Source organism: Ischnura elegans, chromosome 4, assembly GCF_921293095.1.
Source record: "Ischnura elegans chromosome 4, ioIscEleg1.1, whole genome shotgun sequence".
Lineage (NCBI taxonomy): Eukaryota > Metazoa > Arthropoda > Insecta > Odonata > Coenagrionidae > Ischnura > Ischnura elegans.
The window spans coordinates 29,401,745-29,978,460 of record NC_060249.1 but is presented as its reverse complement, the minus strand read 5'-3'; the positions used below and the strand labels follow the sequence as shown (position 1 = coordinate 29,978,460).

Sequence of the window (576,716 nt, the reverse complement as noted above, 5' to 3'; positions counted from 1 at the left end):
CGAGGTCGGCAGGCATTGCCGTGGCGGTACTCCACGGACCCTTTCATGCCCTCCTTCCGAGAGGCGAACCCCGGGGTTAATAGAAAAAAAGAAATGCCTCCATGTTTTTTTTCGCTTCCACGTTATTTTTTTCTTCTTTCATGAAAAAAAGGGGAAGGGGAGCATTCAAAAGCGAGACCGAGCAGCTTGCTTTTATTTTTTTTATCTTTTCGCCTTTTCCGCGGCCATAACAAGCTCTCGCGGCTGTAAACGTACTCGGGCAAAAGTTTCCCCTTCTCCTGTGCCTCTCTTTCCCTCCCCTCCTTAAGAATCCCCTTCCTTTACACGGGAAAATTCTCTCACTCCAACATTACCTCACCCAGGGCTGGGCAATGCATTTCAAATACAAGAAACTAAAATTACGTGTTTTTGAAATACATTTGTAATATGTAATTGGTATTTCAAAATACAGGCAATGAATATATCTCGTGTTTTGTGTTTGTAAGTACCTACAGATTTTTGGTATTTTCCCATGCTAAAATAAAAAGTACATTTTTTATAATACCATTGAAGTAGCTCTGATGACACTTCTGTAACATCATGTTTAACGGAGATTATTTAGTTTTCGTTAGAATTGTTTTCATGGCAGGTTATATTTTAACATCTCTTAGTTTCCATACAAAAGTATTTTGTATTTTAAGAGGTATTTAATATACCATTTTGTAGTTCGTTTTTCAGTTACCCAAATCAAAGGTACTTCGTATTTTGCATTTCAAATACATTTGAAGCGGTATTTTGTATTTCAAATACTCCTCGGCATGTTTTTTGCTCAGACCTGACCTCCATTCCTCGCTCCCAACCCCCAGTCTCCCCCCTTCTCTTCATCAGTCCCGCGCTCATTCCTTCTCTCGAAAAAAAGAATATAACATCCTACAAAGATCCTTAGGTCCGCTTGAAAAAGGGGATCGCACATGGGCGGTGAGAAAGTTGACGCTACGCTATCTTTAAAGGTATTGACCACACTCGCTTTACAGTAAGTGATTTCATTCGAAAAATACGAAGAAAATATGGCCCTTCCTTGATGAAAATATTTTTAAAATAAAAAATAGCGCAGTTGTCCGCGATCCATAAATGTTAATGAAACGGTAGGTCTTACCCATTGCTTGAGTCAAGGTCCACCTCAGTCATTTATCTGTCTTTTTCCCGAAAGTAATTAACAATTGATTCAATTATATTCTATGACCATCACTACGTTTGAAACATTGATGCATCCAAGTAACCTTGAATTGTTAAATACATGTTGCTAATCATTGAATATAACTTGAGTAGGCATGTTGTGTTAGTGTGAATATTCCAAAGTAGAACATTCGTCTAAAACGTTTCCGTGATATCGCCCGCTAGGATCACCGCAGTCTATTTCACTGTTAAAAAAATGATTAGAGTAGGTACCAACGGTATAATACTCCCTCCGAATGACTATAAGGTGTTAGATGTTACTCAGCGCCAATGGCGCAGCCAGAAATTTCGTTCGGGGGGGGGGGGGGGGGGGGGGTCACAAACCAGGGGGAAACTTTTGAAAAACTGGTTACTCAGTAATGAGTTTTTAACTAATTTGAACACTTTTCATAATCCCAAAAATCTTCATTTGTTAAAGAAATATTTTGTAATTTCATGATTTTGAAATAATTTGTTTTTTTTATGAAGGAAATAATTGTGTTTTTATATTTCGGGGGGGTCCGGACCCCTCAGACCACCCCAATGGCTACGCAACTGCTCAGCGCTCGTTAGTTACTTCAATAATGAATTAATTTACTCCTTACAACACAAAGGTGCCGTTTATTTGAACATTTTTTTACGCAAGCAGTTTCAGCTGGTTGGTCTCTTCATTCTTTAGGACGATTGAATGCAGCTCTCCCTCCTTGAGTCTGGAATGCAGGAGTTTGGGATGATCTTTGGGATCGTGCACGTGAATGAGGTTCAGAGAAAGGTATTTGTGGGAGGCGGTGGGGGAAGAGGAGAAGGTGGGGGACCTTAGCAACCCTATAATCCTGTTGACGTGAAAGAATCGGTCTTAGACGAGCTAGAGAATAGGCAGGGAGAATGGGGGGATATAAACATCTTGTGATCACTGGAATGCTAATCGTAATTTCGTTAGAGCTTTTCCTTTTTGTGTGTTAACGGCTGGTGTCCTAACACCCCTTGCCGCACGCCTTTTAGGCGGCTTGCGAGGTAGTATGTAGATGTAGATATCGTAGAATACTACCCTCTTTCCCGCTCGGTTGCATTCCGAATACTCACCCCGTTGGAATCTCAACCGCTCACGTTCTACTATCTTTTTCAAATATCAAGTAAATAAATGTGCTTTTCGACCCATATGTTAATATAACTGCTTCAATTAATCTTGGGGTTTGGCCAATAAATGTTTTACTTAGTTCTTGCTCAAAGTTTCGATCAACTATTTGTTATCCTCAAGGCTAATATTAGGGAATTGTAGATAAAAAAAACAACCATATAGGGTAGGTTAATACAGGATTGGTATTTGGAAGAAGGGACCAACTACTGATGTCATTTTCGTCATAAGGAAAAGGTAAAGAAGGAGAGGTGGAGAGAAACCCGGCGCTGCCATCCTCGTGCTTTTAGCAAAAGGCTCCAACGGTACCATGACTTAACGTCCCATGTAACGAATGGAGCACTGTACTTGAATAGGGGTGTTAACCTCAAACGAAATTACCCATTTAAGTAGATGCTAACGGTGAGTTTTGGCTAACAATTCACATTGGTGAAAAAATTTCTGCAATAGGTGCATTACATTTTCTTTGGTGCTCCGTTGAAATTTGTGCGTCTTTGAAACGGCCAGTTTCGGCGGGAAGTCAGGCTCGAATGGCTCTGACGTCACACACAGCTACTTCGCTGACTGCACGCTTTCGGTGAACGCCGTTATCCGTGCCGTGCTTGAATTTGTGGATGCCGTGGTGAGAAATGCCTTCGGATTGTGGCTTTGTGAGGGCTAATTCTACTACCCCACCTAAAATGAGTGCTCTGATGCTCATTTTTTATCATGAATAAGAAGAGGTCAAGACAAGAAAAAAATCTAAATACGCAGTAATGACATTTTTAGCGCTCCGGAAATTCAAGGAGTCAAGCAGGCAAGTTAGGAGTCAATGCATATTAATTATTATAGCACTGTTAAATATGTTAATCGTACTTAAGAGTATATTTTCCATCAAATATTTAATTTTGTTTCGATTTACTCAGCCCTGGCTTCCATTTTTATTCGAATTATCCCCTAGTAAACGCTGAAATGGTTCTCGAGGGGTACATTTCATATTACATAACAAATCCCTGTCACGCAATGCTCGTTTTTTAGTTTTAAAGGCTTTTGATAATTTATAGCCTATAAAAACTTAGGTGACATAAGGAAACTATTATCATAAAATAATCACTTTTGTTCGTCGCAGATTTGTCTGAATCATGATATGGAATGGCGAATTATTGTCAATATTTATTCTTGTGAATGTTACTGTAAGGCCCCTTGCACACGCACCGATTTTGGACGGCCGGTAAAATACCGGCCGATATTTTACCGGTGAAGCACTACTTGCACACACGCCGGATTTTCACAGGTCAAAAGATAAGTTGTTTGCTTGTTGAGCTGGCGCAGGGGATCCGCAGTGGCATTGGCCGGTAGCTAACAGACTTGTTACCATTGCCGGTGCGCGGTCGGTCAGTGTGCAAGCTCCCATGCCCATCCATTGTTCACTATTGGAATGTTGCCGGCCGTCCAAAATCGGGGTGCGCTACGGGTCTATTATTATGGGCCTAATAAGGGTTGAAAACTATCTCAGCGCTGCCAGAAAAGAATACGGCGATTCAGCAGTTTGTAACTTCTAACTTAAAAGAGAATAATATATACACTATGAAAGGAAGAGTTTGTCCTGAGCACAAAATCAGAAGAAACCACAGGAAAAATAATTTTTGACACTTATTCTTCTGCCATACCCAGGGGAAACAAAATTTACAAATTCATTTGGTTCACAAGGTACTAAATACTTGATGGCATTACATTTTTTATACTCACTCCATGTCAAAGCTTGATATATTGGATCAGAGGGCTTTCGAATTTGAATTTCAAAACATTCAATTATATACTGTACATTGCTGTAATTGGCTTGAAAAGACAAAGGTAGATCAAGTTTGTTATGCTTCGGAAAGAATATTAAATTTTTTAAGCAATGTGAAATAAGAGGTAAAGTTGCGTGGATAGTAGAAAAACTCTTGTCTTACTGATTTGTAATTGGTCTCCTAATCTCTCCAAGCTGTCATTTAATTGAATTTTGATGATGGTGATGAAAATGTCTCTAGGGGCAATCTTAAATATTCCAGAGGGCAAATCAATGGCGTACATTGGATCATTAGGTATTCCTAAGTACCTCTAGGGGTAGCTTCATTATTAAGTCAGTTATATTACTGTTTTCACCAACTCCAAAACTCTCGGCTGAGAATGTGCTCGAGAATATTTCATCAATAAACATTATGTTTGGTTACTGTGTGTCAATCTTTGGTGTATTAAAAATCTAAGACTATGTTAGCATCAATTAACTTCGGTGATCATTGAATAGTAGCATTAACATTGTTCTTAATCTTTCGTAAATTATTTCCATTCAAATAACTTATATTAAAATTGTTTTCGTCCGTTCGACTTATTTGGGAAGACCGCAAGTAAAACAATATCACGTAAACTGACGTTGTGATGCTGGCATTTAGTATAAATTTAACACTAACATTAAAAGAATCTTCACAGCAATAATAAGATGTCTTGCCGTTGATATTTTTGGTCATCTCGTATTGCTGCAGTTAACCATTTCCTTCGCACACGAGAATTAAGAGGCACAGTTATAAAACGTTTTCCCGGATTTCTTATTGTGGTAGAATTACAAAACGGTAGAAAGCAATATATATATATACGCCTTCTTCCTAATTTCCTCCATTTTCACCCTCGTTGTTTCTTCTCTGACGCAGGATCACAGGTTTTTCGACCGGGTTGACGGCTTCCGCGAGAAGTTCGCTGTGTGTGACGTCAGCATGCCTTCGGCAACCTTCGTGCGCTTTCGGAGCGTTTGAGCCGGCCCTCGGATTCCACACTTTTCGCCTAGCCTTTTTAGGATTAAATTTTTGATTAGAAAAGCGCTGAAACTGTCGCCGGTATCCCCTCGGTGTGTACTTTCATTTAAGACAGTAAAAAAAAATTGGTGAACAACCCTATTGTCAACCAGAAATCATACATGCAAGTCTCAAAAACTTCTCTTTCACCATTTGGTTTTAAACCCGAACCCTTAGTGTGGGTAGCCAACATCCTAGCTACCACGCCAACCCTATTCTCAGATTAATACGGAATCCGATAAGTGCTTTTGAAATAATCACGGGCAGCGAGAAATCCAACAGAACGCCGGGGGGATTTAAAATCATCTTGAATGCTCATCGTTCAGCGCCAACGGAAGAATCCTCCCCCAGTCCAAGTCTTTTTTCCTCAGTTTCATCCACTTTGGTTTCCGCAGACGTTTTCTCTCGCGCGTGGATCGTTCCGGGAGGGATGGGAAGCGACAAGTCGCGAATCTTCCAGCCACCAACCTTTTTATTCACTCGGGTTGATATCTCCCCTACTTTCGGTCGACCATCCTCTCACCATCACTTGCAAGATGTAAACTCCCCGAATGCAAATACAAATAATAATTTAAAACAACGTGAACTCGATCGTGGGCGATGAGACTTAGCAAAGTATATCTTAATGGTAGGCAATATGAGGGGGGGCAGAGGGACACGCCCCTTAGTCTCCCCGAAATGAGGAAAGGTAAGAATTAATAAGTGCCAGAGTCTGAATTAGTTAAAGGAATAATGCGCGAGGCCTCTGTTGCGGCCAACTTGGACCCTTGGTAAATTATTGATATTAATTATGTAAGACATTACGCAGAGTTAAACTCAAATTATTAATTCATATGGAAAACATTTCAGTTGTGCAATTCAATAAAGTGTTTTGAAGAATGTTGTAGTGTACAGCAAAATATGACGTGCGCAAATAAATAAAGTAGATACGACGCAACGATGGCAAATAAATAAATAAAATAAATGAAAGTGTCCATTGCCTAATTGTATTTATTAATATAAAATATCTTGGTGTTTTCTCATTTACAATGAATGAACTTAATTTTACTTTGATGTTGCTTCCGCCCAGATTTCATCGATACACACCACTGCTTTATGGTTTATTAAAGATGCTAATTAGTTGTTTTTCTCCTTTTTAATTTTCGCATTTATGTTTTTCAATGGCCAGTGGCATTAAAGCTCAATTCTTACCTCCAAAATAATTTTATTTATGGATAACGCCGATGAAATTATTTGATAGATTAGATTGGCATCCTTCGTACGTAAAAATCCGCTACGCAACGACCCTAAGGCAAGTATTTCCTTTGACACGGCAACAGTCTTGAAAGAGAAAGAAGAGGATGATCGTTGGTTGAAGAATTGCGAGGAATGAAGGTGGATGATGGGACCTTCCTCTTCTTCCCCCACGGTTGTCGAGGGGCAGGGTCTTGCCTGCTTTGTGATTCACCCCGTGCGGAGGGGCGGCCTTCGGCTAGAGGGTGAGAAGTGGCTCGTTAATTGGTGAGCCAGGCAGTTCGTTGAACCAAACACCGTCCCCACCACACTCGCACCTCTGGCGAGTCGGAGCGATCGCAATCATTCAGTGTCTCCCTTTCGGCGGAGACTGATCGCCCCCATCTTTCCTCCAAACACTCATTGGCATCTTAAAGCATGGACGCGCATGTTGGAGGTTGCCTTGGGGCCTTGTGTCAGGACACCGCCTCAGCGAGAGGGAGAAAGAGATATCTGACCGGGTTAATGATACGGCCTCGATCACTCAGCTATCAAACAGGTTGATTTGATCAGAAGGGGTGGAATTCATCACGCTCCTGGAAGGTTTATTATTGAGTGTGCTCACGGGTGGGGAAGATTCTTGTGGGGTAGAAAGCGCCTCTGAACGTCTTGGGGATGATCTCGCTTATGTTTTGGGGGAATAAAATAAAGCATTATAGGATATACTTAAATAAATGTATCACATTATCTTTAGATTCAAGTGTGTCAGATAAAATAAGCTTTAAAGGATATTCTTAAGTAAATGTATCACATTATCGTTAGATTCAACGGAGTCAGACGAGATGTTGTTGGTAATGTTACGAGGATTATTAAAGAAAAGATTTTGCAGCATCCATTTAGACTTCAAATCGTGTGCTACGCGTTTCAACGCTACTGCGCCAGGCAGTGGCGGATCTGTGTACTTGAATATCTAATTTACTTACTTAATATAATGGTATTTTTTCCGATTCCCACTAAGTACTGCTGGAATTTTTAACCCCACTTAGACCCCCTCCCTTGTCCCTATCCTGTATCTGCCACTGGCGTCAGGTATACTGGCTTGTTAAAAAAAAGTCGGGGAAAACCATAATTCACAATCCGTTACACTGGTTTTCGTCGACTTTTTTTAAAACCCAGTGTACCTGATAATGACGCAGCAGCGTTGAAACTCTTTTTGCTTAATTAAATGTCGAAGTGGACATTGCAAAATCTTTTCTTTATTAATGCACATAATCTATATTAGAAGCAAACCAACTATCATCTGAGGCGAATTATTTTTTCATTTTTCCAAAAGTGAAGTTTATAAATAAATTTGGTCGTAGCACCAGGTGGTGGTAGATCTTGAATATGGTGAAATTAAATGAAAAATCGAGTTTTGTTTCATTGGACGCCTCATTGGTGTTATCGAGCATATCGGAGCGAATACATTTCGTCGACTTGTGGATGGGCTGAAAGTGTGCGACAGAAACGAGATAGGAGAGAGAGAGAAAGAGTCAGGGTGCTCCCAGCTTGGAAGGACGATGGTGGGTGGGGAGCAGTCTGGTCGAGGCGCCGCCGATGCTATCTGCCCGCCTCCGCCTCCTCCTCCTCCTGGGATAGAGCAGGGCCTGACGCCGCCGGCTGCTTCATGGGGAGTCGCCCTTGATTGCTCCGAACCTCCCTCGCCCCCCTCACTCGATATCCACGGGAGATCCCCTTGCCTCCTTTGCCGAGCAGATCATGGGGTTTTTTACTGGCGTGACATATTAGGGCCCGAAAATTGCTCTTCATGATTGGTGTTGTAAAGCGTGGGGGGTGTCCTGGGGAAGGCTGGGTACACCACCATCCATGAATCAGGGAGTTCAGTGGGTACGATATGAATGATACGGGGAAAGTTCCTTGCTGGTTCTGTCTGCTGGAAAGTCTGCTTCTTGGGATCCTAAGAGGGCTCATCACATACGCTCGATCCGTCTCTTTTGACGACTCATGACTTTATTAACTTCAGTTATCTTCTTGAAATTTTCAGAGTAGACTACTGTCAACATTTTTTTGTATAACAAATTATAAAATATCACCTTCGTGTTTGCTCAGATACAAAATTTTATGTTTGACAAGCAGATAAGTGTTGGCATATGTCTTCTCATTAAACCTTAGAAATTTCAAGAGGATAGTGTGAGATTTACGTAAGTATTACGTCACGAAAGTAGACGAAGTACGACCGGTTGATGGGTGTGATGAGTTCTCTTTCCAAGAAGAGATTAGTGTGTGAAAAGCTACTCCATGGATTAAATCCATGGGAAATCTCATGAGAGTGATTTCGTGAATTGTACTTACAGCCACGGTGTTCTCCACGTTAATGGGAATATGCTTTCATAATTCAGTGAGCACACAAGCTACGGTTTTCAATCCGAATTCCAAATTCGTTGTCACGACACCATTCCTCTGACGCTTTTTCACTGCGAACGCCAAGCTAACCATCTAAGACGATCAATAAGATTAAAATAAGTCTGTTATTTGATGCTAAAATTAGATTCCATCATCATAATTATTCAATCTTTTGATCTGTTTGACGCATATTTCCACTCTCACTTCTTCTCTCAGAAGTGTCTTATAAAATATAAACTTCTGTGAAAAGGATTAAAATCACCTTGAAAAATAAAAGCAAGCTATTTTATGATACCGAACTTATCAATCGACTTCAGGATGCGATACTTCATTATTTTTACCATTTCCATAATGAAGCCACCTCTTTCTATACTACTTAACATTATGTATCGAATGGCGAATTTTTCTTTTCATTTCGAATTACATCCATTGCACTTCTAGAAGCTTTGTATCTATTTGTTTGAATGTCTACAAAGTCATTATTTTATTTATTTTTTATTTGTTATCAACTTCCCCATAAACAGGACATGGCGGCTTTTTACAACGAGGGTTTCCAATATTAACGAAATACAACACAAACATCCATGCCCTGGATAGGTATCACCTACCCAGGCGGGATTCGAACCCACGGTTTGGCAGGCGAGGACTTCAACCCACCGCCACCGAGGCCGGCGATATAATATGGAGTTTATAATAAGGGTAATATAAAGATAATATCGTGATATTATTTGTACGATCTTGAAAAGGACTATCCGTTTAACCTTCTTGGTGCACAAGTTTTTTTTTTTACGCATAGCCACTTAGCAGGTGTTCTTTTGCAGCCGGGGGCAAGGAGCTACGGGAAGAGAGAGAGGGAAGGGCATTTATGGGTCGTGGGAAACCGCAGATTCCCAGCGGCCGTCATCATCTCCTTCGCTATAACCTCTTCCGACCGACGCGCATTTGTCGCGCGGTTCCCCACGGAATTTGACCACCTTAACACGGAAACAAACGGATGTACTTACTTTTGAGACCTACCTGGGGGGCCATGCGGAAGTCATTGTGGCGAGAGTAAATGTCATGCTTTGCATCGCAGTGGCCCTCGAGAGAGAATAAACAGCGCATTACGCGGACAAAAAATAGAAGGCGTGCAAAATTAACCCGTTATTTGCTAGGAAATCGTACTCTTCCGTGAAGCAATCTCCCTTTAAACGCCTTGATAAAGTCGCAACAAAGAGGATTCACTCTGAGAGTTGTTTTTTTAAGGGTATTATCTACAAATTTGTACCCTACCCTCCTTGTCGCAGTCCAAAATGAGAAGGAAAGAGTTTTAAACGAGACGGAAATAATTAGAATGGAACCCTATATAGAATCCAATTAGGAGGCCAAATTTAAGTAATATGGGTTGTTGTCATAGCTAATCAATATATGTAAGTATCTTGCATTTCCATCGCCAAAAATCCTCGGCCTTATTAGGATATAGAAAGTAATCATCTCGATGCTTCCAAGAGTTGTAGTATTATCAGATTCCTTGTTTCAATTGACATTACTCATAGAACGTCAGCCAAAGTGGAAGCGTTACTGATAAAATATTGCACAAAACTTGAACCCTTAAATTATAGCTCCATTGAACCGTTGCAATGCCTTATTTAATTGCATGCTTTATTCACAAGGTCCATTGCTTTCCAAAAGGAAAATAGTGTTGCGAAATCTTTCGAAGGAAATCTTTAAAAATGGATTGAATGTAACAAAGCTGATCTTGAGAAAAAAAACACTGACCAAAAATTGCGAGAATAAAATAATAAAATACAGAGTTCAGTTTCGTCACACCTGAAATCATACCTGAGATTTTGTATTGATTTATCAATTTTTCCCTCAATGGAAGCACAACCTGGTTTTATTTCATTCCTAACCCGCAAAAAACTGAATTAAATTTCGGCATTTCATCCCATATTCAAGAAAATGAAATTTCGTAGAGTGAAAAAATCTGAATCTGCTCGTTAAATATTGAATATGGAAGGAAACCAAGCTATTACCTCCATTTTGGGAAGAGCGAAATATTTCCAGGAAGACCGTGAAAGCTCCAGTTATTCATCGAGAGAAAAACCATCGTGAACACGAATAAAATGCCATCCTCAACGGGCTCCCGTGCGGACAAAAAACATGGACGGCTTTTATTCTAAATTAAATAGGACGAAATATCACACAGTTGTGGGGCGCGCGCGTCTTTTCAGCAGTAATTAGTGGCGAGTCCATTAGTGACCGAGGCATAAACAATCCTTTTCACGTCGTCCTTTTTTTTCTCCTCTGGATTGGTATTTACGCTCCGTCGCGGGCAGCAAGACAGCGGTCCGTCTACAAAAGAGGGAAGACTATTCACACTACTAAGTCTCCGGAATACCTGAAGAGGGTGCGGAGAGAACAGTGGGATGGAAGGAAGAAAAGATGATTCTCTTGCGTGCTTTTCAAGGGGCGGACGACAAAGGGTCGAGAGAATAAGAAAGGGGAGAAAAAGACATCTGGGAAGAATGGAGTGGAGACGGTTCCTCGGGAAATAGGTTGGGAAGGAGTGCAAGAAGAATAAGAAAGAGTTTGACGGAGAAAAGATTCATTCTCTTGTGTGTGGAAGATGGATCGGTCCCGTGAAGAGAGACGAGATGAGGAGTGTGGGATAAAAATGCAAGATTCGTCTGCATTTTTGGGGATAAATATACACTGATGGACTGGTAGGGAGCGTAAAGGAAAGAAAAGGGTTTCTGCTAAGTTCGGCTTGAAATATACGCTGTCTCTTGTGCCGAATATTAATGGTGCTCTAATTGTACACCGTGCTTAGGGAAGCCGTCAAATATTGAACCATTTCTTTGGAAAATTTAAAAATATATACTTTATTAGATGAGGAATCTTTTACTAAACCACATAAATAAAAACTATAACACGACCCGGGTTTCAACGTCCTAGCGTCATCATCAGGCGGTGAACTACTACGTCACCATTTGATGATGACGCTAAAACGTCTAAACCCGGGTCATTTTCTAGTTTTTATTATGTGTTTTAGTAAAAGTTTCCCCACCTAATAAAGTTTGTGATGGAATACCGCAAAGTTTCCCAATATCGTGTTTTATTCCGTAAAAATATATGATACAAATTTCATGAAAACTTCGGAGCATGTGCGTATACCTTTAAACTTATTTTTAGTCTGCAAAATTCTGCAGGTAGGGCTTGTCTTGATCTTTCTCTCGTCCAGTTGACAAAATTTATATGTTGGCCAATATTTTGTGCGAAGTTGGTGAATAATCCTGTAAATTATCGACTACGCTAAAAAATACTGTCAGACCTTCTCTAATAATAGTATTTACCGATTGATTTATCTCCAATAGCTCAGTGATGATAATGTATCGGAGGTTTAATTCGATATCCATCAAAATGGTTGCTCAGGTGCAGTGGCGCAGCGAGGGGGAGGTTTTAGGCTATGAAACCCCCCCCCCCCCAGAGCTCAGAGAAACTTTTAAGTTTAATCACTTTTACTTCATTTGATTGATATACTTATAGAAGAGTGTAAGGATTTATAAAATATCCCTCAGAAAGCCATAAAACTAACCATTTTGAACTGTTAACTTAAAAATTTCTGGCAGAGGACCCCCGCACCTCCCGCTTATCCTGGCGGGTGTACTACATACCCCAGGTCTAGTTGCGCCTAACCCCCCCCCCCCCCCACACAGCTTTAATTCCTAGCTGCGCCCCAGCTCAGGTGCGCATAAGGATAGACAAGATAAGAGTTACCGCAATGGATCATTATGGATGGATACAATCGTTGATGAAGACAATCGTTGAAGGACAAGTGGAAGGGAAAAAGGGCAAGGGACGGCCCCGAATGAGTTATATAGGACAGGTTATAAAGGATGTAAAAAAGAATAAATATGTAGCTCTGAAGAGATTAGCGGATAGGAGAGAGAAATGGAGAGCTGCGTCAAACCAATCTTAGGATTGTTGACTAATGATGATGACAATACGGCGGTGTCACTTTTATCGAGGCGCTCTAATTGGCTTAAAAATATAACATTTTTTTATTAATTTAGCAATTTTACATGAACTGCTCAAGTAAAATGGAGATAAATATCGACGTTTACAGTGAAAAATCGTAAATCGAACCAGCCTAATTGACGAACGAATCGCGTTCTCGTTCCCGCTCACGTCCATCCCTCCCGTACAAATCAAAGACTGTAAATTAGAAGGAAGGGATCAAAGAGAGTGCTGGGCTCTCGTGACTTGTCTCCCGGCTCGTGTTGGTCACGCTTGTTCGACAAGCAAACCCGAGCGGCGCCAACCTACCCCCTTACACCGTCTCCTACCCACCTCCCAACTCGCCCTTGAAGAGAAAAACCCTCCTCTCACCGAAATTTCCCATCATTCCATTCACCCCGCGTCTTGTACCCAGCGTACCGTGCCAATCCTCTCCTTTCGTTTCTCCCGGGTGGCTTCGGCGGGAGGTCACGTGATTCGCGTGGAGGAGGTTCCCATCGTCCCTTCACTAAACCAACTCATTTTTTTTTTTTTTGCTTTTGCGTTCGGCGTGGCGGTCTTCAACCTCATCCGATGCGGGGTGAGGGATTAACGGCTTAATCCAACCGATCGTTGGGCCTCGTGCGCCAAGAAAACCCATGAATAATCTTAAGTTTCTCGCCTTCTGGGGACGCTTTGAAAGCGGGGACCTGACGTGGCGTACGATCGAATTTTTTGCGGGTGTTACCTCTCCAAGTATAGAATGGTATTATTTGACATTTTTATTTTTCTTCATTTTCACGTCAAATATTGTTATTTTTGCGGTATAGACTCATCCTTGGTCTTAACAGGGGTCTCGCTGAGTTACTTATTATTTTTTCGGTGCACAATAAATGAAGAGTGGACTGTAAGGTTGATTCTTCAATAATGCCAAAATGAACGTTATTTTTCCAAACTAAAAATATTGTTGTCTCCCTAATGATCACCATGGAACATACAGATATCTATACAGGCGGCCGGTGGCGGCGCTGCCGACGACGGCCACTCGCCCTCTATTGGCATTTTTTGCAACACAACAATCCAAACACATTTCAAATATCGTTATTTTTGTGGTATGGACTCTTCCTTGATCTCAACATGGGTCTTGCTGAGGTACCTATTTAGTTTTCATATTGTAATGAATTTCTAGGAAAAAGTTTCGGAATTTTTATTGTGAATTGGCATCAATGATCTATAGTGTATCGATGGTGTATGTGGTGCAGGCATTGTTCTCTTTTTGGTCTTTTTGGTGAGGACGGGGGAATGTTACGCCTCTCATCTTGAAGCTCTCTCACTACAGTAGGAATGAACATTGAATTCAGCGCTACATAGAGCGGTTACTAGTCCAAAACGACTTAATGCGGCTCAACTCGAACAGCGTCGCCGTCAGTGTAGCGATTCTCAATGCATCTCGATCTCAAAGAATAGGAAAGATTCGCATTAATAGCTTTGGGAAAAAATCCGTGGACCCGCAATCGAATCATCGATTTTTGGTGATCATTTCCGAAGGGCTAAATGTCCGTGGTTGGATTTTACCAATGTCAATCAATCTGAATTTCACCACCGCTGACGCGGCAGAGATGAAATGTATAGATACTACATCGAAAATGAAAAGGAGACTTCGTTAATTTCCCCTGATTTACTTCCGTACGACATGTTTCGAACCATAGAGGTCATTTGAGACCACGAATGACGTCTATAGTTCGAAACATGTCCTACGGACGAAATAAATCAGTGGAAATCAACGAAGTCTCCTTTTTATTTTCGAGTTTTAACTTCCACATGGTTGAGCCTAATACAATTGAACGGATATATAATACATTAACAAAGTTGGTGAAATATACAAGAATTGCTATGAGAAAAAATTCCCCTGGACCGGGAATCGAACCACGGACCTTTGGCTTTGCCACTACGCTATCCAGGTGAAAGAACCTGGATAGCGTAGTGGTCTGCGCAGTGGCCCGGAAAGCCAAAGGTCCGTGGTTCGATTCCCGGTCCAGGGGAATTTTTTCTCATGGCAATTCTTGTATATTTCACCGCCGTTAACGCGGCAGGGTTAGAAATATTACAAATACCGCTTTGCGCGGCATTAGCGCAGGTTTGAGGCTCTCTACCGGTTGTGGCTTCTTGGAAGTCCTTTCTCCCTCGCGTTGCCATCCTTGATGGACCGCGAGGGCCTAACACCTAGTGCCATGAGCCTCGGTATAATTGCCATGGGAATTAAAGAACCTGGATAGCGTAGTGGTCTGCGCAGTGGCCCGGAAATCCAAAGGTCCGTGGTTCGATTCCCGGTCCAGGGGAATTTTTTCTCATGGCAATTCTTGTATATTTCACCGCCGTTCACGCGGCAGGGTTAGAAATATTACAAAGTTGGTGAGGTTTGCGATGAAAATGACCGCGTAATCCAGAAAATGATCGCTCGAAATATGATTATCTCAATTCGTGAGAAGTCGTCGCTGAGGCTATCCCCCAGGATGAAAGAAAATACGAAAATATTTAATTACTTATTATCACTTCCCAAAACAGCGCATTTAAGGCTTTGGCAGCGGAGGAATCTAACGAATAACAACGTAGGACGATCACAAACACTCATGGTTTGAATAGGCAACCTACCCAGGGGGGACTCGAACCCGCGACCTTCGATTTGGTAGGCTAGGACTTCACCTCGCCGCCACTGAGGCCGGCATAATGGGATTCAGGCTTTTGTTAGCTTGCAAGTCCATCTCGCATCTCTCAAAAGTACAATAAACTCAGGGCAATTCTCATTGCCGCGAACATCTATCCACCATTGCTGGGGAGTCTTCGCTTTCTTTTGTCAGCTGAGAACGACGTATCCCTGCCCCCTAACCCTGAGTCTCTCCGCTTATCCCTAGGTTTGGGGGACCCTGAGGTTTGTGGGGGAAGGTTTCCCGAAATGGTGTAGGGTGGAACCCTCTTCGATATCACCTCACTACAGCCACACCCTTCACCATGCTTCCGAAACAATAGCAAACCCACCCGGATTCAGCCCCTAGGGTGGAATGGTGAAGAGGGTCCTGCCCCTGAGACGAGAGATTCCCGAAAGTATCTAGTCCCACTAGTGGATACTACTACTCGGGCTTCACACTAGGCTAGGTAGACGGTTCGATGGATCGGATTCTACCTCGATTATTTTGTGCATCAAGGATGCATTGGTGACTTGTATGTCGATGGCGTGAATGACTGACTACTTTTTTCGTTTTTTGGTTCGTTCTCGGTTATAACATTCAACTTCTGTCCTGTTACTATTCCATTTTTTAGAATTTATTAGGAACAACGACAAGCGTAGATCCATACTCAGACTGTCAATTACTGTTAGCTATCATCAAATGTTGACCAATTTTGGATTTTGATGACAAAGGATTGACAACAATAATCGAAATACGAAAATCGAAAAGCGATGAAAATCGGAAAATGAAAAAAATCGATAAAAAGCTAGAATCGAAAAATTATGACCACTAATACATGCTCACCATTGACAAACGCTAACTATCGCAATTCACGTCAGCAGAATATCAATGACCATACGAAAACGACGGTCATGGATAATCATTGTTTTTAAATTCCGTTTTATGCCCAGAATCGACATTTGAATCAACCTATTCATTTTAACACCCCTCAGTCAATGAAAGAGTCGCACGCTATGTAGGGCCACTTCGCACGGCACTTCGGTTCTTACGTGACACGGAAGATATTAGGGAAGGAGGTTGTAAGGGCTTTGGGGAGAGGTTCCTTCTGCCCGAGGGTCTTGGTGGCGGTGGTTGGTCTACTACTAGTTGGTGCCCCCAGGGGTCGGGGGATTGGCGAAGGGCACACGCTCAGGAATAGAAAATTGCTTTTTCCCGTTGAATTCATTTGGAGGGCGGCTAGGTGGTGAACGACAGATGTTGACTCAGCCCCCGGTCCGAACGACCCGCTTTTGGGAGACGTACGCAATCATTTCTCGCTTAGGTTCGGGAAGCCCTCTGCTCCCATCAGCGGAGGGCGTCTTTGCAGTTCCTGCCGCCTCTTCTATAGGTCACGTGATATACGGCACCATTTCGTTCCATGCGCCAAGGGAGTTCGCTTCCTTGGCGGTGGTTCCTAAATATTGAGTATCAATCGACTTCTCAATCGTTCGATTCACCTCACTATCAAATCAATGGTTCGCAGGTTCACTTCGTGGAATAGTGACGTGATGGATTGAAAAATAAACTTTATCATATTTCTCTCAGTGCTTACTGAAATAACTACCGGTTTGGACCTTTTCAGGTCATTACCGAGACTTCAGATCATTATCAGGTTAAATGCATCAGTATATTTCTGGGTATCACAATAGATATCATTATATTTCTTTTACCTCTTGATAATGACCCGAAAAGGTCGAAATCGGAATAGTTTTCAATAAATACTGTGTGGAGTATAACAACGCTTTTTTTTAAACAAACCTCACTATTTCCCTATGAGGACATGTGTTTGTTCATTATTAAAACTAGGTGGTAAATCTTCACTTTATATCTCAAACCAAACATACCTGGGGGAAAATAAAAATTGTGAACTTAAATAATGTCGGTTTCATGATTAATGTAAGCAACTCCCACAAAGTCTAGTTTTAATTAAATTAATTACATGAGTTTTAATTTACCTGGATATTAATTACACCCGAGGGAGATATTAGCTCCGGCTTATGTATTTGCACGAGAGATGATAAACGTAGATTTTAATGCAGTTATAAGTGTTTCATCTATGTGTTAAATGCTTGTGTGGAGAGTTAATGTAACGAGGCTAATTACTAAAGGTAGTCTAGCCTTTCGCCCTCCAAGCGTTGAATCAAAACCCTCAAAATGGAAGTGAAATTCATCATGCTTATAATGTGCGTCTATTTTAATTTTGACATTGGTCTGTGGTGTTGTACTAATCGTTTGCTAAAAAAAAGATCTTTTATTAATACCCGTATCATTTCTCTACATTCACGCTATATTTTTTGGTTTATAATAATATAGACAGACATGGTATGGATGGGGGATCGGGTTGGTGTGGTGGCTAGAGTGTTGGCTTTCCACCCGGCGGACTCGGGATCAAATCCTGGCAGTGGCAGAGAATTTTCAGAGACTGCCCGATCCCTGCTTGAGTGTTGTGTGGAGGACATTTCAAGCGCAACACTCCGTCCGTCGGATGGGACGTTGTAGCCGTGGTCTCCTTGGCGCCTTTTGTTAAGGGCAGGCTAATGCCGACGCCGGGTTTCTCTCCACCCTTCCTTCCATACCCTTCCATCATGGCGCAAATGACCTCAGCTGTCGGTCGCCTCCTCCAAATACCATACCATGGTATGGATAGGTCTTCAGTAAAAATAAATCACGGTGACGGTGAAAAAATGAATTATATAAACTCTATTGTATTGGGTAAGTATAGGTATCTGAACAAGGAATTAAAGGCATATGTACATGTGTAAATTTTTAAAGATTTCCTAATCGATCTTTGATCGGCTGGTGAAAACCCTTTACCTTATTTTAAATTTGTCGGTTTTCTTAGGAAGTGCAATATAATCCTCTTTCGCAGGATTTTAACTCCAATTATTAGAGCATGATGAGATGATAAAATGACTTTTTCGTTGCATCTACTGGAAAGTAAAAGGATAAATCACCGCTCTCATGTGGCAACGAGTAACTTTCTTCATAATGTCTTCTCTCACTCTTTCGAGGCTAACGTTAATTGAACCAATATTGAGTCTCGAAGCCGTAATAAAAAAAGAAGACAGCAGCGCGGCGTGTCGGCTCCGTGAAGTTTCTCGGGGCGTCTGGTGGTGATTCAGAAGAAATTTTCAAGATGGTTCACGGGGACTCCCACATTGTCGTTGGGAAAGAAAAACGCCTGCTTTTCGAGACGGCAGCTAACGAAGGCGAGCTCAGTGCTTCTTTTTTTCCCGTTGGACTTGCGCTATAACCCCTTAAAACGTACCTCATGCTGCCCTATACTCGTAAGAACTGTTTCCTCGTGCCTTAATGTGAATTTTATCCTTTTCATTTTTATATGCATGTATTCCTTAGGGCCGCAGATGAGTTCAGCAGTTTAATTCAAGGCCTCCGTTGCAGCGTCGGAGAGGATTTTATTCTGTTCCGTTTTCTTTGATTTCCATACTCCCTAATTCGGCATACAAGTCTCGAGGGCCAAGATTTATAAAAAGAAGTCGCGTTTCTTCGTGGCAGTGCTCATTCTTTCTCAATCGGAAGGTAGAACATTTAATTGAAAAATTACGTTGAACCGACAGAAATTTTTATTTAAAAAGTTGGATGTGGATAATTCTAAATAGGTGGAGTAGAAATTAAGTGATCTAATAGAAATTATATCTACAGAATTGTGAATTTAAAAATTAAATTGTGAACACGTCGATGTACATTGCTGTACACGGCACTATTATCTCTTCTTGTAGCATCGAAGTATCTATAGTTTTATAAGTATTTGGACGTTTAATTAATTCTATCCAAACTTGTTGGCATTGGCAAAACAAACAAGCGTTTTTGATTGTAAATCCAAAGATTGGAAAAATAATCTCAAATAATTCAAAATTATCTGGAAACAAGAAATGTCAAAGTGATACCGCGAGGAGTTGACAAGTTAGAGCTAATTTTACGCGGAACATTATCGAAGGTGGAGGTAGAGGAAATTCCTAAATTCGCCTGAGATGCGTCTATGACACTTGCAACAATTATTATCGTCCGTTGGATATAGGGATCGTCGGAAGCTGGTTCGCGGATAAGAATGTCGCACTGAGCCGGAGCCATTATTTTTAACTAAACGAATCGTCTCGAGAAAAGGAGTGACGAACCGAGGCGAAGACAGCGCCCTGAGGGAAATAGGCGAGGCGGAAGAGGAAGGAATCAATTACGGGTCGGCACGGCTAAACCGTCTGGTCGAAAGGAAACTCCATATCCGAGAAAGAGGTGTGAGGAAGGATATGGGGGAATGAAGTAGGAAGCAATGGTGGTGAGGGAAGATCGGGAAAAGTGGAAGAGAAATGAGGGGGTAGAATGAAAGAGAGAGGATAATCAATCAATAAGGGTCTTCACCAGTAAGGGGATGGAGAAAGGGATGTGGTGTCCTTGCCACTCCCCTCACCACTGACTGCTCCGCTTTTACAGTCTGCCGTTCCCTTTAGTAAACCCAAGCAGTTGAATTAAAACCTTAGACCAAACATATTTACAGAAAAAGACACTCTTCATCTTTCAACTTATTTTATTTCTCCGATCTACGCGAAAACGTGATGTATATTATCCAATCCATAGGCCTAATGCTAGAGTTAATTTCAAATATCTTTGCCACTGAGAGGAAGGCTCAAGTTTTTTTTAGGGGATGAGTGCGTAGGGCACGTGTCTTCCTGAATATCCATCCAAAATGCGATTGACGAAGCCTAGCCTCAGGGGAAATTCAGTCGCTTTCAGACCTCCTTAATGTATACTTCGTGAGTAAGCTAGCTGTGTTGCCAAGTGGGAAGAGGGATTTTGAAAAAGTCTTTTGTTTCGACTGTTTTTGTTTTGTTTTGTTTGCACTAGCAAGGAATTTTGAGAAAAAATGGCAACGCCGGCGTTTCTCTCTCCCCCCATCCTACATCCCTAGAGTCGTATGTCCCACCCCCGGCTGCGATGCCGCTCGAAACATTCCGAACTTGCACGAATAGGCCAGTCGCAAAGATATTTGAAAAAGATAATAGTAGGTAATTGAATCTCACTTAAGATACCATAATTGTCGGGTAAGCAGTGAAATAGCAATAGCTTACTCTAGTATAAAAAAATAATTTTGTTTCTTTTCATGAATCGGTGATGCAGTTCAGGATTCCTCAAAATCTACTGCCCTGCCGGTATGTCTTGAGGGGTAGTAGTCGTTAGTAAAGCCCTTTAAAAGAAATTTTTTAGTGTAATCCACCGAAATAAACCTCTTGTGAACTACTTATTTTAAATAGCTTCAATATTCAATTTTCATGCTACCTTGGTAACTGCATATTCAGTGAATAAAAAAAGTCGACAAATTTACTAAGAACACTAAAATAATCACTTTTCAAATAGCATTTGATATTATTCGATATCATCGGCTATAGAAAGCAGATCGACTGGCCAACTAAATTGAAATATAATGTAATTGCTTTTTTTCACTTTTGATTTTAATGAGTCACAAGCATTGAAGCTACAGTGGAAACGTGCTATCACATATGTCGACCATCCACTATATCACGCCTTAATTGGTTAAATTTATTTGGCCAACTTAATTGACCAGCTATCGGTGATTCAATTTTTAGGTGAATGCCCAAAAGGCTAATCATTTATTTTATTTTTATTTTATTATTCATTTCCGCCGAAAACATGATTGGCTTTTTACGACGGGGAATATTCAAGTATTTACATAGAATCACAAATAACCATGTCCTGGATAGAGGCTACCTAACCAGACGGGAGTCGAACCTGCGACCTTTAGTTTGTCTGGCGAGAACTCTACCTCACCGCCACCGAGACGGAAATGTAAGAAGCATAATCGTACGATTGATCGATCACTGGATGACCATTTCGAAAGATCGAACCACCGAATATACCTAGTGCCAATCACCACATCTCTGTTCAGGACATGGGATGGTACGTGATCTCACGCTGGACCACACCCCCTTATCGGTAGGAGGACTTAAAACAACCCCTGTTCCTGCGGGGGCGTGTTGCAGAGGTCCCGGACCCCCCCGCCCAACACCCTATGCCCGCGGGCGACCCGAGGGGTCTCGACCCACACACGCCCCTGCTTCATCACTCGATGTCGCCATTCTTTTGTTCTTCCTCTCCACGTCGCTCGGAGTACCCTTGGAGCAAGGAGACACCGGAAAGTCTATTGCCCCCCAATACTCTCGTGCTCGGGACACTGCACACTCGTCACGACCCACTGAGCATTCAGTCACGCTCTCGTGAAATGTTTTCGGGCGCGCGGCCACTCAGTACTGCGCTTGAGCGCGGGCCCATTACGCTTTCCAGCTTCCAGGGAAAAACCTTGATTTGTTTCGGTCGGTTGTAAAACGCCCGTTTTACTCTTCCGCTTGCTAGGCGGCGACATCGATCTAGGCCCGTTCACAACTACAGATAGTCGTAACTGGGCCCAAGTTCATTCGACAGCTTGTCTCGCATAAATACTCCTTCTTCTTCCAAGCAGCTTTTAAACCACAGCCCTATTTGCAGTAGGAATTGATAGCGCAGATTTTAGGCGAAGTTGAATGTAGAAGTCAGCTTTTCGAACAGTGAAGAGATTTTTATCAAGTGATCAGAACACTTATGTGACAAAATTTCTAGAAAAAAATCCAGCAATTTTTCTCATAAGGTTCACTGGCGCTGTGTTCAGCTATCACGGTCAAAATACAAGTGCACACTCGGAAAATTATTTTGAATCGTCTATTACCGAGTAAGTGAAACCTTTTTATTGTTTTGGTATTTTGCTTATGTTGACTTGAAATCTTGCATATAAATGATTTTGTCACATATTTGGTGTATTCAGGGTCTGTTGGTTAGTAGTGTGATATTATGTGATATTGCTGCACGTTCCAATTTCCCGAAATCTTCTTTAGTCAATCTAAACTTAATTTGCCATTGCTTAGGTTTAAAAATAGGTAGATGTTCGCATAATTAAGACTGATTGTAAGCCTAGTCTATAGTCTCCACACATTACCTAACTAGCGGACCAGGTCTCAAGTTCATGGAATAAAAGCTAAGGAAAAGGCCGTAAAAAATGAAGCCTTTCGCTTCCGAATTCTGGGTAATTTGCTGATTAGTTTCAGTTGGTCCTAACACGGTAGTTTTACTTCCGCCTCTTTGACTGCTCTGATAAGGGTTACTGGAGATTAAGTGTCCCTGAGAAACGGCTCTGTTGAAGAGAGAAGTAGTTTTTGTCTGGATGGGAACAGTGAGAGTGCGAAGTTTTGGTGCGTTAAGAACTGAAAAGGGACGGAAGCGACAGTGAATGGCTTGGAAATGTTTGTGAGTGTGGCAGGGGGTGAGGGGCTATTCAGAGTGCGAGGTGAGAAATTTTGGTCGGAGTTTGGCAATACGAAGGTTTTTTTTTCTGTCCTCTGCCGACAAAACACCGGGCACAAAAGAGGCAGACTCTAGTAAATATACCCTCTTATAGCTATGAGGAAGTTCGTATTCGTCGCTGAAAAAAGTGGAGACTCATGACGTCACCTCTCCTATTCTAAGACTTGCATCTCATGGTACAGACCATGGTGCCGTAACGCGCCGGAATGCCATTTCGGCACTGGGTAACAGAAGTCATAGTCAAATAACACTTTTATCAATTTTGTTGCTTTAAAATCTCTAATATATACATTTGTAACCAAAACAATTAAAAATATAAAATGTAAATAATAACTTGTAATAAAAAACAGAATAATATTTCTCTTCTAAAATAGTTAAGGAAAGTCCGTTCCGGCCACGGTATTTTTGCCACACGTCACTGGTACAGACGTAATTTCCGTACACGGGAGGCAATAGTAAGGTATGTTTTTCGCAAGTTAGTCTACTACCGCATTAATGCAATGATAATGTCAAAAATGTTGAGCTTAAGAGAAATGTAGAGATTATTTTATACGAGAGGGTAAGAAGCCATGGAGTACAAGTGATATTTTCCTAAAAATAGTTAGGTAGAGTAATTAGGTACAGAAAACAAACGAGATCAACTAGATATTTAAAAGTGCATTTGATTTTACACTCGATATCAACACTGAACAGAGGCTCACTAGTATCCCCAGTCCACCAAGATTTTCTATATTTCCTCTATCAATTGCTATACTTATCTCTTAAAAAAAACACTTGTAACCATTGGCTTCTCAACGCCTTATATGCTAAGGGAGATACCTTAGGCATGGCAGTGTAGCAGCGTAATATTTACATTATGTTGTACTGGGGGCTAGCCTGTGATGGAAAATGTGAGGTATCAGGTGTGATTTTGGGAGATATGAGCGAAAGGAAAATAATTATAGCTGTCTTATAGTAAAAGATTTGATACATATCTAAGCTTGGTAATCACAATTGAATGAATTTGAAGGAGGGCAATGACAACCTACTTAAATCTTGAAACATTGTGTTTTATTTTTTGTTAGATAGGCAATGCAGGATATTTTCACGACCCTTTTATTGCGAAACAACTATAGGACAAGAAAACGTAAAGGTTTCTCGGAATTTTAATCCTTTTGAAATCGTCCACTAATCCGTAGTGATTCGTTAGATATTGTCCTAAGTTGGTATTATCATCCTTTAACATCAGTAAATCGCGCATATAATTAATGCGATTGTATGGATAAAACAGTTTTGATCAGCCTCAGAGCAAGAGATGATAGCAGGCACCTGTGACACTTGAACAGTGTAAAGGTCGGGTTCTTTGAAGCCCACTAAATATCCCCGACACCACTGGTCACGGGAGTGAATTTAAACCTGTGCCCTCCGCTTTGATTACGGGATAATTGGCGTGAGGAAAAAAAAGAAAGAAGAGGCGAGGGGTTTGCTGGTGTGGAAGGCTATGCGCTACGGCATCCGTCCCCCACCGCTTTTGGAACGAGGGAGGAAAACGCGTGGAATGGCGGACTGGTGGCTAAAGATGAAGAGTGAATGGAAGGGAGGAGCGAAGCGCAGGTTGAAATCGAGTTAAGTGGGTGTCCTCTCCATCCGCGCACAACCCATGCGGTATCTGCCACTCCCCCCTTGCAGCATCCCTTTTGCAGACGGTGGCGTGGGGTGTAGCATGCTCTGCCCTTTTGTTTCTCAATTAAACACCACCCCATCCTTCCAGCGTCCCCTAACCTCGTTCGTCCCGACACAATATTCTCCAACCACTGCACCAGCCCTTTGAGTTCTCCCACGGCGACCCTGAAGGCCTTTTAAAGCGGTGGGCTGGCTTACTACGCTCCCTTCGCGTCAAAGGCATGCCAATGGCACTGCTGTTGGGCCTTTTTGAGCGGGCTCACGCTTTGCCTCTGTCGTCCTAGCTTCCCAACAGGAGACCTTTTTGTTATACCTCCTCCCGTGTGTGAACGCTTATGTAGGTATTCTGCAATTTCCCAGAATGTCTGCGCTGTCTGCCCCTAATGACTGCACTGGAATGACTGCTGACGTTCACAGTATAGATCGACAGCCAATCTCATGGGTGGCTTTCCGTCGCATAGTTTCCATTAGCTTGCTCATCACGAGCAGAGATTGTCTTCAGCAAAAGCTACAGGTGCATCGTTTCAAGCTGTTGCTTATATCTAGTCGCTGACTCACTATCTTTCGTGATAGAATATATTGTAAAATATATATCGATCAGATGCTTATTAGTTGACGTTCAAATTTAACTTGCAAGGCACGTATGTACAAATACAGTATAAATGGCATGAAAAGCACAAAAATATTCTTCTTGGAACCGTAATATTGTATTTTGCTTGGATGATGTTGTAATTATTATTGCATCCGGTAATTAATTTGATTACTTCGCATGTCCAATTCTCGGTGAGTTAAGTTATCATAACATTTGCTTGTTTCAATTAAGTTTCCTTATGATGCTAGGTTAAAGGTACTTCTCGCTTTTCAGTAAAATAAGCAATATTGCCAAGAGGACTTAGATTATTAAAGGTTTTATCGTTTTAGCAAAGTGTTTTGTCGGATCAGAGATCGCCTGCATTTTGCCTGGCTACAGAATGTAACACATTAAATATTTTATCGGTTCGGTTATAGTATGGTAAGAATTAACGTCATAAAAACCTAACTATATGCATTTACGAAATCATTTGTGAGACGAAAACATGAAATTCATCGAGGCCTTACAGTTTTGCCTAATGTCATTTCCATTACTTTGATTTTGCTAGTTAAGTTCCAAGTGTGATAGAAAGGCAAACCATAGACCCTTCAAAATATAGATTTATCTAACCGTGAAAGTAATAAAAAACAGGATCTAATCCAGAGGTAATTTGGATAACAGAGCTGAGTGAGGAAGGTTATTTTGAAGAGACCAGAGTGACAACTAAAAAAGATGAGCGTGCTCCATTCCCTTGACTTCGCCGCATTATGATTTTATTTTTAGACATGTTCTTCGTGTTGCCACAAGTCTCTGTACTTACTACTTTGCAAAGGCTAACAAAAAATAGAATACATTGGAAGGGGAAAAAAGTTGACGGCGCGGGATCGGAGGATTCAGTGATCACAGCATATCAACTCTCTTTACGTCTCTTGAACGGCTTTCCGATCAAATCTCAGCGGCGTAACATCATCATCCCCGTCGATGACAAGTGGATTGCCTCTGTAAACAGTTGACTCACGTTCGAAGCTTTCGACGTCCTCGAAGGCCAATTTGAGGACGCCTGGTTTCGGGGATTTGGAAGAAAGATTTTTTTTGAGAGTGAAATATTTGCAATGTTTTTCGCCGGGAAAGCCGCGCTATCGAGAAATGATGGCATTCCCTACTCCATGCGGGTGTTTGCTCAAACCCACAAACACTCGGGGACAATCCGCCAATGTGGGGGATGGCGGGGAGAGAGAGAGAAACTGCGCCTTCTTGACGTGGTGTTTTTTTTAGTTTTATACTCGTAGTCGGAGATGAATCGAAGGAAAACTTTTTTCCGAAGTCCACATCGGAATCCTTTTTTTCTTTGAACGATAGCCTTTCGCTTACTCTTCCATTCTATATTAAGGACATTGAGGTATTTTGCTCTATCTACTGCTCCAGTTCTTAACCTGCGGAAATGAACGAGATTTATAATTTAACCCTATCGTCAACGAACTAGTTGGAAAATTAATCCCTCTTGTTTTTTTGGACCTTAGGCTGTTTTAAAAAGGATATTTTACGTGTTTTTAGTTTAGAAAAAAATTCCATTGTTATAAGTGGCCTCTTATGAGTGTTGTAGAAAATTTTAATACCTATTTACGATTATGTAAGGATTGCTTGAGCTCAACCAATACTTATTAATGGTCATATCGCTAGTGCATAAAGTACACATTGATAAACAATACATAACTCTTCATGCCTGCGCATACTCAATACTATATGCTCAACGCATCAAATCTCTTTATCTAAATATAAAACTTCAGCTTATCTTTCAAATTTTTATATGATCGAACGCAATATTTATTTATGATGCAAATATAGATCCTATGCTGTCGGTGTCCCTATTCAAATAGCTTAAAATTAAGTTCAATCTTAAAATCGTCAATATTATGGAGTACCGATGGATATGAATACCAAAAATTGAGATTGAAAGTTCTAAGAAATGAACTTTGAATATTCCACAGAAAGTGAATCCTTACCGACTCAGAGTACGTCGTATACGCGTTGTCATTTTCAAGACATCACCCATTCTGTGAAATATAAATTTTATTCGCATCATTGAGATGGAATTGTACAGATTTATGCCTAACACGCCGCTGAGTCTGTGGAGGCTCAATAGCCACAATTCCATTTTAAGTGGCCACAAATATCGGTCATGCTTCCCAGGTGCGTAAATATGATGGGGGAGGGGGGGGGGGTTAGGGGATGTACCCCCCCCCCCCCCAAAGTCTCTCAAAAAAATATTTAAAAATCTTCTCTGGATTTGATATATTAGAACTACATCTGCTTAAAGTTAAATTTTAAGAACCATAATGATTTAAAATGCATTTTCAGGGATGTTTTTTTTTTTCAAAAATTTTCATGAATTCCCCGTTTCCTGACCCCCCTCCTCCACCCGAAGCATATTCCTAGTTACGCCACTGATGCTTCCGATATATTGGACCATCGCTCCAGCCTATTCAGGTTGAAGAGGGAGGGATACTTAAAAGATAAGCAGCTGGCATGTAGGTCGCCCTGGATTGCGGGAGGACAAGAGAGGGGACCAAGGAGACGAGATTACGTGGAAGAGGTCCCAGTCCGTCATGAGAAATCTTGATGAATCTGACTCCTCATTCGCTTTTTGGTCCATTCAACCGTAATGTTTGCAATAAAATAATATGCGCTCGCGATTAATATCATCGAAAATGTATAAATTTGATGGAATGAATCATTAAGGGCATAAATTTGGATTTGCAACCCTAATTATTGCTTATTTCCCCGCGAAACTCGGGTCGCTCTACCATGAGTGACGCGAGTTGCGACTTTTTCGAACACGTGCATATTATACTCTGTATAACTTTGAAAAAAATAATAAAAAAAGAACGTGGATAGCGTAGTGGTCAGCGCAGAGGTCCAGAAAGTCGAAGGTCCTTGGTTCTATTCCCAGTGCAGAGGAATTTCTTCTCGTGAAATTCATGTATACTTTTCAAACATAATTAAATTAACTGTGGGCGTTAGGTCATTGAGGCCCAGCAGAGAATCTTGTTGTAATAAACGTGGATTTAACCGCACCGCCATTGAATCTTTGGGTGCGGTATGGCCAGAAAAATCGGTCGTGGTTCTTGTGAATTAAACCATCCAACAGCTCAATCCAGGGCGGGGTTGAAGCGGGAGATGCGTATAAGAATGGGCAGCTGCCCTGGTGACGAGCGGCGGTCACCCTGGGTTGCGGGACTCTCGTGGGAAATGCTGCGTGCGAAGGAAGAATGGGACAGAGGAGGGAGGAAGGGATTTTGTGTGAAGGAAAGGGGAGGGAGGGAGTACAAGCTGACAGCGCCCTCTTTTTCTCGGAAAGGTTCTCACACGCCCATAACGCCTCCTCTCCCAGGAGAACGTCCGTGGGTTGTATACAGGGCTGGGCAAATTGCAGGCCGAGAGTATTTGAAATCCAAATAACGCTCTAAATGTTCTTGAAATACCAAGTACCTTGTATTGGGTATTTGAAAAACAAGCTACAAAATATTATTTTTAGTACCTTTAAAAAAATGAATTTGTATGTAAACCCTAAAGATCTTAAAATAAAATGAAGCTAAGAGATCTTAAAAAAAACCTGCCTTGCCACGTTGTGGATTAATAAAATCGTTTCAGTCTCGTTTTTATGGAAGTGCGATATATCCATGATATAGAGTACAAATGCTACTTTCCATTTTGAATTAAAAGTGTTGAAGTTACCATTTGTGTTCTTTTATCATTGACGTAATGAATGGTTGCAAACACCAAGAAAACGATTCTAACGAAAGCGAAGTAATCCCTGAAGCATAAAGTTACAGAAAGGTTATCAGAGCTACTTCAAAAGTATTTTACAAATGTTTATTTTTTTATTTTCGAATGAGAAAATACCAAAAATCTGTATTTGAAATACAAAATGTACAAGATACATTCAGGTCGTGTATTTGAAATACCAAGTACAGATTAAAAATGTATTTCAAATACGTATTTTATAATACTTGTGTTTGAAATACACCCCAGCCATTGTGTATACGTGTGTGTGTGTGTGTGAGTGACTCTGACCTTCCATCAGTGCGTGGGTGTGGTCGTGGATGTCTTCGGGGAAGGGGTGGACGGGACAGAGTGTCGGAACGGATGAAAAGGGAGAGAGAGACGTTCCGTGTCCTTTAGTGAATGGCCCCGCACGAGACTCCTCACAACAACCTGCACTTCACAAAGATTCGGAGACGTCTTGTGTCCACCTCTTGTCGGAGTGGACTTCCTAAATCTTATCTCCGTCGGATCCTTTCGAGGGGGAATGAAGTGAACTGCGTGCTTCGGAAATGTTTTTGAGTCGGATTTAGTGCTCAAGCATACTGAAGGCCGAGGAAAGGATAGATTGTCTCTTAAAGCCGTTTTACACGGGGCACGTACTTGCACAATTGACGTGTGTACGAAGGCGAAGTCAAAATTGCGTCGTGTAAAGCGGTGAATTGCTAAAACGCATGCGAGAATGCGTCGACTTGAGATGGCAAAATAGCCCCTGTTCTAATTTCGTTCATGCATTCGCGCAATTCCGCGCCATTTTTGAAATTATTGCATTTATAACCTGCGCAATACCGTGCCCCGTGTAAAATGACCTTAACATTAGGCGCGTCATTGCGTAGGTTAGCACTTTGCTAGAATGCGAGCTCGGAATTAGAGCAGAGGCTACCTCACAGAACAGACCTTCTCACATCTATGCATTCTCGCATGCGTTCTATAAATTCACCGCTTTACACGACGCAATTTTGACTGCGCCTTCGTACGCACGTTAAATTGCGCAATGACGTGCCTCGTTCAAAACGGCCTTTAGAGACAATCTATTCTTTCCTCTACGAAAATACCCGCATCGAGTAGGGGAGAGAATGCCATCATTTCTCGATAAAGCTTTCCGGGCGAAAAACATCGCAAATATTTCACTCTCAAAAGCGTTTCTTACTAATCTCCCACCTCTTTTACCAACTCTTGCTATGCGATTTAAAAAGTTCATCTACAGAATTTGGAGTTTTTCTCTCCGGTCCAATGACCTTTCTTCCCTCTTTCTTCTTCGTGTTCCTCCTCCTACCGCACGCAATTGTCTCTTGCTTAAAATTCCTTAATTTCGGCTATCAATAAACAAAGGGATATCTTGTATGATGTTGGGCACGATATGGTGGAAGTTATTTTACTAATAAATAAAGGGATATTGAAAAAATTCCCATTTCTACCATATCCCCAAAGCCTTCGACACCGTAACTTCCCATTCACCCTCACTTGACCTCTTCTCCTTGCCGTCCGTTTTTAAATCCTCCCTAATCAGTCACCTCCGCTTTTATGCCCCATATTAAATCCGGATTCCGTTTATTTATAATATACCTGTTGTTTTTTCTGGTTATTTCTCTCTTCATGATTATTTTGTTAATCTTAATATAATAATAAATCTCATTTGTTAATTTCACCCAATGTTAAAAACATTTGTGCCATATTTGGATCGTTTACAATAAATGGAGATTGTGGTAGACTAGATGATCAGCAAGCCCTGATCATGAATGATGATGAGGACTGATTGATCATCACTCATCGTGATTCATGATCATGATTCCCATAACATCATGATACGTTATGGTCCATCAATCAGCCCTGAGAACGATGGAAAATTATTTCATTGAAAGGTCGATTGTAAAGATTGAGAGCCTGAACTTTTTGGATGCCCGATAAATGATTCATCACAGTAGTTTACCGGTAAAACATCAAATACTTTTTATGGGGGTTGTTGCGCTTGGTCGAGGCCGAAGGGTTCCATTCCCGGGTGAAGCCTTCAAACACTTCATCAAGCAGAAATTGTAGAAGTGAAAGGAAAGGAAAGTTCAGGAATGAGAACTTACCGCCCTACCCTGAGCGTGTAGGATATAAATATTCAAATGTCTAAAAAATCATCCCCAAGAAGTGGGAAAAGAAAAACGCCCAAGGATGACATTAAAGTAAAGGTGAATCAAAGTCAGCCGACGCGACGGGATACCCGGAAGATGGACTCTGACTATAAATAGTCCTTTCGTTGTGAAACGAGCGAGTGAATATCCATTTCCTTTAACACTTATCTTCCGTGGAATACATCGATTGAGGGCGGAGATAATGGATGGGGTACTCGCTTACGAACACAATCAAAGCGCCGCATCTAATCGCAGCCGATATCCCTTTCGAGTGGTTTCCTTGGCGATGTGGGAGATCTTTCAGTCGAAGGAATCGACGCGCGGAGCGGATAATGATGAATAATGATTCGCACCTCAACGAGCTCTATCGAAGTCTCAGTAATGTAAAAATCGATTATCTCGCTTCGTGACAGCAATCCAACATCTCCGTTACAATCTTTCGATTATCTATGTGGAATTCGACAGGCGTAAAACTAATGATGAATATAGGTTTGAGCTGTAAAGTGTTTGAAAAGGTTTTGAAAGGAAAAAGGCATTATTTTACCCTGAAATAAACCATCAATTCTCTACCCCGTAGTGAGTCAGTTTTCCTTTTAGTCCTAAAAATGAGCTCAAGAAGTTCGATTGTCTTCGTGCAGGTTTGGGATGTTGTAATGGAAGTTAGTTGTATAATAATAATAATGGAAGTTAGTTGTTTTTTACGGATTCTTTAGTTACCTGTTGACCCGCGTGATCATGTCACCATCCTGTGCTATAGCCAACGAGATCTGTTATTTCGTCTAAGGCTATTCGACGGCTTCACTCGAATTAAACATCGAAAATCTTCGGAAGTAGGCTAAGCACTCCCGCATATCCGCCAAGAATTACATTTTATTTGTCGAGTATGCTGAATTTTTGCGCGCAAATTTAGGTCCATTTAAAATCTCCGCACCATGGCGATCGCACAGAGGACACATCAACGCCTCTCGACAGATCGTGTTTTGTCTTTTTTTCTCTGCGAATCATTATGATCCTATCAACATGGCCTAACCAGAGCAGCTGCATTCCTAAATATCTCGTCGATTATCTTTTTTTTCAATTTCATCGTCTTAATTATTGTATCATTCCTAAATTTATCAAGTTAACTCTTTTTCCCTGCTCTTTCTCATTTAATCTCTATCTATAACCTATTTCTCTTTCTTTCCTTAATGTTCCATACCTATGCTCCCTATGTTATCACACTTTCTACCATTTTCTAAAGATATTATTGCGTTCGTTTTTATGGAATATGTTGGAGCCTCATAGAGCATTTAGAGCTTTAATTATAACATGTGAAAAATATTGAGGTAAAATTCTCAAATTTCAGACACAGGAAAATTTGTACAAGGGCTTTAATTACTCTTTATAGCCTGAAAAATATGACAGCGTAAGTTTTCAAAGATTAAACCTTTGCGAAAAAATGATCCGTCGAGCGGGAATGATGCATCTTCTTAAGCAGTTGCACAATAAATCGAAGCCGCCTTAAGAGTGGGGAATCTTTTGTATCCTTCCACGAAACCGGAGATGGATTAGGGGTTTCATGGTGGGAGGGCGTGTTGACTGCATTCCGTTCGAAAGTCTTTCATTATTGCCGGTGGCGGCCACTTTGTCAGCCCCGAGGAGAGAGGGACGAATGTTTTCACAGCAGGCATCCGCGAGGGTTCCGGGAAGTGCCGGCTGGTTTTGAGCGTGGTCAGGGTTGTTTGAGTCGAGCGGAGATCCTTTTCGGAAGCCGAAATACTGTTGAGGCGGACTTAAGGGGACGCGTCTCATTCTCTCGACCAGTATAATCGCGTGATTGTTTACTGGTTTAAAGCCAATGCTATCATCTTGAAATTTTCATGTCGCATCAAGTTTAACCCTGAAATATGATTCGATGCTTTCCCGGCGAATTATGTGTGCAAACTGTTCTCGGGATTCCCTCCGGGATAATTCTTTCATATCTTATTTCTTATATTTTCTTTGCTTATATCGGAGAAACTGGTGGCACCATCGAGACTAGGCTCAAGAAGCATAAGCGGCACTTAAGACTTGGGCAACTGGAGAAATCTGCCATTGCTGAACATTGTGTGAGCACCATTAAATTTGAAGAGGCAAAAGTACTTCGCGATGCCAAAGGTTTTTGAAATCGCCTCGCGAAGGAAGGTATTGAAATTAAGCTGGAGAAAAATAAATTCAATAGAGACTCTGGGTACTCCATCAGCAATACCTGGAGACCCGTTCTGCAGAAGATGTTAGAAGTGAGGGAAAGTTCGCGAATACATCTAGCGTCACAGAGGTGTTAAAATAACTGGCATCATTCTTTTTATTTTATTTGTATTTTTTATTCTTATTTTTTAATAAACTAAATTTATTGCAACAATGTGACTTAGCATTCAAAATCAAATAAATCAATTTATAATGTAAATAAATCAACATTAAGCCCTGATGATGAGCGCCGAGACGGAGTTTGAAACGTTGGTCGTTATGAAAGAGTTAACCCGGTGGGAATCCCGAGAACAGCTTACTCATAAGTTTAACCCTATCAGCATTTCCTTGTTGCTCTTGCAATTTTCAGTATCGATATTTACTGGGATGTAAAATTTTTGTATTTAAGATAGATGCAAATGTTGTTAAAAGTTTTTTTATGTGAATTCTGAATTTTTTTAATGATAGCATAAGTTTTAATCCAAATACATTTAAAAATATTCTCGTCACCATATTTTTCCCGCAGTTTGCATAATTATTCCAGCGAGACAATAACACAATTAAAATGCACTTTATTCTATAATTTTGTAAGAGCCTGTTATATTTATCGCCGCTTCAATATTCTATCGATTCTAGGAAAATTTTCTGAGTTACATTTTTTCGAATAAACTGCCTTTTCGACTTCCAAAATTTATTTTCTAACTTATTATAGTACGATAATGAGAAAGAATGACTAAATTAGTATCTGAAGAGATTAAATAGACTAATTTTGTGATTACTCGCTGCAAAAAATGCTATCGACCTCTCTTATTTGATTGCTTTAGCGTGTAAATACATGAATTCTATGACGTGAGGTCAGTAAATAACTAACCTTATCTTTTATCTATTTTTACATCTCTCACAGTGTGATAGGTAGAATTTTCTTTAAAATTGCACGAAATCTTACGTGGAATTGAGCATGTTATACCTACAAGACTGGCGGACCCTTTCAAAGAGGTAACACAAACCGGTCGAGATATATTTTTTCCGTGCAATAACTTTCCCGAACGTGTGTGTTCCGTGCCACGTTCAGAGTTCGAATGAAGTCGGAGCCGGGGAATCGAGTGCAATAAAGAAATCACGAGAGAGTGCGCCTGGAGTTGTTACGGCTTTAACGCTCCCACTCCGATGCACTCGGGACGACATACTATTCGAGAGGATTCGTGTTTACTCTTTGTAGCGCAGCGCCGTCGGAAGAGTCGGGAAAATTGAAAGAATTACCATCATTTTCCGAAGCTGCTTTTTTTTCGGGGGAAAGGGAGGCAATTTACAAGGCTCAGGCGAAGGGGAAAAAATCGGAGTGGGAAAACGGTCGGTTCGACGTAGCGGTAAGTAACGATCTGCAGTTTGGCGGCGGAAAATCGCCCTGGGGAATTGGTGGAGGCGGGGGAGGAGTGCGGGGATTTAGAGGTGAGAAAGACCGCGTGTATATCACACACCATTGAGAATCAAAACTCGTGTGCCGAAACGTTGGTGTGGAGCACCTTATGCCTCAGTATCTTTGCGCCCAATAACAACCACTCGTCTCCTAAACCATGGACGTAGAGTGGGGGGGAGGGGCGGGCCCCCCAAACGAAATGTTAAGTTGTCCGAAAAAAAAGTACGAAACCCTTAGAAATACCGAAACATTTTAGTCTTACATAGACCTTAAAATGCTGTTTTCTGAGGCTAATTTAAACAAATTTTTCCAGGGGAGGGCCCCGGGGACCCACACTCCAGTTTCACAGGGGAGAATTCTATAGCCTCTAAACCCCCGGTAGGGTTGTTGTCCCCTCCCCCCCAAATATATATAACTCAAAACTCTCCGCCCATGTTCTAAATTACCTACTACTTTGAACTACTCGTCCACGCCATTGACTCAAAAATGGTGCATAAATATATCAACTTGTCTAGAAGTCCTTTTTATGAAGGATTTGATGCTTTCCATATGAACGACTTCGATGAATCCTTCTCGGGCTTTCAACCGCGTTAGCCTCTCCAATTCTTTTAGATGAATACCTCTTCATCAACCTTAGAGCTGATTAATGCGTCAATTCTATAAGATACTCACGCCCATGTAAAATTTCGTAAAATTTTAAAGAAAATTGTACCCATCACTGTAAGAGTTGGAAAAAATACATAAAGACACACGCTCAGTTATTTAATGACCTCATATCATTGAATTAACATACATACGCGTTGGAAGCCATTAAATAAGACATATCAAAAGTATTTATTGGAGTAATTCGCTACAAAAGTACATTTTAATTTTTATAAACGTTTATAAACTTATCAGTTATGTTTGCTTAGCGTGTTATGAACGTAATATTACGCCATGTGAAATCCTTCGATTACATGCGTAACATTACGCCAACTGTTTTTTTTAAATCGTAGTCAGCGATTTTTTAAAGTACTAAATCGGCACCAACCTTTAAATAAATTTACGGAAAAAGCAAAATTCATTTTTTTAAATGATACCAAATACCTATTCCTCAAATCAAAGGTTGACTGTTGAGAAATTATGCTAACGCGGCGGCGCCTCTTTCCTTTTTCCTTCCTTTCCACTCCTCTCCCCGGGAGCGCGGGCGTATCAGTGAAGTCACTGTGTTGTAACCCTCAGAGGACCCCCCCCCCCCTCAACAGAGATTTCTCATGTGTGCAACAGAGATTTCTCAACAGAGATAACAGAGATCAGGACCCCCTTGGGTCCTGATCTCTGTTGTGTGTCTGAGCGTGTGTCTTTATGTATTTTTTCCAACTCTTACAGTGATGGGTACAATTTTCTTTAAAATTTTACGAAATTTTACATGGGCGTGAGTATCTTATAGAATGCCTTAATTGACGCATTAATCAGCTCTAAGGTTGATGAAGAGGTATTCATCTAAAAGAATTGGAGAGGCTAACGCGGTTGAAAGCCCGAGAAGGATTCATCGAAGTCGTTCATATGGAAAGCATCAAATCCTTCATAAAAAGGACTTCTAGACAAGTTGATATATTTATGCACCATTTTTGAGTCAATGGCGTGGACGAGTAGTTCAAAGTAGTAGGTAATTTAGAACATGGGCGGAGAGTTTTGAGTTATATATATTTGGGGGGGAGGGGACAACAACCCTACCGGGGGTTTAGAGGCTATAGAATTCTCCCCTGTGAAACTGGAGTGTGGGTCCCCGGGGCCCTCCCCTGGAAAAATTTGTTTAAATTAGCCTCAGAAAACAGCATTTTAAGGTCTATCTAAGACTAAAATGTTTCGGTATTTCTAAGGGTTTCTCAACAGAGATCAGGACCCCCTTGGGTCCTGATCTCTGTTGAGAAATAACACAAAAGTATTGAAAATGGAGTACAGATCTAGAGTATTGAGATCATCTCTTTAAGTGTTTATGTAGTCCTTTATAAAATAGAAAGTCTACGACAAAAATTGCTCGTCGAGCCTTTCCAATTCCCCGTGGATGTCGCCGGAAAAGAGAGAAACGAGTTTGGGAAGCGCAGTCTTGGAACGTGGTTGCGATTCGCTCAGTCCTCTCCTCCCCCTCCCTCCGTCACTCCACCGTCCCTTGCACCCCATCCCCCTTTCCCACTCCCCCCCCCCACCCACGCAACCCTTTCCCTCCCCCACCACTTCCCACGATTTCGGCTGCAGGAGCAACGGCGCGGCGTGACCTCTGCGAAATGTGAGGGGTTTGAGGTGCCGCTAGGAGAAGGGGGCGGGGAAGACGAAGGGGCACGTGCAGCTCACGGTGCGTGGCTATTCGGTCCGCGAGAACCCAAATCCGCGGAGTCCCGATCATCATCACTGGTCAACAATCCTAGGATTGGTTTGACGCAGCTCTCCACTCAATTCTCCTATCAGCTAGTCTTTTCACACCTACGTATTTCTTCTCTTTCACATCTCTCTTTACTTGTTCCATATATTTTGTTCGGGGTCTTCCTTTTCCATTCTTGCCTTCCACTTGTCCTTCGACGATTGTCTTCATCAGGCCATCATGTCTCAAGATGTGGCCAATAAGGTCTTCTTATTAAGGTTTTCATGAGGCTTCTCTTCTCTCCTACTCTTCTTAGGACTTCCTCGTTACTAACTCGGTCGATCCATTTGATTTTCATCATTTTTCTGTAGCACCACATTTCGAAGGCCTCTATCCTTGCTTTCTCCGCTGCGGTCATTGTCCATGCCTCACTTTCGTATAGGAGCATACTCCAAATTTAGGTTCTTATAAATTGTTTCTTCACTTCTATATTTAAGTTTCCCGCTGTAAGCAGGTCTAACCCGGCGATAAAGATACACCGAAATGGGAATGAAATAAACCAGCCGGCTTGCCGGGCGTGTCGACCTGCGATCATGAGGTGGGATGCAACTGATATAAAACGAGACAAATCCCGCAGGACTGAGCGGATACATAGGTGACATTACATAAGGTGGTAAAACTTGAAAAACATTTTTTTTTAAATGAGGATGATCCTCGAGTCGGAGGTTGAAACGTTGGGAGAAATGGTTTCTAACCCGATGGGAATCCCGAGAGAAGTTGATCCACTTGAAAAACGTGGTATTTTTTCACGTGCTCAATGCAAATTCAAGGAATGAGAGGTTTTGGTGTGTGTGATTTGAAAGGCGTATACAAGTTGAACTCCATTTAGTTACCATGTATGGTTTGTGGAGCGTTGGGGTGAACATTCTTAATTTCTATTAAATTAGATGTTGCACAATATGTATGTAAATTGAGTTGCTCCAGGACTTGCATTTACTTATCAAGGCCGTATAGCTAATTCCCTCATATTTAGCACAATATATACCTGCTGACTACGCAAAACGTTAGAAGAGGATAAGAATAAAAAAATACTTTAATTCCTTAAAATTTGTGGAAGTATCGTTCTTTGTCTAATTTCATTCATTTAGATGGATTTATAAAATGTACCATAGTCCGAGGGATATTTTTAATCTGGAGGACCTTCCAATGAGTGCATAGGCTGAAACTTGGATTAAACTTCAAAAAATACTGTGGGATATACTAGATTGTATCTCGTTATGCGTCTAGAAATTCATGGAACTGAAAAACTTGTCGGAGAGTTTGGGGAAAATCAAGAGTTGCTCAGGAAAAATATCCGCGCTCAAGATGGCTTGTTTTACTCGAAATTAGACTCTTTGTATCCCTTTTCTCGTCAGGTTTTTATCCTCTTTTGTCTGTATTGTGCAATGACAGTTTTCCTCACCCACTGAAGCTGTAAACTATTAACAATAAATTAGGAATTGTCCGTATCGAAGTACAGATAGACCCAATCGTAGAGTACCAAAACAGCCATTATCTAAGGGAACGATGTTGATTGAGTTTAGAAAGGAGTAGTTGTGGGTATTTCTCAATACTTCAGGTCATATTCCTATTTCACTTATACCACCCATCAAAGTCTGCCATCAACTGATGGATAAACGTTAGTTAAAAGTTTATAAGACGTTGATAGGTATCGTTCATTGGTGTCATGGAGTGTTGGTTAATAAGAGTGAAATGCAAAATTGTTTGTACCACGTTTCGGTATATTTTTATACCTTTTTCAGGGCTATGAATGAATGTAATTACATAAATTTGATACATTAATATATGATGGGTTATTACAATGTTTTTACGATAATTATAATCACAAAAGTAGTAGTTATGAATCTTTTCTGAAACTCGAGTCTTCAGGATGGATTCCCATTTCAATTATATCACCCTTCACCGTCTTAATCATGGTCACGCAAGTTTTAATTCTGTGAATTGCACTCCATTTGCGGTTTCCCGTATTTCAGCGCTAACTCCGCGGTCCGTCCGGGATGAACTGCAAATCTGCGAAATCGGACCCACCATCCCCATCCAGTCTCAGTGGAGCGCAGTCCCATTTCGCTCGAAATTGAAATTTATACGTCGGCCTCCGCTTGTCCTCGGCGGTTTTCCGGGGCAAATTAGTCGCGCGCGCCCCGGCCGGAGGCGCCCGCATAAAAGTGTAGGTACCTAGTGTCGCGGACGCTGGCCGGTGCGTGGAGGAAATTTACGTTCCCGTATTCCGCCTGGCTCGCTTCGCTCATTGATTTGCATTCTCGGCCGTTCTACGCGCAGTCCCACTCTTCCCCCTCCTCCGAAGTGTACCGCGGTCGCGTCGTTGTGATTGAGGCGGAGGGCCGCGAAGAGTCCCACGGCGAAAGAGAAATAAAGGTATCTCCCCGTAAACAAATGAAGCTCGTCATTGCGGTTTACTCGGTTCTTCCACTGGTTGTGCACCAAGTAGTGGAAATTTCGCGTCTAATCTGTTTACGCGTTCACACCTTCCCACCACCTCACAGATCCAGGGAGAGGAATAATAATTGACGCGGGAAAAATTCTACCTGGACTGAGAATCGAATCGCGGACCTTTGGCTTTCCGAGGCATTGCGCTGTGGTCTGCGCAAGTGAAGGAACTAAGGTAGCGTAGTAGTCTGTACAAGGTTCCATAAATCTGAAGGTACGCGGTTGGATTCCCGAGCCGGGGGAATTAATTCCGGTAAGTACATAATATTTTGTATTTTTCTTCCGTTCAAGAGGCAGCTTTGAAATACATCACAATCAGAGACAATGTCAAAGAATACACTCTTAAATTTTAAGCTTTTTTCTCGCTGCTCATATTTACCAATTACAATATCGCTCATTTAAAAATGTATAAATAATGTATTCCAAACCAACTTAATTTCGAAATAAAGCAAGAATATTACTACATGAGTGTAAAGAGGTTACGGAGAATAATGGGGATATTATGCTTCAACTACTCGTACCTCGGACATTTTATCACACCTTAGGATTTCAACGTTCCTTTTAAAGTCAAGCAAAATGTTACGTGCTTCGTGGAATTTACAGTATGAGGAATGAACATAAAGATCCATATAGGCCCTCGCTGTTTTGTTCTTCCTTTCTCAACGCTACAGACAATATTTCACTGGATTAAAACTCTCCCGAGAGTAGATGAAAACGCGACTCCCATCCAACTCGGCCGAAGATTTTAAAATTCATTTAGCTCTATCCGCCGCCTCAGCGCTTAGCGACGTAAAACGACTCTACCCGCTTCGGTAGTCCACCGGAAAAATATCCGCGGAACTGGGAGAAAAATGAAAATTCATGAGATGAAGGTAAAAGGGGCATTAAGTATATTTTTCCTTCGCACCCTCCACTTAGTCCCTGGTCGATCCTAGAGCTAATATTAAAATTCACACACCTTCCCGTCATCTCATGAATTTTCATTTTAGCCGGGGATCAGATGAGTAACAATGTTTGTAGCTGCATAATTTTGACTCTCTTAATGCGAGGAAATGAAAAACAGACGCAGAAAGTTTTCGAGTGGATATGGAATCCTCAGGGTGGAGTAGCTACATACCGTTTTAGTGGGACAGCTGAACGAGAATGAGTTTAATAAAATGGTGAATAACCTAATGGTGAATAATAATTAATTATAATACTGGTAATAAATTAGATAAGCAAATGAGAATTCTGCCTATGTAATCACCTATTAAAACAATGCTATCTTGCTTTGTTGCAATAATCGCGAGCTTGAATAGTGGATCCTGCTTTTTAAAAATTATGAATATACATCGAATATGTTATCATGATGGATGTGTTCCTGTTTAGCAGGTGAAAATTGAACAAACACTAAGACGTATAACACCATGTTTGCTAATACGAGTTGGTGGAGGGAACCATTATTTCTGCACAAACGGACCATAACGTAAGAAACGCTAGGATTAGAATGAGTCTTATTTTCATTATGTTAGTGTAAAAGAATAAATCTTCTTTCCGACCCAGCTATTAGGTCATTGGAGTTGTTTCTTAGACTTTAACATGTACTCTGTTGACTAACATTAAATGATGTCTATAAATTGTAATTTTTCTCCCCGATTGTTACGTGTTTCTTACTAGCCGACTTTAAGTTCATCCACAGTGTGGTGAGCCATCGGATTTCTAGTTTCTTGGATTAGAATTACTTAGATATCTTATATGCAATTACTTGAAGTCCCGCGAGGCTTCCAACTATCTAATATACGCAGTGAGTTCTCTGGATTGAGAAGGTATTTCAAGAATTCTTTCAACTGTGGAGTGGTTTTTCACTTCTGCATTTAAAGAGGCAAGGCCGTCAAGGTGGGACATTAGGCAAGAGGTTGAGCTGCTCGAATGCTATTCAAACGCCCGAGGTAGGCGTTAAAGGATGGAGCTGTAAAAAACTTAATGATATTTCTATCTCAAAGGCGGTGACTGTATTTTTTGTTTTAGCTGGGAAGGATTTTAGAGTAGAAGAGTTTTTCGTGAACTGAAATGGAATGGTTTTAAGAATAGCGTGATTTCGTGTGAAGAATACCACTATGCATTCGCTTGAATGAGAAGTGGGATCTGAAAAAATTGGCCGGTGGCCACTGGCTAGGATTTTGTCGGATAATAAATAATATTAGCAAATGGGGAGGGTGACAATAAACCAAATAGCATTTATTGTCGTAAAAATCCCAAGGGAAACGACTAATTCTGTAAAAATCTCCCAAATCCTTGTTATTTCGTGAAGCATCAGGGAATTTTGCCTAGGATTTTCGCGTGAAAAATTCGTTGCGTCATTAAACAGTGCAACTAACTATCTAAGATACGCTGGTCACCAGCGTTGGTTTTGAGTATGTTGAAAAATAATTCTACCAAAGCACTCTTTGTTGGGAGCCGTGAAATATATCTTATCGGCATGCAATCTTTCGTAGATCTTGCAGAATACGCTCGACTTCACAACGTGAGCCGTATTCCGTTTTCCTTACCGAAGGACCACTGGCGTAGCCAGGAATTTCGTTCGGGGGGGTCCAACACCAGGGAGGAGTATTTTTGAAGAACAGGATTCTTAGTAGAGGGTTTAAAACTAATTTAGAGTTTTAAACCCTTTCAATAATCGAAAAAACTTGATTTGTTGAAGAAATATTTTGTAAATTCATGATTTTTCATTATTTTGTTCTCTTTTATGAAGGAATGTGTGTTTTTATAGTTAGGGGGGCTGGACCCCCGGAATCCCCACCCTGGCTACGCCATTGGAAAGGACCCTGTAAGCACTTCGTTCGGATGTGTCCGTGTGCATAAGTATCTATCTACCTACCTGTACACCGTTAACCCCTATCCTGAGGCTTCCCCTCCCTTCACAATTAGCCGGCCGACCAGCCAACCTCCTTTTTTATGCTTACTGCTCTTTACGCACTTCTTATGGGGAGAGGGAAGGGAAAAGGAGTCGACCGTGGCCCTCTTATCCTCCTCCCCCCATTCTTCCCACCCATTACATTACGAAAGTCGAATGCCGGCATTTGTCTCACGAACACATCCAGTTTGACGATTTCTACCGTCGATCTTCGACAGATAATTTTAAATTATGGATGTCGATTAAGAGAATGGGCATAAAAAAGTTGATGAATACCGAATCCATGGTCTTCGGCTGTAGTCGATTACCATGCTCGCCGATTTTTAATGGTGGTCATTTCTCGACAGTAATCTGGTGTCAATTGTCATCTTATGTCGATGGTTGCAGATTTTTGATGGTGATTAACGATTTCATTTGTTGTCTGTGGTCGAATTTTATACACGGTCGTAGTCTGGCCGATTACCGATTGTTGTTGAGTGCTGATGGTCGACGTTTGTATCCCTATGTTCATTAATTTTCGATTTTCTGCGATAACCAATGATCACTGAATGTCTACAATTCGCAATTTCCACGATTTCTAATTTCCGCAAGTTGTTTCAGTTTAGTAGTTACAGAAGTCGCCACTCGCATCGCTGACGACAAAGTGATCCCAGTTACACGGGGAAATTACGGGTATTAACCGAAATTTATTTACAAAGATAGTTTGATTTTCTCAAATTCATTACTTTTCAATGCTATTCCTCGCTTTAACAAACATTATACTGAAAAATATTTTTAAAAAGTGGATCGCATTGCACTTATCACAGCTCCGCGGACTTTTTTGAAAGCCGATTGAAATTGCGACCGAAGTGGCAACAGAAATTAGCCCTCTATGGGAAGGAATTGGGCCTCCTCTTTACAGTCCCCTCGGAGCCGAAGTTCTGGTAGTTTAACGCGCTGCGAGGAGGCAATAAGACTAAGTCCTGGAGAATACTGGCAATCAACAATATATACGACAGTGGGCAATCGAAGACCACCGAAGTGATATCGTTGATGCCCACCATCGACCCCGAATAGCATCACCGAATCATCCGAAACCGAAAATATCGATTTTGGTTTCTAGTAATCGCACCACCGATGGAGCCAACGTGTGGAACAAGGGACTGCATAGAGGAGGCCCAATTCCATCCCATAGAATACTGATTTCTGTTGCTACTTCGGTCGCATTTTAATCTATTTTCAAAAATGTCCGCGGTGCGGTGATGAGTGCAGTGCGATCCACTTTTTTCCAATATTTTTCAGCATAATGTTTGTAATTGCGATAAATAGCATTGCAAAGAAATTTTGAATTTGATACATCACTTCATCATGCGTACAAATTTCGGTTAACACCACTAATTACACCAAGTGTTACCCAGTGAACCTCGGATCAATTTTTCCGTCAACGACGCGAGTGGCTGGCTATATTTGTAAACCCAATTAAATGCGTGGCGTGTGACAACACATTTAGAGGCCGACTTGAGGATCCTCTTTTGTAGCGGTGTGGAAGTTTGACGCGCGGCGAGGAGGCGAAGGCTGGAGCTGGAGAGATTAGGAGTTAGGGTCGCTGGGAGTGGATGAGGAACACCCCCGAAGAAGTGGAGCTGCGAAGGCTGGCTGGCGATGGGCGCCCTGGGGCGATGGGCGGTTCGATTGATTCCGCGCGGCGGAGTTAATGCCTCCTCCTTTTTTACGAGCGATTGTAGCGGCACCTAATCGGGTCCTTGCGGCCAGCTTACCGTCTCGCGGTCTCCAATAAAACTCGCTCACATCAAACCCCCGTCTGCCATCAATAAACTATGCTCTCGGGACAGTGCGGCTTTGAGATATCGCTCTCGCAAAATTGCTCTGCTTTGAACAGAACGGAGTGACTGTGAGATTACTTTCACTGTACCTCGTGGCATCGGTCAATAGCTTAGGTACCAAACGGAAAGGTTTCGTAAAACTGAGCCGAAGAATTTTACCTTACTACATTATACGTTTTGATAAGAAATGAAGCTTCTTTTCTCTGTAACATGTCCGTGACGTAGACGTGCAGAAAGATCATGGGCTGGAGTTTTACTACGACCGCGTGGCATTCCCGTATGAAACTGCTAGAAACTGCTGCTGCGTATAGAACTGCTAAATGTCTAACTAGCCTATCCAGAGAGCCTGGATAGGCTAGATATTCATGAAGTACCTTAATATTTCCTTAATGGCTCTTCTTGAACGGCATAACTTGTAACATTTGTGGTGAACTCCGCCATACTTCTAATGAATTGCTCACAATTTTAATTTCACCGGCTTGCCATTAAAGAAATTGCGTTTTTTTATTTATGTCTCATAATGTTATGTACTGCTTTTGCTCCATACTCTCATTATGATGTATTAATTCGGGTTACTTTAAGTAAATCAATCTTCTTGGTGACGTCACTATGGTATAGTTTCTTGACGTCACACGAGTATCGGTTATTGATGTCACTAGAATACCGGTCATTGACGTCACTAGAATATCGTTAACTGAAGAACTCCTCAGTGTGGGAAGGAACCGCTTAATAAATTGCGAATAACAGCAAACCACTGGAGACCTATGCGAGGAGTTTATTCTGAGTACTTAGCTGTGAAGCGATGATCCTAACTTCAGAAGCGCGTGACGTTATCAACTTATCAGCAAAAGCTATTTTTTGCCGAATATATCTCGAGAAGTACTAATGGATGAAAAATGGAAAAGACAGGTCTCTTAATTATTAATTTCCACCAAAATCTATTTTTTTTTAATTCTTTATGTTAAATAATATCACTTCTCTATTTAAAAATCTTAATTAAAACTCGAAATTTCACCGAAATTGTCTTGAGAAGCACTAGTGGATAAAAAAACGGAAAAGACAGTCCTCTTCATTTGTTAGTTTCCATCACAATATCTAAAATAAAAAAAATAAATTTGAACGATCCCAACGTAAAAAAATTGTTAACTTACCTGTTTTCAATGTTAGTCCTAGCTGTAATTTCATTTTTAAACCTCGCGGGTCGTGATTTAAAGTTCCGAGAGCGACGCGGGTCTTTCGAAACTGGATCATGCGGTGGCGCCAAGCCCAAAAAGGGGCCGAAGGTGAAAGGGGGCAGCGCGAGGTCCATCTGTATTCGCCGTCCCCGCCGCCGTGGGTGGCTGCGGAAAGGTGACGCCGGTGTAACACGAGCCGTGTGGCACGTGGGAGAGAGGAAATATGCGCGGCCCGTGACATTATCTCCGAAACGCCCATTTTCGTGAAAATAAGATGGCAGTTATGCGCTTCGGAACGATGTCTCTGTTAAACTCGGGAGATTTCGAATTTTGGAGGAGCAACCGTTATCTCACATCTCCCACTTGGATACTTTGTAGCCGGGAGAGTTTGACCACGGACCTAGATTCATATCTGGGTGGAACATGGATGAATACTTAACTCAGTCGAGGTGAATAATGATCGTACTTCTTTGGTAGAAGTTTTATCATTAACTGCGGACTGTTGCAATGAAGCGATAGTGTTTTCTCAAGTGAAGGATTTGCCGCAGGATTTTTAAAAATTAATTCCAAATCCAATTCAAGTTGTTAGTGCGTGGACGAGGTCAATTCATGTGGTGTATCATCTATTTTGCAATCTGGCATGACTTGTTTGCAATCATTTGTTTTCGCAGCGAGTCGTATTTTGGTGTGTGAGGATTAGGATAACACATCTGCAACAATGGTTCGTAGATATCACCTAATTAACTCTTACCACCTTAATAATCTTTTCACCCAGGAGCCGAAAATTTTCGAAGTTCCGAACTGATAATGCCGCCTCAACATTGGAGAACAACCCATATTTATAAATTTTATTTACGCATTTATCTTTTACTTGTGTCAATTTACATTATTCAAGTTCCGGCGAGTTCAAGTTAGCCATTATTAAGAAACATTATGCCAATTAATTTAGAGTTCTTTAAAAGTTGAAAAATCTCAGGTGAACCTTTCACAGGCCTGTATAACCTCATAATAAGTCTTTACCTAGTGGCCGCAAATGCCAAAATTGTATTCTGTGAAAGACGGAGCATTGAAGTCAAGATTTCCCAGATAACGGCGACCGTCGGGAGGGCATCTGAAAGAAATTGTTACGACACATCTAACGGTGGCATGAAAATAGCTTTTCAATCGTATTCTTACATACCCTACCCAGCGATACGCAAAAAAATCACACAGAATGTACTTCGTAACTCATCTCCGTGACGAATCCTTCCCCAATGAGCTCATTATTAATTTTCTAGCACGCTAAGGAAAAGCCCCTCCCCCCACCCTAATCGGAGCGTTTGTCGTTCTCCTGCGCGGAGGCGTGGTTCCTTGGCATTGCCAATGCGGTGTCAATTCGAGACTTGTGTGGTAAGATTTTTGTGTCCTGAACTGTGCATCCGCTTCCAAACATCATCCTCCTTTACAATTCCCTGGTTACATAAGCTTTGGGACGCTAGTTTCACTCCTTGATTTGATTTATTTCTTTTTTACCTTCCTTCTTTTTTATATTCCTTTTTCATTTTTTTACATTTCCATTCCACTTTTTTACATTTCTTTACATTCCTTCAGAATGGAATAACTATTATAAGATTTACATGTCTCCAACGATTGCCGATGTAAATCAAGTAGCCAGACTGACCTCATTATGTGTGGTAATGAGCGAAAACCCTAATTTCTACTAGATCATCACATGGCGGGATTTCACCATCGCATCGACTTCATGTTAATATTTACGTTAAATATTTTATAATGAATATTCAGTTTCGCTACGTATACATAGTGAATAGAGATGAGATGTGACCAAGAAAGGTTCTCCTTCGTATTACTGAGTAAAAAGATGAAAGGAAGTCATCCAATTATAGAAATTGATAATTTTATTTACACGTGAATACAGTCAAAATTCAAGAGGAGTTCCTTCTTTGAATCCAACACCAGGGAGAGTGAATCATTTTAATGACTCAATTATGGAGGAATTCCAAAACAAGAATCTCTCAGCTGCAGGGCAACCTATTATGTGAATCACTTGTGATCAGGTAGCCAAATTGATCGTGAGTTGGTAAAGAAAACATTTCAACCACCAGCTTCACATGACACGCTACAATCGTGAAATTAATCCGCCGGCAAACATGACTGATTTAAAATTCTTTTATTTCGTTACCAGCCAAGTGGAATCTTCGTCTTGTTGTGAATGCACTCGATGGAGAAAGCGTAACTTTACTAAGCTCTATCATGGACTTAATGAAAATTATCAGCTCTGTTACTTCACAGACATATAAACACATTGAATAGCAAAGCTAATTTCTGGTATTTCGTCTAACTTTGAACCTGAATGAATTAGAAAATAAATAACTAGAAAATTAATGTACTGAGTGGAATTTCCAAACATTAGGCTTTTTTTCATACACAGCAGGGATGAAATGAACAATATATCAAGGGTTTCTGATGTCTGTTGTTGAATTAGTCTAGATTACATCTATCTGTAATTGAATAAATTAAGTCTTTAGTTAGCCGTTTCGCTAATCGAATAGTAAAAAAAACTGTAACTTACCTGAAAGTAAAGACTTATGACTGTTAAGTCGTTGCTTATCATGCCTATAGATCGGAGATATGCCATTAGTTCCACATCTACGATCGTTGATGTTTTAAACAAGAATTTTGTGTATCCAAGGGTTTCTTACGACATATTTTTGTACAGATTATCTCAAAAAAGAGTCTCAAAAGATAAATGGAATGTTGTCCTCATAAGCCCCGCGCGACTCTTTTTTTTATCGAACCTTAATTCTCCACGAATGAGATTCATAACGAGTGTAGAAAGAGAGAGAGAGCGGGCCGTGGAATTCTTTCGAAGGTTTTTTCGGCTGCGGCGCCGCGCGAGTGAAGTGGAAGGACATTGGGAACGAGGCTACGGGTTCCCCCCTCTCCTCCTTCAATCCCACCCCCTTCCCCCTGCCCTCTTGCATCAAATCCGAACCCCCACCCCCTCTCCTCTCCCGTCTCTCTCACTCCACCATTCCATTCCCCCTCCCCCAATCGTCCTTCTCGTTGCGCCGCAGTCGTGGGCTCGGAGTGGGGAAGGTTGTGGGGAGAGGGAGAGAGTTGCAGTCTCCCGCAGGAAAGGCGAAGAAGTTGGTTTCCTGGACATGCATTCTGAAGGTGGGTGGCCGTGCCGTACACCTTGTGAAAATTCCTCGCCTCTGGTTTTCACCCGACGACTTGCTGGACACCCCGTGGTTAACCCCTCGGATTCGGTGTTCAGTCTGAAGGTCAATTAAATATATCCCCAAGCAGTGGCGGATCTATGGGGGGCTAAGGCTAATAACTGATTTAAAATGATTTTCTTTTGTTACCTTTTACGAGTCCAATTTGACTATAGTAATATAAGAGAGAGCCAAGTGGAATCTTCGTCTAGTTGTGAATGCACTCGATAGAGAAAGCGTACTTTACTAAGCTCTGTCATAGACTTAATGAAAATTATCAGCTCTGTTACTTCACCGACATATAAACGCATTGAACAGCAAAGCAAATTTCTGGTATTTTGACCACCTTTGAACCTGAATGAATTTGAAAATAAATAACTAGAAAATTAATGTCCCGAGTGGAATTTCCAAACATTAGCCCCCCCCCCCCCCTTTGGACATCCAATTTACACTAGATAGAATGGTAATTTTTGTTCGGACCCGCAATACTTCTGGGAGTTTACCCCATACTCAGCCCCCCTTGTCCCTATCCTGGATCCGCTACTGTACCCAGTTATTGAGTTAATTTCTAAGCTTCCATAAGGCTTGAATTACGGCAAATGGATAATTTGGTACCCATTGCAACCGTACGAATATTATTTCTTGCATCCGCCCTAGGGATCGTGCGGAACTCAATACCTCCTCTGCACAAACGCTCAACTATCGCACACCGAATCATATCCGCTCATCTAGGAGCCCAATAATACGAATATGCTCAGCTGGCAGTAGCCGGAGCTTAAACTCCAATTCTTCAAGCTTCGAAGGTGAGCGTTTATTTTCTGGCTGCTGCAGCGGATTCGTATTGTTGGGCTACTAGATGAGTGGATTTCATTCGGTGGGTGGTTGTTGAGCGTTTGTGCAGTGGAGGTGTCGAACTAGTATAGCGAGTAGTGAGCTGCAGTAGCGAGTTCAGTTACCCCAAAATATTTGGAAGGTACGGCCTCTCAGATAAGTGCGACCCATACTAATGTCCCGCCCCCTATAAATGCATTCTACCTCCCATACCACCCTTTTCCAGAATAGTGTTTCTGTTACGGCCTTGCCAAATACTTTTCGGTGATTTTATTACACCTTTCTATGACAACCATAAAATTTTTTCCAGCACAGATTTAACAAAAAAATCCTCATTTCACGGAGAGTCTTCATTGATGACCTGACTGTGAAAGTTTTTTACCATTTTCAGGTCAGGTTTTTACTAAGCTTCCGTTCTTTACCTTTTCCATTTCACTCATATATATTTCTGTGGGTTTAGCGATTTACTCAACCTCATCAGCGAAAGTTCTAATGCCTATTTTCTCCGGTAATATTCATAAAACTTCTTTGAAAAGTTTTGGCTGTAAACCTCTGACATCGGTGTCAGTAAAACGACGCCGAAATCATCCAATATATCTAATTTGCAGCTGTTACATATTTCGTAAACCAGAAGGTCAGGTAACAAAAAGCGCTCAATAGATAAGTGTAATTAAACAGTAAGACTGATAATACTATAATATCTAATAAAATATACCACTGTGAAAAAAACTTGAAGTTACGTGTGTTATAAGTCGTGTTTTGTATGCTTGCTTTAATTTACGTCGATACGAAATGATCAAGGTTAGATCAGCTTCTTAAAGGAGACGTAGCTTCTATGCTTATAAGGAAGTAGAACGATCTTCCCTTCACGCAGGCTCACTTTAGTTGAAGTAATTGTTTTTACTAAACATTTTACCAGTTTCAACAGCTTTAAGATAAAGTTTGAGAAAGCATTCCCTAAGCATGAAATTTGAACGCGATCCAACTTCATGAAGTTGCCCTTGCAATGTTACCACCGGTGTGATCTCGGCCAGAAACGTGAGGGAACACGTCGACACATTATTCCAAACACGAATCAGCCCGGGTGGAGCACACTGTTTGTACGCCCAAGTGCGTATCGTATATGTACGTGCCGGTCTACCGTTAAGTTCTTCTCCACTCGTCGCTTGGGTGGGTGAGAAATTGAGGTCTCGCTGGGGCCTTTTCTCTCATTCTCCGTTCGGGGATTCCGAGGCACAGCTCGATTCTTCCAAGAGAGGATCTTTTCCGTCGATCGACGCGATAATACGGGATCGGAGAACTACTCCGCATAATCGGCAGCGCCTTACGGTCCCCTTCCATCAGCCGTTGTGAATGGGCTCACCTTTTAAAACCCCACCGTGAACTTACTCCCGGCACCCAGCGGCGTAGCCGACGTACCCCCAAGCCAATTAATTTTAGCAGGAAAATATAAACCTATGCAACAAATTTATTCTACTCCACCAATATGTTTTAGTAAAACAGCTTCCGGACGACCCATCAATTGTATAATTTTAAGTGCCAAAATAACGTAAAATACGATTTCTAGAAATAATCTATAATCTAAGTTCCTCTCCCCTGATCCCGGGTCGTCCAACACTTGAACAACACACGCACTGGATGAAAGGGATATACCTAATTCTATTTTTTTAATCCGGGACGAATACGTTCTTTAGGAAGGTGAATTATGAACTATACTGTTATAAATTCAAATAATAATAGATTCCACAATAGCTCGCAAATAAACAATAGCACTTTATGCCCTTATCATACATAAATAACCTTAGTAATGCCAGGTAAATCATTCAAAGCGATACTTTATATTTACCTACGTGTTGTGCAAGATATGATAATTACTTTATAGCATTGAAATTACTCCATCCCATTTGTGAATACAATCCTGAATCTATTATAATAGATTATTGATAATCATGAAAATTATTACAATCTACTCTTTTTTAAATCTATTACTGGTTTTACTTGTGTAATTCACATGAATAATGTACACTGCCTTTTCAATACGTATTCTTCTTTAACGTTTGCGCAGCATGTGCTGCTATTATGAGAGTAATTTTTAACGATATTTAGAAAATTAAAAACAGATAAAATGTACCAACCCAAGCTCCATGTTTTCCATAATTTTTAAGAAAATGATTTATTCTACATCACAATAAGTACAATAGAATAAATTAACGTAAGCAGATGTTCCATCTCATGGTACATGCAGATCTTCGAGTTCTGCGATTCTTGCGTTAATACTTGGGGAGTTCTGTGATTATCATCTTGCAGGTAGACCTTGCCTTACTTCACGAGATGGAGGACCTGTGGAGGTATCCGCGTATCCCTTTTACCGTGCACCTCCTTCGGCGGAAGTGGGCCTCCCTGCGGAGATTCGAGGCGATAAAACGCGGACGAAATCACGTTTTTGGCAGCATGGATTTACGGCCATTGCTCCATAAAGAGGAAGCTTACCCAACCGCTTATAACGGGGCCTTCCCGTCCATATTTCCGCATGGGCAGATTCATCCCGGCGGTATTCTGCGATTCGTAGGTGGACTTAATATCGCCATTTAAGTTCTATTTTGGGAAGAGTTTTTCGGCAGACGTAGAGGAAAAACGTTCCATTTCTCGATCAAATTTGGAACAATATTTTCACAGTTCTTGGAGCATTTATTATGAAATAAACGGTTAATAATTCTAATCAGATAATATTTCCCTCCTTATGTAAAGTTACCTTCATTCTGTCGACAGCTTCCTTTCTCTTATCCCCATCTAATTATTGCTTCAGGTAGAGTTGATATTGAATGAATATAAACACACTTTGTAAATTTTTACAGAATTTATTTGCTGGAACGACGCGCTTCGACGCTAGGGCGTCATTATCGAGAATGACGTCTTGTGACGCTAATGTGTCGCACTCGAGAATCACGCCTTATCGTCGAAATACGTCGTACCAGCAAATAAATTCAGTGAAAATTTACAAAATGTGTTTATATTCATTCAACATGAATTTTCACAAAGTTGAATTGGTACCTACTCTTGGCAGACTTCAACACTATGAATTTTTATGATTTCATAAGGTTCAGCTTTAGGCAGACTTTAAAGGTTTGTTTTACATATTAAATTATATTGTTTACTTTGATACATTATTTTTCCTGTCCTAATTAATATTATTTTTCAATGCGTCGATTTTTCTGGATTCATCGAATACATTTCATTGAAATTTCTATGATGACATCTAATTTCTATGCTAGGCTATTCATTATTCTATAAGTCTTCGATAGCCATCCGAATATCGATGACCTACAGGTTTCTGATGTAGCAAAAATGCCGGTTCCATACCAGACAAATGCAGATATCGGTTGTCGCAACAATCGGCTTTAACTAAAGTAAATCATCGATACGTGTAACTTGACCCTATTGCCTCCAATTACGATGGACACCAATTGCTGCTTACGATTTGTACTGCTAAACAATTAAAGTTGACTCTTTTCTGTAAAGGAATACCGAAAACTCTCGTCAAATATCCATAATTGATTACTGCTGAACAAATATTCCATAAATTGACTCCCGGTGGGGGTAGGGAATGGCGTCACATATATTTGTCTAAAAAAACTCTGCACACCTGACGAGCCTCCTCAAATGTGCTCATTTGATAGTATCCAATCAGATTATTGTACCGCCGCAGTAATCCAACCGATTGAAGTCGACCGGTTTCCCGTTGACTTTCTAAACACGCGGATATACAGAGCGGGAGAAGTAGAGCGTTAATTTCCGAGCCAAACGACATAAATTCAATCCGATACTGGAGATGACTTCGTCTACGGTGTTCTCCCGCCTAATTAACGAACCGAAAGAATTCTCGCCTCGCCAACATTATGCTGTGCAAACAGTAATTACGAAGCTCCTCAATCGAAAGATTCGCTCGTGTTTTGGTTACCAAATGAGTCCAGAGTTTGGAGCGATGCCTTCCCCTCGCCCACCCGGGGATTTTTTTTCCTTGGAACCGCGAAAGGCGCACATGTGTTCCTCTCGCAGCTCGGCGGAACGGTTGCGCGTCCCAGATAGGTCAAGTGCATCGAGTGACGGTGGACGCAATCCGCGTCATAGTCATCCTGGCGCACGAGAGGCACGCGAGACGAGCTGTCGGTATGTGTCCCTAGGAAAGCATAAACAGATAAACACTCGTCCCGGCTTGCGAAGCGTTACACTGATGTTTTGGCCAAATTGTAGTAGCTATCGGGAAAAAATCGAGAGCTCTCCTATACTCGGAAATACTCATGAATAACTTTCTTCTTGCCCAGAAAATGTAGTTTCTCTTTCAGCATTTCGTAATATAAAGACATAAAATATATCTACGATTGGAATTTATGGACAAGAAAGTGAAAAAATCAGTAATTATCGATGACCTATCGATTTCTAATTCCAAATATAGTAAATGAAGTAATTCCGGTGCTGTAGTTGGGCCGGTATGGCCTACTCCCTAAAATCCAAACTCGTTATATAAGCGTACCGGTAAAAATACCTTCGCGGCCGGATATAATACATGTTCAGCTGTTGGAATTTTTGGTGAGTACCGCCTAAATTTTTTTCCAACTACAGCAGAGAGTAATTCCCATGGAAAAAATGTATTTGATGTCGTTGAGTTTTTCACCTGATTCATTTTATTTCCTGATTAATATATATTAATTAAGATGTATGATGTATTGCTAAAGAATAAAATTAATTAACCACACTATTTCACGGGAAAAAATATAATACATTGTGTCTCTAGTCGCCTTGGGCTTTGCCGGTTTCCTTCACGTCTGGGAGAATGACGGATCACTTTTGCCATCCCGTAGGAAAATATTTGCACATTATATTGTTTTAACGATCATTTTTACTGGAGAGGTCGTTTTTATGACGTATGATAAATAGTGAGGAGTAAATTGGTGCTGTAGTGGATTCAATGCTTTTTGTGTGTATTGCTGAACCTACCACTCCTATTTTAAGATTCCTGATGACTGATATTATAGGTATATTAATCAGGAGAGCGGTTGCCTTCATTTTAAGCGTGTTTTTTTTATATACCACAGATGATTTCTGAAGACGAGTACACGGATAAGAGAAAACACCGCTACACCTCAAGCTAGACGAGCGATAAAACTCATCAATCAGCAGCCTATCCTACCACGGAAATGTGAGAGTTTGGAGGTAGGCCACGTAATTTCGGATTTTCCCTCACGCGGTGGCCAGAGATCACTATATCACACCCTTACTCAGAGATTTGTGTCCAGTGCTGGCGTCCACCAAAATTACGACTCCGCCCGCGGCGGTCAAGTTTCGTCAATGTAGAAGGAAGAGAATCCGTCAAAAACTTCCATCCCCGAAGCGTCGACCGGCGAGAAAAGAACGCGATACCGTTGATGTCTCCGTCGTCGGTGACTTTGCCAAAGGCGAGCGAGACATAGAGGTGGAGTGTGTGAGAGAGAGAGAGCTCTCTTGTTGGCTTGCCAACGGCAAAAGCAGCACGCGCGAACCATACGTCTTTGTCGCCATTGCCTGGCTCGGCTGCCCCCAAACAGTCACTCATCTAATTCCCTCCATTCTCCGTCCTCTCCGCTTTGATATCCGCCTTCTCCCTTCTCCTTCGTCCTCTGCACTGTTGCCGCTCGGATGGCACTGGTCCGGAACGGGGCCGACGGGCGCCGTGACCCCGATGAGGTTTGGCAACGCCGCTCCCCACCCCACCGCCTCCTCCTCCCCCACCACAACCTCCCACCTTCCTCCTCCCTCCTCCCCACCCCCTCCCCCAGGTGTAGCCCGCGAACTATCCCCCCCCCTCCGCCCCCACTCCTGCCCGTCACAATGCAACCCTTTTTACGCCCCACCACCCTCCCATCCCCCCTGCCTTGTTATGGGGGAGGAAGGAGAAGTGGTTGAGAGGAAGCAGGGTGGGATTATAAGGAGGCGGGCGGAGATAAAAATGTGATGGTAAAGAGGTGAATAAGAATCTTATCTACGCTCGTTAGTCACCGTCCGAGCTGTTAAGACGCCGGCCGCGTATCCACTAATGGACAGGCTCTGTGGATGAGGAGACACTGTGGTCGTTTCTGTCAATTACCACATTGTTTTTATGAAAATTAAAGGATGCTTAAATGAAAGATATTTAATTCAATATTTCGTTTCTTTTTGTCTAATCCTTTGGTAAAGCTTTGTACTGTAATTGGAACGGTAACTCTATAACAACACATTACCCAGCAACCCGCGTCAATAAGCATGTGGAGGGAATATAATGACATCAACCAATTACCTCTGTTGATTCTATAAAATTAAGATAGGTGGTATTAAGTCGATTTGACTATAGCCTATAATTTATTAAATAGTTACTTAATAGTTGATTGAGGGAAAAACGAATTCCATACACTTATCTGTTCGGCAAATATCTCTATTATTTTTATTTCTGTCGGACCTGGATATTTACTGCTGTTCCGAGATGATGTTTTCCGTGTCATTAGCTGTCCAAAACTCCGAAATTTCGGTAAATATTTTCTTCGCGGAAGTAATATCTGTCCTTTTAAATCTGGTCATTAATTGATTAAAAGTAAATGTGATTTTGAGGTAATGTTATAATAGTATCATATTGTGAGCGCATCGTTTTAGAGCGCTTAGTTTATATCCGGAAATATTGAATTGTATTACTAAATTTGACGGAGCTTATTGTTACGTGAGTTCATTCTACGCGGCTTATAAATCGAGGTTAATTATTAGGCCATTAGCCCTCCTGTGGCATAAACTTATGTTGAAGTGGGCAGTCACACGATTTCCGGTGGTGGATCATTGTCAGTGGAAAGAGTTGATCACATTGGGGGACTCAAAGGAGCAGAAAACGCAATAAAAGTTGCCAAGGGTATTAACATAGGCAAAGGGTTTGTTTTTGGGGCGATGATTAAAATTTACGACGGTGAATGGAGTGATTGGCAGTGACGCGAAGAGTAATTGGCTGGATATCTGTGGAGATAATCACAAATGATATTTAAATGGGAATTGCCTGAATGACGAGCGTTGAAATTACATGTCTCCGCTTTTTCCCCTCAGGATAATATTTGGAGAGAAAAGGTAGGCGTGTAAAATTCTCATTGTCAATAAATATTTACGGGAACATGCATGCGAAACATATCGATGGCTAAGTTCTAAGAACATGTACCTCAAAAACAGCAACTTTTCAGGAGAGCAAAAAACGATTAATTTCTTTTACTTGCACACTGAAATTAAAAACCAAAACTTCATAAAACTAAAAAAGAAGCATTCATTTGCAAATGATGAGTAGTTATTTGTTTTTATTTTATTTTTTGATGTTATTACACTTTATTTAAGATACCTGTCTCAAACCGGCCGAATTTGAGACACGTGTTGTTATAACTTAGCCATCGATATGCCTCTCTTAAGTGAAGCTGCGAAAAAATGTGTATTTCGAATCTCTATGCAAGGGATTAGTATTATATCTCACCAAAATACCAATTTGCTGTTATTTATAGCTTTCTTTTACAGGGAAAAATGTTGCTAGATTTTGCGAATTTTTATAAGCTATCGAGCGTGAGAGTTAAATTCTTTGAAAATTTCAATAAAGCAGATGGTAAAGCGGTCAGTATCCTTGGGAATTTATGCGCGTTAACCAGGATTACAAAACTAAAGCACTCAAGGCACCTGGCTCGTTCATTTCACAATGACGTTCAATTCTCTTTACATAATTCCGCCAGCGCTGGAGCCTGTTAGCTCACAGTGCGTACTCACGATTCGTTGCTTCTTGAGTAAACAACTGGCGTTCTGGGATAAACGGAATACTCACAGAGAGGATGGATATCCATTTGGTTTCCCTTCTGTCAACTGCTATTCATTTGTCTTTCCCACACAGGAACAACAATGATAATTTAGGACAACAAAATCTCGGAATGAAAATGCATTGGATATCTTCCTAAGTCATGGCGAAAAAGGATATATTTTGTTGGTTTATTGTTTATACTTTATCTGTATTTTATGGGAGACGTGCAGGTCTGTTTTTCGATTTATCGCTGGAACCCTAATCTTAGGATCTTGGGTTCAGATCCCGAGTGAATCCTTCTGACTCCTCCACGCAAGTGCAAGGTGGGTAATGGAAGGAAGGGAAAAGGTATGAGTAAATTAGACACTTGCCGGCTGTAAATATTCGATGTCGAAAGCGTCCGGGAATGGGCGACGTTGAGATTTTTATGTTAGGGGAGCCAGCAATCCTGCGGGGGGTTTAGGAGCTAAGGAACAACCCCCAAGGGGGAGTATGCCATAGCCCCCAAGTGTTCCTGGAAATTTTGTTTAAATTATCCTCTAAAAACAAAATTTTAAGTACTAAGGTAAAAATTTATTCAAAATTTTGTTGTTTTTGTTTCCATTGTACTTGAATTTACGGCTTCCGCACTTTTTCGGACAAATTTCCTGGCACCCTCTCCCCCCCGAAGAAAAACTCCACCCATGAGTCAGGGTAAACTTTTTTGGGCGTGCGGCTAGCGTCGGTGTCCACGCTGATGGAAAAATACGGCGCGAATGATTTACTAGCGGTTAAAAATGAGCATGAATAACGAAGTGCAAAAAACGAGATAGAATATTTGAGTATTTATCCTAGGATCGAGTATATTTTGGGAGACACATCTTATTTTGAGCTTAGCCAACGAAGGCTCCTCGGCGTGCACTCAATCCCGACGTTTACATTGGATTCCACAGGCCTGTTGCTCATGCGGGAGTGAGCTTTACCCTCACATTAACAAACTAACCCACGGGTTGTAAAAAAAATTGGCAAAATATATCCTAGTGTGTGAGAGCCATTATGTCAATCCACACAGGGTGATAGCTTCAGCTTGCGAACAAATGGACGCCCCCCCACCCCCCGTCTTTCGTGATTTCACCCCATATACGGGCGGCGTTGCTCGACCCGGTCCGGAAGGGTGATGGGCCAAGTTTTGGGCGAGGAGAGCCCGCCAACACACTCGAGAGAAGGCCCCGTCCCCTGCGGCGGATCCAAGTCACACACATTCACCGGCATTCGGCAAAGAGGAGCCGAACTAAACGGCTCTTTCTCTTTTTCTCGCGAGGTGTGTATGCAAATCTGCTCGCAGAAATTTCTTCTCACAAAACGAACTTTTTCGAGTCTAGACCACGTACAAGAAATGCCATTGGCCGAGATTAGAAGAATCTAGGATTCCGAAAGCGTTCAAGTGTAAGGTTTAAGGGTGAAAAAGTGGACGTGGGGTCTAGAAATAAATGAATAATTAAATGCGCGGCAGCTAATTTATTGCGTATGACGTAACTACCCTCATTTATATTTTTCAGATGGTGTTAGCGTATAAGCTCCAGATATAGTATAATATCTGGGTTACGATAACTAAGAACTACCGTGGGGAACAAGAAATATACGTGGAAGAGCCCCGAAAAAGCTATGATTAGTCAAGCGTGTTATGGGATGGTTTACAGGTAAGAAAGTGACATTGGGTCTAGAACTAATCATAGCCAATACACGACATGCAGTACATTTCTTGCACAGGAAGTCACTCTATCCCTATGCATATGCTGTGGATACAGATAATATGAAGGCATCATATGAAGTAAAATTCTTGGGAGTAAGTAAACGATAGCTTCTACAATATAGGGTGGAAAGAACAGAGGAAATAATTGAGACAGAACCCTGAAGAATCTAGGATTCGTGAAGCGCGTAGTGGAACGATTTTGTGGAAAGGAATGGTGTTTAAATAACGGCGACGGACGAAATCAAATATCTGGTAGTTACCTCTAATCCATCGTAGCACAAGATCTCACAGATTGTATTTCTCGGAATTATAATCCTATTAAAAGGTACACCCTATTTTCTTCACGTAGGCTATTTAAAAGTTTTTCATATAGTTTTTTCTCGTCTTCCTGTATGTGCAGTTGAGTCGTACGGAAGAAAAGAATCATCTCCCCCTCCTCATATCTTCCTACTGCTCCTCTCTCTCCAGATGATCTTGCATCTTTCATCCAGCCTCCCTATTGACGCCAAAGTGATCCGAGTGATTGGATGTCTTGGAGATTGGGGCCCCATTGTCGCGCTTGCCGCGTTTCAAAGTTGCGGTATCTGCAGCTCCCGCTTTGATTAATGAGAGGGTCTCCCAAAGTGTGTGCCAGTACGGACCTCCCTGTACCTTTTTTTCCACCGTCATTGTTATCCTTTCTTTCTTCTGCTTTAATAGACCTCAAGTCTCTTGTGCGTGCCAATTCATTGTGATAAACCATTGGTGGAGATATGTTATTGTGGTCGTCCCGAGGAGTTTTGTGTTCGCACGTGTTATATCTTTATTTTGATTTTGTGGGTCGCCGCGTATCTACGTTCCTCGCTCCTTCCACCTCCGGAGACATTATAAAAGTCCTTTTTAACGAGGCGAATAATGGCCCCATTTTAAACGGAATGGATACCATTCATCGCTGTTAGAAGATCTAGCGGTTCGATAGCGACTTGTATTCCGCTCGCGGAAGTATGAATGAATCTTTCAGTTGGATCAAACTCATTGTAGGCAAAGAGCTATACTACTTACGCAATAAATTACGATTTCACTGTCAACGAACGCACACCTTTTCTAGAGAAGGTATTAGGGTAGCGGTGTAAATGTTATCTCATGTTACATTTGTAGTGGTTGATAGCTGTTTAATTGCATTTGAATTACGCATAATTTTAAAAAATAACACGAAGATGGCAATATTCCACAAGTTTATTGTCCGTACAACGCGTTTCGACCGTTAGGTCATTATCAAGTACAACGGTCGAAACGCGTTGTACGGACAATAAACTTGTGGAATATTGCCATCTTCGTGTTATTTTTTAAAATACTTAGAATGTCATTCCACTACATAACGCCTGCTTCTGTTACTTTTACGCATAATTGTTTTATTACCACTACTAAAAGGTAAATTAATGATGGGAAAGCTGGGTATTCTCCGAGAATCAAGATAAAGATTTATGGGTAAGCAAAGTGTAATAATCCATTTGTTTATTTGATAATCGTAAATGATTGTTTAATGTACAGAAATTACAGCAATAAATTTCACGAGAAAGTACACGGGCATTTGATGAAAAAGGCATCATAGTAAAACTTGTGGACAAAATAAGGATGATCGACTCTGATTACACTCCTTCCTTCAACCTTTTAAAATTTTAAAATAGTCTCTGTGTTGATATCAACCGTGTTCAGTAGCGTATGAAGAACTGAATGTTGTGCAGTACTTATGAATTAAAGTTTTTAACTGCGATCGGTGCATAAGAGGGCTGGATCAGCGTTTCGAGTGGTGTTGAAAAATGATCTTTACCCTTCTAAAACAAATGTTAAAAAGTCAATTCCAGTCAAAAGTTATGGAAGTTATCTCCGATCAAATTCTGTCGTAATGTTCATTGAATCCTCCAGAATCAATGAGCTAATTTTCACTGATTATCACCTGATGAACTGATTCATTGTGGAAAGCAATTCTTCGTGTAGCTTTTGTAAAATTAATTATAGAGGAAAAAATTGCTTGCCTCCGGCTTGTACATGATGTTAGAAGTCACAAGAGAAGACACTAGATGATACGATGAGGTGAAAAAAATTAACAACGTTTTTAATGGATGATTGAGTGAATCTTTCATCGAGGGTTTGTGTATAAGCTTTCCTGCTTTCTTCCTCCTGACGTTTTTATATCCTCCGGTAATACCGACATCCTCATCCGCTACCGACTATTATCCATCCATACATCTCAAGTGCCCTTAGTTATGTTATCAAATCCCGAGGTGAGGCTCTTGGATTCAGATTCACTACTCACCCTCGAAGAAACTTCTGAATGGCTGTTCGACTAGTGATTTCCAGGGATGAAACGTTTTTTTCATAATTTGTCTCGGGATATATTCATTCTCGAGTGAGGGTAATCCATTAAGGTATTGCCGAGTCTCAACAGTCATTTCGATGAGGAAAACACGCAACCGTTGAGCTTTAAATCTTTATAAAAGCTACCGTGCCGTGATTAAAACGAAGCATCTTGTCGTGAGAAATGTGTATGTGTGAGCAGGGGAAAAAGAGATACTGTTGAGCTGGAGGGGGAAAAATCGTGAAGAAAGTTAATGAAAAACGAACGATGTGGAATCCAGTGTTTCTTTCTCTCCGCGTCGCCATTAATATCGGTCCCATGACATCCCGTACGCTAGTCTCGCTTGGCGCACAAAAAAACATACCTTTTTTTAGGTTGGCTCGCTCCCCTCGATTCACGGACTTAAATATTTGTAATTGGAAATAAATGGCGACTCGTCGTGAGCATAAACAGTAGTTGAAGGGAAGAGAGGCCGTGTCCCAATCCACGGTTATGCGCCCTTCGTGCCCTTGCTGACGTCACGTTCAGGAAGTGACGTCAGGTAAGGGTCGTCCCAATACGCTCAGAGCAAGGGTCTGAAGGGCGTGTGGAGTTAAGGGCACGAAGGGTACGAGAAAGGTACCTACGTGCCCTTCAGCGGTCGACGCGACGGAAGGATCGGAGATAACTACGCCGGCTGAATGGATTAACCACTTAAGATTGTTCATGCCTGTTTAAGTGAATGTTGTTTAAACAAATGAACGGAAGTTTTCGTGATAATTATGTGGATGAAAGCGTAATATGTGGACAAGTGTCAGTTCCATAAAGGTTGGCGTCAAGGGAATGGCTAGTTCATTCATGTCATCTTAACTAAATAATGCTGTTGCATAATTTAAAGGGATAATTGTAATTCGTAGCATGAGTTGCACAAATAATAAATTAAGTTACAATCCTTAAATGTGTCTTACGTCCTATGTGCTCTCGCTTTCGTGCTATTGAAGGTTAGGTTGCTGTTTTATTGCTTCAAAGCATAGGTTACCCGCCGCTGTATATAAGGTACGTATTTGGCAGAAATAAGCAATATTTATCGGCATGATGTGAAGTGCAACCTCAACATCATATTATTTCCCGTTACTTATATCCCCATCTCCGAACCATTTGCTATCATATTGTAATTGTTTGTCCGACTCAATTTAGCATCAACCTCGGTATTGACATTAGGATTCTTGCATAATGTTACTTAGGTTACCTACGTAGGTGCAGGTAATATTGGTTCTTCCGTATCAAATGCATCCATTTTTGTGAACGGGAAGGTTATAAAGATTTTTAATTTTAGTCTGTTGGCAATTGCAGCTCAAAGAAATTGTTACCAGAAGGAATTAATTCCACAAATTCGATATTTCAGAAGGTTTTCTTTCAGTACCTCCGAAACGTGTTATCTCTTCATTCAAGTCGACCTAGATTAAACTATTTATCGTAATAAAAAGAATCTTAAGTTAAGATTGTAATCGTAAATGTGTGTGGATATGTTTAAACAAGTTTTTCGTGAATGTGAATGAAGCATGCATTCACCTAATCCCTCCGCTGCGTGTATTCTCATTTTGTTCCATAAAGCATCAGCTTGTGTCGATGGAGGGCTTGTGGTACGAGGCATTGGCATGGTATTAGTAGGTTCTTGAGTATGCCTAGCTAACGATCAAGATTACCTTTTGTAATTAGCTGATCGTTATATTAAAACTACTTCAATCAAGTGGAGTGGTTTCTGGAGGTAGTGGTACAACGACTGTGGTACTGGTTCATGGAAAGTTATTTCATTATATCACAGAATTCCCGTCTAGCCGTAATTAAGTGGTAGTGCCAGTACTCTTTAACCTCATCATGGTCCGAAAAATCATATGTATATAACCTTAACGACACCTAAACAATCTTTTTATTACTCTGAGGAATTCTATTCACGTGATAAACATTAGTAAATATTTTATATATACGACTTAATCTAAACACTAATGAAGCAGCATATGCAGGCTTCTTGCTATTTTTTATTTAATCATTATCTTCTTACATTGATAAGAACCATTTTGTAACAATTATTACAATAAAAACCATTTATTATGGTTGTGTTAGCATAAAATCAGAATTTTTGGAAACCGTAGCTCATTTGTTTATGATTCGCAAAATGACCAATTCCATCCTTGGCGCTGGCGTCGGTTCGAAGAGCACGAAGGGCGCAAGGTGCCCCAAGGGCGGGTAGGGCACAGGACGCAGGGTGCACCCTTCTGGATTGGGACACGGCCAGAATCTGTTAACGAGCGAAATTAATTTTATTTATTTTTTTTCGTCCGTCGAAAGGAGGAAGGTTGACGTGAAAGGGGACGAGGTTTATAAAAAGGAACGGCGTAGTTGTGTCCTGTAGGGGGGAGGACGCTGGACGGAAGAGCCCGAGATACGACGAGAGGGCAAGACAGGCGTGACAAAGTGATTTCTAGCAGTTTTTGCTCATTTACACACTTTCCATTAGCGAACCACGAAATAATTCCTCCTAATTCGTTGAATTTTAAATATTTTTCGCAACCAGCGTTTTTTCTGTAGCAAACTCAGGTAGCTTCTGATACTAATCGAGGGTAGTTGATTGAAAGTCAGCAAATTTCCTCAATGCACTTTACATAATTAAATGGAAAATTTCTATTTTTCGGTGGTAATGCTATTTTGGTAGAGATGTTTTTCACCTAATTGTTTTATGACTTTAAATACACGGTGAATAGCAATACCGCGACGGCCAATATTAAATTGACAAATATCGTTATCATTAGGTCTGTTTATTGACCGCTATGTGACGACATGCGACCACATGCTGACTACCAACAGTAGATAAAAATTCAACTATCAGGATTTATACTATCTTATCATCGACTTCCTATAAATACGCATTCATGTATTGTTGTTGACATAGAGTACTACTATTGGTCTTTGAATGTCGTCCTTGAACACACCGTCGCAAATTTTCACTTTTGCGAATCATTGTATTCACTAAAATATGCATAAACGTTCTACTAGTCAATATAAATCATACAGGTAAGTGAACAGCTAATTGAAGTGAGCTATTAATTTCAGTCTGCGCTTGTATCGTGTATGGGAAGCTAGCAGTGGTTTCATGGTGCCGGAACGCGCTGGAACGACGTTCCGGGACTGGTTAACAAAATATATAACAGTCAAATAACACTTTTATCAATTTTGTTACCTCAAAATTTCTAATTTATACATTCGTAACCAAAACAAAAAATATAGTAAGAAAATTTAAATAATGACTTGTAATAAAAAAAACACAAGAAAGTAATATTTCACTTCTAAAGAAAGGTAAGGAAAGTGCGTTCCGGCTATGCTAATTTTGCCATGACGTTAATGGAGGCGAGTTTTGAAATAATCAATCCACATTGATCTCTATATCACAGAGATTCAAGGAAACTAGCTTTTATAAATTAAAAAAGGGAAAAATGTTTTATTCGTAATATAATTTAGTTCGAGCAGTAATATTTCAATATAATAGGAAATAGGAAAATATGCTTAATGGGACGATTCGGCCTTGCACCGAAGTCTACCATGGGATAGGTGTGCCAACGATGATTTAACGAATGTTGTGAACGAAAGAAAAGTTAGAACGCATGATGAGAAATATGAGTGAATCATATCCGCTGATGCTCAGGGAACATGGCGCAGAGTACATAGAGCCTGAGCCTGTGTTTAACGAGCTGGAGAATAACCGGTCGGCCATGCGCCCTAGACGACCGTTGCTGTTTCGGTAATTGCCATTCTTGTAAAAGACGCAATTTCCTCGCGTCCGTCCAGGCAAATATTTTACAGTCTCATCCGTATTCAGTTGACCATTTTTGTTATTTTTTCCCATTTTTTTCGCAATCCCAGTGTGTAGCTCCGTACTTATGAGTGCTTACCTGACATATCTCACTTCTTCTAGGCACGTGCGCACGGTGGCAAAGTTGCAGCACATTATGTCCATCAGTAGCGTAACTAGTAATACGCTTTGGGGGGAGGGGGAATGTGATGGCCTGGGGTAGCGACGGGGACCATCAACGGGGGCCATCCCAGGCAACGGGGTCCGGGAAATTTTTTGAAAAAAGATGTCTTGAAATGCATTTCACATCATTTTGGCACTAAAAATATAACTAAGCAGATGAGACTATTATGTATATCAAAACTAGGCAACAGTTTTAAATATTTTTTTTACTTCTATGAGGATTTGAGGGGGGTCTATCCCACTATAGTTACGCCACTGATGTCCATTATATGTGCATTATAATCAGATTAAAAGTAGGTTATAGCTATTAACTCTTGAAGTATGAAGAATGGACTTTGGAGAGATTGAAAATATTTTTATAAAGCGGAGAAGGTTATTTTGCTTCTCAAAACTTGTGATTTTTATTTAAAAATTTATGATTTTTAGCCAAAAACCCTATCCTCCAAAATATTCTGTCAAACATTCGGCAGTGAGGTCAGTCAAAGAAAAATAATTCTATCCCGAGACGCGAAGCATCTTAACCGAAAACAACCAAAAGTTTTCGCTCCGGACTCCTCCCATCCTCTTTCGTCTCCTGTTTGTTAGTCTCCCTCCGTCTAATAGTCGTGGACGAAAAGTAAATATCCGCGTTTACAACTGCAGAAATCAATTGAATGATAGTCCCGGACTGCGTCATTAAGGAAAATCATTCGATTGCGGACGCTACTGATTAGAACCCTTCGACCATATATTCATCCACAACCGCGGATAGCATCGACCTTGTGCAGATTTCGCTTTGGGTTATTCTCCATTTCCGAACTAAAATGACCGCTTTCGTAAAAAGCTGTTGGATCTTCAAGTGAATCGTTCAATGAGTAATTCACTGCTCGAGGAAGCAACAATATCACGCCGTGAGTAAACCGTTCCCATGAAAGTTGGTCCCTTACGTGAGCCGTCATTCGTGCGCCATATGCGGTCACTTAATGAACTTCTAAACAATATTATTTTTTTTTGATAAATCTGTACCGTAATCGGAATTTGATCCCTAATTAGGGAATACAGAAAACCCCCTAAATTACTTTCTTCAGGATATTGTGGAAATTTTGTTATATGGACGATCGTATTATCTAATCAAAGAATCGAACTCTTAGACCAATTTTCATGCGTATTAGATAATTCGTTTTTGCTTATTCATGACGCATCCTATTACGCGTATTTAAATTAAACGACTCGCAGAAAGCGAAACAGTAATGCAATTTGTAACTAACATGTGATCAAGTTTGTTTCGTATGAAGGCTTCTACGTGTAATGCACATTCCTCGCCAAAGATTCCACAATGAAATAAAATACATTTCATGTAATATTAAATGAACTTCGATTCCTCAAAAATAAAAGGAAACTTTCACAGTTTTCTTTCAGAGTTAATAAACTTCATGTGCACTAATGTCCCTATTTTCGTCCCTGGTGGTGTTAAACCTCAGAAAGCAATGTGATTAACGTGTAAAAATTGCTGCTTACGAGGCGAGCTCGATTCATTCTCTTGTTTACACTTGCTTTATTCCATCGCTATCTTCTTCCTCATTTAACACCGGTAATGAAACGAAGGTACTTGGTGGAAGGGGTGGAGCATATTCACAATCCAAGCCAGTCAAGCGGGAAAAGAGTTTGACGTGATATCTAACCAGTGAATTACTTCGTGATCGCTGCCCGCGCCGTAATAAATTGCCCGTTGGCGGGTGAAATGGCCGTCGATTACAATGCACCAGCGCCGCTAATGATCCGCCGTCATAATGACTCTCATTTCCTAAACGCCGCTACGCCGTGTAGGTTTTCCCCCATGAAGTGTGCGCGGAGGCGTCAACCACCGCCCGATAAAAATCAGTGAATTTTTTAAATTGTTTTCGCATAGGATATTTCGAGACTCGTCATTGCATTATTTTCCTTTGAGGCAGTCCAGGTCTATCTTTCACTTTATTTCTGCAGTAATAAACGGGGATTTTTACTTTTCGTCAACGACTATAGGACGGGGGGAGAAACTAACAAACAGGGAAAGACAAAAGACGGGAGGAGTCCGATGAATTAGCGTAAACATTTTATTTTTTTCGCTTAGGATATTTCGAGTTTCGTGATTGCATTATACTCCTAACTTAGGCTGACCTCACTGCCGTATGTTTGACAGAATTTTTGGGAAGGTAGTGTTTTGTACCGTAAACACATTAAAAAATATGTCCATGTTCTCCAAAGCCTATTACTCATTAGCGAAACATTTTTGTCGTTTTAGCATAGGATGTTTCTATCCTGGTGATTGCATTATTTCCTGAATTTTGACTAACTCAACTACCTCATGTCTGACTAAATTTTTTGGAAAGTAGTGTTTTATACCTTATGCACATTAAAAAAATATGCCCGAGGTATCCAATGCCTATTCTTTATAGTTTTCAAGTTGACAGGTATAACACACTCATAAGTTAATTACGATGCGCATATAATATGCTGCAATTTTTCCACTATGCGCTCGTAACTATCAGCTATTAAATAAATAAAATAAGTACCTGAAAGTATGATTTGAAATATTTCACTTTGGAAGCATGATGAGGTGTGAATGTGAGGTTATTGAGAAATACTTTAACATAGATACATGACAGAATTATTTTTTGCCTACCTAAAAAAAAACACTGCAATAGTAAATATCATTCCTTAGGTTAGCCTTTTACGTTAATAACCTTTGCAATCAATGCATATTGGCAGTAAATTTCTCCTTTTATTATCCGCTAAGCGTTTGTGGAATGATTTGTTGACATCAAAAAGCGTAGTTGTCAGCAAGAACCCTCATTTTCAATTGTCTTCGAAATATCGAATGCCTTAATAGCGGTCCAAATTTCAACTTGAAATGATATTAATTATTTTTTTTCTCAATTTGGGATTAAGACACATAATAGATTTATGTATCATATGTGAATAACCAAATATCACTGCCACTTTTGGTCCGAAAATTTCGATCATTCAACATTATTTGTTTTGTCCTGTTGTGCAGTTGGTCGTGGGCGATCTATTGACAAATACCAACAGTTTCCCTGGAACAATGCCTGCACCCACTCGTGCCGTCAGTCCGCCCAAAAATGATTGGTCAATAAGACCTTCGATCCTCAGGTGACGTGTATTCGGAAAGTATGGAGCCAATGCGGAGGGCGAAGGGTTATTCAAAATTACAGGTATTAGCGCTTTCGGTGATAGCTTAACGGTCGGCGAAATTAGCGGAGGATGTGAGAGCAAGAGAAAGGTCCCAAGCCGACTCAATTACCCAAGTCAAAATCGCCTCTTACATTTTTTTCCATTCACCGCTCCCAGCTCCGTGGCTGCCAAGGCGTTCTCGCTAATGAGGAGCTAGACGAAAAAAAAAGCGACTGGAGGAGACGGGGGAAAAATGGCAACGCCGCACGCGCGCCGGTGTTGCCGATGTCGAGGGGGCATGTGGTAAACAACCTCACTTTTCCTAAACGATTGCGGGAAATCTCGGAAGGATTACTTGCAGAAAAAGGAGAATGAATGATTACCTACTGCGAACAAGGTGAAGGAGGTTCAGGTTTAATCGACTTCCTCGTAGTTTATCTGAAGGTTGAGGATGGATATGGGTTGGTTATTGAGATGTCAGATCATTTGTAACATATTTGTCTATTAATTATGCGACTTTACATCTTGTGTGACATTCACTTATGTCAGTTTTTGACTCGAATGGAGTAGGGGCCGATGAAAATTATTTTTACTTAATTTAACTAGGAATTTTACCAATATTTTCACAGCGTGTGAATTAGACTCAAATAATTCACGCATGGCGTAATCAACGCAAGTTTTTAGCTACTTGTAATTTAAAAATGGGGCTCGCGAGTTTGAAATTAATATTGTTTTATCTGAGCAGACGAATCTGCAATCGTGCACTCTTAAAGCTTCGTATTTATACTATCCTCTCATCGAGAAAAAGATTCTCGTGGGCCGTCTACTTTATCTAATGGTTAACAATATAAATTTAGGTAAACTGCCCTAATTTTCGTATGAACATTTTCACAGCTTCTTTTATCAATGTTGGTGGTTGTTTTCGGGAATTGCTGCGTAGCTAACATTTTCTTACTCAACGTTTCACACCTCCTACTGGGAGCGTTATCAAGAGAATGGGAAGGAAACCGTATTCGTCCCGAGCTTACAGTCCGGCCGCCGAGAGTTGTCCGATGACAGCTCAGAAGAAGGGGTGGGGAACCCTTCGCCAAAACGGTTTTCAGCCAATCGCTGTCCCCCAAACGCACCTCACACCCTCGCCTTGTCATGCAACGTTGTCACATGCAAATGAATCACCAAAACAAAACTTTCCATGGATTGTCTCTTTGCTCTTGCGTGCGTTCTTAGGTCACTGTGCTGTAGGTGTTGCTGTGGTGGTGTTGCTGTGTGTGGTGGTGTTCTGGATAGTTACTTGTGCTTTTTCCAACGCTTTTCACGAAAACTTCTCAGCGCTTTCAACGGAAGTATTTCATTAAAGTGGTTAAAGATGGCTTCGAGTTTCTTTGTTTAAATAGTATTTCTGATGGGTATAGGTTTATATAGGTTTCGTTAACCCATTGTTGACCCGATTTTGAATTTGCGCGGAGGGCGATAGCCGTTGGTCATTACATTGGGCCAGGAACCCTCTCCATATGCGGCTGAGGTTATATCCATCCTCCCTATTAAAGTTGTTTGGCCTTTTCTCTTTGTTTTTTTGCCTTTTTTTATTGAGTAAGAAAATGTTACCTATCAGCAATTCCCGAAAACAACCACCAACATTAAACTGCCCTAATTATAGCTAGGCTCCCAGTGAAATACGGATCGCTCTGCCGTCAACGACGCGGATGTCGACTTCTATAAAACGAATAAAATGCGCTGTGAGTGAAAACGCATATATTGACCGACAGGAGAATCCTATATTGCTATATTCGTGGTGACTATAATAGCTCTCATGCCATTTTGAACAGCTGAGAGCGTTCGTTATCTTCCGCGGCGAAGCCCTATATCCGATATTAAGCCACATTTTGCGTACCTACCTACCCTTCTATCTCTGGTATTTCTTCGTGGATTGAGCTCGGCGGAGATAGCACTTTTTTTCTCCCTTCCGTTTTCCGATTGTGCACTCCAGTTTCTGAAGAGCCATTTAGAGGTAAAAATAAGAGATATGACTCGTCCATTAGTTGGACTAATATCCGGGAATACAACCCATTCTACGTTGAGTCCCATTACGGGGCGTTGAAATGTTCGTACTGTATGTTTTAATCCCGAGCGTGGGTTTCCGATAACGGTTTCCGATCCACTTCGAAGGGATTCCGACTAGTTTCATGACCAACGATGTGCCAATATTTTAAGAGTTTCCATCAAAAAACTCATATTTTGCTCGGCTTTCGTGTTATTGCATCTGGAAGTAGTTTTCACTGACTTCTTTTTAGACCTGGAGTTCTGAAAATTAAACGCAAATCAGGATGAAAATGAACCACTGACTCTGTTTACAAGCTAGGCATTGAATTAGTCTATTTTTTTCCACATTTCGGCAACACTTACGCTAACAATATTTTTATATTTAGAATACAATTATTTTAATTATTAATTTAGTCAATATGCATGTTAGTTTAAAATAAATTCATGTACTTAATTGGTACATTTATTTATTTCATATTCGGCAATATTGTAAAACTAATTTTGCTTCAAAGACGCAATTTTCTATTAATGAAGTTACCTGAAGAAAAACGCGCACATTTTGCCAATGAAATTTATAGCGACACATCTTACTCCCAATTGATCTTCTATGGAAGGTATCTCGCATTTTTTGCTCGCTGCATTTATCACTTGTCAGAGCTCGCAAGAGAGTTTGAGTGGATAACCCTCGCAGTCTTGTGAATCGATAGCGTAAGAGCTGCCACTGCATTTTCTTCCTGAATTGAGTGATTCCTATTCTCTCCCCTTCTAAAAACAGCACGTGGAGAAAGTCTATTGGTCTTAAGAGATTATAATAACAACCATTTAAAAGAGTAAGATAGTCCTGTGAATGAGACTTTCCTTTTGAATTTTGCAATAGAGAAAAAATACAAGTCACTCTTTACACTTGAGGATAAGAAATGCACCCATCTAGAAATGAAAACGAAGCCATTAAAATTATCTCCCGCATTTCCCGCGCATATTTCCTCAACTTTCGACGATTAAAAATATGAGTAAATATTGGAAAATTCATCCAATATCCCTCGCGCGGATATTATTCCGCTCTTCTGCTTGTAATGGATCCTATTCATGAAACATCTTTTAGGTCGTAGTTCTCATTGCGAATTCACCCGGAGTAAGAAGCCACGCATCACATCTGAAGGTTATCGCGTGTAACGAGCAGTTTTTATCTATGTGGCTAAAATTAAGGGATTAACTTCGATGTCGAATGATGTGGAAATTGAATTATAGTTCAATGATGGTGGATTATGTCCAATGCCGATAATATTTTATGTCGACGATCGTGTTCATCGAATATCGTAGAATGATTTTGCTTGTCATCGTCAGTCGTGGGTTATTGTTTGTGACTAGTATAGCACAGTAGCTGATAGCCGTTATTGGCAAATCCATTGGCAGGACAAATGATAAACTGTTGACAATTGATAATCGGTTTTAAATAGGTTTTTCGGAAAAGGTAGAATCGTTTAAGCTTGGTTTACACGTCAGAGACGACTGCAATTGCAGAAGACTAATATGCTCGACTAAAACTTGTGAATGTACAGGAATTGCGGAGCACGCTTTTCTTCTTACGGGTCTTCACGCACGAATCGAACTTATTCGTTGATTGCTGTGGCAGTCAGCTTCGACGTGTTTACCAAGCTTAGCAACAATCAATCTACGATCACACTTAGCTTCACCACTAATATTCCATTCCCCATGAACTAATAATTCAAAACTACGTTGTTTCAGGGGTGAAATTAAATAATTATAATGAAAAATTAACTATAATAATTTAGTTTTTTCTCATATGTTTAAAGCACTACTATTGTGCCCCCTAGGCTTCGAATAAGATCTTCATCATCAGGCACGTTGGACATAGAAGGGATGGAATGGTTACAAGGACTTGTTCATATAGTAACACAAACTTGTCGTTTATAATTACTGATTTATAGACCAAGATAGATGCCAATATGCCCCATATCGAGGCTATACCCATGTGAGGGAGGGCAGGGAGGTGTACAAAAACTCGAGGATGACTGCGTCGTTATAACGAGTACTTTCAAAATTCTCGATCCTCTCCTACGCAACGCCCGTGGATAGCAAGAAGCTGAGGCTGGACGCGTTGGACAGGATGGAAATATTAATATTTCTTAGACATTTCGTCGCTGATAATTGAAGAAGTAGGAAGCGAAGCCAAGAACGGTATTAATGGATAATTTAATGTTGAGATGTTGCTTGTTGTTTAATGTGTTCTAATCGGTGATCATAAACTGGTGACCTACGAAATCTCTCCATTGTAAACCGATTCGCAGCCTTATTGGCACTATCATACCGCCTTTCCTGGTGCTCTCAAATATAACCAGCCTGCCCTCCCACGGGCGGACACAGTGGCGCCATGCCCGGAAGTGGAGAAGGAAGACACTATGGTACATTATGAGGGGAGGGGGAGGGTTGGAAAAAGTAACGGCCCCCCATGGCACTCTATTGTCGTGCGGCTGTTCCGTTCGACGCCCCTATGGGTGGGGAGGAAGGCGTTTGAGTGGCTAAAGAATGAAGGGGTTGAACACTTTGCGGTGGCGTGCATGGAGAAAGAAAAACAGGAGTCCTCTGCTAGTTTCTTCTCCTCGCTCACCATGTCACACGCATCTTCTTTCACGAAGGGCGTAATACTCGGGGCACGTAATTGCGCAATTCTACGAATGAGCGAAGGTACAATCAAAATTGCGTCGTGTAAATCAATGAATTGCCAGAACAAATGCGAGAATGCGTGGATGCAAGACGGCAAAGTAGCCCCTGCTCTAATTCAAAACTCGCATTCTAGCAATTTTAACATGTGTTTAGTGCTAACGTACGCAATGACGTGCCCCGTGTAAAGGCCTTTTTACACGGTACACGGAATTGCGCAATCTGACGTACGTGCGAAGGCGCAATCAAAATTGCGTCGTGGAAAGCAGTGAATTGCTGGAACACATGCGAGAATGCGTGGATGAGAGACGGCAAAATAGCCCCTGTTCTAATTTCGTTCATGCATTCGCGCAATTCCACGCCATTTTAGAAATAAATGCAGCTCAAACCTGTGCAATTCCGTGCCCCGTGTAAAACGGCCTAAAAGCAGCCGTAAGACTGCCATAAAATCGCTGCACTTGGGTCGATAACTCGTTCGCAGTTTTGTATCCTTAATTCTACCTATTCGATTCGAGGGAAATTCGGGTTTTTTCGAGGTGTCGAATCTCTCTCAATTGAGAGTGCTGTAGCTCCCCGCCCATTGAGCATAAATCCGAACTAACCTATTTCCCGAATTCTCCTCTCCACCTGTTTCCCACCTCACAGTAGACTCTCTCACACGTAATCTTAGGGAAGCCTATTTCGACAACCATTGAACAGATTTGTCTACCTAAATCCATATCCTTCTTTCCCGACCATTCAACCATCTTGTCTTGCCAACATTGGCCTCGTCTCGATTAATCGAAGGCGTCGTACGAGTCAACTCTAAACAATAGAAAGCTATAACTTCATCATCACGTGAGGCCAAGATGTTGCGGATAAGCCATCTTCAGAACGACCTTTATGATTGAGATACTTTTAAATACGAGTTAACTTTGAATTTTTTTCTCTGCTCAAATGATTCGGATGAGATAGTGGCTCGCAATATAAATTATTGGGATCCCATACCACAGATTAGCACCTCAATTTATCCAGTGGCGGATACAGATGGGGGGCGCAGGGGGCGCGCGCGCCCCCCCCTTGCGGGTCCGCCTGTATTGCCGAATATTGCAAAACCACAATTGTAGCTTTTTTATATCATAAGATGGCATTGTCATTTACATATTTATAACCTTTTTAAATAAAAATTTCATATACTTTGCCTGTTACTTGATCACATTTTATTACGATAAAAGTAAAGACAACTCAAAGATATGTTGCGCCCCTCCCCCCTTGAGTTTTTTCTGTATCCGCCACTGAATTTATCTTGACAATATAATGTAGCGTGCGTGGGAGACAGCCGTCTGTTGAGAGCGCGGATAGGCTTCAGCTTGACTTCAACGGTTCAATTGCGTGGTGCATAGCGACCAATATTAGATTGTTTCAAGTTCAGTTCGTTGGTTTTAGCCACAGATATGGCAGTGAAAACGTTCTCTGTCAATATACACTTTAGATGCCGATTTAAGGTGGGACCCACGAGGAAAAAAAAGGTTGCGGACCCCTATTCTTGAATGATCGTTGAGTTTTTCCTTCCCGACGCCGTGTGAAAGGAACTCGGTAGATATTTTACGTCTTATTTGTATTGAGAGCGGGAAATTTTTATGAAAATAGGTTATTTACATCTGAGAAAACAATTCACCTCACCTAGGAATCGAGCCACAAAAATACCGTTTTCAGTGTCAATGAACTGAGCACTTCGCAACCGAGAGAAGGTATTCAGTACGCGTAATGGTAATTTTTTCCGCTATGATTACCCCCCTCTCATTTCCGAGGGTTTATGTCAAATGTCTCTTCCTCTTTCCTCAAATTTCTCCTCTGAATTATTATGGTTTGTGGCCAGTAATGAAAGAGCTTACCGGAAGAAAAATATAGTTACAAAGGCTCGTTTTCTCATTCTTTCTTGGGGACTCGAAGCATTCAACTTGAAACCCTTCCGCTTTTACGACTACCCTCTCTCTTTCTCTGAAGGATTTCTCACGAGTGTAGCCGGCGCAAGGCGGGTCGAAAAATGAGATGACCACTCCCCCTGACCTCCTTGTGTGACTCCAAAAGTATCATCAGCCGAACCCTATCCTTTCTGACGTCCCCAACCCAATGATAACTACTGGATAATTTCGGCAAAGAGTTTCAACGTATACTTTACGAAAGGTATACTTTTTAAATAGAAACAAGTACCATGGTAATCAAATGCTAATCCCTATTCGCTTTAAAATTATTTTCAGCGTTTCATTGAAGTGATTTTCCTACTGGGTGCATGATGGATTTCCCTTTTCTGCGTATTTCAATACAATGCTATAATAAATATCATATTCTGTGATGTGATAGGTAAAATGAACGTTTCAGCTGGCTTACTGGATTTACTTTTTTTGTAATACCTGCCATGAGTTTTGACATTCTTACACTATACTTTGTTTTTCCGCCAATTAATTGAGGCATAAAATATAAATATTTTATTAATTTCTAATATATGAAAATATATTTCCACTATCTCTTCAATAATCGTTGCCTACATTTGTTTATAAAACTTCTCTCATACCTACCTTTTTAAATGGAGCTTTAGTTCAAAAAAGGAGCAGTTACTATCATGTTTGATTATTCATAACGTAGAAAAATTAACTCGCTAAAGTATTCTTCTATTGCCTATCATTTTAAAACCTAACACTTGACAGTAAGATTTCATGCATCACTTCATGTATATGGTGTGTCTCACTTCATTAAAAAATATATATTGAATTATAAATGCGAGTTATTTCGGACTTGACACGGCCTCTGATTAGGTCACCATTGCTTAAGATTTTCATAATATTTTCAATGATTCCCTTTATTGATGCACAGAAATCATGACATCGAATGAAATACTGAGCACTGACTCCCTCGTCGGTTTTCATTAAGTTTTAATTGAGTTAACGAGCTTAACATGATGTGTTTGTCTTTACTAGTGTAATATAAGAAACTTCCTCTAAGTTTGGCTGGAAATTATTTCCTACAGTTAGGTGCACTGGCAGTTTCTTTACAGCTTTGCATTTTTAATTTTTTTTTTTACCGCTTAAGGTAGGTTCACACGTAACGTTTTGCTAATTAACTCAGCTTGTCCAAATTAGACCTACCTTTACAGTACACACTTGGACCTACTCTCCGTCATTCTATCAATAAATCCCATTCTCTTCCTTGTGTCGCTTTCCTAACATTCTTTCTTCTAATAAGAATTTATGTTACAACTTCCCTCCGCGCTCAACACTCTCAAACCTCTTTCCTCCAAATAGCATCTCACCCATCACGTCTAGCTCCTTGAGCGTGGATTGATGCAATGAATACTATAAATAAAATAGTGATATATAATCGAGGCTGTATTTTCCCTCCTCTTTAAGGCTTGTTGTTATCCGCGTGTCTGCTGGTTACGCACGGCGGCTACTCTATGACGACCTTGGCACTTCGTCACGCGTAGCCGTGCACGCGTGAAACGGCACCACTCTCGCTCATTTACTTCGCGGCCTCGTGCACATCGCTCACGCAAGCACGAACTTCACAGCGCTCCAAAAAAAAAAAAAAAAAAAAAAAAAAACTCCGACGGATTTGCGGGAAAGGGTGGGGGAGGGGCATCCAAAATTAGCGCCACCGTGCGACCACGCGGAAAAACACCTCGCCTCCGTGGCGAACTCCCCTCCCGTGATACGGGAAGGCCTAACATTTGCCAAAGACCCGTATATTTTGGGGTGGGAAGGCTGTGATGTTCCGACCGTCCTTCATCCATCAATAAAATTCTCTCGCTTTTTTTTTTTAACTTGCACGGGGCAATGCTTCCACGTTAAGTGAGCGGTTTTCACAGTGCATAAAGTGCATGTTTTTTATAAAATTTCGTCGAAAAACTACCTAACATAGCATCATTTGTTTATATTTTTATTTTCCATTGCTGCGTAAGCAACTTTTTATGTCTTAGTAAGGGAATAAATTAAATGATAGTCGAAAGGCTGCCAACCCGTAAAATAAATGAACGGAGTTTGTTAGCAGTGCGGTGGTATTAAAATAACCTATACAATCTCATGTGCATTTAAAAAAAAATTATTGGACATCACTTATCAAGTAATAAAGCATGGTTTTGCAGTGTAATTTATATATTTTCGTTTAATTACTACACGGAAATCCCCGAATCTTGTAGTACAGCGTTGAATGTACCCGATGCATTCCAAAACGTAATTTCCTAAACCTGGGAAGTATAAGGGCTGAAATAGGGTGGTTTCCTATTATTTTTTTATTGCCTTAATCGAAAGATTATTACTCCTGGAGTACACATTTCACACTTTTAGATTTTTAAATGATAATATCTATTTTTCGCGATTAAATGAAAAGTGAAAATTTTCAAGCGCGCGAAAACGCGACGCGTTAGTAGGAATGATGGGAAATCTCTCCGTACGTCGTATTTCTGGTTCCCCCTCCGCCCGGTGAGGTGACCTTGAGGCGAGGCTTAGCGCTGATACGTCGCAGGCTGCCAGCGGGTAGCCTAGTGCCCTGCCGCCTGGTAGCGCTTGGCTTAAATAAGGATTATTAATACCTTATCAAACGAGGAAAACTTTCCGACCTTAGCCAGTTTTAATAAGTGATTATTAAGAAATGTTTTCCTGAGCTCTGCGCCTCATGCATGCATTGGTAACCTCAGACGATGTATAACTCCTATCTTCTCCTATAGAAACTAGGTCCCTGTGACGTCACGTGGAGTGGAATCGCATGGGCGCCAATCTGGCCTTTTTCAAATGAGGATAAAATTTGACCATTGCCATTCGTCTAAACCGGCATTTATAAAACGAAATAATTTGTACATTATGAATACACTAATGGTGGGTAACGAATCGCAATTATTGCCTTTTGTTTTCTTTGATGAAGGAAACTACCCTATTATTGAAAGGAGCATTGGCCCCTTCACACTTGGTTGCTAAATTTCTTCCTCCACGTTATATTTCCTCCGCTACTTCATAATTTTACACTGGTCTGTGATTTACTGAGAGGTAATCATGGGTTACTGAGTTAAGATTTTAACTATTTTACCACTAAATCGGAAAAGACTATACCTATGTATGCATGATGACTACATATGTGATGGAAATTATCTCGCCTGCAGTAATGGATAAGAAGATAATCAATGATCCTAGATTTCACTAGACCTTAAAACGATGTCATGATTGTAACGCATTTTAAATCGTAATGATAAGTTAATCATGTTTCGTGGGCTTTCACGACGTTTTTAAATGGCTGAAGACAGACCCGTCTTCAGATAACAAAAAAGCGATTCAGTCCGGAAAAAAGCATTAGCCATTCACCTCGGAAGCTACAATGATAAGAATTTCAGCCTACGAAAAGGGCAGGGTTAGAAGTTTTCACTGTGTTTGCGTGAAAATTAATAATGCACCTAAGAATTCGTTTTATGAGCTGTATTGTATGCGATTGTATTGGGTAAAGTTTAAAAACCATAGTAAATAAATAAAATAATTTGCTGGTGATTGAGTTATTTATATTCTCCACCTATTTCATATTACTTTTTCAAAGCCCTGGATATACCTACTAGTGACACCGCATATGATCTCTTTGAAAAGAGATTTGTTTCTGAATTCCAGTTTGGATCAATAACTTTTCTTAATGAAACTTTTCCCATGCTGCGTACGTTAACGCATATCTTATATTTCTATTTCTAATTTGTCTCATTTCGATTTAATTATTCACTCGTTCAAACCGTAAACTCCACTCATTTTCCAATCGAGTTGCCGTCGGAGTGTGTTATTGCCCTATTACGGCATCATCATAACTGGCCGAGAAGTTTCCCTCGCGGCTGCGACGTGAAATCGCGACTTCCGGATAGGCACAGTGAGCAAGCAATCTTCCGAGCGGCGTTTTACCGGCGATCTTTGCGGTCTCGCAGGAGCACCTCGTTATACCGCCCGCGCGCATTTCTCGTCCGGAAGTCGGCAAGAGAATCCCGCGCGCGCCAAAGCCATCCCTCCCTCTCCAGCCAGCCTTTTTGATGGATCGCCTCGCGAAGTAAGGAACTGCTTCCATACGGCGAAACGTGAGTTTAGCGGAGGGAAGGAAGGATGGGTATGAGGAAGACTACTTGTGTGAAAAGGGTGGATGGCTCTCTCGCTCTCTATCTATCTCCACTGGGTCGTGTATTCACGTAACGACCGGGTTCCATCCCCTCTCTCCTTCCTATGTAAGTGCACGGTCGCTTTGCTGCCGCCGACGCCGCTTCAGGAGTGGCGGGAAGGGACGGGGGTTCTCCCGCCAGGAGAGGAAGGGAGTAGCGAGACCAACCCACCACCTACCTTACTCCTCGCCCTCCATCTAACCGTCGGCCTCACTCCATTCGGACGAAGCTCCTCTTTCTCGGTCCGCCGTCTTTATATTCGCGTCACGATCTCGTTGCCCTCTCTCTCTCTCTCTCTTCTCTCTCCCGTAGTGAAGGAGAGATGGGGAGGATGGCTATGAGATGAGAGGCACGGGGGATGAAGACGGAGGGGCAACTTTTTGCGGTCCGTCTCAGTGCATGCGCCAGTTAAGGTGACCGGTGCTCGTTGAACATTTAAGGTTCACATACTTAGGGCAATCACTTCGAATTTTTCCCATTGCATTAAAGCGATTCACGCTATCTCTTCTCCGTAAATCCTTTCTATCTTGAAGTCCAGAGCCATTGGGAATTCGCTGCCCTGAATTGGCCAGTAGGCCGCATTTCGATTGATAATATCCATATTCTAAAAAAATGGCCGAGGTAGAGTTTTTTGCTCTTTCATGGAACCATTTAATTACTACGCATGTTACTATTCATGTTTGTAAGCGCTCATGTAAAGCATTACGTTAAGCCTTTCTTCACTAGTACGCCTTTTATTTCCAACCTTAATTTTGTATATTTTATTTTAAAATTATTCATTTATGATACATTTTCGAGGCCGAGTTCATTATTCTTATTTTTTGTCCACTAATTACTCTTTTCTAACATTTTAATGCGTTCGTATTAAAAAATAAATTCAGTATAAATTCGAAAATAGTTTATACAAATTATTTCTTCTTAAGAGGAAACCTTTTGTTTGTGAAAGCTGCATTCTCAAGTTACGTCCACACAAATGACTATTTCAGGCTGTGAATGTGCGATAGTGGGTAGTGAGTTGGTTCGGAAGGGCTCTCGGAGTGGCGGTAGTTGGGGTAATCGTTGGGTATCTACACTGCGCTCTCCTGCGCGAAAACCCGTTTACATAGCGGGGCGGCGGGGGCGAGGGGGAGGAAGGGATTGGCGAGCGAATGAGCGAGTGAGTGAGCAGAGCAGGGACGCATTCGAAGCTGGCGTGGAACTCGGCAGTCTCGGAAATATTCCCGCCCGTCTTCCACCCTCGCCTAATTTATCGCCACGGCGACGCGCCCGCGAATTGTATCATCCCCTCTTCAGCCTCATCATTCTTCTTGTGTGCTCCGACTGTGCTGGAGGCTATACTTTGAGTGCCCACGCAGTGTTTTGGTCTATTATGGCAACAATGGTCGCTTTGAGAGCGAATTGCGATTTTTTCACGGCGTTACACTATTTTGAAAATTTTGTTGCGTATGACCATATGGTTTTGAAATTTCCCTACACGTAGACTTTATCCTTGCCAAAATTTGATAGCATCTTCAATATAAAACCTCCTACTTCACATCTCAGATTCAAGTTCAGCTTGAGTTCGTATTTGAGGAACGAAATTCAACGCAACTCAATTGAGCTGGAGTAGTGGTTTTATCTTTCCGTTGTAAAATTTTCAAAGTTACTTATATGTACATTTACATATACTCTTGCAAATTATAGTATCCCGGTCATAAAAAATGCTATTACTGAAGTTTGATATCACGCATGGTGATATTTTACGAGAGATGTTTCATTTGAAATACGTGAGGCGATGACGACGGGTATCTTGGTATTTTTTGACTCAGTTTGAACCACGCATTAATTGATGCGCCGTAGGCACGTTCGAGCTGTCCCAGTGAACCAGTTCACCCTAACCAGCCAGTTGACAATTGAATAATTTTAATAATAAGTGTTTATTTTTATGGGGGTAGTGTTGGGACTCAACTTATAAGCTGCGGAGTAAAGGTCCGAGGGAGCTTGGGACTCGAGTGAGGTCTAGCAAAAACTACGTGACAACCGAATCGAGTTTGAGTCATGATCGAGACCTGATTAATCTTCTGTAATACGGCTCTAAGTACCGCTCCCCTCTGCAATGGCTGTCCAATGTCCGGCCTCCCCACTCCTCCGCGGGAGATGATCTAACAGGACCATAAGGAAGGACCGCGGCCTTCGAGTCACGACAGACATCGGAGCGGAGCTAATCGGAATGAGTTTCGGATTCCGTTGGATTCCGTCGCTGCGTCGCTATTGGAATGTATTGCGGCCAGCAGTTCCGTCTGGAGTCGTGGCTGAGGACGTGCGTGGAATGCGTGCAGTCGGCATCAAATCGTCCCGCGCTTTTCAATGGGCGGAAGTGAACATCCACGCACCGATCGACGGAATAGGAAGATGGAACTCCGAGGCGGATAAAATCCTGCCAACACGTTGAACGTATAGCAATTAAGACTCATGAGAGTTTCCACGCACTATTTTGGCCCGCAAATAACTGTGGATAGTGAGTTTAAATTCCTGGGTATTTATAAAGTAGGATGTTAACCTCAGTATTTATGAACAATAAAAAGGTATAGTACACTTTCACACAATTTGTTTAAGACGACCGGTTTCGTCGCAGAGGCGGCATCTTCAGGTACAGAAATCGTTATTTTAATAGTTATTTTGTTGTTTATTTGGTTACTTTTACGCGTTGCTAGGGGAGGGTTGCGTTGGGGTTGGAGCGTTTCTCAACTTCAGGGGAAATTTCAAGAAGGAGGAATAGTTGATAAAAATATTCTCATTAAGATAAATTAAACGATTTCTGTAAGTACCTGACGAAACCTCTGCGACGAAACCGGTCGTCTTAAATAAATTGTGTGAAAAATTACCCTACCTTTTTATTGTTTACAATGGATTTTCACAAAGTTAAACCTGAAACAATAGTATCTTATCGAGTTTATCTAAGTATTTATGTATTGCACGATAATTACAACACTCTGAGACTGCAAAATTTGTCGCGAAACTGAAAAACGCGTTTGTCACTATGGGCAACATTTTTCTCTATTCACATTTCAAGACGTACAGCTTCCGGAAATAACAATGTTAAAATATATTGGCGGGACAATTTTAATGAAGAGAAATATATCTCTTATTCCAATCCACCGTTGATGTCTGGGAGAACTCAAGCGCATTCGAAAAACGTCATTACTTAGTGTTTTAGCCAAGGGCTCGTTCTACCGGATCAATTAATCATTGACCACTTCACTGAAGTTTTTGTGGGGAAAACCTCCAATGTCTCTCGTAGGCAGATTTTTCGCCAGAAGTTTTTTTTGCCCTTTTTCTCCTCGGCGGCATACACCCGTGATAAGAGGTGACGCACGAGGAATTTCAGGACTCTTCTGCGTCAGATATAAAAAAAAACCCTGCCGTGATAAAATCCCTCAAGTTTTGCAGACTTGTAACTAGCGCGTGATATGGTTAGTCACTAACGCGATAATTCCCACTCTCCTGACCACGCACTCTCGTCTCCAGCCTTATCCACGAACACATGACTCAGCAGATTAATTCGGGGTTGATCATTTTCGGAAGCGGTTTGGAACACGGGGCAGGCCGGGTGGGACTGCTCTCTTCCTTCTTGGTTGATCGGGGAGTCGGGGGGGCTCCCTGGCGGGTGTCCGTCGCTACGCGATACATTTCTCATCCGTCGGCAACGCGTGTTACATTCATTAATAAATTTGTCTCACTCGCTCAGCGGAGCTAATTAGTAGAGGCATTCTAATTAAGGAATATGGGCAGGGGCACGATTTCCCTCCGTGGAGAACATCCTTTTCGTCTACTTCAATTCTCAGTCCACCAGATACGTCCTGTCCTTTCCATGTGGGCATAATTCTCATTGAATTGTCTTTTTGATTATTTAAAATGAAGTATTTTTAAGGGAAGAGCACTAAAACTGCTGGAAAAAACCTATTGGTATTGAGCTTTGCGAGGAACATATAAGTAATTGAATTGGTTTTCTGTCCGTATTTGATATATGTCGGTATAACCTAACACGTTTATGGCAAGCTCGGACTTAACACAAGCTTATAATGAACCCAAGTACTTTATGAGATGCTCACCAGGAGTCGTCCACCCTAAAAATATTATTTATTATGAAATATTTTAAAATAATACGAGTTCTTAGGACCCATGGCGGTACACGGTTGGTTTTTATTGAAAAAATAATAAAAATATACGTTACATTAAGTACTACTAAAAGATGCCCCATTAAAACCATGTATAGTGTGTACACAAAACACCTCTCCCTGAATGAATTATTTCTTTCAGCTATTTGGTGCTATATAAATAGTGAAAATTGTTGTTTCTACCCAGAGCCGCCGCCATTTTGCATTTAGGCTTTCTCAGAGCACATCTCAAGACCCAATGTTTCTTGCTCACGTTGAATAGCTATATTTTATTTTGAAATTACTTAGGACAAATTTTGTCGTCGGACTGCTGAATGTGAAAATTTTATTGCTGTGGATAAAACAATTCTATAAATTTTATTTAACTGCTATTTTATTATTGTAAAAATATTGCTGAGAGTCTTGAGGTATTTAATTCAGCCCACATGGCCTACACGTCATTTGTAATACGGTTAAAATGGTGGAGATCAAACAAAATCGTGGCTTGATTGAACGTCAATCATAGCCAAATAAATGCGAGAGAGGTTGCGGGTTGTATAACGCGAAATATGTCCTTTCTTTCCGTTCATACTACATATCCAGCCCCCATTGCGACACGTAATTGCGTAAAGGTGAAAACAAATATGCATGATGAAAGATCGCGGAATGAGGTTCGAGTGACGTCGAACCAATCTTGGCAGTGCAGCGCCAAGGCAGTGAATTCGTTGTGAAGGAATGAGATTAAATGCACTGTTGTTTCCGATGAAGAAGAGTGGACGGGGATGCGGGTATAAATGGCGCGGGCTGATATTACGAAAGCGATGAATAAGTATCGGCCACGGAGGGTTGCGGCAGACTGTCGAGTGGGAAACGTGCTTCGAATGATTAATTAGCCCCTCCTCGAGCGGTCATCGATTAGTTGAGTATCGAGATGAGATGCATCACACTTGAAGTGATATTAACAACAGTCACCGATGATTCTGATATACTACACCGATTGCATTCACGTTCATATCTCCTATTCAGTATCTCATTCAATTGTGAATAGCTAAAACAAAAAAATGCCAAATGGATTCATTTCACTGTGTTCTTTTTAATACACATATCCTTGTGTGGTGAAAATATTAATTTCCTTTAGCCATTTTCATGCGGTAAATATAATAATACAATCTCTAGCGTGAACGATAGCATCGCGAAAACATTGTTTATATTTAACTGCGCGAACAATAACTTAACACTATATATTTTCGGTGACGGTAATGAAAATACTTTGGAAGAGACATTATGAAAAGTGAAGATATGTATTAAAGGCATACAGTTGGACATTAATTATCGTATGAGCCTGTGTAAATGCCGTTTTACACGGGGCACGGAATTGCGCAGGTTAGAGCTGCATTAATTTCTAAAATGGCGTGGAATTGCGCGAATGCATGAACGAAATTAGAACAGGGGCTATCTTGCCGTCTCGCATCCACGCATTCTCGCATGTGTTCTAGCATTTCACCGCTTTACACGATGCAATTTTGATTGCGCCTTCGCACGTACGTTAGATTGCGCAATTCCGTGTACCGTGTAAAACGGCCTTTATGGTGTAAGTGGTAACCTTATTGATGCTATTGCAATTAGAATATTATTTTGGGGTGTAAAATCACCGTTCGTTAAATCATATGTCCAAATATATTGACACATTTCACGGTCGTCACTATTATTATAAACTTTTTCGGGCATCACATCTCAGTCCTCAATGCCCCAAATCGCGACTAGCATCTCACGATCACTCTTCAAGTTCGGAAGTGTGAAAAGAAGACCCCATCAATCAAATAAGGGTACTGCTTGACATACGCATCCGATGGCGAGGGTGTGGGTTAAAAAAGTTCCGAGGGCTCTTCGATTGGAATCTGCGTTCCGCTCGGCCATCATCACTCACGGTCGCATTGACACGCGCCTTCGCGACTTTTCAATTTTGCACTTTCCGGCACGCGGCCCCGATCTGCCTCCCGAATGAAGAGCAGGAGGGGGATTAATCATCATTTTCCAATAAAACTGACGAGGATCATCTTCCTAATCGATAGTCGATCCGGCCAAGGGGGAAGAGACGTCATGGATGTCGTCTACCGTAGTCCTTACAAGAGTGGTGTTACGGAAAAATAAAGTTGGATAAAGTGGCAGAGAAAAGTAATCATTAGGTACTTCTAGAATATTTTTTAGGCTGGTGACCATTTGCTCTTTTGTGACCTTCTTCGTTATCGCTATTACTGAATATTTTTAAATCTTCCATTTAGGAATACTTCTGCCTCAGTAGTCCAGTAAAATACGTTTAATACACGTTTTTATTATTAATTACTTGCAAGATGCAGTAATCTTGGCTTTTCAACCGGGTAATATCACGGAACTGCTCCGGTTATTTCTCTATTGAAATCTCTAGAGCTGAGAATATCGAGTAAGCATTCTACAGAAAATTCGTAATCTTAATATCTTGCAATTGCTCTTAGAATTCGATGGAACCAAAACTGGAATCCATTAATCAAGTGTAATTAAACTTACTGGTGTAGAATTTACGAGCACTTAATGAATGGATTACCGATTGAAGTGGATGATAACGGATATAACTAGCAGGAAAGTGTTCACTAACAAGTGGAAAGTTAGAGTTAGGAAATAAATCGTTAACACTCGTGTAAATTCCGTAATCCGCACTCCATGTAATTGCCTCCTTAATATTCTCTATAAAGTTCGCTGAGTTAGAGTGCAAACTGCGGCTAATTAATTTCCGTGGAGCCTAATGCTTATCGCTTAGAAGTTGTGGTTAATTAAGGACCAACTTTTGTGGCTGAAATGGGGAATGTAGAATCTACTAGAATACCGTACATTGGAGTTGATGGAAAGGTACGGATTGAAATCGATATTTTGCGGTGGCGATCAATTAATATCCACGACGCCTTGGCCGTATGCTTTATCTCTGTAGTTATAATTTTATGTGTCTAAGGTCTTATATGCAAATGCAAGAGGCTAAAGGTATTCGTCAATTGATTTTAAACATTGACTGTTAAGATGGAGGAATTAAAACGCTCCACCTTCTAGATTTTCACCTCTTCAATCTTTCCTGTAGTTACGGGGAGGGGAATATCTTAAGCCTCCAGTGTTTATGGCAAAACCTACAATTGTTTTCCTCTTCCATATTATTCGTAGCAACTACGTTGATTTTCTTTGTTGAACCAATCAAAGACACCATTACCAAACGTTACCACGAGTTTTTGAAATTAGAAATTCTAACTCAGTGACCGATTCCAACCTCATTCGAATTGATATCAGTCCACTCGTTAAGTATTTTATGTGTTCCCTGCAACCGATGGCGGAACTAATGCCGATTCCCTTCATCCTGTCACATCACAGACGCATTTCCTCCCGTCTATTTGCGCCCCTGCCGTCTTGCATCCGGACGTGGGTGGCGAGAAGACGTCCGCTGTCATCCAATGACAAATCAGTTATGCCTCGCCTATCCGCTGCTTGCTCCTCTTCCTTTATGGTCCTTGTGGTTCAAACAAATAATGAGCAAAACTGGCATTTAAGGTACTTAAGTCATTTATCAGCTTTCATATCCGTATTATAGATCGGAAAAAAGGGCTTAAAAGTTTGGTATGGAATATGATTATCTAGAACTCATAGCAAAGAGATGTTCATAAAGAAATAGAACCACTTGACTAGAACGATAACTTATGTATATTATATATTTTTAAACCCCTCGAAGCGCAAATAATTTGCAACTCCGAGATGTATGGTGATGCGAAAATATTTTTGTGAATTCTCGGCAAATTCAATTCATTTCTCTTCATTGAATTTGTGGTTGAAGCAATATTATCAATTAAGTTTAAGAGTACAAAGTGGTTGGCGAGTATATGTACTTATCTGAGGTATAGCCAGTTGTAAACTTACGACCTTCGAACGCTATAATAATATTTGTCAATTAGGTATATTGGAAAATATTTTATTATTTTTTAAGTGTACACTTAAAAATATTTCAATTAAAAATTGTTTTTTCTTCTTATTTTTCAGTGAGGAGAGAGTGTGCGACTACCAAGTATCGGCATGATTCCTTCGTTGCAGGTGTCCGCCATTACTACAACATCTTGATGAAAGGTTGGGAAAAAACACCATTCCGAGGAATGTGGTAGTAATTTTAAGGTGTTGTAAACGCAGACCGGAGTATATATTACTTATTCTGGCGAAGGTAACTTTATCAAGGATCTAATAGTCATGAGAAAAAGCTTGGACTCCAATTTATAAAAGATACAGTGTCCGGCGTGATACGTTGGAAATCTTTGATATTCAGCTAAGTAAAACCACTTGTCTGTTTCCACACACTTTTATTTAAACCGACCATGGTTTTGGCAACTCGTACCATTATCAAGGTACACAGCCTTGGGTGACAGCCTTTTTAAGTGGTAGAGTTTTTCAGGAGGGGGGGAGGTTATTGGGGTGTGTTCAAAAACTCTACCACTATAAATAGGTTGTTACCCAAAGCTATGTGATAATGGCACGAGTTGCCGAAACCATGGTCGGTTTAAATAAAAGTGTGTGGAAACAGACAAGTGGTTTTACTTAGCTGACTCCAATTGAGATTGCATGAATTGCAGCATCTTGTGATATGTAAAGTAGGGGATGGTTTTCTTAATCCCTATCAGAAATTCCTAAGTTCAGAAATTCCTAAAAACATTTGATGAAAATTTCGGGGAACTCCTTAAAATATTGCAAAAGCTTTGTTCTAAGTATTCCTAAAGTTTTGAGGAGAGTTCGCAGATTTAACCCACTAAAAGTTCTGCTCCTACGAATTTCATTCTTTCTAAAGGATCCATAGTGCAGAATTTTTGGCAATAATTTGCTACTTAAATTTAATTTATAATTATCCATTAATTTATGTAATCGGAACCACGGGTACATAATCAAAGATCCATGCTTGAGTTGTTTAATATGATGTAAAAAGTTTCTATTTGTTATTAGTTAAATGCGAAGTGAAGCATTTCCACAAAATCCAGTCAAAACCTGTTTTAAATGAGACTTGATTTGCCGAGCAGAATTGGAAATCCATTATTACGCGTTCCTATGTGACAGAAGCGATTTGTGAAGGGGAGACAATACGTGTTTTTTATCCTTCGGGATAGTATTGGAGAGAAGTGGCTTCGATGATGCGGATTATCATATGGTATCGCGTCGCCCGCAAGAGATCCTCCTCTTCTTCCCCTCCGTACGATCCATTCCTCCTTCTCCCCCCTCCCTCGAAGCGATGCCTCTTCAACTCCCCCATCCACAGTCCTCATCCCCCCTCCATTCGCCGATCTCATGAATTATGAACAGGACTCGGTCGCTCTTCCCCCCGTGAAATATAAGTAAGCTAAGGGTCGCTTGCCAAGTGAGTGGACTTATGGGTTTTGAGATGCATCCAGGAGACCGGGACTGTTTTGTTCGATGTTTCGATCAATCGAAACCACCCTCGTTGGCATGAGGAACAGAAGCGCATCAAGGAACACGGTTGTTGGGGAATGTAAAGATTTTTTGATGAGGTTATTCTTTTATTTTAAGTGTTATAATTTTATTGACCACTTATTTACTTATATTAATTTTGTGATGTTCTTGAATTTTAGGCTTAAACGTTTAGCCTATGGTTGGTGTATTTTTCATTTGTTTATTTTTTGTAATAAGGTTTTTCTTTTATTTTAAGTGTCATAATATTATTGGCCACTTATTCCTTTATATTACTTTTGTAATGTTCTTGAGTGTTAGGCTTAAACATTGAGCCTATGGTAGGTGTATTTTTGATTTGTTTATTTTTTAAATTTAAAAAATTATGTGCGTGATTTTTGAAATTTTTATTGTGTTTGTAGTTGTTTTATCACACTTGATGAAGCATTATAAACAAAGCGAAACCTTGGGCTGTATTTTTTATACATTTTGATCCAAACCTCAAGATTTTCACAAAAGGAATATTCTTATTCATAACATTGTCAGTGCAAATATGAATGAAAAATGGGATGATATAAATAATATGCCCTATCAATGTTAACAAAATGATTCTCATACAGGACTTGGGTTCACTGTGTAAGCACATGTCAAGCCGAGCTTACCGTGTAAGATTTGATATTACGGACAGTATATGTATCAAATACTGAATGAAAAAGAGCGTTTGTTCTAAGAGAGATGAATTTGCGTTAACTGGAAGATACATGGGTGCACCTTCAAAAATAGCCACGGACTATCACCATCCCTCAAACTACGGTTGTTGAAGGACTTCCCGAAAACACAAACTTCACCGCAGAATATTCCTTGGGACTGAGAAACTTGGAGATAAGAGGGGAAAGAGTTGAGGAAAAAGGATTGGAGCATTTGTGATAATACCTACCACTCCGTGCGGAGATGAAGTGAAACCGATGGTTCCTTATTATGACCATCATTTGAAGCGCGTGATAAAAATTGCTTTGCATTAGTTCGGTATGTTTCAATATTTGTTCAAAAACTGAAAATGACTTTGCTGCCATATTATTATTTTCATTCAACCAACAATCATTTCTCTAAACTTCACTCACACCCTCCATTAATTCTTTTGATAATATTGACGTGGCATGGTATGTCCTGTCAATGTTATCAAAATGCTTCTTATGGAAGTCTTGGGTTCACTGTAAGCTCATGTAAAGTCCGACCTTTCGGGTTGGTATGGTGGCTAGAGTGTTGACTTTTCACCCGGCGGGCTCGGGTTCAAATCCCGGCGGTGACAGAGAATGATTCCGGATTGAATGCTGTGTGGAGAACATTTCAAGCGCAACACTCCGTCCGTCGGATGGGACGTTAAGCAGTGATCCCCTTGGCGCCTTTCGTTAAGAGTAGGCTAATGCTGACGCCGGGTTTCTCTCCTCTCTTCCTTCCATATCCTTCCCACATGGTGCCAATGACCTCAACTGTCGGTCACCTCCTCCAAATACCTTACCATACTCCGACCTTCCCTTAAACTGGTTTGGTACTAACGGCAAATATGTATTGACAGAAAAAAGGACGCCTATGTTAAGCGAGATGAATATGCGTAAACTGGAAGATGCACTTAATATATAGCCACGGACTATCGCTTTCCCTCAAACCACGGTTGTTTAAGAACTTCCCGAATTCGAGGCTCCGAAAACGCAAACTCCACCGCAGAATATTCCGCGGGACTCTGAAACCTGGAGAAAGATAGGGAGGATACGAGGTAACAAAGAAGAGGAAAAGTCTGGGCCACTCCGTGCGGGGATGAGGTGAAACCAATCGTTCCCTATTTTAATTTAAAGCGCGTGGTGGAATAAGATTTGTTTTTTCATCAGTTCCTTCGGTATGTTTCAACATTTCTTCAAAAATTGAAGGTAAATTTTTTGCTATATTTTAATTTTCATTCAACTAATTATCCTTTCATTAAAATTCATTCACACCCTCAATTAATTATTTAGATAATATCGAGAGCACGACCCCGATATAGTTGCGTGGGACAGGTCGTGAACGGCGTAAAAGAGAATAAATACATCGCTATTAAAGGTTAGCGGATAGAAAAGAGGAATAGAGAGCTGCGTAAAACCAATCTTAGGATTGTTTGCTAATGATGATGATGATTTTCATTCTACCTACAATCCTTCCACTGAATTTCACCCACCCTCTGAAATAATTATTTTGACAAGATTCCCATGCCATAAAGAAGAAGGTTTGTGCCAATAGAGATGAATATGCGTAAACTGGAAGATGCACCTTCAAAAATAACCACGGGATATCGCTTTCCCTCAAACTACGGTTGTTTGAGGACTTGCCGAAAATGCAAACTTCACCGTAGAATATTCCGCGGAACCAAGAAACCTCTAGAGGGATAGGGAAGGGTTTGAGGAAACAAGAAGAGGAAAAAGAGACTGGAGCATTTGTCATAATACCACTCGGTGCGGGGATGAGGTGAAGCCATTTGGTGCTGCCGGCAGAAAGAGAAGGGAGTTTAGTTCCGCTGATGTTGAGAGCTTTGCCCGGCGAACGGGTAACTTCTTCGGTGGAACGAGGGAGGGTGGGAGAAAGAAATGGATGCTTGTAGCGAGAGAGGGGATTCGGAAAGGAATGAAAAGAGGCATAAAAATCCCTCCAGTGAGAGAGAGAGAGGCATGCATAAAAAGAATCAAGTCGGGGGGGAGAGAAAGAATTTTACGGTGTTCAGAAAAGTAGGTAGTGTGGTTCTCTCCTCCCATCCCACACTCCCGAGACCTCCTCTTAAAAACGGAATACGAATAGTTGTTTCAATTTGCGGTCCAAAGTTCCTTCCTACATTTTATTGAACGTTCAGAAGTTTCCCCCCTTCTTTTTTTATTTGGGATGCATGAAAAAAATATTCGCCCGTCGTAATAAAGAACCGGAAGCATTCAACAAACAGAAGTTCCGGAATCCGGTGGTACCGAAAGGAAATAAAAAGGCATGGGAACACAATGGGGATATCTTCCCGTTTAAAAGAATTCCAACGAAGGGAGGAATAAAAATTATTCAAAAAATGAAGTTATGGGAAAGGACGTTACTGGATTCTGGAAGAGGAAAGAATGCGAATCGTAATGAATTCCGCGAAATATCACAAAAGGGACAGCGTGATTCGAAAGTTGCTCTAGGATGATTAAGAATAGACCTCTGTCAGAAGTAGCGGTCAGTTCTATGCATGAAGGGAAGTGATTGTTTACTATTCAGTTCAATTAATCTTCTAATTAATCAATACATTTATATTTGATTTATCATTTTTCATTCACTCCTTCGCCGTAACTTTTACCTTCCTTCATAAAAAGTAGATAGCATACGATACTGACTAAATGTTCTAATCCAAACAAGAAGATATAATATTTCATGATCGCTCAAATTATTTCTGCCTAGTTCTTTTTCTCGCCTTGATCCATTCTGAGGCACGCAACCGAGAATGTTCCGTTGTCATTTTACTAGATATGACTTCTTATATTATTTTCCTCTTTTTTGTGGCTTAATTTTTTTTTTCTATAATCACTAGATATGGTGCGGAAAATTTTCATGAAAAATACTAAAAATGTCATGAAGTATATATTTCCATGGCGATGAAAATTATTTGCTGCGCGTTTTTTGTTTGTTTCAGCCTCTTAATAGTAAAAGGCCTCATCGGGGGGTCGTAAATACATTTCATACATTTTTCGTATTCTTCATGAAAATTTTCCGCACCGTATATAGTGATTATAGAGAAAAAAATTTAAAGCCCCAAAAAAGAGGAAAATAATATAAGAAATCATATCTAGTAAAATTACCTGTTAGGATAAAATATTTGTTGGAATATTATCGCAATGGGTACGCTCACCCACTGATATCAATATTATTTGATGATGCGGAAGATGAAACCTCTTTAAAATTAGACGGCTATTGAAATAAAACATTCAATCGCCGTCAGCCGAAGGGTATAATGAAAAATCGTGGATGGTATCTGAAAGGGATTGCCAGCATTTTTACAGCTAGTTTGGAGTCATCAAAAGTTTTTGTGTAAAATAACCATGTTATTGAATTTTGAGGTGAACTAGAAATTGAGGACCCTAGAAGCCAAGGGGGATAAGTGCATTTTTTTATTTTCGGAAATAAGTATAGATAATGGTTGGTGGGGTACACACTATTGTTGTGGCAAAGGGATACAAGTGAATCACTGATGAAAGATACATATACATTTAGTGATTTACCTATATGTCTTTATTACAACAGTATTGTGTACTCCACCAACCGTTATCTGCAATTATCTTTAAAAAATTGCACTTAGCTGTTAAGGTGCTCAATCAAGAATATTTTTCTGATTGATACATTGAGCGGCTAGTTTCAATACTGTCTAAGGAAAAACTACTTCACAATGGCATAGATGGCGTATCAAATAGTATTCAGATATCTATCCGTCGGAAATCGTATTTATCGAGCCTTCAAAATGGAAGATCACATCGACAGAGAACTGTTATTTTACAAGGTTGAGGTATTTTAGATATTGGAAAAAAATTAAGAGCTGGGAGCTGTTTCAACAAATCATTCGGGGAGATGCAAGCTAGGGGAGAGAAGAACTCCCAGAGAGGAGAGTATTCGACGGCACCACAGGAAAAAGAAAGGACAGAACAGCGCAGTCCCGATGCATCCTCGCTGTCGAGTTAACGCCACGGAAATTGAAACGTGAGTTTTCTTTTTTTCCATCCGTACATTTCCTCGCTCTTTGTGCTGGGTCGAGTCGAGATGGCGTCAAGCTCGGACCGGAACGAAAGATTATCGATCCGCTTTCTCCCGCGAAGCTTTTATCATGCCTTTTTGAACAAAACTTTTATGCGACCCGAGTCAGGGTTTTGTTTTAGCCATGTTCCCTTGTGCACTATTCGCAAGCTTTCCCCTTAAATGTGAAACTTGGGGGAAGGTTTTTGCCTTTTGTAACCAAGTTTGCTTTTTTCTATCTCTCGCTCGTGGCTTCAACCCCGAGGTTGGTTGGGATAGGCTAGGATACCGTAATTTATGTTCTGGTGTTAGAATTCACTCGTTCAGGCTTAGGTGGGGAGCAGATTCCTTTCCCTGGGCCTCCCCATGTCTTGAATATCTTCTTATTGCTAGAGATTGTATTAATTGCTTTCAAAACACCCATCCGGATTGGAAACCGGGCTGTCCTAGCAGAAGTCCTACTATAAACCATTAGCCCACCGAGCTATCTCCTAAAAGATGTAGATCTTCCGGGATTTAATCCGCCTGTGTCCAGTATTCTCTATTCTTATGTTTTTTAGGCCTAGGAATGGAAACGTTTTCCGAAAAGAACCAATATCTCCAACCTTCAACCGGGAGATAGGGATATTGGTAGCAGCCAATCAGGAATGACTTGACCCACGGCCAGGATATAGAAGGCGGAAATGCTGTATCGTTACTGACCCTCATTGGCCCGGATTCAAATCCCGGCGGTGGCAGGGCTTTTTCAGGGACGTCCAAGAAGACGCCTTCTGGGGGGTACTTAAAGTACAGCACTCTATCCTTCGGATGGGATGTTAAGCCGTGGCCCCCTTCGGCGCCTTTCGTTAAGAGTAGGCTAATGCCGACACCGGGCTTCTCTCCACCCTTCTCTCCCTATCCTAGCTTATGGTGCAGATGACCTTAGCTTTCCTTAGCCTCCTCCAAATATCATAACCCAGTGTCTGGTTACCTCAGTGACATGAAGAAGCTGATATCGACGCCGTCGAAACAATTTTTCGAAAGAAATATGGACCAACGCGGAGTGATTGCTTTGTACGGGAGGAGTGCGCTAAATAACAGTTGAATGTGTAGAAAATACTTGCATGAGAACGTGTATGAGTAAATACTTTTAACTTGCAGTAAATTCTTCTTACTTCTATTACTTGAGGTTTGAGCGTAATGATGGAAATTTTTTGGACAATCTGGTGAAATAGTTTCTGTGAATTTTGCGGTATACCGTGCGATATTTGAGGATATGGATATCAGAATATTTCCCATCGTAAACCGTTTAAGTTTAGTAGCGACCTTAATTCAGGAAGAATGTCAAAACGACCGTTTCTTCAAAAAATCATTTACGAGGTCCCCTGACTAGGAACATCCCATGACGATGTACTCAGATCGCCTCGAGCCGCTTTCAGGGAACGAGGTTGATATTCATCCAGGGCATATTACGTGAAAGCGCTGGATCGTCCCGTTGTCCCAAGTCCTATGTGTCGTCTCCTTGATGCGTTTAATATATCTCTTTCGAAGCTGACAGAACACTTCGCCTGGAAGAAAATGCAATGGCTCCCTTGTGCATGGCGCGAATGAGACTTCAGGCTGTTGCTGTGAAACAGGAAGCCCAAACACGAGCATGTTTTGGTTCTCTCCACTAAGATGTGTTTTTCCCTCCTGTGAGAACTTTAGAGTCGGTGGAATCGGTTTTATTTTTGACAAGCATCGATTTTTACATTTCATTTGTTCACCGGCCTTGGAGATGTCATGGCTACAATTAGTCTTAAGCCTTCGGGACCTTACGTCGCGGGTTAGCATCCCGCTTGGGTTAACTATTCGTTTCTCTAGTGGAGTTTGCTCGAGACTGTTCGAAAGTATTCCGATTGGTTTTCATTCCGAACGGTTGATTACGAATGGCTCGCAACGCGGCTGAAATTTGTCGTTTGAAAATTTTCATTTCGATGTCGCTGTGAGGCATCGATATGAGTCGTCGGAGGGAAAATTTTCTAGCACAACAAGTTAAGATCGCGTTGCAACAAATCCTAATCAACCGATCGTAATAATAATTCCGTTTAGGGTGGAAAAACCCCCTCCCTTGGGCATTATTATTCGTGATCGCTTAAATGGTTTTATTGAAGGGGGAGTGCACGTATCTGATTTCTCTCAGTACTGTCGACTTGCAAATGAGTTCAACCTATTTCCTGTTTTCCGTGGCTCGATATCCTTCGTTGCTTGTTCCGATAGCGATTTATGTGATTTAATTTAATGTGCTGAAATCGATAGCGGAACTTGATTCACCTTGATTATAATTATATACCATGGTTTCGATTGTACGTTTTCGAAAAAAAGCATACATATATTCTGGGAAATGGAGTGGAAACGGTAGAGCTCCGATACTCCACTTTTTCATGAACTTACCTAGACCAAAACAGAACTCTATGAGATTTAAACCTTAGTAGGTAATATATCAGCTACTGTGACTGTTTAGTTTATTCCGTATTGATTATTCGTTAGTGTACAGAGAGATATTGATACATTGACACGCAAAACGTTTTTCCGTGGACTCAGTTGCGTAATTCCTTCGCTTAAATACTTCCCTATCGGAGTTAATTATTACGTGATTGATCAGAACTGACCCCTATTCACATAAATGTACGAGGTATTGTGATAAAAACCCTAAAATTACATTTATTGAGTGCAATGCAGATCACTTCGTGCTAACTTCCTACGACATGGCCGGTAGGATACTCTGTAGTGTTGTTCTTATAGCCATCCGTCGATATACACGAAATCCGCTCCCGGGAGCTGAACGTGAAATTTTCTATTCCCTTCGTTCGGTGGAAAATCCATCGCTATGGAGAAATTTATTTCCGACGAGATTCCGTCGACGCATCCACAAATCAAATATCTCATTTCCCCCTCCCCTTGAATTCCTCCCATCCACCCTTGCGCCTACCTCCCTCCACCAAAGACATTCGTGGTGGAGACACCCACAGCCAAAACCTGAAATTCGTATCTTCACCACATCAAAATTATTTGCTCCAAAATCAAAAGCATCAATAAGTAACGCATCAATGTGGATCTTTGAGGCCGTGCTATGGGCGATCCCGAAAATCCCTCAGTGTAGAAGAAAATTGTGTCGATTTTCAATCATAAATTCAGTGGTTAAGAATATGGTACAGAATTCTATGGAACAGTTAACTTTACAAACATATATGAATATAAATTCACACCTAAATGAAAAGTACAATAGTGACTACGCTTGAGATTCAGCAAGAAGGAGCTGAGGAGAAATCTTACCTTGTTTTCATTTTATGTGTAGGTGTTCTCGTAAATCATCATGCACATCATGCTTATCAGAATAAAAACTAAATTTCTGGATATGTAAGCATTAAAAATCAGTTGATAAATATATTTATACATCTTTAGGTTTATATAGATTTTTCACGTAAAACAATATTGGCCTAAATCTACTTTAAATATTCTACAATAAACCTTTTAAATGATAAGTTATTTATATCCCTTAATACATACGAGTTTTAATGCAAATCAACCGAATGTATCATATATTGAATTAGGCTTTATTTCCCTAAGTTTACTCTCCGTTGTGACATACTTGAGTCCATTTATAAAAATGTGCGTAATTTAAGGTCCCAAAAGGCAGTGTCCCAGAAAAATAAATTTATCATTACTATTATTAGTAAAATATCGTGAAGCCAAATCAAAGGTATGAATTAAAAAAACTGGATATTCAATATTAGTGATCTGTAAAATTCCCATTTTCGAGTGACACATTGCCATGGCCTAGATTAATTAACCAAATTCTCTATCAATTTTTTTCCTAGAACTGATATCACATTTTGATTACTGTTCCTCGCTGTTCGGATTAAAACTGCGGAAACGTCACTTAAGTGGTTTACTTGCTCATTTATCTGTTCGGTCGCCAACACATCGTGAATTTCAATGAGGTTTATCGAGAGGCAAAAGAACTTCGATTGCTAGCAGCCGTTTTGCTGTGCATACAGCCAACGTTCCGCGGTGCGGATAAACGTTGTCAATGAAACAAAAAGAGTGGTCGCTAAGACAGCCCCCACACATGCTGGGTACCGCGCCGAGTGAGATCAAAGTCCCGGGACGATGTTTGGGTGCCTTTGAATGCGTCCTTCTCTCACTGCGGCCGCGCAAACTACACGCTACCGCACTCAAAGCCACCCCATTGCGAAATAACCTTTCATTTCCAGTGAGCGGGAGCAGACGGAGAATTGCATGCATGTAGATCAAACGCTTGCTTCTTTCCGGGGCTATGGGAGTGAGGTTGAGGCCATAAGTTGCCCCGCATCGCTGTTTATCCCGTATATATGTGCTTGTGTGTGCTATCTCTTGGTAGTTCGCTGCTGCTAGCTGAGCATTGATACGGCAAATCACCGCGGCATAGTTTATTCTTGATTGCGGGTAGCGCTTCCAAGTGCTCGCAAGGGAAATGTTTATACTCGGACCGGTTGGGAAAAAAACTATGTAGGCGGAAATGGAATGAAATACTTTTCTTTCAATCAGCAGTCGTTTTAATGAAAATAATGAACTGTGCCGTCAAAATAAATAGATTGATGATCACGTGAAAGCCTACGCTGAAATATCAGGCAGAGGATTTACTTTACATATTTCTACGATATACTTTTTAATGATAATCATTCAATTCTATTCTCAAATATCTACAACATGCTTAACTGAATATTAACTTAATTTCTTGTGCCATCTATTATCCAACTAGGCTTTATTTCCCTAAGTTGTCTCTCCGCTGTTACATATCTGAGTACATTTGTAACTCCGAAAACTTTTTTTCCAGTGTCGACAACGCGTTTTTTCTATTTCTTGCGTCTGTTTTAAATCAGTCACCGCTTTTCCCAAATTCGGCAGATAACGATATAAACTGTCTGCTTGGTAGAAATCGTACGCAAAAATTTTCAACCCATTAATTAATTACAAAGTCTTTGATTGTCATTTTAGAGTTTATGTTTTTAAATGTAACTAATATGGGAAACTGCCGCCTCTTACTTCATTATCATCCTACTATTACTAAACTATCGATCTATTGATTTAATTGTTTGCTGCCCAATAATTTAATTTAATACAGAAAATTCAATACAGAAAATCAATGATTTGACAAAGTATGTAGCATTGAAAAAAATGCGCATTCTAACAGCATTTTTTATAAAATGGAGGTTTAACATTAAACGTATACTATTTAATTAATTTTACATCATGGTCCTGCTAAGTCACTCCTTGCTGATCAGCAGGTTCCTTTTACAATAATTCGGTAGAAATGTTACGTATCTCTAGCGAATATTATTTACGTGTAGAGAAACCATTCCTTTGTCTTCTCGTAATTTCCCTTAAAGGATACATATATTTTAAATCATCATATGAGGGGGTGAGAAGCCAAGGGTACAAGTGACTATTTTTCTCAACAGAGTTAGGTAAAGTTAATTGTTAGAAGAAATACACAAAAACTTGGTTGCCAAGTGTTTAAATTGTGTCTCTGTTTTGTGCTGACATCGAGTGGAAAATCAAGTGCATTACTAAGTATGTAATTGATCTCGTTTGTTTTCTATAGCTTATTTCTGTGCCTAACTCTGTTTAAATGCAGAAATCACTTTTACCCCTTGGCTTCTCACCCGCTCATATTACATTGACAATGTGAAAGCACAGATTTGGATGCTATTTTTACTCCTTGCCTTAGGGCGTAGTCCTCTTTAAGTAATAGCATGCACAGATATATGCATGAGATGGATTTTGCGCCCGAGAAGAGAGAATATTTTTCTTTCTCCTGGATATTCCTCCAACTTCCTGGATGTCGAGGGGCTGCCACGGTGGATTTCATCGCAGGTATCAAGTTATCAAGATAACATGCAGTCAGAGCCGTCGCTCGCTGTCTCTGCGCCGAGTTCTCGGAATGTGAAATCACTTTCTCTCCTCCCGGAGTCATTCTTTTCATTCAGCAATCCATCTCACTCCTTCCCCCCCACTCACTCTCTGCTGCTCGATTCTTTCGTACCCGGAGTCCCTCGTTCCTATCCCCCACCTGCCCTCCCTTGGGGACTCGGAGAGGGAGGGGTGTCGTTCGATGACAAGGGTTGGAGTGGGAGAGGGGCAAGGACGCTTTTGCTTTCAATTCCACGGAAGAGCTTTCGCAGTCCTATCGACTTCCACCTTCCCTGACGACCACGTACTCCCTTCCCCAGGAGTTATAACTGTTAGATACCATAAAAATCGCAATTGCGATATTTTGCGAATAAATACAGTATTAGATGTATTTTTTGATGGAGTGAAATTAGTGTTTATTCGTCGAATATGTTCAATATAACTTCTCTGTCGTCCGCATACGCTTTTCCCCTAGAATTGTAACTTTTTAGAGTAATGATTAGGGAAACGTAAAAATCGCAATGGCGATATTTTGCGAATAAATACGGTATTAGATAAATTTTTTGATGGAGTGAAGTTAGTGCTTATACGGGGAATAAGTTCAATGTAACTTATCTGTCGTCCGCCTTACGCTTTTCCCCTAGAGCTTTAATTTTTAAAGTATTGATTATGGAAATGTAAAAATCGTATTTGCGATATTTTGCGAATGAAAACGTTTTTCGATGTATTTTTAGATGGAATGAAATACGTGTTTATTCGTGGAATATGGTCAATTTACCTTCACTGCCGTCCACATATTCCCGTAGAGTTCTAACTTTTTGATACCGTAATTATTAGGGAAACGAAAAAATCGCAGAGGCGATATTTTGCGAATTAATACTGTATAAAATGTATTTTGAAATGGAGTGAAAAAAGCGTTTATTCGTGGAATAAGTTCAATTTTCCTATGTTTTTCAATTATCAAAAAATATCTCACGCTTGCATGTTCATCATAATTGCAATGGAAACCTACCAGGAATATGGAAGATAAATAGTAAAAATTCAATTTTGTTGGGCAAGATTGGAACTTACAGTCTAATGTGTAATCTTACCATTAAGAACATCAATTGTTAATACTCACTATCATAAAACTGCAAATTAAGGATGAGAGTAAAAAGAATATATCTTCATACACTAGAGTGAATGAATTCCTCCCAAAAATTAGATTCAAGACTATAGTGAATTGTGAGAAATATTTCAAAACGGAGTCTGAAAAATTTACATGTCGGCGGTAAATCACGAGAAACAATGTATAGTAAATGGTGACATTATGATGAAGAGATGCAAAAAAACTGCGAAACAATCACGGGTAGTAAATTCGCACTCATCTCTATAAAAAAATGGTATAATGGAATGCAAACAAAAAATATAATTGTATTATCTAAGTTTCTATCTAGTGGAAAGTTTCTATGTCTAACGGGGGGAAAGAGTGGGGTACCACACACGCTATGCGTATTTTAAGTTTTTTTAATGCTTTTAAAGTACTATTCAGATGAGCTCAGATTTTGCATTTTCTTTGTTTGCGTCATAAAAACATGTTTAGTTCTTTTTCTTTGCTCATCCATAAAAAAACAAGCCATCATTTAAATCAGCTCCTCGACCTCGCCCTCAGTTCCTTTTACTATCCTCTCTACGACTAGCCTAGACAAGAGGATTTATGTGGCCTCTCGTTCCGTCTCGAGCTCATAGAAGTCAATGCTACGAAACTCCAGTACTCGAGTTTAAGGAGTTCAGTTTTTTTTATCCCCCTTCTAGCGAACGGTGGAAAAAGTGGGTTAGAGCGGTAGCCTGCTGTTTTTCTCTCGCCATCGCCCAAAGCCGTCAATTTGCAGCCCAGGGTAAAGCCATCGCGCCGTCAAGAGTTGTCAAACGGAGGACGGCCAGATAGTGGGAGGTCGCATGCCGACAGCACCTGAGCTGTCGAGTGGTTTCGCTGCGTATAAATCACGAATTCAGAGCAAGGGGCTCGGTTTCCGTGTTGCCTTACGCTGCTGCGGGCTTGAAAGAGTCGTTCCGCACGTTTGTAAATATCGTCCGGTCAATTCTCGGTTTTATCGCCAATGGGCTCGCGTGACGTAAACAAATATGGTGTCTAAAAGGGAAGCTATGGACAATTTTTTTTGCCTGAATAGTTACCTTATTTTTCTCTTCGAATCATGAAATTCGAAAAATACCTCTGAACTATGGCGAGTTCGCCGATAGGAGGATTTATGGCGATTGGATGTTGAAAATATATTTCCCTATTGTAAGGTAGATGATGGATATATTCGGTGCTGAAGAATGATTCAAGACATGAGAAAAATCTTTGGATTTGCCTCGTTTTCGGCGTGCAATTCTTAGTTGAGAATGAGGTGTTTGATTGCCATCAACACCTTTACGTATGTTGGATCGTTACAAATTAATAGGTAAGAATAACAAGGTGATATTATTTCTATTATTGCTCTCCGGAGGTTTTTTTATATGTTAATAACACAGGTAGTTTATCCCTACAAAATAATCAATAATTTGACCTAGTTTATGATATATTTCGAATGGTTCTATAAGTTATCAAATATAGAGTTGTTTTCAGCCTTCATATCTGAGGAAATATTACACTTAAATAATGGCAATTTCCTCAAAAAGTTCTATATCACCACCGGTTACCATACATTTATTATAGCCAACGTATACAAACAATAAATACCTTAAGATAATACAAAGTGTATGAAACGATCTGTAAAAAATATTCCGGGAAATTTCCTATAACATGAACCTACCTATTTATTTTATTTATAAGTCATCAAATATTTTGCGGGGAAACGTTACCAGCGTTTTTACGTTCTGACATCGACTATCCATTAATTGCAGCCGACGAAATTCATTGACGAAAAATATTATGCTCCAAGCAATTGAAAAATGGATGAAGTAGGCGATAGCGTCACGTGGGGCGGGCGTTGAAGCCGACGACGGATGTGATGGCTGCCCGCTTCCCCATGATTCACTCCCTTCCAAGGGTTTCCCCTCGCTTCAATATCCCCTTCAAGTAATGACACTCATAAAGCGCGTCACAAGTGACGTAGTTGGTCTCTCTCATCCGCCATAAAACAAAGATTGAACGCTAAACCGCCCTTTCATTCATCAAGTATCGTTCGCCACTCATCAAACGAAATTAATTTTCATCGGCCCCTGGAATGGGCGTGAATAAAAATTCTTGGGAGCGGGTAGCTCTATGCTGGTTGCGTGTAGCTCTCGGATCCCCTCTGAATTCAGTACTTTGAAATAATATATTTGAGAGTATTCATCACCCCTGCTCAACCGGTCTTATTTCCTGACGCATGAATTGTTCATAACTTGAGCCATCATCTTGAAATTATCTGTAAGTATAGGAATATTTTTAAGCATACCGGGACTAGCCACGGTCGTTACGGGAAACACCCGTCAGAGTATACCATTGTTTATCCATTTGCCTGAATCTCAAATTAAAATATTTTCTCATTCCTATGTAAATTTTTTCATTTGTTGTAGTGGTACATGTTGACTTGTGTTTATGTACCCTGAAACTTTGAAGGCCTATTTAGGCAATACATTAACACGTAAGGCTTAATGCCTGATTGCCTGAACTATTTTTGTGGGCCGCAACGCAGCATGCACAAATATACTTCCAAATTAGATGAGGTTCTTTTTCTGTTCATGCATCCGCACTAGTTGGGTGATTGCACTTTAGATTTTTTTCGCGTTCATTCCCGCGTACACATATTTAAACATCAATCTGTATGAACTAATGACCGTGTTAACAGGCCTTGAGACGATAGTATTACTTTTGAGTAACGCAGCGCAAAAAATACCAAAAACGTCCTGGCATTAGAGTGTCATGCAGCCTATTCAATCAATATTTTTGGTAACATGGGTATAACCGGCAGTTTAATCAATTTCATATTTTAAAATGCGTGGTCGTTGAGAAAATTGAGATGAATTCCAATACATAGATGGCAATTTACTTTTGAGTCCACATAGAAACAAGGTGGCAACAATTCATCTAAGTTTCAGATACTTCACTTGACGCGACCAGCTGAGTGACTAATCAAGCTGAGTGCTTAGGATCCTGTTTCCGAATAAAACATTAAAGTTTATCAAGGCATACAAGTCTCTCCAGGAATATCGAATTTCATACTCTTCTAGTCACTCACTCTGTTATTCAACCTGAAAGTTGGTTTGGATAGGTGAGGGTAATGCTCACCGAAGACAAAGCCATCGGAGTGTGAATTTCACAAATGGCAGTTTATTTTCCTGGACACTTTCACTGCGAGAATTACGTTCAATGTGGCCTGAAGGCTTCACCCTTTAGATCAGCAGCCTTTTGAACCCTAGACCCTTTGGATGGGCTTCTCAGCTCTACTCACTGGGTATCCACGCTCCCAGCTCTTCGACTAACAGCAGATTTTTTATCCCAAATCAATAGGACATTCTAAGTACGGATACTCGGTCTTTTTTTAGCGCGACGAGAAAAAGATTTATTTTTTTTTCATGGAATAAGCGAAGCGGAAAGGCAAATAGTTTATTCATCACGCCACAGGTGAAAACACTCGAAAGATAATTAAGACTGCTGTTTATTTTACCCGCGAGAGTAAATATTAGCACTCTTTTTTACCCATTTCACCCTTGATGTAATTTCATGCACTCATCTGGCCCTTTTTCATTAAGACCTTTCATCGAGTTTGTTATGAATGCGGATATTTTCCCTCTTGTACAAATTATTTTTTTTCCCCTTTCTCCCTCAAATGAAAGAGATCGATAGTTGGCACGTGGAGTGCGTAATGCTGTAGCATGACACTCTTAGACGGAAGAGGAAGACTACAGTCCTGGAAAATGCACTTATTCCATGACTTGTCTATGCCCGTTCGGCAGTTGAATAAAGTCGTAGCTTTATTAACACGAGTGTGGTCATTAGCGTAGGAGAAATCCTCGAAAATTTGAGTAAGTGCGTACTTGATGCCAAGTCGGACGTTTTTCTTTGGGGCATAATTGCTTGGCGATGAGTGCGCAAATGCGTGATTTTAAGTTTTATATTTTTTATTGCTATTTTTCTATATTTTTCAATGTGATACTTTAATGAAACTGTAATGCATAAATATGTTAGGAACCTTTCCCTCATTCGCTGGCATCGTACCCTCTTACCAGAAACGTTAACCGTTCTACATTGAGATAATAAGTCAACAAATGCAATGGTATAGTTCCTAATTAGAATAATGATAAAATAGCCCACCAAACCATTCAAATTAGGGGCGTAAGTTATTTTTTTTAAATCTCCTTTACTTATAATCAGTTGATATAGCAGACTATGCAGTGCGAACGGTTTAATTAACGAAATAATTGAGGGCATACGGGACCTTCCTCCTATACTCTATGCATATACTCATTCCATCATAATTATGACGACTATATATCGCTGTACTTTTATAGCGGAAGGTGAAGGTCTAGCGGAACCCTTAAGAGAATAAGATGGTGCTTGAAAAGGGGAACTAGGAAAACAGAATAAATGGGGTGTCGGATGATTATAATTTTACCGCTGCGCCGGTAACTTCCTACGTTTGATCCGACGGGCAGTGCGGCCTTTCTATTGCTCGAGGCGAACACAAGGTGCTTAACGCATTCCCGTTTTCCGCGTGATGGACGATAAAAAGGACTGGACTCTGCGAGTGAAGTTCTGCTCTTTAAAACCCAGGTGATATTAGACGGGGTGAATTTAGCTGCCCTGGGGATTGTTCCGGGAACCCAATTACGGCTTGACCGCTGTGCAAAATACGATCTCCCGTGGGCGATACTGCACTTATGCGCGCGAACATAAACTCAAGGCTTACACAACAGAATGGCCCTCAGAATTGAGATATTTATCCTCTCAAGGCTATGTCTTTTTCATCTTCATGCGATTCCGAATCCATTTTTCACAGATTTTTGTGAATTATTTTCATTTTTGGCATTCGCCAAATGATTTTTCGTCGGGCCTACAAAAAGAGGCTTTCGACGGCTCGTATCTCAAGACGCGAATAATACAAAAGAGGATCCTCAAGTCGGCCTTCAAATGTGTTGTCACCCATCGCGCTTTTAAATGGATTTACTAAAGTCGCCACTCGTGTCGCTAACGGACAAATTGATCCGAGTTTCGCGGGGAAAAAAGGTATCTATAATTGTGGTATTAACCGAACTCTTTACACATGATGATGTGATATATCAATTCAAAACTTTTGAATGCCTATACCTCGCAATTACAAACACTAAACTGAAAAATATTGGAAAAAAAGTGGATCGAATTGCATTCATCACCGCGCCGCGTGAATTTTTGAAAACCGATTAAAATGCGACCGAAGTGGCAACAGAAATCAGCCTTCTGTGGGATGTCATTGGGCCTCCTCCATTCAGTCCCCTTGCTTAAATATCTCGGTTGTTAGGGCACTCTTACTTCTCGGCACTGCTGGATATAATGCGACCCGGTTCCTTCCGAAATGCGAGGACCAATAAGTTCAAGCCCTTTCGCCTTCTGAATCCCCCCACATCTTCCCCCTCCCTCCAACATCCGCCCTTTTTTAAGCCCTTCACTTCCCCTTCTTCCGCTCTTTCCTCTCTCCTCCAATTTTGTGGCGGTGGTTGGGGGGTGGGTTAAAAAGGTGGGGGAGGGAGAGCTGAGCTACGCGTAGGGAACATTTTGGTGGTGGGACTCTTTTTCATGTTTTTTTTTTGCCTCGTCTCCCATCTGTTCTTCTCCCTCTGTCTCTTTCTTCTTCTTCGTTACCACTCTTCGTCTCGCGTGCACTCATATCCTCCTTCCTCTTTCTCTTCCATCTTCTTTATCTCTCTCCCGCCTCATCATTTCCTATCCCACTCCCATCCTCGGGAGCTTCTCCCTATTTTCCATTCCTTATAGTGATTCACAAGTTACTAAGAAGCAAAAACAAATTTATGGTAGAAATTACTTTTGTATCCGCGCTGAATAAATTTAATTTTTCAAGCGAAGCCCTTAGATTCTCTTACGCTTGGCCTTAATTATGTTTTTTCAATGGAAACCCGAAACAATCTCGCAACTTCTAATTACGATCAAATTTTTATTGTAAGCAGATAACTAAAATATGAAAGCTTCGGGATAGTGTTTATGAATGAGATTTTTTAAGCCTATAATTTCTACAAAAAAATCGTCACACAAAATGAAGCTTCCATGCAAAAAAAAAAAGATCTTGGAGGCACAACATGATTTTTAGGAGACTAATATATGAAACCGGTGGATTGTAAATCATCCAAATGTAAAAAAATATTCATGGAAAGCCGGATAGGGACAGCTACAGAGCTCATGAAAAAGAACCCGAACTTACGAGAAAAGTAAGTGTACAATGTAATACCTTCCCTCGATTCCATAGTTTATATTTTAAGGGAATATGATTTTCACCAACTTGAAAGCTTGCCCATCAAATAGTGTACGTCGTGTATTCCGTCGGTATCTTACATCCAAATGTATAATTTAGGCCGTATTGCTTCGCAGTTATTTTTCAATTTTAAGTGGAATCTTTTTCACTGGAATGCACTCATTTAATAGTACTTGGTGGAGATGCAAGTGATATCTTGACTCCACGCGACGGTGATTGTGATATATCGCATGTGTAATGCAATCTCTCATGACGGCTCTTTCTCCATCTTCGATCTGCTTCTATGCACTCGTCCGCAACTACGTGTTCGCAAATACAGTTATAAAAGTCTGCTCACTTGCTTTACGACCTTTTATCCATCTTATAAAGCTTTCTGTTTCTCACTTTCTTGGAAAATGCATTGTTGCAATCGAAAGGAAACCGGATTTGAACTGACGGAACTTGTTCTTCTCTGCCATTGAAGTTGTTTTCCTGGTTTGATTTTCCTGATGTTGTTTAGATGAGATGAACGTTCAAATCATTTCACTCTTCTTGTGTTTGTATTTTGTGTGAATTAACGCTTTATGTAAAGTGGAACGAAGGATGGCTTTAGATATATCATCTTTTTTGTCTCAATAAGTGTGTTCCTTAGTGATTCTTGGAGGAGTCGATTCGCAATTGAATATAACACTCTGATAATGTTTTTTGAACGATCAAAATGGCGAGCACGTTTTGACGTATGACGTAATCATAAACTCTTGTACTCTTATATCCGCCTATAGAATGATTCAAACCTCGTTGCGCTGAAGCAATTTTTATGGAAGTAATTTGGTGTATCGCATTTTATTTCCCGTCAAAAAACCGACGGCGATATTGAATCGAAATTAAGCCTCAATTATACTTTACGAGACATTCAGCCCTGGGTTCCTCTAGCATTCTCAATCTAGTTGTGAAATAAAAGAACGTACGTGTTATATTTTAGTGTTCCACTATTATGAATTGATAAAGTAATCCTTTTAACATTCAATGAAAAAAATTTAAAAAAATTTTTTAAATTATTAACGCGAAATGCGCTTCGCAACGTGCTCTTTCCTTTCAAGCGTGAATTCTAAAAGAAGTATTCGAGGAAAAACGTTTCGGAGGAAAATTTTCAATGCAATCCTTCTCCAATTATCAGTTGTACCGCATCCTGGCTGAAACAACACTTCCCTATAATTTTAATGAACAAAAAAAAAACAGCTCCAATATCATCTCGACGGCGGAACAGTGTTTTTTTTATCAACCTTGATCTTCCCTGCTCGACGAATTTGTGATCAGTTTATTTACGATGAAACATTCTCGCTCATCACTCGGTATTTTTCTGTCGCCGGCTCGCGTTTTACGAGCGCGGTGCTGCTGCGGAGGGCTCCGCTTTTTTTTTTTGTGTTTCTCTTTTTTTTTAGTCGGATGCCGAGAGCCTTGCGTTCCTTTCGTCTCCTCTTACCCTTCCCTCAGTTCTTCGCTCGCCTCCGCGGGATTGGACGAGAGGAAGGGGGAAAGGGAGAGAAGATTGTAGTGGAATGGGGAGGAGGAGATGATGAGGAAGGAGGGGGGAAGGAATTGCGTCGCTCGTGCAACCAAGGGGAGGGTGAGGAAAAAAGGTTTAGGAAATAGTTCCACTCACGTCGCTGTAGGATGCCAGGAAGAAAGTAAAGGAAGAGTTCGGTAGCTTGTTCCATAGAGTTTGGTTTTATTATTATTATTTGAGTTTATGCACTTTCTCAGCTGATTAAAACCAGCTGGAAATATTCACCTATCCCAAGGTCAATTTAGGATTAGGCTCGGATGTTAAGGAAGAGAATTCACCATATCCTAAACTGTGCGATCATGCCCGACCCAGGAATCTTCTCACTATCTGGCAAGTCTTTGGTAAAATACATTATTTTTATTATTATTATTATTATTATTATTATTAACAGTACAGTAAAACTCGCTTAAAACTATCACGCGTGCAGCGAAATCTCGCCTTTAATGAGGTGAATTCCCGGTCCCTAGGACTTTCTTATGATAGCCAGTAATAATGTCCACGCGTGTTACGAGTTTCGATGATACGAATATCAGCTGGAAATCCTGTGGTGTGTATTACAAAATTATTAATTATGTATATGACTAAGTCCCGTTGATAATGAAATAGAACGATGATGGTCCATACCTTCTGTCCCCTCCGTGTCTCATCTAGAAGCTGCCTCTCCTCACCCACCTTGTCCAACATTTCATCGGTCGTGGAACTTGGGGACGGTTGGGGAGGAATTGCGCCGCTCCTGCTACCAAGGGGAGGATGAGGGAACAATGTTTAGGAAAGAGTTCCTCTTTCAGCGATGTAGGATGCCAGGAAGGCAGTAGAAAAACGGTCGAGTAGTTAGTTAAATAGAGTCCGGTTTAGCGTTAAAAAAAACACAAGCAATAAATTAATAGTTAGAGAGTACTTATCGTGAGATTTAAATATTATTATGCCAATGGCGGCGTTCATAGAAAATTGCGCGGTGGCTGGTAAAATTAACTCGACAGGGTGGGGTTATGTCCATTTTGAAGTCGTGAAATTTTTGGAACGCGCTGTCTCGTAGTCATTTGCAATGGTTTCATCATGACCCGCAAGTAGCCTTAAAGGCGTGTGGCAGGGGTGTTAGGACACCAGCCGTTTACACATAAAAAGGAAGTGCTCTTAGGAAATTACGACTAGCATTAATTTAAGTCCTTTATGGTTCGGGGAAAAACCAATTCCCACATCTATCTGTTCGGCAAAACATCTCTCTTAGTTTATCGCTTCTGTCGGACCTGGAAATATATTGTGGGGCTCTAATATTTTAGGGTTTGAGGCGTCACTTGATGAAACTACTTCATGACTATCAGGACAGAATAAAACTTTGCTAGTTTGAAAATAACATATTCACTCGCGACCATTTTCGATACGGGTTATCATCCTCTAGCACAATTTATTAAATTATCTCATGTTATCTCGGGGTATGTTACCTACCCTTTTAATCCCCTTTTTTCCTCGTCCATACCCCTATACAACATGATAGAATTTAATTAACTGCCAGAAGATGATATCAAATCTGTGTCTAAACCGGTCGCGATTGAGTAATTTATTTTGGTACGAGCAAAGTTTTATTCTTTCCTGATGGTCGTAGTAATTTGTTATATGCGCTTCCCTTCTGTTTTTTGTTAATTCAAAGTGGGAATCACGTAAAAAAATTAGCTTTCCTACAAGCATTGTGTGCGTGCGACAAAACACAATACTTTTTTGTCCTTACACTTTTCGATGCCCGACTCGGCCATCGAAACGTCGGCAGTTATGCAGTTCCTGACCCGGTGGCGATCCCGAGAACTCTTCACTAAGCCTACATCACTGCTTCACGGATCTCATCTGAAGCTTATACGTGACGAAAATCGAATATTAAATAATTTTCTATGTCAACCATCGTCGATAATTAGTTATCTAAAACATTGTGGTAACACTTTAGTGATCCTCGACCAATGGCTATGTAAAAAATCAACGTCCGTAAGTCAAACCTTAAGGCTGGTCAACTGATCACCGAAAACCGACTTGGTACTGACAATGAGAATAGACTGACCACAGACTATCGAAACAACGCGAGACATGTTTTGAAACAAAATTCCAAGTTTCCCCGGCATCGAAAGCCACCATCGCATCGTCGAAAGCAGAAAGAGTCGTTGATGGTTTCCATTTATCGAGGCGTCGTAGTAGATATAGGGTCCTCGGGAGTGAGTTAAAGGGAAAAATGGTGGGGGAAGTTGGGTCGAGGAAATCGTGAGAGGGAAGGGGGGTAAAGAAGCCTTTTAAGACGATTGAAGGACCCTCTTGCTGCGGGCGTCCCCTAAATGCACGCGAAGGGACAACTCCATAAAGATTCGGCTCTTTTGCTCCGAACAGCGCTCAGTCCCGAATGCCTCCCGCGAGGGCGATTCCCCTGCGCCGAGGCTATGTCGACGGAGAGGACGGCAGATAAACTTCCTCCTTCGGACAGCACCCGATAGTTTACCCCTGCGCCGAACATCTATCTCCCGTTTGTAAGTTGGTCGACGATTGCATTCCAATCCGAGTGACAGAGAAAATTCTAGGTATTGGCACAATCCACTTCCAAAAAGAATGAACATATATCGAAACGGTCAATCAGTTAAGTTGATATAATCTGACACCGTCTTCGTGAAATCCGCATATCCAATATCTGTATCAATGGTAATCAGGTTTATTTATTGATTTAAAACCTTTCCCAAAAAGAAGAGTAGAATAGGTGAATCAGTTATGATAATATGACGCTTTCTTCACGTCTTGTATTCGTATCCGATGTCTTTCTCAATCGAAATCAGGTTTATTTATTGATTTTTACTATAGTAGGTGATAATTCTACGAGATTCTATATCCAAATCCTCGTCTAATCTAAGGTAACTGCTGGGATTCACTGTTAGTAAAAGTTTAATTCGATGGTCGTTGACGGTCGACAATCGTGGATGATGAACCAGTTTTTAAACCATCTGTACACAGCAGAACTTTTGAACTAAAAACTGTGTTGTGTGGGCTGACTACATCGCGCATGGAATTATTTTGGAGTGCCCTACAGCCGTTATGCCATGCAAGTGTCTTCAGTACCCTTTGGGCGCGCAAACGTATTCTCGGCGTGTTTACGACCTCGATATCTATTCACGGAATCGAAAATAAATGCGATTCAGCGAGATTTTTTTCCGCGTTGAAAAAGCAAATACTCGCCCGCTTTTCCGCGATAGCGGCCCCTCCAAATCACACTCGTAAACCCAACCAACCCTTTTATCCTCCACTCCGCAAACCGAGCATGGTGAAAAAGAAACGCGTCAAACCACAAACTAATTTTCTGCTCGAAGAATTCCATAAATTTTAGAACTCCGCATTTACGTATCACCACAGAATTAAAATACAATGAACCCAACGCTCACAAAAAGTGAAACCCGAGGCACAAAATCACAAGCATCGTGGTTCATGGACTGAAACTCCAGTGTTTTATTTACTTCTGCCTGAAAACTTGCGTAACCAAATCTGTCTTTCTTGCCAAAAATTATTTATTGCTAGGCAATCCAACCATATGACGGTTGAGTTCTACTAATTCCCTTAAATTATTGCTATGAAGCCACATGATAGGATTTTTTTTCTGAAAGAGGTCGTGACCAAGTAGAATTAATGTACCACTAAACTATTCGTCTTCAATCAATGTAACTTTCCCCCAACAATCGTTAGCTATGTATACGTTACATTTGAAAGATAATATGTATTTCGTGGTATTAGTAACTAGAATTTATAGTTAGATATTTTGAGGCTAATTATGGGTGTTTAAATTTTCTGCGAGATGCAGAAACTTCTATAAATAATGTGTGTCTATTTTTGCGCACTTTTAAGGCGGAGCATTTCAAAATTATGAATTCATGGCGCTATTATAGCCTTCAGATTTTGATTCAGCGCAACAAACATCCAATGAATCAAAGGCTTTTTGAATTTTTTTGCAAAATATATTTTGCGTAGCCCCACGTGTGAAAATCTGTGAGCTCTAAAATGTAAAATTATCACGGAGTAAAACTGTGTATATGACAAATGAGTGATAGGCAACAGAGGTTATGTTGCTTGCCCTCCACCTTCCCATTTCTGTACTTGATATAACTTTTGTTTTTTTTCCTGAGAAAACTTTACTGCATTTCTGTACTTAATGCATACTAAGGGTTCAGAAAGCAGTGAACTGAAGTATGCCGTCAAGTGCTATCGTTCTTCGTTGAACTATGAAGATAAAACCACGATGAAATACCTTTAGGAATCCACGAGTCTGAGCCGTAATCCCTGCAGGGGCGGGTGCGTAAAAAGCCCCTTTGACCCTTGTGTCGTGCGCGGTCAATGTCAGTGGAGAAAATCGTAAACAAGGAGAATAATCACGCGGATAACGATTCGGGAAGGCGCTCGTGTGCGTGAAAAGTTGAACATCGGGAGATAGATGATTATTGTTGTCGAGGAAATTGGTTTCCATGATGAAAACCGGCGGAAGGGATGGATAGGTTGGAAAGGGCGGGAACATCCCAAGATTCCGTTCCTCTCCTATGAGCGATGCCCGAAATACAAGGCTCTCGGTTGAAGGACACGGTATAGAGTCACGTTCTGCGGTTCGGATAGAAAATTCGACCACCCGTCACGTAACTTCGCCTCAAATGGACGGATTCGTGATGGGTGAAGAACCTGAGAAATAGCCCTGGGTTTCTCGTTAAGAGCTAGATAATAAAGCTCGAGCACGGACTTGTGTACGTTTCATTCGAGTCGTTCAATTAGAACGTAGTCTATGAATTGACGGGCAATGGTATCTCCTAACCGCAGCCTTGAGACTCTCTTTCACTGGGAGATAATTCATTAAGGCTTGAATCCATGTCTGGACAAGGTTGGGAGAGGATTTCTTTCCCTCAGTACCTCTGACAATTGTGTGTTCCAAGGTTTTACAAGATTAAAATTGTCCTCTCACAATATTTCTCGTATAGCCTATTAATGCATAAAATATATATTTTTAGCTCGAAATCTCTATAAAATTAAGCCTGGGTAAGTTATCTTCGGATAGAATTTAAAAATCGATTCATTATAAGATACGTGACAGTTAGGAAGCATTTTATCTATTATTTCTATCAAAAAGCTATTAAAACTTCTCAAATCCCGAGGGTTATGATTTACGAAGCCATTTTTCACACAGTGCTATGCACTTTATAAACTTTCTCAATCGTATTAGAATAATTTACTCTAAAAAAAGTACTGTGAAACCTGTCTTAAACGGCCACCAGGTTGAGGGAAAGTGACCACTAAAGGAGGTGACTGCTGACTAGAGGTGATAAATGTTAGTATTTCAGGATGGAGTAATATTATCACGAACCAAAAACACCACTGAAAATGTATTCTACCCAAAATTGGCAGAATCATCGGCCTAAATTTTCAACCTTTTATTTCGGTGCTTAAATGTCATTAACACGTGTATAAATGAAGCGACACTAATTTCAGGCAACGGAGCCGGGAACGCTCGTTTTGACACTAAACAGTTTATTGGTTGTAAGAGAGCAATTTTCAAACGTATTCAATGGCATTATGTTGAAGTTAAGGTCGTGAGCTGGTCATGTATGTATTGTTGTTGGTTGAAAAATAATCGTCGCTGAAAAGAGTTTGAATTTTCATTTCTCGAAAAAGAAATACTCTCGGGGTTAGGGGAAAAGTATCCGCTAATGGAGGTGGCCGCTTAATAGAGGTGGTCTATTGGGTAGGTTTTACTCTACCCACCGGTAAAATAATGTGTGAAATAATCAGGGTTTTCACCAGAATCCTAACTAAGATTAATGAAAAATTTCGCTCAATTTCAAGCCGCACAACGTCCCACAAAACCCTCGCTGAAGACTCGCGCGCGAGACAAGTTACACGGAGAGCTCAGCGCGGAGAAAGTGCAAGGGTGCGAGTTGGAGGGTTTATCTTTTCATTTCGGATTTCTTTTATTTTTTTACTCTGGGCCGGCTGGCGTGAGGAGTGGGATCCTTCCGCATTTTTTTTCTTTTCCACCGCCGTCACAGGCTCATTTTAGTTTCCCCGGTGGCGGCCGCGTGGGAGTGTGAGGAAATAAAAACCGGAAACTTTGGCCATCAAGTGGGCGTGAAAAAAGGGAAGGGTTGAGGGGGAGCGGGCACGGTGGGATGGGTTCGAGGGTGAGAGGGGACCACACCCCCCCGCTCTTAGGGTGCGATAGGAGGAGGAGGAATTAAATAGAAGGGTTCTTCGAGAGTAGTGGATGTCGTCCAAGCAAACCCTCCTCCCCATCTAGCACACACCATCGAGTTTTGCTCGATTCGTCAAAAACTGCTACGGGCGTACAGACAGCGTTACCCAGACGTTAAGCGAATCATGCTGGGGGCCGTTGGAGACTCGGAGGCTGCGCGCTAAGATTACATTGCTTGAACAATTGAGAATGGATATCTTTCAGAGAGACACGAAGAACATAATATTAGAGCCACAATTTCCAGGTCCGATAGAAGCGATAAACTAAGAGAGATTTTTTGCCGAACGGATAGATGTGGGAATTCGTTTTTCCCCCGAACAAGAAAGGACTCTTATAAACGCTAGTCCCAACTTCGTTAGAGCACTTCATTTTTATGTGTAAACGGCTGGTGTCCTAACACCCCCTGCCACAAGCCTTTTTGGCGGCTTTCGGGGTATTATGTAGATGTAGTTGAGTCTGGCCCTCTTCAGCAGGATCGCCGGAAAGGGAAGACCGACGTACGTCCGCCACCAATTCCAACTCCGGGGAAGTCCGGTGGATATTACGGGCTTTGTTGCCATTCTCTCCTGCTATCTCTGAATCGGCGTGAAGAGCTCACTCATAGTTAACCCGTATTGGGAACCGTGAGAGTGATGACTTCGCCGTTCTAGTTCCTGACACGTTTCTTGTTTACTTGCGCGACCATTTCGAGATTTTCAAGGTAAATACATAAAGTAGACCCTTGCCTAAATTTCCCATTACATTATAAATTAATTTTTTATCTCATAATTTTTCTCCAAGTTTTAATTTTCATATTAGTGTTTTAGTACATTATTGAAAAGTTCCTACCTAGTTAAGGTTAGTTATCTGAAATTTCCTGATAGTTATATACATTCCCTTAACATTTGAAAATGATAACTGAATAAGTAAATGAATAATGCGACTGGAAATGTAAACCACAAACGACCAGGTGAACGTAAGTGTCGCGTCCTATAAAGGCGGTTCTCTACCCCAGCAGGAAAAGCTTCTGCAGACTGCCGGTTCTTCCCTTTCCATATCTTAACGTTGATGCGGGGTCCTTTATTTCAGTATTGATTAAAAGCATACTTCCTGGTAACATATTTTTGCTTCCAACACGCTCTCATTGAGCTTCTGCTACGAATTTTTTTAATTCAAATTATTAGAATGAGAACAAGGCCAACATAGGCCTTCATTCTCGTTTAACAACAACAAAAATATATTCTTTCTGCTAAAGCCGTAGAACTTCCGGGAAACAATTTGGAACATTTGAAATTTGACATTCAGAAAAATTGTATTGTCGTCTCAGAATATATGGTTTTTACGCCGTGAATAATAATGGTTACGTTAATTCTACCAAGCGATTGCTACGCCTGAATGGCTGTCATCCGGTATAGACATGCCGAGCGACCCTTTCCTATCATCGATAGATGATCAGTTCATTAAAACGTTGGCGGTAATGGAGCCCGTGTCGAGATTTATAGACGAAATGCACTTCGACAATTACTGACCATGTTTATCTATATCTCCTCGACTGTTTTTGTCAATGTATTTTTTTCCTAAGCGGCAGAATTCTCGTGATAGAAGAAAGGATTGAACTGAGTTCTTGTGACGCGCGTATTAATACTACGGAGTAGGACATACCTTTCCAGTTGCGGCGGTGCAGCCACGGAGATTAGTTATACCGCACGCTGCCGCTCGCATGAAATCCGCGCTCAAAAAGTGCTGGCTCGCGAATGAGATTGTGGGAATTGCGCCTAATCCCCGCGGAAAATCTCTGCTGGGATATTTGCCGCTTTTTATCTGCGTGGAAAGGAAGTCATTATCCGGACTCCAGACGCAGCTCCCGCGAATAAGCCCCGTGTAATATCTTCCTTCGCTGAAGTTCACGGTGCAAATAGCAGCAGGCGGGAGAAATGCATCTTGAGAGCTTAGTTCTTTTTCATGAATCCGTTGTAATGCTTCATTTAGAGTTCAAGAGTTGAAAAAGTTTCCGGTAATCGTGTGCATTAACCTCTCCGAATTTCATGCATTTCGTAGTTTTGATCATAATATGCATTGTATATCACTTAATACAATTTTAATATTTTAAGTACTACTAAAAACTGCTAACGTTTCGACTTAAGAATACATTGCATCATTGTAAACCAACTGATTGTTATAATTCCCTCAAGAGGCTGTATAGATCACGGAACGGGTATCCAACACTTTTTTTTTCAATAGGAGGGTTTGTGAATTTAAAAAATTGGACATCGGTCGTCAAAACAGGGCTAAAATAACAAAAATAACCTATTTACTTACTCACGAAATTTTCTGAATTGCATTATTTGAAGTAATTGAGCTAAGATGGATTCATTCACATGTTCCCAGTTGTCATAAATTATAATTTATGGAGCTTTATCGGTAGTTTCTTAGTTTTCCAAAAGCATTGCCAGTTAAATATGTAAAACGATGTAGGAATAGAAGGATCAACAACTTTGCTATTTCCACATAGTAATTTATTGACACCGACCATGGTTTTGTTACAGAGTAACATTATCAAGGTAAGGTTACTCTGTAACCAAGGACCTTGATAATGTTACTCTGTAACGAAACCATGGTCGGTGTCAATAAATTACTATGTGGAAATAGCAAAGTTGCTGATCCTTCCATTCCTGCGATTATGGATTTCCACCAAGTTACGCCCGCTACTATTAATTAAATGATGTAATTTGGAATAAGTACCGTAATTTTTCAATGATGTGTTTAATTTTCCCTTTACCATTTTCGTTGCTAAAGTATACTTATACCAACTCTATTGCTCACTGTTTTCACATGTCTCGCTCGGCCCTGTTTGGTTCATACGGACAATCGTTTAGTTGCCAGCCGGGTGGAAAAAGTAGCATGTGGTGCGGCGTCTGCCCCGGTTGAAATGAGAGGAGACGATTAAAAGTGGCGCTAGCCCTCGCCTTCCCCCAACTTCCCTTTCCCAACACACAACGTATGGCTCCAATCGATTTGTCGAACCTCGCCCACTACGGAAAGAGTCTGGCCATCCTCTTCGCTTTGAAATACTATTCAATTCCGGGGACCTCCAAGACCAGTGCCCATGCATGTACACTTAGCCTAATACTCTCGAGGCTGTGCCCAAAGTCAAGCTATTGCACGCTTCCTGAACCTTGTATTTGTGCGTGCTATTGACAACAATGTCTTAATTTACCATGAATTTTTTCCAATATTCTAACATCAGGTTAACATTAAAAGACTTCGAATAAATGAAAAAATATTACGTTCATAAATTTGCTATTTTTTTACGAGACTAACTAGCTTTTTAGATCTCTGATAAACATTAACCTTTTGCTCTTAAGGGTTAATTAATCTGTATTCATTCCATTTTTCTAATTTGTATCTAACTAATAGCTGTAATGAAACTTCACCGGAGTTCTTACAATTTTCGACCATATTCGCCGTGCCGATACCAGGCTGTCCTCTTTGATATATAGGTACTAAGCTGCTAGGTCCCCCCCTTACAAAATCATTTGCCCAAGCCATTAACCCAGATTCCTTTCCTTCCCTGACTACCCAAAATAACTCCTCTTCTCCTTCTACGTCCGCTAATCAAGATCTGCTTTCTTGGTTCCTACGAATTAATTCACATCTGTCATCTTTAAGCACAATAGCAGAGAAAAAGTCATTTCTACTCACTCAACTGCTAGTCATCCATTCCCAATAATTTGTCCAGGCTACAAGGCTCAAATGTAAACTTTACAGACATTTTATTCAAAAGTTACAACTACACTGCCTTAAAATTTTCACGTCTATGTGCCTTTTCTATATCTTACCTCCTTCCAATCGCAGGTTTAATTTTATTTATGGCACCTGCACAGGAATGCAATATTTTATGGATCTAAACAAATACTCAATTGCCAAAAATTGAAAAAAAAGAGAAAAACAAAAATAATAATTTCCATAAATCAAAAATCTGCATTGTTTTATTCTTTCCGTTTTCACAGTACAAACATATACACTCACATCGATACAAATGCGCCATTTATTAATTTATTTTTGTCAACTGGCTGGTTGTGGTGAGTTTGCTCTCACCGGTACAGCAATTTAACGCGCCTTCGGCGCGGCCATTAATTGAGATCTGGTGGAGCAAACAGAATGAACTTACACGCCGGGCCAAATCGCCAAGTGGGAAGGTTTGGGGAATGGCATTCAGCCGAAGTCGGCCACTTAGTACGGAGGTCAGTACCTTGGGACCTTCTCCATTTAGTTTAAAACGACACCACTAAATTTCCTAGACGCTCGCATTCCGCTGTGTAACTATTTATTTGGCATGCTAAGCTTATATACAGATGAAGAGTAGGAGCGAGGAAATAAAGTGTGGCCGATGGCAGTCATTACTGAATAATTATTCTCTATCTGGAACCTGACTAATTGAGTTCTTTCCCCTAAATTGCGCATCGACGTTGTGGTTGAATAATTAATGCTTTTATACGCTTTGGTAATATCCTTCTCTCAATGAAACAATGAATAGTTAACGGGTCACTTTCCCTCCCTTCATGACCATTCAAGCACGAAATGTGATGGGGAGCCGGTGGAGTTCGATGGGAAGCAGTTTTCACTTCCGGTGAAAATAAACGTACAGAAAGGGAATGAATCCAAGAGTATTTTTTGCGAGACGAACATCAATGGAGACTGTCTCTTGCGACATCAGTGATGACTTTCAGATTATAGAAAATTCAACTTTATAAGAGGCAAACCATCCAACTCTATCATTTTATGGCTCCATATTTTGAACAAAAAATTCTGTAGATATGCCCATAAAGTGTTTTTTCACAGAAAAAAATTCTTATTTCTACCGCAGTAGCAATCTTATTGAAAGCAGTAATGCAGCATGTAATTGTATGTAAAATTAGGTTTAAGCTCTGTTCTATTCCCGCTAGTCAAGTACATGTTCGGCATTAAAGGATAACGATGTTTAGTGCTATAATGTTGATATCCCTCTTTAAAACTCTTGCAAATAAAATTGCATTTTTGACTTAAATGGAAAATCTTTCGTCCCCATCCCACCATTTTCTTCATTTTGCTTCTTGCTTCCGTTGCCAACACGTTTCTGAAATGGGCAAACGACATAATGTACCTATACTTTGTGGAGAAGTTGATTCATATGATTTCTTTTCAATGCCTCGTAGTTGTATTTGGATTGTTCAGTTCGTTTAGGATAAATACTGATAAGTCTTCTATGGATGGAAAATACTCCCCCATTACGTTATTTCGCGGAAAAATCTTTCTGTTGCCTGATTTCACTATTATCGCCGGATTAGTGGTCGTGTGGAGGTAAGAATGAATTATAAAGAAGTAAAATATTTTATCATTTGGTCCCATCCCTCCTTCCTGCCACATAATTCCTGAGAATAAATGGAATTCAGAAAAACTCGTAAAAAAATTAGGAGCCGAGGAAAAAAAGATTGAATCAGCGGCCAGAGGTCTTTTTTATTTTCCCAGTCCCTCTCTCCATACACCCAGGCCACAACTCAACCACTCTCTGCCGCACCTTTAAAGGGTCGGGCAAGAGGAGAAAACTTCGCCGCACCAATGCTCCGAAAAAAAAATCGCACCACCACACCCGCAAACTCGGCACCCCAGGCAGACGAAGACCAATAATGAAAAAAAAAAGAGATCCCTGCTGAAAATTCAGTTTTCAACCCACCTACGTACACCTTTCTTCCCCTCGACCGATAATAGCCTCTCCCGCTCTCTCCATTTCGCGCGTTACCCAGCGTCCCACGCGGCTCCGTCGAATGGGAATCAATGACGCACGCACGGCGACGCCCCATTCGATTTCAATGACGAGGCGTGTTTATTCGCGAGATCGAAAATATGGAAATTGGATGCGTGGACGTAGTACGCACGGAAAGAGAGTGGCCTCGCCCGTGCGCGTATGTTTACGCGACGGATACCGTACGCGAGATAATTTTACGCACGCTCGCACGCGTTTCACCCCATCCCCATCGGCCTCCATCGCTCATTTTGACGGAAAAAAACGCGTTCCCGAGAGGGATTTTAAAAAATCACGTGAGGTCAGGTGGGAGGGGCTTCGGTCCCAGTTTCCCTCTCATTTGAGCCCAGTAATGCTCGAATTTATCTGCTCCCTGAGGTGATCCGTTTATTGGGTCGTGGTGTTTTCGATGGCCGAATTGCGAACTTTCCATGAAGTTTGTTAATTAATAAATTTATGCTCTTATTTTTTCGGTACTATTACAAATAATCAGTAAGGGGAAGTGATTACTAATGAATAGAATAGGCCTCAAAACGCTATCTCTCCACACTAATATCCTTAAAATTTTAGGGACGTGGTAAGTTTTGACGTCAAACTTTGTCACCGTTCAATTATCGGCTTGCTCTTAGGAATATTGATTAAAATATGTATTTATATTATCCCATATCTGTGTATTCATTTTTTTCTCTGAATACATTTCTAGTTGTCATCGCCTAATTGGTTCTTTTTTTCCTGTGTAGGTGTCACCGCTGGTGCACCCTGTAGCAGAGATGCCGCACGAGGAGTCCTCGCAACAGAAGGGGGAGGGCGGGGGGTTCGCGGCCGCGGGCCACGAGGCCCGGCCCCCGGCCGCCGCTCCCCTCGGCACACGACGGGTCAAGCTGCGCGACGTCAACGCCCACCTGGCGTGCGTCCTCTGCGGCGGATACCTCGTCGACGCCACCACTATAGTCGAGTGCCTACACTCCTGTGAGTACCCTTCATTATTACATTTTGGAGACCACGGGTGCATCTGTACTAACTTTCATTTCAAATATCTTTGCGACTGAGTGGCAGGCCCAAGTTTATTGGGGGTGCGGGCGGAGCACACGTGATTGACTGAAAACCGACTAAAATGTAATAAGCGGGACCTCGGTACCTGGAAAGTAAGTCGCTTTCAGAAATCCGTGGTGCACACTTCGAGAGTAAGTTAGCTGCGTTGCCAAGTTTTTTTAGAACGTCTATCGTTTCCATTCGCTTACATTGTCTTTTGAGAAATCATGGCAACGCCCGTCTCATTTTCTCCCTATCCCACATCCCTAGCGTTGCAAGTCCCACCTCCTGTCGTGACGACGCTCGAAACATTCCGATCTTGCACGACTTGTCCAGTCGCAAAGATATTTAAAAGGGATCATAGTGCTCCTTAGAAATGTCCCAGTAGAATATATCCTTTTCAAATGACTATTCGACTGAGAATTCGGATTTTACCTCAATGAATTTCGTACTAGAAGAGAAATATAACAACAGATTATTTTCATTGTCAATTATCAGGCTTTCCAAGCCGTAGGCTGCGATAACTTGCGGTAAAGCCGAATTCTCAGCCTCCTAGTCGTTACAGATGATCCATTTTCAAACTTACCCCGGATTTCTTATGTGCTCATTAGAGTATCGGTTATGGGTCATTGATACTGCATAAATATTTGCTTTATTTCACCGAATTCCCTCTCCACTCTGTAATTAACTATATTCCGAATAAGTTCAACAGATTCAGGCTTCAATTGGTGGAAGTTAGACATATTTAAATAAATAACAGATCTTGGCACTTTTCCACAAGAATTCTTGTGGAAAAGTGCTACGATCTTTTATTTATTTAAATTAACTATCTCCCATGCATTTCTATTTCTTCGACGGTTTCCGCGTATTGAGGATCTTACTTGTACCTGAGGACGTATTAAGATAAGGAATGTGAGGGGAATACAAAAAACACCTTGTCGAAACGTACAATACTAATTATTATTTAAGAATATTATTCCCTAAATTTTTGTAAAAAAATCCTCTCCTTAGTACTCTCCTGGGTGGTAATGAGGGGTTTAATCAATGTAACGCGTCTGTGTAAATTTGCCTATATATATTTCTCCTCACATACGAGTCTATTTCATTCGTCTCATTTCAATCCTTCGAAAATAATTCCACCCAAATTTGAAAAAAGGCATTTTTTAGTTGAAAGAGTAAGCAATTCAAAAAACCTCTGCTACATGAAGGATGCAATTCTTTGAGAAAATACAACAGTGCACTATGCAGTAGTGGGTGGTAAGGGACAGTGTAAAAAACCGTAACTTAATGGTCGAGTCCTATGAATAGCAATGATAAATGACATATACTCACCATAGAGGTAGTCGTGAGGAGTGAACCTTTTCAACTCCTGATATACTCCTCCATGGGCTGCGGTCGGCTTAGGGGCTGTAAAAAAGTTGACTATGAACTCCTGTGTATTGTTTGAAGGTCTTGAAGACCGGGAAATCACCTTTTTTACATCAGCCACCGATAAAATTAAGATGACCATGGCTTTTCACCTTCAAAATATTTAGCCATTGGTAATAATGTTAAACACTTCACTGTTACACGGAACCAGGAATGAAATGCGGCGTTCAGAAGATGGGATTGAGGGTTCTTCACACGAAATCACGAAAATGCCTTTTAAGAAGCTTGAGGATGTCCCTCGGATGTTAAAAAGCCGTTATTTCGAGCGTCGAATTTGTTTTCTAACTAACACGAGGACGAGAGGTTCCACTGTTCGTCACAGCGCGGTGTAATCCACATGGAAGCTAGGCCCAATGACGATGGCACTTGTTCACTAATTCGGTGTACCAGAATGATCTGGTCTACAGAGGCTTGCACTAGACCAATTAGTTAAGTCTCGTCTATCCCTAGACTCAGTTTAGTGTACCTACGAGAAATGGACGCTGTTAAGGAACCCTGGCCTTTATGTTTGGTCACGCACCCGTACGTGCTTATCACTCGAGAGCAAAAGCCAGACTGAGCCTGAGCAGAGAGACAGCACGCATCGTGAAGTGTTAAATAGAAGCGCGAGCACAACTATTTTTGCATCGGCCAATTTTTCCGTAACCCAAGGACCTTGGTCTTACCTCGACTTAGGGATCGCTTGCAAGGAGCCTCATGCTCCAATTAGGGGAGATAAGCGCGCTGGAACAAGCCACCTCTGCCCTCGGCGCCGGTCAAGTGGGTCACCTGATTCGAACTTGCATATACGTGGTTCGGCTGTGGTAGGTTTTCGCGCTGGCAAATACGATTCGGCTCACACAAATGATGTAGGACGAGGGTGTGTAATGAGAAATGTTTATATTTTATCATCACTCTCTTTCGATCAGCTGTATTTTGTCTTTCTTCGCTAAGAATTACTCGTTAGAAACTTTTTAATCTACTCGAAATGTTCAGGGTTTATGCATTCAGTAGACGTATGCCAAAATATTGTATATTTCATAAAAAAGCCATTTGCCTGTATCTCAAGAATGAAGGTTACGCGTCAAGAATTTTTTAACTGGCAAGCCGAAACTAAGTTAGGTAGGATAAGCCAAGAAAAAGCAACTATGGCCGATATTTTCAAATTTGAGATTCAGGTTGAAGTAAACAAGGGTGTCAGCTATATGGGAAAATTTGATATCGAAGCATAAGTTTTAAAAGAGTATTATTTCATGAAAAAAAGGCGTGCCTAGCGGGAATTATGCGTTATCTCATAGAGAGGAAACTTGGTGGATTTTAAGGTTTTGAAAAAATAAATACTTGGTTAATTATATAGATTTTTATGAAACATCTTTGCCCTTAATCTTCTTTTTTCAACCATCTTCCGTTAATCCCTGGATATCTGAATATTCTTCCCCCAAAACTCTTCTCATTCGTATATATTCTCGCCTCTCTGCTCTGCTGCACAACTTTAGGTTACCATGAATAGTTGAAACCGATAGATCGTCATTAAAATCTGTAGAATTAACAAAGTATGCTTCTGATAAAAATCATCACGGGGAAAAAATGTTGAAAATTTTCACAAAAATATCAATGGCAAAATCTCGCTCATCGGTGGATCCACTTAAACTTGAGAACGTAATTGAAGCATGGATAGTGCCAGGCCGTAAAACCGGGAGCCGACCACTTGCCAATATTGACGGAGGGAATAGTAGGCTGATCGGGAATCCGAACCGGGACCGGCTCCCGGCGGTTGGCGGCGGGCGGTGGCGCGGACGTAGGTAGGCAGGTACTGGAACTCTCGCCGCGCTTCAAGTAATTTGATGGATCGCCGGCAAATCACGTCGCCGGCGCTCGGGTCGTGACTCGGGGTCCCCGCCGCCAGTGGCAGTCACGCGCGTGCATGGCTCGTGCTCATTAATCGCGGGCCCAAGAATGCGTCCTTTGACTTCCGCGTGTCATACCGATTCTTGTCTGCACGAGCGAAGGACGACGGAGGAGATGACATTTAACATTGAAAGGGAGCATGTCCGGAACGGGCTTCCCGTCTTTAATTGCTGTCTCCGCCAATGATGGAAATGATCAGGGTTCTTTAAGTGGGTGTATCGGTTGAGGGCGCGTTGTAAACAGAAGCCCCAAAGAAAAAGTACATCCAATATTGGTGCCATTTTTCATTGAGGAGTATATCAGTGCGACCAATATTGGTGGGACTGCGTGGCTATAGTACCCACGAACAGGGTACGCTCCGAAGACTGTCGTGGGTCTGATTGGCCGTAAGTCATAATTGACGTATACATACCTATCATCCATAGGTTAAAATTCAGCCGAAACGTTAATGTGGCAACTGACGTAGATTCGCTCGGTGTAGTACACGTACTTATTACACGCGATCCTTTGATCTAAATGTTACGAAGAAAATATTACTTGTAAATAAAAACATAACTGCACTTTCCTTGTATAAAATGCCGTTGAGAATAATGTCGTGATAGGAACTCTTTTATTTCAATATGCTTGCGATTGTCGTGGTATTCTCGAGAAGAAGTTTTGGAGATTAAGTTTATTTTGCTTTTAAGAGTAAGATTGAATTAAGTTGGGGATTAAAAAAAGTTTTAAAAACTAATTTTTTGAACAATTTTGGTCGTAATTTCGGATGGTACTAAGTCCGGAAGATACCTGAAAGCAGTTTCCAGGGCAACCAAATCATTGGTACGCTAGTGTTCCTCTTTGTCGTTATAAAAATAACCAGTTGATGCTATATCTATCCCCTTTCTCAACTAACGTAAGGTTCACAACTAACGTAAACCATGGCTATAAAGTCAGATTGCAATCAAAATTAATTGTTAATAATTTATTGAAGGCATCCTAGGGCAAAAGTTATTCGGGTCTCACCCCGTGACCAAGTTGGCCTGACGTTTTTTGACCCCTGCTGGTGGTTACATCAGCGGCAATAGAGGCACGCGTGTTGACTGCCTCCATCGGCTATTGGTTAGACCCGAAATTTTTTTATTAAAAAATATGAACTGCGAAAGTCTCAACGAATAATATAGACCAATTACTCGTTTAAATGTACTCAATCAACTTTCGGGGTGCATAGAGTATAACTCTCATCAATATTTGCCGGAATATCAAATTGAAATATTCACATCCGTATTTTCTCAGATGCGGAAAGGTGCACTCTGTGTTCCCTGAACATTCCATAATGATAACGTAAATTTCGCTAGTGCGACACACCAAATAACGCGAAATAATAGCGAATAACAGCGAAATTCGACCGTTTCAGAGAGAGAGAGAGTGAAGGCGTCCCAGGTGTACGTATATAGGCTTAGTTGGGATATATAGGCGCGAGTGAGTGGAATGATGGGATTGGAGGAGGGAGTGTAGTGTTCTCGGCTTGTGAGAATTGAGCGACGTGTCATTGCGGCCTTCCGCGTCCACATTATTCTCCCGCCGCCCCTGTCTGTCGTCTCGTCTCGGCGGTGAAAGCAGACGCAGAGTCAGTGGTGGGGAGGAATACGCGATTTCTCTGCCCCCCTACGCGGGTGGAGGCTGAGCGAGCATGGGGGCCTTATGCGGCGGGTGAGGGGGTGGAGGGTAGAGAGAAATGCCCGTCGCACCACCCTTCGAGGTTTGCGGGCAAGAATAATTCTTTTTTTCCCTTCCTCGTGTTTTCTCTTCCTTCCCCGTCCCGCTAGACATTCGCCTCCTTGCGGCGACGAAGCCGCGCGAGCCGCATAACTGCCTAGATTCAACAGGGACGACGCTACTGCTTGAGAAAGAGTGAGGAAGTCCGAAGATGGTACATATACAGTAGGGTGGGCCGAAAAAAGGTTTTTTTTCCCTGATCAAATTTTCCCCATGCGGGAAAGTTGAAAAATGATATATGGATCTCGCGCACAATTTTTTTTTCAAATCGGATGATATTAACCACTGCCGCCCGAGCTCTAAAGTTAAAAATTTTGCGAAAAATCAGGGCGATTTCAGAATAAAACGGTTGTGAAGACGAATTTTATAAAAATATGGGATAATGGATAATATTAAAGAGTGGATACATGCTTAGTTTATAGTTTATAAAAATGAAATTTGAAGTTTATTTGACAAAATCTATGGTTCAAACAACGTCTATGAATTAACAACAAAATTATAGTGTTGACACGTATAACACAACTCATTTTTGCCTACGTTTCTAAAATTCCATTTTGGGGGCTAAATCGCTGATAAAATGATATTTATTTCGATTGAATTTAAGAATTTATCAAATAAGTCATCATATGGCACCATAGTATACAGGGTTTCCACTCAACCGTGAATAAGCCATGAATTTAGTACACCGTGAAAAAAACTGAAAAAAGCCGCGAATTTCGTCATAAAACCTTAAAAATGTCTCAAAATAGATTTTAGAACTACGATTGACGTATGGAAAGAAAAATCGATATTTGGTTCATGTTTCAAGGCAGAGTCACGTGCAGACACTGTCCACTAGGCCGGCCCTTATTTCTCAGAATTGAGAAAAGTTATGTTTTCCTAGTCTCAAAATGTTCCAAATGAGGTTTATATTCACGTGTTAAAATTTGGTTACTTTAAAATAACGGCAGCCCATGCCCCAAGGGCCCTAAGTACTGAGGATCCTCAATTGAGTTTTTCGGGCAGAAAGAGTACTTTCTATGTGTAAAACATGAAAGTAAAGCACTTTTTTTTCCCGAAAAACTCAATTGAGGGTCTTCAGTACTTCGGGTCCTTGGGGGACGGGTTGCCTTTATTTTAAAGTAACCAAATTTTAACACGTGAATATAAACCTCGTTTGGGTCAATTTGAAACTGAAAAACATAACTGATCTCTATTCTGAAAAATAAGGGCCGGCCTGCTGTCCACGTATTTATCTACACACGTGTATTCGGAGAGCAGTTATTGGTCCATGAGCCAGGGCGACACATTGACCTTAAGCCTGTGATTGGAAGACCGTTAACTGGTAAAGTGTTCATTAACCCTGGCGAAAAATCAGACACTTCTTTACTTCCCTGCTCCATCCATTCCCTCACTCACAACCAGGACTTGCATTTAGCTGACGACAGGTGACGTCTTGAGAGAAAACACATTCACGGCGTCTGTCGCGTTTGCTAAAATTTTGTTAATGCGCGGCCGATGATTGTCACGTGATCAATATTTCTGTCTAAAATGCCGTTATTATCCACAGACCGTGTATTTGACGACATTTAGACCGTGAAAACCTGAAAAAACCGTGAATTCGATAATTTAGTTAGAGTGGGAACCCTGATATAGTTTTGATACATTTTTGTTGAGGGATTGGTCATTTAGAGATGTTACGGAGATGCATCACACTCTTGTGACCGGTCGTACTTGGTCTTTTTTTATTGTAATCAAATTTAATTATTGAATCCATCCTTCGGCAAGATGAAATCGTAGCACGCTCTGACTTACTATCTCTTTAGCACTCTGACTTTTTATGTGCTAGTAGCCTTCTCAACTGATGTTTTCTTAAGAGGACGTCTCCCTCCCGATCGACCAGCCTTTTCAGGTTAAAACTTTAAACTCAGTTGAAAATTTCATAGGTGAAATAACCTAAAAATGATATTTTATGTGCATTCCTCTTTTATTTTTTAAACAGACACAGATTTAAACCTTACCCGCTCTTTCGTGTTATGGAATCCGATAAAATAATGTTAATAACCTGTCGAAGCCTAGAGACAGGTTGGGGCAGATGAATAGGGGCGGGCAGAAAAACGAATCTTAAGACGATGAATTATATTAGAGTTTTAAATAATTTTCTATTCAAAACTAAAATAGTAAAACAAATAAAGCAGGAATCCATCATTTTATTGCTAAAAATTGTTATTTATGGCTCCTCAAAGTTTTAGAGTTATGCATGCTGCTACACTAGGTAAGATCTAGAGAAGGAGAGAAATTAGCGAGTATCTCTCATTGTCAGCGATAAATGATGCTTACGTCATTGCTGAATTTTTATAACAATTGGGACAATAAATGCATAAATATTACAATGCTGCTAAAATTACAAAAGGGTAATTTGTTATAATTGACTAAACACGATATAAATATTTTGTTATATACCCCTCGGACTCGATTTGTGGTAAATGTCTTTGATTAAGTAAAATTTATTATTTCTTGTCTCAATATTTCTCTTCTTATTCCATACTTTTTTACTTTTATGAAACTCCAAAGCTTACATAATGTGACTTTGAGCAATGATGGCAAATTTCATGAAAATAGATAAAACTGGCTGGAAATAAATGCGAAAAATAATACTGGAGTCATTGAAAATTCTAATATTATTACTCAAGCCTAATATACATATATGCATAAGTACTTACTGAGCATTAGTTCTTCGGTAATTCCCATTGACAACCAGTTTACTACAATTCTTCCTGGCTGTAAATCGTGTTATGCGAAATGCCGTAAGTTTTCGTGTAGTGCGTGACAGCATGGGCGTTATGGGGAAATAGCTCTCTCCCCTCCCCTCTCTCATAGCCGGACAATACTTCCCCCTCCCCCAGCCAGTCGTCCCGCTCCCGCTGGTCATCCGGCATTCCGAGGGGCCGCTCTTCACTTGCCGCGCGCCAAATATTGATTCACACACGGCGGCGCACGTGTGCTCTTGCACATACTCACACAGCACCGAGGCTCAGAATGAAAAAAGTGCGGGTACAAGAGGAAGGGAGGCGTATGATCCGCAATGACTGACGCTGTATGGGGTGGGGTGGTTAGGAGGTCCAGGAGAAGGGAGCGTCCATTCACGGTACACCTCGGAGTCTAATATAAAGGCTCAAGGTGGCAGCGGAGAATAACACTGACACCTCGGAACCTATTGCGAGGAACACATTGACAAAATGACACCTGGTGTCCCACAAGGAAGCATAATAGGGCTCCTTTTGTTCATTATATATAAATGACCTCTGCCGCCTTATAGTTAGCTGTAAAATAAATTTGCCGACGACGCTATCATGTATCGTGAAATTACTGATCACTCTGACTTTGAAATTCAGTCATCAAATTGCGAACGTTCATTAATTGAACTAAGACTGCGAACAAGAACATAATCTGAGCAAAGGTATGGCGGTGAATTTCATGCGTTTGTAGCAGAACAACCCCAAGTCCCAGTCAAAAATACAATTGTGGCCACAATGTGGCCGTACTGTGGCCATAGTGGGTTGCCATTATGGCCCCATAATGGCTTTGACCCCCGGCCATATCGTGGCCAAAGTGTAGACCGCCATAATGTGGCTTAAGTATTGATAGTACACTTTCTTTATATCAATAAACTCAACCAAATTCCATTTTAATAACTCAACAACAAGCCTGTATCAATAGCAACCGTAAAATACTAATGTTTACAAATGCTTGGTTTGCCAATCTGTGGCCTTCCTGAGCCGATCCAAAGTGTGGTCATAGTTGCGAATGTGTTTGGCAAGCCAAACTACGGCTTGCCGGATGGCCAGCCGTAGCGGCAACAATACGACAAGCCATAGTTACCACAGTTAAACCACAATTCGGCCACATTGTGGGCATAATTATTGTGTTGATGGGGGTATGTGTTGTGGATGGTGCTAACATAAAGGCGACAGATGAAGTGAAGTATCTGGGAGTTACGATAACTAGGTATCTATCGTGGGGAACACATGAGAAATATTTGTGACAGAGCCCTGAAGAAGCTAAGATTCTTCAGGTGTGTTATGGTAAGAGTTTTAAATGAAGAAGTAGAGGAGAGGTGTTATTTATCATTCGTCCGGCAACTTCTTAAGTATGAAGCGATCATATGGGATCCGGCGCAGACACGCATAATCCCGAAACTTAATAAAATACAAAGGTAAGCTGTGCGATTCGTCAAAACTACTACAAGCGTACAAAAAGCGTTACAAGCGTGTAAAAAGATTTCGGGTTATTTAAAATAAAACTTTAACATCGCGTGGTAGTTTCTATGTTCGAAAATGGTATTTATTGAAGCATGCTCAGCGTATGATCGACGTCACTTTTCTGGTTCATTAAGAGTTTTTTTCCCATAACGCATTTTTTTACACAGGGTGGATTTCGTTTTTACTCACAAAAAAAAAAGCTTTTCAGTTTTTATATTGTCAGCGTAGACAAATCCTCTGCTTGAATACTGAAATTCTCCTGTGGAAATGTCCCGGTGTCATTCCGAACGCAGAGACGAGAGCCAAGCGCTGTCAATGATTTTAGCGGCCGCGTGAGCGTGAAGGCACGCCCATCGCGTACCTCGGGCGTCGCGGTGCACGCTGGGAAGGGCGGGAGAAGATGATTTTTTTCGGGGCTCAGGAGGCGACGGGTGCATCCGAACCCACCCACACACCTGTTGTCACTCTGGCCGGCCGGCATGTATCGATCACCCGCCACGTTCCGACGTACGGCGGACGGCGTCCATCACCTTTTTTTCACGTGCCGGGCGCCAATAGGTCTGACGGACGCTGCAGTTCTTTGCTCTTTTTTTCTAACTTTCCTTAGCTAACGTATGTGGCCACTCGAACCCCATAAGGTTTTTGGCCTCGCCAACAACTGCTCGCCATTAAATCGACACTAGAAGCTTGAAAATGGTGGAAGGTTTTAAGTAACGGTAAGATGCTACTGTAAGCTTCACTAAAACCCTTCCTAGCCTCATATCCGTGGAGCACAAAAAAATAATAATTGGCACATAATAATCTTCCCTTTATAATTTGCTATTTATATGAAGGAATATTCTTTAAATTTCTTTTATTTCAATAAATAATGAAAGTAGCGTCTTGACTTCCATAATTTATTTTAAAATTACTATCGGTTTAGGCTACCATGCCGTTATCAAGAGCATTGTTGGTGTTCACGCATTTGATAATGGCTTGGTAGAAGAAACCGGTAGTAATTTTTAAATAAATTGTTTTAGACTTAATTCAAATACCTCGTCATATTCATTGACTAGCGGATCTGGTTTTTCTGCGAGTAGCACATGTACTATGTACAGCGGGTACCAGGATAAAAAACGCAGCGGTCATTATTGATGGTAGGGGGACATAGATGGCTATCAGTGCATCACTCAGCCTAAGTACTATTGTGTCCAAGAGGTATCATTCAATCTGTCTTCACCGCAATCCCTCATCTCTAGTTTGAAATATGTTTGCATGAATCGGGCTTTAGGGTTACAGTGATAAAAGACGGTCAGCGTAAACTTCGTTTTGACCGAGCTGAGAATGAAAGCGGGGGAATGTATGCAGTCGAATCAAGAGTCCATTAATGGACGGGTTGAAACAGGTTTCCTCGCTGGCGTTCCTTATCGCCGGGCCACTGAGTTGGGGCTCGCCATTACTGAGCTTTTACAATGCCTTTTTGTCGGACACCGATGATCGTGAAATCAATTATCGTCCGGCGGTCGGGGGGGAAATGTTGAGGACCCCGTAAAAAGATGTGGTTACGTTGTTGACCGAATCTTGTTTGAAGGCGATTACCTCCCTTTATCCAATGAGAGGGAAAAAGACTCGGTTACATCTCTTCGCGTTCACAAATTGCCTGGACTCCACGACAGCGACTCAATGGTCCGAGGATTGCTTTGCTGGCAGGTGGGCTTGAAGTTATCTTCGTGGCTTCCATTGCTTTCTTTTTTCCTGTCCTCCACATCCACCTGGAAGGGAAAACAAAACTGTCTTTCTCTTTCATTGAGGCTACCTTGTAATCTTAGGCATTCTATTTTTTTCAACCCTCTCTTGAGGGAAACGTCAGTTGTATGTGCAAATGTGAGGAATAACTCCCCTCTTAATCCATCAATAAAGCCAATTTTCAATCAATTGCATGTAATATCAATGTGATTAAATACTACAGTCTAAAATAAATCAGCAGATACCGTGTCTTTGTCATACGCCAATCGATGAGGAGTAAATATGTCAGATATGTTTTCGATGAATTGTGAATGAAGCGTTTCCTAATTCCATGGATTAATTTATCCAATTAGTAGGCATTTTTTACAAGGAAAACTTAATTTTAATGCACCTCAATGACGTCAGCAAAACTAAGAAAAAACTAAAACATGAAAACCTAAGAACGAGTGAGTTCTTACTGATGATAATGTTGTGTTTTCACTATATGCACAAAAATATAAAATCGGGATGTGCATAAGTATTGCCACCAAATTATTAAAATTGAATATATTGTGCACTGTGTTCAATACATTTTTTGCTGATTAAAATTTAAATTGCAAAATCAAAGAACCTTTTCACTTGTTCGGGCAGAATGAAACAATTTTGGCCCGAATGTAATATTTTACATGGCTGCAATACACTTGTAGGTTAATATAAGACTTGGTGCCTTCTTGGCGCGCGATTTAGAGGAATTCCCACGAGAAAGTTGTTCACTTTGAGCCGACATCTCAATCACTCACTCTGCCATCGTCCTAAGGGCGTTGAGTGCTGGGTCAAAATTTGTCCGGGTTCAGTGGCGTAACTATGGGGGGGGGGATGAGGGGATGTATCCCCCCAAAATCCTCAGAGAAATACAAAAAATATTTTAAAATATTGTCTAGTTTTAATATATATTAACTGCATCTGCGTAAAGTTAAATTTTAAGTGCCAAAATGATGTAAAATCTATTTCCAGGCATTTCTCAAAAATTTTCCCGGACCCCCCGTTGCCTGTGGGGGGGGGGGTCGCCCCGTCAGACGCCCTCATCCCCCACAAAGCATATATTATTTTACTCTCAAACCACCGAATGCAGCTCATATTGGCCATTTTACATCGGGGTATTCAACAAATTAAACAAGTTAACTTACACAAACAATCTTGTCCTTGACAGGGGAACATACCCTGGCGGGACTCGAACCCGCAACCTCTTATTTGGCAGGCGAGGACGTTACCCCGCCGCCACCGAGACCTAGTTAATCCACTGTCCGGGTTTATGTATCCTACGGTCGTGCGTATGGTCGTCTCTGATAGGCTGTCGTCGTTCTTGTCGTTGTTTTTTGCGCGAATATGCGTAAACCCGAACAAATTTTCACCCGGCATTTAACCTCCTGCGGACGATGGCAGAGTTAGCCATTGAAACTTCGGCTCTGACTGAAAAGCTCACATGGTGGGAATCTCGTGAAGAATTCACCGACCTGTAGGTTGCTGACGAACTTCCCTTTGTTTAAATTACACTTTCAGGTTAGGCTCCGTATTACGCGTCGCCCTAGGCCTCTGAAGACGTTGCCAAACCACTTCTCAGAATTTCTCAGTAGAGGCAATCCGAAACCGTATTTAATGCCATCGATTAGGAGAAACGAGCGGAGGAGGATAATATGTATTATAGTGATTGACTTCAGATCTCTCGTTAATGCCGAGTGGCGGAGTGGGAAGAGTGGAAGAAAAGGTTTTCGGACGGAGCGACAAGTGGGCGTATGCATGAGTTTACGAGGAGGCGACTCTACATCACAGACTTGGGTTGAGGAAGGCAGAAAGAAAGCTTAGAGGGGGTTGAAGTGCCGCCTCTCTTCCTTGCTGGCGAAGTCCGAAGCCGATAACGTCTGGGAGATAAAGCGGAGGAGTTAGTATAAGTGGGGAGGAGGAGGAAGGAGTGCTTTGGAAAGTCTAGGGGGGAGAAGTTGGAAGGGGAAACTACGTGATTGCCAAACTGGAAATTTGGCCGAAGGGGGAGTGTGGGGTGGGCGGTGGGGCGGGGAAGTCCTTGAGGCGGCGGAAAGCGGGGTAAAACGGGGCAAGAGATAGGAACGCGACAGGAGAATGGAGCTAGAGGGAGAGAGATACGACAAGGGGGACAAAGGGAATGAATGGTGTTTCGTATTGTGGCGAGTAAGCGGTGGGAAAAGCCACTCGAGAGAGAGAGAGTTACGATAAGATCGAAATGACGAGATTATGCGAGGGGATGTTACGACTTTGTGTTAATTTTCACCGATGAATCGGAAGGAGGTAATCGTGAAGAGGGAGTGAAATGTCTCGGCTCCACTCATTCGATTTTTATCGTATTTTATTGCAAACGACGTTCGGGCGCATGAATTTCGTCGATTAAATTCGATGCTGATGACTGAAATCAGAAAAGCTATTGGTAAACAAACGGTCCTCAATGAATCGCTTTTTTTTCGGTTGTAAGCTGTTTTCCACTATTTTTAATTTTTTTATCAACGCCAGTTAATAGAAGATTTGTATTGATGTTAAGGACCAACTGTTTAAAATCGTGTTGTAGTAAATGAATAATAGTTGGATAAGTTTCTTGATTGGCATTACAAACCTTAAAAACCCAAGAATTCCCAACATTTAGCAACAATTGGCCACTCTGGACCATTTACGACGGAAGATTATCGAAAATAAAATATTAAATCGGAGTATGCATGCCAGCGATGCCAGGTGTCATTGCTGTAGAGTCAGATTCAGAAAATGACGATGGGTCCCCTGATCAATTAAACCGTGGAAAAAAATGTCTCCCGGAGGTAGGACTTGCAGAGGTCATTAATAAAGGTTAAACTCAGCTAGACGCGTACATTATCAAAAGAGCAGGTTAGGCAAAGAAGTCTTTCATAGGGATTATTATTATTATTATAGTATTCTACCGATTAAGGTAGGTTTCCATGGAGTATTCGAGAAGCGATCTTGGAGCCTCCCTTTCCTTCCAGCACTGCCTTCTTTAATTCACTGTAAGGCCTACTTTCTTTCAATCTATCTAAAAATCCTATTCTTTTCCTTCCCCTCCCTCGTTTCCCTAACATTCTACCCTCCAACACCATTTTCAGCATCCCCTCACCACTAAGCACTAACTCCATCCATACCTTCTGTCTCCTCCGTATTTCATCTAAAAGCTGCCTCTCCTCGCCAACCATATCCAGCACTTCGTCGTTCCTTTTCCTCTCCGTCCATTTCACCCTCTCCATTCTTCTCCATACCGACATCTCGAATGCCTCCAATCTTCACTCGTCTTCTTTCCTCAGTGTCCACGTTTCCGCACCGTCAGAGAATAATTTATTTGAAATATACTGTGGGCTATCAAGCCATTTCCAAATTTTTACCCGGTGAAAATAAAACTTTCCTATTACATCCCGTTACGAGTGCAACACATTTTTCGTTATGGCTTACCCGTCAGCGTTATATCATGCACGAATCACGGTAAGATTGTCTTACGGGGCAAGAAAAAACCATCCGATTTATGCCATTTTTCGCAGAATTTTTCAGAGAAAATACCACATTTGCTAGAATCAGAAATTATTAGGATAACTCGCTTCGGAATTTTCACTTTTAGTGAATAATGGCCGAATGATGGTCGATAGTCACTAGAATGCCGAGGGAATATTGATATTGATTGCCATTGGCCAATCGATGGCTAAATTCAATCAATTTCAGTTTTCTTTCTCGTTTCTTAATGTTTTGCAGGTATTCATTAAACTTAAGTGTTAGCTCTGATGATGATGGGTAGCTTCGATGATTACCAAAATTACCGAATTTCCTCATTTTCTGGGGCAGGCAATCAGAGCGTGAACACACATTCAATCATACATACCTACTTACACAAAACTCGACATGTATGCGCAATCGTCTTTCGGCCAATATCGGCAACAATCACAAGTCATCGATATTTCAATAGGGTAGTTTCCTTCATCAAAGAAAACGAAAGGCATTGATTGCGATTCGTTACCTACCATTAGTGTATTCATAATATACAGATTATTTGGTTTTAGAAATCCCAGTTTAGACGAATGGCAATGGTCAATTTTAACAGCATTTGATAAAGGCCAGATTGGCGCCCATGCGATGCCACTCCACGTGACGTCACAGGGACCTAGTTTCTATACGAGTAGATAGGAGTTTTACATCGTCTGAGATTACCAATGCATACGTGAGGCACAGAGCTCTGGGAAACATCTCTTAATAATCACCTAATAAAACTGCCTATGGTCGGAAAGTCTCCTTCTTTTGATAAGGTGTTAATAATCCTTATTGAAGCCAAGCGCTACCTTCTAGCATCCTGCATCGCAGCGGCGCATATATCCTCGCCCCAAGGTCACCTCACACGACGATAGCGGGAACCAGAATGACGTCACACTTATTCGTCATACTTCATACTTATCCGTCGCGTTCACGCGCGCTTGAAAATTTTCACTTTTCATTTAATCGCGAAAAATAGATATCGTCATTTAAAAATCTAAAAGCGTGAAATGCGTACTCCAGGAGTAATAACCTTTCGATTTAGGCAATAAAAAAGTGAAAGGAAACCACCCTATTCTAATTCTGTGCATCTGAAGCCGAAGGCATTGGAGTTCCTTGTCCGTGGAACATGCTTTCAACGCGAAGGCGTTTTGTTCCGAAAGGCATACGTGACCTGCCATCATCAGTCACTCACCTGCGTCTATTCCTCGTCGACTTCCGCGCGACCCAGTGGCGGGGCTAGAAATATTTAACGGGCCAAGAGAGGCGAAAGAGGAGACTGCAGGCCCTTTCAATTGATTCGCGTCCCCATTCCTCCCTCCGAACTCGGCCCACTTACTGCGCCTATCGACCTCACGGGGGTTTTCAGTTACAACCCTTCTCCCGTCGCAACTTGATCAAAATCTCACCCAATAAACGTCTTTACGATGGTATAAAATGTTACCAAAACGGTACAAGAATAAATTGGTTTTTTGAGAACGGAGGTTTCCGTGGTCCACCATGAAATCAATCACTTTCCTTGACAATCGGTTGCTGTGGCGAAGGCAATAAATTCGCTAGCGCTAATGCCAGCGTCTTCATGTGGAAGGTGCCGGCTCGCAATTCTCCTGCATGATGAGGGCGAAAAATTTTAACCAGCATCTTCAATTTGAAGGTGTTGACAGTATTGCCATTGGATGTATTGTCTTCGCCACAACAAACCGAAAATGAAGAATTTAATCCGAAATTGTCTCTGGCACTTGCATAGTTTCAAAAAAAAACTCATAGGCAAACAATGAAAAAGAGCATAGTTTTTCTAATGTGCAATCGTTAAAAATTTTCAAATTTGATGTAATTAAATGTCAAACTTTTAATTCCGCGTGAATTTACCAGAGAAAGGCATAAGTTTCAACGTGGCACGTAATCATCTGGTGATGACGTGTCACTTCGAAACCTATGTCGTCTTTTAATAAATTTCTGTGGAATTACATAGTGTTATTTTCCATTATGTTATGTCACTTCCATGAAGTCACACCCGAGACAACGAATGATTTCAAATTTGAGATTGTGGCGAATGTTGACAATGGTCCATTCGTGGTTGCGACGAAAATTCCGACGGAAAAACACTTTTTAAACGAGTACTAAGCAAGGAATAAAGACCGGCAGAGTACGAATGATGTGTCCTCTTAAGTGATGCCGGTAAACAAATCAAGAAAAGGAGGCAGAGATGTAGGTTAGCTCCTGAGGGGGAGGAGTCGGCTGGAAGGAACTTTAAAAAGTAACCACGGGATGAAGAGTGGCCGGGAGGGATGGAGCGAAGAAAAAAGAAAGAAGGCCCCACCTCCTCTTTGATCGCTCCCGTGAAACCCGAAGCTAATATATATTCGCTCCGCAATTCATTCCGACCTTGTGTGCGGCGGGGATACGTAGGTGGGAGTGGGGCAGGGTGCGGTGGGAGGCCACGGCAGTGGTTTTTGAAGAATCCGTTGGGTAAGGAGTTAAGGATTTAAGAATTTATCTTTCTCTTCAATTTAGGGAATGGAGGGGGATTTAAGAATTTTCTTAGATTGGGAGTTGCGTGGATTCTCGACTTATTGCCTGCGATACGCGATGCATCGAAATAATCTGTTTGTGATCAACGGCCTGTACACAAAGGGGTTATGATATTGTTTTTTTTGCCAAGTTTGATGCATTTAAAGAAATGTGTGGTTTACATTTTAGATGCTTTGCATACATTTAAATTCTACTGATCCATCCTTCTGTATGAAAGTTGGTTATGATATGTGGTGGTGTAGATCGCTCCAGAGCATCTCTTATTTAGGGAAGAAGGCCTTCTTAAGCACTTCCTGCTGTGTCTTCAACCAAGGATCCTCAGTTGAACACTCAATTGAGGAAATTTATACCGGCCGGGGGTTACATTCCCATCTACCGCTTTTTTTACTCGTCAAGGGCATTAAATTTTATGCATGTGTTTATGACATTATTGCAAGATGGAATAAAGATCCAAAATAATACGATCGAAGCAAAGAAAACTCATAAGTAAGTCATACTGAAGAGAGGAATGTTTTTCAGTTGGGGAGTAATTTGGTCACACCCAAGTACGTACATATTTACAAAAGCATTTCGGAGGGGATAGTTCAGCCCCTCGGCCTCCCACTTGTTAAATGCGGTAATCACCAACACTAATTTTAATTTTGCTTTTTTTATTCCAATTCCACCGAAAACAACACATAATGGTCTCTTACGTAGAGGTTTATTCAATAGTTTGACAATTACACATGCATGAGCAGCCGTGCCATGGATAGGTCCAACCTACCCAGGCGGAACTCGAACTCGCGACCTCTTGTTTGGCAGGCGAGGACTTAACCCCGCCGCCCCGAGGTCGGCAACTTCGAAAGTTGGAATGGAATTCTTTTCTTTCTTCCTGAACTGAGGGAAAGATAATAGAAGGTATATGACGGGGAAAACATTTGTCGACTACTATTTTCTCACCCGCCCTTGTGTTACTCTTCCGTTTCGTAATCTGCAGCCTCTTTCCGCCATTCCCCCATGGACCGTATGAGCCCCTGCGAAGACAAGATGAAACGAAGTGATAGAAGGGAGGGAGAGGCGAAGGGGAGAAGTGATCATTTTTTTTTATCAATCAGGAAATATCATCTTGTAATGAAAGGCGACGTTTATCTCTCGGAAGCCAAAACGGCGGAAAAGAGGGTAGGGGCTTATTGGCTGCGTCAGGTCTTAAGATCTTCCGAGTCGTTGAAACGTATCCTTTCGCCCCCAGTCGGGCGGCGGCTCAAGCCGTCTCTGATCTGGACTTAGCGAATCAAATCGTTTTCCACTCAATGAGCGTCGGACGAAAATAATCCTTCTGCTATGAAGACCGGTGGGTATTTTGTATTTTTCGGCGACGGTCTTCTTTTTTTAAGCTTACATTACCATCTTGAAAATTGAAAAGTATGCAGCGTAAACCATTGTGAAACCTTGCATATTTCTCAAGTATGAAATAATTGCATCCGAGAAAAAACAGGTTAAATTTCAAAATTTCAGGAGACAAATTTTAACCTGGGTTTTCACCCCGGAAATTTGATTTGATTGCATAATTTTTGAGCGAATAATGTTCACAAAAAAAAGAACTGCCCAGCGGGAAGCAAGCGCCCCTCTTATGACACTACTTGCTTCTTCATTTTACCAGAAATTTTTGAGAATGGTATGGGTCATCTAGATATCACTTGCAAATGTTTTCAGGAAATCAGTCAACTATGATAAATTCCGTGAGCGGTCATGACATTATACTATTTTTCCTGAAGCATCTTTTTGCACGAAGTTACCACTTTCGTCACAAATTTCCAAGCGATTAAATTCATTACAATTGAATAAAATGGTCGCCATTCACGTCAATAAAGCGAGTGATACAATGTTGATATGAGAATTTACGGCCACATTTAAATCCAAAGATCTGGATTCATTCATAGCAAAACTGAAGTTCTGATAGTTTCTAGACTTGATTATCAAATTTAAAAGTGAATTCTGGGTATCTAATTATTTAATGGGATCAGTTTTATTTCATCAATATTCCTTTTTCATTTTGTCGTGGGAAAATAATTATTTTTTTACGATTTCAGAACATGTACGCATCCAAGCTTGAACTAATATTTTTACAAAATAAAGATACATAAATCAATGCCGTAAGAATATTAATCACAGATGAATCGGTTCAACTTTGCACGTTGTGTTCCTCGTAAATATACACAGTCTGTTTATAATATTGAGTTATATTTACGGTGAAACAAAGTCCCACCTGCAGATGTTGCCTGTAAAATTCTGCAGTGCTTCCTAAGATATGTGAACAATCGATCTGTTGCTATCATACCTCGTAAATAGAGAAAGGGAAAAGTGAAAAAAAACTGTCATTTACTACTTTTACATCAGTTTCTGTCAGCACAGTTCGCTTCCTTGCGCTTTCGTCAATTTTTTAATGATACCGTTTCCTGTCCACCTAGATTTCATGGATCGAAGAGGGCGGAGGCCTTATTAAAAGATTATTACGTCTGCCTAACTCACCATATCTTTCCCTCTTAGCATCAACTGTCAGTTTGAGGGTCACTATCCATGATTTTACCGACATCAGCGCCAAAGGGTTTACGGAAAGTCATGCAGCGAGAATAGCTCCAAGTAAAAAAAAATATGATAGCAGCTGTGGGAGATGAGGAGATCGGAAGCAAGAAGATAGCGAGAATACATTACGTAATAGAGACGGAGGATTTTCATGTCTTTCGTTTCTTAGTTGTAGGTGTATTGTCAGTTGTTGGTAACATTGTTGTATTTATTCGTATATGCAATGACATTTTCAAATTCTTTTTAGAGTAATTGTAAATTTAAACGTTTTCTATAATAAAATAAAGGCACTTTGTTGTCATGGCAGTCTAGCTTGAAAATGAAGTAGAACACGTCGAAACCGGTCGCAGAATATAAAAATAAGTGTGGAGACAGCAATGTGCCTTTATTTTATTTTAGCGTGCATAACTTTCAAAAAGTCAATTCATCCACTACCAACTTCATTAAAACGTATTAACTGAAAACAAAAAAAGTAGTGTGAATGACATTGCTGAGTAATAAGAGAGGGATTTGAGAAATATTTTTATGCTCCTTGATCAAATTTTATTACGGGTATAGTTGACGCTACTGTTTGTTGCCATTATTGTTGTCGTATTGTTATATTCTCGAAAGAAATTCGTGCAATATACAATGAAATCGCTGCGGTTAAGTACCAAATACACGCGTATATTCAATCAATACGTATATTTTACGTGGCTACTACCGTAAAATTTCTTGCATTTTAAGTTGAGATAACGCGTTAGGTTATTCACTTACTTGTTAGTAATCTCTTGGGCAAAGTGATTTTAATAGTGATAACGGAAACATACTGACAGATTGGAAGGAAAATACTCATAAGTGTTTTAATAAACAGCAATTGAAAACCATTTATTTTTCACTGAGACGACTAATGCTAAAAAGTATAGCATGAAGTTTCACATTTGCCATAATCATTTTACTTTAATTCTTATAACTTTCTCGCTTCTTGACCGCGTTTTTTTATGCTATCTTTAAAACTCTTTTAGCTGAAAATGTAACTCCTTTGGACTCCAATATTAGACGGGAAGGAACGATGAAGCAATATGCGCCATATTTTGTCTCGTTTGTGAAGGTTGTCATATTCGTCGAAACATTTTGGCATTTGCCACGGTCCGACCTCTGCATTTCTTTCCCTTCACTCCATTACCTCGGCGAAGGGAGAAGTAATTGATCGAAATGGCATAATCGCTTCCGACTCATTTATTCGGAGTTTACGGACCCGAATGGGCACGCGACAGAATTATATTCCATTTTCCCCTGTCGGTCGGAGACTACCGCTCCCCCGTAGACAGCTCCCATGGTAGCCATTCTCCCCGCAATTCCTTTTATATCCGAATTCGCATGTGACAGATGGGTTTAGAAAAGCATTTACGGGCGTCATGGAGACGACTAGTCGGTTGAAAGGCGGCTGGGGCTCCTGAAGACGAAGTGCGAGGCTAGAGAAAGTCGATTCAACGCCTTCAAATCTAGTTTGCCATCGATGGAATACGAAAGGGCGTATGCCTCTTTAAAACATGCTCTTACACGCTCTTTCGAATTGGAACCAATTTGTATTTTTCTATTTCCACAAGCGGGCGATGTATGCCTGGCAAACATATCACGGAAGTTAGTATTTTTTGTGTATGAATCTTGTGATACACAAAAAGTCTTGACATACGTTCATTTCTGGTAGCCGTCAGAAGCAGTGACTCATCAGATCCAAACTCGATCAGACGTCAAAAAATGCCAACACGTACTCACGATTTACTCTCACCTATTGCCCAATTTAGGGTGGAAATAAAAAACACGCTCAGACCTCCAAGAAGACACCAGTTGCGTTTTAAGAATTTATTTTCGGGTGGCCAAGATCAATGCGAGATTAGGTTAATAATTTAAAGTGAGCACTCTCAATGCTATCTTGTATTAAAATAAAAGTGAAATTAAAATATAAGTATAGTACTGTTTTACCCGTAGGTGGATATGAAGTTTTACGATACCTATCGTAGCGTCGGCGGCTTACGGTTTAGACGCAAAATATTTTCCTCGGGGGGAGAGGGGCCCCCTTCCCAGTTAACATATCCCCTTATACCTCCTGAAGCATACTTGCAGTCCTAGCGAAAGCCTACGAAATTGTCCAGAATTACGGTTTTACCTCGAAGAGTCTCTAAAGATCTTTTATTTTTTATCGCTAGCGCCGGACTTGGAAATGCAGCGCAGTTCAGGAGAGCGGTCACACGATGCATTAACACGTACTAGTTAATGCTGTATTGCATGAACGCGGCAAAGCACCGTGTAACCAAGCAACTTGGATGATTGTATGAAAAGAAAATGAAACATGCACTCATTTGTTATTTGCATTCGTACATTCTCCTCTCCAATCCACCGAAATCGTTCATTCATTCACACGTAAACTGGCTAGTGTCAATGAATCGTGTATCCAGGCCATAAAATGATGTTAGACCCCGCTCAAACCAATCAGCGACTTGCTGGTGATCTCGTGAAGACACACGCCGCAACAAGAAGAAACGCCTTCGAAGGAAAAGATAAATTCTTCTTTCTACTTCGCTCCTCTTGATTCTTCTCTTCTCAACCTCACTCCTTACCGTCTCTGGCTCCATCGCCTCGGGGGCTGGTGGGGGAATGAGTGGGTGGGGGAGGGGGATGGAGCGTCCGTCTGTCTGGGCCGGTGCGTGGGTGCGAAACCTGGCTCGTGCGTATTTCGACTCGAGCCGATGCGATGTGGTGGCCGGAGGTTGAGGCGGCGTCGGCCGTGGCCTCGTTAGCGGCGGCGGTGGACGGGGGTGTGGGCAAAGCACAGGATGGAGGGGTGGGGTGTGGATTGGCTGGGGCGATTGTTGCTTGCATCCCCGCCTTGCGATTCACGATCCTCCACATTTTCCGATCCTCTACGAGAAAGAGAAAAAAAAGCTCGAAGGCGGAGTGTTGACCTCCGCGTGACCGTTGTATAATATTTATGCATCGTAGATTTAACCGTAGGATTGTGGAAATAATCGCGAAACAGTTATGATTTAAATTTTACGGAATCACCAGCTGTTTTACTTGGTAGCGTGCGAATTTTATGTTGGAATCATCGCCATATGTGCCAGTCTGATGAATATTTTATTTAATCGCTCAACTATGTCGGTCTTCGGGGTGAAACCAAGTCGAGTCCTGTTGAAATATATATTTGTTTCTCAGTCCTATTTTCTCAGCATTAACTAAAACATTTTGCTTCAATATGTTTATGAACATCTTGTATACCATGATTCTTTCCATAACTGTTCACCGTGACAACTCGACGCGGCTTCACCCGTAAGAGCAAAATAGTGCAACGGTTAATTTTAGCCGCAGTAGCTCGTCTTGTAGTAATAGTTATTTGTACTCTATAATCATTTACACCATATTCGCGACGTAATATCTAAGTATGTGAAAGGTAGGTGAGGATAAATGAGCAGCTCCGGTGGACGAGTGACAATTTTGGATTCACCGATGATATCTTTATCGTAATAGTTACAGGAGATTGACTATACGTGGATTTCAGTGTGAAAATACTGAAATACAATGAAAATTCCAGTTCTCTATACATGGTATGGGCAACGTGTTACGTAAATTATATTCTAACGAACACGTTATTTCCATAACGTATCTCGAAATTTTCCTGAAGTCTCACCTGATTCCCAAAATCACCCACGTCCGCTAATTAGCGTTAGTGACGTTCGCGAACGGTCATCAACCCATTTTTAGGGGATTGGTGGGAAGGAAAATTGTATCAACTGAAGCCAAATTGAGCGAGAACATGCATTTTCAAAAATCCTTCCTCTTTGTTTTGTTATTCTCAATAAAAAGGTGATTTTTATGCCTAAGTTTAATTCAGCGAAACGATGTATGTAAAATTCAAAACCTAGCACTTAATGACATCAAATCTCTCTTTTCAATCTAAAGAATTCTCTATGGTGACTACAAACGTTAATGCATATTTTTCCCTCGATATTGACCATGAGAGTATAACTTTCTACAGAACATTTCATCTCCAGACAATTTTCTCTTCTGGTACATACAAATCAAAGTGTATTCCCCGCAGTGAATGATGGTAAAATAACCGCAATATGCAGAGACGCCCCGAGATATTTGTGAGCCTTCGGCAATGATCTCCTTGGTTCTCTTTCTTCCACCCCTCCTCCCCACCACCGTTGTTAACATCGCCGAGAAAAAGTTAAGAGTTCCTTGCGCGGCCACATAAAGGTGGTTGCCTGAGGCAATCTCTTTCCCTTACCCCAATCTGGGCGGCACTGCATATGATGATAAAATTTTCAAAAGAGGAGATAATTCACCTTTATTTGGACGCAAGCAAGAATCTATTACACCTGTCCTTCGCTTCAACAAATTTAGACATCAATAAACACTCCTTTTTTCCGTGTTTTTTTCCTATGCCACGTGAATTTTCTTACTATCCGGATTTTTAGAGATTCTGACTCCATTTTAAATAAATAAAAGATCGTAGAACTTTTTCACAAAAATTTTTAATGCGTACAAAGTGCTACGATCTTTTATTTATTTTAATATGTCTAACTTCCACCAATTGAAGCCTGAATCTGTTGAACTTATTCCGACTCCAAATAATCCAAATAAGATTAGTAGATATAGTATTCCGTTTTTTTCTCGCAATATGGTTAAAACATAGAATATATGTATAATTATGAATAGAAGATTCTTCACCAAAGACGCCTAATTTGATTGAATCGTCTCTCATTATTTTTTTCCCGATAATTTACCGAACTTAGGCTCACTGATGGTGATTACTGTAAGATTCGCCTTCAGATTATCGGAGGCTGTATCAAAATAGCAATGACGACGCTTATCTCTAGTTTTTTCATCCTCTAGGTACTTTTTTGTGCATTTCAATAAGTTACCTAAGAATTCTGATACAATAAGGTTGCGCGATTACTATACTCCGAAAGGCAAAAAGGGTAATCGAGAGACATCAATTGAAAATTAATAAACTAATATATATATTGCCGGCCTCGGTGGCGGCGGGGTAACGTCCTCGTCTGCGAATCAAGAGGTCGCGGTTTTGAGTTCCGCCTGGGTTGGTTTCCCCGGTCCAGGGCATGGTTGTTCGTGTTCGTTTAATTTGTTACATTTGTTGAATACCCCGGTATAAAATGACCAATAAGAGCTGTATCCGGTGGTTTTAGAATGAAATAATATAAAAAAAGTATTTTTAAAAAGGAGCATGAGTATGAATTATTGGCATATTTCGTTTGTTTTTATCCCTCAACTAATACCTGTTTTTATCATAGTTTTCTTGATGTAAAGACAACATGTCGTCGTTCTGTTCAGCTCTCGTATTACGAGGATAAGGCAGGCATATACATCCACTGTCACGGACGCAGGCATGCGGAAAAAAAGGTGAATGACGACAAAAAGAGGAGCGAAATAGATAGGGAGAGAAAAGAGAGAGAGGGAGAGAGGTTGCCTCGTTGCACACGATAATTCCCGCGGATAGAGCTCGTATTAAAAGCGTCATGCTTTTCATACCAGTCGACGCGTATATATGCGTACGTGTGTGTGTGGAGCATATCGATATTTTTTCGAAAAATAAAACGCCCTCTTTTGAATTGCTGAATAATTAAAAAGGACGCCCGACGCCGGCCACAGATCGTCTCCCGCCTTTCACATTCCACTCCTACCCCTCCCCTCCCCCATTCTGCTCCCATATCCCATCCTCCCCCTCCCCCTCGATCCAGCGTTGCCGTCGATGATGGAGCGGACGCTTTCAGGAATTAAAATCGCCCCGACCACCGGTCTCGCCCCTCCCCTCCCGCCATCAATTCGCCCTCCTCCAAGATTCATCCTCTCCACTATTCCGCCCTATCTATATGGATGGTAATATTCGCGCGTTCACCGAAACTATTTTACTGACGATTTTGTTAGGGCCGGTTTTATAATGTCCGATTAAAATTTTGCGCCCATCTTTTCATTAACGAAGGTATATTTTTCATTAACAAATGATAACCTCAAGTTTAGAAAACTTGAGGTTATCATATGTTTAAGAAAAATATACCTTCATTTCCACTTCTCCAGGATGTTTATTTTCACAGATTATGGGTCTCAAATTTAATGTCTCGCGTCAAGAGATGCAACGCCAGAATCTCCCTTGTGCATTGGAATTTTAAAAAATGCGTCAATTTAACAATTTTAACTATATTTTTTTAAATTTTTTTTGATGTTTCTGGATTCCAAAATATCATAATTAAAACATGACAGGATTTATTCGGGATTTTTAAGCCTATCCCTACCAAGATTGCCGCATTTACACGATTTTTTAACACACGAAGTTCTGTGACTCCGATGGCCCCATAGTTTCGAGGCATTTAAACTTCCTCGTGATATCGGGTTACGAGAACCATTTTTTTGTGTCATTCTCTCCAAAGGGGAGGCGGCTAATCCCACCATTTTGAAAGCGAGGACGTTTCATTTATGCCTGCAGTAATGATTGCAAATGGCCTCCCAATATTGCCAAATGCATCTCTTTCATCATTAATTGACGATTGGCTGTATCCGAAGAAAATCATGCGGAAGGGAAATGAACGCGCGTACTAGCGTTTCGGGATGTAAAGGTGGGCATGAACTGGCAGCCTCTTTCGAAAAGCGAACATTAGCCACCATATACCAGCTTCTCATGGAAGTTATCACATATTCGGAATTCGTTAAAAGATAATGTTACGGTGGAGTGAATATGGGCACGAACGGAAACAGGTTACACATTTATATGCAGCACGAGTGGAAAATAGCGCGGTTAGGAACATCTCGCATTTTTGCCATCATGTGTTTTCGCTATACTAGCTCATTTATTCAGTCGTGAATTTTTATTAGGCTCCTAATAAAAATAAAAACCGCTTTATAAAACTTTCATTCAGCACACGGATACCATTTTGACGACGCGTTATTCGATGTAAATACTTCATCAAGTGCACGCATGTTAATTTATCGATGATGAAATATTCACGGCGTTATTTTTATTTGATCGTTATTTTTTTGAAATCGGATATCTCTCTCTCTCTCTCTCGCGCGCGCGCGATAAAAAGGCTTAAAATATTAATATTTATTTATGCGCAAACACTGCAGCCAGAGATCGTGCGCTCGGAAACGTGCGGTAAAATTAGAAACGGATTGAGCAATATGACGGCTTTGCAATCGTTGCAAACCGCTTCGCAAAAAAAGGAGGGGTGGGAATTCTCGCTCCACACACCCCTTTCGGCGAAGAAGAATATGAAATGAGAGATGGAGGGATAAACGCTCTCGATAAAATCACGCGATCAACGTAAATGCATCTGGATTTTATTTTATTTTTATTTTGTCATTTTCATTTTATTTTCTCTCGTCCGAAGAGCGGGATGGTTTGTTGTTTACTCGTGGGCGGTTGCGGGGAAACACCCAACGGAGTCAGTCAGATCGGCGGCGCGAGCGAACGAGATAGAGAGACATCTGCATCGGCCGCGAGCGGTTTTTCAATTCTTTCAGCGCATTTTCATTTCTTGCAAGAGGGATCTTTAACGGCCGCGGATTATTTTTGCGCTCGGCGATGGGCGTCTGCGGCTCCTCCCTGCCTTTCTACTCTTTTCTAGCGTCTCTCTTTCCCAGGGAGGACGTAAATATACTGGAGGGGGCACCACTGGTTCCGAGCGTTGAGCGCAGTGTGGCAGGAATGGGGGTGCTTGGGTAGGATAGCCACGCCTACTTTGACCAAAACATTGATAATCCCATAAGAGTCAATGCTAACTATTTGGTGAAATATTCGGTCATGATCGTTGTTACGCTAAAATAAACTATCGCAAACGAGCACAGTAAACCTTTTTTCTATCATTATGGGAGGGCTTCGTGAAAATATGCCTCTAATATATTTTCCCAAGGAAAAATTATTGTCAATCACCACGGTTCCGCTGCGCAACTATAGCTTAGCCGAAAATAACATTTTACAAGTGTTTATTATCCATTCCCCTGCACTTCTACCGGTAATAATTAAGATTACAGCCAATGGTAATCTTACGATAGCGATCCGGTCGCAATAAGAGTACGAAAGTGTGTTCACAACGATATATTATCACCAAAATACGACTTTATGGACAGTTAAATATACACACTAGTATGACGAACGATCGGAAAAATTCGGCGACAATGAAGAAGGAATTGGTGCATTTTCATTTTTAAAATCAGGGGCGATATAAGGAATAGAATACTTGATTATATACGCACACTGTTTGATATTAAGTCCGGAAATTGTCAAACCAAGATGGCGGAATTCTGACCACGCTGAAAACTCGAATACAGCGCCTCCTGATATTTACAACCTCCTTGCTCTTTCCCCACTACTGGGAGTGGAATGCGGCGATAGGGGGCTGGAAGAGGTAGGAGGCGAGTCTATGTCTGGGTGGTGCGGTCGAATGGGGCAGGAGAAGAAAGTGATGGGATGGGGCTCGTCGTGCTGTGCGCTAGCTTACTTGGAACTTACAGGCCTGTTGGGATGGGGGTGAGATATGACCCCAGCTATAGGAGAATTCCTCTTTTTTGCTCCTTCGCCCGTTTTCCACCGCGAGAGAGTCCAGGACTTCCCCGCGGGCTGACTAACGGCCGGCCGAGAGCGAGGGCCTGCGAGGGAAATGGAACGATGGAGTAGGGTTAACAACGTAAGTCGGTAGTCTTCCGAGTCTTTACAATCGCCTATTGGAAATAAACAAATTCGCGGAATGGGAAATAAAGCCACAGCTGCCCTTTCCTACGTGAGCTGAATGAGTTCCATTCTCACGTCACTGGCGAGTCTTTAGTTTTTTTTCAGCCAAAGATTTTTCAACGATGATACGAAGCATTTCAACGATTTTCCTTGTCACCGAATTCTTCCTTAGTGTTTTATAAGATTTGAAGTAGTTGGAGAAACATCCCTCATTGGTATTCTCCTGTGTCCTGCTGCCGAGTGTCTCTTCGCGGCTATGGTACAATAAGATACTAAGGAGGGGTATTTGGATCGCTTTGCTCCTGAATTTTAAACTTTGAAATAAATTTTATTTACGTATAATCATTTGTTATTTTTATCGCTGATAGTATTAGTATTAGAGGTGAAATACACTTTTACAGCTGAATTAATGCTAAAATCGCCGCGCATTATTTTTTAGGGATACGTTTTGACGGAAAATTTTTAAGAATGTCAAGGAAATATCAAGGAATTTCAAACTGTGGGCCCCCTGGAGGAGTATGCAGGTTTTAATAGCCTTATTTTAGAAGATCGTCATTCGCTTATTATTTTTAATTTCCCAAAAAAGTACCAAAGTTGGAATTTCAATGTTGGCCTCGACTTTCGGGTAAGTTCAACTGATACAGAAGTTGTACATATAGTTGAAGTTCGACTTTTGGTTTGCGCGCAGCTAACTTGAGCGCTTTTGAATCTATAACCTCTTGATTGTTCTAAGCTCTGCACTCTATTCTCATTTGTCTTCCCGTTGCCTCCCGGAGTTTTCCTCATTGGATACTACCCCGTCACCACGCCAAAACGACTGAGCTACCTCATGGTTTTCGTTTTTTCCTCGATTCTTCTCTTTTCCTCGACGCTGTTCTCAGAATAAAGATAACGCGGGGTGAAAAATGTTCAGCGAACATCAAACCAAGATAGCTGGAGAGAAGGGGGAAGGCGACACTTACCCCTAACGGATGGCTATTACTGAGGGAGACTTTGCTACTTAGTCGCGCTTACAAACTTGTAAAATTTCCGCGAAATGCGCGTGGAGAGAAACTTGTTTTCCTGGGGACGAATGAAAAATGAAAAAGGAGGAGATGCTTCCTCTGAATTCCATGTCTTTTGCTGAACATTGGAATGTGGAAGCACTGGATCAGCGACCTATAGAACTGAGCCTAAGCAAATTTTCGTTGGCTTAGTAATTATTATGAAATCATCAACGATTTTTTTACCACACAAATTCTTACACGTCTTTCCAAAGCCCTGGAAGAGTTCTACCGCCGGCACTGTATATATTTACCACGCCGGAGAATTTCTAGATGGACTTATAGTCTATCCAGTCGCAGCCTCTTAGGTGTTAAGTTGAGCCATTTTTCTAAAATAAGGACATCCAAAAAAAAAAGAGGGCTAATACCATGCATGAAGGCTTTACGTATCTGATAATCAACTATTTTACTCTAGTGTCTTTTCAATCGCTGAATGTATTTTAAAGTTGTGGGATCCATCATACTTGAATTATTATGAAATGCCCTTAAGCACTTACGTCAAATGTTATTCCGTGTGGGAAATATTCGTTCTGTCTTAAGGGTGGAATTTGCAATTTGATTATATCCATATCAGAATAAAAACCAATGCTGACTTAGTGTCCTGCACAGCTGGTGAAATTATCGAGGTTTGCCAAACTATACTCATAATTGAGTTAATTACTAACAGTCTTTAGTTTTTAGCATATCGAATGTCACGAAGTTCAAAATTTTCAACCTCATCGAACATTCATTAAATTCTCTGAACGTCGATCGCTTCACTGTGTCGTCTTAACGATGTTTTTTAAACACACGTCAAAATTAAAATCCAAAATTAACTTACCACTCATCTTCACACCTTGGTAATTTCAATGGGTGCCGAAAATTTGGTCGATCAAGTAATTAAATTGATGTGTAAAGTTACGATCGGTTTTTTTATTTCTCTATCTTGTTGTTCAAACGGCGTATGGTTCGAAATGTGAGATTGGATCAGAATCACCCGTCCCCCGAACAATCTGCCATCCCTCTTTTCCTATACTCTACATTCCCTTCAATCTCAGTGATTGCTGCCTCCTCTGTTGCGGTTGCCCAATGACGGAGGCGGCGAATTCCCTTTCTTCGTATCTAAAGCCGCGGGTTATGACCGTGTAAGCGGTGCTTTGTAAGCACACACACGATTAGTTGCGGCTTAAAAAGGAAGGCCTCGGTTAGATTGTGCGATTCAAGTGTTTAAGGGTCCCAATCAGGAAATGAACTTATGTGAGCGCCATCTTGTCTTTCTTTCGTCATGCTGAGTCGCGCGCCTCACGACCCACCGACCACACCGAGATTTCATGGGGGGATCAGAGAGTGGAATTGATGGATTTATTCTGTGGAATCCGTGTCGAAAAATACTATGCTGATAAACTAATACTTACTCCCACGATCCTGGTAAACTTCAAACTGGTGCAGATTGGTATGCTTCAGCCCTCCATATCTTTCTTAAGCTAGTTCCTTCAGTTCTTTGACGTTTGTAAATGCGGGAAATAGCATTGAAAAGTAATGGATTTGATAGATCACATCATCATGTTAATGAATACCGATTAATACCCTTAATAGTACCTTATTTACCCGTAAAACTCGGATCAATTTGTCCGTCAGCGATACGAGTGGCGATTTTTGTTCACCCATTTAAATGCGTGGTGGGTGTCAATACTTTTAGAGGCCAAGTTGAGGATCCTCTATTGTAATATTCGTGATATTCTCTTTCGTAGATTTTTTGGTATTTTCTCCATCCTGACCGATCAAGAGAGGAAAAATGGTCGGTGTTCCAAGGTCGGAATCCACATTATTGATGGATGCGCTCTCGTGGAAGGACGCTTAAGTGATTTTCTTGAAAATGCGTCGACAAGGGGGCCATTAGGGGAGGATTGCCCGCCCGGCAGCGGAGAGGAGGCAGACTCCTCTGCCGCCGGTGTGGTACGGGGGCGGAGGTCTCCGTGGGGGCGGTGGTTAGTGCTCTCTGTGGGCGGCCCATTTTTTGTCCGGGTTAGAGGAGAGGGGATGGAAGATGCCAAAAAATGATGCATGGCTTCTCCTCGGGCGTAATCCGAGGGCCTGCCTCCCTCCTTCCACGGGACCTTCGCGTCGCGTTGGCACGGGCTGCGGGAGATACAAACGGAGGCGTGGTACCTCATGCTGTGGGACTAGACGCCGCCTCCTGACATGGGAATTTACACTTGTGTCCGTGGAAATTAGGGATTATCATGACCGAAGATGTAGGAGTCTCTGCGAAGATATCGTTACGATGACCATGTTGTTAAGTGAAAGGAAAATACCAGTCATTTTTTGTCTTAGATCAAGAATATCTCGAACGTCTTACATGAGTGGAAATGGTGAGGCATTTTGTGAAGTAATTTGCTTTCGAATCAGACGCATATAACCAATGAATAATCTATGAAATGAAATCATCTATGTGTCTTGATAAGTAGCCAATTAGTTATTACTGTTTCTTTCTGCTCGTGAATAATTTAATAACATAATCATTTCCTTTCGTACTGCTTCGCCCTCTTCTCAATTTGTGAAGTTTTTCATACCCTTCCACAGAAATAGGCGAGGATAAGCCTTTTATGCAGTTTTGCCTCTCGCCATTTATACAGCCAATATCTTTCAGCATGATTTCTCGATAAACTACTGATCCAGTTTCAAACGTAATTTCTACCTATCTTTACCATTTCTTTGTCTGATAACATAATATTGGTGAACTATTTTAATGGTAGTTAACGCTCGGGTCTGTGGCTAAATTCTTGCTTAGTCTAAAAATAACAAATTGAAATTTGAGAACTCCTCATTAGCTTGGGAACTTTTCTACCAAATTTCTTAACTAGTAAAAAAGAGATCATAGCTCTACTTAACTCTTTTTGTTGATAAAAGAAAAGTCACTGCTATAGGATTGATTCGAACTAGTTAATTTAAAAATACTGACCCATGTTACAATGGTTACATGTCATTATTGAGGTGACAAACACCGACAAAGTATAGATGCGTCTTCAATGCTGGGGATACATCTACATCTACATCTGTATTGTAAGATGTAGATGTAGATGTGACAAACACCGACAAAGTATAGATGCGTCTTCAATGCTGGGGATAAGAGTAAGTAAAGGTAAGGAGCTCATGCTATTGGCCATCCCTATAGTATTCGATGTCGCAAAAAAAACCGTCTGCATGGCCTTTATGGGGGAGCAAGTTTCTTTGCTTTCCTGTTCTTACGCACTGGAGTCTTCCAAACATCAACCGTGCCGTCTGCTTGGCCAATGAAATCCCGAAAGTTCATTTGTATTCACGACACACATGCCTTTGGTACCGACCGAATACCAAAATGAAGTAGTGGGCTTAACCGTCAGAGCCAAGGTTTGGCCGCGGCGAAGTGTGCGAGTGTGGAAGGGAAGGCCTTCGATGCCAGATGGGATCCAAGGGAAGTGGAGAGGATAACGAGCGCGTGGCAGCATGGGATCGCATCGTAAAAACCCCAGTCCCATCTCCCGACTGTTGCGCCTTCTTGTTTTGACCAAGCTTTCCCCTCATCCAACAACGAAAGGAAAAGATAATTTTCCCTATGAGGGGTAAAACAATCAGTTAAACGTTGTAAATTATGTACGAATGAAGAAAATAGTGCTATCCAAAATGATCCAAACCCTATGTTGTTCCGTAAATACTCGGACGTAATTGTAGTTGACTGAAATCAGTTATATTGCTGGGTTTCTGATACTCCTATCCAGATAATATAATTGGCGCTAGCCTGACTTACCTCCGGAGTAGGACATGTTTATTTTAAGGTGAATACGTTTCGAATTAAATGCAGAAAAGTGAGGAAGAAGTCTGTAAATGCAGATTAACTAAATGTAAGCCGTGCTACTCTGACCATCACTCGGAATACGGCATTTTTATTATAAGGTACATACCTCTTTTATTACAGCATAGAATTCTTCAAATTACTTAATAACATCCCGTATAGTTCCGTAATATAGACATGGATTATGCCGGATCCAAGGTTTTCTCGGCGTTTGCGTAGTTTATTTTGTCCTCCCATTCTCCACCGGTTTCGCAGTGGAACCGAAAAAAAAATTCTATCGGCCTGGTCTGCCTTGGCCTTCAGAGTGTACGATGACAGATAACATCATCAAAATATCGGCACAATTTCAATTGAATATGTGGTGATTAACCCGTCCAGATGCAGCTGCGGCTCAGGCTTCGAGTATAACCTGATTTCTTTTAATAGTATTGGCCTTAACAGTGTGAAAGTTGTACTTCACGAATAAAACAGCATATTGGTTTCCTTCTACAGTTTCCTTAAGTACTGCATTGTTTCGACATATCGGTGGTATTATACGATACCTGCATCCATGCGTGATTTTTCGGAACATATCGACCAAAAAATAATATATTGAAGGAAACTATGTTACTTTTTCATATCTTATAACCATTTTTCTTCTTCGGCTGTTTACCAAGTTATATCACACCTCCACTGTATGAACTGCGGCTGGAAAAGTTAGCTCCGACTACGTTCCTTCCTAAGATGTCCTCAGAAGGTATTTCACGAATTCTTCTCTGCGAGTCGACGAGGGGAACTGTGGAGTGGGAAGAGAGAGAGAGAGGAATGAAAAAGAGATAAGAGTGAAAGCAGAGGAATTTGGGAAGGAGTGGGGAAGGTTGGTGGGCGGAAATAAGTGGATAAGCATGAGGGCTTCGGGGTGGGGGAAGGGTGGGGTGGGGGGGGGGGACCATTATATGGGAAGTTGAAGAATTGTGGCGGAGGGTTTGGGGGAGAAATGGGCCTTCACATACCCACACCCCCCTGCTTGCCTCTCTCTGCCTTTCTCACACTATAAATGCCTCGGAAGGAACTGAAAGGGATCATCGGAAGAAGTAAAGAGGGAGGGCGGGTTTCCAAGGGTGTAGGTATTTCACGTACTACTCCAGTTCTCGAGGAAAGGCGGGAACCTCCCAAACAAAGGATTAAGGGAGGGGGAATGTGCTAAAGGGTTTGATTCCATTTCTAAATGCGCTCGTTGCACTTGCAATGGCATTGTTTCGAAAGAAAAATCACATTGGTTTTAATGTGGGGATATATAATCGTTAGAAGTACAAATTTTCCGGAGAGGTATCGCGGATCAGTTTTTCAAATGATAAACAAAGATATCGTTATGCCCACTTAATTTGAGTACCTTATGATGGTTGCAAGCCAATCGGAACACGTTTAGTAGAGCTGTGGAAGAAAATTAAGTAGCAGTGCGATATATTTGTTTCTCATTCATAAAAGTAAACGGTAGATCCGTTAATACTCACTCATTCACACCACCCAACAGATGGTTTGGATTGGTGAGGATAAAGCTCACCCCGGACTAAGCCGAAAGCCTATGAAATTCAAACATGAATTCTAGGGTTCCGGTTCTTTTGCCTGGACCACTTTGCACATCGAGGATTTTGGTTACGATGTCCGGAGGTTTCAATAAACGAATTAGCGCCAAAAATTTGTGTTGAAGATAGCTCCGCTCTTTTCTTAATGGACTTAATTTGATATATTTAAGTGCTGTGGGGTAGAGGCCGAGTAGATTATCCTCCATTTCAATATTAGTGTTCAGTGTATCTGAAGTTGCGATGTACGGGATTAGTCTGCGACCAGCGCGCCAGATTCCTTTTCATTTCGAGAGTGCTATTGGTCTTTTGGGGCTGGCCAGAGGACCTAGCGATCGCCGCGCCTCTGGTGAGAACGTTGGCCGCGGCGGGGCTCCGCACTTTGATAGCCTCGGGTGCAAAATACTTCCGAAGCCCTCTCTCTCTTTTTCTCCCTCTCCACGCTGCTGTACGGGGGCCACCACTGCGGATCTATTCCTGCATTCAAGTTTCGCCTCTTCTGCATTTTCCCGCTATTGATTGCAGCCCGCCGTTTGATGATACCACTCTTGATGCCGTGCCTGCGGTGGTGCTCACCCCGCCCCTCTACTTAGAGGTCGGCCGCGAAAGGATACTTGCATCGCCGCGGAAACAGCATTTTGGTAGGGTAACGAGGCCGCAGTTCACTTATTTTTACAGTGAAACCTATGACTTTCTATTTAAACCCTTAAAATTTGTAATAGTCTTCCTTATAGGAAAGTTTTACTTAGCCTGAAGACTATTAGTCCAAAGCTTAATAGTTGTAAAATTTTGGTAAATTACTCTTTTATGTGTACTACGAATTAGTTTGAAAAAAAGGACGTTTTGTACTCAATAATTATTTAATAGAAATACGTTTATTATATTTTACCCGGCATGCGACATTTGTTTTCAATAATTTCCAGAAAATTCCAAAGTTTTATAAAATTCACTTTTTGGATTCGGTTTCTTAAGATTCAGTGTAATTAGGTTGCGAACTATGGGTTCTAATTAGAGTGATGCGTGGTTGAGAATGATTATTCAATCAGGGGAATAAGTTTAAGGTGTTCTTCGGGGAAACTGCGCAGAATAGCTCCTCGTGTCTAACCTTGGCGATTCCTTCCTGTCCAGCGAATTGTTAGCATACTCAAATCTTTCAGTCTTCCAATCATTACTTTTCCTCGTTTCGAATTTTTGTCTCTCTGATTACTAACCTCTTCAGACCCATGAGCGTCTGAGCTATTTTATTTATGTTTCAGTCTCCTTCCATAATCAGGGTGGTTGGGAAAAATAACATCATTGGTGTAATTTGAAAGAAATATTTATAAACAAATATCTTACAGTATGATACACTGAAGTGCACCTTGAGACTTTACAACATTATTTTTATGTACCACGATAACACAAATAAATTATTCTCATCAAGAATACTTTATTATCATTCATTATTTTCAATCAATATAATCTTTATAAACAATATTCAATAGTTTTGATCAACTGAATGCATATCTTAATTGAAGCATTTGACGACGCAAACTCAGACGACTCAAACAAGCAAATCTAGCTTGTCGTTGTGGCATCCGTCATGTTTTATGTTTGCAAAACCAATCACATGTGGCATGTAGTGGTAGAATCGTGTACTACAGGTACAGGAATGTGCAGCGACGTGTTTAAACGACAATAATTCACACTTGAGGATTATGATAGTAAAAATGTCTAGGTGTTGTTTGTGTAGTCTGAAGGGTTAAGGCTCCTCGACTTTCGCGAACATACCTAAGTAATAACTAATAATAAATATCAATATGGGCAGTTTATACTTACGTTGTTGCGTTTATGGCGAGATTTTCTATTTTATTCCACGTAGCACAAAGATTTTCAGGCTTCACAATCTCATATAAAAACTATAAACCGGAGATGATTGGCGAAAATCGTGAATTGCTCATGTTTACAGTTTTCCACGATTTTTGGCGCTAATCGTGTAATTTACGAGATTTTCCACGCATTGGGAAAGGCGTGTAAGTCTTTAAGTCTTACGTAAAAATAAGAAGCATCGATAAAATACCAAAATTCGCAAATGCGGATATCAAGGAGCCCTTCGTGTTAGGAATTTGCCGAGCCAAGTCAGTTTGTGCAGTCAGGGGTCGTGCTCTTCGCGTGGGCGGCTTTGGAGTTGGGGGCTGGGGAGGTGGCGTGATGCTATAGCAGCAGCCTGACAAGGTGAGGTTGGGGAAGTGCCGTCTGGTGTTTTGGGGGGGGGAGGAGAGGGGGCACATCCGCGTGGCGTGGTCAAAAGGGGAAGGCAATTGAGGGACCGCGTCACACGTGAACAAACACCCACGTCCAATCCAAAGGAGCCGAAAAAGGACTTGTTTGGTTTCCCTCTCTAGGGAATCATTTCACAATGAAAAACCCAATGAAAGATCTTATCTAAATAAACATCTGACCTAACTGGCTAAAATGAATTATCCATGCACTGTTCAAGGAATGACTATAATAATACCGAATTACCTCAGACTGAATTTTACTAATAGTAAATGGGTGAATAATTATGGTTCCTTCCCTTTGATCCCCCACTAGAGCATATCAAAAAGCACAAACATTGTTTTCTATTTTGTTGTGTATTACTATATTTCATTGAATATAGAAATATATCTATGGAACACTTCATTACTGGACGAAGAATTTCTGCAGAAAAAATAACACGCCAATGCAAATGGCAAATGACACAAAATGGCGAAATTCTAAGCTATAAAAATATTTCAAATCCAATTAACAGCATGAGACCACACTGTAAATGTTGATCACATTGCTGTTTCATTAAATTACGCTGCACTTACGTACAGTATTTGCTGTATAATAATTTCATTGTATTTTGGTATCTTTCGGTCCAAGACTTAGTTGAACAATCACTGATATCTTGCACACTGGAGTAAATCATGTATGAATTTATTTTATTTATAAATACTTTTTAAAGGAAATTATATGCCACGAATGCCCAACTCGCCTGCACAAATATATATTCTGTGCACATTCTTATCATACCGTAGAATGATCAAAACCTCAAATACCTTCTCTTTTTCATTCATATATTCCAGACAATTTGTTTTGTCAGTTTGGGTCTCACGTCTCCTCTTAGCATCGCAAAGAGGCTTTCCGAAAAATCCTGCTCATTTGCCTTCATTGGTGATGATCAAATTTATCATGACGTTTGTTGATAGGAAAAAACCCGTAATCTGCAATGAGATTCAATTTGAAGGACAGTATAAAAAATAAATCGAATGGAAAAAATGTGACGACGCTTCTGCGAGGCGTTATATGACGAGGATCATCCCCTTGACCTCAGTCACCGATAAACTCAACTTTGCGCCGACTTGATTGTGTAATAATCTTACCATAGCTCCATTGCCTTTCCATTCGCGTATCCCATTGTGTAAGCGATGCCTCTTGGGGTAGCTCACGAATACGCATTATTTCGTCTACAATAGGGTAGTTTCTTTCATCAAAGAAAACGAAAGGCATTGATTGTGATTCGTTACCCACCATTACTGTATTCATAATATACAAATTATTTCGTTTTAGAAATACCGGTTTAGACGAATGGCAATGGTCCATTTATATCCTCATTTGAAAAGGGCCAGATCGGCGCCCATGCGATGTCTCTCCACGTGACGTCACCGGGACCTAGTTTCTATACGAGAAGGTAGCAGTTGTACATCGTCTGAGGTTACCAATGCATGCATGAGGCGCAGAGCTCAGGGAAACATGTCATAATAATCACTTATTAAAACTGGCTAAGGTCGGAAAGTTTCCTTCATTTGATAAGGTATTAATAATCCTTATTTAAGCCAAGCGCTGCCAGCCAGCAGGGTACTCAGCTACCCGCTAGCAGCCTGCGTCGTATCAGCGCTCAACTCGCCTCAAGGTCACCTCACAGGGCGGCAGCGTGAACCAGAAATACGTCACACGGAGAGATTTCCCGGCATTCATACTTACGCGTCGCGTTTTGGCGCGCTTGAAAATTTTCACTTTTCATTTAATCGCGAAAAATAGATAAAAATCTGTAAAAATCTAAAAGCGTGAAATACGTACTCCAGGAGTAATAATCTTTCGATTTAGGCAATAATAAAATTATAGGAAACCACCCAATTCCCTTGTGGGAATATGACGTTATTCCATTTGTTTCTTTATTCATTTATTTATTTAGTAAATTGCCCACATACAGCTTACTTTCCAGTTTACATTGGCACAATGTAACAAGCATACAAATACATTCAAACACAATAAATTGAAATGAATAACAATAATGAATAGCGTCTTGGAGTATAGGTATGATAGTATTTTCAGACCTTAGCAACAATACGTTATTCGCCATTAAATTATTGAGGTAAAAAAAGAAATCGAGTTATAAATAAAAATGCATTAAGGTTAATGATACTAACCTTAAGGATTTCCATTAAGATGGGAAAAAGGCCGGTTGGCAAAAGTGTGGTGAAGAAGTGAGAACTGGTGAATGTGGTATGGAAGAGAGATTTCATGTTAATTATCTCAATACACTTTTCATATTTACCAAATTGAATTATTGCTTGTAACACTTGCTTTATATCATTTTATACTAATTATTAAACACTAATTCTGACTTCTCCTTCCTAGTTTCCTCCTGCGTAGGTGTATATCGGTGGACGAGATCCGTGATCGCTGCTGTTCGCGTCTTCAGGTCAAAGACTAGAAAGTAGCGCCACATAATGGTCACCAAGGCATCCGGCGCACTAGTCTTCGACCTGAAGACGCGAGCAACAGTACTCGCAAAATTGGCATCAATCCATAACACAGGAAACCAGAAAGATGGCGTCACCATTCGGGCCCCGTGAAATCCTTCTCTCTCACATGGAAAACCGAGCGTGCACCTGCTATTTTCTCGTCTCAATCTAACTCTCGACCACCTTGCCGTTTCGATGAAAATTTTCGTGCATGACCTGCTCGTCCATCTTTCTTTGATTTTTAAAATGCGTTTTCACCCTTAATCTAAGGTTGCTGTTATTCTCGCAGTAAGTTTGAGTGCATTTGGAAGCTTAAGTTTTTTCGCTCGAATTTGAAGCGGTCCGACAAAATTCATTCCCAACTTTTTCCTCCTTTTATCACTCCTTCCGTGCCGGCAGTATGCCCGATAAAATGAATAGAAAACCTTTACTTTTTTCACCTCTTCGAATGCTAGCGACTCCGACACGCTATATTTCTCCTCGTGATTATTTAAATCCCTTTTTGCCCTTTAAATAGACGCACGCGACCTGGCCTCTAACCTTATGCACCTCAAAGGTTAAACGGGAGAGACCACCCGCCGTGACGCCGCTAACGCATTTCTGCTCCCTCGTCCACGTACGAACGCCAACAAGCGCAGCACGGAAACAAAAAAAAAACGTTTCGCCGCGCGCATTAAAAATTATATATGTAGTGCAGAAAATCGCTCAGTCCCTCGGTTCCTGTGTGTGCGGGGGAAAAAATAGTTCGTGCAGGGGACAATCGGGTGTGTTCTCGCTTCATTTATTTTTCCTTTATCTGCCTTGGGGGAGGGAGGTTGCCCTTTTAAGTTCGGAAGGGTTTTGCTTGCTTGAGTTCGCAATGTTGTCGTCTTCCTCGTTTTTTTCCTCTCTGCGGCCCTCCTCTGCCCTTTTTATCCTCGCCTCCACCTCATTACATATTCATTGGCATCGCTTGCTGTCCCCTTAACTCACCATTTTGCTCCGAAGTGACAGATCAGTTTTATACCTCGCGCCCAACGGGAACCCCCGCGCCTCGCGAGACTTAGTCGCTGGCAAGAGGCGCGTGTTCTAACACGCTCAAATTTAGGTCTCCGGGCGTATATAGTCCTACCGAAAGCTCTCGGCATTGCGATGAAAATGATTTTGAGATCGGAAACTATCTTCTCTATAATTAATTTTTGTGGGTGAAATAGCATCTGCAGCCTCTTATTTGCGCTTTCATTTGCCATTTTTTTAAATTTTTGCTTACTCTCTCGATAAAATTGAATGCTAATTCTTAATTCACCTTCATTTAGCCGTTATTTATTTGTGTGGCGTCTAGATATTTGTTCTCAAGAAAAATTTGGATTCTTAGTAATCACTGGGCAATTTAAAGCTTAAAATATTTTCACATTAGCTACTAAAACATTTGCAAAATAAGGGGGGAAGGATCCGGATGCATTAAAGAATAGTGGATGATCTTTTCTCCCGTATTCAAGGTTCTTGTTAATCGAGAATCATGGATTTGTTCCCGGTGGATAAGTTTAACCAGCCATCTATAGCTTTGAAATCCTTCCTATCGAGTCTTTTCGCCGAAATATCCGGAATTTCTCTGCTCAAACAAAAGTCAGATCTTTTTATCTTTTTTCTTTAACAGATTATCTCTTATCCCGACCGTATTTGTCTGCTCATCTGTGCATAATAAATCACGTTTCGTCACCTCCGATCTGGTGGTTTATTTCCATTAAAGAATAAAATATAAATATTCCCTTACTTATGTCACCAATCAATGAAATGGAATTGATGCATATTCCCGCATTAAAGAAATAAATGTCTCCGGGATTTGGAGAGAGGTGGAAAGGGATTCAGATAAGATGGGATTAAAGTGATTCTTTAAGTGGTTTGCTTTGAAATAAAATATAAATTAGTCAAATCAGTTCTAGATCGAAGAATAGGGCGATGAACTTCATTTACATAATCGAAGACATTAATGAGCAAATTATGAACAGCTGTTTTTATGACGGCGACGGGAGGTATATATTTGAGATACTTTGGTTTTCACCCACGATGATCATCAACTATCAGGTAGATTCCGAGATACTTGTGAGTTATTAATATAAAGTTATTTCTATATTTATTTAATTTGATAGTCGTAGCGGATATTGCCTGTTTCCTTTACGATTAGTTTATACCCTTGCGTGCCTTTAAGTGATGGTTGCATGTTGAGAATTGACACCAGCCTAATTCACACTCAGTTCTCCATGTATTGCTTGTATATAACAATATCACGTATCGAATAATGTGTACGTGAAAGCTTGTTCCGTAACAAGCACCCTCTAGGTATCATGCGGGATAATACCTGAGTGTTAATGAAGTAATGATAAAGCTTATCGTGCCTCGATGATGCTTTCGCCCCAGTTAGTTGGCCTATTTTCTTCTGAAAAAGGTGCTGACGAGATCGCCTGAATGTTTTTAACCCGGTTTTCCCAAATATATTTCCAGTCGTTCCCTTTCGTCGGCGTCAACCAAGCACCCACCTCGCTGAAGCTTTTGAGGGATTTACCATCGCTAATCGCTCAGATAATTACGTCCCTAGCGAAGCCTACAATGGGATGGAGATGTATCGCTGGTTCCCCTGCGCTAATCCTCATGTGGATCGTCGAAATGACTTGTTTCCCATGCGATATTCAGTTGAGGACACGCATAAATCTGAAAGCTTACTGATTAGCTTTGATCATCTGAATTAAGTACCCTGAAGCGAAACTTGATCACTCCAAAGCAGAAAGAATGTATTTATATTATTACGTTTTCATGAGCAAAATTCTGTGAAGTATCGATTTTTTCTATATTTGCTCGCATTCATCCAAGTAATAACCTTCATGGCAGAAGAGAAATTATGCGATGCTTATATGTGTGTATCTAGATAATTTTACATAAACATAGGAAAATATGTCGTGAAGAATAGCTCCCTTCAGGCGTGTAGGTACAAATAGTTTATTGCGGAACCATAAATGGCAAATGCATTTAGAATTTGTAGGCTTTTTTAATTTCATGCATGTGTTTGGTAAAGGGTAAGACACACAGAAAAGCGTTATAAGGAAGCGCCTGTTTCCTTTTTTATTTAGATTATTTTTGCAGTGTTTGGCGATGCAATCCAAAGTAGGCTTCAATGATTTGCGTACCTCAATGCAATTGACTCGCAGAAATATTTATTTGCAATCCATCTGAAAACAGTTATACAGTATTTTATTCGTGATCACGAGAATAAACTGGAGATAAAGGAATATTTAGTAGAGATTCTATGAATGCAGAAAAAAAAACTCCTTAATGATTAAGCAAGCCACTTTCCCACGTGTCATGACGATCACGAGCTCACCGAAAAACTAATTACCTATCTTTGATCATGTCTACAATGCCTTCAAAGGTTTTAAATTCCCAATATGATGGCTCGCATTGCCTGAAACAAATGTCGGCTGTGATCACAGCGTTTAACGAAGATAACTATTGATTCACAGTCGTCCTATTCAGTTCGTTACGTCCCTGGATCCAGGACACCTTTCATGCTCCTAGTATTTACCCCGTGACTCTAGTGTTTGTAAGTGAAATCACCCCGTGCTCGAGAAGGGAGTCATTACGGGCTCGGAGCTCGATAAAGAGAAGGACAAAAGCCTGGGCCAGGCAATCGTTTGCCCTACGGCTCTCGTGACGACCAGTCCTGCAACCCCTGGAATAAATCCGCTTGACGAAGTTTGGGCTTTCCGTGGGCGAAGCAGATAATCAGCCATAGCCGGACGGCTGTGAGCGGAGAAAACAATGTTATCTGCCCCTTTCGACTCAATGGAACGAAAAAGCTTCGCGAGTCGGTTCACTCGCCGCGGAGGCTCACGGGACACGACGCGTCACTTCCATGGCGCGAAATGTCGAGAGGTCAGCGCATTGATTGACTGTTCGGTTCGGGGTAGAAGGGGTTGTGTAGGGTCGTTAGGGTTGGCACGTGACCACCCGTTGCCATCTACATCAGCTTATGAAGTAGAGACGGATGATTGTGCGATACACGAATTCAAGCTCAAAATGATTGGTGCAGTAATATGCAATGGCTCAAAAAGATTGGTGGACTCTACATTTCATGTATTTAGTTTCCAGTTAATTTAGTCTAGTTTCACTAATGTCGTCATAAACGAAAAGAATATTATAATTTACGTAAATTAAAATATCCATCATATACTTTCGACATTGCAGCATTAAATTATTGAATAGTGCCTTTTTCTATCGATAACAACCCTAAAAAGGTTTTGGGAAACTTAGATTTAAATAAAGAAGAAACTTAGATAAGAAAATAAGATACTCTCTTTTGAGTGGGTATATCTCATGTAAGTTGGTGCTCGTGGATGCTTTCTTAAAGTGAGGTAATTTATTCTTTGTCAACGATTTCTCTGCAAATGGAATATAAGTAATTCATTTGTATAATATTCTCACGCGTAGGTGAACTAATTGAGCACTTCGCCAGGCCGAGTTAAGGCCTTTAAGGTTTTGCCAAGTTAAGTTGCGGTGAATGAAGCTTAAGAAAATCTTACAATTCAATCCGTTCAGGTTGATTATACAGTTTCTTTCGTCGCGAAGGGTTACCTCCGGCAAAAATAGGCTTGCGATCAGAAGAAAATATAGCAATGATAGATAATGAATGTCGTTAATTTCTTAGAAAATTGGGCAATACGACCTCTAATAATCACCAGAATACGCGCCTTGAATTGCTCAGCTGCTACGTTTTCTGACATTCTGCTCTCATCACATCCTATTCACAGCTCTCTCTCTCTCTGAATATAAGTACAGACATTCCCGCCAAGTGGGCGAGGTGTGAGTGTATCCGTCAGTTATAACTGCCGCCTGTCACGCTACCAATTCCTCCGCTGCAGGGCGTGTAGGTAGCGTGATTCCTTCAATTCTCCGGGAGATTCAGGTGGGAGGAGGCTCGGTGGTCGCAGTGGCCAAGCGGTAACGAAGAGGTTGATGGAGGGCAATCGGAAACGACGGAAGACCCTCCGCGGTCTCCTAAAGTGTTTGCGAGGCTAACCGGTGCAGAAAGATTTGCTCTCGAAAGAAATTGAACACATTTATTATATTATCGTATTTTCTTTTTCAATGATTTTTACCTGCTCAAAATTGATCTGCCTTATTACGCTAAAAAATTTTGCTCAATTTTTGTACCATTTGATAAGATTCAAATCGTAATCATTGGTCAGCATTCAAACGGTTGATTTGAAAGCTTTGCCCTGAAAAAAGATTGGCTTAAATCTAAAATTTTCTTATATTTTCACGTTGAAGAATTTCTTTCCTCTACTTTTTCTTTTCGATAACTGCCATCAAGCCATTAGGTCTCGTAATGTGGGCGTTGACGTTATCTCATCGTCTTGTAGTGATTTTAATTAATATGGGGGATCCCTCATATTTTTGTTTGGACAAAAATGGTCACAATACAATAATGTCCTTGCTTTTAATAGTTGTTATGCATACGGTATGCTTGAGACAAGTTTAACATATTTCTAACAAATAAACGAAACTTAATGCCACTTTCTTCTGTATATAGACTTATAAAGTGCCTCGAATTTTTGTTCGAATTATTTCATTTGTACTAACTTCTATTGCGAATGATTCCTACTTGACCTATAATTTATTTCCCACGGTGACACATAGCAAATATCTAGGCACTATTAATAATTCTATGAATTACGGCAGCCTACATATCTTGGCCGCCTCTATTCCTACGTATAATTAGCTACAAAAGTAATTCATGGCTGACATTGTTTTGCTTTTGTTTCTTCTAATCGTGCCATTAATCGTGTAATCCCCCATCTCGACTTTCTCTGTCGAGACGCAGCGTGTTTTTCACGGCCAAAGATTAGGTTGCCGTTTGCACGCTCGTGATAAGGTCGCGCAATCTTATCCGTTTATGTTTTTTCCCTCGAGTGCTTGTCGAATGGAAGCAAATAAAGCTCTGTGGAAGGAGGGGGGTGGGGGTTTGTGGGGACAAGTTGGCGCAGAGATAAGTGTCTGGCATGGAGTCTGAAACTAAGGAGGGTTGCCCAGCTTTACAGCTGACGAATTTTTCGAGGTAGGTTTTAGGTTTTACTCTAGGTTTCTGCCCAGGATGGAGGTATCAAGGTTACGGCCTGCGGGCTAAATGCGGCCCATGAGGCCCTAAAATCAAGCCCTTAAAGAACCTTTCCATCTATGAAAAAATCAGAGAGTAATACCGATCGTGTAATGTTTGGTTCATTACCGTTGAACAATAGCCGTGAAGTTTTCTGGGGTTCTGCACCGGGTCAGGTCCTCCATATTTCCTTCCAACGTTTCGACAAGCAACTGGCCCATCTTCTTAAGGGATTAAGGAGTCCAAATGCATGATTGGATATCTGAATCCCCTAAGACGATGGGCGAGTCGCTTGTGGTAACGTTGGAAGGAGGTATGGTGTAGCTGACCGGGTGCAGAAACCGAGAAAACTGCCCTACTATTTCGGGTCGTTTAGCGCCGCTTCCGTGGACGTTAAGTTCTTACGCAATCAAAATAGAAGCCCAAATTAGTGAATTATGGTTCCCACTAATCTACAAAGAACTTCTACGTTTAGAGAGCGTTGTGGCCCATTTGGTAGAGCGTTGGATCGAAGGGTCCCAGGTTCAAATCCTTGGTGAAGCCTTCCGGCACCCCAAAATAAATCCTGGAAGTGCGAGGAGGCCCATGGAAAAGGACTTGACCCCCTACCCTTCATGTGCGATACTCACATGTCTTGTTAGGCGCGGCAAAATGATGAAAAGAGGATGTGGTTGAACGCCGGAGCGTTGCTGCGTTAAGTCGGCGTGGTTGGCGTTCAGATACCCATGCACCGTATCGGCGGTAGCGTAGCGTCGCGTCGGCACGGTCTTATTGGATTTTATTTCCACTGCATCACGTTATTTCACGGCACACCTAAGTAACTGCATTTTACCATAACTTCCCTACATACAACTACTTTGACGTCCTCGGTGGCGGCGGGATGAAGTTCTTGCCCGCCACACAATTGATCACAGGTTTGAGCCCCGCTAATTAATCCCCCCCCCCCGTAAGTTATCCAGCGCCAGATCCAGGGCGTGGATATTCGTATGCGTTTGATTTTTAAGTTAAAAAACCCGACTTAAAACCTGAATAGTGCTGTTTTCGGTGATGTAGGAATATATAAATTTATATAAATAAATAAAAAATTTGCCATTGAAGCAAAATCCGGGGAATAAAAAATAAAAATGAATTGGAAAATAGCGAAAATTCTGTGAAATCGTACACGGAAAGTTAGTGTGAACCCTGGGTTATTAGTTCTGCAGGTGACGTATATTAATATTGTGGCTCGAAAAATTCCTGGCCCTTAATGAATAAAACCCCACGTGCCCGATCACTACATTGTGTGTAGAGGAACGACGAAGGGAGACGAGTTTGTGGAATGGCCTCGCGCGACACCCCTGGCTCGACGCGTCACCCTAATCTGTCGGAAGAGGGCGAGAAAAGGGCGCGAAAAGGCATTATTTTTTTCCCGCCGAAAATCCGATTTTCCGCTCTTTTTCACTTCGATAACGTAAAAAAAAACTCACCAGATGGATGAATGATTGAGGGGGTCACTGAGCAAGGGCGGAAAAACAGAGAAAAGAGAATGAAAGAAGAATGAAGGGAGAAAAGAGGAGGGAGGGATTTAAAAAGTAAGTCCTTTGCGAAAAAGAGAAGTGAAGATAGAGAAAAAAAAAGAATGTCGCCCCTTCCCACAATTCTCCACACCTCAATGAAATGAACCCCCTGATTTTTTTTCCGGTCAAATCCCTCCCAATTGGTTTGTTACCCGCGGCGGGTCAGGACATAAAAAGGAGAGAAAAAAAAAGAATGCGTGGCTGAAATGCGGTCACAAACAGTCGGAACTACTTAACCCCCGAGCACGCTTTAACGCGCGGGAAAAAAAGAAAACTCGTGAGCTGCATTTCATTGTCGACCCGGTTTTATCAACAAAGTTTTTTTTTACTGTCTTATCGTCCGCGGTTTGAGTCCCACGATGAGCATTATTTGTGCCCCAAGACGCACGTTTTATTCGTTTTTAGGAGTAACTAACGAAATCTGTATTTAAATACATATTTACAATTTTCTTCGATAATAAAATCTATTACAACATAGATAAATTCATTGTTAAGTCATCATCTTCAAGCTCATAGTGTAGTAACATTGAAATGTTGGTCGTAATAAATTATATAGTTGAGAATTTATTTCAATATCGAAAAATTCCACTCCATCACGCTTCAATCCTCGCATTTTATTACTAAATTTGGATAAATTAGCCGTCTTCCCGTCAATTTATGAATTGACGTTATTCCAGAAGCAGGAATACAAAAATACAAAAATTGGACTCCAATGTCCTTATTTACCTTTCTTGTCAAGTACATTAATTTGATTTCCCGTGGCTCTTGTTGAATTGTATTGTTATAACGGGAAGAAAAGCAAACACATGGCTGCCGAGTAAAATTTCTACGCCGCATGTCTGTTTATGTTGTCAGTTTCTATCGGTGACCTCTTACATATCTTTTCCAGTCAAAATTTTCTAGTATAGGTACGAGTTTCAATAAAGAAAAGTAATAAATTTAAAATTCCGCAAAAGAAATTTACGAATTTCACTCTTTGCAATTTTTCAATTGCAATTGCACGACTCGGGAATGAGCAATATTTTTGCTGAACACTGGGTCGCAGATATAAAATGTTAAAAGTGAAAAGGACATTTTTTTATCTTTTCCAGAGTGGAACGCATCATCTCTTATTAATCTTGGAACCGAAAAATTTTAAGGTGTAACTTCATATTATAAAATACGACTTAAAACTTTGCCCATCGTAGTCGTTCGGTTTAGTCAAGCTGAGTACAACGAGCGGCATGTGAATGAAATTAGTCTATTCTAATGGAATCTATCTTCCGTTTTATCTCACGGGCGGTGGCAGAGTATCATCAAAAGGTAATTCTTGTTAATTTATTGCTAGGTGTCATTCTTCTTCCCAAGAGATTAGTTAATCTTCCGCTCGCTTTCTAGTTTTATCATTGATTATTAGATATTCTAGCGTACCCAGTAGCAGTGTGGCGCTATCTAACGATATAAAGTAAAATAGTGGTATTTATCTTTGTGAGCTATTCTCTGGTTACCGTCATTTGTCAATTTTCGAAACTCTAAATTATACAGCACATATTTCTCCAAATCACTCTACAAATAAATAATGAACAGGCATACGTTATTTCCCTAACTGAGGTGCTAGTTTTATTTTCGACTCTGTATTGGTATTGATATCGTATATCTTCAGTCTTTACATAAAACTGTGTTATAACACGTAAATGATGGCTTATGTTTTTTTTCATTTACAGTTTGTCGGAGTTGCATAATTAAGTACCTGGAGACCAACAACCTCTGTCCAATATGCGACGCGCAAATCCACAAGGCCAAGCCTTTCCTCAACATAAAGTAAGTATTCCCAGATTCCATTTTCCTCGTCATTAAATTGTGCGTCTCTTAATGAATATTTCTAATTTATAAAATACAGTCTATGGAACAATTATTGTAAACATCCATCTATGCATATTGACATGAATATCGTTTATTCGTAATGAGTGTACTTTGCTATTAATACTAAGTCTGGGTCAGTTTAAATGTTTTATTTGTAACGTATTTTTTTTAGCTTTTTATGCACGAAGAATGAAATTACTTACGTCATCATGCACCGTGTATAAAAATTTCTATTCGGTAGTAATATAAAATCAAGCTTTTTATGATATTAAATTTCCGATTAGACGAGTCGGGATTACTTTTAGAACTAAAGATTATGTAGTACAATCAAGTTTTGGAAGATATTGAATTTCTTTTTATCTTGGCCTGGATTACTTTTAGGGCTACAATTAGTAGCAATTATTAATATTTAGCCTTGAAAATTTTCGAACGTATTTTATGAATTTGAATATTCAGATTAATTCAAATTCGATCAATCAACTCTTTTGGATGCTAATTAAAGAGAATATCCTCGCTCGGACGAGCGCGTCCATTTTTTTTCAATGCCGTGCACAACCCGGTGACGGGAGTGATTTCTCGACGTGGAAAGTCTCGCCATCATCGCTTCTCTTTAAATCCGATAACTCGTAAGCCTGCTTTCCTCCTTTAAATCGTCTGACGCTCCTGCTCTTCCTCCACGTCTCCTCTCCCTTCGGCCTTTCTCCTCCGCTCGAAAGGATAAAGATGAAATAAAAAAAGAACGAGCGAAAAGAGGGCCTGCCATGCTCAGTTCCTCACGAAGCCACGTAGGCCCCCCCGACCTATCGACTCGTATTATACTTTCCCGCGTAAAAATGAACATAAAGTGCGACCTATTAACTTACAGCTTTCTGCCACCTTTTACTTGCCTACACTTCGAGCGTCTCCTTCCTTTATAGTTCTCGCCCGTGATGCGGAAAATTAGAGCTCCAGATGAAATGAACTGCCTTGGCTTCCATTTGCTCTAAAAAAAATAACGGCTCGAAAGAGAAATCGTTGTGTGAGGAAATCCCTTGTTTCGCTGCGTCGAATTTCGTAAAATAACAGGGCTCCCTCTCTCTCTCTCCGTGTGACTTGTTTCTTGAAAAAATAGTAATCTGCTGCTCAATCAAAGACTATCGTCGCTGATTCTATTTCATCCTTGTTTACTCTGGTGATTGATTTGGCGTTTTGATATACTTAAACTCTCAACAACATTTTCAGCAACAATTTATTTCCCTCTTATTTTAATTGGAGAGTAAAGCTCTTTTTCTCGTACCTCTGGAAAAAGTAATGGAAACAAAGGAATGAGATGATAATCCGTGTAATTTACTACCCTATAAATTGAATTTTATACCCTGTTGATACCATTCATTGTGTAATACCAAATGAGGTATTTATATTATTCCGTATTCATCTCTGTGAAGACGGCCACCATTTCAGCCTTGAAATGTCCGTGACAGCCTCAACAGGTGGAAGATCTGAAGAGATTTTATGCTTCACGTAAACGTATCTCGTAAGCTAAATAATTAGATGAAATTATCTCATGAAATGAAAGTGGTGGTAAGGCCAAACATTTGACAAAAAATACGTATCCTGCCTTCAACGATCGAAAAAAACTTATGCAGTTAAAGCTCAATTATATGTGCATGTAAGATGAGTGCTATGCTCAACTGATATCTTTCATTGTACATTTTGTTTGGTAGACATGATTGTGGTATAGATGATTAAAACCGTCAAGGTAGCGAAGTTTATTTGTTGTCCAAGGAATTCCAGGTGCAATATGCATCTCCCCGCGATGTCTTTGCGTGAATTTCTTTTACGCCCGCAATATCGACACTCTTCTGCATGTGTTCATCATTTTCTCTCAACCCTCTTTCCTCAGGCCGGACAAAACACTACAGGACATCGTCTACAAACTCGTCCCGGGTCTGTTCCAAGCGGAGATGAGGAGGCGGAGGGAGTTCTACGCCCAGCACCCAGAGCAAGGTGAGTGATACCGCATGCTGGGATTCCCCATTCAAATGTTTAGGTCTCTTCATTCCGACAAGAATGTGCGTGATGTATGATTTAGAAAAATGCTCTTATGTGAAAAATGGCTTTAAGTGAAAAATTATGATTTTAAAGTCAGCCACGGACTCGTACATTAAATAAAAAAGTCACGAAGGTTTCCGCCCACTAAAAAAGTTTTTTACGTCATCATATCTTGGCTAGCCGTACAGCCGTCAAGTTTGAAACCAAACGCTACGCTGTTCCTTTACAAAGAGCGTGTGTTGCTATAATTTTTTTCTTTGGCTTGAGGGGGTAAATCTATTTGCTGTAAGGTTGATTAGTGAGACTCAAATATCCTGCATTTTTGTCTCGTAAAACTGCAGCGTTTTATCAGTAAATTCTATCGAATATCACTCGGAATACTCTCTGATGCTCAATGATGTCCTTCCACTAGCCATCATCGCCGCTGCAGTACGCCTTATCAACTGCATGAGATTATCAAAATATTCCAGGTTCAATAGGGAAATATTTATTATGAAAATTGATTAGTTTTTCTAAGTATGTTAATGCCATCGCATATGGAATACAGCCAAGTGCTATTAACTCTAAATATGCAACAAACAACTAACAAAATAACATAAAATGGACAAAATGACAGATACAACGGCCGTATCGGATTTATTCAATTTCAACGGTTTTGCGGAATACTCTTTCGTTTGAATGTCTGAAAATGCTGATGGGAGAAGTTCACCAGGAATGGTGTTGTTTTCCAGTTCAAGTGGTGCTCGGTGGCTCTAAAAGTCTTTATGCCATTTTTTTTTACAGCGTTGAAATTATAGCCCTTTTCATGACCTATATATTTTGAGGACGAGGCAGCCGTACAAAGAATCCATAAATACAAAAGATAAAAATTCGCAACGTCAGAGTTCCGTGAAATGATTACCCTTGCTTCAACTTTGAGTGGGACATTTCGTTTGCTTCATTGAGCACTCCTGTATTCAGCATCCATAGCGTAAGTGGAATGGTGTCATAGTAAAATGCAATTCAAGGTGGGGATCAGGGTTTTGGGTCACGCTTACCTTGTTTACGATTTATGATTTGTAAGGTTATGGTCCAATAAATCCAGAACGTACCTAATCAGCCATAAAAAAGGCAATTCAGTTTCTATGTCTTATCCGATTCGGGTTTATTTGGGTACCACTTGCAGTACTGAAGCAACTCCTTCAGATGTCATTTTTTGCAACGGTGTCATATTTCTCGAAATGAAAAACTTATTAATGCTCTGTAGTTTGACTGACTTCATTTTTTAGGCGAAATTGATACTTTCTCTGAACCATTCGCAATTTTTGTCTAATAAAAATAAATGTTGACCATCAATTAAGTCGGTCTGATTCCCTAGGCATACTTCATGCTTGGTAATCTCCCTCATATTGGTCAACGAAACCATCTCCAACGACACCACAGAATATAGGATCTCTTGCATAACTAATCGCAGGCTACACACTTGCCCTTTTCAATTTCATTTTGTTTTCTGTACCCTGAGGATATACGATTATATTTGTAATGTTAATTGGGCAGGACCATACGGCATTGTCTGAGCAAGGTTAATACTCGTCTATAGTGCAATGGTATTTGTAGGTGGATGACGGTAAAATTGGGGAAGTTGACAGAAAAGCTCTTTCTTACATTTTATTGTGATGAAGAAGCGAGTACCAACCTTGGATTTGAACTTCACCCAGTGGAATTGCTGGGTACCAGGTAATGAGTAAGAAATTACATTGCAAGGTATTCATCCTGCATTTTCCGAACGCAGTTCATTAGTTTTTCTTAAATGTATTCTCCTTCGTCAAGCAATTTTTAACAATCGGTTCCTCCATTACATAGCTGAAATAAGTTATTTGCGAGTGAATGAACTAGAGTAGGGTAAGATAAGCCTAGTGCGCCAAATCATTTAAAAGTAGTCAACATGTAGGGTACTGGCTTAAATGAATTAGCTTGTGATTCTAGTGTAGATTTGGAATTATTGTAAAAGAGCCTTGAGCGGGGATGCATGCTGAAGTGTGTATGGACTGCAGTGGACAGTTCAGCGAGAGAGAGAGAGACCTTTGAAAATAGCTCCGCGAATAAAAAAAACAGACGAATGGGAACGCGCGCAAGATAAAGTGAGTGAAAGGTCGGAATGGAGCGACCACCCCTTCCCATCACAAGCTAGCCGTCCCCCGGGCCCCACAACCTCCGCCACTGCTGCCTCCCGGGGGCAGTTGGCCTCGCGCGGCCAAAACAGTTGACCCCCCCACCCGCCCCTAACCCCCGACGAAATTAGGCCACTGTTGGCCGCCGCCTTTCGGAGCCGACGCCTCCCCTCCCTCACCACTCGCAGTTCCCATGGTTACGAAAAAAACGAGGGATACGGCGCGGCGTCACCCCGACAGCGAGGAGGCGTCGACGGGTGAAGTAAACATTGGAGCGTGCCGTGCTGCCTTTGGGCACTGGACTCCCATGGATTGGAATGACGGTCGCCGAATAGGTACCTGGCGCTGGATCAGCTGAAGCCGGGTTTGCATGTTGGGAAAGGCCTGTGCCGATGTCTTTTCAATAAGAAGATGTTTAAACAATTTAAGTTGAGGTATTCCTCTCTGCATTTTTATAGGCATAATGAAGTGTAGTTTTCCTTAAATTTCTTTTGATTTTACCCGCGTTCCAATATTACAACATCATCGCAAGGCCCAACACCTATTGTGAAAGGTTTTGCTTATTGGGGAAGGCCTCTGCCGATGTATTTTCGGTAGTAAGATGCTATAATAATTTGAGCTGAGGAATTCCCTTCTGAATTTTTTTGGAATAATGAAGCGCAGTTTTCCTAAAATTTATTTTGATTCGACCCGGGGTCCAATTTTTCAACATCATCGTAAGGGTCATCCTGCTGTACAGCGCAATTATTTCTATAGTGACACTGGCGATGAAGTTATAATTTTGAAACTCGGTTTGAATCAACATTTATTTTTGTGGCTAATTGCTCCTTGTTGTTTCAATATGGACGATTTCCACTCCATCGCTCTATAATCTTAGGATTGTATTGTTTTTTTCTTTACTTTTGAACCATGCAAGATTTTAGTGGTTAACCTGCACACCCTAAATGTGTAATAGGAAAATATATTTCAATAATAAAACGATACTTTGTAATTTAATTTATTTGTAGCATTTTTTTTAATTTTGCGTTTCTCTGTAGGAAATGTTGGGTGAATGATTTATGGAACTTCTTTCTCAAGCCGTCGAAGGTAAACCCCATGACGACAGTAATCTAAATATTACCCACTCTTTTAGTAATTAAATGAAACATGTTCGAATCTTTGGGTCTCTTCCTTTACAATTTGGCCATCCAGGGCAGAGAACTTAATATCTTACGGTAAATGGATTGAGAGTAATATGAGCGTATCCAATCGATCCTGCCGGTTCCAATGTGTTTTGGAGCGCCACCTAACCAGTTCGGCGTCGGTTAGACTCGTATTTCCTCACTTGCGCAGAGGTAGTGTGTTTTGTTTCTATCAAAATGGAGCGGAACCATTCCCAAACGCCATTCATCCGAATTCTCCGAAAAAGGCCACTCCGAAAATACCCGGCCGTGTTCACTACTGGGATCTGCGTTTGCCTCAGAAAAAAAACAAGAAACATGCTCTGCGCTCCGAAATTAATCAGATCGACTTCAATTTGAGAGAGAGGCCGCTGAAAATGGGTAATGGAGAGCCTTCAGGGCATTTCGGGAGGAACTGTCCGATGAGAAAGAAAATCCCGCGAATAGAATCCGAAAAAGAGCAAGTGAATGAAGGAGAAAACAAATGAATGCTGATGTAGATGCTTATTTATTGATTGAGATTAAATTTCGATGGCTTAATTCATCAATAACCTTCAATAGTTACCACTCGCGTCGATACTTTATTTCGATACCCGTTTTCGATCGTGAAATGTTCAAAACTCTTTCACTGTTAATAAGAAATCAGTAGTTGAAGACCATTGATAGTCTTCCATCGTCGATAGTTTTCAATATTCCATCGTCTTCCTGTGCCGTCTTGCGAGACTATAATATTTTCTTCTCTATGGCCTTGTTGTGATTTTTGTTATCATTTGTTACGATTTTGTTAGGGTTTGTCTTGTGATATTGCCTCTTTTATTGGATAACTAAACTATGAAGATTGACTTTTGCTTTTAATGCCGTTCGGAACTATGGTTATCTTTCGACTAGAAACCGCTAGGCATTGAATTTTCCATTTATCGTCGACAATAAAGTGGTCAACCGCAATAGGTTTACTGTCAGCCAAAATAATTTGACCTTTGCCGTCAGCCAGTTCCGTAAGAGCACGCCTATGAGAAAGATCTGGCTTTTTCCCGGTGCACTAACTGGATAAAATCCTTTTGGGTTTCATGTCGAGAGAGAGAGAGAGGAACTATAGTATCTGACGTTTTGCGGATCATCACGTTCTTCATCCTCCCCATTACCTGTGACCGAGAACGTCACGTTCGAAGCGTCGAAGCTGCTCTATAAGTCGATTGAACGGTGTCAGACGAGATGTTTTGGAGCATGTTACGAGGATTAATAAAACAAATATTTTGCAATGTCAACTTAGACTTTTAACTGAGTGCAACGATACTGCGTCATCATCAGTCACACTGACTATCTAAGTACCAGTGAGTACGCAGATTTACGTACAACGCTTTTCAACGCTACTGCGTTATCATCAGGTAAACTCACCGTTACGTAGGTACTCAATGTACCTGATGATAACGCAGTAGCGATGAAACTCAATTACAGCGTACTCAAATAAAAGTCTAAGTGGTCATTGCAAAGTATTTTCACTATTAATTCTGATCGAAAGGGTACTTTTTGAATGGCACGTAGATCTGCGTGAAATGGAGATTGGACTTTGGAAATTAATGAGGCACGCATACATTTGCATGAACATCCGTGCGGGAACGAAAATTGCAAGAATTAACTATTGGAGACCTTGAAGTCCAGGACATCGAAACGTCGGATATGATGGATTCTCCTCACCCGGCAGGAAACCAGAGATAACTTTATCCATCGCCTAAGATAGTTGAGGTTAGAATGGTCCTCCGGTAGAGAGCGGAGGCGTGGAAGATACGAGGAGATGGATGCCTAATGCGTTGGTTCCGCCTTTCATTTAGCCGACCCCTTGCCAGAGAAAAGGAGATTATCCCATCTGCTCCGAGCGGAAAGTAGATTCGTTTGCTTAGGCCACGGATCTACTGCCGGGAGATCTCCCTCTCCATGCGATAACCACCTCTTCTTGCCTTCTCCCCTACCATTCGGGTCGCCGTTATGCTGCTATGAGCGCTTCCCACCCCACCCCAAGAGGGTAACTTCATTAAGGTGATGACGAATCCGGGCGGCGATGTTTTTTTTTAACGTACTTTCATTTTTTTATGTGCCTGTCTCCTTCGCGTTCTTTTAATTTTTATAACCTTCCCCCGGAGCGTGTTACAGGGCGCCTTTTTACGCGAGGGCGTGTTTTAAATCACTTTTCCACCGCCATCATTTCCGGTGTTGGATTAATTTTACCTCTTCCAAGGAGTTAACTTCACCCCTGAGGGCAAAAGGCCGCGTGAACCTCTTTTGCATTTTTCCCTTTCGTAAGCTGGAATGGACTAAATTTTTTACTTCTCGTGTTTGTAAACGGTAATTCGAGAACAGTGGGAGCTACTTTTATGAAAACTTCGTCGTATTTATTACAGACATTACTTTTGATGCGATGAAGCTGCCTAGCAAATAAATATATACGTTAGATTTTTATTTCACTTTAATTTATTTAAGGCCTCAATTCCTAAATCAAACGCTTTTACCATTTTTAAATAAGATTTCCCGTCATAAATGTCCTATCACAGTTTATATGACTCTGTTGCTCTTTAAAGTAATGAGAGTAAGTAAGAGAATGAAAGTAAGAGAACAAAATAGCTGGCGAGGTTTTACAAATCAATGTGAGATTTTTCGGTTGCAGTCTACAGCGGTTTCCATCCCATGATCTACGGAATTCATGATTTTTTTTTGTGATTTCGCGTCAAATTACACGACTCCATTGCGCATAGCGTAGGCGAATTATGCATGGTGAAGTCATTGTTAAAATTACAATTTTTTCTCGTAAATTTCTTTTTTATTCATGCTTACTTTTCGTTCCTGGACACTCTCTTGCATTCTGTTCTGATTTCCCGCATCTGCAATCAAACCCTAATCATCTTAGGTGATTTTTTTTCACCATACATTAATTTGCACCAAGTTCATGTATGTTCGTGCATGCATTTGTGCAACAGAGTGGAACTTGTAAGAAATCACGATCCAAATTGGAGCATACCTTTCTATTCTATTTCATTTTCATGGATTACTACAATTTTAGCGGCTACACGGTTTATTTTGGCACCCATTATCACAGAAATGCGTTCCTACATTATCATACATGCAGTGATTAATGTATTGTGCAACCAGGGCTTAAGGCTGCGCCTTTTTTTCTCCTCCCACAATGCACCTTCCCACCATGTCCACCCTCGGACTTGCCTCGCGCTCCGACGAAGACTCCGTCCTCAAATCCCGCCAAAGGCACGTCTTACTGCTCCAACCCTTCCCCGCTCAACCCCCATCACCCTGGTATTAACTCCCACTTCACAAGGGGTTCAACGCCCTCGAAACTGCATCCTTGGTTCTACCCGACCTAATAGGAGAGAATAGGGGATTACGGAGTGGAGGGAATGGACCGAGGTTCTGCGGTTTCCCACAAATTAAAAATGCGAGGAAGAAAAAAAAAGAATGTGGGGAGGCGAATGCTTAATACCTACCACCCCGCCTCGCTCTTCTACTGCGCCCGCTTTTATTTGTGATAGTGGAGAGGAGTAGCAACCCCTTGCTACCGATCCCTTCGGCGAGAATAGGGGGAGTGAGATGAGCTGCATAAAGTGAATGAGCTGAATCTACAATAAGCTATCTTTTCCTCCATTTCGCTCAACCTGGGATATAACAACGTAAAGTGTTCTCGGCATCGCCACCGGGTCAGAAATTGCATTACTGCCGACACTAAAATAGTTCCTGACCCGGTGACGATTCCGAGAATTCTTCACTCATTGTCAGTCAATTCGCCGGGTAAGCCCTAAATCTCTCTGGGATATAACGGTTTGATGGGGACGTCGTGAGAAAATCTACTATAACTGAAAAACTTTGTAAACAATGTTTTTCAGAATAGAATTTTATCAGACGTTGTTTTTAAATGATATTTAACGATACTTAATGTAAATATAATGATTTTCAGTTTTTATACAAAAAGTGATAAAAAGCGTATTGATTTATATTGCGGGCCTCGGTGGCGGTGGTGTAATGTTCTCGCCTGCCTAATCGTATTATTGATGATAAAATGATGTTTTTGTTGTACTTTATTAATGTTGGAAACCTGGTGTGAAGGCAGTGATGTGCTGTTTACGGTAAGTTGGAAATAAATAAATAAAAAATATAGGGCGAAAAATTTGTTTCGCGAATCGTGCCGAAATTTAACACTGTTTACGTTTTAAAATTTTCTTTGATGCGCATCTGTATCCTCATCATCATCACTAGTCAACAATCCTAAGATTGGTTTGACGCAGCTCTCCATTTCTCTCTCCTATCCGCTAATCTCTTCATAGCTACATATTTATTCTCTTTTACGTCCTTTATAACCTGTCCTATATAACTCATTCGGGGCCGTCCCTTGCCCTTTTTCCCCTCCACCTGTCCTTCAACGATTGTCTTCATCAGACCATCGTGCCTCAAAATGTAGCCAACTATGTTGTCCCTTCTTCTGCTTAATGTCTGTATCCTAACCGTAGAAATTCTCCTTCAAGGGATCCTCTTTAATTGCCCATAGGAATATTTAATTTAGGGTAATTATTCGTTATCCGTTATAACCGAAGATCCGGTGAAACCGAGGCCGTTGTGAGAGGGGTTGATTGTACTCCCCTTTCTCTCTCTCATCCCCTCCACTCCCCCTCCTGTGCAACACTCCTTCCGACACGTAGAAGGAAAGAGAGGAGACGCCACTCCCCTGCTAAATACTTCCTTCCTCTTCAAACCTCTTTCTCTCCCCTCCTCTTTCTTCTCCCTCTCCCCTTCAGCACTTCATCTTTTCTTTAATCGTTGAATTTTCCCCCGTAGTAGTCCAACTTTGGAGTCGTTGGTGTGTTACCCTTGTGGGACTCCATGAAAACTTAAGTAAAATAAATCTTACCAGGAGACATCGCGAGAGTGATGTTCGGGATCTGGATGCGAATGCTATTTTCTGAAACTATATAGGTGGGGTAGAAAAAGTTTCACGGCTTTTTTCCACATAGGCCCGGGTTCGAGAGATATTCGCATGTAAATATTTCGCGCAACATGACTTCCCTTGAGTAATCTCTCCCTCTCAACTGCGGCGGTGACGGAGGGGTCTAGGGCGCTGGTCCAGGGACTCCTAGCGTGTGCGTCCCGGGTTCGAGTCCCAATGTTGTTATTAGTTTCCTCACTTTTATGTGTTGGTTGTATGTTTTTGTTGCCCTCTAGTGGTATCGATTAGTTTGTGCCGGGGGCGTTGTGCCTGATGCTGATCGGAATTATTCCGATCGGTTTTAATTCCGTACGATTGATTCCGATTGGTTGACGACACAATCGGAATCGGTCGTGCTTAAAAATTTTCATTCCGACGAGGATATGATCCTTCTTAGTGTATTGTCAGAGTGAATATTTTGTAACACCACTTATTACGATAATGAGATAAGCAGAATAAAATTTAAAAAATCATTGGCATGCGTAAGTTTAAATTTCATTACGTCGAAGGTACGTTTCATACGAGGGGAAGAAGTTTAAGTAATATCAGTGGCTACGGAAGTGAGTTGGGATAACTTTCTGCATAGAAGTCTATGATTGAAGAGGATAAATGAATGAAAATTATTTTGATTTCAAAATACCCATTTATATTAATGCACAGCATGTTGGTCGAGGTTTATAGACGCTGTACGCCAGCAGCGCTCGCTCTACGAATTCTAAAACTCTAGCTACAATTATCTCGCGAGCACTCTTCGTACGCATCCAATAGCTAATTCAGGAGGAGTCGATGGGTTTTATTTTTACGGCCCCACATTCCAATGCACCTTTCCATCGAGTTACGACTTTCCTTTTTTATTTTCATCACCTAATTTCCTTGCGTTGGCACTTCGCTCGGCACGTCATGGGTTGGGTCCGAGAAGGAATGTGGGCTGTAGACGCGACGGCAGAGCAGGAGGCGGCCGAAGATGTGTTGACGCCCAGAGGCAGGGGCAGTTAGGCGGAAGCGGTCCACCACCGGGTGGAACTTCCTTCCTCGCAGAAATTATGTGCAACCGAGTGTTGGTGCAAATCGTTAAATAATTAAAATTAATAATAATAATTAAAAAATGATAAACTCCATTATAATATCATCATAATATCATGCTATTACCGTCAATTAAATCCATAAATGATTACGGACACCGCTGTCATCGATTTTTTATTGTCGTCGGCCATATCTACGTCACAATAGTCGGGAGATCGGGTTGGTGGGGCTGGCTTAAGTGCTGGCTTCCCACCCCGTAGGGTCGAGTTTGAATCCCGGCGGCGGCCGAGACAACGGGGGTGTTGGTTTATTGGTTAGAGTGTTGCCATCTTTTCCGTTGACCCGAATTTTAAATTGAAGTGGAGAGGGCAATTTATTTTTCAGAGATTTCCCGATCCCTGCTGGATTGCTGTGTGGAGGGCATTTCAGGCGCAGCATTCTGTCCTTTGGATGGTACGTTAAGCCGTGTCACCTTGGTGCATTTCGTTAAGACAAGGCTTATGCCTACGCCAGGTTCCTCTCCACCCTTCCCTCCATACCCTTCCCTCATGGCGCAAATGAACTTAATTATCGGTCGCCTCCTCCAAATACCATTTACTGGAGATTTAAAAAAAGGGAAATATTTTCCTGTTTTCCGACCCGTCGCGAAATTCTCGAGCTACATTGAGTGTAAAATGTATTCGGACCATCCCCTTGTTTCCATCCACTATTGCTATCATCCTTCGGACAAGACATGACTATATTAATATCGTTGACTACTCTGGTAAAGGTATACATATTCAAAGAACGAGAACGTGAGAGTACTTAGTTATAAATTGAGTTCATACCTCTCCACAATAGCCAATCGATGGGTTTAGGCCATCAAAATTTTAAAAAATCGTCGCCCATCGAACAAGGCAGGGGTGATGTGTAGGGGAGAGGTCCCGCCGTCGGCGACGGGTGACGTCCAATAGCTCGGGCATTGTTCCACGCCGTCGGAGTGCAACTGATGAACTTTCCCCCTCCCTACCCACTGCCTTTAGCAAATGCACCGGCGACTCAGAGCCTCGCCAAGGTCCTCCCCCCTCCCTCCCTATCCGCTCGGACGCTCGACAGAGATGCTGGCCCACATAACAGGCGAGCCTTGGCAAGCCTACCCCCCCTCCCTCGTGCGCAATTGGCATTTGCACGCAACGGCACGGATGGATTTACCCCTCCCAGCCCACGCGCGACCGCTCTCGTGGTAGATTGGCGATCGCCACTCGCAAAAGGGGGCGGCGGTGGAAACACCTTTTCCTCCCTGCTCCTGATGTTCATCCGTGGTTGAACATTCTGTTTTTGCAAAAAAATTAAATATTTAATAAATTTTTTACTAATTACTTTTTCTCGGGTATGCATCCGGGTGATTTTCTATTTTCTCCAACGTTTCGATGCCCTACACGTTCCTCGTCATCGGAAAATTATTAGTTGGAACCCAGAGAAAGACTCAATTCAGTCCATGATTAAAACACAAATGGTAATTTCCACACTATTTAATTTAACTTTTAACGACCGACCATGGTTTCGACACAAAGTGGTTTGCATGTGGAAGTGATTGCATGTGGAAGGTTTTGACACGAAGTGTCGAAACCATGGTCGGTCGTTAAGTGCTAAATTAAATAGTGTGGAATTTACCATTTGTGTTTTAATCATGGATATAGCAATATTCCACATAATTAAGCCTGAAACGATTTTATACGTAAATTCAGTCTATTCGTCGGGAAAGTACCAGGTCTTTCTTTACTAAAGCGCTGTGCCTAGACAAAGATTCCGCTGGGTAATTTCGAACCAGCCTCGTTGATGGCGATTAAATCCACATTAATGAATGAGGAAAACAATTCCCATTAACCGGAAGTCCATCCAAGATAATCAACCCTTCATTACCACTTCGACACCTTTAAAAACGCCATTTTAATAATTTTATTTTAACTTGCGCAATTAGGACTACACGCTCCTCTCCTAGATTTAAAAACTTTGGCAATCACACGTTATCCAGTTTCGTCAATTGGATGTATTTACCCCTACCAGCCCGCGACCACGCGCGACCGCTCTCGTGGTAGATTGGCGATAGTCCATGGCGAAGCGGGGCGGCGCGGCGGTGGAAATACCTTTTCCTCCCTGCTCCCGATGTTCCTATGGCAATCCAAATCAAATTTGGATTGTCATAGGAATCAAGGAACCAGGGAAGTATAGGCTGTGGAGTGGCCAAGAAAGCTAAAGGTCTGTGGTTCGACTGCTGGTTGTCAGGGATATTTTTCTCGATGCAAGTAATATGCACCAAGAAATTATAGAAGAAGTATAAAGGAAGAGGATAGAACCAAATAAACGACGAAGTATCTGTAGATATTCTGAGTTGCACTTAAAATGTTTAGTGATCGTCGAATAGTATCGCTAAAATTTCCCTACGGAGCGATTACACAGTCCATCATAATTATTATCATCGTTCATAATTTTTCATTCAGTCATATTACTTTTATAGTAGTGCATTTAGTACCAGAGAAGTTTTTGTATTCTGACGGATAATTCTCCAATAGGATTTTCTCTCAAGGTCTAACATGTTGTTTTATGTAGCGTGATGTTGTTTTCCTTGGTCTCCGATGTTTTTATTTAATGTTAATGCTGATTTAGATTGAAATAAATGAAGTACGAATAAGCAGTTGAACAAATGGCATTAATGAATAGTGATCAGAAGACTGCTAGGATATTCAATTCCGCTACGCGTTAGATAATATTATATTAGCGCAAAGAGAGGGAAGAAGAATGTCTAATGAATGCATTGTAAAATGGATAGTTTGAGGCGAGACTTCATGGAATTGCTTCATGCTGAATCAAAAAACCTTGGATATTTCACATGAATAATTTTTAATGTACATGCACTGCATAAACATACAGGCTATGTGTTATAACTTATAAAAGAAATGCGTATGGTAAGCATTTAGAGGCTATGTTTGCATTCAAGTTTTCATGTGGGTCTTCCTTCTGCGATAGGTCCTTAATAATGATAATGTTATAATATTCGCTAGTAAAATTTAATGTTATATAATGTAAATGGTGCGGAATTGTCACGGTGTAAAATAACTCAGGCGATTACATTACCTACTCACGAAAGCAGCTCTAATGATATTGATAAAGTCGTTTTCATTTTGTGACTCCTGCTTAAGTGGAGAACGTTGTAATATTTCATCAGATCGCGGTATCTACTCATTAATTACCTTACCCCTTTTCTCGAGAGGGTCAAACACGTATAAAGGGTTCAACGGGGGCGCCATCTTCTCGGGGGAATATGTGGCAACGCAGCAAGGGTGTCCCTCACCCCCACCAACCCATAACCCCCCCACACCTGCTCCGATTATGTCACCTGCCGCCCACGGAGGGCATATTATATGTACAAAGCTCGCCCCCACGATTCTGGGCGCCCGCCCTCCTCTTCCCCGCTGAGAACAGCCATCAGCACGCGCCCTCCCGACGCCCTTCGTCAGTCCTTTGTTCTTCGAGTTTCCCGCCGGGGTCATGCGGTTAGTGTATTCAAGTCTGCCTCTTCGGCGCCCCTGACTGGGGAGAAGGGCTAAGTGGTTTCTCGATTGAGGTATAATGTTTAATTTCCAAAGTTCACGAGAGAGAATAGTAAACGCTCTAAATGTGATCGCTGAAATTTCCACATAGTCGTGCGAAGAAATGAAACGACTTAAACATTGCTTTGTCGATACATTTATTTTGCTATTGGAGTCAATCAATTCACTCAACTTTTCTCTCAAGTTTTTACGTTTTCTGATCATTTGACTATTGTTCGAGGTTACGGCAACGAAACAAAGAAATTCTTAAAAATTTGACAGGAAATGGCATAAAAAGTTACTCCCGTTACATATCGTTCCAACCTAATAATCTTACTAGGTCCTGCGCTACTATTATCCCCTCTCGTTCTCTTGCGAGAATCAATAGCATCACAAATTTTTTAATGGGTTTCAATGAATGCTACACTTTTTTGCGTTTAAGGATCATGATATTTATGATTACACCATAACCACCATAATATATTTCATTAGCTATCCTTATATATAATAAATTGCATCGCGTTTGGCACATAAGTTATTGTGTCAGAGTGGGGCAAAGAAACTATAGAAATAATTGGCAGTGAGCTCATCTTGAGATTTCATCCGGGTGATCTCCTCATTCTATATCGATCGAATTTACTTCCATCTTTCACCGGGAAAAAGTTAATTAAATAATTGAATTTAAAATTTAGTAAAGAGCGGAATTCTTCTCAAGGCCGTTTTTTTAATGTTTGGTTAAATTTTTGCATATTATTAAAACTAGAGTAAACTAATCCTTGAGTTTGAGATCATAAGTTTAACGAGACGTTATTACGAACTATTTTTAAGTATATACAGTAACTTACTTATCCTCTCGAGCTTAAGTCATGGCTTTATCATGTTCCGGTTAACACTGACTATACATAATAAAACCGGCCCTAAGACTGCCGTCCAATTCTTAACCAAATTCAATATAATAAAATCATTTTAATATCCTTAAAGTCATATCATAAAAAAACAATCAAATACCAGGATACAACAAAAAACGTTCTTAATAAAATAAATAAATTACTTGCTTATATTCCACACTTTATTTTAAATAGCACGACCCGGGTTTCAGCAACTTGTGCTATCAGTTCCACAAAGTAACGCCTGAGACCGTGTCTTATAAAAAACGTTCTCATTGGACCACTGAAATGTTTTTCTCACCGCATTTTGTGAAAATAACTCGACGAAGAGCCTACGTGTGGTGCACTTACATTCTCTACGGCGAGTGGAGTGTAGGAGGCACGCCCACCTTGTAAGTCCTCCCTCCAGCAGCCTCTCCTCTCGGATTTCCGCACCGCGATTCTCTCCTCCCTGCCGACACTTATTTTCGGGGTCGTCTTTATTGGATTCGAGGGTGGAAGTGAGTCTGAGGGTGTTTGTGTTGAGGTGTGAAGGGAGGATGCTGGTGGAGAGATATTTTATCTTGCGGGGGAGAGAGCGATGTAAAAAAGCACATCCCGTGGCACTTTGGGGCGTTCGTTTTTATGTCCCATCCCACTTGGCGGCTGCTCTTTTAGTTTGTTACGATGCGATCTGACGGGACGCAAAGGAAAGCCCTCACTCACTCTTCTTCTTCTCGTCAATCCTTATTCTCCTTCAGTCGATGACTCCACCCCCGTTACTGAACGGGGGCCGGAGTAATAATGGTAGAATATTTAGATCTATAATGATGAAGATTCCTTTATCTCCTACTATGATAACTTGATAACTGATGATAACTACTTAATAATTTAACTATGACAATAATTAAATTCACTCATTTTTAAGTACCCCGGGACTAGCCGCGGTGATAACTTTTACGGAGTCACCCGCAATGCACAAATTGTGCGAAAAATCCACATAGAAAAAATCGTTCGCCTTGACCGGGATTCGAACCCGGATCTCTCGATATCCTGCCGAGTGCTTTATCCACAGTGGAGAATGACGCCTCGGAAATCAAGAGATCCGGGTTCGAATCCCGGTCAAGGCGAATGATTTTTCCTCTGTGTATTTTTGGTACAATTTCACTAATTTATTACTAACTATGTGGTATTCCATAATAAGTTTTCTTGGAAATTACACTATTACTTATACCACTTCTTTTTTTAATATGCGCGACCCAGGTTTCGATGAATGTCATCATCTTTCATTTTGAATAGTATACTTCTCTTACTCTTTTGAGGTTGGAGCGTCGACTTCTGGGATAAATGGAACAACGCAAAATCAATTTTGCGACCCCTCTATGTTTTTCAAAAGGTGTAAAATTTCGCCGCGGCATAATTTTCTCTAGCATTGAATGAAAGCAGCGTGCAATTCACTTATTTGGAGGACACGTGATACATAGCGTATATCTCAGGTTAATGTCAGGATTGTTCCTAGACAGATGGAGAAAATAGTATGTAGCTGTTGTTTTTTCAACTTAACTCCTAAGATTTATTTTTAGTTTCAACAAATCTGTAATATCTTGTTGTTTTTAATGTTTAACTTCTCAGGATTCCCGTGATATGTTGACAGAAACACATCTAAAGGATGTGATAAGTGTGATTACCTAAAACAACCATTTAGGAATGAGCTGAAACTTGCTCCAATTGAACATACAATGAATATGGTACTCAGCGGTTGTGCTAACTACTTCATTGACGTTAATCGCATTTGCATTGAACGACCGACTGGTATGGTAATTGGCGCCTCTTCGGCAAGGGAAGGAAAATTTGCGAGAATTCCGGTGTCTGAATAAATATAATGGAATTGGATACAGAGATCATGGTTTAAAGTGACGGACGGAGTGATTTAAAGGAAACACTTAGAGGCTCGAAAGCAATGCACAACCCGACACATCATCCCGTTTCGTATCGTCACAGACACCTTGTACTCCTTTCCTTCCTTAATCGCTTAGTAGTTACATTATCCTCTGAAACACGGAGCCGTGAAGGGGTGCGGAGAATTGAAATTTTCCATGTTCGTGGTTCTACGAATCGGATTTGAGGGATTCTTCCTTCCTGATCGATTGGCTTACACGAAAGAGGAAGAATGCGAGGAACAGGTTTTGCCAATTGCCTTCCTGGACAGCGAGCAACAGCTTAGGATAAAGGACTGTGGTTGGTAAATTAGATGGAGGAAGCATGTTTGGTGGTAAAAGAAATAGTGGAAGGGGATTTTATATTCTTCGATGGCAAATAGTGCTACTCTAAAAGTTATTGCAATTGCCTCCCGATTTCCTCTTTGAATTAAATTAAAATATTTATCCCCATGTTTGAACGACCAAGAGGTGATTTACATCACATGGCCATTGACAGTGAATTAATGTTCAAAAATCGAAATAATGATTCAGAATCGAGTGATCATCAACAATTGAAATGTAACAATCGATTACTCCGGATTTACCATTATTTATTTGCCGTTGAGGATCATAATCCATGGTTTAGAAATGTTTTCTTTGGTACGCCAACTTTTTAAGCTACATGACAAACTCTCTTCACTCCAAAAGTTGGGAAATTCTGCATCAAAAGGAAAAATATTCAACTGATATAATAAAATTACTTTGTTTCGAGTTTTTGAAAACTTCATCCTTACCGTGAAAAGCTGACAAATCAACAGGAAACAGAGTAAAAAATGTTCCCCCGTGCCATCAATCGAAAGTTTATAGTCCGGCTATGATGTATTAGCGGTTACCTATCGAAATGAAAGGTTCGATATCGACATATATCATATCATCGTCGATGGCCAGAGCCGTCTATCGATGATAGTTTCAATTATCGATTAACAAAAAAGCCAAGTGAGGGCGCAAACAACGGAGGTAGATTAAAGGCGGTCGGTGGGCAATTACGTGGAGGAGGTAGGCTCCTTTGGCCTTTTGGGAGAAAGTGGAATGGGGTCTTCTTATCGGCGATCACCTTTAGCAACTCGGCCCGTCCGCCCACTCCCCCCTCCCCCTTCCTCCCGCTCAACAATCGAGCGAGGGATTATGGGTCATCCCATCCCGCAGAATATCCATCCATCGAGCCCCATTCCATTGGCTGGCCGTCCATGCCTTTCACCCGCAGCTTTCACTCCAAAGTCCTCTCTCGGTGCTCTTTCTTTCCAACAGTCTTTCGAGAGTTGCGTGAATTTATTTTCCTCTCGACATCGCCTGGTGTTTGTTTGTCAAAACAATTTGCAGCTCTCGCAAGTGCTCATGGCATTGCGCTGTGGACGACTTCGGGGCTGAAAGGTTCAACATGTATATTAGAAACCGGTTGTTCGGGAGTGGTAAATGCTTACGTTTTTCGACGCCAACTTCGGAAAATGTTGAATTTTCTAAGTGAGTTTTCTTAGTGAGATTGAAAGTATTGGAGAATTACAGGCCCTGTGCATTGATGAAGATGGAGTAAGTCGTAAATGTGATTTTGTCGGAAACAACATGAACACTTCAACTACTCAATTTCTTTTACGAGTAGTTAGGCTCGAGTATGTCTGTTCTGTTTTACCCTCAGTTTATTGTGGATCATTCATTTTTCTTTCATCCTTAAGTGAAATTTGTTATGTTTGTGTTCAGTTAATTTTATGTGTTAGCCATAATTTTTCTCTTTTTGTGGAAAGAAGAACAAAGGGATTGAAAAGGTAAAATTATAAATCTACGCGAGCCTGAAGAAAGAAAATATTCCATATCGCCTCTTATCATTCTTAAATTATGTAATTAAATTGTATTAGCGAAGTAATTTGGGACTGAATTTTATCACACCAATTTTATTATATTGCAGTAAATTTCAGTACTCAGTATCATTTTATCATATTTTTCATTCGTGTTTCTGTGTGTAGTCTAGTGATAAACATACCGTAGGTTTTTTTTTCCACTGAAAATATTGTTCATCGATGTTCTCCTTTGCATGTAGTAAATGGAGAACTGTGAGGACATAAACTCGAAGAGCCAAGAATCAACAGAATATACCATCAAAATGAAGGCGACCCTGTTTTTAAATGAGCATAATATGTTTTCCTTAAAAAGGCATTTATACATTCCGTGCATATGTTTTTTAAGATTTCATAGCATCGACATTTAAGTAATGGCACCTGTGGAAGGCCGTTACTCCCTCTTAATATATTTTTCCTCCTTTCCTGTGGGCAGAATTAAATTCATACCTTAAACAAATCTTCCACGCTCTCCCACACATTTCTCTTGGCGGGGGCTGGATAGTACCTAGAAAGTAAGGAACATTTCATTTCCCTAATTACACCGTAGGTTCCAACAATGGATATCCGTAATGCACCTTAAAAGGAAGGAGTCTTCCCCTTCTACTTTCTTTCAAGGAGCCGCGCGGAGTTATTGCCCGCGCAGGGAATTAAAGGAGAGAACCGTCGTGTTTGGGAACGGCTTCTGTGACTTAAAATTCCTCGAGTGGCGAGGGAGTGAATGCATCAAGTAATTATCTTTCCCTCGAAGGCACTTGAGTCTACTGCGAGTCACGCCTCCCCGTACTTTCACATTCTTCCGAGAGAGACTTTTTAATTACAAATTTTCGGAAAGCTTCTTCGCGTGTCCCGTCATCGCCTCTTTCTCCCAACACTTCTTACTCTTACCGAGGTTTTCTACCCCCATTTTCATCCTCCGCGTGACCTTTATGGAAAGAAAAGAAACAGGAGTATACCAGGGTTCTCACAAGCTGGGAAAACTTGGAAAGTCATAAAAATGTGGTTATGTTATGTTGAGGAATTTCTTGTATGATGTTGGGCACGATGTGGTGGAAGTTCTTAATATTATTAAAATAAGACATTGCAATATTTCCACTGAGTTCTCAGTGACTCAGTAACTCAGTGGAAATATTGCAATGTCTTATTTTAATAATGTTGAGGAATTTCGTATAAAATATTTTGTCGATCATGGAAAAAAGCCAGTGATTTTTTTTCCTCTACCATTCATAATGAAAGATCTTCACCCAGCACGTATACTGTTGACAGTAAGAGCGTGGGCGTCCGCCGCAAGGACTAAAATCGCTTTAGTTAAATAAAAACAGTTTACTTCATGACCTTTAATTACCTTAATGGAAATTAAAGAATGAGGTGTACCATACCAGGGTTCTCAGTAGTCTAGAAAAGTTGGAAAGTCAGGAAATTTATGGTCAGGATATTCTGAGGAATTTCATGGGAAATTTTTGGCCGATCATGGAAAAATTCTGAGTGTTCCCGCTTCTTCTGCCATTTGTAAGGGAAGATCTTTAACCAGCGTGCGTGGTATTGATGGTGAAGTCGGGCGAGGACCGCCGCACAGTCTAAAATTGCTTTCATTATATAAACAGTTTCAATTATTCATGCTTTTATGCTGATTTTAGCCGTAATAATCATGTATAATCATTCGTGGATCTCTTCATCTTCCGAGTTTGCGAAGCGTTGATTGTCAGAGGTTGACAGTTTCGACGGGATTCCACCTGGTATCTTCAACCCGAAATCCTGGCGAAACTTTATCAACAACCGACGCGACGAAAACCCGGAAGATGGAGATATCCAGGAATACAGAACTCCACGGAAGACTACGAGCCAACATGTACACAAACATTCAATGAAATTCTTGAAATTTTTTTAAATTTTGGTCTGAGAAGTAGTAGAAAACGCGAGAAATTTTTCGACAAAAAAAGTTTTGTGAACCCCGTATACCCACCAGCGAAGGGAAAGAAAAAAACAACAGAAAATGCGAGAAAAAATTGCTTTGTTGTCCGCAGTACCTACTCCAGTGCGACCCAGTTCTATAGTCTCTGGTTTCGTCGTCGCACCATTGCGAATGGATCTGGGCCGTGTGCCTTCTAAGTAATTGTCCCGGGCAGGCCCCAAAATTGAATTCTCAATTAAAATCAATCACGGAGCGGGGGCGAGGATGGGAAACGGCGCCGTTCGGATTTCATTTGTCCCGCCCAATATCCTTCCGCGTCCCATGATTCTCCAGCCGCGGTGATTGGTCTCAGATAACGTGAACTAACGTTGAGTACAGCTCCTCGCGTTTGCATTGGAAATGTAGTGGCACTTTTAAAAGTCTTCTGCATAAAAAAAATGAAAGCACTGCGGTGTCCATTGAACTTTACTCATCCACTCTGCTTAATCTTCCTTTGCAAGACTTGCTCTTCGAGTGCGGGACTATATTTTCAACTCCACTTCTTCTTCAGAAAAATATAAGGAATTACATTGAAATGGAATTTAAAATATGAAGTAAAATTATTGTGCTGAGTGCGATATTTTATTCCCTACTTTACTTCTTAAGATAAATACAAGAGATTACATTTCAATGGAATTTAAAATATGGAGTGAAAGTAATATGATGATATTGTTCCCCAAAGTTTTGATGCACTCTAGTGCACAGTGCAAATTTATAGTCTTGCAGATAATAAACATGTGGGAACAGAGTCATCAATATAACTTCATTTACCAGAAATACTTCATTACCAGAGAAGAAAAATACTTTCAAAGCATGTACAAAGCATTTTCATGCCATTGAAGACCGTGTACTCCCGCTCCCTGATCAGAACTGCGAGTGACCCGATTTGTTCTCTAATAGAGAGCAATTACGGGGGAGTGGGCTTTGTCTAACCAGTATCCTAAACAGAAAACTGCTATTGGTATTTATGATAGTTTCTGACCGATTATATTGATATAAAACTTGTTCAAATTGGATTCAATTCCTTGTCGATGTGCACTCTTCACAGATATTTCCCGAAGCCATTACCTCAATAGGTTTAATTTCATTTCTTCTCCTCCACTCACTATAATTTTTTTTTATTAGTCAAAGGTAAACACTCAAATCTACATACTACAGGCTCAACGGTTAAGAGAACATGACGAGAAAGTGATTTTTTGCTGCTTAGGTGACATATTCCTTCTAAATTTATCCTCAGAACACGTATTTATTTTTGGAAACCTTGTAGTTTTCTAAGAAGAAAATTATTGGTTTTCCGATGGGAAGGAAAAGATGTTACCTTTGCAAAAATTTGTTCATATTTTCCTTTTTACTTTTTTAGGTCATCATTAAGTTCAAAGTAATGAATTGATATGAGTACTATATTTAGAATCAATTGGTGGTCGAATAAGTGGGATAAATGTGCCTATTGGTTAGTTGATATCTTCATTTTTTTTAACCAAGGTCCTCAATTTAAAAGTGGGATCGTTAAATTTTATGCTCCCACTCTCTTTAATTCCCTTATCGCGGGCTTCCGCTTGTACAGTTCGTGAATAAAGCCCAGGCGCCCCATTTGGGAAGGTTAGGTAGCGCTCTAATTCCGAATCCATAGAGACCCGAGTAAAAGGAAATGATAAAATAAGTATTAGGTGCATATGTCGTTCCCCGTACCGTATCAACGGTGGAAAAGTCTCTCCCCCTGGCCATTTACTTTTATTCCAGCGGAAATTGAAATTGACTCCAATTGGCTAATAATTGATGACGGCGGGCGAACATTATCTATATCGGATCCGAAGCGAGGGCTGGAAGAGAGGGGAGCAAGATTTGGGAACGCGGAGGGGTGAGGGAGGTGGGGAGAGGGAAGGGAGAGAGAGAAGCTTATTGGCCGACGGGTATCGACGTCATCCCGTGCATCCAGTGTTGCCTTATTTTTACCTAGCGGTCTGAAGGCCGTTTTACACGGTACACGGAATTGCGCAATTTGACGTACGTGCGAAGAATCAAAATTTCGTCGTGTAAAGCGGTGAATTGCTGGAACACTTGCGAGAATGCGTGGATGCGAGACGGCAAAATAGCCCCTGTTCTAATTTCGTTCATGCATTCGCGCAATTCCACGCCATTTTAGAAATTAATGCAGATCTAACCTGCGCAATTCCGTGCCCCGTGTAAAACGGCCTTAATAGGAAACACTGCGGAATATTGGCAACGCTGTGTGTTAATATCTTTAGTTGGTGCATAGTATCTGAGAGAAGTCCCCGAGTAATATTTTGAACTATATGACTATTCGATAAAAATATAGCTTTCCTAACAGCTCCCTAGATATTTTAATTCAATGATAATTTTATGCTATTTTTTCCCCAAGGGAAATTGTTTTCTTTTTAATTTTTCAGTGTCATGATTCCCATGATTTACATGGGATAAGTTATCCCCGTAAAATAAGTTAAAAATATTTGAGGTTTGATCGTCGCCTCACGCTGGACTGATTTTGTCACGTGTTATGACGCTGCTAGTGATTGTATGAAGCATAAGGCGTCTCTAGGGCAGATCCATTTTCAGATCTGTGATATTAAAGAAATGGCATGTCTGAAAAACTGAGAGTTAGGCAAGACACGTAGATGATTAGAAATACGAGGAGAGGTTGATGGATATTACACTAGTTAGGAAAGTATGGTGGGTGTAATGCTGGAGCATCAAACGGGAATGTACTCCAAACTAAATATGGACCGCGAACTAGTACTCATTCAGCCGCTTTGCAATGTGTGCCTGTTTAGCCAGCCAATCTTTCAGATTCCGCCGCACTCCTACGTAGACCGTCGGCGTTGGTTAACAGAATAGTGGGTTCGTGCATGGAGGACAGAGGAGCAAAACGATTGTTGGAAAAAAGGTAAAAAAAGAAAGGACTTCGAGAGACGAAATGAACGTCGAAGCGGTGGCCGCTGCAGACCTGGATTTGACAATAAAATGGGGCAGCTAGCGTCAAAAGAGAGTTGGGCCAAAAAAAAAGCCGAAAAAAAGAAGGAAAACCCATCCCGACAATGGTAACATGGCTTTCAACGCGCGCCCCGCCATAATCCATTGCCATTCCTCTCATCATCACTGGCTTCCAGCCCTTCCCCCCCCCCCTCCCGTACTCCTCCCTTTTCCCCACCCCACTTTCCTTCACCGCACGACCCTTTTTAATTGGAATCGGAGAAGCATATGCACCGCCGATATTTTCCGCGGCCCACCCCCCTCTGATGACCCCTTCCCTCCTTCATACTCGCTTAACTCTTCCATTCCCTGTCGGATCGTTGTGCCCCGCGTATTTATTTATGAAATACGGGAGGATGCTAACTAAAACGCACTAACTAAATATGAGTAGTCCAACTTCCCATACTTTCACCGCACCGCACCGCCGATACCCGTGCCCTCATATTCGACCGGCCCAGTGTTGCCAATTCTGTATTCCCAAAGGGAATATTTCCCTCCTAAAGTAGGTTGAATGATTTTGTTCTTTTTTTCTAAATCTGTAGTCTTTTTTCATGAGCTTAAGCCTCTACTAATCATTTTAATGCCCTGAAATAACAATTTTGTCATATATGGGAGAAGGTGGATTAAAGGTGTTTATGGGGCATCTGGAGTGTGCTATGTTAATAATGAGAATCCGTGGTATTACTGAAAAATAGCTATTTGGATAGTCCATCCCCCATGGCTCCTGTAAACTTCGTTAGTTACTAAATTGAATCTGGCTTAGAACCTTGAAAGGCCTCTGCTGCTTGCTAAACTTTCCTCGGGTTAAAAAATATTTCCCTTCGTTTCGCCGTAAAAAAAGGTTACTCTCCTTGAAATAACGAGGCTAAATCATATGCAATAAATATGCCTTCGTTGTATTTCCATGGTGGTAATGTTGTTGCTTCCGTATAGTTAACGAAATCCCCTTTTTTACCGGTGTTACCAGTAGTTAGTTAGCAGGTATATCCCTAAGCATATCGCTTCCCAATATTTGTGGATTAATAGAAAGTTGCAAATTTGAGTTTCTGCGTTTACATGGCGATCAAAATATGAAATGGAGTCTAAAAAAGAGTAAGAGTAAGGGTTGATACAAAAGCTGGAAATTAATTTCACAAGCGCGAAGACAGTTGATGAAAAGTCATATAATCTCATGTTGACGATAATTCTTTGGATACTGCATTTGACAGAGAAAAGTACAAATACGTTCATGAAAAATATCTCCATTCATTATTTTCATTCTGAAGGGTGGAACATTGTTTATCTTTCTTTTTGATTTCAGATATGCCTCGATTTCGTGATTCATTGCTATTGATACTCCTACTGAAATTTCGTGTGTACGAGGAAAATAAAATTTCTAGAATCATTCATTCAAGTTCCAATAACTTTGACTCAATTTTCATGATTAGCGTTCCCAATGGAATGGAATTATATGATTTAGTGCGACTGTAGCCGATCTTTAACATTCCTCGTGGAAAAATGATTATTTAATATAGTATTTCTTGGAGTTTAGGTCATTTATAAAATAAGTTTCAGCCAACGTTTCGATTTATTTTTTAAATCATCTTCAGGGCTATGTAAGAAAAAGTGTACATACCCTGAAGATGATTTAAAAAATAAATCGAAACGTTGGCTGAAACTTATTTAATAAATGACCTAAACTCCAAGAAAGACTATATTATATATTAAACAAGGTCAAGAAAAGAGAAAAAAAATAATCAAAATGATTATTGTGGCTTTTCACGGCTGTAATCACTAAGGAATCACTTATAAGCTTAGGGCGTTGCTCACACGAGCGTGACTTGGGCGAATAATATCGGTAAGGGGAAGTGTGGAAGTTGAAAGCTGTGTCCGAAGAATAATTGCAATGGGGAAGTGGTGAGATTGAAGGCGCGGTGGGCGAGACTCGTGGGTCGCCGGAAGTGGAGACGGAAGATAAGCCGGCTGCTTGGTGAGGGGAAGTTGTCGATGTGCGTGGGAGGGAAAAGGCGGGCGGAAGAGATGCCTCCCTCGTGCTTTCTTAGACGACAGTTCTTACAGGCGGGCGAGGTAGCGTCACCACAAGTGATGTTGGGATTTTTATGACTAAATATTTCCAATTAAGCGGGGATATTCGGAAAAAGGAATTTACATATGCAGCAGCTACAAACCATAGTAGTAAGATTTTATTGATGCAGTAATAAAGAATCGTACTGTCTCCAAAAGAACGTGGCAGTTGATAAGTGCCGTTTTCATTCGATCAACTGATTTTGATTTTACCGACACTAATGGCTCTGTGCTACTGTTTTTACCATGTTTATGTAATGTAATACGACTAAAATCAGCTAATTGAGAAATGACAATAATTATATAGCTGCAATTTAAATTTTTCTAAGCCTAGAAAAGTATCAAGGCAATAGCGTGAGTGAAATTATTGGTTATGTTATGAAGTCCAAGATTTTTAAAGCATTTAAGCCCAAGAGTTTTTGGTATCATTTCTCGAAGAACAAAGATGGTACTATTATAAAATTACCATAAAAATTAGGTTTACCCTTTTTCTAAATAGTACATGCCTACCCTCTTAATTAAGCGTTCCCTGAAGAGGATTCATTTTTCCCCCTGTTTTATTCTGATTTCCTGCGACTCAATTTTCCATGTCTACTCAATTTGCCATGAAAGTCTCAAGAGCATAGCTTACGTTTTTTACTAGTATTAGCCCTTTATAACCCAATGTTGCTTCCAAGCAACATCAAAAATGTTAAAACTTTCAGCTCTATTTAGGACATATCTAAACTAAATATTATTTTGCAGTGTAAATTTTAATGACGACATATTTAGCTGCCAGGATAGTTATCATTAAGTGCAAAATTTTCAAGTTTTCAAAATGAAAAATCTAGAAATTTGATTTCTCCCAGAAACAGCTCTGGGTTAGAACGGGTTAGGATCTGAAGCTGAAACACGACCAGTCGGGAGGGAGTGATGCGTCACCTTAAGCATTTGCGCTCAGTACGTGGCATAACTGCATGTTCGGAGCGGTGATCGGTCGCCGCTCTGCTCATTGAAATCTCTGACAAGAGGACCAAGCGGGGATGGCGCAATCGCTAGTGTGTGGTCGAAGGTGGCGTCCCGCCGAGTACGGGTGGTGGACGGCGCCTGTACCCCGCGATGCCGGCAGCGCAAAACTCATTTCCTCACCCTTGCGATGCGGGTGTGGGCGTGCGCTAAGGAGCGGACTGCACCAATTTATTTCCACACTCTCTCCTACTCTTGCTACAACTATATCGCGTATTTCATCTGGTCGCGTCTTCTCTCCCGATTCCACTTTATCACACTCGACTGAATATAATCGTGTGCGAAGCGTGCCTCGCGTCCAATCAATTACACCTTCCCAATACTTAACGTTTATATCTTTACACGTCCATTCTCTGATTCATCTCCCTCATTTCTTCTTGTAAATCCTATCATTGCAGTTCCTTTTTCCTTGGAAAAGTTAACGATAGTCCTTTAACAATTTTGTTTAACTTACCAATACTTTATGTTTATAGCTTTACACCTTAATCGCTATCTTTTCACCATTCTGTGATTAATATCCCTTATTTTTTTATAAATCCCACGTATCATTGCATTTCCTTTCTTCTTGGAAAAGTACTTTGGATATCGTTTAAATCCATGTATTCAAAATCAATTATAGTGTTAAGGGAGTGTACCAAGCAAAACAGTTAAAATAATAAGTGTTTAAAATCTAAATTTCTGACAGTTAGAAAACTTGATTTCTTAAATTCACCGAATTCAGTAGTTCGTTGCCGACTAGATAAGAAATGAATTCAGAACGAAAAAAGGGCAAATAACTGAAATTGACTCTGCGTCGTAGTAAAATATCATGATCCATGCAAGTAGAATAAGTTGCGGAGTAAATAATTTGTCGCAATCGTACTTTCGTATTATATGATCATTCTCGCTAGACTGTAGGCTATAGACCTCGGCTTATAAGATCTTTTTTTTCCTAGCATCCCCTACAAATTATTAAAAAAAAAGATATATTACAGAACTTATACTGCACCTTTTGCGGCATAATGCATATTTCAAGTCAGTGTGACCATGTTTACCTATTTTATGAATGCTATTGAAAAGAATACATTCTAAACTCCAACCTGCTGTCTGGTACAAACTACATTTATCATTAAGTTCTCATTTATCATTAAGACTCACGTCGTTCGTTAAATACTAACACCGTTTTCTGACATTTCTATAGACTGGTCGATCCACTCTCTGTGAAATGCTTTTATGAAAATGACATTACATACCTAAGCGTTCATAACGCATAAAGCTGAGCCTTCTATGTAGCAGGTAATTGACGTTTGAATTTAATCTCCATTAACACTTTCAAGAGAAAGGTGAAATTCAATCCCTCTTTTTCACTTAATTTTACAGAAATGAGAAAGTGAGTATTAAAGAGTCAATCTCAGAGGAAAATTTTGATGCGCGAGGTAAGAGAGTCAGTGACGGGAAAGGAGATGAAAGGGCTTAAAACCTTTGGTATTTGTAATGTCACGAATAGACTTCGAGTGAAAGGTTGTCTGGCGTGCGTTTTCATTCCTTGTGATTGAGGTGGATACGTGTGTAGGCAGAGCTTGTGTGTAAATAAACTTTGAGGCGGAAGATGGGGAGACGGAACGGAAGTTGAAAGCGGTGTTGGGGAATTGAGTAGAGTAAAATTCATTCCGAGATCACCGTAAAGAGTTTGCAAAGACTTAAAACGTCTTTGCAAGAAATATTTAGAAATAATTTGCCCCTAAAAATAATGAACGCCTAATCGCAGGTTGGGCTATCAACATTTCGCTCTACAGTTGCAAAACACTTATTACAAAAACTTATTTAGAAGTCGAACCATAGCAACGGGTATTTTGATAACGTCTAGTCAGGAACAATGTGGTTCAAACAAAAAATTTGTTTTCTTTCAAATCAAACCACAATAAAAACAAAAATACCACTGGTCACTGCTCTATTTCTATTCTATCAAAGAACCATAGCAAAATTTTTAATTCATGAAACAAGGTATATGAAATACGGACAATACTTGCCTATTTACTTACCTATTCCAACATGAGCAAATTTGCAAAAAGAGTTTTTTTAACGCACGCTATCTAAAACACATATGCACGTTTTAATTGATTTGGTCATGCCCGGTCAGCAGCATTTATTTTCCATCAGTATTTTTATAGGTACCTATCACCCAAACTCAAATTCTGAAACAATGGCCAGCAATACTTATCGATTACAAGTGGTATTTGATTTCCGAAAATCGATCGTTATCTTTGGGAAATATTTGGCCTTAAATCAGTTGATGTCGTAGCTAATGGTGACTGGATATTAAGATAATAAGTTGAATGTTAAAGCAATCTTCTTCCAAACATTCTTCATCCTTCGTTTTTCAAGAGACATTCATTGTATATAGTAATTGCAAAAGTAAATTTTAATAAAACTCTAAAACGTCGGAAGTGTTTTCTACAATTTTATTGTATCTAAGTTCTCCATATCCTCTGAAGCAGCGGAAAAAACGGCCTCATATTCAATAACGTACAAGCAATAGACATCAATGGAGCCTTAATTGCAGCCAAGAGGGAAGGATCTTAACACTTTATGTTCTTGGTCTTGGTACAACGTATATCTCGAAGAAACAAAGATGAAATAAAAAACAAATCCTTTATGCCGTGAGGTCTAAACGAGCTCCTTAATGAAATCCAGGCAGTAATGACTTTAGATGAGTGCGACCAGATCCGGAAAGATAAGTGTTTTTCTTCTTTTACCGCAGCCAACGAAGACTCATCTCAATTTATCATCTCCTTATCTGAGTGATGTCTGAAAAAATTCTTTCCGCTCGGGCCGTATCGCAATTTTACTATCGTGCCACTGGCGAAACTTGGGAAGCAGGTTTTCGTTTCCGCAAATTGCCTCAGCGGATGAAGTTGAATGAAAAGCAAGCCGCGGCGAAGGAAAAAATTCGATAATCTTTTCTGTGCCACGGAGGGGGGGGGGGGTTGGTTCTTAATAAGGCCGAGGGAATGGTAGGGAGGGGGTTCAACAGAAGGGGGTGGGCAGGGGAGTTGGAGGAGGGTAAGTTCTCGATTGTAGCGGAGAGGTGGGAGTTGAAACTGCAGTTCTCGCTTGAACTGGAATGGTGTAGGAAAACTCTGCAACCATAGCTTTCTCCGTGTGCCCATCACTGCAGGACTAAACTGTCGTTTCTAGTTGTAGGATCCATTATGATACTCAATAGTTAAATTTGATATCCTATGCCCTACGGATTTCAAAATTTGACATTTTTTATCATTTTACTCCAGCAATTGTCCCTGAAAAAATGGGTTTGTCGCATTTGCATTACAGTAAAATACACCAAAGGATGAAGTTTGCCATGAAAAAAAAATATTTTTTCAGCATTATTTTTAAAACGCAATATTTTTTTTCATGGTGAACTTCATCCTTGGGTGTATTTAACTTTGCGCGTGACTGCGAACAAAGTCACTTGTTTCTACAGTTAAATTACAGTAAATGATGTATGCTTAACCTTTAAAATTAAAAAAAAAATTATGGCAGTGCTTGATGAAGTCGCTAAAGAGATATTGAAAATTACATTATTAGTACAAAAAAGAAGTTTTATGTGGGCCGTACAGGTGAAAATGGAAAATGTCTGTTAAAACGGCTTTAATAAGTCTTAGTTTAGCTTTAAATCCATCGCATAACTAGAGTATGTTATACATAAATGGAAGAAGTATTTTTTAACGCAACAATGAGTGGTAAATATGGAGGTAACTGCTTTGCATGGCGCTTCAGAACTGGATCTCGGATGAAACAAGGAACTCATCTGGTGGCCAACGGTTACGGCCTAAATTTAAGTATGTGTGAAAAGGTGAATCTAATGCATACTTGTTTTTGCGAATATTATTTCCCTATTCCATTTTTTCCACCCACAGTATTCCTGAATTATTTGGAATTGTGCGAATGTTAAAACTTAAATTAATCACTAAAAACTAAATTTAATGTTTTTTTAATGTCCAATTTGACAGAAAAAGTGTACGGGAAAAGAAATCCATGCTCTCACGTAGTTTAAAAGGACTGTGCTCCGGAACATCTCCAGCGAAAAAGACCAGGATGATGATTGGGGAAATGCATCCTCTCTCCGCCATACGTTATTATCCAGAATCCACGTCATTAATCCCCCCGGTGCTTTGGCGGAGTGATACAGCGAGCTCCGCTTGGGGATATTTTTCATCCCAGTCGATGTGGGCCGCAGGGATTTTTCATTTTCAACCGTAAACTTGGAGGATCTCCAAAAATCATTCGGATGCGCAGCTATTAAGCGGCTTAAGGGCTAAGGACGTTTGGGATTCCCGGAAACATCGCCCGCCCCCCCCCCCCCAACCTCCCTCCTTAGTTAACTCGCTAACGTGGAAAAAGACTGGTGGTGTGGGCAGCGTGCCAGGCTAAAGAGCTCGGGTTCGGATCTCGACCCGGGCACGGTAGATATGAAAGCTGTCATTCCGACAGGAAGCCAAAACAAGCTATCCCGAGAGAGTACTTAGGTGCTAGTTCTGTTGTAATCGTCTCTTGCGAACGGCTTCAATCATTGAAGTAATCGAGCGATTTAGACTCCAAACAAATAATCTTGATTTTCAGCCTGTGCTGTTTAAATATTCAATAAGCTTTCCTGGATATTACACAATTACTTATACCACTCATTTCTTACGACCCGGGTTTCAACGAATTATCATCATCTTCAGGCGAAAATTATGATTTGTTTATCTTATTATTGTTACCTAGTTACTTGATGAATTTTAAAACGGACGCCAAAATAGGGGAAAAGGATGGGTAGAGATATTCATTTATAAGAGTACTGTCCCGACTTGCAATAATTTTTAAAATTTCTAACTGCTCCCTAGAGTCCAATTCACGGCGGTCATTGCAAAATTTTAAAATATTCATTTTAAAATCGCTCCTATGGCAGTTGCATATTAAGTGTTTAGCAAAATTACTTTTTTCATCTTTGTTATTTTTGTAAGCACTCATATGTTCTTTCTTCCTGATTTCAAAACTTCTTTTGTGTGATATCCAGGAAAACTTATAATGGAATATCACAATGTTAATCAAGAGTTAGTGAGTTTTAAATATTCAATGCTAACCTTGGTATGAAGAAAACAAAATTTCTAACAAATTTTCTGAGCCTTTTTCTGCCACTTCAAAAGCCGAATTTAATCCTGATATTTCTGACTTTACCAATAAATATTACTATTACATTTAGCCTTGTGTTCACATTGCCATACAACCCTATTAAAAGAGTCAATACCAATATTATGCTGTCATACTAATTTGTAATTCGTCACCCGACGTTTTTTTAATTTTAAAGTTTAACTAATACATGACTTGGAAAAACATCTCTCTATATGCAGCACAATATTTTTGTGGAAATGCTATTGTAGAATTAGAAATTTTCCGAAATAGAACGAGATTGAGTTGGGGAAAGGCAAGTAAGTAATTGAATTACGAAGACAGGGTTGTGAAAAGGGGGATTAAAAATAAATTTGACAAAAGAAGGCAAACACGCACTCGCTCACTCACACGCCTAGGAGATTTGCACCGAAGAACGATATTCCGCAGTTTTGCATTACCATTCCTTTTCCTTGCCTGCTATACAAGAGTACGATCTTGGGGGATTCTACAATTATACTCAACTTCTACCTCACGGCCGCAGAACGCTCATCTATGGAAACCTATACAACTGGATTAATTATTTGTTTTGAAATGTACAGTAAGGGCGGAACCTCGTTGCACCCTCGAGGAGGCGGTGTTGCTGTGGGTTGGGGTAGGTTCATTGGAGATGTATATGAGGAGGGGGGTGAACAGACCTTACAAGGGGTTCTCCTTCCGTCCCTTGGACGCATGAGGGTTGAGAGGGCAGGAGACAGGACGAATCATTTACTTGTGCGCGGTGACGTCGCCTGCAGTCGCGGATATCTCCATATGGCGGGGGTCGCTCTCGAGGCCGCATAAGGGCAGATACGGGAAGAGCAGCGCGTGGGAAGGGATGGGCCGAGGGGAGTGAAGGTGCGAAGTGAAGAACACGGACTCGGAAGACACCGAAGGCTCTATTCAATAAGTCTTCAAATGTTTCACGAAATTTTCGATTATGGCCTCGAAAGTTTCGATTTTGAAGTTAAATGTTTCGATTTTGCACTCGAATGTTTCGATTTTGATCTCGAAATTTTCGATCGTGATCCCAAAAGTTTCGATTTTGATCTCGAAAGTTTCGATCTCATTTTGTGTCTACATGTACATAATACCCCGCGAGCCGCCTAAAAGGCGTGTGGCAGGGGGTGTTAGGTCACCAGCCGTGTGCAACTGAAAAAAATGAAGTGCTCTGACGAGGTTGGGACTAGCGTTTATTAAAGTCCTTTATGATTCGGGGAAAAAACGAATTCCCATATCTATCCGTTCGGCAAAACATCTCTCGTGTCATGCTTTAAAAAAATTTCAAAGTGCCATTTCAAAAGTTTAGATTCGTGCGAGTCTTAACGCAGTCAATCTGTAGCCCTGTCACATTACCTAATTACACGAATTTGAATCACTGCATACTCTCTGTTCCGCTAGAGACATTAATTGACAGAGAAGTGTGGAGAGTAACTTCATAAACGGTGGGCGTAACGGAATCAGCGGCATGATTTTTCATCCAACGAACTCAGTGGGTTCTTGCGAAGTAAAGTCATGAAGTAAATCTAGTACTTGAATGTTTGCCACATTGGAAGATCAGAGAACTAAATATCCCGAAGTCCGTGGCTACCAGTGACAAAAAGCCTTATCAAGAAGGGGGAAATCAACGCTATCCCATGATCATTTCAATGAGAAATATAATTTTGTTGACGCAGCTACTGCGAAAATTCGCCCTCCCGGAGTGCTATTTTAAGCACTTATTATTCCGAGTCTGCCTCTACGTGTAAAAATTCGTCTCTGCCTCCGATTCCATTATCTTTGATGTGATTGGTGCTCTGATTCTGTGGCGTAACTAGGAATATGCTTTGATGGGTCTAGGGGGCGACTCCCCCACCCCCAAGCAATGGGGTTCCGAGAAAATGTTTGAAAAATAACATGCCTGGAAATGCATTTTACATCATTTTGGTAATTAAAATTTAACTTAAAGTAGATGCAGTTGTTATACATCAAAACTAGGCAATAGTTATATTATAAAGTTTTTCTCTATGAGGCCTTGGGGGGGGATCTATCCCCCTTATCTCCCCCATAGTTACGCCACTGCTCTGATTGGTGGAAAGTACATACGATTACGATTTTTATGGTGAATATCTCATGTCACGAAGGATTTAGTATCAAGTTTCGAAGAAAGTTTCACCTTTCGTAACTCCATGCATAATTAACACCAACATAAATATCTTATCGGATTAACTCATTGAAATGGATTGGTCGGCGAGGCGGCAGTTCCGAGCGATAAACCTGTTAATATAAATTAGCGTCTCGTGACCTTATCAGATATTTATCGTAGAGGTAATAATCCCCATACCCGACTCGCTTAGCAGTGGTAGCAGCACTCAACTTATTATCATCATCACCTTTTATGCAACGTATAGCATTCGTCTTCAATCACGTGAAATCGATCGCCTTGTTAGGGACTCCTCCGATGGAATTAAACTTCTTCGGTGGCTAATCGCTCACATTAGTTCCGTGGCGAATTCAGCGAGGCCACAAAACACCCGACACGGATGTTGTTGACTCCTCAGGTGTTGTTTTACTTTCTTTCCTCAACTCCGCGGTTCTCGGAATTTTAATCCCACCTTATGGCTCATTGGCCTCGGAGGGCAACAAACAAATCCCACGGAATTCTTGAGGTGCTCACAGGTGAAACTTTCTTTTCCTCGCACTCTTCCCTTCATTTTCTTCCAACATGCTGCCAGCACTGTTTTCAGACTCATAGTTTTCAGATTTATCGGAAGCAACTAATGCTCTAGTGGACTGTTATGGAATGAAGATCCATAATTATGTAACTTTGGGAAAAAACTGTGGTGTAACCAACGTTTCTCGTTTCAATGAATTCTCGATTAGAAAAATTATTTGAAGTACCATATGCTAAATTTAAATTAAAGGTAAATGTTTTAAGAAATAAGGGCTCAAGAATTCATAATAACTCTTGATTGGAATAATTATTTGAAGCAAATATCGTATGCAGCTATTAAATTAATGACGAATGATTTAAGAATTAAGAATAGGACACGGTCTCAGGCGTCACTTTGTGGAACTGATTCATCATAAAATAAAATAAAAAAATACTTTGTTTTATTCCACACTTTATTTTAAATATTACGACCCGGGTTTCTGCATCTCATGCATATCATCTGGGGTTCACTTCTCATAGAATTAAGGTTCTTAAGAATTATGGAATCAAGCATTCTTAAGAATCCTTGACTGGGATAATTATTTGAAGCATCATATGCAACTATTTAATTAAAGACAAACGATTTGCCTCAGAGAAGTTCTCGTCATAAAGAAGATAAGAGGCACACGTATTTTCACAGGCATGAAGTTATTCTTCATTAAAATAAAATATAATTAACCTCTAAACTTCATTCATGGACATATATTGTAAGACTTTATTTTTATTGGTGGTGCTGCATACTTTCAAATTTTAATTTATATCTACATGTGGAATTTTACTTTATATTTCCTTTTGCGCTCCATAAGACTATCATTCTGCCATGCGACAGTTGGTTCCACCCAATTTACGTCGACAGAGAACGGCAATTCTGTCGGCAGCTAACGATGTAGGGGTATTCTACTACGGAAGATCGGAAAAATAAAACAGTTTTTCCCTTTAATATTAGAGCATGTGTGCCCAGTTTCCAAAACTACCATGAAGCAAACGGAAAATAAAAATTGACATTGGGAGAGGACCTGATTAACGAGACTTTAATGACAATGTCGAAAATGTTCGACGGCATAAGATTTCAAAACGGGAAATATTTTTCTAAAGTTTGAAACTTCTTTTTAAGTGATGGGATTATTATGATGCGGGACAAATACATTCAAGTCCAAACTTAAGTTAATTTTTGAACCTGAGTCATCATGATTGAGCTATTTCCTCGAGCTCAGCGTAAAAAAACTAAATATCATCGATTTTCAACCGGTTTTTCGAGCATCACTACCGCTACCGTTTTGATTGGTTTTTAATTTCCTCACTTTTCATCCCTTTGCCCGTCTATTATTAGCTGTAATTTGTTACCCAAGGAATAAATAAAACGTTAAGGTAGGAAGGAATCAATAGCTACTCAATAAATTGCTTAAAAAATTATGAATGCTAGCGTAAACATTAAAATAGACTTCGAAATGGGACGAATAGAACTTAAAAATATATTCTTTTGCATATCTATTGTTTGCTTCACTATCTTAAATGAATATTATATCATTATCTAATAATGAATATTTTTTGAATTCTCCGTTCTTTACAGTGAGTATCTGTAAAATTCCAAATGACCTTTCTATTTTGTTTAATATAGCTCGTTTTGAAAAACGTGGTAGTACTCTCTTTTGTCCACTTTGTGATATTCAAAGTCATATTTTAAAGGAGTATAATAGGCTTTAATTGATGCCAATCGGGAGATTTTAATTGCAATCTTAAAAAAAAGAACCCTTCACCAGTCTCTTTTGGAAGTGAAGAGCGGCCTGTTGCGGTGATAGGTGTTCCAATCCGGTTCCGCAAGGTGCAAACGTGAATGACAAGCCACCAGAATGTGTATCCATATTTTTTTGCATCATTACTTTAATGTGTTCGTCTGAGCCACTTAAAGCTGCGTGCGAATGAATCAGTGGGGTGAAGTGAAGGGGAGGAGGGGAAGTGGGGGAGGGGGAGGGAATTTTGGCGGCGCAGGATATCACCTTACATCTCCCTCGCTAAGAAGCTGACCTAAAACGAGCTCCCGGCGTCTACCAGCCCGAGATACCGTTCCGAGTTTTTTTTATCAGAACCCACGTCTCTTTAAAGTTTCCAGCGCCCTGCTTTTCTTGGATCTCCACTTCCTACTCTCTGTACATCTCCCCAGCCTTTCATCATATCGTTAACCCCGTATTATCATCTTTCCTCGTAAGATCATTTTGCTGGGTACAAGTTTTTTTGCACGTGCGAAGGAATGAATCCGTAATTGTTCTGCATATACCTCTGATTGACACTCTCGTGAATGAATGTTTTAACGTACTATTTGGAGCTAAAATTGTATGTCGAATCGATAGAACATGGAAGTACGAACATAATCGACGCAAATTAAAATTAAACTTTGTAAGATTCCACTGGAATGTTTATAATTTAGGCGACCGTGTTTGCGACTATTGATGGTCATTTTCAAGGTAGTAAGGGAAGGCTGCGACCTACCTTAACAGGCAAGCTACATTATCAACGCCTTCGGTCTAATGATATAGGTATGAAAGGAGTGGAGCTATCAGTACATGGAAAATGACGGTCAACACTCGAAATAATCGGCATTTAATTAAACCATATTCAAGTGTAATATGGCCAAGTTTAATTTTCATCTATGTTAAAATTATGCGCTTACAACTAATTAGGCATGTTAAGCTCGCGAGGAAAATCACTCATTCAGTGATCTTATCCAGAGATTGGTTTGAACAGGAGTGAGTTGAGCTTTCCACAGAACAATTGGGTAAAGATTTCACTTACAGGGCATTGGAAAGGGTATTTGTTTTCCCTGAGCCACCTTGCACCGCAAGGATCATTGTCTGGGGTGACGAAAGGCTTCACCCGGGATTTGAACCCAACACACGTCATCCGGGAAACAAACTATCTGTCTGATACGCCTCCCAGATTCTCAATGAAAAGAAAATGGAGGCAGAAGTTGAAGGGAAAGCCCCCGAGAAAGACCAAAAGGCAATTTATTCCTTGAGGCAAATCCAGAATGAAATGACAATTTCTCGGGTCTCACAACTAGTATAGTTTGCCGGCCTCGGTGGAGGCGGGATAAAGTCCTTGCCTGCCAAACAAGAGGTCGCGGGTTCGAGTCCCACGTGGGTAATTTTCACTTATCCAGGGCAAGGTTGTTCGTGTAGGCACGTAATTGTAAAATTAGTTGAACACACCGATGTAAAATGTTAATATGAGCTATATTCGGTGGATTAAGAATAAATTAAATTCAATTATTATTTCTAACAGCATATAGTAGTATAGTTTGTTAGCATACGGGACGATTTTTTGACGGTGTGGTGTGCATGTGGGAGTCCAAATGCATGCTGCATGCTGGTGATTGATCATCCCCTGCCAAACACCCTAGAGGTGGCTCGCAGGGTATTATGTAGATGTAAAATAAATAAACAACAGCTCCTTCCGACGTTTCGATGAGCAACTCGCCTATCGTCCTCAGGGAATCCACTTTGGACATCTGATTTTTGGATTGTTGAATATGGAGGACCTTACCCGATGTTAGGCCATAGAAATCTTTGCTGCCGCTGTTCGCCGGGAAAATAACCCAGACATTACATCAAGTCCCGAAGGATAATAATAATAATTTTTATACTCCCAAACTGTATAATTCTTAGACTAACATATAGGGAAGCTCTACGTTACATCTAAGATCGAAACCTGCGTGAGGGTAATCGAATACTGTGCAAATATTTATAAGAAAAGGAAGGAAATATTACAGTGATATGCATGGTGCAGAATATTACAGCATCAAGCATACCGCATACTTATTTTACAAATTTATATTAGAGATTTACTTTACACATTCATGTTGTAAAACAATATAATGTGCATTTTTAAATAAAATTTCGTTATTATCATATTCTAAAAACAATTTTTTAACTAATTTTTTTGAAATATCTTATTTTTTCCTTTTTTTATTCGTGCGGTAGTAGGTTAAATATTTTTGGAACTAAATACAGAAAACATCTCCGGAATATAGTTACATGAAGTGAATGGTCTTGGGGGTAAAGTAACTGATGGCATGCGGAGTATCCTCTTATACTGCATAGGTTATAGGATGCACCTCTAGTTGCATAGTGGCGCCACGAGGGGGCTTTGGGGGATAAAATACCCCCCCCCCCCCCCAGAGCTCAGAGAAACTTTTAAGTTTAATCAATTTTACTTCAATTGATTAATATGCTTATAGAAAAGTGTAAGCATCATTAAAATATCCCTCTGAAAGCCATAACACTCACCATTTTGAACCATTTATCAAAAAAATATTTCTGGGGGAGGTCCCCCGCACCTCCCGCTTATCCTGGCGGGTATACCACACACCCCAGGTGTAGTTTCGCCTAAAACCCCCCTAGCCTTAATTCCTAGCTTCGCCCCTGTAGCAGCAGTATAACAATCCTAGGATTGGAAGGCTATGCTGCAGGCATGGCTTTTCCCAACTTGGTGTGCTAGTGGAAGGTATTTCTCTATCTTAGAGACAAAGGAAAGAGGAGAGTTTGAATCGACTTTCCCCTCTCCCTCCGCACTTCTTCCGCTCCCCGGACGCTCTCTCCGGCACTCAGTGGCCTAATTATGGCGTAACCTTTAAAAAAGACTGGAAAAGTAAAAGAAAAAGTGGAGACCACACCATTTTTTTGCTTCCCCTCTTTTCTCTCCGTATTTCTTACGCCAATCCCCTTTCTCCTTCCCTCTGTGTGAGATTTGGACGCTGCTACAAAGGTGTCCAGCTTTCCTCACGTCCTACTCCGACCACCGGAGTTGTTGGCTCCTCGAGAACGAGTTTTTTTTTCGTCGTTTTTTTTATCGGTCGCACCTTATTCCGTCTCATGGTTTCGTGGAGGAAACTGGTCCACAGAGGCTGTACCGCAGACCGCATCTCTCGTCTTTGATTGGGATAAATGCCGTATTTGCACGAATGTAAGGCGATGTTTTTTTGCCCGCATGCAGTTTTGAAAGAAATGATTGTTCTTACCATCTGAATTGAAGATGACCTGATTCTTGCACCACTGAAATATTTTTTGGGCAACTGACTGACTTGCATATTTAAGTGAAACAGGCGTAATGACTCGAGACCATGAATAGAAATTATTATCCACGCAACAACTTCGATTTCTCGAACATACTGTTACAGAAGAAAAGATTGATCTGTTAATTTGCTGGAGACAAAATGGGACTTGAGCTGAAATATCAAGTTAAAAAATTACCAGGAAGTAACTCTTCAACGGGAAGAATGATATCTTTTAACGAATACTAATCGTGAGAAAAGGTCTCCAATGCCTTACTTTCCTTAATGATAAGAAAACCTGTCGTGATGAATCGTGACTCCATCCACTGTGTCAATTTGAAATGATAGACGAAAAAAAACTAGATTACTTCGCCTAATTATACCATTTATATTGTCAATTGTAGTTTCTCATCAAAAATACCTGGTGACCTCCAATTTGTTTGCACATATTTACTTTTTATCCATCGAAATGCAAATCTTTTGGCATGCCGCCGTCCTCCATTTCGATATCTTGTCGACCTTAATACGGAAGAAGAATCGGTGGATATATCTTTTAAGGCGGAATATCTCCTCGTCATTTAGCCTTCTCGCATGTATTTATAGTGGTGAGTCATTGCCGAGTTTTTTTGTCGGTCCGTTGTTGGTGAATGCCTTATTCGGCTCCTCCCCTAAATTTAAAGTCCCGGGCCTCCGCCCTTGCCGCTAACCACCTCCACTACCCGCCGTCTCCGTATTTCTTCCAGCACCGCTACGCTGTATCTCATCCATCTCAACTCTCCTCTGAAGTTCGCGGAAGAACGAATATTATTATGGTGTTAGCGAGGCCATTTTGTGTAATAGTTGCGCGCATGAAAACATTATCAGCCTTCCTTCGAAGTTAATTGCGTTTTGTTTTAGTGTTGGAGCATTAATGCAACAGTTTAAAATGTATATACATCAATATCTGTTGCTACAGCTTGATCTCACTAAATCTAGAAACTAACGTAATGTTTTTCATTAAAATGGCTGTCATTTTCAACAATTTTCGATGCTTGGCAAAGATTACGTTAAGTGTTTATAAGATGTTGGGAAATATTATAGTTTGCAATAACTGCAATCACTTGCAACGTAGTTACCTTTTCAAAGCTGCTCTTTGGTTATTTTTCTGAACCATGTTGAAGTTTTTAACTTAACCCGTATTAATATCAATCAATGATGTATTTGTTAAAATCCGAACTATCGATATTCCTTCACAATTAGCCCAAAAGTTTTCTTAAGTTTAATAATTGATACCAATAGATTTTATTTGATTCATTTTTAGCTAATGCGTATGTAATCATGACCCGAAAGCCTGCCCGGAACCTGGGTCAAGAATCTCATCATATAAACTGTGACATTGCATAAGTGATGAATTTTTGTAATTATTTCTTCAAGATGAGTCACCGCAAAGTAACCACTGGGAGTTTTTCATTTAATTATCCTTCATTCGTATTATTTCCTTCATTTGTCATTCATGTAATTACAAACTTCTCTACTTTATCCCGGATTGGTTCTTGAATCGTATCCGTGGTCTTTTGCTGTAACTGCTGCCACTTTGAAGATCCACTCGATCTCCCATCCTTGAATCACAGTTCCCCGATTCCCCCGAGGCGAGGAGGGCGCGACTCATTCAAGTTTAAGTGGTCGCCAAATCACCCCCTGCCGCTGCCGCCGCCGCCTCCGCGGGGGATGGGTTGGGAGGGAGCGGAGGGGAGGCTTCTCTCGAACACATCCCCCCTCGCCTTCATCCCCCACCTCCGACTCTAATCTCAAGCGACACAAGTAAATGCCCGCGGCGCCTAGCTAAGAGTAGCGCCGGAGTTCGGTGGGATGACCACCGACACTGTAATGCTCTGTGTAATAATATAATAGAAAATGACGAAATTACTATGTTTCCTCCCCATTTGCAATTGATAGATAAAAAATGAAACAAACATTATTCTAATTTTAAATACACCAAAGGATGAAGTTCGCCGTGAAAAACTATTTAACTTATCCGGGATTCGAACCCGGATCTCCCTATTGCCGGTCAGGCGTATTAACCAGGTACACCACCAAGCCATTTTCTCAAAGCGAATTTCGGGATGGGTTTTAGTGAACAAGATTTGTTTGCATCTATTCCATCCTAAAACTAAAAATAATCTCAAAATGCCCTGACTCAGGTTAAATTAATTATTAAGTTCGTGAACTATGTCTTTTAATCTGCGAGAATGTGGGAGACGACAATCAACCTTCCGTATTGATTTAATAATCCAATTATATGGCAAATAAAATGAGCGTTATTGGGCATAAATGGTTCCAAACACATGAATGCCTGCCAAATGTCTGAATGGTCCCAAAAATGTCTAATAATCCACCTATAATGTTTGGTAACATTACGAACCTCCTTAGTCACAGCAGGTACTGGAATTGAAATGCTTTAAAAATGATCCAGGAATTGAGTACATTTAGAATTTTTTCTTTCGTAGCCTATAATTTTCCCGGACTTATCCCGCATAATCATGCCCCTGTTTGTGTGGGGATAGAATGAGTGTTTTGGGACACACGTTTCAATATCGCTTTCGGAGCTCCAATCCCACGCCCGCATAAACTCCTCCTTCGCGTGGCGTCTTAAAAGAGGAAACACTCCCTTAAGATCACCATCTAACTCCTCCCTCCCCTTCTCAAGTTCTATTTTCAGCCACTAGTCGCGCTAAAAACCCACTCATCTTCCCCTTTCCCCGAACACAAAATCTTTCCCCTTCAGTCAGCGTTTACCTTCCGCCCTCACAACAGATTCTCCCTTCGCAGCAGGGATGAGGGAGGGAGGGAGGAAGAGACACTCTTTTCCAAACAGTGGCATGTTCGCGAGGAGCCAATTTAATTAACGTCGACGACGCGATGAATTAATAAACATGAGTACCCACCCGGAGACCGTGAGGCTACCTTTTTTTTATCCTCCTCTTTGTGCACATCCCCTCTCCGTTCCTTCTCGATGCTGATCCTTAGCGATGCGGCGACGATACGAAGGGGTTGGGGAGTGGTGAGGAAAACGTGGGAGTGGGAGAATGGGGGGGGAGAGGAATCGGTGTAAGGGGTAGGAGACAAGGATGGATGGGGAGGCGGGGGGAGATTAATAGCGGCGGTCGAGGCCTCTGGGATGAGTCGGTCGAGCTCCATCCGCCGCCGCTGAACTTGAGATACGGCGGAGATAAACCCGAGGGCAGCCGGGATGGGTGGCTGGGCCGGGAGCGGCCTCGTCCCCTTGCTCGGGCCGGCTGCGAGCGGCGCCCATTACGCCTCCTCGATTGTTCGATCAATCGAAATTACTTTCGATACATCAAATAATCGAAATGGCCCTCGATTGATCAATATCATCATCGATGTGTCGATGAATTGAAATCGTCATCAATATCGACCTTCCTATCCTCCATTTCCTCGTCGTAAAGAGCAGTGCCCCCTAGCGATTCTTTAAAGTTCGATCAATCTAAATTATTTTCACTACATCGAATAATCGAAATGGTGATTCATGTTTTGATTTATCGACATAAACGTCAATATAGACACGAAATGAAATCATCATCGATATTCCAATAAATTATTATCAAATAAATGGCTGAACCATTCAATGATCAAATCAGGTCTAGCCTTTTCTTTTCTATGTTTCTTGGATTTAAGTGAAGGTCGTTGACTACTGCTTTTTCAATCGCCATTTATATAGATTGCTTGCTGATATCTCTCCATGTATCTCTCTGTATATCGAATTAGTGTGGTCGATCAAAGAACTACAATTACAAACTAGAATAGGTGGAAAAATAGCCCGTAACAATGCTAATTCAAATAAAACTGTCAATTATATCCATACTTTAGTGTCTCCATGTTCATCGAAGACGTCGGAACCCAACCAATAAATTTAAACCAAATTAAGTCAATCAGAAAAATTCTACATTATGAAATATAGTTTTCATCGAAATAGTTCGAATACACATACACAGGGTTCGTATTAAAATTGGTTTGAATTTATTTCTTTACGAAAACCGATTGTTCGATGACCAACATAGGTATCGAAGTCGATGGGTTGAAGGAATCTTTAGCCGATGGGGAGAGTAGCTTATCGAAACAGCCCATAGTATTCCTCTTCCATCGCGTCTCCTTTTCCGATTGCCGACTGCAGAATTCCGATCCCGGCCCGCGATCTTTGCCGGCAGAGGGGACTTCCGATTACGACCCTCCCCCCTAACCCCTCTAGGCGCCAACTCTTCCCTCCCCCCTCTCTCTCTCTCCCCCCGAGGAGAGGATCTTATTTAGAGTCGTACAAGTCGAGGCGGAAAATTGAGTATTAAACGGAGGAGAAAGGTCCCGAGAGTGATTCGAAAAGAGCCCTCCTTTCGGGCGAGCCAACCGGGAAATCATTCCCTCGGCATTCTTCTTCTTCGATTGTGATTGCGAATGAATCGGTAATCGCCGAGGATTCTGCGTGAGTGAGTGAGGTGCCGCTTGTGGGAAGAAATTCCTCTCGTCTTCCATTCAAAGACGCCTCTCGGAAGGTTAGCCGTTGAGTAAAGTTGATTTCGGAGGTTGCCCCGGGAAGCCCTTGATTAAATTTTATTGTGCGCCGCGAATGGTATCCGATGCACCGTTATCTCGGCTTTGCATCATGCTGCTTTTGCCTTAACATTCCGAAGGGCGCAATTGATTTGACAGGCGCAGCGCGAGTGTTTTTTTTTTATTTTTCCGTGCCGCTTGGTTGCATAGACCCTTGGCGCTTATAGGAGCTGTTTGTTTTGACATATTCTACGTTGCCTTTAGCTTTTTGCGTTTATACCGACCGATCAGTGGCGGGTTATTTAGCTTAGTTAAACAAAATAATGGCACAACAAAGCAAAAAAGAAGCATTATTAGCTAAACAAATAAGTAAAATGTCAAAACCCTGCCATTAGTTAGCAACCTGAATTCACAATGCTGAAATGTATCATATATAATAATACTTAAATAGCCTAAAGACCTTGCTGGATCGGTCCGAGGCCCAATGACCGTGTGTGAAGGGGTATATGCATAGCAAATAAGACCCAAAAATCATTTAAGTGTTCGCTTACTCTAATAATAGTGCCTTAAACTTGAAAGGTGTACCACTGAGCCATGCTAAGAGTTAATAATGGTTTTTCACATCCGTGCCCGTCAGGCACATTGCGCCTGAACTCAGCAATTCCAATATTGCGCCTGACGGAAAGTTAAGAGGACTCATCACTCCCGCTCTCTGTCTTTTTTTGTGACGCATTACGTGCTTAAAAGTTGCGATTGCACATTGAAATGTTCAGGATAGATCGAGCGGACCCTTGTCGAAATATGCGTGTATCTCAAATGTGAGCATTTTATGACAGTATTTTCTCGTAGCTAAATACTTTCGTATTCGAGTTTAGGGAAAATTGTGACAAAGATCTATTGCATTTAGAGCCTGATACTTGAAGTATGTCAGCGTTAGTTTAACACAGATGATAAGTCAGAAAAAAGCGAAATACGACCAGTTGAGCGGATGTGATGCGTCCTCTACATATAAAAAGTGCAGTCAAAGGTGGTTTTATTTTGCGCTGCTGGTGGTTTGTTTGGGAAATTTTAGAGGTCAACCCGACTCCTCCTCATGAATTCTTTCCTCAGTTCGGCATTGGACTTTTTGTGTTTTGCATTTTAATCCATAAATCCTGTTCTTTTCTTCCTTGCTAACTCAAAACTTGCAATTACTTTAGTTATTATGCACTAAGAAGTGAATAGGGAAAATATCAAAGAGATATTTTCAACGTCTTCATTGATCACGAACCAGATTCTAAAATTGTGCCCCAAACAAAACTGCTATTGATAAAGCAAAAATTATCGCATTTAGAGTTGAACAAAAAGGAATATCGCAATCACTCTATTGCCTGAATTGTATGCCTTATTTGTAGCCCTTAAGAAGGAAGGAATTGAAATTGGGAACATCGACGATGAATTCTAATAATGAATTTTGCTCTCAGTCCTATTTGATATCTCTCCATTCCGATTTGAACATCACGGCGTTGAGTCACCCGCGGCTCGTAAATGCTATAGGGTAATAGGATTGCGTCCATTCAGTCAGTGCCTTCAAAAGCCTGCAAACATCTCAAAGGCACATTAATTGGTGTTTCGCGTCTCTCCCTCGCTCAGTGATGAATCGCTCTTATCGCTATCTTCGTCGTCTCGATCTGTCAATGAGACCATTCAGTGGGCAGAATTAATTTCACGTTGCGCAACTGATTGTGAGTGCGAATGTATCTGAGATGTCGTTAGTTTCCATGCAACTATGTATTCTCCACTTCGTCGGCTTAACCATGTGCCGACATTACGACTCCAGCAAATTAAAAAAACATAAGGGAGGGAAGTGAGTGGCATTTTGCTGAAAGCTTTTAATTGTTAAGAATGCGCCCGATATTTTATAGTGGAAATTATCTGATGGGCATCATCTTTTGCTGGATACATTTCAAATAAAGAGCGACCAAATGATTTAAAATATCTTTCGTACTCGAGCATTGGCTTAACAACATAATAGTAAACTTTGTAAGAATTCACTCCATGCGTTACTTTTGAGTAGTAATTTTATGGTTCTGTTTCAAACTACACTATATTCTACTATTATACTATACTACTATATTCTTCCTCAAATGCAATTTAAAAAAATGATAAATTTTAAACCTTTATTTACGAGCTAATGATATATATTTACCAGATATCTTTACCAGATACTTCTGGTATTCTTTTCCATCCCTCAAGCCAAGAATTATAGATCTGGTGCAGATTATATGCATTTGAAAGAAGTGTAAAATAGAATTGAATGTGGAAATCGGAATTGCTTGAATGCGAGATTCAAAGAGGATGTCCAAAATAAATCATTTTTATGCAGTATACGCTACTCTGTTATGTAGAGCATATTATATATTACTCTGATCGCGAGAAAAGAGAATTTAGGCAGGTAGAGCAACTCAACTATTTAGGCAGCAAGTTAGAGGAAAACGGATACAGTAGTAAGGACATCAGGAAGCGAATAGCATTAGCAAAGGAGGCGTTCATGAACAGAAAGGAGCTTCTGAGAGGATAGTTATGTAAGAGTTTAAAAAAAAAGAGTTTGATCTAGAGTGTAGCTCTCTACGGTGCGGAAAAGTGGACACTAAGGAAGGAGGACGAGAGAAGATTGGAGGCATTCGAGATGTGGGCATAGAGAAGAATGGAGATGGTGAAATGGACAGAGAGGAGGAGGAACGACAAAGTGCTGGATATGGTTGGTGAGGAGAGGCAGGTTTTAGATTAGATGCGAAGGTTACAGAAGGTATGGATGGAGGGAGTGCTTAGCGGGGAGGAGTTGTTGAAAACAGTGTTAAGGCCGTTTTACACGGGGCACGTACTTACACAATCTGACGTACGTGCGAAGGCGCAATCAAAATTGCGTCGTGTAAAGCGGTGAATTGCTTGAACACATGCGAGAATGCGTGGACGTGAGATGGCAAAATAGCCCCTGCTCTAATTTCGTTCATACCTTCGCACAATTCCACGCCATTTTAGAAATTATTGCAGCTCTAACCTGCGCAAATTCGTGCCCCGTGTAAAACGGCCTTTAGAGAGTAGAATGTTAGGTAGACGATGGAGGGGAAGGAAGAGAATAGGATTTTTTTTAGACAAATTAAAAGGAAGTAGGCCTTACTGTGAATTGAAGAAGGCAGTGCTGGAAGGAAAGGGAGGCTCCCAGATTACTTCTTTAGTACTTAATGGAAACCTACCTTAATCGGTAGAATACCATAATAATAAAGCGACCACAGGAGAGCATGGTTTGCAGTTGAGTGGGGCTGGATATGTTGGTTGAGTCTTTCTCCCCTCCACCCTCCCCGCCTCGCTCCGCACTTAGCTCCCTCCAGTGGATGATTGACTCCAAGACGCTCCCCTCGGAGCCCATCATCCTCCGCTGAGCACCCCTTACGATGCATGCGGATGGGCAAATGACGTCTCCCCAAAGGAGCGGAGGGGATGCTATTTTTTCCTAGAGGCGCTCTCTTCCCCCATGATGTCTAATCCTCTGATATTTTTTTCATTTTTTTGGCAGCTCAAAGAAGCGTGGGTAAACTGTTCCATTCTTCTTTCGGGGAAACTTCTGTTGGGTGGTTTCCACAGAAAAAAATGCATATTATTACAAAATGTAGTAATAATTTCGACGCCTATTTGTTTCTTTATGTATTTATTATCCAGTTGCCCCGACAACGGCACAAGTTTGTCCTTTTACGACAGGTAATATTGAATAATCACCAATGAACGACCAAAAACACGCATTCATTGATAGGGGCACGACGGGACTCGAACCCGCGACCTTTATTTTGACAGTTGAGGACTACCATGCCGCCGCCGAAGCGGACGTAGAATGGGAATAGCTTTTTGGTGACGAGAAAAGGAGCCTTTATCACGCATTACTCCTGTATGATCGATCTTTTTATCGTCTGACACATGCTCAAAATGTAGGCAATAGTCTTGAAACGTTTTCGGTTTGTCGAGTAGACACTTAAATACATTTTTTGCATAGCATACTTCAAATCGTTGTGAGGAAAACAAAAATTTTAATTAATCATACTTAAAAAAAGGGTGACTACAGTAAGCTAGAATGGTGCGAAAACTTAAGCATCCTGGACACGCCGTGCATTTTAATGGTGAATCAATTATTATAAGACAATTAATCATCTGAGAAAAATAAATGATAATTAATTATCATGTAGTAAGGCATCTCTGATGTATAAAATTTCGTAAACAAGGTGTCCCAATCTTAATAAGGACATTCGTGTGCATTGTCGATTTTGATTTGTGAGAGTTCACCAAATCAGTTACAATATTTAGTGAACACTTGCCCTAGGCCAAGATCGTAAATCACAATTCTCGAAAAAATTCAGAAACTTTTTTTCTCTTGCCAGAGTGCTGAAAAAAAGGAACATATCACGGCTCTTATGGATTGTGGTGGATTGCGGCTCATCCTGTGTGATATGGGAAAAACCAAAGGTCATTTCTAGTCTTCTCCAGCGCTAAATCCCGATGCTCCACTTTTTTTTACTTGCGTAACGCGATACGTTCGTAAAAGCCAGGCCATTATGCGGCGTGACAGTTTTATCCCCGCGCTGAATCTAAACTCAGTTATTGAATGTTTCATCGCGGGCAGAGAGAGACTACTCCGAACGCCCTTGCTTCCATGTAACAAATTAATATTTAATGAAATCGGCATTTTTACGACCATCGCTTATTGCGCTTTATCGATCTTTTGTTGTCGGGTGGAGGAGGGGGGATGTTGCGCCTCAGGCGACTTTTTCGAAGCCGGATATAATGTATTCCGCGGAGACCTTTGCCGAAGATACCCTCCTCGCCGTCGCTGAAGCATTTTTTTATGGGCAGCTGGTAGACATTTATCGTCGTCAAAATGAATATCTCCGTCCAGAACAGGTATTACCCTTCACGCCGGGGGTTAATGTAGGACAGTATAGCTGTGAAAGATGAGTTGGAGGTCTCTCCCCCTATGAAAATCACATATCAAGTCTGTTCTGAATGAATGAACTGATTTAAATGCCTATCTAGAGAACTGGACCAGGCGTGATATTTTATTATTGTTTTCCTTACCTTTCTTAAGCACCTGTTACGTGGCAAAACATTTATGGTATCCTAGTTGATGATTAGTTAATAGAAAAATCAGATGACTGGTGCGTGATGATATCCAGAGGCAAAAAAACTGTTAAAATGTCAAAAAACTGTTAATTTTTATAATAAATAATGGCGCCAAACACTGAAATAATTCGTTACGGGGTTTCTACGAGGCCAGATCCTCCAAAGTGGCCAACATTTCGTCAACATTCAATGCCTCGGACATAATAAGAAACATGACCCGATGGAAAGGCCGACAGGAATTTCTGGAAGGAAATTTTGTGTTGTTAAGACCGTAGGATTAAATTTATTTGATGATTTCCCCTTTTTTAAATTAACGTGCAGTGCGAATCAGATCTATCATAGGGTAGAGTGAAGCATATTCCTTGTGAAATTTTAAGAAAAGTTTACTAAAAGGACCGCTGTCCAACAGGTTCTGATTGAAATCAGGCATGAAAACTGCTTCTTCATTGGCATTATGTAGTCAGTGCGATACTTTGGTTCATGTTGGACCTTTTATTTTCGTATTGGGCTTGATTCACCATGATGGAATGCGATCATGATAGATGAGATTTGTCATAGTCAGTTCTTTCGCCTGTGAAAAATTATTGAGGAAAGGCCTGGAAAATAATACTGTTCTCAGCCCTAGAGCATATTCTCGGGTCGCTAACTATAGCCAAGCGTCATTGAGTCACTGATCCGTAGATTATTTCCCTGCACAATTCAATCTCAATCTCCTCTCTTTTGTTTTTTGCTCGTACGCGCAGTTTTCCGCGGAGTTGATCATCGAATATTTCAATTTTCCTGGTCACATTCCTCGCTAGTTGATGGCTCAATAGTCCGAGGGGCTCGGGAAACTGATGGGTTAAAGTTTTTATTCCTTTATCGTTCCTCGTTCCCCTGATGACTTGCCTAATGCGTTTCCTCGGAGGCCTTTGGTGGTAAATCTTCCGAGTCTCTTATCCACCATTACTGCTTTTGTGCCTCGGCAGGAGTCCAATAATTTTCCCTTTTCTGCTCCGCTGATCTTCCATCAAGCATATTCTCTCACAATCTGTTCACAGGGCTACATTTTTTTCCTTTGCAATCCATTTCTTCAATGCTCTTCTGCGTTAATATATACGTTCATTCTTGTACCTTGAGGTACTAAAAAAACGATCAACATGGACCAGAAACCTTACCAGGATTCTTTGGCATTCCGTAAGGACCGCTGTAAAACTCAGCGCAGTTGTTTGCAATTGATTTAGGAAGTAGGAAGTCCTCGGTTTGGCTCCCGGTTCTGTTTTTACTTGCTTGCCATAGCCTATGGTTGAATAATGCGTTGTTGTATGATTTTTTATCACAAACATTCCTATGCTTTCTATGTACCCATTTCCTTCCTATCTCCTCGGCCTCGGTGGCGCCGGGGTCAAGTCCACGACTGCTTACCTAGAGGTCGCGGGTTCGAATCCCCCTGTGTGGATTGACCACCATCCAAGGCATGGATGTTGGTGATTGTCAATCAATTTAATTGTAAGAGAGGATAATGTTCTCCTGAATTCGCTTGAAAAATAAAGACGAAGTTATTATTATTATAAGTTATTATCTACATTCATGTAGGCAACAAGTGAAATTTGGTTTTAATAAATTGGCTATAAGATGGTAATTTAATTGGACTTTAATTTGAAGAAATATAAAGCAACGGCTCAACTGAGAACTGCAATTTTTTCCTTCGCATTCAACGATACTTTATGGAAATAGATCATTAATAGTCGAAATGCCTTACCCAATGTATTTTAGCGATCAAACTATTAGTTACAGTATCAGTGAGTGGATTTATATTTCGTTTATTCTTTTATCAAAGCTAAGGGCATCCATCCGTTCACAATAACTTTGGAATCGGTAAAGCTCTTCCCGATGCTGAAGACGCGCAGAGTGATCAAGGACCTTCGGGAGACAGAAGTAGCGAAGGAAGGCACTGAATCCTTAATGCGAAACGGCTGCAATTTGATATGCTCTGCGTGCTATCGGTAGATGGATTAGCACATGAGTAACCGTTGGTGTCAAGCGTCAAACGAACTTCTTCGCGAGAATCCACAATGGGCCCCGCGATTAACGTTCACGGAGCAAACTTTCTGGGCGACTACGATGTACAGATAAACGATGTCTCCAGGGTTTTCGATTTTCATTTCATTTTTTAGTTTTTATCGCGAGTTGTCGATTTATTGATTCTATTGACTATCATTTATCAATGGTTGAGAATTGACGAACAGCCCTGTGACCAGCGGTGATTGACTATATATGAAATTCTACTAAAGGACTACGCAGGATAGCGAGGTTTCCAATAGCAATGAAATTAAATATCCTAAGCTTTTGGAACAACAATAACATGATTGAGCTGTAGGTTTCCTTGTGGCCAACTTTGGTGTACGTGACTCATCGCGTTACATCGTAGATTATATTTAGAGTTCAGCCAGTGCCAGTGCTAACTAGAGCATCATCCCTTACCATACCATGTCTCGGTTACTGTTATCTAGCCATAAGTATCCCGGCCATTCGTTCGTATAATATTCGTTTGCAACTGAAAATTTTGAAAATTACATCGCCTATGCAGAGCCTAGTCTTGTCTATACAAATCGAGTATTTTTTGATAAAGCCCTATTTATTTCCTTGTGAAAATAAATTATTTATCCGATTTAAAATATCCTTATTAGTCGTTATTTTCTCTACAGTCTACGCTTAAAGACCGTGTGCGAAGCCTTAATGCTATGACCGGTGTTTATAGAGAAATTGATAACAGTTTCTATCAACTGTATCATGCATGATGATTTCAATTATTCGAACTGTGGCAATACCGCCATACCGAATATGTCCATGTATCCAACCGTTAAACAAGTCTTGTTGGAGTGAGTTAGTGCGAGCTCATTGTCTCTACAGGCGAGGTTTGGAGATTCGTGCAGGGGGAAGAATGAGGACGCCTTCGCCGGGAATGAAGACATTTGGCTCGTTTGCCACGCTCGACCACGACTTACCCCCACCTTCCCTATCAAGGACGCAAAGGAGGCGACAAAATGGAAGCCATCGCGGTCATCCATACACGCCGCATTCGACTGTTTTATTCCGGAGGCGGCTGGGCCCAAGAGGAGAGAAAGATGGCCCGGTGAAGATAAGAGCATGGTGAGATGCGCAGGGGAACTTGATGGAGAACATTGCTGGCTGCCGTTGGGGTCTTTAAGGGTGAGACACCTGGCGAATAAGCGCATCAATATTCTCGCGAGTTAGTTTTACGCAATGTCCAGTCTGCGAGGTTTATTTACGACAACATCGTGATGAAATTTTTCCTGCCTGTGCTTACGGATAACAGAGTGGAGTGCATCCGTTCAATAGGGAATAGACGTGTCCCAGGCTAGAAATTCACGTGTGTTTAACGTCTAAAATTGGGCGATATCATTTTTGGGCCGCAAACCTTTGAAATTATCAAAAATCTGGTGCTGACATGAAAACTACGTAACTCTTATAGTAACAAAAATTTTATGCTTATTACCTAGAGCTTGTTGTTTCAAGGAAGTCTTAAGTTTGTAATTTTTCAGAAGTCTGATGTTTTAAATATTTTTACTTATATTTTTACGACGAATGAAATAAAAATGCATACCATCCTTAGAAGATTGGCAACAAGTGGCATACCGTGTCAGAACCTGTGTAATTTTAGCGCGCCGTAAGATTCTGTGTTGATAATTTACGTACAATTATCAGTTTCCGCCGTTAAAGATTTTTGAATCTACGTAACCTTCAGGCAGCCGTACTGTCGCATGAATCCTAGATAATTTTTAAATATTTTTCTCTGACATTGCCCGTGATCATTTTGAAACTTTCACAATCGTGGCCGTTCTATGTTACGGTGATTCTTATCTGTGTTTGGATGCAGGACTTTGTTGCCGACTCCTCTTTTACTCACATTATTTGGTGCAGGCGCTTTTGAGCCGTACCGGTGAGTCAAGTTCACTACAACCAGCTTTAGCATTACAATCATTTTTGTTCTTACCTCTTTGAGTTGTCTCGGTAGTGTGTTGTTTGTGATAGCAGAAAATTATTTACTAAATTGAGAGCATTGGTGATTTCACATTGGTAACAGAAAGATCAATTTTTTTACATACTTAATAATATGTTGTCTACAGTTCTTTTTTTTCAATAATAATTTTATTATAGATTACTTATATTCATTGAAAGTAGCTGTTTAATCATTCTGACCATTTTTTAAATTGTTTTCTTTTGATATATTTTTTAATATGAATGAATAATTTTTTTGTCGGACATAATCCAGCAAATATTTTCGCTATTCAACACTAGAAAACGAATATTTCCCCGTCCACGAGGCATTTATAGTGGTGCCAGAAGATAATTTCCACTGACAGCCGTCTCCTCCCCACACTTCGACCCAATGGGCGGGAGGGAAGGAGTCGCTAAGTGGATCAGGACGCCTTAGTAGTAATCGCCCGGAGAGCTAGCGGGTGGATCGACGCGCTCGTGGATATCGGGGGGGGGTTGGTTCTGGGAGTGCGGGCTTTTCCTACCACGCTGTTCCCGCGTCACCTTCTACCGACATCCCTGGACGGTCCCACAACCCTGTCACCCTTATCCACTCCGATGATCGTTCAATACACGTCACTCTACTCGCTGATCTGGGTCGAAGTTTCCTTTACGAAGAGAGATAGTGTGTTGATTTTGGAAATGCGGTGGAAGGAATCCAAATGTCGTGTGTTTTATTTCGCAATTTATACATTGATATAAAGGTATGTGTTTATCCATTTTAAATAGCCTAATGAAATAAAACATTCATTACGAGTTATCGGTAAATTTCTATAGAATATTAATGCAATTATTGGACGGATTACATCACATACTTACAAAAAGTAATTAAGTTAATGCCGATTCTAATGAAATCTGTTTTGAAACTCGGGTGGAAGTGTTAAAGAGTTAATTTTTGTAGTTAAATTACAAATCTCAGTATACTTAATACCTCTTCTAAATACTCATGGTTACGCTCAGTGGTTAAAATTGTGATGAAAGCTTAATTTTTGTAAAGTTGGTTCCTGCTCTCTTAAACGCTTATTTACAACGCACTATTTTACACGATAACCTAATGTCGCAAAAAATAGTTTGATTATATTTGTGCCTTAGTATCTATTCTTAGATTAGTAATTGCCAAAATGGAGGAACGAAAATTCTGAATAGTGGTAGATTTGCCTCCTGTAAAAAATTCAAAATCCTCCTGTGAATGTATCTCCCTCTGATCGAAGATCCCTCTTGGAATATCTTGGAGACCAGCTTAGATTCCCCTTATTGAGGCATCATGGGAACGTGGGGAGATATTGATCAGCGTCAAGTCTTGTAAAACGTGGGATGCGACCTAATTTTACAGCGGTCCGCTCTAATGGTCGCTTGATTCCTCAAATCATCATTATTGCCTATTCCGAATGAGGGGGAGGAGGCCCTTTTGACCATAAAAATGACTGAGACGCAAATGGGCGGCAAATGGATGGACATCTATTTCACCGCTCGGATTAATTCAATCCTCCCTCCCCCTGTAGATTTATGGACGCAAGAGACCTTCCACACTTCCCGCCCCTCCTGACGTGGAGAGAGGACTTGCCCTCGTGCACGGCGTTAATTAAAAGGACTTGGGACGGCCTCACCGGATCAATTTTCGACGGTCCGCTCTGGACGGTACGGCGACTGCTGCGGAAGCCCCTCCTGCACTGGGGATTAGTCGGGCGTCACGATCGGGCGGGCAGCGGCGGCGGCGCGATCTAATAAACAAAAGACGCGAGAGAGGAGAAAAAAATAAGTGAGTGCGAAGTGTCGTGAGTGGAAAAGAAGAGGAGTTTAGGATACCGGATCATCCAAACTGCAAAGCCGGCATCTATTCGTCCAAATTGCGCTATTCTCCCCTGTGGAAATTTGTGGACTATACCGGACAAGGTGGTATGGACTGCCGAGCATATTATGCGACTAGCAGTCCAAGTCGTGCGCATGGCGCCACAGCCTTAGAGCAAAGTCCGAATTTTGAACACGTAGAGGTGTTCGCTCTAGACATGTATACAAATTGCGCAACTTTTACCATATCTTAACAAGTTGTATAACACTACCAGCTCTGACTAACTCGGCTAATTTTTCTGGCTTATACGAATCGGGAAAGCGTGAGCTGTTACGATCGGACGGTCAGCGGTGGCGGCGAGTCCTAATAAACAAAAGACGCGAGAGAGGAGAAAAAAATAAGTGAGTGCGCGGAGTGGCGTGAGTGAAAAAGAAAAGGAGTTAAGGGTACCGGCTCATCCAAACTTCAAAACCGTTTTCCGTTCTAAATCCTAATTGCGCAACTTTTACGAGCTCTTTCTTCAAGTTGAAACACACTACCGGCTCATACTAATTCCGCAAATGTTACTGGCTCATACGAGCTGCGAAACCTTTACCGGCCACGATGCCTTTACCGGTTCATAATATGTGCTTCAGTTTTACTGGCCTATACGGAAGCGTAGCCTTTACCGCCAAATCGAAATTGCCCATCTTTGACTAGCCTTGATCAATTCTTTTTTTTACTTTTAACGGCTCATAGTAAGTGGACAGTCGGTTTGCATGCGCTCTGTAAATTTGACCTGATCAGCCGAACTGAATAACTTATGCTGATATACCTTATGTTTGGTCGTTTTTACTGGACCATCGCAACCGACTGATTGAACTCGTCTTCTGTGGTAGGGACTGAAGCTACTTGGTTTTCACATGAAATTTATTCCCTGAGAGGAAAGACCCAGATGGGGACCGAACCCGTGACCCCATGGCGTAGAGTTATTTATGAAATTCAAATAATTATTTTAATGAAATCAGTAAAAATAATTTTAATACTCTGTGCCGATAGTTTAAGGCAAAATACTTATCACGCCTCTAGAAGGCTCGGCATATCATCATGATAATTATTATTGTAGTATATTTATTACTCCTAAAAATTTAAACATTTAAATATCATGCATACAAAACAAATTTTGGAGCTTTAGGTGACCCCTGTATATTGCCTGTTGGAGGGATCACCTGCAGAAATACAACCGTAATAGCTTATCGTTCCATAGCAAAACGTCTTTCAAATATCAAATGTGTTGGATCTAAAAAGCTTTGTCGCAGTGAAAGAATTCCTGCTAAAAATTCCAGCTTTTTTAAATATTTTTTATACGAAATTGAACCATTTTAAAAAACCTATCCCTATGTAACCCTTAGCTTTACTGGCGCTGCCATTCGGCTCGGACACCAACCAGATAGATTCCTTTAAAATGGCATTCCCCGCTTCCTCTGGGGCGAATCCAGTCCGATTCTCATTTCCGCAATTCAATTCGAAATTCTCGGCCGCCGAAGCGTTGCCGCGGCCCGGGTGACGCAACTCTTTATTTTCCCAAGCGAATTTCTCAACGCCCTCGATAGCATTCCGGGAAGCGAAAGTATTCGTGGACGTCGCCGACTCCACCGTCTCGCATACGAATTTGTATTTTCGGACCTGCCCGACAAAAAAATAAATAAAATTCTCTCTTCAAAACGATGGGCGGCCAAATGATTGGAGGTTTTGGAAGTATGGTATCCGCACGTTCCATGCGGAGGGCCATTTGTTACTCTACCGACTGTGAGGACAAATCCCTCCCTTCCACGGGCATACAGAGTGAAATGTATCTTCACCGTTGACGTCAGTCACAGTGGTAGTGTTTGTGGAGACGGGACTGCATAGAGGAGGCCCGAGTCGATGCCACATAAGGTTCATTTCTGTTGCGACTTCGGTCGCATATTAATTGGCTTTCAAAAAATATCCGTAGTGCGGTGATAAGTGTAATACGATTCTTATTTCATTATTTTTTGGCATGATGTTTGTAATGGTGAGGAATAACATCATCATCAATGTTAATTTCGGTTAATACCCCTAATTATACCTTAATTCCCCGTGAAAATCGGATCAATTTGTCCGTCAGCGACGCGAGTGGCGACTTCTGCAAACCAAATTAAATGCGCGGTGGTTATGAGGCCGATCTGAGGATCCTTTGTTGTAATTTTCGTGGTTTGGGATTTTGAATGAGTGATCGATAGCTAAGGTTAATTAGTGTTACTTACGTCATCAATTTTTGCAGTCGTGAAACGGTCAAGCACATGATTTAAGGTAAACAATCTTCGTAAATTTCACGGATTTTTTATTTGGTACGACGCGTTTCGACGCTTAGGCGTCATTCTCGATTATGTGTTGTACTCGATAATGACGCCTTAACGTCCCGTCACGTCCTACCAAATAAAAAAATCTGTGAAATTTTACAAAGGTTGTGTACCTTCATTTAGCATTGGTTTTTACAAAGCGAAAGCCGAATCGATCGATTTCGGTTGAGGTTTTTCTTGGAGTCTTACGCATCACCCTTAGCATTTGTAGATATTGTTAATATTTTTATTTTTGAGTTGCAGTTGTCGTGAACACTTCAATTAGACCTGTAGGTACCTAACAATAAATAAAACTTTGTTCGATCCACAGGTAACTTTACAAAGTGTTATTCTTCCCTCTCATTCTCTGAATACCTCCCTCAGGAAGAGGAAGACGTCGAGTGAAAATGACTCCGACGTAGCATTTCCTGAAAGGAACAAAAATAATATACTTGCATTTAAGTTATAACTTCAGGCTATTTGAAACCTTACCGCTACGGAAAATAAAGGAATAGCCCTCAATAAGGATTCTTTTGAATACTAATTGTCATCATGTTATTTTCAATGCTTTGAATAAGTTAATTTCAAATGTTCACGAGGATTGTAACTCGTAAAAATATTAACTATCTCTAGTGATTGCAACTCTACACCCTTACGATATTATGGCGAATTTACCCCATGCAGGTTCAACGAAATTAGTTGAAAGGATTTACAATTTTTCGCTCTTTACCATAAAAATTGAATTTCCAGTTTTTCTTATTGTTGACTTACGGTAAATAATATGATAGCAGCACCTTGTTTGAGCATCAGTTGAGTTTACCTTTTTCCTGAATAGTTGTCCGAATTTTTTTTAACGTTACCAATAGATATGAGAATTTAAAATGCACTACCTCTTGATTTACTTTGTGGTATTCCATCATAAGTTTTCCTGGATATCACACAATTACTTATACCACTTATTTTTTACAGAGCGCGACCCGGGTTTCAGTGAGGTATCATCGTCTTCATTTATAAGTAATTGTGTGATAACCAGGAAAAGTTATGAGAATTTAACTTTTTGGTGATATTAAACTGTAATATATCTCGCCAGAAACCTTTCTGACCACAGAAAGCATGATGAATGTGATTTTCGTGTGGCCATTGGAATATAAATGATTTCTTGCTTTCTCTTTGCAGTGGCGCTGACGACACCCGAAGAAAGGGGAGTGGGAGTGGAGAGGATAATCTACTCGCCAGAGGACAGCATTAGTCTCTCTTTGGAATACTACGTGAGGTAAGTTTTAAATGATTTCGTATTTCACCAAAGCCCCACAGCACCCAAATTTGGCTGCAAAACGTGAAAATATTCTCCCTCACCGTAAAAGCAGGGATCTTTTTCATCTTACCCAAATACCACCATCTCTTATTTTCCGCATGATAATGCTGGAAAGAGCATGTAATAAGTAGCCATTTTATCAGCGTCATTTATCAATACCATAGCTCCTTCATGGGATATATTTCTATATGATCCAGTGGATGTAATATTCAATAAGCAAATCTGTAAGATAAGGATTGATGATACTACTTCAAATACAGTTTATCTTCAAGATTAGGGTGTGAAAAAATTGGTAAGTAAGATTTCCCTCGATTTTGAATCAATAACTTAGTCTCGGACGTCATGTTTAGTAAATAATCAAAATATAGAAAAAATTTCCCTCAAATTTGCTATAATTTCATGGATTTAGACTTTCTTGATGAATAGTTATTGTCAATCAGAGAGTTTGGGAATTTCGAGATAAATTTTATAAATTGCATTTGAAAAATCACACAGTACTACGATCTCTTATGAGGGCGCTTGCTTGAAGTCTGAATATTAATTACATATATAATATTGCCATTGCTTTAACAAAAAAACTTATTGTAGGAAGCTTCGTAGCGTTATTATCACAATAAAAATAAAATTTAGGCTGCTAACAATTTTATAATCTCTGCGTATCACCATAAACGAAAGAGATCTACAAAGTTCCACTTTAAAACTTAATTCACTTGCTTTAAGCAGCACTACGCGTTTCAATCCTTTCATATAATTTTCAAGTGAGTGAAACACACTTGAAAATAATTTATGATGGAACGGTGCCACCCAATTCCACCTCAAACAACCGGTTTCTGCTTACATGCTCCCAAATACAGTATTTCGTATATTGTTTCCACGCATAGTTAAATACCTAGCCGCTGCTATTGATATTAGAGCTTTACACTTTCGGCCGAGTTGGTAAGCCCCCTTAAGGATAGGAAGGGGAGGAGGTCGGTGTTGGAGCGCTCCAGATATAAGGTGGAGACGACCCCCAAGGGGAGTTGGGGGTGAGGCGGGCTGGAAGTTTGTTTTTGGGGATTGCGGGGGTGCGCATAAGGAAAGGGAAAGGCTTTCCGCCCCAGACTACTCCCCTCCCCCCCGCTCCCATTTCTCATTAACGCCGACAACCCCTCCCACTCCCTCATCCATAAACCCTGTCTCCCCACCCCCTCGCCTTCCCCCATCTCCCTCCATTGGCCCCGACGACTGAAGAGCACCCAGCCAGCCCTTAAATCTCCCCTCTCCCCACTCCTCGGGGGCAGAATTCCTATTACGCACCACCCTTCCTCCGAGGATGCTATTTTAAACCCCGTCATCACTCGCCACCCTTTCCAGCCCCGGCCCCTTCTCCCCCCTCTCGCGGCTTCCGACAAATTTACCTTCACCCTTTTTTTTACGATTCACCGTATTTCGCCCTCCCCTCAACCACCTTCCCCCCCACAACTTCCTCATCTGCCCGCATCATCCCTCCCTCTAACCTCTTCCCCTCCACACTTATGGAGCGATTATCGGCGTTAGTTTAGCCCCGACCCCAAGACCCTGCGTTCAGACGGTCATACTAAGCATAGTTGCGCTTCCTAAGTTGCGTAAGTTGGTAGTAGAGTAACATCTCTTTCCGATGGTAAAATTTAGGCCAATATTTAAAGAAAAACTTATATTTTTCAGTTATAAAAGCTGCTTGCTTACAGTAATGACAGGGAGTAAGAATAAAAGGAGCCAACGGTGCTAAAACTGCAGTCACTCTTATTAAGTTAATCGTGGTGCTAAATAGAAAAATATTTTAGTCTGCTGATTCGCCCGAGAATTTAAAATATTTTTATCGCTGCATTTAACATTTATTTTTTATTTAATTAATTTCTTTCATAACGAATGTTCGGTGATGTGCTACGATTATGTAAATGGGTTAAAAAAACGGATTGGAGGAAAATTAATCATTTACCTTATTGAGTATTCCCTCTTACGTAGAAAAAAGGGAGTGGGTAAGTTTTCTCCCTGCTTTCTAAATATTCATCTTCTTTGATCAATTCATCTTTTAAATATTCGGTCATGTATTGTTTCTAATTGGCCTAATGTCTTACGATGAGACTACCCTGAGAATACATCGTAGTTTAGTTTGTTTCGCTGAAAATACGTAACGAAACAATAAATTGGAAGATATAGTGAGTTTTCTCCACTAATCTGCGATTACAGTTATTGCTCTTGCTGCGATAATATATATTCTTATTCCGATTTGGTACACACGATATGGCTTCCATTCTTTCATTGAAAATGCATGATTATGATATATAAATCGAATTTGGTATGAAGTTGGTGTCATTAAATGCGTCAAAGTATATCTTATTGTGCATAGAAATCTGTTAAGCTGATCGGAAAAATGAATTCAGGAAGAGAATGACATTTCCAACAGTTAATTTCAACTGTACCGCAGTTAATAATTGTGAAAGCTATCTCTTAATATCTTAATGTACTATAATTCTTGCGGATTCTCAAATTTTTGCCAAATGTTTTTTTTATAGGGTAAGAAAAAGTTGATTTGAGACAAAATTAACAATGTCTCGGAATATTGAGCACTAATGAGGACATTCGAATGATCTAAAAAGAAGTACATAATATGCATTGACAGGAGTATATTTCGTTAATTTCTCTATCTTAAAATACAATGCACCATTGTACACTCAACATTGTATCCCAACACGACATTTTTTCCCAAATAACTTCTGGGCGATCCCTCTAGGGTTCTGAAGCAGATGGCACGCGCATTCCGGCGCTCTTATTTTTTTTGTTCGTTTCCGGGAGTACGAGCGAGAGGGCTGAGAAGAAAAAAAAACTCCGGGAGTTCCGCATTTGATATGCTAATTGAGCGCTTACCTCACATGCTCGTTATGTTCCCCTTATCTTTTAGATCCTTATTTTTTACTATCATGTCACGTCCGAACATCGCCCTACTTTTTTTCTAAGCAGATTAACTCAAGTGATTTCTTTCGGCCCTAACCTCCCCGTGTCCCCTTCTTTTTTTTAGAAAAAATAAATAATTCCAGGTCGCATAATGACCGCTTATTATCGTCCTTCTGAAACATCACTTCCCATTTGGAGTGAAAAGATTCTTCCATTTCCACGTTCCCCATCTGCTCAGTCGTGACGCTACGCCCTCACGCTAAGCCATCTCCCCTATCGTAGGTTTCTCGGTGAAGTACGGTTTCGAGTGAGGTGATTAAACCTTTATAGGTATTCTCTGGGGGGATAATTGATGACAGTAAGTTTGACTACGAATTTTAACCGAAGGTGAAATCATTTTTTTTTTCATCGAATCCTAAGTCGAGGACTACGCGAACGCTCGTAAAACTCGTCCGCGACGCCGAGTGTGCTGATAATTTAATCGCGGATCTTCCAGGAAATACTCAGCACTAGGACATATTCAGTGTGTTGTTTGGACATTTTAATTTTGGCTAGTGGAAGCCAGTAGGAACCGAAATTATCAATGATGTGTGGGTCAAATGTGCAAAATTTTTAAACTGCAGAATCTTTTAGCCAAGCGCTCCAATGAGCGGGGATTTTGCCATATTGCAAAATGCCTAGGATTCATCGCGATCTAAAGTTTCAGTGGTTTAAAATTGTTTCGTTTTCGACCGAAACATCCAACACATTTGTAATTTTGGTTCTTTCTGTCATCAGATATCCAGGGTTGTAATTTTGTGACAGGTCTCGATGCAATATGGCGTTAACGCGGTTATAGCAAACGTACTATGGGCAACATTCTCAAGCTAATGTCATCCAGTAATGAAGTTCTGAAGGTCCAGCCAAACTATTGTTATTATAACAATCTGAATGCCTGTACCTATGATCACTTGAGTAAACACTCCGTAACAGATTCGGCTCGGCTCTGTTAATATATAAAAAACTTATAAGGGATCTCTTGTAAGTAATGAGGGAGTACTGAGATGAGTGGTATAAAAGACAAATCTTCTAAAAACCATAAGGAGAAGGCAGGAAAACTTAGTCGACCACATTAAGAGGTACGATGGCCTGATAAAAACAGTCATAGAAGGACAATTGGAGAGGAGGAGGGCAAGGGACGGCCCCGAATGAGTTACTAACGACAGGTTATAAAGGATATGAAAGAGGAGAAATACTATACCATGAAAAGACCAGCGGATACGAGAGAGGAATGGAGAGCTTCGTCAAACATGGTGATGAAGTGATTGTTCATCTCGAATTGTGATTTTAACTGTAGTAAGTGATGGTTACGCCTAATTAAGCCCTCAGATTTTTATGTCACACAGAGTGGGATGGCTACTACCTATTTTAGAATACGTACTAGTACGTATTAGGGCGAGTAGTACGCATTTTAGAATAATTTAGACAAACATGAAATTGAATCGTGAAAATATTATGCTGAGAGCGTTTAAAGGCTTACCCTGTTATCGAATCCGGCAATATTAGGCCCGTAATCAAACGGTCTTCCCACTAAGATGCAATTCATTAAGTTGGATCAACCATATTCTGAAAGCCAAGCGCTCCAGATCCGGAGGCCAACAATTTTATTTTTCGCGTGTGCAAACATACCTTTCTCTTCTCCCCGCCAATGCCTCCCCTCGTCTCATTATCCCTCCCCCATCCCCGTCTATTTTCTCCTCATCGTCCCCTCCCCCCTCCTCCCCCTCATTACCTCCCCTCCGTCACTTTTTTGTCGCCATTCCGTCCACGCGCGCTTTTTCTCCGTCATTCAACTGTCCATTTCCCCCCCCCCCCACCCCACCCCCTCTACACCCCCGACCAACCCTTCTCCCCCGCCACATCGCTACATGTCGCCCCCGGATAGTTTATTAATAACCCCGTCCACTCTTGTCTCTCCGGATTCAAAACATTCCGGCCAATATCCAAACCTTCAAAGCTGGCTGACGGCACCCGGCCAAATTATGGGGGGAAAGAATTTCCATGTTTTATCGCATTTATATATTTTTTATATATATCCTCGGCCATCACAGAAGAGAAATTGTTCTACTTCGTACTCGTCGTTCGCTTTTAGCGATTTAATGATGTCACCGATGTATCATCGAAGAGGAAGCTGTGAATGTTTTTCGCAGAATTTCAGGGCAATGATAATGCGCAATACTTCTATGCGCTATCCTCCATCGCTTCTATGCGACAATCGTCGCTGATAATTTGTATCACCACTTTGAATCTTTTAACTTCGATTTTTTCAATAAAATCCAAACGCTCTACATTTTTCAAATGCAAGATAGTAAATGGTGATACAATCATCATCATAATAGTATTTTTTATCACGATTTTTAAGCAACCATTGTTATTCATGTATATAATCATTAGATAAAGGAAACTACATTTATGCAACCATTACTTTAAGAATACATCGCAACGTTTTTTTGTTTGCGATAATAATTGTATTAGTAATTTTAGTATTGCGTGTAATGTCGAGTCTACGTTTTAAACGTAGTGGACCTTTTATTCTGTTAAAGCCAAATCATTATTTTCCGGGTAGTTTACCTGTTTTCTAATCTTTGCTAAGCATTGCTCTAAGAACTGGATAGGATTTTCAAATGCGATTTCAAAGCAATTTCACCGTAATGCCCGAAGCTTTGGAGCAATAGTCAATAAATTACGCAGTGAATCAAGGTTTGCGTTTATCGGGTTGAAGTTCACTGGCTTATCACCAAGAGACCATTGAAAGTAGTGGTGATTTGTATTAGGTATAATTTTTTGTGGCCAAGATAGATGAATGGATAGGTTAAATAGTTGAAATAAGAATAGCCAATGGTTTTTAATTTTGTATTGACCATAAAAATTGACGAAGCATCTATGAATGCGTCAGCCATGCCTTCGCGCGTGATTCACTAAAATATTTCACATTACCATGCTCAATTTTGTGTTTAATTTTCCTAATTTCGGGGGGGGGGGGGAATCGGTCCCCTTATCCGTTAAGAAAGTCTCAAATTGAGAGGGACTAGGAGGACATTGAAAGGAAAATAGTAGTGGCTACGAAGAAGCGTCATGAATTTTTTCCTCATTGATATTTGCGAAATCAAATTGAGGGGGTGAGAATGCCAAGGAGTGCATGTGAATTTTCTGCAAAACAGAGTTAAGTTTCTGACATTGATAGAAGATGTATGCAAATACTTGGTGGCCAAGGGATAGGAGAGAGTCTCTGTTCTGTGCCGATATCGAGTGGAAAATCAAATGCACTACATAATATCTTGTTGATCTCATGGGCGTACCCAGCGAGGGGCAGAGGGGGGAAGCTGCCCCCCCCCCCCTAGAAGCAAAAATCGCAAAAGTCTTTTAGCAAAATCAGGACTGAGTTTAAACGAAAATATTCAACAAATATTCTTTAAATCCACGAAAAATGATATGCATCGGTATAAGATATGTAACTAAAATAAAATTATTTTTTCAAGAAAATAATCTCATAAATAGCATGGCTTGCCCCCCGCCCCTAGTTATGATCCTTGGTACGCCATTGGTTGATCTCCTTTGTTTTCTTTACCTAATTTCTGTACCTAACTGAGAAAACTGTCCAGAAAAAAGTCACTTGTATCCCTTGACTTCTCAGGCTTCTCACTCCCTCATACAGTGTTCCTGCCGGCCCCCTGGTGAGGACCGACCAAATGAGAAAACGGTCGTTTCGATGGTGTGCAGTGAAATGAGCGAATTTCAAATCTTCGCCAAAATGACGCTTACTTTGCGCTGGCCATTTCGCCCCCTATTCCTCCATTTGTGCCAACGGTCACAACGCAGGCCTCCCTCGACATCCCCACCTTTTGCCTTCCCTCCACCGACAAGCACCGCCCCAAACACCTGCGCCCCACACTCCCGACCGGCGGCGGCGGCCCACCCCCAAATCTCCCAAAGCCTTCATCCACCCCCACTGTCCCCTCGGACGCAGCCGCCCGCCCACCCTCGACCACCCCCCTGGCCCCCGTTTAGTTATTCTTCCGCCGCCTCCTGCGACCACTACATACGATGGATTATTTTCCTAACTGAGATGCTAAGTGTTGCATTGTTTAGGTTTGAGGCATTGCAGATATTTGCAGCGACCTTATTTGTACATGACGTCACCAGATAATGACGTGCCACGTCCTAACCTAGGTCGTGCAGTATTAAATTTAACTGAAGTTATAAAGTTTTTTGCTTTACGCTATGTAAAGTCGATTCCATGAAGTCACGCCCGAGATGTCGAATTAATTAAAGACACTGCGAGTTTCGTTGCAATATTCAAAGCTAACTCGAGTACTTGAGAAGGTAGTTTAATAAACGCTTCGTGGGTATAATTAAATGGAAAAACTAGCATATTTTGATCCCAACGCTATTGAAATTTTCCATCTTATCGTACTGTAAACCTTTATATTGGGAGTGATAACGCTTGTATATTAAGAAAATGGTTGTGGGGTCTTTGATAATTCTATTCCCAGCAATGGAAATTATTGCTCATTATGATGGAGTCTCATCGCCTCGGGTATCACACTCCCATATACCTGCGTAGATGTGGGCGAGAAGTCTCTCTATTTCGTCATCTCTCTCATATGTTGGGTATAATATGATTCGTCTTATTTACCTACGTGATGCGTCGCTATGTTGATATTACATTGGCTTGAATTTCCTTCGATAAATTTTGGCTCTGATAACATGCTTACTTTTTTGCCATATTTTTATTTACCAATTCTACCCTTTTTCATTAAATGAAATCATCAAAAGAAAGGTATATTAAATATTAATTCACAATCTAGTCTATAATTTTATTATCTATCTGAACATGCCTCTAGGGCTGTAGAAAAAACTTTCTCAAAGACAAGTTCTCAATCACGTAAGAAAGACGTGGAGAATTTGAAATATTTTATCATATCAACGGATGAAGTTCGCCACGAAGAAATATTTGGCTTAGCCGGAATTCGAACCCGGATCTCCCGATTGCCGTTACACCACCAAGTCATTCTCTCAAAGCGAACTTCGGGATGGGAGATCCGGGTTCGAGTCCCGGCTAAGCCAAATATTTTTTCATGGCGAACTTCCTCCTTCGGTGTATTTAACTTTGCACCCGTGCGCGTGACTGCGTACAAAGTCACTTGTTCCTGCAGTGCTTTGATTTTATCATATCGCTGACTTTATTCCTTCTAGAATTATTATTATGTACTTTTATAATGTTTATTATGTTGTTCCCAAAACATAAATGAGATTACTTCACACGGAAACATCATGTTCAGGAGGGTGGATGACTTAATTAAGATGAAATATGGGAAAATCTCTGTCTAATTTCGTATAAATATTTCCTGAACCCCGTGCAAGTGGGGTAAATAGTCTATAAATAAAGACATCAAGCCACTTAACTACTCCCGGCATTCCTCCTCGCGGCTACCTCAGCAGCCGTTCTCCTCCGAGAAAACCCGTCATCATTATGCGTTCGTCGTATTGGTAAACTTCCGCCAGCCGTTCTCCCTTTCACTGCAGTAATCTCTTCATTCTTCATTATTCCCTTCTTAAACGCCTCACATTATTTCATTCATGCCCTTTGCCCTGTATTCATTTGTCGCTTCTCGAATCCAATTTACTCTTTCTTCGCAGTTGAGTTTCTTTTTCACAGTGAGACTGAGGGATATTTTCACGCTGAATTTAGCAATGAATTGCACGCGTTTCGTGTCATCAATGGAAACATGCTTCTCCTTGGTGTTAATCGTGTATAGAAATGAAAATCCTAATTCTTGACGTAGTAGGGCTGAGACGTGGTTGATAATAACTACACTTTTGCAATTTTCTTACCAATAATGTACTCCCAACTGGTGTCTGCACGTATATGCTACGATCCTGTTACAAGTACAATTCTTCATCTATCCAGTGGAGTTGCCGTGAGTGCGTTGAAAAAAGTTCGGAGGATTGATAAACTTGAAGGATTGTCAGAAAAGTATTTATTTTAAATCGTAGATTCTTCAATTCACTCTCCAATTTTACGTCCTCCACTATTTACTCCTAATTAAATTTTTAGTCTCGGTTCTGCAGTAGTGTCATATAAATTTTCCTCGGTAAATGATGTGGAATAATAATACATAGAAATCGAAAAATTATTTGGCTGCTGTCTTTTACTTGTACATGGCTTATTTATTGAAAAGATTTTTTTTCCATATCTAAAGAGATACATTTTAAAATTTAAATTTTACTACGTTAAAAACGCTTTACTTCCTCTCTTACATTTGAGGCTGCTATAGCCACCAAAATATTTATTATTAGTTTATGCTTATTAAAAACTGATACAAATCCCTGAAATACTGAGGAAAACACGGCTGCAATAACTGTTCGGTAAATGACTTGAAATTGAACACTAATTAGCTAAATTTCATAAAAACAATCAGGATATTAGAGTTAGTATTAAATTTAATATTCATTAATATTTTTACAAGTTTCCCTGCAGGGAATATAACTTGTTCTCGAAACATCTAACAGATCCAGTCGTACTCAAAAGAACAGCGCTACATAATCCTCCAAGCAATGCAAGCGCGCCAATTTTTAAGCAGCCATTCACGTTGACTGGTTTCATATACGCATAAATCATCACCTCCGCGTGGGTGTCAGTAACTGTTATCCTTGATGGTCGCGCCGTGTTTGATAACCCATGTGGCAGCCCTAACGGCGAGCGAGCAGGCTGGCTGGCTGGCCGCGCGCGAGTGATAGATGGACCAGTTACCTCTCCTTCCTTCGCAAGCGCATCTTGCGGTGAGCTGGAGGGGGAAGGGAGGGGTTTGAAAAGGAGGAGAAGAGATGACCGGACGCGAATGTGCGCCTCGGGGTTTGGAACCGGCGACCCACGGAGTGGAAAGCAGCCTGACGGGCCGTCCCCTTATCTATGCCTCGGCCCCCACCAAACCGGTCCGCGCGCCCCCTTGAGTCCCAGCCAAACCTCGGCAAGACAACTCGGCTCCTCGGCCGCAGATTGGCCTACTTGGGGGCGGAGGGATGGGCTCCTCGGGGGCAGGAGAGGAGGCGGGAACACCTGGCGAGGGGGGAGGTGGATGGAGGAAGGGGTGGACTATGGTCGAGATGCAACTATTTAGACTAGGAGATGCCAACCCGCGGCGTCATGCGACCCAGAGTCCTCTGTATTGCCAATAATAGGTACACTACATAGTTCTCTACACTACAATCCTCTGAGGGAGTTATGTAGAGAACTGCCATCCAGAGGGCTCTGATGCGACCCACCTTCCATGCCCTGGAGGTAAGACACACTCTCGCCCAGTGGCATAGTAAGGGGGGGTTCCGGTACCCTCGTGAATTATAAAATCACTATTGCTTTTCCCAATCCTTCCGAACGAAAATCCCTACGCCACTGCTCTCGTAAAGTATATTTAATATGCAATGGCTTAGGTAGAGTAAATCGACGTATTAAAAATACATTTCTCCATTCATTCATTAAAATTTTAGACAATAAGTACGGATAATTTAATATCAGTCCTGATTCTTAGGTTCCGGGGGGGTCCGGACTCCTCCCTAACTCCCTAAAAATTTTGGCGTGACTTATTGGAACGATAAGATATTTATGTTAGATCAGAAAAAAACGGTACAGTTCCACAAACTTCATGTTGCTGTTTGTCTTGTGAATGACGCTATAGCCATTTCAACTAGTCGACAGCGACTTAAAATTTGTGGAACTGTTCCGTGGTTTTTGTTCTACTATGACGATTACCTTGCTATTATTGCTCGCTTGCGAAAACTATTTATTTTCCTTCCGTGACGGCCGTCGAGAAATCTAATTCGGAATCGATTACAGTCGCTAATGATAAATGGTTGTTGATGGATGGAGGTCGTCGATTGTAATTGATTTTCGACGGTCAAAATTAGTATATTTTTTTATTGGTCGGTTACTGTTTTTATTTGACCATCGCCGATGGTCAATAATTTGTTATCAATTGATATCAAATTTCCTTCATAACGGTAATTTATTTTCCACGAATGTACATACTACCATTTATGGAAGATTGGAGATTATTAAATAATAAAGCAAGATATAGGTAATTTATTTCTAAATATATACGACAAAATGTTATGTTCCAGTTGGTAAAAATGTCCTTTTGTATCAAAAAGATCCCCAAAAAGTTGGACTCTTGTACCGACACTTAAAACAATGGGAAATATTGTCAATTTTCTTATAATTCCCGTCAGAACTAAAACAGAAACGCAGTGAAACAACTGTAATAAATCCTGAAATAATTTCTCTACCTAATAAATCCTGCAAATCACCCATGTTCGGACCCTTTGTAAGAGGAAATAATTGACTCGAGACCGGGGTTGAAAAAAGAGAAAGGAGGTGACCTCTTTATTTCTTTCTTTTTATTTAAGGAGAGGACTTTCCGGCCAAACAAATGAGCTGGGACGTTAAAGACTAAAATGAGTGGCCCCTTAAAGAGTTTGCTCGGGCGGGCTGTAATTAAAAAAAAAGTAACTTAGACTGCTGGCGGCGCTCCGACCGGCGAGTCGAGAGAGAACACTGTGAAGGGAGTGCGAGGGAAGGGACGGTGAGCAGTCGGCGGGGGCGCGAGGTTTATGGGCGACAAATTATTGCCTCGTCCCCTCTCCACGGATTTTGATTTTATTGCGTTCCCAAAAGGGCGAGTGTTTCGAGGAATGAAGTACTGCTGTACACACTGGGGATGATGCTGATTCACTGTTGGAGCTTTCCTCATAAGAGACCGCCGAAGATCCTGAAGGACTATTCCATCTTCATCCCCTTCGACTGCGTATCTTCTACAGGATTGAATATAGACCAAATACATACTTCTCGAACACTTATCTGTGGTAGTTTGATGCAGTGACGTAACTAAGAATATGCTTTGGGAGGGGGGTGGAGGTGCATTGGATGGGGACCCCCCCAGGAAAACAGAGTTTCCGGGAAAATTTTTGAAAAATGATATGCTTGGAAATACATTTTATATCAATTTAGCACATTAAACTTAACTTAAATCAGATGCAGTTATTATATGTCAAAAATAGACATTAGTTTCAAAAATTTTTTTTATTTGTCTGAGGCTTTGGGAGGGGATCTATCCCCCCCGTAGTTACGCCACTGGTGTGATGGGTATCAATATAATTTATGTGGAAGGGAAGGACGGTTAAGGGAGGTCGTTGAAATAGATGAGGAAAATTCAAGATGGCAATAGCTCACACTCCATTTTGGTTCAAGCCTGACGTACAATTATGATGAAATATGTATGGAGCAGATATTGAAGAATTCAAAACAGAAGGATTATTATTGTGCTAAAACATAAACCGCTGGCAGAATTGATTGGAAAGCTACGTCTAGCCAATATTTGGATTGATGACTTAGATATAATAATAATGCTATAGAATGTAGAAATTGATTTTATTAAATCGCAAAGAAATTTCATATGGAAATATGAAAAGGTCATTCCTTAGGAGAATTTAGTATGTTGATAATAATAATGACAGATGATAATCATTTCTGCACTCATACTTTATACCGTTTTGTATAAAAGCATGAATAAGAAGTTCAAAACTCACTTTTCCTCGCGTTTTCAATAAACTTTCTTTCTGTAGAAAACTCTAGGAATATCAAAATATTTTGTTTTTTTCTTAGGGAGACCGTCACAGTGATATGAATTGTAACCTTTTTTTCCTTAAATGTATCAAATGAACACCTTTTAAATTACCGTAGTAAACTTTTAATTTGCATTTAATACATCTGTATACAGTTGGGTTCCATGGTTACATCTTATTCACCGAGGTAGTCATAAACAGGATTCTAAATAGATGAAGAAAAATCAAAATGGAAATAGCTTACAATCCATTTTTGTGCAAGTATGATACACGAATCCCGTTTAAGGAATATATTCCTATGTGCCTGAAATTGACTTCATCAAATCTTTATCCAAGCTTCATGTTTTTTTTTTTTTTAAATATTCTGCTTGATAACTAGATGTAAATAGTCCAAAATAAAATATTATGGAGCGAATTAACGATATGATCCCTGCGTTATTTAAAGTTATTGTAAGATATTCCTGGAGACATTTTGACCGAAACTAAGCAGGAAAACAGCTCCGGTGCCGGATTATAGCAATATTCCTGCTTTTTAACACTGCTATTTCCTCCTTTTCGATTAATAATCTACTAGCGATTTCAGAGTTACATTGCCACACATCAAAATTAGCGACGTGAGTGCTAATTTATCCGTGAAAATTATTCCCGGTACTTGCACGCGTCCACTAGATAATTTGTCCGGATGGCAAATGAAGTTTATTCACCTCCAATACCCCTACTTCACCTGCGTCTCCATTAATTTTTCCGCTTTCCCGGAAATTCTCGAGCGCCTCTCTCTCCTACTCTCCTCGCTGACTAAATGACCATTAATTTTGTCGGATCAGTCATTAAAGGCATTTTATTAACAAAATGACGAAAATCCCTCCCTCTCTCCGAGACCGTCACGAGGGAACCGTTGCGATGACTCGCTCGCCGCGGTCGAGGGGAGAAAGAAAAATATACGTGATTATTTCCTGGAGCATAACGCGCAGATTATGAAGGGGGATATTTTGGCGAAGAGGGTTACGAGAGGAATCGTACGGATTAGAGGAAGAGCGCTGAGGTTGGGAGGTGGAGATACGGAGGGAAATATGGAAGGGTTAAAAAAAAGGAGGAAGGGAAGGGCTGTGTTGTCGTGGGCAGATGAAAAGGATAGGGATTTTTTTCGTCGCCTCCGGGAAGGGATAATGAAGAGCAGGACGCGAAATTCCCTCCCCTTTATTTCTACACTATCTCCTCGTCCTCCCCATCTCCGCCTTCATCTTCGCTACATCTCTCTGTATTAAAAAGGGCTGCTGAAGATGAGCTTGTTTTTTTTTCGTGTGTCCATGTTCCTACGAGTATATGTATACATAAATAAATCACGAATCCCTCAGCTTCTACCGTTCCCCACTGTAAGTGAAAGATTGAATGAACAAGAAAATATTTCCTTATGCTTATCCATAGTTATTCGAAATAAATTCGTGAACGAGTGCCGTAAAATCGAAGGGATTATAGTGCTAATGGGATTTCCCGAGGAGGATTCTACGTTTTGAGATTTCAAGGATTTAAGTTTATGTTTTGGATTTCAGGAGAAAGTTATTAACCGGATTGATGTCACTGCGTTTATCACAAAGAAAACGTGGCAATGAACTGCAAATGTACGGAGAACTGTAAAATGTTCCTGAAAAGAAAGCCAGATTTTTATGTGCATCCCCCTTGAAGGATATCCCTTTTTCTGCTAAAGCAATCCGTTATTATACATTCTTTGCTTTTTCAGTCTCACCGACAATTTTTCAGGATAAATAATCCGTTATTTAAAAAGAATCAATCAATCAATCATTTGGTTATCGGTGAGCTACCGTTAGGTATATTAAGTGAGCTACCGACGGGCACCATTAGACTTATAAATACAACATGAAATTTCTTTTATGCCTGTAGTTGACAAAATTGAGTGTTCTATCCTGAAAAAATAAGAGGCTTTAAAGGTGTTACTTTTTCCTTGTGTATTAATTTTATATTATTTATCTCGCCATGTGGTCCCATTTTTGTCAATAATCGATCTCTGCCACCAAATATTAAGCTATTGAGAGTATCTTTTTGATCCGCAAAAAAACTGATTGATCGATTATTTAATATATTATATTTTGTTAAGCATTTGTGCCTAACTGCCGCAAAAACTATGTATGTGTCGCTTGGTTTTACAGAACAATCCTTTCGCCCACTTCACGACAACAAACGCCTCTTCCCCCCGACCCTCCAAATGTTTTCATTCGCTTCGAGGAAATCGTTCGCCGCGTTCCGAGTACCCTCCGCTTTTCCCCACCCTCCCTCTCCTCGCCGAATCTCCCCTCCCCCTTTTCCCTTAAGTCCCTTCATTGGATTCGCGGAAATTGCGAATTCGCCGAAATGCTTTACTTCCTTCTGTCTCCATCTCGCTTCGCAGCTTCACATACCGCTGCTGCCGCTCTGTCGAAATAAATCCCCCCCCCCCTCTTCATTTTATGGCCCTCCTTTTGTGAATAAGCTCGTGTTGTTTTTTCACTCCTTCGAGTTTATTTTTGTCCTTAATTTTGCACAAGCCTACGGTTTTCTCAGTGCTATTTTCATGCGTGACGGTCTCTTTATCGCATTCGTCATCATCGAAACTGAGAATTCCCGAGAATATTTTTTTCAAAGAACCTATCGCGACTGCGTTCAGTAAACAGGAAATTTTCATTATGGCTCAGGATTGTGAAATGAGCCAAGTTTTTCTCAATTAGTTATCAGCGTAAAATTTTACTGCTTCTTGGAATATCCTTCCGATGAATAATTTTCCGGTTTATATTTTCCTCTGAACGGCTGTTTAGGACAAATCATAAACTTCTTGTTTTGGTAGTTACTGTACGTGGTCAGAGTTATTTGAATAACTACGGGACATGCGTCATCTTTATTTCTGCATTGTATGTATACCTTTAAAGGGATATTGCTTTTCATACACGATATGTATGAGCATTGTATCAAAACAGATTATTTTATTATAAATTATGGATATTTTATTATTTATTATAGCCAAAAAAAGAACATTTTACTAAAATAAGCTACAAAAGTTGCTAGCGACATGTCTCAATATCAAGCATTACACATTACTTAAGACTAAACAGGAATATATGACCGGACGATTTTCGATTATAACTCTTTTTAAAGTAATAATATAGTCATACCTACTTGCTAAACTCTAGGGTTTCAAACAGTGTCGGCATATAGGCGCGATTGATTAATAAAGAGAAAATAAAATAAACAGAAAATAACATCGGAAATTGCTGCGTAGAAGAAATCTTTTTAAATGAAATTGGTGTAAGGGCCGTTTCACACGGGGCACGTAATTGTGCAATCTGACGTCAAAATTGCGTCGTGTAAAGCGGTGAATTGCTAGAACACGTGCGAGAATGCGTGAACGTGAGATGGCAAAATAGCCCCTGTTCTAATTTCGTTCATGCATTCGCGCAATTCCACGCCATTTTAGAAATTAATGCAGTTCTAACCTGCGCAATTCCGTGCCCCTTGTGAAACGGCCTTAAGGGAAGGAATGCACAAGACTTTAATTGAAAATCACATCCTATGTTCTACTATCGGTTATTTTTCTGAAAAGTCTGCGGCAATTATAACTCAGCCCTTCCTTTTCCAGCCTTGAAATCGAGGCAATATGTACTCACACCTTCGGGATGGGAGGCCAATGAAGCACCAACATATATTTCTTAATAATGTTATGATAGCCAACACTCCAGCTGGATACTGTTCTTTTTGTGAGTTGGAATGAAATGTAGGGCTGACGGCAGGCGTGTTCGATTGGAAGCAACACGAGGATCGGGATCGAGCGAATACTTATTCACGTGGAGCGTGGGACGGTGGGTGCATGCATGCTCCAGAGGCCCCCAGTGGTCCTTCTCTCGATGTCGCAACAAATTGGATGGGATGCCGCTGACGTCACAGTCTTGAGAGAACCCACCCCTCCTCCAAGGAACGGGGGGTGGGGAAAAGGAGCCACCATCCCTTCCGCCCCGAGAGCACCATTACTCATCCGCAACATAGTATCAGTTGTATTTTATCACTCAATTCACCCAGTGCGGTATCCTTCCGTTTAAAACCGCCTTTCTTAAGCGTTTCAAATGAAAATTACCTTGTACCCAAATGCGCGCACATTTGCACAATTACATACGACTAGCATGGATTTGCCTTGTAGAAATAATTTGATTTGACCGTGATAAGGCCCAGGATATCCCAATTTTTGGACAAGTTCACAATTATATGCTTTCTTTCTACTGTTCGATTTAACTTGTTTCATCGATGTTCTACATTTACATTTCCTAGACATAGGAATGAGTGCAAGTGGAATCAAAGTCGATTGTTTCCACAGAATACTCCCATCTTTGTGTGTAAGTAATAATGGAGGGGGTGTAATGAGATTTCAAGTAGTGATGATAGCGCCAGTATAACTTAAAAAAAAGAGTCTCTTTTTGAAGTTATAGTGGTGCTATGGTCGAGTGTTTTAAGGCATAGGTTCGTTTGTCTTAGTGCTTGAAGAACAGGAGAAAAGGAACGTGGTGAAGAAGTGAAGATATCGGTCCATGTCTAATATCTATAAATGTAGCCCTTATTTCCTCCATTGGTGAAGTCGTCGTATGAATCCCCGTACCATAGGTCAGGAGTTGGTGTCGCGCCTTGCTTAGTCATTATAATTTCCTCTCATAATTATCATAGTTTTCTTCAATATCGGGAGGGTGAGTGCGTAGAATCAAGTTTGATAATAAATTTGTGAAAAGGACCAATGTGTCAAGACACGTAGGAAAAGAAAGACAGGTTAAACATTGTAAGTATCGCTCTATGTTTAGTTCCACAAAATCATCCCTCATTCCCTTCAATCTCGGGGGAAGGTTCAGAAAAGGATTTGACGAATAATAATTTGTAAAATGGTCCACCGTTTGAAGTCTCGGAAGCAAGGGTACGTGGGCCAAATATTATCGATATCACTTTATTTATAGTTACCAATAATTCATCTCTCATGCTCTTCGATCTCGGATTAATGTGTGGAATAGGATTCGACGAACAATAATTTATGAAATGGTGCACCGTTTGAAGTCCCAGAGGTAAGGTCACGGAGCGCAAATATTGCCCGAGTCCTCGATGGGGGGAAGGCGGTTATGGAGTGGAGATAGCGTTTTCGAAATTTGTCCCCGAAAGGTTCACCCTCGCCTCGTTGCAAAGGGGAGTCGTATTTCCCCGGGAACGGAATCCCCGCTGCAAATCACATTAGCCGCGCGCGTCGGCGCCGCCTGCTCCGGAGACGCGCGCCCTCTCGCGGGGGAATCAACAGGAGTGGGAAGGAAGTGCTGCAACCTCTGGCGCCGCTGACCCCTAATTCGATTCATTCCGCAGGGACACAAACCCTTCCCCCGAATCCTCTACCTCTCACGTGATAACATCACAGAAGGTAGGTCGCTCAGAGGCTCCAAATCCTCTGATGTTGTCAGAACTCAGATTTTTTTTAAAAAGTGACTCCTTCCATCATCACCACCTATCCTTAATGGATGCAGTTAATAAAAATCATAGCACCTTAAAAATAATGTTTATTATGGGAAGTTTATTAAAGGGCTATTTTATAAGGAAGAATAGAGTTTTCCCCGTCATTTTTGTTCTGATAGCAAATAAACAGTATAATATCGTAAAAATAAACTAGTAAGAATAGGTATTCAAAGGAATTATTGTTTTATTCATGTTTGTTGGTAAGACCTTCATTTTTTCTCATTGAAATGGATTATTAAGAGCTATTTCCGGGTTCTCTGCCTGCCCCTTAGCATTGCAATTCGTTTGATAGAGATAAATTGCTTGTTTGTTGTAAATTAACTGTTTTTTCATAGGGTACTTCATTTTTTCATAAATTTTATTCAGAACCTACCTGTGACGATGACGTTTCTAATTGAAAATGTTATGTCTATGCATTTTTTTATTAATTACTTCCTACTAGCAATAGAACACACTGAAAACGACGTAAGTAAATAATGAAGGCATCTGGATGTTGACAGGGAGAGTTAAAAACTTTCCCAATGAATATTTAATGGAACTATTTTATTCTCCTCCGACAGGGTGAAGTATTGAGCACTCAATGGCGTTCCTACCGGAGAACAAAGGAGTGATGTGGATATCTATTATCTGATGACTAGAGAATGTTGATTCGTCTTACGTTATTAAACTATAAAATTATATTTAGTTAAATAAAACATGGTAATACTTCCACTGAAGTTATTTTCGCAGGATGCGTTTCGTTGATACAACAGAAGTTTCAAGTGCAACAACGTTGCTCATTTCATCGTTACAAGATTTTTGATGCAACAACAAATTAAGCGCAATTTCAGTAGAGATATTGTAATGTTTTATTTAACTCATCAATAACTGAACCACAATGTGCCACATATCATACTACAAAGGAAAAAGCGTATAAGACACTTATCCGACCGATTTAAGATACGTGTCACTAGTGCGGGACCCATATGAAAAGGGTCAAACAGAATCCATCGAAAAGGTTCAAAGAAAGGCGGCAAGGTGTGTAATGGGGAAGCGTAAAAATACCGAAAGTGTCAGCAAAATGCTGCAAGTGCTGGGATGGGACTCATTAGGACGGAGAAGAAAAATAGATAGGCTTTGCGAACTATTCCGCAAACTTACGGGGAAAAGGCATGGGGGAAACTACGAGATAAGACTGAAAACCCAGCTATACAGGTAGGAAAGATCACCAATACAAGATGAAATGCCGGCCGCAAAGGACTAACGTAATACATCTCAACAGGACGATAGACTCCCTGGAGTCTCCCTGACTGGAATAGACTCCCTGCAGAACTGTTTCAGCCCTATCCTAGCAGCATAAATATTAATCAATAAGAGGTGTAAAAAATCTTGGAAAACTAATTTCATTGATTTTTTTTAATTTTTCGCTTTTCACTGATCTAGTTTCATTTTGGTGATGGATTTTTCATTTATTCCATTTTCATTGCACATTTACTGTTACCACCTGGCAAATAACCAACTTGTAACTTGTGCAATACAATAATAATTATTTGCCGGGGTAATTACGTTATAATGCCTTCACCTGTAATGTTGAGATAGTTTTTTTTTATAAAAAAAATGAAATACAAGGTAAAAAGAAATGCTAACGGCTAATATTAAGAATAACGCTGATTGTTATCGGTGGATTTCGCTGAGTTTAACTAGAAAATATTTTTTTCGAATTGTTTTTTTCACGATGATATTCAGTGTATGCTTTCATTACATGATCCAGCGGTATCGCTACTTGCTATGTAATGTGTTGCACAGTCGGTAATGTTCATAAATCCTGTGTCATTATACGTTCTTAAGGTATTCTTTCCTGCTCAGATCTTTAGATAAATAGTGTTTATATTTAGCCTTTGAGAAGAATGGAAGGATAAAGAAGGAGTAAAAACAGACTTATGACGAGACAGATTGTCTCGGAGGGGGATTCCGTGGGAAGGACTGTTACCGCTCCACGGAGCTGTAATAATGGTGATATAATTGATAATAATCTCCTCTTTTCCGTCTGCTGAAGTTACATATCGTATACGTTCTGAGTTCATTAAACCGGCAACATTACTGTGTTCATTGTTGCCACCGGCAGAATCATAATTAAATCGACACGGCAAACGTTCTATCTTAGAGATATGGCTGGTCATGAACAGTTAGCTGGTAATTAGCTCTCGGTTAAGTCATGGCATCATCGAGCATTTTATTTCCAATTTTCTGACTTCCCATGATGGCACAATCTTATTTTTCCGTCAAGAGAACACACATTGTCTTCCAAAAGATAATAGGTACTCTCTTCGAATGACTGTCCTTCACTTTGAAATGAAATTTGTTAAATAAATCGATGTAGTTTATATATATAATCCGTCTATTCCTCTGAGGTTTTTATCTTACGATTATTAACTAGTGCCTTTACTATTTTTCATTTTGAATCCACCATTCCATAAGGAATCGGTTGCCTACGAGAGAATTCACGTAATTGTAAGTAAAAGACAGTGTATACAAACCTCATGAAAATCAAATACTAATCACAATCCTGAAGCTTATTCACATGTACAAACTGTGCGAAATTCTCCTTACTCTTACTCCCTGAGGACCACTTTGTATGCGAGGCCGTAATGAGCATTTGCTAACTTTTAAGGGAACTCGAACCACCTCGAATCTTCATTTCCACCCTTCCCCAATCTTTTCCGAGTCACTTATGTCGGCTGTGAAACAAAAGAAAAATGCTTGACTGGGATACCGGGGGAGCAATATTAACTGTGTGTAAATAATTAATAACGATAATGATAATAATCTCTCATTCACTCCTTTCGTCGTTAATGACTCCGTGGGAAAAACGTGGAATCCGTGTTTTGCTCCTAATTTCGCCATTTTCATTTGTCCGCAATATCCATGCAAATGAGAATTACATCCGCGGCGCGGGATGGGAGTTAACGTTGGGGAGGGGGGAGTGGAGGCAGGGTTTGGGAGGGAGCAACCCTTTTATCTCTCCCTGGAAGAGAGGAAGAAGAAAGTTTTGAATCCCAAAGCGTGGAGGCATTAAAATTAACGAAGTCCATGAGGCTGTTCTTTCCTCTCTTCCATCCCTCCCACGCTACCTGCGTCCCACGCCTATTGAGGATGTTAAGTTGAATATGGAGTGGGCCATTGAGAGTACATTTTAATAACTTTTTCCAGTAGGTCGGAAAATACGGGGATGTTTTTTTCCTTTCAAGCTTAACTTTTTTATGCGCTGGCAGTTAGCCCGCTCTTATTTATAGCTTACAAGGTAAGAATGTTATCTAATATTCTTGTTTTAGTTAAAAAGTGGAATAATTCAGCAAAGCAAACCAATTTTTGGTTGAAATATAATTTAAGGGTCAGGTATGCTCTGTAAACAATTCGTAACAGAGTTAATTTATTGACTCAATGGCTCTGATTATCACAGCTGTAATTCAGGAACGTTATCTGCGTCCCATGCCTATTTAGGATGTTAATTTGAAAATGAAGCGGACATCAGGGGCCACGGAGTACACTTTTTAATAACTTTTTTCCTGAACGCCGGAAAATACAGGTATCCTTTTTTTTACATTCAAGTACTACTTTTTTATGCGCTTATCCCGCTCGTATTAATAGCTAATGAGTTGAATGAAAACTAATATTCTTCTTTCAGTTAAAAGGTGAAAGGATTTAGCATAACAAACTTAAGTTTTTGTCGAAATATATCTTAGGGGTTAGGTATACTGTGTAAAAAATTCGTGACAGGTTAATTTATCGACTGTTTAACTCTGAATATCTCAGATGTAATTCAGGAACATAACCTACCTTCCACCCCTATTGAGGATGTTAAGTTGAATTTGAAGCGGGGATCGTGGGCCATTGAGAGTTCATTTTGATAACTTTTTCCAATACGTCGAAAAAATACTGCGATTTTTTTCTATTCAAGCACAACTTTTTATGCGCTGGCAAGTACCTTGATCGAATAAATAGCTTTTAAGGTAAGAATGTAACCTAATACTTTAGTTTTTACTATTAAGTGAAATGATTTAGCAAAGTAAAGCCAGTTATGGTAGAAAAATATCTTATGGGTTGGGTATGCTGTGTAAAAATATTCGTGACAGGATAAATTTGCCGACTGTATGGCTCTGAATTACTCAGCTGTAATTCAGAAAAGTGAGATATGTACGTATTTAACTCAGTTATCCGTCTTTCAAAATCATAGTAAAATAAATGTGGGTAGATGTTTGCAACTTTAAAGAATCTGCGGAAGAGTTAAGATTATAATTAATTTAACGTATTGGCCGTCTGTTAGGTATCTTCAGACATGGCTTGATTAGTACAAGAAAAACGCGTGAATAAATAGTATGATCATCTGTAGAAGTACTCTATCATTGATTTATACTGGAGAGCAAAGAAAGACGAAGTTCTGCTACTCAGAAAAATTAGCACGCGAAAGACACGCCGATCTTATGGGCTCTTTTTTGTGTGCCAAGATGGCTAAGTTAATTTGTGGGTAGCGTGAATGAGTGAATAGTGAGGCATCTCAATAATGAAAGTTTAGCTAATAAGGTTTGACCTTCTCCTTTTCCTGGTATTAGTCAAGTGCTTATGGGTGGACACTTAATTCATTGAATTAGAACACGCTTTGAAGTTCTTACATCGTGTGTTCACGCGTCGCAATGACCAGCCATGCGTATGGAATTCCGTTTTTTTTTGTTATCTCTGTAGGTTTTTATTGTCGTTTGGGCTTTTGTATTCATGGCACAGCAGTGTGGCCTTGGCGGGCCGAGAACGAATAAAAACGAGGCCGCAACCGCAGCGGATATCTGTTGTATTACCTTTGTGGCTGCTGCCCGCGCTGCCGCATCAATTATAAGTCCCCTACCTTATGAAGGACTGAGGATATCAATTAATAATTCATGAAACGGAAACAAATGAAGGTGAACAAAGAAAAACAAACCCATTAAAGACGCATTTAGAATGCGCGATCGTTTCAGAGCCGACTGAAAGGTAGGAGGAGTCAAGATTATATCTAACCCTTTTAAAAAGGAGACTCCATCCCTGTTCCTTTTATTGTTCTCCGATAGTTTCGTGAAAGTCTGGGAGGAGTGGTGGAAGGAAGGAAGTCTTTGGGACTCCCGGACCCCTCAATCACCGCCGGCACTTTACGGAAACCCTTCAGGGTTCTTCATACAGAGAACTTCTTTCCGCTCTTTAGTGTAAGGATATAAGTCGTCTTTGAGCCCCCATACCCTGATCCCCGCGGAGGGGGTAAGGGATAAGCATGAAGGAATGGGGAGTGAAAGGACGTTGAGCTGTGTAAGGGTTTCTAGGGTAACTATGGGCGAAGGGAGGGGTTGAATGTGGGGATAGAGACCCTTTGCTCTTGGATGGATGGAGTTAAGGGTATCGGAAGGGTTTTGAGATAGGTAAGGGGAGAGAGAGAATATTGGGAGTGATTCGGGATGGAAGGTTAGGCAAGGAGTGTTTGGGGGCATGGGTGAGGACGAAGGCAAATGGGCCAAGCCCTAATTTGGGTATCGGATGGAGAGTGGGGAGTGGAAAGGAAGGGATAAGAAAGGGTGGTTGAGGCTAAACCCCTCCAATTCAATCACCCAACTCATGTGAATCCCGAGGCAGCGACCAAATTTGCACCGAATATGAAATCGAAAGATCTCACGGTACTTTGAATAGACGGTATCATCATGGTACTATCAGGTGATGATAGCATTAGATGCTGAAACCCGGGTCGTGCTATTTAAAATAGTGTGGAATAGAACAAAGTAATTTTATTTTATTCTATAATGAAGCAACTCCACAAAGTAACGCCTGAGACAGTATCTTATATGAAATGTACATATATACTTGTATAAGAGAAACATAATCCGCCGCTGATTGGCCGTGAAAATTCTCTACAAATTGAATTGCTGCAAGTATTTAATCATCAGTGGTTAATTGACTAACAAAATCGAAATTGATTGTAGACAACCCTCAATAATCTAAATTTAAAAAAATTATTTTTAATGATCGATCAACACTGTACATTTGATTAACCGATGACAATCGTTTGAACGTTGACGGAAGACTCACAATCGACAGTCGATGAACCGTCGAACATCGATCACCAAGATTTAGATCATGCGAACCGTCGAGCAAATCCATTCGCAGTTTCTCTCCGCTCCGATTTACACTTCGTCAGTCCTAAATCCGCCTTTCCCTCCCGGCGTTGGGCCTCCACTCATTTCTTTCCTCCCGCCCTTCGATTTTCGGGAACAGCGACCGACTGAAGCGCGGTGGAGAGGGGTGGTGGTTGGCGGGGAGCGGGGGACTATAAATCCGCGGGAAGTGGAGAGAAGGGCTCCCGGCCCTTAGAATACTGAAGTCCGGTGAAAGGGAGCGGGGAAGATGATCCACCCGATGCATGGTGTTTCGTGCGGGATGAGAATATGCCCCGACCGACGAAATTCACCGCCGCTGCACGGGGATAGCGCTCCTAACGCTGCACAATGTGATGGGGAGAAGGTGGGCTTACTTAGTCGGAGAGGATTTTTGGCTTGCTCCGCGGCGAGAGAAATTCATCCAGAGCGCAGGCATCTAATCATCGTTATGGCAAGAGCTCCATCATGCGAGGACAGAGAAAATGTTGTGTTGGCATTGTGGTACTCTGTTGGCTTATTTTAAAGATGTAGGCCAAGTAGTTGATTGAAAAACGTGATTTATATGCGAATAACGAAAGAATTCAGATTTTTCTCTTTTTTCGACCATGAGAGTAGACTTTGTTGCCACAATCAGGTGATGACTTTAGTCTTAAACCCCTTAGCTCCTGATACCTTCACAGAAAAAATGAATTTAGCATTTTTTTCTCTCCCATGTATTCTTTGTTTAACGTTTTTTATTGAATACTCGTCACTTACAAGCGTGCTTTAAATCTTGTAAATTACAAATATTCGTTGAAGCAGGTCGGATACGAATGAATACGTGTGTAAAACTATGAAGTTCTACTTCTTTGTGTAAGCACGGGAAAGTTTCGCGAAACAAGCCTACCGACGATAAACTTTATTCTTAAACGTCTTTTCGGTCTTTCTCGTCTCCCGCACTAACGCATAGCCCTGATGTGAGAGAAACTCAGGGAAGCAATCGGCACTGTCTTTCCCGCCCGAAAAGGGTCAGATTCACTGCACTATCGACTGGAGGTTGATTGGTAGCTAGGCAACCCAGGACCCCTGCAGCGTGTATCCCTCTGCTAGGGTCGTAAGGGACAGGAAGGGAGTTTCAGGGTTGCGAGACCCTTAATGCCACGGGGGCGAAAATGGGGCAGGGTGAACATGTCATCATTAATAAGGGGCGATAGGGAGGAATGGGTTTGGAGGAAAGGAGAAAGGGAGGGGTATGGCAGAGGGCGGTAATGGATAACGAAGGACCAGGGGGAGGGAACGGGGGAAGGTATCCTATCCACCCTTTTCTTACCCTGCTTGAATGGGGATTTGCCCCTCGCGGATTGGTCGGGGTGTCAGGGGAAGTACCCTAGGGCCCATTCAGTGGTATCCAGGCAAGCGTGAGGCACTTTGGTGGGGGATGGAGATTCACAACAATGGGGGTACCCTAGCCTCCCCTCTACCCGCCCATTTCGTGGTCCGTCCCCCCCCTGTTTGTCGCGAGTGGTGTGCGGGAAGTTCGTCCGTGGAAGGGTGTTGCTTTGGGGTTGATGATGTGCGCGGGGATCTGTCGCCGGATTGAGCGGGGTCCGTCATCGGTCGCCCGTTGAACATGCGCCGAATGACCTGACCTCCCTCAACCTCGCGGCCGTGGTCGGTGGTCCGGGAAGGGATCATCCGGGATCAGGGTGGCTTTCCGACGAAGGATGACCGGGCCCCTTCAACAAGAGGCCTGAATATTGAGCAGAGTTCGTGTAAGAAGGGCGCTGAACAGTAACCGTAACATGAGGTTAAACACTGTAACCACTTTACTCCGTCATCATCGATGAAGCTGGAAAAAGTGAGTCATTTACTCCAAAAACAAATCACATTTAAATCTCAATGAGATTAGCGTCTTTCGTTTCCGTGGTTCAGGTGATATCTTTCTTGGTTATCACTGCAAAGTGGACTTTTTGCTGACTTAGTAGCAAGTCTCAGAGAAGTACCTAGTGTAAAACAGAATTGGAAAATCGGTGAAATAACATAAAGACAGACATCCTATTTGAGCATAATCGATACCTCCAGGGCACAAACGCTCAACAATCGCCCACCGAATCAAATCCGCTCGTCTTGTACTTCTGGGGATGCTAGATGAGCGGATTTTATTCGTTTTTTTTTATATTTATCGTAATGCCAACAACACGGTGACAAACGGGAAACGTGAAAATAGTCATTCAATTTAAGTCTTGAATTATACGGTAAAACTGTACACTCGCAATAAAATCTTATCGCTTCCAGTCCAAAAGCATATCACCGGTTAGCCCAGTCACGGAAAGGTTGGTGGTTTTTGTGACTTTAGGGAATTCGATTGTAGCTTAAAATTTATTCGAAACTAAATTGTTCTTTTTGCCATTCTTACTCCAAAGCCCATACTTGTTGTGTGGGCTACATACGTGTGTGGGCACTGGTTGGTGAGGAAAATTGTAGATGAATCACAGAAAAATTACCCATCTAGTCACATAGAAAGTCAATGGGAATCCCATAGGATGTGAAAAATGCTGGTGTTTACGATGTCTACTGCGTAATACCCAAAAGTTATTTTCTTACAAATCGATGCGAGGGAAAGTTGACCCAGGCTGACGTTTCTCGTGAGTCATTTGAATTGCATATTTTTGCTAGCGTGAAACTTACGGAGCAAATTTCATGCGCATTAAATCTTATCCTTGTTTGTCACCTTTTTTTCTATAATTATTAATTATTGCAAAAGACGACATTTTCATAAATAATTTGGTGCTGTAAAACATCGCTGCTTATAATTTTGAATTAGAAAAATACATGAAGACAGAACTACATAGGCACAATTTGAAGTCGAATCGCACGAAGTTCCATTACTGCGAATAGTTTTATATTCTTATCGGCTCATAACATTTGAAAAAAAAACGTACACAACCTTCAAGTGCTCATGTCGAGATATTTAGATTAAAGTCTTACATAGTTATTTAGAAGGAACGATATAGCCCCTATCTCTACTGCGATTTTGGATGCTAGTTGATAATACCATAGCTGCAATTCAGGAGTTGACATCTTATTTTATGGAAAATGGTGAAAATTTAAAGCAGTTCCTTTGATAATTTTGAAATTGTGCGGAGAAAGCCGTGGGTTTAAAAACTTTTGTGAATGGACTTGCTATTTTTTTAACTATACCGGGACTAGCCACGGTTATTAGTGTATAAAATATCTCTTGATAATCTTGAAATAGAAAAAGATATGAAGTCTGAACTTCATAAGAACAATTTGAAGCCCTATTGCACGAAGTTCCGTGACTGTTAGTACAACCTTCATGCGCATTAAATCTTATCCTTGTTTTTTATCTTTGTTTTATATTATTATCGGTCTGGGAGTTTGACTTTTTTCTCTACGAATTTATCGCGCAATTTGGACTAGTTATGTTTCGGAATTTACGGACTCATTTATGCCATGCATTTGGAAAAATAAACTGTTATATGTTTAACCGGATATTATATTTTAAATCCCATTGACTAAAATTATAGGATGGTAAGTCATTAGGTAGGCAAAAGGAAGGGTTCGAAAGTGTGGGTAGGTGATGGGGAAGACCACTTTTGGGGCAGCAAGCAATCCGACGCATTTTCATTTCACGTTTTCCCCTTCGCCCTACTGGAGAAGGCACGAGGGTGGCGGAATGGAAATGGGGAACAAGGGCTGCAGCGAAAAAGGGAAAAAGAACAGAGAGAGAACACACACACACCCTCTCTTCGCGCCTGTTTCGGGAAAAATTTCACGAGTTCCCGGGACTGCGGGGAGGATTGGGGGAACGAGGGGGGAGCGATTTTCGCCGAAAATGAAATACCCCGAAAACCATTGTGGCGCATAGCGAAGAGAAAGGGTTCCCTCGACTTCCCTCTCCGAACGTACCCTTGCACTGCCATACCCCTAAACCCTTTTTCTCCGTATTCGCGACTCCCATCCCCATTCACAACCCGCCCTCTTCAGGAATCTCTCCGAGCAAGTTCCCGTGATAACTTTCGGAGGGTTGGCGGGGGAATACGGGAACAAATGGATTGTTTCCTCTCCCACCATTATTATTTTTTGGCGAAAGCGAGTGTTTTACGAGTGCTTTAGGGGGTGGAGGGGTACGAGAGAGGGGTTGGGTGAGGTAGTTTTTCGGTGGAATGGGGATGAGAAGAGAGAGTTTTGCAGGAGGTGGGGAAGGGTGACTCGACGTAACCACGGCAACGGCTGCGCAGCTTCCTTCCCCATCCCACCTCTCTTCTCCACTGTCCCCTCCTCACCACCTCCCTCCCCACCAGGGGTCGATAAAAGTGGGGGAGAGGTGAAGGGATATGGGGTTTAGTCCCTACTTTCTGTATCCCTCCCTGCCGCGAGGGGGGTGTGAGATTGCAATCGTTGGAGTGGGATACTTGTATATTTGGGTGAGTTTTTCAGGTGATTTGGGTGTGAATTCAATTCATTAGATATAGTAGTCATTCCCGGGCCATTAAAATGCTTTGCTATGAGATTTGTTGATTGAAAAAATGTGAAATGAAAATATTTAAAGTTGAGGAAATATTAAACACAAATATTTATTGATTTAATAAAGTGAGGAAACATGAATACAAGAACATAGACGTAGCTATAATTTAAATATCATATTCTCCTTTTTATCGCTAATACTGGCATTTAGCCTATAACTGAATGCGAATAGATATCGCATGCGGAGAAAAAAAACGAAGATAGCCATATCTACGCATTATTTACGTATCTAGTATTGAATATATTGATTTGGCTCAAAGATAGTCTTATTGTGTAACAAAGTCGGGGAAATCAAAGCTTTAGATCCTCGATGTTCCGCCACCGATATCTTGTGAACTAGGACATATGGATTCAAACAATGTTTCATCCTTAGTTTCTTTCGATGGACTAGGGTAGGGTGTCACCTCACAACTGTCAGACTAAGACACAGGGCTGTGAACATTGCACATTCAGGGCATATAAGTAAGATCCATTTGATGTGCATCCTTGTTCGTAGAGGATTTTTGTTTTTGAGTCTCTCACGACATCGCCGGGGATTTGAACTCGGGACCTTTCGATCAGCAACCCAATATCTACCAATAAGGCCATCACGCTCCTTAGAAAATTTAAATAAATATAAAAAGCTTCCTGAATATTTGACAGAATCGGCAATCAAATTTTTGTGGAGAGCTCTTCGCGGACGTGGGGTCTATTGCTCGGTGTTAGGCGAGGTTCGGGACAAAGGAGTGAGGTTTGATTCGTGGGATTTCCCCAGGATGAAGTATGGAGGAGGAGGAGTAGGGTCTGTGGGCTTACGAAGTCATCTTGCATCAAAGAGAGAGGAGGGGGAGGCTTCGCGTGCCGTGCGGCTGGTGGTGGTGTCGGGGGGGTGAATCATGTCTAGTGGAGGCGCCGGGTAGCGAGAAGGGAGCACCACCTCTGGTATAAGGGGGAGACTGGGAGAGTTGGTTGAGGCCGCCCCCACGCCTCCAGACCACTTTCGAGACCAAATCCCCGCATATTACGGTCGGCTCCCTCTCCCTTCCTCTTTGATACTCGATTCAAGGGTGTGAGCGCAGAGTTTGGGGGTTGTTGGATTTACTGGCGGCGCGGGCGGTTGGAGAATGACGCCTGAGGTAAAGTTTCCGGAAATTTTTCAAAAGCGGAGAAAAACTCTACGTTGATGTAAGTAATGATAAAAAAAACATTTCCGTAAATATTTGCGTCAGTTTCTTTTATAAAATGCGACATATAACTCATTAAACCCGTCAAAAATATATCTTCGGTTGCGTTGCAAAACTAGATTTAAAAGTTCTCAGTATTTTTTTCTAAATATTAACACTCAACTGTGGTAATTTATAAATTTCACTCGTATCATAATAAGATCATATAATACGGGAATATTCATTGGAAAAATATTTTTCACCGCGGGCGTGTGTTTAGCAGCTCAACTCATTATTTATACTTTGATTCGATTTAATTACCACCATCAAATAATTTGTGCTTCCTATTTCTAATTCCCCGAGGAAATATTTGAATGCTACTTATTTGTTTCATTTCATGCTATGCTGAGATATTTCTTTTGTACTTATGTTACGTTTTGTTAATATTCTGCTTTTACTGGTGCTTTATTGCTTATCTTCTCTATCCTGTTTCTCGTCCTCTTTTTTATCGGCAGAAATATATGTGTAGTAGAGGTACCTAAGCTTTATTACAGTATATCAGTCTTACCATTGAATTATTTACATGATTCCGAAATCATTTGGTTCCGACACTGGAGACCGACCACAGATTTGGGTTACCCTCTGGTAGTGACTACGATTAGAATATCTCAATTTGATATTCTCCGCTTTCTGACTTGACCAAAAGGCGAGCGAATCCCCCGAAAATTTGCCGTTAGAGTGGGAAGACTCTGAATCGTCAACGCTGCTTCAGTGGAAATCATTGGAGTCCCTCGGAACGAATCGAAGTGCCCTCTCAGAACGCTACGCCCCAACAGCCCTGGAGCACATCTTTGAAGTGGGGAGTGGAGGCACCGCCATCATCCTTTTTCTCCTCCCCCGCGCGCAAAGGCGGAAAAACCCCCACATCCACAACCACCCACTGATTATCTCTATACTAGACTCCCTCCCCCTCTCCAACGAACCGCCCTTATCTTAATGCAAAAAAGAACGCACACACGAGTATATACGTACACATGGTGACTGCCATCTTCCCCTTTTTATTTAGGAAAAGGGATCGACTCCACCAAAATCTCTCCACCAGCCTTTTCATCTCATAGGATGCGTATGCACAACACATATACATTGTGATGATGATATTTATAAATTTCTTAGATTCTGTCCGCCTCCGCTTTTTTCACATTCATAGATTCACTTTGGAATTATATTATTTTGAGACTAATATCTTACGAAGCCGAGACCAGCTATTATTTTCTATATTTTCAACTCATTTTTACTTCTGGTTTAGTTGATAATGATCAAATGTGCCCTAAGATAAACATTAAAGGATTTATTGCTGTCGATTTTGAAGGTTAATGGCAACAGTATTTCTGTGTCATGTTTTGCTTTTGATACAAGTAAGATGACAGTGAAGATGTCTGATTGTGAATCATAGAGGGAAGAAGAGTATGGGAGCAGGTTAAAAAACATGGTTTTTTCATGAATCTTCCTGTAAACCTACCTTAACCGGCAGAATAGTATAACAATATTACGTCAGGTAAGCCCTAAGCATGATGAAGAAATGGAGCGATATTGGCAGAAAATTTGAAGGATGTGTTATTTTTATTGAAAAATATCCAGAACATCATCCCATCTCATATACGAAGAACAATAGCAAAGTTAATAATAATTGATATTTGAGTTCATCTACTTCATGGCCCACCGATTGTCGATCGCAAAAATACGTTTAATTGTTCCCGACACCTAGACCGTTTTATGATTCCCAAAAATGACGTCAAAGTTAATTATAATCGTTATTTTAGTTCATCTACTTCATGGTCTACTGATTATTATTGCTCTCAAAAATAGCGCTTCGAACAATTCTTCTCAACCCCTAAACCGTAATATGATATCCGTATTGTTCGGAGCAAAATGCTTCCCTCCTTCCTTCCTCACCCTGGGAAGGCCTTTCCCATAATGCACCCTGAGGAGGGGTGTTTGTGCCGCGAAAGGGGAGGAGGGGACACGCATAAACGCCTCGGCACTTCATTAAAGCACGCTCTTCTCTCTCTCTCTCTCTCTCCACGGCACCACTCCCGCTCCCCAGCCGCGACTCGTTTACGGCGTCGCACTCATCCCTCCTCACCTTATCGCCCCGGCAGCGACTCTCCCCGTGTTTTTGACATTAGTGCCTCGTTTAAAAGCGACGCCGCGACTGTTTTCATTTTTTTTTAGAATTTTCCCCTTCCACACGATTCAACCTGGACGCCTCCCCGCTTGATTTCGCCTTTGCCCTGGCACGCTTTGGTTTTTTTCCAAGCCCGGATGCTCTTTGTGCGTGTGCAAAGGATGACGTCTGGTCTGTCGACCTGCGCAACTTCCCGCTCGTGAGTCTCTATAACAGATTCGAGCAGGAATTTTGATGGAGCATTAAGTAAACCTTTCCTATAAGGATAGTAGGTTAAACTCTTCCTGCCGAATTGAGTGATGGAATTGTGTAATCCCAAATATGGTGGTGAAATTCAATGTTTCTCCAACTAACGGAAATGACGATAGTTTTCGTAATATTTCAATCCCTCGTTAGAAAAAGTATAGTTTCCCCCACCACTTAACTATTTTAAACCATCTTCCGTATTTCAATGATGTATAACCACGAATATTCATTGATGTATTTGGATGTTAACACTTTTACGATGTTTGTATTTCCTTGGGAGTTGCGATGTATGTGGCAAGGGTAAGCGACGCAGATTGACTCAAGTCATTTCCTGATCTAAGAAATCACGAAACTAATCGCAACCTTAGCGCACAAGTGTCTATTAACGACGACAGAATAGGTAGCTCGGAGCCATTTCATACACCTAGTTCTGTTTTCTACGTGATTCAACGTCAGAAAATCTCTGCTTTAGGTTTTTAATTGGAAGTAAAGCCTGAACCGTTCGATCATTTTTTCCATCCCTTCCGAGCGATAGCTCCAATGATGGCGGAAAAATGACCGATTCACGCAATCATTTTCCGCGATAGTTCGAGTGATGGAAAACCCATTCCTTTTTCCAACACTCGCCACGCCCCTTTTTCCGTGGCTGGAACCATCGCCGGTACCGGCTGTAATGCCACGCTTGTATTTTAATTGAACGACTGTTGTAAATTTGGAATGTGACGGAAAAGGGATGGTGGGAATGATCGTATGATTCAGAAAATGATGGGTCGTACGATCACTCTTTTGGTCCCTGAAAGCCTATCTGAGGGATGGAAAAAATGATCCTTTGATACAGGATTAAATAATTTATTTTTCTCAATTACTCTCGCAAACAGCACAATGAGGCCTCCACGTCGGGGGATTCAACAATTATCAATAGACAATCACACGCATCCATGTCCTGGATAGGGACACCTAGCCAGGCGGAACTCAAACCTGCGATCTTCAATATAGCAGTCGAGGACTTATCCCCGCAGCCACCGAGGTAAACAATTAAAGGCTTCATCTGAATTTGAACTAAAAACCCTCGAATGCGCTGCCCATGGCCAGTGGCGGTTACATACGGGGGTTGCAGGGGGCGCGCCCCCCCTTGCGGGGCTGCCCGCATTGCCGAACATTGCATTACCAAAATTGTAACTTTTTTATGCGATAAGATACCATTTTCATGTATATGCGTATAGTCAGTTTAAATATGACTCATAAATTTTACATGTAACTTGATTAATTTTCATTATGATAGAAGTATGATCAGCGAAAAATATCTTTTTCCCCCCCTTGTTCTGTGCAAAAAATGTTCTGGCTCCCCCTTGAGTTTTTTCTGTACCCGTTACTACCCATGGCTTTACCCAGGTGGCTCAGATGGGAGCAGGGGCCGTACTCATATTTTTTTAGAGGGCCAGAACATTTCTTTTCGCTAGAGCATTTCGCCTCTCCTTTCAAGGAGCTGGCTTCCCCACTCTCGAATCTCGTCCTTGTAACCTGCGGCGAGCGAGCACTAACCTCCCGGGGTGGGCCAAGCGAAGGAACATGATGATGTTTGCTCGGCGGCTGACAAGACGTTGCCATGTTCCTTCGTGCCCACCACCAACTGGTGAACACGGGGAAGGGAGGAGGGACTCATGGGAGGGAGAATCAGAAGGTGTTCGGGTTATCCCGCATGCAACCCCAGTTCGACGGGTAGAAGCTTCCTCAGCATTACCCCTCATATCACCACGAAGGATTGATTGTAGCCACTCACGTTACCTTCCTGCGCAGGTCAAAGATCATTTCCACTGCGCGCGTAGCACAGTGCTACCGTGGAGGTCAAATTTGAGGCGACGAAATCAACGAGTAACCATAAGCTAGTGCAAAAGTGATTTTTTTTAACGCTCTATCCTTGCGAAATTAATTTTTTCCCCCGGTAAAAGTCAAGGAAGTTAAATATGTGCCCATCTCCGTCTTCTCCATCGATGGACGATCCTATAGAATCGATTTCTCACATAATTTCCTGGCTGGTACCAATAGTAAGACGATCGTGATATTAATTCTTACAACTGATGCGTGGATAGGTCATAAACTAAATATTAATTTTTATTTTTTTCAGGGTCTTTTCCGTCAGTAAATGTGTTATAATCGATACGTTACGATTTTAAAATTAAAATGCTTATTTTTTTTTACTTATGTTATAGGAAAAATATTGCTGTGAAGGATTGAAAATGAGTAACCCGGATGAGTAACCCTATTTTATATGATACGAGGTTCTGCAAATCCATCGGGCTTGGATTAATACGAATTTTATTTTCATTCCAATTTTAGCCTAGTTTTGGTCCTATTTGCACCAATACCTCACTTCAACTGTAAAGTCTGTATGTTTGCACGACAGCCTAATTGGTGATATTTTCCCTTTCGGAACAGTTAAATCACGAACGAAAAATCCTCATTTCCTCTGACACACCACGTTCCCAACTCAAGAGTACGTGGAAATAATTCCCGAGTTGAAAATTAACTGCTGCATCTGTTCTCCTCGTGAAACAACGCTCCGGTTCATAACGGTGGCGGCAGGGGGGAAAAATGGCTCTCGCATCATTCACGTGAGCTCTCCACGGTGCGTGCTACGCGCTACGGGGCCTGGGCGTGTGCCCCTCGTCCGTGAGCCCAGATAGTGGGGTGCTGCGTGTTGATCATCGGGGTTGCGCACCAAGGTGTATATACATGGGGATAACAATGGACAGGCAGGGTGGAGACCTTTTTCGACAGAGAGAGAGGAAGGGAAAGTTGCACATAATACGGCAGCTGCTTTGTGTGCGAGACCCGAAAATGCGAAATTAGCCGACACCCCAACATACTCTCCACTATACCTCCAGGTTTTTTTTCATCATTCGGTCTGAGGGGGAGGGTTTTTGGGGCAATAATATGCGAGACGCGTTGGTGTGCGGGTCCGTTGTTGAGGGATAAAAAAGAAAACATATGCTGTCGGGACATTGAGGTGTATTTTTTGCGTTGGAGGGCTGTTTTTTTTATTCTCTTCGCTGAGGAAGGAGACATGATGGGAAGGGTAGTGTGGGAGGCCCACACCGTGGAGGGCTCAAATGTGGGTGACAGAATGAAAGAAAATGGCGACGGGCTCACAATACACGGATATGATGGCTTGCACAATGGATAGTTTCGGATTCGCCCTAGGGTTGATGCGTAAAGCGAATCTCTTGAATCAAAATTAACAGTGAATTAGTGTCGGTTGGTGAAAAATATTTAATTCTTTTTCGGTACTGAAAACTATTTTATTTTTCAAATATTTACCGACCGAAAAAAATAATATGGTATACTGAGTTTATTATTAATTTGGGTAATTAAGGCAATATTTTTAGCTTTAGATAAAAAAATAGTATTCGATAGAGAATTTATTTCTTTCCCAATGAATTTTAGTGGGTTTTTTTGCCGCTCAGGTTGCTAAGCTACCTCTCAATATTCAGGTTCGTAAACTGATTGAATTCGAAAAAAACTTACCTATTCCTCTAATACTGAAATTTCCGTCATTGTCCGCCATAGTCCCTTCAAATTTTCTCTTTTCGTGGCAAACGTATGTATTACTGTTCTGACTCATTCTTTCACCTGTCCATTGTGAGGCAATACACATCTCATAATTGTTATTCTCGTCGCGTTCTAATGGAAAAGTGTAAAAACAATAGAATAGTGACCATGATCCTATTTTTAAACACTCATTTACAGTGTCCACGAAACGTCATACATTTGCTTAAAAAATTTCGATCCTTTGGTTTGTTATGTTTTTTTCATCTCAGTCACCGGTAGAGTTACAATAACACTATACAATTCTTTGAGACAAATTTTAATTTGTTCGCGACAAATCATCTTCAGTTGACGTGGAAGTTGGAAAGAAATCAGAAAATTATCTTCTTGAAAACTCATTACTTCGATTAATAACTCGAAACGATATTTATGTCATGGATACAATAAGTAGAATATATTTTCCTTGTTAGCTTCCGATGGAATAAACGTATTCAGTGCTAAATGCGTTAAATGTTTGCTTTAATTACCACCAAAAATGGTCCATAACTGTAGTTGGTGTGCAGATTAACTACCTCGAAAAGAATTGCACTAGTCTGTCTCTGAAAAGAAAAACAATGCATCATTTTAAGTTCTGATAAATTCCTACGTCTCAGTCGGACTTTAATATCCGTTTTAAAGTTAAAATTAGGACTATAAACATGGTTCAAAGAATGACGGATACATTTGAGTTAAGCAGTCAGTTGCTACGTGGATGACTGCTCCCGAACTCTGCCAGCTAACGGTTGAAATTAAAAATTCATGCCGTGTGCGCTGACGAAAAAGGAATACTCCGCTGCGGCGACAATACTTTTTGTAAAGTCATTGGTTTTGGTTGGCCAATAAACCTTTCTCTCTACGTCCTCGATCTAAGATGAGCACGCTCCTTTCGGCCGTTTTAACTACTTAAAGACCCGAAAGCTTACGGCTGACGGATTTCGGCGGCCTCGGAGACAAAAGGAAAGCAAAACATTAAAGAAATAACACTCCTAAACGTTATGCGTTATGACAACTCGAAACGAGCCGAGCCTCTCTGCCTCGGAATAAAAATCCAGCCAGCTGGCAAAGGAGTCAAGTGGCATAAAGATACGGCGAAGACCGCGGTGATAAAAAGAATATTAATGAAATAAAAAGAGGAGATGTGTTGATGCTGGATAAGGGGTCGGCGGAATTTAAAGCGGGAGAAACGTGTAAAATGAAAAGGTATTTCTCGGAATGGAAGGTAGCGGATTTTACTAAGGCTCTAAGGTTAAAATTTTTTGTGGCGTACCTAGTATTTTTGCTCGTAACATGAAAGGTTATGGTGTGGATGGCCCGTTACGCTGTCGCCGCTGCGCTCTTGTCGTCAGTATTAACGTTACGTGTGAATTCAAAAACCGCAGTGAGTGATGACCGAGATTTTTTAAATGCGCTGGTCGCCCGAAGATGTGGCTTAAGTTCATTGAGATAGGTCGCAAGTTTTCCGTTGCAGCAGTCTCATTTAAATACCATCTTGGGCTCGGAGAATGATTAATTAAAGTTTAACTGAGCGCTAAACGCAATTGACTAAAAGGCAAAATAAGTCAGTTGATATCAACTTGTTTATTCTTCGCGATACACAAACATAAAATACATGCTATCTTAATGTTTTCCATACATATAAACGAATAATGAAGTTACCCAAACAATATATTTAGATATGTTATGTAATATTATATTTAAACCAAAATAAAACTAAAATTTTAATTGGTTAATCAAAAATGTGTAGAATCTTCATTCATGTCTTACTTTGTTTTACCGAATTTATTCGTTTTAATTGATCATTCCTAAAGGTTCTAAAGAGAAGCTGTTGAATTTACTTTTATTTTGAATTTTTAATTCTGTACCTCCAGTAATAATGTGATACTCCTGGTGGTGACACCTTCAGCCTTGACGGAAACTCGTGCTATAAACCTTAATACGCAGTAGTGCTCGAAAACCTGCGACGCGATGAATAGCGATTTAAATTTAACCAAGAGTGAAATACGGCAGGAAAAAAATCACTCGGATAGGCCGGGAAGCGAACCCGGATATCACGACTCGGTCACCAGTTACACCACAAAGTCCAGTACAACATATCTGAACGGCAATCGGCGTAGCAAATCTCGCCTTTGGTGTAAATAACTTTGCCACGGTGCTCAAGACTGCGTACAAAGGCACATGTTTCAGGCAGTGCTTTGAACAACGATTCGAACTCCAGTGCAGTCTGGGGATCGGTATGATGAATCTTAGTCAAGGTGAGAAGCCACCCCTGCATTTACTTGGAGTGAAATGAATAGTGACCGTATTGATTTATTAAAGAATCTAGGTGAGGTTTTTCATTTGGCGGGAGGTGGGCGGCGACGGGTCGGGGAAGTGAAGGCGTGGACGGGCGTTTTCATGTTGATCGATTGATTGCAACAACGAGGGGATCACTGGGATTGCATTGCGATGGAGGGGGTTGTTGGAATGCACGGGGAATGAGGAAAGGGTGAATGAAGTGTGGTCATGGGTTGGATCTTGTCGATTCATTCGCCGCTCTGAGGACCGCAGCAATGCAGCTAAACACAATGAGTCGTCTGTGGACAATTTTTTTTATGGATTCAATTCTCGGGAAAATTTAAATCTACATTCCCGGTTGAAGCGGGGACAAACGCGGACATTAAAAGTTCGAACACATGAAAAATAATTTCAGTCAGCCATTTGCGTACGACGAAAACAAAAAGATCATTCTCTTATTTACTGGGAAAAACAAATTTGCCAACAGATAAGCCGTGCATTTTACGTGAATTCGATTTAAAGTCCATTTAATGATTTTATGATTCGAGCATAGTGGATGCACTCTTATGCATAATGTTGGGAGATAGGCGATATCTGAAATATTTTGTGCTGACTCGAGAAATACCTATTCAGGAGTACTATTAATGCCCACTTTTTCCGTTCAGGTACGAACAGTAGATATTATGCCCCATAAATTGGAGGCAGAGTAAACTAATGGATTATGAACACTTCAATTTGTTGGTAACAATGCAATAGGGAATAAAATCTTGCATTTTTGTTAGACAAAAAAGCAGGTTTAAGGTTTCGGTCACGAAATTTCGAAACATTTTTTATTATTTTGAAATTTAGTTTTTCGTGGTAAATATTATTTAGTGAATTAGAGCGTTCATCAACTGCGATTTTGATATTACGATTAACCTACGTCATGTGTGATTTTCATCCTAAATTTCTGCACAGACTTACACTCCCGAATGAATGAGATTATTGTTTCATGGGCGCCTTTCTCTCAAAAATCTTAAAGAAGTTGTACTAATATTAGAAAAAACACGAGAGGTATTTATTTTTCATATAGTGAAGAAAACCATTGATACGCTGGTATCGCTGTATTTCTGGGGACACCTTTATTGTTAATGCGGCTTCCTTGTATCGCTTCACTAAGGGGTTTTGCAGGGGGTTTTAGGGAGAAGGGGATATCGCTCTAAGCAAACGACCACGCGATGGGGAAAGGCAGCCGGGTCGAATGGGGCACAGTTCGGTTAATATTTCCTCTCCACCCACACCCTTCTGCGCCTCCCACATCCACCCCCCACCCTCCGTCCACATCCAAATTTAATTTCCAGCGACGGCTGCGGCTGGGACGCGGGGTAGGGATGCAGAGGAAACGGTATGTATATAGTAACACATATGTACACATACGTGGTGTATATGTGTGTGTGTGAGTGAGTTCCCACTCCCAAGTACCTACAATGCCGTTTTCCATTTTTTTACTTTTTTGTAAAAACGTTCGCTCGCCAGCAGCTTCCTTCCCCGCGCCTCCCAATTCCACCGTCAAATGCACGTGCATCCAATGCAATGCGCCGCATATTCATGCATTAATGTGAGGACGCGTGTGTGTGTGTGTATGTGCGGCTTGCATACGGGCGTAGTCCGCGTTGTGGGTGCGATCCATTCTGCATTGGGAGGATGGTACAGAGGGGAGGAGCTCCGTACCGGAGTATACATACCGAGTGTGTATTTTTGTAGAGCGGCACTCAATCAAAATTGGAACACACCCGCGCGTGATGGTGCTGTGAGGAGAGTGTACTGGGATGGTTAGACTGGTTGAAGTCTGCTGTTTTTTTTTTTTTTTTTTTTTTTTTTTTTTGAGGGAGGGAATGAGGAAACGAATGTGAATTAAAACGAGCGGACGAGTGTATGTGTATATATGTATATCAGGGCCGGCGTGCAAACACAGACGCACGCCCACTCTCGCGAAATTCGCGGAATGAGGAGAGCGGTTATGGAGTCGGAGAGATAGCGCGCGAAAGTCTACCGCGCGGGAAACGGACGTATCGAAGTGCGGGCGGGAGGAAATAGAAAAAAAAGGCGGGAAACGTTGCTTCCGCGCTCGCGAAAGGGAGCATTCGACAATAGGCCTTTAAGTCCCTACCCACATCAAAATGGTTGATGTTACCTGAGAACGCATACGTCCCCTTACAGAAAGTGTCACCAACAATTTTCGTTCAAATTTTGCTAGGTGATAGGAAATGGATCCTCATTTGGTGTACTTTTTGTCTCAGCCGCCAACTCTCAATACTTTTCGACGGAAAATACCAGTAAAATGCTTAAATTGATGCAATACAGAGCAAAGCAATAAATGTTGGTGCTCCTCGTCCTAGCAACGGAGTATAAAGGCCGCTATACACGGTGAATGATCATGCGAAAAAATCATTCGTCGTGTATAACGGAAAAATTCGGAAATGAACCGTCATGCGCTTGATCATTCAGTCAAAATTAGAACACGTTCTATTTTGCTTGCATGGTCCTGTGAATGATCACGTGATCATCCAGCATGATCATCAATCGTGTATTGTGGCCTTAAGGGTCTATTTTGTGGTGCAGGTTGCATAAATGTAGGCTTTTTTAGTCATCCCAGAACTACGAGTGAAATATTAAACGTCATATTAATATAGGGTAGCATTCGTTAGTTCTTCTGATATTCGATAAAAATTACTGTCTTCCTTGCCACTGGTTACTTGAATGAAAAATTCGTGCTTTTTCCAAGCAATGATTCTTCGAAATCGAATTATTCCGCCTTATGCAGCTAGAACCAGCTGACGCTCTTTTTAAGTATTAAACGTCTTAGTTACGCCATGTTTGGTCAATAAAATTAGTAACGCAGTTTCCATTTTGGAAGGTTTATCTCCACGTTCATATTTAAAACGTTTTTTTATTCAAATAAACTTAAGGTAACGAAATAGAGGAGAGTGATTTAAATTTTCAATGAGGCAGAAGAATGTATTGATTGTAGACATGAATGTGTGTCGGGCATTGATATCCTTGTGTTGCGATTTCCTCGGAAAGCTAATTTTTCAATGCGTCCATATTGCAGGCAGTGCTGATTAAGAAGATTCTTTTCTTCTTGCTTTTACTTGACTATTTATGGACTTCCATCACCTCTTCGGCTTGAGAAAACCATCATCAAAAATGCCTTAACATTCACCGATAGAAAACTATGCGTGGATTGTATGTTTTTACCCTAATACCCAACCTGTGTTAACATTTTTTTGTAGTTAAAAGCGTAGAAAATGAAAAAAACGTCCCACTTCTCATTGCCAAAATCTAATCGTGACAGGCACTCTATGAAAGTTAATAATAGAGTTTATTTTGTATTCAGGAGCATCCCTAGCGCAGCTTTATCATAAAAAAGTAATGATGTTGAGGAAAAAGTAATGATACTGAGGATCAGCATGTACTTGTTTAATCTGTTTTTCTTTCTCGGATTTAAATTTCACAGTTGCTTGAACCTAAGGTAAGGCCTCATGAACACATTTTGTTTCACATTATCGTTTTTTTCAATCCACGAAAAAAAAACTCTTAATATTGTTCTCAACTGGGGTCTCAATGTTTCGGCAAGTCAAGCATCTGAGAGGATTTTATTTGCATTTTAACGTTGGTTAAGTTTTGCCGAAGTCCTCTGAAGCCGATCGTTCGCGACTGCTCGCTAAACTAAACCGAAAAAGAAAGGTTGAAAGAAAATTGAAACAAAAAGGACCAAGAGTGTCGGAGAAGATCTTTCTCTATCTCCCGGGGAGTGTCTTTGAAGTTGGGGTGGCGAAGGGGTCGGAATGAAAGATGAAGGTCCTCCTGAGTAATGTCCCCGCCCACTCTTCTCCTCCTCCTCCTCCCTTCTGGGAAGTTTCCGGATGAGGTTTCTGAAGAAACGGCGGCGGTGGAAGTGCGGGTGATGGTGAGTGGAGGGAGGGAAAGGCATCGAGGTTTTTGTGGAGGGAGTTTGTTATACCTCCTACCGTTGCCACGTTAAGCCAGGTGATGGCCACCATGTTTTTCTACCTCTAGTTAAGCATAGGTACACTCTTGCCTCTTGCGATAATTATGGCAGGAATGAATAGTAAAATGAGTTTTTTTTCATTTTCCCAGCATCAATATTTTATATTAAATCTGAATCATCGCCATTTTGTTCTACGCCGGGTTAAGCAGAGTTGCACTCTTGCCTCTTGTGACAATTATGGCTGGAATAAATAATAAAATGAGTTTTTTTTTCCTTTTCCCAGCACCAATATTTTATATTTAATCTGACTCATCGCCATTTTGTTCTACCTTGAGTTAAGCAGAGTTACAATCTTGCCTCTTGTGATAATTATGGCTGGAATAAATAATAAAATGAGTTTTTTTTCCTTTTCTCTGCATCAATATTTTAAATTAAATTTGAATCATCGCCATTTTGTTCTACCTCTGGTTAAGCAGAGTTACACTCTTGCCTCTTCTGATAATTGTGGCAGAAACAAATAATAAAATCAGATTTTTCCTTTTCCTAACCTCTGCATTTTGTATTAATTTTTTTAGGGTGAGGTTGGTATTTAAATTGAAATGCTATTTTCGCCGACATTTCGGCTTATTGATGTTCTGTATATTTATAAAAACTTTATCTTTTTTTAATTTTTATATTTACGAGATTCGCGACAAACGCGGTAGATCACTTCGGTGGGCCAATCGGTTTACAGGTTTTCTGCGAGCGTCACTATTATTCATTAATCCAAGCAGTGTAATTTATGTAATTTTTAAATCTGAAATATATTATTTTTATTTAATTAATATCACTTAAGTGTCCTCATCCCATAAGAGATGTAAAAGTTGCTTAATTAAATCACTTCGGAAATTTAAATTTGAATGCACATGGAATGATGGAAATGCGATTTAAAAAAATAACATATATTTATATTTGATGTCACCGCTACTTATAACAAATTAATGTATGCTCAGAAAAATGCTTTAAATGATAACTTAATTTGATCTATAATAGATCGATTGTTGACGATTTCACCATGTGGATTTTCATTGTAATTAGGTACAAACAGCTGTACTATTTTATAAAACAGTGTAGAACATTATTCAGCTGTTTGTATCATATTGTCTAAAATAGGTACTACCAACTGATTGACATCAATTTAGGATCAGAATGATATAACTGGAAAACATGACTTTGGTGAATCCCTATGTTAACATTTTCGACGCATGAAATATATCTCCAGTGATATCATTTTTACATGAAGTGATATCAAAAAGACTACGCTCCTCCCTTCCTCCGGAAACCTCAATGGGGAAAGGGTGGGTGAGGGGGGGGGGGGAGAGGGCGAGTTTATCTCTGCGGTACAAGATTGAAACTGATTGAGATGATCCGCTGGGATTCGCGGCAAAGTAATAGGCCGCCGCCGTCTTGGCAAATTGTTTCCACTTCCCTTCCATCTCGTCCGCCCACGCCTCCTCCTCTCTGCAACCCCTTCCCGCGCATTGCAATTATCGGAATTAAAAGACCCGTGGAAGATGGCTTTTTATTCTCTACCGGGGGCTGGGAAGAGAATTACACAGCTCCCTTTCCTTTCTTAAGCGAGAACGTGGTGGTAAAATCCGGGGACTGAGAGAGAAGCCATGATGTTTCGTATCCCATCTCCTATTGAGATGGTCAAAGTTAAACAGTTACTATTTTTTTCACTTCTCATGTAAAGGGTGAAGCTTGCTGCATTTTTAAAATATTAACTGCGAGTCACCGATTAAATTAATATTACTACTAAGCCATTATTTCTTTTTGTTGAAAAGATAGCTATTTAAATTGCAGTCTGCTTCTTTTATGGTACGACCGAGTGAAGTTGCAAAACTTAGTAATTAGTGATCAACTTGATTTTATTCCTGTACAAGTACAGGCCCATATTTTTTCCAGGTTGGCGAGTTGAAATGTAGTTCAAATAGCAGCGAAACAAAACCTTTTCTTTGGATGCCAGAATCAAACAATTTTTTTTTACAAATAGATTACATTATTAAATAATATTCTTAGAGGAAAGATTGCTGATACTACACGATGTGAATGGGATATTGAAAATTAGAAGTAAGAAGTGCTGTTGATGATAGATGAGGAGAGGACATTGAAAGAGAAGATAAAGAAGAGGTAGAGGGTGTGGATGGAGCGAATATAGAGGGGGATCGAAATCCTTAATGTAGAGGGTTGTGGAACGTGGAGAGGGGGAGGAAGACAACAAGGTTCATTGAAGAATGAAGTGTAATGAATGAACTGTCGAACTGAGGAAGATAGTGAAATGCGGAGATGATGAAATTGTAGCAGGCGTAGGTGATGCATCGTCTCCCATGTTAATTAACTAACAACGAAAGATTGACATCTATATTAATATAACCTATGGGCTAATCAGCTCTGGGAACATCATATTTTCCCATTACGTATGTATAAATCTGCTTTTCTTCGAAATTTTTGAGAACGTAGCTTGATGGAAAAGCGAAGGCTACCTTTACCAGCATGTGTGCCAGGAATTGGCAAATCTTCAGCTGTCACTAGTACATTTACATAATACCCCGCAAGACGCCTAAAAGGCGTGTGGCAGGGGGTGTTTGGACACCAGCCGTATACACATAGAAAAATGAAGTGCTCTAACGAAGTTGGGACAAGCGTTCTTAAAAGTCCTTTAAGGTTCGGGGAAAAAAGAATTCCCATATCTATCTGTTCGGCAAAACATCTCTCTTAATTTATCGCTTCTATCGGGCCTGGAAATATAGTGTGGCTCTAATATTATGTTCTCTGTGTCGCTTTCAAAGATATCCATTCTCAATTGTTCAAGCAATCTAAGCCCAGCGCGCAGCTTCCGATTCTCGAGGTGTAAAACCGTGAGATCAATGAGAGGTGTACCACCCTGTGGACGGTAACCCGTGCGTGGTGTGGGGAATATGACACGGGGGTCGCAACACCGAATAAATCTGCGTCGTTCCCTCTGTTCACTCTCTAATTCACCTCACTCCTCGCCCTCCTGACATTTCAAGGCCCAGGGATGTAAATGCAACGCCAGGCAGCCTTCGTCCGAACAATAAAACGCGAGGGCATCGTGAGCGCCTTCACCACAACCTTGTGCGCTGCGCTGCAATCTGAAATTCCACGGCCCACGGAGAAGTGAGCTTTTAAAAGGCTCCCGAATGACGTCACTGGGTGAGATGACGTCGCCTCTGTTTGTCTTCGAGTGGTTCAGGGGGAAATTGATTCAGGGTATCACGGATATCCGGCTCGTTTGTATCCCATGCCACGTTGGGTACCGCGGTTCTCTTTATGTTGAGGAAACGTGTCGTATAGATCAGTTAAAACCTACGCAACAGTCGCGTTTGTTTACTGCAATCTTGGTGGCGATGTCGGGGTGAATATGAATTTTTGGGAAGGCTTGTACGGTGGTACGATTGATGATAATAATAATGCGACTAATATTGAGAAAAAAACAACATTAAAAGTCACAAAATACCAAGATCTAAGATTTAGCTCAACGTACTATTTTTTTAAGTAAAAACATTTATGAAAAACCAGTACTTTTTACTATGCCATCATGGAAAAAATGTGTATTGATTGAATTTTTTAACTTAAATCAGCTGTTTATAATATCGATGATACCTCCGTGAATTTAGATGCGTTTTCCTGTTCAAGGAATCGAAAACAAATTATGTATGCGTTGTGAGATATATGACTACCGGTGTCTGAACTAACAATTATTTAAGCTATTAAAAGTGAGGAGGTAAATGAGTCCCTGTGCCAATCCTTTAGATAAAATATCTCTCCTAATTTATAGTTCCTGGCGTGCCTGGATATACGGTGCGGTTCTGAATGAATTTTAAACGTGTCACTCTGAAAGATATGTGTGAGTTCAATTGTTCGAACAATCTAAGCCGAACTCATTGACGGCAGTGGCGTAGCTAGGATTTTTGTTCGGGAGGGGTCCAAAACCAGGGGGGAGAATTTTTTTAAAACAGGGTACTAAGTAATGGGTTTTTAACTAATTTAAACACTATTAATAATCGAAAAAAATTAATTTGTTAAAAAATATTTGGTTAATTCATGATTTTTTTAATATTTTGTTTTCTTCTGTGAAGGAAAATAATTGTGTTTTCATATTCCGGGGGAGTCTGGACCTCCCCCCTGGCTACGCCACTGATTGACGGAATCAATTCAAGTAACGGATGTCTATGCAATAATAGAATAAGCTGAGGTGATACAGAGATTTCTCCGGAGCCTAAGCGTTGGAATAGAGAATGCCAAGTCTTTCGACCACAATAGGGTGGTTTCCTATTATTTTTTTATCGCCTAAATCGAAAGATTATTACTCCTGGAGTACGTATTTCGCGCTTTTAGATTTTTAAATGACGATATCTATTTTTCGCGATTAAATGAAAAGTGAAAAATTTCAAGCGCGCAAAAACGCGACGCGTAAGTAGGAAAGTCCGTGTGACGCACTTCTGGTTCCCCCTCTCTCCTTGTGAAGTGACCTTGATCGAGGCTCTGAGCGCTGATAGGACGCAGGATGCTAGCGGATAGCTGAGTACCTTGCTGAATGGTAGCGCTTGGCTTAAAAAAGGTTTATTAATACCTTATCAAACGAAGAAAACTTTCCGACATTAGCCAGTTTTAATAGGTGATTATTAAGACATGTTTCCCTGAGCTCTGTGCCTCATGCATGCATTGGTAACCTCAGACGATGTATAACTCCTATCCTCTCGTGTAGAAACTAGGTCCCTGTGACGTCACGCGGAGTGGAATCGCATGGGCGCCAATCTGGCCTTTTTCAAATGAGGATAAAATTTGACCCTTGTTATTCGTCTAAACCGGTATTTCACAAACCAAAAAATTTGTGTATTATGAATACACTAATGGTGGGTAACGAATCGCAATCAATGCCTATCGTTTTCTTTGATGAAGGAAACTACCCTATTCTGCCCTACGATTGGGCTCGGTCCGTGTTCCTTGGACTCCCATGCCAACGGAACACAGACCAAAAATTACCACACATTTCACGCAGGCCAGCCATTGATCAGCCGTCCGAACTAACAATTATTTAAGTCCTTGGATTGTTATAAGTATTGGATGCACATCACCATCCCCGAAACGAATTATTTACATTTTAAACCACCATTTTACCATTCGTTACGTTGACGGAAAGTCGTATATGTAATTACATATATAATTTCATTCATCGTTCGATTCCTTTGAAACGTTTTATCATTTGAATTTGATCGATTGCGTGTTGTCACTCGAGGAAGAATCCTTAAAAAGTAATCGATTCGATTAACATGCGTAATTTATTCGGGGGAAGAAGATACGTTGGGGTTCAGTTATATGCGGGACGCATGGTAATTGGTGTTATAAATTAAACATGGTTCATGCATATCATCATTATTTCGGCGCATGTATCCGATTCCAGTGGTATTGATGAATTTAAATACCCATTTCACAATTTTGGCTAGGAGACTGAGAAGTATCACCCCAACATCTGTCCATGTTGCGATCATTAAGTCACTCCTACATCTGTCCATAACGTCTTGAAGTGAGGGAATGGGTTGAGCTACTCAAAATTTGGCACCTATCAAAATTAATCGCAATATATTAAAATGTTTTTAACTTTACTCACGAATGAAAAGTCACTGAGCTTCCCTTGAATTATTTTCCTTAGCACCCAGATGCACAGCAATAGTATACGATTCGCTAATCGTTTGCAAATCGCGTGACTCGACACCACGTTACTATTGAGACGCTTGGGGTATGTTGAGACCAATGTAGTGACGTCACCCGCCATCCAATTTTATCCTTACATTAACATAAGCAGTGGCGTAGCCAGGAATTTCGTTCGGGGGGGATTCAAAACCAGAGGGGAAATTTTTTGAAAACCGGGCACTAATTAATGGGTTTTAAACTAATTTTAACACTTTCCATAATCGAAAAAACTTACTTTGTTAAAGACGTATTTTGTATATTCCTGATTTTTCAATTTTTTTTTTTTTTGAAGGACAATAATTGTGTTTTTATATTTCGGAGGGGTCCGGACCCCCCTGGCTACGCCGCTGAACATAAGATGTTAAAATGCTCTCAATTCTGTCAAAATGACGTCGTTAATAGCGAATGGAGCGCAAATGTTGCCATTGATGACGTAATTTGGACCTGATAAAGAGATTCCGTTCGCAAAAAATAGCATATTCGGCACTTAAAAAAAAAATTTGAATTGTAGTACCTAATTTTCACCCCTAGCTCTTCGATCAAAGTTCGCTATTTGCTTTACATAATTATTTTTTTCCTGGGTTAATTTGAGTCTTTATTTTACTGAAGTTCACCCGAGAGACGAAGTAATCGCTTCAGAGGGAACCGGGGCTCGAAAGTTTCGTCCCCCCCTTTCCTTCTTGTCTCAAAGGCGTCTTCGAGCGAGAAAAAGGCGCTAGTGCTCCACTTTGGTCGAATGTTGGGGGAGGGTGATGGTGGGCTAACCCCACCTTCCGTGGCTTTTTCTCGGGAGTCGCTGCACCCTCAGCCATAGGGGGAGACATGCAAGTAGACGCCGAGACGGAGGGTGGGGAGGTGTGGAGGGTTAAGGTGGAGCATCCAACCGCGTCTGTCCCCAGTGGCGGCGTTCCGGGGGGTCCGGACCCCTCCCGAAATATAAAAACACTATAATTTTCCTTGATAAAAGAAAACAAAATATTAAAAATCGTTAATTTAAAAAATATTTCTTTAACAAATGAAGTTTTTTCGATTGTGAAAAGTGTTAAAATTAGTTTAAAACCCTTAACTTAGTACTTTGTTTTCCAAAAATTTTCACCCCTGGTTTTGGATCCCCCCCCCCCCCCCCCCCCCCCCCCGAACGAAATTCCTGGCTACGCCACTGTCTGTCCCAGCACCCAGCTCCAGTCAGACACCATATTTACACAAAAGCGCCATCTAGACTGTCTCAAATAATTCAATATAATATGTAATCTCCTCTCACGCAAAAACTAGACTGTCTCAAAGAACTTTTTATACATGTATTATATTCTCGCTAGCAATGAGTAGTTTTTGTGTTTTTGAGACTTTATAGGTGTGAAATAATTTAACTTCTCCTACTTACACATCAAAGACATGTTTTCTGTATGAATAACTTTTAATATTATGTAATATCGATAATATTTAGAATATTTATTCATCAGTCGGCGATTCTTACAACAATAGTTTCAGGATGGAAAAAAATCCAAACATTTTATGAAACCATTACGTTTCAGTAAAATTAAAACAAAATAGTTCAAGGTTGATCTAGTTGATTGCAATTAAGGAATGAATTAATATACTTACAATGCAATAAATTTATGAAGCTGCTATACATTTCAAATCGAATTTGTAATTAATAACTCGTGCTAAATCACTACGTCTGCAGTATCGGCACTGCCCTCGTTTTCAATTGTGGGAAAAAATTGAAATATCCCAATGTCACTCTTTTGTTCCCATCTCAAATTGGCCTTCCAAGTGGTTAGAGCTCTATTTCCTCGAGTTACACCAAGAACCGGCCCTGGCTGCGCCTTTGCCCTATCCGCGCCCTGGGCTAGGTGTGTGAGCGAGCCCTTGCAAGCACGTAATGCCCATACATACACGTACAATGGTCCATGTTCTTCGTGCGCCCTTAGACGAGGGCCAGTGCCACACACGGCCAGGTGAGCCGTTTACTAATGCATTGTGGGTGCAGACCTCCTCGGGAATATAGCCCGCCTCACGCGAGTCCTTTAAGCCCTCCTCCGCCTCCTCCCCTCTGCCCCCGACCGACGCCGCCCCTTTTCTCTTCTCCACCCCTTTCATCCTTGCAACCCCACCCCAACCCCCAATGCTCCACTTGTGCCCTCGCGCCTCCTAGACAAGACCTTATTCATGAACAGTCACTGCCATACACCCCTTCATCGTGCTCCCTGCACACATTCCCCCCACTCCCTATGACTCCAAGGTAACCTCCCGGTCCAGAACAAAGTACCCTAACAACTCGCGAAGGTAGTGTTGATGAGGTTTCATTTCCATAAAAAAGTATCGCAGTTGTTATTCTGATAGTAAATGATGATAGATTGGAAAATCTATCTATGTATTTACTGTGTATTAATAGAAATTGCAACAATTTATCTCTTTCTACAAATGAAAATTTCCCTTGAGTTAAAACTTGGGACTAATAATAACATAACTATCGTGCCATCAATCAATTGACATAACTTTTGCTTGTTTTTTGGAGCTCCATTCGCAGCTTCACCGCCTAAGCAAGATCTCAATCATGAACGTTCATAACTGTTCCCCATTTTTTCATCATTCACTTAATTCATGTTCATTTAATCATGAACATTCACTACCATCATTTTTCATCTGAACCCGACTAATATATATTTCCTAAAGTTAAATGCATCCATGTAGTAAAACTTTCCAAATTCTGGTCTTATAATTACTATGCAATCAATCAATTAACATTATTTAAACTAATGTCATAGAGTTCTAAGACATTTATACTTATTTTCGTGGAGCGAATGAAGAAGACGTCTGCCGTAGATTTGACGAATGAATGCTTCTCTTTCTTTAAAAATAAATGAAAGAAATTTTTCCAAAGATGATTGGCAGCTCCAATGATTTTTTTATTCTTCCATAGAAAATTAAAAGTTAATCTAATATTAAAATATATTATGTATCTAAAAGTTAAGTCAATAAAGCATTTCCTAATAAGAAACTCTTACAAGCGAAAGATTAGATATTCAACCGTGATGATGGAAAGTGTGATTACTTTTGTCGTTATCACGTTATCATAATGAGTATTGCTTTACTTTTCTCCCGGTTTAATCACGCAAATATTCCACTTATTGTAAGCAGGAGGGGAAAGTTACTGATGTATGCAGTTGCCTATGGCTTATGGCTTCTAAAATTTGGCCGAAAGCGTGATTCTGCAATTCAGCCTCGGGGTATAGAGGCAATAAAATAACTCCGTCCCCATGAAGAAGTTCGTGAATTCGTGGTGCGTTGGCTCGGGGCATCTCCGCCTACGAAGCACTTTTTATCCACCGTGACAAATAATCAATTTCCTCTCTTGTTCGCGAATTATCCCCGACCGCTCGCTTATCTTCCCGATTATCGCTTCCGTAAACTCCTTCCTACATGTGCCCAAATACCCCAACCCAAGCCCCTTTGGAGAGGAATCAATTTTTCCGTTTCGCGTTTTCGATGTTGAAAAATCCGTGCGTTAATTCATTACGCTTCCGCTGCCTTGCAGATATTATTTTTTTCCCCCGTCATTTTTCCCGCCCGCGTGACTTCGCGGTGGATTAAGGCGTGAAACAGGCCGGCGGTGAGCCCTTAACGCTCTCTCTTTCGGATTTATGCCATCACGACGCTTGGCTCACAAAGCGCTCTTTTGAAATCGACCCCTTTTTTTTAGCTTCTCATCGCACACATTCTGGGGGTAGTAACCATTTTAGTGATAGAATTGACATTATTATATCCATACTTACGAATAATGATTTTTATGAGAAAAATTATGGTCTTGAAAGCATATAATACTAGAAACATTTCCTGATTATCACAATTTCTACTGTGTACAAATATGTTTTCACCTTGATGAGGGAAAAGTTATTTGTTACAGGAAGAATTTAATATTATTGACAATTATGGGAAATTTTCTGCATCCGGATACAAAAGATGCGCGGCTTTATTTGGTTGTCTTGAAATCTAAAATATGAGGCCATTTATCGTTTTATCAAGTTACAACTCTTCATTCAAAAAATTGCTTTACTTACATATATATAACTCGATATCAGGTCGCTTTTGGTGAAAAAAAATTTTGAAATCGAAAAGAGTCGACGGTACCGGTATTTAGTTGATGAGGATGAGCGAAAAAAATTAATAACACAAATCTAAGTGATAGCACTCAAATACAGTAAATTAACAGTTCAGGTGAGATGTGGAGTGGGCGTAGTTATTTCATGTTAATCATTAATTCGATCCATATAGGTTCTCCAGTAGCTATTGACGTCAATAAAACCTAAAGTTTAACTGTTGAATTAAGGCTTAACTGTGTGAAACCTTTCCATTATGGAAAATGAGAGAATTAACTTTTTTGATTCACTTGAAAAAGCACGACCCGAGAACTTTACAGTAATATTTATCTCTGGTAGCAAGTTGTATTTAAATAGTAGCAATTTGTTGAAAATTGATACATGAAGCTTCAACTCAAGAAATTAACTGATGAAATTATTTATGCCCACGTTAATAAAAGTTTTCTCGTAATTAATTAGCCCCTCTATTTAAGGCGCGCACATGAGCCAAAGATTAATGCGAATTAGCGAACTAGGTGGTAATGGTTAAAGCCGCTCATTTGGAACGGGCGAGGAAACGCCACTAAGCTACCGTCGGACCTGGCGGGAAAAGAATGGAGGGAAAATGCCATTGTAATTAATGATCGGGCGAACAGCAGTCGCGTTGGCCATTTCCCTCGGCCCCTGTACTACACGCGCGCGTTTACATACATATATATGTATGTATGGCTTTTTTATGCAGCCGGGCTAGCGCGTGGAGAGGTGGAGATTATGGGCAAACATCTAATTCATTTTGCGCCCGTCCCGGGAGGAAGAGGCGCTCCCGGGGTTGGCGCGGGGCCGGTTGGCGGGGAAACGGGAGGCAGGCGACCGCAGGGACTGAACTGACATGAGCCCGCGCTTTAACTGCAACCTCGATTATCTCGCATAGATATCACGGAATTAACTCAAAAAGGCTCCTAAGAGCTGAGGGAGTTAATTTCCGATGCCAATTACCCTCTTATTAAATGTTCATTATACGTATGACCGAGCATTATCCTGTCGTCGCTTACTATTCCTATTATTAAGAAAGTGCGAATAAAAACTCGGCGAAACCAAGAATTGCTGTCGTTGCCTCAGTCGTTGATTAACTGGGAGTAAAAGCAGCTGGACAGTTTAAAATTGCAAACTTGAAAAAAAATAGGATCGTTTTGTGACTTAGATGTTTCCTCCCTGTTTTTATTCAATTAAAACTTAAAAATCAATCAAATATCATTACCTGTATGCATTTCATGTTAAAATGCTCGATTCTTGTCTACAAAATATATCTATGCACTATTTCAATGACAGGAAACATTAAATTTTCTCTATGGTTTGTGCTTTTATTTTGGCTAATAAATAGACTATTTTAAAATCTAACTAAGCCTTATGCATATAATGAGACCTCTATGAAACTATTCATTGCGTAGTTAATTCATGTGGCAAAAATCAAATAAGGTCATGGAAATAAATTTATTAGGTAGACGTTTGCATATTTCCATTTCAATTCTTCTGAGATTCGGAAAATATAAAAATTCAAGACTACCGTTTTTCGAATATCAGTTCCACCCAAAATTTAAAATATTTATTTTTAGGCGTAATTTTCCTTGTGCGTACCAATCTCTGCACTCCTTTGGAAAAAGCAAGGAAGAGGACGCTGAGTATTCGGGACACCTGCAAATTAATGGAATTAGGCCAGGAAATATCTGTTTCTCGCAATTAGTCCGCGAGAAATGAAAAAAATAACGATTTTATTTCTTCAAATGTGGCTATTACGGGCGCCGAACTAACTGAAACTAGAGGGGCAAAAACGTTCTTTTCAATTAAAAGGCAACTACTCTATGGGTAAAGTGATCTATTAAAGGTATAATTAGCCTCCCTTTTTCTGCACCTACTATACAATTTATTTGGCTACTCGGGAATTTTCTAACAATGTAATGGAAATAACTCCCCCTTTTAATTTATATTAATGTTAAGTAAAACCTGATGCTTTCCCGGCGAATATATTCGAAAAAGGCTATTCGGGCTTCCAGCCGGGTGGTCTCCCTCCATTCTGAGACGTAATGGAGGCAGAATGGAGGGAGACCACCCGGCTGGAAGCCCGAATAGCCTTTTTCGATTATACGAATGTTCTCTTCGCTCCAAAAGACCCGAATTGTCAAAGTTTTGGGTCAATACGGTTTATTTTCCAGAATCCTCGTTGGACAGAACGGCATTTGTTTGTGATGCGTGTTGTGCTAATGCTTCGAGCTTGCATGACAACGCCAATGAGTGAGCGTTGGCCGTGACATAATTCTCGTCTCCTCTCTTTTGCACAGCAGCGGCAAGGCGGCCGGAGGAGGCGGGGCGGGCGCCGGTGCGGAGGAGGAGGCAGCAGGCGCCGGGACCCCACACGAAGGCGCCACCCCACCCGCGATGACCGCGGCCGCCGCCACGGCCGACCAGCCAGAGGTAAGCTCATCGGAACGAACCCAAAGGGTTGTTATTTAAGTATACCTGAACTAGCCGTGGTGATTTACGGAGTCACCCGCAATGCACAAACTGTGCGAATTACCATCTTGCCCGGTATAGTCCACGAATATCCACAGTTTGATCATTTAGTTTTTGTTCCGTATGAGTTCTTTTATATATTACCTCAATTTGTAGAATATTTCATTCATATTCTCGTGAAAAAATTAGCAACAAATCATCGATGCAAAAACGAAACATATTTATTTTCAATTTTAAGCACCAATAACTTCGACAAATTAATCTAGGTTTTACTAATTTCAATTTCTCATCGCTGATAGTTCTATTTCCTATTGTTCAACAGCGTGACATCATATTTTTGAGGAGCCAATAAGCACCACTAATAAATTCATAGGTATTGATAAAAAATTGTCGCGTATATTCAGTCAAACAAGATGTATTGAGCACAGTTTTTGAAGCTATATATTTGAAATTACGTTCATATTGTCACCAACTAAGAAAACCTGTTTTCGCGTCAAATCAAACAAATCCTCCCCGTGAAGCGGGAGACTGTCACTGATTCACTCATAAGTACATTCGAAAGGGATATTTCAGTGACCTTTCATATTCTAGAACGCAACAAGATACTATCAGTATATTTTCATTTTTCTAATATCCGTCTTTTCTCCCACTCAAGGTGGAGATATTCACTTCATGCTTCAGTCATGAATTCAATCGCAAGGAAATGTTCACTGACTATTTATGTAGCAGAACCCAACAAGATATTATTAGTGTATTTATATTCAACTAACATTCGCTTTTCTTCTTCTTTCCCCTCGTTTCACAGAAGCCTCCGTCGCATCCGACCAACGGAGAGGTGACGAATGGATGCGGCCACTCGCCCCCGCCGCCTCCCAACGGGCCCTCGGCGCTGCAGCCCGCGGCCATCCCCAACAAGCGATATCTGCGGTGCCCGGCCGTCGTGACCATCGGCCATCTCAAGAAGTTCCTCCGGCTCAAGTTTGACCTAAGCGAAGCGTTCAGGGTGAGTGCACTGTTGCCACGAATGTCAGTGAAGTTGAACGCTATTTTCGGCGTTCTGACTAGGATTTTACAGGTCTCCTCCATTCTGCAGGCTTATACCGCTCCTGACAAAATGAGTTAGTGCCCTACATGCTACATAAGGCCGTTTATATAAATATTTCATCTATTTCCGCGCCTTGATTATGAAACAACAACATTTTTTCTTTTCCTGAGGCCTCAGTAATATCAATTTTTCCAGCCTTTATATCAACTCACCAACCTGTCTGTTTGTTTGTCTGTTTGTCTGGTACAAATCTTGTAACTCAAATTTGACTCACTTTCTGTGAAGCAAAAACGCTGAAATTTTGCACACTTCTTCATTTCCGATGACAATACATGAAAATATAACTTTTTCTCTCCAACCCCCCTTTAACCACCCCCCAGTCAACCTATAGCCCCCCAAAACATGTTTTTGATCTAAGAAGTTCCAAATGATCGATTTTCGTGTTTTGCGACCACAGTAAAAGTTATCCACTTTAGGCATATCCACATAGTAGGCATTTAAAAGCATAGGGGTGGCATTTTGAAACATAGGGGGCTTACCATTCACTGAAAATTTAATAAATATAGTGACTTTTTTAATACGTCACTTTTGGTTTTTCGGGGTCACTGAGTTTTTTTGCTTTGTGTCATATATAAACGTTGCTCATCCCCTGTAATCTAAATATAAAGGCTGGTTTTTAAAAAAAAATTTTTTATAAGAGGTATAAGCTCATTCATTGGCGGTATACAGTTGTTGCTGTTACTGGTGGAATTCTTCACTTTAGGTGATATTAAGTCAATTAACCTGGCTTAGTTGCTCTGAATTGGGCTTTAGTGTCCTAGTTTTGACCGCGGACTCTCAGGGCCATCGGACTGCAAAGGCCAATCCCAAGACCTTCTCATAGATTTTTTAATTATGTTGCTACCTAGGCTGCATTTAAATCGGTTTTCAGAAATGTCCGCAGTGCGATGATGGGTGTTGAGAGAGCCATTCATTCTCAGTATTTGTAAAGGAGTATTTTCGATTGCAAGAATAGCATTGGAAAGCTACGGATCCAATCGGTCATTTTGTCATGGCGAAAACAATTAATAAGTCATGCTTATAACTTCATGCTCTGATGACGTTGGACGACTCGTTCATCGATACGTCGGCCGTGATAGAGAACCTGACCCGGTGCAAATCCCGAATACCATTCCACGATACAATATGCCGGGAAAGCTTGCGATCACTCTTCATGCTTACGACGTATCACCCCTAGAAATTCATTCTCATCATTCTGCCCCCAGGGACACATTTGGCGACCTTTGTGTTTATTGATATGCGCGGCGGATTACAGCACATGCATTTGCCCACTAGGGAATCCTCAACTGTAAATATTCATGCTCAACGTACTTAGAATGTCCGCAAGGTACCGCTACCACGAATATTACAGAAGACGATCCTCAAGTCGGCCTCTAATTGTGTTGTCGCCCACCGCGTAATTAAATGGGTTTACAAAAGTCGCCACTCGCGTCGCTGACGGACAAAGTGATCCGAGTATCACGGAGAAATAAGGTATAATTTGGGGTGTTAACCGTAATTTAAACGCATGACGATGTGATCTATCAAACTCATAACTTTTCAATGCAATTCCTCAAAATACGAACATTAAACTGCAAACTTAAGGAAAAAAGTGGATCGCATTGCACTCATCACCGCGCCGCGGAAATTTTTAAAACAGTTTAAAATGCGACCGAAATGGCTACAGAAATCAGTCTTTTATGGGATGGAATTGGGCCTCCTCTATGCTGTCCCCTTGCGTATAATATTCCTGCTCTACGCAGTATGTCTGGAAGTGCCTGCTACCTTGTAGTGAATCCGCCATTTTGCCTTCCAGCCTCGGCATTCCATTGTCCTCAGGTGCCCGTTAATTGTGAATTTTGTGACGCGTTCTCCGCTACAAGAAGATAAGCGTTCTTCCTCGGCTCGATGATCGCGCTCTGAGATAGCGCAGAGCACTCGAACTCTTGTGTGCTGCTGGCGCGAGTGGAGAGAAAGATGTAAAAGAGATAGACGACCATGCAGTGTACACCTTTGAAGAACTGGAATGAAACGAATGGGCGAGGGAGTAATGATTCATTAGATCCGACTCGGGGATCCTTGAAGGAGTGCTCGCTCCTTTTTTTGAAAGAGCCGCTCACGGTCGTTTCGGCGGCGCGCGAGAGAGGCGACGTGGAAAGAGAGTGGCTTCCCGTAATTAGAATGATTGGAGCGGTGCGAGTCTGACGTGCTGTGGCGTTTCAGGGATTCGCTCGCGGTGAATTGAAGGAGTGGGACTCGCGAGTGTGCTCGCCCGCCTCTCGAAAGATGAAAGGCTGAGCAGGGGCGCCGACTTATAAAAAGTATTGGGGGGGCCCATATCCGAGGTCTTGCCCCAGGAAGAGGTTAAATTCAAAGTGTGTCGCAGCACCGAAACACTATCATGATTCACACCACCTAATTCAGTCAACCTGCTTCACCTTATAATTATTTGTTTTAACACATTGTTGAATTTATTTTAAAAGGTAACTATCGTCAAACATGGGAAATAAAAATTACCAATATATTTTTGTGATTTCACAAACCATAATATAACTTAATTATTTTCTTGAAATATTGAGGGGGCTCCGCCCCCCCAAACGAATCTTCGAGGGGGCTCGGGCCCCCTCAGGCCCCATGGAGTCGGCGCCACTGAGGCTGAGCTAAAAATGCACACCACCGCCGTGATATTACTGGAGAAGGTAGCGTCCCGCTCCTTCGAGACACATGTCCGCGAGTGTAAAATGTTGTTCGTGTGAAATGGCAATTTAAAATTAACAATTTTAGCGAAATACGTGAAATAATTCGAAAAATGGCAGAATATTACAAAAATTTATATTTTTAATAGTTATTTTTCCTTTTCATTATTTTTTTTGCTACCAAAATGCTAACTTGATTTGGATTTTTTTTTCAACTTACTCGAAAATCGCAATTTTATCGCAGGAAATTTGTAAAAGATGTAAAAATTTCTTTTTCGATGATTTTCTTTTTTTACAGTAATCTTTGTCCCGCTTAAGTGTTTGGATTATTTATATATTTAAGTATTCTACATATTGAGGTTGGTTTCCATGGAGTATTAGAGAAGCATTTTGGCAGTTTCTCCTCCCCCCATGGACTTCCCTCTTCAATACAAAATAAGGCCTACTCCATTTCATCCTATCAAAAAATCCTATTCTCTTCCATCCTCTCCCTCGTTTACCCGACATTCTACCCTCCTACACAGTTTTCAACGTCCTTCCCGCTTAGTACTCAATTCACTCCAAGCCCATTATGGTGGAATGCGATATTTTTATTTTCGTTTCTATTTGAAGCATACGTTTCAGTATTAGTGCTTTCATCTCGTACACCCCGAATATGATCATTAAAGGCCCTGTTCCGCAAACTATGCCAGGAGAAAATAAAAAGAAAAACAGATGGAAGATATTATTTTGACCACGTGGTCATGCTGGAGATCTCGACGCTTATATTAAAATTTATTTTTATGTCATTTCATATCTATGTTAAAAGAGGAGATGGAATTTATTACCGCAGCATAAAAATCAGCTTAGCTTGTTTACGTGAAGTACAGTCTCTATAAAAGCAGGCTCATGGATAAGTTCGTTGCTGTTGAGGACATTTAAGGTAATAAAGATTGTTTTCAGGGCAAATTAGACGGATAATGGATCGGTTTTAATGGTTTAAAAAGCAAGAGACCTGTCTTCAAAGGAAAGTTTGAGATATTAAACTCGTTAAGGTGGAGTTTCCAGATCAAAGTTATGCGAAAAACGGGGAAAAAAATGTGAACGTATTTTATAAGAAGTTAAATAACGAAAAATTTGTAAATGGAGGCATTAAATACTGCTCGGACAAATTATGGCTGCAGAAAGTGACTTCACCCCGCTGTTATGGTTATGAAGGAGGTTATTGCGGTCGCTGAACACCAATTTAAATCTAGAAAAATATAGGGAAAAATAACTTCTTGCCGTATAAAAAGCACGTTTTTCGTGAATAATCTTTCCACCCTTTAGAAAAAAACAACTTAAACAGAAGTACGTAGTCATGCCTGGTACTGATGTTGAAGGAAAAGAATCGTTACAAAGGTTTTCTTCCTTCTCCGTGATAGGGAGTTTAAAGAGAAACATGCCTGTCTGTCGGTTAGCAGTAACCTAATTATAAATATTCAAATACGAGCGATGCCGATAATTGAAATTAAAGCAACGAAGATAGTCTACGATTTTTTTCAGGCTTAAGAATAACATCTTCATTTTTTCTCAGTAAGTTGAGATCACTGAAATGAATTTCTACTCATATTTAAGAGACAGGCGGCTAATTACGTCCTTTCTCATGCTTCCTTTCAAATCCTAATCCTAAATCTTAACAAAATTTTAATGTCCCTTTTAAATCATAGTTGCGGCACAGTCAAATTAGAGACGCTGAAAAATAATTAGTGGGATAAGAAAATCACTTTCCCTCTGTAATTCGTAGCTTCAAAGCTAATTATATCGGTGCTGCTAGATGTTTTTTTCTTTCCTTACCTTCTTCAGACTATAATAAAAAATCTTTTTTGCCTATTTCGAGTCATCAATGAAAATAATTAAAGCTACTTCCATCGCAAAGGGCCCGTATCTAGTTTCATTGTCAGTAATATAGGCACCTCATTATTTTTCAGTTAACATGAATGTCCCGTTAGGTCCCGTCGCATGCTTTAGGCCTTCTTATAATTGGAACGTTAGTTAAATGCTTTCCTCTCCTAGTTTTATCCAATTTCTATTGCAGTCACAGGGACAGCAGCTTCAAAGAAAGAAGTTGAAAGAGAACACTAGACATATCCATGATGACTACAGTATTAGCTCTTCTAACATCTTTGTCCTGATAGCGGTTCACCAAGGATTAAATTTCAGATGCGAAGAACATTATGTGAGGGCATTTTAAAATCTCGATCTCACCACATTGACTCCCAGGGTAAAATTCGTTATAAAAATCACTTGGCTTACCCGGAATTATGTTTTCATGACGAATTTAACTCATGGTGTAAATATATTTTGCCCCAGTGCGTTACTGCGAACGAATTTACTTGTAACATACAGGTAACATTTACTTCGATCTAACGATGTATGTTATCAACTACTCTATGCTGGCAGAATGTGTGACGACCGATCCATTTGGAAGGAATGTCTTGAAGTGTATGGAAAACAAATTGTTGCATAGATAGAATCCACTGGTACAGCAGAATGATTGACAAGGATACACGGGAACTCGGAGTGGGCGGGAAACGTATTCTGAAAGATTTCGAGTGCGATTACTCTCGACGTGAAGTCGATCTTTCTTAAAGGAGAGCTCAGATTGCGCTGGTGGGTTGGGAGGCCGAGGGGGGTGGAGAAGGACGTGCACAAGGCGATCCCTTCGCCCGAGGAAAGGACGGAGTTGGAGTGGCAAGATGGGGAAGAGATTGAGCAGGCGTTGCCGACGTCCTTTTCGCTAAAGATTCCCACTTTCGTTCCGGTCGCTACCAATACCATCACAACTTCTACAATTACAATTCGCTGCAGTTATTGTCCTCACTTCTCCATTTTCCCCAAGATATTTATTGTTCTGTTGGAGAGAATAACTTTGAATGCCTTTAACATGATACTTCCCTATATACTTGTGTGTCTCCGATGCCAGTACAACTTCTACAATTACAATTCGCTACATTCACTGTCTTCACTACTCCATTTTCCCCAAAGTACCTATTGTTCTGCTGGGGAGAATAACTTTGAATGACTTTAACGTGATACATCCCTATATACTTGTTTGTCTCCGATAACAGTACAACTTATACAGTAACAATTTGCTATAGTTATTGTCCTCACTACTCCATTTTCCTCAAGATACCTATTGCAATGTCGCGGAGAAACAACTTTGAATGCCTCTAACGTGATTCTTTTCTTTATACTTTTGTAGCATGCATTTCTTGTAATTAAAAACTTGTATTTTTATCGCGAAAATCCAGAAAACGGTACCTCAGTCAAAAAATTTTGTCTTCACTATCGGCATGACTAATGGACCTTATGGAATCAAGTTATATCTTAATTAACAAACTATTACCATAGCTGGCTATGAAAGTATTGTAACAGGTCATTGGAATGAGGCAAAGCCTGGAAATCTCGTGTATGAGGGAAAATATATACCAGTACGCGCAAATCACCGCGCAGTCGGCTGGCGTCTTCGGTGCGGAAAAAAATTAGAAAATTAATAAATTTTGAAAAAATTAATTTTTTTAATCGGCTCTTAATCTTCAAAAATATTTAGTAGTGATCGAAATGAGATAGTGAGTAGCCCGGGGAAATGAAGACTCTCATCAGGAAGAAGTAGCGGATATTGAATGCAGGAATCCAGTAACAACCAAGAATGAATGTCCTGAATTCGTCGCGAAGCGGAAATACCCGAAGTATGATACCATCCGTGGAACTGAAGTGACAAGAAGAGATTCCAATTCTTCCAAATGACTCGTAATGATAAATTTCTCTCCTCTCCAGTGCTCAAGTACTTTGAGGCATAGCGTCTTTATTTTCCGGGTGTTGTTTGTGCAAGTTCTTTCGGTTCTTGTCTTAAATATTTGGTCACGGTGCGAGAATCCGTCGTCCAAATTTCTTTCTGTCTGTGCCGTAACGACGACATGAAGGTAACTTTGAATGGAAGTTAATGAGGCATGTCTCCGTCGTACCGGAATTTCGTTTTGTCCCGCCGAAGTTGTACATTTCCTTCAGAGGAGGGAGAATGGAGTTAAATTGTTCTATATTTGAAGGGCATAAGTTTGCGCACTAATGATGAACAGTAAAGAGACCTCGTATAAAACGTGTGGGACAAATGAAGGATATTAAATAGAAGATTTCATACTAATTTAAGATTTGAAGGGGTTAGAAGCCAAGGGGTATAAGTATTTCTTTTTTATAAATAGAGTTAGGTACAGAAATTGATAGAAGAAAGGTACAAAAACTGGTGGATAAGGGATACGTCGGAGTATCTGTGTTGTGGTGACATCGAGTGAAAAATCAAATGCACAACATACTAAATATCTAGTGGATCACGTTTATTTTCTGTACCCAATCTCTTTTTTATAATTATTTTTATATTAAAATATTACCCCTTGGATTCTCACCCCCTCATTTTCAATGTAAAAATAGGTATACATTAAAATCAAAGGAAGGGCTAAATTTTGGTACCGTTTAAGATATGATTTGGCATCAGTGTATAGTAATAACTATTGATACGGAGCTTCAACAAATATAAATGCTGAAATATTAGTAATTGCTGGTTTTTACACATTTTTTGTTTGGTTGATTTTGTCTCGGAGATAATGAAAGGCACAATGCTAAGACTTACGTACCGACGGCATCGCAAGGAAGAGAAGTTTGTAATAGAAGATACGGGTCACGTAACTCACATCATTTACTTTCACTCTGACCGAGCTGATAGCTATAATCCAAGTGATTGTCCGAAGCAGAAGCCTATCGAAACAAGCATGGTCTTCCCCTTGGCCGCGTTGAGTTCTTAGCCAGCTCAAGCGGAAGGAATTCGCCAGTGTAATGGCCCGCAAAATGGTCAAACACAACGTGCGGCAATCTGGGAAACAGCCTCCCCGACGTCAGAAACTCAACCAATTGGTAATAAATACGGCTGTCAGCAACCATTCATTATTTTGGTTGCAATATTTTAAGAACGAATTTATTTTATTCGCCCTTTTTTCTCTATCGATGTTACTAAAACTTGGGTTTCTTTATTTTTATTTTTATTCAAATAATGTATGGTTATTTCGAATGGTGTATAAATTCGAACTATTTAATGTCGCGAATAATACGCTTAATAATATGTACGGAAGCATATAGGACTTTGTATAATACTTTCATACCCAGATTAGGTATGGAAGATTCTGCCTCAACTTTATATGTTTTGAAACATTAGTTGTTTTGCCAGAGATACGAAGGAGGAATGCTTAGCTCCTAGTTTAAAAGAGAACTTGTAATACGCCGATTTCATCTAGACTAAAATACAAATACCATTAGGTTTCCTTACTCCAATAATTATCTCGCAAAAGAGGAAAATTATTATGTCTTTTGATACATCTCACTTCTAGTCCTTTTTAAGGAAAAATTAGCAATTATTATTAGCGATATTATAGCACAAGCAAGTGGTTTTTAAAAGTTCATTTCATATTAAAACGCAGCGTCGAAATGTTTTTAGTCGTCGTCATCTTATATAATGAAACATTTTACAGTCATTCTTTAAGTGAAGAAGTCGTATTGAATCAAATTCAATGCAAATTATTTTTGCTGAAACAGTGGAGAATAAAAAAATTAATAAAGTTGAACTCAAGTAATAAAGGGAAAAACGGCTTACTTCTGTGATCTCCTTTGCCAGCTCAGCGGTTTTCATGGCACCGACGGTTGAATGTTTCTTGAGATCAAGGTTCACTTCCTTTTTTATCTCTCAACTCGAGATGCAAGCGCCGGAAGAGTTACAAAACATAGCAGACGTCGCGGGCTCCTGGCGAATGAAAATCTGACCGGAAAATTTGCGGGAGTAAAGGGAGCGGAGAAAAAACAATGGAAAAACGCTGGCTTAATTCAATACCTGGCGGCAAACAACGGCGTATCCATGGCGACGACGTTTCATCGCGATTGTTTATTGCTCGCTGTTGGGGCCGATCGTAACCGCAGTTTTCTGCACTTGCGGGAGTCGCATCACGGGGCAAAAAATTAAATCCGATCTCGCAGTGTGCACCACACACGTTATAAGCTGCTGTGTAGAAATAATCCGAGTGCGGAAGCTCATAAAAAGGTGGCCTCTTGCGGTGCTCGTGAGAGACGTGGAAATGAGGTTAATTAATCCAAACTGCTAACAATACGTATCGATTATAACTCGTTATTCAAAACTTTGTTTACTCTTTTTTGGGGTATAAACTTTATTACTGTGTTAATCTGCATCCTAATATAGTATCTTTTGGTATTTGGGAGTCCTAACGATAATTTCTCCGAAGATGCCCGATCAAGGTGACGCTGTTGATCGTGGTATGAAACAAATTAACTGGGGCATTGGTGCATACAAAGTTTTTTATCATCACCTGCCCAAATTATACATAGAACAACAAAACTTTTTCTCAAAAAGTTAAGGTCCCTCCGGTAGGCGCTAAAATTCACATTGCAATTCAATGCTTCATAACACTGCTTTAATAGAGTTATTTAAAGCTTAATGAAGTATTAATCTCCGCGTATTCTCCCGATGAGCCTCTTAAGATTAATGCAAAGAACGACTCACCTTGGTGGTTATTACTACATAATATTATTATTATTAATTATTAATGGACAGTAATCAAGGGCGACTGCTTTGTGTTGTAAAAATCATGGAGCAGAAAATGTAAGCCACGCATGGTAAAAACAATAATTTCAGTACCGTAACGGAAATGGACATAATCTCACAATCAATTTAAATACGTCACCATAGTTTATCGGTTTTTTTCAGATATCTTAACGAATGCTTTCTAAATTTTTTTCTTTATAAATGCCCACTTATTTAACAATTGGCGGGTTACTGCAATAATGAATTCCAAATGTATTGAATAAATATAGAGTACAACCAAATCGGCGCTAGCATCCGAAGTCGGTATCAATTGAAATGTAAAATCCATACCCAATTTGCATGCATTACAACTTACGCTTGCTTTTTATCGTCGAAGGACGTCTTCGGTGAAGGCAGAATTCTCTTTTATGCAACATAGAAACACAAAGTTTTGACTTAAATATTTGTTTTGAATGGTGCTGTCAAGGAATCTCTCGAAGATCCCAGTTTATTTCCTCTCAAGCCTCTTTGCGAGTTGGTTCTGTCTCGCTTTACGGTTTTGGAAGAATTGAGGGAGAGAAAGAGGCTTTTTCCTTCTTGCTTGGGATGATGTCGGACCCCCTTTCTCTCTTTCTCCACCCTCTGAGCGAACCAGCTCCGGGTGGAAAAGGAGTAAAATAAAATAAAAAAAACATCTCCAGTCACATATCGAATCGTGAAGGCAGAGGGGGTGGGGCGGCGGGGTAGAATAGGGAGGGCGCGGGTACCCAAGACATCGGCGGCGGCAAACACCGTTACTTTCACCTCTCCGCCGGGGGAGAAGGGGGAGAGGGGAGGGGGAGAACGTACCCCCTCCCCTCTCACCCCCATTCTCTCTCTCCTCCCCCATCCCCTTTTTTACCCTCCTCAAACTTCCCCTCCACCCTCTCCTCAAGGCTCAAACTCCCTCTCACCTCTTCGCCGAAGACGGGTTTGCGGCCGAAATATCGGTGTTCACGCCGTTATTTAAACGTCAGTAACATGCACGCCCGCGTCTATATCACGAGCCGCAATCCTAGTAGCGCGTGGTGGCTCTCGGGGTCGTCTGATGGTGTGATAAAGTGGGTGCCCTATCCCATCGGCTCATCTCTCGGGGCGGATCTGCCGGAGGCAAGGACATCCCGTGTTCCGTGTCGGCATTTTTTTGTGATCGCTGCTACTGCTACGCAGACGTGCTTCTTTTTTTTTAGCCGCCGATGTGGCACATACACAGTTAGCAATAGCCATCAATGTTATCTAGCGTGTTGGTGTACGTAAGTGCGATATTTCTGGCATGTAACTTCTCCTCGTCAATCGTGGGAGACTGTAAAAATTATCTAAATGCCAAACTAGTAAAATTAATGCAGTATAATTGTCATTTCCCATACTATTTACGCTTTCGGAAACGGTGAGCCGTAGTTACTTATAAAAGACAGTAACTTTAACATCCTTGAGTGCCAATGAAAGTTTTGGATGATTCTGTCGAAATTATCAACCATTTTCTACCCTATTCAGTCATAGGGAAGCAGTGAACCATCATTAATGATAAAAAAGGGCAAACTTTAATTTTTTTACTGAATGCCAATGATAGTTACATACGATTCTTTTGAAATAGTTCGGAATGATCGTATCAAATTCAAGTAAAAAAATCCTGGATGGAACTTGAAATGATTTTTTTTAATTTGTAACTACCCTTTAGTCAGCAAGAGGTTGGCTTGGAACAAAATATATCCGTCATAAAGAACATCTGGACATGCACGGATCACGTGGATGACGTTGACATTTCGTGCCGCTATTAGGTGACACCAATATCCCGCGAACTCGAGGAGGAACGCGGTTATAAATCTACCACGACCGGAGATTCTAAGCTCGCGAGAAAGAGAGAGAAAAAGCCTCCGTTATGGGGATAGAATATTGTCTCTGTTTGTGGGATGCCGTGGTTATGTGGAGTGGTTGAGAAGTGGAGTGAGGTAGTGGAAAATATAAGCGGAGGGATGGAAGGCAAGAGGAAGGAGGAAGCTTCATTGTTTGTGGAGTGGGGGGAGAGTTTTAAAGTGGCGTACTGCAGCTTTCGTGCGAGCCCCAGCGTCGGCGGGTCGCCTTTTCATTCCACCAAAACCGAACCACTACTCCTGCCCTTTTCTTCTCCACTCTCAGCAGAATGCAGTGTATTTATTTTTCGTTGGAACGTGCAGCGGTGGAGTGCTCCGTGTTTTTCACGAGAGTGAAATGAGATTAGGCAGCTGTGGGGGTCACAATCTATTTGTTTTCTTGACCTCCCGCGGGGTCAAGAGGTGAACTACCCTATTATTCTTGCTAAACGTATTAGATAGTAAAATCGATTATTTTAGAAGTTCGTTCATTCTTATTGTTGTTATTATAATCCTAAATTTGGTATACCACAGCCCTCCATATCTCACTATCCATTGCCAGCTCTTTTACCTTATGAGGCACTTCTTGCCCCTATCCTTCTGTCTCTGTCCTAGATACATTTCCCTATTTCAGGAGTAACTTGGTGGAAATGTTAAACATTCCTAATGGAGTAATCAAAACTTTTTAATTTCCAAAATTATTTCTAAATTAATAGGTGTTTATTAGACCAAGAAGCATATTCTCTAGTTAAAAGTTTTTCAATGCAATAAGTAGGTTTAATAGCTATAAAATAAGTATTGAACTTATGTAGTTATTTTCTGATGTTCGAAAACGGTATAGGCTGTTTATGTAGACTTGATTTTCATCGTGCAATGCTCCTCCGACGAAAAGAATGAATCTGTAGGAAAATACGAAATTTGGTCAAGAATTGGTAGCCATAGTACTGCGCTTTAATAAATGCCTAGGCATGTCATAGAATTTGACTGCATATAATCTCATTCGTGCTTAAACGATTTTTTTTTCTATTCGATGCGGGGAAGAAAATTTGTTATGAAAAGAACGTCGTCGAATCCAAGAGGTTAAGTTTTTTCAATTTAAGCTATTTAGTTCTAATAACCATGCAATCTGGTTTCCTGGAAGTTTTGTTGAAGGGTAAATAGATCGTCTTCCTGGATTCAATTTTCATGATGATTGAAAGATGATGCAATGATCTTTCCAGCCAAACATAGCAGAGTAATGCGAAAGGAATTGGGTATCCTTCATAAATTCTGTCCAACAACTGACGAAGTTCTTTAATTTTTATGCAAATTCATGCTAATACTTAGACAGTAATTTTGCTACCTTCATTTCACTTTTCGTTGTGCAGTGTTTATCACTGCTATAGTCCATAAAAGAGCGGACGAAGTTCTTTAATTTTAATCCAATTTCGTTCAAGTACTCATGTAAAATGCCTGCCCTGATTTCACCAATCGCTTTATAGTGTTCTTTGTTGATATAGGCAGTGGAAGGACGGACGAAGTTCTTTGAATTATACCCAATTTCATTGTAATACTTACTGTTATTTTCCTGTCTTGATATCACTTTTCTTTGTTGAGTATTTCAACTGATTGTGAAGACAGCAAGCCCATCTTACAAACACCCATATTAGCCCGATGACTTTCTGAGTCTCGTACTACATATAGGTAAATTTCCAATTGCATTTACGTGCGACACGGCCGCCTGTGGTGACTCTGCACCTTTTCCTTTCCGAATGCAACGATGTGTTCCCTGCACTGTGGGTGTATGCATGAATGTAGTTGCCGCGTACGTTTCCATATGCGATTGGCGCATTCACCTCCCGTCTCTGAGGGACATTAGCGTCGATCGTTGAATTAAATACGGCCGACGTGACCTTTCGGCGCGTGCATTTAAATATGTCCTCACGGAATAAAGAAACACTCTCGGTGGCTTTCCCGACGAGCGGCAATGCCGCGAGAGGACCTCTCACACGCGGTTCTAAACTTTCTATCCATTATTGTTGCCCACATCCTTTGATGGCTTAATCTGTTTTCGTGACGTGTTTGAAACAATGGAGTACAAACATTCTGCGTGCAATTGACTTTTATCTACTCGAATAAATGTAATTTATATTAAATCGTGAGCATGCTGGAAGAGACTGTCGGTAAATTTTATTTGCCAGCAGCAGTTCACCATGACGACTTTTTATAGCCTATTATTTATAAATAACTAGTTGTATGCTGGATGAGGATACTTTTTATTTCCACCAGAGGAAATAAATTTGCTTTTCATGCTTCGTACTCAGTTTCACCTTGCCTCATCCCTTATTTATACTTCTCATAATCTATTATACATATTGAAACCCAGCGTCAGCGCAAAATTATTTATGTACTTGTTTCCTTTTGTGCCATTGTTTTTTTACAGAGATATTTTGAGAGAAAAATTTGACAAGCCCTCATGTAATGAATGCAGTCATCTTAGAGTAAAATAATAAGTAACACCGTTCTGTTATCAAAGACAAAACAACGGAGAGTTCGTAATGCATGATCACTTGTATAGCATCATTCAATTTCGTTTTTGGCGTAATTAATTCCGCCAATAGAATTATTTTCGTGAATGGATTAAGTTAAGATGTACTTTTGGCTTTAAGATTCCCCATTATTCATTATGAAGGCATGATTTGATGGTTTACGGTAGACTTACCTTGATTTCCCTGTGCAGAGTGAAATCGCTTGTATTCCTCATGAATGTTCAGACAGGCTGCTACCTTTTCGTCTGGTTTTATCTGGAAAAAACGAGAACGTGATGTATTATTAAACTAATTGCTCCTCTGTTGATGAACTGATGGATGTATCGATAATTTACGGAGTGAAACATCCGTCTAATTTTTTTCTCAAACTATTGTCATTAACACGCGGAATAAAAATTAAGATTTTTTTAAACCTGCTATAGTAACATAAATGGTGCCAACTTCTTTCCGGTTAAAAAAAAACAAAATGTGAGCGAATTTAAAAAAAAGAGTTGATATTTTCTCGCACATAAATTTTAAAGGCCAATAAATACGTTTGGTAAAAGGTTACGCTGCAGGCAGTGGGAATATATGTCAGTTGGTTAAAATGATAAATATGCATAGTGGTTAATTTAAAATAGATGCAAATTACAAGAAGTAGTAGGAAGTGTAATTATGAATACCTTATGACTGTGATAGGACAGTGTCTAGAAGATTACCTTCAAGTATTTTTAAATTTACTCAGCCCCTATATGTTGGAGATATTGTAGGTAATAACACACACGCTAAGGATCGAGGTAACGCTTTATTTTGCCATTTCTCTGTTCAGGTGGACTCGAGTTGCATCGGAAGAATTTAAAATTTCTCTCTGGTTTTTGTCATTACGTCCTGAGGGCGGGCCCGTGATCAATAATGATCAGTGGTTCTGAAACGATAATCAGCAGGAAAGCGGGATTTCTTTGGAGTTTTTCTCCCACCAAACCAGTTTTGAATAATGGATTAAGTTGTTTCGGAGTATGCATAATTATGGGCCAGAAAAACCGTACCTAAGGCGAATTTGAAGAAACCTTTATGTTGGAATTGGATTGACTTTAACTGTACCTATATATTAAAATTTATTCAGCGAAAAATTCTAATAGCGTAGGCACTCATTAATTGATTTGCAGATTTCCAGACGTATATACGTATTCGACGACTGTTTCCCCTAATGAAGTAAACTTTCCCAGTATTGTTTTAGGATAACCATCACATTACAACAATTCCTTTTCCATGAAAATTTCCCAAGCGATAGATCAATTAAAACATGTCTCCTATTTTGGAGGTTATTAATCCATAGTAGGTACAAAGCTGCATCCAGTTTTATCTTAGTAAGAGACGTTACCATAGTTAATTCTTGATTCAGTATATTTTACTAAGTGAAGCTTTCGTGTATGGATGCTTAGTGGGTAGTTCAACCAAGAGTATATCGAAGAGGCTTGCAGGTCAATTATATAAATGCCATTTTCGTGAATGTTTATTAACATCGGTTGCATCTTATTCTAGTTGGTAGTCGCTTACTAATTGGACGGCCGTTTATTTGGCCATTTTACGTTAAAACAATTACTTCGACCATTGCGTCATTCACATTCTTTGAAGCTGAATCTGAGTGAAACCTTAGGATTTCACGGAGAGATATTTTCCAGAACTTAGCAGAAAACACTTTGGTGTTTTAGTTGCAAAAAAGTCAGCGGAAGAGGCAATGCAATTTTGCCCTGAGGGCAAGGATTACGTGGATCGGGTAGGAGTGACTCAGCGAAGTTGAAGACCAGAATGGGCAAAAGAGATTGAGAACTCTAAGTAAACAGGCTACGTGTTTAATTATGCAGGTGAGGGCTTGGAGCTGTGGGCGTGGAGGTGGGGGAAGGGTCTAAGGGAGAGTTTGGGAGGGGAGAGGAAGGCTAGAGGTGGAGGCGGGACAGCAGCTCTAGGCAGACGTAGTCAGTTGCTCGGGTTTTCAATCTGAAATGAGGAAAGAAGCGTGGCGAGGCGAAAAAAAATGTTTGCAATTATATTTTCGAAAGTATAAAATTACTTCATCGTGTAAATTTTGATTTTAATTGCATGTTATAACTAACCAATGTGTACGTTTAGTTTCAACTGGGATCTGAACGAAAAAATGATCAGTAACTGCGTAATTGGATGCCAAATTTTGCCGTATTCGATAGAGCCTTAAGTTGCAAGATAAGACTTAGCCTTTACATCCTATTTACGTCTGATGAAGCCTGTAAGATAGAATAATTGTTTTCAAAGGTAGCTACGGCAATCTCGGGAAAAAACACTTTACGCGTGTATTTTACTGAGCGTTCCAAAAAGAGCAACACAATCAATAGCTATTTTTTATGACTAACTCTGAGAGGGAACGAACTTACAATCGTACTAGGGAACAAACAAGCCTTGCAGCCAAACGGAAACGGAATGCGAGTCTATGACTAGGTAGTTGAAAAAAATTACATGGATAAATCTTTCTTACTCGATTGATGTTAAGTTTTTACGGAAAATGATTGAAAGTGCCGCAATTTTAAGTTTTAAATCAATTTTCGTTGCTTTTAAATACGATATGATGAATCATGATCACAAAACATCCTGAAAATTTCCAAAATACATTGCATTAAGCCGACCTATGTTTAATCAAATCATTGCCATTCGCTTAGTAATATCCTTTACAAAATTTGTAAAATTACTTTGGGAAGTTGGCGATGTGATTGGCATTCTCACGCATTTCCACGAGCCATTTTCCGAAAAGTTACAATATTTGATAATTTTTACTGTTGATATTTTAACCAATGAGGTAGATTTACATGGAGCCTATCGCGAATCAACCCGACTGTATATCATCCCCAAATTGAGCTTCCCTCTTCATTTCCCAGTAAGCCCTACCCCCGTTCACTCTATCTATGATTCACATCCAATTCCTCTCCTTTCCATGTTGACCTAACATTCTTCCTCCAAACGCGAAATAACATCCTATCCCGCTAAGTACTCGCTCCATCAAGACCCTCTGTCTCCTCCGGTTTCCTCTCCTCTTCCACCATGTGTGGCACTATACCGTTCCTCTTCCTTTCCTTCCATATTTATTGCACTCATGGGCGTACCCAGTGAGGGGAAGGGGGGGCAGCTGCCCCCCCCCCCTGGAAGCAAAAATCGCCAAAGTCTTTTAGCAAAATCAGTACTGAATTGAAAGGAAAGTATTCTACAAATTTTCTTTAAACACACGAAAAATAATAAGTATTAGCATAGAGTAAGCATATTCAATTGTTACTCTATGGTATTGGTATAAGACATGTAACGAAAATAAAAATATTTTTTTAAGGAAATAAGCTTATCAACTGATGTAGCGTTGTTATAATTCTCTTAACATGTTGGTTTCAATCGCCTTTTCATGCTAGTATATCGCAACTTGGCTTGCCTACCCTAGACCATGGCTTGCCCCCCCCCCCCCCCCCCCCCCCCGCCCCTTAGTTATGATCCTGGGTACGCCCGTGAATGCACTCCTGTATTATTTAAAAATTGCGCTGTCGCACCAGAACGTCTTCTAGTGGAAAAAATTCTCTTTGAGGAGGAAGCTCGGTTTGAAGGTAGTAAGGTAAACGAGGTCGGCAGCGGTATGACCTTTGCGGTGGTGCACCCTTCTCATTTTAGTGAACCACTTAACCGCATCTGTGGCACTAACATCTCTGCCGGCTTCTTGCTTACGTCAACTCAAACCTCTCTCTCTCCCTTCAAACGACTTCCTCCGGTGTCTGTATTCGCTTCACCGGTGAGTGTAAGACCACCGCGCGCCGCGTTGCATGCCGGGACGGGCTCCCACCACTCCCCTTTCCTGCTGGCGTCAACTCCGTTTCCAGTCGTCATTTGTCTTTTTAAGGAGCAGCGGTATAGGTGCTGCAAGTGCTAAGGTCGCCCAGTGTGGCTTCGAGAAGTATCGCACTCTTTATAATTCGGGAGGCGAAAGAGGAACACTGGTTAAAACCACCTGGGGTGGTTTCCATACTAATTTTAGTTTTTTGGGAGAAGTCAGAACTACTTGGAGAATGCGATATCCCGTTGAACATTATGCTAGGCTGTTCACCCCGAGAGAAGTCCTCTTTGATATTATTGGTATTCCATCGTTCAATATAGGGCAATGTAAAAAATGAGGATGTCATTTAATATTGTCCATCCTTGCTTCGTCGGGCTTATTGAAATAGTAAAGACATGACTCGATGATAAAATAACCGCAGGTACTTAGTGTTGCGAGGATTGTATGCGTGTAAGCACGACATTAACGACGACAGACGCGGCTGGAGAACCCGAAAATTAGCAGTCATCGTGAGCAACGCCGCGGAAACCTACGCACGAATGTCAGTATGTAATTCCGTTTGTGTTGTTGCATGATTTGGATGGAGGTGCCATTACTGGAAGTAGAGAAATCGTTCGATGGCACTATTCCCTATGGCTGAATGTCACGTTCTTGTATCTGTGGTAGTGGACGGAGTATAATAAATTCAGGCATCTAATTTTCCGACATCGTCATTAAGGCTCATAGAGAGTAAGCAAAAAACGTTTTTCTTATTACATCAGACAAGAGCGCATCACAATACTAATGTCTTATGCACCTGAGCCTCTTATGTGTTCCACTACTCTACATCTTAATGCTATAGTTATTTGGTATACGTACGCGTATCATTTGCGCAGATTCGAACGTGAATGTGGTAGGATTTAGCAATTATTTCAATATCCGCTTGTCGTTATGAACGTCAACTAATTTAATTCAAATTGGTCTTCGAATTTTAATGCAGCATCTATTCGTAATCTGCATTGAAGTAGGTTTAAGGAAATATGATCGTTATTTAGCCCAAGGGATTTGCTGCTTTCAATCAAATATGATGAGGGCGAGACAGCAGGGGATTAATTTGAAAGTGGGTGAGAGAGGCCGCTGAAAAGGTTTATGGTTAGCTGAGGAAGTGTTACGAGGGATTCTCCCAAGGAAAAGGATCTGGCAGGTGGGAACCGGTCTCCATCCTGGGCCGCGCTTCTTATGATTGATTACCTTTGACAGCGTAATGAACTTATTGTTAGCGTTTGGTCATTAAACAGCTTCCAATGTTCTTTTACTTTGCGCTTAATCGCTAATCATTTTTATGGACACCATTTTCCGTTAATGGTTAATTGAAGGTATCCAAAAAATAGGAGTACCTATATATATTTTGATCATGGTAAAAGAAGATTTGCCAGATATTGATAATTATTGCAGAGCCTGACAGTTCTAGGTCCGATCAAATTAATATCTTTTTATGTCCACCTTTTTTGGTGACTCAGGTGGTAGTATTAAAATATTTTCAGGACGGATATCTGGCGTCTGTTAAGGCGAGAGGAACGGTGGGGTTGTGCGCCGAATTTTTAGAACCTCAGTTATGGTATTGTATTAATAACGCAAGTAAATAGACTGGCTCACTGCGGTCATAGTATCAGAATTACTGGCTTTAGCTAGTTGTTTGCCATATGTGATGAATTTTCGTCGCCCATTGCTTCAAAATGTTAACTGTTTTTAAGTCATTAAAGAATTCAATCATCGTGTATCAAAATTGTATGATTTTTATTTCTGAAACCCTGGTGAAGATTAAAAATCTGTATAGATATTCGCTATCTGTTTGGATAAATTCGCGATATTTTAATTATGATTATGCGTGAAGTCAAAATTTTACTCTCAGGTCCTGGGAATGTTTTTCCGTGGTCAATATTGCAGCGTGACAAGCGAGACATAAAAAATGGTGACACTTATTTTAACTATCGATGTTTATTCTTTGCAAATGAGCAATAAAATGTTACGTGGATAGAATATCGGAGGCTTCGGACGAATCCGCCCAGACGTCTGCAGCCCAGTATTTAGTACCCGAAGTACCCGGGAGCCTTAAAGTCGACCGTCAAAAAATATCGTCACGTGATTTTCCCCCGACCAATGTGACCAGGCATTTCTGTTGAAGTTAATGAATTAACCAATTGCTAATTTAAATTAAAATAATTAAGCAAAAGGGTTGCCAAGGGCCAGAGTTATTGATTAGTTACAGGATAAGATAAATCAGTCAAAAAGACAACAATGGCATGTATAATTTGAGATTAATAAGATCATTATGTACATTAACACTGTGTCTAATAGTTATTTATGGAGCAGAAGAAGCATTAATTAAATAATTTCCACCAAGGCCTCGCGAGGCAAAAGGTGGTGTTTGGTACCTGTGATAGGATGTAGAAACAATGCCCCGGACGAATCGTCATCTTCCGTGGATTGCTGGGGCGTACCCGGAGGCCGCGAAATGTGCCGGGGGAACATGGATGGGGGGTGGGAGAGTGGGGGATGACCCAGTGCGGGAGGAGTTGACTTCCCGAGGCGTTCGTCGGGACAAGAGTCACGACATGCGGCGGCGAGGGGCGCGGCGGAGTCGAATTTATCCAAGTGTTACATTTAAGGACACGGCGGAGCTACGCCGTGGGATCTCCCCGCCTGCTTTGTTTACGAGAAGCCATTCCATTCTTCACCCCTCCCTCCCTCCCTCCCCCCACTCGAGATCTCTTGGCTCGCGGCCAGAGAATTGCAAAATGCGAGGAAGGGAGGAATAGTGGGGGGAGTCTTTAGTCAATAGTGGTGAGGATGTGGAGGTTTGGAGTATGGGGAAGAGGAGGAGGCTATGCACGAGATGGGACCTGGGGTTTTGACGTAGCGAGAGGGAAGGATGATTAGTAGCAACAGCAACTTATCGTCATATACATAAGCAGGCATCTATGTTGGTACCACCATTAATATTGATTATAATATCTTCTCACTTCTCAGAGGTTGATTAATATGTTTTTTGAGTGATAGCGTCTATATCGATACCTCCATTAATACTGATAATAATATGTTCTAACTTCTCACTGGCTAATTGATACGCTTTTAAATTTACTATAAATAATTTTTAATCCAGCGTTTTGTATTTTATCAAAACCATCATCGGAGCCATTATCATTAATGTGAAAAAATACGGAGTGCAGAATAATTAACCTCCCCCTCGATATTTTTGGTGATGAAATATTTATCTTAAAAATATTGATCGAATTTTGAGAAACAAGAGGCAATTTTTGCAAAATACCATCGGTCGAAATAAAACCCTTCGCTATAGATAACACGAACTTACAACCCGTCGATATCGATAAATTGTTCTATTGGTTAAGCAGGGTTTAAGCGTCGAAGTTCGCAGCTACAATAGTATCGCACATGTATCGATTGTGGTTAATTTCGATAGTAATCGTTCCAGCAACGTGATTAATATTAAGCAATGTTTTCAGTAATCGATTTTTCGGTGATAAAGTCAAAGTGATACGATCAAACCCTTAAAAAAACCCGGAAGTATAAAAATACATAGACCATCAGCAACCGTTAGCCGAACCACCGATACCAAATTTCCCTATCTTTTCGAAAATCCTTTTTCAATATAATCAAAACCATTTATGACAGCATTGTTTTTACGGAGCGTCAATTTGTCAGATTGAGGCTTAGTAGCTAAGGAAGGGAAACATTTGTTCACTGGGAGTTGGGGTATAAGGCTCTCCCTCATGTATAACAATGCCTGCATCTACCGCCAATCTTCCCCACCCTCCATTTGGCTTGAAAGCTGTGCGTAAACGCCCTATTTATGGTCGATACCAAGCCATGTTCCACGCTTTGTAGCCTCATCCATTATTTAACGACAGGTATTATGCACACATATGCAGGCTCATTGAAACCTCAACTTGAAAGGAAACTATGGAACCTTTAGATTCTTATTACGGGACCGATTGGAAGATTAAACCCACTTAACTTTACCCACTACTGCTACGTCGGCGAGATTGATGGTTTCTGTACGATAATTAACGATATTTAAGGGAGTATTCCTTGCACTACAATTTATAAACCTCAGAATATAATTAAAGAACCCTTATTTGGGAGAATTTAAATATAATGTCAATAATCTGGAGAGTTATCCAGTAATGACAATGAATAAGGTCGTAAATTTCCTTATTCACTTCAAACATTGCACAGGTTGGGATATGTTTTTAAGTGAAATCAATCCTTCCGCTTCTATCATGATATAACTAATTTGAGTCTATCAATTTGTACATTTTTATAGACCCTATAAATTCATTTAAATTAATCTCCCAATACCTATTTTCCACGGATGAATATATTTGTACTTCTGTTCGTCGAATATTTTTCGCGCTTGTTCAAAAGCAAAGAGATTCATGGATGCAATCGGTTTCTAAACCTTGCAATTATATTGCTTAAATTATCACCTGTATAATAAATTCTGTAAGTGTTAAAAATTAAGCATAGGGAATCTTACTTTTGTTGCTTATTGTAGCTTCGTCATATATTAGTTATAAAAAAATATCGAAGAAGATATCAGGATCGTCTTTGTCCCATAGATAGATTCCCTTTTGAAATCGCGAAGACCATTAAAGGCAGACGGTAATCAAAAGACCCTTGCTTTGTTTTGCATTTGGGAATTGATACTTTTTTGCATAGGTTTTTCATGAATGCATGAGAATGCAGTTGTTTCGTCTTACGCGGAAAAAAGGGTGTGGTAGCCCTTGAATGGTGGCTCGTTGTCTTAATCAGCGAAAGAGCTGCGGACGGTCAAAGCGGTGAACGATAATTGGAGGGCGTGAATCTCATGCTTCCATCGACAGGATAGTAATTAGCTGAGGGAAAAGGGCGTGGGGTAGCTAAAGAGTGTGTTGGGTACAAATTAATGAATAAAAACATTTACACCGAGCTTGACAAGTTATGCACAATCCTTTGTAACCCCTAGTAATTCTTTTCCGCAATAATGGGCGTCACTAGCCATCGAATCACTCGGTTTTATTAAGTAAACATTTTTGTTCCCAGACAGAATACAGCTCCTCGCTTTTGCTTGAGAATTTGACTTTTTAATTACTATTCTGAATTATTTTAGGCTTTGAAAGAAGTTGTTTCATTCAAAGTGCATAATTATTTCATCAATTTGTGAGACCTCGTTTCCATTCCCAATATATCAAGCAACCTTGAAATGCGGTGGATTTTAAAACTTCTTAAGGCCGTTTTACACGGTACACGGAATTGCGCAGTCTGACGTACGTGCGAAGGCGCAATCAAAATTGCGTCGTGTAAAGCGGTGAATTGCTAGAACACATGCGAGAACGCGTGGATGCGAGACGGCAAAATAGCCCCTGTTCTAATTCCGTTCATGCATTCGCGCAATTCCACGCCATTTTAGAAATTAATGCAGCTGTAACCTGCGCAATTCCGTGCCCCGTGTACAACGGCCTTTACCAACGAAAATATACAATCTGAATAAGTTGCCTCTTTTGTTTAGTTTTAAAAATATAGGAGAGAATTTAGAAACCCAATCAGCGTTGGAGAGCATAGAGAAATTCTAGATTATTGGCGTTGTTGTATTGGCTCACTTTCCTAAAATATAATACATTATTATCTTTGCATTTCATCACTTCTTCAATGATCGCTTGCGTGAGTTACTTTATTCACAAGTCTATCAAAAATTTCAATTCTGGTTTGAAGTAGTCGTTTCCTTATGATAATTCGGAATAAGTTTACCATGCACATCGTCCTGAGGAGTTGTGCTCTTTGTTCCATCAATTTTGCGAGATTTTTACATGACATGCCAGCAGCTCCGTTTCCATCTTAAAATAAATATTTAAGGATTTATTATTTGATTCTTTCACCATCCAAATAAAATGTCGGCACTCGAAATAGTAGATATCAATACCATAGTAGCTTGGTTGTCAGTAATCAGTTATGTAGTTTGAAATTCCGTGGAATTTTCCAATCAGTATGTTCAAATAGTTATATTTCCACGTTATTCGCGATTCTAAGTTTTTAGTGACAGCGAAATGAGTGAGAAGGAGCTGGGCATGACAAAGGCAATGGGACCCCTATAAATGGTTCTTCACTTGTCTTATATTCTTATGACTAAAATCCTAGTATTCATGACAGCAGCACGGTTATTACACCCAGGATGAAGGCCTGAGCTGTCCAAAGGTATTATTTCTGGTTGGGGAACTTCAGGCTTAGCGTAGTTTATCCTTATTTGGCGTCATATCTCGGCGTTAAACTGGCCAAGCCCAGGTTGATGTAACTTCGCCATTCTGTCAATACCGCTTTACCTCGTTGAAGGTGCAGCAGGACTGTGAAATCAATACCGATACCTTGAGTCATTTATGACTGAGTGTTGACGTGAGTACATTGTGGGATCAGGCGGTAATCGTATTTTAAATAGTTAATTTTTGATTTGTGCCCATGGTTATGGGAAATGTCAACCATTCTCTATGCCGTTTCCACCTCAAAATAAGTATTTAAGGATTTCATTCTTTCACTATCCAAATAAAATATCGCCAGTCGAAAGAGTAGATAACAATTCCATAGCAGCTCGGTTGTCAATAATCAGGTACCTTAAAATTTTGTGGAATTTTCCAATTAGTATGTTTAAATGCTTATATTTCTACATCAATCACGATCCTCAGTTGTTAGTTAAAGACAGCGAAAAGAGTGAAAAACAGCTTGGCATGACTAAGGCATTGCGTTAATATGTCGCTAGAACTTATCTTTTATAAAATGCAGACATAATTTTTTGCCACCTATGGTACTATTTTATTCCTTTTTTGGCTATCCCTCTGTCACGATGACCTGACAGCAGCTGTGTACCCAAGCGGAAAAAGCTTTCACTGAGAACCATTTCCCCTTGAGTACCGAATTCCAGTTTCTTATCGTTCATTTCGTATTCGATTTTTTAAGCGGTTTTACTTGAGTCTTGACCGAATTCATGAGTATCTTTACCCTTTTTTTTAGTTATTCAGTATCTTTACCCTTCCCTAATCGCGAATTATAACCTGAAGTTTAGTGGACTATCCCTTTTCCCTTCTCATTTTGCAAAATAAGGCAAAGAAAATTAATGAGATCAGTGTCATTCAGAGCGCCATTTTCATGTTTTAAGTTCGATGGAAGAAGTTACTGACGTGCCTTCATCCTCATCTCAAGAGGCCAATGGCTTGAACTGTCCTATTCCGGCAAAAAAAGCCCGGAAGACTAGCGGATTTGACACCATTTTGTCATATTTTCCACAGAAGAACTTATTTTCTCTGCTGCAAAAATAATGGACATGTATATGAATTTAAAACGATTTGCAGGTATGGTATTTTATCAAAAGTGTGAGAATTACGAGTTACTAACTTATAAAAAACAGAAATAGTGGTTTGTTAAATGTTTAATGACATCATTTCTTCAAATTATTCTTTTGTGGAACAAATACCGAAAAAAGTGAGCAAAGGAACTTAATCTTTCTGCTAGTAATCGCTCACAAACTCAAACAAATATATAAAACGTAAGCTTTCAGAGGACTTTGGCATTCCTGGGAAGGATTTTTTCTCAATATTAATACTCGAGTAAAAAAAACTGTTGAGTGGTTCTCTTCTCCTTTTGGACAGTGGAGCGCTTATTGCCTGTCATTTTTTTCATTCTTTTTTTTTTTAATCGGCTCGAGAGGAAAACACGAGTAAACCTGATTTCTCTCGCCCTCTGCCTCCCTCCGCCGCGGCATTCAAATGAGCCGAATCGCGGACAAAAGCGTGCTGGGAGCACGTGAATATTTCCCGCGAGCGTTAACTGGGTATTAGAGCGCGATGGGGAGGTGATTGAATGGGGCATTCGCCCCCTGGGCCTTGTTCTCCCTTCACGGCCCCATTCAACTCCGGCGACCCTAAATGGACCAGAGTAAAAGAAAAAAAATCCCAAGGTGCCCCTTTTATCGTTTATCTTATCGCGTATCCAAAAATACTTCCTCCTCATCGTCCATACCTTTTTGCGCTCTCGCGTCACAGAAAAAAAAATTGAGTGCGCGTATTCACCAAAATCGGAGTACTTCATCTACATCTACATATACATAATACCCCGCAAGCCGCCTAAAAGGCGTGTGGCAGGGGTGTTAGGACACCGGCCGTCTACGCATAAAAAATTATGTGCTCTACGAAGTTGGGACTATCATTTATTAAAGTCCTTTATGGTTCGGGGGAAAAACGAATTCCCATATCTATCCTTTCGAAAAAACATCTCTCTTAATTTATCGCTTCTATCGGACCTGGAAAAATAGTGCGGCTCTAATATTATGTTCTCCGTGTCGCTCTTAAAGATATCCATTTTCAATTGTTCAAGCGATCTAAGCCTAGCGCTTAGTTTCCGAGTCTCCAGCGGCTCCCAGCCTAATTCGCTTAACATCTGCGTAACGCTGTCTGTACTTGCTCGGCAGCTTTGCGCCCTATTTCTATTGGTCCTTAATTTTTAATGTAATATTTTAATGGACATACTTCTTCAAAGGTCCATTTTATAAATTTTAAGACAAAATCGCTGAAGAGTCATTGAATAGCCTTTACGTGGTAAAGTGATTGCGTAGTCTCCAGTGCGCTTGGCGGCTGATCGAAGGGGCCCGGGTTCGAATCCCGAGTGAGGTCTTCTGTCAACCCCAAATGTAATCGGCGAAGTTCGAGGTGGACTAGGGAAAGAGACTGGCCTCCCTCGCCCTTAAGTTGTGAAATTCTCACTCCTTATTTGTAGTCCGCGATGAGGTCTACCCTAACCTATCCAAACCAATCTTCGGGTAGAATCACAAAATGAGTGATGCCTCATCGGCAGTGGCGGATACAGATGGGGGGCGCAGGGGGCGCGCGCCCCTCCCTTGCGGGTCCGCTTGTATTGCCGAACATTGCAAAACCACAATTGTAACTTTTTTATATCATAAGATGGCATTGTCTTTTACATGTTTATAATCACTTTAAATAAAATTTTCATATACTTTGCCTGCGACTTGATCATCTTTTATTACGATAAAAGTAAAGTCAACTCAAGATATGTTGCGCCACCCCCTTGAGTTTTTTCTGTATCCGCCACTGCTCATCGGAACATCTCGCGAGTTAAAAGTTGCGTAAATTCTGGGAAAGGAAGGAAAAACATTGCTTTGGGCAGCATTATGAATTATCAAATAGTACTTTAGCCTACGTTTAAAGGCACCCTGCGTGAAACAAGGGGATCCTTGTAGAATTTTAGTTTTTCCCGGCGTATAGTTTGAAGGATTAATTCGGACGTTTATTCCTTCAAACTATATAATCTACAAACTATTCAGAGAATTATTTCTACAAGGGTATCCTTTTATTTACACCCAGGCGAAGGTGAATTATTTTTCTATGCGAAGCTTCATGAAGAAAACATCGGTTGTAAACATTGTGTAATTTTTACCATTAAATTAAGAACATACGTAGTGCTCATGATCAGTTTATGGAATATCTTAGAGAAGTTTACAACGTTATTTGCTTCCATACTCATTCAAATAGCACATTTTCAGACTTTATTGTCATTAATTCATAGTTCTTACGAATGTCCCATGTGACGTCTGATCAATTGACTGATTGTCTTCGATCAAGTTTTAAACGAGTGTTCATAAATCACACGTTTAAATTAATTACGTGAAATACCTTGGGACGTGAAATACTCTAAAGCATTTAGGTCAAATATTATGTGAGATTAGAATCACGTTACAAGTCCTTTCTAATATGGCGTGTAGTCAAAACTGGTTCGGAGCACCGTCAAGAGTTGGAAATTAATTAAGTGACAAGAATGATTCCATCTTTAGCGGATGAAATATATATTCCAACGATCGCGCAACTACTTAATTCATTTATTTCATCGGAGGTACAGCAGTCACTTTAAGTTTCCTGAACAACGATTGACAGATCTTGATTCACCCATTTGTCATGTCTTGTCGTAACCTAATTTTTTACATGCCATTTATCTTCGTAATCTTTCGCTTTTGTATAGTATTACTGAGCAGACTGGGACTCATATTTAAAAGTATATTAAATCATTTAGCGCGTGGGGAAAGACTAACTGTAGCCAACTTTCTAGAAAGGTACTTAATTTTTCGAATAGTTGAAAATATTTTATTGAAGTGCGCAATCTGAAAATAAGTGATAAGGAAATATGATTAAGTTTACCCATCAATGACACATTTTGAAAGTTCTCGGGCTTGTGCAGGTCTTGAAAAATCCATTGTTTGGTCATCATCATCATCATCATCACTGGTCAACAATCCTAGGATTGGTTTGACGCAGCTCTCCACTCAGTTCTCCTATCAGCTAATCTTTTCACACCTACGTATTTCTTCTCTTTCACATCCTTCCTCACTTGTTCCATATATTTTGTTCGAGGTCTTCCTTTTCCGTTCTTGCCTTCCACTTGTCCTTCGACGATTGCATTGTTTGGTATGATGCGAAAATGTATTATTAATCTTAAATTATTACATACATCACGTATTGGAATTGTTTGTATCTCAAGATGTGGTTCCATCGTGCTAAACTTTCTCATTTGAACATCCTCAGGTTTACCTCAGGGCCTTCCGAATATTTATCCCTTCTCGAGGGTGAGTCAGTAGGAATTAGGATAATCTCATTTAGATGGAGAAAGATGGCAAAAAATATCTGTAATTTAAATTGAGTAAATTGGAATGAAATCTTGAATTAGAAAACCGCATTGGTGATCACCCATTAACTATATTTCCAAAGGCACTTCATTGGGGCGGATCCTCTTCCTAACATTCTATCTACCACTGCACCAACACCATCTTTTCGGTATACCGCTGTACCCCCTTAAGCACCATCAGCGAAAGGCCAACGAGCACTAAGCATCCACAGAAAAAAAACTCGTTCCACTTTCGCTATTTTCCCTTCCTCGAGAAAACGGTAGGTTTTGGGCGTACGTGCGTTTTCGCCCCAAACTCACGACTCTGGCGGCGAACTGAGCTCCCGAAATGCACCGCGCCCAAAGCGTCACACCCACCCACCGCTTTCGGAAGTTTCCAAGTGCCGCCGCGAGGGAATCCGTTACTCGCGGCGGCCGGGCCCACCGGCAGCGCGGTGTGGTGAGGATATCGGCCCCATTGAGCCCACGTCTAATGAAACTCACACTCACCAAAACAGGGAGAGAGAGAGAGAGAGAGAGAGAGAGAGAGAGAGAGAGAGAGAGAGAGAGAAAGGAGGTTGTGAAATAGACGGCGAGAGGTCGAAACCCGTATGGCATTTTTATTTTTCATTATCTTCGACCTCACACGCAGACTCGAAGCATGAAATCCAACCTGCGAGGTGGCCTGCATATGGAAATGGACGGTAGGCGGTCTTTCTCTTGCTCCGTGTGGATTATTTAGAGTCGTATTCAAGAACTTGTACTCAATATTGAGTATTTCACCTCTATAGTTCAGATATCAGGCTACAGTTCAGATATCTAAACGAAAGCGGTAGAAGACTCAAGATTGGTTACTGGGTTATTGGACTCGAGACTTCGGGGTAAGGTGGAAGAGGGGACTTCTTAGTCTCAACCTCGCCCGAATAAAGACATATTATTATTATGTTGAAGTTGAGTTTGAATTAGAGTTAAGCCTGAATTAGACGATCATTTTTTCTATCCATCAGAATCATAGCTCAAGTAATAGGTTTTCAGGGAGCCTAGGAGTGATCAGTCGGCCCATCATTTTTTGAATCACTTCGTTCATTTTGAAGCATGAAATTCAACCTGATAGGTGGCCTGCATATGGAAATGGATGGTAGCCGGTCTTTCTCTTGCTCCGTGTAGATTATTTAGAGCCGTATTCAAGAACTTTTACCCAATCTTAATTCTTCCACCTCTATAGTTCAGATATTAGGGTACAGTTCAGATAATTGAACTACAGCGGGAGAAGACTCAAGATTGAGTTCTAGTTGAGTTTGACTTATGTTAGAGTTAAGCCTGAATTAGACGTTCATTTTTTCTATCCATCAGAATCATAGCTCAAGTAATAGGTTTTCAGGGAGCAATGGAGTGATCAGTCGGCCCATCATTTTTTGAATCACTTCGTTCATTTTGAAGTATGAAATTCAACCTGATAGGTGGCCTGCATATAGAAGTGGATGGTAGGCGGTCTTTCTTTTGGTCCGTGTAGATATTTTAGAGCCGTATTCAAGACTTCAAGCCGTATTCAAGACTTGAACTCAATCTTGAGTGCTCAACCTCGGTGGTTCACTTATCAGGCTCAATTAGCGTTTTGGTGAGTTTTTTTGTGGAATAGCTTAGTACCTTTCAGTTAGAACTTTTTGGAATGCGGCACTTTGACGTAACATTTGACGAGAAATCCTGATACATCAATGTGGTAAGAAAGCGATTTAGGGGCGTCTGAGGGTTTATTTCAGTCATGAATCATGCCGATCAAACGAGTTTTTTTTTTTTCATAAAAACTGTGATTAGTATTTTTTTAAATCTAATCAAGGGAAGGCTGAAAATATATCTGTTCCCAAAGTGGTTCCACAAATAAAGAATATTCGATAACTTTTGAATTTTCGAAGATCATTTTCAACTTCCTCGGTGGTAGGAATACTTATATACCGAATTTCTGTATTACTACCCCTTATTGAAGGTTGCAAAGACCACGTAAAATCAAAAAGTTTGTAAGTTTTTATTTAATGTGATTTCATATGATAACTAACAACTTATGAAATTTAATAGACGAAATTATGCAAAATGCGAAAAAATAAAAATAGAATCAGATCCTCTAATATTTTCTCATTCTAAACTCAATTTGATGACATCGGAGGGAAACCGTTCACAACATTCCTTGCGTTAGCGTTAGTTTGAGAATTTGTGACCACTTTGAGAAATGATGGAAGCTCTTTTCTGAGGTAGAAATAGCGGCAGCTTGAACCCTATTTGCTTGGCCTTCTTGTCCTCGGAATGGAAAAGCACTAGGCTTTCGGCACACGCTAAAGTGAACCCTTCATTGATTAATTCCCCTGGCATGTATCGACTTGCTCTTCAACAGACCTTCATGTTCTTGCGGTTGGGCAGGGCGTTGGAGCGTTGGGGAACAAGAATAAATCTGCTCCCATCGAGACCGCTTCCCACCGCCCCCAACATCCCAGGACAAACCCCGCCCACCGGTCTCCTTTGATCGTGTAAACCAGGGATCTCCAAAACTACGGCCCGCGAGGCACTCACATCCGACCCGTAAACGTTTATATCTACGCTAATTTACGTTTTCCATGCCAAGATATGTGCCACAGGTCTACTTTCGGTTTTTAACGAATTAAAATGGAGGCGCGCAGTAGTGTTTTCCAATGATATTAATACTGATAATCATTATGTCATCTTTATTTCAAGGGATTACGGAACCATCAAGTCCTAAAGGTTTCTTGGTTCGATAAATTTTACTTATATCACTTCTTTTTTAAATAAAGTGACTCGAGTTTCGATGAGTAATCATAATCATCAAGCGTAATACTTTATTTAAAAAAAGAAATGATGTATGTAAAATTTATCCAACCAAGAAACCTTAAAATAGAATGCCACGCATTTCAAAATAAGTGATTGAATTTCATCAGGTCCTCACTTGCAATGAACTCTCACAAACATACACATTCATGTTCTGGGTAGAGAAAGAAACCACCCAGGCGTGATTCGAAGCCGAAACCGTTGGATATGCAGGCAAGGACGTTACGCGCCGAGTCCTAAAACTACACAATAAGTTATTGTAGACAAATTCTCTGCTTCCATTCGTTTTTATTTGGACCTCGCGTGTGTGTTTTCGTCCGCCAAACTGCTGTTTGATAGTTAATGAGAAAGAATCCGGGGTGAAAATTTTTGAGACACCTGATGGAAACAATAGGTGTGTTACTGCGACAGAATTTTGGTCAATAAATCAAAACTCTATTAAGAGGAATAATTGGGAGCTCTACCTTGAGAACTAGTGTCACAACCCTCATGATTCGCCAAACCCCAAACAACAAGCTCAAAACCATGCTATTAACGAGATACACGGAAGAAAATATTGACAACCTGACTTGAGTGGTTCGGGTCGACTTTTAGGCCCAACTTCCTCAATTGCGTGAGGTGTATGGAAGAGGCATATAAGTTTACGCACAAGGTCGGACGCCCATGCCGCGAATTCCCACGGTGGCGTGGACTCAGCCGGAACACGGTCTGCTCTCGCGGTAAAGGCGGAGGCGGTTGTTACAGTAACCCTGGGGCCTCTCTTCTCTCTCTCTCATCCTTTGCTTCCTCCACTATGCCTCTTCAGCCTAGTTGCCTAGCCATCCAATCGAAATATCCTAGTAATTCTTAATATGGCCTCTTAAGTTTTTGTACCCATCACATGGAAACTGCGCCTACTTTGACTCTTTTAACTCAGTTTACGCATCAGCAATACTGATAGAAACTTTCCTGGAAGGTTTAGATGGTTGATAATGCGACGACATTTTTTTTTAATTAAGACAATTTTGTAATGCATCATCTGCTTTGTTCCATTTTTAATCGATTCTCGGATCCAATCTGTGAACATTTACTTTGATAACAATAATTCCAGTTCCTTAATTACATTTTCATAAATATTTTGAATGTCAAAGAATAATGCTCATATTAATGTGATACAGAGAGTTGAAACTCGGGATTGCAGCACAAAATTCACGTGAGGTCATTCCTTCATGACCGCGATCGTTAACTTCAGATTTAATATATAGCTGCAACTATTTCGTCTAATAAGCTCAACCCTGGCGGCCTGAAAACTCACTATTCCCTTCTAAATTAATGTAGCCTGTAAGCCAAAATAGATACCGGAATAGTGGGTACTTAGTCCTTTAATTCTTTTGACATTTAAAGCTCCCAATTCTTTGGAAAGCTTTGTGCGGCACGACGCATTTTGAGCCATTAGACCCCAATAAATTACCCATGATGCGGGCATTCACTGTTATTATGGCCATCCTCCGGCTAACCATTTTGAACGGCGCGTCGCGCTTGTGCACATAAAGAAGCGGTGCGTTACACAACAGAATTCACATGGGGAGCTATGTGACGTAACGGCGAATGGCATATCACAACGGCCACTCCACACACGACTTGAGTGGCCATTTTGTGAGCACGTACTTTCTAATCTCAGTCAGTCGGCCCTCAACGAGTGGCTGATTTATGTGTGGGAGCTCGTAGCCCGCTACGTTTTGCAATATAATCTCTATCCTCCTTTATGAACCGGGCCCCGTATTAATTCGCCGGGTAAGACCGCGTTCACCTGCGTCGACGAATCCCTTCTCCGCTATCAAAGATGCAATTCCTTGATCGTCGGTTCAGGGTCGACAAGCAGGCAAAAGTTCACCTCTCCATTCAGAATCAGCGCCATTCATCTAGCGATTTCTGCGGTTTCACCGCCGTAAACTCTCCGAGCGGAGTGGCATGCTTTTGGCCCATATTCCGAGAGCCCTTCACGAGATCGCGATACGCAATGCTGGGAAGCGCTTCCGGACTATACAGGACTATCCAGAACGACTTTTAGATAGTATTAAACTATCTAGAGACTTATACATGAATTGCCACGAGAAAAAGTTCCCCTAAACCGGCAATCGAACCGCGGACCTTAAGCTCTCCGGGCCACTGCGCAGACCACTACGCTATCCAGGTTCTTTTGGATCAAATTTATTGATAGCGTAGTGCTCTGTGCATTGGCCCGGAAAGCCAAAGGTCTGTGGTTCGATTTTCCGGTTCAGGCGATTTTTTTCTCGTGGCGATTCATGTATATTTCATCGCCATTCACGCGGTAGGCTTCGAAATATTACACATTCTAGAGACTTATTAAAACAAATAAAATATCGTAGCACTTTTCCACAAAATTTCCACTGTAGTTGTTGTGGAAAAGTGCTAATATCTTTTATTTATTTCTACCAATGTCTACCTTCCACCAATTGAAGCCTGAATCTGTTGAATTCTAGAGAATATCTGGGAACTTAACTTTTAGATCGAAACATTTCATAATGATACCACAGAAGAAAAATTTGCCTTGACCGGAATTCGAACTCAGGTAACTCGAATACGCCCCAGATGTTCTTAGCAAAGGAAATAGCTTCGTCTGAAGTTAACCATCGTGGAAAAGGAGATATATAGGCTTGCAATGGATTTTGTGATGAGCGCTTGAGTTTTGACTCTTTATATTACCTAACTTAATATGATATAATGAGACATTCTCCAGGCGCAACTTTAAATCTAGACTCATCTTCTACCTCAGAAGAATTTTTCGGCCCGGGCCCGAATCACGAATCCAGGTCAAGACAAACGATTAATGCGAATATTATTTTTTAATATTAATTCACCTGCGGCAGCAATTACGTGGGCTACAGGATGGCGGGAAATATTAGAGAAGAAATCAATAGAGGAAGACCCGGAGATAAGTTCTCACGGCAGCTAAAGAATGATACCGGAAAGACTAACTCCTGGAAAGTAAAGGAACTGGCATAGGTTAAGAAGTAATGGAAGCGCAGAGTATCAAAACTAGGATTTTAATGCCATGAGGATGTTTTAAAAATACTTGGTTCACTCCACCTAATGCGGCGTGTTTAGAGGATAGCGAAGAATGAAATATGATTTTCTTCATTCAATTTTAACTGGAAAGAAATATTTAGTCCAGTCTCGTAAAATAGTTCGTGACCAATGCATTTGAATTCGTGCGATTATACAGAACTGTTGACAAATTTTAAACTTATTTTAGTCACTTGGTCGAAATAGATTTATGTTGGACGACACGTATGAATGCGTTACCAAAATTACTTTTTTTCTTCAACCGTTTATTATTTCCAATGCATAAGACATCAGAACAGGCCGGTCCTTCCATAAATTAAGATGGCGAACCTCTGATTGGAATGGTCTCAAGAGCTTTGACGCTTGGAGTAGCAAACAGCTCGTCCCGTGTGCAGATGGATCGCTTTTGCGCGTTAATCACGGTTGAGTTTGAAACACTGCTCCTTGTCAGCGGGGGCATTTTTCAAGTCGAAGCCATCCCCGTGCTGTTTTACGGCACTTGGAATCGTAAACGATTATCTTCTCACGAAGACGGCGGTGTTACGATGAGAATATCCTTTCTCTCTCGCCCTTTCTTTTTTCAACTGTTCTCGTTTATTCGTTGTTCACAAGTTATGAGTTATGGCTTCATGAGTCTTCGTGATTATCAAGAAGATTATCAGTTCGAGAGATTATTTGGGGAAGAAGTCGCTGTTTAGGATCGAGATCATGCTTATTCGACGAAGGACATCGGCCATCAAACTTCGATCACTTCAAATGAATAATAAGACCTCATATCGATTTTGGATATCGTGCAATGACGAACAATAGCGACTGATTAATCAAACTTGAAACAAATATCATAAAATGTCTATGTTAGTGATAGGTATTAATTTATCGATGGTTGCGTTTAGACAAAGCACTAGACGTTTTAGATGTAATGTTGGCTGATCGTTCCGCCACGTAGTTTGCTTCGGTTACCTAAATTTCCTTCAAGTGAGATTTTTTTACTTTTTCATTTCTGTATGATGTGAAAACAGATTCATAATGACTGTTAAATTCAACATACACGTTTTGTCCTAAGGGTCACTACTGAAGAGACACTCTGCCGCCATAAATTATAAAAATAATGTTTTGAAAAATCGCAATAGAGAGTCAAGTTGAAATCGACACAAAATAAATTATTTTTAATCTTGTTTGGCCTTTGACCATTTTAATTACGACTGATACACTAGGGGGTTGAATGACCCACTAGCGCCACTTACAATCTTCTGATAAAATCGATCTTCATATTATGATGCATTCCTTTATTTTACTCGAAAGAGAAGATGAATGTAGACGATGAGATATTTTCACAGTAGACCATTCATCACTTGGTCATGGAGCAAGGCAGGAACATGCATATGATTTACACATTTCCTCATATATCATTATCGAATGCGGGCGTAGGCGTGTGAAAAAGATTTCTTCGCCACCAATCGGTTCCAGAAAGCGCGCAACTTTCACCATTACCATTACCTCGGCCGAGGAAGGCGGGGATCTGAATCTCGGGATGTGGATGAGGACAGAACCATGTTAAAGCCGTTAATCACGCCGCGTTAGCGATCGGTGATCATCAAGAACGCACCCACTTTGCTCGCAGGGGATCCGGCATGGGTAATCGACGCATAATAACACGCGAATCCTCGTAAAAGGGCGGTTTTTCGCCTCCTCTCCTCCTCCTAACCTACGCCTCCACACCCAGTTCTTTTCCCCAGGCATCCACTTCGCTGTTCGGAAAATTGTCGGCTGCCTACGGTAGGAATCAGGGTTTAAATCACTTTAATCAAGCTGTAGTTTGTAAGTGGCGGTGAATCGGATATCCACCCCCGCTCATTACGGCCAATTCCCATTACACTGCCCTCCCGGCGGGGGCCGCGATATAATCAATCGTCGATTATTGTCTGCCAATGAGGTGACTTCGTTGAGAAAGCACTCCGCTTCCCCGCGTTTACACGCTACCGCCCCCCGGCTGGCACCTCCAGAAGAGTTTACAGAAACACGAGTCCCCTTCCTGGCCGCGCAGTAGCAGGTGGTTCAGGCCAACATGTACCACGTGGCTTGTCATACTTATGGGTGATTTTAATTTTCGGTTCCCTGGCTACGATTTATTCACCTCCTGCATGACTGTTGCGATTGGTGAAATTATCTTTTATGAAATAATTTCAATTTCAGAGGCTATTCGTAAATGGGGGAGTTTGGCATCTTAAGGTTTCGAACTCTAATCCCGGTCGAAGACTTCGAATATCCCCAAATGCAATATCCTGGGAGTGCGAGGTGACCAGGGGAAATAAAATCCGAAGATTCAAGTATTTATTTATTGAAGTATTTATTCCACCTAAGGAAAGTCCCCCTACCCTCAATTTGTGATCATTCATACGCCTGTAGCGAAGCCTGGGGTGAGCTCTACCCTTACCTATGTAAACCAACCTTCGGGTTGTATGACAGAGTGAGCGAGTGAATGCATGAATCTCATAACTAAAGGAAGTAAAAAGGATTTTTTTTCGAAAACACTATATTATGAATATTACAATTACAGCATATAAGAAACAATATCGTAAATATTGTGAACAATCGCCCATTGGGCTTTTTTATCAGGTGGTTAGGGTATCACGTGATGTGGGGCCTAGCCTCATCAAGCCAATCAGCAACAATATCTTAAACGTCGTAAACAATTTCCCAATGTGCTTCTTCAGCAGGGCGAGCGGGTAGGTGTGAAGGGTGTCACGCGATGAGGGGCATCCTAGCCTCATACGCAGAATCCCAACTGTTCTCCTGAATATATTTAAAGGGATGGGCGGATCCAGGATTTTTTTCGGATACGGTTTCGGATCGGATCCTTGATTTTCGGAGCCGGATCTTTCGGAACGGATATTTTCGGATCCAAATGGATTTTCAAATTCCTGACGCTGAGATTCCCCCGATGATTTTTCAATCTCTTGGGAAGAGTCACACTAAGTGCCAGTCGTATTTTGCTATTTTTATTTTCCACGGCTGAAATTCTCCTACGTAACCTCTGCGAGAGCTTTCAAACAAAACGGTTCGTGAGTAGGACAAGAATCGCATGCGACGGCTCATTCGAAGATAGAATCGGAACTCTTTCCACCCTTATGGGGCGTTGCATTCACTGAAGCTATTATTTAAAATTTCGGATCCAGATCCGATGTCTTCCGCGACTTTGGATCCGATGTATCCGATGAAGGGCAACATCCGCGGATATTTGGATCCGAGGTATCCGATCCGACCATCCCTAATGTTAACTTCTAGGCTGGTACTCTTTCCCTTCGTCCCTGCTCCCCCGCGATTGGTCTTCGTTTTCAGAAAGAGCCCGCGGCTGATTTTAGCGATAGCTCTACCTCCTTTATCCGATCGCGCGTAGGTAAGAGGGTGACTTCTCGGAATGCAATGGCTGATTTCCACGCCGGCCAACGAAAGGACGAAAAGGAATAATGTAATGAAGGATCATGGGCGCAAATGCATGAACATCGGGTGGGACGTATCTCCCCTCGCAGCAAAATTTACAAAAAAATGGATAAAATATACTTCAATGTAATTGTGACTGGTTGTGTATGTTTCTGGGGAATCTTTCGTTTACCAGCACTTTGGCAAATCGTAGCCTAGTACCTGAAACATGAGCGAATCTAGGAATTCATCATTCGTTTTTTATATATTTTGAGCACAGAAAATTATTAGTTTTATAGTGCTAATGCTTTTGGGCTTTTAACCTATACTCAGCTCTTTTAATATCGAATACAATGACTGTCTCGTAAAAGTTTACATTGAAATTTGAGAACCGAGCATAGATTTGATGATATTTATTATTTTATTCTGATGTCCCGCTTCCTGAAACCTCATTTTTTTTTGGTGTTTTAAAACGTTTCCATTAAGGCTGCTTTGAAAAGATGTACCCAATTCCAGTTTTTCATGCACCTTTACTGCGTACAAAGCATTCATTGCCAATACATTTAAATTTCAAACTTCATTTTTTCATCTGCTGGAGGTGATTCACCCGCAAATTTTTAATTAACTGACGTTTCCTAGCTTCAATTACAGCGATAATTGATGAATAATTATAAAAATGGAAAAATATGGTTTCATTAAACTTTTAATGCCTTCAATGACATTTTTATTATCCGCAATGACATCTTATTTAATTTTTTATAAAAATCGTGGAATCTTGTCAACGCATCATAGTGAAGAGTTCTCGGAATCGCCACCGGGCCAGGAATTCCATAACTGCCGACGTTTCGATGTCCGACTTGGTCATCGAAACGTCGGCAGTTATGGAGTTCCTAACCAGGTGGCGATCCCGAAAACTCTTCACTAAGTCTATTCGCTGGGAAAGCACGAAATCTTTCTTGTCAACACATCAATTATTTTACATGAAATTCGAGGAGTGTGCTTGAAACTGAAATAAATACGTTTATGCACCACGCCAGAGTTTTAGATAATGAAGTCCTGAACATTGCCGGTACTCGTGATCAATATGAAGCATATTAAGTCGATTCTATCGAAACACGCTATAATTAAATTTGAAATTCAATCTTAGGTTTATCTGAAATTTTCGGTGTCATTTTTTTATTCTTGAAGGACGTCCTCGTGCTATAGGAACTGCTTGACAAAGTCAGCGAACAGAAATCCGTGTACAGAGAAATAATTGAGAGTCAACGCTTTTAACGAGGCTAGGTATAAGCTGTCGCCTTTGAGAAAAATGGCACCTACGAGGAAAACTGTCTCAAGGCAAACATCAGAGCTCGGTCTCGTCAAGGCTGCGGGTTGACGAAGCCGCCGCTTTGGAATTGTTTCGCGAGGGTGCTAAACAGCTTTCCTGCATTCGTTATTTCGCAATGGGGCGGTGCATCCTCAGTGGAGACCTCTCTTAAACAGTTCTCGGACGCAAACAAAGCAGACGCGTTTGTGTAAATGCCGCTCGAAACCTGTCAAATCACACGTTTCGAGGGTCAGCTCCACTGACCGTATTTATGCATTCTTTTTTCATTCACCCAATGGTTCATGAGCGAGATTATGTGAAGATGGATTGAAACCCTTGGAAGAGAATATAAAATAGAATAACGGTAGAGTAGAATAACGTTCAACGAAGTAAAAGTATCATGATATATATCAAAACAAGAAATTAAATGAAGTTATTGTCACAAGAAATAAATTTCCGAAAAATGTTGTTCTAGCATAGAGACATAGACACTAAGGAAAAGGGATGTAATCAAACTTGGAGATGAAGAAATTATATTCTGGACGAGAGTGGTGAAAACTACATGAACGATAGAAATTAGCAAAAAAATATCAAAGGCTAAATCATGTTACAACGGAAAGAAAACTATTTAAAATTCTTAAAACCAGGAAAGAAAAGCTCATGGAACACCTTACTTTTTATTATTAAATGTTCTAGAAGGAAAAAGCCTGGTCCAAACAGATAGGACGACCGCGTCTCCAATGTAAAGATATTGGCAATATGTTTGCGATATTCCTCTTAGCGAATATAAGAGAAGGACCTAAAACAGCATTTTTTGCAAGTTACTGTGAAAGAGCAAGTAAACCATTCGAGGCAGAATTTAGTGAACTAAATTTGCCTGACACTTAAAATTGCGTCAGACCCTGTCATAAGTCGGTGATGGGATTATTGAAATGGTTTGGATAAAAAAAACTAAAATATGAAAATATTCTCCTCTCAGACCCATGCTTAATTACGGAACTCTATATGGCCATTACCAAAAGGTTAAAACGTATAATCCTGCCCTTTCAAATGGCGGAGGCTATGTCCTTCAAATTCCGCAGCTGCTTTTAATCAGCGATTCTGAGGAATTCCAACATCTCGTCAAGCCTTGCGTGAAAAATATTACGGATAGCAGAACGGTTTGTGTTCTCATTTTACAACTGGGGCCATTATCCTGCTCGGACACTCCATAATCTTTTTTTCTCTTCCCACCTGCTTTCGCGCCGAGGCAAAGATGAGCGCTTGGGCATGTGGTATTCTAAGGAAGCAAAAAATATATTTTTTTTTAATTTTGCCATCTTACCATTAATTCCTGAATAGAGAGAATCTCTTCATTCAAATTCCGCTGGGAAGGAAAATGAGCTATCCACTAGACAGCTTAACTCTACCACTTTGTGACATCTGCACACTATGCACCGGAATTTCATGCCCAATGACGCTGTTTTCATGCAGTGGTGTAATGTGTCGTAATTGATTTTTTGTGCTTGTTTCCATGATGGGGAAGCAATTTTCTCTTAAATAATCGTAGGGAATAGTTATCATCGCGCTAGGAAGGCAAATGAAACTGAATTTATGTTTCCACATAAATAATTTATTAGCTATTGTATGATATTATATGGTGATTTCACGGTGAAGCTGTGTGGAAAATCATTTTTTCGTATATTTAGTTCATAAAAAGCTGCTGGCACCAGTTTATTAATGCAATTTTCAATTGTATTAAGAATTCATGAGTTTATCTATGAAATTGAAATTCTACGCTGACCAGTAGTCTAACGGATGGTGTAGTTATTACGTGAGTAGAACAAAAACTAAATTTCATGGGAACGGTAAAAATCTTTGCAAATAAATACGAAGGGTAATTTAAACAGGGATATAATATGCCCATTATCTTATGCACAGGTTAACATTATTTATGCCAGATGTTTTATGATCCGTCTACGCGCTAGCTTCGGATTCAAAAATCGATAACTCCAAAAAAAAGTAAATGCACCCTACAAATGAAATGTTTGGAATAAAAACTAGAATAGTTGAAAAAGGAAAGGTTGAGTGAAACCTTAACTATAGCAAACATCATGGAGTCTAATGGAAAGAAATGGAAAAAAAACCTTATGATAGCTGTGAATGTCTCTCGGGCTTTACACCGGGTTAGGCACTCCATTTCTACCAAAGTTGCGACAAAGCTTCATAGCATAGTTTTTCAGGGCTAGTTGAAACCTGAGAGATATTAACAGCCACCATTCACCGGGAAAGGTTCAAATCTATCTTAAACTTTATGGTATTTTTTAATAAACTAATATTTTAGTTTGAAGGTCGACTGACATATCTTTTTTGAGTGATATCTACGTGATCCACTTCGCTGCAGTGGCCAGCTAAGGGGGTTTGGGGGAAACCTCCCCTCCAAAATTCAGAGAAATTTTAAGTTTAATCCATTTTACTTAATTGGATTGATATTACTTATAGAATAGTGTAAGTATTAATAAAATATCCCTCAGAAAGCCGTAAAACTCACCATATTGAACCATTTATCTTAAAATTTCGCAATTTATTAATCTCGCACCTACCGCTTATCCTGGTGGGTATTCCATACCCCCACACACCCCGGTATTAGTCGCACCTAAACCCCCCCAGCCGTAATTCCTAGCTGCGCCCCTGCTTCGCTGAACAATAATTTTTGGTGCTCCACATATTGAAATAATTTATATCTGGTGCAAATGTTCCAATCTGTGTTAAAATACCGGTGCTGATGCGAGAAGACTGAGACACGCGCTCGTTCGGATCATAGCGAACTGTTTCACCTTCTCGGGATACTGAGGAACATCCATCGGAGTCTCGATGAGTTTCATCACCTCCGCTAATCACCGCGCAGTTCTCTCCGGACGAGATCCCTCCGCGCGCACGCGAGTGAATTTCCTCGCAAGTTCGCGTTTATCACTCACACCACGATCGCATTCAAAGTGTGGAGAAATCGACGACGGATTGATGATCACGCGATATTTTCAACGGCACTCAAAAAGGTGGATTGATGGCTGGATCGACTGGCGATGATTTTTTGTTGCCGCTGTTTCATCCTCGTCGGAAAGAGATTGGATGAGTTAATCCCTTTCGAAACCACCTGGTGAGGATTCTTTAAGTAGACGCAAAAGACCATCTGCATCTGCTCATTCGGGAGAGTGAATCGATACACTCCTCCGAGGTTGATAGTTACATCTCTCTTCTTTTCTTTGTTGTCTAGTCTCTTCATGTCCGGCGATGAATGCAAGGTTGTTGGCTGGTGAACTTCATGTCGGCTGTCTACCATTTATCATGGTGCTTTATTCGGAAAGCGAGCCGATAGAATGAAGAACGGTTCATGAGGAGGCCTGTGCTTTTTCGTTATTCCTGTCACGCTCCTGTAGGAATGGTATTTGATGGGCCTGAAATTAATTGCCTCTTCTAATGTAGCAGAAGTACCCACTGCAGAAATTTTAGCACCGCATTCTCCGTAATGGTATCGTACTTGATCGCCAAATTATGACCTCAGAATAAATGAAAGCAAAAGAGCTATCTAAGGTCCCTGCGCATGCAATCAAGATTGAAATGGCGAAATATCAGATCAAGATTAACATGAGACCTGGAGACTAGCTGAATATGAGAGCCCTTAAGACTAAGAGAGCTGATAAGTTAAGCAACACCAATCTGGACTAGCTATAGTTGGTATGGTATGGTATTTGGAGGAGGCGACCGCCAGCTGAGGTCATTTGCGCCATGTGGGAAGGGTAGGTAAGGAAGGGTGGAGAGAAACCCGGCGTAGACATTAGCCTGCTCTAAACGAAAGGCGCCAAGGGAACAAACCGGTTAATGTCCCATCCGACGGACGGAGTGTTGCGCTTGAAATGTCCTCCGCACAGCACTCAAGCAGGGATCGGGCAATCTCTGAAAATTCTCTGCCACTGCCGGGATTTGAACCCGAGGCTGCTGGGTGCGAAGCCTAAACTCTAGCCACCACACCAATCCGATCCCCCTGGTTATAGTTATTGCCGCTTTTTTTACTTACTTAAAAATCGCTTACCCCGTTCCGCCTCGGGTTCCCCTATATTGACTCCCCAGTCGCGAGATCCCCTCGCAGGTTTTGGTTGATGTCTCTTGAATGGCCTGGTCGAATTGTGATTTCGGGCCCGTCGCAAGTCTCCTTTCTCCAGTCGCTCGCGTCCAAAGAGACAACAGAGGCAGAATCGTTGGCCAAAGAGAAGCTTTTTCCTTCCCTTTCGCGATGTTTTTTTTTCGTCCATTGTTCGGCGCGACGTTTCTCAACTCGCTGAGTGTCCCAGGACCGATTGTTTTTGCAATATCATCACGTTGCATCTTGAATCAGCCCATTCACTTTCCCCGGACGAATCGTTCTCTCTTCCATTGCTGTTTTTTTCTTATGTCATTGGGGCTCAAAATACCCGCGGAGTTAGATTTAAGACTTACGCGCGTGGCATTTTAAAGGATATAATTTCTGGTGCTCAACGATATGGTAGTTTTGGCAGTGAGGAGAATATTGGCCAAATTGGTAGGGTATTTTTGTTATTCAATTGATTTAAGAGGACGAATAGGACTATAGTTCCTCAAATACATAGAAACATAAAAATTGAACTCGAAAACATTCATGTGAAAACCTCATCGACTTTATCAATATTTCTTTCATCTTCGAAGCCCGCACGCTTCCCAAACGCGACTTAGTGAGAGATAGCTGGTCTATAAAAATATTACCAAGAATCGTGGATGAAATAAGAGGCTTTCACGGTTTCCCAGGGCACTCCGTATGATCGCAAGTTAAAAAACATTCCCGGAAAAGCCAGCAGTCATTGAGAAAATGCTTTCTGCGGCGTTCACCATTGAAAATTCCCTCTCGGTTGGATTTTGAGGGGTTGAGATTCGCGTGTCTTCAAGCCAGAGCCAATAAAACCGTCGACAAAACTCTCTGGGGAAATATCCGGGAGTCCATTTATTTTCATCCCCTTTGCTTGATTTTTCATTCGACTCGCATGTGGAGTGTGTATTCATTTTTCCGCAGCAAGAACCAGTTTCTAGCTTAGAGATTTCGTATGAGTCCTCCGAAAAGAACTGATCTCCCGCCTCGATAACGGTTTTATTTTCGTCTTCACCTTTCATGATGCAATGTGAAATCCGGCTGTTGGTTGGTTGACCACAAAACTTCCTCTTATTTCGTTGAAGCTGAGAGATTCTTCCGAAACTTGAATTTGTTGAAGACATTTTATCAATAATCTTTATATGATGAGCGGTAAGAGGCATAGTTGTTTCATAAACCTGGAATGTGTAAATCCAAGAAGTCATTCCATTACTTACCTGATATTATGAAATTCCTTGTCGGAATAGAACTTTGAAAGTACCTATTCATCCCGATCATTATGGGCTGCTGTCGGTTATATGAATTAATTTTGTTGCTCGTCAAGAATCTAGCGAAATATATCTAGGTTTGTATTTAAATGTCTGCGGTAGATTCTAGAGATTCATCAAGAACTAAATATTAGTAAATACACATCTTGAAACTTTTATTGTCAGCTATTTGTTCTACCTACAGCGAACAATGATTACCATCATACATGATTTAAGGCACTATGAGTTGGAAAATCGTGCAATGATTAAATTAGTCATTGAACAATATTTCTAACATATCTACCCGTATTTGAGCACTTCGCGTTTCGTTGTACACTCCAATGTTAATTGAGATTGTTCGATACGTTTCATTGAGAGGCAACGGGATGCATCTATTATGGTCAATAACTACAACTGAAAGAGGAAGAGGAAAACTGAAGAAAATTTAAAGGAAAATAAATAATAATAATAATAATAATGATATTAATGTAATAACAATTATATAATAAAAATAATAATATAATAATAATACCATAAATTTCGACGGGGCAAACAAAACTGATGCTAGGAATTTAACTATAGTGAGAGTTGTACACTACAACGAAGCGTGTGGTACGCCATAAAAAATCCGTGGAAATATTGCGCAACGACTTATTTAATCAAGCACTATAAAATATCCATTCATTCGACGATAACCTCTCTCCGCCCCTGCATTCTAGCCCGCCCGCACAGATCGCAGTCTGCTGCGTAACATTCTCACCGATTCGCGCCGGCAACGCCGCCTCGCGGGAGCCCGCCTGCGTGTTTATGTTCCCTCTTGCGTGCTTCGAGAGAGTGCGTTCAAAGAGACCTGCCTCGTGGGCGTCACTGTGTTCTCTTTACGCAATCTTCCTCCCCTCCTCCCCCTCCCGACCCCCCCCCCCCCACTCCCTTCGCGGACGCCTACGTCGCCGCGCGCGACGAAAATAAAGGACAGCCGATAAAAAAAAGTAACAACTCTCTTCGCTTCTTCCCCTCCTCCCTCCCCCTCACCGACTTAACGATTCGATCTCGTATGTCCTTTGAAGAGTCGCTCGTTCGGCTTAGAGGCTCTCTTTTTTACGAGTATGAGGTGGATACGGACTCGAGGGAAGTGGCTATGAAGTCCTTTAAGAGTGTAGCATAATATCGTATCAACCACAATCTCGTGTTCTCGCAGGCTTTCGCGTAGCTCCAGTCTCCCGCGCGTGTCGCTTGCGTGGATGGCTGAGAGAGAGAGAGAGGTCGGGGATGAAGAATAAAGAAAGAGACTGTCGCCCCGAGTTCCCATCATGCTCTATTGCTTACTTCTCTCTCTCTCTCTCTCTCCACTTTCCACTTGGCTATCCTCACCTCCTCCATTTAAGCGGCTTTGGTTATAACGCAAGAATGCACACTCGACGGGCAGATGTCGCCACGGTATGGGGCCAAGTTTATCTCCATTCAAGTATCCGCGGGTGGGGAATGGAAGCAGGCGTTCGTTCTTTTTGTGTTCAGTTTCTCAGACACGTAGAGGCGTTATTATTCCCAGCCTGCGCCAGTTTCTGTGTAGGAGTTCAAACAGTACAGTGGCGGGAGAATAATTCCAGTATTTAGTCGTGATGATGATGCTCAATCAAATAAGATTTGATTGTGTTTGGTATCTAATTAATTCATCAATACGGAGATAGGTTTGACGCAGGTCTCCCCTCCGCTCTCCTATCTGACAACCTTTTTATGGTGATGTAATTCTTCTCTTTTAAAACCTTAATATGCTGACTAAATGTAACTGGAAGAGCCGTCCCATGCATTTCTATTTCTTCTCGTCATCGACAACTGTCTTCATCAAGTCACTATACCTACCGGTGTGGCCGATTAAGTTTCCCCGTCTTCTCCATAAAGGGTTTTTTAGAGTAGGTAATTCAGTCCAGCTGGCGAGAAAAATTTATAATGTGACATGAATTAATCACTTATGTGGATATTTGGAATGCTGACTTACGGCGAGGGTTAGGTGTGTAGCGATTAATTCATAAGGAGGTTTTTCAGAAAAAAATTTACTAAGCATCGTTGGTATTTTAATGAATTTATTCAATTTGTCGCAACTACTTTGAATTACGAAACAAATTTGTTTGAATTCATTTTATATTTTTATATAATCATTTCCGAATATATTAATCAATTCCAATTTCACTACAATATATGGCAGGAGAGAAATCATAAAAAACCCAAAAGATTTAAGGCGTTATGAAGTGAATTTTTTTCAATTATGTCAAAAAATATAATTATGCAGATTTCACCGTAACACGTTCATTAATGACCTGGGTGTAGCACACACCATTTATAACGGCTTAATTCGTTGTAACACAGATTGTGAATAAACGTTTTGCGGTGAAATTTACTTAAATTTCTCCTTTTCGAACCATATTTTTTTCCACGAGTACAATAGTAAAAACGCACTCCACTGTTGGCAATAGGGTCGTCAGTATGACAAATAACGCGTTGCGAAAACACACAATACCATTTCTTTGCGTCACTCCGAGGTGAAAATTCACACCAGCGCAGCGGAAGCATGCGATGCCGAATCCCTCTTATCTCCCAGGAGCATGAAATACACATTCAGGTGTCCATTCTGCGGAACGAAGGAATCACACACACATTTTTCTGGGGAAGTGCCGTGAGATTTTTTCCTTCGCTCCCCACCCTACCAAGTGTACCCAACGACCGACTTTCATCCCCTCCACCTCTCATTTCCTTCTTCACCCCCCTCCTAAAACCTCTTCCTGCACATCGAGAAGTCCTTTCTCGCGATGTTATTATGGACTCTACTTACCCCTTCTCCGCCGTGGCCGCAACTGCCTACAAAGAGGTCCATACAGTCACTTATCTCCTGTCGGTGAAAGGTGGAATTTGAATATATCCTATTAATTAGAGGAATATAACGCAATTAGCATTATTGTCCTGTGTGCCATGTAACACGGCTTTTTCACCGCAAAAAAATTAAACATTAATGAGCTTAGTCCATATTGCCCTTCCGATCAGAGCTGTGTTCTCTTTCTAATTAACTCCGTATAAAGTTTATAGCGCCATCATGGAACCAAAGATCGATGAAATCCCTTGCAAAGTTAGGAAATTTGTGGAGGGAATGGAATTGAGGTCGCCTTTCAAGGTACCTTGGTAATGGTACCTTGAAAATGGTACCTAGGTAATGACATTACGTGTCGAAACCGGGTCGGTATTTAAATAAAATTGTGTGGAAGTTTACCATTCATAGTTTATTCTCAGGGAGATCAAACATCTCCACAAGGTGTCGCCGGACACTGTTAATTATGTAAATAATAAAGACTTGAGGCTAATGTAGTTCATTTATCCAATGTTCAACGGGTCCCTTAACTTGCGGAAAGAGATGTCTGACACAAATCTCTTTTTCGCGGAAAGTTGGCTACTTTGATTACTCTCCTTGCTACATGAGGAGAGGGAGGAAAGAAATGTTTCGTTGAGGGGCTTCTTAATAGCGTCTTTAAAGAGTGTGGGGTAGGGGAACATAAGTAGAAGGGGGAAAGAGAAAGAGCCCTTTATCACTGCCTCCGTATCACTTCCTCAGTCTTTTCCCTTCGACCCACCCCCTCTCTTTTTCCCGCCACCGACAGCCTCAGGCAGGAAGTTACCCAATTCGAGGGCGAGGGGAGACTTCCAAGTGGCTGTCAGTGGTGGGGGTTGTTAGATGGGGCCGAGCGCCGCTACTAATCGGTTAATTCAAATGGCACTGCAGGCATCAAAACATCCACTTCCCTCGCACTCGACCGGCGAGTCCGGAATGGTTTCATCCGAACGCTTCTTCGCCCGTGAAAGAGAGAATTTCCACCCCTCCCCTTTCTGGTAGTCCACGCTTCCCGATTACACCACGGACTGCCGCGGTAATCGGATTAATTGTTTGATTATGTTCTCCCCCTCCACACAAAAACAGCCGCCCCGGTTCCCGCTGCTGACTCCGAGATTGTCTACCGGCGATAAAACTCCCGTTAATGTTAACACGGCTCTTTCGCGAAAGTACATCGCCTACCTATTCGGTAATCCTTTGTCGATAGTGGTGGTAAACTGTTAGATTAGATGTCTATCGTCCTGCACTGGACAAGCTTTGTGATTATTTTTTGTGTACCACCTACATTCCTACTTATTATCTCCGGGAGCCGACTTTAAATTCAAGAGCGTTTTGCGACTACTTCATAACTTCACTCAAAATTTTCCGTGGTATATACACGTATATTTTATAAAACGAAATGTATCTCTTGCTATAAGGAGATGTAGCATGGGAGATAGATAGAGGTTATAAAGATCCATCTTTAGCATATTGATACCTATTCAGGATGTTATAGAATAGGTAGATACCATTTAAAGTTGTAGTTAAGTCGTGAAGAAGTCCGCAAACGCTCTTAAATTCAGAGTCAGCATATTTTATGATTTATGACATGAGAGCTATGGTTCCGGAAAGAATAACATATTAATATATGCATGGGTACTTCCATATGTATTGACGCTGATACTATTAGGTTTCTGTAGATGCACGTGTTTGTAATGAAGTCAATACTTTATTACTGACTTCATTACAATCACGTTTCATGCCTTTTCATTTATTTGTATAAAAATCAGTTTTCATTCCGCATACTTTATTTGTATAAAAGGGAAAAATTCGCAATATTAAATGGCCTTAAATCTGTTCTTGGTAATAAAGCTCTTGAATAGCACAGAACAAATGGTATTCCTTGATTTCGTCCTATCGTACGCTATTACGCTATATAATTAGTAAATGTTATTCATTTCCGATGAATCAGCGTATTTCTTCTTTTTGAATGTGTGTATTTTTTAACTTGCCAAATTATTTCATGGTATCCTTCTCTTTCTAATTGGCTGAATTGTTTGCATTTCAGGTGGACGTTATACACAGAGGAGTGTGCCTGCCGGAGGACTACACGCTCATGGATGTCGCTTATATTTACACGTGGAAAAGGGTAAGTTTCACTTAATTAAATAACTCCATTATGTCAGTTGAACATTTATACTAATATACTTATTTTACGACTAAGTTTCACAGAAAATACCCTATAGTGCGAAGTTCAGCGTATTTTTTTAAGCGATTAGATTTGGAATTTATTTTCATTGTGAAATCACCAAGGCTTTGCGTTTAACTGTAAAAGAGGATTATGTGAATATTTTTTTCAAAGTAGAGAAGTTAAATTGTTGGAATTGAGGCTTTACTGATGAATTTATTGTACGAATTCTTTATGGGAATTCAACCGGATTGGGGTAATGGTAGTATGTGGTTGCATGTGGTTCGATGTGGTAGTGGATGACATCGAAAAGATCCTTTAACTTAAAAAAAAAAAAAGCATTCCCACCAGGCTTCCATTGCGGGGAGACTTCATTCACTGTGGCATTGACGCATAATGTTATTTCTTGATTAACGCACCGAAATTTTATTTCTTTCGGTGCATCTGAAAAGTAACGGGTCAAAAAGGCAGAGTATAAAAAAATATATTTCGCGAGGTTCAGTTGTTATTAACGAAAAATTTACAGAAATCTATAATCTAAAATACAGATATGCATATAATCTAAAATAAATATCGTTGTAAAACTATTCATTTAAGATTAGATGCATATTTTTAATAGTGGATTAAAATAATGTTTGTCATTTCTAAGACCATCGTCCATACTGAGTCTTTACTGTAATCTTGGTCAAGGAAATAATTCGTAATTCTGAGTAATTCAGACGTTTTGGGGAATTCATTCGCCTTCTTCAAGACTAACATTTTAAAAAATACAAAAAGTACTGGTGATATCAGCTACCATTATAAAAATAAATTGAATAATTGATATTTTTTGTTTTAATTCGTTAGCCCAAAGTAAGCGAATTATTCGCCGACACTCCGGCTTTACTTTGGAGTGGATGATCTCTGCATTTCTTTAGAGTTCTCACCGCTTCTGTTGGATTTTGTTGACAACAGTTTCGCTGACTTTGCTGTCAGCGTCTTCAGATATAAGGTGATGAAATCAGCTGCATTTTATGTTTATGTCAGCACAAAACGAACGAATGCGATGAGGGCCCGAAGAAAATGCAGAGATCATTCGATCAACGCCGCGAAAATCTTCGAACCCACTTTACCTTGGTGTGATTATACGTACCCTGATAAACGGCCAAATAAGAGACGCCAGGACACTCGTGGTCCCTCATCTCGTCCCCGTGTCGATGTGAAAGTTTCATTCGCCCTTTCTCCTGTTAATCTTCACGTGGGTTCACCATCCCCATTGTTGACCGCATATTGGATTTGCCAGTGGTGAAAAAATAGATTCGAGGCATCTTTTCCTGGTGAGCGAAAATAAATTTGGTTCCGTTTCTGGGAGATTCTCTCTTTGCCATCTTTTCCCATTTGGGCCATCTTTTCATCGTTTGAGCATGTGGGCATGTTTTTAATACAATAAACCCAACATTTGAAAAAGTTTATCTGTTAAATAGAAAGAGTTTTTAAGCTTGACAACTCCACTCGTTTCGATAGGTGTCAAAGCATCTCCGGGCATAAACCCTTCAAAATTATCAATAATGTTTGAGGTAAGGACGGTGATATTGTGGGATCTAATGAAATCTTGTTCCAAAGAATACAATTGAAACCATGATAATACCAAACCATATCATACTTAGCACCATATTTTAAACGAGTATATTTGCGAGTAAAGAAGTCTAGAATCCAAAAAAGTTCATAATTACCTACTTAGTCGCTAATTTTCAAATTTCATATAATGAGAGCTCGCAAATAGAGTAAATTATACATTGGAATTGTTAAGTGAGATGCTCCCACAGAGGAGAGAGTTATGAATAGGTTTTCGCCGTAACAAGTATTGTAATTGAATTAAGAAGAATGGGAGAAAATAAAAGCCTTTCAAAAACCCTATTAAGAAGACGAAAAAATTTATCGCCCATATCTTGAGAGGTGATGGTCTAATCAAGGCAATCGTCGAAGGACAAATGAACGGGAAGTCAGTCAAAAGACTGCCGAAATTGAGTTCCGTGGGGCATTTTATTAGGGATGTGAAAGGGTAGAAATACGGAAATATGACAGCGATAGTCGATAGAATATCGAAGTGTAAAGTTGCTTCAAATCAATCTTAAGATTGTTGACTTATTTTGATGGTAATTGACGCATGCCATTGAGGTATGCCTAGTGAGGGTTCCTTTCCTTTCACGGCGAATTGTGTGCAGAGGGGCTTCTTGTGATTTCGACCGGGTTAAAGGCTCCATAGTGCATGGTTGACAGGCTCTCTCTCTAGGCACATTTATACCTAATATTACTGATACCACCTAATTTGGCGATTATGCGACGAAAATCAGAATACATGCGCTTTTTTAAATATTGCACGAGGCCATGCAGCCCGCAAAATTTACGAATTCGAGCTGGAAGAGATTTTTCCAAAATGTAGGGGTAACAGAACCACTATCTCTCAGGAATTATCTTAATCCCCGAGTTTTACACGTTGCAGGGCAAGGTACGCTGCGAGCTATCTTATCAGCCTCGCCTATCAACAGCTTTGATAGCTGTGGTCGGCTATCGAATTTACATTGAGATTTGAACGATATATTTTTCGGCTACCAGGAACACCTGTCTCGCGCGTGGAGTGACTTCGGTCGTAAAGTATGTCCGTAGTATCGCTGTTTTTCGTCGATGCAAATGATTCGCGTGATGATTGTTTTATTCCCCACGCACGAGGGTCGTGAGCGCCTTTGGGGCTGTAATCTTCCCAGGAATATCTATTAAGGCTGGGTGCCGCAATAGTGGTGTCTCGCTTTGGAGAGAACCTCGAACAAAATGGCAGCCAACGTGTATTAAAATGAAATGGTTGCTGGGCAGAAGTTTTTCTACTGGTAGGGAAACGTTTCTTGGCAGAAGAGAAATCGTTAATTTCAATTATATAGCAATGCAGTATTCAGCTTTTCGCTAAAATATTAATAAACAATTAAAAGTAAATTCTTTTTGAGGAAATATTTCACAATTTTTCTCCTATTAGGTTATGAATGTAGTTCCTCAAAATAACGATATTGGAGAAATAATTTCTCTTCACACGGTATCAACGAATACCCTTCTATCGGATATTTGCATTTGCAACAGCCAATTTTCCACTAATATGCAATATACTATGAGTACGGGTGTTAGAAAGTTCGAAATTCGGTTTTGGGTTAAAAAAAATAAATTTTGGATTTCTTGAACGAGTATTGTGTCCAACCTATGGCATCTTTTATATAATATTATGTCCGTAGATTAGCCACCCAAGTATTCCAACGATTCTTCATAATTTCAAAAAATTGGCATAAATGAATCAAACTCAATCTGAAAGGACAAGTAGATGCATTATGCATTGAATTTTTCCTACGCGTTTTATGGCTTTATTAATTTCATTTCATAGATAATCTAGTCTACACTAAGCCTATGTCACCCATAAAATCCACGAATTCAAGCTGAAAGAGATTTTGCGAAAATGCAGGGGTGACAACGCCAATAGCTCTCATGAGTTATCTTAATCCCCGAGTTTTACACGCTGGATTACACGCATAAATCAGCCATGAAAAAAAATTGATTCCTGGTTAGATAAATTGATTTTTTTTATGGAGAACATCATCCTTGGTGATGTTTCTGCTAAGTAGAATGTATAAAATGGGCTGACTTTTAATCATGAACACTCCCGGGTAAATACAGGGCTGGTGTTTGCAAACCCTGTTTTCTCAGTTTGCTGACATTAATTCCCCCTCCCCCCCACGTGCGTTCGTTACATCCTCATACAAATAATTGACGAATTTATTCCATCACGAATCGCACGTGCCACTAAATTCCCTTTGCTTTGCGAATTCCTCGAATAATCCAGCGGAGTATCTTTTTCTCTCGCAGGTAATTAGCGCGGGAGTGTGGGCTATAATTCAATCCCTCTGAACGGGAGATTTTAGGAAGGGAAAGGATAGATAATAAAATGAAATTGACGGGATGGAAAACGCGGAGGAATTTACGGAGAGCGTCCGCGTCGGCTTGGGCATATAATAATCGTGACGGGAAAATCATCGACCTTTAGATTGATTATAACCTAAAGTCTTCATGGGAGGCTCTTTGGAAGTCGGAGGGAAGGGTAGAATGTGCGTGTAGAGTTGCTTCTATGTCCATGAGTGGGGAAAGTAGCACAAAAAAAGAGAATGGCCGAAAAGGTTTCCGATTAATTTCGGTGTCACAACCACCTTTCTCGGAGAAGAAAGGAGTAGCTAGCTATCTTTGGACCACGAGAAAGGCCACAGTTATACATGTCGAAATATCAGAACCTTTTCCGTTTCATTTTTCGTTTACGTATTACGGTCAACCGGCTTCCGCGATAACGGTTGATATAAATTGAATTATTTACGTTCTCTCATATTTTTAATTATTTCCGTATTTTTCTAACTTATAGGATTGTCGGATTTAGTGAAAAAAATCCCTTTTATTTTTATTTCAATCACCCCAGAACACATCGCAATGAACATGGGCCTTTACATCGAGGATTTCAAGAACAATATTAACAATAAACGATTACTCACATCCATACCCTTGATATGGGTAACCTATCCACGCGGGTCTCGAACCCGCGACCTTCGGTATGGTATCTCCAGTATCTCCTAACAGTCACCCGTGATTGTCACAATATCCGTATATAAAGTACGAGTGCATGTAGTAGTATTTTATTGTCTTTACTTACTATATTTACTCGGTACTGTTTAAATTTTCAGGCACATATATGTTATTTCGTTTAAAGCAAATTGTCATTGTACTAATACATTGCCAAGGTTGAATATACGCAAAACATCCTCATTTTTACATCACTCATGCATGATATACTCAAGAGCTTTATAAATTTAATTTTTTGAGACCGAGGTAGTCCTCTATGGAAGCGAAACGTTACAACGCGTTGTACCCTTGTAATCGTGATGTTTTTCTGTTCTCCACTCCTCCCATGTTTTTTCTTCGTGTCTTCTCTTCCAATTTTCTAATGGAGTGCTGCCGTGGAAGGCACATTTTATTTTATAATGCCGTCTTTTTTCGTCTCTCTAAGGACGAGAAGACTCGCAAACAGCCGTATTCTTTTTTTCGCTCATTTCTGTTTGGCATTCAAAATGGAAATTTGTCACCTGCTCCACTGACCACCCATGAGGTAGTGTCGGAATAATGTGTTGCGCGAGTCTTTCATAGGAAGCAGATGGAAAATAATCACAAAGCGGATATTATAAATTAGAAATCATCGCTGAATTTTCATTTAAGTGATTCATCTTCTTTTGAAGAGGAAACAAATAGAGCAGCTCATTTGAATAACCACGGTATAATTTGGAGAAACATTTGGGGTATTAGAATTTTTCGTTCACGTTGTCAAAGTGGTAAGTGATGATTATGAAATTAGCTAGAAAATTTATTCTTCATCTACATCTACATAATACCCCGCAAGCCGCCTAAAAGGCGTGTGGCAGGGGGTGTTAGGACAACAGCCGTCTACGCATAAAAAATAAAGTGCTCTAACGAAGTTGGGACTAGCATTTATTAAAGTCCTTCATGTTTCGGGGGAAAAACGAATTCCCATAAATTCTAATGCCATCCATGGATGTAGTGTCATCTTCCTCAATACCTTCCTAGCCTCATCACCTTCCTAAAGTTTTAGCAATACTATGAAGTATCAATTTTTATGTACACGTACGAGTATCATTTGAACTATTACTTTCTATTATACGGAAAATTATAGCTGAGTCATCATTTATAATATATCTCGATCCTTATTGCCGTAAAGATCGTGCAATGGCTCTGGTTGTCGACGGATCCTTTAAAACCTAAATATATCACTACTTCTGTCGTGCATGAGTGAATAATGTCCTGACTGACTGGCGATTGAAAGCTATTATTTCCAATTAATAGTACTCACGTATTTTCTCAGGGATAGAAAATGGGACGGCAAAAATGGGCAGTCAAAAAAGTAAGAGGGACATAATTCCCTAATCATCTGTTACGTAGCCAAAGAGGGACCTGCAGGGAACTGAAGCACTCCCCGAAATCTTCTCAACATTCCCAAAAACTAGTGAGCGAGCGACTCAACACAATTTTATTTCGTTATTTTTATAAAAGATTCGATTTTTTTCTTTCTCTTAACCTTAAGTTTTTAACGTTAATTAATGTCTTGGAGCGTAGGTTTTTAAGAATTGAATGCAAAATTTTTGTCCAATGTTTAATAATATTTTTATATATTCATCAGTAAAAAGTAAACCAATCATATTCATTGCAAAAAAAGCTGATGGTATAAAAATATACCGAAACGGTGGCCAAAAATTATGCATTTAATTCTTAAATACCCACATTCCAAGACGTTAACTAAAGTGAAAAACTCTTTTGTTTACACATGAACATTTCCACAATTTGGCGTTCATTTCTCAATGAAGTGGTAGGAAAATTTCAATAACAAAGCAAAGCAAACGGAAAGGAGAGTTCCCGTGTGAGAGGAGGATGAAGGTGCCATGGGAGTCGACCCGTCGAAAGTGGGAGAGATAGAGTGTGATTTACACGCCACGGCTGAGTTCTCCATCGGTGTGGTCCTTTTTGTAATCCTTTGGGGACGTGGAGAGGGTCTGTTTGGGTCGGTTTTATATCCCATCTCCCACCGCGACGGGACGGCTCTCGGAATGTGAGGATGGTTGTCGTGTGACATAGGACAGAGAATGGAGGGAAGTTGAGACGGAAGGAAAGAGGCGCCTATTTGATAATTGGGGAATACTTAAAGAGTGACAAAGAGAAGGAAAAGGGTGTGGGGCAATGAATTTATCACTCGTGTTCCCAAGAGGACACCCATGGAAGGTGAATGGAGGAAGAAATAAATACTCCTTTGGTGACATTTGACTTGAAGAATTGGCTAAATAGTTTGACTAATCAGTATGCAGCCCCCTAAATACCTTCAAAGAACGACGTATTTTTCCTAACAATGACAACTTCCTCGTACCTATGAACTTATGTAATCACGTATAATATGTATTCACGTACCATCGGCCTAAAATTCCTGTTCCATCGGTGTAAAACAGCACCATTTCGGCTGTTTCGGCACCATTTTTTTGTCGGAGTTATTAATCTAACTATTAAATATACGAGAACATCAATGCCCTGGATAAGGGTAACCTACCCAGGCGGGACTCGAATCCACGACCACTTTTGTGGCCATCAAGGTATTTACCCCGCCGCCACCGAGGCCAGCAAACCATCACAATACTTTACCTTCATCATTAACACCATGGATGAAATTCACAATAAAATAATCATATGTTTAAGCCTACAAAGAACCTGGATCTCCCGTAAGCTGGTCAGGTATTCTATCATATACACTACCAAGGAAGTTTTCTAAAATATTGGAAAGCCTCGTCTGAAGTTTAACTTGGAGGAAGATGACTTGGATATGTAACTGGTAGTATGCCTACGGGCAATCGGAATATCGCGGTTCTTATCATGGTTAAGCCAAATGATTTTTCATGATTAATTGCATACCTGGTGCAAATAACTTTGCACCAATTTGTGACTGAGCTCGAAATTAATTAATTATTTAAAATCAGATATTACCAGCCGCTCACATTCAACACGAAGTTCACATTCGTTATCTGTATCGTCTCAGGATCAACCTTGTGGAAGGTCATTTTATTGTACCAAAATGAAAAGAAAAACTTTACTACATCCTACCAATTTACTTTCAGGTACAACTAGTTACGACGCAGCAGCGTCATCTTCAGGCACAAAGACTAAAATTAAAAAAACGTTTATGTATGTCATCCAGGCTAGGGTCACCTATCCAACCCTTACCTCCCACACTCAACTCCACATTGCAAGGTGTTCATCCTCTTCCACCTACCGTCTTCCTCCCCTTCCCCTCAAACCTAGGTGATGAAACTAAGATCATGTTTTTACTCTTTGTTTCTGAAGATGACGCAGCTGCGTCGAAATTAGTTGTGCCTGAATTTAATTGGTGGATTATAACAAAGTTTTTCTGTTCACAATCGTGGTTAACATACTGAACATTCGAAGAATACCATTTGGAGTTAAAGATATGCTTGGCGGAATGCTGCGATGAAGAGAGAGAGGAAGAAGGGAGCCGCCGTTCCACCTTCCTCCCGAGGCCAAACGGTTTTTCACTTTGCCAGTTTTTTTTTGCCCACGCTCGAATGCCCACATCCTCCTTCCACACACATCCCCCCCCCCCCAAATCTACCCAATGCCCCTTCCACCGCAGAGCCTCGTCAAAGTGACCCCCAAAAATGAGAATAATTTTTACCCAAAGCCGCAAAGTGAGCAGACTTTTTTTCTCAGTTGCTTCCACTGGCTGGCGATCCCGCCCCTTTGGCCTCGAGAGCTTTCTCCTCGTAATGCTATCGATTCAAGAGCCGTAATCAAACTTGTAATTCGTTAAATGCATTTAAATTGATTTTAAATTACATATTTAACACTGCTAAGATTTTCGGTTGGACTATTGTGTACATCGAGTTGTTTGATCACTTCTTATGTCCATGTACATTTATTTAAGCGAGTGATTGATATTAATTCTTCATAATGACAAATACCATGCCGATTCTTTATGGTTTATATCGGTATAATTATATATACTCATTTGGGTGATGTCTCCATGTTTCTGGGTTTCACCGCGTGGATTTTCTTTGCGACGACAGTTTCTCCGGTATTGCAACCGGCGTCTTCAGGTCTCATATGGGCATTGGAGAAATTCCTGCCCTTGGTCCTCTTTCGATGATGAATCTAGGGTATATTTCTTTAAGACTCCAGTGTTTCGAATATACTTAGCAATATATGATCAAATTTATTGCTATTGACCTGAAATGCCCTTCTCTGGGTAAAATCTCCTTGACTTCTCCGCATCACAGGGGCGTACCCAGGATAAAAACTAGAGGGGGGCAAGCCGTGGTAGTTCAAGTTGTAAAAAAGAAAAGCTTATGAAACCAAAATTTCAAGAAAATTATTATGGCGCTTTATTAGTTTTTTTTATTATTTTCCCGGAAAAAATATTTTTTTTAATAACGTGTTATACTAAGATGAATTTTCTTGGATTAAAAGAAAATTAGTTCAAAAATTTCTTTTTTAAATAAATTTACTTTTCCTTTTAGGGGGGGCATCTGCCCCCCGCTGGGTACGCCCATCCCGCATCACCTTGAGCATCAAAAGACTGTGCCTACGCATGTATTTTTGTACGCACCCCAGCGTTTGCCTCTAATCTTACCTCTAGCATAAGGAGGGTAAGGCTGGCGTGTGCCTCTGATCTTTGTGCTGGGGAAACCTCCCCTCCCTCTAATCTCCTCATTTTTGATCGCGGACATCTGGTCGCTCGCTCCCCCGTGAAGGCACCAGGGGAGACGCTTAGGGGTGGAAAAGAAAAGCTTCCCGTCTTGCCCCTTCTTCGCACCCTTTTAATAGCAGTCACGGAAACCTCCCCCTCCCCATGCCTCCAATTTCGTCAGCGGTACCGGAGGACCAACCAACGGACACCTTTGACTTCGCTCCCCCTTCGCCCGGCCGCACAAGCTGTTAATCCACGCAAGAAGACTCGGCTGTCTCCTCCCGGTCATTTCTTCTTCCCTCTCGGACGAAAGTCGTAAAAAAAAGAATTCTCCGCTCGAGCTTTCTTCCTCCTGCAGAGACCCCTGATGCCCTCAGAATATATTGCGTATGGGAGAGACTAAAGATGAGAAGGAAGTGAAAATAACTTGAGACCACTTCCACGCGTTACTTTATTTCTTATTCGCATTTATTCCACCGAAAGCAGCTCTATATGGCATTTACATCGGGATTTTCAACGTGTTAACAATTTTCACGTTTATGAACAATCATGCCCCGGATGGGGGCAATGAAAACTTCCTCGTAACTATGACCTTATTAATGTATGTACCATCGGCGATATCTGGTGGAAATGTTTTATATCCATGAGAATAAACTAAAATCGGAAACTTCCACACAATTTTATCTACATAAGCACTGACCCGGTGTCGACACGTAGTATCACGTAGTAGTAGTAGACACGAATCAAGGTACCCATTATCAAGGTACCTATATTAAATAAAATTGTGTGGAAGTTTACCATTTTAGTTTATTCTCACTGCGACCTCTTGTTTGGCAGGCCAGGACTTAACCCCGCCGCCACCGTTGGGAAATTGTTATAATTAGGAAATTATTAAAGTCATCCTAAACAATAGCTACCGTATAAATAATTAATTTGCCATTATTATTCCATTTGCCGTAGATGACGTGAAATACACATTATCCGCATTAATTATGTAGTGGTGTAATTACTAATGAGGACGTGATTTGGACGTTGTGCGTAATCTTACGTCTGTTTACTTTGAGAAAATGACATCGCTGAAACCTTGTAGAAACGGCCGTAGACAGTGTACGGCCATCTACGACCGACGAAAATCGTTTTAGAATTTAGCTTTTGATCGTCGATGGACCTCAAACGTCCATTTCTTTCATCGAAATCCGATGGCAAAAATCGCCAGACGAACAACCCCTCGCTATAAGGCAAGCAGGAATATGACGGTCGGTTTGGAAAGGCGGGGATGAACTTTTTCTTTCGGGAAGATGAGAAGGGAGACAAAGGGGCCCTGGGGCAGGGGCGGGTGAAGATTGGAGGGAGGGAGGTGGTCGGCCGCGGCGGTCTGTTTGGCTCCTGGGAGGCACGAGGGGCGGGCGAGGAGGGGGCATTTTAAACATGGGATGGGAGATGACGGATGCGGAAAGGGGCGGCAGGTGTGGGCACAATGGCACGTTCCATAGGGAGGAGGGGGTGGGGAGGAGGGGGAGAAGGAGGTGGGGGACAAGGTGCGGACGGGAGAGAGGGGAGGGGGGGAAGTGAAGAGGAGGAGGGGGGAGGATTATGAGGATGGGACGGAAGATTTTTGGAAAACGTTCACCGCCTTTACTTTTGAAGAGATGAGAGCTATGAGAGGCAGCGGTAATTTTCGCTGGAAATGTCCGTAAACATTGCCCTAACGGAATAACTTCTCACTCTGAAAACATTCAAAAGACAGAAAAGAGGGCTACTAAACTTCTAAGTCGACAGTGTTGCCTAACCTTAAATCTAATTTTTCGTCACATTTCTGCTCCCTCGTAAAATATGTAGGTGTTTCTTCAATCAACGAATGCTATTCGTAAATTTGTTTTCTGTTACTTCTCCCTCGGATGTGAAAGAGAAGTACTGCATACATGTGAAAAGATTTGTTCTCTAGAGAAATGAAAGTAACCTTAGAATGGATGAAGAGGGACACTCCCGTTATTCTTTTTTATTATCGATATCAATCTAGTTAATCACGTGAATAGTAAAAAGATTTCTCTATTTCGTCAAAGGTAATTCGTCATTCCCTCGTGGTATAAATGTTGAAGCTGTGGGCGGGAAATCGACCATCATGTTAAACTGGAAATCAGTGACTGGTCTAAAGCTTCAAATCATCGGTACTCGATAGAAAATGATGAATTGATTCATTCAATGTTTTATTCGATTCATTTTATTTTAGTGTCGTATTTTTCGTGATTTAGTCATTAAATCTCTCGGCAAGTGTAGATTCAAAATAATTTTTTTTCATTAATACGTTCTTTTAATTTTTTTCTCAAACCTCATTTGGATTATTGCAGCACCAAAGTGGACTCTTTGGATCTCAAACCACATAGAAATAGAGAATCGCCCAACTCCTAAGCTGTCTGTAGCAATGCTGACGAATTTTGGCGGCTATTTGAGGAAAAGAATACCACTTCCCTTCTCCAATCTCGCGAAGAGACCTCATATAAATCAGCTTAACGTGAGATAATTATTTGCTTTGGAAGTGTCCCAAAGAAATCGATTTCCAAATAGTGTGGTAAGATTATTATAAAACTTTTCATCGCATATTAAAGCCTAAAATTATTTATGTTTAGTTAGTTTTTCCACATGTTTGTATTCATGACAAATAAGTAAATACCTGTGGCGAAAGGTTAACGATGATATCCTAGCTCTCGTACTTATAGACTGTGACTGGGTGCGGAACTAGGGAAGACTTTGAGAAGCGTTACCGTATCTCCCCTCGTGTAGTGCGCATAAAAGGCTTGGCGGGGGAAAAAAAGAAAGCATGCGGAGTGGTGAAACTTAGAGTCACATAAATACCGTCGCTCCATCCGAAAGCTTTCCCGCTGGCAGAGATAGAGAGTGTCGAGATTCTCCCCTTTCAGATACCAGCTCACCTCCTCCGTGTCCGACAAAACTGACAAAGGGACACGCGTGCGAGCGGACACTAATCGCCAAGCAAAAGGGAAGCCATCCTGGAGGAGATGAGAGGGCTTTCGAGGGAAGGGTCCGGGACTAGTTCCGACGGAATAGGTTCTTTGTGCTGGTGTGGGGGACACCATTATAGGAGAAAGGAACCGGAGCAAGGAGGCTGAAAGAAACTGAAGGCGATATCGAGGGGTTTGTAGCGTAGTCAGATGTCCGCCATCTTGGCTCGACATTATTTATCCTCCAACCTGGAGAGGTTCCGGTTGGTATGATGCTAGTTAGTTGATTTCCCACCCCGTGAGTCCGGGTTCAAATCCAGGTGTTAGTGGAGATTTTGCAGAAACCCTGCTGGAGTAATTTTATGACCGTTCTACAACGATACCGTCCGTCAGATGGAACGTTAAGCCATGTTCTTTTTAACCCATTATCTCCCGGTGATCTCATGTTAGATCACTTAAAAATTAACAGATTTCGTAATCATATGTCTGTACATTTGCACATCTAACCTCCGTGCTATATCTATTAGGCACATTTCTCTGATATCCACATGAGATTTAAAAACTTTTCGCCTTAAATTAATTGATATACAAGATTACCTCACTACCTCTGCTCAGTGCCTACGTCAGCAGATACACAAGCATTCGATTTAAGCTTACGGGAGTTATCATTAGGAGAAAAAAATAAATGTCTCCCGGAGGAAATTAAATATTTCGGTAGCTACGCCATATTTCCTTTGTTTAAAAGCGTCATTTTACTTTAATAACTCGTATTAGTTATATCATCTTCAATGCATGGCTTATAATACGTCTCGTATCATGCCGTAAGATTAAGGAAGAGACGGTGCTTTCCTCTGGTGGGGTTGTAGGCGGCTTGGATGCACGGATGATCATGCTGAGAAAAGTAGTCTGTGTGGGAATTGGGCAATAGCGGGAGTAGGGAGTGATGCTGGGGGCCCGCTGAGAGGGCACGTCTTTGACTGAAGGTAATTGACGTGTTTGCGCGTGGAGGGAGGTGAGTTGTGGGATTTGCTCACCCGCGGCAACCAAAGAGGCCGCTAAACGCCGTCGTTTCTATGCTAGCACATAGACGCGCTGTTTTTCAAACGATGCGCACTCACCCCATTTCCTGCACACTTCAATCTCACACCTTCGCCCAGTGGGCGGAAATCGGAAAAAGCCGGACAAAATTACAAAATGGCTTTTTTTGAGTTATAAACTTGAGACTTCGCGGGTATTCCCAAAAATGATTGAAATTTATGGATATGTACTTCATTTGACATAGATCCCACCCGTTACTGGGATACAGAGACTCAAACGTACGATGCAAATTTTAAAAATCTAGAAGTTCCCGTGGAAATACCCCGTTTAGACGGTCAAAGGCTCCGCTCCGCGGTGTCATAAAACGACTATTTTCGCAGTAGAATCCTGGGGGTCAGGGATCGGAGAGTAAAGAAGGTATAAGCGTCTCAGCTGGTGTCATTCTGGTAGGTCTTTTTGTATAAGTGACAAGAAAACAACTCACTTTTTCGAGGTTTGAACGCTTTAAATGAAGCATGGTCTTCCATCGTATCCAAAGAAAACGAAATGAACTTCAATGAAACGTGCACTTACCTCGGCTGAAAATCCTCCACTACTGTGCGTCGGAACTATAAGCAGTCTTCCACTGTATATATGCATATCAATGGACCGAAGAAGACAGAAGGAATTACTTTCAGGATTTTTCTTCGATTTCACTTCCCAATGTCACGTGACGCATATCCGTATCCAATGGTGGGTAAATATTTTTGTGTGGATATAAAAGTTAGATAACATGCGTGAAAAGATTTTGGGCTAATTCCAAAATTATTTTGAAATTTTCAGCCATACCTCTTGGGTACCAAATGTTTTGAAAATTACGGAGCGCGAGGCCAATAAACCACTTTTTCACTAGTGATCTTCACGTGGGTCATAATATAGTACCTATGTGATAAAATTTTGAATAGATATGATGACGTAATGCAAAAATTTCAGTTGACTTAGCACGAACTTTGTTCACATAAATATTTTCATAAATATATTCTGGGAAAAAGTGCCGCAAAAATTTCGGCTGACGAAGTACGAACTTCGTCTACATAAATATTTTCAAAATTCAGGGAAAAAATAGACTAAGACTAAGAATAAATCATGCATTCTAGACTATCTATATGATACGTTTAAGTAGAATAAGCCTTATACCATGCGTAAAAATCAGAGTATGGATAACGACATATATGTCGCCAACTTGATCCACCGGAAACGAGGAAGATTCGCCGGCTCCAGAATCTTTGAAAGCTCATCAGTTTTCACGGATGGTCGGTCTCCTTTGTCCTATCAAATCGAAGAGAAGAACCGTTTTTCCACCTCTTAAGCCCGTCCGCACGTCTTTATCCGCTTTGATGCTGCTCTCACTTCGCATCGGAAAGCTCGCGGTACAGTGCCTTTCGACTCATCTTTTCAGGAGACTGTTTCCCGCGTCACGCTCCATCGTTACGGCGATAATGGCGTCGCGCGTCGGCCATTTTACTCACCGCTTCCCAACGGCGCGTGAAACTCGACCGCGACGAGTTTGTGTGCAAGTCCGACCCAAGGTTATTCGAGCCCACAATAGCTTTTTTTTCGGAAAGAGATTTGAACGTGAAGGATGGAAAAAAAGCATTGCTCGGAAGAAACCCGTGCTTCTGAGAAAAATCTTCCTTGTCGTTTCCTTTCCGATCGCTCCGTGTTCGAAACAGGGACAGCCAAACTCCCCCAAACACCAGTGGCGCCGACTCCATGGGGCCTGAGGGTGCTCGAGCCCCGTCAAAGATTCGTTCGGGGGGGCTGAGCCCCCTCAATAATTCAAGAAAATAATTAAGTTATATTATGCTTTGTGAAATCGCAAAAATATATTGGTATTTTCCCATGTTTGACGATAGATATCTTTTAAAATATATTCAATAATGTGTTAAAACAAATAATTTTAAGGTAGTAAGCAGGTTAACTGAAAACAAGTGGTGTGAATTATGATAGTGTTACGGTGCTGCGACACACTTTGAATTTAACCTCTTCCCGGGGTAAGACCCCGATATGGGCCCCCCCAATATTTTTTATATGTCGGCGCCCCTGCCAAACACCCTAGTCGAATGATGAGAGACACTTCTGCTTGAGATGTCGAATCTCAAGCAGAAGTGTTTTATGTCTTTGGTGGAGGAGCAGGATAAAAATATTTTTCTCCGGGAAAATGAGTGTAGTATCCTTGTACGGGTTGGGAAAATTTGGCTTCTTTGAAAGAAGAAATTCGACTGGCCTCGTAGAATTCCCCGAAGATGCGTTAAGGTGCAAGAAATAGTAAAACGGGTCGTAGGTTATCAACTCGCTCATCTCCTTTTTCCCTTTAAATCCTCCTCCACCTTAATAAGAACCTCATTGCCAATATGCTGAAAGGTCACGGTGTTGCTGCATGGCCTCTAACGAAAATTTTGAATCATTTGAGAGGTGCGCTTCTCGAATGTGCTCTTGATTGAGTCATCGTTTCAGAAATTAAAGAAAAAGTCGATGAAATCAAATGAGTGTATGCTGTCCATAACCAGTTATCAAAGTTAGCAATCATCTTCTTCACACTCCGCCTGAGAACTTATGTAATTTTTAGTGAAGAACGCGTCAGACCTTGTGAATTCATAACAAGCTGTATTAACTACATCTAAATGCTAGTTTTTTATATTAATATTTAGACAGTTAGAAGTTCTCTTTTTATTGCCCGAGTTTTATTGCAACCATAACGCAATTAATAATAAGAAATCCTTGGTCAAATACTTTTTTTTACAAGTTTTACTGCTAAGCTGACAGCACGGTTTTTAATTTCAGGGTCGTAAATTGTCTGGTAATCAATGGGCGACTCGTTCAAGAGAATCTGATAATAAACAATGGCAAATAAAAGTCTCTACTTAACTTGGAAACTGTGGATGTTTATGTTTACTGTGAGTTTTACCAATGAAATTCTGATAATCTTCCAATTTACTTCTTAGGTTGGTGGAAACCCAAAGCTTGTCTTTAAATCTCCCTTCCTTTAACCAATGATTATGTTTTGTGTTCGTCGTAGAAGGACGAACGGAAGATATCTCTGAATTTCAAAGAATCTTCCTCTCACCCGAAGGATTCTGAAAAGGTTGAGTGAGGAAGTAGCGCTTTGGGATCTGTAGTCGCTGCGGTGAGGATAAAACAAAGAAACAGAAAAGGAATCCAAGTTTGAAAAGCTTCCAAAACTCGTCGATATACATCTGCGCCCCACCAGGAAGGAGAGATACGCGGCGAAGAGGAAGCTGGTGGAGTGGGGAGATTTGAGGAAAAGATGAGAAAATAATAAAGGAGGAGGAACCCTTTTTCCTTATCCCAAAACGCCCTTCCGACCGCCTTCCATTTCAATTTCGTCGCTTTACCCCCCTCAAACTGTTATCGATGTGAAATTGGCTGCGACGCTCGTCCCCTATCCCTCCCCTGATTCGTCCCACTTCTTTTCCGCCAAGACTTCCCGCAGTTACGTTGCGTTGGGAGGGAGTCGAGCATCTTCAGATATCCCGAGAAATTTTTTTTTTCCTTCCAGTCTCCCCAAATGTCAAAATATTGGTACTTACCCTGCTCAACAGATATTCCTCCCTGGGAAATTGATGCATCTAATTGGATGCATTATGGCATTACGTGCATCATGTATTTTGACGTATTAAGCATGCAAAAAATGTCATAAATCAATTTTTATTTAATCATAATTTATTTAAATTCTTTGTTTTTTCATCAAAATTTTTAAAGACATAACTTTGGACATCATATTTTGGGGCAAATATGTCGTCCCAAGCTCGTGCCTACTAACAGTATTACGTGTAGACAATTTTCTAACACGCAGTGAATGAGGCGATTTTACAATCTTTTTCAAATCTGATTCACGATAGCAAGGTTGGTGTTTAATAATTCTCAACAATTACCTTTCCGTTGAGAAAAGAACGGAATGGGTTCCACAGGAAATAAATAAGAATATTTAAAAATTTTATGAATGAATTTTTAACGCCTTGTTAGCCAACGGAGAAGGCTGATTTGTTGCGACACACCCCGAAATGAGCCCCAGTTCACCGTTCAAAAGGAACCTATCCCCTGTAAAATCTGAAAAATCAAGAATCTTCGCACCCTTCTTCAAAGGAGACGAAATTGCCACCCCTCTGTCGGTTGCCTTCCTTCCCCTCCAACTGAATCTCCCCCCTCCACCTTTGGTTCCCTCCTCTCCAGATGCGTGGCGAGGGAGGGATGGGATTACTCCCCTCTGGAACTCACTCTAAGCCATCAATCAGGCTCAAATTAAGAGAGCGCCAATTGGAGACGCCACGTGCCATCTTGTGTGCGGCGAGCACGCTCTCTGGATGAGTGAGCTGGCAGTTTGTGTTTTCCGACGGAGGTTTTTGTACGATTTCAAGAGAACAAGCCGTGGTTTTCTGTTCTGCTTTAAAACCAAGCGGAATGGCTTTCGAAGGGACTTGGTCGTATGTTATTGCATAACGGGAATATTTCTACGGAATAATTTTCACCGCACTTATTTATCGCAGCCGTTATCACCATATCATACTTTTTCATCTGCTAAACCTATTCATGGACAACTTTTTATAAAGATTTGACTAAAGAATTTTTCATTTTATTCCCCATAATTGACCACGTACTGGGTTTACCGAATATGAGCGTAAATAAATAAAAAATATTAAGCGGTATATACTGCTTCTGAATCAAGATATTCATAACTACAGATTCTATGGTTGTTCAATGTGAGATGTTTCTCAAGTACTTATTTCGGTAGGTAACCGCCGACGTTTGCCCTCCACTCATGCAGAGGTCTATCAATTTTTTAATCCTTTTATATACTTTTTATATATTAATCACAACGTTCAAAGGTATCGCACTATCCACCAATTGCCTTAAATGTAGGACTAGGCCGTACCTCAGTTGCAGTGGATCTGTAAAATAAAAAAATCTGGATCTATCTGTAAAAGTCCAGGGATATTTGTAAACTATATTATAATATTTTTTGAAAGTGACCACTAATAAGAGAATGGAGTTATGCTTGTCTTTTTTATATCCATTTAACACTGAACGATGAGAAATAAGATATTTTATTTATATACATCCCAAGAATGGGATGTACAATGTACATTCCAACATTCTGAAAGTGAATTTTCTGGAAATGTAGCGACACTAGTGAATTCTTCGCGTACTGCTTTGTTTCGAGCTAGCGATAAAGTGAGACGGCGACTGAAACATTCGCTCTGATAAAAGTAGTTATGGAGTGCTGTTACGTTGTTGCTACCCAACTGGCGGAAACCCCTTGAAGGAAAGGGAGGGTGGATAATTTACCAAACGGACGGCCGTGAAATTGTCCCTCCTTCGCAAGGAAACTATTGTGGAGGGGACAGGAACCGAAAGAGAAGAAGAAAAAAAGCTGAAGGAGAATGCTGGCAACTTAAAGAACATCTTCCCCTCGAACTCAATGCATTCCATCCCACGCCCCTCAAATTTTCAATTGAATTAATTGAATTGAATCTATTCTCCCGGAAGATTACTTACGAAATTGGATTGCATATTACTTTTAGTAGTAAGCTTGTTTAAAGGGTGCGTTGACATCTGATGTCACATCTGATATTGCATATTCTTTCATACCTAAAAATTAAGTTGATTCTAGGTGTCAAAAGGGTACCTGTTTATGTCTTACGACAAATGTTGACACGTACGAACTCAGAAAAACAAACGAAAACATGAAGTTTATACCTTGCAACAACAAAAAGCAACCATTTCGGAAAACAATTGGACAAAATGTTACCCCGCTGTTTACTAGGATCAATAGATACTCAACAAGAATAAGAGACGTAACAGGATAAATAACCTAATATTACTGATATCGTACACTCCGATTGTGGGTGGAAAATTAATATTTCATCCTCATTTCAATCATCGCAAAAGTTGCGCAATTCAGGAATATGGGCAGCAGATTGTTGACGCCATTTTAAGAGCAATGTAAACTATTCCGCGCCGTATTCCGTAGCTTTATATGACAGATATCGCTATATCGCCGGTACATAATATGAAGTATGGGTCGTGGCATCATAAAATAGGGAAAATATCTATTTGACCACGAAAATGAGGCCATCTCAATGATGAATGATTTCTCCTTTCTGATTATATTCTTTATGCCACTTTCTTGAAGGCTAGAAGAACCCTAGAAATATCTACGATATATTGAAACTAAAATCCACGCTAAAAACTCTTCAATATTCAGCACCCTCTACCGGCAAAAATCCTGTATTTATCGGAGTAGTAATGGATGTATTGTCTTTGTCCCCTTAAAGTAAAACACCATAAATCGAGACATTATGTATTCCGGAATAGAAGCTTTGATCATAACGATGGCCTGAAGATATAAATCAAAGATTATTTCCACAACACACGATCATCGTTGACAATATAATTATTTCTCGGGTCTCGTAGAGGACAACGGGACACCTAGACTAATGTTCGCTATCGACTGCTATGGCGAAAAAACGCCCTTCTACCGGCTCTATGCTTTCACTCTTCTCCCAACCCTTACTTCTTTAATCTTTAATTTTAGATGGCCAGAAATTCCTCTCCGCAATCGAGTAGCGCAACAGAAGTGAAAGGAGGGAGACCTCTCTGTTGATCGGGCCCGACCTCGGGGACAAAAATAAATAGCCTTTCGGAGCCCTCTCTTGCTTGGCCTGTGTGTGTGTGTTCGTGCCTGCTCGGCCACCCCTTTTTCCTTCCCATTACCCTCTCTTTTCTCTCCACAATCCCTTTTTAGGGTCTGACGGCACCGATTACTCTCCATTCCTTTCCCTTTCCTCTCTTTCTCCTTTGTTTTATATCTTCCGTTCTTTCCACCCTGGCGTCCGCTCGTTACCACGTCTCACATTCTCTCGATCACCGTCTTCATTTTAGCCGTAGAACTGATAGGAATGTAATGCTACAATTAGTTTCCCGAGGCATTTTTTGTTTTAAATCACAGTAATTAGGTACGGATGAGTGGCTTTATTGTTCCGAGGAAAAACCTGTGGAGAAGTAAATATTTTCCCCTCGCGACATCAAAGTCAATAACAAGTTAATAAATCTCCGTGTGCCGGCACAAGAAAATATTCTTTGAAATGTTATGTCTTTAGCATAAAATTTTTATTATCAATCCCTAAATCCTTTAAATTTTGTATACTTTTTGGCCTAGGTACAAAAATAGTTTATTGAAAATCACGGAGGCACTATCCGACATGCATATTTATGCTCGCCCCATTAACTCTACCGTGTGAGCTCGTCTCTTCCGTAACGAGAGATGGAAATTATCATTTATTGCGTGGGAAATACTGAGAAAAAGGCAAATACGATTGGGTATAAGTGATAAGAGGTATAAAACCAACAAATACATTATTGCGGAGTTATGTTCACTGCAGCGCCGTGTACCGCCATCGAAAATTTTCAGAGAAAAAAATAGATCCTCGATTTTGAGGCTAAATTACTAATTCTTGTAGTTCATCCTCAAAACATAAGATCTAAGTCATTTTTGGGGAAAATTCAAGGAATATACCCTTGCATTTGTCATAAAGTGCAAGCATGAGCCGCTTAAACTTTTCCTCTCCCCCAGCTCTTTACGAAAAAAACAAGAAGATTGGGTACTCGAAAGACTTTTCTTTTTCTCGCCTCGTCTTATCCACACTATCCATACACCATCGTCGCACTATCGCTATCTTCCACGCTTCCAAGTTAAAAAAAAAAGTAAAAAGTTTCCTAAAAAGCTTAAGAAAAATACCCCTGAAGAAAGATTTTGTGCTTTCCCGGCGAATGGACTGAGTGAAGAGTTCTCGGGATCGCCACCGGGTCAGGAACTCCATATCTGCCTATGCCATATATTGGCAGATATGGAGTTTCTGACCCGGTGGCGATCCCGAGAACTCTTCACTCAAAAATACCCCTTTTTGTGTTTTGGCCATCCTTATCATTTCAATTTTCCGCTGGTGCAGCTTCATTTAACAGCTTGAGCGTGGATTTTCCCTCTTGCCTACACCAAATTACATTAATCCATGCAATTTTCACGCTCTTGTCAGCATTCCGTGCTCCATTAAAAGAAAAAAAAGGAATTGAGATGCATAAAAAGTGTTATTTTTCATATCTCGAACTAACATTGTAGTTGTATTTTTGCCTACCATACCTCGACCTATTTTCCGTCAATAGTGACTCCCTAAGATTTTTGCTGGTTGATAAGGGCGTGTACGATCAACAGCTGTGGAAAACCAAGAAGTAGTGGAAGTAAGGGGTTAAAAAGGAAGAGAAAAAGAGGCTATTAGTGAATTTAAATTTACTGGTATTTCCGAAAACTTTTGGTATACTAATATGTTAGAAAACTCACCAAATTACCCTGAAACAGAAAAAGAGGCGACAAAAAACGTTTAAGAGACTCGCTTTCCACCCGGCTACCTGAAATTCAATTTTTTAGCCGACCTAACCTTATTTTCTCCCCCGATTCTGATTTTGTTTTTTTCGCTTTGTGACCCTCGCAAGGTTTTTGGCGGGTTTATGAGCGTGTGGAAGGTAACACGGGACGGAAAACAAAGCGGAAGTGGAAACAGAGGTGGCTTAAAAAAAATTAAAAACGGACGATAGATAAAGCCTCAGAGAGAGAAGGATTCATTCCTAACGTGGACGACCACCCTCCCGTGTATCAACACATAATGAGGAAATAATGCCTCCGTAATTCATTCAGATCCCAGCGGCCAACCCCTTCAGCCCTTCCCGCCAAGTAGACGTAACAACGGACTCCCACCCACCCGCTTCCGTCTGTCGCGAAGGGTGTCCACAGGAGCGGTTGCGAAGGGCAAGAGGTGCAGGGAATAAAAAAAAGAAGAATTAGAGCAAGAGGGAGAACACGGGGCTGAATTTAATTTATGGTCGTCGGGATTCCTCCGTGCCTTAATTCAGTGGTGTTAATAGAAAATTAATGTAAGTGGAAAGTAGGTCTCCCCCAGTTGTGACGTTGACCGTTTCTTCCGATTAAGCGTTCATTTGTTTCCCAACGCATTGTCCAGGAGGAGAATTGAAACTATGAAGAATCGCAATTGCTTTGCACATCTTGCCTTGATGTGGTAGTAATATAGGTAGTTTTTCTTCGGCTTCAGATGATACTTGTGATGAACCCCGTAGTGAGAAACGATATTCTGTAGTTACTTTTATCGAATAAATTGTGGAGTACTGAGTCCTGTTTTGACGTGTGTGAAGTAATTCAGTAGCCATTTAAAAACACAAATTTGTGAAAAGTTCATCTTGAAGGGTTCCTGACGTCGTCTGAGAACTGATTCCTAGCGCAAGAAGCTCGTTTGAATGGTGGGAACTACGAGTGTTGTGTATAGCCCGACGTGAGTGACGAAACGATAAATGACGCCATGAAAGGGTTAAGAAGTTCGGTAATTCTAACTAGATTAATTGGTATATTTATAAAATGTTTAGCTTTAATACAGAATCGGCAGAAGATTTAATGAATCAACTGCGTACCTCGGAAATGAATCTCTTTTCAGTACTCTTCATTTATCTTTAATGTGCTAAGAACAGATGAAATCTATCGTGCGATTGTGCGTTATAACTATGCTGTCGGCTTCGTGACGGATTGAAAGGGGGGTGTCAGTCCCCGTTGAAATTCTTGGGAAAAAGAGAGTGGTCACATTGATATGAATTTGTCAGTCTAGGTCTTTATTTCACCAGCCCCCGAAATATATGCATAAAATGCATACGCGTTTCATGCCCACTATTTTCACTGGCTATTTCCCAAAATTTCCAAATGATGAGAGATGTTGCCTACCTTCCAGGCACTTCAAAAAGTGATTGATCCTCTTCCCTGAAAGAACAAATTTTATCCAACCTTGTCTCACTTTTCGCTCTGAAAAGATTCGTCAAAACTGGTGCTCTTAAATACTTGGTAGTGGAGTCTTGTGGGATAAAGCGGTTTCTACATTATGAGTAAAGTTTTCAGGTTTTCTGTAATACTCGTATTGTTCTCTATACGTTTACCCTGTCGAAATAACAATGACAGAGCTGTACGCAATAGTTACGTTTTTTTCATATTTCTCTTGGGCAGGTATGGGTGGGAACAAAGTATTCCCCGTCTTTGAAGATAAGATAACATCTACCTACAATTTGAAAACGCTTCTGGCTCGTCCTAGAGCCCACTATTACTAATGCTAATGGCTTGGGTTTAAGGCTCTTTTCGTTCTCAGGACAGCCATTACAGGTATTAATTTTCTAGTTGGAGTCCATTCAGGCACCCGAACGATGTTTTTTTTTCTCTTCTCGTTTCCTAGTTCTCAGATTTTTTAAACGTTCAGAATGACTCTTTCCTATCCAAATGGAACCGTTCCCTATAATTTTCCGTTTCTTTCCTCCAGTGGAAAAATACAGTTTGAAATGCTTTCAAATGCGTTATCTTGACTGACAGAAAATCGTTCTAAGTTACTGAACTGATGGCTATATCGTAGCCGTTTTCATTGAAATTGCTCATCGATTACTTTTTTACGTAATTTTAACTCTTCCACTCACTTATTGGTATAATTCATTCGTCAGGGTTTACGATCATTTTATCACATTTATTTCGTATGAATAATCGTTTGCGTCACTGTAATAATCGTTTGCGTCACGGCTGGCAGTCCAAGGCCTTACGGCTGTTTTATCATTTGCGTTTTGGTTAGATATTGAGAGGGATCAGAATTCCAGAAATAATGTTTTTATCATTTGTTTGTCATTGATATCTCCGGCGTCTTTTTGACTGACGGATTTTATTGTGCAAACGTGCATGCTAATGCAGTGAAGAAGTACCCTGAAATGGCTGCAATTCCAACTTGACAATAAGTACTTCACGGTAAAGTCATCGGTTGTAATATGCGGCATATATTTTTTTCTGAATATCTTGAATGATATAAGGCACGATACCGTGGTAGTTCGTAATATTAATTAAATATATAATTGCAATATTTCCACCGAATTTATTTAGTCACGGCGCGTTTGGTTGTTGAGAAAGTTGTTGTAAGTACAAAACGCGTTGTGATATTACGTACTCGTCGACTGTAAAACAAATGGAAATTCAATTACCCCGTGGATACATACAGGATATCCCTATATATTCGGAAAAGGTCCATGAAAACTGAACTGTTTAGAATTCTAACTCGCAATAAGTGGTCTGTAATAAGTAACCAGATTAAAATTACATTTATTTTAATATAGGCAATTACGGAGTTTTATTGAAATTCCGCCTTGCATTCGTTCTGGTATAGTTATTGCTCGACTACCTCTTAAGAAAGTCAGCGGTGACTCTGACAAGGTTATTATTATTATGTTTGTACTTGCTGACAGGATGACTCATAGATCTTCAGTTACATCGTGGATGAAGACATTTGGAAAACGACCGTGTTCCATAAACACCTAGACCGTTACGAAAGACGCCGTCCACAATTTCTCCTTCGGGAGAAAAGAAATGCCGCTCTCGTTTGGGGAAGACGTATCAGCTCACGCAATCGGTCGCGGCAATGGATCGTAAGAGCTTGGAAATTTGTTTCCCTGCGGGAGGACGAGCGAGAGGTTACGTGTGAAGGGAGACTTGAGTGGAAGGAGAAGGTGGGCGGAGTGGAATGTGGAGATGTCGTCGGGGAGGGTGGCCGAATATGCCGGTCACGGAGCGCTGTACCGCTACGTTGCCGAGGGGATGCGAAGCAAGTGGGAGATTCGGAGGCGCAGATGGGAGTTGTCGAAAAGAAGCGCTTTGGTGGCAGAGAGGAGGGGCAGACGGATTCCCTGCGACGATCGAAAGGCATTAGTCGTGAAATGGGTATTCCACAAAAATGTGTTTGGACCAGTGAGTTTTATTGGACACTCTGCACCGAAAGCAAAAAAAAAAATCAGTAATCATCGTCAGCAAAAGATGCTGAGATTGATCTGACGTTGCCCTCCTCTACATTCTCCCATGGCCTTTCTTTTCACACTTGCTCTGATATCTCTTTCTCGACCTTATCACCCTTTCCATGCTTAAGTTTAACCTATTCTGGCGTGATATAGTGGAATATCTGCATATTGAAATGAAAGGTAGTTGTACTATTCCACAATTATGTATACAATGTATTGAAATTTTATTTCAATTTTCTCGATGTGTGTTTCCAAAGCCTCTCTGTGACATCCATGCAGTGCTGTTATCCTTCAGCGATTGTCGTCACCGTCCATCATGTCTCTGGCTATGGACGATGATATTGTTCCGAGTTCCTCTCAGGGTTTCCACGAGACTTCTAAGTCCCCTATTAGTTTGTCTTTGTATATTTGCACATTATACTCTCACGGAAGAGAGAGAAATCGAGAGCTGCGTCAAACCAATCTTAGGATTGTTGACTAGAGATGATGATGATGATACTCTCACGGGAATCATCTAACATCCATCAAATAGATCTCCTACCAGGAATCACTTAACCGTTCTTTATAATCTCATTTTTCATCGTCTACTTGTTAATCAACGAATTCTTTCATTATGGTGATATTTTTATCTCACGAAGTCGATTGCATACTTTTTTTGCTAAAGATGACCACAAATAAGAGATTGGTGACGGGCTATAGAGAAAAATATTGACTTTATGCGCACATAATCACATTTTTAATTCTAGAGCATAAAATGCTTGTAATTATGCGGTAATAATTGTAAGTAGTGGTTAAGTGGCAAGTTGTCTCTTTTTTATTTATGGAAAACTGTATAACAAACTTAATTTTATGTAGACACTTGCATGGATTACGCTGTGTTTAATTGATATTTAAATACTCTGTACTATTTACTGATTTTTTCAGAATATTTTCTCACTGGTTTATCAGTTTGTGTGAAAGTAAATATCCATAGAATTTGGACCTAATATTCAGAAGATAAATTAATAGTTTTCCTGATTTAATTGCGCAGTATTTAAGTCCATGTAAAATTATATAATTCTATTATATTTCATGTCTAGATATTTTATTATATGGCTTATTTGCCTCGTCATTTAATTAGTCTCAATTTCTGTATCTTTCAGAGCGAGCCAATGGAGTTCATGTACAGGATACACGAGCCTCCTCGGCCTACCGTGCGGAGAAAGAAACGACCGGCTGGAGACGCCATCAAAAGAGAAGTCGGGGAACAGAATAAGGTGAACGGGGAGGCGCACCCGGTGGTGAACGGGGACCCGGGACCGGTGGCTAACGAGTCCACCAAGGAGGACCAGAGTGACGATCCTCCGCCCCCGAAACTTGAGAGAATGTCCGTAAGCCCCAAACCTGAGGACAACTTCGCCCCCGACATTGACCGGGAGTCATTGCAGCCCCCTAAAATCGACCATCCTGAGGCCGAGACTGACAAAACGAAAGCTGAGCAGTTGGAAGCGAGAGAGTACTCAGATACGAAAGGCATAGAGCCCCGAGGAGAGACAGAGAAAGACAATAAAACTGAATGCAGTACAACTGCGGAAGCCTCTTCTGAATCTCGAGCACCATCCGCTTTCGCCAATTTCGGCAGTCAGGAAAACAGGACTCTGAGCAAGCCTGCAGAGGCATTAGTATCCGTCAACGCAACTCTAAAGGCGGCTTTAGAGAGCCCACTTTCGTCCCAGTCTCAAATTGTCCGGCCGAATTCGACTCCGGGGGCCGCAGTATCTCAGCCGGTCGCCGCTCGTCCGCATCATCCTCAGCAGCAGCAACTCCCGTCCCCGCGGCCGGCCTCATCTCCTCCAGCACTCGTCGCTGCTCAGCAGACGCAGGGATCCGCTGGGGACAACGCCAGGAAGGGAGCACAGACGCCGTCGCTGCCGAAAGACTCGGCGAATGAGGGAAAACCTTCCTCCGCCGCTCCGAAGGACGGAGGAGAAACAGTTGCTCCAGTCACATCGCATCCAGAGAGGAAGAGGTCTGTAGAGACTGAAGAGAGTGAGGCTGCTTCAGCAGCAAAGCGTGACCGAACCGGTGCCTTGGATTTATCCGGTGGTTCCTCCCGTCTCAGTGGAGATCCATCCTCTCCCCCCTCATCCCCTAATGCAAACCCCGCACCAACAATTGATGACTCATCAGACAAGGTGGTGTCTGATAACAGTTCAGACGCGTCAAAAATTGTGCCTTCCGAGAAAACCCCGCCGGTGACAACTTCTTCCAGTGTTGTTTCCGAGGATAAAATTTCTTCCACTCTCAAGCATTCTGCAGAAAAATCAACTGCGGAGAAGGAAGAAGCGGCTGCATCAGATTCTCTCTCCTGTAAGGCATATGGTACCACTGTGTCCGTCGCAGCAAGTAAAGCGTCCACTCAGACGATTACTACAAGCTCTTACGGCAACTCTCCTCATCAAAATTCCAGATCCTCATCGAATCCTAGCAATGAACAGTCATTGACAAATAATTCTTCCCCTGTAAATACAACCACCGCCGCTACGAGTTCCTCTACCCCAACAAAAACCTCAAGCACTTCCACAACCTATTCCTCAACTCCTTCAGTGACATCCAATGTGACAACAACAAGCACCGCTTCCAGTCCAGGAGCGGGGGCAACTCGAGTGAGTACTGCCTCATCCAATGGCAGTAGTTCTCATGTGGTGGGGTCTTTACCAAGTTCCGCAGCGAGGACAGGAAAGGTTACTAAGGGGCAGTCAACGCAAACTTTACAGTCAATTGCTGATAATCTTGCTAGAACTGTGCAACAAAAGCAGCTACAACAGCAGCAACAACAAAAACAACAGCAACAGCAGCAACAACAGCAACAGCAACAAAAGCAACAGCAGCATCAACAACAACATCAACAGCATCAGCAACAACATCAACAGCATCAGCAACAACAACAGCAACAAAAGCAACAGCAGCAGCAGCAACAACAACACCAACAGCAGCAAATTCTTCAGCAACATCTTCAACAGCAGCATCGTCAACAACTTCATCAACAGCAACTTCAACAACAACAAAACCAGCAACAACAGCAACAAAAACAGCAGCAGCATCAGCAACAATTGATACAGCAGCATCTTGCGCAACAACAAACGCTCAATCAGTTGCAACAGAGTAATCAATCAAAGCAAGCTGCCTCACAAAAATCCCCTCCATGTACCAAGCAGCAGCAGCAACAAAAGCCATCGCTTCATGTCCAGCCTTTACAAACTCCTAAATATACGCCTCAAAGTAAACTCCAACAACAGCTTCAGCAGCAAAGCCATACCCAAAGTCATCATCTGTCTCAGCAGCACCTCTTGAATCAGCAAGCGCAGGCACAACTTCATCAACACTTACAGATGCAGCTGCAACAGCATTTACAGCAGCAGCATTTATTGATGCAGTTGAAGGAGCAGCAGAAGCATCAGGAGGCCAGAAACCACGCCTCAACAAAAACAACACCTACATCCCAAGCCAAGGGACAAATCCTTTCGTCCACAACGTCCATAACGTCAACCTCCTCCACTGCTCCAGTGACAATCACCATATCTACTAAGCCTGCACACGCAAGACAGGGCAGCCCCCTGAATCGCTCGAACCCCTCCCCTGTAAACGCAGTATCTCCACAGGGGAAAGCTTCCGGTCTGACTCTATCCCTCGGCCAGATCAACCACCACGGGACCACGTCCAATAGCCGCCCCTCGCCAAAGCGAAGCTCACCTCAAGTGCCCACCAGCATCGCATTCACTCAGCAGAACAACTCTGTTCACCACCACCTCGTCCACCCGCACGTCAGCATATCCCAGCACACGAATAATGGCGGGAGCTGCAGCACCAGTCCAGCATCTTCCGCCACGTCCCCCGGTTACCCCGATTCCCTGTCACCTATGTCTTCCCTGTCCCCATTCGCGGTGCGAGCTGGCAGCTTGCGAAGTCCGCCCCCACCTCTTGCGCCCCCACCGCCTCCCCCGCCGTTGTCGCATCATAACAGTATGAATCCCGGGGCAGCCCTGAAGATCCCCGTGCCTCCCTCTGGTAAACCTCGTCCATCTTCCCTATCATCTTCCTCTCCGTCCCCGTCACCTCCCGGGGACCAACACTCGACCACCACGTCGCCCAATGGACACGCCACCCTAGCCCACCCCAAGGCTTCCCCGAACGGTTCCTCACCTGGCTTGTCCTCGAGGCTTCCCCACGACCCCTTTTCCCACCACCTCCACACTGGGAGCATGATCTCCCCGCATGGCCACCGCTTCCGGCAGCAAATGGAGCTGCAGAGTCGCCACCTTGCAGAGCAGCACCTCCATCAGGCCGCGGCGGCGGCTGCAGCGCATCAGCAGTCTTCAAACGCGTCTGCGACTTCCCCATCGGCGGCTTCTGCCGTCAGCCCTCAACTCCTCCAGCACTGGCATCAGATGCACCAGTTGCATCTGAGGCACCAGCAGCAGCAGACGGCTAACGTGCCGTCTTCCGCCGGGGCAGCGGCTGCGATGTCGGCTGGGGGGTACCCACTGGAGTGGTATGCCTACCCTCAATCGGTCAAGCTGCTCGAGTACTTCATGAAGCTTGGCCCTATCCCAATGTACCCCTTCAACAACAACACGACGAGTGCAAATAATAACAGTGCGGGAAGTGCGACGACTAGGAAGTGACTTAAGTGTTTTCCACGGTAGATAGGACTGCAGTGGTATATTTTGTCATCTTCCGAAATTAATCAATGGTGTCTATTTCTTTCACTCGCGCATACGTGAGTTCGTGACAGTGCCTCAATTTTATGAAGAATCTGAAGTGTAAATGGATAAGTGTAAATTTCATTTCAATTTATATCTTGTTATTTCTGTATCTATTCTTTTTGTTGTATGTGGCGACTCCATAAATAATAATTTATTGGAAGACGGATATACAGGGCTGTTTATACGATAAAAGGACTTTTTATGTTGAGAATCGTTTTGCACGGTGTGAGCTTGGTGAAAGATATTTCCGTCAAAGTGAAGCCTGACAGCCGTTTCTTCGAGAGAGAAAGTGCATTCTTTAGTCATAATTTAATAATTGTTATAAGTGCAGCTCAAAATAGAACGCTTTTTTGCGTCGTCAATCGAAGAAACGTGCTGTTTTTACCGAGTAATCATTATTAGCAGTGCCTCTATTTGTTGTGATGCTTGTATATTGACTAACCGTGAAAGAGAAATATTTTATTTTGTGAGAGTTTGCAGGGAAGTGATTTTTTACCTTGTTAACACGAAAATGAAGTGTGTGATACGTTAAAGGATTGCAGACTTGTTTCTTCATCCGTATACGATGTACATTGAGAATGTTTTAGAGTGTACTATGAGAAATTCTACTGAAAGTACCTTATTGAGGACAAATACCTTGTTCCCTTGGAGATTAAAGACTGGAGTATCTCATGTGAATTTCCTGCGGATCCCAATGGCTTTTTCCCCCCCATTGCGATGAACGCTACCTCTGGTGAATGGACACTTGGACAGCTAATCCTGCTTTCTTTCTACTGAAAGCGGGGTTTTTACTATAATTTGGTGCAGTGGTTTACGCTTAGGGTGGGTCAGAGGATAAAGCCACTAGCGAGTGAATGTATGTACAGTGCATTAGAGATAAGAATTACAGAATTTGGGTACAGGGTACGGGATCACTAAAAAATAACTGAACCCCATTTTAGAACCTTTAATATAATATGAATATATATACATGAATACACTATTATTATTTTCTTAAATATGTAATCACAAACATTACGCATATATTTTTTCACAAGGTGGCCGTGGTACGTAATGGCGGCGTGATAGTTCAAGACCTTTTTTTGAGAATTGGATGAGAAAAGTGTTTCCGTTTGCATGCAATGAAGCCTTAGAGATGTGTATACCCACAAGTAGAGAGCTTTATACTCCCTACTCTGCCTGTGACCGCGACAGTAACGTGTGTTGGAAGATACGAGAGGAATATTGTCCTCTTAATTGATAATTTGTCTGTGGAAAGGGTCGCATCCGGGCGGGGGGTAGGGAAAGTGAAAATGGTGAGCCTTTTATCCTCGATAATTAATGCACTCGTCCATGGCCTTGTCTTTCTTACTTGTAACTTTTCTAGAACGCCTATTTCTACAGCATTCCTGCTCCAAGTTGTGTACATAGCACAAAGTAGTGATTATCATTACGAAAAATAAAACCATTATATAAAATAAATCAATGTTTTATTTAATTTATCTCATCATGTATGAATGACCGCCAAATTTTAATTTTTAAGCTAGATGTGTGTCACGTGATGGGTACTTTTGAGTGAAATTATATGTTTGATTATATGTGGAGAAGTGGTTCGTGAACTTCTCTTTATCCAAATTGATGTGAAATGGGACTGCCTAAAAATCTATGATGTGTAACTATGTTAGTGACATCATTTTATCGCAAATTTCAAATCTGGGGGATGCTTGATCGATAAAGATTCTATGAATGTAAATAGTCGAAATTTTCCAATATTCAGATGCATGTAACTTTTAAAAGGTAGTAATTTTTAAGCTGAGAGAAAGATAGATCAATGAAAGTGGACTCTAACGAGAGTTACGGAAGTGGTTTATGACATATGCAGAAAAATAATTCTATATCCATCAAAGGCAAGGTTTTCATGAATGAAAAGGGGAAATGGATTTGGAAAAAGTAAAGACTTCTTGAATCGTTACATTCAAATATTGCAGTTGCTTTTAATGTTAGCTTCCGAAGCATTGAAATCCGTGATTCTACCTTCAAAGGGAGATGGTAATGTTCAACGCCCGTATATCATCAGTGCTCCTTACGAATGAATTTTGAGACTCACAGTTCAAAAAACAATCCATCCCATTTGACCTTACGTACCAATATGCACGGATAATTTAAGGTATCTTAGAAATAACAAAAAAATCTAAATCACCCAAAAAAATCTCAAGCGTGTTGAGATACCAAAAGAAAAAAAATCCCTGAGCTCCACCAGTTATGGCTATTAAGGAATCCCTTCATCAGTCAATTCATATCATTTTGGATGTGAGTGGCAGATCAGAATCCACACCTCATCAGGAAGTCGCTATGATCAGTGAAACTCTTCCATAGCCTTCCTCAATGCATTCTTTCACGTCAGGTCATCTCTTACTAAAGAAAGAAATTTAAACTATAAAAGGAAGAATGTATGACAAGCATATATTTAAGATACGCATTAAGAGCTGTGTATAAGCGTGTAATACTCATAAGATCCCTTCCTTATGCTGACATAATTTTATTATAATGATCAAAATTATTGCATTAAGTTCAGGATATTTAATGTAGGATCTGAAAAAAAGATGAAAAAAAGGTTGTCTCTTTAGTGTTTCATTACATTTAAACACATTTTTTAACTAGCTAACAACTGTTATACGGTAATGTTGAAGAGATAACCACCGCAAAAACCCCAGTGGCAGTAAGCACCTTTTATCTTTATCTTGGTAATAATACGAGCTATTCAAGGATAAGTTGGTGAGCTTTCAGATGTTTTACGCGGAGAAGTCTACTCTGCTGTAATTTTGACGTCGGTAATTTTCATTTATGCTCACGAAAGCCAGCGACGTTGAGGGACATCCACTTAATCTGGAAATCTCTCTTAATATTATGACTCAAATATCTATTTTTACGGGAATTATTCTTTTAAATAAAAGGATTTTGAGCAGATTTGATGTCACGTTAATTACCCACATTTGGTTAAGTTATCTAGGGAAGGCCTAGAATAGTATAACCTATTCTACTGTCTCCTACAGGAGGTAAATATTACGTAAAGGAAGGATATAAATTTAAAGGCTAAGTAGAATGCGAATGCATTGACACGAAACTGCTTCAAAAATTAATCTAAAATCAAAGGTGGAGTGTTATGTATTGCAAGGAATTTGTGTATTCATTTCGAATGGGTTCGATTTTGCCAGAATTAGAGTTTTAATCAACACACGGTACATAAACTCAAATACGGATTTTTGGAAAGCGAGAAAGATGTTAACTCTGTCACTCATTCCTAAATAAAAATACGTAAAAATTCATCTACTATCTTTTAGTCTACAAAGTAAATATTCATTACTCAGATAAAGTTATATCTCACCAACTTTTTTGTAGCCTTTCGAAAAGTGAAGAATACTCAATACCTTCTGCAAAATGACTTAGTTTGAAGAGTTCTGAGGTTACCATTTTCATATCAGCTGATAAATAAAAGAAGAAGAAAATAGTCATCGCAGGAAAGAGAAATGAAAAGCGATGGCTGGTTGTGGAGCCTTTACACCGCAGTTACATGCTGCCAACATCTGATGATGTATAATAAAAATGTTGCTGTTGAGTTATCTTTAACGCATATAAGTAAAAAAACGAATCAACTCAAAAACAAAAATATGAAAACTAGGTCAAATCAAATATTTACAATGTCGGCCATTAAATATTCAATCAAAATGGCATTAAAAAATTGCCAAATTTTCTGGAGAAAAAGAAGGAGTCTGCGTAGATACATAATCCAACGCTTGGAAGCACCCTCGATATTATGTCGTTGGTATAACAAATCCGGTTTGTTTTTTTTCTTTTTGCACTATCAGGTTATCTTGCAATAAAAATGTTTAAATGACATATTTTATATAGATACTTAAATCTTAACATAAGCATAAATATTTAAAATACGCTTAAATATTTATTATTTTCAACAGATCTTCAACGTGGTATTTCATTAAGAAAGGATTTTAGGATTGTCGTGAGGAATTCCATTTCTTACAGAATGAAGAAAATGATGCATGATGACGGTACTTCAGCCACCGATTCCCGGGCTGGTTATACCTTCCCAAAATGAATTATCTACATATGTTTCATTTTATAATTTCGTTATCCTCAACGTTAGGAGAAGGAGCTTTTTCGGTCAATGGGCATGTTGAACAGATGTATTGCGACCAGCTCGACACGTTGATCTGCATGGATACCACTTATAAGTGCTCGTTCCCGAGGCCTCTGTATACCCTTGTCCTCTCCTATCTGCCCTTTGCTTTATCAAAACCTTGCTCCGTCTCCCTTCTGGCTAAACCTTTCCTCATCAAGATGGAACTCAAACTGCAACTTGTCCGCGGGACAGACCTTGAGAGGAAACTTCGAGATAAAACGTATCTGACCACCCAATCTGCAACTTAAGGTGAGTTGGCTCAGTCAACATTACACCCATCTTTGAGCCGGTTAAACCGAGGTAAGTTAAATTTTACTCTCACATGGGATAACTACCAGAAAATGTGTTCTCTCTCTGCCTCAAGCTGTAAATTCTTGTCCAAAATTATTATTTTGTGCATGTTGGACTAGAAATTGTTCGGTGTATATAGTGAAATAATGATCTCTACCTGGATGAGAAACGTGCTGCCCAACCAAAAACCAAAGCTAATCCCACTTATAATGTGTTCATAAAGAGTTTTGCCTCGATGGCATTATAGATATGTCAAATTAGATGCTTCCCTAGTGCACATTTTTAACGGTACTGAATTAGATTAATTTTTGTCCTCAGATCTCATTAGTTGACACAAGTCGCGCTGCAGTCTAATTATTCACTAATCTGAAAAACTTCATCACTAAAAATGCAATCACATGATATAATTTTAAGATGTGTTTGGTGCTATACCTAGTTGGCAATTGTAATACCTTTAACGCATGAACTTCTACAATTTATAACCACACTAATCAATCCTTACTCCTTATTTTAACTCATAAGGACTTAAACATCAGTGTTAAGTACGAGAGAGGATAGAATTTTGCATAAAAATTCTTACACACATACCTTATACAAATTTGCTTATAGAAGTACGAGAAACTTACGCCCCACTACATATTGTGCTGATAAAATAGAAGAAGGAAGTATATCTTTTTATAATACTACCACTTTCGTTCATGTAATATCAAGATAGTACTGCAGTGTAGTATAATGTTCTTAAGTTACCTTAAATGGTGAGATACCTATTACCTTACTTAATCATTACCTATCAATTAATATTTAGGCCATTACCTAAATACTAAATTACCAATTGATCATCGGTATTATTTTCAAATTCACTAATTTTTCCACTAATAGATCGTTTAATCTGATAAACCCTATGAACTATGTATTGTACACTATAGGGGGCGGATGCTCCATGGAAATGTGAGGGCACACAAACAGTAGGAATAAATACCCTTTTATTAAACACCTAGTTTAATGTATAGCCATCGGAACATGCATCTGGTTTTATGTTTCTCAATGAGAGTGAGACATGACGATGACTGAAGCAGAGAAATCAAGGCTGGAGGCATTCGAATTGTGCTGGGATGAAAATCAAATGAATCGGCAGAGTGAGCTAAGAGGAAATGCTAGCAAGAGTGGGGGGAGAGGATATAGAGACTTATGAAAAAATTAATAAGGTGTTGGAACAACTTAATCAGCCATATCATGAGGCTTGATGGCCTGATAAAGACAATCGACGAAGGATGCCAAGAACGGAAGAGAAAGACATGGAGAAAATATATGTAACAGATACTGAAGGATACTAAAGATAAAACATACTGAGGTGTGAAAAGACTAGCTAATAGGATGATTGAGAGGAAGGCTGCGTAAAAACAAAGTCAAAGAACTGTTGACAGTTGTTAACGATGATAATTTGATACATTTGCCATTTGCTGAAATCTTTGCCTAACAAATAATTCGACAACCGGCTTCGGATAAATGCTCTTTCTGTAGCTACTCTATACACATTCTAAAAATCATACATAATAGCAATAAAGCTAGTTTCCAAGTAGGCTTCCGCTGAGATTATGATGATATTTAGTGATTTTTCGGGGTATTCTTCCGCGTTCTATTAAAGCTAGCTCTATTTCATTATGAAAGATTATGGATGATCACTGGTGGCACCGAATCCTTGTGAAATATTTGATTCAGTTAAACGATTTTTCTTAACCTAATTGTGATGAACTGCTGGAATTGTGATGGAAAATGTTATACTTACGTATTATGTGGACAAAGATTTTACGTGTTATAATAATTATGGCCATGAATATTGTTGATATATACTTTACTTAAAATTGCTATTTGCGCAAAATCGGTGCCTCTAATAATCTCCCTGGTCAGATGCTCAATAATTTTTTCATATAGATACCTGTAGGAATGCATATAATCCTCTAAATGAAGTAAATGTATATTTTTATTCCTTACATGTGCAATTATCATCAGATACAAACCCTTTAAATCGAAAAACAAGTTATAAACAAGTTGACTATAATATAGAAATTAAATTGCACGAAGAGTTTTTCCAAATTATTATTTTTGATTTGGAACTGCTGAGTAAATATCATTTGATTTTATTTTCACTGCGATTTGAGTAGCAATAAAATGTAGGTTACCGAGAATCACTGTGGTTTAAATTTAGTTTTCATTGGTAACGGCGAGAGATTTCTTTCAGATAATATATTTATATTTTTTGTATTCACTATGCTATCAATGACGATAGAAAATTCCTAGACACGTAAATGCATCCACTTAATTAATCCAAGATATGACTTACCCAGTTCCTTTATACTGTAGTCATCATGTTTTTTTAGCTAATATAGGATTACAATAACTGCTCGTGTACGATTTTTTCCGCTCTAGAGCTAATGAAGTTGCTCTGTGCCTTTGTTTCCTCAACGCCCACAGACCCAGCCACTCCGAATGCGCGCGCACTGGACAACCAAACACGTGCAAAGGGACTCGTTGAATGCGCCCACACACGAAACCAACACAGCTCCCTCTGCCCCATTCGACGATACCCTCCCTCAACACCCTTCCCACTGAACACCTCTCCACACTCACGCGACTCTCCTCCTTCCACCCTAAGTTGACTTTACAGCGCCGATATCACCCCCACCCTTCTGGTACCTCGCCCACTCCTCCGTACCCCGACGTATGTGCAGTCACACGTGTGCATTTATGTATCCCATATAGACTCGCCGCGGCGATGGTGTATGAACGCGGGTGAATATGTAATATGGCGGACATGCGCACTACCGTACATCCTCCCCAATGGATTTCCGATTTCCCATCCACGGTTGCGCGCACTCGACCTCTCCCCCTTCCTATCTCCTCTTGACAGTTCTGTTCTTTTTTCGAATCCGAATCCTTTTTTTTTTACTATTCGCGGAAGGGGTTGAGGTTTCATCCGAGCTGTGTCATTCATTCCCCTTTCCTTCACCTCTTTCGTCGCTATCTGGCGGCCAACCCCTCCCTCAGTTTTCAGTCCACACCACTCTCTTCTAACGGCTTCACCAACAAACTTCACTTCACAACCACATAGCTCCTGTATTACTCCATCAATCTCAAGCCCTCTCATTTCATCTTCCAAAATGGTTGGAGCGATAAAATATGCCACCCGAATAATTGACTAAGTGGCCTAGGAAAAGTAATTTAAGAAGAAAAATACACAATCCAGGTAATGGTAAGCCAAATGATCGCATGTTGTCTTTATTAAGATGGGCAGACAAATGGATACTCTATTTGCATTACGGATATAGAATTTTCCCATGACTTTTGTCATACGGAATAAGTTAAGTTATTCATTAAAAAATCTATAGTCAAGATAAGTGTATCGTAGTTATAGTTACCAACCATGTTAGTGCGTCTAAGTAGTCTAGTACCCAGTCGTCTGGCGGTGGCGTTACATTAAATCCCAGCCAATCATGGCTTTCCATTTGGATTCAAAATAGAATTTCTACCATGGGCGTCCCCAGCGAGGGGCAGGAGGGGGCAGCTGCCCCCCACCCTAGAAGCAAAAATCGCAAATGTCTTTAAGAAAAATAATATTTTTTCAAGCAAATAATTTTTAAAACTAATAAAGAGCCGTTACAGTTTCCTTAAAATGTTGACTTCTTTCACCTTTTCCATGCTTAAATGTTGCCTACAACTTGAACAACCATGGCTTGTCCCCCCTAGTTTTGATCCTGGGTACGCCCTTCATTTCCTTCCATTTGGGATCAAAATAAATAACATTTCTATCTTTAATCGTGGTAAATCAGTGAACGAACGAGTTTGCCGAAGCAAGTGGAGCCCAAAAGCGCAATGAAAGAAGCGGAGCCATTTCTATGTACTCTGCCCCATCCCACCCACTTTCACCGATACTCAACCGCCTCCCCAACCCACCCACCCACCCCTCCTACTTTCATCTTCCTCTTCTCTCCTTCACACCCCCGATCGATAACGACCGTCCGGGGGTGGTTTTTTTTCCTCCCTTTCGATTTGCTCACCGTCTGTGTTTTTTTTTCTATTCACGGACAACGGCCACACGGCTTTCAACATACAATTACGCACGGCGGCGCCCCTCCCACCGCACAAAAACCCCGAATCCCTTCCCAGGACGCTTAGAGCGGGGGGAAGGGGTCGGGCGGCTCGTGGGGCGAAGTCCGCCCCCTTTGCAACTGCAATCGATTAATTAATTTGGATCGGTTCGTTCTCATTACCCTTTGTTCCTCGAAAAGGGGTTTTCCAAACGATCCACCCTAATTTTTAACAAAATGATCCATTTTTAATTTGGAAACATGTATTTCGCTGATATTTACAGCAATTTAAAAAAAAATAGGTTCACTCATTGAAATGTTCATCATTTCACCTCTCGTGCAGTTTCACCGTTACTGAAGAGGCATAATTTGTTAAGTCGTTAGTTTTAGATTTTTTCTCAACTTCAAATCCCTGCCTGTTCTGAGTTTATGACAGCGAAAAATCAATCAGTGCCCCTCGTTCCAAACGATAAAACTCTCTTTCAACAATATTTATATATTTCATTTATTTCCAATAGCCCCGGAAACAGCACAGTTCGACTTTCACATCGGGCATTCCAATTTTAACGACTCCTTGATCACAAACACCCTGGATAACGGGAGCTAACCCATGACCTTCGGTTTTGCTAACGAGGTCTTTAATCCCGTCGACACCGAGGTAGTCAGAATCATAGACAATGATTTGAATCCAATTTAATAGTTTGCCGACTTTTAAATTAGAAATGTCATTTAGAATATAATGTACCCTCATTAAAAACAGTAAATATTTAAACGGTCAGGCATTAATTTTCGGAATTTTATTCAGAATAAACTCGATTACAGCTGTTTTAACCTGCATGCCATCGCCACAATTTGTAATTGCTGATGTGGCATGTAGATGATGCTACATATAACCATAGGTAATCTACGCTTATGAGCTAGGTAAAACACTGTGATATTTACTCGCGTAGATAAAAGTCTGCCATTAACTATTAACGCCTTCCCTTTTCCTCTCTATTCCAGTGCAGGAAACTGGAAAAGATAGCATTTCTATCTATTTTTATTCCTTATGGAAAGCAATGAAAGGCTGAGCTTGATTGTAACGTTACCTACAAACGTCAGGTATGAAATAAAAAAGAACGTATATATAGAGACTAAACAGCCTATTCTTAATGACGCATTTGGTAACGATGAGTTTCACGGCGCAATCCTCGCCAAAAAAGCACACAGTCATCCACAGCAAGCTTTAAGCAGAGACCTCTTGGAATATATGGATAAATTACAATGATTCAATCCCATCGCTGGTCGGATTTGTGGGCTAAGAAGGGAGAAACATCATTTTCCACATCCACATTCCAAATTTTACTAAAAAAATTGCATTAAAAACGATGCTATCATCGTTTATCACAGCGTGTCTAGTATGGAGTAGAAAACTGAATCTAGGAATCCCACTTTTGGTAGACACGAGTATGGTCTCCCCCGACTAAGCCATGGACGTATCGATTTCAAACATTCAGGGCAGGTGGACTAATTGTTTCTGTGTGCTTCTTACACATTTTTACTGTTACTGTTTTATGAACGAGAGATTTTTGTCGCTAAAGTCGAGGTCTAAAACCAGGACCAAACGTTCGGCGGCCAAAATCTCTACCCACTGCACTACCACGCTCCTACCTTCTCTGGGTGGATCTGATGCTTCCCCGGTCAACCAATTCGATTAAATGTTTTTCGGAATTTCATCGGGTTAAGCCACCCATTTCTACCGACGTCATAACGCCTTGTGTAAGCCATAGACCTGAGCACTGACCATCAATCAGCCATGAGATGATAGAAAAATATTTCATCGAAACGTCAGCAGATGTGGAGAACTCAACCTGATCAGAAGCCCGGGAAAAATTCAACGCAGTGACATAACTAGGAATATGCTTTGCGGGGGCCCCCCCTGAGGGGGGGATGAGGGGCCTAGTAATTATTCATTAAATATCAGTAATTATTTAGTAAATATTTATTATTCTATGTATCTCTTCTAGTATAAATTTAGTAATTATTTAGTAAATATTTATTATTCTATGTATCTCCTTCCTTGAACTATTGAATACATTTTCAGTTTTGAAAGATTTAAATTTGGTTTCGAATAAGACGCGAGATCTCTAACATCTCCCCCCACCCCCAAGAAATCGGGGTCCGAGAAAATTTTTGAAAAATGACATGCCTGGAAATGCATTTTACATCATTTAGGAACGTAAAATTTAACTTCAAGTAGATTCAGTTATTATGCATCAAAACTAGGCAAAATTTTTATAATATTTTTTTTCTCTGAGGCTCTATCCACCTCATCCCCCCCACAGTTACGCCACTGATTCATCGTGGTATTATTTGTTTTCCAATTTAACGTTCTGTTCCCACAACAATAACAAATGACGAAAATATAGGAAATTTTGCGCAAGCATCTACGCTAATGGAAGGGATTTTTTTACGATGCAGGTGTTTTCATTCTCCGTGATACTGCGGCATTACCACGGATACTAAAAAGAAACAAAAAGCTGACGTAGGGGGGATGCGCTCCCGACTGCAATAGCCCGACCCACTTCGGCGCCGAGAAAAAAGCTACCTGGAGGTTTTTACACGAAAAGGTATCAAAGAGGCAAAGTTTGTGTCCAGTCATCCAACGGCCCTCTTACATCACGTTGGCTGCTATCATAAATCACAGACGCTCACTGCAAATACTCCGGTGAGACCCTAGAAATCTTGACCGATTCCACAGGAAACTATTTCCGAGTTGAATTTACGTGATTCCTTTGTGATTGATGACGGTTTTGTTCCCACCACTATCATTGAGTGGTGGTTGCATTTCTGTCGCTGGAGACGAAGACGCAAGTGAATTTGTGGGAAAGCCAGCTTGAAATCCACAGTGAATAAGCTGTTTCGAACAATAATTTTCAGAATGGTCCTATTTCTCTGTCGATTTCTAATCCTAAAATATCAGTTACCTGGCCATTGTCACATTATGATGTAGCTAAATTATAACTTAATAATGTTTAATTCTTAATCAATCTATTTTACCACCCATCTACATCTTAAATGAATGAAATTACTTCTATTTTAGATTTCACACATACTATTGTACATAGACAAACCATACTCAGGGGTACTTTAACGTTTACAAGAGAATAAACTGAATTATTTTATATAAAATGTTTCACAAATATTCGGTTTTATAATTATAATACAAATATAATCCAAGTTCTATAAGTGTTTCAAGAAGGTACACAAGTGTTCTACAAGTTTTTTTAAGAAGAAGGGTACTTAAATATTTCTGAAAACTGTCGAAGCGAATGGCTATTGTATTGATAATGAGGGCAGCAATATACAGTTAAATTTTATGCTTCATATAATCATCAGCAATTTCATCTTTATTATTACGATATCAGTATGCACAACACTAAATTCATGAATACTTTTAAAATTGAAATAAAGCAATTACATATTTCAGTTCTATAAATATTTACTATCTGGCGGGGAAGTGTCGAGAGCTGCAAGTAACGATATTCTTCTATCGTTTTCTTCGGTTGCCATCAATTAAGGGTACTTCATGATTTTTTTGTTAGAGATGATCAATATTGAGCCTCCGAATATGTGTTCTCTGCCCTGGGAGAAATGAACGTAAGTAAAGGCATTTTATTATCTCATACCAACTTCCGAAGAATGGTGTTCTTTTGGGCCAAAACGGTTTTTTTTGTCCAGACTTCGCACTCACCCCCGAGAGAGTTTATCCCCACGAAATGGATAGAATGGAGCAAAAAATAAATCCCTCGGAAGTTCATGGGAGAAGTTTTGCTTTTCCATTTATTGCACCGACTCGCGAGCGGTCATTTACCCACTCTCCCTCCCTGATTTTGCTCAACCGATGGAATGGAACTCCCCTCATATCATGCGCCAAGTCCTAGGAATGTTATCCTTGGACTACATAACTAATTAAAGAGTGTTCGAAGAGATTACCTACCGAGAAAGGTTAGGAGATTTCTTGCCACTCTATGAAGAGTTCAGCCACCCTTGTTTCCCGCGCTAAAGGTGAAACTGTATAACCTACTTTTACCTTATTTCCTCACCCTCATGCTGAAACGTATGGCCAATTCACCGCTCGTGTTAGTTGATCATCAATAAACGTCGTCATTTAGCCCCAAGGTAACACGCACTCTATAAAATTCCAGAGACAAATGCGAGAAAATAGTTTCCAGAATGAATGAGCGTGCCTCAGCTCAACAAAATGAGGGCTTCCAGCCACGATACTACCTCCCATTAAAGCACATCACCGAAGAATCAACAGCTAAATTATTACGGAAGATGTAAATCATGCAGTGACATTCAGTGAAGTAGCCATTAAGGGTAATAGCTTTATTGGCGAAAGTTAAGGTTCTCATTTCATTTTCGCGGTGCAGATCACTTGAATTTGGAAAGCGGATAGCTGTGACAAGTCTACAAATCCTACATTTATGCGGTGGCAAAACAGAAAGATATTCATAGCATATAGAGAGATTCATAGCATAATTTATCATAAAAAATCATTAATAATAAAGAAATATCTAAAAGTCTACTATTTCGTCTTCTCGGTAATGCATTGAAAAATTAAATTTCCCTATTATCTCATAACAATAAGCCGAATTTTTAATAATTCGAATGTTACCTGATTTCCCCCCCCCCCCCCCCCCCCCCCACCTTCCGCCTTTAAAGGATGAAATGCACGTTACCTTCCTCTGTTACATTTCCATTCTCGCTTTTATTACCTTATGCAGTAAATTTTCAGTCCAGGTGGATATGGATGGTCCTCTTCTAAAAACTGCATTTGCCTCTCTCGCGCCCTTCCCTTCACGGTATTTGCGACAAAATAAGCCTTCTGTACTCAAATGAGGGGGAAAATTGGCCCGGGTGAATTCGTTTTTGTCTTTACATAGGTTCACATTATGTTGGCCAAATGACTCGGTATAAAACCCGAGGAAAATTCACCCAAGCCTGTAACCTTTGAAAACCGCAGCCAGTGTCGGTTTAAAAAAAAACAGATTCGAGCGCGTGAAATATTTTATCTCCCGAAGAAGGTAAGAAGAGGAAAAGATGTTGGATAAGCTGCTCAAGAAATAAATAGAGCCTTTCAACAAATTTATTCTGAAGAATACTGCATATCAAATGGATGGACAAGAGAGAAACAACGAAACTAAATAAAAATAGGAGAAAAGAACACTGTGGAGCAGCGTAAGTATTATGCCCGACAACTGTATTGGGATCTTATGTTGGAGAAAGATAAAAATAAAAAAAAGCAATGTGATCCTGGTTTTCCTATGCAAAATGAGTGGCTATAAAGTGCCTCTTAAATGCCTCTCCCTACATTCTCTGGTACCACTTCATTTGCATCAATTTCTCCACTGCCACATAAATTTTCATCGTCATAGGACTCATCATCACTATCATCAAAATCTACTCATTAAGGAAAATAAAAGTTAATACATCAATGAATACATCAATGGTGTAGAAAGTAAACTAAGCCAGAACTATCCTCCTCACTCCTACCTTCCTCCTTAAATAGAATTCTTAAATTATGAAGGACAGCCAAAGCAACAATCATGGCTTTAGGGATCTGTAAATTTATGTTACAACCCTTATGTAATCCCCGGAAGTTTTCCACACACCAAAAAGCCTTTCAGCGACATACCTCTTTCTTATATGTGCAGCATTGTATTCTTCTTCGGGATATGTATGCAATAACAATTTTTAGTATTGAGATGGGTGAGCAGCATAAAATATTTCTCAAATACTTGGAACATTTTCAATTAATATACCTGAGGATTCCTAACTGGTGTGCGTAAATATGAGTAGCAGGAGTATCCACTATCCCCTAGGAATATTCCATCATGCTGTCAATTTTCAAACTTCCTTTTCAAAAGTGACTCATTAAAAATTCTATTCTCATTCAGCATCATGGGTGCTGCCCCTCCACCTTGCCACAATATTCATAATTATTAATGCTGCAGAGGAAACCACCTCAAAAAGATATGGGGAACGTGATTTGTAAAATACACGTAGTAACAAATTTTATGCTGCAAAACTGAAGAGAAAATTGAGTGACCTATCTGCACATATAAACTGAAATAATCTTTCCTCTCCAGATAAAGCATGACATTTAGACCACTAGGATTTTAAAAAAATTTTATATGGGTACAATCGATACAACCAATTACATTAGGGAATCTAGCAATCCTATAGTAGGCTCGCATTTGCTCCCTTTGCTCTGCTCTTAACAATGGGAATTTTAATGACATCTTCCCTTCATCTTTCTGTATAAGATGAAATAGTTTTTAGGATTCGGCTCACTGAAGGTTGGCTGAGATCATGCAGCTTCGCAAATGAACCTTGGTCTGATCCAGTGGCAGATAAATTTAAGGATGCTAGAAGTTGCATTTGAGGTGAAATAGGTAAGTAATCCTGCATTATTTGGGGGCCTTGGTAAATTTTCCAGCATCTTCAACAATCTCTCAACTCCCCGTTTTTGAATCTACCTATTTTTGAATCTACTTATTAAAATGGTCCATAAGGGGTATATAAATTTTTGCTGCCCGGTTGCCTTAGGCCTCATGCTCTTCCACAAGCTTAAAATATATTCCACGCCAGCTGTTGGCGATGTTGACTTATTCTAAATTATAAATACATTAGTATCCTATATTAATCTATATCTATACATAAAAGAAACCTCATTACTGCAATAAGTTAATATTCCTTTGAAATAAAATTATTTTCTGTCAGGTATCTATACACTAATGGTATTGAAAGTAATGAAATTTAAGGACTTTTGTCAAAAAATCGTAAATTCATATAGAATACTATAATCACAAGTTCGTTAAAATATTGTTATTATCTCTCTCATAATACCCTGACGGTGATTAGCCCTTTCCGTAGAAAAAGATTCTAAAAGCGTTCCAGAGTTCAGACTTGGTGCTCTCCAAGCGAATCTTGCTGATTTCCCGAGAAAAGTTCATCAGCCGAGTTCAGTTGCTACCAAACAGGAAGTACAATCAACCTCTTTCATGAAGTGCTCGTCATATGACTGATGACGAAAATTGATGGAAAAATCGTATGATTTGTGACGACTACCTACGTTTTATTTTGAAATATTTATAATCGAAGAGCAGTGATAATAAACACCTCAATTTCGGAGTAGAAACGAAAAATTATAAAACTTTTACAACGCAGAAAATGATATTAGGTTAAAAAAATTTAAAGGTAATGTGTTTATAATACACATTTATTACGTTACGTAGGTTACAAATACCTACGAGCGAGAAATTAGCAACATATGATTGCAACTTCTCAAATGTGATAGTTAAGGAAAACCGCGGTCTCCCTCGCCATATTTAAGTTTTTGCTAAAATTAAAAAAAACCGCACAAGTAAAATTGGAGCAGCAGAGCACTGAATCAAATAATTCCTGCTTATAACATGAAACTGAATATTGAACCTTACTTCTCACAGAGAGTGTTCTGGGCGAACCCTTCGAGGATACAACGCACCGGGGCCGGGAACCAAGCCAGTGGCTTAAACGCCCGATCACCCGGGGAGGGAGCGGAGAGGAAGGGAAAAGGAAAGAGGCGCCCGCGCCGCCGCGATAGGAGCCCAACGACGCCTCTGCACCTTACTTCTCACAATGGATTCGGGGGTCCAAGGGCGGGCCCCGCGAGGATACAACTCGAGGACCGGGAACCAAGTCTGAGACTTATAAGCCCGTGCCTCTCGAGAGGGGGAGGACAGACAGGAATTGGAGGCATCGCCGCGATGAGAGCCCGACGACACCCCCAGGGAAAGGACGGGGAAGGAAGGGAAGGGACGAGGAGTTCCTCACCGTCACAAGGCGGGCGGGCCCTACTATTAGCGAAACCAAGCACACGCAATTAATGTTCTAACGACCTTGGAGGATTATTCTATGAGGAAGAATAATCCACCTTACTTCTCACAATTAGATCCTGAAAATAGGGATATCGGGCTCTCGTATTTATTTCCTTTTTTCAAATTATGATAGCGTAGAAGTGCGGAAAAATTGGCCATATAGTTTAATAGAGCTGGTTAATATTAATAAAAACAAAGCATCATCAACCACCAACATGCTGTACTTATTTATTGCTGGTTATATAACTAATGGCACAACAGCGCTCACAACATTTCATGAGCTGTCTTTATGATATTTACTATCTGTATATTCTGAACCAATAGCTTCAATGAAAAACTTGGCTCACAATTATTAAAACCCGATATCGTAGCACTACTGAAACACTAGTTTCCAATCACTGTGCACACACTAAAAGAATTTGCACTAGTTATAGCTCAAAAGGATTCTTCACACCTCACTTAAAACTCAACTCTTACGAAATGGAATCAGTTTATGTAAATTCACATTACTATTACGTATACAATGAAATGAATACGCTAATACAAACTGCTAAACTAGTTATTGCAACATCAACAAACTTCAAAGTTTGCTCGATTCGCAATCTCACTTGAGAAGTCACCAAAACAAAAACAACAGCGAAATGCGTGAAATGTAAACACTGGCGAAAGTTTACAATGCAGGGATAGAATAGGTAATAGAATCAAACAGCATTTATAAGCGTAAAAACGAATAAAAATTAATATATGTCCAATGTAACCCTAAAAAATAATTACTTCAAATATGAAACATATCCCCTTCTTACCAGTTTGGTATCCTTGATCGAAATGTAAACTGTAGATGAAACCGGTATGGAAGAAATAAATAAATTTGTCGAAGCTCATACAGACATAAATCACTTCACTTGTCGCTTCACTCTCTACTTCATCGTCCATATGCAATCAATTCACCTTGGTACACTAAAGGTACAAATTGTGTTCACTTACACTAGAGGCACAATGAAAGTTCACTGCACGTCGTAATTTCCTTGCAGCTATACAAGACTTTCAATTTCTGTCAACAATTACACTACACACGTTGCCTCCCTTATTTGAAGAATGGATTTTCATATTCCCTTTTGGCGAAAATGCGAAAAATATCCATAAAAGTATATCAATATAACCGAAGTTCGATCACCCGCAAATGCCCGCCATACTTAGTAGCTCCCTTAATTAATTCAGGAGGGTGTGTAAGAGCCGTCTACCAAGATAGTAGCATACTTAGCTTACTAGCCCTTAGTAACGATCTAAGAATACCATTGTGATAGTATGCTACTACTTAGAAGGATACCTAGGCGTTAGTAGCTTAAGCCTGAATCACACGATCATTTTTTTTCGTCGCGAAAGTAATCACTATCGAGATCACTTTTCCCGTCGCGAAAAGCGATCGCTCTTGAGATCATTGTTCTGAATCACACGGTCACTCCCGCCGTCGCTTTTCTCATCATTTCCAATATCACAGCTCGTTGTCATAGGACCCACATCACGAAATTATATAGCGTGTTTGTTTATTTATGCCGTTCCCACATTTGTCAAACGTGGCGCTGCAATCACACCATACGGTCATGCTATCTGATTGGCTGATATGGGGTTTTAGTGACGGTTTTAGCGACGGAAAAAGCGACCGGACGAGTGATGAAAAATAGCGATGGGAACCCACATCGCGATCGCCATCGCGAAAAACAATTGCCGCCGACGATCATTTTGCGCAGTGCTCGCGATAGTGATCACTTTCGCGACGAAAAAAAATGATCGTGTGATTCAGGCTTTACTAAGGAAACTATGAATGCGGCCGATAATAATTAACTAATCTGCATCAATTTGTTGCTCCACGCAGCTATTTATCATTGAGGGATGCCACTTGTGGTTAGAGCTTTATTAAAGTCAAAGCATATTTAAAAATAAGTTGAATGTACGCGTGATTTGGATTACGTTGCGACCTCCTTGGGTTATTAAGGAAAATAAATATTAGATAAGCATTTGAAACAATTTTAAATATGCGTAACTTTGGCATTTTTTTCCTCAATCCTCATTCGAATGTGTATGGCTCGGAATAGCAAAGTAACGGATTCCGTCCACTTAAAGTTCCTCAAGATGTGAAATTTACTTGCTTATGCATAAGTTATAATAGGATAGACCATCACCAAAGTACATTTTATCGACCCTCGGCATTAATAAACTCCACTATCGATAGGGGGGTCATGTTGCTTTAAGCCCAAGTGAGCGGGCCCAGCACTGAAGTTTGTAGAGTGCAAATTGTCACTCAGGTCAGCAATTTAAATTACACGGTATCAATGCTAGGGGAAACGCAAACTTCAATCACAGGTGTTTACAAGAGAAGCATAACCAAGATAACAATTGAATAAACGGTCCCACACGCTCCGCTTTAAATGGATGGATGATAAATTTTTTAGGTGGCTCTTATATTGACCCCTGTAACGAGTTAGCACCCATACATAGTAAAATAAAGATGAGTCAGGAAAAAAATTAAAGGAAATTTCCCGTCACAGTTATTCCCTCAAAACATTTGCAATGGAGTTGATAACATACCCACAGCTGATGCAATCATGCCTTCCAGTGAAATCAATTGCAACTGAAAATATGCTAATCTGGACACATGAAAATCATTCTGCAAAACAAAGCGACTATTTTTCAATAAAATGTTGAGAAAAATTTATTTGTTTACTTTACAGGAGCGGTCGTTCAGCTAATTATTCGTTTTTATTTATTGATGGATAGACTATACTCTTCCGGATCATATTTACATTTTTGATCGAAATCAAGTCCATCAAATGTGAACAAATAAAGTCTGATTCCTGCAATAAACTATGCCGGGACACCAGAATAACGCATAAGCATACATACTTATTATATAGCATATTTCATACGAATTATTTCATTGAGTTTCCATACACCGCCATTCCACAAAGAAATTATTAATGTGTGATAAATGTTCCTATGGGCCAAAATTTTTAAAAGTCTCTAATCACGCCGTCCTGTACATAGAAAAATAGGTAGATCTTTCGAACTAATTTCGACAATATATAGAATACGTGAGAATTAACTAACAAGCCATTAGTACAGTTACTAGAAAGCCATTGTTCGATTGTATTAATCGCTAATTCTATCGAAATTGAGTTTGTCATTCCTGTGACTACAATTCAGAGTTCTTATTATTTCAGTTGGTTGGCTACAGGGGTTTTACGCAGAAGTGAAAATGCATTGATCATGAATGTAGGAAAAAAGTTGCGGTATTAGGCTATCACATGGTAATAGCCTTTAACGTAATTAGTAATAACCTTTACCGCTACACCTGAAAATTATGGTAACCGACCGGAAGTAATCATTTCAGTTGCTTTTTCAGCGATCCATTTGATCTGCTAATTCTGCTATCCCTGAAATTTTACGTCACTAAAATATCATGTAATTCAGGCATTAAGTCCCTTTCTCGGCCTAGAGTTTTCTAAACTGATGTTGAATTTAGTGCTAATACCAAGTCGTATTAAAGGATGCAGTTAATGATAACACTCCACATTAACTTACCGTTACATCACCATGGTTTTTAATTATCATGTAGTAGCCTAGTGCGAAGAGCGCCTGGTCTATGATCGAAGAGTTCCTGGTTTAAATCCTCGGTGAAGCCTTCGGATACCCCAAAACAACATCCTCGAAAAGCAAGGTGGCCCAAGGAAAGGAACTGGCCCTCGCACCCTGAATGTATGATATCCGCGCGCCTGTGGCTTAGTCTGGGCTGAGCTATATCCTCACCAACCCAAACCAACCTTCGGGTTGAATCACTAAGTGACATCACATGATATTAAGAAGAAGCGGGTTGCATAATTGTAAAGAGGCGAAACATAAGGGATCACGTGAGCAATCCAGCAATGAGACAGCTCTCTTTGAGCCGCAGTTCACTGCTGACAGCAAAAATATACAACTAAAGGATGATGAAGATGGAGAGACTTCAAAGAGGAATTTCAGGAAAAAATTATAAGAAAGAGGAGGCCATTTGTATCCTGAAATTATGTAACCCGCTTCCATCTATATCACAATGCCAGAGAGAAGAGCAACTAAAATATTCACGGTGTGGACGGGAGATGATCAGGAAACAAGATAATCACATTCTTTTAATGCCAATCGTTCATGAGAACTGATAGAATGTAAACGTTCGGATGGCTACTATTACATTGAGAATATTATCGCTGGGAAATAATATCAGAAAGATTTGTAGCCCTTCGAAAGCTACACTTCATTACGTTCACTTATTCATCAATCAATCAAGGATTTTTATTCGTGTTATGCTGTATTCTTGAAGTGGTTAACGTCTGGTTTACCATCAATATTTTATTTGGGCGGCTTGCAGAGTAGTGTCGTGATCGCCACGATCAAGGAGGGAGACTCGAGTGGCTGCGTCTCCCGGAATCGGGTTTAGGGCACCAAAGAATTGAAATTCACGCGAATCAATCACAGAGAGTTTAATGACTTAGGTTGGTTATGAGTTTACAATTATCTGCGACGGGCAGCACACCCCGTCGCTCTCGTGTCTTCCCACAGACTGCCCCGAATTCCCGCGCTCGTGTCGTCAGGGCACAGGTCAACACCTCCAAGACCAGGGGAAGGGTGACTTTACTCCACCCACCCCGGGAAATGAGCAACCCATCCCCGTCAGCAAGACAATAACCTTATGTCCAGAAAATCCAGACGTTTATGACTGGTCGAGGAGACGCTGGCCCCAAAGGCCTCGACGACCGACGACCCAAATTTATGAACCCTTGCCCTCGACAATCCGGTGACGAGACGACAGCACCGCGCTCAAAGGATCGTCACGCTACCCTGGGATAAGACACACAATGCACACCGGATACATCCGACCCTTAGTCGTACACACTACAAAAAACAAACACACAATATGACACACATTCATTACAGTAGTGTGCAACGGCTATTTATGGGGAGGAGGAGAGGGATCATCATAAATCATTGTATAAACCTTATGTTACAAATCGTGCAAGAGGGAAGATTACTGGTTAAAAAGGGGAGGGGAGGAAAGAGATTTCTTCTTCTTCCTTCCAGGATTAGGCTACCAAGCCTGTTCCGGCTACACATTAACATCTTTTTCTTGGTCTTCCAATACTTCTCTTGCCAATTGGTTGATATTCCATGGCTTGTTTTGGAATTCATTCATTTGGCATTCGAAGTATATGTTCCTTCCATGTTTGTTTGTATTCTTTTAATTTATCAGGAACTGCCTGGACACCCTGTTCATCTCCTATTTGAGTATTTCTTAATTTATCCAATCATGTGGAGCCTTTCACTGATCTTGAAATTTCATTTCCGACGATTCTATCTGCCTTCATTCATTCACTAAGTGAAGATAATAATATTAATAATTGAAATGAAAGAGTATAGAACTTACCGTATATTTTTGACGAGTATTTATTCCTATACCACGGAAAACAGCTCATTGGCCTCATACATAGGGATTTTTAAAAATAAAACGTACGCGTACATCCACATGAATTGAAAGGGGAAGTCCACCGTGTGAGAGGAGACGACCCGAATAATTCCAAAGTGCTCCATGAAAACCTGCCTCAACAAGTAGAATCCATAACTATAAAATAAAACCCATTTCCGACCACTTACTCAATGACTCGCACAAATTCTTGGGGTGAACGAGACGAGATACGACAATAAGTTGTAGAATATACAACAAAAATCGTCTGACCCCAAGTAAAAGTTGTAGAAACACTAAATTTGTATCGATTACGGAGTTGCCACCTTAAACCTCTTATTTTTGGGGGTATTTGGGATGCAAAAAACTTTTTATTTTGGCCAAATTTTGCAATTTCAGTTTTTCATGTATTATTATATCAATCAATCGCCAAAATTACATCTCGTAATCAATGGACGCCCCCTAACATAACAAAATTAAATGCCTAAAACACCTCCACCCCAAGCGAGTACTTTGATAATAATAGATATGTCGATGAAGATTATATCAGTAATAGCGGAAGTTGACCAGACCTACTGACAGTTTGCACTGATAATTCAATTTATGGTATATAATTCCGTAGGCAATGCCATTTTGCTTTGCATGCTTTGAAGGGCCTGACCGGGGACCGATCGGAGGCCCCCGGGGGACCCGGCATCACGGTTGAGGGGAAGTCGACCTCCGCCCACTCGGAGGATTCACCGCTCAAGAGCGCGAAGAAGCTCCCCGTGACGTCGCCAAGGCAACCAACATTACACACACACACTCACCAACTCACGAATGCATGAAACCAGCTCACTGCAAGTTAATTTATTCGCTCCAGGAGCTCGATTTTATTCACGAGTCCCTAGCATCTGTTTTTATGACTCTTAATGGGGCTCCATAACCATTCTCGCGAGTTCCGTTAAAATGTTTATGGATCACGGAGGTGGGCGCGCATCAACTCACGGCCTCCATCCGGAGTGATTACATCCATTTATTAAGGGCAGCGTGATTTCAAATGGGGCCTCTAAATAATAATGAAATCAAATAAACCATCGGCACGAATACAATTGCCTCGCCGCAACCTTCTTCCACCTTTTTACTCAGTCAAATGGATCAACGCTAAAACTTAATTTTAGATTCACCCAATTCCCTATCATCATCAATCTCAAGTACGCTGAAGATATTTTCATTAAAAATTTAAAGTCAATACGATCCACAGCTCAACAACCATGATCAGTGAATCATAATAAGTAAAAGTCTAATCATAGAGGAACACCATCATTTATTTATTACATATATACTTATTTATCATATATAACATTATTTATATTTTGACGAAGCAGTCTTTTTGAACAATGTTTTGTCTAAAGAATTCTTTTTTCTCTCTATGTCTCATGTTTTATGTAGATTACCAAGTATGCAGATAACCAAGATAACAGGAGTTCAAGTAGTATGAACTAGTAAATTAGGATAAATAAATGCTTAAGAAAGAAAAATCAGAAAAGGTTGTCAATTAATATACTCGTCAACCCTCCCCACTCCACCGGAGTAGTGGGGGAGGAGAGCGACGCTGACGTCAGAAAAAACGTCGCCCTCCTCCCCCACCACTCCGGTGGAGTGGGGAGAGTTGACGAGTATATTAATTGACAACTTTTTTCCGATTTTTCATTCATCGCCAGATTATGCGGCCTGCAATGGACGCGAAAGCTCACACGACAAAGCGCAACACGCAGCACTAAAAATATGTATGTCACACATTTACCATTTGCATTAAGAGGTTATATTAAAAAAGATCCAGTAATCTGTGTAGGTCTAACTATAAGCTGCAATTTCCACGCATGTTCAATGATTCTTTATTTTACACGAAAACGCTTAGTACAACGCCGTGAAGATAAGAACCTTATTTCCAAATCCAGGCATGAATAACAATGAAATTTTAACGCAATATTCTGTCTAATACACCTCTGAGGTACCTATTTATAGATTAGCTTGCTGCTGCAGTAGCTTACCTAGCACAAGTTATTTACGGTATAGAGTTTTGTGCCGCGGAGATTTAAATGGAGGTCTCCCATTATAGACGTGAAAAACAAACGTAAATAAAGATAGAATGATATTAGGATTTTATAGCCGATGAAAAATCCGATACAATGGCAAGAAAATCCCTCACTCCTCAACGATTCCGCCCACTCTTGTCCTTTTCTTCGGTGGAGAAAGCGTAACAGTTATTCACGAACCTCAGAGCGTTTTCCAGCACCCACGAGTTAAAATTACAATCTAATTTGGCTCAAGCAATAAAACCATAAAGTAGATAAACGCCCAAAGAAGACACTCGCTTGATGGAAGAGAAACACAGAGAAGGAGACTTTCAGAACCTGAAATAGCTACCAGCTATCTCCATTATACCCCTCTCTCTTAACGTTAGCTTCCACTGTTTATGATTCTGGGTTTTCTGAATATTGTCTCCCTTTGCGGCCGCGATCGAAGAGAAAGCTCTCTTCATTCTTAGGTTCCGAAAGGATTCTACAAGGAAGAAAGACATACACAAGGAAATTATTTAGATGGATTGAGATTTGCAAAAAATGATCCCGTAATGTAATAAATATACCTGTTTAATGGGCTATAAATACCCGCTTTTTATCCTTTAGAGATTTTTAAAATCTATATTAGAAATAAAAGTAAATTATATGAGGCGCTACTACTTACACCATAAGGTGTGGATATACAATTATTTAGCTACCACCTTAGTGGAAGAGTTCTCCAGCGCCGACTCCATTAACACGCAAGGACAATGAAATGCAAACAGATCCATCCATTTGCAGAAACAGAATGTTCTTGGCCAGAGCCAGGACATGAGCTGATGAAAGCGAAAATCTTTGCAACTGAAAGCCGCTACTATCCAAGAATTTCAAGGTCGTCAATTGAAATAAAATAATTGAAAAATCGCGATAGGGATAACGATTATGCACTCCACAACACTTGGAATGAGACCTTCAGCCCTTCTCCTTGATTTTGGACGGTTCGTCCTGCAACACCGACTGGGACCGACCGATCCTGGGAAATCCTCTTTCTATATTTCCAAACAAAAATGACCTAATTCAGTCAGCTATTGGATTTTCACATAAATCGTTAAATGAGTCACTCATTTCGAGGCAATCGAGGTAACAACGGTGACATGACGGACACGAACCTTTCTCGTGGAAGTGAGAGCCTTCCGAGTGAGCCGTTACTCGCGCCATAGTTGATTTAAAAAATTATACTTCCAAACAATTCGCGACATTGGCTATGACTGTGACGTCATCCGCATTTGAGTTTAAGGTCTGAAAAATCAGAATAACCCCACTGATCGGACTAACCCAAGGCTCGCCTATACCAACCAGACGGTTTTACAAAGATTCACTCCAACCTACAAATGGCCGCTGAAATGAAGCCGAAATTGATGTCTGCAGAATTCAACTAACGATGGAATAAAACGCGGGATACCCGAAGAAATGATCTTCTGCAGGTACACCAAATCTACTATATAATTTCGTCTTCCCTTTCGAGAAGGTAATGCCGTCATCATATGCGGTGAGAAATTCTTGTTTTCTTCAATATATGCCAACGGATTAAGAATTGGAAGACAATACGAAAGCAATTCATAAAAGCACCGAGAGCAAAAAAATAATCAATCATACCCCGATAAAATTCAGAAAAATATTTAATTTAATTAATTTATACGGTACTTACACTGTGTAAAATAGCAATAAAAAGACCAGTTTGATTTGAAAGGCGAATCTAATCATCTTCACACAGAGACCAGTGTTAATAGTTAAATAGAGATAAATCTAGTCAATTACTCGCTAATACAATTATTATTTAATTACCCGTGATTTGCAACCGATCCACATCCACGCGTGCCCATTCATATTTTTTGGAAATGTGCATGTTACGGTGGATCGGTGATTCCTCTTCTGAAATTGACACCAATGAGATACACCGAAGTGCACCACAGGCCGACACACTATAGCACCAAAACAACACAAGCTGAACGGACAAACGTCACGAACAAACTGAAACATCAACGCGAAACGATCCTGTGACATCTGGACAGAGATATTTAGTTCCACGTGGGTATTTTAGTGCAATAATTCACTTAGAGAACTTAATATTTTGCGTATTTTCGTAAATGTCGGCAATTACTCGTCCGATAGTTTAAGATACCCGAATCACTTATTTCTCGCGATGAAAAAAGCCTTACCATCAGCTGGCATTCAGGCGACTGCGCTCAGTGCAGTGGGTGCGCACCTATTCAGACACCCTGGACTCACCTGCGTCACGCCGAAGGCCAGCGGTGAGACTTACTCCAGAAACATGTATGTGGCCTCTGCTCACTGGGGTTTTAGACTCGAAATCATGAACAAAGGTAGAGAATATGGCCGAGCAGTATAGGGCCGCTGGAAAGCGCCTTTAGACGTGATCCCAAGCACCGTTGTCGTCTACGTGTGTCTGTGGAAGAAGAGGGAACCTAATTACCAAAACAATATAACGTTTTATTCTCTCATACAATCGTTAGAACCACGGATATTTCGATAGAGGATTCTTCAGCTGGTCATTGAATAAATTGTCCTTCATCGCGCGTTCTACGTAAATCGTCCACTCGCGTCGCTTGAGGCAGAGCGATCCGAATTTCAAGTGGAAATTAGCTGTAATTAGGAAAGTTAACCGAAATTTATCTTTGCTAACACATAACTTACCTAACCTTTTCAATACGCGATTCCGAAAAATATCTAGCAAACGTCTATATACATAATGTAGGATGTCTGTTGCTCTGTCCGCTATGCTTTTCCATATGGCTACAAGGATTGCGACTAAAGTTAGTGCATAGGTGTATCTCATGCTCCCAACCCCCTTGGTGCTACTTTCGGTTGCGTTCGACGCGTCCTTAGCGTCTTTCTCTCATTACCGTTTGTTATGACACGTCATAAAACTTCTGCTGAGAAGACAAAGGCTCTGGACATTCCAAAATTAAAACCTGAAAATCATTCTATACAATAAGGAATTGCAAGTTTCCCAATTCTTTGTGCACTAACCTTCCCGAACAACGCCGGGTGGCCTGCTAGTTGATAATAAATTGATCGCTTTGCACTCATCGGAGAGGTGTGAAAACAGATTAAAATACGCCCTCCATTTTCTAGTTTAGAGGTAACATATAGCAAGCTTTTTACGGGGCGGCTCGGTTCTCCCAAAGGTGCCCCTATGGTAAGAACAATATTTGAAACGGGTAGGTCTAGTCAATGGATAATTTCCTCACTAGCCTATTAGCCTTGCGTGTGTGTGCTTTGTGCCTCTGTCTTGTGCGAATCGGTGTTCTTGGGACCGTTTGTATTTCGATTACAACAGCCATTACGGAATTTCAACTTGTTTCTTGAGTAGTTTGGCTCCTCTGCCACTCTCCCTCTCTCTCTCTCTGCCTCGCTTTCTTCCCCTCCTTTCTTTCCATTCATCCCTTCCCTTCCCAGCCTACCCACCCTCCCTCTCGCGCAGGGCTTCGCCGGGTTCTTTTGCGAGAGCTGTAAGAGCAGTATTTGAAACGATGTTAACAAAGTGATTCCGCTTTATTTCTCAGAGCTGCGTGCCGATCGCTACTTGTTGGCTACCTTAGTTCGCTACGATATGTTTGAGCTCCAGTTTAATGGCTTAACGATCGTCGTTCATGCTTCATGGCTCGCAATTTCAGGACAGAAATAGAACACAGAAGATATGAAAGCGATGATATAAAGCATTGAGCGTTGAAACCAACAGTTTTCTTTCCTAAAATGACCTCCTCGTCATGGGCATACCCAGCGGAGGGCAGTAGGGGTAGCTGTCCCCCTAGAGGCGAAAATAAATTTGGTTCAAAACGAAAATATTGCACTTAATTTATTTTCGTTTCTAACATTTGAAGATAAATCGTATTGGTACAAGACCAGGGTACCAAAATAAAGATCGTTATTTTTTTCAAGCAAATAGTTGTAAAAAATAAAAAAATTCTGTCATAATTTTCTTAAAAATCTTGGTTTAATTGACCTTTTACGTGCTAAAATGTTACAACTTGAACGACCACGGTTGTGCCCTCTGCCCCTCCCCCCCAAGTTTTGATCCTGGGTACGCCCTGCTCCTAGTATTTCTTGCTTCTTTATAAATCGCCTTGACAAGTGAGGGAAATGATAAAAAGGAGTTGTACGGAGGAATTGAAGGAGAAAGGCCGCAATGGAGGATACTTTGAGCAAAATAATGATATAAGTTGCTTGGCCATGTCATGAGATACAGCAGTTGCGAGGGAAAAATATAAGTGAAAAAAATCGAATAAAAGTCCCTGAACAACTCCTAGTACTCGGAAAAAATGAAAGAGGCTGAGGTGAAGAGCCACATGAAAGTGAAGAAAATGGAGGATGGAGAAATCGAGGAAGGAATCATTTTAATTCCAGATGGTAATCATAATCGCAATAATAAATTAAAAATTGTAAAAATAGGTTTCTATTTACTGAGAGTTGTGAATAAAATTCATCTTCCATACTACCCCACTTCGATGAGTGCGACTGACCTATAATTGTGCTGCATCTACTTACGGAGTGTAATACTATCAAATTGCACGCAACAAGCTGGGTATCCCGATTGCTTTACCCATGCCATATCGCTTTAACAAATCAAATCGCCTTCAAAAATTAAAATATGTGCCAAAAAATTTTAATGTTCATGCAATTAGCTTTGATGATGTAATATTTTATTTTTAAAATAATGAAAAATCTGTAGAACGTGTGCGATGGTAATAACTTTAATAGTCTACACACCCAAGGAAACGATATCTAGTACTACTACGACTCGAATGACGATGACAGAAGCGGATAAATCAAGGATGGAAGCATTCAAAATGTAGTGCTACAGAAGTGTGATAACATTCAATTGGTTAGATCGCTAGAGCAATGCGGAAGTTCTGAGAAATTCAGGAGAGAACAGAAGTCTTTTAAAAACATGGGGATTAAGACGGGGTTTAAATCGGCCTTACGATATGACACGACGGATAGATGAAAATTATCGTTAAAAGAGAAGTTTAAAGGCCGTTTTACACGGGGTACGTCATTGCGCAGGTTAGCACTGCATCCATTTCTCAATCTTGCGTGCAATAACAATTGCGCCGACGAATTCACGAAATTTCGTCGTCTGAAGAGTGCCCGAGTAGCGAGTTACTTGTTAAAACAAGGAAAAAACGAAATTCATGCGCAGCGTTGTTGACATGTTGGTCTGTTTCGTGTAAATGCACTGACACCCAGGTGATTATCCTGAAACTTAAGCAGACGATAATACGCGTATAATTAATTAGGTAAAATAGTAAAAAGAGAGACGAAGATCCCACGCATAGTTAAGATTGCTTTTGCCACTTTCTAGAATTTATACTTTCCGGTGGCGTAGAATAAGACGAAAATCATAATCGAAAATAACAAAATTTTCACGTCTATCAAATTCATGTAATTCTCTAGAATATTGTAACATATATGTACATGGTGAATCCCATATCTCTCGGAAATGTAATGGAACTTACCATGAACTTAATATGCATGTTCATAGAAACTTACGCTAGAGATGAATCACTGAGTCATTCACTCATTAAACCGGTATGGCAGAGTAAGAAAGTTTATGTGTCGTAAAGCTTCCTATAGTTCAATACTTAATATAATACGTATGCATAAATGCGCGAAAAACGATATTATAATGATACTTCCTTGCGTTTACTTATCTACCACCGGAGTAGGTACCGCGAGAAATTATTCAAGGCACCGAGATCGGCAAATCACTCAAAGTTAGCAAACCAAATACATATTTCATATGGGTACTCAGACATTTATTCTCACACAACTTGTCATTTTCACATCCGATACTTATTTATAAGTAGAGATTGGGGGCATTTTAGCTCGGTTCACGATAATATTCTGAATAACAGTCATTGTTACCACTGCGACATCTCTCGGGGAAAAATTGCTGAAATAGCGAGAATGCGAGCTAGGAATTAGAGATGGGGTCATTTTGCCGTCTCGCACCCATGCATTCTCGCATGTGTTCTAGCAATTAACCTCTTTACACGACGCAATTTTGACTGCGCCTTCGAACGTACGTCAGGTTGCGCAATGGCGTGCACCGTGTAAAACGACATTTAAGGGAGGACGGCAGAGGAAGGCATCGGGGGATATGCATAGAGCAGGTTATGAAGGATGTGAAAGTGAACAATTTTGTAATTGTTATAATATTATCAGATAGGAGAACTTAATGGAGAGCTTTATCAAATCAATATCCGGATTTATGACTGCTGATGATGATGATGATTGTAATACTACTACAATACAATTTAGGATCAAAGGTTAACAATTTAATTTAGCTATGATCGTCAGCATTTCCATGAGTTAGCTGAAAACTTAAAAAATATTTATTGACGTTGATGCACACACAAAATGCACTATCGTTTTCAAAAAACTGTAGACAATCACGAGTACCATTTTACTGAAAATAGAAACAAAGGATGCAGCTTCAATCATGTGCCAACCCTCCAAGTTTTCATTGACCCGGCCCCATCAGTAAAATGGGACTCGTGGGTGTCTGCATATTATTGAAAACGATGGTGGGTACATTAGATGTGTCAAGGATCGCCCACGCACCATGCATAAAGAGGTAATGAGTGAGAGAACCGTCCAGGATGCAACGAGAGTATCACCTCCGGGTTCTTTCCACAAGTGTGTGTCAATGGACACGGCCCGCATGTCTACGGCTAGGTCGTCAACACTCGCATTCCTCGAGTCGGCACGCGAGCGGCGGTCGGCGTGAGGCGGAAGCCAACACCGGCGGTGGTCGACACGCGTGGGAGGCACTTCGAGATGCCTCGCCTTGTCGCCGGGCAGATATCACTGCGGGCGGGGAATTTTGTGGAACGCGAGGAGGTGAGAGCCATTTCCTCTGAATGAGAAAGCAAGTGCAGACACCAGTCATGTCCGAATCGTAAAGCATTGACACTAGCATGAGAGTAGCGATGACGTAACATCGAGCGTTTTTCAAGAATTCGCGTCTCAAATGAGTGCTTGAATACTCGGATGTCTAAGATTTAGTGGAAATAATTTCACATTTGATTAAATAAATTCGTATTTTGCTATTATTTAGCAGATTTTCAGGCCGTCTGCGCTGTTTTTCAGTCAATTATTGGGACTTGAAAATAGTTTTGATAAGAAATTGGTGCAGTCGTTTCAGATATTTGTTGCATTAATACAAAACACCCGAAATTATACGTTTGAAATCATCAAAAGCAATAAAATTTAAGAAAAATTCATAGGTTCGACTAGAATTACTTTCACTCATTACTAAAAGCTAAAAATCGATAGCACTCGTAATTTTATCACGTAAGTGACTAAAGTTTTCGAATAGAATTTTCTGTGAAAATTTCCTGCGTGTGCAATGAGAAGTTACGAAATTATGAAACTACGTGAATAATGCGTTAAAATTACATATTACATTAGACGTAATTCACATTTAGCAAATTTCTTCGACAATTCATGTCGCAAAGTTTTGTCCATAAGAGAAGAAATTGGATGGATGAAAAAGTTTCAAGGATGCTTTAAAGGTGTACGTTTTATGTCGCCCAGATAATTATAGGGGGCTGTACAGTGTACAGTGCAAGTTTATAAAATACGCAGAACCATTACAACTGAGGTTTAAACTGTTTCCTGTACATGTATTCCAAAAAAAGTCGACAGGGATTTTCCCGGATAGCATTCCCTGTTTTAATTAAAAAAAGATAATTTATACGTAATATTGCGCAAAGCGACATTTCAGGGATGATATTTTCAATTTTAGAATGAGATCATTTCATTTCGCAGAAGTTTCTATTAGTTGTTGAAGTGTTTCAATATTTTCCAAATTGAATGTTCCTATTAGCGATATAAACCCTATCCCAAAATTATAAGAGAAAACTTCAAAAAATTGAATCACTTTTAAATATAAATTTGAAAATTATTTTGAACTAGTAATACTCACCTTGTGATCTTAAATGTAACAGGAAAAATAGAGCACTATTACCCAGCGCAGTATTTTCAAGTTTTTTGTAGTCATCGATTGAATTTCATGCATTGCGAACAGCGTCGTAAACCTATCATCCGAGCTAAAAGCGCGTGGAACTGTAATTTAGAGAGGAAAATAAAATCCCTAATGCTCATAGAAATGGTCTCATAAATCTGTTTTGCAGTTTACTGAGAAGAATGTGTCGATTGTAAGTCGCTTCCTTCACAATTCCATGTGGGTATTGATTATGAATGGTTCGTAAAACTGCTGAGCATTACAAAACACTCGCTTGAGCTAAGAAACCAGATATATCTAAACACTCCGCTCCGAGAACCTTAACTGCCGTAATCGTAGTTCCTTCTCACGAGTATTTACCACGAAAGGTAATCGCCTATCTTTTCCAAAAATCTTTCAATAGGCTACAAATTAAAAAATGGCGATGGACTCTACGGCAGGAATTTTTTATCATTTGTTATAGGAGACACATGATTATTTACTTATGTATCCCGATAAAATAAGAAGCTGATGAATGTAGACCCTAATATTTTTTATCAAAAGATTATTTAGAGAGTCATAAGTCCTTCCAGTAGTAGTGTGAGAAGGTATTATTACGTACATTTATCAGATGGGTACTTTGATGTCCGCTTGAGAAGCATGCATATATCACCCAACAAAAATTAATTTACTTTGAATGATAATCTTACCCTTGAGCTCTTCAACTACAACTACCACTGATACACACTATATGATATATCCGGTAAGGTATTGATAAACCATCGACGGAGTACTTGCAAAAATGGGAATGGCTAATCAGTGTATCACAATTTACTTTGATCAACTAAGACTAAGACAAATTATGGTCAATACATTTCTTCATTTACTTATACGACCATTAAACGATGCCAATTGATAACTATAAATTAACTTTAGCAGATGCATTACACTGTAAAAAGAGCTTTATCGTGTTTCACGGGTAAATCTAATGTAAATAAGAGCTCGATAGTGTAACATAATGTAAACAAGCCACCATGTTGTTTGTTGAGATAATTTGAAATTAACAACGGTAGTGATGAGGCAAGAATGGGTAGTTAGGGACGCGGAGAGAAAATACACAAGCGAGAGTCTTTGTATTGGGAGAGCTACGTATAAGACGTGTTTTAAGAAGATCGGCAGAATAAAAGAAAGAGAGAGGACGCAAAGAAAAAGGAGGCGCCCAAAAGAGAAAGAGAACCGATACAAGGAAGGACGCGTGATCGAGAGACAGGGATCGCAGAGGAGGATATCAGGCAGAGAGTGGAGTTGTGGAGTACTGTACTATCCGGCAGTGTTTGAGTGGAGACGCGAGCAGTGAACCCGATAAGTAGACTTGAATGATTATAACCAATACACAAGGGGAAGAGTTAAAAGCCCATTGGAATATAATTGGAAGTTATGCAATCTGTTTGTTCTAATGATCGATTGTAAATTGGGCCCAATTAGTCTTATTTCTTGATATTCTGAATATAAAAGTGTAAAAGTGATATTTTGTGCATGTTATTTTATAATTAAGTGTGTTTTTAAACCCTAAGATAACACGAAACCAAATAAATAGTAGGTGAGTAGTGTTACGTAATATGGTAGTGTTACAATAGAAAACCGTAATAGATTTCTGGCAGTAGTAATGAATTCTGCTCTTCTGACAAATCCACAAGCTGTTTTGGTATTCATATGATTATATGCACCTGGTTCGAATGCTTGGTGAAAATTCGTGGTTATTCCGCTAGACAAATATTATTATTACTTAGATGAGGAATGACCCAGAACCAAAACTTTACCCATTTGTTATTTCGATTATCCTTGGGAGTTAATTATTATTATTTTTCTTGTATACATACTTAGTAAATGAATAAATGAATAAATAATTAATGAATTATTATTGTTATTATTATTATCCTTTCATTTTCTTTAGTTTTCACTGAGTTGTATTAGCGTAAAGAGCACGGGTTTTCACCAAGGTAACTCTTTACTGTTGAATTTCGCTGAGAAATTTTCTCGTGATATGACAGGTTGAGATTATTAGAGCCTTTTGCAATTTCATGTATGTATTTGGATGAAGGTTGAATATTTTGAACCGTTTTGTTTATGTTTTGGGATGACACCGGTAGCTGAGATGACAATCGGAGCTATATAAACCTGTTCCATATTCCATATTCTTTTTATTTCTATTGCCAATTCTTGGTACTTATTTGTTTTTCCGGCTATTGTCTTTTCGATGTTATGCGACAGTGGCACAGCAATATCAACTATGTCACAATTATTTCAGGTTATTATTATTATTATTATTATTATTATTACATAAATTGTTACAAGTCGACCATAAAATCGGGTGGTAACATAAAATCAGGAAGTACATAAAGACAAAATATAAAATGCAAATTACCAGATTGGTAATTCATTTACATATTTGGATTAATGTCAACGTGATTTTAAGAGTAGCTCTGATATTAAGCTTAAATCAATCGGCTGACTGAAAATAGACGAACAACACTTTATTAAGATGGCTTATCAGATATTAGACGAGGAACGGCTTTCCAGAAAGAGGGAGGTAGTGCCGACGGCGCGGTTGCCGTGGCCACGTATACAAACACATACGCGGCTGCACCGTGCCGAAGTTAATTGAAATGCTCAGCCCGAAGGTATTCCACCGTGGAGAAAGTCGTTATGATGTATGAAATGCTCAACGAAAAGGAAATAGTCGATTGGCGCTGAAATAGAGGTGAACGGTTTGGTTAACATGTAATTGATGCTTGGACAGGCAAGTACTAATTAAGTAAAATTAATCATCACACTGAATTAAAGCTATAATTACAAAAAGTAATATACGCGAGAATATGCTGTAAGATTTGATACCACTCATCGGTGAAAGCAAATTTACTGCGTGGTACGAGTGAAATATTTTTTTCGCTAACTAATAGTGATAAAATACTAAAAGGCTTGAAAATTGCAGGGAGAGAAAACTTGAGGATAAAATGACTACGCAGCCCAGTGGTTGTCAGAAGAGGAAAGTAAGTTATGCGTCATGGTGTTTATTTTTAATGAATATCTGCCAGATAAATGCAAGTTCCAAAATAAGATAAAGTATCGGAATCCAAACGCAAAATGTCTAAACTAATAAACAAGTATTTTCCTCAGAGAGAGATCTTTATATCCAAGAAGTGCTGACGATAGTGTTCCGCTGAGATAAAATTAAGTTTTTAACAAAAAATTCAACTCGAATAATAAAAGTAATGGTTCAATAAATTCCGATTGGAGAATTGAAAATTATCGCTTCATTAATTCAATTTGCAGAATCGCTAAGAAAATGGATCAAATCGTGAAAATTTCCAGGGCAACTTCTATAATGTAAATATTCGAGCCTCCCACCGGGAAAATTTCAATTTCCTCAAATAAATACAGCAATAATGCGAAAAAGTGTTTGTCTTGGGTTTCCGCCCAGAGGAATGACTTCCGAGAGCACCCCTTTGGTTATATAAACGATGAAAAATGGGCATACCAGGTATTTTAGGCTCATACGGTGATTAAGGCTTGAAGATGATCATATCTGGCCGATTGGCTAAAAATATGGCCATTTACCATAGAAATAATGAACGATTTGTTTTTTGTGAAATTCAAAAATATTGAGGCTAATATCCTGACAGAACAAGATATTGAGTTATTAAAGAGATGATAAAAAACGCGTCTGTATAGCTCTCGTAAACGAATATCGATGGCTAAGTTCCAACAACACGTATCTGAAATTCGGGCAATTTGAGACGGGTGTCTTAAAAAAAGTGTAATAACATTAAAAAATAAAATACAAGCAAAGAACAACTCTTTATTTGCCAGTGAATGCTTCTTTTTCAGTTTTATGAACTTTTGGTTTTTAATTTCAGTGTGCAATTAATAGAAATTAATCGTTTTTTTTTGCTCTCCTGAAAAGTTGCTATTTTTGAGATGCGTGTTGTTAGAACTTAGTCATCGATATGCCGCTGTGCAGTGGACAACTATGGGGGCTTGGGACACGGGACTCTCAAAATGCTTGTGAACGGGGGAGTAAGGTTGTTTTGTGTGGAGGGTTTTGAGAATCATTTTTATGGTATCGATATTGGTGGGTCAATTAATTCGAGTATTGCAGTTTGCTCAGAGAAAATAGGTGGTAAATTGAGACATGCATGAATGAATTAATTTTGCATGCATTCATGAATCACTTAATTTTAAAATTGAATTACTCGTGTCATATTTCAACACTCCCGAAAAGTTCGTGATGTCATCAAATCCATTGCGATTCGCTGCACTTTTACTCGCTAGAATGAGATTGCAGGTGACAATGGCGAAGCATTTTTTGTGAGTGGAAGGGAGTGGGAATCGACGACATAAATTTTCGGTTCTCATTCTGTGAAATGATCGAGGATTTCTAAGTTTCGCCGCTGATGACATTTTAATAATGCTGCGGATTTAACGTGAAAAGTTGAGTTAGTTTCTAGACTATTTCCAAGCGAATTATGAATATTCGAGTTTCACTACGACTCAAGGGCTTCGTAACTGCAGACGCACAGAGAGTTGATGTGTAAAAAAAGCAGGCGGAACATTCAGGATCGGTTTGTTTAGTTAGGGATTTGAAAGTTAGCATAAAAATTCCTATATATAGTTTGAATGACATGACGCATTCATTTTTTTACTGCACTTGAATTTTATAAATACATACGACATGAAAGTTGAACATATTTCGTAAACAGAAGCCCATGTTAGGTTTTTTCCGGTAAATACCCTATAATAATCTCTTGTTGAACTTAAATGATGACACTTATGGGAAAAACTATCCTACCACACTATTATACAGTCACGGCTTTTCAAAGATAAAGTCGTCAATTGTCTTAACCCTTACAATTAGAGTACCGGGGAGCGCTGTCACGCTCCTTCTATCTCTCGCGAAAAGTGCCAGGAGCACGATAGCGCTCCTCCCGCTACGTCGCTCCTAAATTCTGATAGCTCACTAACCATTCAATAGTCAATATTCATTTTTTAGTATTAACAATTTTCTTTAAATCATAAAAATTAACTCATATTACCAAAAATTCGTCAAATAATACATTAAAAAGTTGAAACCATGCATAATAGATTTCCTAAAGTTGTTAAATATAAGTACCTTTAGTTGTTTTAGAGACCTACTCTTTTCCTGACCTACAGCAAAATCAGCAAAAATGCCTCGGCACTTTCAGCATTGTCCCTAGAACAGTGGTTGGCACTCAAATGGTTAAGGCAAGGTGAAATTATCCAATGAAGCTCCGACAGACTTGGGGTGAAGCGAAAACTCACTCTACTAACCAACACTACTGTTTCGTTAGTAAACCTCATCAGATTAAAAAATAAAATAAATACGAGCGAGACAACACCTCTAATACAGTGATGATGATCCAAAGTCGGCGGTCAATCGCGCATAAGAGACACGGATAGACGGCGATGACAGTTGACGATCGCATGGGAATATCGCGACGTCAAATAATACGTCCAACCCGCGGCACTCAATCTACCGCGCTGCAGCAAACAGACGCTCGTGTTTTCCCTCGAGGGAAAGAAGCCCAGTGGCAGCACCAACCGAGGCGCATATAAAACTGCAACGACGTCCTCCTGGGCTCGCTCACCGCGTCAGGAGACGCGCGAGCACTTTTCACAATAACCCCCCGGGTCCACGTCAAGGGAAAGAGGCGACGACTGAGGAAAAGATATTTAGAAAAAAAAACGAGAGAGTTTGTGTGTGCGCATGCGAGAGGGAGAAAGAACGAACAAAAAAAAGAAACGAATCATTCCCATGATAATGCGCTCCCATTCCGACGTGTTTTGTTTTTTTTTTTTATATTACGACCCGAGACATGATTCATGCTCCGAAGCAACCTCCGACTTCGCTTCCTAGCGGGGAATAAAGCACCGAACGCTTTAAAAGGAGAAAGGAGCGATAAAAGTGGGGTGGGAAAGAGGACGGGAGTGGCGTGGATGTGCCACAAGGCCCCCCTCAGACGCGATGAGTCGAGAGAACGGTTCGGCGCGAATGAATAGAATAGTGGTTTCGGCCAAGTGAGAGAGAATGAGCCGGGTAGCGTCAGGTTTTATTGTCTTCCCCCGGCTCCTTCCTCCTCGATTGCTTACGATTCCCCGTCTACGCAGCATTAATAGACGTTTAATCAACACTTGAACGCGCGCTACCTCCGTCAGTGAATGATAGCATTAAAAATAGTGGTAATTGTGTTAGAGAACTGAGTTGCTCCAGGTATCAAGTACGTACCTATTTATTCCACACATAAATCAATCACTAGATTCTATGATTTCAGTACCAATTTCTCAGGTTGTTGACCCACAGATCCGATCCAAACCGAAAACTTGTGGAAACTCCAAATATCATGCATTTATTCATACGAATACTTTTCAAATATGGGACAAATTCCAAAGGTGTTTCAATGACTGTATTCTAAAACTTCACAAACAACTTCACTACTTCATGTTCCCAAGAAAAGTGAAGGCACTGTAAGTCAATAAAACTGTAAATAACTGAGAAAGCACAAGGAAGGGCATACCGATCCTCCCCGCCACCACCGTCTAATTCAAGGGCTTACCGACAACAACTCGTTACCACAGGGACACCACTTCAGGCGAAATCTATCATACAATAGGAAAAGTATGGGTCTAAAAAAGGGTATTTGTTGAACTCGAAATCGCATTCCATCGAAAAAATACGACAAGTTGAGAGAAGAGATAAGCACCGACTAAAAAAGATCTTTCTCAATCGGCCTTTATCTCTTAAAATTTAAAATAAATAAATCGCGAAGGTTGCCTCCAATCCATTTTTCAAGAGGTTGTGACGTCATTAGAGTTCCGGTTCACTAACTCGTTCAGGGAGAACAGCACACTAAAGGGAAGAGTCGATCATAAGGGTGTAAACAACAAAAAACCACGCGAGGTCTCTGCGAGGAGGAAAGTAGTAGCTGAGAAGCGGTAACCCCACCTCACAAGAGCATATAGCGTCATCAACTTATCCGCGAAATGGTTGAGGTCGTCAATCTTTCGCCGCGAATAGCACGAAAAGTAGGCGGTATATAAAAAAACGAAAAACAGGTCTATCCAACATATCGAAATTTAAAAAAAAATGCATTACCTACTGATGTCGGTATGGGGAGTGCGAAGTCGCTAAGGGCCAAACAAGGTAATTTCTTTAATTGAAAATTGCCATGAAATTTTAGTCGAGTAATTAAGTGTTCCAGTGACTTTACTCATCATGTCCAGCAAAGGCATTAAGACCCTGGAAATATAATGTTATTTATCTGAAGGGGATCATGAGAACTCTGGACGCAATGAGAAGGAGAAATGAGTAAGGTACAGAATTCTGGATCAATTCATCAACGGCCACCATGTTTCAATCTTCAAGTAGTCTGCCTTGAATTGTACCCGTTAATTGGCCATGCAGAAGATGAAGGACTCTCTCGAACGAAGAAATGAATGCTTTATAGCGTCGGTAGAAAAGGAATAATTTTATTGGTGGTGCAGCTGCCTTACATAAATGTACCCAAGGAAGTTTTGCCAGCGAAAATGAATTTACAGCTGAAATATCATATGCGGCGAACGAGGGGGTAGTAAGAATCCCAAAATGAGGATAGATTAAAAAATAAAGAAATGTCATGGCCGTTTAATGTGAAACCTCCTGCATTCCTCAGAGCAACGCAGTAACTGCTATCCAGGGCAGGAACGAGGAGTTATGTCAGGGGGGGGGGACAAAGATCAGTTTTCCGCCCCCCTTCCCTGATTCCCCTCCCTCCACCCGCACTAAAACATCTGTAAGCTATGCTTTTGAGATGCGTTAATTGAAATTACACACCTTATGATTGCTATTAAGAAGCTTTACTAACATTATTATTTAACAATTTATAACTTAATAATTAGAATAATAAAATAACTTTTTATAAATTGACTTTTCAAATTTTGCCCCTCCCTGAAATCTGCCGCCGAGGGCACGTGCCCCCTCTACCCCACTGTTGTTGCGGGCCTGCTCCTATCATTCTAAAAGTTCTTTCGTGCATTCTTATTTTGATATATATAATTTCGCATTTGCTTCACACAAATAATAGCTTGTGATGTCCTAGTTAAAAATCTCTTCAACTAGCCTAAAATTGTTCTTGCCCCTTCCTCCCCAAAGATATAATCAACATTCCCCACTGAAAGTCTTAATGTTTACAAGGATTGTTTTTACCATAAACACCGCCATCCACCTTGCCTTAAAGGAATTTTATCAGCATCAGTGTGTCGTGCATACCTAGATACCCGTCTGATTTACGGAGGGAATTGAATGGGGCTTGTAAGGGTTGCGGTGGAAATGAAACACTTGTATGAATCCAATTCCGCTGTCAATCGTTTTTTTTCTGATCCCATTCTTCACTTCGGTTTTCCCCCATTCAGTATCGTTTCGTTCCCATTTGACGCCGAGGAAATGGAGGAATAGTGCCGCGATTGAAAACTTTTCTCTGCAGAGAAACTTGCTCTTGCCAAATCATGGGGTGACGTGCATGAAATGGCAGGTTATTCGGGAGAGAGAGGTGACAGCGCAGGCTATTTGCACCATTGATAAACAAGGTAGGAATTTGGAAAGTGAAGGATCATTTGGATTCGAAAAGAGTTGAAAAAATAGTTGCTTTCGTCACCATTCTATTGTTGACAAGATACCTAAAATCTTATGTAAATATTATTCCAGAAAATATATGTATATTAAAGAAAAATTTCACGATGGGCATTAACATCGAGTAGTTTGTCAGATTCTCGTTGGAAGTAAAAAGATGGGAATGCTCTCCAGGCAATAAAAATTACTAGGCAACCAGGTTTCGTGGTAAACAGCGTCTCCAGGTATTGACAATAATTTATCATAAGAGGTAACTAATGTACCTGCTCATGTTTTACCCAAACCTGACTTACAAGCAATAAATTCACAAAGCATTCGATCCATGATGACATAACAGATCGGAAGCAAAATGGAAGGAGATAAGGCGAATATAAAACCAAAAAGTGATGGGATTGAGGTTGAATGGATCCATAAACTTAATTATTCATTTCATCTCCTATTATGAACTTCGTCACTGAACAGTGATGAGTGTTCCTCTAGGACTTATTCCTAGTCCATTTAGGCTATAATTATTTAACTTTTTTTTAGCATTTTTACACTCTCTACTCATTCCATGATTGATTCATGAATCATATTTTACACAAGCCACGTATACAAAGCCTCACATTTAAAAATTTGAATTCTATTTCAATCTCAACCGGGCTGAAAAATGTATTTGCCGGCCTCGGTGGCGGCGGGGTAAAGTACTCGCCTGCCAAACAGGAGGTCGCGGGTTGGAGTCCTGCCTGGGTAAGTTACCTCTATTCAGCGCATGGTTTTTCCTGTTCGTTAAATTGTTATCATTACCCCGATGTAAAAGGCCGCATAAAGTGGATTTCGGTGGCATGGATATTAAAAATAAAAGTATAAACTTCCATAAATAGGTCCGAAGAAGCGTGTTCGCAAACATATTTCCCAGTCCAGAGAGGTCATGACATACGTACACGTTTTTGTTACGTATATACATACATAGGATCATGAATCCGACGCAAATTTGTCTCGAAGAAGCTGGCAATAGCCTCTCTCTTAAGTGCTCGCTTAAACCGCATTATTGAACGGGAAAAAAATATGTGATGAAGAATAATCAGAAATTACGTGGAAGTGAATAAAAATCGTATACATAATCTTCAAATTACTTTCTCTCGGGTTACTTATATGCTTAACTACAAGAGGTAAAATGTATAGTAAAATGAATAGAATGGCATTTAAGTTAGAGGTGTTAATGACGGATAATGGCTACTATGGCGCTAGGTAATATAATTTTTAACCGCGATTACCGTCGATGTTGTTCATACAGCACCAGCCAACTGCATTACCGTACTAGTGGACGGATTTCGATGTTACAGCCAAACTTCAAATTGTTAATAAATATAAATTTAGGGCTGCCGGTTGTTCATCATGATCTCGCAATTTTTAATATTTCTTTCCATTATTTATTGCTTTTAAGGTAAATTTTATTCCTCAAAATTACCGCATATTAACCAGTTAATTCGATCATGGTAAAATGTCGTGAGAGCCAGTTATTTCAACAAGTACTTCGATATAAATATCATTCGTAGAATTTATATTACTAATTTTAACATGCTTACATTTACTCCAAGCTTACGAGGCAATAAATAGGCATCAATTGTAACTCATGCAAGGATTTCATTGGTAATAATAATTATAATCAACATTTTATAATGCAGAATGGAATAATAACCATAGAGGAACATCGCTCACGAGTTATGGTTAGACTAGGTAACTGCCTCATATTGTAAAAAAAACGGTATATTCCGTCATTTCCTTGCCCTGAATGAAAGTTCTTAGGATAACAGCGCCTTCAGAAAAGTGAAAACAATAAGTGATCGGTGCTGTTTGAAAATCCAGGGGAGAGTAGAATGAGAAACAGAGCTTGGGTGGGTGCGTTTGCCCAGTGGAGGATTCTTCCCCTTTAAGAATGCCAAGAGGGTTGCAGGGTGCAAAGGAGTTCTTGGTAGCCTTAACGACACCCAGTCGACGCGACGCCGCCTACTCCTAGGTGGTGGGTAGGAGAGTGAAGGTGTAAAGAGCCTGTAAAATAAAACAGGGAACGCAATAAACCGTATACAGGACAATCACCTTTCGCCTTAAAGAGTTGGTTACGAAAGAAGTTGGATGAAATGCATGTCCATTTCATGAAAATTTTCAAATATAAGCTCTTCTAATTGAACCTCAAAGAATTAAGTCCATAAAAATAGGGCGACAGGTAACATTTTTTCAGTACCTGTTTTAGTCAAAATGCAAATTGTAAGTAAATATTCCTGAAATTACCGCAAATCAAATAATTTCCTTGATCACGGTAAATATTGAGAGGGTGTGTAAAGAGATATTTCAATTTCATCAAATACTTAGATACCATTCATGGAATATCTATAACTAATTTCAACTTACTTACGTTTACTCCAAGCTTATAAGGATTTTGATGGACATCGATCGTGATTAGCGTACTTTCATTTTTCCTATCATTTTATGCATTTGATATAGATTTACATCATGTGTTGTATACACTAAAGACAAACAGAATAGATTCGCATTTTTCTTCAGGTTTTTTAGGCGTTGCTTGTCATATTGTAGGAAAAATATGCTGTTCAATGCTATTATATAAATATTTTTTTCACAAAGAACTGTTGTAATAGGAGTTACACGTTAAGAATTTTGATAAAACGGATATTTCAGCTTGTTAAAGGAATTTGAGTTATAATGGGGTGTTTGCATAAAAATGTTTTGCTCTAAAATATGCCTTCATCGTATAGAGGAAAGGAAGGAGATGAAGAAAACATAGGTTTTAATGCAGTAAAATGGAGAAATATATAATTAAATGAATAATAAAATCGCTAAAATGCCAAGGAAATCAGCGGGAGAAGATAAGGTTGGTGACGTCACTTGCCCGTAGTTACCCGTATGAGGCCTCATAGCGACTGGGAAAATTGTCGAAAGCATGGCATTAAAGGTAAATTTTGATAAAGGAAATACAAACAATATACCAAAAGTAGATGTATTTATGGTGCCGAAGTATTTGAAGGGAAATGACTGCTTCAGCATTCCGGAAGTTAGAGGAACGAAGGCACTTCGGTAGGTTACCTGATAATTTCATCTCCATAGTACAATGAAAGGTATGAGAAGCTGCCTTTTTATAGTCACCCTATCAGACCAATAGATCAGTTCCTTCAATGTGTGTGCCAGGATTGGCACAGTTCTGTTAAAAATTTTACTAAACACAATGTCTCTCTGGCCAAGTTTAGTGTATTTCATTATCAAAGACATTGCATGAGGAAACCACTCATCTGGCACGCCAATATACATTTTGGATTTCCTATTTACACAAGAGAGAATTGCATCTGGGTCCTGAAATTCACGAGCAGACTCATCACTCTCAGATGAGCATGGCTCATATTCACTCCCACTGCCATTTTCCACACCCTCAGCTGTTGTGACAGACTCCAATTCCTCTTCATCCACAGCCCCACCTATTCTCTTCAGTGGAGATGTCGACACATCTCTCTGTAACTCGATGGGTGATGTGGCAATGTTAAGTACTTCCTTTTTTGTCATATTGCAATTAAGACCCTTACTCCTGTGAGAAACAGAAGTTTGGACATTAGCATCACTAAATGTCTTAGTAAGAGTCAATGGCTCATAGTTGGGTGCAGCATTTCTACCCTCATGAGCTTCAGAGCAGTCTAGTTCTATGTCCACTGACTCCTCATTCAAATCATGACTGGTTATATGGGGAGGGATATGTTTATCAACCTAAAAGAAAAGCATATATTTTATGAGTTGTATAATTCAGGCAATAATTTGCAAGTAACTGACATACATTTAACGAAACCCTTATCTCTATAGTACCAAGTTGATTTTTTTTTATTTGAGTACCTGAGCAGCACCAAACTCTTCACTTCAAATTTTCAATTATCGCTTGAGCTTATATGAAAATATTCAAACTCCTACTGGGCATATAAGTATAGAATTAAATATATGATTAACAACATTTTATTTCACTTTCAAGCTTATTATTTTGCCCATTTTATTTAAGATATGATGGGGTTAGAATCCAAGTATAGCCAATAGTTAGAAGCCAAGAGTATGGATGCCACATTTTAATATGAAATATTTTTCAGAAATATTAACTGCTCTGTTGTTATTAGGCTTCAATATTGCACAGGGGCGGATCCAGGGTTCAGGGGGGGGCACAAGGATACCTCGTCATACAAAACGAACGAAATGATAATGGGACCGTATTAAAAATCTAGCACATTTTTAAGGGTCTGGGGGGCACGTGCCCCCGTGCCCCCCCCCCCCCTGGATCCGCCTATGATGTGGCAGCATATCATATATTAGTCAGTATATACCAGTAGAACACATTTATGTCTCTGTAACTGTTTCTATTTAGTGATTATCATTTATTTTATTCATTAATTAAAATATTAATTTATTTAAAGGGCAAATATAAACAATGCAGTCTACACTTAAAGTAGGTACCTAAAAAGAGTTCCCATAATAAGACTGTAATATTCATCAATTCACATTGAGGCTACAAATATCTTTAGAACCAGCCTAGGGAGGTAATGTCTGCTGAGTCTTCTTCATAGGTAATTTTCGGGTGGTTGACGCAAATGCTCTGCCGATCTTCCTGGCAGCCAAATACGTGGGGAAAAGCACATTTTTTCAATAGCTTACGCCCTCCTACCATTTTGCACCTCATGAAATTTTCCATGTCGTCCTCCATCTATGAACAAAAGCATTAGGTATTGTGGCATCCCACCCCCGACTCGCCCGGATACCACAATAGAACCGGGGGGAGACGTCGCACAAAAATAAAAAAAAATACAAATCCGCGAAGATCCCTCCCGCATAGGACCTACGGGACAAAACTATGCCACTCACTTCTCGTAATTTACATAAAATAAAGAAAATATTCCCCTTCTGTGAAGATGATTGCGGGTGGGGGGTTCCCGATTCAAACTGATGGGTGACGTTCAGGCGCTGACGCACTCGTACAACACGCATTTACGGGAAGGAAATCAGACGGGGCGAAAGGAAGGACGAAGGATATTTTCAATGGGGTGACCCGTAGAGGAATCAGAACAAAAACACTCTCTCAAACACTTTCAATTAAACAAAATGTAATTCACACAAATAAGGTTGCATATGACAAAAAAAACAAAAGGAACCCTCTTATACGCTGATGAAATATGAATTGGTGAAAGCCACTTATGAAACATCGATGATAAATTAAAATAAAAAACAATATAACTTGGTTTCTAGATGAAAATCAATATAGAAAATGATGATAACAAAGTAAAGTTCGGTGGTGAACACGTAAATATGATACAAATTCAATGATTTCTTGACTGGGGAGGTAAATGATAGTCCATCCCGTCTCTTGTAAATTTGGGGTGCGAACGTTAATTGTACTTGGTGACTGATTTCACTTTCACTAATGTAATGGGTGCGTTCCGTGAATGTTTGTCTTAACTTGGCTTGGCAGGAGACACAAGGGGGCTTTGGGGGGGGGGGGGGAATAGCTGCAATCTTACTTTGTCGTAGTCCGAGTCTCGACCAGGTCGGATCCAACACTCTCTCGTTCCATTTACTGCACTCCTTTCTCCCTTGTTGGAGGAAGCTGCATCCGGAACGGAGATAATGCGTCCTCTTCAGCTGGTCCTTTGCTCCTTCGGACGGGGGGGGGGGGATTCTTCCGGATCAATCTTTCTGGAAACGCTTGGGCCCCTTGTCTCCTCCTGCCGTGCGTCGCACTGATTTTGGGCATAGGCTCCGCCCGACAGTCACTTTGGAATTCTCTCGTTCTCTTTCGTGCACCACCTTTTTATTATACCTCAACTAGGGGTGGGGGTAATGCACAATGAAGGGAGGGAGGAGTAATACGCCACTCATTCAGGGAAAACCCGAGCTCCCCTCCTCCCACACACACACACACTCTCTCACACACAACCATACAAAAATCGGCGAAAAACACATTCATCCCCTCTGACTCAACCCACGCCTTCCTCCACGGGCCATGGTTTGGGGGTGGGGTTTTGGAAAGGTCGTGGAACGAGCGGGTAAACAGGTAGGGAAGAAAATGCGCCGAGTAAAATGTATTGTAATGGGGCTTGAACCATTACAGTATATACTTTTAACTGTACATAACAAAATCATAGCTCAAACTGTTTACTTCTGATCTACTAGATGCTTCTTCCAAGGTTTTCTTTGTCAACAATTTACATCATTTTAATTGCAATTTTTTGGAAGCATCTATTTTCCATTTCATTAAGTTGGCTATTTTTTACGATTAATGGATTCAGTCAGCAGATGTTAAAGGCTCTTCATCATTAATAATTAACGTGTCATATACATACATTAGCATCTATTCAATAAGCGTCAGTAATAAATATTAAAATACCTTAAAATGGTCCTCGCAGCAATAAAAGGTTGATTTCAGAGAGACATTGAAGTCCCTTCTTGCAGCTCTAAACCATTTCTTCCTCCGTTTCTCTTCCTTCGGAACCGCGAAAAACACTTTGCTAGGGTACCTGCTGCTTGTATTTGTACACTCTGGTACAAAACACCATTTATATTTCGACATTGCGCACAGTTTATCTCTGACTTTCGTTCAAGAGAGCGCGTAACCATTAACTACAGCATACCCGTACGGCAAGTACTCGAAGTGGAGACGGAAATCACTTTAATTACATGGAAATTGGTAAAATCTCCCCAAATAGCCGAAAAAAGAACCAAATTACAAATTTTAGGATAGTATTATTCCCATTCTCCGCACCACGTAGTTTAATTTTGACTATATGATGAGAACACATTTCTTTTAAATTACATAAATGAAAAGACGTTGTTTTGAATTGTGCAGTCGCGAATATTCGTATATCCTAAAGAAATTCCAGTGTAGCTGCGAGGGTAGTTAAGAAAATACGGGATTCAATTATTTTTTATGGCATTCTTTACCAGCTTAGCGGCTTTCGACGACAACTCTCGGATTCCAAATTCATTTTTTACCTCCATTTTCATCTTTATCTCCGAATATGAAAGATTCGGGATGGAAATATGTACGTAAATACGCTGCTCTTCATTAAATGAGCCAGTGAGTTTTCTAATACAGCAGGAATATCGCATGAAATGCGAATAACCTTGCCAGGGAAGAAAGACAGATATTCTCTTGTGTTACAACTCTGACCGTGTCCATCGAACGTGGTTCGATATGAGACAAAATAAACAGCATTACTCAGATGTTAAGCAACTTAGACTGGGAGCCGCTGGAGACTCGGAGGCTGCGCGCAAGGCTTCGGTTACTTGAACAATTCGGAACAGGTATCTATAGGAGCGACACGGTAAAAATCACCTTAGAGCCCCACTATATTTCAAGGTTCGACAGAAGCGATAAATTGAGAGAGATATTTTGCCGAACGGATAGATATAGGAATTCGATTTCACCCCGAACTATTAAGGACTTAATAAATGCTAGTCGTAACTTTGTTTGAGCATTTGGTTTTCATGTATTAACGGCTGATGTCACAACACCCCCTGCAACACGGCTTTTTAGGCGGCTTACGGGGTAGTATGTAGATTGAGATGAATGCTGTGAAGAAAATCATTCTTAAAAAAGCAAATTAAATTTTTTTCCTTAAGCGTTGCAGAACAAGAAATACGATTTTTCGATATTTTATACACGTGATAACTATTAGGTTTCAAAGGAAGAGTGCAGAGTTCAGGCAGTGATATTGATTCCGCAAATATGTCGTCGATTTTTCCAACCCTACAACTTCCTCTTTTTCCCTGTGTGGAACCACTCCGCCCGGCTTTACGGTAACGATGGCTTTCAAAGCATCTCTCAGATGCTCCCATCTTTTTACACAATCTCCAGGACCAGAGTATTTGACTGCCTTCATTCTTGATCTTAAGATCCAAGCCAACGTCTTATACATACAGATGCTTTCTCCATCACAGAAATTAGGTTGAAAAAAGCTCAAGGGATCAATAAAAACGTTGAATTTGAGCTCATGGCAAACAATTGTGTGTGGGGTTTGAAGCCACCTTCTGATACTAACGATTCAGTACTATTATCCTGAAACGACGAATTTTCAGAAAAAAAACTTGAATGTGAGATTTAAATTTATGACACGTTTTTTAAGTTATAGCATGAACAACAATTATTGACGATTAATAAAAATTTTTCCCTCCGGGATTTCCTGAACTTTCTAAGCCACTTTCTAGGAGATATATCTGCTGTACACAACTCATGACTCCGAATGCTTTGCTTTCCGGGGGTGCGATGCATCCAAGGCAATTGGCAACAGGGCAAACTCACAGCCAATCGGAGCGCTTGGCACAAAGCTAATGTAGTTCAAAATGTTGCGATTTCGACAGTCAGTTCAAGGGCGAACCCAGGATCATAACTGGGGGGGGGGGCAAGCCATGGTCTAGGGGGAGGGGCAAGTCATGGTCTAGTGGGGGATCAAGCCCTGATCTAGAGGGGGGGCAAGCCAAGTTATGACATTTTAGCACGGAAAAGGTGAATGAAACCAACATTTTAAGAGAATTACCTATAACAGCGCTTTATTATTTTATGAGATTATGAAAAAATGGTATTATTTTAGTTACTTATCGTATACAAATACATATCATTTTTCGTGGGTTTAAATAAAATTTGTGGAATACTTTCGTTTCAATCCAGTACTAATTTTGCTTAAAGACGTTTCCAATTTTTCCTTCTGGGGGGCAGCTGCCCCACGCTGGGTACGGCCATGAGTCAGTAATATTTGTTCCTACTAGCATCAGCAGTCCTGGGTCGTAACAAAATTTTTCTCCAACCTGTATATGGAATAAATGAAGTCTATGACAAGCTGGATCGTATACTACTAGCAACAAGCTTTTCCATATAATTATTTATTCTTTATAGACATTCTTCCATATTCAGGTGTGGAGCAGAGGTATTTTCAGATGGGCCTGAATCAAATTTACGATCTCCAACTCATCACTGGCGCCATCTTTCAAGAATTATCCTCGCCCCCGGCTTCCACGAGAAATTAGCGCGCCACCGTGGAACAGGAAGAGGAGAAGGTGGCTTAAAGTTGCGAGAGGGTGGATTTTGGAAGAAATTACGACACTTATTTACACCGAAGAACGTATTTTCCCTCAGGGAAAGGGGGAAGGTTTAACCTAAGTCCAGAAAAGTATTTTTTATTTTATATCACCATTTATCACCTTGTATATTTTATAATAAATTTCAACATAGATAGGAATGGTATGTGTTAATACTCGATTGAATTTGAAGGCTAATTTATTTCTTAAAGGGAAATAAGTAGGTAGCCATTAAAAATTTTCTTTATAACTTATAACCATCGTGATAAATCTACTTTACAAAGATTAAGCCAAATGAAACGTTTTAAAAGTAGTTTTTAACGCAGATTCGAAAGAGTAAATAAAAGTTTCTTATTAAATCTAATTTGGCCTGCCCAAACATTTTATACCGATTTCAATGGTTCAAAAATTAATAATATGTTTCTTGCGTGGACGCGAACCTTCGAAGTCAGCTTCAAGCCAGTGAAGACTGCCTCTGTATAAATTTTTATATTTTTACAATGAAAATGTTATGTTTTGAAAACATTTTATTTTTCAATCACGAATCATTTTGGTAAGACTTTGTAGTTATTTAACTAATTGGATTGCTTTTAATGAGAGTAAAATTTTTCAAGGAAATAAAAATTTAACGTTGCGCCTGTACGGAAACATGCTGCGTGTAGTTTTCACACTCATTTTGCGACACGGATGAAACGTCAGTAACCCTTTCTTGAAAATGTTTCGCTATTTCGAAAAGTAGGAGAATAATCAAACAGGTAAATCACACATGTGTTTTTAATTTATAGGCCGTGTGACTACCGGTAAAAATAATTTTCAGTGCATGAAAATTTTATATTTTTTATCATAAAAAGGCTAGATTCTGTTATTATATTTTAATCCAAATGATAAATTCGCTCACACCCCATCATATTTACAGGAATCGTTTAAAGAATGGAACAAAAAGCGCAATCACTTAGCGTTATTGATGAGTTGTAATTTTTTGGGAGATCTTGCAAAAAATATATATTTTTGCCATTAAAAAACTTAGTAAATCCACAAAAATTCTTTTGGACTTGAGAAAATTTCCTTTTTGACGTGGTAAAATAAATAAGTTTTGCTTTCGGTAATTCCGATATTATCGAGAAATACTGATTTCATTTTACAACATAATTCTTTTTCCGCCCATAATTACACCCCTTCAAAATCTCTTTGAACCAATACCACAAAAATACATGAATTCGTTCATGAAAATGAAAGTAATTGGCCAAATACAGTTTTTTCAGAGACCAGACACAAAGAGAAACATTTTAAAAAACATACAAGAACACCCAAAACCAAATAATAGTATTAATCTCGCTAAGTGGAATACCACCACCGTTAGTTGCCATCATTAGCAACAAAACAGTCCCATTGAAAGCGTGAACACTCATTTAACGTTTACGGACGTCCGTTCCCGGCAATTTCCGCAATGGAACTACCTAGTTTCAAGGAGATGGAAGCGTACGGTTAAATACCGTGTTTAAAGCTATTCCTGGGATTCCTGCTCTGAGTGAGTAAGGGACGAAGCGAAAAGCGAGAGGGAGAGATACACCTCGAAGGTCTCATTGGAGGTTTTCCCGCAAAGCACGGGTCTCTCGCGTCGACTTCACTTCTACACTTCTCCAGATCCTCGCGAAGGAGAGAGAGAGAGAGAGAGGGAGGGAAAAAAAGACGGACGATAATAGGAGTCTCGCACCGAAAACAAATTACTTCCATCACGAGGCGCTGGGAGGGAGTGTGAATAAGGGTTGAGTTGAGAGAGTACGGTGGCAAAGGCATTCCGCTAATTGCTCATGAGCCACACTCTCTCGCGCGCGCGTCTTTTAAAGCGGCACCAAGACGGCACCGAGAAAGGGTAGCTTGACAGATAAGACGCCGGGGAATGGGAATGGGAGGATTAACGCAGCAGCGGTGGAGTAAGAAGATCGCAGTCACTCCAACTTCTTCCTCTCCCTCCCTCCCACTCCGTGGATGCGATAGCGAATCCTTGGGAAACGCCCGCTAGATGTGGTCGCTGGCGACACCTTCCTCGGCGACGGTGCAGAGGGCGCAATCACTGGTAATCAGATACTAGCGGGATCCATATTCTTCATCGCACTCTTACGTCCAATGATATGTAAAAAAATTACACACAATGGGTCGTTCACTCAGAGCCAAAATCGCACTTTATTGAAAGAATTCGAAAATGGACGGGAAATACAGGTTCTTACGACAGACTTACGACTGTCCGACCCCGCTAAAAAGTCACTACCCACTTTTCGCCAGTTGCTGACGTCACGAGTGTTTTAGCTCAAGAACTCGTTCACAGAGCACCTCTCAGTGAAAGAAGAAATCGCTTACAAGAGTTTTAACGACAGTGAGTTACGCATTGACGATGGGCGAAGCCAAAGAAGAGCTGATAAGCGATGACGTCTTTCGGAGTTACGGCCAAAACTATTTTGAAATACAAATTTGGAAAAATCCCCAGAACTTCTTGAAAATTCCACGACAGTCACACGCATAGAGAGGACACTTGTTCCCATCATGACGTAACCAATCCATGTCAGTAGGCGCGTATGCATTTTAGGCCTTTAAATGATTTAATACCAGTACATATTCTTTCTGACTTTCCTTTCCGACCGATGGCCAAGTCTTAGTAACGCATCCTGTTTGTTAGTCAGGGAGTACCTGTATAGGGTACAACGAAAAACAATTTCCTACATGCTCTCATAATTTAAAATGAAGAAACGCTTAGGTTACCGCCCACTTTTCGTGAGTTTTGGACGACGTAAGAGTTTCTGCTTATTAACTCGTTCACAGAGCACCTCTCAGAAAAGGGAGAAACAGCATACACTCATTTAACGTTTTCGGACGTTCTTTCTCGGCAATTTCTGAGATGGAACTAGCTTTCAGTGAGCGAAACCAAGGAACCAGTGGCGTAACTAGGTAATATGCTTTTGGGGGGGTGGGGAAGGGCGACCTCCCACCCACCACCACTACCTTTTAGTAAAATTTTGGAAAAATGACATGCCTGCAAATACATTTTACACAATTTTAGCACTTAAAATTTGGGTTTCATTAAAAGGTTACGTTAAAATTTGCCATGAGTGAAAACTAGACAATAGTTATGAATATTATTTTTATTTCTCTGAGGCTTTGGGGGATCTATCCCCCCCTTAGTTACGCCAATGCAAGGAACAGCTGATACGCAATGACACGCTCGGAAGGATTCGATGATATCATCAGCATAAGTTCGAAGGTGATAAGACCGCCGAAGAAATAAGATTTTCGGCTCGAACAGCTCGAGAAGCAGGCAACGGATCGGACGGCGGTAAAATACTGGTCTTCTTATTTTTCAAACTCGATCACCATTAACAAAAATAATTTGTGAGCGAGCGAGCTAGGTAGTACTTACTCCTCTTGCGCAGAATATTTATGAAGTTGAAGGGAAGGGTCCCTCAGCGGTTGTTGAACATTTTTCTCGTTCTTCCGGTGCAGGTGCATGGGTCAATATTCACGACGAGCGTTTTCTCTTCCGTTATAGGTAGCGTCTCAGGTCGAATTCTTATGTGTACGAAATTTCGTCGAGCTCCGGTAGTTTGTTACGTCCAGTCCTCATGGGAAACGTACAGAACTTACAGCTGTTACAAAAACCATAAAATTTTCCAATTCATAGGTCCCAATAAATGCACCAAAATTTTGCAGAGGGTAGAATAACAATCAGCAGTATTCAGAAATCTCAGGATGATTAGACGAGCATGATTCTACTCCGACTTCAACATGGTAAACCGAATTCTTGATTCACTTACCCATGTTTAACGAAATTTTCAAGGATTTTTTAACACTTGATCCACTGAGGTCGGCGACCCACGGCCTAAATTCGGCCATTGAAACAATAATATTTTATGAACAATCCTCTGGAGTTTATCATTTTCACTCTTTATAAGTATGGTAATTTCATTGAGAAAGAGAGGGGGAGAAATTACTACTTCCGATTACAAGAAAACTGACCAATATTTGTACGAGTATCTCGTGAAGATAAAAGTGTTTACGTCCTACGTAGTGACGCCAATTTGATAATATAATGCTTACATCCCAAATTAAATCGTAGTTTGACTTTATATTATTATTGGGACTACTTGCAAATATTGAAGGCAGTTACAACACAAAAAATTGACAGAATATTTTCCCTTTTTACAATTATTGGCGATGAAATATTAAAATATCTTACCGACAAAAATATGTATCTAGCATTTGGTACCCCTGATCTCTTCCCATTCAACTTTATTACTTCCTTTATTATAACAGGTATGAGGAAATTCTTTTTAGATCGAAAAAATAAAGAAAAATACAACAAAACGAAAGAATGAACCCGGATGAACGAAGGAATTAAACGTTCTAATATCATATAATCAACTTCTGACCACTCCAGGGGCATGAGAAAGCAAATTAACATACACGTATAAGTAATTTTTTATGCTAAATCTTAAAGCCAAGCATATAACCGGAAATTCTAGTGATTAACTCCGTGTGCTTTCATAAATGGAATTTGCAGTGTCCTGCTATACGAGTGGTTTTCACTGTTCGAAGGCCCGGGGCAATTTCACACCGCAACTGCCCACTGATTTAAATCCCCAAGTAACAAGTTACAAGTCAAGCATTCGCTCCCTTGGGCAGAAATAACGTCTTGGATGAGTCACTCAGGCCCGTGACCACAATAACTACTTCCCGGTATGCTAGAGAAGTGAATGTACTGTTCAAACCTTTCCTCCGGACTGATACAGATTAACAAAACGGATATAAGCTCACCTTGCTGTATAGGAAGGACCGATCACAAATTGAAAATTAATCTCAAGATGCAGAAAACGGAAATTTTGAAAAAAATATCCTTCCTGTACAAGGGAATTAAGGAGTGGAATGACAAACCTGAAGAAATTTTTAAGATATTCCCCGAAAATATTAAAATTTTTAGGAGCAATTCCTCGAAGAGTTCCTCGATTCTCAGTTGATGTCATTGTAATTTATTAGGGAGGGTTGGAAATTGGGTCGTTTGTTAAAAATTTCATTTTTTTAGTTGTATGGTATTCGAATTAATGCATTTTGTATCCTACAGGTGTATTTTCTGTTCTTTTACTTTTCTCCAAGGTATGCCTTTCATTCATTCATATTAAACATCATGCCACCACCAGTCGATAGCCCAATTAGAGCAATATTTAATTAATAAATATGCAAGGCAGAGGACACCGAATATAACCGACGATTTCACAGTATATAATATCCAGGTAAGGAATCGTTTATCGTACATTTTGACTAGGGTGCGCTACAACGCTTCGGTAGCAGCGCGCTGAAGTCCTCTATTTAAGTGGACATATCGCTTCTCTCGCACCGGCTTCTTTTTACGACAAATTACAAGTTGAAAACTCAAGTGATCTTCTACAAATTTATGGGGCGTATAGAATAAACACTTATCTTTTGGTTTTCTTATATCCCAAATTTTAAGATTTCGCATCAGTACTTTCTCGTGTGTAAAATTTAAATATGTGAGATACCTAATAGCAAATTTAGACTAAAATGCAGTGCTCCAAGCGCCTTGAAATTTTCAAGATGATAGCAAAAGAGTTAAACGAGTCATTGTTTAGTAAAAAAGGCAAAATACGATCGGTTGAGTAAGGAAGATGCATCCTCCCAAGGAGTATCCGCCGTGAACATGCGTTTCAAAACTTATTTTCCAACCCAGCCCTTCGTATATATTGTTTAAAAACACTTCTATCACCGGTGACCCCTTTCAATGCAAAAGACAAAATTAGATTGCGCATCAGAGGATATTTTTCAAAGAATATTTTTCAACTAACAATTTCCCAGCATCTTCAGTCCACGGAAGTGCAAGCCAGCTTTAGTTTAGAAATATTTTAATTCATGATATTTCAATGTTCACAATATTTCTTTTATGTAGCAAAGCAAAGTAATTGTGATAAAATATTTCGGAGGGGGGGAGTCCGGGCCAAAACTCCACCCTCCTTAATACCTTTGTTTCCCGGATACATTTCATGTTTTAGATTCAGTTTATAGTGGGGGGGGCTGAGGGGAGCGTGTCGGTTGCGAATCGAGTAGTGGGAGGGAAAGTTGCGGAGAATTGGACGGAGTGGTGTGTGTTGCCGACTCAATGTGTTTCTATTTTTCTTTCGGAATGGACAAGGGTGGCGAAGTGAAAGCGGGTCCTGTGGGGGTGAGGGGGAAGGGTGGGGGAGTGTAGGAGAGAAAGCCCTTCTCATTGCAAACCCCTCACCCCTTCCCCCCCTCATGATATCCCCCAACTCCCCCATCCCTCACCTCCCCCCCCAAGAGGCCACAAACTCTTCCGCCTCGCAACTCGGCATCGAGCAAAGAAAGACCTCTTTCATCGGCGACGCGCACTTATTTCCCAACTCGTGAAGATTTTCGAATCACGATGGTGAGGAGCACGTAGACACACAAGCATGAGAACGTTTGTAAATTCCGGTACGAACAACTTCTTACAGAAACAACGTTTTCCCGTTTATAATGCTGCTCACCGACATTGAACAATGATTCGGAGATGACGCAGTTACAATACTCCCCTTAACAATGACGCAGTTTCTATTTTAGTCAATAATTGAATTGTGTCCACGAATATTTTCCCTTTTAAATATGTCAGTACTTGTTCCATATGACTATTTGAGGCCTTCCGATGCTGTTCTTCCAATCTAGATGGTCCTTCGGTAATTGTCGTCATCAGACCATATTGTCCAAAAATATTCTCTTTCCTCCGAAGTTATTTAGATCTTCCTCCTTGATCACTCGTCTCGTTATTTTCATAATTTCGTGGCAGTGCATTTCGAATTCTAAAACCCTTGAATTCTTTCCTAGCAATGCCTTTCATACGACCAAGCTAGCTGCTAAAATGAGGTATGCTCCAACTATAGTTACGTCCCGATGAATCTTTACGCATGTAAATTTATCTGAAAATAAGTAAATTCTTCTTTTTGGAGAACGCCTTCTTCTAAGTATTTCTTAATATTCCTTTCTCGCTCTGTCCATCTCTGAAAACTCGGATTCTTAGGTAAAAGAAATCTTTGGCAAACAAAAATTATTACGCCTGGAGTGAATCCGGACATTCAATTTTATTTGACGACGCCAAAATAATTGCGAGAGAAGACAAGTACTTCCCGGGAATAATAAGAGAGGCCATTGAGATAGTCAAAAGACCAGCGAACTTTAACAGGAAGGATGGCTATCCTTTGCACAGCGCGTGGAAAAGGTATATTCGACGCAAATACGAGGACGTTCCCTGATTGGTCGAAAGAAATCCACCGAATTGGCGCCAAAAATTGACTATATAAGAGAGGACTAAAAGCTTCACTTCATCCTTCACCTGAGGACGCTGGCAGGAGAGCTGGCGAAACTGTTGTTGTTCTTCGACAACGGGCGCGGATGCAGCCCGAAAGAATGCTGAACTCAAGTAATCACCGCGGAAACCTGCGTACGAACAAAGTAGGTATCATGTTCGTGAAGATTCTGAATATATTCTATGAATTTACTACAAGAACTCTACCGACGGCTGTTCAAAAGCTTTGAATTTCCGTGGTTTTTTTAAAGAAAGTGGAAGTTAACAATTAAATGGTTCCTAAGAGCTCTTTTCGCATGTATTCCTATGCCTACAAAACATGCATTAGAATAGTGTATAATTTTTGTGCGTACACAAAGCTGAGGAAGGCTCACCGTGTTTATAAAAAAGAGGTGAAAATTCAACACAGGAACCTCAAAACATTAATTTATGATTCATTCGTAAAGTTGGGCAAGGACCGAAGTCAATAAATATTTATAAAATGGCGTCATGGTTGAATTATATAGCAGGAAAATAATAACCCTATATAATCATCCACCTTAAAATAACAATTTTAAGAATTTTGATTTATTTCGCTTTATATCTTATATATCGATAAAAAAACATTATCTTTTGATTCCACGTAAAGGAAATTTAGGCGAAAATACTGAAACTAGCTCAAAACCCTCCATTCGCACCGAATGGGGTGGTTTCCTATTTTTTTACTGCCTAAATCGAAATATTATTACTCCCGGAGTACGTATTTCACGCCTTTAGATTTTTAAATGACGATATCTATTTTTCGCGATTAAATGAAAAGTGAAAATTTTCAAGCGCGCGAAAACGCGACGGCTAAGTATGAATGCCGGGAAAACTCCGTGTGACGTCGTTCTGGTTCCCGCTGCCGCAAGTGAGGTGACCTTGGGGCGAGGCTTCGAGCGCTGATACGACGCAGGATGCTAGCAGGTAGCAGAGTACCCTGCTAGCTGGTAGCGCTTGGCTTAAATAAGGATTATTAATACCTTATCAAACGAAGAAAACTTTCCGACATTAGCCAATTTTAATAAGTGATTGTTAAGACATGTTTCCCTAAGCTCCGTGCCTCATGCATGCATTGGTAATCTCAGACGATGTAAAACTCCTATCTACTCGTATAGAAACTAGGTCCCTGTGACGTCACGTGGAGTGGCATCGCATGGGCGCCAATCTGGCCTTTATCAAATGAGGATAAAATTGACCATTGCCATTCGTCTAAAGCGGTATTTCTAAAACAAAATAATTTGTATATTATGAATACGCTAATGGTGGGTAACGAATCGCAATCAATGTCTTTCTTTTTCTTTGATGATGGAAGCTACCCTATTCTTATTAAGTATTTCATTTTGTACAGATAAACTTGTGATCGATAAGTAACTAAGGCGGTGCGCATATGTGACTTAAGAAGGTAATACGCTTGGTGCTTACAATACATTTTATTTGCACAAGGAACAGTATTGTTTAGCATAGTCAGTATGCAAGAAATATTCTCAGGCTAAGCGGCGGAGTGTCATTTCCGAATCACCCGCAAGTTTACATAAGTGCGTAATTTCTTCAGAGGAAAAATCATTTGCTTTAAACTTACAATTAGTTAGAACCCGAGTCTTTGACTGATTTTATAAGTAACTTGGAATTGACGACCCAAAGATCTTCAGACTCACTCGTAAGGGCTATGCAGCAACCACTTCAAGGGCGATAACTTACCATACCATGATGCAAAAACTGATATCCAATAATGATCTAAAATGATTAATATTGAAGCTAAAATGATATTCAATTAATATTCTCATTGATAAGTCTCACCATTTTTTTCCTCGATCGAATTCAAATAAAATCTCGTTAAAAACTCATTCCCGCACAGGGATATTGTCACCCTAACTCCCCTCTCATGACTTCGTCTTACAAAAAGAATGGGATTTCCACAGCTTCCTCCAGATAACTCGCGGATCGCATTCTTTTCCTCCATTTCAGCCTCTCCCTCCGCAATACCTCCTCCCTAAGACTTGTACAAACATACTATGATTACAGACTTTCTCCCGGAAATACACTATCCCGATGTTGGGTGCTAAAAGTTCTACTTAACTGATTATCTAATCAACTACAAAATAGAGTTCTCCAATCACCCATTAAAATAAAAATAGTGCCCTTCAACTCTGCAAAGAGACAGTTTACTTATATTTTAAAATTACATCGTTTAAAATATAATTCAAAGAAGACATAAAATATCTTTCAAATTTATTTATGTTGGATTGAATTTAGTTAGCATACATACGGTAATATTAAATAAACAAGGTAGAAAAAAGGCTAAAATAATATTTGAAAGTTTGACCCATTATAACAAAATGTTGCCTCTAAGCAACATAAAAAAAAACAATTTCTTGCTCTATTTAGGAAATAACTAAACTACGCATTATTTTTGGTGTAAATGGTAAAGACTAAATATTTATCTGCCTCGATAATTATGATTCATTGCAAAAATTTCAAGTTTTTAAAAATGAAAAATCTTGAAATTCGATTTCACCCAAAAGCAGCTCCTGATTTGAAAGGGTTCAGAGACATTCCATCAGTTTTGTTTCGGCACCACGACAAATCAGAAATCTCATAAACTGGTAGCAAAACTGGCCAGAGATCAGCAGCTTTAGATTCGCATCATGATTAAGAGAAAATATTTATTTGAGTATGATTTACTGCACCACTCGTTCCATTACATCTGTTCCCTTAGCCTTGTGTATAGTCTATTTCTCTATTAAATATATGCTCTGGAAAACCCCATACTATCTCATGAATGACGCAGTTTAAGAGCTGAAACGTGAATGTAAACCTCCCACAACCAGTTCCACACGATTATTTGCTCTCCAAATGCCCGGAAGATACACATTGACGCTAAAAAAACACTGGCGATGGAAACGACCCTAAAGCTAATACTACAAAAATTCCAGGAGAAAAAGAATTTTAATTTAATATTGAGTGATCTAAAATTTAAAAAGCTATCGCGCCTCAATTTATGAGGACGCATTTTACCAGGAACGGAAAAGGACCAAAAAAATACCAAATCGCCCACTTCTGCACGGGTGGTCCGAATGTTAGAAATCTGAGCTCACGGTCTATCTTCATTTTCACAAACTATTGATTATATTAATAGCGGCAGCGGACAGCGATACACCTGGCTATTAATGGAATCGGAAGCGCATTCATAACTTTTCATGCTCTCCAGCTCGAACTGACGGGTAAATTGTTCAGCTCGGAGGAGTACACGGGCGTTTGAATATTTATTTTTACGCTGCGCCGTGCCGCAGGGCATAAGAGAGACTCATGATGCAGATATACGTTCCGCATCCGTTTCCTGCTGCGTATTTAATGCATCAACTCCGATATAAATCAGATGACGACATAAACGATTATCTTAAATGAATGTCTTCCTTGATCACTAAATTTAATGGATACGTTTTCATTTTTCTTGAGGTCAATAAAATTGAATATTGTTACATCGACAATGTTTCAACATTTACAATGTCAATCTCAGGAGTGGGAATTAATTAATAAAACTGGATGAAAATCCACCATTTACTTTTTGAAAATTTAATTAAATAGTTAATCACTTTACTCATCAATAAAAAATGTTATATAAATTATTACAGTAATATAATGCGTACAGTAATATGATCGTTTAATTAGAAACAAAGTCGCAATTTATTAAGAATATTCGGTAGATAGATAAGAAAGATAAGTTATAACGAAAAAGAAAGTATTCATCATTCAGCCATTGTCTCGTAACTTTATAATGGGATAATTCTGCAATTTCCGCCCATTTTCATGAGTGGATGACGTCATTTAAGTTTTGGTGCATTAAGTCGTTCAGAGAGACCCGATCCAGGCCTGAAATAATCACCCTTAATGACAACAAACCGCGCAAGGCCGAGAAGTGAGGGAGAAGCGGTGGGTCGCTCGGCAAGAGTCAGTGACGTCATGAACTTATCTGCGAAAGGGATATTTCGATATTCATTCGAATAGCTCGAGAAGTACGTGACGGATATAAAATGGAAATATAAGTGTCTCTTTATTTTTCAAAGTCTAATGCAATCGAAAATAACAAGCCGATGTTGAACGAGCTAATTATAATATTAATCGCGGACATTTGGTCTAGAGATATAATCCTCGCTTCAAGTGCGAAAGACGCTGGGTTCAGTTCCTAGACAGGCCTATATTTTCCGCCTCGCTGAAGACAGGATAACGCCCTTAACTCCGAACTCAGAGGTCGTTTGTTCGAATTCCGCATGGTAATTAACCATCCCGGGCTTGTTAGTGTGTTTGAGTCCAATATTTTCAAATGGAAGAGAGGATTTCAAAGACCCGATTTCGCTAGTTAAAATAATTATATAAACTTTATTATTAAGTACATATTACATTTATAATTATTTTAAACTAACCATGAGTATGACTGAATAATTGTCGAAACTTTAGCAAGGAATTAATATACAATTTTATCGATTAACCCACAAGAAGAATAAAATCATACCTTAATTATCTTTCCTATCCATCCGCCGAATTATCTTAGTATATTGCGATTTCGTGACTCAACGACCCCAACATTATATGAATAAAATTGCCATATTATTTTGCATATTATTTGTTATTAATGAATATGTTGGTTAGCTATTTAACTTGCGGTCAAAAACTAAATGCTTGGTTTTTGTTTCCCAGCATTAAAAAAAATTCCTTTGAATGTCATCATATTTTTATTTACTTATCAACAAAGTTTCCCTTTATAATCGCATTCGTTCTAAAGTTTACGATTTCGTATTAAAAAAGGAAAAATGTAAATATTTATCCGCAGGGTACTCATTGCTCAGACTAACCTTTTATTACAAGTCCCGAGAAAGACATCATAAATGTTCAAACACTGTCGAGGTATTTTATGTACGATTTTATTGACCTCAAGAAAAATTAAAAGTTATCCGTTGATGGTCAATGATTTAGCGATTATCGCGCAGTCGATATTTTCTCCTCTCAGAGATCTTCTTCTCCCTCCACGCCCGCCGAGAAGAATGCTTTGCAACTTGTTTTCCACTCCACTGCGCTAGATTGCCGCTGCAGTGCTTCCCTCCGAACCTTCAACTTTGCCGGCATCTCTGGAGTCTTATTTTTGTCGGCTCCAACTCACTTCCCCGTGGTCCCCCAACTCCACATCTAAAACTCGCAAACGATTCCGGGTGCAAGTGCATCGTCCTCTAAGTAACGCAAACCGTTGAAAGAGGTCCCTGACTTCAGAGGTAAGCTACCAAATAGACTCGAACATCAGTTCTTTTTATTTGTTAACCTAGCAGAGTTCAAAGTATAAAAAAGCCAATAATTTCGTCTCCCTTATTCGTCACGTTCTATTCACGTTCACTTTAAAACTTAGGAGTCAAACTAAACTAGGATGATTTAATTACAGGATAAAATCATTGTCAATTAAACAAACTTCAATGTTTAAAAATATGTAAATATTGTCTACTTTGTTTTATCATTTCATGATCTTGATTATGAAGATATGAAACTACATTTTATTTTTCAGTCGCAACATAGGTCTCAAAAGATTTGCTGGCGGCTGGGTGAAGTCCTCGCCTTTGTTACTGAAGGTCATCGGTTCGAGTCCCGCCTGGGTGCGTTACCCCTATCTAGGGCATTGATGTTAGTGATCGTCCATTGTTATTGATCGTAGCCCCATGATTTAAAGACCTTATCGTGCAGCTTTCGGGGTTGTGAATAGAAATATATAAAAAATGCCACTCCTTTTCCGAAACCATCCCAACAAACGAATTACGTTTTGAGAAGATAATAAGTAATCTGCCGGAAAACATAGCAGAAACTTGCATTCTGTCCGTAACCTAATGTTTAGTGCCAAAGTTTAATCATTAGGTCTCATTAACTTCCACCATATCTCAGTGAGAACCTTATCTTTTCACACCCGTGCCTATTAAAAAGAAGTCTCAAGTGAAAGAATTTATCATAATATATATAGTATAATAATAATATTCACATTAATGAGAACAAAAATATTCAAACTATTGATAAAAAACTAGTTAATATCATCTCAACGATTGACAATAATAAAAAAACACAAACAAGCACGATAATTGTAAACGACGCGAATCCCAAATGCGATTCTGGAGAAAGAAACAAGATCAGAAACAAGTTTATGCCTTTCACGCAAAAGAAACAAACATCATTGGAACAAATATTTCCGGATATATTATGGCGTGACACTTAATTACCTAATACACATCTAAATTAACCCTTTATAGTCCAGAGATTCTTCTGGGAGAGATCAAATTTCAAGATTTTTCACTTTGAAAACTTGAGAATTTTGCACTCAATCGTAATTACTGTAGAAGCTATATACATTTCATCATTGAAATTTACTCCACAATTTAATGCGTAGTTTAGATATTTCCTAAATAGAGCTGAAAATTTATACATTTTTATGTTGCTTAAAAGCAACACTGGGTTATAATGGGTTAATCCAGACTACAAACTCGAGAATCGGAAATGGGAGAAGCTGCTTCCTCTAGCCTCGACTCCATGCCTCTGCATTACGCTCAAACGCATTTGGATCCGCGATAGTTCCTCGAAACTCCAACAACGTTGGCTCGGGCGAAATGGAGTGATTTACAGTGATCACTCCCGGAGATATAACAGACATTAGCCAAGCGCCCATTGGGTTACGTACGAGATGAACACTAACGTGGTATTCCGACGGGCACCACCGCGTTATCCGCATCATCCCCGAGGGCAGATAAGCAGGAATCGTCGCGTAAAGGAAATCTATTGATCCGCAGTGCATGCGGGAGCCACCAAAATAGTAACAAATCTATTTAGTCATCAATTAAGATTCCAAACAAATGGTAAGTTAGAGATAAATCACTAGCATTTCAAATGTTCCCAAACTTGGTTAGTTTAGATATCGTTGAATAATCACTTTAATAAAAATGGAAGGGAGGGAAATCGGTGAAGATATTATTTGAAAAGCATTATTATGGTGTAATTATAAATGTAATTTCGGTAGAAGTGTAATAATAATATATGTAGTGTATATTTCTATATTGCCATCGTACTTGCAGCATTTAAATTGCCTTAAATTATGGCTGCTTTTTGTTACATTCATACCCATTTCCATCATTCAACTTTGCGCAGCTTTTTTGATGAAATTATTAACAGGAATTTTTAAGGCCTATACTGATACAGTAAAAAAATAAAAGGCTCGTATTTCAAAAAAGTCATTCTTGTCGTTATATCTGCCTGCCAAGCAATGAGTGACCCAAAATTATACTTTTTCTTCCGGTACCAAGCCTCCAATTTTGGAGAACAGTGTCAAGGAATTCTATCTCTAATTCGTGGTTTACCCTAAAGCACGACATTTTGAAGCATAAAAATACTTTATTCTGATGTAAGCTGGTGATTTCAGGCCTTGATCTTCATGCTCGGATGAACAATTTTTTCATTGAGAATGACACATGATGAATCATTAATGTGAGCATTGATAAAACCATTAAATGGGTTGCAAAATGTATATTAGGTACCCCCCCCCCCCCCAACATTTTTTTCAATATACGCTCGAATACGAAAGTATAACGAAAACTAGAACGACGAAAAAGTGATCACCATTCTCCAAGCGCAATACCCAAAAATTATGATTTGAACCACTCTTCCCATATTAGAAACAAGTTTAGTTACTAGGCCATGCCTATCAAAATATTATCATGATATACTATTTTCGTCTTCAATTTCAATTTTGATTTCGCAAAATTAAATTTGTGGTCAGATGAAAAAAATTTAACTTTATTTCAGCCCATTTTCGATGCAGCTCATACGCGAAAGTTCATGTGTGCCATACAAGGAAAATTTTTGTAAGGAGAAATAACATGGTCGGGATGGTAGGTATTTATGGCGAATTCAAAATATTTGTTAATGTTTTAATTCAGTCAGTTATAATATATTCATAATAGTTTATATATCCGTTAATACGTGGAAAGTGTGAAATATTAGCAGTTGAATAATCCAATCTCAATAAACATAAACAATGCCATTTTTTAGACGCCCGTAGTGCGTAGACGATAAACGGGGACCGCTCCAATGATATTTGTTTGTACACGCAATCACTATGGAGATATCCCCTGCCTAACGTCAATATTTGCGCCATGACATCATATTTATGATAGTCCATTGTTGGATGGCTGGAAGCAAGCAGTCCAAGATCGCATCATGCGAAAACCATTCACACTCGAGCTATCGTCACTGCATTCGATGGCGAAAGAAATGAAATGGGCCACCGCTACTGCTGGCAATTTAGGGCGGCGAATTCAAGATGGCGGATGGTCGCATGATGAGCGATGGCAATCCCATGATTGGGCGGCTGAGGGAGTCAATACAAATGTGTGTTAACTCTAGTTAATATTCCATTTCACCCTGAAAATTCCATCGAGATCTTTCGTAGCGTAGGATTACTGAAAGTTACACTTTTAGTTACATTTGGGAGATGATTATGGGTTTCCTCGCATTTAATACCCGTTAAATTACGTGATTTCCACCAATTCGACTTCTGTCCGACAATTAAATACGCTAGTCTTAAAGGTTCTGATCAATGATGACGTTGTGTAGTAAAACTCCTTTTTGAAGCATGATGTAAATAATGAAAACTGACTTTCCATGCATTTTAGAGGTAAACAAAAGGATGAGTTATTTAATAGCATCCCAATTTCACTTCACTGTATCATTAATAAAAAAAAGTGATAGGTAATTCGAAAATTTCATGGTTGCAGAAAAAAAATTGTCAAAAATTTTGCAGCTAAGTAAAAACGCTGATTAGCTGATTCCATCGCGTCGACATGTAGCGATGACACAATTGGCGCGAATTATTGCTCCTAAATTTTTCCAGTTTCCACAATAACAATCATGGGGTACCTTTTCATACTTAAAAAGTAATGGCTTATTCCTCCACAAAACTAGGATATAGTCCATTTAATATCCGGTTTCGATTAATTATTTAGCAGCCACTTCTAGCGCTTTTGTTCGTGTACAGGAAGATACTCCCTGTGACCCTAAAGCTACTACTAAAGTCACAAAAAATTGAATCACCTTTGTGGAGTAGTAAACTGCAATAGCTCCAACATAAAAATATTTTAAAAACGATTCTAATAGTCTTTAAAATATAAAAGGATGCGATATATCCTATATTCGTGTACTGAATCTCGTTAATAGACGGAGAAACGTGATTTCACGAAACGGAGCAAAGAAAGTACTCATGGTTACACGCTGCTTTCGTCTAATACCTATCAGTGCTACACAGAATCACCCTTCCTTCGTAATTCCGATAACTTGAATACGATAGCATATTTTATTCACGATTAAATGGGCATCTAGCATAACAGCTTTCTCATTTTTACTCATCACATCGGTGAAAAATTCATTTTTTCACCAATTTTTTAAGATTTGACGTTGGATTAGTGTCGGAGTAAACTGAAACTTTTAAATTATCCAAAATTGCGTGCAGCAATGCTTGACGTTCTCTCAGAAAGTCAAATTAAATTAAAACTACTCACAGGAAATACATTTTTAATAATATTTACGACAATTTCTCCATGTTTCCGGTGCAACCGCGTAGGTTTGTTGGTGATGACAACAGTTTCGCTGGCACTGCTGCCAGCGTCTTCAGGTCGAAGATGATGCCGGTCCACCAATAAGAGAGCGGCAGCCACAACTGGCGGGACTGACCCCCTATATAAGGAGGACAAAAATCGTGGACCGGCATCATCTTCGACCTGAAGACGCTGGCAGCAGTGCCAGCGAAACTGTTGTCATCACCAACAAACCTACGCGGTTGCACCGGAAACATGGAGAAATTGGAACCTGAACACCGCGGAAACCTACGTAGTCACAATATTTACGACATTCATTAATCGTAGAGTAGAGATGAAATTCCCACGTGATGACAATTACAAGAATGCATGATAACATAACCGCTCAATCTTGATAATTTAGAGTAGTTTCAGCTCCCATCCGCTTTCATCTGTAGGTTTAGGGTAGCATCTTTCATATTTATTTCCCCCTTTTGTCGACGTGTTTAACCACATCACTCCCTCATTACCTTTTGCGTTGGCTATTCTATGCTGGACGAGTGATTTCTCAGTCACGATTTCCAATGATTTATGAGACATCGACTAATAAAGGTTTAATTCAATACACTTATCGCGGATAAGTTATTAAATCTAAATAACCGATAGCCCTTTGTCCACTGTATGTTCATGATCGCCCATCCTCGAGGCTGCGCAAATCCCTGGAGTGGATAAAATCTGATCCACTTCGCTTTCGACCTCTCCGCGGGGTTTCCACTGAGGAAAAAAAGGCGATTGTAGCCGAGGAAGCGAACGGCTGGCAGGACGACTCAGGAACGATGCGACGCCTCTCCCGGCCAGAAGATTGCTATCCGCCACATCCCATGAGCATTATAGGACTCACTCCCAAGCGAAGCTTTCCTTCCGGAGTCTCAATGGCAGACTATTAATCCATGGCAGGACTCATTAGATTCGTCGTGATTCGAAGAGGACGGCACACTGGGCTGAAATCGAAAAAAACTAGCCAAAAATGATTTTTCTCACTTTTGAATTTGGAAAAAACGATTGCACATTCTTACTATAGAATAACCAATGACCACAATACTGAAATAATTTTATTTATAAGTAATTTATTTAAAGTAGGAGACGTCTGTCAATTTAATATAAAATGATCTAAAAAAAATTACTGAAGTTTTTTGCTACTTTTGCGTTATGTTTTAAAATGCCTAAATTTAAATCATTCCATAATAAAAGTAAGTATTTTTAGAATCCGTTGTATTGATTTTTTAAATTATAATTATAATTTTCATTACCTACTTTTGATTACACAATTCAAATGTCCTATTTTTCACGTGTTTTTAACATAGCGTAGAGGAAAACTTTATGTTTTCACTTTGGTTCACGAAGTGTTTTATACCACATTATAAAACAACGTGTCAAACGCGCACGTTGACTGACAGGACAACATCTACTCCGACTTCCTCCAAATGATGCATTGATCAGAAAATCAAAAGATACAGAAAAAAAGGGCATGAATTGAGGAAATATAAGCAATGTAAATATATCTCACTGAGATCGTCGAACTCAATGACCGGTATTACGAAACAAAAAAAAATTCTCAATCTGTTTCAAATGAGAGCCTATAGTCTGATTCCCGGAGTCTAAAATTAGGATTGGATTTTTATTCAAAATACTAGAACGATAAAAATGTATGAAATGAATGGCATTACAAAGGTGTATTTCCGTGGTTTACCGATGGTCTATTGAGGGGAGATTCCGTGGTTCCCATTAGATTGCAATTAACATCATTTAAATAATTCGGTAGAAGGAAAGGACTGATAAGTTACGACGAAAAACAAACTTCCTCATTGAGACAGTCTCTCATAAGTTTAAATATTCTAAATTACTTCAAAGAACTCTCTCGATCTGAAGTTGGTGAGGATAGGTGAGGGCGGATCTCACCCATGACTAAACCACAGTCGTGCGAATGTCACGCATTTCGGGTAGGGGGGTTGTTTATTTCCCTGGCCAACAACTCGCACTTGAAGGATTGTTTTAGGCAGGTGCCCTGGGAATTGAACAAGGGATCATTGGATTGGTAGCCAAGCGCTCTATCTCCAGTTAGTGATGCAGGCTGTCCTAGCTCAACTCGAATTAATATTCTAAGTGCAGTCCCTATTATTCCTGCTAATCCACCAAATATTAAATATAGGGTTCGAATATCTTTGTGGTTTGTAGAAAACAATCATTGTCGAATTCTTCAATATTTTTTTCACAATTAATGCCCCTTTAATTAGGCAGTAAGATAATTGAGGACTACACATTAGATTTTAAATCTAGTTGCGAGGGCTTATTCTTCTCATTTCGAAGAGGATGACTTGTTGACTATCTCCCCAGTTTCTCGTCAATACGTAAACGGCTATTTCGTAACCAACATCTCGTAAACGGACAGGTCGTAGCCACGTCAACTCGTAACCGCGACAGTTGGTAATCAGACAATTCCCAACTGACTATTTCGCAAAACGCGACAGTTCGTATAAAGACGTTCCGTAACCGAAAGTGATGAAATAATCTCATGGAGGGTCTGAGAAATGTTAATACTCAAGCTACCAAGTGTGCAACAGTAGCTGGAACTCGCGAATTTCGAAATTTTTTCCATCCTCTGAACGCGTTTTCGATAGTGTTTTTCTTTATCCTTGTCTGAATTGTTTTTACTGATTTTTTTGATCCGCTGAAGCCGAATATGCACCTTAACAGCTGTTTTGATTAATTTATAAATAGAAACATTCAATTGTTTAAATTATTTGCATGGATCAAACAATGATAGTCAAAGGTACCTGTAGTAAAAATAATATCAAATTCGACTTTAGCGGCTCGAAGTCATTCAGTCAGTAAGAGCTGCTTTAGTAGGTATACGAGCGTGATGCGCCCGCTCCCAGTGGGCTTCCCCCGCTCTTTTCAATGCAGGTCCACAGAGGGATAGGCGCGTTTCTAATTTTAAAATGTAGAAAAAAGGCAGGGTCTTATGTACAAATTTATTTGGAATGTTCATGTACAAATTGAGGTCAGAGGACCTCTTTAAACACAACATTGGAAGTAATTACACTATCCTCTGTTAATACTTGTTTAGCGTTTTCCTTAATATTTACAAAAATATTGCGACAAGATCTTACCCTAGAGAATGCTACATAAAGTTGGCCATGAGAGAATACAGGGTCAGGCAGGAATAAGCCAGCTCTTTGCAAAGTCTGACCCTGAGCCTTGTTATTAGTCATCGAATAGGAAACCTTAATGAGAAATTGTCTGCGAGTCAAATCAAAAGGCATGGTGGGATCCGACGGCGTTAACTGTATTCTTGGGATGAGGAAAATCTTGCCGGAATCGATTTTTTAAATCGATTATTTAATTTTTTTTTCATTTTTTAAAACCAATTTTAGGAAACAATAGCAAAATTTAGGAAGTAAGATATGCCGTCGCATGTGCTCTGATAAATTCTGTGCATTTTGGGACCTCATTTGTAGAGTTTCGTTGCGTATAAGTTGAGAAAAAGGTATCTATACAGTAGAAATAATATAGAGGATTTGAGCTGACTATATGATCGTATTGCACGGGACAAGTGAGCACGAGGGTGTGAATAAAGGTGGTCCCTCTTCATAGGGTCCGTCGACGTCTGGTCGAGGAGATCCCTCAAAGTCTGTTCGATCGCTGGCGGGAAAATTGGCCGGAGCGGGGATTTGGATGAAGACGGATCGTGGACACGCCCACGGGCCAATTGGGGCGAGGGGAGTGGGACGGCGTGAGGGGGCGCCGCCGAGATGAAGACGACGCCGCGGGAAGACGGGCGGAGACGCCGACACGCCCCCCTCCTAACTCCCCTCGCCCCGGGCCATGCTCACGAACGGGGAAAAAATTAAGACCCCTCGCGGAGGAGCGATTCGTGACTCTGACGTGAATTATGAATAACGCCACAAATCAATGAGGCACGAACTAATTCCAGCGTTCAATCTGTGGAAAAAATCTACAGTTATTTTAAATGATGGACCCATTTGAAAAAATAATTAAATTTATTAAATGAAATTGATATAAAAAATTATGAACAAACTTTGAAACTTCCTTCATTCATTGGCATCAAGAGTCTTCATTTTGGATTTGCACCAGAATAAATACGAAGTTTATTTATTAAATTTTAATTTAATTTATGAATTTAATTTATTAAATAAAATTGATACCGAAAATTATGAGCAAACTTTGAAACTTCCTTCTTTCATCGGTATCAATAGTCTTCATTTTGGATTTGTACTAGAATAAATACGAAGTTTTGAAAATGGGTCCATAATTTAGAATAACAATGTATTTATATTTAAAGTTAATTTGGTATATTTCATATATTTGCAAATCCAAACTAACTACGGAAATTTGTTTGGTTTTTAAGCAATAAATTAATTCGGATCTTGACTTATACACTGAATTACCACACTTATTTATTGCTTTTCCTGTAAAATTGAATATGATACGAGCATCATCATCAGGTACTCAACAGATTGTTGGGAAGATTGATCAACAACAACAAAGTCAACAGATTGATGAGAAGAGCGAAAATTTTTGTTAATTTATCATGAACTTCCACGCAATTAATCAAGGTTCAGTTAATAAATCACGCTAAATCGTTCTAATAGTTCTGCTATAGCCATACATCAGATTGCAAAGAAGGCATCATCGGGAGACGGGGGAGTCCGTTATTATTTTAAAAATATTTTCTACCTTCGTGCCACAACACGCACAAAAGCTATGACACCACCGCTTTGAGAGACCAATATCATTAGTTTCTCAGCCAAGCAAGATTTTACGAATGAATCTGATGATAACTTTAACGAAGCTCATTATAGTTTTCAATCTTGCGCACTTAACAGAATCTACCACCGCACATCTCACTCCGAAATTGAAATCAGGATATATAAAGGAAAAGAAAATTACCGGAATCGTGTGACCACATCGATAGAACAAATTTAGTTACTCATCACTTACTATTAGGAAAATGAGTACTTTAATAGATATTCAAAGCAGTTGCTAAAGTGTAAACGTTTAAACAAGGGCAAATTAATTAAAATTGTGAGAGCCATGAAGCTGCTAATATGGAACAAACATACATACATACTCAGGCATTGAAATCTTAACTCTATCGATGAAGTAATTGGTTCTTTCCCGGCGAACAATGGCAGTGAAGATTTCTCGGGTTTACACAAGGCAAGTCCTCCATGTCTCCTTCCAACGTTTCTACAATCAACTACCCCATCGTCATCAGGGATTCAGGAATTCAAATTGTAATCGCTGGATACCTGAGTCTCATGCGTTGGATGCCTTTACTCTCTTAATTTTGATGTTCGTATAAACATGGGGAGGGGTGGGGAAGGAAGAGGGTCGGGAAGCTCCACACTTCCCCTCTCGAAGGGGGCCATAAATCATCCCTCAGCGCAACCTTAATCTCTTTCTCCCTTGAGAAAATATATCGCGCCCATTAAATTTCAATGATTAACTCAAATATTCACCCTTCACTGTCGCGATTTTTGAGCGTTTACTGTTATAAGTTATTGCCCCTAGCCGCTCTCCCATGTAACGGGGTGATATTAACGGGCATCCACGGACGATGCCGCTGGCTCAGTCTTCAGCGCACCCGTGGGATAACATCGGCAAATTCCCAGAGCGGGTCCTCAGTATCTCAAGCACAAAATGACGCTTGGCCGGCGGGAACGTCAATTAATCACACACAAGTTAAACTTTCTAAAAAAAAATATTCGAAGTGGAATTTCATGACTCATGACGAGTGCGATTACACCTGCGAGGAAAGAGGACCCTCAACAAATTCAAGATTTGGGTTTCAGGCGACCGGTAACTAGAAGGCGGTGAGAGTTTTATTTCTTGCGGATCGCAATCCATTAACAATGTGGCAAAACTGAGGGACATTATACCATAATTTAAAGAGGAAAAAAGGATTAGAATATAACGAGTGAATAGGGGAACATATAATGAGAATATTTTTATTCACGATCTGGGTTTCGGCAGTTCATCTATCTTCCTTTACTCAGGGTCATAGATGGAAGTTAGCACAAACCGCGTTGATTCATTAAGGAGGACCCAAAGACGGGAGCTGGAATGCACCCGAAACTGTCTTTCACCAAAATAAAATCAACGCGGAAAACAATTTATCCCTTCAATCACCGCGGAAGCATCCATACCAATTTTAGCTATTATTATTTAACCAATGTCAAAGATGAATAAAAACTTTTGAGCTATGCCGCCGCGTTAATTCTTGGGTGGCCCCAAAGTTGAATCCCTTGAGAAAGCGACCAGTATCGGTCGGGAAACGTTGAGGCCACCCAAGAATTGACGCGGCGGCATAGCTCAAAAGTTTTTATTCAACGTGACGAGTACCCGCGAAAGTTTTAACGAAGAATTACAATTTCAAAGCTTTTATTCGACGGACCTTCTTATACTCGCACTCTATGCAACTATTGCTCAATACAACTGGCATACTTACTTCATAATGTAACCAGAAGAGGATGATTATTGGCTTTCAATTTTCTCACGTAGGCACCAATTGCATATGCGCCGAATACATACAGACAGAATACATCATCAACGAAGAAATCATCTTTTCATCGACAAGAAACCAATTGACCATATTTCAAAACCATTGACCACATAATCACAATGCTAAAAAAGGCATACGCAACGGATATGAAAGATCATTCTGAATTGTAAAGATTTGATTCATTTTTTCCTCTTCTGAAAAAATGATCTAAAATTAAACTTTTTAATAAGGTTTTAACAGTATCTCAGTATCTTAGCTATGAGTAAAATTAAGGGACTCAGGTCTTCCCAGACGATTACTTCACTTTAAGAAACGGTCACACGTTGAGAAAATTAAAAATATTCTCGGTTCATAAAGGGAACGTCATAGAAACTCACCATTGCAATCACCAACAATGCATTGTTTCGGTATTCATACCATCACCAATCTTACGTCAAAATGTGAGGTGGTAAAAATTGTTACTAGACGATTCAAAATGTAATAACGCAATCATTGGATTTATTTATATGATTATGAATTAACTCCTTATTCTTCCGGAGTCGCCGCTGCTATTGAATATTCTATGCATATCTTTTTCCAATTTCTACATCACTAGCATTGTATTTTAGGCTTCCAAATCATGTTTTATCCAGATAAACTTCTTCATATAGATATCTCACTATCTGTTACGCAAGGAGGCTTGCTTGATAATTTCCGACCAATCATTCGTGATACTTATATGAGGGCTACATATACGGACTGTAACCAGGGACGCCGACTTACGAAAAATATTGGGGGGGCCCAACCGGGGATCTTGACCCGGGAAATTTTATAGGTAGTGAGTTTTAAGTTTTTTAAGCATTTTAGAAGAGTCATATGATCAACATTAGAACCCTGATAACTCGAATCTCAATATCTCGACACTCCGGGGAAAATCGACAAGCCTGACACATTTTTTCCTCGCATCCATTACGAATTTTTGAGGGGGCTCGGGCCCCCTCAAGCCCCATGGAGTCGGCGCCACTGACTGTAACAGGAAAGTAACATCAGAAAATGAAAAGCTACCGGTGGCAGCGGAACATGAACATGCTTCGAAAAATTGAAAATTTGAAAAATTCGTTACATCTTGGGCAATTTTTCGGTGAAATAGGAAAACAATCAGCAGGGGCGTTGGCTGAACGAACTTAAAAGAACAAGTTGAGTATTCGTGCGTAGGTTTCCGCGGCGTTGTTCACGATGACTGCTAATTTTCGGGTTCTCCTGCCGCGTCTGTCGTTTATGGTTGACAACAGTTTCGCAAGCCATCCTGCTTCCGTCTTCAGGTCGAAGGTGAGAAGTTTTTTTTCATTTTTTGCCGTGTTATATAGTGCTATATGAGACGGCAAAAAATGAAAACTTCTCACCTTCGACCTGAAGACGGAAGCAGGATGGCTTCCGAAACTGTTGTCAACCATAAACGACAGACGCGGCTGGAGAACCCGAAAATTAGCAGTCATCAAGTTGAGTATTAATTTAAACAAGAAAATGATTCCTCAGAGAAATTATTACGGATACGGGTAAAAGGTAAAATTTTATATTATTTATTCGTGAGAAGGCTATATCTGGGGCTCCTAATATAAATGGCACCAGTCAGTTGCCGAATTCACCATTTAAAATTGGTAGAATCATAAATAAAATGTAAAAGAAGGCGTGTGCAGTATAAGTACATTATAGATTTGACCATCTCCAATGAATAATCCAGGTCGCCCTAATTTTAAGTCGAACTAATATTCTTAGTGCAGTCCCTACTATATACGCCCATTTACCAAATAATCATGTATCTTAAAATGACAGTGCTAAAATGAGCTCTACCCTTATACCTACAACAGTATAGTATCCTCGCATTATCTTCACGGCTAGAATAGGGACGACTGAATAGAGATTAAGGGCTCACTCTCAGTGAGCTAATTAGCAGAAATTAACATAATACCAATTAGCAGGTGCTATGCTACGGAAAGCAGTTTTTTTTTTAAATAATATACCTCAAATCGATTTCGCTCAAAATATAAAACCTCAAAGGAGGTCAATTTGAAAATCTGTCAAAAGGTTACATTTTTTTTTGAAGAATTTTGCAAACCTGTAATTAAATTTTTACGAACTGTACTTTTGAAAGTAAGATTTATTTTGTTTGTACTGCGCTCAGACTTACTTCTTTCCAGAATATCTTTCAAATTATGAAATAAATTTCCCTCCTAAGGAAGCAACAAAAATACATTATTACAATTTATAATTCTATTAAAATTATTAAGCTGAGCCAATATTTCGTTTCACTCGAAAAGATGAAGAAAAAATACGGTCAGGCAAGGAATTATCTAGAATAAGATTCACTGCTTGCATACCTACCTGCGCGGTCACGAGAGTAAAATGGACGGCCACTTGAGTTCTACGTTGGCCCTTTCCGCTACGAAAATAAGCTGGACTATGCGCCAATGTGGAGGCGTGGTAGCCTGCATTTGTGGTAATACCCGTCATTAGTTAATCTGGGATGAGCTCTACCCTCACCTATCTAAACAAACCTTCGGTCGAATGATTATTCACTAATAATAAGTTTCACTGAAGTTCACTACTGACCACAAACTTTTATGAAGGATTCAACTACATTCAAGCAGTCAACTGTCCTGCTACATGATATCCTGATTGTAAGATCATGTCCGTGCAGAAAGAATTATCTTCATCACTACGTAAACGGAAAAGATAAGCGAAAAGAAAAAATCTTGCCCACGCGGAGTCCCGAGAAAAGTTTACATATTCTGTTTGCCGGGAAAGTGTCAAATCTTGCATGGAAGGATGAAGTTTACGATTGTATTTTGTTTGATTGAGAAGTAGGTTACCAGTAAAACATTTTAAACTATGGATAACGAGTGAAATTTGATCGAAATTTAACATTACTGACAATAGGAATAACTTTTCTCGACCAACAGTCGTAACTAGCGAGGAATTTACGAAGATACTTCTCGTTGCATCTTTCGCTACTGCAGTTCTGGCCCTCCATTGTAACACTCAAACGTCGACGAAGGACTTTTCTTTGGAGATGCCGAAATCCAAGTTCTCTCACACATGTTAACAACCTCGTTTGACGCCTCAACTTCTTGCACGTTTATTGCAAAGCCTCCACAGATGGCAAAGAATCCGGTTTCCTCGCGTCCCGTTAAGTGCATCTTAAAATGACAACGAAGAAGGAAACTTCACTCGAACACATTTTAACTGGAATGGAATTAAGATAACGACTGAGTGTAATTATTCTTGCGGGCCATTAAATTTTTCTCACCGGTTAAAGGAGGACATTATTAACTTTGATTGGACAGCAGTTTTCATAAAAATAATGTTTATGTCTTAAATACACACTTTCCATCGCCAACAGCGAGGTTCGTTTGAAGTGAGGCTCTAAAGGCCGGAGCTGTTAAAAACTTATTGCGGTCCAGATGAGGTGGAATTCATTCCTCAGAATATCCGCTAACTCATCTAATTACGCTTTGAATGATTACCAATAGGATATATCAGAATAACAGCAATATTAGGGTACCTACTAATAGGATTACAGTAATATTGCGGTAGCCAATAATAGGATTACAGTAATATTAGGGCAGTAAGGACAAATCGACCGCGCATAGCCGCAAAGTAGTGTCTCAAAAAATCATTCCATTCAAGCGAATCGTGAATTTATAGCCCATAAAATCGTAAGCGTAAGATTTGAGTCATATGATCGAGCCTGAAATATTGTGCATCTTTGACTGGTCTTCTGACGACATTTCAGACATGATTTTTTGGACTATAAATTCAAGATACACCGGAATGGAATGATTTTTTTAATTTAGGGGAGAGTGGGGCAAAACCGACTGGGCGGGTCAAACCGACCCCTTTAAAATCACCCGGTAGTTGTTGCTTTCAAGTAACAACATTATATGCTAGTTGAAGTGGCCGCCATTACCAGCAGATCGAGCTTGTTTTCGTTTGCGTAGTAGCCGCCGTTTAGTCTCTGTGATTTTTCAAATGTATTACAGTGTTCTTAATGATTTTTATTACGTTTGTTTTGGATCTGGCAGCTATAATGCCGATCTGATTTACCTGCGGTAACTTAATATGATAATTTAGTGTTTTTAGTTGTGTTTTAAGCCCGTGTAGCCGAGTAGTTGATTATGGATACGCCTGTATTGACATATTTCTGATGTTGTGTGTCGAGGGGTAAAACCGTCACCGGAGAGTGGGGCAGGACCGACAGAGGTTGGATTCTCTTAAAGATAGGGATGATTGTGACGAAGGAGACGAGGAGGCTTGCAAATTTTGCAATGAGTTGTATTCCGGTTCCAAGAATAAAGAGGGTTGAATGCAATGTTTGAACTGCAGAGGGTGGGCCTACGAGGAGTGTTCAAATTGTGAAGAAGAAGATGACAATGTCATTTGTGAGTTATGTACGTAAGTTCATATCCAACCTCACATATTTTTAATTTACTATTTCATGTTTAGAAATATCACACCCGTGTTAAAAGAGTGTTTGTAAAATAAATCTTTCAAAATTGTACAAGAAAGGTTTTGTAAATGCAAATTCAATGGGTGTCTGTTTTTCCCCACCTATGGGGCAAAATCGTCATTTTGTCCATATTTGAAAAAATCATAAATATATGCAATCACTATAATAAAATGCATTTAAATTAATATTCTAAACCCTATATGTATAAATGTTAATATTAACCACATTTAAAAGAATATTAGCAACAGAATGATCAAGTTTTAAATGAAAAAAGGTTAACCTGTCGGTTTTGCCCCACTTTCCCCTACTATTGTACCTCGCGGGTAGGAGCGATCGAATTGAGCAACAGAGAGTTTGCAAAAAGAATAGGGAACAAAAACATGAGACAATATGCTATAAAAACTAATGAAATAATTTTTCACCTCACGTTGATATTGGTTACCTTTCAAATCCTTGAAAAACTAATAATTCACGATTTAGTAATGATTAATAATGTTGGAATGGATTAAAATTGCTTTTACTGTTTACTCGTCATATACCTCGATAATTTCGTCTTTATTTTTCAAGCGAATTTAGGACAGCATTGTCCTCTCTTACAACCTCTTCGATACATATTCAATCAGTTTTGAGAGTCATTAAAAGTTACGAAACAGGAAAGAGAATAAGGAGGTTGTTTTCTGCAATAGAATAAATGTACTTCATTAACGTTAGAATTAATGTGTTATTAAGAATTCAAAATTTGGTGCTACCGAAGAATGATGAAGACGAAATGGATTGACCGTGTAAGTAACGAGGAAGTGCTAAGAAGAGTGGGAGAAAAGAGAAGTCCTCTAAAAACCTTAAGCAGATGCCGGGACAGCTTAGTTGGCCAAATTATGAGGCATGGTGACCTGATGAAAAGAATCGCAGATGGACAGTTGGAAGGGAAGAAGGGTAAGGGACGGCCACGAATGAGTTACAAAGGGCAGGATATTAGGGTCATTCCATGTGAATTCAACACACCACTCAACCCGACCAGATTTCTTTCAAATTTGGAGTATTAAATAATCCTAGTAAAAGATGGAAAAATACCAAATTGCAGAGGTAAATGACGATTTTGACAAAAGCTACAGGTCCGCAAAGGTTGAAAATTTTTCGAAATTTCAGCCGGTGTCTCTAAAGGTAAATGACTATAATTCTGGTTCTATGCAAGGTAGAAAAATGAAAATTATGTTTTTGAAAAGGCAATATGTAGGGATTTACATTGATACACAACGTGACCTATTTATAAGAATTTCAATACTCGAGGTCATCGACTTTGATCTTTGACCTTGAATATCTCAAAACGCCCCCCTTCAATTTTATTGTAAACATATATGTTATTGCTCATACATTTTACTATCCGTACGAAAAATATCAAGGTGGCACACAGTAGGCATCATGCACAAAAAATTATTTCTCTACAGCACTACACAGCCAAAACATAAGTAGTGTCACTTAAACATGAAATGCCCATTGTTGAACACTATAGGTCATGAGTAATCTTGAGCATAAATATGCTTACATCATTACAGTGCTACAGAAAATAATGTCCTGGGTAGCTTCAATGAAGGTACAGTAAAGCTTGGTAACAACTCACCTCATAAGTCTCCAATTAAATTGTTGATGCTCACCAGGCCTGATCCAGGGAGACCAGTGGTATGATATATCCTTCCAGTTCGTGTAAAAGGATCGAGTCTTGCGAGGATGGCATTTCTTTTGATGATATGATTGTATGTATATGGGATGTAAAAGAAATACGTCACTATGAAAAAGCTAGCGGATAAGAGATTTGCGTCAAACTTATCTTACAATTGTTTACTAATGATAATGATGATGATGGCTGAGAAAGAAACTAAATTTTCAAGTGTAACTCTGGAGTAAAGAGGGGAAAATTCAACAATTCACATAAAGCTTTTAGAGCGTATTATAGAAAAAAATTACGGTCACATTTGGGCAAGAGAGATAAGTGAGACGAAGCGGCGAAGACGGCACGGAAGAAAGTCGCGTCGAGTGCTTCGCGATGTGGGATGAGTGGCGAGGTCTCCCCTCCGCCTCAGCCGAGCATAAGCATCTTTCCGTGTTCTCCGAGATGAAATCATGAGATGTCGACACGACCCGCGAGGTACAGTTTAAGAAGTGGCGGTGACGGCGGCAAAGAACGAGACGAGCTACGGGAACGAGGTGCTACCGCTATATGCATCCTGGGTCCACGGGGTTCAATCTCTTTAAGCACGCTTCACCGCGAAACAAAAGTCGTTTGCGTAAAAATGGCAAAGTATGTCCCCCTTATTTTGCTTTAAGAAGGCAGGGAGATGGAGCGAGTGTGTAGCGTGGAGGGGATGCAAAGGTCGTGTTTGAAGGAAGAATTTTCATCTAAATCTACTACACCGCGAGCCGCCTCAAAAGGCGTGTTGCGAGGGTGTTAAGATGTTGGTCATTGAAAAAAAAAGATAAACGAATGAGGTGAGAGAATTGACTACCAACAAGAATTAATTAACTCTTTCTAATCCAGAGCTGCTTCAGGGAGAAATTAAATTTCAAGGCTTCTCATTTTAAAAATACGAAAATTTTGTCCTCAATCATAATTATTGTGGCAGCTACATATTTCTTCATTAAACTTTACGGCACAAAATAACTCGTGGTTTAAATCTCTCCTGAAAAAAGCTGATAATGTTTAAATTTTTGATGCTACTTAGAAGCAACTTTGGGTTACGATGGGTTAAAGTCCTGTAGTGTTCCGGGGAAAAACGAATTCCTATACATGTCCGTTCGGAAAAAATGTCTCTCTCGATACATCATTTTCGTCGGACCTAGAAATATAGAGAGGATCTAAGATGATGTTCTCTGTGAAGCTCTGACCTGTATCTATTCTTAATAGCTCCAGTAATCTAATTCTAGGACGTAGCAACACGTTGCGCCCTAGTCTCCAGCGGCTCCAAGCCATATTCGTTTATAAGGCTGAGTAACGCTCCCTGTTCGCTCGTAAATGCCGGGTAAGTGGAGAATAAATAAGATGGGATTTATAGATTAAATGAATGCGACTAGGACTTACTGGTATATGAATAGGAAATTGCAATTTGGGGAGAGGAGGAGGATTAAAAATTATCTCACGTAAACCTACCTGCACTGGTGTATTACCTCTGATTTTCTCGTCATAACTATCTTAATATTGGCATTTTCACGTAATATTTTCTTAACGGCTAATCAACTTGAACGAGTTAAGAGGGAAGAACTGAGATTACCTAAGAGCGCATGATAGTTACAATTTCATTCGAGGCATGTTGCGGGCATTGCTCTAAAATAAGAACACAGACTCACGCACAAATATTTAGGCAGCCTTAAGCCGGCCTATAAATAACAATATTAGGACATGTGGAGAAGTAAATAGTTTTCCATTGCACCAGGACCATCACAATAAACGCAATTGTGAATTACAAAAGAATTCGATCAACGAGAAATATAATTAATTGACTGAAGAACACACCACTGACGATATCATGCACTATGTTAGAAAAGTGGACTATTATTTTGACGTGTCTAAGATAAAACAGCTTCACGAATTCCCAGTGACTAAAGCGGCATTTATTCAATTTCGCCATGATATCTGCGCAACAAAAAGCTAAAAAAATGTTTCACAAAACTGATAACAAGTACATTCTTTTTAGGACCACGTTTCCACCAATTTAGTATAAGAATGGGACTTGGAATGTTCATGACACGCATAAAAAAGTACATCAATTTAGCAGAAGATTAAAATGGCATTACTAATCAATAGTAGGAGCAGTTAGTCGTCTTCAATATTCAGAATTAATATGAAACCAATAAATATTTTTTCCGCTCGCACACAATTCAGTTCCAACTAATCTTGTTCCGTGACAGTGAAGCAGAATTTTGTAATTTGAACCCGATTAAGGTCTGATAAAATGGTGAGCCCAGTATTTCCAATTTAGTCACTGAGGAAAAACACCGGAGTAATTTTTTCCCAAGTTGGCAACGTCGCATCCGATTTATCAAGAACATGTCTGGCATTGAGCTTATTTATATTAATCTCTTGATTTCATAAGGTAAATAAATGACCATAAACAAAAAATTTAGAATCAATCAATCGAACTTCTTCGATTACACTCCATTTATTCATTTCTCTTCGGTGTAAAACTACTTTGACTGATCTGCAGTAAGATCAGATAAAAAAGAATCATGGATTGGAGCCAGCATTACCCAGCGTTCATTAGCATAAGGCAAAAAAGGGAATTGTGAGCTTTATTATAAAAATCCATGCAATTAACCCACGAAGGAGAGAGAAAAATGATCGTAATATCACTTACAATTTACCTTCTTAACGATGAACGTATCGACTGCATAAAATATTAAGTTGAGAAAAAAACGCTTTACACAGTACTGGAGTAATATAATTTAATTTAATATTATTTTATTTAAGTTTAAGAAAATTAAAGTGTTCAGTCAAAAATTATTTGGAGTCAAATTTTATATTGCCAGCGATCATAGTTCCTGATTTTTTTCAATTCCAGCAATAAAATTCCGTTTAATCCATAATTTTTTACCAGGTTAAACTCATAATTTTCTTCAAGATAATAAATTATTCTTAAGATAAAAAAATTAATCTATGATAGGATTCATGGTAATACCTGTTGCGCGCTATCATTTAACTCAATTGGAATAAAATACATCTATTTAATTTTAATTTAATTTAATCTGAATTACATGAGAAGGTAAAAATATCAATACATCTTTTTTATTGTACGGTGGACTGTATGCATCTCTGAAGATCGAAGGAGGGGGTCGAAAAACGTTGAATTTGGATTCAGTTTTTCATAGATTTGAACTAACTATGGGATCGTTGAAAGATTACTTTAACTGAGCGAGAGGAAAATAGCTCTCACATTCTAAGTGAAAACCTATATTTATTAAAATCCGTAGGTTACAAAATAGGAAATTTCAATATAAGGATCTCAAACACGCCTTAATTAATTTTATCGGTTCCTTCTGAAAATGGAACATATGGTATCAATTTTAATTCGTTAAGATTTCGATCCCGAAAAACTAGTATGCCCGGATGCAATCATTAGGTTTCACAATTCCTCCTTCGGGCACTAAAGAGAAAACTAAAATATCCCCAAACTCTTCCAGAAAGATATCATTGCCGGCAAACTTTATCAACCAAGCCAATTTTATAATTTTGTCTCGACATTTATGGGATTTTATCCACATAATAAAGACTTCGATAGGACGATAATGGGATTTGGAGAGACCTCCGGGCGACCTGCGATTTTGCCCCTCTGGTATGTTCGAAAACCTGTTCCGATCGAAGTTTTATGCCTGTGACGAAAGTCGTTGGAGACGTCAGAATCATCGATTAAGCGGTGAACGAGGAGAAAGCGGCCCTTTTCCCCTCGAGACCCCAATCACGGGGAGCGCCGCTGTCGGATAATTAAGAGGAATCGCGCGGCGAAATTACAAGTTTTAAGCGCGTAGAGAGATTGCAGACGGAAAATCATGGCGCGTGCTAATCAGCTTGTTAAGCTAAATGAGCGGAAGTTTCCTCCTTGGGTTGAGAAAACATCCGAACCAGGTGGAAAATATCCGATTAAAGAAATGGCTTTGCAATGTAGTCATTGCTTAGTCGATCATGAGGCGACTCAAACTACAGGGCATAAAAAATGAGGGGCATTCCACGTTAAATCAACGCAAAAAAGGACTTTTTCTAACCGAACCTGACCGATTACTTTCAAATTTGTCATTTGTCATCTTTCGGGTGTTGAGAAAATAAAAATTTATGTATAGAGTTTTAAACTCTAGTATACTCTAGATTTTCACAACAACTAATAAGAAGTTACGCGACACCAAATTTGGGATATATCTGAGCCTGGTGGGGATAATTATATCTGCATTTTTTTGGGCTTCAGAATATCCACATATATATTTTCTAACGAAGAGACATTGGCTTTATTTTCCTATTTTCGTCTAAATGTCTCAAAAACACCACGTCAAATTAAGCTATCATCTATTCTGCAGATAAAAATACTTATAATGGAAGAAAGTAGAATTTAAGCCTTGTCTCAGAATTTTTCACCTAATCAAATACAAAAATTGAGACGAAGTCACCCACGATGACAAAATATAAGAAGCAACATATAATACCTCCGCTCAGGAATGGTGCTGATGGAGTGCATAGAAAATCCCGTGAGATGTGGGAATGTGAAAACAAATTGCTTTACGGCGAGACAGAGGTTTAGCAATTGTGACAAAAGCCCGCTGGCAGTCCTGTTGTGGCCACAATGTGATCCTGAGGCTACGCAAGAGTACGGAAGTGAGGAAGTAAAAAATTGAAGCGTTTCACGAGAATAAATAACGTAACACCAGGAATGATGGGTATCATTCATTGTGAGATACAAGGGAACAAGGAAATTTCGCAAGTTAGTCGGTAGGAAGAAAGAAAAAATAGGGCCGGCGAGTAGCGACAGAAAAAAACATTCAGATGCAAGAAAACAAATATGATAAAAAATTTAACCAAAAAAATAGAATATGAATATGAAGAAACAAATAACTTCAAAAACTGCTATTAAACATTACTAAAAATGTTTATACTATAATTTTAAGAAACTGATAATTACAAACCTGGGTAGACAACGGGGTACAGTGGTCCTCACTCCGTCGGGTCCTGCCCAATCAGCCCACACACGTATACGTAAATACATTTGGAGTGGACTACATCTGGTTCCTGAAACAAAAAACTAGTGTAAAATTATGTGTTCGTCGTCAGGGCTAATGGATGACATTGCGGGACGTATAACAACTCAAAATTTAAATTCACTCAATAGTTATTGCAAAAACATTTTTTCTTACTAATTTCCATGACAAACTGTATGAAAATTCTACTAAACAGCACAGGCCTCTTTAAAAGAAAGTTGTCACATTCATTATTGCCAGAAGTTTAATGTAATATTCAATTTATGAAACCCAACCTCGATATACAATTTCAGCAGATTAGAGTGGTGAACCATATATAGTTCATAGAGCAAAGGTAGAGACAGTATAAATTTAATATTAGATAACATGATAGTTAAAGGAATATAAAATTAAATAACCAATATCAACGGCGTTAAAGGCTCACCTTTAATTCCCAAAATTTACAAGGTATTTTGAAGCCTGTTATATATTCTTTAAAATTCAATATTCCAATTCCCTTTTTACTCTCCGTACTTGATCTATCGTACTTATGATTTACTTCTGGTGCCATTTTCTCAAATATTTATTTTTAAGTCAAGGATTACCTTCTCAATCATAGGATGGTCTATTTTTCAACTTTGAAAGCAGCTTTCTAGTTTCACATACGACCAAGTTAACGGTTTGATGGCTGTTTTACTTATTGATAGAACTATTACTTATGGCCCATGCCGTCTCAACAAAATCAGTAAAATTTCTTTTGCGTCATTAATTGAAAACTGACCGTTTCTAGGTACCTGATATTGTCCTGATTATGATTAACGAGATTATCATAGCATAAAATAGCGAAAAGCGTCAGGTCTATTTCGAAAAACCCATCCCTCACGAGTTTAATGGAATTCATGTAGGCAGCAGTGGCTAGGCATCGGAAAAATTCCATCTCCTTTCGTTTTTGCCAACTCTGTATCATATTTTTCGCACTTCAAAGTATTTAAGCACTGGACATTAATGGGTAATTATTTTCATATATAATTTAATCATAGTGCACCTAAATTACTCGTGTTTAGTTCTCATTTAACCTGGATCGAGTTCAATAAATAGGGAACCGTATGCGTCTAGAGGTCCAAAGGTGGCTGATATTCCACGCTACAAACAGCCTACTCGCAATACAGAGTATAGTTCTAAGGCAGTATCAATTCTTTGAGCTGCGATGGGAGTGCAGAAAAGTCATTGCCTGAGATGCAGAAACCCGACTACAATCGCATGAATCATTCTTCGAGAACATAATGGACGTCCTGGGGCGGCGCCGAAAATCAATTCCGTAATTTTCGATGAGTGCCTGGAGATCGGAGGTGGGGGAGGTCCAGGAAAGCGCTGACCGAAGGACGGCTCCGGAAAATTAAAAAGGATCCATTCGCCATCCTCGTTAGAGATTTCGCACACATTCGCACGTTCCTGTGATGAATTGGAGAAGGGCCAGTCATCCTTAAATCCTGCCCGTCGAATCATCTGGCCTTCGGCTTGAAAAGAATTTCAAAAATGGTCAAATTGGGGCGAGGATAAATTTAACATTCGACGAAGGAGAGTTCAAGGAGTATTAAGAATACGAACGAAGTGGACTCGCGTCATTACTTTTCAGATAATTCCATCATTGAAATTAGTTTTCATCCATTCCAAAACTAGATAACTTTCTGTAAAAGAGTCAGGCTTAAATGTGTGGCTACAGCATGATGAGGATTTGTGACAGGGAAATTGTCACTATTAAATTTTAAATTAACTTTATTATTATGCACCTGGAGATTTTCATTGTTTTTTTTTTGTACCAAGTATCTTTTGCTCAGTGTTTACCGGCAGATGACGCGTAAATTCGAAATTCAGAGAGAAAAAAATTTGTCTAAGTACGCCACATTCAAATTCCTTCAATTCTATTATTGTCCTCTTCATTTATTCTTTTCCAATGAAAAAAGAAGGAATCAGACCAAAGATCCATTATTTTAGTTAGTTAGCTACATGTATTTCCCATGGATGTGAAAATAAATTTATTCAAATATTTGAAAAAAGTACAGCAATCCATGGCTGTAATACTATCCCTGAAAATGATGGTTACCAACAGCATTCATTTCAGCTGCAATTTCTGCAATCTATTTGAGCTGTTATGTCTACTATTCCCAACTTGTACCTCACTAAAATATCGTGTGATTCAGGGTTTAAGTCCACATAGTTTACCATTAAAAAGTCATCTTACTTGACCGGAATTAGTACTAAGATCTCGTAAACAAGTTTAAACACTTCTCATGACGACTTTTGCCACATAGTCACAACTTTTGTTGGTAACTTTTCCACCTTACTTGTTAATTTGTGAGTCGTTCCAATATTATTGAATGCTTTATGCAGTGCTTTAGAACGCTGTCATTTAATTCAATTGTCAAAATGCTTAATGAACAACGCATAACCATTTCTCTCAGTAATTTTATCCGTGAATAATTAGTCTGCAAAATGCTACTGTTTTGGTGGGCATTGTTTGGCCCTTGGTGGGCTACTGTTTGCAACTAAATGAAGATTTACATTTTTTAGAATAATTTTTAATCGTCACAGTTACAGCATAAATAAAAGGCAGTTAATATAAATACTGGAAATAAATTCAACCCAATTTTATAGCGGAGGATGACGTAAAAATTTGAGAACAAAGCTTGAAGTAAACATGAAAATCGCATTTACTTTACTGGAAAATTAAATTTCAATAATCAAAGAAAATGTGGAAAGGATATTCTACTTCATCTCCAACATGCCGAAGTATCACATCTCTCATTTAACCGAAATGTATTCTTTAGGGATTCGACAGCACTTCGCGAGCGTTTATGAATTTCCCTCTTTGTCAATAATTTAAAAATTCTTATGGTATACCCGTAGATACAACAACATTGGTAGCAGATTTACTTGCCAGTACTTATCGATAAAATTCCGGTATTTATTTCAAATCTGGAAAATCTAATCGGCCGCAACATGACTTAAGATAACCCAATGAAGTCAGTCTTCGAAGGAAATATAGACGGAAAAAGGCAAAGAAAGAACTCGAGTTAGTTTTATAGGACAATATATGTAGGATATAATAGAAAAAATATTTAAATGGGCATCTCAAGGGGGAGCGAGCGCTCACAGCGCCACCACTCAAGATGACGAATTTCCCTCCGTAAGTGGCAGCTTAGTGTTAACGCGAGAGGTCTTTTCGGCTACTACTTGCCTGAGCAGTGAGCAGTGCTCAGTGAGCATTCGTCGCCGATTGGTGACAGCTCAAATATAAGTTTGGGTGACCAACGGCGAGCTGCAGGATGACTCAAAGGCTTCATCAATTTTTCCATTCAGGGAGGTTGATAATTTTCTACGCAGCGGTCCGCTTCCATGATGTGAGGGGGCTCTGAGAGCTCACTTCCCGAGAGTGTACGAGTACAGCCAAAGATAATATACGAGTTGCTTTGGATTTTTAGTAGTGGAGAGTGTTTTACCACGGAACACTTTTTCCACTTTTTTATATAAAACACAATATATTTACTGAAGATTCAGTCTAATATTAGCAATTCAATCCATTAGGATTACTTCACATAAGTTTTCAGTTTTATACTTGTACCTTTACTATTAATGGATCTAATTAGAACTTCTAAAAGTGTTTTCAATAGTTCCTAGGTACATCATGTTCATATACACCTCGGAACATTACCTATTTTACCAAGGAACACAAGTTAGATTAGAGGGAACAGCAACGAAACTCGTGAAAAATGAAATCAATATGCATTATGTTTATTAAATTTGAAAGTAAATTAAAATGTTACATAAAGAAAATTAATGTAGTTGGTAAAAACTCAATTTTAAAATATAACTCCTTTAAAAAATAAGAACAAATACCTTCCGTTGAGGAGGCCGATTACTAACATATGCTGGCATAAGGTCGTCGTCTGTGAATACACCACGACCCAGAGGGACAATTCCAGGAGTCCAAAATCCTCTGATAATGTATTTGATTTTATATTTAACAAATACATATCTCCTATGAAAACATGTTCCTAGGTACATCATGTGCTTGTGTCTCTTGGTACAAGAGGTAGCCATTTTGAATTCCGGCTGAATTTTCAGGTTAATATTACATCAAAAATACCAAATAAGTAGCTAATACTATTCACCATTACAGGTAAATTTCACCTGTGCTATGATAACCACTGCTGGTGTGATAGATTTTTGGTAAAACACTTCGATATGCAACTAAAATATTTACTTTTCAGCGACAAAAACTTCAAAATAGCGCCTTTTTTTGAAAACATTACCCAAAGGAACTCAAGTTGACCTATGCTACTCTCTAGCGCATCTTTCACGTAATAGGTAACTTTAAAGCCCTTAGGTCGAAGTACTTGCTGATAGTTCCTAGTGTTCATAGGTACACTATGCCCTAGGTACACCACCCACCCCTATATCGAACCTACATACCTAAGGATAGCATCCAGGCTAAAAACAGCACTGAAACAATAGTAAGGCGCTGTAATGAAAAAATAACCAAAGTTGCCTACTGAATGCGGACTACGGAGTGAATATCTGTGTCATTCCTATGATAAAAGAGGAGTATAGAGCTACCTCAAACCAATCTTCGGATTGCTGACCACTCACAGCGAATCGTAAGGAGAAGACAGCCCCAGGAAGTCCTCTCGGACCGATAAAAACGATCGTCCCGGTTCGCAACGGGTGAACTCGCGTGGTTCCGTGTTCAGTCGCGAGAAGACGTTTGACCTTTCGGCGAAACGCGGAGAGGCGATGATACCGGCGATGCAATTAAGCCATGGAAAAGCGAGGAGTGGAAAGCGGATCTGGCTGTGACATTTAATTCTGTGGCCCAGGACGTCTGTCGAAAGACCCTCCCCCTAAAGCTTCCTCAAATTCAAATGAGTCGACAAAATACGCAATTTATTCAAAAGTTAAAAATTAACGACCCAAAAAAAAAAGGTTGAATCAAACGTGACAACAACATGAAATCTAGGTAAATCGAGGCAATACTAGGCTTATAACGCGTTACCATGGATTAAAGTTTATTTTGTACCTTCCCGTTGCGCCATCGCAAATGATTGCGGAAATGCTTCCTTTTAATAAATTTTCCCATCCCCACCGTAAATTGTGTAACTCACCAAATCCATATCTTATCATTTAACTTTCACTTTATTTGCCAGCGCCTCTGTTTCTGTATCTATAAAACTTTCCTCTATATTTCTGTCTGTCATTTCTCTATTTACTCGCGGAAAATTTTTATGATAATTGAGGAAGTAAAAGTTGCTATCATGTAAAAATTGAGGTGAAAATCCTATCGAAAAGGAAGGAGAAAAAGTGTTATATGTATGAAAAGCATATATTTTATGAATAGACACCTATAGGGTTAGATACTTTTTATTAGGCAATAGACGCTTTGAAAATACGTGCTAAGTGATTTTCATCTATTTAACTTTAAATTTTTGTAAAATCAGTAAGTGAAAGCCATTTAATGTGGTTTCCAATTACTTCCGAGAAAATTTCAAGGGATACAACGTAAGATGGACTTCAGGCATCCGTTTGGGAGATCAATTCCTTTCATCTTGAAGGTGTTTCATAAATCATGACCAATTTCTGGATCTTACAGCCAGTCGCTTCTTTCATACGCATAATAATAGCTAATCGTCTCCAAACCGGTCCTTGAAAATCTAATAAGAGATAAAAGAAAATGGGACGGTCTTATATCAGGCAGAGGTTGGCAGGCGAAAAATATTTTGCGACTTCTTTTTGCAATCCTTCAATGTCAGTTACCTCGCACGAGAGGAGTTGGCCCTAACCTGCTGCTCTGCTGCTTAGGAAACCTCTTTCTTTCCTTTCACCCTTAACTTCATGCCTCGCTAGGCTCACACCCGCCGCTATTCTGATTCGTCATTGCTCATCAAGTACAACTGGTTAAGGAAAAAAAACCGTTCACGGTAGGCCCAACCCAACATTTCAACCAAAAGAATAGTTTTAGTCTAGGCATGAGAGCTGGAGCTTCGTGCTTCCTCAATAGGACACATTCCTCGTTCCACAGTATTTTGACTCTTTTTGTGATTACCGAAAATTCTCTTGATATCATATTTTTTCGGGTTAGAGCAGGCCCATAGCCCAAGCAAAAAAAGAATTCCAAGAAAAGAGAGACCTACTTAAAGTGGGGAAATTCATTATGGAAGTAAGGAAAAAATTTATAAGAACGTCCATTTGGAGTATGCTCCTAATTGTATGGCATGGACATTGGACAATGACCGCAGCGTAGAAAGAAAGGATAGAGGCCATCGAAATGAGGTGCTACAGAAGAAAGATGAGGAGAAAACGGATCGACCGAGTTCGTAATGAGGAAGTCTTGAGAAGAGTAGGAGAGGAGAGAAGCCTCATGAAAACCTTTAATAAGAAGACGAAACAAACACATAGGCCACTTGATGGCCTGATTAAGACAACCGTCAAGGGGCAAGTGGATGGCAAGAACGGAAAAGGAAGCCCTCGAACAAAATGTATGGAACAGGTAAATAAAGATGTGAACAAGAAGAAATACGTAGGTGTGAAAAGATTAGCTGATAGGAGAATTGAGTGGAGAGCTGCGTCACACCAATCTTGGGATTGTTGACCAGCGCTCATGAGAGCAGGCCCTTGGCATCACTTACATTTGAGACAATATCGAGGTTAATTTTTAAAAGCTATGTTATGTACCGGCAACTCTTGACAGGCGACTACTACATATACCAAGAATATTTCAAGATGCTAGGTTAAGTTTCCAACTAGTAATACGTTACGGCAAATGAGAAGGAGTGATGCGTTGTCTTAAGATCGTCTTGGACGTACCTACACAAAGGGATACAACCTAGTGACAACAGCCATTCATACTATAAAACTCCCCTCTCTAGGAAAAGAAAATATTTGGTACAACGCGTATTCATCTAGTATTTCTGAACGATAAATCCCATCCCAACGTATATAGCGACTATATAAAACTCTTTAGTTGATTAAGAGTGGTATAAAAATCTCTGAACCAAAAACTTCCGAAGATACCTAGCGTGGAAGTACCTCAAAAGATAACCCATCTTTGTAGGGCTCTTTTTGCGCCATTACCTGACCAAATAATTATTTTTCTCAAAATTCTGAAACTGTGGTGCAACTGTGTATAAGTTCATATGGTAAAAATGTTTATTTGTGTAATTTTACCCATGATTAAGCTAACTCAACGAAGACGAACGAACGAACTAGTGACTGACTGACCACTCTCTTTTCGTAGATATTTTTAATATCCGAAACCAGGTCGCTGGCAAGGTGAGAATTGCCCACTTCCTAAACGTAAATGAATGAGCTATTTATCAATGAGAGGGGACATGAAAATCAAATTTTAAGGGACGAGTGCTACCCTTTCAGTGTGAGAGAAGAAGATGTTGCTACCTAAGTACTGATAATTACAGAGCCGGAGCCTTCCAAATTAAAATACTTCACATCGGTGGGGATCGGGATGGTGTGGTGTCTGTAGTGTTGGCTTTCTACCCCGTGGGTTCACGTTCGAATCCCGGCGACGGTAGAGAATTTATAGAGGGTACCCGATCCCTGCTTGAATGCTGTGTGGAGGACGTTTGAAGCGCAACACTCCGTCCGAAGGATGGGACGTAAAGTCGTGGACCCGTTGGCGCCTTTCGTTAAGAGCAGGCTAATGCAGACGCCGGGTTTCTCTCCACCCTTCCTTCCCGTACTCTTCCCTCAAGGCGCAAATGACCTTAGCTGTCGGTCGCCTCCTCCAAATACCATACCACCTTCACATCAAATCTGCCGGAAAAAGAAAAACATGTGCTTAATATGATCGAATATTTGTATTTTTTGTTCCTTTCCTGTTTTGGACCACACATCGACGCGGCGGCGATTAACGACCGGCTTCAGTCACATCACTCAATCTCTCGACCCCTCACCACTAGAACCCCCTGAAGGCGATTCCTTCTGCTACCGCCTGGCCATCTGCTACACTTGAGAAGAGAAACTGAATGTGACACGCAAACACTATTCAAATCGAGAAAGCGTTTTGTAAAGGCCAGGGACGGGAGAAAAGTTTTCGTTGAATAGTTTCAGATATCACAAGAGTAGGGTGAGGAACCTTCAAAACTCTTCTAAGGAACCTTACTATTGACGAAGGCGTAAGTCATTGTGATAACGGATCATATTATCAACGCACATTTCTCGCTAATGCGAGAATTATGTCAAACCATTTTCATTTGGCACTTTTGCTGAACCTTCCAACCTTATGGTTGCAAAATTTCAGCACGATATGTTCAAGAGATAAAAAACAGGCAAAAATCGGATATCCGAGATAAAAATAAACTCAATCATCTCATGATACAACATTTACAACGTCCAATATGTGGAGACTAACTACGGCGTACAACTCTGGATAACAAACGGATGAAGATACTGATTTAAAAAAAAGTGAAATAGCACTTATTTACTTATAAATGATTAAGCCTTAAATTTCGGGAATAAGATCCATATATTATTACCGTAATCATACATCATTAACCAGGTTAACTAGTAATTCACCAGGTTCACCAGTAATTACTGCGGAATCAGGTCAATAAACAAGTCATTCCCCCGACTCGGGCTCTGATCAGGATGCCAAAAATCAGTCCGAATTTAATATCAATACAATATAATATCAATCACAGAGAAGTTGTGTTAATAAGGCTTGGCAAGGTGTTTCCTATCGCATGAATATTTTATGCATTCCATACAAGTCGTAATGAAATGGTCAACCTTCAGTAGCACCACTGAAATGTCAGGGATGAGCAAATGCTCTCTGGAAGAATTCTAGAACGGCTTCAGGTTTCCTTGCATAAGGTTCACAAAAAGGCTACTGGCATTTGTTCAGTTACTTGTATACACCGTGGCTATACACCTGCATCACAGGAAATAATGGCGCTGCAATAATTTATGTTCGCTACATGAGGGTTAGAAGTGTGCCTGAAGGATATAAAGTTTATTTCGAGATCTCGGTCGGATTGGAAAATGTAATCGCCAGAAGCTCAGCTGAGAGTTTTGTCGTCTCCAGGATTTCTACTCCAGGCAATACCCGCAACCAACGAATATTGGTGCAAGGGAATTTGGTGAGGTCGCAATACCAAGGGGTTTTTCAAGGGGAGTTGGCGGGGCCTTCCTATTCTTTGGGTCCTGACTCTTCTAGCTATTTCAATTGGCAAAACGTCGGCGATGTGGTATCAAAAAAATAAAAGGCTCCCACCCACGCCCCTCAACGCATCACTCTGAGATTACTTTATGTGAGAAGTCGCGTTAAATTAACCTCCGCCATTTTGCAAACAAAGGCACCCATATTCTGTTCAAACTTCTAAAACAACGCCATGATGAAAACACCATCACAGTAAAAGATGATACCATTTCTCACCCGATGAAATTATTCTTATGGCGTCACCAGCTTCATAATCTGTGTGTTTTCCTAATAAAATGGAAATCCGCCTCTTCTTAGGAATTTTTGTTACATTTATGCATGCCTGCATTTAGGCAACAACGGGAAAGAATGAGAATTGGCATCCCATTCATTGATTGCCAACCAAATTCGAGTATTTTAGCCGAGTATCCTACCCTAAAATCGCCATTTTGCAAATCGTCCACCTTTACTCGACTTCAGCACTTTTTGATTCTTCGACGGGGATACTTAAAGACGAGCTGTAAGTGGGCAGGGACTTTTAAACTGTTTTTCTATTTTGAGACAGAAATTACTATTTCATTACAGCGATTAGGAAAATCTTAACTGTAAAAAACTAGTAGGTATATGATAAAAATAAAAAAATAATGTAGAGAAGATAAAATGATGATACCACGCATCTTCTCAAGAGTGAGATTGGAGAGTGACACATAGTTGGACTCTTAAGTAGAAAATTTCGAAAGTCAAGTGATTCACACCGTTTGTGAGAGGGAAGACATCAGGTTTGATTGATTCACTATTACATACATCGAACGCAAACATTCTTCTTGCACCAACTAGATGTAAGTATCAAGCAAAAACTTTATATTTCAGTCTCGTAAAATTACTAAATTACCTTTGGTTGAATATTGATAGCAGGTAACAGCCATTGCAACCAAAAGATATTTTTTCAAATGTTCACATCCGATTCCTACCAAGTGAACTTGCACCGTAATGGAAATTAATGCTTCCATTGACTCACAAATATTCATCAACATTTATCGACGATCATAATTCATTAATGAACTTTCCAGGTCTAATGCATAGTAGATATCGAAATACATCGGCTGTAAAACCATCGAATACCAATGATATTAAAGGTCGAGTCATCTTGAATTAGCAGATGTATTTGTAGAGGTGTGGGCCTACATTTAAATACTTCAGTGGGCCAGCGTTTTTATCAAACAATGCTCTTACTCAAGGCTTCAATGCATTTTTGTGAAACTGAATTGCATACAAATGATAAACAGTATTAAAGCAATTTTTAGCTGCAGAAAAAAATATGAATTAAGTTTAAGAAAGGTTAATTTTTCGATCAAGGAACTGCATTTTGGCACGGCTCAAATTGTTTTAATACTGTTTTTCATATGTATGTAATTCTATTTCCGTAGAATCACGCATACTGACTGTGCCCATCTTTTTCACTTTGTTGGCAATGCATTTAAGCCCTGAGGCAGAACATTCGAAACGTTGGCGAACTGAGGTGTTTCATTTTTAGGCCCACACTCCAGAAATATATCTGTTAGTCAATGATGTAACTCGTAATTTGGCGAGGGGTAAGCCGGGAGAAAAAAGCGTTGCGCCATCGGGCGAACTAAAAGTGATGTACCAGTCCAGCATGGAGTGAGAGTACCCAGGAAGTGAGAGGTCATAGTACTTCATTCAGCAGGGAAGCGGGCGCCTGAGGGCTTGGCCTCACAGACCCTGGAACGCGGGCGAAACGGTCAACGTCGTGAGCGGACGGGCACCTTCACCTGTCTGCCACTCCATCTCCCGCCGGAAGTGCCTCTTCCCGTACGCGATTGGCCCTTCAGATTATGCCGCCTAAAAGGGGAACGGAGAAGAGCCTGGACCGCATCATGCTGGAATACTGGGAGCCAGAGAAGTACCGCTGTCCGCGGAGCTGTGCGAACGCTTTTGCCTCGTTCAAATTACGATTGTTCCAGCAATCGTTGGAACTATCGTGCATTCACACAACGGTAGTTAAAACCAGTGCTGCCCTCTAGTGATGACATCTAAAATGAACGAGAAATTGATGGCTAGTAAAGCTGTTAAGATATGCAGGGTCAAGATATTACTGTGTTCAACGTGTATTTAACGAATATTTTTTTCTTCCGCCCATACTCTTCCTTGTTTGGACAAATCCATGAAAAAAATGGAGCGAAGGGAGCTTCACGAACTTTTTCGTCTTTCTCTTGTCACTTCCTCTTCCGGTCTCCCAGCGCCTAACCATCGTAAAGTGGCAACGTTAGGACCTACGTGACCTATTGTCCGGACATGCATTCACACAGTTAGTTCTGCCACCTATCGTTAGGACGATCGCTCGGACAATCGTAATCTGAACAGGGCATTAGGATCCGAATTAAATCGACTCGATTCACAAATAATTCGATCGTTCGATGCGATACTTAGATTCGACAGCAAATCACAAGACCGTAGAAAGCATATAGGTAGAGGTGAAAGAGAAAGTGGTTTTATTTTTTGCTAAAATTCGTTTTAAAACCATGTGATTTCGGTGTTATAGAAAATCTTGGCGGTGTTATTATAATGTTACATTTTTTCCCGGTGTATAGGCGTTTTATTATTTTATGGTACTTGTTTCATTAATACCTATACTTTTATTAAGCATTTTACTTAACATTTAACACAATTTCGATAGCACAAAATTTCTGATAAAACAACATGAAAGAAGTGGTTCAATTTATATTGGTTCAAGGTATATGAATGGTTCAAGTATGTAGTCTTAGCTAATACAATCAGCAAACGGCAAAATCCCCACTACCTTATATGTGTATACTTCGAGAGCCATTCCGGAATTTTTGCATTGTCAAGTTTCTCTACACTAAATGAAGCCTTTAAAATGCTTCTGTAGTAGCAACAACAAGCTCCTCCTTTCCTTTCTTTGAGTGAGTGACTATGTGTTCAAATGATAGCTGTCGTTTTGTGGGTCCCCTTTCTTTCGCACTTTTATGAGTATCGCTACTGATGTGCTTTAACAAAGTGTCACATCTTTTGAATTAAAATCTTTTATCACAAACTTTGCACAGTAATACTCTGTCTTTCACATAACATCCTTCTCAACTAAATTCACTTACCCTGGTGTGAAGAGTATCACTAGCTTTTGGCATTTTAAAATTCCTATCCTTCGTTCAATATTGAAAGCTGGAACTACGATTAAAAAAACAGTCTAACCCCAAAACGCAACCTATCACGGTGGGGTTTTCAAACTGAGTGCTGGGTAGCTGCAGTACTGTATAACTTACAAATTGTCTGAAATGTTTCATGTCGTGGGTTGCCTTTCGATACCCCTCACCCAGGTGTTGAGGGAAGATGGGACAGCAGCTTGATACAACAAAGTCGCTTAGTTTTGATTACAGCTGTTGCCTATCAGTCAGGAAAGGCAGAGAAAGAAGCGCACATAACAAAACATAATCGGATTCAAAGAAACTTGAAAAATTATTTCCCATTTATCGATCCTGAAGCATCTAGAATGAGACGCTTTCTCACCTGAAGAATTAGGTATTAGATTTGGCCAATGTCGAAATGATTTTTTTGCATTGTAGCTCAGTGGAGAGCTGAATATTCGACGATCCGTCTGCAAATAAGGAGAATCCCCTCTCCTCCTATCCTTCCTGTTCCTTCCTTCCCTTCTCCCAACTGCTAGCGCTTCGTGCTTTCAAATAACCTTACGTGTCTATGGATGCCTTAAAACGAATCGAACCGCGCAGTTAACGCACGGTGCCGTTGACGGCCGCCATGGTCACCACAGCGTCCATTTCAATCCGGCCCGGCGGTGCGCCGTGTACGGCGCGAAATACAGGCAGTGCTACATTGAGGCCGCTTTCTGACGAAACGACTTTTCGCCGGCCGCCGCTCACGTCACGACGCCGTGAAATTCAGGCCGGTCCGGTCCCAGCCAGCGGCCGCGTTTAAGTCAACGAAATTGTTAAATTAGACCCATACTCAAGGTGTTCCTGCAACAAGTTATCCAATAACGCAGTCTAATGCGCCGCGGTGAGTCGCCGGAATTACTGCTCGGCATTGACGCGTATCGGGCGTGTGAGCTTGTATTTCCGCTCCTCCGCGGCCGCGCTAAATTTCTTTCCGCGCATTTTTAATTCATAATATCTAATTATTCAGGTAAGAAAGAGGCAGTGATAAATTTAACGGCAAATTCTGGCGGATAAATCACCACAGTGCGCGATATTACGCGGATGCGCGAGACTATAAACGAGCCTATTGACCTTGGAATCGTAATGAGATAGAGCAAATGAACGTCGGCAGTGTTAAACAATGAAGGCTTATGTTTTAATAGATTACGACTCATTACATATGATTTTTTCGCTAATCCACCTAAAATCGCAAATAACGCGAAATTTCGTTTTAAATAACCGATTTCGCGTTATTTCGTGTTATTTCGCGATATCGCGTCTCGCGAAATTCACGGACCTCTACATATAGGCCAGGATCACGGCGTTTAACCATTACGAATTAGGGTGGGAGCCACTAAATATTTGGAGTGTAAATTCTAGACTTAGCCTGCTTGAGCAATTAGCAACCTTTCCTTTCATAGCAGACACGGAAAACATCAACTCATAACCTCACTTTATTGTGATGTTTGATAGAAACGATAAATTAACCCTTTGCCGTATATCTTTTCTTTTAATAAAAGTAGTCTGGTCCAAATTAATTTTCATGAAAAAAGAAATAATTGACCGGATCGATTGTCGATCTTTCAAATATTTTTATTTTACTGTTAAAATTAAAAATCCGCTGATTGTAATAATAGGCTTGTTCAATTAAAATTGTTTTTTACTTGAATTTTTTCAATGTGTGATATCTCTTGTAACATTGCCCCTGTATAATGGCTGCGCCTTGAGATGTAGAGCTCAATTCGACGTTAAACCTGATGGTTGCCCTAGACCAGTCGAGCCAGTCTAAACGTTGGATCACAAAGAGAGAGAAAGAGAGATTTCGCCTGGAATGGGAAATCCATTTCCCCAAACAAAGTACTCACATAAATGCTGGGTGAGACTGGGTGCGACTTTTATTTCCTCTTTTTATGCTAGCAACTATTATCCTAGCAACCCCCGTCACACCCTCATTGAGGCGGCTAGCGGGGTAGTATGTATATTTAGATAAATATTTTCAGCATGAAGTCTCCAAAACGAAATACGACCCGTCTCGAAAACCACAACCCCAGAAATATCCTTCTCGCCACGGAAGCATCCAATCGGAATGCTTCGGCAGCAAAATTTTCCAACAGATGGCATCCCTAAAATTCGCGCTAGTTACGCACCCAACGGTACAAGCCTCACTATGAAACGGCTGGCAGATAGCAGAAGCGGACACAGAAAAAACGCAAGGGGCGGGGCGCAAAAGATATCTTGAGTTGCCTTTACTTTTATTGCAATAAAAAATAATCAAGTCACAGGCAGAGTATGAGAAAATCTTAATGAAAGTGATTATAGTAAGTATAATAGACAATGTCATATTTTTGCAATAAAGTTGTGGTTCTGAAATGTTTGGCAATACGGGAGAACCCGCAAGGGGCGGCGCGCGCCCTCCGCCCCCCCCCTTCTCTGTATCCACCACTGGAGGTAAGGAGAGCGGAATTGAGAGCTGCGAAAAACCAATCCAATGATTATAGACTTATGATGGTGATGGTTGAAATGAGTCAAATAAAGTCGACGTAGAATAGACTTTCAATGAAACTTCACATGCGCATAATAACACCGACGTTAACTTTATGAAGCCCTTTACCTTCCCCTCGGTTTTCACCAACGTTTATGGGTAAATCCATGACTTGTTAAAATAGGTTTAGCACTTTCCATGATTCACTCATGTTTCAGTTGCATTGTAATTATAATTTAACAGCCAGATGCCGTTATTAACGGCAATAAGGCACGGAGAAATCATCTCATAACAAAAATTATGCATTTCGGCGTCAGAAACAACTGTGTTTAACGTTGAATTTCGCAATAACGATATATTTTCTATTTAAAAGAGGTATTCAAGTAAATTAAACATATGATTTCTAATTTCTTGAGCTCCAATATAGCCTAGTAAGAGAAACATTACTGGGTTTTCGGGTCATTTCGGCTTCATGGGGTATTTGACACTCTCTAAACAAGCGAAAATATGTGCTGTTCATAGTGAACATTAACTCTCACTAGGCTCATGCTGAACTCTTGCCAGCAAAGATTGTTGATCAAAAAAGTCTGGCTTATTTGAATGTATTTCTTATTTCACCCGAGGTCTCCAAGTCGTGACCGCTCTTCCGAATTCTGGGAACGGGTCTTTGTGCTTGAAATGGATTTCTCACCCATCGTCGGGGAAAGTTGTCTCCTCTTGACTTTTTTTCGTCGTCGCCAGCACGCCGAAGAGAGGCGAGGAAGCATCAGTATCACTTTGTCACGACCTAAGGGGTCATTCTCTCACACTGTGTCCTCCTTGACAGTTCTTTTGGCACCCCTTCCACCCCGGAAATGCCATTCGAATGCCGTGATTCCCCGCCCAGGCCCGATACTGTATCATTTCGGTGTTCTGTTACTTTCGAAAATATTTTGACACCCAAATGCACCATCTAACTATTTCATGCAAATGGGACAAGAAGTAAAAAACTCTCAGAGGAAATTAGAGATGGGGATATTGGACAATATGCACAATATATTAAATTAAACGGCTTCCCACAATATTATTCCGGGTTCAAATCCGTCGGCGCCGGCGGTTATTTTTCATGAAATACTTGCTTGACTGCTATTAGGACGATTATTCAAGCATAGAAATCACTCCGTCGATGGAGGGACGTTAAGAGCAGGCTGAAGCAGACATCGGGTCTCTCTCCACCTTTCTAATCCTACCCTTATCTCATGGCGCTAATGCTATCAGCTGTCGGTCGACTCCTCCGAAAACTAAACTATACCGTTGACAATTTCGATTTTTCGCCGCCGATAGCTCGAAAATTGATCAATGCATCAACATACGACAGAACGTAGATCTTTTAATCATTGAAGCCTTCACAGTTCATAGTTATATGAATGATATTCGAAAGCGACACGTGATGATTATCGTCTAATTACCACTGCTGGTCAGTCCGTCAGTGGCATATGTTGTCCTGGCGAGGGAAATTATGTATATCGATGGCTAAGTTCTAACAACACGCATCTCAAATTCGGCCGGTTTGAGACAGGTATCTTAATCAACGCGTAATAATATTTCAAAAATAAAATACAAGCAAAAAACAACTCTTTGTTTGCAAATGAATGCTTCTTTTTCAATTTTATGAACTTTTGGTTTTTAATTTCAGTGTGCAAGTAACAAATACAAATCGTTTTTTTTTTGCTCTCCTGAAAAATCTGCTACTTTTGAGATAGGTGTTGGTAGAACTTAGCCATCGATATGTATCTCAGGTGGATGGGTCGTAAGAGGAAGAGAGAGGAGGGAAAGAGGTCGCTTGCGTTAGTATGAGTGGGCCATAATGTGCAGATAATTTGGGTCTAGACATTTGGAGTAGGCGACCGACAACTACTAGTAAAACCATTTGCGCCATTAGGAAGGGTAGGGAGAAACCCAGCGTAGGGAATATCTTAATAGTTTGGTATTAACAAAAGGCGCCAATGTGTAACGGAGTGACGCCGGGAATGAACCCGGGCCCACGCGGTGGGAAGATAACACTGTATCCACCACACCAACCCGAATCACCGCCGCCATCTATATTAACTGAACGGAAATTCCAACAACAGTTTCTTTCCATCGTTGGTGAAGACTATCTTCGACCTGAAGGCGACCTGAATGTGCATGCGAAACTGTTGTCTTTGTCACAGCGACCGACGCTGTAGTAACCGAAAATGAAGAATTTCATCTATATTGAGATGGTGGCAATCCGAGGGGTACAAGTGATTTTTTTCTCAACAGAGTTTGGTAAATATAGGAAAGAAATACACAAAAGCTGGATGCCAAGGGATACGAGTGAGTATCATGTCTGTGCTGACATCGAGTGGAAAATCAAATGCACTACTAAATATCTGATTGATCTCGTTCGTTTTCTATGCTTAATTTCTGTACCTAACTGTCTATAGAAATAAGAAATCAATTGTACCCCTTGGATTCAAACCCACTCAATTAACATGTTCTCTATTCTATAATAAAAATATATTACACATTCTATTCTAAACCATAGAAAGAGAGATCAAATAAATGGAGCAATACCCAGTCGTAACCCTTAAACGTTAAGCGAAAGGAAACTTCCATGCTGGCGGCGGGAATTGGCAAGGGAGGGAGAGGTGAAGTGGGGTAGTGATGAATGGGGCGGCGGCTCGCCAAAGGGCATTTGACGGCGTCGCCAGCGCAAGGAGCAGGACGCAGCGCCCTGGGGCGGAGCAAGAAGAAGGGACGCTCGGACCTTTTAACAGGTAATTTGCGAGGGAGGAAGGACGAAAAATTGCGAAGGATCCATTAAACATTCGCGCTGCAGCCGCCAGGGGAATGCAATTCGAATAAATGCACCTTCAGCATCGCGAACACGTTTTTCGGATATGGACGGAAATCGCCGATACATGCACCGGAGTTTGCCCTAAAGACATGCCTCGTTCAGATTACGATTGTTCCAGCAATCGTTGGAACTATCGTGCATTCACACTACGATGGTTAAAATCTGTGCTCCCCTCTAGTGCTGACATCTAAAGTGAACGAAAAATTGACGGTTAGCAAAGCTGTTGAGGCATGCAGGGTCAAGATATTACTGTGTTCAACGTGTATTTAACGAATAATTTTTCTTCCGCCCATATTCTTCCTTGTTTGGACCAATTCATGAAAAAAATAGAGCGAAGGGAGCTTCACGAACTTTTCGTCTTTCTCTTGTCGCTTCCTTTTCCGGTATCCCAGCGCCTAACCATCGTAAAGTGGCGACGTTCGGAACTACAGTTACTATTGCCATGACATGCATTCACACTGCTAGTTCGGCCAACTATCGTTAGGACGATAGCTCGGACAATCGTAAACTGAACGAGGCACTAATATCTAGGAGGCGCAGTAGGCCAAGCTGTAAGAATAATGGGTCCTGAAAAAGGTAAAATTCCAAGGAGATGACCAGACAAGTTAGAGAGATAGTTGCCACTTAACACGATTCACTGTCTTGAGATGCTTACTTGCACTGCTCTTATCTGCCGGGGGAGAGTTTTTCACTCTCTCATATGGATCACTAAGACTGTCGATAAAAGTTTTCTCCCCACATGAAATTCGAGTTAATGAGCATTTTTTTACGTATACTAATAATCGATATTAACTGTATTTCACTTCTAGAAATCTTATGCTCAGATGTTAATGATGATTCGTCTAAACACGCAAAAATAGGGGAAACCGGGCGGTACGGGGTAATGGATTTTTAAGTGCGAAAAAAGTACAGATTGGTGTTGCTCAACTTATTAGCAACACCATTCTGGACTAGGTATAGTTATTGCCGCTTGCGCAGAACCTCTTTTCCCACTTGAAAAAAATACGCGATCCACACTATGATCAAGGACACTCCGATGAAGGACTATATCGACTATACTTTTATACTGCAAAAACGCTGCAAAAACGCTCAACATCGACCACCGAATACAATCCGCTCATCTAGATAGCCCTTATATTAATAGATGAGCGGATTTGATTCGGTGGATGATTATTGAGCGTTTATGCAGTGGATGTATCGTACTGTTTGAGCTAAAAGTGAGAAAGCATTGCCATCAAATAACAAGTTATCAAAGCAACCGAAATAATTACTCATTCGAATATTTGAAATAGATAACCTTTGCTATGAATGCTGTCATAATATTAAATTATGTCCTTCTAATTCCAATTTATCGAGGGAGGTCTTTAAAATTTGGCTTTTCCGTCTACTCTTGACGGAAATGTGCAGTTTCAAAACCTTAAAATTTTGATTTTACTTTAAGGCAATTTTTTTAAGATTCTAAAAGATTTTTCCCTTCCCAAATAAATTATTTGAATTAAAATATTTATCCTGGAAAGATATTTCATCAGAGGGCTCGTTCAATAACTAACATAAGAGATTCAATCCGAAAGTTGGTTTTGATAGATGAGGTCGAGCTCACCTCGAACTAAGCCACAGGGGTGTGATTTTCACGCACTCTGTGTTAGGGAGTCAGTTCCTTTCCCTGAGCCGCCTTGCACCTCGAAGATTTTGATTTGTGGTTTCGAAAGGTTTCACCCTGTAGATATTAGAACCCTTTATATGCAGCCATGCGCTCTACCTACTAGGATACTGCTCTCCATACCCATTTGAAAGCATTGTTTTTTTAAAAGTATTATTGCAGAAAATTTGGTATTACTTATATTTTTGTTAACTCCACGGCCACAATAGAACCTTCTCCAGATCAAGGAGCGTAGAACTTAGGGGACCAATCCAATACAACAAGACATGGTATTTCATTTCACGTCATTCTAATCTAATTTAAAATCACGTTCATAAGTAAGCAGAATTTCCTATGCATGGATGAGAGGTATGATACCAATTATCAGTAATTCGCAGTAGCTTGTTCTCTCTCTCTCTCGAAAGGAGTTGAACGTCGGATAGACGAAGGCGAACGGGAACTCCCCGTTACTTGAACGCCGTAATGGTCACAGTCAAGCGTCAAGCGTAAACGGGATGTAATCCTCGCGAGTAGGAGTGAATTTTCGCACCACCTGGCTTTTTAATCTCGCATAATTCATGAGGAAGGGAGGCTCACCGTTAATCTCGGCTCGCTGAAAGAGTAATCGCTCCCGCCGACTCGCATTCGTTAAATAAAAGTACGAGCGTGATTGATAACAGCTAGCAACTTAACGCTCAAGACCATATAAAAGCTCGGAGGAAATGAGCGGTTCGCGGTAGTCAGATGCAAACAATGAGATGTGAAGAGGGCGGAGCTAAGCCCGAGGCTTGTCGCGATTATCAAACCCTTATTTGCCTTCTCCTTTTCATCTGCCACCGTGAGCAAATAGCCATTCATCGAGTACCCCAGGGCGTTGAAGATCGGCCTCGAGAGACGGCTAGATAAGATGAAAAGAGCAAATAAAGATCTCCTGCTCTCCCTCTGGAAGTAAACTCCGTTTCCTTCACAGACGCATCGTTGCCCGGCCAAGTGCGCAGTTAACCTTGCGACCGATGCAAGTTTTAGTTTATGGTCGTTTGTGCCTCGTTCACATTGCGATTGTCCCAGCAATCGTCCTAACGATAGTTTGCCGAACTATCCATGTGAATGCATGTCCTGACAATAGTTCACGTAGTTCCTAACCAGGGGCGCAGCTAGGAATTAAGGCTAGGGGGGGTTTTAGGCACAACTAATACTGGGGATAAAATTCGAGGAATCAAGCGAGATGGAGTGGAATTGATTCATAATGAAACACTGACTTGCAATTTTCCACAAAAATAAAATTTAATTCGACTCGAGTTTCGATGTTACTACATCATTTTCAGTTGCACCTTGAAAATGATGTAGTAACATCGAAACTCGAGTCGAATTAAATTTTATTTTTGTGGAAAATTGCAAGTCAGTGTTTCATTATAATACTGGGGAGTTAGAGGGGTATGGCATACCAGCCAGAGGAAGCTGAATGTGCGAGGCCCTCCCCAGAAAAATTTTAAGATAAATGGTTCAAAATGGGGAGTTTTACGGCATTTTGAGGGATATTTTTATAACCCTTACATTATTCTATAAGTAATATTAATCCAATTACGTAAAATGGATTAAAATGAAAAATTTCTCTGAGCGCCTGGGGGGGAGGGGGGTTTATCCCCTCGCTGCGCCACTGTTCCGAACGTTGCCACTTTACCATGGTTAGGCGCTGGGAGACCGGAAAAGGAAGCGACAAGAGAAAGACGAAAAGCTCGTGAAGCTCTATTTTTTTCATGAATTTGTCCAAACAAGGAGGAATATGGGCGGAAGAAAATTCATTCGGTAAATACACGTTGAACACAGTAATATCTTGACCCTGCATACCTCAACAGATTTGTTAACCATAAATTTCCCGTTCACTATAGATATCATCACTAGAGGGCAGCACAGGTTTAAACCATCGTTGTGCGAATGCACGATAGTTACGGCAATCGCTGGAACAATCGTAATGTGAACGAAGCAAGAGTCACATTGCAAATATTCAAGTTAGTTTTGCGGTTGTCCTATTCAGTGGCGCAGCAAGGGGGGAGGTTTTGGAGGATAAACCCCCCCCCCCCCCAGAGCTCAGAAATTTTTTTAGGTTCAATCTATTTTACTTAATTGCTTATAGAATAGTGTGAGGATTAACAAAATATCCCTCAGAAGGCCGTAAAACTCAACATTTTGAACGATTTATCTTAATTTTTTCCTGGTGGAGGGCCCCCGCACCTCCCGCTTATCCTGACGGGTATGCCACACCACCAGATTCGCAAGTACATATTAGTTGCGCCTGAAGAGAAGATTGTTGTTGTTCTTCTGTGATAACTAAAATCGAATTGACTGGGCTTCACGGGGACAAATTTACTTATGGCGTAGTAGAAAAATCATGTATACAACGTTGACTTTCATAAAGGCCGTTTTACACGGGGCACGGGATTGCGCAGGCTAGAGCTGCATTTATTTCTAAAATGGCGTGGAATTGCGCGAATGCATGAACGAAATAAGAACAGGGGCTATTTTGCAGGCCGTTTTACACGGGGCACGGAATTGCCCAGGTTAGAGCTGCATTAATTTCTAAAATGACGTGGAATTGCGCGAATGCATGAACGAAATTAGTACAGGGGCTATTATGCGGCTCAATTTTGATTGCGCCTTCGCACGTACGTCAGATTGCGCAATTCCGTGCATGGTGTTAAACGGCCTTAAGAGTACTCCGCCATTTCACATAAATCAACCTTTGGTGTAAGACAGTAGCCGCTAGGGCAGAGAAAGTACTTAAAGTTCCAAGAATTTCGAGCGATCAAAGATAGCCAAGAAGTCGACGAATATTTGGAAAATATTTACTACTTCCATCAAGAGGTTCCACTTATTAAGACTCTCAAGATTTATGGTAAGAAAATAAAGATAACCTTCTAGATAAGATGAAAAGAGCAAACAATAACTTTCCTCCTCTCGCTCGGGAAATAAATTCTGTTTCGTTCACAAAAGCTGCATTCCCAAGCAATCTACGCAGTTGGCTTCGCGACTGAAAGCTAAAATTAAAACAGCTGGGCTTCGGGAGTATCCATCCCCATATTTTTCGCCGAAAAATCATGCAGTTAATGTAAGGGAGAAGCCCTTAGAGCGATAGGAGAGAAGATATGCCTTTGGGAAACGCTAATACGAAGGCAGTACAACTCGTACGCAGCTACATCTCCAGGCATGACGGCCTCGAGAAGGCAATTAACGAGGATAGGCGTATGGGAAGAAAGGCAAGGGAAGACCTCGAATACAACATAAGGAACAAGTTTGAAAAAGAAGAACTACTTTGATGTGAAAAGGTTGGTTGAAAGGAGAATGAGTGAAGACTCAAACCAACCTTAGTAATGTTGAGCGGTGATCATGATGACGACGAGATGTGCATTCCGCCATTTCTCCGCACTTCAACTCGACTTCTAAGATAGTAGCTGCTAGAGGAGAGGCAGTACAAAACCGAGCATATCCCAAAATCCCAAGTGATCAAGGATAGCTGAGAAGTCAAAGAATATTGGGAGAGTATATGAGTGCCGTCGAGATAATCCCTTTGTTAAATGTTAATTAATGTCGGCTAACAATATTCATGGAAATAAAATAAAACTAATAATATTTATTTACTCGCTCAAGAAATACACTAACAGGTACAGCTATATATCCAGCAAACTGCGCAATGGACTTAGCGACAGAAACTATGATCCAACCGACTGGGCTTCAGGAACACAAATTCGTAAGTTCGTGCCTCAAAAAAGAGTATTAAATTTACGAAGAATACAAGTAGATTATTCCTCTATCTCTCGAAAGTCAACCCTTGTTCTATTACAGGAACCATTAAGGAAGAGGGAGTACTTAGAATGAACCTAAGAATTCTGAGACCAAAAATAACCGAGAAGCAAAAGAAATTTTTAAGAATACTTAAGTTCCGCCGAGATCATTGATTAATAAACGCTTACAAGATTCAGGGTGATAAAATAAAAATCATCATAAAAATACTTTAATGAGAAAAGATTCTCAGGCTTCAGAGCTGCGACTCAAGCCTTAGTAGGGCATTTCACTATATGTGAGCTTATTTTTTTAGATTAATTTTAGATCATAACTAATCCAACTAGATCAGACTCGATTTCGTCTCGTGATATCACCTGATCAAGTTGGATCAAATTCATCCATTCAGGAAGAAGAAATAAAACTCTATTCAATGTTCTGTTTGGCGATTTTGAAATTTCAACGACTTGGCCTGATTGTATTTTGAAATACAAACAAGCATAGACTGCTCTTCATTTTAATTTCATTCCAAACCGCCCGCACTAGTTTTACCTTCCTTAAAGTTACCAGAGCAGAGAACATGGGTTATGTAATAGAATTTTAAGAGTTTACTTTAATTTAAACTGGCGAAATTTTGAGAAAAAATCGTCCGTTAGACAAGCTGCGCGGAGCAAAGCTGGGAGGATGCCGAAAGCCAACCTATAACGACTCTATAAAGGGAATCTGTCGGCGAGTAGATGAAGGGAAGTGTTCGCGAGAAGTAATGCAGAGTTGATGAAGAGATCCTCACGAACTCCGAACTGATGTGTTACCTCATCCAAAGTACAAAATATCGAAAATTATCCAATCGGGAAGAAGAAATATTTCTCCTTTCAATTTCCTTATTTTGTTTTGAGATTTCAATTATTTCGTGCGAATTATATTTTTTTTAATATAAAGAAGCACGGGCTGCCCTTATATTAAAAGTATTCCGAATAAGCATGTATTTAACTTCGCTAAAAACAACAAAAGCTGAGAATAGGACTTATTTCAGAAGATAACAAAGTTTACTTCAACTTTAGCTGTCTAATGGCTGTGAAAATATCCCGTTGGACAAGCTTTGCGGAGCATAGTTGAGAGGATGTCAAGAGTCAACCCACAACAACTCAATGGGAAATCTGTCCCGGAAGAAACGGCGAACAGATGAAGAGAGTTGCTCCGAGGTGCAATGTAGAATTAATGAAGAGAGGCTCACGCACTTCAAACTGGTATGTCTCCTCCCACGAGGTTAGATGGACAAGGAGGAAGCAATTTACACCACCATCCACACTGGCACAAAACACATTCAGAGTCGAATATCTTCTTACCCCTACTATGTACTATGGCAAAAGTATGCTTTAAACACATAACATCTTTTCTTTGAATTAGAGTATAAATAAAGCTTTGTGAATAAATGTTTTGCTTTCAACGAAACTCCTAGTGAATACTAAAGTTTGTTTATATTTTTCTCAAGTTGCAATAATTTTTAAGAGGAGCAGTTCAAAATTGAATAAAAAATTAATATGCACATATTTGGAGACATATCTTTGCGGTGGTTATTACTAAAACGAACTATACCCACGATATGTCAGCCACTGATTATTATTGTCGACGGAAAATAAAAGAATAAAACTTTATTAGACTCACTGATGTATTTGAAAGGGCACGATCCGGGTTTTATAACATATTTACATATTCAGTGTAGATATCTTTCACACCCGGTATACTTGAATTAGTTTTGGAACAGTTCGAGCGAAATCGAAAAAATCGACGGAGGAGGGGCTTCTCAGGACCACCGCGCGGCGGTTCACGAGGGAATCTGTCACTGAAGAAACTCCGAGCAGAAGCGATGCTCGCGAGGTGTAATACAGCATGCATGAGATGAGAGGCCCACGAATTTCAAACTAGTGTGCTGCTTCTTCCACCGCACCTTTTCCCCAACCACACACTCCAGCAAAACACCCCCTTTAGCATGACAAAGAGACGCAGTACGTGACTTAGCAAGATAAGGCCTTGGAACCGGATTGGCTGGTGATCAAATGTTGGAACTTCTCTCTCCCCCCTGACCTCCTCCTCACTAAAACTTCTCGCGCTCCTCAAGTCCCTCATTCCACTTTCGGATCCTGCGCCAAAGCCTCCCCCCCCCACCCTCCCTCTCCACCTCCGCATCCGACAGAACACGGATAGCTAGCCGGCTCTCCTTCCCCTCTCCTCTCTTTGCCTCCAACTCCCTACCCCATGCGCCCCCTACTTCCCCACCCACCAGAGCCTCCAGCCACCAGAGAGTGACGGCGTAATAACCTACATTTGTGGTAAATGGTAAAGTTCGTCCGGTAAAAAAAAACAGGTTGCTCGCCGCTTTTACAATGGCGAAAGCGGACTTTATAAGCCGCGGGAATTTGAGCGAGATTTTCCAGGATGATAATGATAACCTATTTTGGTATTAAATCCACAGTTTTTTAGTAACATCATTGATTTGAGAGAAGGACATTCTGGGTGTAAATTTAACGCGGGATTACCAACATTCAGGTTCATCATCATCATAATCACTGGTCAAGAATCCTAGGATTGGTTTGACGCAGCTCTCCACTCAGTTCTCCTATCAGCTAATCTTATCACACCTACATATTTCTTCTCTTTCACATCCTTCTTTACTTGTTCCATATATTTTGTTCGATGTCTTCCTTTTCCGTTCTTGCCATCCACTTGTCCCTCGACGATTGCCTTCATCAGGCCATCATGTCTCAAGATGTGACATACAGGTTGCTCGCCGGTTTTACAATGGACTTTATATGCCGCGGGAATTTAAGCGAGATTTTCCGCGAAGATAATGATAATCTAATTTAGTATAATATCCACAGTTTTTAGTAACGTCATTGATTTGAAAGAAGGACCTTCTGAGGGTAAATTTAACGTGGGATTACCAACATTTCAGTTTTTCTGCTGGAGATATTTCAGTCGGAAACTCCACCATCGCCTTCACAGTGTTTGCACTCTACTTATGAATACTGCCGTATCCATCTCTACATATTAAGACCTATGAAAGCTTATAAGTCAGCGGTTGGTATAAATGAAAGTTTTTATAAAAAAAAGGTGGCCTTCAAAAATTCAAAAAATTTCATTTTTTAGGCGTCATACACGGTGAATGATCATGCCTACTATTTCCTTCATTCCTTTTCCTTTTCGCCCACTCCCTCTACTCTTCTCATCCAAAACTCGTCATTCTCTAGTCTTCCAGTCTTTAGTCGTCCTCTTTCCTCAACATACAAGTATCCGCGAGTTGAAACACTCGCTAGATTCTAGATCAGACTCTCTAGGAGGAGTATGAGTGTAAAAATATATCTAAGCCAGTTAACAGAAATTGAGGTTATTTATTTTTTTTTAAGTCTTTACTACATTAGCTGTATTTAAATTTAGGGCTCCTCCGCCGACTTTGCGTAATATTTTAATGAGTTGGTTCCACGAATAAATAAAAAAACAGCAGATAATCTCCGTCGTTATTTGTGGTTTCGGTTCTCAAAACCGATAAGCCCGGTTCCAAGAACAGAACATTCAATAGTTTACCATACTTGACAATGTGATAAGCCAATACTTGATGACGATTTTGGTGTACATCATCTTAAAATCTATTGTGGAAAGCATCACCTAGTTGAGATTACGAGGGAAGTCTGTACAGTGTACATGCCGACGAAAACGTTTGCATTTGGTCTCGATAGTAGCGTCCTTAGAATTACACGCGCCAATGCCTGAGTATTACCAGATCTGGCTTTGTGGTCATCATCGAGGTTCTAAGCGCCCTTCACGTCAACTCAAAATCCATTTACTTCTAATTTATTTATTATACTGAAGGAAGGAAAATAAACAGTACACTGGTAGATAATGTAAGCAAATGATTGAAGCATTGAGATAACTGGATCTTGTTTCACACCATGATGTCTCTTCAAGGCAGGATGACTTATAGCGCTGTCTACTGAACAACTTGGGAACAAGTTTCAATCATTGAATTTTTTTTTATTAGGAGTATTAGTTGACGATAGGAAACCTGCAAAACCCTAATCGTGTCAATCTAGCAACACCATATACATTGTGAATACAACAATGAAGCCACGAAAAATTTTCGGTTAAGTAATTGTGCTCTTCCGCATGTGTAAAATTCCGATTGGTCTGTTCCCGCAGCTGTTTACCGACCACGAAAGGCTTAGAAGATGATAGGCAAAAGCAAGATATATGAGTTGAAATATTCTCATGAACTACACTCAGAATCCTCAGGAAAACAAAGACTCTGTTACCGATGTGTAAGTAGACATGGAATCGTCAACTACGAAGGAAATTTGCTTAATAAATTCGCCGTAAAACCTGAAAACATTCAATTAGGTACTGTGTAGCTTGTGTGACGCTACAAATTCACTATATTCAGCGGAAATGGAAATTATTAACATGGACATCTGACATGGACGTCCGGCCTGACCGGCAATCGGGAGGTTCGGGTTCGAATACCGGCTGAGTCAAATATTTTTCCAAGGATAACTTCATCCCTTGGTGTATTTGACATTGTACCCGTGCGCGTGATTGCGTACAAAGTTACTTGTTTCATGCAGTGATCTGACATGGAATAAAATGAAAAGCAAAATTATGGATACGAAAAATGAAGGATAGGATGTATAATGGCTATAAAAAAACGTATAAGTATACAAAAATACTACAGAAAAAGTGAAGATAATAGAGGTACGTGTAGCAATTGTAGTTCTCAAAACACAAATATTGCAGCGGAAACTTAAGGGAGGACAACGCTAAGACACAGCAACGACAAATGACATCAAAGGATATTAGATGGAAGAATGGATGGAAAAATAGGATCAAATAAGGACTTTTACAAATCTATTCGAAATTAAAAGAAATCAAATGTCGTGAACCAATCACATATATTCTAGTATAAATTGACCAAAATGAAAAGTAGCGCCGACAAAAACGTACGCCAATAACATAAGTGCTTGAAAGAAGAACGAGTGAAGTAGAATAAGCAATAATATACATTTTAAGGTTTTGTTATCTTTTAACATACCATTTACCAGTAACTTCAGTACTATAATCGTTTGTAAATCAAAATAGAAGAACAATACTCATCAAATAAGGTTCCAGACTATGTTCGCATGGATGATAATTCAAACTCATGGACATTTTTGGTTCATGTTTTACTATGTTTGAGTTACGATTATATTATATTGCTTGTTAACATGTTTCTCCATGCATTTGTTTTTCCTCATTTCAAAGTCTTTTTACAAATTGGGGTAACCTTGATCCAAGCTATGTTACCACCCGACCGAATGGTCGACTTATAACTTTACTTTAACAATAATAATATATAAATAAAGCCTCAATATTAGTGTTTACGTCCTACTTATGTATCCTGTAATTATGTTCCAATCGTAGAGCCATGGGTGGGCAATAGTCCCTTTAAAAAATAACAAAATAAATTCCAATGCGGATTAAAATAACGTTCAGACTACCAAAGAGCAAAACAATTGTGATTTTTGTTTCGGGGACTGGCAGATAATCCTATCTCCGCCACGCAGTGAAGGAAGCATTCCCGTTTGGGCGATAGCACTACCGCAGTTGGGAGATTTTTTTATTTCATACCGGCATTACACATTCGCTTATCGCATCCCGCTGCTGCTCGGTCAGAAGCCAAAGCAAATCAGACCACCTGCTTACTTATCTCGTTGCGACTGGGTTCGGGAGTCCGATGAAATTCGTTTTAACTTCCCCTGCTTTTATTCAGCCAAAGTTTGAACAGCATCCGCAAACACATAGGCCTATCACGTTCTCCACCGACCACTATCATTAGACAACACCTCTAATTTGCCAGTCATTTCACGTCAGCTCTACACAAAAAGTATCATTTTCAACCCAACACTCCCAAATTCCTTTTAGATTTGGCGCATTTGGAGACCATCGTAAGATATGAAAAATACCAATATGTCGTGTTTCATAACCATTTACAACAAAGTTACCGGGTACCAAATTTGAAAATTTTTATTCGCGCCATTAGATAACAGGATGCAATTAGCATCTTTTTTCTTCACGAAAAATGCGATCCGTTTTAGAACATTTCATCTTCCGGCCTGCCCTAGTTTGAAGCCTAGCCTCTCAGGGAATTTTGACAGCGTAGAAAATTAGCAGTGAATATTTAAGGATTTTGCCTCTTATTTGCCCTTTTGATTTTCCATAAATTATAGGAATTCACTGAACATTGAAATGCAATTTTTTTTTCAAAAAATTGGGAGAGAATTAATGATGTAATGAAGGCATTAGTCAACAACCATGCCTTTAAAAATGCATACAAACGGGCCACCTTGTGCAGTAGGGTAAAGCTCTATTAATAAAATTCAAGGGGGAAGCTATGAGATATCAAATAGTTAAGTCAATCACCATAACTTTGGAATTGTATGCAAAAAACCACCTTGTATACTTGTATACAAAAATAAGCTGTAAAAAAACATTTAAAAAAATTAATGTAAAAATATTGAATTTATTATACAAATAGAGTTTATGTATAAGTGACCGTTATCAAAGCTCAATAAATTGGACTATCTCATTGCACTCTCGTCGCTCTTTTATTAAAAGAATTCGGAGTACAGTACGGAAAGATAATTTACGACAAAAATAATGTCTCCCTCATTCTGCCATTTCCTCATACTATGAAAATGAAAAAATGCGAAAGTTGCCGCTCACTTAACGAGAGTTAGTGACGTCAATAGAATTTTGCTCATTAACTCGTTAAGAAAGACTCGATCCTCGACGAAAAGAATCGCTCCATAGAGTTTAAACAATGCCGAGCCATGTGAGACGGATGCGCGTGTTCGAAAAGTGGTGACCAGCACGGAGAGAGTCTGTGACGTCATTAACTTCTAAGCAAAAGGGTTGAGCCAATAGCGAATATCTCGACAACAAGGCAACTGATCGAAATGCGAAAAAAAATGTGCGTGTGTTTAAATGTCAAAATCTATCGCATTTTACCATAACAAGCGAGAAAATGACTGTGAATGAACCCACTGGCATGGTTTCCGTTACTTAACAGGGTAAGACTATATGCCTAATATGAAAGGGTTCGGTGATGGTTGGTTCAAGTAGCACCATGTTATGGCATGGAATGACCTTTCCCTAGATCCTATTAGCATCATCAGAAACCCTAATTACTACTCCTTTCGCACTCATTAATAAGAATGGCGTGAACATAGTAGCGATAGCTGTGTCCAAAGGAAGGGAAGGAAAGACAGGGCTCATAAATTTTTCTCATTTTAGAAAAAACTACATAATTCGGGCAGGAAACAGGAGTTGATTTTTAAGCCCTCAAAATTCTAGAAATGAGTGCCTTCAAACCTGGTGGTGAACAATTGGACGGCTTCGGTGAGAAACCAAGTTTAAAATTTTGATAATCCGTCTCTCACTATAAGTGCCGGAGCCCTATTGTAGCACATCTTGAATAAAACTTGGTTCAAAGCAGTTTACCCTGAAAATTTGTATTCTATTCTTTTTTATGTCTCAATCCTTTACAATATTCTCAAAGGAACACGCGTTAAAGAATTGCGTACTTTGACTTAAAAGTTATGGCATATTCTTTTGTTTTGGCCGCACCAGCTAGCTGTCAGTTTGTTAATTTAAGAGGTGGCGACTCCAACACCGGTCCTTACCACAGAGGTGCCTATATTTCACCTTCTAAAAACTAAGCTGTTAAAATTTCATGTACCATAATGTGGAATAAAATATATTACAATTGTTTTTTTTCCTTTAAATTTTCTTCAGTTTTCACTGAGTTGTTTTAGTGTAAAGGGGACGGGTTCTCACCAAGGTAACTCTTTACTATTAAATTGCGTTGAGAAATTTTCTCGTGATATGACAGGTTGAGATTATTACAGCCTTTTGCAATTTGATGTATGTATTTGGATGGAGGTTGAGTATTATGAAACTGTTTTGTATATGTTTTGGGATACACCGGTAGCTGAGATGGCAATTGGAGCTTTATAAGCCTATTCCATATTCCATATTCTTTTTATTTCTATTGCCAATTCTTGGTACTTATTTATTTTTCCGGCTAATGTCTTTTCGATGTTATGCGACAGTGGCTCAGAAATATCAACTATGTAACAAGTTCTATACTTCTTGTCAATCAACATTATATCTGGTCTGTTATTAACTATAGTTTTATCTGTTTGGATAGGCAAATCGTAGTAAATTTTAAATGCGCTGTTTTCAAGCACTGTTTCGGGGTGGTACTTTATTATTAGTATTATTGTTATTTTTATTATTCCTTCCATAGCAATGAGATAAGATTACGAATTGGAATACGCATAAATGCATATTCTTTAACTCTACATTTTGTTCAATTTTGTATCATAAAATACAAATTCTATAGCGTTAACTTGGTTCAAAATTTAATGAATACTATTTTCCCATCCACTAGATTTATTTTTAAAACATGACTTTAAACGGTAAAAAAAGGCATTAAAATAGTTAACATACTCAAAACAGTTCAAAATTAAAAACTTTCGAAACCTCATAACGTAAGCGTTTAATTTACAGTCGCTGCATATGATGAATGCTATCTCATCGTTAAACAACCACTGACTACGGAATGCAGCATGTGGTGAGAACAATTACATTCCATAAATTTCAACTCAGCTCCGACATAAATATCAGAAATTGGCATATTCATCGCACCATCGAATTCCGCGCAATATTTAGTGGCTCGATTGCCAGATTAGCATTAAAATTCAAAATTAAGCAAATATCATTCATGAAAGAGAAAGGGAGGCTAATTTTTTTTACTATCAGCAGCGACACCTGGCACTTGATCATCCATTTTCGCGGACTTTCCCTCCGAGCCGGGACACAAACGAGATGCAAATGAACGCGGATAATATAAATACCTTTTTGAAAATAACGTACAGCCTGTCATCGACACGGATTAACTTAGCACCGTGCACCGGCGATGAATATTTTCGAAATTGAAATGCCTGCATGAAATCCGCTCGCAACCTGGTTATTTGCGAAAGACGGCCGCTTTCAAAATTCATCCGGAGGCAACGGGGAGGCGTGCGGACTTAATGAATTGCCGGCCTCGAAAGCAGTCACGTTGATTAAGAGTGGATGCGGCGCGCGAAATGCTAAGGTCACAACTCTCTGACTTCTGTCCGCTGCGGGATGAATGGCAGCGAGGTATCCGCTCATATACTCACCGGCTGTTTCGCCGGGTCATTGCGGCGGCTCCGCTGGAAAGTTCCGGGGGTCCATAGCTGCGGGTGTCATGGGGAGGATCAGGCGGAGCCATGAAACCCGCCTCACTATGACACAAACGTTGATATAAACACTGGATTTTCTGGTCTCTGCCAGTACTCACAATTTTTGTCTGTCTTTTGTACCTTAACCCATTTCCGTCTCCTTGTGATTTTGGACATGTTTAGGTATTCCCATCCTACGGGCGTCTTAAGAAAAAATATGATCATACTTTATTAGTTTCTTAACGTGAACTCATAATCCCGCTGGAAGACACTAATTATAGCGTAAATGAATGATGATAATTCAACTCAGATCGATTGACATCGATAATATTTATGACGAATCACTCAAATTGTTTTCTCAGAATGACCCGTGGCGTGAGCAAAAATCATCTTTTCAATGGCCTTCTATTTTACACCTATTATACTTGCATCTTATTTACAGAGAATCGAAGTCTACATTGAAATTCCGATTTGTACCAGTCTCTTTCAGCCAATGGGATTATTTTTTGCCAGCTTCAAAAATAAGCTAACAGATGGATTAGGTGGATGGATTGAGATGACCTTAAGCAAGATAATTGAGACAATTTTGAAACGAAAAGTTTTTCATCAAGAGCTTCATTTGCCTAACACGATAGGGTGTAGCTACATGGTGGGCGGAAATGGGTTAAGTATCTTTTTCTCTGTGATATCTAACCTACTTAAATTGAATACTTGTAATACCAAACAGTTCTTGGCTTCCAGGCTTTCTGACTGTTATAAGATGTGGACTAATGACTACCACAATTATTTGGTGCTATTAACAAGATTCTCCGCGATGTTCAAATTCCTGATTACCATCGATTTTTGATTGGTTTATGGACCAGATTGCGGGAAAATGGTAATTTCTTTTACCCGTAGATTTTACGAGCACCATACTGACTTGAACTTTATCAACACCCTCCTCTATGAGTCCGTCGTCGCCAAACGCCAATCATCAGCTGCTTGTAGGCGGCTACTGTTTCGCAACCGTTCGCCTTTCTCATCGGTTTATCGCCAATCATCTGCAGGATTAAGTTGGCTGCAAGAACAGGTTGTCCCTACACTTGGAAGGGTTGTGCGTGGACGCGTAGTTGATAATCTGTTGTTTAACCCCGATGCAAAAGGCCCATGTGTGCTGTTTTCGGTGATATGGCTATAAAAAATACTGCCCTGAAATGTGAGCGAAATTGATGACTGCCAAATTCAGGGTTAAACAGCTGCGTTTGTCGTTTTTGATTGACAACAGTATCAAAATCCATTCTGCTTTATATTATTAAAATGGCCTTTAAATATTTCCACTCAATTTTATTTTGACACTACGCGTTTTGTTGTTACAAACAACGTTGCGTAAAAATAAAACTCGGAGGAAATATTGCAATGTCCAGTTTTACTAATATTTAGAACTTCCACCATATCGTGCCTCACATCATACAAGACATTCTGCCTTCGTTTTTAGGTCTAAGGACCTTCACCTTCGATCTGAAGACGAAAGCAGATGGCTTTTGATAATGTTGTTAATGAAAAACGACAAACGCGGCTGGCGGACCAGGATTTGGCAGTCATCGTGAGCATCGCCGCGGATACGTATGCACGAATATGAACGAAATTCGTTGGCAGTGACCGTCGGAACGACTCGGCATATCTCCGCTGCCTGGGTGTGCGCGCGAGCTCCATCCATGCCCGAAAGGTAACGAAGGAGTAATTCCGGTGACCGTCTTCCTCAAGGTATTTTAATGACTCCATGAACGATTACAGCCATTTTCAGGTGGTCGCTGAGAGAATTCGACCCAGAATTACCTTCAGTCACTGCTCTGTCTCACGGAAAGGTAAATCTGATGCCAAGCTCTAGAGCGCAATGAAATGTCACAGTGAGGTCTGATGCGAGAGAAGCAGAAGAAGAAGAATCAGCGATTTCTTGCTCACATGCCCACAACCATTTCCTCTATTTAGATAAGAGAAGATAACAACTATAAAATTTACTTTCAATTAATATGTAGGGATCTTTTTTTCTATTTTAATATTCAAGGATTACATAGATCGCTGTGCCGATAATTTAAGATCACACATGAAATATGCGACCAGCTGTAAAAGACCATAAGGAAGAAATGGTACCACCTTATGAGTCCATCATAATTTCACGAGACTATTTGTGACAATTCTCAAAATTTCATAATTTTCATTTTTAACCCTCGAAATCCAAATCAACTTTATCTTTGACTAATGGCTATTAGGATATTTTTGTAAGTACTTTTACAGTTCCAGATACACTGATAAAACATGGAGACACGAAATATGAAAAATCGGCAATTGGAAATTTAAATAAAGATACTATTATTTGCCAAAATTGAACTCATAAACGGCCAAGAAAATGGGGAAAATTCGAGAAACCTACTAGATTTTCATAATTTGGCTAAATAAGGCAAATGAAGCGCCTATACTAAATGCAAGACGTAGTGTGCGATTTATGACCTACCCAACTAAATCCGACCGCTAATTTGCTTGTGAAATTAAGGAGAAAGAATAACATATGTATTTTTGATAACAAGTAATTCATCTACCCTCAAGAAACTTTCTCGTCAATCTGCAAAAGGATGGATTTTTTTCGGTTACAGCCGCAATTTCCCTCATTTCAGTCACTGTCCGGCGTGGAGATCCGTTAGAAGATATGAACATGGTAAAATCGGACAACGCGCAAGTGACCAAAATTGAAATATCAAAATCCAAGATCAAATTATGAGTCCTACAGGCTGAATCCGACGAAAGCGCCTGCCTGCAGGTTGCTCATTGCGAATGGAAATTTCATTAAAATAATTAATAATGAGGAAGGAAAAGAGCTGTCATGAATTTTTGTAAAATCCATCTGCAAGCATTTAATTGGCTAATTAGTCGTATTTCCCATAATAATTACGAAATAGCAGCGTTTTAATGCTGGATTTGGCTTTTGGTTGCAGTGGAGGCACCAATTGTATACCTATTAATTCCTATGATGTAAAGATCGCCAGACTGTGACATGTTTGACAATTTGTTGGAAATGGGGCGTATTCGTCGTAAGACAATATCAGGTTGGTAACAGGCAAATCCGCGCTTGAATCAAAGGCAGAAATCGTGGAAGCCTAGTGAGTGGAGCCCTTAGATTCCATTCGAGGGGTTCAAATCCTTGGTGAATCCATCACTCCCTCGTCAAAAATTCTCAAAGTACGGTATATAACCTCTTATCGGGATATCGCGCGGGTAAGATTATGTAAGATCGCCGACGTTTCGGGTACCGACTCGCTACCCATTCTGTTGTTCGCCGGGAAAGTGTAAAATCTTTCAAAGTACGATGTGTATCACGGAAAGAACCTTTCCCTTTACCCTGAATGTGTGAATTTCACTGACGTCTGTGGCTTGCAATAGTTCCATGTGAGCTCCACCTTTCCATTTTCCAGAAGGACAATCTGTTTGAAACATTGATTGAGTGATGGGGGTCGAAGAAAACAGACTTTTACTGCATCTGAAACTTTTCCGTCCTCACCCAATACTTTAAGCACCACCTCGTTTGGGAACGCAGAGATATTAAATTAATTAGAATTAATGATATTCCTCTCTATGAATTTATCCCATCTCACACCTAAGTTTCCCTTCTCTTCAACGAGCGCGGAAAGGTCGGAAGGACGACATAGCAATTACGAATTTATACAACCTTACATTTGAAAACCGGTGCTAGTTTAATATTCAAGGATTACATAGATCGCTGTGCTAATAAATTTAGATCACGCGTGAAATATGAGAAAGGTTGCAAAAGACCTTATACGTGTGGATTGCAGGCATACTATCTCGATGAATTATCATCTAATTCGACGCTAGATGGAATGCATTCCGGGTATGCTCATAAATTCTATGTTTTTTATTCGGTTTTCGTAAAGCTGCCTAGACCGCGACTGTCCGTATTCCGCACATTGCCCCTAACCAAGCTTTCCTGACGAGAGCGTCCAAACTTCGCATATTGCTGTTATGCCAACAACAATACGTCTCAATGATCTTGGATCAACAATGTCTCTAGTATCTTAAGTATGTATATTTTTATGCATTACTGGTACCTACATGCAGAAAAAATATTGAATTTTTGTGTAAATTAAGTTATTTATTAGCTGATCGTGGCATATATTAGACGTAACTCACCAAACCAAAAACCAACTGCACGCGCTCCATCTCTTTGATTAAGCCTATCTCATGAGGACCCCATACACCGGCATCGTAATCTGAGGTCTCACAAAGGAAAAGTAGCCCCTTCCTCTTACTTACTCTCCGCACCTCACGAGAATTCTTTTTGTAAAACAAAAAAAAACAGATACCGGTCATTTGCGGAATACAGACGCATGCATTAGTGGACCTTTTTTTCAACCCTTTTGTACTGTCACAAAATATGCGTAGTACGATTGCGACCTTTCTCCCACCCCTCTTTCTGGCTCCCCTCCTCCCCCCCCCTTTCATTTTGAGGGGAAACAGTCGGAGGGACAAAAATATGTAGGGAGGTGGAGGCGCGCTGGAAAGTCGGCGCTATAAATAACTGATAGGCGGACCCCGATTTTGATAAACAAAAACGGTGAGCCAGGCGGGAGGAATGCATTCCCCAGAATTCCTACGCTCATTTCCTCTTCTCTCCCACTTCCGCTGCATTTTCAACGCGGGCATTAATGGAATAAATGCATACCTGTGCTAAAGCGCTCATCGGCTTAGGTGCCTAGAGTGAAATGACAAAAGACCGACATCATGTGACTGATGCCGGTTTTCTGTGGCTTAGTCCGAGGTGATCTCCATCCCAACCTTTCCAGACCGACCATCGCTATGAAACTGATTGTGAGTGGAGACACTCGAAGATTGCAGACTTTTATAGCATCTGAAAGTTTTCAGTCCTCGCCAAATAAGTCCAGCACCACCTCGGTCGAATCTAATGGTTGTGATTGGCTATATCTACGAAGATAGCGTTTGCATAGCTGTTGATTATATCCATAGAATATTTCATTTTCATGAACGTTAATATAATTTTTGTTTTCATTTTGCCTTTACGTTACTGCGCATGCATCATTAGAACAGGTATGCATGTTGCCTACTATTTACATACCCCTTATTATTACAGAATTTGGGGTTTCAATGCTAATTGAAGACATAAGTGCAAGAAACATATAATAGCCAAACGCTTAGTTTCGACAAAAATTAGAAAAAATGTTTCTTGCACTCGGAGGTTAGAACGTCAACTATTAACAATGTCTGCTGTACTTATTTGGAACTTATTGTTGAAATAACAATATCTGTTGGAGAAGGCGATGAGGGGCCTCATGTGCTTAAGGAAATCTCATATTTTCAAAAATTACTCATCATATTATTCTTGTACTCAGATCTTTAACTATCGTAAAAATTTCTTTATTTTCCTAGGAAAATAAGAATTATATATTCCTCAAATTTCCTATAGTGGAAAATAACAAACATTCAAGTCATGGATTCAGCATGAAATTCTGCATTAACAGGCAGATTAGAGAGGCAGGATAAAAATAATGGCAGCGGTGGGATTCGAACCCACGCCTCCGAAGAGACTGGTGCCTTAAACCAGCGCCTTAGACCGCTCGGCCACGCTACCCCGATTCTCCGTGAAGCCAAGCAGGCTGGCTGTTCTTTATATTTCCTCGGAGCGCGGCCCTTGTATTGTCCCCCCTCATTAAACCATGTTTTTGCTCTGGAAACCTCCGCCGCTCCCCTCCCCCTCTTCGCGCTAACACGTGGACACAACACACGCTCGAATCCTCCTCCCGAGCTGCGACTCATGTTGCGACAGCCTATTAGCTAATCCTGTGCGCCCGGATCTATGGATTATCTCACCCATACTTAACGTCCACGTTCCGTCTCCACGCGTGTACCTCGAAGCTTTATGGAGCGCTTTATTTCACTCGGGGGCATATGGATGAATTTATTTTGTGTCCATTTTTAGGAATTAGATAAATATTGAAATGACATCACGTCATCGCCGCAGAGTCAATATTGAAACTTCCCAGAAGCAAGATGCATGTAACGGAGGTTAAATTAGATTGTGAACTGATCGGAAATAAAAAAGTTATGGTTTAATACTACCAATGAAAATAAAGTTGAAACCAGAGTTCTCTGCGGTAGGGATGAATGCGTTTGACCTATCTTTCCAGGAATGATATATTTTAAAAATGGCAATATCACGTCAACATCATCAAGTCAGCAGATTTTATGTTGAAACCAAAAGCAAAATAGCATCTCATCAACGTTGTATTTAATTCACATGTGAGGGGGAAACACGAAATTTCTTGAAAAATATATATAAATTTAAAACAATTTGAAATCATTTTCATTCAATAAATTCTTATCGAAAGACATTTTATTTCACCCCGGTGTGGATTAATTTCTTTCGCTTGCGTTTATCTAAGAATAAGAAATGACGGAATGACCTTATCACGTCATCATAGTCAAGTTAGGGAGAGATGGGGTCTGGAGGTTGCTATCCTCCGTGCTGTTTTAATTATCATTAATTTTTACTGTACACTTCTGAAACCCAGAGCCGTATTTTAGCAGATGCACTTTTAATTCATGCAATAAAAAGTCTGGTAAAAGGAAAAGTAATATCTTCATTGAAGTAAAAAATTGAATCTCAACACATTCTTACATGATGTAATATACCTGTACGAACTTTGATTCTTAGATTATTCTCGATATTTAGCCTTCCTCGATTTAATTTCAATCTAAGGCTTCGATCAGAAACCTATTTCGGCTCCAAAGGTGGTGTTAAAAAACACAAACTCCCTTTTTTTATCCATTTTGAGCTGTGTTAATTTTCCTTTCTTGCTTTTCCGTCACGGTTTGCCATAAACAGCCTTAAGGGCCAGCTTCCAGGCTGATTGATAACAAAATATCAAAAGATTAAATGAAATACATTATGAAATGTTAAGGCCATTATACACGGTGAATAATTATGCGAATGATCATGCTAAATGATCACATGATCATTCACAAGATCATGCGAGCAAAATAGAACATATTCTAATTTCCACTGAATGATCATGAAATATGAAGGTTCAATCGCAAATCGTTCCGTCATACACGGTGAATGATCATGCGCATGATCATTCAGCATGATCATGCGAATGAAATCATTCGCCGTGTATAGCGGCCTTTAGATTAATGGATTAATGGAGTTAATGATAAAACGAGCGTGCTGCGCCCGCTCCCAGCGGGTTCCCCCGCTCTTTTCAATGCAGGTCCACAGAGGTATAGGCGCGTTTCTAATTTTAAAATGTAGAAAAAAAGGCAGGGCCTTATGTACAAATTTAATTGGAATATTCATGCACTAATTGAGGTCAGAGGACCTCTTTAAACACAACATTAGAAGTAATTACACTATCCTCTGCTAAACGCACATGATGTCTCATACTTACGTATCAACAGGAGACTTGAGTGTGGAATTTTTTATTTATTTATTTATTATGTTTAATGTTCGCCCAACATGTACATAATTATAGGGCGAACAATACATGATTATAACTACAAAAAATAGAAAATAAATTGGTCACAGCCACAAAAAAAGTAACAATCATGATAACAAATGGTAAAAATATTAACTAAATACTATCACAGTCGCGAAACATATTCTTAACATCTTTTAAAAAGCAGTTTTTCTTTTGATACAGGTCTAAATCATTGAAGTTTTTGTTATATAGTACACAGATCCTTCGTATTGGCGTATTGGAACAATAATTTGTTTTAACCTTAGATATGTAAAATGTTCTTTTGAACCGGCTATTAACATTTGGTACTATTATTTTTATTTCCTTAAGCAATTCATAACATTGACCCTTATTAATGACATCATGCAGAAATAGCAGGTCGTTTATGGTTCTTCTATTTTGCAGGGTATGGAGACCAAATACTCTTAACAAATCACTATAACAGACATAATTCTCGAAAAGCGGATACACATGATATAATACAAAATATAGAAATCTTAAAAATCTCTTTTGAACTTGCTCTAGCAGTACAATATGTTTCTTTAAATAGGGATTCCAAATAACTGACCCATATTCCAACTTACTTCTCACATAAGAGTAATACAATGTCTTAAGTACCATCTCAGAGCTAAAATATTTTGACATACGGTGTATAAAGCCCAAAAGTTTACATGCAGTTATGCTAATATTCAATATATGTGTGGTGAAATACATTTTGCTATCAAAGGTGACCCCTAGATCCTTCCATTCGTTAGTCCTATTCAATTTGGATTCTTCCATATGGTAATTGCATTTGATTACATTTTTTCTCCGAGAAAAGGATAAAACAAAACACTTATCAACATTAAAAAATAGACCATTTTCATGAGATCAGGTGACCAGACTGTTTAAATCTGACTGTATCTGGAGACAATGTTGTAAGTTGTTCACCTTTCTATATATTTTAACATCATCTGCAAACATTAGACATCTTGAATGATGGATACATTGTGGCAAGTCATTAACAAATATCAAAAACAGAAGTGGACCCAGGTTCGAGCCTTGAGGCACACCAGATACAACAGAGTATTTGTCAGACACCACGTTTCGATACACTACGTATTGTTTTCTTTCATTTAGAAATGAACTCAAAAGAGTTAACAGAGAGCCTGCAATGCCAATACTTTTCAGTTTGCTTAGCAATATGTTATGTTGTACAGTATCAAAGGCTTTTTTAAAGTCTAGGTAGACTGCATCCACCTGAGAACCGCTATCCATGGAATTCATAACATAATCAGTTAAAATAGCTAGGTTGGTCGTTACTGACCTATTAGCTATAAAGCCGTGTTGTGTATCACTTATCCGATTTTTTAATAGAAAGTTAATACGCTTACATAAAATACTCTCAAATATTTTTGAAAAAACAGACAATATACTTATAGGCCTATAATTTTTTATGTCGTTTCGTTCTCCCTTTTTAAAAATAGGACACACCTTGGCAGTTTTCCATTTTGTGGGAAATACTCCACTTTTTAAAGAGTTATTAAACAACTGACATAAAGGTTGAGCTAAGATCTCTTTACAGCCTTTCACAATATACGTAGGGATATTGTCAGGACCAATAGACTTTTTGGTATCTAAACTTTGGATTGCTTCAAGCACTTCATCCATGCTAATACTAATAATGATTATATTATCATTGTTTTGGGCAAGGGTTTCATTAGCATACTTTATCTTAGAGGGATCTACTTGAGTAACATAAACAGACATAAAATATTCTTTAAATGCATTAACTATTTCTCTTGGTGAGGCAAATTCACAACCATTTAGTGTAAGCACTTCAGGGATATGACCACTAGCCTTATTTTTTCTCACAAATTTCCAAAAACTACTATAGTTCCCGTTGACAACTTCATATTTGATACTTTCCAAGTGAACACTTAGAGCTTTATTAATATCTTCTCTAACTTCTATTCTCAAAGTATTGTATTTTGATTTGTGATAACTTGACCCAGTTTTCTTGAACAGTAGTCTATGTCTATCTTTCTTCTTTATTTTTTTAATTACCTCGTAATTGTACCACGAAGGATACTTGTACTTTAATATTTTACATTTTGGAATAGATATATCAATTGCTTCATTTAGGTAACTGTAAAACATTTCCAAACCAATATCGACATCACTAGTAGATGAAATTGCGTTCCAATCTTTACTCCGCAGCTCCTCATATAATTTCAAGTAGTTACCTCTTTTAAAGTTATATGAATTGGCAAAATCATCTTTTGTTTTTTTTGTAATACCACAGACATAATGAGCGGTTACTGCTGGGTGATAGTGATCTTCTTTAATCACTGGCAACGTACAGCGAATCACCTCAATATTACTCTCGACCACATTAGTAAGAACAAGATCAAGAAATTTTCCGTAACTGTTTTCCACATTGTTCTTCTGTTTCAGACCCAATAAGTTCATGAACATCAACAACTCAATACATAATGGCGTTTTCGTCTCAATAGATGACATGAATGAGGGGCAATTAAAGTCACCAAGGATAAATATTTCATTATTAATAATTTCACTATAGGTCAATTTGTCAAAAAAATTAGTATATACTTCAAGCATAGCATCTGGAGGGAAATAGACAACACATAAATACACCCATTCATTATTTTTCACCTGCACCTTGATCCAAATATTTTCATCACATGTCTCTAATTCTCTTAACCTCATTGACTTATACGTATCCTTCACCATTACCATTACTCCACCACCTAGTTTTTTTCCAGTCAAAGTCTCATTTCTGTCTTTCCGATGTAATTTGTATCTGCCACTCATGCATACTTCTGAATCACTTATGTAATTATTTAACCATGTCTCACTTATACATCAGCCGCAATCAGCCGCAGGAATCAGCCGCATTTTGATAAAAGTTATTTAAAAAATGCGAGATATTGGTGCAAATGAACAAATGTATCAGTTTGTGCGCCATTAACGTCAGGAATATTTACCGGTTTTTGTTTATTTTTTTGTTTTTTTTTTTTTGCTTTTTTTATTATTTAAAAACCAATTTTAGGAAACAATAGCAATATTTAGGAAGTACAATATGCCGTCGCATGTTCTCTGATAAATTCTGTGCATTTTGGTACCTCATTTGTAGAGTTTGGTTGCGTATATGTTGAGAAAAAGGTATCTATACAGTAGAAATAATATAGAAGATTGACACGTACTGTGGGTCACCTATCACTCTTTTAAGATCCAATTGCAATCCGCCGAATGGACTGTATTACAATTGAGTTGAATTGCTCCTGAGCTGCCTTGATGCCTATTCCTTAGCTTTTTTCTCCATTTCATCCAAGTAAATTTTTACCACTTCATATAAATATCCAAGTAATAAGAAATGTTGAAATGATATCATAACATCATCATCAAGTTAGTGAAATAAGGGGCCCGGATGTTACAATCCACAAAGGCCGGAATATATCGAAAATATTATCGAAATAATATTTCATGAAGATAGATTGAATTATCGACTTCATGTAAAAAAATATTACTGTACCGCAATTGAGTAGAGTCGCTGCCTTAATCTCTCCATTTCATATAAATATCCAAGTTAATTTTTATCCCGAAATACTACCTTGATTTTCTGACCCCATTTTAGTTGACAAAACACCGATGAAAAGCAAATGGCACAAATGACTACGGCTCTGCGCGCTCGAGATTTTTCACGCTTATTCGAAATAAACATAACCCCACATGATATTCCCATTAATTTCACCAGGTTACGCGGTAAGTTTTTGTATGAACGCCACCATTGATATAAAGGCACTGGAATTTCATGCCAAGTACCCTCTACGGCTGATACAAGGTAATCATAAAAGAATGGTGCGGTTTCAGTAATTCATTGGAAGATAGTGGGGACATTTCAAGATATTGCATAAATATCCCTGGCAGCCTCTAAAACAAAAGTTGGTATATCAGTATTATTAACCACAACGTCAGTCCTTGTATTGTTGTTGAGGTGAGTTTAGTGCCTTTAAGTCAAACAATGTTTGGAATAAGGTTGAGAGTCGTTTGGGCAATTGTCGAGCGATAAGGGCGCTCATATTGAAATTTATTAATCATGTTAAAAAAACTGTTATAGACGAAAAATTTAACAAATTTAAAAAATATATAAATCGTAAGAAAACTTATACTTGGAGTATGCTTCTGTAGTCTGTGAGGCATAGAAAATGAGAGCCGCGAAGAAATTAGGGATAGAGATTTTCGAAATGCGGTGTTAGAGAAGAAGGATGAGGATCAAATGAATCGACCGAGTTAGTAATGAGGAAGTCCTAAGAAGAGTAGGAGAGAAGAGAAGTCTCATTAAAACCAAGATAAGAAGACAGAACAACTTCATATGTCATATCTTGAGACATGATGGTCTAATTAAGACAATCGACGATGGAAAGTAGACGGCAATAACGAAAAGGAAGACCTCAATTTGAATACATGGAGCAGGTAAAGAAGGACGTGAAAGAGAAGAAATACGTAGGGGTGAAAATATTTGCTGATAGGATAACTGCGTGAACTGAGTGGAGAGCTGCGTCAAACCAATCTTAGGATTGTTGACCAGTGATGATGCAACCGTAAGAAATTCTCTTTTTCTTTATTAAAGTTCTCGCGGGTCATTGTAGCTATTAGTGATGTTTTTTCGGGTTTTCCTAGCGTACTTAATAGGTTTTTCGCCCAACGTTTCGTGGCCGTTGCTAGTCAATTTCTCTTTAGTTTTTCCGAGGAGAGAATTTCGATGGCTATGTTCTAACAAAACGTATCTCAAATTCGGCCGGTTTGAGTCAGGTATCTTAAACAAAGTGTAATGACAATAAAAAATAATATACAAGCAAAAAACAACTCATCGTTTGCCAATGAATGCTTCTTTTTCAGTTCTATATACTTTTAGTTTTTAATTTCATTGTTCAAGTAAAAAATTATCGTTTTTTGCTCTCCTGAAAAGTTGCTATTTTTTGTGTTGTTAGAACTTAGCTATCGATTTGTAATTGTTCATGGAGGGAAGGCGGTTGAGGTGTGAGATGGTGAATGAGTTGTCATTTTATTTTTGCACAATTTCGACGAAACGTCGGGCGAAAAATCGAATTAATACACACGATAAAACATTACTGACAATCGTAAGAAATTCAGTTTCCATTTTTACCATGTTCAAAACCACACCATTATTTTATGATAACCCTGTACATAGCTGATTTTTCCCATTCACCGCCTTCCATCTCTGAATCCACCTGCGAGCGGCGCGGCTCGTGAACCAGTATACAAATCAGAATGGCGAGAACCCATCGCCACCTATCTCTCTCTCTCTCTCCTGGATTCCGGTCGGATGCCAACCTCAATGAATGCACGCTAACGCGCCCGGCTGCGGAGAAATGGCACGCCCCGCTGCCGATGACGCGACATTTAGCGAGGGCACGCTTCCCGCGGCGCACGGGACCCGGAGCAACGCGAAGCGGCCGAGATAGATCGTGGGAAGCCGGGCGCAAACAGAATCGCGGACTGAATTTTCGCTGCGGCACGTTTTAATGATTAAATGGGACGGGTGGATGCGGAAAGTATGCGGCGGCGGATGATATGGAGGCGGCCACCCCGAGAGTAAATATGAGTAGAGTATGCTGCGCAGTAACTAAATGCCAACGTTGAACCCATTGTAAATGGCATATGAATGTACATATTATCATTCATTTCGTGCGCACAGATATCTACATCTGCTTACTACCCCGCAAGCCGCCTAAAAGGCGTGTGGCAGGGGGTGTTAGGACACCAGCCATTTGCACGTAAAAGGAATTGCTCTGACGAAATTACGACTGGCATTTATTGAAGTCCTTTATGGTTAGGGGGTAAAAAGGAATTCGCATATCGATGGCTAAGTTCTAACAACACGTATCTCAAAAATAGCAGCTTTTCAGGAGATCAAAAAAAGATTCATTTTTTCTAATAGTACGCTAAAATTAAAAACCAAAAATTCATAAAACTGAAAAATAAGCATACGTTAGCCAATGAAAGTGTTGGTTTTTGCTTGAATTTTATTGTTTAATAGTATTACACTTAGTTTCAGATACCTGTGTCAAGCCGGCCAAATTTTGAGATACATGTTGTTAGAACATAGCCATCGATATGTAAATATTTATGAGAGTATGTGGCGCATCAAATGTAGGAATACTTGAATGCCACGAAAAATGAAGTAAGTAGGTATTTTTAAAATATTAGATCTCCGATTGACGATAAGTTCGTCTTTCGATGGATTTGGCATACGATTTAAGCTGATTATGCGAGCACTTTCGAAAATTTAAAATTTCACCGAATTTTCCCAGTCTCACAATGACATCAATTATGTGATTCTACCCCATAAATTCTATGGAACATATGTAAAATGGCAACAGTTACATGCGCTGGTGCCTTCTGATTACTCGCCCGGAAATGATGCAAAGACAACAATGCGATTGAATTCGCATATCGCACGGTCCTGAGGAACATAATACTACCGTAAAGCGGTCATCTAGCTCATTAGACATTTTAGATAGAAATGCCCATATAGCAACGAAAACACCATAGAAAATAGTACGATTGTTTGTAGGCTACCAGTGACAGGCTTGAACGGTATCCACTACTGCGGTCTTTTTAGTGTGATATTTGCAATTGATACTTCAAAAATGGCTTATGAATGTACATGTCAATTTCCATAAGTAAGTTTAATTATACACACAGGAATAAAAATGTAGGGATCGACTTGGTGTGGTGGCTAGTGTGTTGGCTTCTCACCCGGCGGGCTCGGGTTCAAATCCCGGCGGTGGCAGAGAATTTTCAGAATCCCTGCTCAAATGTCGTGTGGAGGACATTTCAAGCGCAACACTCCGTCCGTCGGATGGGGCGTTAAGCCGTGGTCCCCTTGGCGCCTTTCGTTAAGAGCAGGCTAATGCCGACGTCAGGTCTCTCTTCGCCCTTCCTTACCTACCCCACAGACATATATACTTCTAGATTGGCAGTCCCTGTGTTTTCCTCACGGTGGCGCTGAGGCCGGCCGGCAGAACAATTTTGCGCAACTAGCCATCTTGCTTTCACCGACCGCTACTCGTGTGCCATTAACACCCGTGTATTAGAGAGGCTACTTTTACTGCTTTTGGTGCTTTTTAGAAGAAGAATGGTGAACCACTGCGTTGTATGGGGGTGTAATTTTAAGTACTCTTCGAGGAAAAAATTTCCTGGGGGTGAAAATGTGTCTCAACACACGTAAATAATAGATATAAGGAAAGCATGGTTTACGTTAAGTAATGTCTCCGCTTCCATCTCACACCGCATGAAAATGTTTTCCAATGCCTTTATTTTGAACGTATCACCACGAAATTTCTAAAATGAAAAGTGCAGGCTATGGTCTACCATTTTAAATTTTTTTCTAGGCAAAATTCACATAGTTGTAGAAATAGCATTATGAATCTGTGGCACCTAATATTTGCTAGAATGCAAATAATTCTCGAAAATAAATTCTAAAGGTGTGTGACGGAAGTGAGTATTTAACGATGTTTCTGAAAGCGATATTATTTCAAATGCGGTAGTTTCATATCTCTAGTATCATTAATTAACAATAATATGTGCTATCTCGGTCTCTATATTCGTGTTTTGTCGTGAAATCATAATGATCGTTATTCAGTTGTGTTTTGTGTGGTTACCAAGAAAAGTCTCTGGTTTCCTTTATGCCAAGTACATTCCGCTGTTGTATTATTATATTGTAACCGTATTGTATTTCCATTGAAGTATTATTACTTGTTTAGATCTGAGGAGCGTGTATGATGGACCTTTAATTATGTCTGGTAACTTAAGGAATTTCTTTCAAAAGCATAAGTTTTGACTTTGTGAATATCTGTTTTATTTAATTGAATTGTCTATGTTTTCCCTGCATAAAAATTCAAGCAACACTTATGCTGTCAGTTATATATATGTGTTTATTCCTTTTTTCCGAACCTTACCTCATTCGAGTGGCTATGCCTTATCATAAAACTCTGGGAGGGAGGGGGAGGGGCTCAAGTGATGAGGGACGCTCAATGGAGAGGTGCCTATAGCGCAACTTTGGGTAAATCCGGCCCTGAGCAAGGCTATGTGGAAAGTGGTTCATAACGAGGTTGGTTACATTCAAAATAATTCAACCTTTCCACCTCGTGCTAATCAGTTACGTGATCATTTTGTGGATTCTATATATAAAATGGTGTGTGAGTGAAATCTGAGAGTTTTTTAAGCCAATAATTTGTTTTAAAGTTCCCAATAGGGTGATCGTGAGGGAAAATCTAAAACACTGCCTGTATAAAATATTGTAAATTATATTTCTGATGCTTAAGGATATAGGAATTCAGTCGCATCGACTCTTTACGACTTCGACGAAGCATTTTACAGCGTCAAGCAGCCTGCCTTGTAAAGAAAGCTAGATTGTAATGGGCTTAAAGAAGTAGAATCAAATTTAATTAAGTTATATTTTTCGCTCGATTACTTATGGCAGTGCATAGGCGGATACAGGGGGGGGGCACGTGCCCCCCCCCCCTCCGGACCCTAAAAAATATGCTAGATTTTTAATACCGCGTCATTATCATTTCGTTCGGTATTACGCGGTATCCTTGTGCCCCCCCCCTGAACAAAATCCTGGATACGGCCTTGTGGCAGTGAAAGGTTAGGGGGAATTTCTTCTAGTATATCTTATGAATTGCGAGACTTTATTAAAAATCAGTGCAATTGACAACTCATACAGTTGGTGGAAACATCAAACCTTTGGAATTGTCGAATTATTTTGTTCGAATAGCATGACAATGCCGCTTGTAAAGCTAAGGGTGAACAATACCATGTATTCACAATAATAGGCAAGCTGACCGTTCCTAGCAGACGACGTAGTTAACCATTTTCCCCCATCTCCTACGCCCCTTTTATATTTGCGTACAATATTTCTGTATCGAGATAACTCTTGTATTTGGATTCAAGATCTACTATATTGAGCAGGAACCGAATTAGTAATAATCTTAGCTCTGCTTGCATTACCAATTTCATAACTTCGTCCCGGTTATGTTCCGCTCAAATATCGGCTAATTTACCACGCAAGTGTCACGATCGTTCCCTTTTTTTAAAGTTTATCTATCTTAAACGAAAATGACAACGTTTTCTATAGTTAAAAGCCTTAATCAAACCACCATTATCTTTCACAATGTAATTTTCCTCCAGTTCCTTACGTACGCAAACTCATATGTGGGTGAAAGCAACATGGCCGCCAGACGAGCGTCCCGGCTTCACCCCACCCCCCGCCACTGCCAATCTAGTGTATATATCTGTGACCTACCCTTCCCTCATGATGCAAATGACCTCAGCTGTCGGTCGCCTCCTCCAAATACCATGCCATACCAATAAAAATGTACATTCATACTCATGCGAACAATGAAGCCTGAATCACAATAAAACCCTACGCGAATTTTTATCAAAGCCACCACAATTGAATTAGCAAATATAACAAAAGACAATTTCAATAAAAATACTCCCCAGATCTTTCCCGGTTAAGTCATGGATAAACTGTATTTTAAATGTTGGCCGCATTCCCCTTTCCAAAGCGGGGCCACCACTCATGCTAAGACCTACTTATTTCAAGGACGGGCGGCTTCCAAAATTCGTCCTCTGCGTGAATGAACGATGCAGAGTTTGCAGCAGAAAGAATAATCATCAAGGTATTGAAATAAAAATGTCAATATTCACCCCTGTTTTACACTGAAAAATATCAATGTATCCACCAAAATGCGGATATACTGTGCTAAGGACTTAAATTATAAGAACCATACAAAAGATGTATCAGTACATGATTATCAGCACTTAATATTCTTGAAGCATCAACCAAAATATCTTTAGGAAATGTATTGTGCGATTGAAATTATGTATGAGTGGAATGTATGCTGTTTTTGTGCAGAAAAAGGTTATAACTATATAGGGTGAAGCCATATCTAAGAGCAGGTTCGATTAGAGTTGCACAGGAAGAGAGAATTGTTGACGTACTTATAAGTTAACTTTTAATGAAAAACTTCATTTAGTTTAGATACACTTAGCTTAGAATTCATAAGGATTGTAAACCGAAAACCGTGGTATGCACCTTATGCCGAACATGTCAATACGCAATTTGTGAAAATTTTCTGCTGATATCTGCAAATTATTGCTAAAAAAAAGATCGCTACCTACTCATGTAGTAAAACGAGGGAAAAGGATATTGAGTGAAAGTTTTAGTTGCATTTCTTAAGTATTATATTGATATTTCGGTAAAAGCGTTTCAACTCCTGGATCCCAAACTACTTAGTTTCCGAGTAGTAGAGAGGATTGTGTGAAATGACTGACAAAATTGAAACTAATCATGTTTATAGTTCTCGTTTAATAGTTCTAATGCCAACTATATCCTTCCCGAGTCCAAATATAGGCAAATCTTCATTAAAATATGTGTCAAAATATTTCTAACCTTTTCTGAATTTGAATGCGATACCGGCTCAAATATCTGTGAGCTTAATACCGTCACATAAATTTGAATTCATTACATAAGAATGTCGGTGGGTTGTAATTAAGCGTTAATTGAGGCGGGAAGAAATTTATCGATCACGTTATTCTAAAAGTAGCCCACTCCCTCTTTTGGACATAATAACTTCATCCCGTCAGACGGTATGTTTATTTCCAAATAGTATCGGCTTGACGCTTTAACACCATGATAAAGTGAATCAATAAACTCTATCCCAAAATGGCTCTTTCTCCGAAACCTCCTGGAGCTCAGTGGATCGATGAAGAGATAAAGGTAGATAGATGTACGGGGAACAGGGTAGGCGTAGTTTTAATCGCTCTCGTGTAACAGCAGCGTCTAAAAATATCGAACCTGCCGTGGATGGGTTAAAGATTCCATGCTGGAACTCAGTCCCTAAGCTAGTGGGCAAAATTGAAAACTAAATCAAGATGGGGTGGACGCCATGACTGTTATGATTATTGGATAAGAGGGGCTCCAGGACAAGGTTGAATTATTAGGCCAGATTCAAACAAATTTATCGGAAGAAATTCACTCGTAAAGGACCTTTCATAAACACAGGCATAGTATTTATAGCCATTCCATTCGTCCGAATCTATTAAAAGCTTCTCATTTTATCTCTACCCAATAAAAAAAGTTACAAATCATTTGAAAAGTAAACCAAGCTTTTTCCTTCTTATTACGGAAAGGAATCAATGCATACTTACATATTGGGTCCTTTTTTCTCTCTAATTATTTCTTGATTTATATCTGATAATTATTCCATTGAGTCCAAACACTTTCAGTTTATACGTATAGTAAAGCGTTTAATTGATGCTAAATTCTGCTCATTTCAAACGTACAGTGAGTAATTCAATGAGATTTTAATCATTTAAATCTTATATTATTCGAGATATCGCAAAACCAAAAATCGTATCAATATTTTTCACGGATAAAATATTTCATGACACCTCCATGCTTCTGGGTTTCACCGCGTGGATTTTCTTTGCGACGACAGTTTCTCCGGTATTCCAATCGGCGTCTTCAGGTCGATGTCGGGATTCAATTTTTGGTGACTTACATAGTAATTATTGGCGTCAATTTTTCATGCTGGATGCTGTTTGATCCACCTCCTTTTTTCTCGTATGACCCTCTTCCACGATTTGTGGAGAAGGTGGCCGTCTTCTATATTCATGTGTTCAGGTGTCTTAAATATTTCGATAGCCTCCTTTATTAGCCTGGGATAATGTCTATTTTCTTTTGCAACAACTGTTGCTTTGTCGAACAGTATCTCGTGTCCGAGTTCACTCCATGCATGCTCCGCAATGGCGGAGAGCTGAAATTGCTTATTTCTTGTGGCTCTTACGTGTTCCTGGATGCGCACTACCATTGATCTACACGTCTCTCCTATGTAGTCTTTGCCACATGGACATGGCACCTTATAGACACCCTCTTGAATGTCGTGCGGCAAAACGTCTTTTGGACCCGGTAGGATATCTCCAGTCTTGGTGACACAAGACTGCTAGACAACGCCGCGGTAAACTACGCATCAACTATTTCATGACACGCTTATATCAGAAGCACGTGAAGAAATTGGAAAATTCCTATTAACAACATAAAAAACCGAGGTGAAATAGTAAAGTTTTTCGTGAATCCACCTCACATTTTTTAGTTTTAAATATTTTTTTAAATAAAAGTGTTAAGTGAATTACCGGTATTGAAATAAATATAGTCAACAAAATAAACCGCAGTGTATAAAATCATGCTTTCACCAAATATAGAGGAATACCAACACTAATTAAAAAACACACTAATGAAAAGTTTTCCATCATGAATGCAACTGCAAAGATGTTTTTCAATGGGGTAAATTGTCTGAAAACTCGCTCCCTTATGGCTTTCACGAAATGTGCAGACTTACTTTATGTCAACAGTTAAAAAAGTTAACGCCGCAAATAGCCGCAAAATAAAATTAACACCACTATCCAGGGCATATATTTCAGGAATTTTTTCAAATTTCTGACTTTGATGTATAAACTTTAGCCATATTTTCATTCAAAGCACTCTCTTTGGCTAATTCATAGAAATGCTTTGGTACTTAGGTAGGTATTCAAACTATAGGTAGTGATGTCACAGTTATTAAATTTGTGGTCTTTTCGGGGTTTTTCATACACACAGGAAATATTTTAGTTACAAGAAATATTGATGTTTTCATTTCGTTAATTTGTAATATAATTAACAATCTCTGATAATACAATGCTGAATAAATGAATCAACTAGAGCAGCATTTTTGAGCTTCGCACACAACTTTCTGCGGGTAATCTTCAGTCTCCCAGCCGTATTCCTGGAATTAATATATCAGAAATACCTCATTTGAAATTTAAAATTGAATATAACGTGAAATTCCCTCTCGAAATATTTTCCAAATAAATCTGATGATATTTGTAGTCGTGTTATTATCCGGAGAAGGGTTTATTATTTTCAAACAAAAAATAGAAAGTGATGAGTGAAATACTTGCCTCGGTGATGGACGCATTGGCGACCACTGACATGAGATATCATTGCAAATAAATTATGGTGAATTCATTTCAAATTCAGCGTGAGTAATTTTTTTCGCCATAACTAAATCAAATGAAACTTAGGTCTCTTACCTCCCTTTTTTCCTGATTATCTTCTCATTTTTTAAACGAGCACATCGTTTTGGAAAATTTGTTATATTGATTGCGTCCAAAAGCATGAACCGAGAGTTATAATTTCAGGGTGATAATGAGTGGAATCCCGGGTGAAGCGTCCGTACTGCCCAAACGAAGAGAGAAGTGGTCCAGAGAAAAAACCACTTATGGGTCCCTTACACCCATAATGCGGAATATCTTTGTCCGAAAAATGATTTACCATGCATTGGTACACTCCATGTTGGATTACCGGCTTACTTGTTTGGGCGGAGCATTTTTTAACACCTTAAAATCAGCCTACTTCGTACAGAAAAAAAATTGTTAAACTGTTATTACTTAAACAGCGTTACGAACATTCCCGTCCTTTATTCATTGAAATTAACATACTCCCGTTAAGATATACGCATTGTTATAAAATGTTCAAAATGTTTTTTGCGTAGTGGATACAGCCTAAAAATATATGGGAGCGACGTGTTGTTTAATTTTCGTAGAGGTTTTTCGATCCCTATGCACAAGCCTAATTTAACGATGCACAAAAGGAGTTTTTGTATATTGGACCAAAATTGTATAATATGCTACCAAATACAATTGAAGAAACAATTTTTTTGGTAAATATAAAAGGTTGATTAAAAATGGATAATAATTTTTGATGACATTGAAAAGTTCATGTAAAGGGTCGGTATATTGTATTAAACACACTTGGCATTATATGTGTTGTATATTATATGTTGTATTTCATCTTACGGCCAATTCAGTTATGTTATTATTATGCACAAAACCTAGCTATTGAGTATTTAGGTTCTATGTGTTTTCATTTCCGCAGTTTATGAAGTTTGAAGTTAGCCTAAACGCAGGCTTGTTGCCTTACAGGCTCCCTTACTTCCTTGAATGGATATAATGACCTGTAAAAAATATGTATGCATGGAAGAATTAATTATATTATTATTACATTATTACTATTATTTGTATTATTATTATTTCTATTATTATATTCACTTTCCCAAACATTAAAACGATATCTCTCTCACATCACTTTATATCAAACTGTTGCTATATTTCACTGATGATATCTTTTAAGCCTCGAAAACTATAGCATTCTTTATCATCAAAGTAATATTTATCAGCTATATAATTGAAGCGTTGGCGTTGGGAAGGTAATAGAAAGTCATAAAAAATCGAAATATCGTTTTTTCATGGAGGAGGTAATACATGCACATGACAATCGCATGGACAAGGTAGGCAGCCCATTGGTAAATTATATCAGTTGCTACGATTGATGTAGTTTCTACTCTAATGTAAGCTTCACAATGTTGGCAAACCTCTTTCGTTCGTCTCCTGTAAAATTCACATTTAGTAACTTACAACCTTCCCCATGTCAACGCTTCAATTAACACTAACATTTAGGAACCACTATAATGCCAAAAAGAAGAAATCATTCCATCACAAGTTTCTCAAAATTATTTCGGCACGCTGCCAAGAAAAATATTAACTGGCCAAACTAGGCAGTTACTATTACTTTAATGGGTGAAATTGTATGTTACACATGTTCATCAATAGTGGAGATATCAAATTCTGAAATTTTTTAGGTGTAAATTTTTCATCATCACTGGTGTTTTCCAAGTTATAAAATCAAGGTGATATTTTAATCATATCAAATGTATATTGCCAAATGGATGGAGATGTAAAAGCGATATTAATGACGTAAACTTGATATATTTTTGATAAAATAATGACATACGATGCTTCTTGGGGTGGTATAGGGCGAGTTCTACCTTCACCAATCCATGCTATTTATAACTGAGTGCCGATCATAAACTTTTTATACACTCTCGTGCTGACACGTTATTAAAATACCTCCGTCCATTCCAGGGAGGCACACACCACGTATATTTTCGACTCGTTCGGCGAGAGTATCGGAATGGATTTCGCCGAAAGGGATGCGGCAGGGGTTGTGGCGGCGGCCCCTTGTACCGCCCCCATTGTACTACAACTACAGCCTCCGCCCCTTCCCTTTCCGTCCATCCTATTGATTGCACGCGTGCGGCTCGAATTGGTAAAAGGGGGGCGGGGCTGGGATGAGGAGGTGCCGGGGGACGGGTGGCGATGGTGCGGGCGAGCACAGGATTATGTGCAGTGGCGCGGCTGCTGGACGAGGAGCACGGTGACGCAAGGGTACTCCACAACTGCAGTCAAAATCCGCGAGTGACTTGAATTTATTGGACACTGGTCGATATCTATGTTTTTTTTTATAAAAATAAACCAACTTAACGTGCCCATAGGGGTATTTACGGGGTGGGGGGATGCAAGGAGTCACATGTCCCCACTCCCCTCAAACGCTAAGAAAATAGACAAGATTTTTAAAAACGGTTATCAATAAGTACGTTTTGTTTTGTGTATCACGGAGCCTCAATCATTCAAGCCTTAAGCCCAAGTCAAGAAGACTGATTTATCGGTCATTCGCTAGAAAGCGCTCGAAAAAAAGCATCGCCCAGATGGTAAAGGAGATCGAAAACTGTTGTTATTGTGTGTGTAAATATTTTCATGGTAATAACTCAATTTCTTCATCATGACCTCAATTTATACAGTAATTCATTACTTATTGGAGTGTACGTCAATGAAATGCAAAATGCTTGCCGACGCGACGTTTCGATATTATATAAGGGGTCCATAAGCCAAGGGGTACAAGTGATTTTCTTTCTGAATAGAGTTAGGTAAAGAAATGGATTTAAAAAATATAAAAAAATTTGGTGGCCAAGCCATACGATTGATACGATACGTCTCTGCTCTGTGCTGACATAGAGTGGAAATTCTAATGCACTACTAAATATCGAATTGATCTCATTTGCAAGTTTACCTATTTTCTTTACCTTACTCTGTTTATTAGAAAAAAATCACTTGCATTCTGCATCACACTGGCTTCTCACTCCCTCACACTGTATCTTCATCAGGACTTATTTGTGTTTTGCTTATCAATAAACAAAACGCAAATTAGTCCTGATGAAGAAATAATATAATATCGAAACGTCGGCAAACATTTTGCATTTCATTTCTCTAACCTACACTCCAATAAATAATTGATTACCATATTAATAACTTTCATATTAAAATAAAGAGAATATTTTGTGCAATAATTGTTGTGCGTTGCTTTTTTTATCTCAAATATAGGGAGACCGTTTGCCTGTCAGATCCGTGTGCCCTCCCCCCCCCCCCCCCCCCCCACAGAAAAAAATCCTAGATCCGCCCCCAGCAGTGCCAAACTGCGGGTTCTGAAACCAGGTTGACCCTGTTGGGCTACCTGTTGTTTCCTTATTGCTCGTTGTAGCCCATTTATGAGAATCATGGCCCAATGGCGAGAATCATGGGCCAATTGCGAGAAATGGTCACATGGAGTTTGGTGTTTGTGGCCTACCAGTGCTGGGTTCTCCTCTGCTAGAGTTTTGCAAAGGAGAACCACTGTAGTGGGGGGACAGGAATTAATTGTGGCTAGCCACTGTTTGTCTCCCGTTTAGAGGGCAGGCTGTTCTTGGTCCGTTTTTACATGTTTTTTGCTCGCATCTTTAGATAATGTCGAGCTACACCGCTGGGACCAAGTATAAAATGTGCGTGCAGAAATTCTGCGTCGAACGCACCAAACCCCATTCCTGTAGCACTTGGCACGACTGAGATAGACGCTAAAGTGCGACTGCGCAAAATCTAGACAGAGTGACACGCTGCAAACTTATTATACATTGATTCTCATGGGCGCTTTCCTGCAGTGGATTTTTTTCCAATAAAGACGAAAGCCAATAAATATCCTTTACCCACGTTTTTTTACGTCTATTTTCTCTTGGTAATTGTAAACTTTGTTTACTTTTGCATTTATTTCGTTTTTTTCAAAGCATGTTTCTATGTCTCTTTTGTACTAATTTGACCTCATTTAATTTGAAAAATAATTTGAAAACATATATCTCATAAAATATTGAATCTATGACGAGTCGATCGATGGAAGATAAAATAAATTTAAATAATAAAGACGTATTAATGTTATTATTCTCATGAAAAAATTTAGCAATTGAATATTTGCATCATCACAAAGGAAGACAATTTTACAGATTTCAGAATTGAAGAGAGTGAAAATATCGATCTTTCCTCGGACTATGAGGGATGGTAACAGATGTGCCATAAATGTTATTAATTGCTGCACCGGCTAGGTCGATGAAATGCATGTCTATTTTTTTCTTTTTTTCCCTTATTCCGTTGGGGATTGGTGGTCCTAGTTTTTCTTTTGGGCATCTATCTAGTTTTATGCAGGTGCATTGATGTTTATCCACTCAATAATTTTGTATTTTTTGCATGATTAGTGTATAGAGCATAGGGCAAGGAGCAATCAGCACCGGTGAGAGATCACCTGCCGCAATGTGCATGTATTATGGCTTATTTTTACATTGGCTAAGAAGACGTGGTATATTGCATGCTGTATGTTGGTATCCATGCCCTGCCAAACACCCTTGATATGGCTAATAGGGTTTAATGTAGATCTAAATTAAGAAGGGGTGCACGATAGCCTTGACGATAGAGCGGATAGACCGCTTGGCTGTTCATCGACAGGCCGCGGTTTCGGTTCCTGGATGAAGCTTTCGGACACCGAACATAAAAATATCCTTGAAGTGCAAGGTGGCCCAGAAATAATAATTGGTCACCTTACCCAGATTTCTAGGCAGAAACTGTCCAAACAGACATTTATTTAAATATAAATTTGATGGATGAGGAGTTTTCATTAAAGATCTCTCGGAAAATTATGACAAACATTAGATACAAATTAAATAATTTTTTCTTCACTTTCATTGCTAAATTTGGGTGATTCGCGAGAATCCAGCACATTGGTCTAGTTTTCACCCGACACTGCCTGCTTCAAAAATAAAAATTTCCGGCACAATCTCGGAATAGCTGTTTTTTCACAGAAAACCAATATTCTTTGAATATTCCCCAGTTGTATAGGTTAATAGACAGTGTCCACTGGCACCCTATTCCGTCGCGAGGCTACCGGCTCCAATCATCACCGCATCTTCGGGAGGAATATTTGTGGCAGAAGGTGATAAATGAGAGAAAATTTTGTGCTCAATATGAGTAATGAAAATTTTAACGACTTTACGTACAAATGAAGTTATAAGGCCAGGAAAAGTCGTCGGAATACGATACGTCTTGTGGTGCCTGAAGAACGCGGTTAGGTGATCAAAGAAAACCTTTCTGAGCCACAACCAGGTCTCTCCGGGTAAGAGGCAATTACAGACATTCTTCCCGCGGGGGATTTGCGAACTCGTTTGAATTTGAGCTCATTTCGGCAGCAGCATTCATCGTGGAACTTATTCCTCCTCGGGAAAGCACTGCGGCTTAAAATAACGAGAATGGAATCACCCTGAGTCAGAGAATGCCGCAATATTATTTTCAACTTCTCTCCACTTCACATTTCAGCGATTATACTATAAAAACAGCAATCACCTTTATGTTAAAAAATGGCTTTTAATGAGGGTCACATTGTCATAATTTTCAAGATTATTTTTTTATTTGTGCATTTCCACACCACCGAAAACAGAACAGTTTGGCCTTTTACTTCGACGTTTTCATAATCTTTAATAATTATACTTGCACAAGCACACATTAAATTGCCAATCGATGTTATATCAATCAGTGAAGGACTTATAAATTTATATACTGTTTCCTAATGGCAATGAAAAACACAATCAGAGGCCCTAAGAGGCCCGTGCTGGGCCGCCGGGACACCGGGACGTATCCGTGTACGCCCTCCAGCGTGGAAATCTTTGGCGCACTCCTGTTCCGAAACTGACAAATTTTACAGTCATAATTGAGCAGTTAACTTGATTTCAATGATATCTCATTTACAGCATAATAAACACCGTCTAAATCGAGGAAATAAGACAATAATTCAAATTAATATAATTCATCCTGGATCATTCCGGTAGTCCTCCCCCTGAATAGTGCTTGTGCCCTCTGGCCATGGGCGTCCACCGCCCTAAGAAGGGGTCAAGCACGGGCCTGGGCCATAAAGTGAAATATTATTATCATTACCTATTCGAATAATTCGAAAACATTCGAAATAGTTGTCATCCTTGATTATAAGTTGGTAGATTTTCCATAAATTTGAGCTACAGTATTATATTGAGTATGCCACGATTATTATTATAGTATTCTACCGATTAAGGTAGGTTTCCATGGAGTACTAAAGAGGTGATCTGGGAGCCTCCCTTTCCTTCCAGCACTGCCTTCTTTAATTCACTGTAAGGCCTAATCTCTTTCAATCTATCTAAAAATCCTATTCTTTTCCTTCCCCTCCCTCGTTTCCCCAATATTCTACCCTCCAACACCATTTTCAACATCCCCTCACCGCTAAGCACTAACTCCATCCAAACCTTCTGTCTCCTGCGTATCTCATCTAAAAATAAAAAACGAAATTTTTAGTCCATCTTTTGTAAACTCTATCTCTCTTATTATATTTTTATGATCTGATCTACCGTAGTTTGTTGGTGATCAAAAGATATGGATAGCTTTGTCAGAAAACACATTACTCTTGAATTTATCTAATGATTTATATGAAACGTACGAGAGAATGGTGGGTTGAGGAAGATAGTTTCTTTGGTCGTAATATTATTTTTCCCTCCATCTATTGAGTTTTTTCATGAATTGAGGCTTCTGGCAGTGGCGTAGCCAATGGAGGGGTCCAGACCCCCCCCGAAATATAAAAATAAATTTTTTTCCTACATAAAAGAAAACAAAATATTTTTTTAAAATCATGAATTTACTTTAACAAATATTTCTTTGACAAATGAGTTTTTCTATTATGAAAAGTGTTAAAATAAGTTTAAAACCCATTACTTAGTACCCTGTTTTTTTTATTTTCCCCTCTGGTTTTGGACTCCCCCCCCCCCCCCCCCCCCCCCCCCCGAACAAAATTCCTAGCTACGCCACTAGCTTCGGGTCTGACTAATTGTACCCGATGATGTCCAATGCCCATTGTGCCACCATAAAGAGCCAACAAATTGACATAGGCGTCAAAAGGGACAAGGCCTCGCGGCAGCAGCGGGAGGAACGAACGAAAGCCTTGCGCAAAAAACCATGCGGGGGAAGATAGCGATTTCGCAATGGCGAACGGAAAAAAAATTTCACAAAAAAATTAAACGCGGCGAGCAAACCATGGAGGTCGCGAGCTGGTTCGTTTATTTTTTCTCATTTCCTTTTGCTTTGCTGCGATCGTGGCCATAAAACAAAATTCCGCTCGAATCGAAAGGAGTTTTCCTTCGATTGCTCCGCGGGTTTAAAAATCATCGCCGCTGAAAGGAGAAAATAAAAACGACGTTTACCCTTCCCCCCCACGCTCTTTTCCTCGGCTGAATTATCTGCGGGACGAGACAAAGACCTGCCAGAGGTTTGCAACGGTATCTACCAGGAAGCATTCACACACGAACACAAACACATCCTCCATGTCCATTATACAGAGTGTTTCAGGAGGAACCTGCAGTAGGTACTTCAGGAAGTATTAAGGGATATAACTTTAAGCCTTCTTGTCCATATACATGGGGTCGCAACCAATGGCGTAAGATGGGGAGCATAAGGGGATAGATCCCACCTCAAAGCATCAGAGAAATAAAATAGTTTTTCTCAAAATAATGTCTAGTTTTGGAATTAAATAACTGTATCTGCTTAAAGTTAAATTTTTAATCCAAAAATTATGTAAAATGCATATCCAGGCATGTCATTTTTCAAAAATTTTCACAGACCCCACGTTGCCTGGGGGGGGGGCGTCGCCACCCCCCAGAGTCTATACACTATCTCCTACAAAGCATATTCCTAGTTACGCCACTTGTCTCAACTCCATAGACACTGAGCTATGGCAAAGCAAACATTTTTTTGGATACACCTGGCAGATGCCATAAGTTTTCTTGAGTATTCAGATTTTTCGACGTTTTATTTAATGCTCTGGATGTTTAGGGACATTAAATCATTCAAGTTGGACGAAAAGTTGCGATTATAATTGCATGATGCAATATATATCAAAAATAGGTGAGAGTGCGTAATCGTATTGTAGATACTCCCTCAACGCTCTCGTTTCATTAAGCTCAAAGATTAACTGTTTCAGACAATTACAATTGCATATTTTCGTCCAACATTAATTATTTAAAGTCTTTAATAACCATTATTAAATACAATGTCGAAAAGGCTGGATGCCGAAAAAAATCGTTTTCATTAGTTGCTTTATCTACAACATACTCAGTGTAAAAATATTACATGAAAAATAAACAAAATAAAGTTGTCAGAAGAAAAAAGAGAACCAGATGATTTTTGAAAGGGTTATTCGAAAAGGGTATTGAAGAGTTTTTTATAGCAGAGTTTTGAAGAAATTTAATATTTCAGTGCAATTTCGAGGGACATATTCACTAAATAGGTAATAGACCCATAAAACATTATTAAATTTTATATGTTGTGATATTCTCACTTTTCATTGCATTTTTTACGAAAATGCCATTTTTATTAACTTTTATCTATTTTTTTAAGCTAGAATAGTTCAAAAATCCATGATCGGGCATGCCATTTTCTTAAAATATTTTCGATGGTAGGAACCCAAGTATAGAGGGCTCCTTCATGAGCCCCATCCGAGGGCCCCCCAATCACCGCCGACCGCCCCTTTACACGCCATCTACATACACACCTTTGAAAGTTGAAATTTCTAAAATTATTCGGAGACCATTGTAAAAAATAAGCTACCATTCTCTTCGTGGATAGCATAAAATTAACGAAAAAATTTTAAAGCAGAATTAGTGCAAGTTTCAGATCCATTCCATTACTGCACATTACGTTATTCAGCGTTTTAATGATAATCACAAAGCGCATCCAGAAAATTGTCTGCATTGCCATAGCTCAGTAGCTAAGGTGTCGCCACCCAGTGGTAGATCCAGTATACGGACAAGGGGGGGAACAAGGATAATATTACGATTCTACCTAGAGTAAATTGAATACCCAAGGCCCCTCTCTGGATCTACCACTGGATTGTAACATACCAAAACCGTGTAAAACAGGCCGTATGTTTAGAGGTAATTTTATATTTCAATTCCTTAGAGAAGGTAAATATGTTGACAAATATAACTATACACTTTAGTCAACAGGCAACCGTCAAATACTTCGATCGTAAATAGTGTATGTTTCGACCCAATGGGAGAGCTATAGCCCCACATAGATCCGCCACAATTGCCACCCCATATTTATCGCACAAAAAGCGCTTAAAATTGTCTCCCCTACCACCTCCTGAAGTATTTTAGATTCCTCCTGAAACAGCCTTTATTATAATAATTACCATCGTGAGGAATACCATTAAAATGCTTTGGATTGATAGATCACATCATCACAACTATACATTTATGCTAAGAGGCATTGTACAGTTTATGTCTCAGTGACATTCGGATCGCTCCCCCATCAACGACGCGAGTGGCGACTTTGGTAAACCCATTTAAATTGCGGTGGTTGATTTGTTGAATTCAATGGAGGATTTTCAAGTCTGTATGTTTAAATGTTTTGTCATAAACCGCGCGTTAAAATTAGTTTGCTGAAGCCACCACTCGCGACCCTATGATATACGTTTAGACATTTTTGTTAACGGCGCCGACCATCACCTCTTCCCAGTGTCTCGGGGGCGGTGGAAAGTACGAGTGCCTAAACCCACGCGGAGTCATTTCTCCGATGTCCGAAGAGATAGACGGGATGCGAGGCGAGCGGCCGCCCTTTCGCCAAACAAAACACAAGCGCCTAATTTCGGTGCTTTCCCTTATACGGAGGCGACTCCGAATTAGCATAGAGAGACTGTTCCCCCACGCGGCCGTGCCCTCACTTCACCACCTTCGCAGCCTCCCGATTCGATGCGCCATGGATTCGCCGTCGGGAGCCGGGCAGACAGGCAACAGGCCCCCGGGTGGACAGCTACAGCCGCGCCGCGCCGTACATGGGAAGTCGCTCTTCCGGATATATCGTGGGCACGTCCCCGGCCGATCAAGCACCATCCGCCGGCGCCACGGAGCTGAAGTGTCCGCGACACATTCACGCGCGGGGAATGCCATCCTGACAAGTTCCACTATGCACTGCCTTCTTCCTTAGTGACGAAGAGCTTTCCTTTTCATGGACGTCATGTCTTAATTAGAACAAGTTCCGAACCGATTAATCACTTTACGTTCCGAATAAGCCAAACGTATCGAATTAAATAAGTAAACTTGTGGCAATGCAAATCATTTTCAATCTGCAGTTAAGAAGTAGTTAGTGTTTTAACGGGAATAAGTGATTACATAGTTTATCAGCTTCATCGGCTAACCCTTCTATAATGTACCTTCCCACAATTATCAGAACAAAAAAGATCTACCTAATTTCATTCCGGCACAGTTATTTCCTTATTGTGGATATGCGATCGACATCATGTTTTAATGAAAATAAGTTGTGGACCTCTTCATCATTTCGCTATTTAAATAAGCTAACTGTATAAAATTGAGGATAATTAACGGGAATAAATTATTTCCAAACCACATATAAAAAATTGCCCGTATTTTACGGAAATAATTTTCCAATTATAATTTTATTTTCATCATCGGATAATCCTGCATCGATCGTCTGTCCCAAAATGAGTAGCATATGAGAATAGCGTCGAAATAAATGATAAATTTACGTCATTTTTTCTCGTTCCTTTATTTTATTTGATGCATCTGGACACAACTGTTGCCTAGAAACAGTTGTGATTAGAATGTATCTAATGAGGATAAGGATAAATTCCTTATCCGAAATTGATTTCTGTAAAAGAATTTTGTCACGGAAAACTAATTCAAGGCCAAAATAAGATATTAACCTCAAATTCCAAGCATGGCGTATTGACTCATTACCACAGATTTTGGTTCAATTTAAGGGTAATTATCCACTGATGTAGACACAAGCTCTGATATGTGCATGGTCTACGGATTGTGTGGATGATATGATAAGGTCCTATAAAACAAAATTAATCATCATTAATTTTTACTATATGACGTAGGGATCCCTCCAATAATAACATAATCTTCTTTAATATCTCAATTTGGCATTGCCTCTCTTTATTACGCGTCTTCTCTCTCAAACATTCTCTTTTATCAATCCCCTTCTTATTCTCAACAACACACATCAACGTTCTTTTAAACAAACAATAAACAATCTAAATATCAAACTAGCAAAACATAAATTAGCATATAAATTTATAAAATAAAATAAAACGGCATAAAACCCTAATAGAGAAAAAATTAAATAATGTTAAATATAATACATAAAAATGGAGTTGGACAAGGCACGAAGTTACAGCAAGTAAGGCCAAAAATGTCACTAAGGCTGCCTAGAAGAAAATGTTTTCCATTTATTGGCTAACAGGGAGCATCTTAAGCTAATATTTAACAAAATCTATTCTCAAAAAATGGGCACCCAAATATTAATTAATGACCTGATATACAACCGTAAAAATATCTTATCTTATCTTATCTTATACCTATAAAATAAGACCGCAGGTCTATACCCTATTAAATAAACGCGGACTTGCCCAACGGAACGTCAAAAACGGCCCACGATATCTGTAGAAAACCCGCAAAATAATGATGTCCTAATATCCGACCCCAGCTTGGATGTTAAAAGGATAACACCTTAAAAATACATTGTCCATTAATTGAGACATTAGTGCTAGAACGGAAGGGGATGATTTTTTAGCCATTTCGGTTTCTGCGTTTCACTAATTCTAAATTTCTGTGCAAATTCACCCATGGATTGCTGACTTTTCATCGATTACGATTTTTTAATTCTCTATAAATATTTTAACATAATTCTAATATATAAGCTCCTGTTAGCATTTTAGCCCAAAAGGACGTGAATACGTTGTTCATGACCCCTATTTTGGTGCTACAAAGCTTTACAGAAACAGGAATAGTAATAGGGTGGTTTCCTATTATTTTTTTATTGCCTTAATCGAAAGATTATTACTCCTGGAGTACGTATTTCACGCTTTTAGATTTTTAAATGATAATATCTATTTTTCGCGATTAAATGAAAAGTGAAAATTTTCAAGCGCGCGAAAACGCGACGCGTTAGTAGGAATGATGGGAAATCTCTCCGTACGTCGTATTTCTGGTTCCCCCCTCCGCCCGGTGAGGTGACCTTGAGGCGAGGCTTAGCGCTGATACGTCGCAGGCTGCCAGCGGGTAGCCTAGTGCCCTGCCGCCTGGTAGCGCTTGGCTTAAATAAGGATTATTAATACCTTATCAAACGAGGAAAACTTTCCGACCTTAGCCCAGTTTTAATAAGTGATTATTAAGACATGTTTCCCTGAGCTCTGCGCCTCATGCATGCATTGGTAACCTCAGACGACGTATAACTCCTATCTTCTCCTATAGAAACTAGGTCCCTGTGACGTCACGTGGAGTGGCATCGCATGGGCGCCAATCTGGCCCTTTTCAAATGAGGATAAAAATGGACCATTGCCATTCGTCTACACCGGCATTTATAAAACAAAATAATTTGTATATTATGAATACACTAATGGTAGGTAACGAATCGCAATTATTGCCTTTTGTTTTCTTTGATGAAGGAAACCACCCTATTATCAGTTTTAGATTCTTAACCAACCTTTGTTGATTTCACATCGCTAGTAACTTCCCTTTTACATTAAAATTTTATGTAAGTTTTGAAATAAAAAGATTCTACGCAATTTTTAAAGGGCATCTTAGAGCGCATCCTTGATAAAATCACTATTAGAAAAAGTTAGTGTTACGAGAGCGTCAATTGAATAAGAAATATATACCGATATACACAAGACGCGATGCCAAGTTCCCTGAAATGAATTTACGGCCAAGGAATGAAATTGAGTTCAGTTAGGCTCACGTAATCTAATTTTTTAGCGAAGCGAAAAAGAAATAATTACTCCAAAAATATGGACCTAAAATGCATTAACGCGTCAAAATATGTTACTTTCCTCTCAGATCACTTTTTATGCATTAAATTTCCGCGACAGTCAAGTACATTACTTAAAGTTGTTCAAATTAATAATAAGGGTCAATTTTGACCCTTATACCGTCCTTTTAGTGTTAAAGAGCGACCTAATGAGGTATCGAGGATGACTTTGTATCCCCTCTTCCAAACCCATCGAAATGCCCATATTTCCAGTTTGAAGCGCCAATTCGTGAGTAAACGCCTTGAAAAAACATGATAATTGAAATGTCGTTATATTTAAAAGCAGTCACCTGATTAGCCATCATGAACTTGGTTGGAAGGAGCAAAAAATATATCAAATGCCGTAGGTATGGGCTAATCTAAGACGATCATCATGGAAAAAAGGCCGCTCCTCTGATCCAGGAACATTAGACCTTAAAGAAGGACATAGCAATTGAAAATATTCTACGGCTAAACCGATGAGAATCATGTACATCTAGAAAAGCTTACTAGAAAAGAATGGAAGCCTCAGAAAACTAAGAGGTGCTCTCTACGTTTCGGTTTTCTCTCAATATACGAAGGTATCCGAATATGAGCTGAAATTACGATGACGTCTCATATTTAGTCAAATACGAGTATTGTTTGGAAGTTCAATAAGTGATCGCTTACGGCGGGCGAATAACGGCTTGTCTCCACGGAAACAGTTCATTTCCATCGTGACATCGTCGTTGCCTCAAACAATTAATGAGTCACTGAAGGATTCATTTGAAGATGCAAGAGGTCTCCGAACATGGTCATTTTTTCCTGAAATACAGAATAACCCCAGGGTGATGGCGGTGCTACCCCAAAAATCATCTCATTTAGGAAACGAGGTGGTGTACCGAAGAATAGGAGAAGAAAAGGATCTGAGAAGCACCATGCGCCAGAGAAGGACTAGGCGGACAGATCGTGTTTCAACACGCACTGATTGCGTTAGAAATGCAAGGAGGAAAAAAGGAAAAGCTCCCATAGCAAAGCCAATAAATGTAAACCGTCGGCAGATAAATAAGGGAGCTGATGCAGTGGGGTAGCCAGGACTTTCGTTTGGGGGTGGGGTCCAAAACCAATGGGGGAAAATTTTTTATTACCAAGTAGAGGGTTTTAAACTAATTTTAATGCTTTACATAATTTAAAAAAAATTCATTTCTCGAAGAAATCTTTTGCAAATTCATAATTTTCAAAATTTTGCTTACTTTTATGAAGGAAAGTAATTGTGTTCTTCGGGGGGGGGGGGGGGGGGACATACCGCGGGGTCGGGACCCCCGGAACCTCTCCCTTAGCTACGCCACTGAACTATTGGAGCTTGCTTGGGAAAGTGAGAAATGAAGGATAGTTCTTCGGATTGGAGTAGGATCTTCGCTAAGATACGAGCTCTAAAGGACCCCGACATGCCGTCCTAACCGACGCGACGGGTAGAGTGCAGCATTCGAAGCATAGCTGACAAAGTTTAAGGGTTTACATACTGCCTAAATCCACTTACTACCCTGCAAGGGGTCTCCATAGGCGTGTGGCAAGGGGTGTTAGGACGAAACAAAAGAAAAAGGAAATACGAGTACGAAGTTCTGCCTAGCATTTAATAAAATCCTTTAATTTCGGGAGAAAAACAAATTCCTTATACCTATTCGACAGGCACAGTATCTCTTTTAATTTACCGTTCATGTCGGACTTGGGAATTTAGTTTTTGTTTGTAAAACAAAGCTAGACACCCGAGTTTAAGGAGCTCTATCGTCTAAACGAGCCAATCAATTACAATGCAACAAAAAGCAAACGAAATAAAATTTATTTCGACGCTGGATCATTTACTTTTTTTTAATTCCGCTTCATAGTATTTCCTGTACTTAATTTTTTCTAAAAAACGTACCCGTTTTTTTGCGCCTAAAATCAAGTTTTCTCGCTTGGTTAGTTTTTGTATCAGAAACTTGTTATTTTAAATAAGAAAACTAGATCTATTATTAATAGTTTTTAGAAAACAAATTGTTTACTCCATACAAATTGACGGGTGTGTTTTAACCGGCGTGAATATTTCCTTACTTCGAAACCAATGTGTCAACTGAAAATTCATTGGTAATATTTTGTGCCGTAGAATGTTTTTTTCAGTAAATGACCCAACGTAGAAATAAATTACCTTTCGTATGCTTTTTATTGCATTCAAGTTGATTGCTTCGTTTAGACGATAGAGCTCCTCAAACTCCGGTGTCTTGCTTCTTTTTGCAGACATTAGGTTCTAATATGATATTCTCCGTGTCGCTCTGACAGATGTATCTTCTTAATTGTTCAAGCAATCTAAGCCTAGCCACGCCTAACTCGTAGCCTCTTTCACCGCTCCCTACCTAATTCGCTTGAAATCAGTGTAACCAGTGACGTAACTAGGAATATGCTTTGGGGGGATGAGATGGCCTGGGGCGGGAAAATTATTGAAAAATGACGTGCCTGAATTTACATTTTACATAATTTTGGCAATAAAAAATTAAATTTAAGCAGATGCAGTTCTTATTTTTCAAAACTAGGCAATATTTTTAAATAACTTTTTTATTTCTCTGGTGATTTGGGGGGGATTTATCCCCTCATCCCCCCCCCCCCCCCCCCATAGTCACGCCACTGAGTTTAACGCTTTTTGTACGCACGTCGCAGTTTTTGACGGATCCCGCAGCTTTCTTTTTGTATTTTATTGAGTACACGGGTTAAGACTTTCTACGCCGGACATCACGTGCTCACTGCAAATCAACGGTGTGGCCAGAGGAATGTGAAATAGCTCCTCTATTTTACTTTCTCATTCGAAAATCTTTCAGCGATGCGCTTGACGAATCCTAGCTACTTCAGGGTTCCTGCACAATAATTTCTTTCATTTGTTCCCCGTGGGTCGTGTGTATGGTTGGTGGTTTTTCGATGGGTTTTGGTTGGAGCAATAGTGATTTTGGAACGATAAATAAAATTATTTTCAGACATATCCATTTCTAGAAAAAAACTCTCCACGCGAAAAATTCGTTAACAATCAGGAGCCAGCAATTTTCAATCGCAATCAGGAGTTAGCAAATTTCAATCGAGCTGTAACCTGCACATAGCTCAAGCAGGGGTCTGGATCCCGATGAAATACAGTAGATTCCGTTTAATGGGTCCACCGGTTACTTGGGGCAGCCGCTTAATTGGGGCAGATCTAGAAGAACAGAACCCAATTGAGGAATATCCCAGAGTATTCCCCGCTTAATAGGGACAGCATGCCGCTTTATTGGGCCATGAGTCGGCGACATAGACTCTATACTCGCGACGAAATTAAAATTTTTTGTTTTCTGAATGCTATTTTTTATATTTTCCTCCTTTGATTCACTCTTATTTTTTAACAAATGTTCCTATTCTTGCCCTATTTTGAAAGCTCTTGTTGTTACACAACCCGTAAGAGGATAGGACTTTTCTTTAATAGGACTTTGTAAAAGACATTCATTCAGCGTCGCCCGAGGCTGTGAAAAATATTTTTAACTAAATTGTTATAATTCTTAAAAATCATAATAAATTAACTAAACTCGACGATTAATTAATAAAATTAATAGTATAATAAACTTATGTTGCATTATAAACATTCTATAGCATTCTTTCTATCATTTCAACGTTTGTTTATGCCCATGCACAGGATAGTTCGCCTAATTGGGGCAAAGTGCACAAGTCCCGATATGTCCCAATTAACCGGAATCTACTGTAGTAGGTACTCACCTCCGCCATGCTTACTACGGATATCTAGGACCTAACGATAGAAATCAAACACGACCCGCCAAGCCAATGCTATACCAGGATGAATCATACAGCCAAAATACCTTGACAATGATATCTAGTACCTGTTGAGAACATGGTTGGTAAAATAAGATTTTGGATTGTGCGAGATGAATTTCATTTCTTGTGATTATATTTTGTTCATAAAAATTGTAATTTATTTTGGCTAAATAGAGAACGTATCACGAGGACGCATCGCACGAACGGCCTTTTTTCCTACGAATGATTTTTTTGAAACTTGACTCATCATTTTGAAATGTATAAAAATTAAGATATCTACAGCGAATGTTTAAAAAGCATATCTTTGTAAATATTTGCTGTACATAAAATTTTACAATATTAGATACTCCCTTAATGGCTCAGTTGTAAAATTTTTAAGATCGTGATACAGAGAAATGTTAATAATGATATTTTTTTTCTTCCTACCCAGTAATTTTCAATACGATGATTAGTATGAATTTTAAACGAGTATATTTCCTTTCCACCCGAACCCACTCAATCGTGCGTGTTCGTTTAAAAATTTACCCTCGTTAATTCAGATTACTTTTGTGCGCCAAACCGGACTGAAATGATCGTGTCAATTTTGTTCAAGTTCCGGTCTACGCTTCTCTCTTTTTTTCATTGCGCTCATAGACCTACATATGGTAGCAGGATCATGTAACCATCGGTATTTCGAGGAGAAAAATATAATGTTCAAGGTGGAAAGGGATATAGTGACGAAAAAAGACGATATACGACTTATTTCACGGATGCGATGTGTCTTCAGAAACCGTCCAAACATTCGAAACATTCGAAACATTCCTCTCTAGCGGGTGAGATAATTGTCTTACGCAACGCTTCATTACGCGCCTTCGGGGACACTCTTCAGCCACTTTCCAAATACGTGCACACGTCACCAGCACGTTCTGAACGAAAGGCACTCGCGACCTCGGGTTAAGCGACACTCCAATAAAATCGTGACCCGATTTGCAGAGACACTGGCGCATTTCACAACGTCGCCTCCCGAGACGAAGCCAAGATTACTTTTTTTGTGATCTCAAAATCGCTTTCTTTGATCTGCCACTCTCCACGGTCTCCAATATGAGCTATGCCTCCCTTCTCTACGCTACTGCCTCAGGCCAACCGCCCCTCCTCCCTCCTTTCTGATGTAGTCCAAAAATGGCGGATCAAAGAGCGCTAGCCGTATTATTATGCGGTTACGTTTAACGGAGCTCCGGGCCATGTCACGCAATCCTATCTCTTTTAGCACCCCCTCCCGCCTAAACCAACTCTCCCAAAACCTAACCCAGCCCAACTACCGATGTCGAGACTTTCGCGCTGACTCAATTATGCACAGGCTATCCTTCCCAACATTGACGTTTTGAATTTCTACGGAGAAGCGCAGCAAAGCTGGGTTTACACTGAGTGACATGTTATATAAACAAGTTACGTGTAACATGTTTTACGAAATAGTTACCAATCCGTGTAAAATTCTACATGTAACATTGTGTTATAAAACAAAAATTCGTGTTAAGGTGTGTTTACATTGTGTAACACGTTATATATAACAAATAACTTATAACATATTTTACGAAAAAGTTGCAAATCCGTGTAACATACTACATGTAACATTGTGTTATAAAACAAAATATCGTATTATACAACAAGTTTTCAGTTTCACGCTTCGTGAGGTTAGATTAGTTAACACTAGTATTTAAGACTCATAAGATCGTAGTCTTGAATCACATTTTACACTGTTTCTTGCGGAAAAAAATTTCGTCGTACTTGCCAAGACCACGGAGATTGGGTGAGATTCTGCTTGACCCCTCCCGCCCCAAACGCCTAACGTAATTAATGGTTGTCCCCTCGTGTGTACGTTTAACAAGATCACAATCTCACATTGAAAGAAGACGGTAAAAAAAAACGTTTCGAGGGAACTGCATGGGACACTTAGTCATGAAAAGGAATGATAGTACGATCGTGGTCGAATCCTCTGTACACAGATTTCTACGGTGTTTCAAATTTCATAATCGATGTCATTGTGATGCAAGGTATACATAAAATAGACGAAAAAGCAACTTTGCATTTCATTTGGGCATGAACTGCCTCAAGAATATTTAGACCTAAAATTATCGCGTCGAAAAGGTAAGGTTTACGCGGTTAAATGTTTTCACACTGTGATAAAATACAGCCTTGCATAATATAGACGTCACAGGCCGGTATTTTCGAGGTTACACTTTTGATTGATGGCGGTAAGACCAAAAATTGGGGAAGTTTTTGGGCATTTCTTCCCGGTACTGACAGCTAACAAGCAAATAACATTGAGAATATGTAGCAATACCCGCCTATGGTTAAGAAATTATTCATCATAAGTTATAACACACAGAATGATTGACCAGCATGTTAGACAAGGTGCCCTGATTTAATTCCGGTGAGCTGCACAAAAAAGGTTACTTCAGGGGAATAATATTTTGTGGGAATTATAATATGGATACAATAGTACAAATTACTTTCTCTTAGATAGCTGCTCTAGCTGCTGATATTCTTATCAGAGTCGATGATACTTGAGAATTATGCGCTGCTTCGGATAAAATTTCGTAAAGATTCGTTTCCGTCAGTTTATGACCCTGACGAAATTAAAATTCCAAGGTACGTTAAATTTGTTGTCTTATAAATTGTCCCAATATAGTGCTCGGAACCACTTAAGATAGCTGTCAAAGTGACGCCACTTCAAGACAGGCATAAACAACGAGTAAAACCAGTGTGACATTCTTTTTTGAGAACCTCAGATAATCATTATATATCATCTCTACGCAACAAGAAAACGGCGGTAAATTTTGTAGCCGTTCCCAAAACCTGATTCGCGAGTAACCACTTAAGTAATTGATATCGCGAAGTCCAGTAAGGACCGCTGTCTTTACATTCCGACCCGAAAAAATGTCAAGTCGTGAAGTCAACTTTTTCGTAAGAAATATCGTTGAACAGCAAGGTGAAAAGATTCACTTGGATATCGCACTGTCTACTTATTTTTATGTCAAACCTCTTAAGTAAATTTTATAAATTAATCCAAGTAGAACGGTTCACTAAAATGAGCGTTGCCATTCCACTGGGGCATGACACTTATATGAGGATAAGTACAACAGATTCAGGCTCAATTGGTGGAAGTTAGACATATTTTAATAATTAAAATATTGTAGCACTTTTTCACAATTTTTTTACTGCGTACAACGCGTTTCGGCTCACAGAGTGATCATCTGGGACAAGACCTTAGTCTTGCAAGCGCACCGCAATCATTACTAAAATCGGAAGGACAATCCAGTTACTATTACTTGAATCACATTTGAATTCCCACAAAACAAAATACACATTCTTAATTCTTATCGGCTGAAAAATCCCCTACGGCTCTTCACAGCCTGATATCTTCCATGCTGAACATTTTGGACCAACCTTTATGATGGTCGTGACTCTCATCTGACATCATTTAGTCTGGAAAGATTTTGCACCGTCGAAAAACCAATGAAACAGTGCCCTACAACATTGTGGACATTATCCTCTAGTATGAGAAGAAAGTAACAGAATTTCAGGAGCATATTTACGATAAAAATTACGATAAAGCCACGAAACTTGGAAACAACAGGTCACAATATCAGACATGATGATCTGATAAAGATAATCTTCAGAGGATGAGCTAATGGGAAAAAAGGGATGCAAAATAAGTTTTCGTATGATACACAAATAAAACCATAGATAAAACCATTATGCTTGGAAAAAACAAGAAGGTTATAAATAAAAAGATGAAATGATTGGAGAATTGAGTGGAGAACTGAGTCAAGTCAATGTTGATAGTTGGGCCGGTTATGTTGAGCGTTACAAAGACTACAACTGAAGTGTAGACAGCGGATTTATTTCAAAAAGTCAAGAAAACGATACTTGGTTATTATAAACCAAATTCTATCCAGAGGTACTTCCGAAATATTTTCAATCTGTGCCTGTACAAGGTCCATAAGTACTTACTATACACGAAAAAAGTTTCATGTAGGAGTTCCATAAAGAATTCCTAATTGTTTCATGCCTTTATCATTTTACCTTCTTTGCGCTGATTCGCTATTCTTAAAACTGCACAAAGCAATCAAGGTTATAGTATGTACTTTAGCCCTAATAACGTGTTGAAGATTCGATTTTATTCACGTCGAATATTATTTTTTACTCTCCCAGACCCTACTACTTATGAATTGGAGTGCTGAAACTGTAATCTTTTGCCGTAAAAATGTAAAAAATGCTATTTTACGCAAAACTATCGAGCCATATGGGAGTGGTTGGGTCGCTTTTCGTAGAGTTCAATGAGAAGAACTTGGTTTTCTTAACAGACTCCACATTTTTACGTAACTATAAGTCACCATATCAACCATTATTTCCCTTAAATGTCTAAGCAATTAAAAGATATAAGAAACCTAAGCGTTGTGATTGCATTAATTATTATCGCTTTGTGCCATTCACTTAATTTGCCTAAAGAAGTACTAGTGTAAGAGTACGCCTTATTACACAAGTTTAGAGAGTGTCATATGCCTATATATATCATATGTCATATCGCTTTGTGCCATTCACTTAATTTACCTAAAGAAGTACTAGTGTAAGAGTACGCCTTATTACAGTTTAGAGAGTGTCATATGCCTACCATTAACCTATATGTTACCAAAACCAAAACAGTTTGGCTTGAGAATCCATAGTATCACTTTGCTTGCTATGGGCGTAATATAACGCCACGTGAAATCCTTCGATTTTTGTTAGGGGTGTAACATTACGCCATCCGTCATTCAAAAAATCGTAGTTCACCACTTTTTAACAAAGTGGTGAAATACCTCTAAATAAACAAATAAAAAAAGCGAAATTCATTTTTTTGAATGATGGGTCAATCCATTTCTAATCTCCCAGGCAATATTGCTCAACATTTTTAACTGTCCTGATTTTTTATCATCGGTTCCCTACAAAAAGACAATCACAAAACACTATTTGAAAAAAATCTACAAGCCATACTTTTTTTTGGTCTGCCATTTTTGAAGAGGCGCCTGTGAAATTTTCATGAAAAACGTGGTTTGCATAAAGTTTAATTTCGAAGCTATTTTAAAAGCTATCGGAATAATTAAAATAATCAGTGTTCGCCATGAAATTGACTTAAGGAAATTATTTTTTTAATTTTTCTATCATGAAAGACAGTCAGTCAAAATCTTTCCGTAAAAACGCGGGAAAAATTTGGCAACACACACTTTTTTATGCCATAAATTTTTATGAAGGAAACGAGACTCACTAATAAAATGTTATTTCTGAGTTGAATACCTTAAAAAACCTACTTGCGGTATAAGTTTTAGTACTGAGAATGTAGGTACTCCTTTTTTTCTAGAATTTGTCAAACAATGCCGAAAGCCTTTTAACGTCAATTTTCGCAGGCCAATGTCTAAAAAGGGACTAATGAAAACAAGTGAAAATTTCATTAAACACACCTATTCCTCGCAACAAAGGCTGGTTGTTTAGAAATAACACAAATGCATTAAAATGGCCTGCACTGGGGTAAAGATATAAAGTACTAATGTAGGCACGGTAAGTTTTGCTCTAATAATTAGTTTTACAGAAAACGCGAAAAAAATTGATAATCCAAGCAACAAAATCCACGATCTATGAAGAATCTTCGCATTGAAGCGAGATCGAGTCGCAAATAGGGTGGTTTCCTATTATTTTTTTATTCCCTAAATCGAAAGATTATTACTCCTGGAGTACGTATTTCACGCTTTTAGATTTTTAAATGACGATATTTATTTTTCGCGATTAATTGAAAAGTGAAAATTTTCAAGCGCAGGAAAACGCGACGGGTAAGTATGAATGCCGGGAAAACTCCGTGTGACGTCGTTCTGGTTCCCGCTGCCACAATTGGGGTGACCTTGGGGCGAGGCTTTGAGCGCTGATACGACGCAGGATGCTAGCAGGTAGCAGAGTACCATGCTAGCTGGTAGCGCTTGGCTTAAATAAGGATTATTAATACCTTATCAAATGAAGAAAACTTTCCGAACATGGGCAGTTTTAACAGGTGATTATTAAGACATGTTTCCCTGAGCTCTGTGCCTCATGCATACATTAGTAATCTCAGACGATGTAAAACTCCTATCTACTCGTATAGAAACTAGGTCCCTGTGACGTCACATGGAGTGGCATCGCAAGGGCGCCAATCTGGCCTTTTTCAAATGAGCATAAAATTGACCCTTGCCATTCGTCTAAACCGGTATTTCTAAAACCAAATAATTTGTATATTATGAATACACTAACGGTGGGTAAGGAATCGCAAGCAATGCCTTTCGTCTTGTTTGATGAAGGAAACTACCCTATTGGTTGAATCTAGTCGTCAGACAGTTTTTCTTTCTGCCGCAAACTTGAATATCCTTCACTAAAAAAGTGTTCCTAACCCCATCAAAAAATCTATTGAGCTTGTCAATCCTCCACAATCATCGCAAAATCATCCGTGCGTGTCCGTGGGCTACTTTAGCCGAGCGAAGCTGGAGTGGTGCCAATAGTGTATGGGAGCATTTGGGGCGGAAAGAAAAGGTCAGAAGTCAATTTATCGTATTAAAAGGAGTGCGGGCGCTAATCTGCGTCCTGATCTCTTCGATGCCGTCCCCTGCGGTCATTGTGTGTCTGCGTACCTCAAGAGTTTGGCACTAATACAAGTGTTATAGTCGATTTACAGCAGCTCACGTTTAAATAAACAACCTCAAGAGTGAGTGGCGTATGGAGCGATTGAGTAAACTCATTAACATTCAGTAAGAATGCGTAACTCCAGGAAAGGCATTAAGGTGATAAAGGTAATGGCCACATATAGTAAGGTTTTGCAGTGCCGCAAATTCATACGCTTTGAGCGAATAATGAGTGTAATGAATATATAGACTGAATTGTGGTTTACACAGAAGACCATAAAAAATAACTGAAGCACTCTTAACCTTACGCCTTAAATGATTAAGCCAACGTGCATTGTGCCTTTGCGACCACTTCCATTCTTTATTAGATTTTGATTATAGAAGAGTCATTTTCAATAGTGCTGTAAAGGAAAAAGAATATTTCTTACGTGTATATGAAATATACTCCACATGGAATAATTTGTAGATCTAGCCAAAAGAACGAATTCTATAAGGTGTGATGAAAAACTAAATCCATCATGCTTTATTTTCCCATAAAATTTTATGAACATTTTTTTTAAATTACCAGAAGAGCATAAATAATATCGTGGTCGAAACAGGTGTGCTATCGCAGAAAAATAGGCATTTTCTGATGCGTAAAAGCAAAAAATTCACTCACAAAAGCGGCATGATAAAAAATAACTCTAGTTTTTCGCCATCGTAAGTGCAACTGTGAGGATAGAAACTCGATCGTTTAGTGGTCACGTATTTAAACAGATAATTAATAATGAATGTAACCATTCTCTAAGTATGCAATCAGTGGCGGATACAGATGGAGGGGAGGCGCCCCCCCTTGCGGGTCCGCCCGTATTGCCAAACATTGCAGAACCACAACTGTAACTTTTTTATATCATAAGATGGCATTGTCTTATATATGTGTATAATCACTTTAAGTACTTTTATTTCTTATACTCTGTCTGTGACATGATTGTTTTTATAATTAAGTAATAGTAGCGGGCGTAACTTGGTGGAAATCCATAATCGCAGGATTAGAAGGATCAACAACTTTGCTACTTCCACATGGTAATTTATTGAGACCGACCATGGTTTCGTTACAGCGTAACATTATCAAGGTGATGTAGATCAAGATGATGAAGACACCTTGATAATGTTACGCTGTAACGAAACCATGGTCGGTCTCAATAAATTACCATCTGGAAATAGGAAAGTTATTGATCCTTCTATTCATATGATTTTTTTATTACGATAAAAATGAAGGCAACTCAAGATATCTTTTGCGCCCCCCTTGAGTTTTTCTGCAACCGCTTCTGTAAACAATCATGGAGAGATCGCATTAAAGTTGATATCTCAAAGATGCATGAGGAATGAGATTTGAATGCGACTAAATATCAAAAAAGATTCCGTGCCTAACCGTCATTCAGTTCGCAGATTTTTCGCGATAAATCTGCACCTTCCGGGGGGGAAGGCATTGGTTTTTCCACGAGCAGGCGGCATTTGACTGCCGCGAGTTATCGCCGGCGACAGCGCAAGAAAGCGATCGCAGGCAGCCGCCAGTCAAGACACGCGGGCCGAGGTAGAGGCGCGGTTGTCTACTGAGGCCGACGTGAACTCCTTAAAATGTCGTCGGGAAACTTAGAAACACGCTCTCTTGGAAGCGCCGACTGCCCCCATTATTATTATTAATCGTCTCTTCTCGAGGCGAACTGAATGCATTCCAGTTCACCCAGAGAGAGAGGAGCGAGGTCTTCCAAACAAGGGAGATGCGTCGGAAAAAACATGCACCTAAAAGAGTCATTGAGGATGAGAGTATGGGCAGAGAGTATACATACATACAAAAGCACCTGACAGAGGTATTAACCCTTTCCAACCCAGAACTGTTTTTTTTATATCTATATCCTCAATCCACCGAATACAGCTCCTATTGGCCATTTTACATCGGGGTATTCAACAAATTTTAACAAGTAAACGTACACGAACAACCATGCCCTGGACAAGGCACCCAGGCGGGACTCGAACCCCCGACCTTTTGATTGGCAAGCAAGGACGTTACCCCGCCGCCACCGAGGCCGGCAGCCTGTTACTGGGAGAAATCAAATTTCAAGATTTTTCATTTTGAAAACTTGAAAATTTACACTAAATTATAATTATCGTGGCAGCTAAATATCTCGTCATTAAAATTTACACTACAAAATAATATTTAGTTTAGATATCTCCTAAATAGAGCTGAAATTTTAAACATTTTTGATGCTGCTTAGAAGCAACATTGGGTTAATAGGGTTAACAAAGTAGGTGGCAAAAAGCTGGGACAACATTATAACCCAAAATTCATTGTTAATGTTGGTATATACATATATATCTATATATGTGAATGCAATTTCAATGTTAATTTCTATGTGTTACCATGTGCATTGTTTTTTTTTGTTGATTTTAAAAAAATATGAGTTTCAGTGTGTGTGAATCTTTACGACGGAGAATACATGCTCTTTTAAGATTGAAGTAACAAATTAATTTCCATCCGACCTGAAAATCAACCCACTACAACAGTTAAACTGTGATATAGAAAAAGAAGAGAATAAGAAGTACTTGCACGTAGAATTTGCGCAAATCCCGATACTTATACATTTTCCTCGGCTTTAAATTTATGGGAATTAAACTTCCCAATAGAATAATAGGTATTTGATACCGTCGTGGTCAATCATAAATGAGGCCCATCATGTGATCCGGGATATACCCAATTCAATCTTGGTCGCAAGCGTAGATGCCGAAAGTAATCATGGTTATATATCTGCTAGATAGGTTAGATATAAACTGCATTTATTAATGAAGTGCACAGCGAGGCCGCGTAGCTGCCGAAAACCGAGGTTCGAATAAAAATTGCCTGGATTAGAAATTATTCCTAAATATCATCACAAAAAGAGTAAAAAATAAATATAAAGTCTTTATAAAAGAATCTATTTCAATTCTGACACCTATTTTTCTTTGCGAGCCCTAAAATTAATGGAAATAAAATAATGAAAGGTATTTAAAGAAGCTTTTCACCGCAGGAAACACCAATCCGCAACATTCTCAGTCGCAGAAAAGTCAGAACGAGGATTGGAGAATAATATGAGTAGAGGGAAGCAGCATATATAAATTAAATTTCGTGGAATGAAATTCTACGAACACCATCATATACCGTAGAGCACCATTGTATCAAACTAATCGCTTTATCGTCACTATTTTTATTTATTTGGAAAGTAGAGAAACTAGCGATGGTAGAAGCAAGAAATATATTAGTAGAGGAAATTGCCAGATGAAGAGAACATTCCACAAAAACACGAATCTCCTTACTGGAGGAAACTTAATAATAGAATTAAGGTCAAAATACATCAGAACTAACATCTGGAAAATGCTTCTACATGGAAATGATGCATTGAAAATGACAGAAGCGGAAAAATAAGGGTTGATGCATTCGAATCGTTGTGCTACAGAAAAATCATAGCCTAAAGAATAATAAAGAATTTCTTGTTTCCAGGCGGTAGGGGATATATTGTTATCTCACACTATGGACACTTAAGGCTGCTATTATTCTTGTACAGGTTAAGACTAGAGATGTATCACCTCCGCCAAAGGCCAAATGGGACGGCTTTCGGGGTTGTATATGGATACCGATGTAGATTTGGGTCATCACCATCAACCCTGGCGAAAAATGATCGTGTGTAACAGGCTTATCATCCTGCTATGTTGCGCAATCGCGAGAGAATTTCGTGCGTGTCGTCATACGCACATATGCAGGGGAGCGAGCGTGGTAAGGTACGGGGAAGGAGGGAATACGTGTGAGGGAGGGGGGTTGTGCGTGCCTATGTCACGCAGGCGCCCAGGGTTCCTCTTTGGTCCGTGCGCCGTCGTGAGTTTTGGGAGGGGAAAGAGGGGAAGTCATCCTCAAAGTTAGGGGAAGTGGAACTGAGGAGAAGGGGGAGATGTGAGGGTGCTCCAAAAAGTTCTCGCCCATTGCTGAAGGACAGTTTCATCACTGTTTTATTTTGTTTATTTATTTATAATTTTACCGTTAGAGTTTTAAGAAAAGGTTAGTGACAAGTTTCATCTATAGTGTAGCGCTTTACGGTGAAGAAACGTGGACGCTTACGAAGAAGGACGAGAGAAGACTCGAAGCATTTGAGATGTGGGTGTGGCGAAGAATGGAGAAGGTGATGTGGGTGTGGCGAAGAATGGAGAAGGTGATGTGGACGGAGAGGAGGAGGAAAGACGAAGTGCTGGACATAGTGGGTGATGATAGGCAGCTTTTAGATGAGACACGGAGGAGACAGAGGGTATGGATCGAGCGAGTACTTGGCAGGGAAGGAATGTTGAGAACAGTATCAGAGGATATACACGCACGCACTTGCACAATCTGACCCGTGTACGAAGGCGCAGTCAAAATTGCGTCGTGTAAAGCGGTGAAATGCTATAACACATGCGAGAATGTGTGGATGTGAGATGGCAAAATAGCCCCTGTTTTAATTTCGTTCATGCATTCGCGCAATTCCGTGCCCCGTGTAAAACGGCCTCAAAGGGCGCTGCCTCCTATTCCAGGAACGGAAAAGGGATGGAAAGCCCATCCCTCGAGCCATCATGGGAAATGATCTCGAGAAACGGCGAGGAAAACTCTCCTCCTCTCTGGAAACGGTCATTTTTTCCACCATTCCGCTGCGGTCGCAGGAGCTGTCCCTGAAAAGGGATGGAAATAATGATCGTATGATTAAGGCTGTAGGCTGGGAGCCGCTAGAGACTCGGAGGCTGAGCGATAGGCTTAAATTGCTTGAGCAGTTGAGAATAGATATCTTTAAGAGCGACAAGGAGAACATCACATTATAACCCCACGTTTTTCGAAGTCCGACAGGAACGATAAATTAAGAAATATTTTAACAAAGCATAAGTATGGGAATGCATTTTCCCCCCGAAAAATAGTAGACTTAAATAAATGCTAGGCGTCGCGTCATTTTATTTGGGGCATTTACTTTTTACATGAAGACGGCTGATGTCACAACACCCCCTGCCACACGTTTTCTTTTGGCGGCGTGCGGGGTGTTATGTAGATGTTGATACCCCGAAGCGGTAAGCGTAGCACTAACAGGCGTTTTGAGCCTCTTGCAGCCGATCCAGTTATCCCCATTCAGATCACAGCATGGGAGGAGGTCGTAATCTATGATTGGAAACGAGTATTTTGACGTTCCTGACCATTAAAATTGATTGTTGTGGAACACGGAACGCTTTCTATGAGCTCGAGGAAGCAACTTACCGGTAACAGAACAATTAAAGTTTGAATTATAGTTTAATGTAAACATGACGAGGAGAAAACGAGTAAATATAATGATAGCTTCCGGATATCTTCCTAGACTTCCGTAAATAAGTCGATAGCTTCCGGATAAAAACAGGTACTTTTCCCCTTGAAAAACCTCGTAATCCTTGGAGAGTGTGTTGTAATGAATTGCAGCACGTGCATGCCTAGACGAAAACACTAAGGGCCACCCTCAGCTGTTCTGGGAAGAGTGACAGTTAAATGTATCACTCTCACTTCTTTAAAAGGGTTCGTCGCGACGGCCTACCACGTGCATGCCTGGACGGATCATTTGCCTGTCAAGACAGACACTATTAAAAGGGTTCTAGATACCCTCATTACTTTTAAAGGGGTAATAGACGCATCCTGTTTTAAAAAGGGTCATAGATATTTTCACTGCTTTTAGAGGGGGATAGACGAGTGCAGCTTAAAGGGATTGTGGCAGCTGGAACCCTCAGGAACAACTTAAAAGGCCCATTTTGGGAGAAGCTCTCCCACTCTCCTTCCCCTGCCTCAGAAACGTATACTGATCTCCCCCCTCCCTTATCTAGGAATAAGAGTATATAAACCCTTGCATCCATAGACCTCGCGGGAAGAGACCTGGCTCGCTGCCGAAGGCTACGCAACTCCAGGGTTCTGGGGTCTGTAAGATTTTCTGAAATAAATGTCTCTTTCCCACTAGCATCACTCTGAATTTCAATTCTTAAGTACCAGCAACCCTCTCAGAGAGTTGATCTAGCCACTCGGATCAATCTCTCCGTTTCAGTCGTGTGTACCGAGTTGTCGGGACATGACATAGAAACGTTATTGGTGTCAGGTGCTTGGGTGTGGTACAGTGATTGCTAGGTAGATTCTGCGTTCAGAAGACTGACGTAGATTCGAATAGAAAAAGCGAGCGGAGGAGAGCTGACGTCGCCGTGAGACGCCAGAGGTTGCACGGGGAGCAGAGACGCTGCTGCTGCCGTGGGTCGCCGAGATACGACGGAGAGCAGGCCCGCTGCCGTCACTAAGAGGAGCCGAGATTCGCCGGGGAGCTGAGACGCTGCCGCCGACGAGAAAGGACTGCCTAGACGCCGCACCGCCAGGGAGGCCGGATCGCCGCAGAGAGAGAGGCAGGAGCCAGAGACGACAAGAGGATTCGAGGAGGAGGAGCGCCGCAGAGGGGAATCAGCTGTGAGAACAGCTGTCGCAGGATCGCTGACCCATAGACTACTGGTGAGTCACACTCATTCCTTTCTCCTCACCCTAGTTATTTTGTCGTTCGGTATCTCAAATCCAAGAAAATGGCCGAGAGTAGCAATAGAGCAGGTTCAAGTGAATACTGCGGAATTATGGAGGCAATTAAATTGATTTCCCAGCCTTTCGATGGGGATAAAAGGAAGTTACGGGAATTTATAGATAATGTCGATGTGGCATTTGAACTCGTCCATCCCGATAACCACGAAAAACTGCTAAAATTTGTAAAGGCTAAAGTAACTGGCGAGGCCAGGTCGAAATTGATCGTAAGGGATCTAACAGACACTTGGGATAGAGTGAAAAGTGTTTTGGAGGAAAATTACTCCACTAAAAGAACATTAGACTACTACGCATGTAAAATGTTTAACTCGAAACAGGGCGTAGCTGAGTCAATAGCTTCGTGGGGAAGTCGCATCGACACGATGCAAACTGAATTGAGAGACGCGGCTAGGAGGGATTTGACAAATGAAGAAATAAATGGAGCAATTGCTCTCGTCAATCATTTGGCTAAGGCGTGTTTTATACAGGGGCTGAGTAATGATAGGATACAAACCATTGTCAGAAGCCGCGGAGAGAAAATTCTTCTCTCAACTGCTATTGAAATTGCGCTGGAAGAGGAAAGTGCAATATTATCGCAGAAAGAAAGGGGCAGCAAAGGGTTAATCACAGGCCCGAAAATTAGGTGCGAAAACTGCAATAAGGTAGGCCACACCTTATCCAAGTGCTATTTGAAGAAAAGCGTAGATGAACCAAGGGGTGTGAGGGCGTTGAACGAAATGCGATGTTTCAGTTGCAATCGCCTAGGCCACTTGAAGAGGGACTGCCCAATGCTCAAGAGTGACCCAGATAATCGCCCCAAGAGTCGAAACGAGGGACCTAGGGGGTGGAAGAAAAAATGGGAAAACGGGCAGGGTAAAAATGTTGCCTCAGTGAAGAGGGTGAACGCCCTTCAGGCCGACGCAGTTGACACGGTGTCGTTTTTCGTCAAGGAATGTGAGGGGGAATGCCTTGCCTTCCTTGTGGATTCGGGAGCAGATGTCAGCATAGTAAAGGCATCGTTATTGAGAAGAGGAACAGACTACTTCCCGAGGGAAAAGATGAAAGTTATGGGAGTGACGGGGGAGGTAGTGAGCACTCTAGGTTCCGTGAGTCTCACCCTAATGACGGAGGACCGAGAGACTTCCCATAAATTTCAAATCGCAGATGATAATCTTACCCTTAAGCATGATGGGATCTTGGGTAAGGACTTTTGGTGCGAAATGCAGGCAAAAATTGATTATGAGAAAAGGATGATAACCATGCAAGACGTAATCGTCAAGTTTGACTCCCGACCAGATGAGAAAATTTGCCCGCCAGCAAGAAGAATGACCCACATAACACTACCCGCTAGAAGTGAAGTGATAGTCAAGTGTCATTCAGAGAAAGACGGCGAGGGCATAGTAGAAAAGAGGGAGATTTATCCAGGGGTACACATGGCGGCATCACTTACCGTCAGTGTAGCAAACGAGTGCATCACGAGCCTCGTAAATTCGAATGAGGAGGACCTACAGATAGAAGTGCCAAGCGTGAAATTGATGCCAATTAATGGTGATGAAATTAATTGTGAGAGTAATACATTTAGTTCAAGGGTTGACAATGAGAAAATTAATCCTAGAGAGGTAAACGCACTCGAAGGATATCAAGCTGGCTCAGAATTGGAAAGGGAGCAACTCTTGATGGATTCCTTGAGGATTGGACATTTAAATAAGGAAGAAAAGAATGAGCTCATTAATATATTGGAAAAATACCAAGACGTATTTTACCTGCCAGGTGATACCCTTTCGTGCACCAACGCTATAGAGCATGCAATACCGACTCCTCTGATTGATCCCGCCAAACCAATCAACGTGAAGCCATACAGATTACCTGAGGCACATAAGGAGGAAGTTGACAAGCAAGTGAAGAAAATGCTTCAAGATGGAATTATCGTCCCGAGCAAAAGCGCGTGGAATTCGCCCGTTTTAGTCGTCCCAAAGAAATTGGATGCCTCCGGAGAGAAAAAGTGGAGGATTGTCGTGGACTACAGAAAGCTGAATGACGTCTCGGTGGGGGATGCGTATCCGCTTCCGAACATTAATGAGATTCTTGACCAGCTGGGAAAGGCACGCTACTTTTCCACGCTAGATTTGGCAAGCGGATTCCATCAAATCCCCTTGAAAAGAGAAGACAGGGAGAAGACTGCCTTCAGCTGTCCTTACGGGCACTTCGAATTCGTTCGAACCCCGTTCGGTTTAAAAGGGGCGCCGCCGACATTCCAGCGCTTGATGAATACTGTTTTATCAGGGCTACAGGGCATCAAATGTTTCATCTATTTAGATGATATAGTGATTCATGGAAATTCGTTGCAGAATCACAACGAAAAGCTCAAGGAGATTTTAGATAGATTGAGAGAAAATAACCTGAAATTACACCCGGATAAGTGTGAGTTCCTGAGAAAAGAGGTGAATTATCTGGGGCATGTAATATCAGAAGATGGGGTCAAACCTGACCCAGAAAAGGTCAGGAAGGTAAAAGAATTCCCATTGCCTAAAACCACTAAGCAATTGAAGGGATTTCTTGGATTAGCGGGATATTACCGCAGATTTATCCCCGAATTCAGTAAGATAGCGAAGCCGCTACATGAGCTGCTCAAGAAAAATGTTACATTTGAATGGGGCCGTAATCAACAGGCGAGTTTTGAAAAATTGAAATTTCTTCTGACCACGGAGCCGATCCTCAAATATCCAGATTTCTCAAAAGAATTCATCCTGACGACCGATGCGAGTAATGAAGCATTGGGTTGCGTATTGTCGCAAGGTGAAATTGGGAAGGATTTGCCTGTGGCTTATGCAAGCAGATCCCTCAATAAGGCAGAGAAGAACTATTCGACAATAGAGAAGGAGTTGTTGGCTATAATATGGGGGACAAAATATTTTCGACCTTACCTCTACGGTCGGAAATTTACGATTGTAACAGACCACAAGCCCCTCACTTGGATTTTTAACATCCGAGACCCTACGTCAAGATTGATGCGTTGGCGACTCAAGTTGGAGGAGTACGAGTACAAAGTGGTGTACAAGAAAGGAAAATTAAACTCCAACGCCGACGCCCTCAGCAGAGTGCACCAGATGTCGCTCCTCGATGAAAGGGAGGAGGAAGACGGCACGAGTGAAGATGACGTCACGGAGGATGAAGGGGAGAAGTCAAGGGAGGAATCTGAAGGACCTATGCAGCTGCCCGAGGGGGAAGAAGGAAGAAAAGAAGAGGACGGGATTTCGGAAGAGAGAAAGAAGAGAATATTGAAGGAATTCCATGGTTCGCCGGTGGGAGGCCACCAAGGCATGAAGAGGACGTATGAGAGGATGAAATTATTCTTCTCATGGCCGGGAATGAAGGAAGATGTGGAAGAATACATCCGCAGGTGCGTGGCATGCCAGAAGAATAAACTCACGAGAAGGAAGACCAAAATGCCGATGCAAATAACTTCAACACCCGAGTTTGTCTTCGAGAAATGCAGTTTGGACATCGTGGGCCCGCTACCTGTAACGCAGCGCGGATTTAAATATCTTCTCACCTTCCAGGATGAACTCTCAAAGTTCACGTTGGCTATTCCGTTGGAAAGGCAGGACGCCACGTCAATTGCAAAAGCTTTTGTAGAAAAAATTGTCCTCGTGTATGGTACGCCATTAACCGTACTAACTGATCAGGGAGCAAATTTCCTTAGCGAAGTATTTAAAGAAACGTGCAAAATTTTGAAAATAAGAAAGATACAAACGACAGCTTTTCACCCGCAGAGCAATGGCGCTCTGGAAAGGAGCCACAGAACGCTTACCGAATACCTCCGTCACTACATCGCTAGTGATCAATCCAATTGGGATGAATGGGTCAAATTCGCGGTATTTGTCTTTAATACAACACCGCATACATGTACGAAGCTCACCCCTCATGAAGTGATGTTCGGTAGGAAACCGAATATACCTGGATGCTTTCAGGTGGAGCCAAAGGACAGGTGTTACACATACGACGACTACCTGGCCGACCTCAAATTAAGGATGCAAACCTGCTATAAGAAGGCAAGAGAAGGTCTCTTGGAATCAAAAGTCAAGTCAAAAAAGTATTACGATAGGACAAGTAAGGCAGAATTATTTCAAGAAGGGGACAAAGTACTCCTCTATGACGAATCTGTTAGAAGAGGGAGGTCGAGGAAGCTATCAACTCAATGGGTGGGACCTTATGAAATAATTAGCGTAAATGGAGTCAATGTGACTATTAAAATGAAAAGAAAACTCATGAAGGTTCATGCAAATAGGCTGAAATTATTCTATTAATCCATTGCAGGAATGAAAATGGAGGTAGTGCTAAGACTCCTGCTGCTGTTTACCAGCATTGCTAGCGCCAAGGATATTGATTTTTCAATTGAGAAAATAGAGGACTCACCCGGGCTGTACTACGAACACAAAGGGGAGGCACAATTATATAGCTCTGAATGGAAAGTTGTTACATATGTGAATTTGTCAGATATAGATGTTAAGTACGAAAGTCTACTTAAGTACGCTAATTTTACGATAGGTTTTTGCCAAATTATGTTAATAATACGTGGACTAATGTCACAGATTGCACCCAGATGTTGCATTATGTACCAATTAAGATTAAGGACATTAGTAATAAAAAAACAATTACTTTATCAATTAGCACGTAATCAAGAAAGCCCTCTGAGAATGAAAAGAGGTGCTCTTAATTTTATAGGGGAATTAAGCAAGGTTTTGTTCGGAACGATGGACGAGGCAGATGCAAAATATTACACTGAAAAGATTAATAGATTGGAAACGGAACAGACTGGTATATTAAAACTAACCAGGGAACAAATGACCGTAGTTAAAGCCACATTGAAGACGGTAAACTCAACCATTAGGGAGGTACAAGAGAACGAAGACGCGCTGTTAAGAAACTTAAAACTTGTAGAGGATCACTTAGATCAAAAGGATGGAGAGTTAAAGGGCAAAATCCGTCTATTGTCAGTCACCTTAATTCTTGAAAAACACATGATGCAACTGAACCGCATCATTCATGAAATCGAACAGGATTACGATTTGATAGTCAGCGCTATAGTGAATGCTCAACAGGGCATATTGCAACCACACGTAATTACTCCGGTACAAGTAATTGAGATGATGAAAAGGAGCAGGGATGAGATACCTAATGACTTATCCCTTCCATTCCCTATGAGTGTGGCATACAGTAGTGCCTTATTAAATGTTATTGAATTTGATGTGTTTATTAACCACAATGTTCTTGTGTATGTGATTAAGGTACCATTAACGGATCACATAAAATTTAATGTTTATCAAGTGTTTCCATTTCCTATAAGAACTGAATTGAATGCTTTTAAATTTTTATTTATTCAACCAGAGAAACCATACATTTTTATGGATATTGCAAAAAGATATTATTCTAAGCTTACTGAGAGTGATTTATCTAAATGTAAGAAAATTAATATGTATTGGAGGGTATGTAAACAAGTGTATCCTATTCTGTCTACGCACTTGCATGAAGAATGCGAAGCCAAGATGCTTCAGCCAATTAGAAAAATTCCATCTGATTGTTCTGTAAGAGTAGCCATACTTAACCAAACACTTTGGACTCAATTGGACAATAATGAATGGTTATATGTGTCCGGGAGACCAGAATCAATTACCATTTTGTGTGAGAAACAAGACCCAGTGGACGTACTTATTAACGGAACTGGAAAGCTAAGGTTGTTTAAGAAGTGTAAAGGCTACGGACCGAAAGTTTTAATCCAATCACAGTTTGTGTTCAACTCTAACTATAGCAACAAGGATGTGATTCCGCCGTTGAGTTTGTCATATGACTGTTGTCTCGATGGGAACGTTGTAGAAACGGTGAATTCTATGAAAATTGATACTCACCTGAATCATATTGTGAATAATATAGAGGACTTAAAATACGCAAGTCATAAGGTGCAAGAGGTAGAGAACTTATTGTCTGAAGAAGAATGGAAGCAAAAACAGACCGAGAGAGTATATAATCTCTCATTTATGTCAATTATTGGATTAATTGTAATTGTATTAATTTTCTGTTGCTATTGCTGTAAATGTTGTAAGGTCTATTTCCCAAGGTTTCTTAGGTCTTGTGAAAACGGTGACTCGTGCACTACTATTATATTCAGACCAAAAATTGTTAATAAGGTACACACTTCCAACGAGGTCATGGCAGATAATAAGGACCAATGTGAAGAGGGGGTTTGTTTAAATGAAATAATGTCTTCTCCAGGACCAGGCCGTCGCCCAGGGTCGAGAGGCGCTGTCTCTAAGCGTTAAGCTTAAGATGTCGAGAAAGCAACTAGGTATTTGTTGCTTTCTCTCGGTATGAGGGGAGGTGTAATGAATTGCAGCACGTGCATGCCTAGACGAAAACACTAAGGGCCACCCTCAGCTGTTCTGGGAAGAGTGACAGTTAAATGTATCACTCTCACTTCTTTAAAAGGGTTCGTCGCGACGGCCTACCACGTGCATGCCTGGACGGATCATTTGCCTGTCAAGACAGACACTATTAAAAGGGTTCTAGATACCCTCATTACTTTTAAAGGGGTAATAGACGCATCCTGTTTTAAAAAGGGTCATAGATATTTTCACTGCTTTTAGAGGGGGATAGACGAGTGCAGCTTAAAGGGATTGTGGCAGCTGGAACCCTCAGGAACAACTTAAAAGGCCCATTTTGGGAGAAGCTCTCCCACTCTCCTTCCCCTGCCTCAGAAACGTATACTGATCTCCCCCCTCCCTTATCTAGGAATAAGAGTATATAAACCCTTGCATCCATAGACCTCGCGGGAAGAGACCTGGCTCGCTGCCGAAGGCTACGCAACTCCAGGGTTCTGGGGTCTGTAAGATTTTCTGAAATAAATGTCTCTTTCCCACTAGCATCACTCTGAATTTCAATTCTTAAGTACCAGCAACCCTCTCAGAGAGTTGATCTAGCCACTCGGATCAATCTCTCCGTTTCAGTCGTGTGTACCGAGTTGTCGGGACATGACAGTGTGTTGATTACGAAATCTTCCAATCATGTCATTATCAAAGAGTTATGGCATGTTTCAATGAGTTATAATGGCTTAGGTGCAGTTAATTCGATTCTTTTAACCCTCCGAGTTTGTTCCCACCTACACACCACCAGAATAATAAAAAAGCAAGAGGACATCAAAAGATTTTGCCGGGGAAAGTCAAGAAGCAATGAGGATCTTTTACCTAATACGTCCTAACCTAGATTTTCCCTATGCCTAAGGTTCATTCGCACAACGAGACATTTAATCCAACCGATCGGAGGTATGCATGGCAAGATATCCATTGTTCCCTTCTGGTGGCACAGATAGTAGCCAGAAACACGGAGAAAGGGGTAAAGGAAGGGATTGCTCGCCATCACGAATCAAGTTGCCGAGTCATGGCTTGGGATGCCTTGTCATCACCAATTATGGAGAGTGAGGGTAAGTGGATAAGCACGAAGAGAAACCCTTCCACGCTCGCATCAAAGACTGGCGAGAAGATGTTTTTTTTCAATGAACGTGATTCGAATGAGAAAGTACACATACTCAATTTCAGAATGATATCCGAAAAATAGTACTACGTCAAATTCAAAATCCATTTCTTAATTATAAAATCCGGAGACTCAAGCGTGTGGATTTTTTCCATATTTAAATAAATACTTGAAATTCTCCACGCTTATATAATCTTGGAAATTGTGGAAAATTGCAAGTACTTATTTCAATAAGTTCTTAATTGATGAGGGATACACAAAGGGTTACAAAGAGTGTGAATCACTTGAAAGTCAGGCCATTGGAAAAAATAGGAGAAATTTTATCCCATATCAAAGAATGGAGGTAGGGGATACGGACGTATGCACCTGGTACGCGGCTTATATAGGATTATTATTCAAGGTATTCTTACAGTTAAGGTAGGTTTAAGCATTTTTTGACTAATCCCAAATGTTTTAGATACCCAAATTGAACTTACCTCTTGTAATGCCCACAACCATTCATTCTATTTACAAATCCATGTTTCTTCCCATCCTTCCCCACTCACCAAACATTCTTCCATCTATAACTACGGTTCTAATCTACGGTTTATAAAATTCCCTCCCCGATAAGTACTCCCTCCATCAAGACCTCTTCACCTTCGCCTCTGAAATTTTCCTCACCTCATAGGGAGGGAAGAAAGAATAATATCAATTCTCGAAATAATGATAGACTACGAGCTTCACTAAGAGAAATTTCCCTCTACTGAAAATATCCAAAGAAAGACAATACCTCAAATATCACTCCTCAGATTGGAAGAAGAACTCAACAGATCATATCCTGATACCCATCACCTTCACTTCAATATTACGCATTTACGATTGTAAAAACCATTGAAAAAAGACCCAGATGAGATAAGCGTTTAATCATTTCAGTTAAGTAAATACATGCAACGAGACTTTCTTCTTTAATAAAAACAATCCACTAACTGAAATTAAGTATGAATGTACTTAATTTTTAAAAAACTTGAAATTCAGACGCTGCCGCTAATACCCATTTTAGCCTTCAGCCAACGCTAGAAAATAACATTTTTTCCACCCCTTTCTTTCTCACAGCTGAATACAGTTGGATCATATCAGGAATCACAAATTCACAAAACAAAGATTATTTAATTTTTAACACTAGTAGGATCGAGGCTGTATGGCTACCTAGAAGAACCAATAGCCGTCATTTGCACGGGTAGTAATTATTTGTAATGCTTCTTCGTTTACGTTATAATCAACTGATAAATTCATCAAATATAACTTTTTCTTTATTTATCAATACAACTGAGTATCAATACTAGGGATGGACGGATCCAGGATTTTTTTCGGATCCGGATTCGGATCGAATCCTTGATTTTCGGAGCCGGATCTTTCGGATCGGATATTTTCGGATCCAAATGCATTTTCAAATTCCTGACGCTGAGATTCCACCGATGATTGTTCCATCTCTTGGGAAGAGTCACACTCTGTGCCTGTCGTATTTTGCCTTTTTTTATTTTCCACCGCTGAAATTCTCCTACGTAACCTCTGCGAGAGCTTTCAAACAAAACGGTTCATGAGTAGGACAAGAATTGGAACTCTTTCCACCCTTATGGGGCGTTGCATTCACTGAAGCTATTATTTAAAATTTCGGATCCAGATCCGATGTCTTCCGCGACTTTGGATCCGATGTATCCGATGAAGGGCAATATCCGCGGATATTTGGATCCGAGGTATCCGATCCGACCATGCCTAATCGATACAAATCATTTTGCAGTAAAAAAAATTAAAATGAACAGTGGTCACGTCGCACCTGCTCACGCGTATGAGAGATTAGCTACTTATTTCCATTCATAATGTAATAAGAAATGCATGTATAAATGTAGAAACTAAAACATCAAAATGGCCAGACGAAATCAGTGTAGTGGTTTCCTGGATAAAACGCGCGTTCCAGCTACAAATGAAATGGAAATGCCTAACTCGTCATTTTTCGGGTTTTGTTCTTTTCAGGTAGACATGGGGTATAACTATTCCTCTAAATGAAAAAATTATGACGACAGAAAAACATTGTTAGGCAATATGCTTAAGTAAATAGATGTTATCCGTAAAAATTGTGGGTCTGGTCCTTCTATTGTCAAGCGATAAAGTTGAAATTTGACTCGGGCATTTTATTTTTTATTTCATCACGATAAGTCAATAAACCGGAGATTGGCTTGATGCAATTCCAAACTCCGCTCCTCTGCCAGCTATCCTTTTGATATTCGCGTATTTCTTCTTCTTCGAAAAGTGGCAAAACACATTAAACAGATTAATATTTCCCTAGCCACTATCACAACCACCATTTCCTTCTCATGAGTTTTCTATTTATAGATCCTTATGCAGATTAACTACTTAATAATTACCTGATTAGAAGAGGAATTGAACGGATGGCCCTAAAAATTAAAAAAAAAACTGGAAATGAGCGTATCTCATCTCCTTTGCACAATTATAAAACTCTTTTAACGGCTAAGCAGTTCCCTATCCACCATCGCAACTATTATTTCCCCTTGGTCTATAACTATTGATATCTCCAACTATTATTTACCACTATTATTATCCAACTTTTAACTTATATTTATTACTATTTTTATCCAACCATTATTTCACCTTGGTAAATTTTCCGGTCTAGTGCCAGATGATGGCTCTGTGATCCGAAACATGTCGCACGCATTAAGTGATTGTGGAAAATTGCAACTATCTTTCATACAACATGTCGAAATTCCACTATATAACGTCTCAATCAGTTGAATTTATTATATCTTGTTCGCGGGTTTTCTCATTTTAGAACCTTACGCAGATTAACTACTTAATAATAATACATGCCTTTATTCAGGCGAGGTTGAGTCCCCTCTCCCAATCAAGCGTCAATTCAAACATATTTAAAACGGTAAATAAACGTTTACAATACAAAAATATACAATATACACTAAAAGTAAAATGTCAAACAAGATAAACAAGTATACATGGAAATTTTATGCAAAAAATATCTCTGTTTGTGGGAAAAAACATGAGGATACGGGAGTAGTCTCCTTCAGCGAAAAAACCCACTGCAGGAAAACGCCCACACAAGAAGGGGGGCGTGAAAAACCCTCGAAAACCTACTGTGTGAAAACAAATGTCATGTTACTCGAAAAATATGATTAGAAGGGGAACGGACAGATGACCCTAAAAACAACAAAATAAACGAACAGGAGAAAATTTTGTTGGCGGAACTCCGGCCAAGGTATGTTATGCGCACGCCTCTCTGCCTCCGACCCCCGTCGGTCGCTCGGTCGTCCTAGTTCCGCTCTGAGTTCAGTGAAATTCCCTTCCGCCTCCCGCCGCCACTTGGCTCACGGGGAGGATTGATATATTTCAGGCGGGAACGGAGAAAGAGAGAGGGGATGTTAAGAAATGAGAGACGAGGGGAAAGGGATATACGAGACCCACTCACGGCGTAAGAGACAGAGAGAGAGCTAGCTAGCTTGCTGGCTGGATCTCTGGGAAGAGATGGTGGGAAGTAGTAGGGGAGGAAGATAAAAGAAGAGAAAAAAAATGACTGCTGAGAAAAACTAGAGAGGAGGGAGAGGGGTGGGTGGGGAGTCAAGTGGGGAAGGGGAGGGGGAGGCGTGGGCATTTGATTCTGGGTCAGCTCCACGCCCCTCTTTCTCCCTCACTTCCCTGCCCACACCACCTCAAGTCTACCACCTCCTGCCCATAAAGCAAGCCTCGCCAGGATTTTTCTTAAAGTGTTTTTTTTTATATCGACTTCCGATAGCTTAAATTAGCTTGCAGGCTACAATGCCGTTGAGGGGGGAGTAAAAATATCTCAGCAAAATTTCCCACAGAATTGTTGATATTAATTAATTATCATATAGCTAATCAAATTTAATATAATGAAAGGAATTGTCTATTTCCACACTTACGTATTCCAACCGACCAAGGATTTGACATATACTGCCACTTTCAATGTCTTTTCATCAAGTTAAATATCAAAGATTTCCACCGAATTACTGTACCTTTTACTATTAGCAAACCCAATGTTCCACGTGCATAGGCATCATCAGATTTCCAAATGATAACGTCCACGGAGATTTCTTACAATAGCACGACACGAGTGTGATGAACCTGTTTCACATGATAAGTTTTCGGCTACAATTTCAAGGATGTCTGTGATGACCCAAATCTACATCTGTTCCTACATAGCCATATCAAAAAATCAGGTAAGTTTATAGATTATGAGGACTTAAAAAATAGAAAGCCGTAGCACAGACTAATACACCGATATTGTGCGAGTACTGAGACACTTTCTCATTAAAAGAAATTACGAACAAGTATTTCGTCTAATAAGGTAACATCAGGCGGATGTATAGCCATCACCGTACTACATTGTCAGGCTAGTTACCTAGGATTGATGTTATCCAAGCATGCCGCAAAACGTGTGGCATGATTTTAAAAAGGTTTACACTCGTTCACCTCCACATAACAGAGAAAAGTATCCGTTTTGGATTTTTAGCATCGAAAAAACGAAGACTACATTCAGAGAATTTAGCATTCGTTTGAATATTTAACGTAACCGATATTTCCAGAGCCATCTTAGCATGTGCACGAGAGCATAAAATAGGTTAGGCAACTCTTAACCCAAAATATTTTCATTGAAGTTTCATTTTAATCTTTAAAATTTCCATCGAAAACCATGCGTAATGCGCGTCGCGCATTGTCCGAGTAGTATTATGTCAGGTATCCCAACCAGGCAAAATAATTAAGAGGAAAATTTCCACTTTTAATTAATAGCTTACAATTTTTTCATTCCTTTCTCCAATAAATAGTTCTATTCAAAATACGTAATTAGGCTCTTTCGAAATGTTGTGATACATGTGCACCTATAAATAAAACTACCAAAAATATGCCATTAGACAACTCATGACCCCGGTATTTGTCAACGTAACGATTTCCAATGCTGCTCATCCAATTTCACTCAATGAAGGAGTCACTCACGAATTCACTCAGGAAGGGGTAGCATATAATCATGTGAAATAATATTGCACAAATAAATGCAAACAGTGCTTGCACGTTTTCATTGAAACATTATACACTTTTAAAAAATTATTATGAATCATTCGGAAATTTTAGCGGAATTCCGACGGAAATTCTCGCAGTTCCTGATATCTGGACTTTTAGTTCGTGGGTGGCATCTATCGTCAGAAAAAAGTTGTTCAAATAGAAGGATAGTTATTAAATACATTTATGGAAATATACGCTCATACAAAACCTAATGTTGTGCCATTTAGTTCAATGTGTATCAATGAAGAAGTGGTCAAAAGGTCACAGGTCGCGCATTTTTTAATTTGCAAATTTCTCACCAACCACGCCCTAAGAGCGTACGTGACTGGCCAAAGGATGACCAAGGTTGGCCGTTAAAGCAGTCAAGCAGCCACGATGTGAGAAGGCGTGAAAATTCCCCATCCCACACCCCTGAGAACTAAAATGGCTTTCACATTTTGCAAATTTGAGACACTATCACAGACAACAAAGATTGACATGACAAATTAACGTGAAAAAGGCTTTTCAAGCATTAATTTGCTACTTCTATTATCATCATGTATCCCCAAAGGTTTTGTTAAGATTCCCCCTCCGGTGTTACATCAAAATATTGAAGAACTGCCAAAACCCAGCTCCCCCTAGTGTGGTTTTTTTTGCCTCTGTTACAACTGGTAAAGAGATCGCAAATGAATGAAAGCTTCCTCATAGTGGTGCAATAGGCACAACTAATTTTTAGGGATTTCCTTCAGGATAGAGTCGCCAGTGTAGCAACAGCAGTTTTTTTGTGTGAAGCGATACCGTGTCTACGCTTGGGAAAGCCCACGGAAAGAATGGCGAAATTGCAAAGGAGCATGAATCCAAGCGGAAGAGGACCCAAAGAAAAATGAAAAAAAAAACTGATGAAGAGGTTGAATTGGTGTGGTGGCAAAAGCCTTGTGCACATATTGAAGTTGACTGCTATATCAGTCGGCTATTACGCTCGACTCGTACATATACCTCGCTTTGTTCCAGCAATCGTTGGAACTATCGTGCATTCACACAACGATGGTTAAAACCTGTGCTGCCCTCTAATGCTGACATATAAAGTGAACGAGAAATTGACGATTAGCAAAGCTGTTGAGGTATCCGTGGTCAAGGTATTACTGTGCTCAACGTGTAATTAACGAATGATTTTTCTTCCCCATATTCTTCCTTGTTTGGACAAATCCATGAAAAAAATAGAGCGAAAGGAGCTTCACGAACTTTTCGTTTTTCTCTTGTCGCTACCTCATCCGGTCTCCCAGCGATTAACCATGGTAAAGTGGCAACGTGAACTACTGTGCGGACATGCATTCACACGACTCATGACTAGTTCTGCCAACTATCGTTTGGACGATCGCTCGGAAAATCGTTATCTGAACGGGGCATGACGACGAAGCACAGTGAGGATAGCACGAATCGAATCTAATTGAATCGATCTATTTGCGGATTTGAAGCAGTTAAAATAGGAATGCTGTGAAAATCGATGAATATGGTTACATCGCACACGAAGATCTTTGAGTTAACTAGAAAGAAACATAATTACTGTGTTTTCGATTAATTTCCTACGAGGTGTAAATGGTAAGTCAAAATTTATTTTCATTCTCTCTTAAAGAAGAGGAGTGAATTTATAATTACAAAAACATTCCCGATCCATGTTCATTCATATTAGTAGCTTCTCGTTTCGCCTTTAATGAGGATCAATTTATAGAGGATGGGTGCTGGCAGAGTTGAATCTTCCGAGAGGTCTTGGAAAATATAAAGCATGGACACAACTTCAATCGGGGAAACAGAGAAAAGATTAATGAAATATGGCTTCCAGTAATTTCCAGAAATAAATATTTCCAGAAAGCTCTCTGCCAGCACCTATCCCCTAAAATTGATGCTCAGTGAAGTAGCATGGTCATCAGAATAGCATAGTAGCATCTGAATAGTTCTCGCGCATAGCTGATGAAACGATGCCCATTTTGAAATCTTGACACGGGTTACCCCAAAATCCATTCATGTTGAGGATAAAGGGACTACTCAGAGGAGGCGCAATCTATCCCATTTAAGGTTGATTTCTGTTGTCACTTGGGCCGCATTTCAATCGGTGTACAAAAATGTCCCATGATGCAGTGCGATTCACTTTCTTCCAAATATTTTTATACAGCATTTGCAGTTGCGAGGCATAGAAACGAAAAGTTATGAATGTGATAAATAACATAATCTTGAATACATATTTCGGTTAATATCAGTGATTTCATGGCAAAATTAGCAGTGCCGGAATGTTTATCGTTAACTTTCTTCAGTAATGAAATATTTGTTTTTTATTACAAGTCATTATTTACATTTTATTAGTAAATTTTTTGTCTTGGTTACGAATGTATAAATTAAAAATTTTGTGGCAACAAAATTGATAAAAGTGTTATTTTAATATTATGTCTTTAGTTACTTAGGAGTATTAACCATGACACCACTGGTTAATACCCATAGTTATATCTTATTTCCCCATGAAAATCGGATCGCTTTGCTCGTTAGCGACACCAGTGGCGGATTCTGTAATCCCATTTAAGTGTGCGGTGGATGACAACACATCTAGAAGCCAACTTGAGAATCCTCTGTTGTAATATTCGTGGTTGAGGAGATGAAGCCCAAGCGAAGAAAGCACCCCAATTGTAAGATCTACTTACAGCCAGAAATTTTAACATAGAAGTAAGGAAACAGTTTATCAGAGGTTACATTTAGAGTGTGCTTCTCTACAAAAGTGAGATATGGACAATGGCAGCCGCGGAGAGATCAAGAATAGTGGTCTTCGAAATGTGGTGCAACAGAAGAATGATGAGAATAAAATGTATGGACCGAGAAAACAATCAGAAAGCCATAAGAAGAGTGGGAGAAAAGAGGAGCCTCATGAAAACCTTGACAAGAAGATTGAACAACCTTAGAGGACATATCTTGAGACATAATGGCCTGATGAAAACAATCGTCGAGAAACACGTGCATGAATGGATCAGAAAAGGAAGGCCTAGAATGAAATGTATGGAGCAGGTAAAGAAGGATGTGAAAGAGAAGAAATAGGTAGGTGTGAAAAGATTACATGATAGAACAATTTAGTGAAGAGCTCCGTCAAACCAATGTTAGGATCGTTGACCAGTGATGATGAGAAGATGAAATTATTTCTCCTTCGAAACCGTCACTTCTTTAATTTTTTACCTCACCATTCAGGAGCGGGTTTAAGTATGCATGGGACACTGGACATGGTATTAACAGTAGCGAGGTATCGTTGGAGCTACTACAGTGGCGCCAACTCCATGGGGCCTGAGGGGGCCCCCCTCAAAAATTCGTTATGGGTGCGTAGAAAAAATGTGTCAGGCTTGTGGATTTTCCCCGGAGTGTGCAGATATCGAGATTCGAGTTATCAGGCTTCTAATGTTGATCATATGACTCTTCTAAATTGCTTAAAACCTTAAAACTCACTAATTATAAAATTTCCCGGGGCAAGATCACCGGTTTGGGCCCCCGCAATATTTTTTGTAAGTCGGCATCCCTAGATTGTTGACCAGTAATGATGAGGAGAAGAAATAATTGGTCCTTCGAAACAGTTACTTCTTTTATTTTTTACCTCACCAATCAGGAGGGGGTTTGAGTATTCTTGGGACACTTCTACGGTAATAACAGTAGCGAGGTATCGTTGGAGCTAGGTGCTAATATATCAGTGCGATTCAACGTGCAAACCAGGCTGATATATTGGTCGCTACGGGGACGGTTTCGAATAATCGAACGAACCCAAGTCTCGTCGCTTGCCTCGCGGGGGGGAAGGAGAGGCTGGCTACTCGACGGGGTGGAATGAGGAAACGAGGCAGCGGAGGGGAGGGGAGGATGGGAGAGACTTCGCCTTTCCACGAACTCCCCTCCTCCCTCTCCCGCCTAACCTAAAACCACCCAACCCTTCGCAGCCCAGTCACCCGAGCCGGAGTAAGTGGGAGTTTTAAAAGCCGCGTGAGTTACAAGAGTGCGTGAATTACGGTCAAGAGGCTGAGTGAGTGGAAGGATTGGTGGGGGGAGGGAGGGGGGGGTTCGTGCCGGTGGGGTGGGGGAGCAAGTGAGGGGGATGAGAGCGGAGACGATGCCTGCACAAGTTGCACCACGTGTCATTTCTATCCCGATAGAGATCAAAGGCAAGAGAGATGGAAAATGGTGTATGCATAGTTACTGCAGGAAATTAATATCTAAAACTCTCCAATATATTTGGTGTGAATGCCTGTATCTTCAAAAAGATGGAATGCCTTAATTTATAATCTATTTTTAATGTTCGCTAGTTGTATCAACATATTCTTTTGCTATATTTTAAGTGTTTTTGTACATTATGCAAAATGCCATATTTTATGAATAGAAACCTCTGAAAATCCATGTGGCTTAAAGGGACAGTATCTACTAAATGTAAGAAATAAATATATTCTTAGTATTATTATATCATTTTTTATCACCCATACTGCTTTTACGCCTCCATCCCTTAGGGGATATATTTATAATTTTAATATCTCTTTGAATACGAAAATTTGATGATACTTCAAGCGATGAAATGGTGATTTCAAAAAATAATCGTTCATCAAAATTTGATATCAGGTGTACCTATGAAAAATTATTGCTACTAAAATATCACCTGGTCAAGTAACATTAATTACCCAGAATTTTACCAGTTAGTATTCTTAATGACTTCATACTAAAGCATTTTAAGAAAATAATGATATTACGATATAATCAAAATGAAATTATCACCGAGTGATACCTATTTTCGATCAAGATTACATAATTAGTACTTATTCCTTTTTTGATAAAAATGTTATCATATTCGACGCACAATAGATCACCGGTGATATTTTTTCGACATAAAATTATATCAAAATGATATCACTTCACAGTTTGGTAAGAGCCCTCATTACTCCCGCTTTAACCGCCTATTTCGTGAAATAATATTCATTTCGAATGTGTGCTACTATCTTGATATATTCAATGTATATGCTTACTCTTATTTATCTATTATCTCTCAAAATTGATATTTTAGCAGTATTCAGTATTTGCTGAACAGTAAAATGTTTGTTCTTGAGATAAAAGAAACTGCTGATAAAGGTATACTCTGTGACGGCTGATAACGACGACTGCAACACCACGCTGGGCTTAAAATGGAATGACAGTTGCAAACACAGAAAGTGACGGAATTAACGATGGAAAAATGGACGGTGGAAATTATCGTGCGATTCAGAATAATGACGGGCTGAGCGTTTACTCTTTTGGCTCTTGAAAACATGTCGCTGGATCTATAATTATGAGGGACAGATAAAATGATCGCGTCATTCCGGCCTAAGCATAAAATTGGTAGAATGATCGCAGGGTTTCCCGGCGTATAGAATTGTGGAAGGTTACTCGGGATTTCCACCGGGTCAGGTTCTCCAACTCTATCTCGGCCGACGTTTCGATTAACGAGTTGTCCATCGTCATCAGGGCAATGACCTGATCTATCTATGATAAATGCCCTGATGAAGATGGACAACTCGTCCATCGAAACGTCCGCCGAGATGGAGTTGGAGAACCTGACCCGGTGGAAATCCCGAGTAGCCTTCCACAATAAAATTGGTGGTTAACAAATAAAATTTTCGAAATTCGATGGTCGTTCAATAAGACTTTAGAAAAAGGCGAACAACAATTAATTTTGGGTTAATGTTTTTATGTTTTTCAACTTTGTCTTTTTTCAGCTCTATAAATTTTTATTGGCATTTTTCCAAGCATTTTAAGCCGTCCAAAAAGTAGAATTTCGGGATCTCCTCAAAATAGGCACTTTTTTCGGCTATCACCTACTTCTTAGACGTAAACCTTTGTCCACCAAGCTAATTATTGAAGTTGGGAAATGAAAAATAAATTCATTGGGGGTAAAATATAGTGCATACCAAAATGTTTGTAACAATTGGAATATTAATTATCTTCGCCTACTTACATCTTCATCCTGTTCGCCTTCAGAATTCCATTATTTCGACTGTTATTGTCTATTCAGTGTAAGGATAAATCCATATTCCATCAACAAGTATGTAATGACGCGGAAAATCCTCAGGATTGTGTCGGAAAGGCGCCAAATAGCCTCTGAGTTCACCACACGATTTCGTTTATTCTCCACTGCGAGCAAACGCGGCAGCCATATTGCCGAGATTTTTTTCACGCCAAATTTCTCGTGCGCACTTAAATCGATTATACGTTTCGATATTCCTGTGGCCTCAACTATATCGCACACTTTGATATTTCTGTCAATTAAAACCATATTGTGGATTTTGTCAATCATTTCGAGTGTAGACATTTCCACACGGCGACCGGAACGATGTCCATTTTTTTGGATGCACGGCCGCGTTTAAAGTCATTTACCCAATTGTAAATAGTTGCAAACATAAGAGCAGATGTGATATTAACTTCGTACTGCTCATCTTTGATTTCTTTCGGGATTCACCCTTTTAAAAACAACAGTTTGATCACCGCACGAAATTAACTTTTATCCATTTTTTATAAACAAATGAAAGTTGTTCACCACAATCGGCAACAACAATGAAACCATGGCATAAATACAGATGAAACTTTAAAAACTGAAAAGTCAAGAGTGCTGCTTTTTGGGAAAATTAATTTTTTTATATTAAGAGTGCAATTGCTCGGAAATTCTAAGGACTTGAACGACCCTCGTACAATCGGTCGATCGAGAGTAAAGTGTCCTCTTAACGAGCTGCTGGACATTGAATGAAGACCCAAGGGGGGGCCTTTAATAAAGGACACAACACACCGGGCCGGGGCCCAATGATTCGATTGATGCGCCCAGCCACCCGAGGAGGGGATGGACTGGGAAGGAAAAAAGGAGGGAGGCGCCGCCGCGATGGGAGCCCCTCGACGTCTCCAGGGAGAGGATAGGAGTGGAGGGTAGGGGATAGGGACAAACCCGCGTTGCCATGGGAACAACGGGGCCCACTACAAACGAAGCCATTACTTGATTTACCAACGAAATTGGCTGATTTTTCTAATAGGAGAAAAATCCATCAATCATTTCGTTGGCTATGCTGGTGGACAAGCCCCACGAAGAAAAAAGTTCGGAGAAGAGGGCAAAGGCGCCATGTTCATCATGAGACAATTGATATCAATGTGGGGCGGCACGCGGGGCGACAGGAGTCCACAGAGGAGGACTCTAGCGGTAGTGGCTGAAGTTTTAGGAATAAGTGTTGGCTTAGTAATCAGCCTTTACCGTTGGATGTCCAAATGTGATGCATTCCCACCTGAATGGACAACCTTTCGAGAGCCCGCGGCAATGCACTCTACTAAAACGACGATTTTCATCTTTTTTGTTAGCGGAACAATATAAACATTTCCTTACTTGAAAAGTTTAGAATTTTTTTACATATAGCATATGTAACTTCAATATTCATGTACCGGTCACTTAACCGGTTCACTTAAATTCACTTAACCGGTCAAGCTAATCGTAAAATGGGTTTTGTTAAAAGAATATTAGGAAAGTGCGACGACAAAGTGAGAGAAATTAGCTACTTTTCCCTCGTTTGACCACATTTAGAATACGCTGCCAGTGTTTGGGACCCTCATGAAAAAGGCTTAATAACAGAGTTAGAACGCGTGCAAAGGAGAGCTGCCAGGTATGTGAAAGGTCGTTACGATAGTCTTGTTAGTGTGACTGACTTCTTAGATAAACTCGGATGGGAATCTCTGTCGGACCGTAGATTGAAAAATAGACTAAACCTTTTAGATAAATTCAAGAGCAGTGTCTTTTCTGACGAAGTTAACCATATCTTGCGGACGCCAACGTACTACGGAAGATCAGATCATATAAATAAAATAAAAGAGATAGATTGCAGAACAGACAGATTCCGAATGTCATTTTTTCCACGATCAATAAGAGATTATAACGGCAGCAATAGAACTCGTAAATAGATTGCATGACTTGTAGCCTACTAACCTATGTAAAACTTAATGCATGTTTCTGAATTTCTATTCTATATTCTATTTCTAACAGCATATAGTAGTGTAGTTTGTTATTATACGGGACGTTTTTTTGGACGGTGTGGTGTGCATGTGGGAGTCCAAATGCATGCTGCATGCTGGTGATTGATCACCCCCTGCCAAACACCCTAGAGGTGGCTCGCAGGGTATTATGTAGATGTAGATGTACCCTAAAACTCGGAAATTGAAATCTACCTTTCGGCCATTTGAAAAATCAAGGAATGGGTAAAATGCAATTTAAAAAATCCCTTTGTAATGCGAAGATGTCGTTCTCTCTATAAGAAATACAATGAAATGCACCAATCAAACGTTTTGCCCGTGACGAGATGAAAAAGACGACCGTTTAGATTTTTTCATAGTTTTTCGCGTGTTCTTCTTCGCCCTATCGACCGTAGAAGCTAAAAGTTTACGTTTAAACAATGTTTAATGATTCACTTTTGTTTTCGAATTAGCAATGAGTACAACGATATATGACCCGACCTTATGGAGCTTCAGCAGAATTTCGTACAAATGCTTAACTTTCAGCATTCAACCTTTTTTGCGCCGATAGTAGTGCTATGTTTTGAGGACTCAATATTATGAAATTCATTAATAATAAGCTATCACAATTGGAAGAAAATTTTGAGTTTCTCCCAAGATTGAGAACGAACGCTTATTCGTCTCAGCTATCGTGACGTCAGTTGCTTGATGCGGTAGCTCTGTCTCTGGCTGGAGCGAATGATAACTCACGCTCGGTCACTTGTATCCACTGGAACACGAGGGACAGTTGTTTTCACCGTAGTTATTTAGTTCATACGTAAAATGAAGAAAAAGAATGAAAACCACTGGGATTTCCAAAGCAAATTCTTGAAATATTTCCGCTATGGCTGATTTCGATAAATATGAGTCATTTTGAATTTTGGGAGAGGGCATTTTAACCATCCCTCGGTTACATGCACTGAATCCTTCCGAGGACTGGTGACTAAAATTTCAAAGGAGATAAAATAATAGATGTCAATTGGGCTAGAAGTCTCCTCAACGGATGCATCGCGGAGGTTCGTCACATGGGAAATTTTTTTTTCTTAAGTGGGGAAAAAAATTGTTTGCATTCCTTTTGCGGAAATTTATGTTAAACTCCTAATGTTATGATTTTCAATTGGTACAATGCTTTTCAGGGTGGAAGTGTTCGCTCTTTGCCGAGTTTATATATTGGATGTATACCTCCTGATTCAGTGGATGCACTTAACCTTTGTAATTTTTTGAAAGTTTCTGTAAGATACAAGGTAACATATGTAATTAATTTTAGTTTTTGTGGAAGAAATATAGAGAATCATTTGTGAATTTACAGGTGTGTTTTATTGGTATAAATCGAGACATACCCTTCCAACATGTCGGCGACCCAAGGACGAGCAGTATCAACGCAGGAGGAACAACCCGATGCCGGTGCGTTGGTTTTCTTACAACTCTGCACCATGCCTGCTGCGATACAGATGCAATTGGAGAGAGTGCTTGGTGTGCAAACGGCACGAGTGGCTAGATAAATTCAAATGCCGAGGAAATCCCTCCTTAGACTTATTGGCAAAAAATCTGGAAGACCTATCCATTTGTGGCCTACCTACTCCCATGATCTTTTCTGTTGCAAACCTTTCAATCTCAGATGGACCGATCGAGTCTATCTTTTTTTTCGGGGAAATGGCTTAAGTGTTGACTTACTTCTAGCCTATCCGTTCAGGATGAGAAAAGCCTCATGGCATTTGAGAATGTTTTTAATTTTCCTTATACAAATTGGTTCTCATTTACGTAATAGGAAGATTTGGTTTTATTTTTATTTAAGAAATAATTGTACTTGCAATGGTGTTACTGGTCGTCGATTACCCGCCATTAGGCATCAACGATATGTGCCACGTGCTCATTGGCAAAGCGAAGATGTCTTTGATTGTGCAACACTGTGATAAGGACTTAGAAAATTTTCACCCGTACGCGTATACTAAAATAACCTATACGCGTACGGGATAACACTCCCTACTATCTGTCCCGAGGTCTTTCATATGCGCACGCTACGACGGTTTTTTTTTCCTTTTGATCTCAGTAGTTCTAATCGAACTGCGGTGGCCATTTCGATAGAATTCATCAAACTGGTTTGGTCACTGTTACCAAAATATTCCATGCTCCATTTGAACCGAAAATTTCGATAAATTTCATCAGAACCTGATATTACAAACGAAACATTTTTCCGTGTGACTATCAGCCTGGTAATAGAAGAAAGAGAACCAATAAGGTTCCGAGGACAATGGTGGAGGGAGTTCACGAAACGTCAGCCAAGTATCATCAAGTCTGGCGGAAAACTCGTGAAGATTCAATTTAAGAAATGAAAACCTTGGTGTAAGTAGATAAGAAGATCCAACTCCTTAAAAAGAAGCAGTATTTGAACCCATTTGCAATAAAAACTTGCAGCAGTAATACCTCAAAATATCCTCGGTCAAAAGCAAAATGACTCAAATTTATCAATAGCATTTAGTATCCCATAAACCTAATTTTCCATTCTTATAAGCATCCAACGCAGTTTTAATATTAGTACGTAATGAATAAATATCGTTCAACAATCCAGTACCAAGTGGTAATGATAATAAGAGTGCTTGAGCATGGTGATGTTCAGGGGTGCCGACTTATAAAAACATATTGGGAGGGCACTTATTGGGGTCTTGCCCCGGGAAATTTTATAGTGAGTTTTATAGTTATTTTTAGCATTTTATGAGACTCATATGATCAAAATTATAACCCTGAATGCTCGATTCTCGAGGACTCGACACTCCAGGGAAAATCGTCAAACCCTCAAGCCCCATGAAGTCGGCGCCGCTGGTGATGTTTACCACAGCTAGGATTTGATGTGATTGATAGCTTATCTAGGAGATACTAACACGCAAAAAATGCACTATGGTCTAAATGAGCAATATTCCCATTTGGACGACGAAATTCATCGATTTGAAGTGAATTTCACTCCGTTGAATAAGCTGGTTTCCATCAGAATGAGTTCCAAAGACATATTTTTGATGGTATTCTCGCTGACCGGATACAACGAAGACACGAATATTGGCGCGGATTAAATCGAAACGAGTAGCGATCGCATAGAATAAATCAATGGAAACCGATTTTGGGCGTGGCGGAAATACATTTTTGTGGTGTTAAACCGAGGGCTACTGCCTCGTGCTGAAAAATGCCGACCGCAGGTGAATGTCTGAGCAGCGTACTTCATTTTGAATACGAAGCAAGAAGTAAAAAATATATATGACTGAAAATATACAAGAATATCCTGATTTCGAATCGATAATCGTCAAAAAATTATGGCATATACCACATATTATTCTCCGTATCCTCTTCTAACTGGCGTAATAAGCGTGAAATATTGTTTCAACAAAATGCAGTGAAAATTAAGGGATAAAGTATATCCAATGATTAAATGCCATTATTTTATTTTAAAAATGACGAACGTTGTAAAGACCATATTATGTCACAGGATATTCTTATTGAGCTGATTTAAATTTATAGTTTTCGTGGAATAATGATTGTTTGTTGCGGCACATCAGCAATTTTATAATATCAACTAAAAATAAATTATCGTATTAACTAAAAGCTTCACCTTCAAAAATCCTACTTCCATTCACTTAAAAATAATATTATAAGAATAAGACGTAATTAATTACTAGATTTCGGAAACTGTTTATTCTGATAGCTTTGAAGTGATATTCGCAAACATAACGAACAGTTTTGTCAATGATTCTTCCAAATCATTCATCTCGTCACAGAGCCTTCATTCGTATTGCTCTATTTCGTTCTTCCCTTGGAACCGACACCAAAATGTTACCAGAGAGGAGAATGTTCGATGAATCCTCGATGTTACTTATTGAATTCGTGGAAGTTTTAGTACATAAAGGTGCAATACACCATTTTCGCTTTACAGGCAGCGTTGTCATCTTCACGTCCGTAGCCATTTTCTATTCGAATTCATTAAAGTGCACGAACACCAATTTGCGTTACTATGCGACATCACGGCTGTCAGGCAAGTGACGTGATAGGCTACTGCAAATGGCGCTCGCGCATGTGCACCAATACGGCGCGAAAGGTTGCCAGGTAATTTGAGAGGCATCGCATGATTATATAAAAAAAAGCAACTTCATGACGAACATAAGCGAAGTGCGGTTAAGGGAACAGTTGAAAATTAGGAACATGCCTATTTGTTACTATCATTGGCTATCGACCTTAAAGCACGTGTCTGGGCTGAGAATGCAAAGGAGAATATAATTTTACACCTTAAATAATTCCATACATTAAATTTAAAATTTACATGATTATACATTTAGAGCGAATGGTTAGACAGAATACACATACGATATGGATTCTCGTATGATTAATGGTCAAATACACTAGATTATACTAATATAAGGAGTATAAACGGTTGTGGAGTTTAACCATAGGGCAACATAAGAGATGGGGCAGGATCGAATATGTATTACATTTATTTAATTAAACGAGATTAATTATCGTCTCTAATTATTTAAACTTAGATACAATTATCGTGTAAATGTAAACAATCCCCGCAGGGGGTCAAAATTTGTCATAGATACGTGAACTATTTATTCAGCATTTTGATCCATCGGCGCCGGTTTTTTCCCCACCAATATAAAATAATGTTATCACCGTAGCTAAAATAGAAAAAAGGATCAAAAATTAGGGATGGACGGATCCAGGATTTTTTTTCGGATTCGGATCGGATCCTTGATTTTCGGAGCCGGATCTTTCGGATCGGATATTTTCGGATCCAAATGCATTTTCAAATTCCTGACGCTGACATTCCCCCGATGATTGTTCCATCTCTTGGGAAGAGTCACACAATGTGCCAATCCTATTTTGCCTTTTCTATTTTCCACGGCTGATATTCTCCTACGTAACCTCTGCGAGAGCTTTCAAATAAAACAGTTCATGAGTAGGACAAGAATCGCATGCGACGGCGCATTCGAAGAGAGAATCGGAACTCTTTCCACCCTTATGGGGCGTTGCATTCACTGAAGCTATTATTTAAAATTTCGGATCCAGATCCGATGTCTTCCGCGACTTTGGATCCGATGTATCCGATGAAGGGCAATATCCGCGGATATTTGGATCCGAGGTATCCGATGCGACCATCCCTATCAAAAATTAAATAGAAACATACACTTTTCACAAAAAAAATATTCATATCCGCATTATAAAGATTTTATAGTACCTAAAGTATATAAACCAGTACACTCAATTTTCGTTTTTAGAGAACTTGTCTGCATTCTATGTAATTTTTCCTTCCATCCTCAGTCTTTGTAGAAAGATACATTCTATATGTTTAATTTACTACAAAATTCGTGACTAACTGCAAACTCATACACTTCACCATTCATTGGTTACAACTAACCTTGATGATCTCCATTCACACCTTCTTCCCCCTCAGCAATTCCAAGGGAGGATAAGTAAATTTTACTTATCTAATCTCAAAACGTGGTCAAACAACAGCTCACTAAAATACAAACGCTTTCCCAGGAAATATACACGTCATTCTTCAACGGCAAATATATATCTCGCCTTTTCTGCATGCACAATGAATGCAAAAACTTGTGGTGGCAAACTTAAAGTATAAAAAATACATGTCCATTTAAATATTAAAAACAATGTTAGCTTTCACAACAGATATATTTATTTATTTGGAACCAAAGTCAGTTTTTGAGTCATTAAAAATATTTTTGTAGGGAAAACTACGATTGCCATTAGTTTTATAAAGCACGGATCCTCACATGCAACCGATAAAATTTGGGCATAGCGAAAATCATACATATTGATAAATGCTATATATGCAACCTCCGCTATTCCTTCTTCCCTCGTTACATTGATGTATTATTAATATGCCAAGCAACCTCTAGGCCAGACCGCAGCTATTACCATATTTTATTGAAGTAGACGTATTCTTCCCCAAAAATGTGTAACAAACTTACGGTAATTATTATTAAGCACAAAAACAAGATAAATGCTCTACAATTCCAAAAAGGATGATGCAAGGATACAATTAACTGTTCAGTGAATATTTAAAAATATTTCACGAAATGTATAAGATATAAAAGACTGGTATGATCTTTTTTAATGCATCGATTCAGTTTATTTACCACTGTTTAACAAAACCCACTGCTCTTTCATTAAAAATTTATCAAGCCAGAAAATTCTCTCTATGAAAACTCATCCATCATTCCCGGAAGGAAACTATTTTTAATTTCGCTATAAAACCAGAGAGAACTCGGAGAGCTGACACACATCGTCCCATTGGCAAAATTCCAATGGATTTGCAGGAATGCAATGCGGAAAAAACGTTAGAATTCCCAGTAGAAATATTTTACCACATCAAAATTGGCGGCACATTTGTTTTTAACTTTTTTCCAATACTCTTCACCGGAAAATGAATTTGGGAGCAGGACTGTGGTTACGAAAATAATAGCGAATAACATAGTGGCGTTACCATAGTAAAAATAAATATGAATAATCGAATTAGCAATAGTTACACAATAGGGAGGATAGAAAGAGAATATTTTATTCATTTGTATATAATATTTTCATTGATTTCGTAAAATAATTCGCCGGAAATTTTGCAATGAGTAACAGACAAAACTTTGATTCCGCCGACAAAATAAGCAAATATCATATTGTGACCATATTATTAATAATTAAATACCGTTTTAGAAGCGCTCTATCGACTCTCGTCTTCAAAAACTAGGCTTTCCTCATTCCATTTATTTAAAAAATAACAAATATTATGGACTATGATGATGAAAATGATTAAAAAATCAAACAACACAGACAAATATAAATATATTTTGAAGAGAAACAGTTACAAAATCCTAGAAACCTCAACACGGTTCCATTTGTTAGTAATTTAACACAGAAAATAAATTCAAAATGTACTGCATAAACGGATTCACTCAACAAAAATAAATGGAGATGCAAGGATTTAACAGTAAATAAATATCTCACTCTTACGACTGCTTTCCATATTTATTATCTTTATTTTTCTTTTAAAAAGCGAATAAAATATTTCTTAGACATAAATCAAGTATATTTTGTTTAAACTACTGTATTTTTGACTGGCAAAAAAAAATGTTAGTGGGCATTTTTTTTTTTCACGTATTCACGTCTCATCCAACGTACACAGTGCTGTGCATTCAACATCTCCTCAAAATACCCATGAATGGAGAATAATAGGACAAAAAACTGATCCACCATCAGGACTAAAATGAATCCCATCCTCCATATATGCTTACTATCAACCCTCTCCGTCAAAGTCATTTTTTAAAAGTGTTCAATTCGCAACCTTGGTCGGCCATAAAACATAAGAAATTGGTGGATCATTCCAAGTTTTTTTCTCCTTTCTGCGCTCAAATATCTTCATTAAGGTAGCAAGAACGCTTCGGTAAAAGTCACAAGAATTTGATGAAACTTTGGGCACATATTCTTTGTTAGACTCACTCTCGATTATTCAAAGAAAAAAGGGATTGCCATGCGCCGCTTTTGAGATATTTGACATTAGCATTAGGATAAGTCAGCATGGGCTCTTAAGGAGAAATACAGTTCTTTTCGAGCTAACGAAGCTATTTGTAGGAAGACGTTGTTGAGATGGCATTCATTAGAAGCAAAACTTTAATACGAATATAAATATGTACATGAAAGTGTATTTCCATGATGAGTAAGAAAGATGTTAGCAAAAAACTGCGTGAAACTGGCAAGATGACCGCCGAGATCTCTGGTACCAACATCGCAAAACACAAACCACTACACCGATATCGCCTAAATAACGCAACTATGTTTGGTTTCCCTACTGTTACATACCTGTTACAGATCTTTTGTTATAAATAAAAGTAAAAAAAGTAAATTCTAAATAAATATATTAATGTAGAATTCACCAGTAAAATTGTGAATACTTATTGAAAAGTGTCGTCAACAGTTGCTAAGGTTGGAAGCATTGTTGAAACTAGTCATGCAGACTACTGTAAATACCTTTAAAAAATAATTTTTGACGTTTTCATTGTGCCAAGGTGCAAAACCGCACACACATTTCAAAACTAATTATGTTTTCTATTGTTTAATTTTTGCTTCTCTTTTGCATAAAAAATAGGTAGCCCGAGCACATCACTCAGAACTCATCATGAACTCAGCCGATGCCATTCTTAACTACGTTAAAAGCCATAGAACTAATAAAAACTGTGCTTTGTATCAATTAAGTCAAAATTATAGTTTCTGAGATATACAAATAAAAAAATAAAAATCACTGGCATATGCTCATTTGTAATTTAATCAAAGTACGTGTAAATTAGAGTTGATACTATCATAAATGTTGATTAAATATATTTGCTCTCATGGGGCATGTCCTCCATCAATATCTAAGCATCAATTTCATCAAATTTCACCACCTTAAAGCTTTCTATGGAAAACTGAGAGCGGTCAAGAGAGAGAGAGATTGAGAGGTGATGACGGTCCATAATATTTTTAGTTTTTAATAGATAAAATAATAACAGGTCCTGTGACATACATCTTGGCGTTAGGGGGAATGACTTCCACGAAAACTTGTGCCCCTTTTCCGTTGAGCCGAGTAAGGTTCGCCATCGGCATGTAGTTTGTAGATCGTCAGGGGTGGCCGACTTCCTGGAGCGGTCGATGGGGCGCTAGGTGATGCAGGGAATGGGGGAAGGGATGTGGGGCTGGGGTCTAGGGAAGGGGTGGAGGAGGTTAGCGGTGCGGGACGAAGGGTGGGCCTTTACCCGGAGCAGGCGAGGTAACTGGGATGGCTAAATGACAACATATCGACGAGGCAGTCCGGAGCCAATCGATGAGGTGGAAAAGCTGAATACTAAGAGAAAGGTAATAAGGAAAAGAAAATAATTACGCATATTTCAACGACAAGGTATGTTCCAAAGAGTTGGCAAGATTCAATAACAGATGTTTTCTGAAAATTGTTTATTAAGAATAAAAATTTGAAATTTCATACGGTTTTTTTTTCATTTATCTTAATTACCCCGAAAACAGCACAATGAGATTTTTACATCGGGTATTTCAACAACAACTTACTATAATCGCCTACAAATATAAAGAGGGGCACCCTAGGCGGGACTCGAACCCGCAAATTCCGGTATGAGCAAACGAGGACTTATTCCCGCCGCCACCGAGGCCGTGAATTCCTCGCGAACTCATTAATATCATTATTCCTTTCTGTTTTGGAATAAACCTTACTATAATTATGCCCACTTCCTAATCTAAGGGTCAAATGAAACGGATTCGGGGGTAAAATTATTGGTGAAATTCGCAATCTTGGTTTATTTGCACCAATAATCTACGGAATTGAAGCTTGAACGAAACTATTCTGAACCGAAGTAGAATGTCTTCAGCAAAAGAATATTTTTTAATAGTTTTCTTTAAAATGTGTATGTATTCAGACGGAGCGATTCAGCTTCTTCGCTTTCGAATCAGATTGATAAGGAAAGTCTCCGGTAACATGATCCTAAATCCCTCTGACTCTTCGGGGAGGATCACCAATTGATGCCGAAAATAGTGTTTACTTGCATTTGATTCTAATCACATGAATTATTTTGTCCATTACATTTAACACTCACGAAGAAGGAGATAATAGGAGAAAAAGACTTTAATAAAATCTCTCTCACACGGCCATTAAACCCGATGGCTGGTGTTAATAAGCGAGGGTAGTTCTCAACCCAGATAAGCCAAAAGCATGTGGTATCCACACATTCAGGGTAAAGAGGGAAAATCCCTTTCCTGGCTGCATACCACTTCGACGATATTGGGTTGGAGGTGTCCAAGGCTTTCACCTTGGATTAGGACCCTGGGGCCTTCACTGAGCAAACCCAATCCCAACCCTACAAGCTACAAAGTTACCCAAACAAAATCTCTTTATAAGTAGGTTCAATGATATCGGCCTCACGCGGTAACTGAGCAGATAGATGAAAATCAGTCGTATAAGGAAGCGATGTCTGAATAGAGGAGTGAGATGTAAGGCTTTCAGAATCCAGTAGATGTGAAACGAACCGTAAATGATTTTTCTATCTGAAACAAGCTCGATTGTTTGACTAGAATTCAAAACTTTAACGACAAATGGGGTATGAATGAAGCTATGCTGGTTGTAGGAAACAGAGGGGTGGCTATTTTTTTCATTAATTCGCGCTCTTTAACGAAGGGTGTCCTGATTAGAAGGTATTGATTCCCAGAAGATATTTCAAAGAATTGAGCGGGAATAAAGGTCGAAGGCTGGTCTCTTAAGGATGGCAGTCGGCCTAAAAAATATATGACAGCAAGCAGTAGAAGCAGGTGGTCGGTGAAAAAAGGTGTAAGTTACATTGCTTATCTATATACTCTAAACCCACATCCGACTACTCATTCACTCATACAAATGTTTGGGGTGTGGGAGCCGAAATGTGAAAAAAGTCATAGATTCGACCCCCTCTAAAATAATCTGAAACCTTAAGAAAAATTGTCGAAACACTACATTTTCTATATAGTTTTAATAAAGGTAAGGTTAAATATCACCGAATAAAAACGATCCACAAGTAACAAACGGCAAATAAAAATTGTAAGACCTGACAAAGTGACCAGAAAACACCGTAGGCCTTTCCTCAGTGAGCGAAAGTTAGTACTGGAATAAGGTTCGCCTAAAGTATATGAGACCGCTTATGGAAATGATCACTGAAGACAAGTACGGGCTTGTGCAGGTTTCGCCATATTTAATTTTCAAAATATAACATTTCCCCTATTTATATTGAATTTGGTGGCTACGAAAATTGCAAGAAGTGGCAGAGTGACCAGGAAACACCGCAGACCGCCTACGGAGGTGATCACTGAAGACAGCGGCCGATATTGAGAACGGGAATAAGGTTCGCTCGCATGGATATGAGGCCTCTTGAGATGTGTTCGCTAAATATATATGGTCGTTTGGGCAGGTTATGCTTTATTTAATTTCCATAATACTTAATGTATATCACGCATTAATGCTGAGGTTGGTTGCTTCATACCTGACTCAGCTCTTAGCTTCTGCTTGGCCACCGTGAGCGCACATTTCATTTTTCCGCTGAGAGCGGGTAATTCCCTCCCTTCTCTGTTATTCTCACACCTCGAACTGAGCAAGAAGAAGCCGCTTACCGCCCATGGAGGCATTATACGTCGACGGGGGAGGGTGCGGAAGCTGGCCCCGTCAGCCGCTCCCGCCCATAGGGAGAGGTGAAAGGAGGAAGGTGAATGGGGCCCGAGGGGAGGGTAGAATGGGGTAGTGGGAGCATTAATTTCCAAGCAGTGGGGGGAGGGGAAGGGCGGACGTGCTTAAAGAGATTGGCGCGAGAATGGGCGATAAATATCGATAATCTGAATGACCGACATTCCTCAAGACACCGAGCTGAGCATCGATAGCGTTCCGTTCTCCGTAGGTCTTTACGACAATGAGACCATTTCTTTCCTCGGCGGCCATAATTACCAGATTAGAGAGCGCGCGTGATGCTTGAATACCGGGGAAGAAGGGAAGGAAGCACGCTGCATATATTCCGGGACGTAAATGCGACACTAAAGGCAGAGTCGTAGCCAAAGGGGAATATTCTGTGCCAAACCCCTCACTCAGTGATTCAACACGAAGGTTGGCATGGTCATATGAGGGTAGGGCTCACCACGGACTAATCCATGGGTGTATTAATAGCTCACACCAAGGGAAAGGGAGAAGTTCCTTTCCCTCGGCCATCTTCCCATTCGACGATTTGGTGTTGGGATGAGACAGATATATCTGAAGCGCAAAGAAAACCAAGATTTTAGTATGCAGTAGAAGAGAAGTAGTGCTGACTAACATTAAAATAGCGATTTCGATAAGCGGAAATAAATCCGAGATATGAGGTATGCAGCAGAAGAGAAGAGACCCAGACTAGCATTTAAATAGGGATTCAAAAATTGGTAGCGGCGGATGAATTCTGTTACTTGGGAAGCATGATAATTAGCGAAGGGAGAAGCAAGAAATTAATTATCTGCAGAACAGCCCAGGTGGAGAGAGTATTCCATCAAAAGAAAGACCTACTTACAGCGGGAAATTTAAACATGAAAGTACAGAAACGATTTTTCAGAACTTACACTTGAAGCATAGGTGGACTCCTAGAGATGCTTCAAGTGTGAGCGTTAGGTGGCCCCGGGAAAGGGATTTGCCCCTTCTATTCTGTATGTGTGAAATTCAAAGCAGAGAAATCATGGGTTGAGGCCTTCGAAATATAGTGATGAAGAAAAATGATGAGAAGCAAATGTAGCGACCGAGTTAGTAATGTGTACCGACAAGGCCGTAGCCAGGGGAGGGATCAAGGGGGATTGATCCCCCCCCCGAAATGAAAAAAAATAAATAGATACTTTATGCTCGCTTGATGCCTACACGACGCGCCGCTATATAATATCGTCGCGACGATATTATATAGCGGCGCAGGGACATCTAGTAGTCCAATGCGACTTAAGTCAATAATTATCTAAGCGAATTTGTAGGTGCAGTATGTGTAGTTGTAGTGCAGTGTGTGAAATAATATTGCTGTGAATTAGTAGAGAGGTGAGTGACTTATGAACCTCCTGAGGGACCGCAGAATTGACATCGACACCGAGGAGTTAATTCATTTGGTGGCTGCAAAAAAAAGCTAGAAGGCTAAACTCAATTTTATAATAATATTTTTATATTTTCCTTTAAGGGTTTAAAATAAATATGTATATTTAACCGTATACGCTATTTTATTTATCTTATAAAAATAATTTTATGTTTGTCTACTATTCCACCCCGAAAATATTTTCTGGCTACGGCCTTGTGTACCGAAGTCTTAAGACGAGAGAAGAGAAGCCTCATGCAAAGCTTGGGAAGACGAAACAACCTGATCGGCTATATCTTGAGACATGATAGCCTGATGAATACAATCGTCAAGGGACAAATAGGTATATGGCAAGAACGGATGGCCTCAAATAAAATATATGGAACTGGTAAAGAACTGGTAAAGAAGGATGAGAAAGAGAAGAAATATGTGGTAGTGAAAAGATTAGCTGATAGTAGGATTAACTGGAGAGCTGCGTGAAACCTATCTTAGAATTTTTGACCAGTGATGATGGTGAGGAGTCCAGTTTGAAACTGGGACCCATCGGTCGTCGGCCAAGCGCTCAACACACTGGGCTACCAACATATATCTATAAAAAATACGAAAATTCATTTGATTTGAAAGGGTAATATGTGGGAGTATTAATAGCATTTTGGCGTCAATTTGGGGCTTCGAAAATGTTCCTGGCGCGGTGACGAGTGCAATCCGATCCACTATTTTCCAATACTTTGTTGTAAAATGTTTGTAATTGCGAGGAGTGCATTGAAAAGAAATACATTGGATAGATCACATCATCATGTGTATAAATTTAGGTTAATACCCATAATTATATCTTATTACCCCGCGAAGCTAGGTTCAATTTGTCCGTCCGCGACACGAGTGGCGACTTTTGTAAACCTATTTCAATGCGCGATGGGTTACAACACAATTAGAGGCCGACTTGAGGGTCCTCTTTTGTAATATTCGTGAAAAAAATCCTTTCAATCCGGTACGGCTTAGGCAGGACCTCAGAAGGGAAAAAGGAAACGGCTACTTACAGCATTAATTCTCGAAGGTCTGGACTGGTCTGCTGAATCAACGCTACCTATTCCTAATTAGCTTTAGCCAATATGTGGTGTTTAAATTCGCCAAGCTAAGACCGATATCAAGATTCCTCATTTATGGATTGCGGGAAAACGAAATGCTTCTCTCGGGAGGCCGCTTCAATGAAGCTCGTTCTTTTTTTACAAAATGCGCTTTTCTTTTTTTTTATAGATCGATACGCTAATCTCAATAAGTGGCATTTAAGATTCGACGATTTATAATTTTAAAAATCGCTTCGATTAACCAAACATTGAGCATATTTCTGTTCTCTGAATATTTTAATGCATTTATCAACAAATACTTTGCTAACAAATTTTAGTCACCATGTCATTAAAACATAATATTTGCAGTCGAAGTGGAAAAAAGACGACAGTAGATTTTTCACGTTTTTCTCTATCTCACATGGCGCGCAGTACTCGTTATTTCCGAGGATTAAATATACTACAAGAGTACTACCGTTTGCACGTCTATACGATACATAAAATGACAAGGCAATAATTTCCACCGATGCAATCTGAATACAAAGTTTTAAGGACTCCGAAAAATAGCTCAATTCTCCTACGTACTATTATTACGCAAGCGCGATGATCCAATGATAACTTCAATGAGTAGGCATTGAGTTCATTCTTTTCGAATTATCACCCGAGATTCTCACTTGCATCGACAAGGTTTCAAGAACCTCATCGGTATCCAAAACGTTCACAGTAATTTTGACCCTCGCCCGGCTGAATACCCGAGAGATATTCACTCATGATACTCATACACCCAGGCTCAGTAATTCAATGCAATTCCTATTGTAAAAGGCGATTGTTTGAGCTTGCATAAAAATAAGCCGTATGATTCAATGACGGTCCTTTAGGGAAACGGTGAGTATACCAAATGATATCAGTAAAAATTTAGAATTGGTCATTCCACGCCATATCAGCAGTGAATTGACCCTTGAGTACTCCGATTCTAACCAAACTTTATTCATACGTTAAATGAGTGATTAAATCCGGAAGTCTGAAATCGTTTTAAAAACTTTTGACGAATCTAGAGAGGGTGATAGTGTCCAGCGTTTTGTCGTGAGGCTTTTCCCCTATCTCCTAAATGATAACAATCAGAAAAATAGTTTGCACGTCATTTCATTTGTAAAAAAAAATGCATGATAAGATAATGCTGGAAATGTGAAAACTTCATAGGTTAATATTTTAATAAAAAATACTGCTAATTTTACATTTGATTTTTTCTCCTATTTTAATACATTACGATTTCTTATTACTTTAGAAAAAAAGTTTGGTTGTAGGCTCGCCAAAAACACCAAAGATATTTAAATTCAAAGATAGGGTACGCCTTCGTTCTCCACAGAGTTTAGCAAGTTTTGGAAGGAAGGCCTTTTATCCACTGTTGCATCTTCTAGACAACAATAGGTGTAGTAACGGTTCTCGCGTCAAAACTAACGCAAAATATGATAATGAGGATAAGGTGCTGGGATGATTGTTTGAATATGAGGGCAAAGGAATAAGAAAGACTGATGAGGAAGGTGTCCTTGTGCATTCTAGGGATGGAGGGATGAGGGTATTGGGTCAGAGGCGATGCACTCGGAGTAATTAATTAATGGTATGGTATTTGGAGGAGGTGACCGACAGCTTAAGTCATTTGCGCCATGTGGGAAGGGGTAGTTAAGGAAGAGTGGAGAGAAACCCGGCGCGGCGTCAGCATTAGCCTGCTCCTAACGAAAGGCGCCAAGGGGACCACGGCTTAACGTCCCATCCGACGGACAAAGTGTTGTGCTTGAAATGTTCTCCACGCAATATTCAAGCAGGGATCGGGCAGTCTCTGAAAATTCTCTGCCACCGCCGGGATTTGAACCCGACCCCGCCGAGTGGGAAATTAATGAATGATCATACTCATGTGCCAGATAACTGTATCATTATCTGGCCACGTTTTTTATCCCAATGTGTGCCCTCCTTCTGAAACAATACATGGTATCACCGTTGAGTGAAATGTTTCTGTGGTCGTCAGTCAATGAAGAGCAGTTAGAAGATTTTTTTACAAATTTCATGAAAACGATTTCTATTCTCGCACGATCCTCTTTTCTATTGAAGTGCAGATCAATAAAAAAAGCCAAATGTAACGAACTATCGGACCATAAGGGACTGGAACGAACTTCCAGCTAAACTATTTGAGATCTTCCCGAAAAATTTACATATTTTTGAAAAGTAGTCGAAGAAGTAAGGACGAAAGGTTTTTTTATGATGTTTTCAATTGTTTTTCATCGTATTTTCATGTTACTAACAGGCCAATGGCCTACTTATAACAGTTTAATAATTATCAATTATAAATAATGATAAAATATCTAGAATTCAAAGAAAAAATGTATTATTGTGTTTTCAAGAGTTTTCGTCCAATCGGACCATTCCCGACTTCCGATGTCGGTTAGGTTTGTCTTCTTAATTTTAGTGTGCATTGCTAGTAGCCTGTCTTTGTATTCTCCTTCACTTGCACTGGAAAGATTACCCTGACTCCCTTACACTTGTTGTGCCATTTTCCCAACTGGTGTGTTTAAACACAATCAACCACGCTGAAGAGGTGGTCTAGGAACTCACTGGCAGCTGGTCCTCAACCAGAATATATATTCTGATAATCTGGATCAAAATTGAGGATCATCGTCGTCCATGAAGTGTAGTTAGAAGGTCATGTTATGAAATTTTCATGAAAATGATTTCGATTCTCGCAAAAACCCTCTTTAGTATAGATGTGCGGATTATTAAAAACATCGCTTAAATGGATAAATAGAATATTCATATATATCGGATTACGACGGTAAAAAAAAGAAATAATCATCATCTTTTTAAATTTAATTTAACGTCGTCCATATTTTTTATGCCTCACTCTAAAAGCCGTTGTAAGAAAACTTTTAGAGGTCAATACTACTTGTTGACGGTTTGAACACCAAAAACGATATGCACTTGTACAGCATAAACCATTCTTCTGATATCCGTGGTAGGAATATATATAGGGATATAATTGAAGGTACTTAACCCTTTCTAAACCAGAGTTGCTTCTGGGAGAAATCAATTTTCAAGACTACTCATTTTAAAAACGCGAAAATTTTCTACTCAATCATAATTATTGTGGCGGCTACATATTTCGCCATTAAACTTTACAGCATAGAAGAACACGTAGTTTAAATATTTACTGAATAGCGCTGCTAATGCATACATTTTTATGTTACTTAGAAACGGCATTGGGATGATATAATGGGTTAAGAAGAAGTTAGTGCCGAGTACGAAATCTTCGCGTTAGTTAAATTTGCAAAAATACTTTGCAGAGCACGTTCAGCTTACCAATGCCTATCATCCTATTACCTATTATCCTATTAGCAGTATTCCAAATTAATGCAATTGTTCTCGTCGGTGGCACAAACATCCATCTAATTATACTCGGGGAATAAGTTATTGATTCCACATTTTCATGAATAAGACAGGTATCTACATTGTTTCTGGCACCAACCTCTTTTAATTACGAGGATAATGAAGTGCATTTACTTGGAAAACATAATAAATCTTTCCGACCCAAGTTGAAAAGTAGTCCGAGAGAAAACGCGAGGAGCGGGAGAGAATAAAATCCAGGGCTCGTGGAGGGAAAGAGAGAGCTGCGGGTGGGTACAGAGGTAAAACCGGGAGGATTTTCGGGGAGGATGGGGGACGGGGGGGAGTGGAGGTAGATTTTTGATCGCTCGTGACTAGAAAGTGCGAATGGGTGCCGGAGGAGGGGAAGTGGCGCGGGAGGAGGGGTGGGAGGAGGGAGAGAGAGGGGGTATCGCGGCATGTTTATGAGGAGGGGGAGGTTAAAGGCTCCCGGAGGGATGGCTGGCATATTTTGAACGAATCGTTCCGCCGGTGAAAAATGACGCCCCAATCCCCGTAGCCTTTCCCTTTGCCGGATAAATAAGTAAATGACGTCGTAAATCAATTCTCCCCTCCCCCCCCCGCCATCTCTTCAGTGAGAAATTTCTCCTCCTTTTCGAAATTAGAATAGCCTCTTTTTTTTATCTCGCTCCGCGCGGAATGAAATATCTCTTGCAATGGAAAGAGAGAGAGAAAGGGATATCTTTTTCTCCACAGTAACACGAGAGTACTGGAAATTGCAATCTGTCTGAGGGTGCTCGACTCAGTTCACGTATGCAAAACTGCGCCACTTCCTGGTTGCAAATTAATCCCGCGGTGGCCGTTGCTTCGATGAAAGGTCTACCTGTTTACCGTGATAAAGTCAACAAAACCTGTTCCCGAAATTTCCATGGACTTAAAAGCATTTCCTCAACCCGTAAATATTGCCTTCACTATTGGCCTCAATAAGGCGTCTAAATCTAATTCAGAACTGTTTCAACCCGAAATTTGGTTTGGGTAGGTGAGGGTAGAGCTCATCCTTGACTTAGAAATGAGATTGCGAATAATATTTAGGGTTACGTGCCTTTCCCAGGGCCACTTGAACTTCAAGGATATTTTTGTCTAAAGGCACTAGGGATATGAACCCCTTAACCTTTGGTAGATGAATAAGTTATAATGATTACCTGACAATGGAGATTCGGAACGAACAAGGCACTGATTTCTAAATTATTTTTGTTGAATAATTTCTGTAATAATATTGAACCGTTCAATTGTCTATGAACTATGGATAATGAAGAACCCAAATAGTATTCTATGATGGATCTCCTACTGAGGGATGAAGTTCATACCATTTTCACCTACGGGAATCGAAGCATGCTGTAAACTGTGTATTCACTGAGGGTATGTTAACAAAGTAATGAAAATTAATTTTACGGTATTGAAACTCCAAACATTACCGAAGTACTAAAAGGTATGGCTTTGTATAGCATCCATTTCATTTTCCCTAAAACTTATACAGGCACTTTCAAGTTTATATTTCTATGCTGGGAGAAATGAAAACTACTGAGGAACCATGATGGAGGTCTCTTTCAACTTCGAATAAAAATTTGATCAATGATGATGGGCTCCATATGAAAGTTTTAAGAATCCAAATATGCCTTAAGTTAAATTTTGAATTGGTAGCTTTCCTTAATCACACTAGATAGAATTTTTAAATTCCAATTCACACTATTTACCCAATTTATTCTGTTGAATTTACTCATATCAATTTTGTTACTCCTCAGTAGTTTACATTTGCCTTATTTTGTAACATATAAGTTTTATGTAAATTACTCTTATAATTCATAATGTCATAATTTAAGGGCCTGCTAAACGTAAACCAGTAGCTCTTGACGTATGTATGGCAAGACATAATATTGGTGCATTTTCTTTTAGGAAATTACAATTGGCTAGAGAAAAACTTCCTGGCCACTGACTGATAGTTATCAAATCTCAAGTAGGGCAGAAATTTATCGTTAGTGTATTTTACCTGTCATCTTTATTGCTATCTATTTTAATCAATGAAAAATTATGGAAACCATGCCTATATTCTGCAGTGATTGGGCATGGATGTGGATTTACCTATTGCTCTCTCAGTCACAACATTTCTATCTGTGAATTAAAAAATGTCTCGAGATAAAATTTCAAATAAATAGTATTGCCGTCAGTGTCAAAAACTGTATTGTTGATCATCGAATTTATTAGAGGAGTTAAAACTTACTGCAAAATATGACCCCTCCGATTACATATATTGCTGCCGATAGTGACGTTTCAATAATACCAACAAGTGGCAATGGAGAAATAACTGTTAAAGAATTCCAAACTCGATAATCGATTTTTCACTTTATTTTATCGATGGAGTAGCCGACATGTCGCGACATAATTGAAGCGCCGTCGTGTAGATTGGGCATTGCATTCATAATATCGTGATTTTTATCCTGCGAATAAAACAATCCTCCTCCAGCCTCCTGTAGTGAAAATCCGATAGTTCGTTTTCCTTTAAATTCAAAAGAATCCATCAAAATTCGTTTTCAAATATCATAAATAATAACCCTTTGTAACCCAATGTTGCTTATAAGCAACATTAGAAATAGAGCTGAAAGTTTAAACATTAAAAATGTTAAAACTTTCAGCACTATTCAGAAAATATCTAAAATACCCATTATTTTGTAGTGTAAATTTTAATGATGAAATAGTTAGCTGCCAGAATAATTGTCATTGAGTATAAAATATTTCAAGTTTTCAAAATGAAAAATCTTGAAATTTGATTTCTCCTAGAAACAGCCCTGGGTTAGAAAGGGATAAAAATCATAAAATGAATACGTACTTTTACTTAAATCATTGCAAGTTCTAGCCTAAGTATAGGATTGGTTGTAACAAGTTCTTCGATCGGCTTTCTTTGCTGTTGTTCGTCTTCTTTTATTTTCGCACTGGGGCCTGTTCCTTCCGGTGGGAGACCATGAAAGGCTCTTAATTTCTATAATTTTCCTTGTTATCATAATTAGGCTAGTTGTTACGTCCATTTATTTTATTTTCTGAGGCACGTGCGTTATCCTGCACTTCATCACGGTATGTTGGAGCGGGAGTAATAATTTTCATTCCCGCGGTTGTCAAGCACGTCGCGTCGTAGACACGTCGATCACGTGACGGTATAAGCCAATGAAAATGCGCATCAGAGGTCAGTGAGAATATTTACGAACGCGATTGCTGGTTATGTGATTGACCACAATGATCCTTGATCAAGTGTTCGTGAAACGGTTGTGGGACTTGATCTCCGATAAGGAATTGATTGCCCAATAACTGAATGTCGATTAAAGCAGGTTTGGTGATCCTCTACGTTGGCATCAAGTTTAGGTCTCTACTCCATGTCAGTTCCAACGAGTGCTCTTCAGGCATTTGTCGCTGTTACTCCAAAGCCTTTACCCATTTCTCTCTGCGTATCTACAAACAGTATAGGTAACCAAGGGATCATGCTCTGAAATAAAAATGTATCGAGAGATATCCCACATCATGAAAATGGAATATCATAATACAATAAAAGAGTGTTCAGCTTATTAAAACAACTTGTCTGTTTCCACACTATTTTATTTTCACCGACCATGGTTTCGGCAACTTGTGCCTTGACAATGGCATAAGTTGCCGAAACCATGGTCGGTGAAAATAAAATAGTGTGGAAACAGACTAGTTGTTTTAATAAGCTTAATATCAAAGATTTCCACCGCATCATGCCGGACACTGTATCTTTAATAAAAGAGTGAATCGAAGATGACAACAAAATGACAGGCTATTCATCGCTTAACATTTGGAACCGCTTAAAATATGTGAATTTTAAAAAATTACCATAAAATCAGCAATAACGAATTCCATCTTCCATAGGTAGAGCAAAATGTCCAAACTGAGTGGTCATTCACTCGTCCACGAACATCCGAAATTACTGAATATACAACGATCGCATTTTCATATCATACCCATGTCACATATAGATTTACTCCAAAGGTATTTTATCGCTAAAAAAAATCACAGGGGGCGTATTTATCCCAATTAAGTTTACTTTGTATTTACGCAAAACTTTGGTGAATGAGGCCATGGAATTTTAACGATAACGGCGCATTGAGGAAGGGTTTCTGTACGAAATATTTTCTTGGGTGCTGTACTCGATTAAAATTTACCAGTAGTTTATCTGAGAAAGTTAAACTAATAGTAATACAGAAATGCAGTTATTAATTAATGAACGACTATCGAGCAGCATTTACGAGTAAAGAAAACATGGCTACCGGAATTATGGGCAATCAATAGGAAAACTGTGGTTTGACAAGGAGGAGATACAGACACAACTTTTGAATGGCAAACGCTGCAAGAATGCTAAATTTAAAAAGACGATATTAAACGAAAAAATTCACACGCGGATGATCACCAGACGCGCAAAGCAGTGCCTCTAGTGGACTCAAATGGTGACTTTACCAAGGAGTTTTGAAGGGCCATGGCCAAATGGGTAGATTGTTGGGCTCGGAGGGTTCAACGATCCTAGGGCACTAGGATCAAATCCGTAAGAAGCCTTCGATTATTCCTCATCATAAAATACTCGCCACTAAACGCAGTTACCTCCTGCGCTACCAGTTAAATTGCAGTTGCCACTCGAAAAAGAAAAGGCCTCCCTACCCTAATAATTCCAATTTCAAAAGACTCCTCCATAATTTAGATAAAATTTACTTTCAAAGTGTAATTGTCATAATTTCATTCATCATCATCATCACTGGTCAACAATCCTAGGATTGGTTTGACGCAGCTCTCCACTCAGTTATCCTATCAGCTGCTGCTATCCTATGCTGCAATTATTAAGAAAGAATTTTAGAGGTAACGTAAAATTGAACATTTTTATAACCATTTCTGTTCTCAGATCAGTTAAATGTTCAATGGGTTCTATTTTCTCACAGTGCTTAATATTTATTCGAAAATGTTCCAATGTTATAAATTTTTTCCATTGTTCCTAACATTTACCTTCCATTTTATATCACTATTTCGCTGAAAAAACGTCATTCATTACCCCTACGATGATTGCAGCATAATGTGTACGAAAATTTAGTCACGGGAAATAATAATTTTAATGCTCCCACAAACTGGCCTATTGTTCCAAATACCATATATAACAATAATAATAATAATGGATCTTTCAAAAATTGAATTTTTTATTTTAAAACATCTCTTTACCAAAAATCTCGGAGTGAGTACATTCAATTACACACTTTTTGAGATAACGAACATTCCAAACTAAAATTCTAAATCCTCTTCAACCAGTGCCCGTCTATAAAGCGGTCCACAGCTTATTCTAAGAATAAAATAATATCATCTGGAACGAAAACACGGCTTCACCATTTTTGCCAAATTCATCAGTTCGAAAATTTGCATAACCCAAAATCCTATTTGATATTCATAGCATACCTTTATTTCATTTAAAATAATATTTTTACACATAAATTACACGTCTTTTTAATTCGCATCACTTTAAAAGTTTGTCTTGGTTGATAAACAGGGGCCCATAGCAAAAATTAATACCCCCGGTCCTAAACGACGAAAATAAGTTGGAAAGCACGTTAAATATTATTTTATTATTAAAAAAATCATGCTAAAAATTCAAGTACCATATGAAATTCTTTGAGAATAATTAATAGCGGAATTTTTATTCTGAGAGATTAATGAATGATCAGGTACCATTCCTCTCGTTATATAAGTCATTCTTAACCGAACGGGAAAAAACGGCTTCGAACTCACATAGAATTCTATTCTAAAAGAAAGACATAATTTCACCAAGCAAGTAGCAACAATCAGTTCCTCCTGCCAACAATGAAAGATGGTAAAGAACAGAAAATATGACCATTTCTATTAATTAAAAAAAATGACAAAATCTCTCGAAGCAGCAAAGAATGCAGAGGATACTGACCGAAGACTATGCAACATAATGATGCATTTTACCGAATTACCTCGTTATTCCAGTTGGAGAACATAATT

The 576,716-nt window shown here is 40.1% G+C and overlaps 1 protein-coding gene and 1 non-coding gene across 2 annotated transcripts; one reads left to right on the top strand and one right to left on the bottom strand.

Moving 5' to 3' along the window:
- The first annotated feature begins 121,325 nt into the window (after positions 1–121,325).
- Positions 121,326–365,160, top strand: LOC124158110 (polycomb group protein Psc-like). The gene is made up of 9 exons (XM_046533290.1): positions 121,326–121,550; positions 170,553–170,649; positions 172,574–172,677; positions 230,231–230,327; positions 284,731–284,863; positions 285,708–285,905; positions 335,141–335,221; positions 361,639–363,390; positions 363,550–365,160. Exons 1-9 carry the CDS (start codon positions 121,352–121,354, stop codon positions 365,158–365,160), a joined length of 4,272 nt encoding a protein of 1,423 aa, XP_046389246.1. The 5' UTR covers positions 121,326–121,351.
- A 122,624-nt stretch (positions 365,161–487,784) lies between these two features.
- On the bottom strand, positions 487,785–487,866 carry Trnal-aag. Its single transcript has one exon. It is a non-coding gene; the product is annotated as a tRNA-Leu (tRNA).
- Positions 487,867–576,716: the final 88,850 nt, after the last annotated feature.

Bases quoted from the DNA above. Each gene is read 5' to 3' on its own strand.
- LOC124158110 (XM_046533290.1), top strand. From the start codon at position 121,352: ATGCCGCACGAGGAGTCCTCGCAACAGAAGGGGGAGGGCGGGGGGTTC. The intron at 230,328-284,730 runs GTAAGTTTTAAA...TCTTTTGCACAG, and splicing joins TCTTTGGAATACTACGTGAG to CAGCGGCAAGGCGGCCGGAG. The intron at 284,864-285,707 runs GTAAGCTCATCG...CTCGTTTCACAG, and splicing joins CCACGGCCGACCAGCCAGAG to AAGCCTCCGTCGCATCCGAC.